This window comes from Xyrauchen texanus, chromosome 7 (assembly GCF_025860055.1).
Source record: "Xyrauchen texanus isolate HMW12.3.18 chromosome 7, RBS_HiC_50CHRs, whole genome shotgun sequence".
Lineage (NCBI taxonomy): Eukaryota > Metazoa > Chordata > Actinopteri > Cypriniformes > Catostomidae > Xyrauchen > Xyrauchen texanus.
The window spans coordinates 26,114,781-26,645,806 of record NC_068282.1 but is presented as its reverse complement, the minus strand read 5'-3'; the positions used below and the strand labels follow the sequence as shown (position 1 = coordinate 26,645,806).

At 39.5% G+C, this 531,026-nt stretch overlaps 3 protein-coding genes and 1 long non-coding RNA gene across 8 annotated transcripts; 3 read left to right on the top strand and 1 right to left on the bottom strand.

Moving 5' to 3' along the window:
• Window positions 1-16,619: 16,619 nt before the first annotated feature.
• On the bottom strand, window positions 16,620-26,905 carry LOC127646753 (B-cell lymphoma 6 protein homolog). Of its 3 annotated transcripts, none has more exons than XM_052130617.1 (9): window positions 26,739-26,905; window positions 20,495-20,666; window positions 20,161-20,382; window positions 19,074-20,042; window positions 18,551-18,732; window positions 18,298-18,465; window positions 18,082-18,212; window positions 17,859-17,996; window positions 16,620-17,766 (listed from the first exon to the last, which is right to left on the bottom strand). In XM_052130617.1, the coding sequence occupies exons 1-9, from the start codon at window positions 26,881-26,883 to the stop codon at window positions 17,623-17,625; spliced, it is 2,271 nt and encodes a 756-aa protein (XP_051986577.1). In that variant the 5' UTR covers window positions 26,884-26,905; the 3' UTR covers window positions 16,620-17,622. The 3 variants fall into 3 exon arrangements, with proteins under 3 accessions (XP_051986577.1, XP_051986575.1, XP_051986576.1); XM_052130615.1 differs by lacking the exon at window positions 26,739-26,905 and adding an exon at window positions 23,405-23,509 and having other exon boundaries at window positions 18,551-18,735; XM_052130616.1 differs by lacking the exon at window positions 26,739-26,905 and adding an exon at window positions 23,405-23,509.
• On the top strand, window positions 23,827-35,177 carry LOC127646755 (uncharacterized). Its single transcript, XR_007970952.1, has 3 exons — window positions 23,827-24,214; window positions 30,505-30,611; window positions 35,117-35,177. It is a non-coding gene; the product is annotated as an uncharacterized LOC127646755 (long non-coding RNA).
• A 32,119-nt stretch (window positions 35,178-67,296) lies between these two features.
• Window positions 67,297-375,579, top strand: LOC127646513 (lipoma-preferred partner homolog). 2 transcript variants are annotated; one of them, XM_052130234.1, is made up of 11 exons: window positions 67,297-67,415; window positions 115,335-115,388; window positions 171,277-171,485; window positions 217,968-218,074; window positions 230,037-230,159; window positions 267,698-268,270; window positions 318,029-318,110; window positions 341,952-342,121; window positions 368,892-369,070; window positions 370,332-370,452; window positions 371,980-375,579. In XM_052130234.1, the coding sequence occupies exons 3-11, from the start codon at window positions 171,293-171,295 to the stop codon at window positions 372,106-372,108; spliced, it is 1,677 nt and encodes a 558-aa protein (XP_051986194.1). In that variant the 5' UTR covers window positions 67,297-67,415; window positions 115,335-115,388; window positions 171,277-171,292; the 3' UTR covers window positions 372,109-375,579. The 2 variants fall into 2 exon arrangements, with proteins under 2 accessions (XP_051986194.1, XP_051986195.1); XM_052130235.1 differs by lacking the exon at window positions 67,297-67,415 and adding an exon at window positions 79,223-79,271.
• A 106,186-nt stretch (window positions 375,580-481,765) lies between these two features.
• On the top strand, window positions 481,766-530,789 carry LOC127646281 (tumor protein p63-regulated gene 1-like protein). Of its 2 annotated transcripts, none has more exons than XM_052129799.1 (6): window positions 481,766-481,902; window positions 483,638-483,883; window positions 484,462-484,553; window positions 491,970-492,146; window positions 525,572-525,725; window positions 529,853-530,789. In XM_052129799.1, the coding sequence occupies exons 2-6, from the start codon at window positions 483,644-483,646 to the stop codon at window positions 530,045-530,047; spliced, it is 858 nt and encodes a 285-aa protein (XP_051985759.1). In that variant the 5' UTR covers window positions 481,766-481,902; window positions 483,638-483,643; the 3' UTR covers window positions 530,048-530,789. The 2 variants fall into 2 exon arrangements, with proteins under 2 accessions (XP_051985759.1, XP_051985758.1); XM_052129798.1 differs by lacking the exon at window positions 481,766-481,902 and adding an exon at window positions 482,684-483,273 and having other exon boundaries at window positions 529,853-530,786.
• Window positions 530,790-531,026: the final 237 nt, after the last annotated feature.

Genomic DNA, 531,026 nt, shown 5'->3' with positions numbered 1-531,026 from the left:
CAGAAACACAGAAGGACGTGGCATGAGGACGAAAAGCTAGGAAAGGTGAAGACAGTGAAAGATTTAAGTGAGGGGGAGAAGAGAAGGAAATGAGCATATTGGAGAAAAGCCCAACACCAGTCCAGAGAGAGAAAGCAAGTGATAGATAACCAGGTTACTCCGAGTCCTGAAGTTGATCCACAGCCTCAGATGTCAAGGTAGAGATTTTGTGAACAACATTCAGAAAATAGTTTTAACAATAGATTTGATTATGAAATTATGGTGAAAAGACTAGAGTAATTGCTGGTCATCCTAATTCTGTCCAGTGAGCGTAAATGAAAACACATGATCAATGAAGTAATGCTTTGTGTATCATATCAGACAGAGAATTGCTGGAAGGAAGAAAGTCCAGAGAAGGGAGTCAAAATTGTACAGGGAGATTCAGGCTTTGAAGGAATCACTCAAACAACAGAAAAGACAAACAGACAAATACAGAAAAAGATATGCAAGACTACAGAAAGATTCAGACTCACACAGAACAAAAACCAAGTGCCTTTTAGGAAGGTTTCCTGTGCCTCGAGAAGTGCACAGAACGTTAGTTTTCCACCATGCCCTAGTGGACAACATCCACAAAAAGTACGCCTCTACCAAACACAAGAAATCTAGACAGGTAATTGCAGCTGTAGTGTCAGGAAGCATATAAGTTAAAAAAAAGATTTCAGGAGACTCTAGCAATTTCGAGAAAACAGCAGAACCAAGATGATATATCCATAATCTCCAACAAGATGAAGTACAGATCCCTATGTTTTAAACAGCATGACAAACTTATGTCCTTCTGGACAAGGGATGACAACGGTCGCCTAACAGCTGGAAAATTGCAAACAATTACAAGAGGAAAGATAAAGAAACAGAAAAGGTTCCTAAATGACACTATGAAAAACCTGCATAGGAAATTCCTCCTTGAGAGCCCCAACAACAGCATTTGCTACACTTTGTTCTGCCGTATGCGGCCCTTCTGGGTGGTCCAGCCATCCATTGCAGACAGAGAGACCTGCCTCTGCAAGGTACATGAGAATCTCTGTTTTCTTGTAGAAAGCTACATTCTCTCCGACTCATTGGAAGCACTGACTTGGAGAAAATGGCAGAGTCAATATGCTGTGACTCAAACTTGAAGGACTGCATGTACAATGAATGTCCCAACTGCAAAGTTAGAGACTTTCCAGCTGCAACTGAGGGGGATTTGCAAGCAACTGTTTTTTTTTTCACACAGTGGACAATAGAGAATGTTCTCAGAGAGAAAAAGAACAAGGAAGGTGAAAAGGAGAAAGTGTCTGTCAAAACAACAGTGAAAAAGACGAAGGAGAGGACTTTGGAGAACCTGCTAGAGCTCTTCCAGTGCCAACTTAAAAACTTCAGAAGACACCTATTTAACATAAAACGGCAATTCACATACCACCAGGAACTAAGGAGAAGTATGAAAGATCATGAATGCTTAATTCATGTAGATTTATCCGAAAACTATGCTTGTAAGTACTCCTCTGAAATACAAGCTGTACACTTCGCTTCGAACCAGCAGCAGGCAACACTTCACACTGGAGTTCTACATGTTGGTGGAGTGGAAGAACATGTGTGCTTTGGCTCAATCAGCTCATCAAAAGAGAAAGGCCATATGGACCCATCTTTCCCCAATCCTCGAACTGGTCAAGTCTTCCTATCCCAATGTGACTGTGGTGCATTTCTTCAGCGATGGGCCATGCACACAATACAGGCAAAAAGGCAATTTTTATCTGTATTGCACTAAGCTGCAGCAATATGGGTTCCAAGCAGGCACCTGGAACTTTTTTGAGGCGAGCCATGGCAAGGGTGCTCCGGATGGAGTCGGAGGCCTCCTCAAAAGGACTGCTGACTGACTTGTCAGCCATGGGAAAGACATCCCAAATGCTGAGCTCTTCTTCAATGCACTGGTGGATGCACAGACCTCAGTAAAACTGTTCTACATAAATAATGTAGATGAAGCCACAAAGAATATACCACATAGTCATCCGGTGGTACCATCAACCATGCGCATTCACCAAGTGGTAACAGTTACCCCAAGAAAAATCAGTTACCGAGATCTGAGCTGCCTTTGCTCAACAAGACAGACCATGGAGTGTCAATGTGATGGCACAAAAACGTTTACCTTTGAGGTTCAGGCAACAGCACCCACACAGAAGAATAACAGTGAAGACCTGCCTGAAATTTCTTGGCAAAACCCAGACATCATTGGCCAGTGGTGTTCTCTCAAATATGATGATGATATTTATCCTGGCATTATTCAAGAGGTGACTGAAACGCATGTCAAAGTCAAATGTATGCACCGGATTGGAGTCAACCGCTTTTTCTGGCCAACACGGGATGATGTCCTATGGTATTTGCATGATGACATCATCAAGATGATTCCTCCTCCAACTTTTGTGACCTCACGTCGAGATCATGTGGAGATCGACAGAGACATATGGTCCAAGATCTCAGAAATGTGAACATTCGGAAATCAAAATAAACAAGAAAGGACAAAAGAAACTGGAAGATGAAATAGTCCTTTCCAACTCATCCTACTTATAGTCTGTTTTGTGACTGAGTGTAACCCGGGAACACACACACACAAGATGAGACAGTCACAATGTCGGTGAAAACTGCTTTTAATGATTATTAAAAGCAGTGCAGGCAAAAGCACACCACAGGGCAAATACAGAGAGAGTAGTCGAGGGAAGCGTTGGGTCAGAAGCCGGGGAATCAAAGATATAACAAGGGGTCGAAGACGGGAAAACAGTTAACAAGTAGGGCTGACGAACAAAAGCGAGACGAAGGGAACAATGACGGGAACGAGAAGAATAGGGAGTTGGCAAGCTAAGAGGTAACGAGAACTGAAACTAGATGAGACTAGCGGGGCAGAACTAGACGGGACTAGCGGGGCAAAGCACGGAAACTAAACACACAATAACCAACACCCGTGAAACGGAAGTGCTGGGTATTTATAGGGAAGGTGCAGGTGTAGACAATAACAGGGATTGGGACTGTGGCAGGTGTAACTAATGTGTGGGAGTGCAGAAGATTGGAGGCGCGTGTGTGAAAGTGGTCATAATGTTCTGGCGTGAAGCGGGCATGTGAGTCAGAGGAGGGAGATAGCCCACGAGCGAGAGCTCGCGAACAGCACCAAGAGCGTGAGTGCTCGTGGGAGGAAAAAGAGCGCACGAGCCCAGGGGCGGAGCGAGGGAGCGGGACGCGAGCACGCCAGCCGAGTGCAAGCGTCGGCGCGCCGAGGAAGCGGAGGAGCTGGGTTCGTGACAGTACTCCCCCTCTGAATAGGAGCTGGCTCCTGAGCAGCCACGCTGCGGCCGCGCAGGAGCGCTGAGGGGACAGAAACGAGCGTGTGAGCTCGCGGGGAACAGAACGAGCGGCGTGTGAGCTCGCTGGGGGCAGAAGGCACAAAGGGAATGAAACAGTCCATCGGGGTCAATGGGCAGTATAAGGCAAGGTCAGGGGAACATAGTGGACAGGCGGGTGGTCGGGAGGTCTAGGGGGCAGCCATAGGGCAGAGACTAGGTCAGGGGCCTGGAAGGCGACTGGAGGACAGGGACTGGGTCCGGGGGTCTGGAAGGTGACCACCGGACAGGAATAGGGTCCGGAGGCCAGGGAAGAGGCCACAGGACAGGTAGAGGTCAGGAGGCCACCGGACAAGGTCAGGAGGCCAGGAAGAGGCCAGGGGCAGGGAGAGGAACGGTCACAAGAGGAGCAGGCAAGACCCAGTGAGGAAAGGTTTCAGGGGGCGGAGCCGTGAAAGGCGGAGTCGTGGAGGACTCCAGGGGCGAGGCCCTGGTGGGCTCTGGAGGTGGAGCCGAAGGAGGCTTTAGGGGCGAAGGCCTGGACGGCTCTGGAGGTGGAGCCAAGGGGGGCTTTAGGGGTGAAGGCCTGGAAGGCTCTGGAAGTGGAGCCCATGGAGGTGGCGCCGTGGGAGGCTCCAGAGGTGAAGCCCTGGAAGGCTCTGGAGGCAGAGCCGAGGGAGGTGACGCCGTGGGAGGTGGCGCCGTAGAAGGCTCCAGGAGTGAAGCCCTGGTAGGCTCTGGAGACAGAGCCGAGGGAGGTGACGCCGTGGGAGGTGGCACCGTAGAAGGCTCCAGGAGTGAAGCCCTGGTAGGGTCTGGAGGCAGAGCCGAGGGAGGTGACGCCGTGGGAGGTGGCACCGTGAGAAGGCTCCAGGAGTGAAGCCCTGGTAGGTTCTGGAGGCAGAGTCGAGGGAGGTGACGCCATGGGAGGTGGCGCCGTGAGAAGGCTCCAGGAGTGAAGCCCTGGTAGGCTCTGGAGGCAGAGCCGGGGAGGTGACGCCGTGGGAGGTGGCGCCGTAGGAGGCTTCGGGAGGCCGAATCTCTAGAAGGCTCTGGAGTCTTTGGGAGCAGAGCCATGAGAGGCTCGGGAGGTGGAGCCGTAGGGAGGCTCTGGAGGGGAGCCGTAGGAGGCTCGGGAGGCGGAGCCGGGAGGCTCGAGGCAGGAGGCTCGGGAGGAGCCGAGAGCCTAGTGGCGAGCCCTGGGAGGCTCGGGAGGTGGAGCCGTAGGAGGCTCTGGAGGGGAGCCGTAGGAGGCTCGGGTGGCGGAGCCGTGGAAGGCTCGAGAGGCGGAGCCCTAGGAAGCTCTGGAATCTTTGGGAGCAGAGCCATGAGAGGCTCGGGAGGTGGAGCCGTAGGAGGCTCTGGAGGGGGAGCCGTAGGAGGCTCGGGAGGCGGAGCCGTAGGAGCCTCTAGTGGCCGAGCCCTGGGAGGCTCGGGAGGTGGAGCCGTAGGAGGCTCTGGAGGGGGAGCCGTAGGAGGCTCGGGAGGCAGAGCCATAGGAGGCTCGGGAGGCAGAGCCCTGGGAGGCTCGAGAGGCTTGAGGGGGGGAGCCTTGAAAGACTCGAGAGACGAAGCCGTGAGAGGCTTGAGGAGAGGAGCCATGAAAGACTCGAGGGGCGGAGCCCTGAGAGGCGGAGGAGCCCTGAGAGACTCGAGAGGCGAAGCCGTGAGAGGCTTGAGGGGTGGAGCCATGAAAGACTCGAGGGGTGGAGCCCTGAAAGACTCGAGAGGCGAAGCCGTGAGAGGCTTGAGGGGTGGAGCCATGAAAGACTCGAGAGGCGAAGCCGTGAGAGGCTTGAGGGGTGGAGCCATGAAAGACTCGAGAGGGGACGCCCTGAGAGGCGGAGGAGCCCTGAGAGACTCGAGAGGCGAAGCCGTGAGAGGCTTGAGGGGTGGAGCCATGAAAGACTCGAGGGATGGAGCCCTGAGAGACTTGAGGGGTAGAGCTCTGGGAGGCTCGTGAGGGGCCCTTGGAGACTCGTGAGGCGGAGCCCGGGAGGGCTCAGAGGGGCGAGCAGAACCCGACAGAGCCGTGGGAGACTCTGGGGGCGGAGCAGAGCCCGGCAGAGCCGTGGGAGACTCTGGGGGCGGAGCAGAGCCCGGCAGAGCCGTGGGAGACTCTGGGGGCGGAGCAGAGCCCGGCAGAGCCGTGGGAGACTCTGGGGGACCCTCTGCGGTCTTGAACACAAGACGAGACTGGGGAGAAGGGGCCCTCTTCCTTCTCTTACGTCTTCGGCCAACAGGGGACGTGGCCATGGGGACGGTCGAGGCTACAGGCCCTGGCTCGCTGACCGTGGCAGACATGTGCGCTGGCACACCGGCCGTGGCAGACAGGGGCGCTGGCTCGTTGGCCGAGGCGGGCATGGGCGCTGGCTCATTGGCCGTGGGCGCTGGCTCGTTGGCCGTGGGCGCTGGCTCGTTGGCCGTGGCAGGCATGGGCGTTGACTCGCTGGCCGTGCCAGGCTCGAGGCTGTGGCCGTGACAGGCCCCGGAACTGGGGCCGTGTCAGGCATAGGGACTGGGACCGTGACAGGCTTCAAGACGGGGCGTGTAAGGCTTCAAGACGGGGGCGTGTCAGGCTTCAAGACGGGGGCGTGTCAGGCTTCAAGACGGGGGCGTGTAAGGCTTCAAGACGGGGGCGTAGTAGGCTTCAAGACGGGGGCGTAGTAGGCTTCAAGACGGGGGCGTGTAAGGCTTGGGGGCCGTGTAAGCGCTGGTTCAGTATCTGCCTCCCCACAGTAAACGAGGAACCAACGCACAGCAGGGCGAGGTCAATAAACTGAACCAGGTTGAGAGAGCAGCGACCACCAGGCATGTATGATGAGGCTGGCTCATTCAGTCCATCTTGAAAAATGTCCTTCAGAACCACCTCATCAAAATTCACCTGGCTGGCCAGGGCACAAAAATCAGAGACATAAGCCTCCAAGGTTTGGCTCCCTGACGCTAAAACCATGAGTTGGGCCGCTGGGTCCATGATGTCGAGGGCGGGGCTAAGAGCCACACAACCGCTACCTCGCATAAATAACCCTAGGTTAGCGCCCGAAGAGTGCACGGCGCTCAGAAATGCACTAGATGCATAAACGGGCTCGGGGCAGACACAGGTAAAACAGGGTGACATAAATCAGACATTATGCCTACCTGCTGCCCCGGGCCGAGACGCGTGGTCCTCTCTCCACACAGTAGCTCCGCGCCCGAATGTGACGTGTTTCTCCGCTCGAGTGAGCTGCGCGAATCCTGATCATGGGGCATTGTGACTGTCAATGGTGAGGTTGGTTATTCTGTAACCGGGAACACACACACACAAGATGAGACAGTCACAATGTCGGTGAAAACTGCTTTTAATGATTATTAAAAGCAGTGCAGGCAAAAGTACACCACAGGGCAAATACAGAGAGAGTAGTCGAGGGAAGCGTTGGGTCAGAAGCCGGGAATCAAAGATATAACAAGGGGTCGAAGACGGGAAAACAGTTAACAAGTAGGGCGACGAACAAAACGAGACGAGCGGGAACAATGACGGGAACGAGAAGAATAGGGAGTTGGCAAGCTAAGAGGTAACGAGAACGAAACTAGATGAGACTAGCGGGGGCAGAACTAGACGGGACTAGCGGGGCAAAGCACGGGAAACTAAACACACAATAACCAACACCCGTGAAACGGAAGTGCTGGGTATTTATAGGGAAGGTGCAGGTGTAGACAATAACAGGGGATTGGGACTGTGGCAGGTGTAACTAATGTGTGGGAGTGCAGAAGATTGGAGGCGCGTGTGTGAAAGTGGTCATAATGTTCTGGCGTGAAGCGGGCATGTGAGTCAGAGGAGGGAGATAGCCCACGAGCGAGAGCTCGCAACAGCACCAAGAGCGTGAGTGCTCGTGGGAGGAAAAAGAGCGTACGAGCCCAGGGGGGCGGAGCGAGGGAGCGGGACGCGAGCACGCCAGCGGAGTGCAAGCGTGCGCGCCCGAGGAAGCGGAGGAGCTGGGTTCGTGACACTGAGACTAATTTAGTTTTAACAGCATTTTTTAAAGTTGATGTTTGTTTTCTCCATTGTTTCAAGAGAATTAATTAATTACTTGTTGCTGACACTTGTCAAAATAAAAAGGTTTTATTTTAAAGAAAGGTTTCTCTTTTTCTCCTAATGCATCCTGTCAACCGTGTTACATGTGTTACTTTATCTGTCTGTGATTTTTGTGTCATAGATCTTTAAATGTAGGCTAAAATGTAATAAAAATGATAAAAAGGACATCTCTAGAGTGAACAGTATTACATAAAGATGTTTAATAACTCTAAATTCAGTGTAATGGAGAATTATGTTGAAAAAATATCCATCCTTGATGATAGTATACTAAAGAATATCCATTATTCAGTTTAAAATTCTTATTTTTTAAATCAGTTAGACAGACAACCTCAAAACCCCTGGTGAATCAAGAACTTTCAAACAAATGTTTTATCATATGTGTAGTACTTCATTTATGTCTTCTATGACATCACTTTTGTCTGTAACACAGTTGACAAAACAATGAATCAAATATTATTTTCATTTAAATATTTAAAAAGTAATTCGAGCTTAAGCTTGCCAACTAATGAATTTAGAACAATATGGGGGTATATTATGGAAACAACTAGTTTATTTTGCAGAAAATCACAATGATTTTTTCACTTTTTTGTTGATCTGAAATGTACCCCTAATTATATAATCACTCTGCAATGGAAGTGCATGGGGCCAATTTTTGTTGAGTTTAAACAGAAATCTGAAGTTTATAATTTATATAAGCACTTGCATTAATTTTTCTGTTGACTCGTGTATTATTAGAGTTATAAAGCTGTTTAAATAGTCATTTTCACAGTTGCTTTAGGGTTCGTTGACACATCGTCATGGCCCTGAAGTTGTAAAATTAGATATAAATTCTGTGGCAGTACTTTTGAAAGTATTTTAACCTTTATCGATTAGCCCCATTCACTTCCATTGGCAGACATCCCAAGTCTCCCGGAAGTTCCGGGAGTCTCCCGCGTATTGATAGCGGCTCCCTGATGCCCGCAAATTAGTTAAAATCTCCCGGAATCAAGAGCGAGCGAGCAAGAGCGGTTAGACTGTGCTCCAAACCGTGTAGCGCGCACGGCAGAGAAGGAGAGAGTGAGTGAGAGACCTTGCGTGTGTGTGTGTGCGTGTGTGCATCAAGATGTGCATGTAAGACAGAGAGCATCCTGATTGGCCTGTTTCGGTAAGTCAACCAATCAATTGTCAGTGTGGGCGGGCTATTATCTGTTCTCCCGAACCTAATTAATCAGTTCAGTGTATCTAGACACAGGAGCGCCATGGCAGAGGGAGAGTGCCCCAAAAATCGAAAATATAAGACACATTTTACGCCAGACTACACGAAAGTGTACCCCTGTCTAATAAGAGTGAAACATAATGACAGTCTTGCACGCTGTACAGTTTGTAACAGTGACTTCAGCATTGCCCATGGCGGGTTAAATGATTGTAAAAGATATGTTGAGGTGAGTTAAACAAGTTTCATTTCATGTGCATATTATTCAGGCCGGCTAGTTACCTAGGCTACATGAAAACAATAAACTCCTTAGACCTGTTTAAAGTTGCAATGGAATATACATAAAAGCAGTTTACATAAATAGTATAAGCAGTTTATATTAAAAGTAATCGACATAATTAACAAATAATTGCATAGGCCTATAGCCTAAAGAAATTATATATTATGCTTTTATATCTTTTGGGGGGTCCGGGATACCTCCCTGAAATGACTTTTTGCAGGTTGGGATGCCTGCATTGGTAGTGCCTCACTGTAACCCAAATGAGGAATGAGGCGAAAAACATAATCAACATTATGCCACAAATGCTGTTGATTGAGTCTGAATTTTGTTTACTTTTGTTTCCATTCACCCATCATTATCACTGCCTAGCTTGTACACAATATCAGTAGGCCTAAGAAGTGTTCTATCTAAAAACAGGACAAGAAAAAAAACAAAACATTTTTTAATAAATGACAAAAATACATGAAAAACACTACTGCTGTTACGTGCACTCTTTTACAGAGTGACCATCCAATATCCAATTAGCCCACCAATTAACTAGTCAATTTGTGTTGATTTGGCATCGACCAGAAAAATCAATTTGCAATCAGTGTTTGGTTTGTCTAACGCTGTCCGTTCCTTGATCTACTTAAAGACTCACGAGTTATTTTAAATGTATCAGTTGAACTGAATTGAGTTTTACAAGAATGGTAATTCTGAGTTTTGTATTTTGATTCTATTGGTGTGTTTCAAAACCTAGTGTGCTGGCTAGGCCTACCTAGACCGCATTTGCGCATCGTTAGCTCGCTCTGAGATGACTGAACACGTCTTTGATGCCTTCAAAAGCTATCTAGGTAGGCAGTTCATTAGGTTGATACGCAATCTAAATTAATGGGGTAAGGCAGAGCTGATCTTAACTACTCACGTTTTATTATTTTAGTTGCCATTAAAACTATTACTTTTTGTTACCGTTTATTTTTTATTTTGGCTACTGAAACCTTGAGGTCATGTATGCAAGCACCAATTGTCATTTTATTGAACTCCCAAATTGTGGACCGTTGATTTCTCACATACTTGGAAAGAATAACACGTTTAAATGGTGTTTGTGTATTAGGAGCAATATTTGAACGAATGTTTCGACCAAGACGAGTGTTCTGACCTGCAGAAGAGCAAAGTGAGTTTATCAAAGGATTTGATGTTTTCTACTAGGCCTACAGGCTGCCAATTGCTTTTAAAATACAGTTTAGCTGTACTCGATATTTATATTCACAATATGCTAGTTTAAACAAATAATTTAACCGTTTGCAAAGTGTAAGAGCTTTTTAACTATTAACTTCGATATTGTCTATTTAGGTGGAACAATGTCGTACTGCTGTAAACTCCGTACTCAATGAGTTATTTGAAGAAAAGGTAGGATTAATACCTTTTTTTTTTTCCTGTGTGTGAGAGAGAAATTTCTTTTTTTATTTATTTGTTTTTTAGATTTCAACTCAGCAGGCGCATCACTGGATACTTGGCCCAGAGGACCTTGAAGAAACTCTTGTTTACGTTTTTGATGCAGAAGCAGAATGAGCTGTGCTTCAGAATGCCTGCAAATTATGTGTCCTGCTGCAGTTGAACTTGCAGTTGTTTTATTTAATTGGTTTACGTTGTAATTAAACTTTATATTAACTCCGATCTTTGCGTTCTGTGCGTTAACATGCAAACTTTGCATAGGCCATGTTGACTGATCTTCCTACTGCGTGTGAGACCAGACTAGACTAGAGGGGTGTGGAGTTGTTGGGATGAACCCCTGGACCTGTTTCGGGTGCATGCAATGTGAAAGTAGTTGCCCTCTTTTTATTTTTTTTTTTTTTTTGTATTCATCAGTAGTGTGTGCATGGTTATTAGGCAAGTTGGTATTCTTATCATATTATTTCCAGGCATATTTTTCCAATTCCATACATATATCAATCTGAATAGTTATAAAGCAGAATTACTTTAATGCTATTTAATTCTCATTGAGGGATGGTGTTGCTTAAAGCAGCTAACATCGTGTTTTCAGATATGCATAATTATTAGGCAGCTTACTACAGGTAAAATGGGCCAAAACAAAAGATCTAACTGGCACAAAGTCTAGAATAATGGGGAGCCTATCAGAAGGATACCACATTCTTGAAATTTCCATGCTATCGAGGTGTGACCACAAGACAATAAAAGACTTGTAAAAAGCTGTAAAAATGTGGTGAGAAGAATAAGCGCAAATTAATTATATACATTTGAAACCACCAGACCCCCTTTAGCTTCTAGGGCCACCTATTTCCAGAGCTGTAACATATTTAGTCTCCAAGTACAAGGTACCTGGTTGTCAGAGTCTTTGCTAAGGGGAGGAAGGCTGAAATACACGCTTGACTTTGCGAATAAAAGCTGAATCATCAAGATTGGGCCAGGAAATACCATGAGACTGATTTAAGTTGATTTATTTTATGGATAGATGTGATGGCTCTTGATGGACCAGACGGGTGGAAACATAGATGGATCACTAATGCACACATTGAATGTGTTCGGGTCAGGTGCCAGCAGGGTAGGGAAGAGGTAAAGATGTGGCTTTCTACCATTAATGATGAGCTTGTTGGAACTTTAGCTGGACAGAATCAACTCTTAAAAAGCTACTGCCAGTTTCTGGAAGACACTTTCTTCGAAAATTGGTTCATGAAGAATTCAACAGTATTCAAGATGACCATGATCTTATATGAAGATTGGGCTCCTTTACATTCTCATCCAAGTACTCCAATGATTGGCTAGCCATAAAAGGCTTCAAAGGTGACTGAATAATGACTGGCCCCATTCCTCACTTCAACTTAACCCAACTGAGAACTTGTGGGCCCTTTTAAAATTTTAGATTTACCATAAGGGAAAACAATGCACATCTTTGAATGACATCTGGGAGGCTGTGGTGGCTGCTTGATCTGAAAATGTCTGAGAAACATCACAAAACTGACTAAATTAATGTATGAGTTAAGGTTTTAGGAATCACTGACCGTATTTGTTTAACAATAAAATGAATAATTACTAGCCGCCTAATAATTCTGCATGCAATGTAAACTTCTATTAAAGAAGTTTTAAAGAAATGTTGCCCATATGTGAAAATTCCCTTATTTACTCTTCCTCATACCATTTCAGATGTGTATGACTTTCTTCTGCTGAACACAAAGATTTTTAGAAGAATGTCTCAGCTCTGTAGGTCCATATAATGCAAGTGAATGATTACCAGGCCTTTGAAGCTCCAAAAAAGAGAGAAAGTAATCATAAAAGTAATCTGACTCCTGTGGTTTAATCAATGTCTTCTGAAGTGATCCAGTTGGTTTTGGGTTAGAACATACCAAAATGTAACTCCTTTTTCACTGTACAATTTGTCAGCAGTCTCCTTGGTGATCATGATTTCAAGCTTTATTACACTTCCTATAGCGCTTTGCACATGCTTAGAGCATACCTGCAAACGCTCCAGATTGTACCAGGTTTCTCCCTTTTTTCCACCCCACCCCCTCCCTTTGTACTTCCGATTTATAATTTCTTCTGATAAACTTTTACGCATCTTCCACACTTTGTTCAACTCAGTACCGGACGTGATTCGTCCCGTAAGCCAATACGTCAATCTCGATCTACCAGTCGATCACAAAGGCAATGCTGGTAGATCGCACAAAATTTAAATGTGCTTTCGTTAAATTTTAATTATATAATGTCTTTCCTCCTTTTAGTTTCTGTCTGACTTGCACTTGACGAGTACATTTTGACCGGGCGAGATTTTTTTTATTTAGTTGCCATGACAGCTAGGTTCAGGCCTTCCAAGGGCTTCTGAGAACAGAGCGCGAAATTGCGAAGCTAGCAGTGTTTGAGACTAGCTACCAGCAGCTACTGCCCGGATTATGCAAAACTGTCTGATTCCATTCAGTGCAAATCATCAGAATAAGGTAAATGCCCTGGCTATTGTAATCTATTGTGCTGTAGGTGTTTTGGGATTAGTGTTAAAACTGAATGATATCAACGTCGAACATTATTACATATATTTTTTTTTTATTAATTACAAGATTAATTCCATGTAGAGATACATGCAGTAGTCCCAACAAGCATTTAAAAAAAATGAAACTGATTTTTTTTTGTTGGTAGATCTTATTGAGTTTATTAATAGAGTATTTGTTTAAAAGTAGATCATCATGCAAAAAAGTGTGGGTACCCCTGCTTTGGACGGTGTGGCAAGGGACAATCTGAAAAGTTCACCCAATGTGATTGAAAAAGAGAGTTTTCCATATTAATGTTAAACAAGATGTAAAAAATTACACAGATCCAGCAGTGTATGAATACAATCACTGAGACATAAAGAAAAGAAGTACTGGAGAAGGAAAAAAAATACAATTTAAGTAAATAACAAAAATAAAACATAAAAATACATATAAGTCAACACGGATGTATACATAAATAGGACAAAGAAGAAAATTGCATACAGAAAAATAATATTTTTTGAATATCATAGGTCAGGAAAGTTCTCTGCATATAAGGAAGGTTTTACACTTTATTATTAACTCAAGCATTTATTGCTAAAACTGTGAGGGATGAGTTAAGAGACCATCTGAATACATGGTCAATTTCTAGGTATTGTTCATTTTCAATGTAGTACTACTGACTGGTGCTGCTGCTCCCTATATGCATATTACACAGTCTACGTATTGCAGCTACACGCTAAGGAGGCACCATTAGAAACTACACTGTTTGCCTTTCCTCACACCTGCGACCCATGTAAATACAATTATTAAAATACATTTTAACCCTATTATTCACAATCCAATGTTGGCAGGTATAGCCTAGAGATTGCAATGACAAGATGTACAGTAAAATGAAAAAAAATATGTATATTTTGGTCTGTTCTCACCATAAATCAACTGGATCGCTTCAGAAGACATTGATTAAACCACTGGAGTCGTATGGGTTACTTTTATGCTGACTTTATCTCCTTTTTGGAGCTTCAAAGGCCTGATCACCATTGACTTGAGTTGTATGGACCTACAGAGCTGAGATATTCTTCTAAACATCTTCATTTGTGTTCAGCGGAAGAATAAATGACACATCTTAAATGGCATGAGCGTGAGTAAATGATAATATAATTGTAATTTTTGGGTGAAGTACTCATTAAATAAAACAAGAGAATACAGCATCTTTTGAACTCTTTACAGTTATGCAATCTAGCCTGGCAGGATTAATAAACTGTGCATGTTGCATTATATAGGCAGGGCTATATTGTTGCATTTTACCTTGAATTGGTTTTGCTAGAGGAAGCAAAATAATCTTGCACCACATGCATTCCAGAGTAATTTAATGCAGTAGGATCGGATACCTTTGTGGCTTGTGATACACAGTACTCTGACAGTTCTTCAGAAAGTCTATCAAATGTCAGAAACTTGCATTAAATAGTTTACTGTTAAACTGATTGATCTAAAACACTGTTAAATAGATGGCACTTCTCCACTGTCCTCTAGTTACAGAACAAATTGTGTTCTCCAAGCATTAGTTGGGAAGGCTTTGATCATTTTAGCTATATATTTTTAATATATCCAAAGTACTGAAACTTATACTATTTGCAGACGACACGAATATATTCTACAGTAGTGATGATTATAATGAGCTCGTAAATATGGTAAACAGGGAACTAAATATAATAAAAAAGTGGATTGATACAAATAAATTATCGTTGAATATAATTAAAACTAAGATAATGATGTTCGGTAATCGCAACAAAATGTCTAAAGAGAGAATAAGTATTGATGGTACCCTAATTGAAATTGTGAGTGAGAATATATTTTTGGGAGTAAAAATTGACAGTAAATTGTCATGGAAACCCCATGTCAGATACATAAAATCAAAAATCTCCAAAAGCCTCTCAATTATAAATAAAGCAAAACTATACCTTGATGAGAATGCACTCCGTACTTTATACTGCACCCTGGTACTACCATACCTTATGTTTTGTGTTGAAGTGTGGGGAAATAATTACCAGAACACAATAAATCCTCTGATTATATTACAGAAAAGAGCTGTGAGGATCATTCATAAGGTTGGTTTTCTAGAACATACTCATCATCTGTTTACGCAGTCAAAGTTGTTAAAATTTGATGATCTTGTAAAATACAATACATCAATAGTCCTATATAAAGCATTTAACAACTTATTACCGCCTAACTTACAATGTTTTTTTCAAATTCCAGTGCGAGCTCATAACTTGAGAGGTTTTGGATATTTTTCATTACAAAGAGCCCAAACCACTCATAAACATTATTGTGTGTCTGTATGCGGAGTGAAATTCTGGAACAAACTGGACTTGCAACAAAAGTAATGTAAAACTATTTATCAATTTAAACTGTTATATAAACATCGGGTCTGGTTAAAATACAGAGATGAGGATCTTTAATTTACATTGCTGTTGTACTCTGTCTTATAGTGTTAACATGTGCTCAATGTTTCCTAACCATCGTTGGTATTGTCCATTAACATCGTCGGTATATTGTCCATTACCATTGTTGGCATTGTTTATTCTTCTTAAAATTGTTGGTACTGTTGTTATAATAACTACTTGTTACTTGTGGTAACGCCACCATTATACAACATTTGTAAACAATCCGCGAGCAAAGTAACAATGAAGCTCAATGTATTAATTACTAAATGGGGAACTGGGGTGGGATTAAATAAGTTGTCTTCTTCCCACTCCCTTTCAGGCAGATTTTGATCGTCATAGTTTACTACTGTATGTTTGTTTTACACTGTATGACTTAACAATATTTGTTTGCCTTGTACTTCTGTGCCATTGCCTGAAATAAATGAATAAATGAAATGAATGAATATTCCATTAATCAGCATGTTGAAATGGTGTCATCCTGGTTCTTATTTTACAGATGCACTACTGACCATGTGGATCAAAACCTGGGTAACCAGTTTAGCTGTGCTCAGTAGACACTTTTCTAATGTTGAACCCTTAGTTTGATTGGAAAGAGGTCAGGAGCTTCCAGTTTTGCTTTTCTCTACCCCAAGCTTGTGGTGATTTGGTTCCCTGGTTTTTACTTGACTCTCAAACAATTCTTCTCTTGTTGTAGCAATCAAGCCTTCCCAAAATGCTCTGCTTTACTGGCTCTTTATACATGCACCGCCTTTACCTTTACTACTGAGATTACTGTATACATTTGCAGCAGTTAGTTGACCGGCATCTCCACAGCATTAATTTTTTCAAATCCAGGAAACATGGCTCATGAACTGATTGTTCCTGGTCTGACTAAACAATGGAATAAATTATTGTGCAAGAAATGTTAATTGCTTGAAATATGTAAAAAGACTTCCTAATGCATTTGAAACAGTAACTTTAACTGTTTTCCCAAAGTATGCATGACAAAGATCTTCATTGTTCATAAGGCTTTCAGTCATGTTGGATGCATATCTCTAAATATACAATGAGGCTGACCACAAGGCTTAGACATAGACATCCAATACTTTTATTTGACATTCATACATCTATATTTTACAATAAGCTTAATGCATTTATAAAAAAAAAAAAAAAACAATCCCAAAACAAGTGCTGAAGATGTATAGATCACTCAATAATGAGTTGTTTTTTTTAGTGTGTGAAAAGCCTTTTATAAAGCACACATGCACACACACACTCAGTCACACTGTCATTTTCTGTCATACAAACACATTCTCACATGTCTACATGCTAAAAGTGTGTGGTGTGGGGGGTGGGGTGGGGGTGGGGGGTAGGGGTGGACAAGTGTTGCCCTTTAGTTGTACCTTAATAGAGCGGGGCTGAATGTAAAGAAATTCAGACACCATTGAAAAAGGCACCTTGAGTACACTGTATACACAGACAAAAAGAAAATAAATGACAATAGTATAACCTTTTACTGTAGCTTCTAGAACAACGATAAAACTGTAAACCTTCACTTGCCAAAACAAATAAAATGTCACGTTTCTATACAAATACATCTGAAGCAAAATATCTTCTTGGTCATAGCAGTACCTTTTATTTTGTATTATTATTTCTTTGAATGCATATGTTAACATGTTATTCCAGATTGGCTCTGCCAGCAGAGAGCAATCTTGATGTAAAGTTATTACACTTTATGTCACAAAATATATGCTGCTGCCCACTTAATGAAGCATTATCTGTTGCAACCTACCCCATGCATGTTTTCCATTTGAGTGAGCAGCCATCATTCTCAAAATTACACAACAAAAACCAAGAAAGATATTCAATGCTATAGTCACAGTTAGTTCCTCTTACAAGGCCGAGGCTATTCCAACATAGTGTAACCTGTACATTAATTTATAAAAATCTATAGACACAATTCTTTGCTTTGCGAGAAATGCGCTTGACTCAAAATATTCCAATCTCCAATCAAAATTACCCAAATAACTTCAGAAAAGTATGTTTTTTGTTATAAAATACTGTATTCTCAAAAAACTGATTTAAATGTTTTACATTCCATCCTTCCAACAAAATAAAGCTTTTTATAACTCAAAATGTAAAAACACTCTCAACAATAATATATATTCATATGTAAATATAAACAATAATGTGACAAGAGACCATAATGTGGTTGTATGGTCAAATGTAGAGGAAACCATTTAGATGGGCTTTTCCTGCCAAGTTCTTTTTTTTTTTCCTTGTCCGATTGACACAGTGTGGCACTAAAATTTTGAATGATTGTACAAGTCAGGGTCATATAATGCCAGTGCTTGCTCAGCATGCCTTTGTCAAGTCCGTCAGTAAGTCTGTTGAAGACGTGCGATATTGGATCTTGGTGTTGGTGATTGCTCCATGCTTCTGACGGAGGTGTAACCGAAGCTGACTCTTATGGCGAAAATGCAAATTGCATTTTTCACACTGAAATCAAATGAACAAAACAGTCTTTAGGGATGAAAATATATATTTTTGGTCATATTCCTGAAAAACAAAATCACTTTATTCATGCTTACATGATAGGGCTTTTCTCCTGTGTGTATTCGCAGGTGACTCTTAAGTGTCTGCAAATGGCGAAAACGGGTGCCACAGATTTCACATGGGTATGGCTTCTCTCCGGTATGAATCAGAACATGAGCACGAAGGTGAGCAACCTTGTTGAAAGAGGTCACACAGTTTTTGCAATGTTTTTTCTGTCTGTATATTTGTCTGCAACTCAGTGTAGTAAAAAGCACTTACCTGCACAAATCTAGATCCACATGTCTCACACTTGTATGGCTTTTCTCCTGAGTGAATTCGTGTGTGGGTTTTGAGGTTAGCTGGTCTGTTGAACTGAGCCCCACAGATATTGCATCTATACGGTTTCTCTCCTGCCATGCAAATGTAACGAAGTTTAGAAATGTATCTATGCAAGTTGCAGCCAAAATTACATTAAAAACAGCAGCTTATTCTTACCGGTGTGAACTGTTTTGTGACTGGCAAGGTTTCCCTTGTAGCGGAATGCTGCTTGGCAACGATCACATTTGTATGGCTTGTCACTGTGGACCTGAAGCGTGTGGCATTTCAAGGCTTCCTCCTCTGCAAACTTTGAGTCGCATTCATTACAGAAGTATGTTCCGTTTTCTGTGAGGAAAGAGAAAAACGGTTTTAGATTGGATTTGGAAGATGCAAATAGTTTCTTAGGAATCTATTTAGAAAAGTATCTCACCACAACTGGAATCGGAGTACTCCGAGTGCATCTCAGACATCTCCTCAGCCAACCGCGAGCCAGACGTGCTTGGACACACGTCGGAGTGCTGTGGAGACTGGGAGCCACAGGACGAACATTTTAAGTGGCCCCTATACAGAGAAGAGCGGCTGACTTCATTCCTCTGTGATCCCTCCAGAGTTCTGCTAAGTAAAATGTCAAATTTGAATTCTTTCTGCCGAGCAATGACTGCCACCACAAGGGTTCACTCTCATTTTGTATAGGACATTTTAATACATTTCACAAATTCCTCCCAAGAAGTAAATACTCAGTGTGCTTTAAGAGGATTGGAATGGATGAAGAGAATTTCAGTCTGGCTTTGTAGAGGTGATGGGAGGAGAACTGTTCCACAAAATACTCATAAGCCTGTAGTTCTAAAGTTTATTGCACTAAGAAACAATATATCATAATCTGTTTTTTAACACATATCATAGGTACGACACCTTTTTTCTGTACCACATTTAAAGATGATTAAAACTCTCACCTGTTGATTATGTTATTGAGACGACTGGCCTGAGGCACAGTAAAGTCCTCGCCTGGTTCACTAATTTTTGTTGTTGCCTTTGAGTCTGGATGTTCAGAGTCAGTATGGTGAAGGAAAGCAGACAAGCCTGGCCTTTGAGGGGAGTGCATTCCAGGATCACGAGGATTGGTTTCCTCTTCCTTAGAACTCTGATTGAGCACAATGAACTTGTATTTCTTCCAGTTGCGAGCTTTAGGGTCTTGTGTACCTTGAGAGGTCAGAGGTTGCGAGGCCTGTGTGAGGGCAGCGTTTTTGCTGCTGCTGGACTCTGTTGGAGAATTTGGCTGACAGTCTGATTTGAGCGGACTCTGGGGGCTGCTCATCAAGCCTTTGCGCCCATTGGAGGACATGCCCATAGAGTAGTGTTGGTGGCTCAAATGTTCCTCAGCTGGGGAACTCTGCTCTTTTCCATTCTCCCTTTGCTGCTCCTGTGCCAGGCTGCTAAAGCCGTGCTTTCTGGAACTCATGCCGATTGATTGGACAACTCCCTCCAATGTCTCCCGCTTCATATCTTCATCTCTTCCAAGCTCTCTTGAGGAGTACGAGCCAGTGTGGAAAGCATTTGCGCTTCCACTGATGGTGTTGTGGGTGAAGTCAGACAGCACAGTGTTGTTTCCATCAGCTGGTGAGCAGTGTTTGTGATGGATGATGCCCCCTTTTGAAAAGTCTGAGAATGAGTTTTTGGTGTCTGTCAGCTTGCAAAGAGGAAAGGGGAAACCTTGCATGGGAAACTGGCTATAAAGGTATGAGCTGTTAGGAGCATTGACCCCATTAAACATACAGACACCATAGGGTCTCCCATCTCTGAAAGTTGCTGCCCGTCCAGATATGTTATCCACCACCTCATGGGGTCTGTAACTGTGAACATCTTGAGGTAAAAGCAGAGGGCTAACCAAAAAATCCTCTCTGGGCAGTTTGATGGAGGAGTCACTGCATGAAAATATAGAGCAAATTAAGCAAACTGATACCTCTGTTTTCTCTCAGATTCAAGCACAACACACTGTTTCACATTCAGCATGGTGCCCTTCTTAAAGAAAGCAAAATATACCTGGACTTAATGAATCTGTGGCAGGTGTCAACAACGTGGTCCATCTGTAAGTAGATGGCGGTGTTCATGATGGCCATGATGAGGCTCTCCTTCAGTGTGAGACGTGAAGTGTACATAAACTCCAGAAGTATTGCGAAACCCTCTGGGTCAACCTTCGTGTCCAGACTTATGGCATTCAGGTTACATTTGTGGGAGTCTGTGAAAATTGAGTAGAAGAGCCCACTGTGGAGAAATTAAGATTAAGTTAACTCATTGGGTCACACTTTGGTAGGTTTTCACCACATTTTATAGGTTGCCAACATGGAAAAGGACATCATTAAAAATACAAATGCACCTGCATGCCATAAGGACAGTTTTGTGTGCTCGAAACTGTTGTCTGTTGACCAGAATCGTGACATCTGTGATGATATCTCTGCAGCGCAGTCGGTTCAGGTTGAGCAGAACATCACTTGCATGACGCGTGAATTGGATGCAGCTGTCGGCTGCACAAGCCATTTTTTCGAGATCTGTTTGGAAACAAATTGAACCATGGGTTCCAGTGCTCACTGAACAACATGCATTACAATCAGAAAAGTAGTGTATTATTCCAACATCACAAGAATATTTACAGCTCATATTAAGTGTGGGGAAAAAACTTCACATACAAAGGCAATGCTGTTTTTTGTTTAGCTTTTTAGGCAGGTAGGCCTATGTCAAACATCTATTAAGATTTTTGCTCTGTTCTTTACCAAAAATTACGTGCTGTGTATTATTATGCAAATATAATCAAATAAGACTGATTAACAGGAATAAAGACTGTTCAAGAAACCAACATTAACCTGAAAATCAATTGTAAGTGTAGTTCTCAAAGATACGGCCATATTTCTCTCTCCATTAGGTGGCGGCAAACGATAAAATGACTTGTTAGAAAACTGACTTCCACGTGACGTAGTTTTGTCGGGTCTTAAAATAATTTTTCCGTTTATCTAAATTAAATTATCTTTTCTCAGACAGCAATTGGAATCCAGAACTTGGAACAGAATTGGAACTTTATTTAAATTCACAGTTAAAAGTAACCTTTATGTCATTAAGAGTACAAATGCATTTTTAATCAAATATGTTCACAGAAATGTGCTATTTACGTATGATTTTAGCCTTCTGGGGAAAATTGCTTCTTTTGCTTTGATTTTAACGTGTGGCGAATAGATTCAAATGAGTCAACATGGCGTTAAAGCTGTTTATCGTAGTACTGTGCACCGACACGCTCCACCATTGAGGAATTAGTTGAAGAACAGACTGGAATGGTCAATTAACTCAATTCAAGAATAATGTTACAGTTGAAGCGTATTTCTTTATTAAATAACTTTTATGAATTTGGTTGCTCTTCTACAGTTGCTGTTCAGTCACATCAAGCGCCTTGACACAAATAATAGTTTAAGTGTGGGCGCCTGTAAATAGTAAGGAGAACATTTCTTACATGTTGAACATTCAGTATATGAGATTCTGTTTTCATTCGATCCTACATGTTCACAAATATACCCGCGCTATATGTGGCCAAAAAAGCTTAATCAGCCCACAACTCTAGTAATGCTCTTTGCAGGGGTAAACACCCAGATGACAGGGATGCTCTGGTCAAACAAATATACTGAAGACAGTTTCCATCATACCAGCAACCACCATAGTATACAGCAGTGCAGTACAGCACACATGTAACGGTTTGAAAAATTATGATACTTTCCTGACGAACATCTGTAGCACTAAACTGATTATACGTTATGAACAACTAGTTTTATGTCGGCAATTTTTATCAAAACCATCTTAAGTTTAGCGTCCACGAGATGTCACTCGGCACTTAACGACAACGACAGCACCTGAAACTCACACGTATCAAGTCGTATAGTCGTATTGACAGTTTCACCAGTCTTTAAAGGACATGTAAACAGAACATAAACTTCTGACGAACGCAAAAAAGTGTCAATGGCAAAGCGCACTCGCTATTGAGCTGTTATAGCATATTGCATGGTTACTCTCATTTGCCATCTTCTCATTTAACTCTTCTTAAGTGTTAAATCGTAATTAACACTTTTAGCCTATGAAACTGAACGCATATAAATGTGCTGACTACAGGAATAGAGCCCGATCCATACACGCAAACAGCGGACTGAGATTTATGAGCCACTCAATGCCAAACACCACTTTAAAGAGCTTACTTATTTTCAAATATATGTGTGCCCATCTTTCCGTTATACGTGACTATTTCCCCCCCTGAGAATTCTAGCATACAAACAAAATGGTAGATAATTTGTGAAAAAAATAAAAATACTCAAGATACATTTTCTGTTTATGACTACAAGGAAACATGTTTGCAGGTCTCTTACGCTCCAAATGTTTCAAAGTGACAACAACTACAGAACGCTGCAAACTTTTCTGACAACACATAGGCGTTAAATTATGACCGAAACTGATGCAAGAGTATAAATATTACCAATCAGTGCTAACCGCAACTTTTTATACAACGATCTCCTCGATGCACTTTGCCAAAGCAACATTAGGCTACTACTTGTAATTTTAATGAGCATTTAAAAAATAATTAGCCTCATCAATACATTAAAACTACTAATGACCAATGGAAAACAGATGCTCAAATCAGAAACCATCTCTAAGCTTAGGATGTGACTTAAATCAACACACACACACACACACACACACTTTGTAAACACAATGTACACGGGTTTTGGCACAGAACAAGACCAAAGCGAGAGTGCAGACTCCAGTTTCTGAGCTTGCTATAAAGCATGCTGAGAAAAAATGGAGTGAAATCAAACATGATTTTAGACACATTACACGCACTGCAAACCCAAGTTTATAAACGTATCTCCCTATGCGCTATTTAGTCAGCTTTGTAAACTGTCTTGTCGCTTTGGCCACAAAAAAAAAAAAAAAAACGCGCAACGTGTACTGTATAGCAAGTCTACATTTTCACTCTCCGCAGCATGTACTATTTACGATCCCACAGTGAACGAACTGACAGAGATGTGGTTCATGCAGGACGACCTGAACTGTCAAAAGTGTTTTCCCCAGGCAAAGCAAAGCTTCTCTACGTAAACTCTCCGCTCTAAAACTGTCCATAAAACCTAAAATTGTCCATAAAACACCTTAAAGATCGGTTGAGATCAACAGTAATAATTCAATAAAATAGGCAAATGAACATATGTGTGGGTAAGAGCAACAACGAGCCAGAGGAAAAGAATGTAAAAAAAATCACCTGGTAGTGCTTTCCTAGAAACTTCTTGCATCACCACTTCTAAGAACCCCAGTTCTAAGAATCAGAAGAGCTCAATTCTCGGAATTTGAGCTGACGACCATACCATTTTTAGAGGGCAGGGGAATGTCATATTTTGTTGTAAGTTGTCATTTCCCAAGTTATCTTCAATATTTTCATTTTACACGACTAAACTTCAGTAATAAACCACAATATTTCTATATTCGACGATTAGCACGAAGACGTAAACTTCGTGTTCGCGTTTTGGTCGAGAAAAATAGGTGCATCAAATGTTTAATTCCTCCTTTCATATGGACTCTTCCATAACGAGACGGTCACGTGGACAGAGAAAGTGGCTTACGTTCGTTTTCTCTTTAGCCCAGCCTCAAAATACTCAGAACTAATTTGCTATTCCATGACATAAGCAAAGTGTCCATTCATTGCCTTTCCGTTTTAAACCCACGGCCATAACCTAGTCTATACAAAACATATCTGGAGCGCTTATTCACTCGGACATTCTTTTTACTGACACCTTTTTTTAATTTTAAATGAAATCTCTTCAATGCTGTGGATCTGCTTGCCAATGCGCTAAAGGGTTTGTTTGGACGGGATTATGTATGTACGTAAATATAGGAACATAGAGCCATTGTGCTTGAAAACTGGCTTTATTCCACCTCTGGAATGTCGTTAATCTGTTTGGGAACTTTAATATTGATTACGACTGCTTTGCTCTCGTCTGTCAAATGTATTATCAGTAGAGGTGGTGAACTGCGCTTAGCAATGGGTATTTGATGAATGTGCTTAGACCGAAAGGTAGGCTAATTATACTTTGTAGAAATACTAATAGTTCTTGTTAAAGCGCTTTTTAAAAACCGTTACTTCGTCTCTAAATTGTGTTATATTTTAATTGTCGAAATTAAGCTGGCAGATGAGGTACTGCACTGGTGTGCGAGCGCGTGACCAGTGACAAGCAAAAACTGATAAACGAATTAATCTCATTCTTACGTACGACTGCGTGTATTACTAAAGCATTTGCGGAGCCTCAAGTTCCGTACATACTAGATGCCACACTCATCAAGTGTTGGGTTTTTTGTTAAGCAGTAGCCTTACCCTTCACGCTGAAACTCAGGAAAAACTTTCACAGACAAAAAATGCCGTTCGTTCACGCCCGATGTCGCCTTATGCATTTAATAAGCTGTTTTATTTACGTTGTGCTTAATTATGTCTTGAACAAAAGTTGAGTGTACAATTTGGCTATTTTCTTGTCTTTTTTTTTAAAACCCCCCACAACACTAAACTTCTATTAACGGGTCACTTTAACGCGTCCGTTGAAATTAAGCATCAAATGTCACCTAGTGTTGACTGTCCTCCGTTTATTACACATGTACACATAGTATATTTAAAGGCAATTTTATGTTTTTTTTTTTTTTAAACTGTTTCCTACAGAATATTAGATATGTAAAACTGGTCAAGAAGTAAGATTCAAATATTTAAAATTCACACAAGTACACTTTTAAGAAGAGCTGCATATTCTGACATTCCCGTGCCTTGTTACTCAGAGAGCATCTCACTCTCATTACTTTAAGATGATAAGATCGTTTTTATATCTTCATTACACTATTATTATATCTGAGACATCTGCTGACTTTATGCAGGTTTATTGATATTGATATTATGTTTTGATATGTTAATTCGAAGAAGTTTAGATCATATAGTCTTTGTGATTTTGAGTGTTTTGAGAAACAGTAGAAGAGACGGCATGTCTGGTTGGTTCTTTTCTTTAGGCTATTATCTTCTTTTGAAACCACTGATGCTTATGTGTTTTTTGTATCTACAGCATACTAAATGTGTACAGTCAGTGCTTGTCTAAATTCTGTCATTTGTCATGTTTGTTATCCAACTGCAGTAAATAGCAATTCTATGTAGGTTTCTGTTTAACCTCATTAAAAGTGTTATAGGCCAGAAGTCTAAGTTGTCACATTCAGAGACAGCAGTAGTCTCTGCAGTATCCCTCGAGACACCATCTTATCTCATTAGAGTCGCTGATAGAAAAATTAGTTTAATTGTTCCATTGGATATATTGGATAAGCAGCGGCCAACATGAAGAATCTAATTTACTTAAGTTATTCAAACTTGAAGTTCAGCTAAAACATGGCTTAGCGAGTACAGTTTCTGAGAGAGATAAAAATGACTTTTATATTGTCTTTTGGCATATAAATATATATGTATTTCTGTCTCTAATGATTTATGAAACATTCAGTAACCTATATGGTGTTCAGGTGATTTATTATTAAAAGTTAGTGTTAAGTAATAATATATGTGTACTTAATGTACGTGTGGACATATAGTTTGAAATGTGTTTTCCTCTTGACATTTTTACATTTCGAGTCTATTTGCTGAACATTGCTGAGAGTAGATTTTGAGAATGTAGTTTCATGTCGGTTGTCAGTATGAGGTTATATTAGAGTTATGATAATAATTGCTTGTAAAATCCTTACTTTGGAAAAAATATACAAATTTGCTGTCTGGGTATAACTTTTTAAGATTTTTTTTCCTGTACCAAGTTGATTTTTATAATGACCATATGGAATAGTTTGCCATGCCCTAATTATGCCCTATGACATATGTACAAGACAAGATTTGTTAATTGCTTAAGTGTATTGTAAAATCATATTTCTTTTAAAATTCCTGTAGATCCATAATGTCATACAGATAAATTAAATAAACTTTTCTTTTTGTTTTGAACATTGATTGCAAGTCTTTCATTTGCTCTGAGACCAAGAGCGTCAGTGCTTACTCGATATGGTGTACATACACTCAGACATCTATATGCTGTATACATTATCAAAAAAAGTAAATGGTGATAGTAGAGAGAATGAGATAAAAACTCATCTTTAAGTGTGTCATACTCACAGTTTGTCTTACACTTTTGCTCTATTAGGCTAACAGTAAATGGACAGCTCTGACCTTATACTACTTTTTACATAACTATAATCTTTAGTTTTTAATTTGATCTAACCCACTCTGTAATCACAAAGAAATTTCATCAGGAACTTTTGTGTTTGTTTTTTATTACCTTATAGTAATTTTTATTTTTTTTTAGCAGAATTTAAGGGGGAAATGCATCTGCAAGTGCATCCATAATTTCAAGTGGTAGTTCTGTATGAAACGCACACTTAATACTGTTGTTAAAATAATGAACTGAAGCGCAAAACTGGCTTCACATGAAGGAATCACAATCTGGATCACTTACCTGTTGATTACTTTTATTTACATACGTAGTCAGGTGTGAAACAAATGTTTGCAGGCTAAGTGAATCATATTCTGACATGCTCACCTGGGTAACTTCGTTTGTGGCTCCAGGTGGGGGGAGGTGGTCTGTCCTCCCTTGAGCCGTTCATACCCTGACACAGGAGGAGCATCTGTTGGGCTGTGGTGGAAAGGATAAGAATTTCAGTACAAATGTGACAGAAGACCTTCATGTTTAAAACTTATTTGCATTTCCCCCCCAAACAGATCCAATGCTTTTCTCTAGATTTGGTGTTGTTGTTGTTTGTGCTGCCTTAATATGTTGCAAGAATAATTGACTGATTTAGGGATAAAGATTCAGATATCAACACCAACACACACACACATACACACACACACACCGAACCTGACAATGACTTAATCGCACACTTTATCATATGACATAATTGATTTAGTCTGTCTATTTAGACTATGATTACATTTTTTGATTGGTGTTTGTAGTTATTATACCCAAATCCATGTATGACATTTATCTTTCAAAAAAATAGGGCTCTACTTAAAACCGCACAGGCCATGAGTACATTTAAGGCTATGTAGCAAAATTCTTCCTCACTCACCTGGTCTTTGGCTTTGACTTGGCAGTCACATAACCCAATAAAAGGGATTTATTTTTCCTGTTTTTTAAGAAAAGGTAAGCTCTTATATATATATATATATATATATATATATATATATATATATATATATATATATATATATATATATATATATATATACACCCATGTCACTTGCATAAGCAAATGAGTCTATGGTCTTAACCAGTGTGGAAGAACAGATTTGTATATTACTTATTTTTCTTCCTGCTGTTTATCTCTGTCTAAGTCTTTTTGTGTTGTAATAGTATCTTGTCAAGTGATTTGCATTATTTTCACAGACATTTTTTTATCAGATATTGTATAGTTTGCGACTGAATAGTTTTTTTTGTTGTTGTTGTTGTTGAGTTCTGTGTGGATGGCAACAGTGTCAGTTTTTCAGTGTTGTTTTGGGGAAGTGAAATGATGGAACATCACCAGCAAATAAATTACATACAATGTCAACCTCATGTGACCCCATAGCATGACTCAAAGGATAAAGATCAGTGAGATCAAGATAAAATCAAGAAAGTGAAAAAGTGACAGAACCTGACACGGTTTTCCTTTTCTGAATCTTTGAATTATGTTTCAAAACATGACTGTTAAAAACTCTTGACTTCATTATATCATGATATTTTCGATATAATAATAACCCAAATAAAATAATTTAATAAAATATATATACATATTTATTCCCAGTTTCTGTTCGGGGCACCATGCTCTCAATAATTTTTCTTACGTGAAATAGTCTCCTTTCTTCTACTTTTTCTTTTTATGCCTGTTTCTGTCTAAACCACTTCAATCTGAAACACTCTTTTGTGGTCTGATCAAATAGTTTGATAATGTACTAAAGTTGCGGTTTTTTATCACCATAAAGCTTTCTCATAATTGTGCCCCCCGTTGTAAAAGACTTCTCAAATAAAAGCAACCTGGAGATTTATGCAAATAATAATGCTCAGTTTATATCTTTACAGTGCTTTTACTCTAGCAATAATTAACATATTTAGTCGCTGATATACTGTAGACAAAAGTACTCGAGGCATCTCTTAACATGTTATTACTGATATGAAATGTTTGCCTTATAATTACCCTCAAAGAAATATGTCACTATTGTTGAAGTGTACAAGACAGGAAGACATGCTCCAAAAATAGTTTGCCTCTGTGCTACCTTGGCTAGTTGCACCCCGGATTGTGTGGGCTGATTTTTGAAGAACAGAGGTGGAACAGACATATGTGATGGAACACCTCTTTACTTTCTTGTGATAATCTTGCTTCTGCAGTTATGATAGAAGTGACAGCTTGAATATTTTTGACCTTCTGATGACAGCCCACAATTTAAAATAACATTTTAACAACAACCCATATAAAATGCATTTAATGTTGTAAAGAGTTAGAAGTAATTTACTTTCCTCACTTTAACACTCACTGATTGACCTACTTTGTTTTTTGGCCTGCGGAGAAAATTGAATCAACTTTATCAGTAGATAAATTTACTTTTCTGACCCACTAATATATTTTTCCAGCTTTAATTCAAGTTTATTAGTTTATAGAACATCTAATTGTTGTAGATGGGACAGTGAGACAATCTGGCAGATTTGTTTCTGAATTCTCACAGCATCAAATGAAGTATTTATTAGATATACACACATTAAGCACTTTATTATGGACACCTGTACACCTACTTATCCATGCAATTATCTAATCAGCCAATCATGTAGCAGCAGTGTAATGCATACAACCATGAAGATACAGGTCAGGAGTTTCAGTTAATGTTCGCATCAACTATCAGAATGGGGGAAAAAATGTGATCTCAGTTATTTTGACTGTGGCATGATTGTTGGTGCCAGACATGCTGGTTTGAATATTTCTGAAACCGCTGATCTCCTGGGATTTTCACGCATAACAGTCTCTACAGTTTACTCAGAATGATTCCAAAAACAAAAAACATCCAGTGAGTGGCAGTTCTGTGGACAGAAACTGGTTCGAGCTGACAGAAAGGCTGTGGTAACTCCAATAACCACTCTGTACAATTGTAGTGAGCAGAATAGCATCTCAGAAGACACAACACGTTGAACCTTTAAGCAGATGGACCATAATGTCCCTAATAAAGTGCTCAGTAAGTGTAACTTACAATTGTCAAGCCCTTATGAGTTTCTGAAGATGATACAATTTGCCTTATCTTAACGTATAGTCATGGAAAAAGAAAGTAATTAGATGATTCACCCTGAATCAAGGAAGGTGAATTGATGTTCTCTACCAAATGATTTTGGTGATTATTTACAACATCCCTTGGATAAACATACTTTTTCCCTAACATTCACATAACTGCTTTCTTGATTAAAAAACTCATTTTTCTCAATGGAATCACACAGACATCCACCCATCTGGGTCAGGCACCCCACTAAAAACACCTCAGGTGTTTGGTAACCAACAGGGAAAAGTGTCTGAAGTAGTTAAGGCCCTCCATCACAACAACCACCGATTCAGCACAGCCAAACAAAGAGCATGTTGAGCTTCAAAACAAAGAGCAGCGTCAACTTTATTTAATCCACTGGAGGGTTGTTTAAGGTGCTCCAATGTGGTTTTGCATAATACACGGCCATAAAAGCCTCCAGAATTTTGGAGAGAAATGTGTAATTTACCATGGCCCCCTGCAGTGCCCAGCCACATGTGCGTGAGATAATTACTGCAAAACCTTGGCAAACTTTTAGCCAACAAATTCAACACAAAAATAAATGACCCACTTAGAAAAGCTGGGTAGGGTGAGGAGATAATGGAGCCTTGATCAATACTGCATGTGTTACATGAACAGTTCATATCTACTGAGCATCATGTATGGTTGACACATGATTATGGTGACATCATTGGGTTGTTCCCTGGCCACTCTGTGAGTGATTCTGCTTCTGTTTGAAAGGGAAGCAGGCTAGTGATGATAGAGGATCATTATTATTCAATCTTATACTTTATTGTTTCATGAAACATTTGGACAATAATCAGCTGTTTGTTATATTGGCAGTGATCTGCTCTGCTTCACAATTTCCTTAACTTTTTACTTTCAACTTGTAAAACAACTGTCTGATGATGCTGAATTGGCACAGTGCACTGCCCATTTACATTTGCCTGAGCACTGGAAGCTGCCCCACAGTCTTTTTTTACATGAACGGCAAATTTATAACCCCATCTGAGAGCAACTTTTTTGTGTTTTTTAATTTCTTTTGCCAGCTTCAGCCTTCATTGTCAGCGAAGTCTTGAGCCAACTGTGTTCATCAGAGGAATGATGCAACGGAGCTGTAACAAGGAGCGGATCCGCTGTTAGCAAGAGCACAGAGGTCCTTTAAGTTCTTTAAGATAAAAAAAAAAAAACTGCTTCTTGATTGTGAATAAAAATTCAGAAGATGGCCTTTTCTTTTCAAAATTTCCATAGAGAATATAAATCTGTATTATGGATAAACACTTTTTCATATCAGTTTTATGCAAAGTTTACACATCACACTTTTTATAGGTATATACACCGTCTCATGTGTCTTTCTTTAGGAAATTATGAATCTAGCACAGCTATAAAATATCTAGCTCTAAAAGATACATATTTCCCCCAACGTACTACATCAAAATTGTGCCCTTTTTATTATCATTTTTACTTGTTTTTACAAACAAGTGCATGACCTCATAATGCCAGAGAAACATTTAAAGCACTGTTGCATCTTGAAGCAAGTGTACAAAAGTTACTCTAAATTATGAGTACAATTGTGAGTTTAAAGTCTGTATTGGCATTGATGCAAAGTGTAATTAGAATACTGTATCACTGTCTATGATGTGCTGCTACACAGTCATTGAATGTTCTCTCGGCAAGTCTTTTTTTATTAATCTATTTACCGCTATTAGAGTTATGTAACAAATACACCAGTACTTTACTTTGGGTTTAATAGTGATAATATTATCCACCTTTTTAGAAAACACAGACGGTTGATAACAGCTGTTTCAGTGTTCAATGTAATCTGTTAAGCCAACTCTTAAAGTCTGAAAGAAGATTGGATTCCTGTCTGTGATGAGAAACCCTGAAGTGTCAGTTTTGTTATCACTCAGTCTTGTATCTGTTTTTCTCACGCTGGCTGACCTCATGATTGGCTTACTAAGCAACAGGCCTCCATGAGTTGTAAATATGAACTATTTACAGAAACAGATTCTACAACATATTATTTCCAGATAATTCTATCTCCCAATTAGAAGTATCACTAACCACTATCACAACACACATTTCCTAAAAGCTTAGGTGAACTTATACTGATTTACTGATCAGTTCCATTTATATCTCCAGTGAAGCCATAAGGTACGAGAGGCCATGCTATATTGTCAATATAGTCACAGTTTAAGGTTGATGTTAGCAGACTGATACACTGTGAATTCGGCGACAGTAGGTCGATTATTCTACTGCTAAAATCAGTCTGTGTTTAGCTAAATTCAAACTATTGTCCTTAGTGGCTGAAGCTGGAAGTGTTGATAAATGTATTAGCACATGTGAACTCCAGTTTCTGGGTGAAATTTCCATAGATTGGCACCAAAAGCAAGTTGTATTTTTAGTTGTAAATGATTCAATACAGTCGACGGGAATGCATATTTTATTTACCTTATGCCCTAATACAAAAACCCAAACCCCTAAGCCTAACAGTCTCTTTAGTAAAAATTTCATTTGAGAGCAAAAACGCAACCTCTGAATCACTCTCACAGTTGTTTATGTGAACGCAATTACTTCCTGGTTCCCAAGGGACCAGAACACTCATCTCGAAGGTTGCTATCAGAAGCGCCAGAGGGAAAGGTGATCATAACCGAATTGATGCAAAAATGACTGACGGGGGATGCTGCTTAACAGTAAATTGGCAGAATAGGGTCGATCTTAGGGTACATAAATATTTGGAAGCAATCAATTTCCTAAGATCATGTTGTTGTTTTGCACCAGGGGTGCCCGCATGATTCTGATCAATGGTATGCTGAAGACAATAAACAAATAAAAAATCATTATTCGTATATGAATTATTGGTTTACATTATGCTTTCTTAATTCAAACATTTTAATTTAACTTTAATTTAAATATTCTAATTTAATCTTAAATAATTTTTATGATAAACTCAAACCTCTTAAATTGAGTTCAATTTCACAATAATTTGTATGCGCTAGATCTGTCAATTGTCCTGTTATCACAATAGACATTACTAACAAAGCAATAGTCTTACATTTTTTCTCCCCTTTTCTCCCAAATTTGGAATGCCCAATTCATAATGTGCTCTAAGTCCTCATGGTGGCTTAGTGATCGCCTCAATCCAGGTGGCGGAGGATGAATCTCAGTTGCTTACGCATCTGAGACCGTCAATCCGTGCATCTTATCACCTGGCTTGTTGAGCATGTTACCGTGGAAACAGTGCATGTGGAGGCTTCACGCTATTCCCCGCGGCATCCACGCGCATCTCACCACGTGCCCCACCGAAAGCGAGAACAACATTATAGCGACCACAAGGAGGTTACCCCATGTGACTCTACCCTCCCTAGCAACCAGGCCAATTTGGTTGCTTAGGAGACCTGGCTGGAGTCAATCAGCACGCCCTGGATTCGAACTCGCGACTCCAAGGGTGGTAGTCAGCATTTTACTCGCTGAGCTACCCAGGCACCAATAGGCTCTACATTTCTGATTAAAGTCAGAAACCAATGCCTACCTTACAACTAAAAATACTCCTTGTCCCTGACGTGTCAAATTCATTCATTCTTTGTGAATGTTCATTAGTGCCAAGCCTGTGAGGCGCATCTCAGTTCAGAAATTGAGTTCAGAAACTGTACTCTGCATGCTTTTATTATGTTTTTTAAAACTAGTTGGGTTTCCATCCAACAATTTTTTTATTAGAATTCTGAAATTGTGCATAAGAAATCCTGAATGGAAAATGTTGATGTGCGAATAAACTCTCAAATTCGCTTTAAATTTAATGTGCTAGGCAGATGCGAATTTTCTAGAGTTTCCCATTAGTTAAAATGCGCATTAAGGTGATGGAAAGAGTTTATTTGCAAATCAATGACATGTTTTGATGTGACTGGCCCAATGACAGGTCCAACCTTGGCACTCAATTCTTTGAACATAGCCCTTGACATTCGGAAATCTTTAACTCAAGTGGGTCCTCACAATCTGCCAGAACAGTTTTGAGCACGGGGGCTCTCAGGTATGCGCAGGCTGGTGGCATGTAGGCATCGCAGCCCATTTCAACCCTCATTAAATAAGATATTACACGCATTCTACGGCATCTCTTAGCAGAATTTAATAAAACAAAGCACAATTGCTCCAATCCTGTAAATAAAACTTTCCCTGAAGGAAGTCATTCAGCTGCTCCATCATGACAAGGAGGGCAGTGGCGGAGCTAGGGGCCTGGACACCCCATTGGCCACCCCACTTCCAGTTGCTGTTTTAGTAATTTTGTTGGTCATTTTTTTGGCACAAATTTGTTCTTTAGAGGTGAAATCATCTTTGCACCAATGTACAAACTTAACATATGCGCACACCAAGTTTGCCAAACCTCTCCATTCCGGGTGTCAGATAATGCGATGGATAGATCAAGATATTAGATAGAAACTCATAAGGATTCATATTTTCTTTGTCACGTTTTTAGAAACATGATTAAAAATGCAAAACGTTTAGATGGAATCCCAGCTATTGTTATATGATAGGCTATCATGAAAAGTTATTACAATTACATTTTCCTTGTCAGCTCCAGATTAACAATCAAATATGTTGAGCGTCCCGCCAATCACATTCTTTCAAAAAATTATTCGAGTTTTGCTCTTGTTTGAAACATCTGACCGCCTTTAATTCAGTTTGTGTTTTTTTAAATGTATTTTATTTAGTATGTAATATAATTTTATTATTTTAGTGTGTGGTTATTTTTCCCAATGTATTTTTACATAAAAATACACACGTCACCTTTAATTTAGAAATGAAGTAACAGAGAATTATTATTGAAATGCTGGTAATTTTAGGGTACGCAGTGTGCCCACTGTTTAGCACGAGTGCCTTCAACCCCTTCAGTTGTGACTTTATTCACAATATAGCATGGCCAAGAGTACCTTATTGCTTTTATAAAACTGTTAATAAATGATAATAATATATTGGACACAATTTTTCATTAAAACATTTATTTAATAAGCAAATGAATAAAGTGATAGGTTTTTAGATTATAAGATATAGACCTTATTCACGCTAGTGCTATCATTGATTTTTGAGGGGAATAAAAACTAGCCTGGAAGGGATAGACTTACTGTCTCATTTCAATTTTCACATCACTTGAAGTTTTTTGTTTACTGAAATGTCTTGGAAAGATATGTTTTTAATGTTTCATCAGCAGAAAAATAAAAAAATACTTTAAACAACTTAACAACCCATTGAAGAGAATGGAGGTGTATACGTTACAGCCTTGATTTCTTTCCCATCAAAAATCATAGAAGGTGCTGCTGTGAATAATGTCTATAACAGCAACATTATTATATAGGTGCTGTGCAATAATATACACAGAAGCTAGGTGAACAGGTGTTTGGAATCAGAGCTTTAACTATAGCATATGTTTTAGCATGGCTGGAATGCTTTATTGATCAATCAGCATCTAGGATCAGGATCTTTTTAACTTGAATTATGTTTAGAAACAAAATACAAAAAAAAAAACAGTCCCAGCATTTAATTAGTGTACACATTTTGGGGGCAAAGCACAGTGTTTATAGGCTATTTCTCATAGAGTTGCCCTTGAAAGTCAGTTATTATAGGGAGCTTGTGAAACATTCTCACATGATGGACATCTTGATTTTGCAGGCTGAAGATAATTGGTCTTTTGCTGCTGTAACATTTTAGCAAGACACAACCAGAAAATAAAGCTGGTATGTATTTAACACCTACAGTATTTTGTTCTCTTAACTCCTCAGCTGCGGTGAGAAAACCAACCTGATTGTGGTCAGATCTGATGTTTCATATTTTCTTACATCCTACATTAAATTTACCATGCACACTCAGTTTATGAGAAGCTTCAATGAGGATTTTGTTGTAATGGAAGGCATTTTATTATTAGGAAGTATTCAGGAAGTAACAGGAAGTTGGAACCAGACACTTCAGGCTGACATATATGTAGCAGATTCGATTTAGACTGAGACGTGGGCCTCACCATCTCAAGGTTTTGCATGTGAACTGATCAGCACAGGATGCCACAGCCTAAACACCAGTAGGAGGGCTGGGGGTTGCAGAGTGATGGAGGTACTGCCTCTTTGCCTACATCGAAGCAGTAACATTACAGATGTGGGTATGCACTCTGCAAGCAGGGCCTGGCATGGAGGTGGTGGGGGGATGGGTGAAGGCACATGGCTGTCACACTGACGCATAAGCGCCACTCTATTCCATACAATTAAAGTAAATGAAAGTGAAAGGTTAGCATTCTGTGTTCCAATCCACGAAAGTGGAAAAAGTTGAAAGTGTTTGGAACTACTTTTTTTTAGTTTTGGTTGAACTATTTATTTTATTAAAGTGGCCACTTTGAAGAAATGAAGAAATTATCAAAATAACTTTTATATGAACATGATTTTCATTGGTTCTCTTCTAGTTGCTCCTTTTCTTTTTTAGATGTGTACATACAGTATCTATAGGGTATATTTGGGATGCGCCGATGTATTGGACAATTATTCACCACATTAAAACATTAGGAATAATGGTAATAAGCATGAAAACACCGATATGAAAAACTGATGGTTTATTTATAATTCATTTGTGACACACTTTTTAAAAACTCTGTGAATTCAAATAAAAAGCCACAATATGTAGAAGGGTTGGCTCTCCTAAGAACATGTAATATTACATTTGTATTCTTTCTCGTTCTCATATTAATGCAGATAAAACACCAAAACGGACAGTTGTGAAAGTGGCACTTAACTATAGGCTACATGATGAGGGAAAGCATCCAAAACACTTTGAAACAAGCAGACTTTGACTTCTGAGCTATAAGAAATTGCAAATTATATTTTGGAAATAAGAAAATATATATAGCTCGGTGGCACTGTCGCCTCACAGCAAGAAGGTCCTAGGTTTGAGTCCCGGCTAAACTAGGGCCTTTCTGTGTGGAGTTTGCATGTTCTCCCCGTGTTTGTGTGCGTTTCCTCCGGGTGCCTTGTTTTCCCCCACAAGTCCAAAAATAACATGCAGGTTAAGTGAATTGGAGACTCTAAATTGCCCTTATGTGTGTGAGTGAGAGTCCACCAGTCACTGGGGGTTGCGTCAGGAAGGGCATCCGGCATAAATCTTGTGCCAAATCAAATATAATATCGGACTATCACGAAGCGGACCCTACACCTATGTGGGACAAACGCTAGGAAAGAGAGAGATAGATATATATACTAAAATAAATTGCTTCCACTTAACAATTTGTCTAAAACGTTTAATTCGTTTGCATTTTGGCAGCTACAAAATCCATGTGGTTAAAAAGAGAGTAAGTAGTGTAACAATAACACTAACACCTACAACACCTGCTTATAAAAACATTCATGTAAGTGTAAACAAAAAGTTTTTTGAAAGTGTTAAACAAATGTATCTCTTTCTGTAAGGAACTGGTCTCTAGTGTTACACTGACTGTAGCATTTGCTTATGTGAATCGTATGAATTATATAGCACCTGTTTGGCGGTATCTCTGCAGATTTGATAATTGCCTTTTTAAAGGACCAAATGCATCCATAAGTGCAGCTGCTCTACCACACCCAGCAGCAGTCCTCATGGAGATCAGCACATTCACTTTTGGAAAAATCTTTAGTGACTCAGAGACAGTGGTAGGAAACACATTGCATCACACATTGGAAGCGTAATACAGTTTGAGTTTTAGTTTATGAGGCAAGCCTGCCAAAACTCGTGGAAATGTTTTCCCATAGTGTGCTGGCAAGAGTAGTTTTTGCGTGTGATGAATATAATGTGTTAAAGCACAGGATGTTTGTGCGTTTCTGAAAGTGCAAATATTGTGCCTTCAACCAATCTAAACATATTCTTATTCTGAAAAGGGGTTTAGTCACCTGCTTCACCTATACACTCCAAAATATTGTTTTTGCCATGGAAGTTTTGTCTAAAACATTTTGTTGGATCCTTCAAAAATGTTTGATAGTTCTCATTGTAAGTTCTTTCTTCTAACAAAATTTTGGTTAGACACACAATAGTCAACATTCTGACCTTGCCTTTTACTGGCTCTGTATTAGTTTATTTTGGAAAAACACTGGTACAAACAAGTGTTTAAATAGGGCCAGGGTGCATCTAGTTTTGGGCAAATGAAAGTCTATGGCAGCCTAAAAGCAAAATAGATACCAAAACGTGATGAGTGGCCAAAATGAAAAAGGAGAGCACAAGAACTAGAGTGGAAGAATTCAGTGTTGTGGAATTTTTCTGTTTTCCCTGGAGATGAGGTTGTTTTCTGAGCCCTGCGCCACCTGGTGGATTGTATAAAGGAGAAAGTGTAGAACAGATCTCGGTTTTCTTTTCAGATTAACAGTTTTTATTGATTCATACAATTGACAAAGAAAAGCAAAACATATATTCACAGAATCAACAATTAACCCCATTATTTCCTTTCCCCCCTCCTAATACCCAACCCCACCCTAACCCTCAAAAATATCCCTGTGGTCACACTTGAATATACACACACACACAAAACACGCGCATGCACGCACACAAACACACACACAAAAGAAAGAAAAAACAATTAAAACATAAATAAATAAATAAAAATAATCAAACACATTTAAAACTACACTTCTCTGTCCACTGCCCCTCGCCGAGAGCACTCCAAGAAGGCCAAGTAGCTGGCCCATTTTTTATTAAATGAATCTAACTTGCCTAGACTTCTACATGACATTTCCTCGAATGCCGCCACCCTCCCCATCTCTGTGCACCACTCTTGAAATGTCGGAACACCAGCTGAATTCCATCCCCTTAGAACAACCTGTCTGCCAGTCATAACACTGGCTAGGACCCAATTTCTTTTAGATATTTATCCCCTATATTAATGACTGCACCATCGTCTAAAATACAGAGTCTGGGGCAAAATGCTATTTGAGTGCCCAACATAAAACTCTGAACATCATCCAAAATTCTTGGATCATAACACACCACCAAAAACATGGGTTGTGTCTCCATCTTCTGATTGGCATCACCAGCAGGTGGGTGTGTCTTTCAGACTAAGCCTATACAATCTCGAAGGGATCCAATAGAATCAATGTAAAATCTTAAATTGCACAAGTTGCACCCTTGCATATCTAGATGTAGACTTGATGTTTTTGTTTTTTTTATCCTAGCCCACACTCCCTCCTTCAGTACCAAGTTTAGATCTTCCTCCCGCAATCTCTTGAGAAAAGCAGAAGCTCCATCCCCCAGACTCTGAATTAGCAGGGAGTAATACACCAATGCCTCATGACCTTTTCCAAAAGCAGTAATCACCACTCCCAGTGTATCTTCCGCTTTTGGGGGGTGCTACTCCCAAAAATAGTACAGAGCAGGTGGTGCAGCTGTAAATACCTAAAGAACTGAGACCTGGGAATCCCAAAATGTTGAACAATATTTTCAAAAGATCTCAACACTCCACTCACATATAGGACACCAGCATATTAACCTCCCTCTCAATCCACTCTGTCCAGCAGAAAGGAGACTAATTAATACATTATTTTGGGTTCAGCCATATGTTCGAGGCTACATTTAAATAAATGTCTGAATTAAACACTATGGACACTTTTGTACATTCTGAGTGCAAATGTGAGATAATGGGATGTAACTTAACTTCTTTGGATAGTTTGATAGAAAGGCTTTGCAATGACCAAATGGAGGCAAGAACTTCCTGTTCAATACAAAACCAGGGAGGGGATCTCTCAGGTGGAAGTGACCAATGAGCCAAATGTCCGAATGCATAATAATAAAATAAAATCTTGGGTAGGCCTAGCCCACCTTTGTCAATCGGCCTATGCAACTTACTGAAATGTAATCTGGGACGTTTACCATTCCAAATGAAGGACTTTGCTATGCTATCAAATTGCTTGAAATAAGAAAGGGGAACATCTATGGGGAGAGATTGTAGCAGGTATTTAAATTTTGGAATACAATTCACTTTAAAAACATTCACCTTCCCAATCATAGATAAATGTAATGAAGCCCACCTGCCCACATCACTCGAAAACATTTTTATTAAAGGGTCAAAATTAACTAACTAAATCACATAAATTTGCTGGGAATAGAATACCCAAATAATTAATGCCCTATTTGGGCCACTGGAAGGTGCCTGGCTGAAAAGCTGTTACCGGGCAGTATGCTGTCAGTGACAAAGCTTCGGATTTAGACCAATTAACTCTGTATCTTGAGAACTTAGAAAAGGAATTAATAATTCTCTGCAGGCAAGGCATAGATCTAGTGGGTTTGGAGGCAAATAATAAAATATGATCTGCATAAAGCAAAAGCTTATGCGCCATACCTCCCGCCATCACCCCTGGAAAATCATCCACCTTTCTTATCATGGCTGCTAATGGTTCCAGAGCAAGACAGAACAATAATGGGAATATCCAGAGTAAAATTATTTGAAATTAATCAATTTGTTTGTACCACCACTACCGGGTGTCTATAAAGTAACTTAATCTATCCAATGAAAGTATTCCCATATATTTCCAAAATCTTAAAAAGATAATCCCATTCTACCATATCAAACGCCTTTTCGGCATCAAGTGAGATGGCAGCAACCGGAGACTGATCATTCACCACTGACCACATGATACCTATGAAATGCCTAATGTTATCAGAAGAGCTACGACCCCGAATAAGATCTCTTGTTTTTAACTGGACTTTTCAGATTGTGAAAATTTACACACCCAGGTTGTATTTGTACAGTGTGTACACTATGTAAATTCAAAGCCCTCAAATTACAAAGATGACATTTATCACTTGTAAACCATTCAGGCCTCCCTTTGAAACAATACTAGTGAGCCACTCTCTTCTCAAATCTCATCATATTTCAGAGAATTCAGAGAGCTTTGGAAGGCAGGACATCAAAAATTTGAAAATATGACTCTCTTTTTCATAATCCTACCCCATAACGCTCTTAACCTATCATGAACCAGTTTGCCAAAGAGCCTGTTTATTTGTTGTCATTGTTTTTAAGTGTCAAGGGAACTCTCTTTGATCATTATCAGAGAAATGCAGCTTTTCATGTGCTCTGCTTTTAGTGTAGGCTAAAACTGCTATTTGAATGCAACAAATGCACATTTAAGACATGCAAAAGTATAGAATAAATTTTTTGAGTGGCTTACATGATGAGTGGTATTAAGTTTATGTACTCACTCCTCAAGATTTATTAACCTTAATCTTCAGGCGATTATTAAACCCATTCATTATAATGTGCACTATCATCTACACCTTGCCTTACATTGTGGTGCAAGACTAATTTCTCAAACAACCTAATCCCTTTAAGAATCAAGCATTCAATCTCATGCTCTTGTGTGGAATTGGGATTTGTAGAAATGTGTTGGACTAAATTTTTATGCCAATGAGTTCGCTTTTATCATTTAATGTAAATAAAAACCACTGCCACTGGGAATGAAAATGCTACATGGATTTTGAGCTCAGCCTTTCTGAAGGTATTGTCTAAATTAGAGACAAAAATAAAGATAGTAATTCACCATAGAAATAGATTTAACCTTTCATATGATCATGATAATCCCATTGAATTTCCTACTTTAATCCTTTTCAACCTGCAGTTGCTTTCAGGACAATCTACTGTTTGTCTCACCTTTTTGGCTTCCTTTTGCAAACCCTGTATTTATGTGCATAATAAAGGGATCGTTCACCCGAAAATTATAAATCTCTTATGATTTACTCACCTTCATCTTACTTCAAACATGTATGACTTACTTTTTTCCATGGAATACAAAAGATGATATTAGGCAGAATGTCAGCCTTAGTCACAAGTTACTAACATTGAAGAGTAAATAGTAACAAAAGCATCTTCTTTGCACTTTGCAGTGGCAGATACTATTTGCACCCCTAATTAAAAACTAACTATAACTCCATAATGTGCATTGTGTTTATTTAGAACCCCAGAGACCTACACCAACCCCTACCTCTTAACCTAGCCCTAACCTTCCCTTACAAAAATTAGATTAACATGGTTACTATATTAAATACTATATTATATGCTATATACCATATACTATAACACCATATTACTGTAGTTACACCATTATTAATTGCAATAAAACTGTGTCTTCTGCCAAAAAGACATTGTAACTACAGTATTACTATAGTAAAACCATGGTTACCCGGATCAAACCTTTCTCTCAACTCTCTTCATCATGACCAAGTCACTGTGAGGAAATCAACCTTTATATACATTTTTATTTATCATTATAAATAAGTAGTTGTGACTAGGAAGAGGGCGGGACTACGGAACTACGCATACCCGGCCCCAATCGGGCTAATCAGCCGAGGAGAGGGATAAGTGCAACGAGATGCGGCAGTTCGGGAGAGAGAGAGAGAGCTACATGCAGCTGCCCTATATGTGTTTATGTTTGTTAAAACATTACTTTGATGCTTCGTCCGGTTCCCGCCTCCTCCTTTCCATTGAACCCTGTTACAGTAGTATTAATGGAAATTTATGTAAAACTACAATTAAAACTCCACTACATTTGGAGACAGGAAACAGGATTAGAAAAGTCGGAATCGAACCTGGGTCGTCTGCATGAAAAAAGCACATTTAAATCATCTTTACACACTAAGCTATTGCAGCAACACTTAATGGTGCAATATGTAAAAATGTTCATGTAATATTCGCCTTTTTATTTGCCAATGTGTGAACAGCTAGTAACGCAACTTAAAAAATGAGCCCTTCCCGGATTTCCTAGGTTGCCTATTATAGCCTGTAGACTGATTTTCATGCAAAGGGAGCAGGTAACTTTTGCGGGGAAAATCCAAAGGATGTGCCATTTATGCGTACACCGAGAGCCTCGCCTCAGACAGTAATAGCTTCTCTTCCGCTAATCAACAGTGACAACAAACTGCAACACTAGGTAATGTTATCTTAGAGATGGAATCCAGCAAACGTCTGGCTCCCAGCACAACACCGACTGCTACACAAACTCTGAGTAAGCCAAAAAAAAAAAAACATTTATCTATGTAATCCTGTGTGGCTAAGTGGGAACGTGATCATGGTCGAGCAAACATCAGCACAGTGAACATCGGCAGGACATTTGATTCCTGGAAGGACCTTTATTCGGTTTTGGGTATCAAAACAGACCCTGAATTGATGTTATTCTTATTGGACAGGTAAACTTACATAATTGCAAAGCATGTGAAATATAGTGCCATAAGGATTGATCTGTGTCATTTTAGCCCTACTTGATCTTGCCTGCTAATGCTGACGAATTGCAAGCTACCTTGCTTCATAACATTCAAATAATTTCAACAATCTACTCTTTATACTAAAAGTCAGGTATACAGGATAAAATTAAGCAAATACGCTGGTTTCTTGATCGTAGTATAACCTATGACATACAAAACATACAATAGTGCAACATAACAGTGCAAATTAAACTGTCTCGTATAGTTCGGTAGTATGTAGCTGTATGCATGTAACAGTATGCTGTGTTAGCTGATAAGTAGGTTTAGTTTAGTCTCAAAGTTTGTAGTAAAACAATCATAACTGTGTAATTTTAATTATGCTTCCTCATCTGTCTATATGATGTCGGTGAATCACGTTGTCTCTTTATACGTTACGTCATTGTTTTGGATGCTCGCTCGCTTGCGTCCCTATGGAGTGTGTGCATGAGCGCGAGCACGAGCAACAGGTAGCTGGCTGCATTTCACCTAACTGCCACAGGTATCATTAATAACAAGGGTTTCTGAATATTACTTTTTGTTTAAGTTCTGTGTTTCCACCAGACTATTTGAGAACAAATAACCATGCTGTGTGGCTGGTGCTATTTACACCTATCGCAAATAGTCACTTTGATATAAAAATAAAAAAAAACATCATACCAACATAAATATGAACATCATATAGAAAAAGATGCAATGAAAGTGACCTGTGTCTCACTGTAAATATGTTATTTATGTGTCCCGTTATTGAGCAAAATAAATTAACAATGTTATTGTGTATACAGGCTTAGAAAGGAACTTAAATCCCTTTTGTCTGCATTGCTTTCTCAATTAGAGTGGCACTCCTAAATGCAGTGTTCGTTTTATGCAAGGTGAGACAAATTAATTTTGAAACAGGTTAGATGCTTGTTTTTACTGTATATGCAATTTATCTTAAGCTTAAACAAAAGTGTATCTGTATCATAGAAAAATAGCACACTAGATCCACACAGATGCGCTAGTTCTTTTTAGTCTTCTGGCATCACCTGACTTTAAAGAGATAGCTCACCCAAAATGAAATTTCTCTCATCATTTACTCACCCTCATTCCATCCAAGATGTGAATTACTTTATTTCTTCTGCAGAACACAAACGGAGACCTCTAGAAGAATATCTCAGCTCTGTAGGTCCATACAATGCAAGTAAATTTGACCAGACCTTTCAAGCTACAAAAAAATCACAGAACGACAGCAAAAAAGTAATTCATATGATAGTGGTTAAATCCATGTATTCAGAAGTGATATGATATGTGTTGGTGAGAAACGTATCAATATTTAAGTCCTTTTCACTATAAATCTCCACATTCACATTCTGAAAGTGAAATTCAAAGTGGAGATGCAAAAAAGATTGAAATATTGATCTATTTCTCACCTAAAGTGATGGCATCACCTCAGAAGACATATATTAAACCACTGAGTCATATGGATTACTTGTATGCTGCCTTTACGAGATTTTTGGAGCTTGAAAGTTCTGGTCACCATCCAGTTGTATTGTATGGACCTACAGAGCCGAGATATTCTATTCTATTTATTTTTTTTGTGTTCAGCAGTAGAAAGAAAGTCGCACACATCTGGGATGGCATCAAAGTGAGTAAATGGTGAGAGAATATTTTAATTTTTGTGTGAACTATCCCTTTAAATGTGCCAAATCTATTCATTTTGTATCAGTGTTTAAGGCAGCTTTTTAAGGCCTGATTGCTGGTTAATGTGTATTCAGTATGGTTTGGTTTGCCCAAACACTTCTTATATCAGAAAAGTCAGGATATCAAGAAATCAAATCCAGCAGAAATGCCTCAGTGGAATATCCATTAGGCCTGTGGAGGGGTGTGGTTCTGTGCTGCCTATTTTTGGCCCTCTCCCTCTATCCATCAGAGAGAGCAAATGGAGTGTAATCCATGATAACATGGATGCAGGGGCTTTTGGCCCAGATGAAAGCAATTCCACCAAGTCCCAGAAATCGCCTCCTCTTAAACCTGATTTTATTTGGATGATCTCCAATTCTAAAAACCCAAGAGGTAGATAAACATGTATTTCCAGAATTTTAATAACATATTAATTTACATGGGATTTTGGGATAGGATTTGCAGCAGTATATGTTGTTGAGTGGGTTTCAAAAATATTTTTTTAATCTATTCAATTTGTGTGCTCAATCAGCAAATCTATGGATGCATTTTCTTGCATCATTGCGTCATTTAAATTTGTGTCTGATTCTGGAAGGTAAAGATGAATTGGGAAGGATCTAAGGGAGCAGTAATAAGAAAATGTAATGTATTCTCCATTACACTTATGAAATAAATTTTTGAATGGCTCCTTTTCTGTAAATAACAATATATAATACGATTTAGGTGTACAGGTTTGGGTATAAAGTAACTAGTTACTTTAATCTAATTAATTTTTTAATCAAAAGTAGTGTAACATATTACATTTTAAATTCTTGTAATCAGATTACAGTTACTGACTTTCAATGAATTTAATTACTTTTAAGTACATTATAGGGTTATGCTTATTTGTAATATATTATTAATGTAGAATACATGAATTTTGGCCATAACAAGTCATTGTAAAGGAGAAATTGAGGCGCTGAGTGTATGATTTGTGAAAGAAATAGACATTATTTAGAATTTTTTGAGTGGAAAAGTGTTTTAGAAAGTAACTTAAAGTAATTAGTAATGTGATTACTTTTTCAATGAAACTGAAAAATGAGGTGTGCACCTGAGGCAGGTGAAAATGCAGGTGCCAGAACACACTATCAGTTACCGTCCAATGCACAGCATTGCAGTGTTTTTGCCTAACTAAGCCCCTAAACTTTAAAGAATGAAAGATTCTTTTTCATTTTTTCATTTTCTGTTTATTTCATATAAATGTACATCCATTTTATTCACATCAGTGTTGGACCTGTTTTAGTGGAAGCAAGAGTCAGTTTGATCTAAGCACTCGTGTTTCTCAAGTGGTGAAACAAAAAAGGAAATGGGAACCAAGGTTATTGGAAAAACCAAACATTGTTTTAGGGTATAAAACTACTTGAACTATTAAAATAATTTGCCCAGTGATGATTTGCTGGTTATTATTATTTTAGCAGTGGTATAACTTTCCTAAGACTACATGCTCAGAGTTTTAAATATGGAACAGAGTGCAGGTATTGTCAGATGCCAGGTAACTCTCATGTCCGTTAGAACAATTTGAAATACCAGTTTTCTGTAAATATATTTTCCATCCTTATTAAGAACTTTGATTTTTGACATGTTGATGGAGAAGCTTGTATGTTTTTAAAGTAGTACTGTTTTTCTATGCTATTTACAGACGGTGCAGAAGGTCAGAGGATTTGTTTGTTCTGTTCAGTCATTTAGTTATCCATACTCTCTGCATTAAAAATTAGTGCACTGCCCTCATTTCATTTTAATAAATGTTATCTACATATATGAAGAAGATTTTATGAAAATCTACTCTGGTTAGTGAGCTGGACAGAGTTAAGTAAGGGTGAAAAGATTAATTAACCCTCTAGTCTTCTTCTTCCACTTTAGTGCAGCTACTGGAGGTCCAGATGGCATCGGCATATGTATTTTGCTCTGCCAGCTTTAAGATTGCGTATGGAAACAGCTACCCATCAACACTTACTTGCGCTGGCTCTGACTTCAACTCCGCTAAACTAGGCCCTGCTAATGTTTACAGCAAACAGATCAGCTTAAGTCAGCATCACTTCAGTGGCGCTGTGCTCTTTTGGCATGCTTGTTGCTATGGCGAGAGCCCATGGTCATTACTGGAATAGTGGTGTTGGTAGCTGTGGCATGTTGAGTTGGTCATGAACTATTAGGGTATCAATGCAAATCAATCAAATTAGCCAGGAATGTGCTACTCCTTGAGTTTTCCTGTAGTTGAACTAGATCATTGCAATGTACGGTTCATAAAAGCTTTTCACACTACACTGAACCCTGTTTTAACATTTTCAGCTGAGAGAGGCTTTATATCATTTATCTGATCATTATAATGCATTCTGGCTTTAAATCCCATACACTGTGATCTTTAATTCTACAGTTAATGAAATGCTATACTGGACTAATGTCAGCTGTTGGCTGTCAAAACCTTTGAGTTTATGAAATGCACTCAATGAACACTTTATTAGGAACACCTGAACTTACTCTTACTCTACACCTACTTATTCATGTGATTTTCTACTCAGCCAATCTTGTGGCAGCAGTGCAATGCATAAAATCATAAAGTCAGGAGCTTCGGTTGAGGTTTACATCAACTTATCAGAATGTGGAAAAAATCTCAGTGATTATAACCGAGGAGTTCTGCGGATGGAAACGTCTTGTTAATGAGAGAATGGCCAGACTGTTTCAAGCTGACTGAAAGGCTACGGTAACTCAGATAACCACTCTGTACAATTGTATTGAGCTGAATAGCACCTCAGAATGCACAACACATCGAACCTTGAGGCAGACAGCAGAAGACCACGTCGGGCACTTATTAGAACCATAGTGTTCCTAGTAGAGTGCTCAGTGAATGCATTATGAAAACTATTTAAATGATGATGAAAAATAATGAAATATTAAAGCTTAACATAACAATTAGCTCGAATTTTGTCCATTCTTATTAGTTTGTTACACAAAAACCTCCATGGAACGATCTGAGAACGTTATCATATAAAAACTAAAACCTAAACAAAACTTTCCTAGAACATAACGAATTGGTTCCCCCAAAAAAACAATGAAATGGGAACCATAAATTAACGTTAAGGAAACATTCTGCGTTCGCTGGGCAACAATTCCAAGGTTGTAGGTTTGATTCCGGGATATATAATATACACGGTAGAAAGTGGAAACTTGCACTTGTTACCATAAGCAGGGGCGCAGCTACCCATTTACGGGGGTCTATCAAAAACTGCTCTGCAACGTTTTTGAAAAATAATGAATAATAATGAAATGTTGACGAAAAAGATTTAATAAACTGGTAACACTTTACAATAAGGTTCCATTCATTAACATTAATTAATGCATTAAGCACCATGAACAAACAATAAACAATATATTGTTTACAGCATTTATTCATCTTTGTTAATGTTAGTTAATAAAAATACAATTGTTCATTGTTAATTCATAATACATTAATTAATGTTAACAAGCACAACTTTTTGAACAGTTTACTAGTATGTTGAAATTAACATTAAATACTGTGAAAGTATTGTTCATTGTTAGTTCATGTTATCTAATGTTGTTAACTAATGTTAACAAATGGAACCTTATTGTAAAGTGTTACCATGAAACCTAAATAAAGCTAATGTTCTGAATACGTTCTTATTAGGTTGTAGCACGAAAACCTCCATACAAATTCTTGGAACATTAGTTTATGGTTATAAAAAAATAAAACCTAAAAAGAATATCCTAGAACATTAGGAATTGATTTGAAAAAATAACCAATTGTGAGCCATAAACTAACATTAGGGGAACGTTCTCTGTTTGCTGGGTTCCAATTCTAAGGTCATAAGTTTGATTCCAGATATAACACATATACAATGTAATAAGTGTAACCTGCGATTCTTAACCCTTAAAATGATTTTTGTTGGTGTAACCGAATGCAGTCAGGTTGATTCAGTTTTATTAAATCATATTTCTGACATTAATTTTAGGTTAACTGCATAAACTTTTCTGTGTATGTCGCTTTGGATAAAAGTGTCTGCCAAATGAATAAATGTAAATCAATCTGCCCCTGACTTCAAGAGAGATGCAAAGAGCTTATCTGTACACAGAGACAGAAATAAAGACATGTATGTAGGCTTAACCAAGGCTGAAATGAGTCACTTGTGATTTGCCTGGTATTTTTTGAGGAACCTTGTCATGATATTACCATTAAAGCTTAGTCAAGCAAGCCATAGAGAGACAAAACAGTAATAACCAACACTGCAAACACAAATCAGTGATAAATGAGAGATGTTTTTCCCCCAAGGAGCTGCTTGTACATGCTTTGTTTTCTGCAGCTTATCACTCTGTCTGCTAAATAGTTGGAAATGAAAGAATTCAGATGGTTTAAACCCTACCATCTAAAGTAAGCAAACCAGAGTGCACTGAGGTCTTTATGAATGAGAGTGCAAGAGAGTGCAGTGTATGTTAGAACAGCTTTTCCTGATGTGAACACATGAGTGGAAAATGAGCTTTAACAAAGCTTGTAAACATGGACATCTCCTTCATGGCTCTTAATCAGCTTCGTGACTGCACCACTCTAAATAATTAGAAGAGATCTTTACAGCCTGCGACTGTGCTCACGTAAAGACTTACTGTATATCAGCAAGTGCATCTTTTGCATTGGTGTTCATTCATGTCTCTCCACAACACAAATAGTTTTTACGCTGCACCAGAGAGCAAGACCTGTAGCTTCATGGCTCTTTTTATCTTTATGTGCATTCAAATTGATAAATAAATGGGAAAAATTACATGCTTGTTTTTTATGTATGCATGAATACACTGACCCAACTATGTTTAAATGTAAAACAGTTTTAGCCTTATACTGTATTTATGATGCAAAGCACTTGCATAATAATTAATTATGCAACACATTCTATAAATTAGTATAAATTAGAGTTAAGGAACAATGTGATGATGTTGTAATGTGTGCACATGGTTATCTGGCTTTGGTTTATTTGATTACTGCTGCTAGAATAATCACCTTCAATGTCATTTGAAAATAAACAAAGCTTCTGCATACATCTTTGCATGTACATAAAATCTGTACTTCGGAGCTCAAATATTTGTTCAACAACTAGAATAGAATTTTTACCTCCTCCCACATTTACTTGTGTCTTCATTGTCATGTTGCTGGAACTTGAGACATTCCCAATCCTGTTCCATTAGCTTTTATTGTTACAATGGCAAATTGTGTTGTTTTCATTTCTCAAAAAGTTATTAAATTAGCTCTCAATGTGAGTTCATAGACACCCAGTTAAATACATTTAAAATACATACATTTTGATTTGTTAGTTTATCCCAGTAAGCATCATTTCCAGATTTGCGTAAACCAACTTGTAATGGAGCACAATTGGCGGAAGATGTGTATGCGAAGGGAGCCCCTTTTTAAAATGATGTCAAATACTTTTTTACTACATCAGCATGAATAAATAAGTGCCTATGAGTTTGATGACTGAGAGCATTTACTTTAGACTGCACGAGCATATGCCAAGAAAAATACACTCAATCTGAAATTTGAAGAGAATGCTAAGCCTAAACAGCTTCAGGCACTTTCTTCAGTTCTCTACTTCTCTCTCCTTTCTGGTGCCATTTGCGCTCATTTTTGCTCACACGCTTAACATTCTTATTAAATTAAAAATTTATTTTATCTTGAGCAATGGGGCAAACTACACGTAGCTCTAGCATTTCTGTGAATTCACCAAAGTGTTTATACATTTCAGGTAGTTTTTCTGTTTGAGTGATTGAAGTTAACCTAGCAGTTGGGACATTTGAGGGAGCAGGTGGTTGTAGATGATATTTACTAATTTGTGACCAGGCCTCTGGCAATACCATCACTTACTATACAGTGGTTTAGATTGACTACAGTCAGACTGATAAATAGAAGTGTATTAAAATCCAGAAAAAAGTGCAACCTGCAATTGTTACCTCAAAGATGTATTTCTACTTGATCTAATCATCAAAAATGACTTTCGTTAATGTAATATAATTTGCCAGGGTTTTTTTTTAGCCATTTTTGTACTTGAATAAAAACAGTTAATTTAGTTGTTACCACATAAAGTCCTAGGTTACCTGCCAAAACATGTTTACAGTATAAGGGTTGAAAGTGTTGTTTCATTATTTCTCTTGACAGATTTTTGTTTAATTTCTGTTTGATATCACTTGTGTCAAATGAGGAAATTGCTTTCTTGTGATCACTTTTGCTCTTTTGTGTATTTCCCAATTAATGCGTTTACTATTTATTAATTTCCTTTAGACTGCTTAGCTGCAACCACAGCAGAAAATGAAAAGCAACACTGTTGGGGCTGTGAGGTCACAGAAAAGGGGAAAGACAGAAAGTAAAAAAAGAGAGAAAATTCTCACCGTGTTTCTGCTGCATGGTGTGAGGTATGCTGGAAGATCAGGTGTAACTCAGTGACAAAGGAACCCCAGCTTCACCACGTCTCAAACTCTGGGGCAGGTGCCTCTGGTCAGTGTCCAATAGTTGCCAATGAGAGGCAGAAGTCTCTTTCTTTTTGTTTTTTTAACAGTCACAGAACTCAAATATCGTTGATGCCTGAGGGGAAGAGGAGGACATCTAGAGTTCAATGAGAAAGTAGAAAGCAGAGCTGATTGTGACAGCTCTTCAGTGGAAAGCAAGGATCGGCAGCAGCGGAGCTCAGATTGGCAGGAAAGCTAGCACACGACAGAGGTGCTCAGAGCTGAGTGTGCAACCGTGGCAGATGTTGAAGATGCCTGGCTGGATGCTTGGGGAAGACTAAGTAGGCGCTGATTCTTTCTGTCTCTTCTTCTGTCTTACAGGCAATCGGCTGCCCCTAAAATATCCAGACGAGCAGGATCAGTCCCTGGTTGGATGTGGTTACAAGAGAATGTGTGGAGGAGGAACGGCGTTGCAGAGATCTGAAGCGAGTCGAGTCGACTGAGCGTGCTCAGCATTGCAGAAGAGGTCCACAGGGCATCTGTGGCACTCTAAGCTGATAGGCCAGCTCTGATCTAGCGTATATTGTTTGCCATGTGCTTACTTGGTCCACTTTCCTTGAATGCTTCAATTGTGGGGCGTGCCCCTTTTTTTGGTTAGGGCAGGGGGGGGGTTGAGACCCTACAGATTAAGCTATCCTTGCCTGTAATCCCAGTACTCCTTTGAACTCCTTTCTTTCTCTGTCTCTCTCTCTCTCTCTCTCTCTCTCTCTCTCTCTCTCTCTCTCTGTGTTTATAATACACCCGAATAAGGTGCACGCTGAAATCTCATTGAATCACATGAACTCTAAACCTTGTGATATTCCCATTAATATGGAACAGCACTTGGACTACGGGCCATCTGCCAGATTGCAATCTTTCATATACTGCTGTGACACATTGTTTTATAAACAGTTTTTTATACAACAAACATTTCAGTGTCCTCGAGCATTAATCTACCTAAGATCATCTCAATCCAGAGAGCTGGATATTGCTCTTTATAGCTTGACTAGCAATGGAAGCTGATATTACATCACTCCTAATGTCAATGTGGTTCACCCCTGGTATTCGGGACAAGACAGCATCATTAGTGCTTGGGGCAGAACATTGTAAAATAATTGTAAAATGCATTAATGTCACCTTTCCACCTACTTCATATTTACAGAGATTTAAGTGTGACCCATAACGTATTAATCCAAAATGTATAATCAAAGATTGTGTATGCTCTGTCTATATCATTACGCTTCTCACACACCTGCTGTCATTGTTTTTGAAATCATATATGGTAATATGCTATAAGAGCATTTCTCCATAACCTTTTAATCCTTCCTTCTTTATTTTACAGACATTTTAGAGTGTTGGACCCATATGTCTGATTGAAGAATGGATATTAGGGAAGTGGATAAGTCGGATGGTGGTTGCATGTGACGTCACACATTTACATTATGAGCTTACCAAAATGACAATCCATATTGTCTCAGGCTTTGTGCCCAAACACTGTAAGTGCCTTACATTAAGCACTGTACAAATGTCATTGAGATATTCTCTATAGCTCACACTCATTTTTCATTTGAAGTTCAAAATTAAATCTTGATATGAGAAATCTCCAGATGTGCTTACGGAATCAGAAAGCATGGCTTATGTCAAAATGTGTTCTGACAGCTGCCTTAATGTGTTGTCACCTGATGTTTTTGATATGACACATTAGTGAATTCTGATTGATGTGTTGTATAGCACTTTAAACATGTTTTTTTTTTGTTGAGAAGCATGAAATATGCATATCATATATGCTAAATGCATTTTCTTTAGACATCACATTTAAGTTGAATCAGTTGTATATTGAATGGATTATTTTTTGAATTCATGCATTGTATTAATAATTCTGGAGCATTTGGCCTAAATTTTTAAATTTACTCTCTGACTGAACAAGTCTTTGAAGTCAGTGGCATGAGCATTTTTCCCCTATTTTTTCCCATATTGCCGCCGAGGATGTAGTGTGTAGCTGTTAGAGTCCTTAGCTACTCTTAATGACTCTATAAGGTTTATAATGTTTTTAGTGATAACATATAAACCTTTTAAGACAGACCTATTCCATGAGGTTGTTCTGGGTGAGAAACGGATCAATATTTAAGTTCTGTGTACTATAATTCTCCTTCCTGCCCAGTAGGTAGCGATATGCATGAAGAAATTAATCGCCAAAAACAAAAGAAGAAAAATGTGAAAGTGAAATTGGAGATTTATAGTAAAAAATGACTTAAATACCAATCTGTTAATCACCCACACTTATCATATCACTTCTAAAGATGTGGATTTAACCACTGGAGTCATATGGATTACTTTTATGCTGCTTTTATGTGCTTTTTGAGCTTCTGGGATGGCATGAGGGTGAGTAAATTATTAGAGAATTTTCATTTTTAGGTGAATTATTACTTTAAGCGATGTAATGCTCCTGCAGAAGCCATATATCAGTATCATTGAAACTTCATTGTGTTTAATTTTGGAATTCCCACTGAAATACTACATTACCCATAATCCTGAAGCAAAATCCACCAATCAGCGATGTTGCTGTCAACATGGAAACCGTGAATCACAGCAAACTGACTAGTTTTATATTGTACCAGCATTTCTGATAACTTAATTTGCAGTGTTTCATGGTATGAGTAGTTGATTGCCTCATAAAAGATGTTACACAATCTTGTATTTTTGTTTTAGCAGATTTTCTAACACTTAGAAACACTTAAAATTCTCTGGTCTGATGATACAAAAATGTAACTCTTTGGCCTGAATGGCAAGGAGGAAACCAGACACTGCTTATCACCTGGCCAATACATCCCTACAGTGAAGTATTGTGGTGGCCTCATCATGCTGTGGGGATGTTTTTCAGTGGCAAGAACTGGGAGACTAGTCACGATCGAGGGAAAGATGAATGCAGCAATGTACAGAGTCATCCTTGATGAAAACCTGTCCAGAGCGCTCTGGACCTCAGACTGGGGTGAAGGTTCATCTTCCAACAGGACAACGACCCTAAGCACTCTGCCAAGATAACAAAGGAGTGGCTATGGGACAACTCTGTGAATGTCCTTGAGTGGCCCAGCCAGAGCCCAGACTTGAACATCTCTGGAGAGATCTGAAAATGGCTGTACACTGACGCTCCCCATCCAACCTGATGGAGCTTGAGAGGTCCTGCAAAGAAGAATGGGAGAAACTGCCCTAAAATAGGTGTGCCAAGCTTGTAGCATCATACACAAAAATACTTGAGGCTGTAATTGGTGCCAAAGGTGCTTCAACAAAGTATTGAGCAAAGGCTGTGAATACTTATGTACATGTGATTTTTTTATTTTTTTATAAATTTGCAAAGATTTCAAACAAACTTATTTCATGTTGTCATTTATAGGGTATTTTTGTAGAATTATGAGGAAAATAATGAATGTAATCAATTTTGGAATAAGGCTGTAACATAACAAAATGTGGAAAAATTTAAACGCTATGAATACTTTCCGGATGCACTGTACTTGGGTTGGTTTGGTTCATTGCTTAGAACTCTTTATTGAAGAATTATCTAAATTTCCAAGTAAAAAAAATGTATGGGAAAAATACTTCCAGAACCAGTGCCATTGAAAAAGTGGGTGGCTATCGTTGCGCTATAGTAGGGTTAAAAATCATTTGCAATTTGTGCTGGATCATGTAGTTGGCAATTGTGCATGTGTGCAGAAAATTATTTTCTTTAGCACAGCTGCTGTGAGCGGGATAGTGAACAAAGCAGCAGCCAATTTGATCAGCTCCTGATGAAGTTGTTTGCTTTTGTCTATTCCTATTTCTAAGTTATGGTTGAGTGACTTGTGTGGTTCTCTCTGTTCCAAGGCATATCATTATAAACATCATCTTTCAAAATTTGTATCTCTTTTTGGAGATATTGTGTGTGCATGTTGCAGTTCCAGAGACACAAATTAGTGCTGTCATAAACACTCCCACATGCCTGGGTGTTCACATCACACAGGGAGACTTGGTTGAGCTCCTCCCTCTTGTCTTGTGTGTAAATACAGGTCTCAGACATATGGTTTGTCAGCCTTTATTCTGTTAACAGTGACCTTTATCAAGTCATTCAGTAATCATTTTATCAGCTTACGGTAATGGTATTTAGCATCGACAATATAGCCTTGGTGAAATGCTATTGTGACTACTATTGTAATTTAGTTTGTACTTGGATTTTTGGTGTCTGCAAAACCCTTTCTGAGATCTGTGTTTGGCTTCTATCACCAGGTTAAGTGTTTATACAAAATAGATAAAGCAGAAGCTGTCATGCATTTTCCCCACTTTAGGAAATAATGACTCATGACTGTCTGTGAGTAGGGCATTTGTACAATAGCATCTATGACAGAAAATGTTTGGTCCATGTCAATATGTGTCACTATAAAGACCACTGTCATATTGGCCAGCGCAACATAAATAAAAAACATTGAGGTCACCTATAATCACCCACAGAACTGAATGAAACAATTAAAATGTCATATTATGATGGCATTTAACTAATGTCATTGATAATATATTAAATGTAATTAACTGATTAATTCTATAAATTATTCAAAATGAGTCAATTCAAACAGTAAACGTAAACATTTGTATGTTTCTATAGATGTTAATACAAAAATGATGACGTTTGGATGCTGTCAGCACTCAGCAGCTTTATTTGCGTGTTAACAAGATTTAAGCGTGATAAAATGAGTTGCTAAAATTTTCAGTGTACAGTTATAGCCAATTTTACAACTTCATTGCCAGCAAAATGTCAACAAAACCTTAAAATAACTGTAAAATTACAATTTAAACAACTTTACAGTTCAAACAATAAAAAGTGTTAACAGAAGAATTAATATTTGATATGTAAATATTTCTGCCTATAAACCCACCAAAAACTGGCCCCATTCACTTCCATTGTACGTGCCTCACTGCTTGTTTTTATATTTTACAGAAAAGGAGGGATGGAACAAAATAATTTTTTGTGGTAATCAACATTATGCCACAAATGCTGTCGATTGAGCTTTGTAACAAGGCAGACGAGGAGTGGGATCTAAACGCAATTTTAATGGGAAAACAAAAGATGAACAGGGTAACTCGGTGAAACAAACACAGGGAACAAATAAAACATCCATGATGGGAAACCAAAATATAAACAAGAGAAAACATCCACGAAGGGCACAGGCAGGAACACATTCAAGGACATACATTACATATAACAACAAATGATAAAACAATTGGGTTTAAATACACAAAGGATAATGATTAAATGACACACAAGTGAGAACGATGAAGTACTGCTGGCAGTGATGAGGGCAGGGAATTATGGGAAGTGTAGTCCGGGACAGATGACAAGGGAGAAACACAGGGCAGACAACAGTGAATCGTGACAAGCTTAACCTGTATGGAACCGGGAATATTCCTTTAACTGTAACGCAGGACTTCCTTTCCTACTGCCGTCATATTCTGTGTTAAGATTTCTACCATGTATATGTGTATGAGTGCGCCAATGAGTCCAATAACTCAATAATTTTGTGTTCAGCTTCACCACACTATAAAAGACTTCTGCTACAGTCCACTATCATTTACCTTTCTAGTCAAATCCAACATTCAAATACAGTCTGGCAAGAATACATCTATTTCCTCAAGTGGTTTAGATGGCTTTGCCTGAACAAATGCAAAGACTATCTCATCATTTTTATTGGTCTCACGGATTTGTGCAAGAAGGGCAGATGTCGACTAAGAGATTTCCAGTACAAAAGATGCGCCAGCCTCACTTCCTGTCACAATCTTGTAGACTGTCTGATGAACTCCATGATTTTGGACTAGCTCTTGATTTTCAGAAACTTTCAAACAGCACAACTGTAACTCGTAGAATACAGAAATGACATGTTGCTGTCAATAAAATTAAATCAAGCAGTGAAACAAATGGCCTTATCTCATCACCAGAAGGCCATTTGCTATGACCATAGACATATCCTACAAAATGTAATGGCTTCACTCAGTTTACGTGCAGTGTGCCATCCCTTACATGTTTTCCTTGCAGTATCCAGGACAAACTCTTTTCAGAATTGTGTGGTAAATTCACTCCGGTGAGAAAGATATGGAGGGAGTAATGTTCTGAAAGAAGGTACAGAGAGACAAACGGCTAGACATACGTCTCATCAGCTCAGTGTCTTACTCTACCTGTTGTCTCTCTTTCAGGCAGAGAAACCACATTTAGCATTTCATTTCTACAGCATGTCAAATGCAGCAATTCTTTTTTTTTCTTTCCCTCAGACATTTTTTCTCCTTTTTTAGGCCACACTAACAGAACCAAACTTCCAGTTGTTCTTGTTTTATGGGTAAGCTTCACACATAGCAGAATGTGCTACTTGTTTAAAAAAAATAAAATGTTATGTGATTTTAAAGCTGATGTGTGTAATTTGATCAGAGAGGCACAAGTAAAATAATATATATATTGCGCCGTCTGCCGGCAGGTCATCCCCATCTACCTGGACGAGGGAGGGGACAAGGGGAGGGAAACAGAAATAATTAAAATGGAGGGTACTTCCTGTAACAGTGTAGTACCCCCCAAAAAACTGTAAAATTTTAAAGAGGGAAAAGGCCAACGCAGAGCGACAGTGAGAGAGAGAGAGGAGAGAGAGTTGAAAAAAAAAAAAACTCTTACTCGCCAGTTCTCCGATATGCCGTAGCTTGTTCCTCGGCCACTCCTCCACCCTCCATCGGACGACAGCCGCGCCTCTCCGGGCGGATCCGAGGCAGTCCTCCAGCCCCTGGCGGACGGAACACCCCGCCGCGTTCTCGGGGAACAGAATGGGTCTCCCCCGCCCCTGGCAGCGGTTCTCTCACTCCAGGCGGTCACCAGTGAGCCCCTCCCCGCTCGTGGTCGGTGGTCTTAAACCCCGCCGTGTTTCGTAGGCGACTCTTGCGCCCCTGACAGTGGCCCTGACCGCTCCAGGCTGTCGGCTAGGAGCCCCTTCTCCCCTCGCGGTCGGCTCAGCTGGGGTGGACGGTAGTGGCGAGTACTCTACTACGGCGTATCCCTCCTCCTTCCCAGGCTTCGGCACCAGTGTAAAGGGATCAATGGCCACGTTCTACAGTAGATTAATTGCAGAGGTTTTACATTAGTTTACATTATTACATTAGTCCAGTCTAGATATAACAAGAGCCTGGACAAGGAGTTGTGTAGCATGCTCAAATAGGAAGGGTCTGATCTTCTTAATGTTATACAGAGCAAATCTGCATGATCGGGCTGTTCTTGTGATGTGGTCCGTGAAGTTTAACTGACTGTCAAACCAAACCCCCAAATTTCTGACTGTTCTAGATGGTGTAATTGTTGACAAGTCTAGTTGAATGGAAACGTTATGATGAACTGCTGGGATCGCTGGAATAATGAGAATCTCTGTCTTTGCTAGGCTCAGTTGGAGGTAGTGTTCTTTTATCCAACATGAAATGTCTGCCAGGCAGGCTGAGATCTGTGCAGCTCTGATTATCATTAGTTAAAAGGAACACATTTCTGGAATGATGTTAAAAAAGGGGTTATTGAGTCTTACTAATCAGGCTGTGGGTGTATAGAAAAAAAATTAGGAAGCACTGTTCTATAATACTGTCCTCCAAACGCAAAACATAGTAACTGCATTTAAACTACAAAAAGTCATGAGTGAAATCGGACCTCTTAGGTGTGCGTGTCAACATTTTACGTATTACACCTATAGAAACATACAAATGTTTATGTGTGCTATTTGAATTGATTCATTTTGAATAATTTATAGAATTAATCAGTTAATTACCTTTAATTTATTATCAATGACATTAGTTAAATTAGCATAATATGACATTTTAATGGTTTCATTCAGTTCTGTGGGATTTCTTCTGTCCTATACAACTTTTTAAATGAGTATATCACTTTAACCAACACTAAACTTTAAAATGTTAAAAGAATAAAAACTCTGTAATCATTTAATAATTTATTCAGCATTTATTTTTATTTGTATTTGCCATGGGACACAAAAGGAATTTTCAGAATATGCCAAAAAACAAAATAATCAACAAAAACCATGATAAAACAATAATAAAATGAATCCATACATTTGTTAGCTATAATCCAAATCTTCAGACTGCTTTCTGAAAAGAAAAGACCCAAATTCAAGCCTTTTATTCAACGATCTCCATCTCCATCCACCACAGTGGCGTCACGCCCTTGGTAACCGTCAACCTGCGTTGGTTTCGTTTGAAAAATTCTAAAATTGCCGCCTCAAGCATTATGACCAGTGGTGGCAGTGATGTCGACTGCTCATTGGCTCTCAAGTGTCTCCTGCCGTTTGCAACATGCCGTATTCTGCGAGGTATATGTTTGAATAAGATATGACAGTGGCTTTATGGAGTGCATCAGGAGAAGATTTATATCAATTAATCATTTACATTTTACCCTCCACCTCAGACATTTCTATTGTATGCCATCAGGGAGCATATCGGATGCAGCGCATCACCCATTGGACTACTTTTGTACTGAATTTTGTGATTAAATGTATCTGACTGTTAAGTGTTTTATAAACTTAATAAATGTTTAGGTTTACGAGTTGCTGGAGTAGTGGCTGAAATATATGTATAAATGTATATTGTAACAAAAATGATTGCTACTGTACTGTACATTCATCTACTTGTTACATGCTTTTATATTGTTGAAATGTGGATATGTTTGAGGTTGGGGTAGGGTTAAGGGATCTAAAATGTCTACAAAACAGTAAAAATGTAAGAAAAAAAGTTATAGTTGTTAGTTGTATTGGATTTGTGAATATTTTACATTTCTACAGCTGTAAATATGTAAAAAATTGTAAGTTTTATATGCTTTCAAATGTCCATATTGTACGTTTTAGTGTCTATCCAAGTGTATGTTTAAATGTTACAAATATTAACGTAAAAAAAGCTACATATATTAATGAGATCAGGCTGCAGTTTCATTAAATTAGCCCAAAAGGCTAATCTGATGTGAGGTTTACGGCTCTCGAATCATCCTGAAGGGGTTTATTTTGCGATAAAGACCGGCTGACTGTACATTACCCCACTTATTACATAACTCCTTAACAAATAAGTAAAGTTTTGTAGTAATTATATAAACATTTGGATTTTCTTATATTATGAAAGATTTAACTTGCATAACATACAGTACATAACAAGTTTTACAAAAGTTTAACATTGAAAAACTACCAGAATAAATTAAATTGTGCCTGAGACACAAAAGTCATATTAAGACAAATTATTAAACATTTTTATTACAAAAGAACTGTGGTGTATGCCATTTATCTGTTACATATAATAGCATTCTGAAAATGTCATACCCCAAAATGAATTTCACAAAGACCTTGACATCACTTTGTAAATGTAACATTTCCCAATAATAATTCTGTAACTCTCTCCAAAGCATGTTAAATACTCATTCCTTCTGTTCTGTGCTTAGAATCAAAAGCCACGGCCGCAGGCTTGGATGTGTTTCTGCTATCCTGATGAATATTTACATGCTTAAACACTCGAATTATAATTCATTATCATGTGCAATCTTGGGTTTAAATCTACATGTAGAGTTGTTTGATTAGGTGCTTGAGGATATGGGTTTTGTGCTTGGTTTGTCGGCCTTCTACCTTTTCTCAAACTTTGCTTTTGATGCTTGTATTAGCATCTTCAGTGATATTGAAAGACTGTTATTGGAATTGTAGTTGTGTTGCATCTTTGTCCACAATAAACTATCCAAACCTCTCCTACCTTCATCCTATTTAGCCCTTTGTTGATGGTATGCTTTTATACTAGCTATATTACAATGAATAATTTAAGAACAGTACTTAATTTAGTTGAATGAACACCTGCACATTAACCGGTTTAATGCAGAAGCATTGAAGTAGCTGTGGAATCTTTACATTATTAAAGAGAAAATGCATCATGGTCGCCTTTGTCATTCTTGACATTTCCTGAAACCATCTTTGCTATTTGACTAAATTAAATTTGCATGAGATGACCACGAAATAATTGTCTTGTTCCTCGAGGACTGAAATCTTGTGTGGGCTCTAGTTTGTGAGCCTGAAAAGGTAAAGTAGCATTATTCTGTTTCTGTCCCAGTCAGCCCTGCTGTTAAGCAGGTCATTGTCACGTTGACATTCTAAAACATCTTAAACATGTTCTCTCTTTCCTCTACTGCTGCTTGAGGTTTATCTCGTGCAACAGAGGAAATGATGCGGGAACAAGAATGCGTCGACCCCAACGTTTCGTGTGTACAACAGGATATCCGATGCTGGGAGCGTTAGCCTCGTGTCGAGAGGTGTTATAAAACAAAGATTGTCACCAGGATCCTTAAGGTGCACCCAAACACTTTTTGTTTTGTGTTTGTTTTCTCTTGCCTTGTTTGTCTCTGTGCACATCTGCGCTCTCGCTATTTTGCAGTGGCCCACGCACTGAAGCGCAAACGTCTCTATTCAGCTCATCAAAAGTACTAATATGACTCACAAAAGTTAAACACATTGCATATGGACAACATACATTATATGACACTTTCCCTCTATCATCCTTATACAGAAGACATGCTACTGTATGTACTTGAAATGTTAACAAAATAGTTTACCCAAAAATATAAGTTTTGTCATCTTTTACTCACACACATTTTGTTCCAAACATGTGGGACTTTCTTTCTTGCATGGTGCACTAAAGCAGATGTTAGGCGAATGTTCGAGACTATTGACTGAACTATCCCTTTAAATTGACTCATAGATAAACACATTTATTGGCTATTGATTGACAGCAGGAAACCCATGGATTTGATGCTGGGTAAAGGGTGATTGTTTTTTTTTAGGGTTTTTTAAGAGAGAGAGAGAGAAGAAGAAGAAGAAGAAGAAGAAGAAAAGGAGAGCAAACCAAACTCTACTCAAGGGGCCTATTAGAAAATTGCCAGCAAGCAAAGTTGCAAATAAGCTGTCACACAGTACAAATGAGATTACCTTTCCAATGTGCCCTGGAACCTGCACACCAGAGGATACAGAACCAGTCACAGCAAAACAAGGCACAATCATCTGATTTATCTGTGCTTGATCTTCTGGTGGTGTTTTCTCTGCCTCTGTTTTTCATGCGAGGTGTGCAAAGCAGTTTACAAAGTGCTTGCAGCACAAGTTAATCAGTTGTAGACAACCTCTGAAGTGAGATGACATAGTGTTTCAAGTCAGAGCAGCATCTTATTAGACTTCACTTATAGTCATCATCACTAAATTCATAGACCACACCAAACAAATGTCTACTAACCTAAATCTAAATGGGGACATTCTATTTAAAGAGGATTCTATTGTTTTTATATAACGCTAATTATAATTACTATGGATTAAGCCTAACCCACACCCTGACCCTACCCCTAAAAGAAAACTTTTTGCATTTTTGTTTCATTTATGATTAGTTTTTTTTTTTTTTTAAATAAAGATGTGCCCAAATAGTTTTTATCTGAGTGACAAATTCATCCCCAAATAAGTATGTACTCACTGTAAATTTACAGTACTTTTTTCTCATCTTGATCAGTTTACGTTTATGTTAATTATTATTGATCATACTATTAAGACCCCCATCTCATACTCCCATATAATAAGAAAAATATGTATATATATATATATATATATATATATATATATATATATATATATATATATATATATATATATATATATATACATATATATATACATATTTTTTATTTATTATATATATATATATATATATATATATATATATATATATATATATATATATATATATAGTGTATTGCCATTTTGTGGATTTTTTAACATTTGCTGTTACATTTGAGCTCAATACGCCTTGATTGTTTTTACACTGTTAATTGCATCACAACATTAATTTGACATTTATTTTTCCTCACATTCTACCTCATCATTAAAACTATCAATCCTGCCTTTTTGTAAATGTTTTACTACTTGTGAACATGATATATACACAAGTGTCATTTGCACTGCCTACTGCCATTTATACCTCATTACCACTGTACACTACACCCTCCTGAGACCCGAGTGACACTGCTGTGTGCATTTTCCATTTCCCTTTTTTATTTGTAACTAGTAGCATCTAATAAATATGCAAATAATAATAATAATAATAATAATAATTATTATTATTATTATTATAATCTCCTAAACATCGATGGCATCAGTATGTGGACAATGGGGCTAAGTTATGACATTTTAAATAATACCAAGCTAAGAAAGATTATTTATCAAGTTGTTTATCATGTTTCCAGGAGTGTTAGTCATTCATTATTTTGAGATGTTACAGACATTACATCAGAAATTAGCATAATTAATTCTGATTCAAAGTAATGTCCATCATCATCCAATCACTGCCAACCATGTTAAAATAAAATGATACATTCTAAATTCTAAATACTGATTACTATTGTCCCATGTCTGCAAAACATGCTGAGTGGTCCAAATATCATCTGCATCCTGAAACTGAACTTTTGGTGGGAAGTTTGGATTGAATGCACTTAGAGAGCTGCATAGAGAGATATAGGATGCTCCCTTGCTCCCTATTTAGTGAATGATCTAACTTCCAGAGTGCTGTCTGTCTGCAGTGGTCTCAGAACAGTTTGAAATGCAACTTATTTTCATTCTATCTCCTTATAAAGCCTCTGAAAGCAAAAAATGTCAGCATTTGGACCATTGAGTCTCAAAGTGATAATACAGTAAATCTAGGATTTTTTAAGGAAAAAATATACTAAAGTACACATTAGTGTACATTGTGTTTAGCACCGTGGCAAAAAAATAAATAAAAAATGGCATATTGTTTGAAACTAGAGACTCTTTTTTTTTAGAGAATCTTTTGTCTCAAACAACTTTATTTCATTTTTCCCAAAGAAAAACTCTGCTGTGGTCTGCGCCATGTTGTTTTTTCACATGACTCATGCAGCTAAAGTTTAACCCTTTACTGACAGCAGAGAGTCTCCTGAACAGTCGGTTTAAAAGAATTTAAATTACACATTGCATATAGCAAATCCAGAATGCAATGTCCACGCATATGTTTTCAGGGTCGTACGAGGTTATTGTCTGTATTTAAATTCCTTGCCATTTGCACTGAACTGTCTCTAACCATCTATACATCATAACATCTGCACTTGTGCCCTAATATTTAAAAAATAATACATTACCATTTGCACTTCTGATTAGATACTGATTAAATGTATTTCATTGGCTCTATACTTTTACCCTGCACAATGACAATACAAATAAATCGAATTAATTATTTGTTTTCATTGTTGAAAATGTACAGAATGGGTCAATAACTGCAGTATGAAATTGTGGGAGGCTTTTAGTAATTCAATTAAATACACATAAATGCCACAATCCTTACTATTATGAGAAATTGATTACAATACGTTTGCCAAATGATCCAATGCATTTATTGCTGTATCTACTACAAAATTTCCTCAACATACAAAATATTGTGCACTCTGTATGTGAAGATCATGAGGTCAAGTGTGTCACTATGATGAAGAGACAGATAAGAACCCCTAGTGGCTGCACTTCCACTTTCTTCATGTAAGAAATATCAGACTATCAGTGTCCATGCCTAGCAATATTTCTCTTGCCAAAACGAAAAGCTTTAAAACAGTTATGATAACTTTGGATGTGCTTACTGGTGAAGAGGGGAGAGTGTCCTTGTTGCCAAAATTATTAAAAAAGAAACAATGTTTATTTTAATAATAAAAATCATGTTTATCTAAACCACTGACCTTGTAACTTTCCTTCTTCTGTGAAAACACAAAAGGAGCTATTTTAAAGCATGCCACGATCACTGACTTCCATACGAAAGCAGTTGATAGTGACTCATTTTAAAGTGTAAAAAGCACCCAAAAGTGCCATTAAGTGGTCTATGTGAATTTTGCATCATATTCCAAGTCTTCTGAATACATTCAATCACTATGTACATTCTGAAGTTCGAGTCATTATTCACTCTCAAATCAAATCAGATCATTGATCAACTCATGTATACAGAGCCCAAATCAAATATAACATTAAATCAAACTTCATGGACTACTTTTATGACACTATTGGGGGATTTTTTTAAGCTTTAAAGTGAGTCACTATAAACTGCAATTTTATTGAAATTAGCAATAGCAAACATTCTTTGAAATATATCATTTTGTGTTCCGCAGAACAAAAAAAGTTGGATGGATTTGGTATGATATGCGTGGTGAGTAAATTACATAATTTTCATTTTTTAGTGAACTATTACTTTAACTAAATTCCCTGAATTTAAAGTATGCGAATTTGGAGACTCTTTGCTTCAATCCTCTCCATCCTTATCTCAAAGTTTGCATTGTGGTGTAACACAAGTTTATTTTCATTCTACCAAAAAGACATTTCTATAGACAACCAGGAGACCCTCATAAAAATCAAACCAAATTTTGATTTGGGACCAAAGTCCCATTCTATGGCCCGGCCTTGTTTGTCTTTTGTAGGACCCAAAATTACTACATTTGAAACTATTCTGGCAAAAGTTCGAATGAACCATGCTATTCAGATGAGGATGAGGTTTATCTCAAACTGTTACCTTTAGCGAGCGCAGACACCACTGTCATCATCATTCAAAGCTATAGTGGTACATTCCCTGGCACATACAAATCAAAATGTAGAACTGGAGCTCTGCTATGATCTTTGCATCGACAGCTGAACATGCAAACTTTCTCATTTGAATACAAACAGCAGTATGTGGTTGAGTGTTGGCGGGTGTTGAAGGGCAGGCCGCGTCTGAGAGAGAGTCAAGTGCCCTAGTGAAAGAGGTGTGAAAGCATAAGTCTACAAAAGATCAGTAGATTATCAGTGAGGTATATTATTGAATTGCTATTATGCACAAATGTCCGGATTACTATTATTTTGAAATGATCTTACATTGTACTTGAAAAAAAATATGTTTGTCTACATTATCATAATAATAATTCTGAAATGAAAGGAATGTTTACCCAAAACTGACAATTCATCATTTACTTACCCTCATGTATCATAGAAGGAGAAAGAATGCAGAATGTACTGGTCGCTTTCCCATGTATTTTAATGAATGGGGAGGTTTTAAACTTCATAAAGAACCCAAAAGTAGTATTCTATATGTAGTTTCTACTATACTTGTGAGCTAAATTCCAATTCTCCTGGTCATTATTTACTTATATGGACCACTTTGATAAAACTTTTATGGGGTTTTTTTGTGTCCTTTTTTGAAGCTTAAATCATCCAGTCTACATTCATTGTAATTGCATGGTAAATAGCAGCCAGTAAATTCCTCAACATTTCTCCTTATGTGTTCCACAACAGAAAGTAATTCAGGTTTGGAATGAGACCTTGGGGTGCTTTATTAGGAATTCCTGTACACCTACTGATTGTATGTATTCGATTATCTTACCAGTCAATCTTGTAGCAGCAGTGTAATATATAAAATCATGCAGATACAGGTCAGGAGCTTCAGTTAATTTTCACATCAACCATCAGAACGGGGGAAAACAATTTGATCTCAGTGATTTCGACTGTGGTATGATTGTTGGTGCCAGACGAGCTGGTTTGAGTATTTCTGTAACTGCTGATCTCCTGGGATTTTCACACACGACCGTCTCTAGAGTTTACTCAGAATGGTGGGAAAAACAAAAAACATCCAGTGAGCAGCAGTTCTGCGGATGTAAACCCTGTGTTATTGAGAGAGGTCAACGGAGAATGGCCAGACTGGTTTGAGATGACAGAAAGGCTACAGTAACTTGAATAACCACTCTGTACAATTGTAGTGAGCAGAATAGCATCTCACAATGCAAAAAGGGCACTTTATTGCAATGCAATAACCATATAGGCTATCTATTAAAATGTTATATTTATAAATATATATTTCCAGTCAAACCCATTTACAGTTCCTCAGACCCAGGCCCACCCACGAATTACATGAGTCTCAGCTTGTGTGTGTATATATATATATATATATATATATATATATATATATATATATATACATACTTTGCGGGACATCAAACGGCCAGTTACACCACTTCTAGCTAGAAACGGACCTGGTCAAACCCATTTACAGTTTCTCCATTGGCCAGCCAAAATCAGATTACAGAATGTCCTTCAAACAACAGTTGACACAATTACAAATTAATCATAATAAGCATTTATTTTTATTTTATTGCAACAATTTTGTAACATTACTCCCATAAATTGAAATAATGCAGCACTTTTACACAAAGAACACTTTGTCCAGGCCTTCAAATGGTTTCACCTCTTCCACACAACATATGAGAAATAATCCCATTTATTACACTGTTTGCACAATAATATAAATGCACCCGTTCTGAGGAAGAGATATTGCATGAGTGCTGGCCGAGACTGCCATACATGGGCAATTTTCTGAACAGTCGTTTGTGTGTGTGTCTGTGCTGCCGGCTGGAATTTCGCCCTCTGACGTCACTGCCTGTTACTCTCCCAGATTTGGGAAAAAGAAGTTTCACTTTAAGTGGAGATTTGAAACTCAGTGATTCTTAGAAAGCAAGGTAAGAGAACTATTAAAGCTTTCGAGGGCGGCTCCCCGCACTGAAATCGACGCGGGTTTTATCGCAGGCCCGCGATAATGCAGTGTTGTTTCTGCGCTCGATGTGAACAGCTGAACTGTTTTTGACAACTATATGTTCTTCTGCAGTAAGAGAATCGAGCTGTACCATTGAAATGGAGGGCGTGGGATTGCACTAGAAAGGAGGGGGGCGAACTTTTTTTTTTCATTTACCCTGCTGCTGAAACATTTAAACTAACACATAGAAGGTGTCGGCATCGTTTGTATAGCATTTGTAGAGACTCGCTACATATGAAGTTCGGAAAGTAATCGTGTTCTAATTCCGAAACATTCTTGCAAGAGAGTGTTTCTCGCAAAGAATGCGGAAGTAAATAGACTTGAGGGTCCTTGTGCTCAGAGGATTGTTAGTGCTCAGAGACGTGGCTATTGCTTACAAGAGCAACCGATACGAGGTTATTTGTGTTGGCCTTGTGCTTTGTAAGATTGCTGTAACTGTACATTATATTTGAACTGAGTAGGTCATTATGCATACGTGTTTACTGGCTAGAGAGTATTCATAAACTGATGAGACCGAGGCTAGTAGTCACACATGGAAGTTGTCATAAGGGTTTGAGCCAAAAGTTTTTTGTGTGTGAATACTATTATTCAAACAAAATTGCAATATCATAACATTTATTTTACACTGCGTGCCCAATTATGGGGCAAATTTTATTCCTCAGGATTAATTTTATTGTTGAACAAACACAATGCTCTCAATCAATCCAAAATGTTATTGAACCTCAAACCTGAATGTTTAACAAAGAAAAAGTGAGTTTTGTCTATCTCAGGGGAATATATAAGTGGTACAATTATTAGGCAACTAAATTCCAAAAATAATTTCTCCCAACTCAATTGTTTATTCAAAATTTTTAGAGTATGAGCAACAAATACGTAACACAAAATGACAATTAAATAAAATTAAAAAAAAGTATTCAGTGACCAATATAGCCAAACTTCTTTTCAATAACTGCCATGAGCCTTCCATCCATTGAGTCTGTCAGTTTCTTGATCTGTTCACGATCAACTTTTGCAGATGCAGCAACCACAGCCATCCAAATGCTGTTCAAAGAGGCGTATTGTCTTATCTCACTGTAAATCTCATGTTTGAGAAGGGCCCACAAGTTCTCAGTAGGATTTCAGTCAGGTGAGGAAGAGGGCCAAGCCATTATTTGGGCATCTCTGAGGCCCTTGCTGGCTTGCCTAGCAGTGGAGTACTTGGATGCATGTGATGGAGCATTTTCCTGCTTAAAGATCATGACCTTCTTGAATGCTGAAGGACTTCTTCCTGTATCACCACTTGAAGAAAGTACTTTCCAGAAACTGGAAGTAGGTTTGAGAGTTGAGTTTGAGTCCATCTTCAACTTGAAAAGGTCCAACTACCTCATCCTTAATGATAAGCAGCCCATACCAGTACCCCTCCTCCACCTTGCTGGCACCTGACTCGAAGTGGTTCCCTGTGTCCATTAGTGATTCAGCCATGGGCCCATCCATCTGGTCCATCAAGAGACACTCTCATTTCATCGGTCCATAAAACCTTTGAAAAATACGTCTTCATGTGTTTCTTTGCCCAATCTTGATGCTTCAACTTGTGAATATATTCAGTGGTGGTCGTGTTTCAGCCTGAAGTACTTCTGGACACTCCAGATAGGTTGTAGTTCTGGAATATGGTAGCATTGGAGGATAATGGGTTCCTGGTAGCTTCAGGTTTAATTCTTCTATTTCACGTTTTGTAAGTCTTTTGCAGTTAATTTGCGCCTTTTCTGCTCCATGCGGTTTTTTTGTGCCCCAGTTGACTATTCGCAACAAAATGATTGATTTTCTGGTGGTCATATATATATATATATATATTTTTTTTTTTCTCTCTTTCTTTTTCTCCCAATTTGGAATGCCCAATTCCCAATGTGCTCTAATTTATTTCTAAAAAAAAAAGAAATAAAAATCTATGTTTCTCATTTTGCTATTTCATATTTCTTTCTCTCTATATATATATATATATATATATATATATATATATATATAAGTCTGTTGTCAGGAAAAGGGTAGGTTAAAGTCAGTTTGGGGCAGGTTGTTACATGTTTAAATATCATAAATGTGATGTATCATAATAACAATATTTGTTGGCCAAAACAATTATTCAATATCTATGTGTATTACAATCGTATTGACAAAATAGCTTTCTCACTAAAAGTTTAATTTGTGTGAGAGAGGTCTGGGCAGCTTAAAGGACTGTCACTTGCCCACACGGGTCAGTGCTGCAATGTTACACTTCCTACATTTGTTGTTTTTTTTGTACATGCTTTATTAGGCCTTGAAAACGTAATAACGTATAACGTGCGAGTAAGGGCAGCTGGTGGAGTTTCTGGTGCCCTCCTAGGGTAAGATGGTGCTCCCCTAGGGAGTTGGTGCCTTATGCAGACTGCGTAGTATGCGTGTAGGGAGCGGTTGTTCTGACTGTTATTCATGGGTTTGGATGGTTAAGTGCTTCAAGTGCTAAAAACAACTTTTGATGTAATGCGTTTATTTAAGTAAATTGCATTTAAATGGTTAGCAATGATTCATCTTTCAGTAAGGCGTGAATCCAATGATATAATAAAAGTACAAACACAATTCAAATTTCCTGAAAGACAATCTTCTTGTCAGAAAAAAGAAAATCTCTTTTAATGTCAATCAAAATGTCTTGACTATAGAGATTGTTCATTTTGAAAGCTAAGTGCTAAAATATGTATTTGCTTCCATACAAAGTTCTACTTTGATATGAATCTCTAATCAATAGCATCAAGGCCTCCCAGCCATCAAACTGAATCTTTAGCATCTCGGCCATCTCCCTCCCAACCTCCCAAGAAAGTTTGAACTCAAACTACATTGAACACAACAACAGGAATTAAAAAAGGAGACATGTTTGACATGCTAGTGATGCTCAAAGTTAAAAGATGAGGACTGCCTTTGAGCCTAGTCCTCAATGCTCACTCCTTTGAGATTAATTTAGCTATTAATGCAGGCTTTCTATGAATATTGACAATTTTCCATATTTCTGTAGGATACTGTAGGATCAGAAAACTTTGCACATGTTGCAATGGGGACTCCGTGCATTTATCCCTGCGCAATTATCTGATGTGTCTAGGGCTGTCTAAAGCAATGTGACAAGCAAAAGATCTAAATACAAAAAGAAACATGACATTTCATGTAATCCACACATCTAAATCTAAAGCAGTGGTTGTCAGCAGGCTCTGCTTCAGGATATAGGTTTTACATTTACAAATGACCAGACAGGAGTGGCGAGGCGTGGCTCAAATCGCTCCCATTATAAATGGCCATTTTGCGCTGCACGCGCTGGCGCTACTCCTGCCAACAAGACAAATAAAAGGCTTAAAATGTTTGATTTGGCGTGTCCAGTGTAGACCGCCTCAAGCTGTTGCTTCGCGTGAACTGTGATCAAACCTTCTCACTGATGAACTGACGGAAACAAAAGCAAGCAAGCAAGCAAGCGAATAATATGTATTTTATTTGTGTAATTTAGAAATGTGTGCAAATCTAACTCATGCAGTAATCATTCATCATAGTCACTCAGCACAGGCCTGTTATATTCAATGGTGTGCTGAATGGGAAGCCAAAACATTGACGCATCATGACACACTTTGCGTGTAAATGGTTTATGTTTTGAAAAAATAATAAATGGCTCCACTGGACGTCAAACATTAAATGAAGCTTTCAGGATCTTTCTTTCATTTTCTATCATTATTTAATTTTCTAAAAGAATGAGTCATCCAAAATGTATATTCTCTCATCATTTACTCACCCTCATACCACCCCTGATGTGTATGATTTGTTTTGAAAATTATCTGAATGGTGAGAAAGTGAACGATGAGAAAAACTTAGAAGCTCCAAAAAACACAAAGGCAGCATAAAAGTAATCCATAAGACTCCAGTGGTTTTATCTATGTCTTAAGCGATCTAATTGATTTTGGGTGAGAACAGCCCAAAATATAACCTTTTTCACTGTACATCTTGTATATTGCATTCTATAGGCACGATCATGATTTCAAGCTAGATTACACTTATTGGTGGTTGACGCATACGCAGAGCGCTAAATGGCACTAGGAAATGTAATCGAGCTTTCGCCAAGGTGACTACTGATGTGGTTTGTGGATTTTGCCGATACGGATATCTAAGGCAATGGAAAACGCAGATAACCGATTAATCGGACAATAGTTTTTAAAATCGATATATAGAATGTTACAAAATTTTCTTATTCTTTCCTTACTATGACAGGCACAGACACTGAGGCTACAAGAGTCCAAGATGAATAAAATCCCATATGCAGTTTATTGTTCACCCAAAATCCTAATTAAAGCAACAAGAAAAAAAATCAGATTTGGTGCATAACATGGAACTTTTAAATGAGCCCAAAACACACTAGGAACACTTATTTTGGAAACGGTTTGAAAAAAGTTTTGTTACAACATGTTTCGGACCTGAACAACAAGTTTAACAGTCTGATATATAGTAGTTGCATCTCCATTGTTCTGTCACTCTATTCCAACTTCCAAGAGCTAGTAAATATGGATCTATGTAGTTTAAGCACACAGGAAACAGGCAAGCAGGTTAAGAGGTGGATAAATGAGTGCACAGTGACAGTCTTTTATCATGTGGTGTGAAACAGTCTGGCCCAAGGCCGCAAGACGGATGATGCAGCAGCCATACTCGCAGTTTTGATTTACAGTGAACTATATAGCTTGTTTCTCACTGCATTCATTGACACAGCATTATATGGAACATGGATTGTCTTAAAGTTCAGCTGCACTATGACTTTGATCTTTGATCTTTCTATGAACACTGGGTAATCAACACTTTTATGAACACTGGGTAATCAAGCCTCCTTATATCCCCTTCAAGTGCTCACACAGAGAAAGACAGATTGCCATATTAGCATACAATGCTAAGAAGACACCCGCAGTCGTTAAAAGGACACGCAATGTTTTAACCTGTGATAGAAATAAGAAATAGAGGAAGGAGTGAGCAGATAAGAGGACGGGCAGCTGAGAAGTGTTCACACACATTTAGAAACATGTACATTGTATGCTTATTACCACGGCTGGATAAGTCTTCTCGATTTATGTGAATTAACTGCAGTTCCTCTTGTCATGTTTGTGACTGATGAAGAGTTTCACAGAAACGCCTATGTTACAGTTGTAACCTCCATTTCCTGATGGAGGGAACGAGACGTTGTGTTGAAGAAGCGACACTAGGGGTGAGAGCCCTAGTGTCGCTCGTGAATGACAGACGGGGAACTTAAATTTTTCTTTGATCCACTGTCTGTTGACCCTCCTGTAATCTTTCTTTGTCAAAAGTCAGGAAGATTTTTCCTGCTCTCCTTTAAAGCTGAAACGTGTAATTTCTGCACCACTAACGTCACCAAATCGAATTAAAAAAATAATAGCTGTTTTCTAAAAGGTTCCCAAAAGCTCACTTCTCTTCTGTTCTGTTGGCCGAATAGATTCTCCCACCCCAAACTCACAACATTGTTTGAGTAACTGTAGCTGTGTTGGGCTTGACGGTCCACTCAAACAATTTAAGGAATGTTTTAATAATGCTACAGGGCCACAGTGTTACACTTTTATGTCAAATCAACCTACAAATGAAACAAGAAAGAATTAAAAAAAAACATTTAATCAGTTTTATGGTGCATTCAAGTAATTTCTGAATTATAGTATTTACGTGTTTATGTCACTACAAAATTGTAATTACTATTGGGATTTTCTTTGAGCCCCAACATTTTTGCCTGTTCATTTTACTTTGAATGCATTTGCTCTCTAATTTTAATAAACAAAAAAAGATTTTACTTTGGAAATTACTTTAGCTGGTTTATGAAGCGAAAGGCACATGCAATAAAACAACATTTCCATCATGTGGCATCACGAGAATGATGAAAGAGATAGATAATGTATTGATCACACACCTAGTCAGTGTTGTGTAAGTTACAATTTTTTATTAATCCACTACAAATTGCTAATTATTTCTCTTAAAATGTAATGCTACTTTCTTTTTTTTTTTTTTTAATAAAACTTAATTAATTACAGTAAATAATTACTTTGTATTTGGATTACACCCAAAACTGCACTTAATGTTTGCCTTCGCTCTTAATTTTTTTGCATTGGTGCTAAAAAAGCTATTTTGTAAAATACCTTGTCTTTGTCAGTAATTGAACAAGAGAGAAAGAAATATGAAATAGCAAAATGGGTACATTCAGACTAAAATCTCTTATCAGTTTTCAACCTCGTTAATCCAAACTTTACATTAGAACTTGAATGCCCCATACACCGATGGAGTGCTGGAATTTCTGGGGGTCTAGCATAGGGTAGAATTATTTTTTTATAATTTCATGAAAAATATTTTGTGGCAGTTTAAATTTTGAAAGGGGTCTCCAGAAGAATGCGTTTAAGTTAGAAGAGTGTTTAAGTTATATTTAGTGACTGATTGATAATTGCTGATATTCCTCGAAGTTTAAAAATTAAATGACGTACTTCTGTTTGGACACATCCCAGCTAAAATGATGGGGGATCATGATACTGTAATTTGGATTCTTAGTTTGTGGAATACATATACTTGTTGATTTGACTGCAGTCATTATCAGTTAGTGCTTTTACGATCTTAAACCAATTATGCTTAATCATGCTGTCATGTCTAATAAACTGCACTTGGGTTCTTCACTCCTTCGTCATCGTCTTCCTCATGGTCAGCACCAGTGCTTTCTTACAGAATACTTGACCACAAAACATGAACCATAACACATGCTTAATAATGTGTAAGGTCATGTGATGTTGTGACACATATATATATATATATATATATATATATATACACACACACACCTTTACTGGCGTTCTTACTAGCTAATCCGATCTGCACAAATGTTGCGTGCATGGCATTTTGACGTGCAAAGCAGAGAATATTTAGTGAGAATAGTTGTTGATTTTCTCGAATAAGCTGATTTTTAATCGTTATCAGTGTATCGCTGTGCATGTAAATGCGCTTAATAATATAATATACCAAATGAGTGTATTTCTACTGTAGTATCTGGCTGTTGTGATTCATCCACCAAGACGGTAATGCTTTCTTGAAAAGGCAGTGACTTTGCCAAAAAAAAAAAGAGATATTGTATTAGTTTTTCAGCCAAAAAAATTAAAAATGCTGAAGGCCTGGGTAGCTCAGCAAGTATTGATGCTGACTACTATCCCTGGAGTCGCAAGTTCGAATCCAGGGTGTGCTGAGTGACTCCAGCAAGGTCTCCAAGGAGGGTAGAGTCACATGGGGTAACCCCCTCTTGATCACTATTAGTGGTTCTCGCTCTCAATGCCGCACATGCGGGTCTCCGCTCTGTCATGCACAGGGAGCCACATGATAAGATGCGTGGAATGACTGTCTCAGAAGCGGAGGCAACTGAGACTTGTCCTCCAACACCCAGATTGAGGTGAGGAACCGCGCTACTATGAGGACCTCTAAATAGTGGGAATTGGGCATTCCAAATTAGGAGAAAGAGAGTATAAATAAGGGCTTATGCTTCTCTAGAGAGCAATATAATCAATGTAATGATAACATATGAGAGAACATAAAATTGCTAAATTTTTTGTACACCATATTTAGGCTACTTATTTTTACATACTCAAAAAATATTTGGAAAAACGAAACCAGCACTTCGCAGTTCGGACATCTAGAAGTATGATCCTAATCCCACTTTTTTCTGCTGCTGAGAGATAGAGAGGGAGAGAGAGGGAGAGATGTTATGTTCACAGTTGTGGGTTGGGCTTACTTTCTTCCCTGGCCAGCACTCCTCTGAGGGAGTGCAGGGCCAGAGTTAATTATGCATCTTTAATCACCTGTAGTCTCTCTCTTTGACACTGTTTAACCCCCTGTAAATGGGTTATTATTACTTCTAAAATCCCCTCTGTGGTTTCAGACATGACAGACTATTTTAGATCTGCATTAAAGTGAAACCCCATCGAAACACACAATTATGCTTTACCCCTCGTAATAACTGAGAACAATATCAACCTTTCCTGTGCTGATCATAATTAGCTTTGTGTTGACTGTGTATAGAATTATGTTTTGTATAAATAATGCTGTTGATGAAGGAAAAATCTAAAGATTAGACATTTAAGGCATGAACTGTGATCTTTATGCAGTGTAAAAAGTGAGATTTCATGAGTTGAGGTATACATGTTGTTTTTATTCATCTATAAATGTAACTTTTTTTTAAATTAGTATGCAAAATAATGTGTTGCCTGTTTGTCTAGGGTCAACTCTGGACTTGTCTTGCTGTGCCTTAACACAGCTTCTTATTGAGCCATTTGAAATGAATTCTCAGAAGAAGAAAAAACAGTCAGATGGGCACAAACCAGATGAATTTTCCCGACCAAATAACTGATAATGATAATAATCATCATGCCATTGAGAACACAGTTTTGCTCAGTTATAATAATTATCCTTGTCAGAAAATAAAGGCCAGATAAATACAAGAAAATGGTCTTTTAACATGGAATAGATACACAGTCCTCAGGCTTTTAAGCATAGCAATACTCCTCAGCCTATCTTAGAGGAGCACGGAAGTCGGAATGTTGCTTTTGAATGTTCCAGTACCCTGACATTGGCCCCAGTATGCCGAGGTACTGATAACACTGTGTCCTAACCAGATGCCACAACATGTGATAAAAGACATCTTTTCCATATTAATCGCAACACACGATGAGTGACTGGGCTTTTTATGTTTGAAATGGTTTCTGTTTCTGTGATGTCACGCTGGCAAGCGCAGTCACCAAATGGGACTAAAATTATACTTATAGCAGTATATTAAAGCCGGCATCTCACTAGCCTGTTTACAACAACTTGATATTGGCCTGGGGTGTCACACATCTACCAAATGTGGTGCTTGATGTTTCACTCTCTTCAGCCATATCTCTGTTACACACACATACACACTGATTCAGAATGGCAGAGGGGAGACATACTGGCTCATTCTAACTTTCTCTCCACCTCCCTTTTACGTGGAGATCGGCGAAATAACAACAGATAAAACGTTTATCTGTCAGCATCCCACAAAACTACAAGGAACGCTGCCCACTACATGTAACACCCCCCTTGGATCATCAAGCTATTGTATTGGGTAAAACAACTTTTAAAATCCTATGCATTTACTCATTAAATATGACAAACAATAACTTTTAAATTATATGTCACATATTATATTATTAAAAGGAAGATGTAAAATGGTAAACTGAACTTGTTTAATTTGAAATTTTGTGGAAGCACTCTTTATTCCTGAAGGTGTTTGTACAATTTCTGGTTCTTCAATAATAATAAAGATATAAATGGTAAGATAAACATTTATCTGTTCTGTTTTCTCTAGTAAGCTTACAAGCTATTCATTAGCCTATTAGCTTAGCATACCGTTGGTTCTTCTCCTCTCCACTTTAATTGAATTTCTCCTCACTGTCGTCATCTAGTGATATGGTGGTATGATTAAATTCAAAATATCTTTTAATTTGCGAAACATTTAATTATTTTACAAACTTTTCATTTTTTAAATCTTTGTGATTATGGTTAGCTTTAGAGTTATGGATAGGTATAGGTGTATGGTTGCTGCGGGACTCCAAATAAACACAACAAACAGTGTATGAATGTGGCCAATCAAACTGTTCCAAGACTTCAGGATTTCGCTGGTTATTTGGAGGGGATGTAATGTGTAGTTGGTGTGCCTTGTATTGCTGTGTCTTATAGTAGTCTTGCAGGACGCAGACAGAACCTCTCTCTAGAAAGAGGAGCTGACATATGCTCTCACGTTCTAAATCACTTCCTGCTTAGGCCACTGGGGCAGTGCTTTGAATTTCGGTAAGCACAGACCGAGTTTGGCTCAAGAAAAGTCAACCAAGTTTCCAAATTCACTATGTGAAATCAGTCTGTTTGGACAATAGTTGCAATCTGTTCTGTACAAGTAGTAAAGGAAAACAATTCCTGCTCAGTGTGCAAACAATACAAGAGTGCTTTCTTGTTTAAATTTGAAGTTAATCTTAAAGGAATAGTTTATGATAGTATGTTTGTTTTTCTTCCACAGAGCATAAATGGAGATATTTGGGTAAATCTCTTGATTAAATGTCTGGGTCATAATTCACATCAAGGTAAAGGGGAAAACCAAGAAATTCTGTTTTGTATAAATATATTCGTTTTTGCCTATTTTCAGCATCATTAAAATTTGTAATTTTCCATTGTGATGTTATTTTTTACAATTAAGCGCATTTTCCTCCTAAATTCTCATTACTGTTATGCAAAAAATATATAATTCTCATTAATGTAAAAAAAAAACAACTTCAATAAAATTATGAAAATCATCCTGTTTATACACAATTAAATTCAAATTTGCATGAATCTAAATCAGTACAATGAATACTACCATGATACAGTACATGCTTACAATGAACTTTACAATGTACTTTATTATTATTATTTTACATTACAGCAATAAGAATGTGATTTTTTGGTGTTACAGTACACAACTGTGTTGTTATGAAAATAATTTCACTATGGAAAAAATATACTATGTAGAGACTGTTTTTTTTTTTTTACTATCTTGAAAAAAGGTTAATTTTCTTTATGCAAAATATGTTTATTTAGTTTTTCCTTTTCATTTTGGGGTAAAACATGACCCGGACATTTTTTGATAGTTTTCATAAGGCATACTTAGTCAAATGTCCAGGCTGCTCCTCTCTATACAAAGAAAGTAGACGTTGATACTGTCAAGCACCAGAAACACACACAATCACACACATGTTGGTGTGGCTATCCTTATGAGTACTCTCCATAGACATAGTGATTTTTATACTGTACAAACTAATAACTAAAGATTCTATCCCATAACCCTACCCCTAATCCTCACAAAAAACGTTCTGCATTTTTTAATTTTCCAGAAATATCGTTTAGTAATTTTTTAAGTGATTTGAATTATGGGGACACTAGAAATGTCCTCAAAAACCACATTTATAGCATAATACCCTTGAAATTACCAGTTTGTAACCTAAAAATAAATTCCTCGGTAAACACACACACAAACCATAAATGTAATCCAGACTTGTGTGCAAAGTATTCTGAGACTTTGTGTGAGGATCTTACAGAAATTTCATTGAAAGTCTTGCACTAAAACAGTTGATATCATTCACTGAGTATTCATGTTTTCATATACATTGAACTTTACATTTTTATATAATATTTTATATTATAATTTATTTTGAACTCTTTGCCAGAATTGTCTTTAATATGGTCTGTTGTGGCATGCATTGTTTTATCAGTATTAGAGAAAACTTAATGTCTCTCTCATATTAATACAGTATAGGTCAGCTCTCTCAGGGTCTAGTGGTTTAATTGTGTTGTCTTCTCACAGGCGTAGGCAAAGCATTCTAGAGTACTTTTAGATACTGTGGTTTGTCTTGTTCTTGTAGGCCATTGTAAGGTTGCTAGCGCCCCTTTCTTTAAGAACTCTTAGCAATTATCATTGTTATTCTGCAAATGGTATGAACCACAAACTTGGCTTAAATGTTACTCTGGCCAGCTGAAAAAGAGGCATTCCAGACCAAAAAAGCAAGTCGAATCAAATTTTGCCCCAAATCTTTTGCCTATTTATATTTCCATATTTGGAAATGTTTACCTCCTCATGACTGCACAGTGCAGCAGGAAGAAGGGCAATGAGCCATTTTAACAGCATAAGGGCCTGGCTAAGGGCTTGTCTTTACTCCATACTGTAGACACATGGGATGCTGTAAGTATCTTCTCTTGTCTTGTCTTCTCTTCTCTTTTTGGATATGTATAGATGTTAACTTTGGTGCATACATGTGGCACATTTCTCTACCCTTGTTTATAATTGCTGTTCCACACTTCATGTCACAAAACAAGAGCTGTTTGTGGCCTTGGTGTTCAAGATCAGTAGAATCCATCTGATATGTTCTTGGAGGATTTTTATAATAATGTTTTATTTCAGTATAGAATTGCCTTTTTATTTGTTCAGTCATGCTATTGTTCATATTATCTTACTCGCATGGTTGTGAGGTGAAGGTGACTTTGTGCTCTGACATGTGTGCAATTATTTTCAGTTGTCTGTGCTCTATATTGTTTTGTGTATTTAAAGAACAGTTCTTCCTTCGCTGTTTACCAAGGCTGGATTCATATATATACACATATATATACACATAACATTTGATTCTAATTTGTGCTGGGTTTTCATATTTTGATAATATTTGCAGAAGGAATCGATTCGGAATAGTGTGGAATTGTGGAGTGTCTCTCTACGTTTTCTGTCAGATATATTAGAAAGTAGAGACCGTAGAGTTATTTCTGAAGTATGGGCTATTACTCATGGCCTGAAGAAAAACTACCAAATATGTTGAGCTATACTACCTTTAAAGGGAAAGACCTCACATACATGGTTGCAACACAGTTTATTTACATTTAAAAGGAATGGTTTGTTCAGGCAGGGCTGTGTATTTCTCTAACCACATTCTAAAGGCAGTTTAAAAATGAGCTATACTGCTTTCACACAGTATTGTTGGTAATGCCAGTCAAGCCAATTAATAATCAATGTGCATTGTTTTGTCTCAGGATTTATTTTGTATATTTGGCAAACGGATGACCAAAACCATGTAATGATTTTATTTGAGTTATTGATGCTTTTACTTCACTTTAACAGATGTGTTTCATCTTGCTTGTATAATGCTGTTTAACAGGACTAACATGATGCTTGGTGTAGCAGTCAGTAAGATATCATAAGGAGCTTTCTGATGCTTTTTACCTTTTTGTTTCTCTTGGCTGTCAAGACGCATTGAATGTTTCATGGGTTTGGATTCATAACTTTTTCCATTAATGGAGGAGAAAGTCTTGCGCCCTCTAAAATGTTAAATTGTCAAAAGCATGGTTTACAGTCACCACATCTAGAATAGTATATTTGCAAACATATGGTGCTTGAGCTTTTCTTACTACTATTTGTTTTTACTTTTATAAGCCAACTATGGACAAGTCGCATTACGTTTTGAACTCAACATGTATTATTTATAATGGCTAAATTTATATATAGCTAAAATATTTCTTGAAAAATGTATCATGCTATATTTCTTAAAAATAATGCCTTTTTTATATTTTGTTATATAATGCATATACACTCACTGATCACTTTATTAGGACACTATGGTCCTAATAATGTGCCCAATGTGGTCTTCTGCTGTTATAGCTCATCCACCTTAAGGTTTGACGTGTTGTGTTCTGAGATGCTATTCTGCTCACTACAATTGTACAGAGTGGTTATCTGAGTTACCGTATTCTTTCTGTCATCTCGAACCAGTCTGGCCATTCTCCGTTGACCTCTCTCACCATCAGATTTCTGTCCGCTGAATTGCAGCAGAATGTGTTTGCTTTTGGCAACATTCTGAGTAAACTCTGGAGACTGTTTTGCATGAAAATCCCAGGAGATCAGCAGTTACAGAAATTCTGAAACCAGCCCGTCTGGCCCCAACAATCATACCACGGTCGAAATCACTGAGATCAAATTTTTTCACGTTCTGATGGTTGATGTGAACATTAACTCAAGCTCCTGACCTGTATCTGCGTGATTTTATGCATTGCACACCACACGATTGGCTGCCACACGATTGTCTGATTAGATAATGACTTGAATAAGTAGGTGTATGAAATGTATGAATGTACACTCACTAAGCACTATATTAAGTACAAAGTGCTTTGTTAGTGAACATTTATGCATTTAGTTAAGCCTTAACCCTCTGTCCTTGGAATCTCAATTACTTTCATTTATTTGGTAAATCTAATTCTACTTTGTTGTAAAGGAATGTTGAACTAAGCATGCTGTTACCCACCTATTTTGTTCTTGACTTTTAGTACACTAACAGTTTTTAAACTCCCTAGCTGTTTACACCTTCACATTTATCTAGTAACATGGCATAGCTGTGGCAAGGAAAGGTAGACCTTAATGGGATTTTGCATAGCTGTAAGGAGTGATATAACCGACTTTAATGATAGAACAGTGTGATAATCTCATTACTCTGCACTCAACAGTACTGAAAGCCTTCATATGCAACCCTGGTTGTCTCCAGGCAAAGTTTACTGCAAGCTCCTCAACACTTGTCTTAATTTAGTTTGGAGGCAGTGCAAACAGCAGCCGGAGTCATGAATCATTGGCCTGTTTTATCTTAACTAACAAAGTCTTTCTTGACTTCTGTTTTATTTATTCATGACCCCAATTGTGTGATGAATCATGCTGTTTCTGTAGGTGATGGTTAGCCCTTGATTTTTGTTTTCAATTAGTCAGAGGGCAGTCACAAGTGCTTAAATTAAACGGCACATTGCAGTGATAGCTTTTTTATTTCTAAGCCCTTGAGACTTGGAAAAAAAAAACAAGTAATGTATAAGGGTGGGAATCAGCAGGGACCTTTTTGAAAAAAAATTTAGCGATAAATGGGACACAATATGGTACTCTTTTGATTTAAAACTGTGATATATTGTGATCTTTTACTAATTTGTTTCTCATTCATCTTCATTAAATTTGGGTGCTTTAGTTCGTTGTAGAGCCCTAACATAGAGCATGTCAGTGTCACAAGAAATAATGATGCAAGTGATTGTTTCTTGTTTCGAGCATGTTTTTAGCATGAAATTGTCGCAGTTTATCATGTTGTATGGGCAAAGATTCTTATAAATGAGTCTATTTTTGCATTTACATTTTGGTTGAATAGAAATAATCAAGAATTTGTTGATTTATTTAAAATTTTCACACCTTTTCTATTGGTGGTAATTCTGTTTTTACTTTTTAATTTTGTATTTTTGCCAAAGATATTAATGTGAAAAATTTAACTAAAAATATACTTTAATACATTATATTGTATTATGTTATATTGCTTTAGTATTGTGTAGGGATGTGCCAGGGTGGTCGACTAATCAACTAGTCATTCATTTGTGAGGTCGACTACTAATTCAGAGATGATACTGAAGCTTGCTGTGCTTAACAGTGAATAACCTCTGCAAGAAGTTTAATCTTTTTAATGCTTTAGGTTTAGTCTTCTAAGCGCTGTTATTACAGCAAAGTGCTGCATCAACAATACATTTCAAGACAATCGCTGACAGACATGAAATCCTCTGCTGTGAGTAATATTCCTGTATTTGTGAGGTACGTTGGAGAGAATACATTCTTTGACAGATTTTGCTTTAATAAATTGTTGCAGTAAAAGGTTTTTTAAACTGCTTGATGCCTTGTACTATATGTGTATCCACAATATTATCATGCAGATCTGCACTTTTAAATGTGCAGCGAGGAACGCCCTGAAGTGCTTCGGTTACATTGAATTGCATTATTCTGCATTTAGGATGCACATAAATGGTTTTGTGCCACTCTGTATCGGAGCCTTTCTTATTTCTTACTTTTGATCGTTTTTTTTCAATAAGATGTTATATATATTGTTAAATATATGGCCATGTTGAAGTGCTGCACGTAGCATCCGTTTATCCCTGTGAAAGGCGTTTGTTTGGGGTCACGTGAACATAACGGAGCCTAATTATACATTATTATCCTAGTCGACTAGTTGACTAGTCGTTCAAACAACGACGAGTAGTCGATTATGAAATTTGGTTGTATTGCACATCCTCGGTATTGTGAGGTAAAAATATCACAATAATTTTTATTTTTTTTATTTCCCCCACCTCTACTAATTTATTGCCTTGTTTTTTGATTCTTAGAAATATTACATAATTTGTCATATTTTTTTTATGGCACACTGAGACATGGTTACACAATCTTTGCTAGCACTGCCTTGAGAATACTCCACCAAATATCTGAAGAAACTGGATTAAGATTTTAATCTACTCTAACTCACTTCCCACTGCTGTCCTTCATTTTTCAAGATATTTGCGTCTCCAGATTGGGAGCGATCTGGTGTTTGTTTTTGTGAAGTGTTGTCAATCCGAGAGAATCTCCTGACAACAAATACACTTTCAATATTGATTAACGAGAGCAATAGAAGGTGAAACCGATTGCAGGAAAGTTAAGTTAAATAAGTGGATTATTATCTGCTGCTTATAAAATGATTCACACTAAGGGTCTGATTGCTTTCTATTTGTATGCGTAATTCCTTTATTTACAAGTTCTAAGCAATTAAGCAAGGTCTGAGCATTAGTTTTTACTTAGTGAATGTTGAGATTGAAAGTCAGGACGACATGATCCTAAAAAAAATCAATCAAAAAATTTTACAATAGTTTTTTATAAAATCTGTTTAACTACATTTTTAAAATAAAATAAAAAAAAAACTGAATCCCAGTTTCCCATCTTACTTGTACTACACTTTTTTTGCACATACTCTGTACTAATGGGACTAGACCAGTGAAAAAATGTCTGTTCATTACAACTGAACATGTTTGACAGCCTTGCAAAGCCCACTTCAAGAAATGTGCACTGTTACAATTTCAGGAAGAGCATCCATGTCTGTGGAATGTTACAGGCACATCAGAATTGATTCATTTTAAGCACAGATTACTGTTGAGCTCTTAAGATCTACTTACTGTATGTGTTCAAGGACCAGCTATTTATTGTTATAAAATGGATTGTTCTGAATTTAAATACTGATTGGATTGTGTTTGAAGCCATTGTAAAATAGCCGATTCACACATCTATTATCACACATCAGTCGCATTACAAGTTGCTTAGCAAACCGTAAACTGCCTCAAGTTAAGGTAATAAACTATATTATTGTCAAGACTAATTATTTATTATTAATAATATTAATGATCAGTATAAATCGAACTATTTATTAAACAGTGGTTTCTTTTATCATATTGCCATTGTCACCATTTTACAAAATCTCCCTTTTACCAAAGAACTTTGCGTTGTGCCTTTAACACCTCTTACCCATGGCAAAGTCACGTTAATATGTGGCTTCTTGTATCTTATTACTTTAATTTATCAAAGCAGTTCTTTTAATTTATTTGTGCTTTTGACATTAAATATGTAATGCACAAAATGTATGTGACTCTGCGGAAAGCAAAGCTATGTAATCACTGATTTAATGTATTGAAAGCCCATGAGCCCATTAGCCCATATTCACACAGTATTAAAGTTAGATTAAACTTGCCAAGATATAACAGTCGTGTTATTATTAGTCCCTTGTTGCAGAGATGCAGATTTGTGATCTGCCAAAAAAAAGGCATTATACCCCACACACACACACACAGGGGCTACAGCCCTGGGCTCTTGGTATTAGAGGTCATTGGCAGATTAATTTCTTCTGACGCACGGGCTGTATGTAAATGGAGCCCAGCTCAAAATGTTGCATGTGCCAGACTAACAGATGCCATTTTACTAGTCCTGTTATTTTGTTGAGGCTTGTTGGCTTAATGACAGAGAGAAAAAAAGCTACCAAAAACCCTACATCACAGCCCCAATGGAGAGGTTGATGCTGGCCTGTTAAATGTAGCTGTGATATTTGTTTCTGCTACAGCATTGTGCCAGTTATTCTTGTGCCTCATTTAATTTAGGATGGATCAGTGGAGATGGGCCCATTTTTGGAAAACATTCTAAGGCTTATATCATGAATATGGAGCTTTTTATATCTAAACAAAGTGGCAAAATCTGTGCTTTGGATGTAGTTATGGACAAATTGTGAACCAACCATGTATATGTGTGTGTGTGTGCATCTCTTATGGCTTTTCAATTGTTTAAACTTATGACAGCAGGCTTAAACAGCCAAATCCAGCCAAAAATAAGATATTAGCCTCACTGGATTAATGTGTGAAAGATCCTGGACAGATAACTTTGTGTTAAACCTTGTACCAAATGCTACCTTGTCTCAGTGAAACATGTTGCACATTATGTGGCTCGTAGCAGTACATATCCAACTACATTTACAAGCTTGTTTAAGAATAATCAAAAACTGATAGTGTGTTGCAAAGAACCAGGGTGCGAGTTCTGAAGAGCCTGCAAGTCAGCAAGTGTGCTGAAATTGTTATGGAAGCACCACAAAATTAAGTGGTTGATTCAGCATTTGCAGTTTTCTTGTCACGTTTAGGTTTATGATTTAGGGGTAGGGAGGTAGGTTTTGTTGTTTTAAAACTCTACATTACATGAAGCTATTTGGAAAGTTTTGCATCTGGACTGTGAGCTGTTTTCTTCCTCTCCTCAGTCATACGCAATCTAAAGTGCTGCTCTCGTGCGCATCATCATTAGAATTTAATGTGATCTCATGTTACGTTAAATTACATCAAACAACTATTAGACAATGAAAATGTTGTCGCCACTTTGTTATTGACGATGTTGTTAACGCTGACTAATCGAGGTAGGTTTTGTTGTTTTAAAACTCAATAGAGCATTAACCTTAAAAACCTCATCTGTTTGGTGGAAAATTTAACTTGTCCACATGAATGTTTTCATTTGAAAAACACATCTATTTCTCTCTGTTTTGGCCTTCGTTTTGGACCAAACTGAGACAACATTTTTGTCCAGCAAAAAATGAGCTTTTAGAAAATGCTCTCCCAAGTGGATACATTTGAAAACAGCATCTTCACATTCTAGTATGGACAGGGAAAACTTAGATATATGAAAACGATGATGTATTTGTATCCTCATGCGATCCATTCAACCCAAAACAATCAAGATGTCTACCCATGTTGTAGCGGTGTCGTTGTGCCTGCTACCCACTTTGTTAGCATTGTTAAAGAAAATTTTACTTTGTTCAACCTTCACATTGCATTCCTTCAAAGGCGGCGGGAAGTTTACTCGGAATTGCTGTCCGGCGATAGATAATGAGTACATTTGGGTTTTAGACCATAAATGGAACAGGGATGTTTCACATGCGCAGTAAGGGGATTTAAGCTTTCCGTATGTTACGGTGTGGACGAGAATCTTTTGGAAAAAACTTGAAAGTGGCAGTGTGGAAGGAGAGCATTTCGAAAATGAATACGCCATTTTAGCAAAAAGTCACTACAGTCAAGTTTTTTTTATGCTCCTTAAATGCCACACCCAGCCCTTGTGCTCCTCCTCTAAGTCCGCACCAGTGTGGATGCGGCAGATGGGCGCATTGAGGGTGCATAGTGGGTTCATAATAATTAAACAAGGTGTATTCAACTCTGGTTCTTCAGGGCCACTGTCCTGCTGAGTTTAACTCCAACTTGTGGTTAAGCGATATGGGTTTTTCATTGGTTGATATCGATATCTAGAGAGCAGGATTGCCTGTGTCTGATATAAATTAATTAAAAAATTATACAGTTTAACAGCAAATCAGATGTACACAAAATGTCTAAAGTTAAACAAATGCAATACATTTTGCATAAACTTGAAAACAAAGTGTTGACAATCCATTGTCAAATCCATTGGTAGATTTTGGAACTGTCACAAGGGGAATGTTAACACTTCTGTTAATCTGCCAAGCGAACACGGTTATCTGGCAATAATTTGAAAATTATCAAATATCAGCATGGCCTATATATTGGCCTATTACTAGCTCCAACCCTAATCACCTGAACAAGCTAATATCATGTGCACCATTTGGGCAAATATATATATATATATATATATATATATGTGTGTGTGTATGTATATGTTTAAGGAAAATGCAATATAGAATAAAATAGAAAGATTTTCAGAATAAGTTATGTTTGCTGTCACTCAAATTTCAAATTTTAAGTTAGATTTAGGTTCTCAAAAGACTCTTAATGTGCAATGCTAATTGTTATTATTACAATGGACAAAAGAGTGGAGCCAGAGAGAAATTGGAAAGAGGTAAAATTAGTGATAAAATAGATGAGCAAAGTGTTCTGAGGTCTATAGAGAATAAAAATGACCCTTTTGAGTTGACATTGCTGGCATTTTAAACTAATTCTCTGTCCATTATTGGCTTGCCATTGAACTTGTAAGGGGTCTGTCTCAAACTTAGTGAAAAGGATGAAGTGGAAAAATATGTATTTTCTTGTAAAATTGTAAAAATAAATATATTTGGTGGAGTCTGGCTAAGTGAAAATTATTTTCATTGAAGAGCAATGCTGTACATTGAAATCTGTTCACAAATCAGTTCTCAAATGGATAGGCATAATCAATGTTCTGTTAAAGGCAGTCCTTTTAAACCTCTAGAAAAAAAAAAAATCACTGGGATACTAGAACTACGTGTGCTTTGCTCTAACTTAATATGTCTCCTCTCCTAATTGTGCTACAATACACAGAAATTTAATTGCATCTTGCCTCTCTAAGAAGTTCTAATACAATGTTTTCTTCCTGGTTTTGTTCGCTTCCCAAATTTCATTTAGAGAAACGGGCAGTATTCCTGGCAGTAGTTAGAGTTTTATGCACCTACTCTGCACTCCTACCACATTCCCTGCATGCTGTTGTGTTTGTGGCACAGGCTATTATGAGGACAAGTGTGCCGCTCAGCTTCCTGGCTGGAACAGGCAGGCCCTCTCTCTGGCCACAGTTGCCACTGCACAGTGAACATGTTCCCCTGCTCACATGCCTCTCGGCCGGGATTAATTGCCACCAAGCCCTCTGTGATCCAGGAATGCAATTATCTACTGACCCAAATCATCTACTTGGCAGGAAGTCCTTATTCCTTACACCATGCTGCCAGCACCTACCAATAGACACTTCTCTTTTCTCACTCTCTCTTTGTATTTTTTCTCACTCTCTCTTTCTATCCATCGCACAGATCTAGAGAGTGGGGCTGGTCTCATCAAAAGCAGCTGTTTTTAGGGTGCTGATAGCTCAACAAGTAAAGATGCTGACTACTACTCCTGGAGTTGTGAGTTTGAATCCAGGGCATGTTGAGTGACTCCAGCCAGGTCTCCTAAGCAACCAAATTGGCCTGGTTGCTATGGAGGGTAGAGTCACATTGGGTAACCTCCTCGTGGTTGCTATAAAGTGGTTCTCGCTCTCGGTGGGGTACGTGGTGAGTTGTTCGTGAATGGCGCGGAGAATAGCGTGAAGCCTCCACACGTGCTATGTCTTCACGATAATGTGCTCAACAAGCCACGTGATAAGATGCGCGGATTGACGGTCTCAGACGCGGAGGCAACTGGGATTCGTCCTCCGCCACTCAGATTGAGGCGAGTCACTATGCCACCACGAGGACTTAAAGCACATTGGGAATTGGGCATTCCAAATTCGGGAGAAAAGGGGAGGAAAATATATATTATTAATAAATAACAAACATTTTCAAGCAAATTTAGTGTTCTTGTGTGTTGCAGCTACATTCCAGTGATTTTCTTACACAGACATGAAATTCTCAGAAAATAGAACAACTTTAATAAATATTGGCAAGTCATTAGTTATTCAATATTATAAAAAGGATAGTTCTGACCATGAATTCTAAAATAGAATGAGCCGAGTCCTTTTTGACATGTTGAGAAATGCACAGCTGTGTTCATACATTCTGTATTAATGCACCAGCCTACAGTTAGGGGGTGTTCACAGTGAATCCGCTTTTGCATCTGTCTGTGCTATTTTTCAATGCAGCATTTTTTATGCTGTGTCGAGTTACAAAGAACTTCAACTTTTAAAAATGCATCTCGAGACACCTGCATTTTGTTCAGTTTGTTGCACTGCATCTTTATTTTTTTTACAAGATCGTGGTTGGTTTAAACACTTACTAATGTGCTATATTATTTGGCAGAAGAATTGTTTTTCCTGATTATTATTTATAATTAGAGGTGTCAAGGTTAGCGCATGCCATTAATTAAAGTTAACATGCAAATTTTTCATAATCTCAGTTTATGCATTTAACATTAACAAAGCATAAACCAGTGTATACACTGGTCGGAAAAGTGCGGAACCTTTGTGATGTCTCCCACCCAGAGTCATTACACTGCACACACTAAAAAACACACAAAACAGACATGTTAGTGATTAAATTATGGGGAAAGGACCTCTTAATACTATTTATTGTAGAAAACAAGCCCTGATGGGACTTGTGAAAGAAATCAAGGACTTTCCTGGCTGTTTAATTACCACAGAAGCACATCAAGTCTTAACTACCACTAAAATGCAGAATGAGATATTGTTTGCCATTGCTTTTCATGTGGAGTTCAATGCGGCACTTGATGCTGGCATTGACGCCCTGATGTGATTTGTGAATACAGCTTCACAATGGCTGTAGCAAAGTGGATTTCCACAGTCTGTGGAGGATGAGAGGTAAAGAGATTTAATGTGCATTGCAATAAATATGCTGCTTATGGTTTCATAGTTCTTTCAATTAGTCAACCTCCCACTTAGACTTTGCGAAACGTTTAATTTTACTTGAATTGGTGCTATTTTAATGCATTTCTATCTATATACTGTGGAAGGCTTTGTTTGGAAAATGTTAATAAAGCATTATTGTTACATATTGTTTTGTGTTCTTTCCTAAGAAGGAAATAAGTGCATTTGACAGGAAAATAGGTATATACTGTATATACATTGAGTCAAATTTTAGCACATTCAAAATCTGCGAAAGGATTAGTTCACCCAAAAATTTAAATCCTCTAATGATTTATTTAATCACTAAGCCATCCCAGATGTGTATGAACTTCCTTCTTCAGCACACCTGAAGTGAAGGTCTTTATAAGCTTATTTCAGCTCTGTTTATTCATACAATGCAATTGAATGGGTGCCATCAGGCTGCTGGCTGTTTGATGGTCCAAAAGGCATATTTAGGCAGCATAAAATTAATCCACACGAATCCAGTCAATCAATTAATGTCTTTGATAGGTTTGTGTAAAAAAAAAATAGATAATTAAAACTTAATTAACTTTAAAAAATCGCTTCCTGCCAGCAGTCGACGATACATCACGTGACCTAAGCAATAAGCCATGAGAGATCTTGAGTAACACACACATTTGTGTGGTTTCTTAAGTAAACATTCAGAATATTTGGGCTGGATTGACCTTTGTGAGGATTGCCGTATGATGCTGGGTTTCCCCCACCATCTCAGTGAGTGTGAGGTTTGTTTCATAATTTGATTTGGTGTTCTGTCTCATAGCTTCTGATCCTCAGTTACACGCTTCATAACATATGGTCTTGAAACCGTTATTGCTTAGTTTTGAATGTGCAGCAGGGTCAAATGCAAGCTCAGTCTGTCTGGGAGTTAGAGAGAAATGGCAGTCACTTTTTTCAGTTCAAATGGATTCTGAATGTTTATGTGTTGCAATCACAACATTTTTGTTATGTCAGAGGCTCTCATTTATAACCTTCGTAATGGTTTCATATGGGAGAGTGAGGGTATGAGTCCATTGAGTGGATGTGTTTTCTAGCCGTTTCTTATGTGCTGTTGAAAGACAGTGCATTTGGCTTGAATCCTAGTTGTTTAATCAGCGAAGACAAACAAGTACTTCTTTAGTTCCTTTAATGGTAATGAATGAAACAAAACAAGAAATGTCAATAGATCCACACTCTCAACTTAAAGCGATCAAAAATGACCACAAAACAAATGAACAGCAGCCATTCACTGATGTTCTTTCATTGTTATTATTTTGTAATCCTTATTTTACTGCATTAAAAACATACAATTTATTAGAGCCTATATAGCCAAATGGAGATGAAACGCCTTAATCTATCTATCGATCTGTCAATCTGTCAATCTATCAGTCTATCTGGCTATTGGTCTGTCTGTCACTTAATTTACCATTATGCTGAAGGTATATAATCTTTACTCAAACACTTCATGATCTCTACAGTCAGAGGTGTGTTTGCATGTTTACATAATGTGTTTCTAGAGTAATTTCTGTACTTGGTAAGTCATACTGTGGCAAATGAGTCAGTAATGTGGCACCCCAGTGAAGTGTGGTAAAAGTAAGTCAAAAATTCAGAGCGAAGCCTCACTCAGACGTGGGCAGAAATAGAAGACTGAATTACCAGCTATATTTGGGGCCATGGGTTTTTTGTGCCATTCCAAGCTAAACCCTGACAAACAGGATTAAGCTCACCAAAAATACATATTGTCATGGATAGAGTTTTTATATTTTCAAAGAACTCCAAACCGACGCATCATTGGATAGATTGGGATGATCCAAGGTATTCCAGTGAGAGCTAAGAAGGATCATACTGAATCCAAAGAGCTCAGCTCTAAAAGCCTTTTTCCTGAGGTGCGTGCCTGCTCTGCTCCAAATATTTTGGCTAGAAAAAGATGCAGAGGACGAGATTACAGCTGTCCTGCAGCTCAGCAAGGGTGCTGTTTGGGGCCAGTGCTTCCTAGATCATTGCACTCAACTCCCTACGTAGAAGTATCCAGCCAGGGCCTTTAAGTCCAAGTCCAATTGCTCATTAAGGCTTAAGTTATATCATCTTGCTATTGAGGTGAATAAAAAAAAAAAGAAAGAAGGAAGGAAAATAAACAAAAACAAAAGGTCAAACAAAGGCTTTAATGCTTTGTCCTGGGGCATTAGTGCAGTAAGGGCTTAATAAAGGGCTGAAAGCACAGAAATGCCATTTAAAAGGAGAATTTTGTCAGGAGCGTTAGAGTGAAATTTATTTCCACCTATTTGTTGGCTAGATCAGCTAAAAGGATAAAAGCCCAGTTTATCCTCCACACATGTGCATTTATTTTCCCTGTTTCAGCAGCATTGATGACTCAGGCTGGAGTTCATTTTTGGGCTGAGATGTTTCAGTACTCGATCGTTCGGTTTAAGGGTAGAAGTAAAGCGTCAAATATCCCATATATCAAAACGGTAGCAGCCTTTGCTCACAGCCGCCCAGATCTGAGACACAGGCATGTTAAATATCCTCTCAAAGGATGTTGCTGGACATCACTTTGGGTCTTTTAGGGCTACATGGCCAAGCTGGAATGCATAGGATATGATACACCCAAATTAAAGTTCTTGAGCAAAAAAGACAATTCTGGACACATTACTCAGTCAATTTTAAAAAAGTTTGTAAATGTAATAATAAGAAATTATGAAATGCTTCTTCAATGTCATATCGGAGCTTGACAGTAACGGCAATGACACATATTAACACACATTATCGGAGCACTGGAAACCACTCTTGATAAAACCATGAGAGTGACTACTTCACTTCTGGGGATGTGGTCTTTAAACAATGCTTTTTCTCCATGTGAGAGTTTCTGTTACCAGATTTTATAGTAACAGATTCTGTTTTTTCTTTTTTTTCCCTTTCAGCCGAAAACCGAAAATAGCAATTTATGGCATTTTCGGATGACAATTTTCTGCGGCCGAGATGTTGGTACATTTTTGTTTAGGGTCAAAAGATGTCAACATAAGACAGCTTTAAATATGACGGGGTGATATTGCTGAATACTATAATCATCTAAATCCTCCTCATTAGTGCAAGTGCAACTTTTATTTGTTCTTAAATTGGAGAGAGAAAACAAACAGAGGACCTGTCACTTGCCCAATCTTATGTGACATCTTAAATGGACAGTTCACCCAAAAATGAAAATGATCTCATCAATTCAGCTCCATTGGTCCACACAAAAGTGAATGTGACCATAACTTTGATCCTGCCTTTATGTGATTTTTGGAGCTTCAAAGTAATCCATATGACTCTGAAGCAATTATATTGAGAAACAGATCAATATATAAATAATTATTACTATAAATCTCCTTTCACTTTCAGATGAGAAAGTAAATCTAAATAGGTGCTACTTGTGACTTTCAGATGTGCTTTTTTAAATGTGTGCATGAATTTATAGCTTTTATTATTTCATTTACACTGTAGTTGTATAATTTCCAGCTATTATTGGAAATTAAGCCTAATAAATTAGTTTAGTATTTATATTAGTACTTATATTAGTAAATGAAGAATATTATGTTTTGTTTTAAGCATAAAAATTATATAGCTGAAATGTCTCTTTTTTTTAGGTATCAGGGCAAGTAAGAATGAAAACTACTGACCTGACCAGGATGGCAGAAAACAATACTCATATTTGAGCCCTGTACATTACATTATTTGTACACTACATTATTTTTGGCTTTTTCACTGCTTTATTTATAGAGAATTTATTGCTTTATTTAATTCCCTTACACTGGTCCTTGCATGATAAATGCTACTCATCTGACCGAATCTGTGGTGACTCAGAAAGAGGGGATATGCTGTATCTTGGATTGTTCCAAGATGGCGGCGCAGTAGCACGCAGCGGCCACTCCGGATCCACAATGGTGCTATTTTTGTTAAAAAAGCCCGACTTTTGCAACACATGGACATCGGAGCAACCGGTGTTCGTGTCTACCATCGCCAGACACTACTGAAATATAAGACTCATGCAAAAACCAAGCTGCATGATGACCTGCAGGAGGCGCTACGCGTACTCGGCTTGCTGCGGAGACCAGGCCGCCAGCCCTCGGCGTCGCCTGATGCCGGTGGCCGGGGAGAGGAAGTCGTAAGCAGTGTGCGAAAGCGGAAGCGCAGAAAGAGGGCGGGGTCCATGCTAGGCTAAAACAAACCCTAGCCGGCCGGCTCTCCGTCTATCCTGCTCTCAAATGTTTGCTCCCTGGACAATAAACTGGACTATATCCGACTCCAGCAGGCTACGCAGCGTGAGTTTAGAGACTGCTGCGTCTTTGTTTTCACGGAGACGTGGCTCAGCGACAGAGTTCCGGATGCCTCGTTTCGTGCCGACAGAAATACAGCTCTCTGCGGTAAGACTCGCGGTGGTGGCTTGTGTGTTTACATCAACACGGAATGGTGCAAGAACTCTATGCTAGTCTCTAGTTACTGTTCATCGCTGTTGGAGCTTGTGACTGTTAGATGCAGACCTTTTTATCTACCACGGAATTCACCACTGTTTGCATAACCGAGTTTACATTCCCCAGCGCTAACGCTAAGGAAGCTCTGTGAACTGTATGGGGCTATGAGCTGAACTGCAGAACGCTCACCCCGACGGACTGTTTATTGTCGCCGGAGATTTCAACCATGCAAATCTCAAGACAGTGCTCCCTAAATTCCATCAGTATGTGGACTTTGCAACGAGAGGGGCTAACGCTTGATCTTGTTTACACAAACATCCCAGGCGCTGACGGGCGGAGCCCCGCCCCCACCTCGGCTACTCAGACCACATCTCTGTTATGTTAATTCCAGCATACAGACCGCTCGTCAGACGCACAAAACCGCTTCAGAAGCAGGTGAAAACCTGGCCAGCAGGAGCCATCTCTGCTCTTCAGGACTGTTTTGAGTGTACTGGCTGGCACATGTTCAGGAGGCTGCAACATATGGCGATTCTACCAACTTGGAGGAATACACAGCATCAGTGACCAGCTACATCAGCAAGTGCATTGATGATGTCACTTTCTCCAAGACCATCACCACACGCTCCAACCAGAAGCCGTGGATGACTGCGGAGGTGCGCGCGCTGCTGAGGTCCCGAGACTCCGCCTTCAGAGCAGGCGATAAGGCAGCCCTAAGAACAGCTAGAGCCAAACTGTCACGGGCAATCAGAGAGGCAAAGCGCGCTACGCCCAGAGAATCCACAGTCACTTCCAGGACAGCGGTGACACGCGGCGCATGTGGCAGGGCATCCAGGCCATCACCAATTACAGGACAACATCAGTTGCCTGTGACAAAGATGCCTCCCTTCCAGATGCGCTGAACGACTTCTACGCTCGGTTTGAAGTGCAGAACGACGTGATGGCGAGGAAGTCCACCCCTCCTCCAAACGACCAGGTGCTCTGTCTTACCACGGCAGATGTGAGGAAAACTCTACGTAGAGTCAACCCACGGAAGGCTGCTGGACCAGACAACATTCCTGGCAGAGTGCTCAGAGGATGTGCAGACCAGCTGGCAGATGTTCTTACCGACATCTTCAACATCTCTCTGAGCAGCGCCGTTGTTCCAACGTGCTTCAAGGCCACCACCATCATCCCCATGCCAAAGAAGTCTTCAGTGTCCTGCCTCAACGACTACCGTCCCGTCACACTTACACCCATCATCATGAAGTGCATCGAGAGGCTCGTCATGAGGCAGATTAAGACCCAGCTGCCCCCTCACTAGACCCACTGCAGTTTGCGTGATCGTTCAAACCGCTCAACGGACGATGCCATCACCACAACCCTCCATCTGGCCCTCACCCACCTAGACAATAAGGACTCATACGTTCGAATGCTGTTCATAGATTTCAGCTCAGCATTCAACACAATCATTCCCCAGCACCTGATTGGAAAGCTGAACCTGCTGGGCCTGGACACCTCCCTCTGCAACTGGATCCTGGACTTCCTGACTGGGAGACCTCAGTCAGTCCGGATCGGGAACAGCATCTCCACCACCACCACACTGAGCACTGGGGCCCCCAGGGCTGTGTGCTCAGTCCACTGCTGTTCACTCTGCTGACTCACGACTGTGCAGCAATGCACAGCTCGAATCACATCATCAAGTTCGCCGATGACACGACCGTGGTGGGTCTCATCAGCAAGAACAACGAGTCAGCATACAGAGAGGAGGTGCAGCTGCTGACGGAACTGGTGTAGAGCCAACAACCTGTCCCTGAATGTCGACAAAACAAAAGAGATGGTTGTTGACTTTAGGAGAGCACAAGGTGAACACACTCCGCTGAACATCGACGGCTCCTCTGTGGAGATCGTCAAGAGCACCAAATTCCTTGGTGTTCACCTGGCGGAGAACCTCACCTGGTCCCTCAACACCAGCTCTATCACCAAGAAAGCCCAGCAGCGTCTCTACTTTCTTCGAAGGCTGAGGAAAGCACATCTCCCAACCCCCATCCTCACTACATTCTATAGAGGGACTATTGAGAGCATCCTGAGCAGCTGCATCACTGCCTGGTTTGGGACTTGCACCGTTTGGACCGCAAAGCCCTGCAGAGGATAGTGAGGACAGCTGAGAAGATCATTGGGGTCTCTCTTCCCTCCATCAAAGACATTTACAAAAAACACTGTATCCATAAAGCAACCAGCATTGTGGACGACCCCACACACCCCTCACACAAACTCTTTACCCTCCTCCCGTCTGGCAAGAGGTACCGAAGCATTCGGGCCCTCACGGCCAGACTGTGTAACAGCTTCTTCCCCAAGCCATCAGACTCCTCAATACTCAGAGACTGGTTTGACACACACGTGTCCTGAGTTGCACTTTAATTACTGTCACTTTATAACTGTCTGCTACCTCAATAACTGCTATGTGCATAGAACATTATCTCATAGTATGTTATGTTTACATTTTTAGAAACTGTCATCTTTTTGCACTACTGAGTACTGGTCGGCGCTGCACTGTCTATTGTCCTGTTCATTGTCAGTAATTCGTTGTACTGTCCTGTACTTTTTGCACATGTTTGCACGTGCACTTTATATAGGTATATATAGGTAGTTTATATAGGTATTTTATTTCGCTGTGTAGTCTCATGTGGTCCTATGTTGGTCCTTTGTTGTTTTTATGTAGCACCATGGTCCTGGAGGAACGTTGTCTCGTTTTGCTGTGTACTGTACTAACTGTATATGGTTGAAACGACAATAAAAACCACTTGACTTGACTTGACTTGACTTGCCAAATCAGCTGATTTAGTTTGGGGTGCATTTCCATTGAGCCATTACAATGAGTTGAAATGGTATACAGATAAAGTGTGTCTCTGAGCTGTAATGCATTACCTTCCAGTTTGAGCTTTTTAGGGAGCTTTTTAGGTGGCTTGTTTGTCAAACAGCTTATCTGCAGGCACATCTCAACAAGTCCAACTGAAACTGTGTGAGTGCTCTGTGATTGTGTCTGATTATTAATTATGTTATATATGAGTCTTTAAGTATCAAATAAAAATGTCATTATGGAAATACAGCAGATAAAAATATATACAATTAGATTAAATACTAAAGCCAGCTTACATCTCCAAAACCAGCCATTTGTGTCTCTTACTGACTTTTATTTTTTGTAACATTGAGAGTTTATTATGTAATTTCTTATTTTATTCTAGTAGTTTTTGTTACATGCTATTCTAATTCTGTGTAAGATGTCGTTTTTTTGTGTCTTTTTTTGTCAAATGTTTGGAGTGAAAAGAGAGAAAATAAGCACAAGTAAAGGGGTGGGTTTTCAAACCCTCATGCTATGGCTTGAGTCCATATATGGAAGGATGGGCCCTCATAGCCCAAAACTTTGCTAAAATTCCTCACATTGTGGCCATTCCTGCATGCTCTTAACCTAGGACTGGATGGGTTGGGTCTCACTGCGCATCCCGGCCAATGGAATAACCTCAAATATGAGAGCTATGAGTTTGTCCAGCTGTTGTAGTGCTGTATAAAAGTCCTTCTTGTGGTCCACAATCCTGCCTACCAGAAGGCATTCCATCATTTTAATGGCTCATGCTGATAGGATGTTTTATTGGATGGTGTGATGTGAATTTGCATTGTGTCAGAGTGTTCCGAGAGGATGACAGATGCTGATTTGATAAATTGGATTATAAACACCAGTCACTCTCTGAGATCAATGGGGAACAAGCCTCATGGTGTAACCCTGTTGTGTACTTTACTTCCAATCACTGCAAAACACAACAGACATGCTTAAACACCCTCTAGAACATATTCTGGAAAAGGTAAATTCTCTGGGGGTGTAAACATCTGTGTGATTATGTGTGAAATGGCCAGAAGTGAAAGAGAAAATAAAATACTAACAAAATTATAGGAATGCGAATGAGAAGTAGAGAGGGGATAATGAGTGAAAAAAAGTAGAATCAAAATTCCGAGTAGGGGAAGAGTAATGGCAAGTTTAAGAATAAAATAGTCAGTTTTTTACAACCTTGTCTAATAGAAACGCATTACTATACCTACATCTTTGCAAAAGGATTTTTGCCTGGCTCGTTGTACTAAAAGTTTACAGCAGTTTCCTTGTGAAATTAATGCTAGTGGTGCTAAAACAACTATGAATTTTATTCCCTTTCACGGAAATCATGAGTAAAAGGACAGATTATTAGTTCGTAAACACTTTCTTTCCATTCTGTTTCTCAAAATGCTGTTTTAGCAAAACACTTTTCCTACATTGCATGACTTGTAAGGCAATACATTTTAACGTTTGCATCACACAAACAACTACATTTATTAGCTTGTTCAGGTGCGATCAAATTGCGCAGTAGCTCAACTGAAAGAACATTACACTTGCGATGTAATGTATCGGGGTACGAGTCCTGAACAGCACGCTTGTCAACTTGTGAGATGAAGGTGTAATTTAAACACCACAAAATGACACCGTTGCTTTAGAAATTGTGTTTTTAATGTCACACTTACTTTTTATGACACTATTGGTTAGGTTTAGGTTTAAGGTTTAGGGTATGGATGTAGGTTTTGTTGATTTAAAATCTCATCAGTTTAGGAGAAAATGTTACTCACTTTTAGACCCACTTAGTGGACATTTCACTTCAGAACTGCCGTGATAAGTGTAAGGAACCACATAATATGATTTAGCAAATATTTGGACACAATTTTCATTAGATTAGGATAATTTATTTTGTGAGTTTTCTATTCTTATTTTGGCCACATCCACACTAGTTAGTTTTTGGTTGAAAACTCTGTTTCCGTTTCCTAATTTGCAATCCATTTTGTGGCTGTTTCGGATGTTGGTGGAAGGAAACGCTGTTCCAGTGTGGATGAGGGGCTTAAGCGCAGCACAATAAATGTGCTTTCAACTAAAATGGTATTAGCATCACAAATGTGGCTGCTCTTTTTCCTCATGTCGAGGTTGTTCTCATTTCCATCTTCCACTTATCAAACGCCATTAAAGCCAGCTTTAGATACATAGCGTGCACATTTCCTTTACCTGTGACACTGGATTTACTCTGCTCTTATGGTTAAAAAAAGAGCAAGTTAGGGTTATTTCCGTTCTGCAAAAACACAGAGAGTAAAAGGCGAAGGTGATTTCACCTCTATGTATTTTTTATTGGATATCGGGAGAGTTACCTTTCTAGTTCCTCTATAAACACTCAGCATGCATCAACCTGGCCCCTGTCAAAGCACTTAAGACCCTTTGAGGGTCTACATGGTAAATGGACCCTTTAATCCTCAACTGTGGTGTTGTGGCATTAGGGCAGTACAATAGTATCGGTATTGAAGGCCTTGAGCTGAGCATGCTAAATTAAATTGTATGCGTGTACACCTTGTCCAGAGATTATACAGAAGACACAGCTTTTCACACTAAACTAATGGAGGTGAACAGCTAACAATAGGGAGAAGATGGGGATTGAGAAATGACTTAAGCCAGACTCTATCTTACATCACTCGCATGAGCGCCACCACAACAGTTTCTTTTTATCAGACATTTAAACCTTATACAAATTTGAATTAAAATCAAATAGTATCACTACCACTGCCACAAAAATGGTTCTAAATTTTACACTAATACCACACCATATGGTAATTTTACTGTTAACATTACACACACACACACATACAGTATATATTGTATTTAAGGGTTGTTAATCGATTTAAAACTTTATTAAAGTTAATTACATGATATGCAGATAAATTAATTGCAATTAAACGCATACATCAATGATTGCTGCAAAAGGCCTCCAAGTAAAATTTATTAAATATGTAATGATTATATATATATATATATATATATATATATATATATATATATATAGATAGATAGATAGATAGATAGATAGATAGATAGATAGATATACATACACACTGTCGTACAAAAATTTGGAATTATGTACAGATTGCACAGTTTCGTAAGGAAATTGGTACTTTAATTCACCGAAGTGAATTTTAAGAATGCCACTTTGGTGAATAAAAGTACCAATTTCTTTCCATAAGAGCAACATTACATTATTACAGTACATTATTCCAAACTCTAGGCCATTATTCTTATAATTAAAATACATTCAATTATCGTGGCAAATGAGTAAAACATTGATAAGGCAATAAATAAAGTGGCTTTAGAAGGCTATATGTTGTTTATTTCCATATCATTAAACATAAGCCTATCATTGGGTTACAGTCCACAGCAATCCATTTTGAAAATTAATTCTTCAATCTGTTCCGAGGTAGAATAGGGGCTTTTAAGGACATGTCTATGTACACATCTGTCAGATGGATGGTTTTGGAGCTTCTCACTTTGGTTGTGTCGCATCATAAACAGTGATTTTAGGATGCTATTTGAAGTTAAACTTAGTTTGAATCCGTTATTTACTTAACCAATCATGTTTTGAATGAATGTACCTCTTAACGAAACTTGTCTCAGAACAGTTTGAAAGGCACCTTATTTTCATCTTACTTCCGTATACCGTACATCCTCTGAAGGCAGCAGCTTTACAGCTTTCGGGCACAGCCAGTATGGTTTGTTGACTGATCAGCTGCCTATATACTGTATACAGTATATATATATATATATATATACACACCGATCAGCCACAACATTAATATTGTGTAGGTCCCCCTCGAGCCACCAAAACAGTGCCAACCCGAATCTCAGAATAGCATTCTGAGATGCTATTCTTCTCACCACAGTTGAACAGAGCGGTTCTCTGAGTTACCGTAGATTTTGTCAGTTTGAACCAATCTGGCTATTTTCTGTTGCCCTCTCTCATCAACAAGGCATTTCCATCCACAGAACTGCTGCTCCATTTTTGGCACCATTCTGAGTAAATTCTAGAGACTGCTGTGTGTGAAAATCCCAGGAGATCAGCAGTTACAGAAATACTCCACAGAATGCTATTTTTCACAAAATAGATGGCATCATGAGGAAGGAAAATAATGTGGATATATTGAAGCAATATCTCAAGACATCAGCTAGGAAGTTAAAGCTCTGTCGCAAGTGGGTCTTCCAAATGGACAATGACCCCAAGTGTACTTCTAAAGTTGTGGCAATATGGCTTAAGTTAATAGTTTATTTTCATATGTACAAGAAAGTGTTACACAATAAAATGAAATTTGTGCACTGTGAATCCTCCCGGCAAACACAGACATACTTTAAACAGGATATAAGGAGGAGAGAGGAAAAAAAATCCATCACAAAATCAACAATCATTTAAAAAACATAAGTTACAAATAGTGCAGTAAAGGTATACACACATACATATAAGTATCAACATTTGAAACTAGGGCTGAAACGATTAATTAACCTTATCGACGATAAAAAATTGTCAACAAAAGTTTAGTTGTCGAATAGTCGTTTGATCTAATTTAATGTAACATGAGATAACTTTAAACTCTAATGATGAGAGCAGCACTGCAGCTCGCACCTGACTTAGTAGAGGAAGAATTACACAGCTCACAGACCAGATGCACTCTAAACTTTCCAAAGAGCTTCAGGTGAGGTAGATCGCAAAGGAAATTATAATGCAAAAATACAAAGTAAGTAAATACAGAAGCACTCTCATTGTGGAATAAGTGGAGCTGGAGCTGCCACTCCACTGAAGCAAACCTTGTGTGTCGAGCTTCTTTAAAGGAAACACCCTGGCGTTTTATCTTAAATGCAGTTATATTTAATGCGTTTTAGCTTTATTAAAGCTCAAATAATACAGAAGAAGATCATGTAAATAACTACATACTCCGAAATTTTTCTTTGTGGTCAGCACCTCTTCTTTGATTTGCGTGAATGTCCTGATTTAAGGGGGAGAGATTGAAACTGCATCTGGCTGATGCACACTCTGGCGCGGGGACGCTCGTCCCTCGAGCGCGTGCGCTTGCTGCAGCTAGATTATAATGTGTAGGCCTGTGACTTATTGAATCATAATATACAGTAAGTCACTGTCCTTTTCTTATCGTGATGAAAATTTACAATACGCAGCTTTTTTTCTGTCGCTCTCTTCGACGTTGTGTCGAATGAAGCAACACTAGGGGACTTCTTTGAAGGCCTCTGTTACCTCTGAACTTGAGAAAAGGCCAATGAGAAATTGGCAGACAGAATTTGCATGTCCCTCCTCCGGACATACGTATATAAAAGGAGGTAATCATGCACCTGTCCATTCAGATTTCTTTTTCGGAGCCAAGCGGTTGTGTGTTCAGCTAGCTGAAGTCACTTACTGTTCCACTCACCTCTGTAGAGCATATGCTGTTGGATCTATGGCGCATATCAGTGGCTTTCTTTTTCTCTGCACAGCAGTGCAACTTTGCCCCTGGGCGTTTCATGCCCGGGCCGCCGTCAGCGTGGGGCTGGACTGGAACCCACTGGTTCCTCGGGTCAGGGCCCCCCCCCCCATACAGCTTGGGACTTCACGGGACTTCCTCCTCAGTCACTAACCCGTCCCCTGCTGTGTGTGTGGAGCAAGGTAAGTGCTTCGAGTCTTCTCTCAGCACCAAAGCCTCAGGATGTGCTTTGCCTCCCGACGCCACACTACCTGCTTCGCTCCGCTTTGAAGCCCCACCAGGTATGTCAAAAACAATCCCCTTAGCGACTCTGGGGTTGATTCATATGAGACCACTTCAGCACTGGCTCCAGACTCGAGTCCCGAGATGGGCATGGCACCTCACCCCCGCCTGCCGCCAGATTTTTAACCCCTGGACAGACCTCTGTATTCTGTGGACAGGATTCCCCATACAGCAGGTGTCCCGATGCGTTGTGGTCACCACAGACGCCTCCAAACAGGGTCCAACAGGCACGCAGTCGCTGGCTCCTGGGCGGGTCCCCGGGGTTGGCAGATCAACTGCCTCGAGTTCCTTGCTGTAATACTTGCCCTGCGGAGGTTTCTTCCAATAATACAGGGCAAGCACGTCTTGATTCGATCAGACAGCACTGCTACGATAGCGTACATAAATTGCCATGGCTGCATGTGCTCTCATCATATGTCACAACTCGCCTGCTGTAGCAACAATGACTCAAGTCGCTGCGCTCCACTCACATCCCCAGCAACCTCAACACAGCAGCGGATGTGCTGTCATGTTAAGGTATGCTCAGCGGAGAGTGTAGGCTCCACCCCCAGGTGGTCAAGCTGATTTGGGAGCAGTTCAGCAACACACAGATAGACCTGTTCGCTTCCCAAGAGACCTCCCATTGCCCGCTCGTGTACTCCCTTGTGGAGGCTCCTATCGGCACAGATGTGCTGGTACACAGCTGGCCCCAGGGGCTGCGCAAGTACGCATTTCCCCCAGTGAGCCTACTTGCACGGGTGCTGTGCAAAGTCAGGGAGGACGAGAAACAAGTCACTCTGGTGGCCCCCTACTGGCCCACAAGGACTTAGTTCTCGGATCTCACACTCCTCGCAACAGCCCCTCCCTGGCGAATTCCCCTGAGGATGAACCTTCTTTCTCTGGGACGGGGCACCCTCTGGCTTCCTCTGGAACCTCCATGTCTGGCCCCATGGACGGGATGCGGAAGATCTAAGTGACCTACCACCCTAGACACGATCAACCAAGTCAGAGCTCTCTCTATCAGGCAACTTTATTCCCTAAAGTGGTGCTTGTTTGTGAATTGGTGTTCTTCCTGATCTGAAGACCCGCAGAGATGTGCGGTCGGGTCAGTGCTCTCATTTCTGCAAGAGAGGCTGGAGGGGAGGCTGTCCCCCTCCACCTTGGTTTATGTAGCCGCCATATCGGCTCTCCACGACGCAGTGGACGGTAAGTCACTGGGGAAGCACGATCTGATTATCAGGTTCCTTAGAGGTGCCTGGAGGTTGAACCCTCCCCGGCCATGCCTGTTCCCCGCATGGGATCTCTCTGTGGTCCTTTCAGGCCTTTAGAGACCCCCCATCGGGTTGCCAGAATCAGTTGAGCTCAGAGCCCTCTCCTTGAAGACGGCCCTCCTGATCGTGCTCGCTTCCATCAAGAGGGTTGGGGACTTGCAAGCGTTCTCTGTCAGCGACACCTGCCTGCAGTTCAGTCCAGCAGACACCCATGTCGTCCTAAGACCATGACCGGGCTACGTGCCCAAGGTTCCTACGACCCCCTTCATGGACCAAGTAGTGAACATGCAAGTGCTTCCCCGGGAGGAGGCAGACGCAGCCTTTTTGTTGCTGTGTCCGGTACGTGCTTTGCGTACCTATGTGGACCGCACGCAGAGCTTTAGATGTTCTGAGCAGCTCTTTGTCTGCTTTGGTGGACAATAGAAAGGGAACGCTGTCTCAAAATGGAGGCTTTCCCACTGGGTCGGTGATGCTATAGTATTGGCCTATCACTCCCAGGCCGTGCCTGCCCCCTTGCGGTTTTGAGCACACTCGACAAGAAGTTTTGCATCCTCGTGGGCACTGGCCAACGGCACCTCCCTAGCAGACATGTGCAGAGCAGCGGGCTGGGCAACACCCAATACTTTTACGAGATATTACAATCTCAGGGTTGAGTCGGTCTCGTCCCGTGTTCTCTCAGGTCCGAGCCTGTAGAACTCGGTAATGCGGAACGTCTGACTGGGTGTTCCGCTTCTACCTAGCACCTTTTACCTCCACTGAGGTGATCATGTGTGCTCTTTCCCCCAGGAGAGTCCACTAGATTCGTGCTCCCTGGATGTTCTTCATCCCTAGCCCTCTGGTCCGCGAATTCAGTGGAGGAATTCTCCGACCAGACCCACTACAGGTACTAAAGTTACTCTGTAAGGAATAGGTCCCCTGAAAGAATTGGAGTCGGAAAAGAACGCCTTCCACGATGCGTGTGATAGCATTAAGATGGCCTCAGCCGCTTTAACTCTATGCGAGAAACATAGAGAGAGAAAAGATGTGGCCTGATCCCATGCTTGGCACGTCACTTTGTTCCCCCCTTTGGCGTTACGAGAACCTAAAATGTTTAGGATGATTTTATGGGGCGTTGGGGAAGGATACATGCAGTCTGATGCAGCCTGACTCTTTGGCACGCAACTGCCATCCTGCACCTGCATCAGCAGCGCACGCACACGGTTCAGTGCATGACGTGATTGAATAGGGACCCCTAGTGTCGCTTCATTCGACACAACGTCGAAGTGAGCGACAGACGGGGAATGCTGAACCGAGCCACTGCTCTGGCCGGATCTTACTCTTGGCTTCTCAGTGCAAAACCTGAATGGACAGACACAAGATTCCCTCCTTTTATACCCATATGTCCTTGGGAAGGACATGCAAATTATATTTTCCAATTTCTCATTGGCCTTTTCTCAATTTCAGAGGTAACCGAGGCCTTCAAAGAAGTCTCCTAGTGTTGATTCATTCGACACAACGTCTCATTCCCTCCATCAGGGAACAGAGGTTACAAAAGTAACCTAGACTTTTTTTGTGAGATAAAGATGGATTGAAGTGAATGGATTGAAGTGAACAGAAAGTGAGAGAGGGTAGTCTTCACCCCATTATAGACTGCTTCAAAATTCATTTTTTATTTGTTTTTGTTTTGGCTTGTTTTCCAATATAAATAACTAAAACTTTTAAAACAACGTACATTTGAAGAAAAAGAAATTATCTGAGAATGTTAAATAATATTAAACATACAAATATTTAAAAGTATTCTTTAAAAAAGATGCATTTCCCTGAGAAGCATATAAGATATTTAGCTTTTAGAGAATAGATCTTGAATATAAGTATTGTTATTACTTCACTCACAGAAGTGTAAAAGTAAAAAATACACGTATATACAAAATACACTTACTGTATATTTAAGATACATTCTCTTTAAGCAAGTCTAAATAGCTTACATTTAATTGAGAAGCAACATATAGCTTGTTTTAAGGATTTGTAGACATTTTTAAATGGAAAACAAGACAAAAACACTTGATAACAATAGTATTTTCTTTTTTGCAGTGAATGTCTTTACTGAATTAAACAATAAAAATAATCCCCCCCCCCCCCCCCTTTAATTCAGTGAATGCCATTTAGCTGTATTTTTAAAAGAAGTTTTTTTTTTTATACAACATTTTAAGTCTGGACACAAGCAGAAAAATCGGATAAGAGCTAATAATTAATCAAAGCAATAATCGACGAATAATCGAATACCATTCTAATAATCGTTAGATTAATCGATTTATCAAAATAATCCTTATTTGCAGCCCTATTTGAAACATAAATTAAGAATAGTGTACAAGAGAAAGTATTTAAGCATTGTAAACATGGAGATGGCAAATGCCTGCAGAGGTAGTCTCAGTAGTGGTCCATAATGTTGTTACATTCATAAATATATGTGTGTAGGCAGGGTGGGGTAAAGCTTGACACCTCTAATGAACAGAGAGAAAACTGTGTCTGCAGTGCTGAGGGGAGGGACTGTGGATGAGATTCATTCACAAGCCTGATGACCTGTAGGTAGAGACTCATAGAAATTGCCCTTTCACCTCCGTGGATCAACAATCATCTCATTTGTTTTCTTAACATTTAGGGAGTGATTGTTGTCCTGACACCACTTCACTAGGTCAACCACTTCCCTCCTGTATGCTGACTCATCACCCCCAGTTATCAGTTCATTGGCTCTCATGTCATCAGTGAATTTGATGAAGCTGGTGTTCATAGGTGAAGAGCGTGTTGATCATGGGGCTCAGCACGCAGCCTTGAGGAGATCCTGTGTTTATGGTAATTGTTCCGGATGTGTGGTTCCTTATTCTAACAGACTGGGGTTTGCCCATTAGAAAATTTAGAACCCAGTTGCAGAGGGTGGATGTAAACCAAGGGTGGAAAGCTTGTTGATGAGCTTAGATGGTATCACCATTTTGAATGCTGAGCTATAGTCAATAAACAGCAATCGAACGTGGCTATCCTTGCTTTAGAAGTGTGTGAGGGCAGTGTGTATTGTCGTGCTGACGGCATCTTCTGTGGACCTGTTTGGTCTGTTAATAACTGGAGATGGTCCAGAGTGTCCGGTGTGATGGTCTGCAAGTGACTCATGATGATTCTCTCGAAGCACTACATCACTATTGAGACAGATTGCTTTATTATTTTTTGGTAGTGGTACGATGGTGGTCCTCTCAAAGCAGCTGAGAATTGAGGCTTGTGCGAGAGACAACAATTTATCTGTGAAGACATCAGCTAGCATCGACTAGCAAGTTCTGAGTGCTCATCCAGGAATATTGTAAGGACAACAAAGTCAAGGTATTGGAGTGGCCATCACGAAGCCCTGACCTCAGTCTGACAGAAAATTTGTGGGCAGAACTGAAAAAGCATATGTGAGCAAGGAGGCCTACAAACTTGACTCTGTTACACCAGTACTGTCTGGAGAAATGAATCAAAATTCCAGCAAGTTATTGTGAGAAGCTTGTGGAAGGTTACCCAGAAAGGTTGACCAAAGTTAAACAATTTAAAGGCAATATTACCAAATACTAACAAAGTGAATATAAACTTCTGACACACTGGGAATGTGATGAAAGAAATAAAAGCTTAAATAAATTATTCTCTATTATTCTGACATTTCACATTCTTCATTGTATGCTACTCACAAAAATAGTACAGAGCTGGTGGTGCAGCTGTAAGTACCTGAAGAACTGAGATCTAGGAATCCTGAAATGTTGGACCAAATTTTTAAACGATCTCAACCCACCACTCTCATATAGGTCACCGAGCATATTAACACCCCTCACAATCCACTCCGACCAGAAGAAAGGGGACGCCAAACAATAATGGTAAAATAATCTGAAATGAATCAATTTGTTTGTGCTGCTGCTATAGAGTGTCTGTAAAGTAACTTAATGCATCCAATAAAAGTATTTCCAAGCCCATATATTTCCAAAATCTTAAAAAGATTATCCCATTCTACCATATCAAATGCATTTTCGGCATCAAGTGATATGGCTGCGACCGGAGTTTGATCATTCGCCACTGACCGCCTAATATTGATGAGACGCCTAATGTTGTCAGAAGAGCTGTGGCCCCGAATAAACCCCACCTGATCTATATGTATAAGAGATATAAATGATAAATTTACTTAATCGGTTAGCCTGAATTTTGACAAAATTTGACATCTAACTGGATCAGGGAAATTGGACGGTAACTTCTACACTCGCTAGGATCTTTGTCCTTTTTAAGAATCCAACTGATCCGGGCTTGTGTCGTGGTTGGAGGAAGCTTTCCATTCTTTAATGATTCTGTATAAACTTTTAACAAAAGTAGAGCCAGTTCTGTTGAATAAGATCTAAACAATTCAGAGGCAAAGCCATCTGGCCCCAGAGCCTTGCTAGTAGGCAGGGCCTTAATTATCTCATCAAGCTCCTACAAGGTTATCAATTCTATGAACCGCCTTAAGTGCCTTCCGAGCCACGGTCACAGAAGATACTGAGGACCAGTTGGCCGCCATATAAACATTGATTTCAGTCTTTAACATTTGTTGGAAATCAGGATTTTGCAAAAAGGATACATGCACCAACAGGCGCCAGCTATATGATTTATTTTTCTCTGAATGTGGAAGCATCTCTAAACTCACCAGGGTGTGATCTGAGATTAAGATGTTTCCAATTGAGCAATCCACAACAGATGAAATGAGGGACTTATATACGTATATTTATATATAAAAAAATCTATTCTAGAATACATTTTATGGACTGATGAAAAAAATGCATATACCCTATCAGATGGGTTCAAAAGTCTCCAAATATCTGCAAGTCCAAGGTTTTTTACACATCCTGTGGAGTGTCAATGTTGCTCTAGGGGTCTTACACACTTTTGTGATGAGACCATCAATAGATTAAAGTCTCCTCCAAATATTATATCATGAGGGGTGCCAGCGGCTTGCAACAAGATCTGCAAGATCTATAAAAAAGCCCTGTTCATCAGCATTAGGTGTGTAAATGTTAGCCAAAATCAACCTTTGCCCCTGAATTTCCACTAAAACAATAATGACTCTTCCTAATTTATCATTAATCTGTTTGAGAAATTTGAATTGTAGATGTTCATTTATCAATATAATGACTCTCCTGCTCTTACTTGAGTCAGCACAAAAGAAATATGTCCATCCAATATCTTCCCAAATTTTTCAGCTTCCTGTGGGGAAAGATGCATTTCTTGAAGAAACACTATATAATATTTCTTACGTTTAAGAAAATAAATTACCTTCCTTCTTTTTATGGAGTGCCCCAACAATTCACATTCCATGTGGAGAGAGATAATCAACTCATTTTAACATTTGGCATTTTTACATAATAGATAAAATGAATTTTGTGTCAAAAACAAAATTACAAGGACCACATTTCAACATTAGCGCAACAGTAAAACCCTGAACTTCCCCCCGAACAAAACAAACAGAAAAACAGCGCCAACATGCGTCAATCCCTCTAAACCATACACGCCGACGATAGTCCATACACGCCGACGAGAACCCCCGCAACATCTTTGCCATCAGATTGGTCAAGCCTGGTGCTTTTGTAAAAATTTTGTGAGGCATAATTGCATAACAGAAAATACTTTGTAAAACAAACTTCAGTAGAAGGCATAAGCACAAAGAACATGCAGAGTAATCCACAGCTGTCCCGAAGGTATGTTCCTCCACAAAACAAACTCCAGCTGCCATGCGGAGCCAGCACAAAAATAAACAAAACTGGCTACCGGGTTCCTCGGACAGTCCAGTGTACATTTAACAAGTCAAGTTTACTCAGAGGCCACATAAGAAACACACCATGATTTGCTCAGTTCATCAACTCTATAAAAGACATTGCTTGTTGTAGGCATGTAGATATTATGTAGTCATCCATATCACTAGCTGGAAAAAGTTTCTTGAAGGAGTGTCAATCCACAAAACAAATTCCAGCCGCTAGGCGGAACCAGCACAAAAAGAAACAAAAATGGCACCCAGCTTCCTCAGAGAGCCAGAGTAAGTAGAGTGAGTCAATTCACTCAAATGAGAAACACCAAATGGCCTACTCCAATGTTTTGAAGGACAATGCTTGCTTGGGACATACAAATACTTAACGGCCATCCTTCGTATTTATACTCAGTTTGACCGGGAACATCAGTGCAAAAGCGATCTTCTGTTGATGTAAATGTTTTTTGCATTTCTTAAATCGATCACGTTTCTCTTGTCGAATTTGCAAAGTCTGGGAACAAGAACATTTTATGATTCTTCCAAGAAAGCTTTCCTTTGCTCCTAGCCTTGCGTAAGATCTTTATTGATAGATCTCAGAAATTTGTCCAGGATTGAGGTCTGTCACCCTCAGCCGATCTATGAGTCGGAACCCCATGAGCTTGCTCGATTTCCAGCTTTTGGCCTGTTATGTCGAGCAGACTCGGGAATAGCTCATCTAGGAATTTCACAATATCTCTGCCTTCCTCATGCTCAGGAATTCCAACAATTCAGATGTTATTCCTGAGGCTCCTATTCTCAAGATCTTCAAGTTTTTCAAGAACCTGTTCCAAATTAACTTTGGTCGCCAGCAAATTACCAGATAATTCCCTCTCCGATGTCTCAAGATAATCGATCCGCTTCACAACATCTGACACTCTTGGAACCAACTCAGATCATTTTGTTTCCATCGCCGTAATCGATCGATGTATTACAGCGAGATCTTCTAAGTCAGCAACAACTTTCATCAGCATCACGAACATGTTGGACAGTTGATGCTGGATTTTGAATTCTTTTACATATTGACTTCAAAAGAAAATATGTAGCCGGGTATATCAAATCTCACCGTATTATAAAGCAAAAATAACTAAAAACTAGCAAAGTGCACAGAGCTCGGTTTTTCATTCCTGCTTTCAAAACAACGTTTCAAATATTCAAACTACGTTTAATGTGTAACAGCGTCCAACACAGCACTAATGACTAGAGTAGATGAAAATGCAACAATAGTGAGAAGCTCCAAAAGTCTCCATGTGACGTATGAATTTGTTGGTTGAAAGTTCAAAGTAGCACACACTGAATTAGGCCAGTAGGGTTATGTTCAATGATGGGGAAATAAAACGATATTTTAAGCCTCTTTTCATGTTGTCTAAATGCTTGTCTGCTGGCACGTTTCTCACCAAATTACAATGATGCAATGAATTTGAATTATCTGAATTATAATAACTTTTATACATTTATATTATAATTATTCAAATTATTTAATATAAAATGATCTTTATTGTGGGGTATTATCTTTACCTTTCACAGTAAATATTGATATACAGTGGATATAAAAAGTATACACACCCCTGTTAAAATGCCAGGTTTTTGTGATGTAAAAGAATGAGACAAAGATAAATCATGTCAGAAATGTTTCCACTTTTAAATTGACCTATAATGTGTACAATTCAATTGAAAAACAAACTGAAATCTTCATGGGGGAACAATTTAAAACCTTTAAATAACCTGGCTGCATAAGTGTGCACACCCTCTTATAACTGGGGATGTGGCTGTGTTCAGAATTAACCAATCATGTTCAAACTTATGTTAAATAGAAGTCATTACACATCTGCCATCTTTAAAGTGACTCTGATTAATCACAAATAAAGTTCAGCTGTTCTAGTAGGATTTTCTTGACATTTTCTTAGTTGCATCTTAGAGCAAAAGCCATGGTCTGCAGAGAGCTTCCAAATCATCAGAGGGATCTCATTGTTGAAAGATTTCAGTCAGGAGAAGGGTACAAAATTATTTCCAAAGCATTAGATATACCATGGAACACAGTGAAGACATCAAGTGGAGAAAATATGGCACAACAGAGACATTACCAAGAACTGGACGTCCCTCCAAAATTGATGAAAAGACTAGAAGAAAACTGGTCAGGGAGGCTTTCAAGAGGCCTAGAGCAACATTAAAGGAACTGCAGGAATATGTGGCAAGTACTGGCTGTGTGCTACATGTGACAATAATCTCCCGTATTCTTCATATGAATAGGCTATGGTGTAGGGTGGCAAGACGGAAGGCTTTTCTTACAAAGAAAAACATTCAAGCCCAGCTGAAGTTTGCAAAAACAAACATCAAGTCTCCCAAAAGCATGTGGGAATATGTGTTATGGTCTGATGAAACCAAGGTTGAACTTTTTGGCCATAATTCCAAAAGGTATGTTTGGCACAAAAACAACACTGCACATCACCCAAAGAACACCATACCCACAGTGAAGCATGGTGGTGGTCATGCTTTGGGGCTGTTTTTCTTCAGCTGGAACCGGAGCCTTAGTCAGGGTGGAGGGAATTATGAACGGTTCCAAATACCAGGCAATTTTGGCACAAAACCTTCAGGCATCCGTTAGAAAGATGAAGAGGAAGTCCACCTTTCAGCACGATAACGACCCAAAGCACACATCCAAATCCACAAAAGCATGGCTTCACCAGAAGAAGATTAACGTTTTGGAATGGCCCAGCCAGAGCCCAGACCTGAATCCAATTGAAAATCTGTGGGGTGATCTGAAGAGGGCTGTGCACATGAGATGTCCTCACAATCTGATAGATTTGGAGCGCTTTTGCAAAGAAGAGTGGGCAAATATTCATCATTTACCTTTAGACATTTTAACAGGGGTGTGTAGACTTTTTATATCCACTGTATGCGTTTAATTGTGATTAATTTAATTAATTAATCAGCATAATCATATAAAATTATGAAAATTGATTGACAGCCCAAGAAAAAAAACAAACAAACACAAAAATGTATATATAGACAGATAGGTAGATAGATAGATAAATGGTTAAATCATGTAAAGTGGGACAATTTCTGATAAGTTGTCATTGCCATTGTTTTTAAAATAAGAAAGTAATGCTTTATTCAGATACATTATATTAACTGTTCCCCCCCAGTACATAGTCAAAACATTTTTTTAAATGCTGTCAGAAAGTCATAAGAAGAAGAAGAATTATTGTACAGATTACATAAGACATTGTCCTCACATAGATGTGGATGTAACAGATCCATCCTCATTTATGGCCACTGGCCATGTAGAATTTATGAGTCTATTTCATTTATTAGTGTTGTCCTTCCAATGGCACAGAAACTTAGCCAGCTCTCGATTAGATTTCTCTGAGCCGTATTTCTCTGCTTGTTGACCAAATATTTGGAAAAAACACATGATGTTCTTCTGCGCTGCTTGAAAAATGTGGTTTTGAGGGTAAAGTGTCACGGTCTGATTTTTCCTCGGTTTAATTGCGAAATATGTTGCGGTAGCCAAGAAAATGTTTTGTTAAATTTTTAGTTAGCTGTTTAACAAGGAATCATTTATTAAAGACACTGACATTTTAGAAAGGAGTTTAATTGATTCCCTTCCAGAGATCCCATTTTAAAATTTAAATATTCTGTCACTGTACAACAAATTCTTTCAGAAACTAATTTCTTTGCTTTGTTTTGATTTGTTGATCAGTGTGTCTCAGATATGTTTGTCCCATCAGTTCCTGGATGGATTTTGTTGTATCTTTATATGTAAATAATCAAATTAAGCATTGTATGCCTAGTGAAACTACTGCTGATGAGTGTTTAGGCTGATGGCATATCTGGCATGATACAGCTTATTCAATAATATGGATGGCTGACTGAACACATTTAAATTTTTTTGTCATGGTGTCCTCAATCAGAGCTTTGAAATGAATGCCTGTGGAGACAATGCAAATAAAAACACGAAAGTGGGGTTATAAAGTAACAGTAACAGTCAGTTGGAGTGATACCAATCACATAGCAGTGTTGCTCCTACTTCTTTTTCCCTGTGGTCTTCCTCATGCTTTGGCAACGTGGGGAACTGGCAGTGTCAATTTATCAGAGAACAAAAGAGACTATGTGGGTAGGGAGTGCATCTGTAGGCCCTTGGAGAGGAAACAGACCCCCCACCTCCTACCTGTGCATTCAAACAGGATGCCGCATACATCACGTTCCTCAAATACACAAGTGGAACATCATAATTAGCATTTTGGAAAATTGTCTTTATTTTTCTTTCCTCATCTTCCTCGTTCTTTTTAGGCATTGTTGTCATTGTTGTTTATATGCAATTATACTTAAAGCTCAAAAAGTTATTGGAAAGTCCTCATGTTTAAAATACAATCAGGAAGTTGAAAAAAAAAAAACGTAATTTTATTTGGTAATGCTTTACAATAAGGTTATATTCATTAACGTAATTGGTTAACATGAACTAACAATGAACAATACTTTTATCACACTTATTAATGTTATCAGCACTTATTGACATTAAATACTCTTAACAATTCATCTTTGAATTCTTTATGAAATTAACATTAACCAGGCTTTATTTAGAAATGCTGTAAAATATATTGTTCATTGTTGGTTCATGATATTAAATGCATTTACTAATTTTAAACAAATACAAACTTATTGTAAAGTATTACTTTTTTTGTCAAGATTTTAGGTTAAAATTTATATGACTATGAAAGAAAGGGAAAGCATGCACCGTATGTTAGGTCCTGCAACTGGTCACAAGTTCATTTAAATAGTCCTGTGGTTTGACAGATTTATAAATGTATTATTAACTAATTAATTAAGGTAAACATATACATATTCCATGTTGTCTCTTAATATATGGAAATAAAAGCATCATAATTAAGAAAATTAAATGTAGCTGGTTTGTGTTATTAAAGGAATATTCTGGGTTTAATAAACGTTAAGAAGATTTGACAGTATTTTTGGCATAATGTTGATCAACACAAAATATGAGACTTTTAAACTCATCACTCCTTTTCTATGAAGTGAATGGGGCCAAATTTTAGACGGCTTAAAGACAAAAAGGTTATAATTATATTAAAGCTTTTACACTACTACTTATTTATTATTTAAGTTGTTTAAATCTTAATTTTTACAGTCATTTTTGGGTTTGTTGACCTTACACAAAAAAGGTTAGTAAGAGATTTTATCACACAAAAACAAGTTAACATGCATTTTGTTTACCTCTTATGGCTATAGTTTTGAATTATTCATATTTAATGTTTATGGATTTGTCCCCATTCACTTCCATTGTAAGTGCTTCATTGTAAACCAGATTTTTGCTTTATTTTAAAGAAAAGGATAGGCAAATCACAATTAACTTTTATGGTAATCAATATTATGCCACAAATGCTGTCGATTGATCTTAGCTTGTATTGAACCCAGAATATTTCTTTAATGTGAACACAATTACCTATTTACAGTGTTAAGAATTTTTCAGACATCTCTTTCTCCGTTTCACTTTCAGGTTTGTGATTATCGGGTGATTTGTTTTTGCTCCTGTCTGTTGGAAAAGAATCTGGTAAGTTTTAAAAAGTATCTTTTTCCTTTTCCTTTCCTCCTCTTTCAAATTTAAACGCCACCAGTGCACTTTTCCTCATTCACTCTCTTTCTCCATGAAAAAGAGGGAGTTATGTTATTGGTCTGTTCTTTCATACACTTGAAACCTTTCCTATTGTTTTGTTCCTGTAGCTTAACTGGTAAAGTATGGTGTTAACAAGGCCAAGGTCATAGGGTTTGATTCCACAGGAATGCATTGACTGGTGAAATGTATACCTACTATGAGTCGCTTTAGCATCTGCCAAATGCATGAAAGTAAAATGTAAATGTCTCTATCCTTCTCTAGTTTATTTTTTTCTCTCTACATCTGAGGCTTTAAAGGGTAATGAGCTAGGTTTACCTGTTTTGTTGTATTCTTATACGTAACATTGGCTGCTTTACATTCCGCACCCTTACAGAGCTGCCTGAGTGCACTCCTGATGTAGAGAGAGATCGAGAGAGAGAGAGAAAGGGGTAACTTACGTAAGCTCACCTGAGTGTCAGAGAGGACAGGGGCAGGACACAGTGTCAGTTCTATGACAAGGTCGATTCCCATTTAACTGCTTTGGCCTTTATGATCAATTAGCTCAGTATATCAAAACAGCAGAACATGATGTGTTCTATTACACAACAATCAAAACTTGCTGATGCCCATCCGAACACCCCTTTCACTCAAAGAAAGCGTTATCTAGTTGGTCAAGACAAAGAAGGTTCCCAGGTACACTTCATCTGACATTATGTCCATATGGAGTGGTGGTGGCGTAGTGGCTAAAGCACAGGGCTGTTACTCAGAAAGTCACTGGTTCGAACCCCATGGCCACCACCATTGTGCCCTTGAGCAAGGCACTTAACTCCAGGTTGTTCCGGGGGATTGTCCCTGTAATAATTGCACTGTAAGTCGCTTTGGATAAAAGCGTCTGCCAAATGCATAAATGTAATGTCCAACCTCTCATGAAGTTCCAGATCCTGAGAGGGAGACATGAATGGAATGCAGGAACTTATCAGGACTTAAATATGAAGTTTATAATTTCTGCGCATTTTGTGTCACCAAACAGAATTGTGAAAATATTTCCCGATTTTATAATCAGCCAATTGTGTGGAAGCATTGCAATTAATAAAATTACACAGATAAAGGTCAGGAGCTTTCAGTTAATTTTCAGATCAACCATCAGAATGTGGAAGATGTGATCTCAGAGATTTCAAGGATGGCATGATTTCTAGTTCCAGACAGGCTGGTTTGAGTATTTCTGTAACTGCTGATCTCTTGGTATTTTCACGCACAACAGTCTCTATAGTTTACTCATAATGGTGCCCAAAAAAAAACATCCATTGAGTGGCAGTTCTTTGGACAGAAACTGGTTTGAGCTGACAAAAAGTCTGCAGTAACTCAGATAACCACTCTGTTCAATTGTAGTGAGCAGAGTGCACAACACGTCGAACCAGGAGGCGGATGGGCTACAACCGCAGAGGACCACGTTGGGCATCATAGTGTTTTTAACAAAGTGCTCAGTGACTATTTTTTTTACCAAAATAAGGCGAAGCTCTTTTCATCTTTATAGAGGAATGAGAAGCATTGTAGAAAATAGAACTAGAAGTTTTCCATAAACACTCATGTCATGTCAGATGTGTATTGTGATTTTTTTCTCAATATAGGGGACATTTTGACCCCCATTTGAAATATATGCAAGTAACTTTGGAAATAATTACAGTTGGAGTAAGATCTCAGAGGGCAGGCGCCTCCATTACACTAAATGAATTTGTTTTTGCATGTACTGATAGCACTATATGCTTCTCACCTCATAATTGATTTTCTCATTCATCTCCGGGGCAATGTTTTTCACAGTCATGGATGCTTCTGAAGGAGCTGCGTTTCAAACACGCAGCAGTACGGACAATCCACCCCTCCCGTTCCCCCCCAAACTAAGACTTTGCCCTCAGAACTAATAATGGGTTTTAGCGCATGCTTCTGCAATTGATCTGTTAAAACTATAAGTGCAAGCAGAACAAATCCCTGTAATGACTGCCTCGGGAGGGCAGCCAGCATCGCGCTTCGAGTGTGTTAGCGTGTGTGTGTCTGCTTGTAGCACTACTCGCACAAATGATCTCCCCACTTTACATCTCCCCACAAAGCTCTTCTCCAAATCATTTCATTAGTCTACTTTCCTCTCCTGTGTCCTGTGTTATTGATAGACATCTTGAAATGGGAGATTAGGTTTTTCCTTTTTTTCAGCCACATAATGTTAAACACACACTCGCATATAGATTTTATATACACAAATCCACAACAGAACTAGAGAGACAGATGGTTAAAGGCCCATGTGAGACTGTAATCTTTTATTTGCTGATGATACAGCAGTGTTAAGCAGGTGACCCGAGGACATCTCTGTCCCTACTGTGATTCCTTTGTTGTAATTCATTTGATAAAACTGAATTACAGTTCAGCCACAAATAAAAATGATGTCATCATTTACTCACACATGTTGTTCCAAACCCATGTGACTTTGTTTCATGGAACACAAAATAAATATTCAAAGAATATTTCCATACAATGGTAGTTCATATTTACCACATCTGTCAGGCTTAAAAAAACAAAAAAACACCATAAAAGTGTAATATAAGTACAGGAAGCTTAAATTAAGTTGTTATTCACTGATAATGTTTCCATCCACTAAAGCACACATAAATTAATCTTTGAATCCAGAATTAAAAAAATGACGTGACACGTTTGGTTGCTGCAAACATAACCAATAACGTTTTGAAGTCAATGATCGTTGATGTGCCATTTTTGAATCTGGAAGCGAATGTGGCCTAGAAGCAAGCTTTTTGCTGTGAGCTAGACATCTGGAGACATATCATCTACTTTTAAAATCCATAGGATACTAGGTGTTTTTGTCCTTTTTGGAGATTGGCAGGCATGGTCATTATGATCTGTTCTTGAATGGACATGTTGGAGCTAGGCCACTTTCCGACATTAATATTTTTTTCAATAACACTTGATCAATGTAATGATCAAATTAAGAAGAAGAGGGCTATAACCTGGCATTTATCTAAAATGTATTCTCTGTAAATTACCTTTTCAGAAAATCTGTTTTAAGTGGCGTGCACAGAAGGGGGGCAGCAGGGGTGCAAGATGAGAGGTTGAGAAGAGATGAGATAAGAACAAGATCACTGTAAAATCCAATTTGTTGATATTTCAAGGCAATCGGTTTGCATGCTTTTTCTAAGTAAACATGCTTATTTGGCTCAAGTGATCTTAAAAAAGTGAAAATGACAGTAAGTAGAGTTGACTTGTTATGAGTAAACAACTCATCTGTGATTTAAAGGGCCGTTGTTTTTATTTAATTATTTAAATTGAGTTATGGCATGTCTTACACGCTCAAAGAGCACTTGACTAGGAACACAATGGTCCTAATAATGTGCTTGACGTGGTCTTCTGCTGTTGTAGCTTTTCTGTCAGCTGATCAACCAGTCTGGCCATTCTCCGTTGACCTTTCATCAACAAGGCTTTCCGTTCTGCTGCTCACTTGATGCATTTTGTTTTTGGCATCATTCTGACTAAGCTCTATTGACTGTTGTGCGTGAAAATCCCAGGAGATCAGCAGTTACAGAAATACTCAAACCAGCCTGTCTGGCACCAACAATCATGCCATGGTTGAAATCACTGAGATCACATTTCTTCCCCATTCCAATGGTTGATACGAATATCAATTGAAGCCCCTGACCCGTATCTGAATGATTTTATGCATTCCACTGCTGCCACACGATTGGCTGATTAGATAATCGCATGAATAAGTAGGTGTGTAGGTGTACATAATAAAGTTCTCAGTGATTGTACAGTATTAGGGAAATAGGTTAGCCATATGGCACATTCAATTCTCCACAGTACTTCTAGGTGCACATAAATCTGCACTTTTGTCAAGTAATTGATTAGAGAAGAATTACTTAAATTTAACAGGCTCAAAGTTTACCAGAGGTAACACTAATCACTGTTGATTTTACACAAATCACAACTAGCATCAACCAGCTACAAAAAAACAACAAAAATAGTTATAAGAATTAAAACAATAAATTGTTTTATAACAGTTATCATATTTCTCCACGAGTTCTCTTTTCTTGACCAAACATACATAATTTATTCAAGCGCAAGGGCTTATGGGTATCCACACAGCTGCAATTTTTTACTTGATAGTTTTGAGTTAGTTGTAGTCAAAGCCAAAGTTTAAATAATTAATAATTTATTAGTAACACTTGATTATTTTTTATTAATGACAACTTAAGGGTTTGGAGAGTAATTGTAACTTAATTAAAACTAGATAGAATAGTAAAAAATTTAATAAAGCTTTTTTTTTTTACATTTTATATAACTATTAGTATTTACAGTGTTATAATGATAATACCATAGTACTGAATACTATATTGTTCATATTTCATTATATTTTCTTGGTACTCCAAGGTTCTTCAAAAAGTTCCATGATTATACTATAATACATGTCAAAACATGGCATTTCCACTGACCATGGTTAAAAACATTGTAATATTGCAATGCTTTTTGTGAGAAATATGCTGATACAGAACAGAATATGCTATTACGGTATTTGTGATAAAGGAAATAATGGAAAAATAAGGATATGCATATAATAATAATAATAATAATAAAAATGATGAAATACTGTAAAAGCAAATTAATTAGTTAAGTATATATAAGTACTACACATAAAAATATCAGTGTCCTTTTTTTATCGTTCTGTCTCTGTCCCTGCTGAGGTCTATGCATGCCACTGGTTTTAAATAAAATATAGTTTACTGCCTGGTTTCCTCTGGCATTATTAGCACATTGTTAATTATGCAGGGCAAATAGCACAGAGTTTGGTGAATAAAGCACAATCTATAATGAGCCTAATTTATAATGAACTGTTTAGTGAATTTGCTCCTTTGTGTCATTTTGTTCAGTTTTGAAAATTTCTATATAGCCATTTTATACATGCATTTATATCTGTTTGACTTTTCAACAAGACATTACTGTAAGTTAAGTGATATAGCAGTTCCCCATCCCCAGCCTGTCGGAATCATGCTCTACTCAAACAGATCTGAAGCATCAGTTGTACGTGTTCATGTGTGCATGTGTTTAAGAGCCGACACAAAGTGGTGTTTGAGTTTCAGGGCATGACTTGACCGCTGCTCAGAATTACATCTCACTGGCCTTCCGAAAAATGTGCTTCAGGGTCCTCTGTCACGATGCGCCTGTGCCACAGCTCTGCGCTCGCAGCCATGTATTTTTTGTTTATGAATTTCTTTGGAGCTGCATGTTTTCATATACTGTATATGGCCACACGTTCTGATGGTGTTTGCACACTGACAGTTGGGGCTGTGCTGTATGTTTGCAGTTGAGGTCATAGTGTCTCGTTTATTCCTTAGTTGATTGTGTTTCCCTAACAAAAACGTTCTGTGGCGGTTCCATAATACTAGCCTGTATCTTCTGCTGTAGTTTTGACTTATTGAAAACTATTATTTATTTATTTTTAAATAAATAGCATTACAAGAGTTAGGCTATGATGACATAAGATATAACGATACTAGTCATATCAGATCAAATCAAATGGTGTAAACTATTATAACTTAGCTAGCATGCAAATAGACCAAGGTAGTAACCGGTTTAAAGATTGGCATTTTTACCAGAATAAAAGTTAAAAAAAATTCCTTTCTCAAAAATGAAGTTGAAAGCACTGCATTACCACAATCCATAATAAAATGCCCCATTAGAGTGGCTAACATTATCTAATGAACTACCGCACTAAGAGAGATACCTGGCTCATTCCGTACCTTGGCTATTGGTCCAGAAAAATATTTAACCTGTCCAACAAGAAAAACTCTTGTAAATCGGTGATTTATTACGGGCTCTGTCGATTTCCCTTTTGACTTGCTGTCTCTTCTCTGTTCTCGGTTTCATTATTTTGAAAATGGGTGATTCCCCAGAGGGTTTGCTTTTTGAATGATCCATGGTCATTGTCACTTATTTGTTGTGGCTACAATGTTTCAACTTCAAACTACTACCACACCTATTACCGCATAAACAGTACATGCGCTGTAGTAACTGGGTATTATTTTTCTTTTATCTACGGACATGACGTAAACACGCACGGACGAATGACGGAAGTATGCAATTTCCGGCCAAATATGTCATGATAGCTTTAAAATATAAATAATTATTACAGGCTTAACATAGTGAATCAGAGTATGGCAAAAACATGGTTTGGAAGACAGATTGTTGGTGTACTTTTATTAATTTCTAACAAAAAAGTCTTAGTGTAGCTTTATATACTGTGTGCCTGAAGAGATTTTTTTTTTTATGTTCAAACCTGCTGTTTCAGTGAAATTCTGAGCGGTCATTGGCATGGGAACCCATCAGGTAGATTTCCTGGTGGTCTGTGATGAGGAGAGGGCAGGGATGGGCTCTGAGGACACACAAAACACTCAATTGGGCTAATCAGCCTGGAGGGGGATAAAGACAAGCCGGAGGCACCGGTTCGAGAGAGAGTTCGCGAACGCGCTGTGTGTGTTTGTTTGTTTTATGTTGTTTTAAGTTCAGTTACATCATTAAAGTTATGTTGACTGTTCTGCCGGTTCCCGCCGCCTCCTTGCCCATCATGAACCCGTTACAGGGTAATTTAGATTAACTTGTGGCATTGACACAATAGTAACCATAGCAACATAATAATATTCTATACTGTACAGAACACTAAAAATCATATATTACATGAAGGTAAAAGAAATGTATAGATAAAAATGCTAAATTTCTTTTACCTTCATGTAATATCAGATTTGTAGTGTTCTGTACAGTAAGGGCTGCCATTTTGTTTAATTGGTGCATGCAACTGAAAAGTTTTCCATGTGTTGTGATTGTAAAGAAATAGTTTATTCTCCAAGAAACATTAATTTTAAGAATAATTTTTTTTTATAAAAGCAATTGCGAAGTGGTGGCAAGGCTTTAGTCTATGGTCACCCCCTAGCTCCGCCCCTGCTTGTACCCTACTTGCCAAGTTAAGTCATGCATATCCTGAATATATTGCATGCAAACTCTGTTCCACATTTGCTTATATACTCTTCTTTGGTAATTTGCAGGCAAGTAAATATTTGTGAAAATCAGAAAGTCTCCAACCTTTCATTTGAGCTATTTAGATTAATATGATGGCAGGCGAGTGAGCAGCTGTGGAATGTAGTTGTGTGAGGCAGAGGCAGGAAGAAGGGACTTATAGCAAGTGTACGCCTGGGGCTAGTGAGTCTGACAGGGTCTGTGTGGGGGGCTCTGTTCAGGGTTCCTTGTTTTGCTCCTAGTCTATTTGCTGCTTCTTTAGATTCCTGGCTCTAACTTGTTGGTTCTCTGGCCAAATTCTCATCGTGCACACAGAGTGAGTCAAAGAATGAGCACCAAGTCCTGCTGCCAGCTGACTGGCTCCCTGAGAGAGGGATTCTCCATAAAATGGTAATGTTAGATACTTCACTGTGCTGGAGATTCCAGTGCTGTCCATTAATCCATCACCCTTTTCCTTAATTTTACCAAAAAGTTGTTTGTCTCTTTACTCTTTAAGAACATTCTCTAAAACTTCTAAAAGTGTCTCTTCTTCAATGTCTTTGAAGAATAGCACCCAACATTGGCATTGTGATTTTAACTGGAAAAAAACAGCTTTTAGAGTAATTTACTTAACATGAGTTTGTGAAATGACTTCACTTTTCAATTAACAACCATTCAATCTAAAGTGAGAAATGCAAAGCATTTTAAGCTTAAAAGTTAGATAGCCCAAAAAAAAAGACTGAAATAATTTTGCAACCATGTAGAATGTGAAGCAACATGGCATAATAATAATATTTTTTATTATTATTAATAATTATGTTTTTATTGTTGTAGTCTAATACTTTAGTTATTGTGTCAAAACAAAGAAAAAAAGTTGTTCTGCATATCATTTATCAAAAGAAAATAAATTGAAAAACAATAAAGTAGTATCAGCTGCCGATTTTTATAAACCAATTATTGACTACATTAAACCCATCTGCATATCGGTAATAACTTATGCTAAGTTATCAATCATTTTCATCAAATGCATTTAGAGCAGGTTTATGGGTCTTAGGCTTTCTGCTACCAATGTTGTCTTTTCCTTATAACCCTCATCTGCATCAATATCAAATTAAAATTAAATATTTAATTTCAATAGACCATTCAGTTGTTGTAGTTCATGGTAGGCAATCACGTGTTTCACAGCGTGAAGGCCGTGCCATGCGGGTAACTTAGTTTAAGGTTCACAATTCCGATTCATTCACTGAGTTTCATGCCAGAGTGTATTGCTATCGGGGAATCAAGATCTATTATTCTTGCATGTTATGATGCATTAATACTTATCTTACGGGTCTTATTACTCCATTTAGTTAAGATAATGCTTTGTTTTGTTGGTCGCTCCTATCGCACGTTAAATGACAAATGTTTCTTCATACTTCCACGTTCTCCAAATAAGGAAGCAACACTTGTTGTTGCGTGCCTCACCAAAGCAGACATCAAGACTCTTCCAAATGTCATGCGTATTTCGGCATCATATGGAAAATTCTACTTCACTGTCCAGCTCACAATTGAGTATAGATGTAGTCTGCACATTTAATTCTCTGCTGGAAGGCTTATGCTGTATCCTTCCAATATTTTAAGCTCCTGTCCATATGCACCCACTCCAATTCTCTGCGCCTCTATTCCCATGCCACTCATAGCTCCACTCTGGATGTTTAAACATGTTTTCTCACAAGCTGGGCATTCCCTCTCCAATGTATGACAAATAAAGCCCCTCTACGTCTCTCATATTTTCCGGCATCACACTCGATTCCCCCAAGATGCAAGTTTCCCCGCTTCTCTATAAATTAGACCGATCATTAGTTTGCACTTCCTTCCCTCCCACCTGTTTCAGTTTCCATATGTGATTTCTTGTCCCATTGGGTCACCTTATTTTGCCATGCGCATCATTCATCAAGGCTGCTCCATCTCTCGCCTCCTCACGCTAGCCCTTTCCGTAGATAACTCTGAAAATATATCTATTTACGATGGCTGCCGATCGGATCTCCAATTTTGGTCCCTGTTACTAAATCACTGGAACAAAATGTCCCTTTTCCATAGCGGAAACATCAGATGACATGTCCTTTTTCACAGACGCATGCACTCTGTTTGTCTTGGAGGCTATTATTATAGTAACATGTTTTGCAGGGATATGGCCAGACACATTTCATACTATTGCTCTCAGCTCCACTTCATCCACATCTTCAAAATTTTTCCCATCCTCGTCGTTTTTGCGACAGCACCGCTGCCTTCCCGATAATTTATAAGGCTGGTGCTCCTCCAGGCTCATTATTAACCTAGTGAGACATTTGACATGGCAGACTCATCAAGGACTATCAGAATCAACATTTAAGATGCTTGGTCGCTGGCCTTCCTCATCATGCCAGAAATATATTCGACCCAACCCTCAAATCATCACACATGCTCAACTTTCCATCAGCTGTACGTTTATGCATATCTGGTGGCGGTCTGTGGCCACTCACTATTACATCCACACATTCAATATCACACAATTTTTCGGTCCGGCAGATGGGGCTTATGCCAAAAAATTTAATATATTCTGGTTCAATATTATTTGATCAAATAAATTTCACGTAAACTTTACCAAGTCTGCAAGTCTTTTTGATAGAATTAAAATGTATATACTTTTTTAGCTTTTTATCTTGGATGTGTTTTTCACTGTGACTATTTATTGTCAGAAGAGTGAATAGCTTTTGCACCTCTTTTTAAATTCTTTAAGCATTCCTAAGGAAAACAGCAATTTGATGACAATTTTGGTATTGGTATAGATATTGGCATATAGTTTTTGTTAAAATCAGTATCGGTCAAAAATATTCATATCGGTGCAGCCCTAGTTTAATGTGCAACTTTTTAAATGTTAGTGTCAATACAATGAAATTAGTGGTACGACAACACAACCATCTGCAATCGGTAATCAGTAATAATACTCTAATAAATCTATCAAGAGGACTGGCCAAAGAAAGCTAGAGCTCAAGACAAAACTAGAGCTAAAGAAAAATAAATAAATAAAGTGAATTAAATAAATACATTGAAATAAATAGAGATACAGAGCTTGACTTTACACAGTTCCTGCCCTGTGTTACATGGAGAAACACTGTCTCAACAAGAAAAAATTATGAATTTATCATGGCATCTATTACAAAGGGCTGCACATCATTAACATCAAAGCTGAGTTTACTGGAGGAATGAGACAGACAATTCATTCTATTGCTCCTTTCTTTAAGTTTCCCTTCACATATAGCTCCAGTGATGTGTTCTCATTGAGCCTGATTATGAAGTTTAAAAGCAAATTCACTCCTTTCCTCTTCAAACCTGCCCTCTCAGATGAAGAATTCCGTTAGAGGAGGGCAGATAAAACGTGTGAGTTAAGAGTCTGATATGCTCAAACGGTCCACATCCTCTCCCATTTGCATGTGATCTATCTTTCAGAGACTATTAAAATCAGATAAATCGTTCTTTGACTGATAAAAACAGTGGATGCACAACGTCAAAGCAGTGAGATGATTATCACAATCTGATATTGACACCTCATTACGTTCACACTCCTGAACAGAGGATGCAAAAAGCACTCTATGCGTCAGAGTTTGGTGTGGTATCTTTTGCTTCTCTTATCATAACACAGTTCTTCTTGAGGCGAGCTAATTTCTCTCCATCTATGTTTTGACAAACTCTTTCTGAGACTGAGGATTTTAAGAGTTTTGGTGTAACTGATGGCAGTTTCACTGTACTTCAAAAAGTAATAATTTTTTCTAATACTTTTAACTATGTTCACTAGTTCAGTCATGTTGATATTAAAGAATATTTTCACAATAGAGTGATCGAGAAAGTCAAAATTCCATCAAAGTTGACTGTGTGGCTAAGCTGGTTTGGTATGCTATCAAGGGAACTCTGCTTCACCTCTTACCTGTGGTAAAATGACTGCAACACAGAGAGTCAATTGGCTTGTTGATTTAATAATACAACATCAACAGCTATATTCATTTTAATTGGAATAAACAATTTTCCATCACGTAATAAAGTTAATTGTCGTAACTGTAGAAGTTTGCAATTGCCAAGCAAAATAGCGACTTGATGCATCAATACAGAATGTAGAGTCACAGTTGTATATTTATATTCATTTTACAATCACTTTAAATGGATCTCATCCAGCCAGAATTTAATGTCGACAACCAAACCAAACCAAAACCCAAAACAAAACAACTTTCAGTTCACAAATGTTCACATTTAAGGCATCTGTGTATAATCTTAAAACCAATCAGACAGTTGAGTTTCTGGTCCATGGATTCCATCATTTTGTCATCTGGTAATTCCGTTTATGTGTAATAGAAATTACACTTGCAAGGATAAGGACACTGCTCAGACACAAATGTGATGACATTTCAAGGTAAATCCCTCACTGAATGGTGCCATTCACTGAGTAGCATCATTAGTAGTGGCATTCTTTTGTTAATGACTTGATCCATGATCTCTACACAGCAGTGGCACCTGCAGCTGTACGGCCGTACGCGCTATGTGTACCATGAGCACTCCGTCTGAACTGATAAATATTTACTCATGAACCGGCTTTTCAATATAAATAATAGTTTAATGATAAACTTAAAGGAAGACACAAAGGCACACATGACGGACATGTCCGTAAACGATCTCTCTCTCCCGCACGATCCTCTGCAGTCAGCCTTTATCCCTCACGGAGGCATAATTAGCCTAATACAGGACCGGGTGTGTAGGATCACGACCCGGCCCCGCCCTCCTCCCTGCCACAGTGTCCCGGATATCTGTTGGCTGTTTAAAATAATTTGAGAATTAATAATACTTTTGAGTCTGTTCTTTTCAGTGAATTGGCCAAACGGTCTAGCAAAACGGTCTGAATCAATTCATGATTCAGTACAATTAGTTCAAGCAGCTCTTTCACTGAATCATTTGACAGCCCTTTCGGGGCCCGTGAGCTGGATGAGTCTTTGATTACTACATCGGAAAGGGTGCTGGCGATGTCAAATGCTGAGGACTCTAGGTCTGCCCGCCTAGTCTGAGGCCGATGTAGAATCCTCCCAGGCCATGCCTCTTCCCCTCATGGGATCTCTCCATGGTCCTCCTGGGCCTTTGGAGAGCCCCATTTGAGCCACTAGAGTCAGTCAATCTGAAACTCCTCTACTTAAAGACGGCCCTCCTGATTGGGCTCAACTCCATCAAAAGGGTGGTGGACCTGCAAGCATTTTCTCTCACTGACACTTTTCTGGAGTTCGGACCGGCAGATTCTCACATGATTCTGAGACCCCGACCGGCCTTCAGGGATCAGGTGGTGAACCTGCAAGCACTGCCCAGGGAGGAGGCAGACCCAGCCCTGTCGTTGCTTTGTCCGGTGCATGCTTTGCATACCTACTTGGGTCACACACAGAGCTTTAGATGCTCATAGCAGCTCTTTGTCTGCTTTGGTGGACAGCGGAACGGGAACACCATCTCCAAACAAAGGCTTGCCCACTGGATCGTGAACGCTATTGCATTGGCTTACCTGACTCAGGCCGTGCCCGCCCCCTTGCGGGTTCGAGCACACTCTACAAGGAGTGTGGCGTCCTCGTCGGCACTGGCCAATGGCATCTCTCTAGCAGACATCTGCAGCGCAGCGGGTTGGGCAACACCCAATACCTTTGCAAGATTTTACAATCTCTGGGTTGAGCCGGTTTCGTCTCGTGTTCGGTAATAGGGAACAGCTGGCCGGGTGTATCGCTTGCGTATAGTGTTTTTCCCCTCCCCTGAGCTGAAAATGTGCGCTTTGCGCTAAGCACAAAACCTCCCTTTTATATTAATGGGCCTTCTCTCAAAGATCCGAGATGATTGGGGCTCTCAAGATCGACCTCTGTTGTCAATACATCAGCCCAACGTCTCTTTCCCTCCATCAGGGAATGGAGGTAACGTCAGTAACTGAGACGCTAGTGCTGTGTCATATGAACAATGGGGTGTTCAAACTTAATGTGTTTTTTTCGTCCGCTCGCGCGGTTTTTCAATAGTTTTTCATGTAAACATTAGCTAGATGTCTTTTTACAACTGCATCACGTTTCACAGTGTTTTTACATCTCTCACGGGAGCGCTGCATTTTTATACGCGGTGTCAAGATAAAAATAACTTCTTCAACAACACATCTCGAGACACTTGCGTTGTGCTCTATTCGTTGTGGTGCCTTATGCTTTTTTTAGGATGAAAGCACATCTGTTGGATCGGTTACTGGAAGATATGCTTTAGCCAATAGTTACATAAATGCTACTCATATTCAAGAGAATAAAACAAATGCTTATCTCAAAGTCATCAGAACTGAATGCTTTGGTGTTGTTTTTTGCCAAAAAATAACAAATTCTCCTGGGGGAGCATGCCTCCCGACTCCTCTACATATAAGGTTTATTAGGCAGATTTCTGTGTGTACCCTCAGATTAAATCCTGCAGGCACCCATGGTACAAAGGACAGATGCTGCTTAAGGGGTCAAATAAGTGTTAGAATCTCATTATAATCAAATACATGTCTGGCTCACTCTGTATAATGAGCATAGATGTGAACATTGCATCAAATTAAAAAAAAAAAAAAAAAACAATAAACGACCAGCATATAGAGTTTAGAAGATTAGATTACTGACACAAGCCTAAGAATGTTTTCAGGATGTTGACTCTGAGCAGATTTAGAGTTGCGTGGATTACACATCCACGAGTGGGTTGGAGTCCGTTATAGGCCAACAGTTAAGCGCCGACAGCCATCAGTCAATTAAGAATTACAGGCCAGAAAAGCAACCAAGGTTTTGAAATTCCTCAATAATCCTCTTTTGGGTGTGACAGGGGTCAGAGTACTGCGGAGTGAGCAGTGATGGGGTGAAGGATTAAATACGGTCTCTCTTCCCGTGAAATGTGTCTGCGAGCACCCATGTTTTTAACCTGACATTACAGACGGCTGTCGTCAGGCAGGCTTCAGGCAGCTTTTATTCTTATCTGCTGGTCTGAAACTTGAAGATGTAGGCAGATGAATCATTGATGCCCAAATGTGTCTAATTTTCTGACTTACATGATCACGCGCATTCATCTCATGATGACGGGCTCTTTCAGAAGCATTGTAACATTTTATAAAATTGGCTCAAGTGTACAAATGGCAGTGTGTTTATATAAACAAACTGTAAGAAATCCTTTCAACTATTTCAATACGGCAAAGACAAATGTGAGTGAAGCCTGTGCAGGTAAACATTGAGCAAACTTCTTTGCTGTTTCAGTTCTAACATGTTTTGTTTATCTATCGTCAAAAACCTCTAGCCATTTCAAGCTGAAGTGTGTAATTTCTATGGCACTAGCTTTGCCAAACTGCAAAACAGCTTCTCTGAATACTCTCACCATCTGCCAATTGTTGGACAAACATATAGTCTAGCCCCAAACCCTTGCTATTTTTGAGTCAATGTTGATATGTTGGGCTGGTAGGGATGTTTAATTAAAAAGATAAATGATATTGCCAAAGTGTTTACACTTTTTGGGGAAGTCCACATACACACACTGAATGCTTTATTAGGAACACATGCGATTATCAAGTCAGACAATCATGTGGCAGCAATGCAATGCATAAAATCATGCAGATAAAGGTGAAGAGCTTCAGTTAATGTTCACCTCAACCATCAGAATGGGGAAAACATGTGATCTCAATGATTTTGACTGTGACATGATTGTTGGTCAACAGAGAATGACCAGACTTATACAAACTTACAGAAAGCCTACAGTAACTCAGATAAACCCTCTGTATAATTGTATTGAGCAGAATAGCATCTCAGAATGCACAAGACATCGAACCTTGAGGTGAATAGTCCACAACAACAGAAGACCACATCGGTCACTTTATTAGGACCATAGTGTGGCTTAATTGTAATTTTCCCAACATATTAAGGATGGAACAATTTTGACAGAAACAAATTGCACTCATCCTCTTTAAGTTAAAGGTGTTGAAGAAATCCTCTTCATAATTGATCAAAATCTCATATTTACAGTAAATATTGGATATCATATTCATCAGTAAATATGTGTCTTAACTGGGTTTCTTCAGTCTGGGGTAAATTTGCTCTGCCTTTTTGTAGAATGTGTCTCACCCTCCCAAACTAGGTGCCGTAATAAAGAGACATAGTTTCTTAGTTATGTATCTGAGGCCTTGCAGAACAGACCCTGAGGAATGCACTTGAGCTCTTCACTTTTTCTTGGCTGGCAGTACCATACCAATGTGCCAGGCAAGCCAGCAAAAAGCTTCCCGTAAATAATTGTGCTCCTTAAACTAAAGCACGCTGCACTCAGGTAGCCTGGCTCAGAGTCAGTTCTCTCTTTTTATACACTCTGATTGCTGTAAATGTAGATGTTTCAAACATCTTCCCATTTCTAATATGAGTAAAATGCAACTCAAGCTTTTAAAGAGCCCAGACGAATCTGCCATAAACCGGGTACCCTCAAGAACTTATTGATTCCAACATATTAAGGATTTCATGGTGATGCCCCATTTAATCAGTAGAGACGGTGTAATTAAAGGCATTTCTATTTGGCTGTGCCAGTGAGGGGGTATGGATTACATACTAGAGCCAGCAGTCTTCAGCAAGAGTCTAAAAGAGATGGGCTGGATTTTCTCTCCATTGAAGAAGCCCAAAAAAAAAAAAGAAAGAAAAGAACTTAGTGCATCAATATCTGCAGATGAAAACAACTTCAACTTTCAATCATCATGTGCTTTTTTTTTTTTTATTCTTGCTTTTCCTTAAAACTACCAATGTGATTTCAGATACTTTTACATATCCCAGAAAGTGCATTTGTTGGGGTGTTTGGGATTAATAAAATGCCTCTCTTATAGATTTAAAGATGTTACAGAATACTAAACAATTCTCATTTTCTTGGTGTACATTAAGTACGAAGCTTGGCTAGATATGTTTGGAAGTTGGGGGTTCATTTGTTGTGAAGCTCTGCTTCACATAATATCATCATCCCTGCTCAGAGTCTTCTCATTGTTTAAATGGATGTTCCAGCCTGGTTTAAAGTGGTGTATAAAAGGGTGATTTATAAGGTGGATTAATGAGGTTTGACTGAAAGAATGAGGAACTCTGGAAGCTCTCCGAACTGGGTGATTCTCACGTAACCTGTCATGAAAATGTTCTGGTCATATTTAACCTCACATCAATAAAAAATACATGAAATATTTTTTTGAATAAAAAAGTGAAGCCTACAAGACGAGAGGATTTTTTCCCACCGTGTCATAATTTTCAGTACATTTTATCCCCTCAATTCTCAATACTTTTGCTATTCCCATTGATTTCAATTATGTTTCTCATTACTGTAACGCATTCCTATTTTTAATTTTTTTTTTATACTTACTTACATAGGGTTGGGTGATATAACCAAAATCGTATATCACAATATGAGTAATTTTATATCATGATAATGGTATATACGTATCACAATATAGTAAATTTTTCGGGAAAATCCAGTCCGTGAATACTTCTAAATACTTAATCTTATATACATTTCTCTTAATTTGGAACTTGAAAATAGTAAAAAAAAAAAAAAAAAAGGTAAAAATCAAACATAAAAAAAAACCACTCAACATGGTTTGAAATCATATTGTGTTGACCAATATTATTATTATTATAAACTCTAGATCTTCTTAAAGCAGTGCAACAAACAAAACAATGCATAAGTAAAAATATAACATATAATAAACGCATCCAAATATCCAAAATTATGTAAACACTTGTCACACCTGCACTGTAAAAAAAATACAATTTTATCATTTGTAATTTTCTGGCAGCATGGGTGCCGGAAAAAGTGTCTAATTAAACACATATATAAACTGTAAAACAGTAATTCGTTTTACCATAATTAACGTCTATTACTGTAATTCTACAAGAAATCTCCCTATAATTCCATGAAATATTTTACTTTTAACATATATTAATTGTTAGAATGAAGTCATACACCTCTAAAACACAGAACAATGATCTTTAAAAGAATGATAAAGAAAAGTTTAAGTACATGTAATTTCTATTGTTATTACTAAAAATACTGTAAATTTAAGACTATTTATATAAAAAAAACCACACACACACAAAAAACAAAAATAAATAAATGTTACTTTGCAAAAGCCCAGAATTAAATTAACTTTCAGAAGTGTTGCAAAAACAAATCTGTCAATTTTTAATTATGTATAAATAACGTATACATTAGCTGATCAACTTACAGTGTAAGGCTTGTCACTTGCCATTGTCATTTTGCTCATTCCTGTTGCGTGTCCTCAACCTGGAAACCCGTGTGAGCTTCGAGTCTGGGGAGGAGGGGGCGAGGGAGACATCTCTCTCCAACATTTTGAATTTGGACTGCAGTACCCATTTTAAATTCTAGATGTCAATGTTACTTATTGCTCCTTTAAGCATATTTTTCACACTTAAATATTTTGTTGCTTTTTTCACTGGTTCATAATTTTTTAATGCTGACAAACCAATCCTAAAATGTTTTTGCTGTCGGAACAACCAAAAAAAAAAATACTATGGCCTTTTTGCCTTAACACACTATATATAAAAAAATTATATCAAACAAACGCATGTACGCAGTGGTTCCATGAGATTGAAACAAGTTCTCTTAACAAAACGAAATCAATTTAAACCCAATAAAATAGATCATGTAAAACTTCATGGTTAAATGGTGTTCGTTTAACATGAATGAATGGTGTTCGTTTAACTTTAATGAATGGTGTTCGTTTAACTTGAATGATTGGCGTTCATTTTACTTTAATGCATGGTGTTAGTTTAACATGAATGAATATTGTTCGGTTAACTTGAATGAATTATGCTATTTTAACTTGAATGAATGTTGTTAATTTAATTTGAATGAATGGTGCTTGTTTAACATGAATGAATGGTTTTCATTTAACTTGAATCAGTTATGTTCTACATTTAAGCCTTCTTGTCTTGTTTAGCCTACATGTTTATATTATGTTAGAGAAAGTCGATTAGGTCAAGTTATTAGAACTAGGTTTAATGCCAGTTATAAATGTCAATTCTATTTTCTCATTCTTCAGTGACTTTCAAACGAGACTACAGAGGCAGCACACGGTATGAAACTAATTCATTTATTAGAAAAAAGTTCTGAAGTCTGTTGTACATACCACGTTCAAAGCTTAAGGAATACAGGTTCCCAAAACAAGTTAAGCTCAATCAAAAGCATTTGTGTCAGTGTTGATAACCACAAAACTATTTTGACTCATCCTTCCTTATCTTTATGTGAGGCACTTACAATGTAAGTAAATGTGGCCAATTTTTGGAGGGTTTAAAAACACTGTAAACCCGTATAAGTTCTATTAACTTAAAAAATTTGAGGCAACTGATTGCCTTTACTTTTACAAGTATCAAAACTTAAGTCTCAAGTATGGATAACTTGTTTTTCTCAGAAACTATCAATTAAAATACATTATTTTGGTCCAATTACTAAAATTTATTTTAATTAACCACTTTGCAACTGCCTTTTTAAATTTATTTATTTTAAGTTTCCTTACCTTAAATGTGAAAATTTTGGAACTTAAGCATAATAAATATATTTAATATAAAAATACAAGGTACAATTATTGACAAAACATGAGGCACAACACTAAAAATCAAAACACATTTTGACAGTGACAAGATAAATTGTCTACAGCTACATTAGTGTTAGTGCACATCCTTCAACGTTAAAACCTTATAAAGCCACATGTCTTTAAAACTCGTTTGGGTAACTCTGGTCCAATGCATAAATCAATCCAAATGTAAAAAGAAATCAGAAAAGCCTGGCCTGGTGAGTGATGGCTTCACTTTCAAGAACAATTACATTTCTGACGAGATTGTAGTGTATTGCAGCATCTGTGAGTTATCTGACCACTGTTAACAGCGCAACTGGTGAATATCCAACATTTGGCTCTTCTGAATCTTCAGCCCTGAAATGCAGAAATAGAAAAAAAGTGGCAAAATTAAAATCTATTTGAAAATACACACCTACATAAAATAATAGTTCACACAAAAAATGTAATTATTTACTCACTTGTTCCAGACATGTATGACTTTATTTTTTTCATGGAAGACAAGACCATAGCTTTTTTTTTTTTATTAATCATCTTTAAAAGGATAGTTCCCCCCACAAATAAAAATTCTCTCATGATTTACTTATCCTCATGCCATCCCATATTTTATGATTTCCTTTTTCCTTCTGCAGAACACAAATTAAGATTTTAGAAGAATATTTCAGCTTACCATGCAAGTAAATGGTTACCAGAACTTTGAAGCTCAAAATAGCACAAAAAGGCAGAGTTAAAGTAATCCATAAGACTGTAGAGGTTGAATCCATATATTTAGATACAATAAACTGATCAACAGATTGATATTTAAGTCCTTTTTATTACAAATCTCCACTTTCAGATGTGAAGGGGAAACTAAACAGGCTTTTAGATGTAAACGCGAAAGTGGAGATTTATAGTATATATAAATCTATAGAGTTTATACTTAAATACTGATCGGTTTCTCATCCACACTAATTATATCACTTCAGAAGACATGGATTTAACAACTGGATTAGTATGGATTACCTTTATGCTGTTTTTAACTGCTTTTTGGAGCTTCAAATTTCTGAAACTTGCATTGTATGGCCTTACAGAGCTGAAATACTCTAATACTAAAATACAAAAAAAAAAATATTTGTTTGTGATCTGCAGATGAAAGTCATACACATCTCGATGGTAAATAATGAAATAATTTTTATTTTTGGGTGAGGTATTCCTTTTAAGTTTCAAAAATAGTTAAATGATTTTCAAATGTGTGAATAAAGTAATTTACACTGCATGTTTTAAAGAATCTTGAGGCGTCTTCTCTCAGCAGCACAGAAAGAGCACAAAGCACAGTGGTTTGACTAATGTGGACACTATGTTGATCTTGAAAGTACAATTTTAATCTAGTGTTAAATGTTGAACATGTTGAATGTGTTATTCAGCCTAAACATTGTGAATGATCTAAAACCCTTCAGTTCCCAACCCAAAGAACAGGAAAGCTTAGGCCCAGATGGAATCTGTAGACATTTTCGGCACAATTTTGTTGGAGGGATTTAAATATGGTAAAATGTGTTAAATGTGCCTGAGAGTACTGTATTCTTAATGATTGCTAAAAGCATCACGCAATTAGCCAATCTATGCAAGTGATGGGGAATTTGTAGAACATTTAAGAAACGAGAAATGTTTTCTGAGTGCACAGATTTTTTTCTGGGCTTATAAAAGCATATTCTAACATAACATGTGAATACAACTTTTCAGTATACTCACCATTAAAGGGATAGTTCACCCAAAAATGAAAATTCTCTCATCATTTACTCACTTTCATGTCATCCCAGATGTGTATGACTTTCTTCTGCTGAACACAAACAAAGATTTTTAAGTTAGATTAAAATATTTTTCTGTAGGTTAATTTAATGCAAGTGAATAGGGACCAAAGACTAAGCTCCAAAAAGCACATAAAAGCAACATAAAATTATAATCTATACAACTCCAGTAGTTAAATTTATGTCTTTTAAAGTGATCCATTTGGTTTTATTGTATGTTAGAATAGACCCAAATATAATACATTTTTCAATATTAATCTCCTTGGTGATCATGATTTCAAGCTCGATTACACTTCCTAAAGTGGCGTGGGGGCGTGGTCGTGTGTCGGTCTGCGGGAGAGAGAGAGCGGTAGGGCTTGTCACCTGGTTTATAATCAACAATAACACCTGTGTCTTGTTATAGTGATGCGGAGAGAGACATAAAAGGAACGCAGAGTGAGAGAACACAAACACAACACTTGCTGAGTTAGGATTGGACTCGGTGTGTAAACCATTTATTTTGTTATGTAATCAAATCTACGTGAGCAGACTGCAGTAAGAAACGTGAGAAATAAAAAGTCTTGCCTACACTGCTTCGTTTTCTCCTGACTCCTCCGTTCAGACCCAAGAGTGTTACAGTGGTGCCGAAACCCGGGAGATAATTTTGAAGAGTGCCTCCGCAACACTGCGTGCTGAGATGTTGCGTAGAGGCACCGCTTCCGGATATCGCGTTGCATAGTCCACCAGAACTAACGCAAAGCGATGCTCACGTGCAGTCTTCTCTAATGGCCCGACCAGATCCATTCCAATTCTGTCGAAGGGGATCTTGATCAACGGTAGCGGGCGCAATGACGCTTTTGGGGTGGCCGGTGGGTTCACCAACTGACATTCCCGGCACGCCGCACACCACTTGCGAACGTCCCCGTGAATGCCCGGCCAAAAGAAACAGGCCATTATACGGTTCAAAGACTTTTCGTGACCTAAGTGGCCGGCCATTGGATTATAGTGAGCCGCCTGGAAGAGTGTTTCCCGACGGCTCTTCGGTACTAACAGCTACTGTAACACGCTTGGGTCTGAACGGAGGAGTCAGGAGACAACGAAGCAGTGTAGGCAAGACTTTTTATTCCTCATGTTTCTTACTACAGTCTGCTCACGTAGATTTGATTACATAACAAAATAAATGGTTTACACACCGAGTCCGATCCTAACTCAGCAAGTGTTGTGTTTGTGTTCTCTCACTCTGCGTTCCTTTTATGTCTCTCTCCGCATCACTATAACAAGACACAGGTGTTATTGTTGATTATAAACCAGGTGACAAGCCCTACCGCTCGCTCTCCCGCAGACCGACACACGACCACGCCCCCACGCCACAGCCATCTAGCGCTGTACAAATGCATTAAGCAATAGGAAGTATCCTTTAAAATTTTAGTATCCTTTTATTTGCATTGTATGGACAGACAGAGCTGAAATATTCTTCTAAAAATCTTGTGTACAGGAGAAAAAAGTCACACATCTGGGATGACATGAGGGTCAGTAAATGAGAGAGGTTTTATTTTTGAGTGAACTATCCCCTTAAGTTTGGGACAGGCTCCATTTATTCTGTGTAAAATCAAGGTCTGTTAAACCACAGAACAATATAAAACAACTAAGACCATAATAATACCTTTAAGTAACGAATCAAGAGAATCTCACCAAGTTCACCAGAAGTCTATTCTGACTCCTATGCCTTCTGATGAGATATAAAGTCATCAGCAAAGACCATGCCGATCAAGTTCTACATACTTGTGTTTGGTACATTCTGGTTTGTAAAGCAAACACATGAAACTGCGAGATAAGAAAGGCTAGTTACATTCACAATGGATTGAAAGGCATCCCTACAAATGATCAAACTTTTTCAAGTTCACAACAGTTTATGTTGCCCATTTAAACCAAATAAAGAAACATGGCTATTTTACAGTAAACACACACTTGTTACTTACCTTGGAAACTTGTACCATGCAAACAACAAAATACATCCACCTTGTTCAAACTAGGGCAGGAAACTAGTCCAAACAAGTCCTTTTATGCTCTCAATATTCTTTAGAATGGGGAGAAAAATGAATAGCATATACGTCTATCAGTTAAATTACACAACAGTAACCATAAACAAACTTTATTTAATCTAAAGAATCACAGGCTAACTCCACTAACCAAAAATTGCTCAATGTTAAAATGCTTGTAAAATGAAGAAATTATATCTCTGACAATACACAGATGAGCTGCTTATGTTAAGCACACGCTGCATCATTTAAAATTATATCCCGTAGATGGACAAATCAAATGCTCTTTAGATAACTGTTGCTGTTCATTTTGTATTCTACATATCATAAAATATCATCATTAAAATGAAGTTAAACTAAGAGGTTACTTCAGTTACCTAAACCAACAACTTGCTGTATGTCGCCTTCCAACATTAAGTACTGTTAGGGATATTTATGTAAATACATTTCTGTTTCAAAGGTTCAGGTTGGGCAGATAAAGGAAGAATCGGGAACCGGTTTCCATGGTTCACCTGAGTCTGTTTTATTCACAAATAACCAGCAATCGCTGTACATCTTCACTCAAAACACTTTTCAGCGTCACTCAAATAATCAGTCTGCTTTTCAGCTTCACTCAACACTAGGCTCTCTCTCTCTCTCTCTCTCTCTCTCTCTCAGGGGACAGACATGAAGACTCTGGTCTGTCTGTCTGTCTCTCTCCTCTCTCTGTGAACTGGTCTTCTTTTTATCTCCCCCTACTCTCACTGTGAACATAGAGATGGTAATTAGTCACAATTCATCTCAGGTGGATGTCCTTACCGCTTTCTCTCTCCCTAGAGGGGCACTCAATCACACCCTCACCTCCACATACCCCCACTGCCCGACTCAGACCGGGGGAACCATCCGGACTGCCCACTCCCCCCCCATTCTGGAGAGGAATTCCGCTACAGCCATCTGTGCCCCTGGACTATGGACCACCTCAAACTTAAATGGCTGGAGTGCCAGATACCAATGGGTGATCCGGGCATTGGCATCCTTCATGTGGTGGAGCTATTGGAGCTGGGCATGGTCTGAACAGAGGGTGAATGCTCATCCCAACGCCCACTTGATTGCCAAACACTCCTTCTCTATGGTGCTGTACTTCGTCTCTCTTATAGAGAGCTTTCAACTAATGTACAGCACTGATCGGTCCTCCCCCTCCACCTCTTGGTACAGAACAGCACCCAGCCCCCTGTCTGTCAAATAATAGGGAGAGAGAAATCTGGGGAATGCATAAGCGGCCCGCCACAAAGTGCAGCTTTTACCTGCGTGAAAGCTTGTTGGCATGATTCTGTCCATTGGACCGGGTCTGGGGCTCCTTTTTTAGTGAGATCAGTTCTTCACAAACCTTCGATAGTAGCCGGCCAGCCCCAGAAGTCTCACCTCCTTTTTGGTCTTGGTACTCGGGCAGGTCGTCATCGCTGCGGTTTTATCAATTTGAGGTCGCACCTGCTTGTGAACCCAAGTGGAACCCCAGATACCTCCATCCATCCAATTGCACACTTCTTCGGGTTTGCTGTGAGCCAGACCTCAGAACCGCCCTCAGATGCTGCATATGCCGTTGCCAATCATTACTGTCAATAATGATATCAACCAAGTAAGCAGTGGCATATTCAGTGTGCGGTCTGAGGACTCGGTCCGTAAGACGCTGGAACGTAGCCAGGGCCCCAAACAAACCAAATGGAATGGTCACAAATTGGTGTAATCCAAACAGTGTGGAGAAGGTCGTTTTCTCATGGGACATCAGCATTAAGGGGATCTGCCAAAATCCCTTTGTCAAATCCAGCATTGAATAAAAGCGAGCCGAGCCCAACCGATCGAGCAGATATTCAATACGAGGCATTGTTAAGCATAAAATTTAGACACCGCATTGACCTTTCTATAATCCACACATAACCAGACAGAGCCATCGCTCTTAGGAACCAGAACCAACGGGCTTGCCCAATCACTGTGGGATTCTTCTATTATGACCATATCGAGCATGGCCTTTAATTCTTCTCGTACTACTTGTTTCTTGTGTTCGGGTAAGCAGTAGGGACAACTGCGTAAAATGTGTGATACATTTAGAAAACAATCTTACAATGTTCAAAATCTTAATGACCATAATAATAAGCTTTATTTTCTATATGCAAATATATATTTTAAAATTTTTAATGTGGGGTAAAATAGGACCATGACATTTTCTTGACTAATGGGTTGTTGACTAGATGGCCCTATTCTTTTTTTTGAGGGGCCAGGTTTAGGATCCGGTTTAAAAGACATTTTATAAAGAGAAGATGTGTAGAGGCAAATTCATACATTAAATCTATCTGCACTAATGTATCATTAGCATTTTGAAAACCTTCTGGTCTTCTGAGTCCTTTGGCCTTTCTCCAAATATATTTTATTTGAGTATATGAATGCTGTTGGTTTCCAGGTCATAAAAACAATTACCGAATGGATTTATGGCATGACAGACTTTTAAAATAAATGTTTATTTTTAATTGCAGGTTTTTAAAACCATGTTATAAATCAAGTTAGTGGTGACAACAGTAAAATGAATTTACTGTCATGGCATTATGACTTCTTGTTTGTGCATTCAGGGTCACAGTGTAATTTTACTTCATAATATAGACTGCATGTTTGTAGTTCTTGTAGTGACAGTTTTTTGCTTAAACTACAGTTATTGCAAAGTTTATCAACTTTATTCACTTTGAATGATCCAAACCAGGTGGCATCTGCAAACAAATAATGCTAGACCTTTTCCCTGAACAAACTTTTCTTTCGGAGATATTTTTGCAATTACTTTGCAACTGGCACCATTATTAGTGGATGCATGAAGTCAGTTCCCCTCAATTTCACAAAGGGTATCCAATAGAGTAACTACAGGACACATTCCACACAACATTTGACAGCCAGAAAGTCTCAAAATTAATAGTTTTGAACAGCAAATAAATAAATTGTATTTTTTTTTTTTTGTTGATTTTTCTATTTATTGTAATGGCATTCATGTATTTTTAAGTGTGCCTTGTATGCATCCACTGTATATACAGTATCTCATTCCTACACACATCAACAGGTATGATTGTAGATAAATTTAAGTATCCTTTCCTTTCACAACTGTTTAAAAAATTGCATGCCGGAAGCCATGCTCCTTAGCTGAAGCAGTGCATGAGTCTGAACTCCACCCCGTCAGAATTTCCACAGAATCCCTCAACACTGCAGTCAGATTCATCAGCCAATCAGATTGATTTATTTGTTCTTGTGGGTGTGGTCTTTAGAATATGGCCTTGAGTGACGCAATCACGCTTAAAGTGATGTACGTAATTTCAAAGCGAAGAGCACGAGATCTTGCTGACAAGTCGGCTGTCATCACTGCAGTTGTTGCCGTTGAGAAAGAGATCCTTTTGGATTTAAAAACCTAAGATGTTCTGCATGATCGTGGGAATGATTAATTAAACTGTTTTTTAAAGTGCTTTTTGCATTGTTAAAGCAACATCAGGAGTTTTCTGTGTGTAAATTATGCTTCTTGAGCATTCAGTGTCAGATCACGTTTTGAAAAGTATACGTGTACCCAGACGAAACAAAATTTATTGCAAGCAAAATATAAATCACAAATATTATTAGTGCGCTTTTTCTTGGTATTAGACCTCCTTTGTTCTGGCTTTCATGCATGGATGTGTTTTTATATTGTCAGTTGGTATTATTAGTTGACTGCCATGTAAGGTATGATGGGCATACAGTGTCTTATTCATTGTGAAACTGTGTTTTCTTAATGGCATGAATCTCACTGAAGGCCTAGACTTAAAATGCACAGGCCGAGGCAGAATTACTCAATCTTATAGATGTCATCCCACTCACACACATACAGTCTCTCATTACATCTCAGTGTGGAGAAGGATTGTTCAGAGTCAAACTGAAAACACACAAAACTTTAAAGAGAGAAGAACTCTCTCAGTATTAATAGCGGACTCCTGCTGTGATCCTGCAGTGTGAAGAAACACGCAAATGATGTTCCCCAGCCTGGGCTTTAACCTTTAATGTTTTAATCATTCCAGAAATGAGTGCAGTTGATTTAAAGATCAAGGCTGGAGTTAGCTCTGTACTTCCTTTAGTCAGAACAGGTTGCTATCTAAATCATCTTCCTTAAAGATAAGAGTGTCAGTCACTTAGAACGTCTTAACTAAACAAGCCATTGAAGGCTGACTTGTGTTGAAGGCTCTATATGTGGGTATATAAATTGGAAATCTTATAATAACTATTATCTTTGAAATGTCTAATGTTATTTTTTAATCTCACCAAAGTTTTGAGAATGTAATTTTACATGTTTTTTTTTTTCTGTGTGGGAGTTTAATGAGTTTGTTTATAACTCTTTCTTTATGGGATTTTTTGGGTTTATTCATCAACTCCAAGTTAATGAAGGCATTGTGAATTAACAGATATATTTAGTACCTTTTCTTACACGCTTCCTGTCTTGTTTTCTGCATTATTTTGTTCAGTAAGGAGATTTTTGACCAGATACTCAATAAGTTAGGAAGATCACCGCTATCTGTTAAGTTAACCGGTGGGATTCACAATCAAGACGTAAACATAAAATTATATGCTATGGCAAATATCCAAACACAACCATCTGCTACACCAATGTTAAAAACGATTCCGCTGTTACAATTTATAGAAATTAGCCAGTTAAGCCACATTAAAAAGTTCATACAAAATAATGTCATTACCTGTCGTCTTGAGCATTGATGTTGTCTCTGGCAATCTTGTTGAGCAATGCTAATGTAATAACATTGAATTGCATTTAATATGTATGTTTAAATATGTCCTCAAAAACAGGAGTAAATGCTGTACACAAATACTGTGGAGCGCTATGTTTGTTTGTGGGCAGTTGAGATACTCATGTAAAACCAGGGGGGGCTGGCCTGGGCTTTAAGGTTGTGTGAAATTAATAGTTAAACAAATAGACGTTAGGCTCCAGATTGGTCCAGACGAGCACAGGCTTGGCATGAGAACATCAAAATTATGATGGAAAATCACTGCTTTCGAAGAAGAACTAGTGATTAGATTTGCAACAGTTCGTGAAGTTCATGGCATTGAATCTGAATTACACTGCCGATCAAATGTTTGGGGTCACTTGACTAAAATGTTTCTCATGATTTGAAAAACCTTTTGATCTGAAGGCATATGCTTAAATGTTTGAAATTAGTTTTGTAGACAAAAATATAATATATTGTTGTGCCAACAAATTATTTTATTTCATTACAAAACAAAAATGTTATTAAAAAGTTTTTGAATTGGTTGACTTGGACCGAATAATAAAGAAAAGCAGCCAATAAGTGCCCAACATAGATGGGAACTTCTTCAATACCGTTTAAAAAACATCCCAGGGTGATACCTCAAGAAGTTGGTTGAGAAAAATGTCAAGAGTACTTGTCTGCAAATTCTAGGCAAAGGGTGGATACTCTGAAGATGCTAAAATATGTTTTGATTTATTTAGTTTTTTTTGTTAGCCACAACATAATTTCCTGTTCCATTTCTGTTATTCCTTAGATTTGATGACTTTACTATTATTCTAAAATGAGAAAACAAAATAGAATAAAGAATGAATAAATTACCTCAAACTTTTGAATGGTAGTGTAATGAATTGTCTCTTGTTTAAGACAATTAGCAGGCTATCAAGTAGATAATATATCCTTGAACATGCCTTTTGTTCAGTGTACAGTGAGGCACTTAAAATGGAAGTGAATGGGGCCAATCAATAAACATTAAACTACTCACTGTTTCAAAACTATAGCCACAAGATGTGAATAATATGCATGGTAACATGATTTTATTGTTATAAAATCGCTTACTAACCTTTTGCAATTTCTTTGTCATGACGATGTAATGTCAACAATGTTTTAGCAGAAGAATTAATTTAAGTAGTTTTATAAGATTATCAGTTTTACATTTCTGCCTTTTAAACCCTCCAATAATTCCATTCAGTTCCATTGTAAGTGCTTCACTGTAACCTTGATTTTTGCTTCTTTTTTTAAAGAAAAAGGGACGAGTTGAAATTATTAAGGTAATGAAAATTATGCCACAAATGCTGTTAACAGGGTTTGGAGGGTTACTTTTGAAATGTATTCCACTACAGATTATAGAATACATGCTGTAAAATGTAATTTGTAACATATTCCATTAAATTACTCAAGGTCAGTAACGTAATACTTTGGATTACTTTTTCATCACTGGTAGATTTTTTAACTTATTTTGACTATACAAACTCTGCCACTACAGTAAGACAAAATACACATGTTAAAAATACATTCTCTGAAAATCCTGAATATCTTATTCAGTGTTGTTTCTAAAACAAGATAAATAAAATGTATCTTGTTTTAAGGATTTTTAGATATTTTTACAGGAAACAAACAATACAAAAATGATTGTCAAGAATATGATTTTTGCATGTAAAATTGCTAGAAATAGCATTTTAGTTTAGCTTAAAGCTGACAATTTACACAAGGTTTGTTTCTATTTCTTCTGCTCCAAACTTACTTTAAACTTACTTCTCTGTCTGCTTGTATGAATGTAACACATCATAAGAAAGTGTTTCACTGCTGTTCGAATGCACTTTGGATCACATCATTTATATGTATAAATGTTTTCCATTTGAAAGGACTAAATATTAAATGAAACAAATGACAATAAAATGCAAAGTAATCTCTCCAGTAATCAAAATACTTTTTGAATGTAACTGTATTCTAATTTCCAATTATTTAAATTGTAACTAGTGGAATACAGTTACTAATATTTTGTGTTACAAGTAGTTCGATACTCCCCAACCCTGGTTGTTGATAGAGCTGAATTTCTATTTAACGTGGAATATTCCTTTATACATAAACATTCACTTATTACACACCAGACTGGATTTGATCTCGGAGTGATCTGAAATATAAATAACACAGGAAAAACACTACAGAGTATCTACTATTTAGTTGGGTGTGTGTATTTCTGTACTTGTGTGTGTTTTGTTGTCTTTGGAAATATTGTAATCTCTGCCGTTAGTGTATTTATTTTTTGCCTGCTATAGTGTAAGTGCAGGATTTTCTTTGCATGCGTATATATGCTGAACATTTCTAAGCAAGCAAACACAGCTCAGAGCTCGACTGAGGCTAATGCTGCTTTTATTGGTCCATAAAGCATGTATTTTCTTACAACTTTGCTATCCAACTAGATATTTTAATGACTTTCAAGCTTATATTCACAATAAAAGTACATGATTCCTGGAAAGACACTAAGTTCATTTTATTCTTTTCTTTTTTTCTTTTTGGCCTTCACAGGTTGAAACTGTCAGTTGAATTTCAATATTCAAGTAGTCCGTTTTTGCAAAGACTTTGTCTAATATTTTATCTTGATTTGATTTTTAACACTTTGCGATTTCTTTGTAAATCAATACAGTATGCTCTGCAGTTTAGAATATTTCTTAAAGGAAAAGTTCACCCAAAAATACAAATTATGTCATTATTTACTCACCCTCTTATTGTTTTAAACCTGTATGACTTTTTTCTTTCTTTCTGTTGAACAGCAAAGGAGATATTAGGCAGAATATTAGCCTCAGTCCCAATTCAGGTAAATTAATTTTTTTCAAACAATGAAAGTGAATAGTAACTGAGGCTGAGGACTGAGGTCTCCTTTGGTGTTCTACAGAAAGAACAAAATTAACACAGAACTATCGAACTATCTCTTTAATGCAGCCACAATATTGTAATTTTTCTACATATCCTCCAATGACTTGTGTGTTTACAGTCCTCAAATGATCGTTCACTCATTTGTTTGTTTATGGGTCGAAGCTCACCGTAAGGTCCATTGAGGTGAATGGCACTGACATGTGTCAATCTTTAACATTCACTTTAGAGGTTGTAGACAAGCATCCCTTAGATGTTCTATTACACCACTGGCTTTTTCAAAAATCAAAAGCCTCTCATTATGCAAGCTGTCCAATTCCATTTGATTCTTGCCTTTTTGCCAATATGGAACTGTCACTCTCTATCAAACACTGATATTTTTATTTACCGTTCACACTGTGAAACTCTGGAACTCTGTCACAGGGGAGCTGAACTGGAGAGTCCCAAAAAACCATAAAAGCACTTGAGAAATGTTCTGACAAGCTGTGAAGACTTGAATTTTTATGGTTTTGAAAAACATTTTTTATTAACAGGGGAATCTAATGCATATTTTTTAGGCAGACATGGAAGAGAGTTGATCATTTAGGCCTGTTTGGAGGTCTCAACCTTTAAAAATCAACATGGGGTAACGTATCTCTTGATGTCCTCACATGAAACGATCAAATGCCAACATGGCTTAAAAGTGCTCAGCAGGCAGTATGCTAAACACTGTGAGGGTCTGCCTTTATCTTGATTTGCCTGGTGAACAAACACATTTCCATGTCTGCTGCAAATGGAGGGGATTGAGATCCCCTCCATATTAGTGATGAATTGTTTTAATCCCATTTGTAATGCCTATCAAACGGCATGAGCCTTCTCAAACACACTGCTAATTTGGAAAACAAATCAGTGGTGGCCTTGTCATTTGATCAGTGCTGCTTTTGTTTGTCTTCCTTATTAGCTTAATTAGCTCTTTGTGAGTGTGAGATATCTGCCAGGGGGATGTGGCCAGTAAAAAGACTGACCTCCAACACAACTGACCCTGTGCTAGCTAAATGATCGTCATCCGTTTGTTGACAAACAGATAGTCCCACCCCAAACTCACACCACTGGTTAAGCAATGCTGCTTTGTCTGAAATGTATTGAAATCACCACACTGGGAAAATACATCTACAAATGGTTTGCTTATACATAGGTGTCTTTGCATATTAATCTGTGATAGGAGAAAGTATTTTAACATAAAAAAATTACACGCATCAGCTTTAACAAGCAAGCAGCCATTTTTAGCTAAATAACCGTATCATCATTCTGATGAATGTGACCACTTCTCTAAATGTAGATGGCCATACAGAGTTACTTCCTGTGTCAGATAATGTAGAGAGACAGTTTGAGATTGCTATCTGCAATCAAACAATGTATTGCCGGATGAGCAGATTTAATAGGCAAATGCACAGAAGTCTGAGGTTTCCAGTAGATGAAAAACAGTGGGGGATAACAATGGCTACAACCGTTTGTTTTTCATTAATAGCAAAAGCCTGCCGAACTGGTCCGGTCCCACTGTTTCATCTTGTCCTAAACTGTTTCTGGTCACAGTTGCTTTAATGAGATTAGGGATTAGAGGACCAGACAGTAATGCTTTTGGATATCATTTATGAGCATAAACAAAGTTTTATGTGTTCAGGTTATGGTAGTACTAGCGGTATCAACAATGGCAAAACTATGGTGATGACATGAACAGTCCCAGTTCTTTTGAGTTCTAGTGAGCTAGTTCTTATGTGTCATTATTCAGATGTGTTTTCTCTCACTTTTGTCTCTGTTGGATTAACTGGATGGATAAAGGTCAGTTAAACTTGATCAAATATGAATAACTCTCTTTGCTCCCAGTGTTCTGCCAATACATATGAAAATCACCACAATACCTAGTTCGTGAAATGCTGCAAAACATAATTTTGTGGGAGTGGTGTTGCGTAGTTGACTAAAGCACATAACTGGTAATCAGAAGGTCACTGGTTCGAGCGCCACAGCCACCACCATTGTGTCCTTGAGCAAGACACTTAACTCTAGGTTGCTCCGGGGGGATTGTACCTGTAATAAGTGCACTGTGAGTCGCTTTGGATAAAAGCATCTGCCAAATGCATAAATGTAAATATAATTAAAGGAATAGTTCACCCAAAAATTATAATTATTTCATCATTTACTCACCCTTATGTCATCTCAAACTCATATGATTTTCTATCTTCCATGGAACACAAACAAAGATTTTTTGATGAAGATACAAAATGTTTTTGTCCATACATTGAAAGTGAATTGGAACCTAATTTTCAAGTTCCAAAAAGGACATAAAGGGAACCATAAGACTCCAGTGGTTTAATCAATGTCTTCTGAAGCAATCCAATCTATTTTGAGTGAGAAAAGACCAAAAAATAACTCCTTTTTTTTACTCTAAATCTTGACATCGGCAGTCTCCTTGGCAGTCATGATTTTATACTTACTAGCGTCATCTAGCACAATTGTAACCGAACTTGAAATCGTTCCTAAAGACTGCAATGGCAAGATGTACAGTGAAAAATGAGTTCTCACCCAAATTCTGTTCTCACCCAAAACTGATTGGATCACTTCAGAAGACATTGATTAACCACTTGAATATTATCTTTATGTTGCCTTTATGCCCTTTTTGGAGCTGAAAAATGTTGAGTTATTACTAGATAATTTAAACCTTGACTGAGCTCTGACTGAGATTATACTTGTGTTTAGTGCTGTGAATTGACAGAAAGCTGTACTTTCACTTGTGCACTGATAGTGAAAACTGGTTTAAACTGTGCCTTGCACTTCAAATATTAAACTTTTAGCACTTGGAAGCACTCCAAAGCGGTCATTTGCTATTATTAATATGTCAACATGTGGTATGGTGTCAGTCTAGTGGTACACTCAAATATTTACCTCACATGGTCACGAAGCATTTGCAGATCCATAATGCCCACTTGAACTCTTAACAAGGCCATGTTTCCAAACAGAGCAGTGTATGGATGAGGTGATCCCTCGTCTGTGTAATGTCGCATTAGCCTGCTCAGCCGTATAGCCAGCTGTGGAAAGCAGAGAGCTGCTGGGGCTAAGTGGACGTGGCCGTGGTCCTGAGCACAGATGGAGACCTTTAATTTTTAAAGCTCTTTTATTCGTGTTGCTGAGCTCTCTGTGTATTGTGACAGGGCGCATATGGATGCTAATTCAGTCCCACATCTCGCATCTTCCTTGTCCATTCCAGCTCTAACACTCAATCCTGATGAGAAGAAACATATGCAGCCCTTCTCTACCATTAAATGGATTCTGGTGTGAACATTTTTGGTTTGAGATGGATGATTTTGTTACACAATCTTGAAAAATACCTTCCAAGAATGCATTATTAGTGTTACTTACAAAGGCAAATAACTAATACTTTTGCTCACACTTAGGGTTATTGTTATTTTAACAAACTCATCCTGCACTATTTGTGCCCCAGAAATGAACGATACCTCAAATCGTGCGGTTTGTCAAAGAAAGGTGTGTTATTAATTTAGTAATTGATCAGTAAGCCTTACAATAAGATAAAATGAATAATTTCATAGCCTTGGACCCGAGCCATATCGAGGGACCAGAATATCATGGAGATTGGGGGGTGGGCTTATTGGACTTGGGCTAGTAACTACAGTAACCACCCAGCAGCCACTGACCCAAGATCTCTAGCAACCTCATATCAAAGCACAAATCTTTTTTTTAATTTTTTTTTTTTAATTTAGCAAACATCAGGCTATAAGCTTGAAAACACCTGTTCAATGCTAATTAATATACTGGATTTAACATTGTTGATTCAACTACACAGATCAAATGTAAAACACATCTCGTTCCCTCCATCAGGGAATGGAGTTTACGGAAGTACCCAAGATGTTCACTATCTGTCGCTCACTCGATGTTGTGTCGATGTAGTGACACTAGGGGTCCCCTACAAAAACGGCACAACTATGTTACGTGGATCGGCGGTGCGAGACGGGCAGACTACTGTGTGTCACATAGCCAGCACGTCAGGTGGGTGTGAGGAGGGAGGGTTGGTGGGGGTTGGGTTAGTGTCACTCCCAAGGGCAAGACACCGCAGAGTGCACGCCTTGCAGAAATGGGGGTGGGGGGTATTTCAAGTGGAGATAAATCACATGGTCTTGCCTAGTCTAGTCGGAAGTATAGGTCCTACCCAATGGTGGTTGAGGCTCTACGAGCATGGTGACTGGGGCAGAGGGGTCTCTGCCCAAGGAAGACGCAGTTTGCCAACAGGGAAACGTTCTCCGCGGAATATACGTCACAAGGGGTTACCTACAGGGAACCAGCGCATGCGGAGCACCTGTCCCAGTACCGTGCTTATTTAGCAAAAGTACTGTGCTGCCACAGGGCTAGGAGGAAGTCAACCAGGTAACACATTTGTGAACGCTACTGGGAATTAAGAACACACATCTTCAGCTCAAGGGAGATGAAAGGTGCTATGCGCAAGCAATATACCCGGCTGGATGACCCGGACTTACCTGTTCATTCCTGCTAAGACACAGGACGAGACTGGCTTGACCCGGAGATTGTAGAATCTTGCAAAGGTGTTGGGTGTAGCCCAGCCCGCTGCTCTGCAAATATCTGTTAGAGAGGCGCCTGGTGGAATGGGCTCGTAGCCCTGCATGAGGCGGCACATGCTGAGCTTGATAAGCAATTGGTATGGTGTCAATGATCCAGTGGGTGATCCTCTGTTTGGATATAGTGCTTCCATTCCGCTGTCTGCAAAGCAGAATAAGAGCTGCTCAGGGACCCTAAAGCTCTGCGTGTGATCCAAATAGATGTGTATAGCCCACTCCAGACACAGAAATGCTAAGGCTGGGTCTGCCTCCTCCTGGGACAGCGCTTGCAGATTCACCACCTGATCACTAAATGGGGTTGTGGGAACTTTGGGCACAGAGCCCGGTCGGGGTCTCAGGATCACGTGAGAGAGGGCGGACCGAACTCCAGGCATGATTCGCTGATAGAGAGCACTTGAAGGTCCCCTACCCTCTTGATGGAGGTGACCGCTGTAAGGAGGTCAGTCTTCAAGGAGAGTGCATTAAACTCTGCTGACTCTTAAGGGCTCGAAGGGAGTCCATCGTAGGCCTTGCAGGACTTTAGAGAGGTCCCACTAGGGAACGAGGCGCAGTCTGGAGGGATTCAACCTCCTGGCACCTCTCAGGAACCTGATGATCAGTTCATGCTTCCGTAAGGACTTACCGTCCACTGTGTCATGGTGTGCTGCTATGGAAGCTACGTACACCTTCAAGGTGGAGGGGGATCATCCCTCGAACCTCTCATGCAGAAAGGAAAGCACTGAGCCAAATCTATATCGCTGGGATTCTTCGTGTGGGGAAGAACACCACTTAGCGAACAGATGCTACTTCAAGGCATACTGGCCTGAGTGATGGTGTCTACCACAGCATGTGGTAGGCCACTGAGGTCTTCCACATCCCATCCAGGGGCCAGACATGGAGGTTCCAGAGGCCTGAGAAAGATCCTTCCTCAGGGGAATTCACCGGGGGGCATGAGGAGCAAGGACGCGAGAGCTTGGTCATGTCGTCGCAATAAGACAGAGATCGTGGCCGTCTGTAGGCGAGAGATTTCGACCACATCCAGGAATAGCACACAATCGGAAGGGCATATTTTAAAAGACGCATCTTTAAAAAGACGTTCCAATGTGTGCCGCTCTTTTAGAATATACTCTTTTAAAAGGAAAAATACTCTTTTAGAATACAGTACACTCTAAACGATCTGCTGAAGTGCCCAGGGGCGATCTCTGCTGTGCACCGTGCAGAGAGGGGAGAAAGCCGTTGAAATGTGCTGTAAGAATCCGTCAGAGGTGAGAATGGAAGCCATGGGATATTCAGCTTGCTGAACCATCGACCACTCAGCTCCGAAGTGAAAAGTTGAATGAGTGGTATGCACGTCCCCTCCTTTATACCTGTATGTCCGGGGGATTGGCATGCAAATACCACTTGCCAATACCCATTGGCCTTTTACCAAAGATAAGAGGTGTCTCAGGCTCTCGAGGTACATCGACACAATGTCGAGTGAGTGACAGATAGGGAATTATAAATATTTTACATTTTAAATAAAAGGTTTTTAATATTTAGTTTTTATGTATTTATTTAGTTAAAGATTACTCAATAAAATTATATGGAATTTATGACATTGCAATTTGTAAATCTTTTAATCTTTTATTACATATATATATATATATATATATATATATATATATACATGTAGAGTATATGCAGGAAAGTATTCAGACCCCTTAAATTTTTCACTCTTTGTTATATTGCAGCCATTTGCTAAAATAATTTAAGTTCATTTTTTTCCTCATTATTGTACACACAGCACCCCATATTGACAGAAAAACACAGAATTGTTGACATTTTTGCACATTTATTAAAAAGAAAAACTGAAATATCACATGGTCCTAAGTATTCAGACCCTTTGTTCAGTATTTAGTAGAAGCACCCTTTTGATCTAATACAGCCATGAGTCTTTTTGGGAAAGATGCAACAAGTTTTTCACATCTGGATTTGGGTATCCTCTGCCATTCCTCCTTGCAGATCCTCTCCAGTTCTGTCAGGTTGGATGGTAAACGTTGGTGGACAGCCATTTTCAGGTCTCTCCAGAGATGCTCAATTGGGTTTAAATCAGGGCTCTGGCTGGGCCATTCAAGAACAGTCACGGAGTTGTTGTGAAGCCACTCCTTCATTGTTTTAGCGGTGTGCTTAGGGTCATTGTCTTGTTGGAAGGTGAACCTTCGGCCCAGTCTGAGGTCCAGAGCACTCTGGAGAAGGTTTTCGTCCAGGATATACCTGTACTTGGCCGCATTCATCTTTCCCTTGATTGCAACCAGTCGTCCTGTCCCTGCAGCTGAAAAACACCCCCACAGCATGATGCTGCCACCACCATGCTTCACTGTTGAGACTGTCTTGGACAGGTGATGAGCAGTGCCTGGTTTTCTCCACACATACCGCTTAGAATTAAGGCCAAAAAGTTCTATCTTGGTCTCATCAGACCAGAGAATCTTATTTATCACCATCTTGGAGTCCGTCAGGTGTTTTTTAGCAAATTCCATGCAGGCTTTCATGTGTCTTGCACTGAGGAGAGGCTTCCGTCGGGCCACTCTGCCATAAAGCCCCGACTGGTGGATGGCTGCAGTGATGGTTGACTTACTACAACTTTCTCCCATCTCCCGACTGCATCTCTGGAGCTCAGCCACAGTGATCTTTGGGTTCTTCTTTACCTCTCTCACCAAGGCTCTTCTCCCCCGATAGCTCAGTTTGGCCGGACGGCCAGCTCTAGGAAGGGTTCTGGTCATCCCAAACGTCTTCCATTTAAGGATTATGGAGGCCACTGTGCTCTTATGAACCTTAAGGGCAGCAGAAATTTTTTGTAACCTTGGCCAGATCTGTGCCTTGCCACAATTCTGTCTCTGAGCTCTTCAGGCAGTTCCTTTGACCTCATGATTCTCATTTGCTCTGACATGCACTGTGAGCTGTAAGGTCTTATATAGACAGGTGTGTGGCTTTCCTAATCAAGTCCAATCAGTATAATCAAACACAGCTGGACTCAATTGAAGGTGTAGAACCATCTCAAGGATGATCAGAAGAAATGGACAGCACCTGAGTTAAATATATGAGTGTCACAGCAAAGGGTCTGAATACTTAGGACCATGTGTTATTTCAGTTTTTCTTTTTTAATAAATGTGTAAAAATGTCAACAATTCTGTGTTTTTCTGTTAATATGGGGTGCTGTGTGTACAATAATGAGGAAAAAAATGAACTTAAATGATTTTAGCAAATGGCTGCAATATAACAAAGAGTGAAAAATTTAAGGGGGTCTGAATACTTTCCACTGTATATATACATATACATACATATGTATATATATATATATATATATATATATATATATAGATTAATTTGTTTGTGTAGAGTATAACAGTTCAAACAATTGGATACACTTGACTTTCTCATGATATTCAAAATGTCTTAATGTAAAGGCTCATGCTTAAATGCTTAGAATTAGTTTTATAGACATATCAAATAAAATATAAATTCTGCCTATGTCTGTAATTTTTTTTTTTTATTAAATACATATTTTTAAATAATTTTTGTAATTATTAATATAGATTTTAGTTGGACATGATAGAGAGAGAAAAGCAGCCAGTAAAGGCAAAAATAAAATGTGGATGGAAAATTTGTTTTAGCAATGTAATTTTGTAGCTCTGTTGCCAGAGTATTTTGTTTGTCCTTACTTGAAGTTGATCACCTGTGAATCATGTAATCTATCATATAATTTAAATGGGACTTTGATGAAAAAATGTATCTTAATCCACCACAGAAACATCACCTGAATGGAGCATTTATCCAAGTGTCTATGTCAGAGTCCTCATTCCATCATCTGTCCTCTTGAGGAACTGTGTGTTTGCGACTTCTTGTCAGAGTGCAGTGTAACCCAGGTGTTTTCTGCCCTTGTTCACTTCTCGCGGCTCCGCACTGTGTTCGCGTTGTCGCGAGACTCTGTGACAGTATCGCGAGACTTGACACACAGTTGCGTCATTTTCCTTTAAATATGGCCGCACGCTGTTGTTTGGTGTGTGTGTGTGTGTGTGGGAGCCGGTGTGTTGAGCTGCTGCAGATGCCTCTACCATTCCATTGACTGCTGTTTGAGTGACTTAATGATACGGGAACTGGTTCTGTATATGAATGGCGAGCCACTAGGCCCAAAACTGATGCTTTGGAGTGCATGCATCTGCCGGTGTGGTAGGAGGTGCACACATCTTCAGACATATTCACACCTGCACACATTCATGTTTATTTCATGGACTATTCCATCAGGGACTCATTGGACTTTGCCTGTTAAGAGTTGTGTGTCGTGAACTGCTGCGGCTTCAAGCACTGATTATCGAATGAATTCTGAAATTGTTGTATGTTCATCAATAACTTTGAACTGAATATTATCTATGTGCACGTGTAAATATTGTAAATGTTTGTTGTCTTATCTGTCTAATACAATTCACAATTGCACTGCAGCCTTGAGTCTGTGTTCACTGAACTTCACATTTTCCTCCTTGAGCTGAACTAAGATCTTCTGATACTGGTCCATTATTTTTACATACAATTGCAGCAATTATATATGCTACATGACTGTGGCAAGCCAGCCAGGAGGAATTGGTGAGTTTAATGTACATTTGAGGTATTGACTTGGTTTTATTGCAGTTCAGTAACAATAATGGATGTGTTTTTGAAACGTGGTATCAAATTAGCAAATGCTGTGCTGTTGGAGGGCATAACAGAACCAGAAAGTGATGAAGTCATTGAGTTTCTAAGCCAATATGGTTCAGTCAATGAGATTGAGAAAATTTCTGAGACTGAATCTGAGTATGATGGTGTGCTTGTTGTTGAATTTACTAGTGGTGCAGCTTTGGAAGCGCTACGTCCCATTTTGCCGTACACATGGGTCTCGGCTAAAAAGACACATAGATGTTGCATTTTGGAGCTATCTTCTGTTTGTACAGATCACTTTGCTAAGGCTAAAACTATGTTGTATTTGTGTGATTTACAGAATTTAGCCAAATTAACTGGGGTGGATTACACTGAAGTGCTTAAAACAATGATGTCTCAGATTGGACTTTCGGTCTCCGAGCTCCGCTCTGAGCCTCATGTGGAAGATCCACCAAGTACTGAGTTGCCCACGCTGCCAAAGCCATCAGTGAAGCCATTAACTCGGTTTCCACCAGTCATTCCTGTTTCCCTTGTGGACACTGCTGCTTTCAGGTCAGTCGCTGAGCCCCGCATTGATCCTTCTGATCCTATGCAGCCGGGGATGAGACATTTAACTGCCAGCATTGACGTCCATCCACCTGAGGTCCAGCGCTACGTAGTAGAGCACATTGTAAAAAATGAGGAGAGTGCAGTACATCACCAGAGGATCAGGGTTTTCTCAGGTCGACTTCCCAGACCTACTCATGAGTCTGACTACGACACCTGGCGGTCAGGAGTAGAACTGCTGTTGAAGGATCCATCTGTATCCGACCTCCATCGCTCCAGGAGGATAGTGGAGAGCCTCCTTCCTCCAGCAGCAGATATGGTCAAGCAATTGAGTTCCAGCACACTGCCTATAGTGTATCTAGACACTCTTGACTCTGCATATGCTACTGTGCAAGATGGGGATGAACTGTTTGCTAGATTCATGGACACATTTCAGGATGCCGGTGAGAAACCATCTGCCTACCTCCAATGGCTCCAGGTTGCCCTGAATTCTGCCATGAAAAGGGGAGGAGTCATAGAGTCTGAAGTAGATCAGCATTTGTTGAACCAGTTCTGTCATGGATGCTGGGACAATTCTTTGATTGCTGAGCTCCAGCTAAAACAAAAGAAGACTTGTCCACCTACTTTTGCTGAGCTGTTGCTCCTCTTGCGCACTGAAGAGGACCGAGAGGCAGCAAAAGCACATCGAATGAAGCAATATCTGGGTTCTACACGGCAGAAAGTTACATCTCATGCCCAGTTTGCACGTGTTAATCCTGAAGATGGGGCCACCGTTACCGCTTTGGTTAACATCACCCAGCAACTGACTCAACAACTAGCTGACGTCCAGCGACAGTTAGCTATGCTAACGACCAGCCAGTCAAAGACCAGTGCTATCCCCAAGACTTCCACCTACAGTAAGCCACATGCCAGGGCCACCAATCAGCAGCTTTGTCGATCCACACCTACTCAGGCCAAACCTGGTTATTGTTTTCGGTGTGGTGAGCATGGCCACATCCGTCCTCAGTGTGAGAATGAACCCAATTCTTCCCTGGTTGCTCGTAAAAGGAAACAGTTCACTAGCAACCAACAAAACCCTTCCAACTCCGTCCATTTAAACTGAGTCTGGTTCCTGTTGTGGGACAGACAGGGGCCAGAAGGGATCAAATCCGTCCCAGGGAAAGAAAGAAGACTGTCAAGTGTGCAGAAGTGTCACAGCCCGAGATAAATGAATGCAAACATACAGATTCCAAAGGGCCTGGTGGGCTCAAAATGTTCTGCAGTCGTCCAGATTGCTGGACAGGACTATCATTGCCTTTTGGATACTGGCTCGCAGGTCACCATGATTCCAGTCTCTTTTTACAACCAGAGTCTTAGCAATCACCCTGTGAAGTCACTTTACAACTTACTCCAAGTAGAGGGTGCTGCTGGTCAATCAGTGCCATACCTGGGGTATGTAGAGATGACAATAGGCTTTCACAAAGAGTTCTTGGGAGAAGAATTTGATGTACCGACTCTTGCCTTGGTTGTACCTGATGGCCATCCTGAGGGTTCTTCATTTGTGCTTGTCAGCATGAATACTCTGGAGCCTTTATATGAGCGATACACTAGCAGTGACATCTCTAATTTTCAACCTACGGCCCAAGGGTACTGTGCAGTCCTAAAGCTCCTACAACTGAAGCACCAACAAAGCCAGGTGGGTCGAGCAGGCACCGTGAATTTGTTGAGTGAGATACCAGTCATGATTCCTTCTGGTCAGACCATTGTTCTAGAAGGCTCATTGTTCTAGAAGGCCAGAGTAGACAGTCCAACTACAGTTCAATGGGCTGTGATTGAACACCCCATATCACCTCTTCCAGGTGGGCTATGCGTCCAGAGATGTCTCATCACACTTCCAATTCATGCTCCCTATAAGGTTCCTGTTCTCAGTATGACCGAGTCTGAACAAGATGTTCTCATTCCACCAATGACAGTAATTGCTGATATTGGCACATCACCTACCATCCTGGCCCAGCACACCGTAAATGCTTCTCCATTCCAAGGAGGTTCCCACAGAAGTACTTTGGAGTTAAATTTTGGAGAATCACCTATCCCATCTGAATGGAAGGAGCGAGTAACATCCAAGCTCAACCAAATGCCTGAAGTGTTTTCTTACCACGACCTTGATTTTGGCTGTACGAACCAAGTAAAACACCATATCAAGCTCCACGATGAAACCTCTTTCAAGCTTCGAGCTAGGCCTATCCATCCCCGCGATATTGAAGCTGTTCGAAGCCATTTGCGGGATCTGCTTGAAGCTGACATCATCCGGAGTCAGAGTCACCATTTGCTTCTCCAATTGTGGTGGTTCGAAGCGGAATGGCGATGTTAGGTTGTGCATTGATTATCGTAAATTAAATTTACAAACAGTGAAAGACGCCTATGCCCTGCCGAACCTTGAAGAGTCGTTTTCAGCATTAACGGGTTCCAGATGGTTCACGGTTCTGGATCTAAAGTCTGGATATTATCAGATTCAAATGAGTGAAGCCGATAAGGCTAAAACCACATTTGTCACACCGCTGGGTTTCTGGGAATGGAATCGGATGCCGCAAGGCGTTACGAATGCTCCAAGTACATTCCAGAGACTTATGGAGAAGTGTATGGGGGATTTAAATCTCAAGGAAGCTCTTGTATTCTTAGATGACATCATTATCTTCTCTGACACATTAGAGGAACATGAGAAGCGTTTACTCAAAGTACTTACCCGTCTGAAGGAATTCGGCTTAAAGCTGTCCCCTGAAAAATGCAAATTTTTCCAGTCCAGTGTACGTTACCTTGGGCATGTCGTGGTCCGAGAAGGGCGTTGAAACGGATCCTGAAAAAATATCCGCCCTCAAATCCTGGCCAGTCCCCGAAATCTTAAAGAGCTACGGTCCTTCTTAGGGTTTGCAGGATACTATCGGAGGTTCATCAAGGATTATGCCACCATAGTAAAACCTCTCAATGGCCTTACTAGAGGCTATGCACCCATCTGTCGGTCTATCAAAGATAAAAGTCCTGCTGGAAAGTTCCTGGACCCGAAGCAGTTCTTTGGGGAGAGATGGACGTCTGACTGTCAAGCTGCTTTTGACACAGTAATTTCTAAGCTAACCTCTGCTCCTGTTCTTGGGTTCGCCAATCTGAAGTTGCCCTACATCCTTCACACAGATGCCAGCATAATCGGATTGGGAGCCGTTCTATACCAAGAACAGGATGATCAACTCCGGGTTATCGCCTATGCCAGCTGAGGCTTATCGCAGAGTGAATCTCGATATCCGGCACACAAACTTGAGTTTCTGGCCTTAAAATGGAGTGTCACAGAGAAATTCCATGATTATCTCTATGGTGCTGACTTCATGGTTATTACGGACAACAATCCTCTTACATACGTGTTGACCTCAGCAAAATTGGATGCCACAAGCCACCGGTGGCTAGCTGCGTTGTCAACGTATTCTTTTAAGATGCAGTACCGCGCTGGAAAACACAACTTTGATGCCGATGCTCTGTCCAGACGTTACCATGGAGAAGTGCCAAATAAGGCTACAAGCTGTGAAGAATGGGAACTTGTGAATCGCCTAGCGGGGCAACTGTGTGACCCCGGTGAAGCTGCAGAAATCTCCCCGACATTGTGGTTGCTATTTGTCAGAGCAGTCTTGTCAGATCATGCTGTCCTGCTGACTACACTCAGCTTGATGTGACCTTAGTGGAGTCTCTTTCTGTCCATACTAATATTATTCCTGACTGTTTTGTCGAGGAAGAGTCGCATGGCCTTCCTGTTATTTCTCCTCTGACACACGCTGACCTGAAAGAGGAGCAGCGTGCCGACCCAGCAATTCGAGAAATCATCTACCAGCTTGAGACAGGAGAAAAGGTTTCTTCCACTGTGCGAGAGGAACTTCCTGAGCTCCCATTGTTGTTACGGGAGTGGAATCGGTTGGAGCTGGAAGATGGAGTTTTATACCGGAGAAGACAGGACGAAGATAAACTTGTCCTTCAGCTTGTTCTGCCCCCAGTGTTGCGTTCTACTGTCCTGAAGAGTCTCCATAGTGATATGGGGCACATGGGCATAGAGCGAACCCTAGACTTGGTGCGGCAGCAGTTCTTCTGGCCAAAAATGGCCGCTAATGTTGAGAACTTCATCAAAACTTGTGGTCGGTGTATAAGACGTAAGGCTCTTCCCGAAAGGGCAGCTCCTTTAGTAAATATTCAAACCAGTCGTCCTTTGGAACTAGTATGTATGGATTTTCTAACTCTTGAGCCAGACAGCAGCAACACCAAGAACATCTTGGTACTTACTGATCACTTCACCAAATTTGCAGTCGCTATTCCAACTGCGAACCAGAAGGCCAAAACTGTGGCAAAGTGTCTGTGGAACGACTTCATGGTTTGCTATGGCATTCCAGAACGCCTACATTCTGACCAAGGGCCAGACTTTGAGTCTAAGCTGATTAAAGAGCTCTGCGATGTAGCCGGCATCAAGAAAACTCGGACCACGCCATACCATCCCAGGGGCAACCCTGTCGAGCGCTTTAAACGGACGCTGTTAAACATGCTGGGAACTCTCGAGAGTAAGCAGAAAGCTAAGTGGAGGGAATACATTAAACCTCTTGTTCATGCGTATAATTGCACACGGAATGAAGTAACGGGGTTCACACCTTATGAACTCCTGTTTGGTCGATCGCCACGGCTCCCGGTTGACTTAGCTTTCGGGTTGCCAGTCCGTGACTCTCCATCTCCCTCGCACTCCCAGTATGTGAGGGATTTGAGATCACGTCTCGAGTAGAGCTACAAGCTTACATGTCAGAATGCTCAGAAGTCAGCTAAGAGGAACAAAAGTCGGTTCGATCAACGTGTAAAACCTGCAAGCTTGGATGTTGGTGACCGAGTACTGGTTCGGAATGTCAGAATCCGAGGGAAACACAAGCTCGAAGACAAGTGGGAACAAGAGGTGTATGTGGTTGTGAAACGTGCCGGGGATCTTCCAGTTTACATTGTGAGACCAGAGACCAGGTGGGGACCTAATCGCACACTCCATCGTGATCTGCTCTTACCCTGTGGTTTCCTATCGGTTTCTGCTACGGAGGATTTTCCAGAAGATTTTCCTGTTCAAAAACTCCATACTCGCAGCCAGAGTCGCAACTGCACTGACCAGGTTGATATTTTTGAGGATGAGGATACAGAGGATGCTGAACTTACCATCCTTGGGAGTTTTCCTCAGTTCCCAATGATGTTCAGTGTGGAAAGAGTGAATGGATGTGAACATGAACCAACGACCGGTGACATTGTGGGGTTGACATTGCCAACAGCCCCAAGTGACGCTGATTCTGTTCCATCTTTTCCACAAAGCCCTGCATTAAGACCTTCAATTGCAACCTCATTTGAAGACCACTTACCTGAAGTTGAAGAGTCCTGGCCAATCACTGGTGAAGATTCATCCATGTCCAGATGCGAGGTAGAAACTCCTGTGGAAGAGACTGAAGTGGAAGAACCTGGAAATCCTCTACTTGAACCGATAACCGAACATGTTACAGGAGAGCTGGAGCTACCTGTGGGAGGAGAATTGGAATTTCCTGTGGAAGAAATAACTATCACTGTGCCTGAAGCTGAAGTGCTTCTGGAGCCTGAGGTTGAAGCTCGTGAGCCGGTCCAATCTGAGTCATCTGTGGGTCCTATTGTTCATAGTTCTGTTACTGCCCCCAGTGATATATTGGGATCTGATGTAGTACCCAGACGTTCAGGGCGGCAGCGTCAAACCCTTCAACGCCTTCAATATGCAGTATTGGGCAACCCATTCATTTCAGTCGTTCAAACTCTTTTTCATAGCTTGTCTAATGTTTATACAGAGGCCCTTAGTTAAACCGTTGCAGCAGACTCTGTTCCTAAATTGTAATACTTCTGCAGTTCCTATGCAACGGAGACATGCATGATTTGAGGGGAGGGTGTAACCCAGGTGTTTTCTGCCCTTGTTCACTTCTCGCGGCTCCGCACTGTGTTCGCGTTGTCGCGAGACTCTGTGACAGTATCGCGAGACTTGACACACAGTTGCATCATTTTCCTTTAAATATGGCCGCGCGCTGTTGTTTGGTGTGTGTGTGTGTGTGTGTGTGTGTGGGAGCCGGTGTGTTGAGCTGCTGCAGATGCCTCTACCATTCCATTGACTGCTGTTTGAGTGACTTAATGATACGGGAACTGGTTCTGTATATGGATGGCGAGCCACTAGGCCCAAAACTGATGCTTTGGAGTGCATGCATCTGCCGGTGTGGTAGGAGGTGCACACATCTTCAGACATATTCACACCTGCACACATTCATGTTTATTTCATGGACTATTCCATCAGGGACTCATTGGACTTTGCCTGTTAAGAGTTGTGTGTCGTGAACTGCTGTGGCTTCAAGCACTGATTATCGAATGAATTCTGAAATTATTGTATGTTCATCAATAACTTTGAACTGAATATTATTTATGTGCATGTGTAAATATTGTAAATGTTTGTTGTCTTATCTGTCTAATACAATTCACAATTGCACTGCAGCCTTGAGTCTGTGTTCACTGAACTTCACCTTTTCCTCCTTGAGCTGAACTAAGATCTTCTGATACTGGTCCATTATTTTTACATACAATTGCAGCAAATATATATGCTACAGCAGCATGCTATCTTGTTTATTCTCAAGTGTCTGGGGCGTTGTTTATGTGTCACTTCAACCTTCAGATCAGGCCCAGCACTCAGTGTCTGCTGCAACACATGACCTGCCATGTCATGGGTGTTTGCAGAGAAAGAGCTGACAAATTGTCACAGGCCATTAAGATTCCTTCCATGGCAATAAACAGCATCAGGAGATGAAGATAATAGGACTAGATAAATAGAGCTCTACCTGAAATGCCTGATCTCCCTTTATTCTTGCAGTAAGAAAACCCTTGCATACCATGTTGTTTTTAGTTCATATTGCATGCATAGACTGTATTCATGTAACGTAAATGTTGTCAAATAAATCAACTCTGAATATTGTGATAATTTGATGAAGTTTCAAAAAAACTGTGTCATTGGACTAGTTTTGCAATCCTTCCTTGTCTCTTGATTCATAAATATTCAACAGTAAAGAAATGAGAGATATTTTAACAGCGACTAAATTATCGGTTCATTATCAGTTCTTACCAAAAAAAAAAGACTAGTATCTCACAAAATGCATTAGATTGAGCTTCTCTTACATTTGCAGAACTCACTGGAAAAGGAAAATTCCATTGCACCAGTCTCTATTGACATCCTACGTCTCCATTAGGCTATAGTCTCTCTGATCCTTGTTGATCCCCTCTGCTCACTCTTGTCAAGTCAAGTGGTTAGTACAGTACACAGTGAAACAAGACAACGTTCCTCCAGGACCATGGTGCTACATAAAACAACATAGGAAAAACACAGAACCACATGAGACTACACAAACTAAATAACATATATAAAGTGCACGTGCAAACATGTGCAAAAAGTACGGGACAGAACAATAAATTTATACAAATTAAAAGGACAATAGGCACAGTGAGAGAGACAATGTAGCGCAGACCAGTACACAGTAGTGCAAAAAGTTGACAGTTTCTAAAAATGCCAAATGTAAACATAACATACTATGAGATGAGTGTTCTATGCACATAGCAGTTATTGAGGTAGCAGCCAGGTATAAAGTGACAATAATGTGCAACTCAGGACACGTGTGTGTGTGTGTGTGTGTGTGTGTGTGTGTGTGTGTGTGTCAGTCCAGTCTCTGAGTATTGAGGAGTCTGATGGCTTGGGGGAAGATGCTGTTACACAGTCTTGCCAGACCGCAGGAGGGTGAAGAGTTTGTGTGAGGGGTGTGTGGGGTCATGCACGCTGCTGGGCTTTCTTGGTAATAGAGCTGGTGTTGAGAAACCAGGTGAGGTTCTCCGCCAGGTGCAGGTGAACACCAAGTAATTTGGTGCTCTTGACGATCTCCACAGAGGAGCCGTCGATTTTCAGCGGAGAGTGGTCACTCTGTGCTCTCCTAAAGTCAACAACCATCTCTTTTGTTTTGTCGACATTCGGAGACAGGTTGTTGGCTCTACACCAGTCCATTAGCCGCTGCACCTCCTCTTTGTATGCTGACTCATCGTTTTTGCAGATGAGACCCACAACGGTCGTGTCATCGGCGAACTTAATGATGTGGTTCGAGCTGTGCATTGCTGCACAGTCATGAGTCATGAACAGCAGTGGACTGAGCACACAGCCCTGGGGGCCCCCAGTGCTCAGTGTGGTGGTGGTGGAGATGCTGTTCCCGATCCGGACTGACTGAGGTCTCCCAGTTAGGAAGTCCAGGATCCAGTTGCAGAGGGATGTGTCCAGGCCCAGCAGGTTACATTTTCCAATCAGGTGTTGAGGAATTATTGTGTTGAATGCTGAGCTGAAGCCTATGAATAGCATTCGAATGTATGAGATCTTTTTATCTAAGTGGGTGAGGGCCAGATGGAGGGTGGTGGCATTGTCTGTTGAACGGTTTGGACGATACGTGAACTGCAGTGGGTCTAGTGAGGGTCAGCTGGGTTTTAATGTGCCTCATGATGAGCCTCTCGAAGCACTTCATGATGATGGGTGTGAGTGCGACAGGACGGTAGTCATTGAGGCAGGACACTGAAGACTTCTTTGGCATGGGGATGATGGTGGTGGACTTGAAGCACGTTGGAACGACGGCGCTGCTCAGAGAGATGTTGAAGATGTTGGTAAGAACATCTGCCAGCTGGTCTGCACATCCTCTGAGCACTCTGCCAGGAATGTTGTTTGGTCCAGCAGCCTTCCATGGGTTGACTCTACGTAGAGTTTTCCTCACATCAGCCATGGTAAGACAGAGCACCTGGTCGTTGGGTGGAGGGGTGGTCTTCCTCACCACCATGTCGTTCTGTGCTTCAAACCTAGTGTAGAAGTTGTTTAGCGCATCTGGATGGGAGGCATCTTTGTCACAGGCAACTGATGTTGTCCTGTAGTTGGTGATGGCCTGGATACCCTGCCACATTCGCCGTGTCACCGCTGTCCTGCAAGTGGCCCTCGCTGTTCTTAGGGCAGCCTTGTCACCTGCTCTGAAGGCGGAGTCTCGGGTCCTCAGCAGCGCATGCACCTCCGCAGTCATCCATGGCTTCTGGTTGGAGCGTGTGGTGATGGTCTTGGAGAACGCGACATCATCAATGCACTTGCTGATGTAGCTGGTCACTGATGCTGTGTATTCCTCCAAGTTGGTAGAGTCACCATATGTTGCAGCCTCCCTGAACATGTGCCAGTCAGTACACTCAAAACAGTCCTGAAGAACAGAGATGGCAGTTTTCACCTGCTTCTGGAGTGGTTTTGTGTGTCTGACGAGCGGTCTGTATGCGGGAATTAGCATAACAGAGATGTGATCTGATCAGCCGAGGTAGGGGTGGGGCTCCACCCGGTACGTGCCTGCGATGTTTCTGTAAACAAAATCAAGCGTGTTCGCCCCTCTCTTTGCAAAGTACACATGTTGAAGGAATTTAGGGAGCACTGTTTTGGGATTTGCATGGTTGAAATCTCCGGCGACAATAAACAGTCCGTCAGAGTGAGCGTTCTGCAGTTCACTCATAGCCCTATACAGTTCACAGAGCACTTCCTTAGCGTTAGCGCTTGGGGGAATGTAAACTCCGGTTATAATTACAGTGGTGATATCCTGTGGTAAATAAATAGGTCTGCATCTAACAGTCACAAGCTCCACCAGCGATGAGCAGTAACTAGAGACTAGCATAGAGTTATTGTGTGTTGATGTAAACACACAAGCCACCACCACAAGTCTTACCGCACAGAGCTGCATTTCTGTCGGCACAAAACAATGCGAGCCCATCTAGCTGAATGGCGGCCTCCGGAACTCTGTCACTGAGCTACTTCTCCATGAAAACAAAGACACAGCAGTCTCTAAGCTCATGCTGCATAGTCTGCTGGAGTCAGATGTAGTCCAGTTTATTGTCAAGGGAGCAAACATTTCAGAGCAGGATAGACGGGAGAGCCGGCCGGCTAGGGTTTGTTTTTAGCCTAGCATGGAGCCCCACCCTCTTGCCGCACTTTCTCTTCCTTGCACACCGCTTACGACGTCGCCTCATCCGGGAACCGGCATCAGGCGACGCTGAGGACTGGAGGCCTGGTCTCCGCAGCAAGCTGCGTTCGCGTAGCAACTCCTGCAGATCATCATGCAGCTTGGTTGTTGCATGAATCTTATATTTTAACAGTGTTTGGCGATGGTAGACATGAACACCGGTTGCTCCGATGTCCATGTGCCGTAAAAGTTGGGCTAAGTGACAAAAATAGCACCATTTTGGATCCGGAGTGGCTGCTGCATGCTACCGCGCTGCCATCTTCAAATAAAATGTTTTTTTATTTCCATCTTCATCTCACAGAAAAGGATGGAGCTGAGATTAAGCTGTGCTTTATTCTTTTAACACATAGTCTCCAGGCATTACAATAGATTCTGCTGCACAGGACAGGAAATTTGACAGACCACTATTGTTTGTGAAGAAATGTGGAATATACTGTATGTTCCTCATTCTTTTTCAACATTTACCAGAGAGTCCAGGTGTGTTAGGACCACTACTCTGCTAATGTCTCTGGTTTCCTTTTGTGGAGAGCTCTGTTGCAGGAGAATAAATAGGGAAGCTGGGTAAAAAAGTGTGGTGCGGGTAGACTATATCAGAACATAATTGTGCGTGGGCTCTTTTGGCTCGTCTCTTGAGGAAAGACGTATCAGTCAGAAGCAGCCAAACAGCGTACATGACAACAAATACAAAAAGCAACAATGGCACCCACAATAAGACCAAAAGCCTAAAAAAAAAACTAAAAAAAACAACCCTGTGTTGAAACAATTTTATTTCTGTTCTGTTTTATTTCAGAAGTGTTGCAATGGTAAGACAGCAGCTATTAGTGAGTCTTTCTTTCTTTCTTTCTTTCTTTCTTTCTTTCTTTCTTTCTTTCTTTCTTTCTTTCGTTCTTTCTTTCTCAGCTAATTTCTGTGACTTATATCTACTCTGTTATTCCATGTCAAATTTAATTTTGTTTAAACTTTTTTTCTCATCATAAATGAGGATGAATGCCAAACTATTAAATGGCATGGATTAAATGGGTCAAAATGACTTCACCTATATGATTTTTAGCAAAATCATTACAAATACAGTAGGGGTGAAGATGAATATTTCTGAAATCCCAAAACTTGATATACATATTACACTGAGGAGCCACATGTGTCACTTATTGTGACAGCGATTTGGCAGAGGCAGGACCCAAACACAGAGTGAAAAAGTCAAATGTATTGATGTAATCCAAAAATCAAACATAAACAACCCCATAGGAGAAAAATTCCATCCAGCACAGGCAATCCCTTGAAGCTGGACTGGGATAGACAAACAGACAACCAGGACTGATCAGAACCGACAGAAGGAGTCACAAAGGACCGACATGAAACAAGATGAACTGGCCTGGACAGCACACATGAGGAGACTAAAATAGGCAGAGAAATCAAACAGGTTAACAGACAGGGCAGGTGTGACTAATGAACTAATAATAGGCAAACAAGGATACGGCTATGATGCAAGACCGAGAGACGTGACGATACAGAAATAAAACTAAGCCACGTGCTGTCACAAGACAACCGGATGGCATGAGCAAACAACGCCAAGACAATAAGGCAATATACGCTCATGCCAACCGACTGACAAGACCAGAGAATGCATAGCAATGCCAAACAAAGTGATGCCATGCTTTCTCACACTAAACAAATCCTGAGCATACTTTGCAAGGCAAATGCCAAACATATGCATGCAACAGGTGACAAAAAAAAAAGGACACCTTTGCAAGAGTTCGGCCACACACAAACCTGACACCTCAGACCAAAGTGACTGAACCCCAGCTCAACGCGAAGACAGCTCGCAACTTGGGCGTACAGCCCAACGTGAGGCGCACCCGTGCCCGCAAGAGACCGATATAAAATATAGACGCGAAGTGCACGCTGCCAAGATGACATGAGCGCAGTGCACTTACATTAATAAAAGACAGAAACATGGAGCATGAGTGTCTGGATCCGGACACCGACCGATACCAAACCAGACAGGGAAGTCAGGCATGGTCTAGACACCATGCTCCGACCACGTGTCATGAGACCAACAGAGGAGTCCACGGCAGGGATAAAACAACCAAAACCGTGCACTTGAAAATGGGTAAAATGTATCAATTTACGCATGGCCACACCGAGAGCCTTATGTTTAACCATATAGAACCTTAAAGTGATAGTTCACCCAAAAATGAAAGTTCTCTCAGTATTTACTCATCCTCATGCCATCCCAGGTGTGTATGACTTTCTTTCGTTTCCAATATTTAAGTATATTTATTAATTCTCCTCCCTGCCCAGTAGGTGACAATATACCCAAAACATTTGAATCACAAAAATGTGAATGTGAAAGTGAAAGTGGAGATTAATAGTGAAACAGGACTTAAATATTTATCGGTTTCTCACCCATCACCATCATATCACTTGAATATATAGATTTAATTTCTGTAGTCTTATGGATTACTTTTATGCTGCCTTTATATGCTTTTTGGACCTTCAAAGTCCTGGCCACCACTAACTTGCATTGTATGGACCTACAGATCTGAGATATTTTTCCAGACATCTTCGTTTGTGTTCTGCAAAAGAAAGAAAGTCATACACATCTGGTATGGCATGAGGGTACTAAATGATGAGATAATTTAAATTTTTGGGTGAACCATTCCTTTAAATATGACGATTCCTAAAGGAAAGTTTGTTCTAAACCAGTTATAGTTATAGGCACCCCAACAACACACATTTTTTTTTCTTCTTCATTTTTTGGACTCACACCATTAGCATACATAAATGTGTGCTGAAGTCAACTGCTTTTAGTAATATACCTAATTAGTATCTCTGTGTAACAATAAAGTAATGATGCTGCTACATTTCTAAGGTTATTTATATTGACTTGTAGTTTTGCTTCAAATCGTAGGCGAACAATATCAAAAACATTTTGAGCCAGGTATCTCTGGTTGAGTTGACACGGCATGACATTACTACTTAAATATTTCTGTAAGATACTTCAAATAACACCATGGCATTTCCATGATTTTCTGAAAAAAGTAATTTGTTGGCTCAGCAACGAATGTAAGAAAATAAAAAGCTTCTAAAAATAAAGTTTTTAGCTTTACTAAATTTGTATTAATGTGTACTACACAAAATATTAATTATACAAAGTAATACAGTATATGAACTTAGAGTGAAAGTAAAAGTAAAAGAATAATTGTGAGTTCCTTGGCTAACTTCTTTGGCTTAAAAATCCATAAAATTTAGATTTTAAGTACTACTAACTCAAACAATCAAGTTCAGAACCGAGGATGTGGGGAAGCCCATAAGCCCATGCATTTGAATAATTTAAGCACATTTTTTTGGTCAAAAGGAACTTATTGGGGCATTTAATTAGTTGTTATTAATAATTCATAGAGATTTAACTCTTTAGTGTTATTGACATTGTTTAACTGTAATTAGTTGTTTTGTGTAGTCACCATTGGGTGATTAGTGTTCCCTTTGGTGAAGGTGAATCTGTTCAATCCATGTACATTTTGCCTTGCACATGTGAATGTGCGTAGCTGAAGTGCAGATTATTCACCTTTAGGGAATTCATTAATTTCACCCAATTCAATTTAGAAAAAACAATAATATTAAAGATAATTTGAAACCCTGTTCTATTAGTTGTTAACTTTTATTCGTGTGACATACTTTTCCAAGTAAATAACGTTGAATGAACTGATACGTTTGTGTATATTGTTTCTAGCAAATGTTTTCTAGTTATGCTGACAAAAAAGCGTGATGCAAAAATGTTACATATATATTTTAAGTAAATCCAACACATAATTATTTCAGAAGTGTCCAATAAACCGTAGTGTTTCCATGGTTTTGCATAGTATATTTTTATGTTACCTAAGGGTCTCTGTACCTACTGTATAGGTGTGTGTGTATGCACTAAACTCAGTATACATCTATAAGAGTTTGATAGAATATAAAAAAATATTTTCCTTATCACCACTGGCAACTGCTCTTCTTTTGAAGTGTACAAGAAAGAAAACACTCTGAGGATCCTCTTGTCTGTAATATATGACTTGACTGATTGTGTTTTTACAGCACTCTCACTCATTTCATTTTGTCTTAACAGAATCTTTTTTTAGCCTCTAATTGATGGCTGTAACCTTGCAATTAAGAAGATATTTTTTTCTTCTTAAAAATATATTTTAAGATATTTTCATTTTATTTGATTTATTGCATACTTGGAGTTGTTTCAAGGAAATCCAGCTTGGGGCTCATGAGGATTTTTTTAAGGCACTACAGGTCAGCAAGTCACTGACTCTATGTTCTTGCACTGTGTTCATAACAACCACCCCAATTAACCTCAGCTTGCATGTGGTGCTACAGTAGTTTTCTTATTACACTTTACTCTGCAGATAGTACGCATTACACACTAACCTCAAACTACGTAACCACCAGAGCTATTTTATCCCTTTGGCACAGGTTCAGTCACTTTTGATGCTTCACACCAGTGTCAAATGCTGCTTCATATTCAACAGATATAGCAAATTATGCCATATTTTTACAATTTATTATCATCACTGATATACGATATGTAAAAGGGCATGTCTTACCTATAAAGTCCAAACCCTTTTGCTTTGAATAATTCTTTGAATAAGTCTGCTTTATAATGTATTCCCACATTTTTAAACGGGGCGTCTGATCAGCAATGAATAAATAATAACCACGCAGGAAAGCAAGGTAAATTGGAATCCTCCTAAACATTTCTCGTCTTTTCTGCTATAATTTATTTTACCATTTCTACTGCCTCTGTCCTAAAATAAAAAATAAAAAATGGGCAAATGCCCAACATAAGTGAAAAGAAGTCATAGTATTGATTCACTTTGATTGATCCAAGTTCTTATTGGGCTTGCCTATAATTGAGTTGTCAATAACGTCAAGTTCTCAACTGTTGCTATTATGCAAGCTATCAGCACCTTAGTGAAAGCTGAACTGCTGTCATGTTCTCTGTTCACTGGCAAGTTTCCTAGCTCAAATAATTCTAGTGCATTCCCAACTCTTCATTATATTAAGCTCAGTTTGTGTAAGATGTTTTTATTTTAATTGAGATGGGTGAAGCAACTGGTGGTTAGTTATTTCTCACTATCGAAAGGAGACTTCCATATGTGAAGTAAGGGATTTTACAGTATCAGATAACAGGTTCTAAAACAGCCTCTTATCTGACACCTTGGCACTTCCCAAAGGACTCAAGGAATGAGTAGCACCATCTTTAGTTTTGGAATCTATCCAGTCCCGAAACTTTATATCTGAAAATATTCACTCTGGCTGTTTTCACACTTGATCGAACCCACATTGGTTCCTTTGGCCCCTCTGGTCTCTTTTCACATTGTACTTTTTGGTCAATACCACTGTGAGTACACTTAAAGTTTGGCCCACAGTTTTTCAAACTGTTTGAGCCCATTTTCTGATTTGATTCAGATTTTTCCATGCCTGGTGTTTTAAAATGTTTTCTTTGCTAAGTTCACTGATTGGAACAAAGATATAATAGGGCGAAGCTGCCACTGCTATGAGTGAATGTTTACCAGAATTCTAGGGATGGGGATTTGGTCCCTAATGAAATGAACTAAATGGCTCATCCACCCATGTCTATATTATTCACAAGAACGACTATTTTAAGTATGTGATGCTGACATTCAAACACCAATATAATTGTTGACAATGTGGTGTTGCAGTGTGGTGAGAAATGAGTGCTATGGGACCAGTACAACTCAATGCAAAATAATAATACAGTCTATTTGTTTTGTTGTTTTTTTTAGATATTTTTACAGAACCATGTGGGGTGGCCAGAATGATGGTGACCATCAAGGTCATGTGACTGCACGGATGGAGACCTGCTTACCTATGGGTACCACCAGCATTTCTGTATCCCAGCAACAGTCTCCTAAGAAGTTTGCTCCTGTTGTGGCTCCCAAGCCCAAGTTCAACCCTTATAAACAACTGGGGGAGGCAGCACATGAGGGAGCTGGTAAGATTTATAACCTTGACTAATAGCATTTTAATTATTACCTTTTGAACAGATTTGCATATGGCCATGGTCTGAATACAGGTTTGTTTTTACTTAGTGTGTTTTTTCCACTGGATTATCAGAAATGCTATACTGTTATTGCTTGACTTGAATTGTCTCGAGTCAGAGAACAGACAGGGGAAACGGTGCAACAGTTTGAATGACAAGCTGGCTAAAATTTGTCATTTACATGAAAACTCAAGCTGTAAATGGAAAACTTGCTTGAAGTATCCAAGGATGTTGCTGTACCACGATTGCAGGACTTGAGCTCTTGACCTATCTTGCATCATACCAAAAAGTTTTGTCTGGCTCTTTGAAGCCTTGGCACCTTCTCAGTCTTCCTTCCTATGAGAATATCAGACCATAAAAGTCATCCATTGGTGGTCATGTGTATGCCAAATCTCTCTTGGCACTGTAATAAAAATTAAAATAAAAAAAGTCCCTCAACTTAATTGAGACATGTTTACAAACCACTCAATAAATAGACTAATTGTTATACAAATAGATTTGAACAGCCTTCTGTTTGCATAGTTCTTTCTCAACTGCCTAATTTCGATCATTTTGATTAGTGCTTCATCAGTCAGTCTGATGTTTGCGAATGTATGTGCGTTGTTCACATGCACTGGTGGCCAAAAGTTTGGAATAATGTACAGATTTTGCTCTTATGGAAAGAAATTGGTACTTTTATTCACCAAGTGGCATTCATCTGATCAAAATGTATTGTCAGGACATTAATAACATGAAAAATTACTTTTACAATTTAAATAAAAATTTCAGAACTACTTCAAAGAGTTCTCTTCAAAAAATCTTCCATGTACAGCAATGACAGCTTTGCAGATCCTTGGCATTCTAGCTGTCAGTTTGTCCAGATAGTCAGGTAACATTTCACCCCATGCTTCCAGTAGCACTTGCCATAGATGTGGCAATGTCTTATCGGGTACTTTTCAGGCACCTTACAGTTTAGCTGATCCCACAAAAGCTCAAAGGGGTTAAGATCCATAACACTCTTTTCCAATTATCTGTTGACCAGTGTCTGTGTTTCTTTGCCCACCTTTTCTTTTTGTTTTTCTGTTTCAAAAGTGGATTTTTTTCTTTGAATTTATTCCCATAAGGCCTGCACCCCTGAGTCTTCTCTTTACTGTTGTACATGAAACTGGTGTTGAGTGGGTAGAATTCAATGAAGCTGTCATCTGAGGACATGTGAGGCATCTATTTCTCAAACTAGAGACTCTGATGTACTTATCCTCTTGTTTAGTTGTATATCTGGCCTTCCACATCACTTTTTGTCCTTGTAGAGCCAGTTGGCCTTTGTCTTTGAAGACTGTAGTGTACACCTTTGTATGAATTCTTCCATTTTTTGGCAATTTCAAGCATTGTATAGCCTTCATTCCTCAAAACAATGATTGACTGACACATTTCTAGAGAAAGATTCTTTTTTGGCATTTTTTACTTGTGTATTGCATACGGTGGCAACTGAAAAACAATCTCAAAGACAATGAAAGCTTCATTTAATTAACCAAATAGCTTTCAACTGTGTTTAATAATGACAAGTGATTTTCTAGTACCAAAGTAGCAATTTAGCATGATTACTCAAGGATAAGGTGTGGGAGTGATGGCTGCTAGAAATGGTGCCTGTCTAGATTTTATTAAAAATTACTTTTTTCAAATAGTGATGGTGCTGTTTTATTTCTTTTTTTTACATCAGTAATGTCCTGACTATACTTTGTGATCAGTTAAATGCCACTTTGGTGAATTCAAGTACCAATTTCCTTCCAAACTTTTGGCTGCCAGTGTAGAAAAGGACCCGACTTTGTGTAATCAGGGATCAATGCTTTACATGAAAGCATGCATGTATGAGGCCACAGGGATGCTGTGTATAGGGGCTCATTGTTGGCTTCTGTCCAACTGTTCAGGAACATGTGATGTCCACATTCACTAGAGGTCTTGGGTGGCACATTCCAATAGAGCAACATGGCCCCAGTTTTACTGTTCAGTGAGGTGGCAGGTGCCAAGATTGTGTCCATCTGCTGTGCCAGCTCCATCTCCCTATCATCTTCTCACTTGCCTCACTGCTCAGGCTTGAAATGTTCCTCTCATTGTTTCGGTCTCTGATGATATTTGTTGGACAAAGGGATGGTGATTAGGATGTACTGTATGAGAGTGTGTGAATATGTGCCCATGCCAGTTAAATACCCTTACAATCAAATTAAATTGACCACAGTACCATAGAACTGATGTGGTGTTGGTACCGGTGATGGTACCAAATGGTACGCTTCCATGGTACTTTGATCTATATCATGTTACTGAATTATGGCTATATTCATATACCATGGTACATACTTTGTACTGTAACATGGTTCTCCAAGATAATTCAAAGAATACAATGGTATAATCTTGAGGGCCCGGCAATGTGACAGTATAATAGGTTTGCCTAATTGATCAAATAAATAATCAAGATTGCAATTGCAGCTGGCACAAATAAGTAATCTCGAAAAATGTTGATTGAAGCAGTATGTAGGTCTACTTGTGGCGTCAAAGTTGTCTATTTAATTTTCTATGTAATGTGTGTTTTTGTGGCAGTCAAACATTGCTACTAGTCACAGACAAGTCTGTTGCTCAGTTCTTTGAATAACAGCTTCATTATTTGTGCTTCTAAGAGGGCCAATATGAAGTTGTCTGTTAGAAATGGTGTCCAATCAGAATGTTTAGGCTTATTTTGGAAATGTAGCCTGCATAAATATATGGCATGCTGTTGGTCCACCCAAAATAAGTATTTTAATGTAAACTAAATTAATCACAAGTAAAATATGCAGAAAAATAATCGACAATTAATAATTTTGTCATAATTGAGCAGCCCTGGTATACACTGTGGCAATGTCTTGCTGCAGTTTTTGGTATTGTTTGTATTGTTGTACACTGGAAGCTCCTGTCACCAAGACAAATTCCTTGTATGTGTAAGCATACTTGGCAATAAAGCTGATTCTGATTCTGATTAGAATTGTTTTGAACAAATAGAGATTTTGCTGCACTCTTTATGTATTGTAAATGTATGTTTTAAGTAGATGTATTTGCTTGGCTATACTGTAAGAGGGCAGGACTGCTTTACGTTATTTACATGAGAGTGACAAAGTATGGAGAAATGCAAAAATACAGAATGGTACGTGTCCCAAACGAGTCCAGACAAGGAAATATTTGTTATTAAAGAAGTAGTTCACCCAAAAATAAAAAATCTCTCAACATTTACTCACCCTCATACCATTCCAGATGTGAATGACTTTATTTCTTCTGCAGAAAATAAACAAAGATTTTAGGAGTATATCTCAGCTCTGTAGGTCCATATAGTGCAAGTGAATGGTGACCAGACCATTCAAGCTCTGACAATCACATAAAAATGGCATAAATGTAATCCATATGACTGCAGTGTTAAATGTACTGTATATCTTCAGAAGCGATATGATAGGTGTGAGTGAGAATCAGATTCATATTTAAGTCCCTTTTTATAATAAATCTCCACTTTCACATTCTGAAAGTTAAAGTGGAGAATTATAGTAAAAAAAGGATTGAAGTATTGATCTGTTTCTCACCCAAAGTGATTGCATCGCTCCAACGACATATCAAACTACTGGAGTCGTATGGATTACTTTAATTTGGCCTTTATGTTATTTTCTAAGCTTGAAGTGTCTGATCACCATCCACTTGCATTATAAGGACCTATAGAGCTGAGATATTCTTAAGTCATACGCATCTGGGATGGCATGAGGTGAAGTAAATGATGAGAGGATTGTCATATTTAGGTGAACTATCCCTTTAAGGGACTGTTGTTAGGCACAACATAAAGCATTTTTACGGTTGCTGAGGAACTTGCAACTTGCTGCATTAATATAGAATTTGACTGATTTATGGTCACATTTGGGTATATCAGCAATTTTAGAATGGCTTCAAACAGGGGTTATCTAATCAGAATTTTAAGTTGGAACTATCCGTTTAATAATACCAAAAAGTTTACTTGTTTATTTATATATTTTTTTTATTAAATATTCAGGCCAAATGGAGCACAACAAAGCAAACAAAAGTTGAAATCATGATGGACATAAGCCACAACACAATGAAAATAAGCCACAGCAATACTTTTGTTATGCTGTGGCTTTTCCATTTTGTTGTGACTTTCTGTTGTGTTTTTGTTATGAACAATTAACGAGGCAGACGAGGAGATGCGGATCCAAACGCAGTTTGAGTTTATTTGACCAGAAAACACAAAATGAACAAATGAACAACCCACGATGGGGAAAAGAAACATAAACTAAGTAAGCTGACCAGGGTAGACACGAACAGGGCACTAGGAAGAGAAGCACACACCAGGACAACATCGAACAACGATCAACGAAGACTGAACAAAGACACGGGGTATAAATACACAAACATGGGAAAAGGGGCCAATGAAAGAACAGAACTCAAACAAGATAACAAGGTGATTAACAGAAACCAAAGGCAAATTAACAAGGGCAGGTGCAAACAATGAACAGTGAACACAAGACTATGGAGGTACAATCGTGACAAAAGTGAAAACTAAGGAAGACCAAAAGTGACAAAATCACAAACAAAGGGCAACAGTGAGACAAGACAGGGTAACCGTTACATAGCCCCCCCCTCAAGGATCGGATACCAGACGATCCTTGACAACAAACAACAAAAGACAAAAGACAAAAATCCACAAGAACAACATGAGGGCACCAGGGGCAAACAGACAGTACAAGTGGGCACATGGGCTGACAGGCAGACCAGGGGGGCACACTGGGCAGGCAGGAAGTCCGGGGGGCACAGAGGGCAAGACAGGCAGGTCCGGGAGGTGCCAGGGGCAGATAGGAAGTCCGGGGGGGGAAATGAGACAGTCCACGAGGGCACAAGTGGAGATGAGGGTTAGGGGCCCAGGGAGGTATCGACCGGGCAGGGACAGGTTTTGATGGTCTGGGAGCTGGCCACCGGGCAAGGACAGGTTTGGGGAACCTGGGAGGAGGCCACTGGACGGGGACTGGGTCAGGAGGCCAGGAGGGAGGACTCAGGACGGGAACAGGGTCAGGAGGCCTGGGTGGAGGCCACAGGACAGGGACTGGATCAGGGGGCCTGGGAAGAGGCCACGGGACTGGGGCTGGGTCAGGTGGTCTGGGGAGAAGCCACAGGACAGGGACTGGGTCAGGGGGCCTGGGAAGAGGCCACAGGACGGGAACAGGGTCAGAAGCCCTGGGAGGAGGCCACAAGACAGGGACCGGGTCAGGAGGCCTGGGAGGAGGCCACAGGATAGAGGCCGGCTTTGGTGGCCTAGGAAGTGGTCGTGGGCCAAGGGCCGGTTCAGGGGACCTGGGAGATGACCACAGGACAGAGGCCGGTTTTGGTGGCCTAGGAGATGGAGTGGCCACAGGGGAGGCCGGCGGAGCCGCGTGAGGTGGAGCCAAGGAGGACCTCTGAAGCGGAGCCGAGGGAGGTGATGGCTCAGAAGGCCCAGAAGGCGGAGCTGAGGGGGGCTCAGGAGGTGGAACCGAAGGAGGCTCAGGAGGCGGAGCCGGGGTAGGTGGCGCCGTGGGAGGCTCTAGGAGCGGAGACCAGGAAGACTCTGGAGTCTCTGGGGGCAGAGACGTAGGAGGCTCTGAGGGTGGAGCCGTCGAAGGCTTGAGTGACTTGAGAGGCGGTGCCGGAGGAGGCTCGGGAGGCGGAGCCATAGGAGGCTCGGGGGGCTCTGAGGGCGGAGCCGTCGAAGGCTTGAGTGGCTCGAGCGGCGGAGCCGTAGGAGGCTCGGGAGGCTCGGAGGGCAGTGCCGTCGAAGGCTTGAGTGGCTCGAGAGGCGGAGCTGTGGGAGGCTCGGGAGGCTCTGAGGGCGGTGCCGTCGAAGGCTTGAGTGGATCGAGAGGCGGAGCCGGAGGAGTCTCGGGAGGCGGAGTCATAGGAGGCTCGGGAGGCTCTGAGGGCGGAGCCGTAGGAGGCTTGAGTGGCTCGAGAGGCGGAGCCGTAGGAGGCTCAAGAGGCTCTGGGGGCGGAGCCGTCAAAGGCTTGAGTGGATCGAGAGGCGGAGCAATAGGAGGCTCTGGAGACGGAGCCGTAGGAGGCTCTGGGGGCGGAGCCGTAGGAGGCTCAAGAGGCTCTGGGGCGGAGCCGTAGGAGACTCGGGGGGCGGAGTCCTGGAAGGCTCGAGAGGCGGAGCCCTGGAAGGCTCGAGAGGTTTGAGGGGCGGAGCCCTGGGAGGCTTGAGGGGCGGAGCCCTGGCAGGCTCGAGAGGCTTGAGGGGCGGAGCCCTGGCAGGCTCGAGAGGCTTGAGGGGAGAAGCCCTGGAAGGCTTGAGAGGCGGAGCTCTGGAAAGCTTGGGAGGCTTGAGAGACGGAGCCCTGGAAGACTCGAGAGACTTGAGGGGCGGAGCCCTGGAAGACTCGAGAGACTTGAGGGGCGGAGCCCTGGAAGGCTCGAGGGGCTTGAGGGGTGGAGCCCTGGTAGGCTCGAGAGGGTTGAGAGGCAGAGCCCTGGAAGGCTCGAGAGGCTTGAGAGGCGGAGCTCTGGGAAGCTCGGAGGGCGGAGCTCTGGAAAGCTTGGGAGGCTTGAGAGGCGGAGCCCTGGAAGGCTCGAGGGGCTTGAGGGGCGGAGCCCTGGTAGGCTCGAGGGGCTTGAGGGCGGAGCCCTAGAAGGCCCGAGAGGCTTGAGAGGCGGAGCTCTGGGAAGCTCGGAGGGCGGAGCTCTGGAAAGCTCGGGAAACTCGGATGGCGGAGCTCTGGAAAGCTCGGGAAACTCGGAGGGTGGAGCTCTGGAAAGCTCGGGAAACTCGGAAGGCGGAGCTCTGGAAATCTCGGGAGGTGCTGGCTCTTGGACGATCGAGGCTTCTGGTGCTGGCTCTTGGACGGTCATGGCTATTGGCACTGGCTCTTGGACGGTCTTGGCTACTGGCTCTGGCTCTTGGACGGTCATGGCTACTGGCACTGGCTCGTGGACGGTCACGGCTACTGGCACTGGCTCTTGGACGGTCACGGCTACTGGCGCTGGCTCTGGGACGGTGGAGGCTACAGGCGCTGGCTCTGGGACGGTCGAGGCTACAGGCGCTGGCTCTGGGACGGTCGAGGCTACAGGCGCTGGCTCTGGGACGGTCGAGGCTACAGGCACTGGCTCACTGACCTCCGAGGCTACAGGCTCCGGCTGGGTCACCGTGGCATGCGCCGGCCTGGGCTCGCTGGGCGCTGAGGGCGGCGCCAAGGGGGGTTTAGGGCACGGGGCGGAGGCTGGCGGAGGCTGGAGAGCAGAGACCTTTCCCCTTCTCCTCTTCCTCCGGGCTGATGCGACTGGGGAGGCTGGGATGCTGTTCCTGGTCAGTGTGGGTTCAGGCTCGCTGGCCGTGGTTGACGAGGGCTCAGGCTTGCTGATGGTAGAGGCCGTAGGCGCTGGTTCGCTCACTGTGACATACGTGGCCGCTGGCTCGCTCACTGTGACGTGTGGCCGCTGGCTCGCTCACTGTGACATGCGTGGCTGCTGGCTCGCTCACTGTGACATGCGTGCGCTGGCTCGCGTGGCTGCTGGCTCGCCACTGTGACATCGCGTGGCTGCTGGCTCGCTCACTGTGACATGCGTGGGCCCTGGCTTGCAGACCGGGCAGGCGTGGGTTCTGGCTCGCAGACCGGGGCAGGCGTGGGCTCTGGTTTGCAGACCGGGCAGGCGTGGGCTCTGGCTCGCAGACCGGGGCAGGCGTGGGCTCTGGCTTGCAGACCGGGGCAGGCGTGACAGGAAGAGCCCCGGACAGCTGAAGGGTCTCCACAGTGGGTGGAGGGGTAGGGTCCTCCTCCTCCTCTACGACGCCCACGGTGAGCTGTGAGCCGCAAACTAGTAGGGTCGCCTCCAGGAAGTCGCAGAGCGTCCAGCCGTGCGTTGCCTGTGGCAACCGCTCCCTCAGCGCCGCGTTCAAATTGCCCCTAAAGAAGGCCACCAAGGTTGAGTCCGGGAAGTCTGAGACACTCGCCAGGTTCAGGAAGTCGTGGATGTGGTCTTCAATAGGGCGGTCCTCTTGTTTTAAGCAGAGTAGATGGTAGTTGGCGCGTTGAACTGCTGGATCCATGGGTGGTCGATCGTTCTGTTATGAACAATTAACGAGGCAGATGAGGAGATGCGGATCCAAACGCAGTTTGAGTTTATTTGACCAGAAAACACAAAATGAACAAATGAACAACCCACGATGGGGAAAAGAAACATAAACTAAGTAAGCTGACCAGGGTAGACACGAACAGGGCACTAGGAAGAGAAGCACACGCCAGGACAACATCGAACAACGATCGACGAAGACTGAACAAAGACACGGGGTATAAATACACAAACATGGGAAAAGGGGCCAATGAAAGAACAGAACTCAAACAAGATAACAAGGTGATTAACAGAAACCAAAGGCAAATTAACAAGGGCAGGTGCAAACAATGAACAGTGAACACAAGACTATGGAGGTACAATCGTGACAAAAGTGAAAACTAAGGAAGACCAAAAGTGACAAAATCACAAACAAAGGGCAACATTGAGACAAGACAGGGTAACCGTTACAGTTTTCAGCTTTTGTTTTCTTTCCTAGTTTTGCTGTGTTGTGCACTCCTGGGCTACCGTAGGTACTACATGGTTACATTAATAATAATAATAATTTTTTAATTGAATTTCTAGATAAATAATAACTTAATTAGTGTGTTAAATGCAGTATACCGTCACTGTGATATAAATTACTAGAACTTTTGATTTGACATCCTAGTTAATTCCGTGTGATTAATTGTCTAAACAACCCTCCCCCTCCCCCTCCCACAATTAATTATGCCCCTGGACTGTAGTAAGGATATTCATTATTTATTTCAAATTCGAGCTTGATGTACCATCTACTTATGCTCAAACAGCTAGATGGATTGCAAATCCGATCGCAGGGGTCTTGAGACGTGTTTTTCTATTTTTTTTTTAATTGAGAAAACGTCCTAAAAACACCATGTTTATGTTGTGATGCAACCAAAGTGAAGGCCATAGTATACTAGATTTCTGCAGTCAGATTTGTCTCGCACACAGTATGCATGACACAAATTTCATCGTCAGCACAGTCCTGTCTGTTTCCATGAAGGGCCTTTCCACAAGTCTGTTAGCGAAGAGCTTATTCATGCAGTAATGCCATGCTCCCTTCAGCATGCCCACACAGTAGGGCATAGGAATGATCACTTTCTATTGGAATTTGCCCCCAGATATCTCGATAAGCGAACAGTCCTCGTCTGTGTGCATCGTCTGCGCATGTGCCTGCCATTGCCTGTAATAAAGAGTATTACAAAGCTGTCATATTGTGCAGGCATTGAACATGTTGTATGCTCTTCAAGTCAAAAAGTATAGTCTGAAATACTCAGTGCTTGACTTTACAATGCTAACCCATATACACTCACCTAAAGGATTATTAGGAACACCTGTTCAATTTCTCATTAATGCAATTATCTAATCAACCAATCACATGGCAGTTGCTTCAATGCATTTAGGGGTGTGGTCCTGGTCAAGACAATCTCCTGAACTCCAAACTGAATGTCAGAATGGGAAAGAAAGGTGATTTAAGCAATTTTGAGCGTGGCATGGTTGTTGGTGCCAGACGGGCCGGTCTGAGTATTTCACAATCTGCTCAGTTACTGGGATTTTCACGCACAACCATTTCTAGGGTTTACAAAGAATGGTGTGAAAAGGAAAAACATCCAGTATGCTGCAGTCCTGTGGGCTGAAAATGCCTTGTTGATGCTAGAGGTCAGAGGCAAATGGGCCGACTGATTCAAGCTGATAGAAGAGCAACTTTGCCTGAAATAACCACTCGTTACAACCGAGGTATGCAGCAAAGCATTTGTGAAGCCACAACACGCACAACCTTGAGGCAGATGGGCTACAACAGCAGAAGACCCCACCGGGTACCACTCATCTCCACTACAAATAGGAAAAAGAGGCTACAATTTGCAAGAGCTCACCAAAATTGGACAGTTGAAGACTGGAAAAATGTTGCCTGGTCTGATGAGTCTTGATTTCTGTTGAGACATTCAGATGGTCGAGTCAGAATTTGGCGTAAACAGAATGAGAACATGGATCCATCATGCCTTGTTACCACTGTGCAGGCTGGTGGTGGTGGTGTAATGGTGTGGGGGATGTTTTCTTGGCACACTTTATGCCCCTTAGTGCCAATTGGGCATCGTTTAAATGCCACGGCCTACCTGAGCATTGTTTCTGACCATGTCCATCCCTTTATGGCCACCATGTACCCATCCTCTGATGGCTACTTCCAGCAGGATAATGCACCATGTCACAAAACTTGAATCATTTCAAATTGGTTTCTTGAACATGACAATGAGTTCACTGTACTAAAATGGCCCCCACAGTCACCAGATCTCAAACCAATAGAGCATCTTTGGGATGTGGTGGAACGGAGCTTCGTGCCCTGGATGTGCATCCCACAAATCTCCATCAACTGCAAGATGCTATCCTATCAATATGGGCCAACATTTCTAAAGAATGCTTTCAGCACCTTGTTGAATCAATGCCACGTAGAATTAAGGCAGTTCTGAAGGCGAAAGGGGGTCAAACACAGTATTAGTATGGTGTTCCTAATAATCCTTTAGGTGAGTGTATACTGTACCATGATACATCTACAAAATCCATGGTAAATGGGTACTTCTTTGTTAGGGGTTGTTGCAGGGACATTTAGGAGCTGATTTGCATATGTGAAAATGCATTAAAACAGATACAGCATGAGAATGTTTGATATATCATATCCTAAATGTAGAGATCCCTTGTAGAGCATTGATGTTTATATCTTTAGTTTGTTATATAATGTTTAGAAAGTTTCCAGCAGCATTGAAGCCAGACAAACAAACCCAACAAGCCATGAATCACACATTTACAAGCATACGTACATAGTTGTGTTTGTTATTGAATACTGATCTCTGAAGCATAGCATTTGTGTATTACATAAAAGTGGGTGAAAACACAATAAGGCTTTTTTTCATGATTTCTTTACAGTGTCTACACAGACAGGCATTTTTATGTTCTGTGGACATCAACCAAGTCTAATCTAACAGCATACCCTTTGGCAATTTGTTAATTTTCTTTTTAAAGTTTATTATTGAGAATGTGTTTCTGCAATAAAAGTATTTTCTTGGCTTTTATTGGCTGATAGCTGTTCTGTCAAATAGCAGTTCCTATGGTTACAGCGTGGGCTTTCTGGACCCTAAAAAGCTTTCTGATTACAAATGTGACTTAAACTTAATCTCTATGTTGAAAATGTTATCAATTAAGTCATTTTATTTTTATACAATTCACAGGAAATTAAGAAAGATAGAGGACCTTGAGGCCTATTTATGCTGTAGCCCTGCTGCTCATTGATGGTGTAAGAGCGACAGAGACCTGCCTTTGTTTCAGATGGAAAGTGATGATGAGATTATTGTTCTCACACTTCTGTCCCAGTCAAAGAGGCAGCCATTAGCAAGAGAGACTGAGAGTTTTCTGAGCTTACTGCATCCCATTTCAGAGTGAACAAAGACAAACATGCTCCACACATTTACTACCAATTTGCCAAATATGTATATATATATCGTGTTTGCACGTATGCATCCTGTTTTCATATATTTGACCATATTTTCTCAGTATAAAGATAGAATAGATCATTGACATTGCAAACATGTACACTGCTGCTGTGCCATAGCTCTGACATATAAAACCACTAAGTCTAAGTTATGTAACTGAATTTATCACTAGGAGGATGTTTTGTTCTTTGCAGTCAGGGCAGAGTGTACTAATCAGAAAGCTAAATGTCTCTCTTTTTTTTACCAGTTAGAACACTGTTTGATTCACAGGGAACAAGGATCTGCTGCAGTAGCCTACATAGTATATCTGATTTCCTCTTATATATATATATATATATATATATATATATATATATATATATATATATATATATATATATATATATAGTATTATATACACAATACTGTTACAAACATTGTCTTAAGATGGTTGTTTATATCTTCAGCTTTAGTGTGTCAATTGGAAAAATTAAATTTTAGACTCCCAAACATTATTTTGCAAATTGAAAAGATTAGAATAGAAGAACAGGGCACATTGCAAGAGATGGCATTGCCCCCACAGAGCCCATACTGAATGTCGAGTCAGCCTGGGATTATGTGAGGAGACAGAAGCAATTGAGACAGCCTAAATAGATAGAAGAACTGTCATGAATTCTCTAAGAAACTTGGTATATCCTATCTGCAAACAACCAAGAAAAACTGTGTCCATGTGTACCTAGGAAAATTGGGCTGTTTTAAAGAGAAAGGTGGCCACACCAAATATTGATTTAGCTTTTTATGTTTACTGGAATTTGTATGATGTTAATTGATAAATGAAAACCATTTATGGCATTATTTTTGAAGACATCACCATGCAAAATTTTTCACAATTATCTAAAACTTTTGAACAGTATTGTGTATATGTACAGTATATATATATATATATATATATATATATATATATATATATATATATATATATATATATATATATATATATATATAAATATAACATTAACTTTGTGACATCAGATGATGTTAGTATTTGTTCATAGGAAACAATAGTAATTGAGATATGTTTTGTTGAACTGCGAAGCACCTCACTGATCTCGGCCTACATCACCTTGATCTAATTATGGACTACAGTCTTAAAATTGAATACATAGCCTATCAATAAATTGCCAACAGAAGCCTTCATCAGCCAACTAACGAAGGACAATGCATCTATGTAAACTTTGGCAGTTAATTCAGGATGAACTTCAAAGGGATTAGAAATGACAGTTTATACAATATCTTTGTTTATACACTGACCCTTAACACTTGCTTAATTTACAAATTTTAAACCATGACTTGTACTGCACATAAATAACTAATATTGGCATTATATTCATGTTGTTTAGCCAGAGTGGAACTGGCCCCCACAGTGAGCCTGGTTTCTCCCGAGGTTATTTTTCTCCATTAACCAACATCTTATGGAGTTTTGTGTTCCTTGCCACAGTTGCCTTCGGCTATCTCAATGGGGTTCTAAATACAATTATTATTGAATTATTTATTTTTATACTCAATTTACAGTCATGCTTAATCAAACTACACAATGATGACTCTAAGACTTTGTATACAGTATATTATACTTCATTTTCTGTTAATGCATGATTTTTTGTAAAGCTGCTTTAAATGATGTGTGTTTTGACTTATTCCATATTTCATTCCATTTAACCACATTTTAGCCCAATTGTTTTTTCTAATGTCCTGGTTCTTCAATGGTTTATTGAGACAATAGTTTTTTGTTTTTATTTATTTATTTTTTCTTCTTTCAGAGTGAAGATAAGTGTTCCAGGAAGAGTATGTTTACAGGACTTGACATGCTTGTTGGGTCCCATGAGCATTGTGGTTCACACTTCTGCAATTTTTAGGGTGTCTTTATATAAACACTGCTTAATTGAAAACCAGTATCAGACATATTATCCAATGTTTGCCTCAGGAAGTTCATGCATTGCATAATACTGTATCTCCTGTATGCTTCTCTATATTACCGTCAGCTTGCAGCTGCTTACTGTAATAGAAAGTCGAGGCTTAGCAACATATTCAGATGTTTTATTTTTCTGATATCCTAACAAATAACTGCCAAAGCATATGAAGACTGACAAAAATAATATTTTTTTTTTTTATGGATTGGCATAACATATTGTCTTGCATTTTAGATAGTTTGGATATTTCCCTCAATTGATATCAGCCAGTGAATAACTTGGAGTATCCAACATTTTTAAATATGTTAAAGGGATAGTGTGCTAGGGCGGAAGGTGGGGCCACAGATAGTTCACCCAAAAATGAAAAATTCATCTAACATTTCCTTGTCCTCATGTTGTTCCAAACCCATGTGACTATTTTTCCTCCATGGAACACATAAAGTAGTGTTAGGCAGAATGTTAGTCTCAGTCGCCATTCACTTTCATTGCTTCTTTTTTTTCTCCATACAAAGGAAGTGAATTGTGACTGAGGCTGTAATGCTGTCTAACATCTTTTGTGGTCCATGGAGGAAAGTCATACAGGTTTGGATCAATACGAGGATTTAAGTCATGTAAATGATGACAGAATTTTCATTTTTGGGTGAAACATCCCTTAAAGTGTGAATTGTCATTTTATACTACATCCTGTTCAAGGACCTGTTCAATCTCAAATGCTGGTTGAATTGTTCATTCAAAGTCAGAAAAAAAGACAAAGGAAAAGATCCAGTCACTATTGGCAATAAAGAAGTAATTTCACTATCAAAATGATATGCTTTCAGTTTCATCATTTGAACATTGACTATATGTCCAGTTGCTCTTGGACAGCGTGTAGTGGTCAGATAACATATTTGAAGTTGTCCTGTTATCGCTGTTCACTGCCATTCAACCATCTGTTAAATTCATTGCCATGACCTCATGTCTGACTAACCTCTTGACTTATTCTGAGCTCCTGTCTGGAACATTTCTAATTGAAGGTTGAAAGGCAGATACAGAACATAAAAGCTGTTTTCCAGTATCTGGTCCTGTATCTGCCCATGTGCAATTGTGTGAGAAAATGTGCAGGAAGATAGGGAGAGTTGAGGGCTTGAATTGAGGGCAGTTCATTAGGCCTCTATTACAGCGGATAAGCCCAATTCCTTGGCAAGCTAATTGACTTTTTATTAATGGAGATAAGTGAACGTGTCAATTATCTGAGCAAGGGTTCTTTATATTAAGTAGAGAACATCAAAAGAGATGAAGCAAACAGTAATAGGGAATCATTGTAAAGGTGTCTCATCAATGTAAGGGTTTGTACAGGGCTAATTAAGTTTTTTAAAAATAAATAAATATACATATATATATATATATATATATATATATATATATATATATATATATATATATATATTAGGGCTGCAGCTGCTTTAACGCGTTAATTCAACAAAAAATAATTCAAAATTAACGCAATTAATCGCACCATATTAAGAAAAATTCCTGAGAAATGCAAGCATGTAGTACCACCTGTTTACTCCAGAGGGCAGTAAGTTAAATTTCAACTCTATGAGCAACGCACAGTTTATACAGTGAAGAAAACACTTCAGTAGGCAGAACAACGCAAACATGCGTTACATTCTTGCGTTCAAAACACTTGGAGCGCAAATGCGAACTAAGGGATCTCAAGATGTGTTTATAGATTGAGGATTAAACTATATTTAACTTGAAACAGTGAACTAAACATTTTATGTTTATGACACAATGCAGAATGCACCCGAGACACTACACGAGCGTGTCTGACGCAGGTGTAGATTGACGGGCTCTTAAACAAGCCCTCATAATAAAACTCCAACTGATTGACAAATTCACTTGTGAAATGGATTGCTGTGAACTGTGTGCCAATGATTGGTTTATGAACAATAATATGGTAGTAAACAATACATTGTATTCTAAAGCCACTTTTTGTATGGTCTTATCAATTATTAACTCTTCTGCTACAAGAATGTAATGCATTTTAATTATCTGAATATTTTTTATTTTATATATATATATATATATTGTAAATATTTAAAGATAACTATGTATAATTATATATTGATAAATTTTTTTATAATCTTTATATATTTAATTATTGTTATATGAGGGGCTTTCTCAGCAAATCTTTGTATTAATTAACGGGACACCATGTAATTAATTCGATTAAAAATTTTAATCGATTGACAGTCCTAATATATATATTTATGCAATATCACATGAGCAAGAGTGCAATATAGCCCTACATTAGTACTGCTGTGAATCAGCTGCAGGCTGAGTGCCATAGTCCCATATAGCATGATTATGAGTGTGATATTGCTTATATACAACAGTTCAATGAACATGTAAATTAAAAAGAATTAGCATAAACTACGGTCATAAAAACACATTTATGCATGGAACTACTTTCATACGCATGGATCAGAATCTGCCGTTGCTGGTTCAAACCAAATGATGCGTCCAAGCCTCTCAAAAACGTCACTTCAGAACTCCTAGTATCATAGCTTGGGCTGTTTCTAACATGTTATTGGAGAAACAAGGATGTGTGTGTGTGTTTGTGAGAGAGAGAGAGAGAGAGAGAGAGAGAGAGAGAGAGAGAGAGAGATGGAGCATGTGCTGTTGTTGATGATGTTGTAGTCTGTTTGTCAGCTTTCTAAAGATAATGTCATTTTGGTGAAATGCATCCTATTTTGTCAGTGGAAAAATAGTCATCCAAGTGGGGGTATGGTCTGCACACTTACACTTTAGCTTAGAATGGAACGAACATAAACAGAGTGATACAAACAGTGATCGCCACTCTTCTAATGATGGGAGTGATAGAGCCCGTCCCCTTAGCCGAGACGCACAAGGGCTTTTACAGCCCTTTTTTTATCATGCCAAAGAGAGGGCGTGGTCTGCGCCCAATTCTGGATCAGCATGCCTTGAACAAAGCCTTTCACAGGCTTCTGTACAAGATGTTGACGAAGATGTGCATACTGCTGTCAGTACAACATCAGGTTTGGTTCGCGTCCATCGACCTGAAGGACGTGTACATTCACATATCAATCCTTCCTCAACACAGACCCTTTCTTTGTTTTCCTTCAAGGGATGAGCATACCAGTACAAGGTCCTCCCTTTCGGTCTGTCCCTGTCTCCTCGCATCTTTACCGCTAAGGGAGAAGGGCACTCGCATCCTCAATTTTCTCATCGACTGGCTGATCCTAGCTCCCTCGAGAGTTCTATTGTGTGCGCACAGGAACCTCATGCTTCAGCACCTCGACCAACTGGGGCTTCAGGTCAACTGGGAAAAGAGCAAGCTCTCCCCAGCGTAAATCACCATGATGGCACGCCTTATGAGCAAGCGTGCACAGTCGGTGCTGGCCTGTCTGAGAACCTTCAGGCGGAAGGTAGCAGTGCCACTGAAACAATTTCAGAGGCTACTGGGGCATATTGCATCCTTGCCGGTGGTACATCACCTCAGGTTGATGCATATGAGACCGCTCCAGCACTGGCTACAGACTCGAGTCCTGAGGTGGGCATGGCGCCACGGCATCCAGCGCATAACTATCACTCCACAGTGCCGCCATACTTTCAGCCATTGGTCAGATCTGGCATTTCTATGGGCAGGGGTTCTTTTAGAGCAGGTCTTGAGGCGCGTCAAGGTCATGACTGATGCCTCGAATTCTGGCTGGTATGCCATGTGCTATGGGCAGGCAATATCGGGCCTCTGAACAGGGCCCCACCTGCAATGGCACATCAACTGCCTGGATTTGCTGGCAGTATCGCTGGCTCTGTGGAGGCTTTGGCCATTAATTCAGGGCAAGCATGTGTTGGTCCGGATGGAAAACACAGCGTACATGAACCGCCAGGGTGGCATATGCTCACATCACACATAGCAACTCGCCCGCCGCCTCCTTGTTTGGAGTCAGCAGATGTTGATTAAACAAAAATATTTGTCTTAAGATGGTTATTTATATCTTCAGCTTTAGTGTGTCAATAGGAAATATACATTTTAGACTTCCAAACATTGTTTCTGCAAATATAATAGAATAGAATAAAAGAACATGTAGCACTGCAAAAGATGGCATGAATCAGTCTGGGATTACATGAAGCAATTGAGACTAAAATAGATAGAAGAACTGTGGCGAATTCACCAAGAAGCTTGGTACATCCTATCTGCAAACAACCAAGAAAATCTGTGTCCAGGTGTCCTTAGGAGAATTGGTGCTGTTTTGAAGGCAAAGTTGGTCACCAAATATTAATGTAGTTTTTTTTTATTTTTATTTATTTATTTATTTTTTATACTGGAATTTAGATGATGTTAATTGAAAATTTAAAAAAAAATTCACTATTTTTTAAGAAATCCTCACTATGCAATAATACAAAAAAGTGCCTAAAACTTTTGCACAGGCGTACGGTGTCTTATTCATTGTGAAACTTTTGAGTTTTCTTAATGGCATAAATTGCAGCTGAAGGCCCAGACTTAAAATGTTTGGTCCACGGTGTGTTATTGCTCTATTGTTTGTGCACTGGAAGCTTCTGTCACTTAGACAAATTCCTTGTATGTGTAAGCATACTTGGCAATAAAGCTCATTCTGATGATATATACAGGTGAAACTCTAAAAATTAGAATATCGTGCAAAAGTTCATTAATTTCAGTAATTCAACTTAAAAGGTGAAACTAATATATTATATAGACTCATTACAAGCAAAGTAAGATATTTCAAGCCTTTATTTGATATAATTTTGATGATTATGGCTTACAGCTTATGAAAACCCCAAATTCAGAATCTCAGAAAATTAGAATATTGTGAAAAGGTTCAGTATTGTAGGCTCAAAGTGTCACACTCTAATCAGCTAAACACCTGCAAAGGGTTCCTGAGCCTTTAAATGGTCTCTCAGTCTGGTTCAGTTGAATTCACAATCATGGGGAAGACTGCTGACCTGACAGTTGTGCAGAAAACCATCACTGACACCCTCCACAAGGAGGGAAAGCCTCAAAAGGTAATTGCAAAAGAAGTTGGATGTTCTCAAAGTGCTGTATCAAAGCACATTAATAGAAAGTTAAGTGGAAGGGAAAAGTGTGGAAGAAAAAGGTGCACAAGCAGCAGGGATGACCGTAGCCTGGAGAGGAAAAGGCCATTCAAATGTGTGGGGGAGCTTCACAAGGAGTGGACTGAGGCTGGAGTTACTGCATCAAGAGCCACCACACACAGACGGGTCCTGGACATGGGCTTCAAATGTCAAACGTCTTACCTGGGCTAAAGAAAAAAAGAACTGGTCTGTTGCTCAGTGGTCCAAAGTCCTCTTTTCTGATGAGAGCAAATTTTGCATCTCATTTGGAAACCAAGGTCCCAGAGTCTGGAGGAAGAATGGAGAGGCACACAATCCAAGATGCTTGAAGTCCAGTGTGAAGTTTCCACAGTCTGTGTTGGTTTGGGGAGCCATGTCATCGGCTGGTGTTGGTCCACTGTGCTTTATTAAGTCCAGAGTCAACGCAGCCATCTACCGGGACATTTTAGAGCACTTCAGCTTCCTTCAGCAGACAAGCTTTATGGAGATGCTGACTTCTTTTTCCAGCAGGACTTGGCACCTGCCCACACTGCCAAAATACCAAAACCTGGTTCAATGACCATGGTATTACTGTGCTTGATTGGCCAGCAAACTCGCCTGACCTGAACCCCATAGAGAATCTATGGGGCATTGCCAAGAGAAAGATGAGAGACATGAGACCAAACAATGCAGAAGAGCTGAAGGCCGCTATTGAAGCATCTTGGTCTTCCATAACACCTCAGCAGTGCCACAGGCTGATAGCATCCATGCCACACCGCATTGAGGCAGTAATTAATGCAAAAGGGGCCCAAACCAAGTACTGAGTACATATGCATGATTATACTTTTCAGAGGGCCGACATTTCTGTATTTAAAATCCTTTTTTTTATTGATTTCCTGTAATATTCTAATTTTCTGAGATTCTGAATTTGGGGTTTTCATAAGCTGTAAGCCATAATCATCAAAATTATATCAAATAAAGACTCATTACTTTGCTTGTAATGAATCTATATAATATATTAGTTTCACCTTTTAAGTTGAATTACTGAAATTAATGAACTTTTGCACGATATTCTAATTTTTCGAGTTTCACCTGTGTATGACCCAGACACTTTGAGCTGTGGTGCTCATGATGAAGACACAGGTTTGAATCTGGTCCACATCATGTCTTGGTCCCACTGCAGTAATTTCATGCTCTTTCTCTATTGTTTCTAACAAAGGTGGCAAAAACCAAAGGGAACCAAAATTGACTGTTATGAAAATAATGCTTTGAAGTTATGTACTGTACCGCCTGAATTGAAGAACAGTGAAACACCTGCATGTCTACACATCAGATAGTCAGTAAAAACAGGAACTTGTTCACTCAGTTGATCAAGAAAGCAAAACCGAGCAAAAGAATGAAGAGCATGAAAACACCTGCTTTACATAGTTTCCAGACCTTATTGCTTTTTAGTGACATGAGTATTTTTTCTGTAATGACACAGAGAGAAAAAAGTTACTTGATTGTAGTTTTATTTCACTGAGATTGCTTATATTAGAAACCAGTGGCTCAAGGTCTTTATTTTTTCAGTTTGCCAGAAACGAAATAAGATGATGATGACATGATGCACCAACAAATTGTTTCTCTATTTGAGAAGTCTTCGGTTTTTAAATGTATGAAATCATTTTATTATTCATTTAGAGTATTTATTATTCATTTTAAATTTGCAGTTTTATGGAAGATTACACTAGCACAAATTTGCATTTTGCATTGCAATTCTATTTTCACTCTCAGACACAAATGTATTTAATTAATTTGTTTGTGTGTGTGTGTGTGTGAGAGAGAGAGAGAGAGAGAGAGAGAGAGAGAGAGAAAGAAAGAGAAAGAGAGAGAGAGAGAAAGACAGATGTTCTTCAAGAAAAATAGCATCTGTGTGATGCCTCTGCACAGAGAAAACGACTCTCAGCTATCTTTTTTTTTTTAATTCTGTTTTTAGTAACACTTGGGACCACGTGACAGTGTGAATGTCTTTGGCATGGGACCACCAGATAGGGTACTGGAATGGTTGAACAGCCACGAAAATGGTTATGACATTTTGCACTGAGGTCTGTTTTTAGTTAGAAATGGCAAGACTTCAAATGGAAATCTCACAAGACTTGTCGTGGACATCAGCCTCTTCTCCCATTTTACCTGGCACATTTATACATTCTTGTTTTTCCATTCGGGTAAACTGATCTATAACTTTTGCGTAACCAACACACAGGTCCTCCTCAGGTTTTTGGCACTGAACAAGGTGTTGTTCAACAGAATCTATCAAATAACTATTAAAGATAACACTATCAAAGTGCTAGATGCCCATGATGTAGAATCTTACAGTATGCACAGAGTTCAAATCAGCACATATCTCAGAGTCTGACATTTACCATGACCTGCTGTGTCTGCTGTTCTTTATACGATTGCATTGCACCACATGTGGCTGTCCAAGTGTACATGGCACGTTTTGCTTTGGGGGCACATTGTAGATGGACAGTTTTAGATTTATAACTATTGTAAGAGTTCCATTCATTTAATAATAATTAAAAAAAAAAAGTAAATTTGGGGAGGGACTAAAATAAGGGCCTCCATTTTTAAGTGTCATGCTTTTTTTATTAAAAAAAACACTTGGTTTGATTTAGGAATAGTCTATTCTTTGGACAATCCATTACTCTTTAACTTCCTGAGACCCAAGCATTTTCAATGTATCTTTTTGATTTGTAACTAATAGAACCTAATAAACATGCAAAAAAAGAAAAATAACAGTTTTCGTAAAAATTGACATCCACATACATACTGTATGTTGACAGCAAGACTAAGTAGTTTTTAATAATACCAAACTATAGAAGTCATTTTATTATTATTATTATTATTATTATGAAATTGTTTATTATGTTTCCAGCAGTGTTGGATATTCATGTTTTTGAGATGTTACAGACATCAACGGCTGATTTTCTGTAAAGCTGCTTTGGAACAAAGTGTATTGGGAAAAGCACAAATGAAAAACTGTACCAATAAAAATTATTTGACTTGATTTGTTTTTTATTTTAGAATATTTTTTCTACTTTGCAACACATCTCAACGTCCTCTCTTTTGCACTGTCAAAAAAACAAGTGATAGCCTGTGCTGAAGCATTTTACCAATCAAGAAATTAGTAATTATTATACAAGTAATGGCCAGCATCATCTAATCACTTTCAAATATGTTAAAATAAAATTATACATTATCAATTCTGAATCTAAGTACTGATCACCATTGTCCCATATCTGCCAACCAGGTTGAGTGGTTCATCATCTGCAGCCTGAAACTGAACTTTTGATAGGAAGTTTGGATTGAATGCACTTGGCTTTATAGGAAAGCTATAGGATGGTCCCTTGCTCCCTATTTAGTGAGTGACTTAACATCCAGTGTGCTGTCTGTCTGCACTGGTCTCAGAACAGTTTGAAATGCAGCATATAGTCATCCTAACTGCATGTAAAGTCTCTTAAATATGTTTTTCTTCTCAATGTGAAAATGCACAGTTAATATAGGATTTCGAATTAGGCTATTGTACACATACTGTACATTGTATTTAGCAGCGTGGCATTTCGCAAAAAATCCCTCAAATGTAAAAAATAGCATATCAAATTAAACTAGAGACTCTAGTCTTTTGACTGAAACAAGTCTCAATGTAAAAACTTAATTAGGTTTCTTACCAGATGCTATTTTTTAATTTCTCCCAAAGTAAAACTCCGCTGTGATCTGCACCATGTTGTTTTGTCACATGACTCCGTGTGTCGAAGGTTTGATGTCAGTAGGTTTGAATTGAATGAAATTATGCGTTGCATGTAAATAAGCCAAAATACAACGTCCACACATGAGGTTAAAGGAATAGTTCAATCAAAATGGAAAATCTGTCATCAATTACTCACCCTCATGTTGTTCCAACCCTGTATGACTTCCTCTCTTCTGTGGAACACAAAGGGAGATGTTATGCAGAATCACAGCCTTTCATTTTCTTTGTATGGAAAAAAGATGCAATAACATTGAATGGTGACTGAGGCTGTCAGTCCCTAACATGTCCTTTTATGTTCCATGAAAGTCCTGTGGAACAACATGACAGTGAGTAAATGATGACACAATTTTCACTTTGGGTGAACTCTCTCTTAAACAACCTTCAAACGAATTTCTTTGCTTAAAAATCAGTCCCCCCCCCCCATGTTTTTTTTTAAACACGTTTATTACAAATGAATAACATTGTTTAGTACAGTAGGCACTTGTGGATAAGCAGATAAGATGATTATTGAATTTTGGTAATGCTCTCTGATCGCTGTGTTCTGAGAATTCTCACCAGTTGGAGAGGAAGTGTTATCAGTGTTTAATGTACACTATTAGATAGTCCAACAAATAACCTCCAGGTTAAAACAGTATCTTCCCATAAAATCTGGAGGAACTTTTGTGTGACTGGGTCTGTGTTTACTTCTGTCTTTCTCTCAGTATTAATGTACAATGTTTTGAATGTTTTCTCTAAAGTTAATTGTGAGTACTCCATATGTCATGAAATGGGGTGTTTTAAGGAAGAACCCAACCGCAGATGGCATCAATGAGCTTTTATTTAAAATAGAAAACAAACATAACACAAACTCTCTGGAGGGAGAAAAGAACACAAACAAAACCAACTGAAATAAATATGCGAAGAACTGAACCGACAGGGAAGGAAACCAACCAACAAATGAAACAATCCAGCACAGGACAGAAAACGAGGAGCTAATAATGGGATAGAAATCAAACAGGTTAATGAGGGACAGGTGAAACCAATAAACTAATAATGAGCAGACGAGGAGGCAGTGTGTGATGCAATACTGAGAGACACTTGGCAGTACAGAAACTAAACAAAGCCATGTGCTCTCACAGACATTACACCTGAATGACACGAGCGAATATCGCCAGAGACAAACATACGCTCATGCCAAACGACAGACAAGACTGGACATTTGTGCGAGGGTTCGGCCACAAATAAACAGGCATCAAGACCGAAGGTGCCGAACCGGCACAACATGACAGCAGATCGTGACCCGGACGCGCAGCACAAAGCGAGCACAACGAGGTCGCTAGAGACAAACACAAAACAATTGACATGAGTGCATTCTGCAAGGATGACATAAGAGCAATGCACATGTGCCAATAACCAACAAGACAAGAGAATGCATGACAGTGCCAAAAGGACAAGCCATGCACTCTCACATAGACCAGACAAGACACTAACAAGAGTGTCAGAGCTTAGCCATAAGAACAACAAAACAAAATCAACATAAGTGTCTGAACTCTGACACCATATAAAAATCACATAGGGTTTTTGTTTAGACTGCAGTAGACCTGTAATCCAAAAATTCATTTTGACAAATTTAATCCAGACGCATCACCATTCTTTTATCTCCTGTAACTTAGTTGTCTCATTGGATTTAAGAGGATTAAATGACAAAATATTTGGGTGGCCACTTGGAAACTTTAAAGATGGGTACATTGCTTTTGTATGATAAACAATTTGGAATGAGAACAATGAAAATGACTTAAGGTATTATGAGACTGTTTTGAATTGGTGCATCTCAGCCCAGTGACATGGTCCCAAATGTCTGATCCACAATAACCTTGAATGAAATTTCATCTCTAGGTCTTTTTATTCACTTGAAGGTACATGCTATCATACCATTTTTAATTTTCATCGATTTAGACTTTAATATCTATAGAAAAACAAAATAACATGTCATGTAGTTGTTTATCACTACTTTTGTGTGGATATTATTTATGCAAATGTCTGATTGTGATCGTATTTTGATCTCAGAACTGTATTTAGTGAGGCACCGCATTGAGAGTTAGCTTGAAGGTGAGCATGTGTATTCATGATTTATATTTTTAATGAAGATACCGTGTTTCCAGGTCTCAAATAAATGTTGTAAAATGTGTTTATCAGACAGCACATTTTATCCTGGAGAAATTGTGTATTATTTTGAACCATGAGCCAGTCCTAAAACATTATTGATGAAACCTTTACATTATGAGGAGAGAATCAATAATTGATAATACAGCACATATACTGGCACATAATACTAATGTGTTGTTGAGGTAGTGTGTTAACGATTATGATTTCCTTGTAAAGAAAATGTGTTATCAGTGAACAGAATGGTTAAATTTTATTATTATATCAATTCAAATATATGGTTATCACAAATACACTCTCAGTCTTATTCTTATTTAATAAGGTCAGACAATATACCTGACTTTTGAAAGGTGAGTAAACATACAAAAACAAAGCTGTTTCCAGACATCTATGCTTTTTATCAGAGGATAAAGAGGAGATTATTGCTGTTTACATTCATACTTATTTTATATCAAACTCAGTGTGGATCTCATATAAAATTACGGATTAGTATAAATGCAAATTAGGGAATGCACTTACTGGTAGATAACTCCTAAGGCTCCCTTGTCTTGTATGGAGACCTTAACATGCTGATTGGTTGTTGGTTAGTTGTCTTGAGGTTGCGAGAGTCAGATTTAGGCCACAAGAAGCTTTGCATAGAAAAGTTGTTTAGTTTTGTTGCTTTTTCAAACATGATTTGATCAGAAAAAGCCATAAAAAGGCACTGCATACACTACAGATTAAAATAAAAACATCTGAATATGCAGTGCTAGCAGAAAGATTTGTCCCTGTAAAGCAATGTTCTCCCTAAAGGAATAGTTTAACCGAAAATGAAAATTATGTCATTATTTACTCACCCTCATGTCATTCTAAACCTGTACATACTGTAGTTATTTATTTAGTTTTTTTTTTCCAGTGGAACTCAAAAGTGTACATTTTTAAGAATCTTTACATCACTCTTAACATACAACAACAAGTTCCTAGTGATCAGTGGTTGTCAAGCACCATCAAAATAGTCCATACAACTTTTACACCATATTCCATGTATTTTGCATTCCATTCTTAAGCCATATGCTATCTTTGTGTTAGGAACATAGCACAATTCAGTCGTTATTCACTGAAAAGTTTATTCAAAATGACGTATCAGTGTCTTTGATGGCAAAATAGCATTGGTTCTTGTGTGTAGTATCCTAAAGTACTGTGTTGGCTAGTCTCGAGCTTCAGTGGAGGGAAAGCTAATCAGTGAATAATGGCAATGAATCTTCTTCTTTTGTCACTATCAAATAATTTTGTATTATCTGTGCCTAGATTTAAAAAAAAAAAAAAAATCTCCTTTTGTGTTCCACAAAAAATGCAAATAAAAACACCATACAGGTTTGGAATAACCTGGGTTATAGTAATATCTGGAGTAAATGATGTCAGATATTCATTTTGGGTGAACTATCCCTTTAAGGACCATCATGTGTTGAATACAACCTAGTCTCAAAGAATGAACGTAACTATAACGACATTTTTTCAAACTGACTTTTACATGCTGTGTTCCATGTTTAGCCGCAGTTTCCTTTTGAATTGAACACTAGAGGTGCTCAACAATGTTGCGTTTTATTCACTTTCACACAAATCACGACTTGAACAGCTGATTATTACCTTATATACACTTATTTTTTTCACTCTTACTCACACACTACTACTGTATGTTATGATATCGAAACACTTTTCATGAAAACATTTTTACAATTTAACAGCTGCATTACATACCCACCTACATTTTCACACTTAATCCAATGTGACTAACTTGTGCATTAGCTCACCTAATATAGTGTTGGACATTGGACTTTGCAAAAATGTTGCCACGGTCTCGTAATTTTCATGAGACTAAGCTGGTAAAATAATATAGACACGGGAGGACAGAAAGCCTTAGCCCATTTGTCTCGCTTTCTTTCGCTGTCACTGTAACTTTCTTGGAAGGTTTTTACTTGAGCATTCTCCAAGAATTCTAATGCGAGTGTGTTGATCTTTGCTGTTTCATGCAGCTGCCTCCATCAATCATTTTGCATCCATTTACACCCTTCTCTCATCTCTCCGTTGAGTGTGGAGAGATCTGAACACCGGTCAAAGTTTGTTCTTCTCATCTGGGCCATAGGGAGAAAGATTTGCAGTTCAACTTATTATAGCTCAAAAAATGATGTGAGTTCTGTCAACACATGGCTGGCAGCCATCACTTGTATAGTGACCACAGGGTTGAAATCTGCTAAGTTTGGCAGACAGTGGAAAGTGGCAGCCGTAAATGTCTTTCCTCTATTATGCCACATGTGATTAGTACAGTAAATTCTGAATGATGTTTTCAGGCCTTTTATGTGTGCAAGATTCTATGTATTGTCTGTCTGGATATTTGACACTTGAGGATTGTGTAAGTGTAATGCAGTATGTCTTTACTAATGTAGGCTGTGTCGTCTTGATCAGTGGCTCTAAACTGGTGGATTGCAGGTCTGTTTTTAAAAGGTTTGCAGACAGCAGGGAAAAAATAATGATAAATTCAAATAATATAATACAACTATAATCTAATAATTAGGGCTGTCGATTTAACACGTTAATTCAGTGCGATTAATTTTACAAAAAATAACGTGTTAAAAACATTAACACAATTAATCACAATGCCCCGGACCGTAATATAAGGAAGATTCCTGAGAAATGCAAGCTTGTAGTACCACTTGTTTACTCCAGAGGGCAGTAAACAAAATTTTAGCTGTATGAGCAACGCACAGTTTATACAGTGAAGAAAACACTTCAGTAGGCAAAACAACAAACATGCGTTACGTTATTGCGTTCAAACACTCGAAGGAGCGCAAATGCGATTTAAGGGATCTCAAGATGTGTTTAAAGATTGAGTATTAAACTATATTTAACCCGACACAGTGACCTAAGCATTTTATGTTTATGACACGATGCAGAATGCACCCGAGACACTACACGAGCGTGTCTGACGCAGGTGTAGATTGACGGGCTCTTAAACAAGCCCTCATAATAAAACGCCAACTGATTGACAAATTCACTTGTGAAATGTATTGCTGTGTACTGTATGCCAATGATTGGTTTATGATCAATAATATGGTTGTAAACAATACATTGTATTCTAAAGCCGATTGTTGTATTGTCTTATCAATGATTAACTCTTCTGCTACAAGAATGTAATGCATTTTAATTATCTGAATATATATATATATATATATATATATATATATACTTTTTAAATATTTAAAGATAATTATATATTGATATAAATATGTATAATCATTATATATTGAGTTATTGTTATTTGAGGGGCTTTCTCAGCAAATATTTGTATATGCGATTAATCACGATTAACTAATCGGGACACCATGTAATTAATGTAATAAAAAATGTTAATCGATTGACAGCCCTAATAATAATATAAAATGTATATTTTTGATAGCAAAATAAATAGGCTTATCAGCATTTTAAAGGGAAGTAAATCAGTCTTCTGCTGTTGTTGTTTATTCAGCCTATGCCAAGGGTCTTCAGCCATTTTCAGGCCTAGTACTAGGCTAAATAAATTAATTTACATTGTTATAGTGTACTGTATTTGATATGATGATTACATTGCATAAAATAATTGATTTTTAAATTAATTAAAATATTTGATGATAATTGTTATTCATGTGCTGTCATGTGTTTATACATTACATTTTAATTTTAATCAATACATTATAATATGGGAGGTACAATGGAATATTTAGCTTCTTAAATTTAGCTTTAGTTGAAGTTAACTTAATATTGCATTTCTGATATTTTTTCGTCTTCACTAATGTTTGTTTGAGCCCTTAGGGGTCTCAGACCCCTTGCTGAAGACCCCTGGCATGCTATGATTTTGCATATTGTTGAGCCTATACAGATTCATTTTGGTTCTATTTTGGGTCACCACTTGATGTCCAATATAAAATCTGGTTCCTTAAGGAAAACTGGTTGAGATCTAGTTGAGATGGTCTAGATAATTTAGTAGACACTCAAACACTGATGATGTCATTAGATTGGATCATTTTTGAGATGTTAATGAGTATCTTAATTTGCAGCCTTCATTAAAAGCGTAGTGATTGCACTTGCTACTTGTAAGCATGTAAACATCCAAATTAATAAAATGAAAGTAATCCCTGTGATTTCCCTCAACATTATTAAGGTCTGGGCCCTGCGATAATTGGTTGTTTATCTTGTGTAACTTGCATCAGGATTCCTTAGCCTTTCTGATTGAAAGTTATTGAACCTAAACAGATGTCCACCCGGTCTGCTTGAGAGAGATCTGAATCCTGTCCTGATTATACTGGCACTGGTTTAGAGAGGTTTGTGGTTAGGCAGGAATGACCTTCTCCTTGCCTGTGTTAGATTCTAATTTAGTATTATGTGGTAATACAGAATGCCTATGTGCATGTATGCTGTGTATCCTAATGATCATTTCTGTGAAACACACAATAATCAAGTCATTATCTAATGGGATGCAAGTGTTATGTTGGAGCTGGCAGTGAGGACTGCCATCATATAATGAGGGCTGAAATGGCTGCAATGCCCATATATGCCTCTGTATACCTGGGATTGCCCACGCTTAAAACTGATCTCGGGGATTATGAGGACTCATTTTAATGACCAGCTGTGATTTAAACACTTACGAAAATCAAGGGCTATGTTAGAAGAATTGTGTGCCAATATGTAGCCTTTCATTGGGACAGTCACAACAAGCCATCATGCACCCATACCAATCAACGAACGCATTCCCATCGCGCTGAACAAACTTTGTTTTGAGGAGCAGAAACACATGCACAATTGGTCAAAACACATCATTGCGTTTCCATCACCTTAATGCACATTTTGACTTATGCGAAACTCTAGAAAATCCTCCTCTGCCTAGCGAAATAAACTTTTAAAGTCCTGTGAAGTGTTGACGAGTGCAGATATGTTTGGTGTTTTGATGCATTTCCTACTGATACAAGAAGTGAGGGGGGATGTGTCAAATGAAATAGCCAACAGGCATTAGTTTACACACATACACACACACACACACACACACACACACACACACACAGACATACCCCTTTTCCGCCATGCTGTTCATGCCAGAGCCACTTACCAGGGAAACTTGAGAAGTTATCTCAGTACCGGACAGATTTTCTAAAGACTTGAGAACCGAACAATGATCTAACTGACAACATCCAAAACCAGCCCACAAATGCAAACAGCATATCACAGTCTTTGCTTAAGACGTGGCTGGAGCTATTGTGCAAGTCCAGTGCAGATGAATGAAAAGACAAGCAAGTAAAAGATAATGTATACATATTTTGAATCACAATACATAAGCATAAAGAATAAAGAACACTTACTCAAGCTGTACATCCCTAGAATCCTTCAGCTGCATGAAAAATATAAATAAACTTCAGCAAATTTCCTTGCATCCAGCTCCCATGTTGATACATCCCATTAAGAAGTGATCATCCCTATTGCCTATTCTCTTCGAAGACAATTACCCTCCACTGTGAGAGCTTCAGATGGCTGAAAGGTGATAACGGTCAGTCAGAACTAACTTTTTAAATCATTCTTGTTGGCAATTTTGTTTGGGATGACCCTACAGCATGTATTGTTCTCCCTTTACATACCCTGCGAAGGCATGGTCAGCGCCTGTTAGAACACAGCCAGACACGTTGAACAGGTGTAGGGGGAGGGTTTGTTCTCGTTCTAGAAAGCATTTGATCGGACAAGGTTTCTCAACCTCTATAAAACTTCATGGATGTTCCTAAATTCTTTTTAGCCAGAAGACATAGAGTGCAGATTTGAGATGCTTGTATCCTTTGAAAACTGTTTTGTAAACTTTTAGAAGTGCAATAGCATTTACATGACTTTAAAGCTAATAGATATGGACTACTTGGATGGAAACTCAGCTATTGGTTCTCATCGCATCTCCAAACATGTCCAAACATCATGACATTTTGCTGCAAGAACCATTGAGGTATGATGTCACTGATGCAACCACCATATTTTTTTTTCTTTTCAGAGTTTATTAATGATATGATTTGAGAGTGAAAAATGTCTTAAATGTGAAATACTGAAGCAAATATGGCTTCATATGACTTTAAATAAAGGGCATGAGTCGTATTGATTGCATTTACTGTGGTTTTATGGTCGTTTTTTGTTTTTCTTCAAGCTTGGCAACCAGGAGTTTTTATTCACTTTCATTGTATGGCAAATAATCCTTTTGAAAAATGTGCCTTTTGTGTTCCACAGAAGAAAAAAAGTCATACCTGTTTGGAGCGACATACATAATGATCAAATTTTGATTTTTCATTGAACTATTCCATTAAAGTAGTCTTGGTAAAGTGACTCATGTTATTGCTCGGAAAAGTACAGTTATTAAGCCTGATTTTAGCTAAAGATGCAACATTTATGAGACCATTTTCTTCAGATTTTCTTGGTGATTTAAAATACAGTATTGAAATGCAAGCAGTTTTGGAGATTTCGGTCTTTCCATGTTCAAGTAGATGAAGAGTAAACCTATGCTTGCATGTCTAATGCCCAGATTGAAAATAGCCAAAAATTGCCAGCAAGTGGTATGACTTAACTTAAAAAGGACATTGTTTCACATGATGGAGACTCAGAATCACCAGTGTCTTTGCCCATTTAGATGCAATTTTTTTAAATGTGAAGTTTATTTGGCATTTATTGTTGCCAAATTTGGCATAAATGATTTATTACTGCAAAATAAGAGTACGTTATTTTTGCTTGCCAAAATTTACATTGTCTTCTACTTGTTTAATGCAAACTTACACATATTTTAAACATCTTAATTTCCTTTAGCTAACATGTACAGTACTTTCATTTTTCAGAATTGATTTCTGTTATGACGATAAGCCTCCAAAAGATAGCAGAATTTCCCATTTGCTTCTGCATGTAAGTTGGTGGTTTAAGAAAAATTAGGCCAAATCAAACAGCTTCAGAGCTTCAGTTGTGATGATCTCATTCAGCTTCATATCTCTTTGCCCGGCTCGAGTGAGACACAAACTCCACGTAGTGGTCTGAATTAAGCGAACTAAAAACTGTCATATCTTTAAGATGTATGTCATACATTCATTTCCATCTCTGAAACCGGGTCAGTCCTCAGCCTGTCACTGGAGATGATATATCATATTATTGAGTTCAGTTCCCACTGGCATCAGACCAGAGATTACAGTATTAAGGCATCTGTAAGTTAGTGACATGTCCTTTAAGTATGGCTAAGAGGATGTGCCTCTAATTCTTGTACAAAATTCAACTTATGTTGAGTTAGACACATTTACACAGTTTTTAGGTGGTAAGTGGCTTAAAGTTGTGTTTTTACATTGTCTACTATGCTGTCTAGCCACTGATTATCATAAGGCAGGATTATCTGTCGGTGACAAAATGAATAGAGACACTGAAAGTGAGGCATGTCTTTCTTGCTAAATCAGAAGAGGACTTTGAGGAGCCGCTGACACACAGCTTGCAGATGTCTCGCTGTATCATCTTGTGGTTATTCATTTGTTATTCTTGTAAATGTTTTCTTTTTTGTTGTTCTGCTTTTCTTGCTTCCTGTGAGATATTTTCTTTCTTTTTGTATTTTTATGTCTCTCTCTCATCTCACTCTCTCTCCACACTTGGCTGGTCGACAGCTAACTGACTACCGGTTGTTATGTCAGACACTCCACATAAGTCTCTCTGTGGAAACCTGACAGGAAACCCACAAATGAAAATCTTAACGTTCCCGTGGAAACCACAGGCATATGCTGCTTACTTGGACAAAAGGCTGTGCAGACAGCTCACATACTTAACAATTTTATTGTTGCTCTTATCCATTTCACCCATGAAACGTTTTCAAATGAATTGTCTACTGTTTCCAGCAATGTGGTCACTCTTTTTAAAAGAAATCTTCAAATAACCTTCTTGCGAATGGCTGCTTATTGACAAAACAGCATGGAGTTTTGTAGTGATGTTTTTATTCAGATAAATACCTATACTTCAATATTCAATGTCCCACATAAACTGTGGCTTCAAAAAGTATTTGGACACTTAGGGCACACTTAAAAATGTATGAATGTCTTTATATAACAAATATCAAATACGTGGCATTTATTTGAAAGAAGTATAGTGCACACTTTTTAGAAACACACTTCAAAAAATTCAAGAAAAACTTTAACATGATGCAGAAGATTTTTCAATTGTCGCAAGACTGTCTTAATAAATGTCCTCAGTAACATTGCTTTGTTTAGTCAATGTGAATTTGTTTGTTCACTAATTGCTAAAATTCTAGTTGAGAGAACAACACATTTCTTGTTCAGCCAACTATCAATTCACAAATCGAGAACTTTCATTCCCCATCTGTCGCTCACTTCGACTGTTGTGTCGAGTGAAGTGACGCTAGGGGACTTTCTTGAAGGCCTCGGTTACCTCTGAACTTGAGAAAAGGCCAATGAGAATTTGGCAGACAGAATTTGCATGTCCCTCCCCCAGACATACAGGTATAAAGGGAGGGAATCATGCATCTGTTCATTCAGATTTCTCAATTCAGAGACCAGCGGTTGTGCGATCAGCGAGCTGAGATCACCACTGTTCCACTCATCTCTGTAGAGCATCTGCTGTTGGATCTACGGCGCATATCAGCGGCTTTCTCCTTCTCTGCATGGCAGTGCAGCTTTGCCCCTGGGCGCTTTGACAGCGCATTTAAAAGATAATATTTTCTTAAAAGAGTTTACTTTCTCTAAAAGAGCAATACACAGCTGCTGTTGAACGTCCTTTTCAGGACACGTTTTTGTAAAGATGCCCTTTCAACCCTGTGTAGTTCCTGGATGCAGTCGATTTCTTTCCGCTCCTGACAGTCACAGACGCTGCCTCTTGTATCTGTAAAATTGTTTGACACTGACACACAATGGACATGCCTTCATGCCTTGACACAAAAAACTCAATAACGGTGGCGATCAACAAAACTCATTCATTTAAAAGATGAGTTCTTAACATCACTACACAACGTTGACTAACAGTGACATCAAACAACAACAATAACAGCAAAAAATAAGCCTATGACACCGCTTAATTTATTTATGTTGCAGTGCATGCTGGGAACAGCAACATTGTTTAATATGAAAGAAATTGTTTGTTCAGACAACTCTGTTAGGCTAGTTGGGATAACATATGAGGGTAATATTGTTGGACTAACATGTTTTTATTTTATTTTATGTAGATACAAATAATTTACAAAAAATGTACTTTTATGTTTTATAGTGAGGTATATTGTTCAACATTATTATTGATGTGATGAACTACACCTGTTGTTACTCTGTTAGTCTTGAGGGGAACTGACTTCATTCATCCATCCACAAAAAACGATCTTGAGACCAGAAAAATGTCATAGAAAGAAATAGACAAAAAAAATGCTAGCATGATTTGTTGGCAGATGCCACTTGATTTGATATTTTGTATGTAATGAAATAACATTCGAAATGTTTTAAACATTACTAAAGTGTCCAATACCTATTGAGGCAACTATATCTTAAAACTAAGAACATATAGTATAGTAAAGCTAGCATTTGTGCCTTATCAGAATCAGAATCAGAATCAGAATCAGCTTTATTGCCAAGTATGCTTACACATACAAGGAATTTGTCTAGGTGACAGGAGCTTCCAGTCAACAACAATACAAACAATACCAAAAAAAAAAAAAAAAAAAAAACAGCAGCAAGGCATAGGTAATTAAAAACAAAAAAGAACACAAAATAAATAATTATACATATACGTACATAAACTCACCTTCATACATACCCACATACACACACGTAGTGCAAATCTAATACAATCTGTATATAAAGAACAAAAAACAGTATATTATGTACAGAGCAATGTAAGTAATGGCAGAAGTGGATAAGTTGGATAATATAATTTAAATTAAAATTAAACTGTGTATTGCACATAATTATTGCTCAATGGGGGTAATTTAACTGTTCATTAGATGGATGGCCTGAGGGAAAAAACTGTTCCTGTGTCTGACGGTTCTGGTGTTCAGAGCTCTGAAGCGCCGGCCAGAAGGCAACAGTTCAAAAAGGTAGTGGGCAGGGTGAGTGGGGTCCAGAGTGATTTTACCAGCCTTTTTCCTCACTCTGGAAGTGTATAGTTCTTGAAGGGAGGGCAGGGGGCAACCAATAATCCTCTCAGCAGACCGAACTGTCCTTTGTAGTCTTCTGATGTCTAATTTCGTGGCTGCACCAAACCAGACAGTTATTGAAGTGCAGAGGACAGACTCAATGACCGCTGAGTAGAACTGTTTCAGCAGCACTGGTGGCAGGTTGAATTTCCTCAGTTGGCGAAGGAAGTACAACCTCTGCTGGGCCTTTTTCACAATGGAGTCGATGTGTATCTCCCACTTCAGGTCCTGTGAGATGGTAGTGCCCAGGAACCTGAATGACTCCACTGCTGACACAGTGCTGTTTAGAATGGTGAGGGGGGACAATGTTGGGGTGTTCCTCCTAAAGTCCACAATCATCTCCACTGTTTTGAGCGTGTTCAGCTCCAGGTTGTTTTGACTGCACCAGACAGCCAGCCGTTCAACCTCCTTTCTATACGCAGACTCATCATCATCTCGGATGAGGCCGATGACAGTGGTGTCGTCTGCAAACTTCAGGAGCTTGACAGAGTGGTCCTTGGTGGTGCAGTCATTGGTGTACAGGGAGAAGAGTAGTGGGGAGAGCACACATCCCTGGGGGGCACCAGTGCTGATGGTACAGGTGGTGGAAGTGAATTTTCCCTGCCTCACAAGCTGCTGCCTGTCCGTCAGAAAGCTGGTAATCCACTGACAGGTAGAGGTGGGAACAGGGAGTTGGTTTAACTTAGTCCGGAGTATATCTGGTATGATTGTGTTGTTGTTATACAACATGGCGCCGCAGATGGCCGCCTCGGTGTGGAGCTCTTCAATTCTTTTGTTGTTTTTGTTAGTTTGTCCTGTGTTTAGCAATCTTTTACCAATCAGTTTTACCAGGGACGAACTGCTGAACATTCAGCAGCACATACCAGATAATCTTTTCCCGGTTTTTCAATATTCGGACGTTTTGCTGGACATTTTAGTTGGAGGCGCTGCTGTGTTGTTTAGATGCGCTACGAGACGCAGGCGAGGGAGACGAGCTGGCGCGCTGGTTAAACTCCGTCAGCGCGGCGTTCGAACAGCACTGCCGAGCATTCATCTCGCGAATCTCCGCTCTCTTCCCAACAAAACGGACGAACTACATCTCCTCACACATACTAATAAGGACTTTTCAAACTCTGCTGCACTGTGCTTCACTGAAACCTGGTTGAGTGAAGCCATTCCGGACAGCGCATTACATCTGCCGGGCTTCCAGCTGTTCAGAGCGGATCGCATCGCGGAGTTAACGGGGAAAACGAGAGGTGGTGGAACATGCTTTTACATCAACGAAAGTTGGTGTACAGATGTAACAACACTAAAGAGGATGTGCTGTCCTAATCTGGAAGCGCTCTTTATTAACTGTAAGCCGTTCTACTCGCCGCGGGAGTTTTCTTCGTTTATTCTGGTGAGTGTTTACATTCCTCCAAACGCGTCTGGGAACTTAGCGCTGCAACAGCTGGCTGATCAAATCTCAGACACAGAACAACAATACCCGGACTCAGTCATTATTATTCTTGGGGACTTTAACAAAACAAACCTCACACGCGAACTGCCCAAATACAGACAGCACATTACATGCCCCACCAGAGACAGGAATATACTGGACCACTGCTATACTACATTAAAGGATGCATATCGCTCTGTCCCACGTGCAGCTTTGGGTCTCTCTGATCACTGTCTGGTTCATCTTCTCCCGACCTACAGGCAGAAATTAAAATCAACCAAGCCAGTTGTAAGGACTATAAGGAGATGGACTATTGAAGCAGAGCTGGAACTACAAGCCTGCTTTGACTGCACTGATTGGAGTGTTTTTGAAGCTGCAGCTACAGACCTGGACGAGCTCACAGATACTGTTACATCATACATCAGTTTCTGTGAGGATATGTGCATCCCTACTAGGACATCCCCTACTTATCCGCAGTGTTTCACAACTGCACAAACATATAAGGCCCAATTCAAGTTAAGAGCAAACCAGATGCCATGTTTCCTGTAGAATTTGGTACCTAGGTAGGACATGTGTCCTTGCAGGTCTTCACATGAACCTGAGGCCTCACTTCACCTGCCATGTGAATTGCCTGCTTTAAATGACATAGCGAATTCCCCTCTGTCTGATACATGGCCCTCACTCTCATCCAGCATACATTCCTTTGTTTTATTTTCAACTAGTGGACTGTACTCTACTGATCCCTGTGGCATGTGTGGAAGGAACTTTCACTTTTCATCTCTGTCTCTCCATTTTCAATGAAAACTTTTTGGAACGGGTCCTCCTTGGGCCGCTACAGATTTAAAAGGCCCTTGCCTGCATGTGAATTAAATATACCCGGCTACTCATATGCTTTTCCATTTGCCTTTGTGTAGCAGTCTCTACATCTAAACTGTCCTCATTTGCAGGCTCCTGAGTTTTTACCCCCTGCTAGTTTTCATTTAAGATTCAAGTAGTTTTTTTCCAGGGCAATTACTTTTCACTGGTAGTGCAAAAATTTATGCTAAGGTCCTTTTATTAAAGATCTCACTGCTGGGATTGTGGATTTGAGGGCATCACCTCTCGGTTGTATTTGTTCCATTTTGCTCTGACACAATATTTTAATCCCTCTTTTATGCCTCTAAAATGTAAAACTTTATTTTCTGTTCCCCTCGAATTCCACTCAGATCCCTACACTGTATGGTGTACAAATTTATGTACAAAATAAAATAATAATAATAAACTGGTTGAAGACGTGGTTATCATTAATTAACTGTAAAAACAAACAAACATGGATACTATGTGTATGACTGTTATGTATACCCTGTCTTGTTTCACTGTTGCCCTATTCGTTTGCCATTTTTGTCACTTTTGCATTTCTTAGTTTTCACTTTAGTCCCTTATGTAACTCCATAGTCTCTTTGTTAGCGTTCGTGTTTTCTGTCATTGTTTTCACCTGTCCTCATTAGTTTGCCTTTTGCTTCTGTTAATCACCTTGTTATCTTGTTTGAGTTCTGTTCGTTCATTGGCCCCTTTTTCCCATGTTTATGTATTTATACCCTGTTTCTTTGTTCAGTCCTTGTCTATCGTTGTTTGATGTCAGCCTGGTGTGTGTTTCCTTCCCGAGTCCTCTGTTTGTTTACATCGTGTTTAGTTAGCAGTTTTTTATGTTTGATTTCCCCATTGTGGGTTGTTCCTTTGTGTTTACCTGTTTTGTTAATTAAATAAAGTTTAAACTGCGTTTGGATCCGCATCTCCTCGTCTGCCTCGTTGCTCAAGCGTTACAGAACGATAGACCACACATGGATCCAGCAGCTATACGGGCCAAATGCCGGCTGCTCAACTTGCGGCAAGAAGACCAGCCTTTGGTAGACCACGCTCTCTACTTTCTCCTCCTGGCGACCTTTACGGACTTCCTGGACTCCGCATTGGTGGTTTTTTTTAAGGACAGCTTAAATCCCTCGCTGAGGGAGCGGGTGCCACAGGCAACGCCCGGCTGCACTCTCCGCGACTACCTGGAGACGACCCTACTAGCGTGCAGCTCACCGCTCCCTGTCACACCAGCCTCACCTGTCAGCGAGCAACCCCCCACGCCAGTGGCTTCTCTTGAACCTGCACAGTCCACTTCGTCCGCCCTGAGTAGGAGGAAAAGCCCACGCCTGCCCCGGTCTGCGAGCCAGAGCCCACGCCTGCCCCGGTCTGCGAGCCAGAGCCCACGCCTGTCACAGTGAGCGAGCCAGCAGCCACGCATGTCACAGTGAGCGAGCCAGCAGCCACGCTTGTCACAGTGAGCGAGCCAGCGGCCACGCTTGTCACAGTGAGCAAGCCAGCGGCCACGCATGTCGCAGTGAGCGAGCCAGCGGCCACGCATGTCACAGTGAGCGAACCAGCGCCTACGGCCTCTACCGTCAGCGAGCCTGAGCCCTCGTCAACCACGGCCAGCGACCCTGAAGCCACGCTGACCAGGAACAGCATCCCTGCTTCGCCAGTCGCATCAGCCCGGAGGAAGAGGAGAATGGGAGTGGTCTCTGCACTCCAGCCTCCGCCTGCCGCAGCCCCATGCCCTAAACCCCCCTTGGCTCTGCCCTCAGCGCCCGGCGAACCCAAGCCGGCACATACCACGGTAACCCAGCCAGAGCCTGTAGCCTCAGACGTCAGTGAGCCAGTGCCGATAGCCTCAAACGTCAGTGTGCCAGTGCCTGTAGCCTCAGATGTCCCTGAGCCAGCGCCTGTAGCCTCGACCGTCCCTGAGCCAGCGCCTGTAGCCCCGACCGTCCCTGAGCCAGCGCCTGTAGCCTCGACCGTCCCTGAGCCAGCGCCTGTAGCCAGGACCGTCCAAGAGCCAGCGCCAGTGGTCATGCCCGTCCTAGAGCCAGCGCCTCCCGAGCCTTCCAGGGCTCCGCCTCCCGAGCCTTCCAGGGCTCCGCCTCTCGAGCCTACCAGGGCTCCGCCTTTCAAGTCTCTCGAGTCTTCCAGGGCTCCTCCTCCCGAGCTTTCCAGAGCTCCGCCTTCCGAGTTTCCCGAGCTTTCCAGAGCTCCGCCTTCCGAGTTTCCCGAGCTTTCCAGAGCTCCGCCTTCCGAGTTTCCCGAGCTTTCCAGAGCTCCGCCTTCTGAACTTTCCAGAGCTCCGCCTTCTGAGCTTTCCAGAGCTCCACCTTCTGAGCTTTCCAGAGCTCCGCCTCCTGGGCTTTCCAGAGCCCCGCCTTCCGAGCTTCCTGAGCTTTCCAGAGCTCCGCCTCTCGAGCCTTCCAGGGCTCCGCCCCCCAAGTCTCCTACGGCTCCGCCCCAGAGCCTCTTGAGCCTCCTACGGCTCCGCCCCCAGAGCCTCTCGAGCCTCCTGCGGCTCCGCCTCCGGGGCCTCCTGCGGCTCCGCCTCTCGAGCCCCCTGCGGCTCCGCCTCCGGGGCCTCCAGCGGCTCCGCCCCAGAGCCTCCTACGGCTCCGCTTCCAGAGCCTCCTATGGCTCCGCCTCTCGAGCCACTCAAGCTCGACGGCTCCGCCCTCAGAGCCTCCCGAGCCTCCTACGGCTCTGCCTCTCGAGCCACTCAAGCCTTCGACGGCACCGCCCTCAGAGCCTCCCGAGCCTCCTACGGCTCCGCCTCTCGAGCCACTCAAGCCTTCGACGGCTCCGCCCTCAGAGCCTCCCGAGCCTCCTATGGCTCCGCTTCCCGAGCCTCCTACGGCTCCGCCTCTCGAGCCACTCAAGCCTTTGACGGCTCCACCCTCAGAGCCTCCTACGTCTCTGCCCCCAGAGACTCCAGAGCCTTCCTGGTCTCCGTTCCTAAAGCCTCCCACGGCGCCGCCTACCTCGGCTCCGCCTCCTGAGCCTCCTTCAGCTCCACCTCCTGAGCCCCCCTCAGCTCTGCCTTCTGGGCCTTCTGAGCCATCACCTCCCTCGGCTCCGCCTCAGAGGTCCTCCTTGGCTCCGCCTCACGCGGCTCCGCCGGCCTCCCCTGTGGCCACTCCATCTCCTAGGCCACCAAAACCGGCCTCTGTCCTGTGGTCACCTCCCAGGTCCCCTGAACCGGCCCTTGGCCCACGACCACCTCCCAGGCCACCAAAGCCGGCCTCTATCCTGTGGCCTCCTCCCAGGCCTCCTGACCCGGTCCCTGTCCTGTGGCCTCCTCCCAGGGCTTCTGACCCTGTTCCCGTCCTGTGGCCTCTTCCCAGGCCCCCTGACCCAGTCCCTGTCCTGTGGCCTCTTCCCAGACCTCCTGACCCAGTCCCAGTCCCGTGGCCTCTTCCCAGGCCCCCTGAACCAGTCCCTGTCCTGTGGCCTCCACCCAGGCCTCCTGACCCTGTTCCCTTCCTGAGGCCTCCCCCCTGGCCTCCTGACCCAGTCCCTGTCCAGTGGCCTCCTCCCAGGTCCCCCAAACCTGTCCTTGCCCTGTGGCCAGCTCCCAGGCCTCCTGCACCTACCCTTGCCCGGTGGCCAGCTCCCAGACCATCGAAACCTGTCCCTGCCCGGTCGATACCTCCCTGGCCCCCTAACCCTGTCCCTTTGTGCCCCCAGGGACTGCCTAATGGGCCCCGTGGACTGTCTCATCTCCATTTGTGCCCTCGTGGACTGTCTCATTTCCCCCCTGGACTTCCTGTCTGCCCCTTGCACCTCCATGACCTGCCTGTCTTGCCCTCTGTGCCCCCCGGACTTCCTGCCTGCCCATTGTGCCCCCTGGTCTGTCTGTCTGCCCATGTGCCCACTTGGACTGTCTGTTTGCCCCTGATGCCCTCATGTTGTTTTTGTGGGTTTTTGTCTTTTGTTTTTTGTCTTCTAGGATTGTCTGGAAGCCGATCCTTTGAGGGGGGGCTCTGTTATGTATACCCTGTCTTGTTTCACTGTTGCCCTTTTGTTTGCCATTTTTGTCACTTTTGCATTTCTTAGTTTTCACTTTAGTCCCTTATGTAACTCCATAGTCTCTTTGTTAGCGTTCGTGTTTTCTGTCATTGTTTTCACCTGTCCTCATTAGTTTGCCTTTTGCTTCTGTTAATCACCTTGTTATCTTGTTTGAGTTCTGTTCGTTCATTGGCCCCTTTTTCCCATGTTTATGTATTTATACCCTGTTTCTTTGTTCAGTCCTTGTCTATCGTTGTTTGATGTCAGCCTGGTGTGTGTTTCCTTCCCGAGTCCTCTGTTTGTTTACATCGTGTTTAGTTAGCAGTTTTTTATGTTTGATTTCCCCATTGTGGGTTGTTCCTTTGTGTTTACCTGTTTTGTTAATTAAATAAAGTTTAAACTGCGTTTGGATCCGCATCTCCTCGTCTGCCTCGTTGCTCAAGCGATACAATGACATTGAGATATGGCATTTTGGTGCCAGTGTATTTTACAGTTCATAACTGTATATATTAGGGATGCACCGATGTATCGGCTGGCGATATTTATCGGGAAATTATTGACGAAATTAAAATGGTGATCTGAAAAGCAGATTTATTTATAATTAATTTGTAACACACTTTGTAAAAATTTTGTGAATTAAAATGCACAATCCAGAAATAATAATAGCCACAATATGTAGAAGGGTTGGCACTCCTATGAACATATAAAATCTACATTCTTTCTCGTTCTCACATTAATGCGGATAAAACGCCATAAACGGACGTGACAGTTGTGAAAGCGTCACTTACTTATAGGCTACATTATGAGGGAAACCATCCAAAACACTTTGAAACCAGCAGACTTTGACTTCTGAGATTTCAGATATTGCAAATTATATATATTGGAAATTATTTATTGTTAGAACAGTAAAAAAGCACTTTATACATATTTTAAGCATTCCTAAGTGAAACAGTAATCTGATGACAAAATCTGCTAAATGGCAAAATATCTGTATCGCTATCGGCCTATAGTTTTATGTTAAAATCAGTATCAGTATTGGCCAAACATGTTTCTGTTAGTGCATGCCTAATATATATCATTAATTGAACAACCTTTAACATACCAACCAATTGAAATACTTAATTCTGCCTTGTCTGCCTTGCCTGATAAGCACCATAATAATAACAGTGGTAAATAGAAGGCCACATCAGGTTAATACAATTCCATGATTTATTTCTAAACATGTATAGACAGTGAACAGTGTTACACACAGATAAATAAAAAAACACACACACACAACTTCAGAGTAACAAACAACACTTAAATAATGCCCTAAGCAAGGCAAAATGTAACATTAAATACCCAAATGTACATAACTGACAACAGATATAAGAAGTAACTAAAAATAACTTTTTAAATGCAATATAATCAAATGTGATGGATAACGCAGGGACTTTTGACAAAGTGACTTTTTTTTTTTTTTTTTAAGTATGACTACAAATTTTGCATTTTTACAGTGCACAAACAAATATTGACAACTTCTCTGTGCTTTTAGTAGGACATCTCCAAAAACCCCAAACCAGAATGGTGTTTCCAGCCAAATGAAGCCATAAATCAGTTAGTTGTATATCATAGCTAATTAAGAGCAAGACTGAACCAGGAAGGTAGACAGAGTCCGCATGGATAATTACAGATGAAATTATGTGTTTAGGTCTCCATGCCACAGCACATTTTGAGGGTGACTCCGCAAAGCTAAAATATTGGAAATGTCACACTGGTCATTATAACACTTTATCCTTCTCTTCCTGTGAAGGACTATAGGTTTATGCAGCTGACAGAATTTTTCAAATTTTAGGTTCTGTCAAATACTATCTTATTCCGCTTTGAGGGATCATGAAATAAGAAAGAATAAAATGTTGTCAACAAAAAAGAAAAAAAAAAAAAGGCTGACACTGTTTTTATTTGCAGTTTACTCTCAAAATCTGTGGATCAGCAATGAGCACATTTTCTGTTCAGATTTCATCTGTGGTTTGATGATGATGATGTTTGTGTGTTTTAGGGTGTGATAGAATATTAAAATAGTGGATGCAATAGCTCTGTGTGCCCCAAGACTCTACTGATGAGTTTCATGTGATACAACTAAACTGGAGCCCCTCACTGCCAAATGCACCCAGCAGTTAATTTTGTTTACTGTGGTGAGATTAAATGCTGATGCAGAGAGGCTTCTGCTTCAACTTCTGCAGTAAATCAAATTCATATGGGAATTCGGATAGTAGACAAACATGTCAATGCATCAAAATATGTACCAAATAAACATGCAACAGCTACACGGATTACAAAAGTGACATTCTACGAAAAGCATTTCGAGTGCATGACTGAATCTGTCAGTGCAGAAATTGTCATCTCATAAATAGGATGAGAATAAATGCACCTTTGAAATAATATATTTGTCAACTACTGTCCCAGTATCAGTGCCATATGGACAGAGGTTGCACAAAGTTAATAAAGATATTTTTATGCAGTGCAAAGCTCTTAAGGAATACTGGAAAACAAATGCTGACTTGTTGAGTATGCTCAGTGAAAAGTCCAGATTACATAGATTATATAATTCTATTATAGTGTTATGTTTCAAACTGTCCTAAAATTCTAACACATAAACTATCTGATGAAGTGAGCATTTACTGTGTATGCAAACAGATAGCACATCTGCATAAGCACTTTGATTGGATTGGAATAAAACTATTTTATAACAGGTCACATCTCAGAAATTCACACATAATCGTCCCGTTCCAGCAGGAAGTGGGTTTCATCTGCGCTCTTATGCTCTACTGATTTTCATCTAGCCTGTTTTTCTTTAACTTTTTTACTCAACCCTTAACAACATTCATGTTCCTGATTACCAATTATACCTCTCATGGTCCTCTCAAATAACTTTAATTACTGATTAGAATTCAGCTCTCACAAAGCCGGTACTTGAGTGTAATTGCTCAATAAAGAGCGAGTGGAAATGTGTGGAAATAAGTAAGTGTTCCTGCTGGTTGTCTCATTAGTGAGTGAGCACTGCCTTCACTTCCCTGTCTGCATAAATGGAGCCTCTCTCATTCATGGCACAGAAGCCCCCTGGTCTCTCCATAGCCCATCCAGAAACCAGATAACATGCCCCAAACTCAATGACCTCACACCACAGAACACATATATGTCATTGGTACATGTTTTGTAACAGTGTGGCATGAGGCGGTGCACTCTCGAGGCCTCTTTAGAATTTGCTTGCTTGCTTGCTGAGAAGATGAAAGTTGCACATTGTGAGATGTTTCATGATTTGAACATAAAGTTGACCTGATGATTCCTGAGCTCATAGGAAGCCCTGCAACTTTTACGGTAAAGACCGCTGTTTGGTTCTCATGTGAACAAAGCCATTTGAGAGAAAAAGAGAACAAGAAAAAAGTAGAGAAAATGGATGGGATAGACATTTTCCCCTTTTTTATTACTAAATGCTTGAGATACCATAGCTGCAAGATGTTTCACAGAGGTCATGAGATTCTTACATAAACAGTTTACATAAAAAGCTCCTGTGCCATTGCGAAATATCTGATGCATTGATCATAGTAACATTATACTGTTCAAAGAAAATGGCAATGTGACATTTTCTGGATTCCTTTCATTATTTTCAAGACCACAGTTAATTAATTTATCCAGTAGACTTGGAAAAACAACCATTTTAAATATCATTCAGACCCTAAGGATAAATCTACGGTCTAGATTAAAAACTCCAAAAGTCTCTTCAAAGACTTGTAGTGCATGACTGTGAGTTTCTATGGTGTCCTCTAAAAAGGCTTTAATTTGAAAAGCTCTTGTCTGGTTTGGTACTTAGATGGTCAAATGATTCAGTCCTAAATTGGACGCAGAGTGCAGCCAAATCGGAATATAATTTGGCGAGCAGATCCTGATCCTGCCTGAAACATGCAGTGGAACCCAATCCCTGGATTAGCTGTGGCCTTAACAACTCTGCATTTGGCTTGTTGCCGTGCTCTTTGCTGGAGAAATATCCCATCTCACTTGTTTTGAGCACAGTACTTAGATTTTCAATCTCTACAAACACCTGCTTACTACAGATTAGACTGCCTTAGTTAACCAAATTGTTGTCATGATATGCGTTAATCTGTCAGGCACAGTATGTTTAGTATGTTTAAACCCCACTGCCTTTCACCCTTGACACACACACACACACACACACACACACACACACACACACACACACACACACTCTCAAACCTGTTTATAGCGTTGTGGGGACTCTCCATAGACTACCATGCATTTTATGGATTTTATACAGATCTAACTATATTTTCTATCCCTTAAACCTAATCCTCACAGAAACCATTTTGCATTTTTAGATTTAAAAAAAAAAAGAAAAAAAAAAGTTTAATGTTTAATAAGCCATTTCCGTCGTGGGGACCACTGGCTGGGCCCCACAAGGTGGGTGATCTCATGTTTTACTATCCTTGTGGGGATATTTGGTTCCCAATGTAGTATAAACATGTACACACACACACACAATCACACACATGTTTGTGCGGCAATCCTTATGACGACTCTCCATAGACATATTGATTTTTATACTGGCCGAACTATAGATTCTATCCCCTCACCCTAATCCTAACCCTACCCCTAAACCTATCCCTCACAAAACAACTTTATGCGTTTTTACATTTTCAAAAAAACATGGTTTAGTATGTTTTTCATGCGATTTGAATTATGGAAATGTCCTCATAAACGACATTTATAGCATAGTACCCTTGTAATTACTAGTTTGTAACCTAAAAATAAAATAAACCACAAAAATCAAAATCAATCTCGCTCTCTCTCTCTCTCTCTCTCTCTCTCTCTCTCTCTCTCACACACACACACACACACACACACACACACATTTCAAGCTGAAGTACATGTTTGTGCTCGAACATCACCAAATGCTAAAAACCAATTGCTAAAATAGTGATTGTTTTTAAACAGGTTTCCCAAACATTCCCCTCTCTTTCATTGGTCGACAAACAGATGACCACCTCAAACTCATTCCACTGGTTGTGCCAATGTTGCTATGTCAGGCTGACTGCGATGCTCAAACAAGTTTTGATGTGTTCATACTTTACAGAGAGAATTCTTTTTTTTTTTTACGTAGTTAATCATTGTTTATTTTGATATTATAAGTGGCACGCTATAGTATTATATTCTGTAAATCTTTCATCTAGATGCTTTCTAATATCTCCTTTTGACATCTAGGTGTGCAGTAGGTTTATGTCAGTTTGATCTATCAGATTTCTTTAAAGTTAGTCCGCCCACTCTGACCTGTGATGAACTGATTTATCCCAGAGTAAGACAGTTTATCATATTGGCTCATGGTATCACGGTGCATTTTTAATGTTTTAAGGGTATTTGATTGAACTCTTTTCTTGCTGTGTCTTGTGTATTTTTCACAGGGGACTATCCTCCACCTCCTCCACCTGCTGTTGACACCAGCGGGCTTCAGTGCCCCTCCACCTTCCCACCTCCTCCACCCATGGATGAGAGCTCCTTCAGCTTTCAGGTGAGCAATCTGTAATGCAAAGTCATCAATGTATTAAAAAAATTGCAGGTGATCTACAGTGGGGTCTCAAATTCTGATCCCAATTTAAAATCCTTTTATTTAGCTTTTTTTTTAATTTTTTTTATTCTGTAACATTATAATTTATTTTTTATTACAAATGACTTATCAAGAGGTTGAACGATATATCAGTTTTACAGAGTAATCGGTGTTGATAGTTTCTTTTTGGAACCATCGGTTATCATTATTTCTGTGATGAGGAGGAGGGCCGGGCCGGGCCGTGACTATGCATGCCCGTCCCCCAATTGGGCTAATCAGCCTGAGGAGAGGGATTCATTTGGCAGAATTCTGCAATTCGGGAGAGAGAGAGCCACATGCGGTTGCCATGTGTGTTTATGTTGTGTCTTTTTGTTTAATTAAAATATTACTAATTGACTGTTCAGCCGGTTCCCGCCTCCTCCTTTCCCATCCTTACCTTGTTACATTTTCTTTTTTGCTTATTTTTTTATTCCTCATCAATAAATCTCAGCTGGTAAAATATATACATAAAAACTCTTCTTCTGTTAAATTCTATAAAAAGCTTAATTTGGCAAATACTTAAATATATAGAGCATTTGTAATGTAGCAACAATTTATGTATTTCTGATGTGTTTAAAGTTGAAAGTCCCCCGTAATGCACCAAATCTTAATTTTACTAGTTATTATTGAGATTTTGGTTGCACAATAAACTGCTTTTGGGATTTTATTCATTTTGGACTATTGTAGTCTTAATGTCTGTGTTTATCATTATATAAATTGATTTTAAAAAACTATAGGCCGATTAATCTGTTATCTGCCTTTTCCACCACCTTAGTTATTAATATCTGCAAAATCAACTATCAGTCAACCCCATTATTTAAATAATTTGAGTGAAAAATTTCTAAGCATTTATTATGTATCCTTTTTTAAATTTAATTACACCTGCACTCAAGGTGACTCCACAAGTTGATCCATTATTCCAGCATGATTTGAGAATGTTTCAAAGAGTATCTTGTATGAAAGCAAGGAAAATATGTACAGTTAACATGGTCAATGTAACAAATTTACTTCTTAAATGTACACTAGAATTAGTGCAGAATCTTACTTCTTTCTTATTGTTGTTCCATTGTTTTAGATTTTTCAAAATCAAAAACTTTGTCTATTTTCTGTTTTAAATTAGATTTTGAATACGTTTGTATATTCAGGACACATGCCTACAATTCATATCCCTTTTCATGTGTGTCAATGACAAGCAGTCAAAAAAGGCTAACGGATGGCCAAGTATGTGTCTGTTTTGTGGCTGTTTTCCAGGCTTGCTCCCTAATTGTTTGTCACTCACTTCAGTGTTTTGGTATCCGTTTAGAAGCGAGTGAGGGCACCGGGAAGGCTGACACTTATTGGCTCACATCTGTCATTTTCCCCTCAGGGAATCAATCCTCCCTCAAAACCAAATACTAATGTCCATATTCGTCTACTGCTGCCTCAAAACTCTGAATAACATTAATTGGAGTCAAAAACCTCCTTAGTGTTCTTTTTGTGTTGTCCCCATAAATAATGTGTCATACGTTATAATAATTACAAATTATACACATACAAATTGACTGTGTTCCTGAAGTTAGAAACAACAAAGTCATGCTTTTGATTCCCAGGGAATGCATGTTGTGATACAATGCATATCCTGGATGCACTGTAAGTCACTTTTAAGAAAATTGTACATTTAAAACTGTCATCTTTTCACAGCTGTTTAGAGATAAACAATCATTTCACAGATTTGCTATAATACTCAAACACAGATGTGCTGCTAATTGGATGTGACTTAATTAGTGTTACTTGCAAAGACAAGCATCAACATTACTTTTGCTACTATTGCTAGACCTATTAAACTTCAGCATGTAACTTGTCTCACACCATTTGTGCTACAGACTATCTCAAAGCATGCTCTTTTTGTGCTACTGGTAAAAAATGTTAAGTGCTTGACTTTCACCTGGCAGACAATAATAAAAAATAAATTAACATGGGTGAAAAAAATAGACCTACAGTAGATTGAAGCAGGGACCCAAGCCATATCTAGAGGCTAAAATATCATTGGGGGTGGGCTCTTTTGACTTGGGCCAGTAACTAACCAACCAAAACATCCTTGCAACCACAGAACAACGCTGTGGCAACCTCCCACAAATCGTTTTGCACGAGCATGCACCAATTGCATTTTCATGTTAAAATCTGGTTCTTCTGCGTTTCAATAATATCTTAAAGCATTTGCCAATATAACTAAATAATTAGAATTGATTGTTTTATCGGTTATTTTATTATGTGTTCACGTAGTAGTTGCAATCTGACTAATTGTGCTGCAGGACAGGATCTAGTTACTGTTGGGCGATGATGAGACACCACTGTTTATATTTGTGAGACACTTGTATAGTTTTCATCAGTGGTTCAGCAGTATTTTAATACGGCCGCTTTATCTGCTGCTCAGAATATGACTAAAGGCATGTTTTCTGCTCTATTAAAACCCTTCATCAGATCCCGATAGATTTCCCACGAACGCTTCTCTGCATGGGAGGAAGTCTGTCCAGAGGGAATCAGCACACTTGTTTATCTAGCTCAATGGAGTCAGCGTATGTCAGACAGTGTGATCGTAGGATAATTAGGCCAGTATTGAAAATACATCAGACTGTAAGGATACAAGGATCTTGATTCCTTTGGAGAATTGAATGGCATCCTGAAGTCTACAGTTTAACCAGTTTTGCATCTCAGACTGTTAAGAGATCTGTAACCGCACAATGACAGGAGTAGACCGTTTGGATATAGAAAAGGAATCCATAGCATGTAGTGGAAAGCACTTTCGCTAGTATTCATGCCATTCCCCTAAAGAACTTAGTGATAGTTCACGAGAAAATAAAAAATTACTTCCTCATTTTTCTTGCCTTATGTTGTTCCAAACCCTTTGACTTTCTTCCGTGGAACAGAAAAATACTTTCTTTTTTCCCCCAAAAAATTTAAGTAAATCTTGACTGAGGCTTACATTCTGCCTAACATCAGTGTTCCACTGAAGAAAGTCATACTGATGACACTATCACTTTAAAGGAATAGTTCACCCAAAAATGTAAATTCTCTCATAATTTATTCACCCTCATGCCATCCCAGATGTGTATGATTTTCTTTCTTCTGCTGAACACAAAGGATTTTTTGAAATAATATTTCAGCTTAGTAAGTACTTGAAATGCAAGCGAATTGAAGAAATTGTGAACCTCTTAAAAGCACATAAAGGCAGCATAAAAGCTATCCATAATACTCCAGTGGGTAAATCCATGTCTTCTGAAAGAATATGATGTGTCGGTGAGAAATAGATAAAAATGTAAGTCCTTTTTTCCCTGCCCAGTAGGTGGTGACATGTCCATATCCAGCAATGAGGTCTGGACCTTGGTAAATTTTTCATATTCAAAAATACATTTTGAGGCTGTACAACTAAATAAAACAAATAAGTGGTTGGAAACTCCTTTGAGTGTCTGCATGCATGTATAATTTAGTCTATACTGTTGGCTTGATTCTTAAGTGTCCGTAAATACTACAAGAGTGTGACGAAATGGCGCTACCTGAAGCTGTGCAGTGCATTTGTCGAGCAGAGCAGAGTAAAAGCAGGACCGGTCTCACTAATCTGACAAACCTGCTCTGCACATGCGGCATGCTGTCCCGAGGTTAACACAGTTTGAGTCGTGTGCGACCCATTTGAATTTGACACAGAATTCTCTGTTATAAACCCATGTGATATGAGACAGTTCAAGGCTCTGTGCTGAAGCTAGTTGAAACAGCCCGTCATATTAAACTACAGTGACGAGGTAAACAGGAAGACATTGTTCCATTCACACTGGTAATTACAGGCTTTTCATTCCACAAATCAGCACCCTTATAGAAATATACTGGAGAGTTAATGTAGTAAGAACTTTAGTAGTAACTATGGTATATTGCCAGAAATAGTGGCTGTATTTATTGTATTGTATTTATGCATTTGAATATTATTAGCCTACCAAAATATTAAATATTGTATATTAGGGCAATAAAACTCACTTTTATGGAGGTTATTTTTATTATTTGTACATGTGTTTAAGATATTGTTTTTCATAACAAATTCCATAGATTATTTTATATATATATATATATATATATATATATATATATATATATATATATATATATATATATATATATATACACACACACAAATCTTATTTACATCTAACCATGATGATTTTTTATTTTTTTTTTATCTGTGAGTATCTTATTAATACCATAGTTGAACTCTGGATACTATGCACGAACAATGGTAAATTGTCATAAAGGCAACTTCAAAGCAGAATTTAACAAAAATAGCTTTAAAGCCTGGTGTAACGATGCTGGAAACAGGCAGACGAAGAGATAATGGTGTGAAGTGATGAACCTAAGTGCAGTTTATTTCCAAACGTGAACCCTGACTACAAACATGAACAAATCAGAACCATGAATGACTTGACTAGACTTGACTTGACATGACTTGACTGTAGACTAGACATAAACAAAACATGACTTGATTTAAGCTTGGCTTGGGTTGGATTGGATTGACTTCACTTGACTTGGCTTGACTTGGAACAAAACAACAAAGTTACATTCACAATACCTGACACAAAATATTAGGGCTTAAATACACACATGGGTAACAAGACAACCAATTAACAAACAGAACTAAAAACAAGATAACAAGACTAATAAACTAAAACTAATGATAAACTACTGTTGAACTGATAACAAAGTAATTAACCAATGAACCAATGAAAACAAGAACACATGAACAGGGGAAACACATGACGAGATCACTTGAGGGAACAGGAAATCACATGACAGGACACCACATGACCAGAACAGGAACTAAACTAGAAAATAAAAGACAAAAAACAAGAACAAAACACATAAACGTGACACCCAGACACTCATGAATTAGGATGAAGTTATGACTTTTTCCTCATTTGTTCAGTTCTAATGAACATTAATTGAAAATGGTGAATTAAAGGTGCACTCTTTGCTCTAAACTTTTGCTCATGTCATCTTGGACTTACAGTGACACCTAGTGGTGTGGAAGCAGCATCATTCAAAATCAATAGTTTTCAGTTACATATGCCATTGTAGAAATGTACTATTCACATTCAACCATTGATTAATTTAATCCAAGAGTGAAAGTGTCCTAGAAAAAGACGGCTACTGAGTTTAAATGAGTAGTTTTTAGCTGGTCATGTGATTCTAAAATGGCAGCCCCCATGAGGGCGCCCCTGCCCCATGTAGAATAAAACATATTTATAATGTCACTGATATGACTAGAGTCCTCATCTCATGTGAGTGCTCACAATTTTATACATATGTTTAAAAATTATAATTCTTTAGGAGTTAAACTTTTTAAAGGGTAAAAGTGCACCTTTAAATAATTAAGTGTCTGACAAAAGGTAAACAATGTATTATTTTGGATAATATTATTATGTAACAGAGTTAACATAGCCCTAGATAAATGAGTTGTTAATGAACTTTTGCTGATTTCTGAAGTTAATATGAGTACATTTTCTGCCTAACTCAAAATCAATGCTTTGTTGTCTAATTTGCATTTCTATGTGACATAAATTCAGTATTAATATTTTTAACAGCATTTGCGAATAAAAATAATTTCAGTATTATTATTGGTTTCTGCCCTTTAATTTTTCGATAAACATTTTATGTGTAGAATATGTTGCATTTGTAGGTGTAATTTTGGTAAAAGTCTTGCACCTCACCACAGACCTCACTAATTTTCAAACCCTGGTTACGTCCGTGGGTGGCAATATGCACGATGAATGCAAATCAGCAAAAACAAAAGAAGAAGAATGTGAAAGTAAAAGTGTAAGTGGAGATTGATAGTAAAAAAGGACTTAAATGTTGATCTGTTTCTCACCCACACTTATCATGTCACTTCTAAAGATGTGGATTTATCCACTTGAGTCTTATGAATAACTATCATGCTGCCTTTATGTGCGTTTGGAGCTTAAAAGTTTTGATACCCATTCACTTGTATTGTATGGACACACAGAGCTGAGAAATTCTTCTAAAAATCTTTGTTTGTGTTCAGCAGAAAAAATTTATTCATACACATCTGGAATGGTAAATTAAGACAGAATTTTCATTTTTGTGTGAGCTATCCCTTTTAGCTCCTGATTCTGATAACAACCAGTGTGTATGTTCATGTGTTTGTGGGTAATTACCTAAAATGAGTGATGATCCACATTTCATGAATGAAAAAGGGGATGTTCAATTATTTCTGCACCTAAACAGAACTAACAAGAGGAAGAGGCCGTAGTGCAGTGGTGAACATGAATAATCAAATGATACTTGGCCAAAATTATTTTGTTTCTCGTAATTGAACACATAGCAAGGCATGCAGTCTTTATTTAATTTCACTTATCTGTCTATGTGGTTTTTATTTAAACTCAGCACTTAAATCAGCTTCCTCTCTTCAAATGGTGCTTACCAGAATGTAAAAGGATGGCTTACATAACTGATGGAAGTGCTTTATTAGATTCCTATACCTTTTCTTTCTTAACACTCTATCCTGCAATTTAACTAAAGTCTCCAGTTCTCCTAATAGAATAATTACCCAGAAAATATCTCCAAAAATTACTGGAGCTAAAAGGAATATGCTTACTGTTCAATCTTGAGCAGTGCATTTTCAAGTAAAGGCTACACACAATTATTGGTGACTTTAATAAGAAATACTCAAGTAAAGTTTAATTAACAATACTCTATTTCAAGTTCATTTTACTCACTGTACATTACACTCAATGTAGCACTGAATTGCATTTGCAATGAAGCACTAGCATTTCAATTATTATTTAACACTGATACCTTCCCTAGGAATGCTTATTGCATATTATGAGTTTCAGACTCCACAAAACAAGAAATCATTGAAAAATATTTAGTAAATCAACTTGCTAACAAACCCATGCAAGCTCATTAAGTAGATTTTACTTATTTGATTTCCCTATGAAATATTCTCAAATTAGCTAATTAATATGACAATGGTTTCCACTTTGATGGAGCATTGTAAATATAAAAATCAATCATCAATAATATGTATAAGGTAAAACATTAATTGACTTAAGTACAATTGTAGAATTTACCTAATATTTTCAAGTTCACACTTAAACTGACATATTCAATGTGGAAAGTACTACATCTTTTCTGCTATATTGCATCACAAAATATTGTTTTCAGTGTATGTTTTTATTACAGTATTTATAATACTATATCATAATTTATATCTATAATAAAGTTATTGATATACTGTACTGTAAATTGTTCTGTTGATCTTTTTCTGGTGTATGCATGACACAATCTTGATTACAGGAACATGCTAAAAAAAGTCTTGATTCTTCTATGTTTTTTAAATTGCAGCACATAGTATAATGAATAAGTAATAATGAAATGATACAGATAATTGCACTGTGGAAATAAAAGTGGGTTTGGATCACATAATGTATCAGCTCACCATGCATTTATCATCCTTATTTACATAAGCTGTTCTAAGAAAGTTTGTGTGTTTGCTTTTAGTTCAAATTCAAGTTTATCTTAGTTCAGGGCCTTGGCATTAATGATGCCAATCTGTGTTTGACCTCTCCCCTGATTGCCTGGGAAGGTTTTCAGGGCCTGCTCTGATCCAAATATAGAGGCATGTAAAGGCTGTAATAGGTTGTGACAGGTAATCCAAACAGATAACATTAGAGCAAGAGTCAGTTACTGATCCTGGCCTGTGAGCTCAGTGGCCTCAGGCAATCGCAAGATCTGATCTGACCTCTCTTCTCTTCTCTTCTCTTCTCTTCTCTTCTCTTCTCTTCTCTTCTCTTCTCTTCTCTTCTCTTCTCTTCTCTTCTCTTCTATCCTATCACTGAATGATTTTATTTTATTTGGAATAATTATATTAGATTAGAATAATAATTTTGATTCTGTTTTAGTTTACAGTTTGTGTATATATGTATATATATATTTATTTATTTTTTTTTTACTTTATTTTAAAATACATTTAGTTGCTAGTTGCAGGAGCAAATGTAACTCGCAGTTTCCATCACAAGCAACCTAGTTGACACTTTCTCAGCACATGAGAAAAATAAGTGTGATTGTATTAATTTGGGAAAGATTTTGGATATCCAGGGTTTTGAAGAGTTGAAGAGTCTGAATTTTGAAGAGTTAGAATTTAAACGTATCTATTTTATCTCAAGATTGTTCATAAAAATAATAATAAAGGTCGGTGTCAATTACAGTATAACACTTTTTATGAAAAAGAAATTGTGGAATTAATTGAAATATCTTTAAAATGTGTAATGATCATTGTATCCATTACCAGTATCTAGCTGTTTTTGATGTATGAGTTAATGAGTTTTAAGTAAGTCTAACTACATTTTTATTATTATGTAATAAGGTAGTAAAAGAATTCAATCCATTGTTAACTCTGATTCTTTTTGTTCATCTGTAATTTATGTTCTATTTATTAATGCATCCAAAAGAAGCACATTGTGTTGTACATATTAACATCTTTTGTGGATATTCTGCTCAGCAAAATAAAAAGTTCTTGGGGTGTCCCCTTCATCATTCTACATACACAAAATATTTAGAAAAAAACCCTGACCTTCCCATTAAGGGATCTCAAAACCACAAATCTTACCACTCCCACCCTGTAGTTTCACTCACTCTCTCGCTTCACAGACACTACCAAACTTTGTCAAGCACTTATGCACAAGAAGGGCTTTTATTTATCTAGTGTTATGTAAAGATGAGGGAACAGAGAGAAGAGACCACAGAGGACAAGGAGCAATATCAGTGTCCTTCAACTGTGAGGGGAGAAGGTTGTTTTGCCTTCTTTGATGACGAGCGAGAATGCTGTCAAAATTTTACCCTCACACCTTTCTTGTCACATGGCTGCCGATCTTCAAATGCCTTTGATATATTTTTTTCTTTGCCCCCTTTCCAGACATAAAGGACAGAAGTCAGTGATTGCAGATGTATTGCTCATCCAACACTTAGACTTTTGAGTAAATTGTTATACAGTCTTTTCATGAGAACAGTTTGGAAGACTGGGTAGCCTTAGACAACATTACAGCACAAACCATCATCATCATTTTATTTTGGAATTTACTAACTTTACAGAGTCATTGAGAAACCCTTATTGCTCAACCACTGTTCAAAATAGTTTTAATACAATTAATTAGAGAATTTCAACAACATTTTTTAGATTATTGCATGAAAATCAATCAATTTCAAATCTTAATGGTTTAGTTCTACTGCATTAAATACAACATATATTTAATAAATAAATAATAATAATTAATCAATCTCAGTTGTTATTTGTTTATCAGCATTATCTGTATTGCTGCATGACTTCCTTCAATCATTATAAAGTACAAGATTAAAGGGATAGTTCATCCAAAAATTGTATTCTGTTATGCACCCTAATGTTGTTCCAAACCTTAGACAAAGAAAGTCGTATGAGTGGTCAATTGATCATTTTTATTTTTTGGTGAGCTGTTCATATAAAACCTAATTTATAATGACTGAGTTAAACTCTAATAAGTTTACAGGACTCAAAAAAGTCAAGGCAATCAGTTACACAATTTAGTTTTTAATTGAATAAACTCCCAAGTTTAAGTTAATAGAACTTTCAGATTTTGATTTTGTACTACACATCCATGTTAATTGCTCTTAACTTGAAATATTGAGTAAGCTAACTCATACATTTTGATGGTTTTAAATTTAACTCTTTGGCTGAACTTACATTTCAGAAGAGGGAACTAACAAGATCTAGCTAGAACAAAGCATGCTGGGAAAAAGACATCTCCTGCCCAGTTTCAGTTAAATTTAAGTTCCTATATATTTAATGAGGCAAGTGCATTAAACTAAAAATGATATAACAATACAGGTTGCTTGAAATGTGTCAGTTTCGTGAACTCAAAAGAATAGGAAAGTTCCAAATACTCATCAAGGCTAATTTATTTGAACTAATTTGTATGATTACATTTTTTTCCCCATTCAAACCAATTAATTGTTTTGAGCAGTAGGGTTTACAGTAAATGGCACTCAGTCCATTATGGTATGGCACAAAGCTTCTCTAATTGACTAATTCAACTAACTCAATTCAATTGTTAGGGCAAATTTTATTTCAGAACATGGAATACTTGTACATTCACCATATTGTTATGCATTATGTGTCATTTGTAATGTAATAATACATTAAAGGGTGCAATAAATGGTGCACCTCATCAGAGGTTCACCAGGGCACGTTAGGGAAAGCACATAGAATGATAATAATATCATGATGTCAAATAAACAGATAAATAAATAAAAATTAATAGCTTAATAAAGCATACTCCAGCTTTATAGACCTAAAGCTATGGCTTTATTATACTTTTAAATGTCGACAGCACAGGCATGTCAAGCCAGAGCACATCCATTTCCTTCACTTTCGCACAAACTGGATTCGCGGCCTCAAAAATACGCTGCTCTTTTATTAACTCTCCTTGCTCTCGCTCAGAGAGTGTGCGTGTGCTCTCAAAACATGTCCAGTGCAATTGTGAATATATTATAACACCATACAGCTCTTCCTCTGTTCCGTAGTATATCGAGGGAGAAACAATACCAGAGTATGAGGAATCAACTCGCCATTTTGCCAGTAACTTTTTTTTAACTGTTAGATAATACTAATGTAGGATATTTTTTTTTTTAGTATTGTAAGAATGATATCCGAATGCTCGCTGACAATGTAATAGACGTGAGTGAATCAAATGACATATAAATCGTCTATTAAGAACATCTGTAGCTACTCTTGTCTTCTTACAACTTTCACCTGTGTGGAAAACTTAGCTGCACAAGTATATCTCGTACGCATAAAGGATTTTCGCAGAACTCGAACATGTGGCGGCATGCATGTAGAAAATCTGAAAATATATGGAACAAAATCACAATGTGTCCATTATTACAAGTATAACATGATATCAGGTCGACATGTCTTAATGTTTTTGGGACCATTGCAGTTGTATTTAGAGACGCAGACTGGCTCATTTTATGCGTGTGAATCGCAAATATAGGCTAAAAACAGTCTTGTAAATTTTGTCAGGATTGAGCTTACTCTTTATGACTTTAAAAACCCCTGCAATAATACACTGTGTACTGCAACAAAAGATGTTGTGTATCTTACCTTGAGACTTAGTGAGTACTCTCTGAACGACACATGAATCAAGTGAGACCCAATATTTAGATTAAGTGAGTTGGGATATTTATTTATGGATGTGCGGTGCTACCTCTGTGTAAACATCTTGAAAAGAAACCTGCAATCGGAGTGTGAATAAAACTGAGAGAGTGAAGGCTTTGTTATCATTAGTTTGGGAGAAACTGGGTGAAACTTTCAAGAATAGTGAAAGCAGTGAGTAAGCGGACAGAGAGAGAGAGAGAGAGAGAGAGAGAGAGAGAGAGAGAGAGCGCGAGAGCTAAGGGGCGATTGAATTAATATGAGTTGAGCTCACAAACAAAGCATTATTTGTTGTTTTCTTTTTCTCTTTCACATCACAAAGAAACTTTTTTTTTCCCATCCAATTGCCTCTCATTATTACAGTAGTTCTCTCACAGTCAATTGTCTGAGGCAATGATTAATTTTAATGTACACTTGAACATGTACAGAAAAAACACAAAGAACAAAACTATCACCGCTTGCTCTGAAGGTATTGACTATTAGTAGCCAAGAGCAGAAAACATGCTGTATTGAACCTTTAAATTGCCTTTCATTGTTTGTAATATTTGGGTATTTTTCCTTCATTTTTGAATTTCAAGTGTGATTAAGTAGGTTAGCTGATTTAGAGCAACCCTCTTTCAAAAAGACCTAGTTTCATTACAGGCTATTGTGTCTGTGTTTTAGATAAAGGGACCAGAGAAAACTCTGGAAGAGCGACGTTCCAGTCTGGATGCTGAGATCGACTCCCTGACGAGCATCCTGGCCGACCTAGAGAGCAGCTCCCCATACAAACCGCGCACGCCACAGGTTCGATCATTACATCACACCTCCACACAACCACGAGCCATATTCATTAAACATACAGGGGCCCCAAAAAAGTATTTGGACACTTAAACCTCAATTAATATATATATATGTATATACTTGCATAGAATTATTTAAGAAAAAAATAAATATAATTTATTTGAAAGAAATATAGAATAAATACACTTTTAACGAATCATTTTACTAAAATATTTCTGTTTTATATATATATATTTATATATCGTTCAAAATGAAGACAAAAAGTAGTCCATAGTAAATGTGATGGACTACACTAGTGATTATTTTTGCTAAGTCACCTTAGCAACTTGAGGGAACTGATTTCATACATCCACTAAATAACTTTGACACCAGTTGCTTAAAAGTCTTATCTTAAGCATCATTTGTTTGCAGATAGCTCTTGTTTTTATATTTTGTCATCTAATGCAATTAAATGCATTTCAAGTGTGTCTTAAGTGCCAAAAATGTGTCAATACACTTTTTGGTGTCACTGTATATGCAGTGGAACCATATTGAAGATATTCTGAAGGGTTCTCAGTTTTAGAAATCCAGTGCAACATCAATCATTGGTCAAATGTTGCTTTCAATATAAAGAGTTAAGACAACTCATGGTAAGCATATTAATGTGGGTTTGGCATATTGATGGTATATTGGTCTTGGTGGACTAGATGTGCTATGCTTCTGCTGCAGAGCAAATACAGAAACTTGCTACTACTAGAACATACTTCGACATGCTGAGTTAAGCATGTCTACATGCTGCTGCTGCTGCTGCACAGTTAGACAAACACAATAAATAGTGCATCAAGCATGTATCAGATGCTGCTGCATAATTAGACATAAATACAATGCCCAACAAAGCAGGGAATCTGCACAAACGCATAACACAAAACACAACCCCCCAAACCAGCAGATCTACCACCAAGACAGCTCTGCTGCTACATTGAAAAGCCACGTGCACTGAGTGTATGCTAGCTAAGTGTGCCTGGGCCTGCTTGGCCGAATGGCTTAAATGGCTAGTGACCTGACTCATAATGTGTACCTGAACCAGGAAATCCCAGAGCTTATTTATCTTGTGAATTAGCCTAGTTATGTGTAGACTTATTTAAACTAATGGCCTACAATAGTGATGTGTGCCAGTGCCTTATTTGGCTACGGCTTACCTTCTTAAAGGCACACTTTTATGTTTTATGGCCAAAAGCAAACCTTACCGTGCAAGCTGTTAGAAGAAAAAGCCCTAGTAACCACAGGAGCAAATAGCATTTTTAGAGAAAAAACTCTCACAGGGCTCTGCAGTGAAACTGGCCTACTTGCAAACGGAGTAATTTGAAACGATAGAGAGAGTACATAAGTTGATTGGCTACCTGATTACATGCCAAAGGACATACAGTATAAGCCTACACCACGTAAGCCGATTTTCTTGACATATAATTAGCTGATTGGCTAACAGGTAAGTTAAAGGATCCTGTCAGCTTACGCCATGTGGAGATTCATGTTTGAACTTTGAATGTTTGAACTGATTTGTTAAATAACAAATCTTAAGATTCTCCTTAGAATGTAATGTGGTGCCCAGCAAATTACTTCACCATAATAATGCAGGACATATTACTCTTGGAAAGAAACAGAATGTGTCATCCATAATTCTGTTGAGGAATAGAAAATATCTTGGTTATTTTACTTCTGACTTATTCATTAATATTTGATTGCTACAAATGGAAACACACACACACACACACACACACACACACACACACACACACACACACACACACACACACACACACACACACACACACACACACACACACACACACACATTTAAAACCCAAATATCACCTATAAAGTCCAATTAGCCAACTTAGTCTGAATTAAAATACAGATAAAAAGCAAATCACAATGTGTAAGTGTACCAGTCATTTTTCATTTTTGGAAAGTGTTATGAGTCTAAAATTATTATGACCCATATCATTAATAGATATCAAATGAAGTTAAGAGCAGACACTCAAGTTGAGCCCTAGGGCACTTTACTAAATAGTTCAACATACAATGAATGTAGGCCAGTGCATTCTGACTCAATGCTGTTGCATTTGGGACAACCACAAGTCCCTTCTGTCGGCAAACAGCACGCCTTATTATATGGCCAAAACTTAATAATGGAGAGTTCTGGCTCTGAACTTAGAAACACCCTGTTTATTGGCAAGCAGACTCTATTCATTTCTCTTCTCTGGGGTAAGTCTCTTCCATTTGCTGATCTCTAGAGTACTCAAGCACTCTTCTGAAATTATCATTGAACATGAAGTCTGCACAAACACAGCCCGAAAAAACAACGAGAAAAATCTCCACCTTAAAACTACCCACTAACACATTGAGAGTTAGTGTCTAATTCCCTCCTTATTTTATTTTTTTACATATTTTGATGTGGAGAGGAATTAGCTATCCCTGCAGTTTCTTGTCCTGGTGTATATTCAGTGGTTGTGAATCTAAGACATAGTGCCATGTTTTCCTGACAATTTCTAGCCATCATTCAACGATGCTGCAGGCACTCTTGGGGGAATAAGAGTGGTGTGGGGTCAAGAGGTCAGATATCAGTGTCTGAGCCAAAAGCTCTGTTTTCATTCAGAGTAAAACATGGTATGACCTCAGTTCCTGCAAATGCAGAGGCAAGTGGTGCCATACTCAGAGAGAACATTATTGTTGCTCTCAGCGAAGTAAGTACTGTAAACACTCTCTCTCTCTCACACAAACACACATAGAGAAATATTCTCACACTCAGCAAAAGCACACAAACAAGTACACACTTACAGGCACACATTCTCAGAGGTCCTGCACCTGCTCACTTTTGAAGTGGCAGGTAAGTTTTTCCTAAATAAAATATAGTCTAAGTGCAGATCTTTGTAAAAATACCTTGTGAGAGCTACAAGTAACAGGAAGGATTCTGAAAGTTTTTGTCGGTAGGACTTGAAAAATGTATACACATTTGTATGGGCCAGGCAGGAAAAACACCATATTAGAGAGAAAACAGTCTGAGTAGTTTCTGTAATGGGGGTTAAAACTCAGGATCAACCTCAGTCTCTCTGATATCTGCCTGCTCATTTGGCTTGTTCTGACTGCATTTGTCGACCAGAGAACTGAATAAATCTGGAGATGGTTGTGTGATAGTACTAAAATCATCTAGAGTATGCAGCTATTATTTGAAGATTTGGATGTCAGAAAATGCCTCTTTCTTTTTTAAGTCTCCCCAAACCAAAACACTGTGTGATTTAAAGATCTGCAAACTATATGATAGTGTCTGGGACCTCTTCTATTCTATTTAAAAAAAGAAAATTGACAGTGTTTATGCACATCTGCTTGTGACCTCTTAAGATGTTCGAGGGGTGTTTAATCATTTGATTATATGGTAAAATGTCATAATAAAATGAAATATTTGATTTTTAATAAGATATTTTTTGTACTGAAAATTTCTCATTTAATTTTAGAGCTACCATGAAGATTTAATGGTCAGTTTTCAGCATTTTTTGTCTGAAATTTACTTGCCAGCACTTAAAACTATTTGTAAAGTGTCTTTATTCATTCTCATTATAAATAACAGGCAACTAAATTACAATATATATTTTTTATGATATTTTAAATAAAAAAATAATTTGACAGTTTTTTTAAATAATTTTTTTAATGGTTACCTGCACTTAAAATCACTTGCAAGAGTATTTAATACTTAAAATGTTATAGCAACTTTACATTTTTGGCGTTTTCTATTTAAAATGTTAATTTTAAAATGTTTTAACCTGTTAATGTTTTTCAGAGCGCCCACGCTCTGAAGCGTTCTGTGTTTACATTTGTTCAAAGTTACTCCAGAGTTTTAATATAAAGAACGTAATTAATCTTGACAAACTATATATCATTAAAAAGTTCTAAGCCTCAGACATCGATGTAAGACCAATGTTTTACAGTAGACATGTTACTGCCAGAGTAATTTCTTAATTTATTTAAAAATATCAAAGCGAGTGTTATGAAAATGAAACGGTTGTTATGAAACACATACCTATTGACCTGTTTCAGTGACATTACTTTCCCCCGCAGCCACCATATTTGTGACACTTGGCCACACCACTGCTGTGAACATCTCTCATTCAAATGTTACAAATGTTAGTGTTTTCTGCTCTAATTTGGTCAAAATATTACAAAACATCTGTGATGATCCCATCTGTATAAATGTAAGAGCTGCTTTTAACTCATGAAGAACACACAGTAAGCAATCGAGGCATATTAGTGAATATGGCATATATTGTGTTTACATTGCAGTCTGGCAGTGTGAATAAAGTCTGTGCTTCATGATCTTATGATGTATTGTTTTTGACTAACATTAGTATTAGTAAAGTATACACATTAAATATATACTATATATTCACATCATGATGTGCGTTTTCATTCATTATAACGTGTTACAATTATCACATGAATTTGTACATCTGGGTGTTATGAATAGCATCGTCCTATGCGCATGTCCAGTTTAATTGTATCCGAATCAATGATGGTATAAAAATAATTGACATCTAAATAAATGCTTAAAGCTTTTTCCCTGCTCTCCCCTATCATCGCTGCTTGACTTTGGTCAAATTAAGCCGTCACTTAAAAGATATCCAACTTTAGTGAAAGAAAAATTACATTTTGGCTCTGGTAATTAAACAGCAGTATCACCGTTTCAAGATTCATAAATAGAAACAAAAAAGACTTTTGCTGCATTCCACAGCATAGCACAATGAAGAAATATGGAATTTTGGTCACAAACATGGCAGCGGGATCATACAGTGACATGAAAGTCACATGAAAGAGGTCAGTAGAGCTGTTCAGACATGACGTTAATTTGTAGGCAAACCCGGAAGTCTAATTTGCCATAGGATCCCTTTGTATTTTCCTATGGGTTTTTATAATGGAGTTTTTGAACTTATGAGTAAAATAAGGTCTGTGGTAACAATTAATTGAAGAAACGGTGTCTCGGACCACCAACCTGGAGCTGCAGCTGCGATTTATGAGTTTTGATGTTGAAAAATGGGCTGAGGAGGGATGTTGAATCCCACAAGTTGTTTTGCTGAAAGGGTACAGCAATTGAATACAGGGTTATATCACTGATATTGAAGGTAAGGTTGTAGGCTACATCAAACATCAAACATGTATAGTCTGTGTGCCCACTAAATAGACAACATGCAGTTTGGAAAATATTGTTGGAATGTTCCATGACTTCCCACAACATGCTGGGCCTTTAGATTATCATAATTTCATAGAAATATCAACTGACTTATCTCATTTGTTTCTATAACTGTTTTTCCTGGTGGAATTTCCATCTGAAGATTCCTTTGACCTCGGTCAGTCTAATTGTAATTGCAAAGCTCGCCTGGGTCACTGCAATCATCAAATTGGGTTACTGTATACCCTGGCACATATATTATACTTGAATGCAAATCTGTCCCACCTATTGTTAGTAAAACAGTCCTGCCACAGACATGGCATATTCCATCACATACTTTGGGCCTAAACCTATAAATACTGTGAAAATTTCTAAATGAAAGCCTCGAGCAGCTCATCCCCCTCCAACGACCTATAAAAGATCCTGTCATGAAATCATACCCAACATCTATTGTCCTGTTCCAACCTCTCTACCAAGCGATCAGTTTGCTAATGATCTTCAAGACAGCCTTGCCAAAATCAGAAGCAACAGCCAAATGTACAAGTTGCTGGTAGCATCAAGCAAATACCCAGTGAACAAAGTTGAAAATGAATTTGGAGATCAATCTTGCCCTGTAGATCAATCTTAACGCTACCAAGACATTGGTACCTCTGACCACCACCCAACGTTTCCTTTCGGAAACTACACCACCGCAGGGTAAAGCTACTTCCGCTATGGCTTTGTGGCTATTAAATTAGTATACATTTGAATAACTCGAATAATGCTTCTTACCTCTTTGGTATGGTCTGTTTTCCAACGAGTGACAATTTAATGTACACAACTTATTTATCATCTTTTCCCAACTGATTCGGCTACTCAGGCTGTAGTCGCTTATAATATGCTTGAGTTTATATAATGTAAGAAATATGCACTAGATGATTTGTATTTTGTCCTGTTTACCATTCTGCGTTTAGGCACTAATGCTACATGCAGTCATAATCGCAAGGCATGGTCTTGGAAAGTGTTTCATATAAGTCAGCGTTTAAATAGAACATTATCAGACTTGTGGCTTTAGCTCCATTGTGTTTCTATGCCCAAAGAAGGTCAGTGGCATATATTATTTTATAAATATGTTATGGCAATAACTTTTTTTCCTCATGACTATTAATTCTGACTGTTGAACAACAAACTTGCATGTGTCTTCTTTCAAAAGAGACCACAATTATGTGTAATAACAAGGGAGTGATGAACTATAGCCCTTGATTTTTGAGTTGGAATTTTTGGCTTGTAGTCAAAACAAGGTGGCACAGGTTGAACATATTTGTAAATAATTTATAAATTTGTTATGATATATAATTAATTTAAAGTAGTCATGAAGATTACATTTTTAGTTTTCAATACTGTATAATATATATACAGTATATATTTAAAAATACATTTTAATAGTAACCAGCACTTGAAATGTGCCTCGCTATTTTTCTGTTTTACACACACTCACATACGCACACGCCCACTTACATACATTCCAGCTGATGCTGTTTCTGGCTGATTAACTTGAGTTAACCTTTTTTATCCACCCAGCTGATCTGCCAGGCCTTTATTTTCCCCTCTGTCTATCTTGTATGAATTATTTGTTAGATTGACGCAGGCCTTGTTTAATGTGCCAGGTTTTATAGCTAAGGACATTGGCACAGCTGCTCTGTCTTTATTCTGCCACTTGTGTAAGCAGATAGAAGCTGTGTCCTTAGTTTACAGTGCTCCCAAATCACAAAGCCTTTTCTAAAAAATCGATTGGAGCACTCTTCCCCTTGTTTCTGCTTTGAGCTTTAAGGAAAGGGACTTTATCCCTGTGTGCTTTGAGAATTGCTGTATGGACCTGCTTTGTGGTCTTTATCGACTCCTAAATGTGAAATAGCAACTGAATTTGTTTTGCTGCTTTGACTTAGCCTGTTGCTTTTCAACCTATCAAAGCAGTTTCCTTTGCTTTATTTGGTGCACGGTAGTGTAAAAGGAAGTAATGAAATGTGATCATTATATATACCCCATTTGCTTCCATCATATATCACCCCAGCCATAACCCTGGCCCTGCAACACACACACACACGCATTACTGTAGAATTCATCCAAGAGGCAATTCTGAGTTTGGCATAGATTAGCATAGACACTTTCCCCTTGCATTCACAATGTTGAATCAGAAGTACTTTACAGTATATGGGGGAAAAGTATGTAGGCAAAAAGTGTGTATTGTGATAACTTTTAGATTGAGCTACCAGCAGTAATGCTTCACTCAGCTCTGTTTCAGCTAATGAAGTGTTCAAGCAAATAATATCAGTTGACAAAGAGTGATCAATAAGCCAGATGAGTGTCAAAACAGAGCCTTCATCACAGCTTGAGTTACTACTTAAGTCGCAGAGGGACAGTCAATGAACATAATCTATCTTTATCCAATCATGTGACTCAGGGCCAGGGGCGTCGGACTGGGGGGGTAAAGGGTACCGAGTACCCAGGGCCCGAGGCAGGGGGGGCCCCTTAGAAGTCAGTTTTCTATACATACATATTTGGTACGGGGGCCCAGCAAGATGGTTTGTACCCAGGGCCCAAAATTTGGTGCTACGCCCCTGCTCAGGGCCATAATCACTGTATCACTGCACCCTCTTTTTTATGTTTCCATGCATGTGTGGACGTACTTTGCTATAGTTTGGGCACAAGTTATGCATATTCTGTATTAAGTTTGTCATTTTTGCTTCCGTTGCGAATATCAGTGTGATCATTTATCACTAGATTGACCTCTCAACAGTTGCTTGTGGACTACAACATAATAAGAGACTTTCTTTCCCAAACTTGGCCTTTGGCTGAGCACAAACACAGGCTTACCACAGCAGGATTTGTTAAAAAAAAAAAAAAAAAAAAGCATCTCTGTTGGATTCAAAGAGTGATGGCTGAGCTAATTAAAAAAGCATGCAAAACATAAAAGAATGTCTTAACCTCTCTCACAGGCTTGACCTTTTTATCTTTAAATACTGTAAGGCTGAAAATGTAGTGGCAACACTTGTCTATTTAATTAAGCACAAAAGCATAGAGTCACATTGAAGTATGGGATGATAAACTTTATCCGAGTGTCACATTTTAGAAAGTGTGACAGCTTTTGTTATTTGTGACATTAAAATATTTAACAATAACATAGGATAATACTACTGTTTGTCTTAAGATATTTTTTACTCTTCATAAATTTATTTTTGAGAAGACTTTTATGAAGTGCTTTTTGGCTTCCTCATTAAGGCATGTTGTTCTCTAGATTTTCCCCAAATCTAGCGCTCACATTTCCAAGGATATTTCCAGATTGTGACTAACAGAGGGATAACTCCAAAAAACGTTTTTTTTCTTTTGGAGCTTGAGAGACCAGAGTTCTTATTCACTTTCATTATATGGCAAGTAAATCCTTTAATGTATGTCTAATATTAATATTATATACTAATATTAGTATATAATTAGTGACTTTTTTGGCATAACTATTCCTTTAAATGTGATATTTTATACAATATATTATAGTTTTAATCTGGACTGGCTTTCAATCTGGGAGTTTTGGCAGTTCTTTTTGACCTGTAAATAAGCTGTTTTTATTCATTGGTAATGTCAGGAATTCTGTCAATCCTCAACCCTGTCTCTCTCAATCATACACAAACACTTTCTTTTCCCTCAATCACTGTCATTTTCCCTAAGCCATGACCTCAATATTGTCCCTGACCTTTTAGCCATTTACAGTGTAATTTATCCCTGTTAACCCCCTCAAGAGGCTTTAAAAATTAACTGTTAATGTTGAGTTGAAAAGCTTTTATGGGCCAGTCTGTTTGATATGCACTTGGGGAGCAGCTAGGGTACTGTATTCACTATGAAATATTAACGCCTCTTCTCCCATAACCATCAAAATGTTCAGTGTTTTCCCAACACTTTCATCTTCCCTTACTCCTTGTTCAAAAGAGCAAGTGAGAGAAGGCAGTAGATTAAGTTAGAATATAGACTTGCTATTCTGCTGCTCTCCATGTAGGGTCAAAGATGACTTATGAAAGCAGGAATATATCCATTGAAGAACACTTATAAAGTTTTTACTGTTCATTCAGCACTGGCAGAGCAGTGCATTAGAGCCTACATGTGTTTGTGGTGATGTAAGGGATGAACTTTGCTTGTTAACGTAATGTAGATAACACTAGGCCAAAATCTCAGTGACCCAGAAAACAAGAGAGAGAGAGAGAGAGAGAGAGAGAGAGAGAGAGAGAGAGAGAGAGAGAGAGAGAGAGAGAGAGAGAGAGAGAGAGAGAGAGACTGTGTTTTTACACATAAAACACACCCAAAATGTGAAATCTGGTGGTATGTTGTTCTTTTGTACACACTTGAATCTGTCCCTTTAGATACATATCATGGTAGTTTAAAAAAAACAGGTTAGCACCAGAGAGAAAATACGGAGGAGACAGATTACTTGGGGAAAAAGAACATAAGAAAATGTAATGCTCAAAATGTCAGCTGTAGGTATGTTTGACAACTGTCCAAATAAAGATGTCCCATTCATTAATAACATTTTAAGTTGCAAAATGCTCAAGCAACCCCTGTTCGCGTGACAAAAAGTTGTCAAGCCTAGTTGTAGGAAAGGAAGTCCTGCCTTTAAGTTAAAAGAGCCAATCGCCTTTTTGAGAGTTTGTTTATTCTGGAATATGTATGTACATTGACTGGACTAGCTTGAAAACTAATTTGTTCCCTTTTAATTATTAGCATGATTTAAGCTAAAGAACAAAAATGTATGATACCATTCTTGACTGAGTTTACTGCTGGTTTGAAATGTGTTACTGAAATCTAACCTTGACAAACAGTTTTGGAGATGTTGGTCTTTCATGTATGCCAATTACCAACACCGAAAACAGCTGCCTTATGGCGTTACCAAGATGGCTGCCAAGTGAATTGACTGCCTTATAGGGACTTAATGGATTTGAAGTGAAGAGTAGTCTCAGTCACTACTCTTCAGATTTTTGTCTGTTTCCATCTCCAACTCTTTGTGTGTTTACAAACTTTTGTCATAGAGGAAGACATTAGGCTTGAAGGAGCCATCTTAAGTCATGTAAGCACAATACCCTGCATGACTTGTGCATTATTGAAGACATCCAAACAGTTTAGCACAAGTTGAGTGCTTTCTCTGCTGCTCTTATGGATGTATCATTCCACACAGATGCTCTGAGTTCTGAATCTACACAAACACAACCGGAACGTGAGAGAGAAACACACCTGATTTTAAGAAGGAATGATGGACGGACGGATGTATGGATGTATGGATGTATGGATGGTGTGTTGGATGGATGGATGGATGGATGGATGGATGGATGAACAGATGGATTATGTTGGATTGATGGCTAAATGGATGGAATGATGATGTTGGCTGGATGCATGGATTGATGGACTGATGAGTAGATGGATGGATGGACAGATGGATGGATGAATGGATGGATGGATGAATAGACAGACAGTTGAATAGACGTTGGATGGATGAATGATTGGATGGATGAATGATTGGATGGATGGGTGGATGGATGGATGCATAGATGGATGCATAGATGGATTGACAGACAAATGGATGGATGGATGATGAATGGACAGATTAATTGATGGATGGACGGATGATGTTGGTTGGATTGACAGAAAAAAGGATGGATGGATAGATGGATAGATGGATGAATGGACAGACAGTTGTATGGATGGATAGATGAATGGACACGTGGATAGGTAGACAGTTGCATGGATGTTTAGATAACAATAGACCAATGGATGATATTGGACATATGGATGGATGGATGGATAGACAGATGGTTCGATGTATCTATGGATGGATGGATGGATGGATGGATAGATAGACAGATGAATTGTTTGGTTGACAGACATATGATGTTTGATATACAGTATAGATTAATGGATGGACGGACAAATGGATGGATGGATGGATGATGTTGAACAGATGAATAAATTGGTGGGTGGACAGATGAACGGACTGATGGATGGATAAATAGATGAGTAGATGATAGATGGATGTATGGAAAGACAACAGATGGTTTTATGGATGGATGATATTGGATGGATGAATGGAAGAAAGAATGAACGGGTACACAGAAAGGCCAACAGACCAATGAATGGTTGGATGGATAGAAGGACAGATTATGTTGGATGGATGGCTGGATGGATGGACTGACAGAAAGATAAAGGATGGTTGGTTGGATGGATAATGTTGGACAGATGATTGATAGAATGTACTCATCTACATGTACTTATCCATGAAATGAAAGAGAGTCAACAGAGAGGAAATATCTTTATACATTAAGTTTCAGATCCTCTGTGTTTTTTTTGTCTGTGCAATGGAACTTCTCAAACATCTCAGCTTCTCTCAGTTTTTCCTCTTGTTTTAAATAAATCTGGTCTTTGAGGGATGAGCGAGTGACTGATGTGTTGAAATATGTGCTCTGTACCTGTGCATGTGTCCATCATATACTCTAGGTGATGTTGAATAGTGTGGACAAATGGTGAGAGGTTGCACATTTTAATACAAATCTGGGCTACTAATTAGGAATATGTACTGTATTTGTGGGTTCATGCATTATGTGCACCTGTCCCAGGTGACTTTCTGGTGAATACACATGTAAAGATTCCAAGTAAAGTTATTTGATGGAAATGCCATAAATCGCCTGTTCCATAAGCCCACACTCATAATGAACTTCTGTTTTCCAGCCTGCCTCACACAAACTGACAATCTCTCCCTCAATCTTCTTTCAACATCCCCAAGCCATATGTTGTTCCAAAGGTGCTGACCAATTAACTCAATTCATTTACTTGGCTACATATAAATGAAATCTGTTCAGAAATTAATGCAATTTCTTCTTTAAATTGAAGCACCAGGGAGAAGGTCCACACTTTTAGTTGTCCTTTTTAGTGGTCTCTTGTTCCTAATGGTGCTTTGTTTCTGAGTTGTGAATTTAGACTTGAAAAGGTTTGAAAATCTTCAAGTGACTTTTTGCTATGTGGTCATCTCTATCCTTCATCTAGTGCTCCCCTTCAAAGAGCTTTTTCTTTGTGGTCAGCACAGTCATTTGGGATATGATGTACAGTGTGAAGCTCATGGTATTGTGAATAATTACCTTACATCTATGGTTGATTGCATCAAGTGAGAAGAGAGCACTGGCTGAGCGTTATTCTTTTCAGCTGCATTAGTCTCTGGTGAGTGCCCACCCCATTCTAGAACCTTTAGTAGGTTTAGAGAATGAGTTACATCACTAGCACTCTGTAATAGCAATTAAAGTGCTGACAGTTCAGCCCACTCCAAGCTCTCTATTCAATTTAAACCCTTTTCCTTTGCTGTTTCCTCTCTGTCTCCTGTTCAGAAACCTCTGTCAAGACTGTACATGCTGCCCAGGCTGTGTGAGCTGACAGAGTTGACTGGAGCCTGTAAAAGCAGGACTTGTCATGTGTCACCTTTCTGTTCATTGCTTCATTCCTATGTCTCTATGGGCACATCAGCTCCCTTGTTCACTAGTCAGGGCACTGGCCAGGGAGTCAGCAATTTCTAGGGCTGTTCCATTCAAAATTGTTCCAGTACACAGAAACTGTTGGTCTCAAACAATTCCCTGAATGGACCATAAATACCAGTGAGCATTGCTGTTCATACGGTCTCTGCTGTCTTCATACGGTCTCTGCTTACAGCTGTGCGTAAGGTATCATGTAAGTTAGGACAGTAAAATTCACACTAAGGGCTAAGTAACTACTAGTTATTTTGTAACTAAATCAGTGCTTAACTTTGTTGCACCACCTGTTCTTAAGGCAAGACTTACCTAGTACTTCGCAAGCTTTCCGTAAAGTAAAGGTTAGTCGCATAATATGACGTTGACCTCTATTGATCCAATAAACAACCACAGAACTGTTAAAAAGCCTGTTGAATGCCAGAACTGTTGAGTTTTAATTTGATATTGTTGCGGTTGACCTTGTTATCTCACGCAACTGTCAGCTGTAATAAATTATATCCCCATTGAAATGCGATACATAAGAAAGGAAGATTTGATAAATAGCATATTTGCCCTGTGTAAAAAACAATATATTGGAACTGTATCTAATATAAATAAATGGTGATGAATAAATACTAATACAGCAGGCTGGAAAACAATTTTTTTATTCATTTTAATATCCTATATATATTTTGAATGTGTTGAAACATGACAACGGGCAACACACCCTGAAAACTGCACCGAAAGAACAGTTTCATGCTGAAGTAAGTTTTTTTTATCCTATGTCGAAAGTATTGAAGCCTGTCACACAAAACATGAGCTCATTGATGTCATAAAATATAAGTCTGCTTTTTTTATTCAAACCATTACTCCTGGTCGGAGGCTTCCATAAATATTTTCAAGAGACCTCATGTAAACATTGCATATGCACAAAATTTGCATTAAAATGGGCGTATGCAATTTGAAGTAACTGTTGTGCAGCTGATATTAGTTTATATTAATTTTACATAACTATTTATATAGGTATTTATATATAAGCTTTAAAAAGGAAAAATTGGTAATGGTTGCATTGCTTTTTGAAGACTTTCATGTTGGCATCATACAGAGAGAACATACTTTTAGTGACAGCAAGGATTTCCCATTTCCCACTTCCCACAACCCCATAAAACATTATGAAAAATACCTTACAAAACAAAAGATTAGCTTTTATTTGTTTATCTTTGTTTTGCTTCCAGAAAAAAATCTAACCTATAAGGGCCTATAAAAACATCCATATATATATATATATATAAAAATTATAATAATTACCCGAGATGCAAAATTGCATAAGTAAGGTAAGGTTTCTAATAAAAAATAATTTCCCAATGGTGTGAGAGTAAGGCATTTAAATAAAATTAGATATATTCTCTGTAAACAAGTCTTAATATATAATTATGCTTCTCGGGTAAATTTATCTTTTTTAATGGATGTTGAGATATTTCTACACTAAAACAAGATAAAGATTAAGAAATAATATTTTAATCAGCAGCGTCTAATATACACCATCCATTTATGTGTGACATGTACAGTAGTCTTCGGTGTGTATTATCTTCTATATTTTCTCATTCCGTTAACTCCTTTGTATCTTGTGTGGATGGCAATATGCATATAGTTATTATATGTACAGTCATTGTAAGCTTCATCTATGTATTCTTTTGTCCTCTAACTGGGATTTATAAAGGAAACTTCACGCAGGTTCTGGTGTATGTATGTATGTGTAAAGGGATTAATGGAAAGGAGGAGGTGAGAACCGGCTTGACAATATAAATAATATTTTAATGAAGAACTTAAACGAAAAGACAAACACACAGCTACCTGTAAATCTCTCTTTCTCTGTCCCACTGCAGTCTCCAGTCAGCCTTTATCCCTCTCTGAGGCTTGATTAGCCAGATTAGGGCTTGATTAGGATATCTGAAAACCTTTGTGTGTACGCAAAATCTAACTTTTGTGCGTACACACAATTTTATGATGAAATCTATATGGCAAGTTTTTCACAAGAGACCAAAGGTGTCCATGCGACTTGTGCATCATATTTTAAGTGTTCTGAAGCCCTACCACTCCTGGAGTTTGAGTTCGAATCCAGGGCATGCTGAGTGACTCCTGCCAGGTCTCCTAAGCAACCAAATTGGCCTGGTTGCTAGGGAGGGTAGAGTCACATGGGGTAACCTCCTAGTGGTTGCTATAATGTGTGGTTCTCGCTCTCGTTAGGGCGCATGGTGCGTTGTGCGTGGATGCCTCGGAGAACAGCGTGAAGCCTCCACACGCGCTACGTCTCCGCGGTAACGCGCTCAACAAGCCACGTGATAAGATGCGTGGATTGATGGTCTCAGACACGGAGGCAACTGAGATTCATCCTTTGTCACCTGGATTGAGGCGAGTCACTATGCCACCACAAGAACCTAGACGCATTGGGAATTGGGCATTTCAAATTAGGGAGAAAAGGGGTTAGAAAAAAAAGAAAAGAAAAAGAAGCCATATGATCCCTTTGTATGATAAACAGACCATAACTAAAGTCTTTATTCACTCTCAAATCAAATAATTGATTCATGTAGACTGGTGGCTAAACGTTTGGAATAATGTACAGATTTTGCTCTTATGAAAAGAAATTGGTACTTTTATTCACCAAAGTGGCATTCATCTGATCACAATGTAAAGTCAGGACATTAATAATGTGAAAAATTACTATTAAAATTTTTGCAGAACTTCTGAAACTACTTCAAAGAGTTATCATCAGAAAATCCTCTGCTTTACAGATACTCAGGTGACAACTCACTCCACACTTCCTGTAGCACTTGCCATAGATATGGCTGTCTTGTCGAGCACTTCTCACACACCTTACAGTCTAGCTGACTCTAAATATTTATTTTTGTTTTTCTGTTTGAAAAGTGGCTTTTTCTTTGCAATTCTTCCCATAAAGCCTGCACACCTGAGTCTTCTCTTTACTGTTGTACATGAAACTGAATTCTACCCGCTCAACTCCAATGAAGCTGTCAGCTGAAGACATGATGTGAGGCGTCTATTTCTCAAACTAGAGAATCTGATGTACTTATCCTCTTGTTTAGTTGTACATCTGGCCTTCCACATCTCTTTCTGTCCTTGTTAGAGCCAGTTGTCCTTTGTCTTTGAAGACTGTTGTGTACACCTGTATATGAAATCTTCAGTTTTTTTCGGCAATTTCAAGCATTGTATAACCTTCATTCCTCAAAACAATTATTGAGTGATGAGTTTCTAAAGCTGTTTCTTTTTTGCCATTTTTGACATAATATTGACCTTAAGACATGCCAGTCTGTTGCATACTGTGGCAACACAAAAACAAACACAAAGTTAGCCAAATAGCTTTCAGCTATGCTTGATATAGTGTCAAGTTATTTTCTAGTACCAAAGTAGCAATTTAGCATGATTACTCAAGGATACATTTTTGGAGTTATGGCTGCTAGAAATGGGCCTGTCTAGATTTGATCAAAAATAACTTTTTTCAAATAGTGATTGTGCTGTTTTTGTTACATCAGTAATGTCCTCACTATACTTTGAATGAATGAAAGTACCAATATCCTTCTGAAACAGCTAAATCTGTACATTATTCCAAACTTTTGGCAATCAATGTATATGGAGCCTAAATCAAATATGGTGACATGCCATTAACATAAAGCCTCATCAGTTCTTGCACGTCTCATGACTAAGCATTGTTGACATTATGAATGAGATTTTAGTTTGTTCATGTATATCATTTCTCTATCATAAAAGCACTCTGCATTTTAACAATTCAAATTCTTGATTGTGTCCTTAAAACGGCAATGTTGTTGATTAATACAAGAAGCGTTTTAATGTTTGACCTCTTGATTGTGTGGTGACTTAATTTGTTAACAGTGCCTCAGTGTTTAGAAAATCAGTGCCCTTACTAGTGCCTGAATACAACTTTGAGAGCAAGGGAGCCTATTTGAGAAGCCTCTCAGCTGACTTCACACCGCTCAAGCTACTCACAACCCTAGAAGTATGTTCACGGTCCAAATACATCTCTGCTAAATGCGTAAACACACTTTTTTCTTTTTACTGTAAACGTGTATGCGATTGGTGGGAGCCCTGTGGGGTTTTGAGTCTGAGGTCATGCAGTGGTCATGCTACCTGCCCAAGAGAGTGTGTTTGTGTCCTCTGAAACATTTAGTTTTACATGCAGGTCTTGTGGGCTTCAAATGTGATTTGCCGTTTTGGCAAGTGTTTGGCTAGATTACTAAGAAACAGCTTGCCGGTAAAACAATATTTGTGTAATCTATGTCACATGCTCTGCATAGATGCAACACTTCATTAAAATTCTATACAACTTAATGTTTAAGTGCATAATGTACCACTGCATATGGGCTCTGCTCCATAGATTGCATGCTCTTCTGAACATGTGCAGAAGGTCACAGAAAAATCATCTCTCTCCTGCCTTTTATCCTTTCGTTCCCCCTATTTCCTTTTATCTTTTTGTAAATAGAAAGGAGGGAGGTGTGCGGCTGTCGTAAGCTATTGTCAGCTTAGTTGCCACTCTGAGACATAATTCTGTTGTCCGTCCCCTGGTAAGGAGTGTGAGATCTAGGCCTATTTCACATTAACGCTCAGCTGCCAGGAGAAGCGGCACATTTTATGCCTTTTGTGTTTAATTAACACTGTTTCAATACATATCTCTTAAGACAGTTTGATTAACTTCAGTCTGTTGGCCACAGGCAGATAGAATGTTAGAAAGAGTAAATGTGATAGGTAATTCCTCTTTTTCGAAGAAAAATTGGGTGAGACGAATTTGCATTCTGTCCGCCATCAAGTTTCTGAACTTTACATTTTTCAAATTAAAAAAGCATTTTTTATGGACTCTATTTTCGCAGAGTTGCTATGCGCTACAATCGTGCACTACCACTTATCTAATTTATCCAAATTGAAAGAGTTACATCTTAGTCCAGTTTTAGTGCCTGGGCAATGCACAACTAACCGTGGGTGGGAGTGTTTTAACTATTTGAGGGAGTATTTTTACATACAGTGGGTGTATTCGTAAAAACATATGGGAGGTCCGTGTACTGTAAATGAAGTTGCGCAAGCTAAACCTAATTTGCTATTTTTGTGAGAAGTAAGACATTGTGCTTATGGCGTCTAAGAACCAGTATTGGGTAAATTACAAAAAAAAAACTGTAATTCATTACAAATGAATAATTTCTTCTGATTTGCTTAATGAAAAAATAATCACATTACAAATTACTTTGCTTTTAAGTTACTTTATAAATAAATGGAATAATTGACTTTTTTTCTGCTCAATGATTTCAAAATAATGTCTACATTTCCTCTGTTGTTGTCTCATTAAACTACATTTTGACTACAAAAGTAATTCAATTACAGTAATTGATTACTTTATAATCAGATTACACTCAACACTGCTGAGAACCACGTCTATTCTCTGTGCAAAGTCTAAACCAGCATTATGGTTGTGACATTTGCAGTGAAAATGTGAAATGTCACTTCATATATAAAGTACTGAATACCAGTATATCAAACAATATTTATGTATAATAATAGACCCCTGCAGATTGAGTCCATACATCAGAAATATTTTGGGAGAGTTTTTGGAGACCACCCACTTTGTAAAAACTCTGTGAATTGAAATGCACAATCAAAAATAATAATATCCTCAGAATGTAGAAGGGTTTGCACTCCTTAGAACATATAATATTTCTTTTTTATACATTTTCATTTTCACATAAATTAGGAAAAAATTTTCGATAAGGACGAGACATCTCTTCGTTACGTACATGACAGTAGTGAAAGTAGCACTTACATCATGAGGGGAAACCATCAAAAACGCTTTAAAGTCTGCAGACTTCGACCTCTAAAACATATTACGTTATAATACCCATTTTGGCTGCATGATAAATTGAAATTCTAATGGACTATTTTATTTCTCTTTTGAGCTGTACTGCTCACTGTTTATTCATTTTGTTTATTCATTTCAAATATCTCATTTTGTATTGCACAGAAGAAGAATGGTCAGAAATGAGCAACATTCATGTTTGATTACACTATGAAGAGACATTTGCCTGACACTTACATCCCTTCCTCATAAAACATGCCATAGACAGGGCAGACATAATCCATGCTAATCGATGTCTAACAGGTGATAAGAGCAGGAGGAATAATTTATAGCATTTTACTTCACACCTATTCAAGTGTGAAGTTGTGCGTGTTCAAGTCTCATTGACTGCTGAATAGAACTGGAATAGCAGCACCTGTGCATGTTGAACTTCCTCAACTGGCAAAGGAAGTACAACCTCTGCTGGGCCTTTTTCACAATGTAGTCAGTGTAGGTCTCCCACTTCAGGTCTTGTGAGATGGTAGTGCCAAGGAACCTGAATGACTGCACTGCTGCCACAGGGCTGTTTAGAATGGTGAGCAGGGTCAGTGTTGGGGTGCTCCTCCTGAAGTCCACAATCATCTCCACTGTTTTGATGGTGTTGAGCTCCAGGTTGTTATGACTTCATCAGTGAGCCAGCCGAGATTCAACCTCCCTTCTGTATGCAGACTCATCGTCATCTTGGATGAGGCAGATGACAATAGTGTCATCTGCAAATTTCTGGAGCTTAACAGATGGGTCCTTGGCGGTGCAGTCATTGGTATACAGGGAGAAGAGTAGTGGGGAGAGCACACATCCCTGTGGGCACCAGTGCTGATTGTGCATGCTCGAAGTGATTGTACATGCTCGAAGTGAATTTTCCCCAGTCTCACTAGCTGCTGCCTGTCCATCAGAAAGCTGGTGATCCACTGACAGATAGACATGGGAACAGAGAGCTGGTTTAATTTATTCCATAGGAGAGCTGGGATGATGTTGTTGAAAGCCGAAGATGATGTTCAATGATGATGATATGATGCAATCCCACTTAGATGCAATCCCACTTGCATCATCCACAGATCTGTTTGCCTTATAAGCAAAATGAAGAGGATCCGGATAGGGTCCAGTGATATCCTTCAGGTGGGCCAACACCAGTCTCTTAAATAACTTCATGACCATAGGTGTCAGAGCAATGGGTCTCTAGTCATTATGTCCTTTGATCCTGGGTTTCTTTGGGACAGGGATGATAGTGGAGCATTTGAAGCTGCAGGGAACTTCACACCGCTCCAGTGATCTGTTGAAGATCTGTGTTAAGATGGGGGCCAGCAGGTAATCTCAAGATTTTATCCACGTATCTGTAAGCATCCTCTTTGGCATGATGAAGCTGTCTGAGTTTTGCTGTAAACCATGGTTTGCCATTGTTGAAAGTTAAATAAGTCCTAGTTGGAGCCTTCATATGTGCCTACATATCATCACAGAAACTGATATATGATGTTACAGTATCTCTGAGCTCATCCAGATTGGTGTCTGCAGCTTCAAAAACACTCCAATCAGTGCAGTCAAAACAGGTTTGTAGGTACAGCTCTGCTTGATTGGTCCATCTTTCTACAGTCTTTACTACAGTGTAGAGTATTTAGGGGTTTCAAAGAAAGTTCGCTAACTGGTTAGTTTAGTGGTGCTGTGTCATGCTATTAGCTTAGCTGTACTGTGTTGAAAATATGGCACCGACAGGTTGCGCATGTGCGGTTAGTTGCCCTGGAAGAGTCTCTTTAGGACTTCCCATTAACTTTTGTTGGCATTGCAACCAACACCATTGATTTGTGATCTGGGTCAACACTAATGAAAACAGTTTCATTGATGCATATGAACGTCAGCGCGTTCCACAATGCCCAAATAAACAGTAATCAGTTAAAGTACCCAAATTCTCACACCAATATATGTAGCGAATTTGGTATGATAAATGTACACTGCACGAGTTAAAGTGTTGTGTACATTTCCATTATTTGTTAAGGAAACAGTATGTGTGAGCTAGGAATTAAATTAAACGGTCCTATTTCTACATTACTAAGTGAGGAAATGTATAATGGAATCAGTCGTGTTTGACCGCGTTTGATGATGTTATTTATCAAAATATACCAGTCAAAATATCCTTAAAAGGCAAACATGAATAATTAATCATAACTCGTTATAATTAATTATGGACATTTGGATTGGTTAATAGAATCAGCTTGATGTAGCTGAATTAATATTACAATCAATTTATCTGTTCGTCCAGCGAACACTCATTATTGATTGTCTATCAGTTCTCAGAAAGGATATTTTTCGTGGCCACACAAAAATAACTCTTTCTAAACCTGTAGCTGAGATCAAATCGTTACATTGACGTTGATTTACAAGCAGTCCAGAATCAACTCACAATAATCTACACAAAGGTTTATTTAACTAAAATATGAACACATAGCTAATTAAACAAAAACATACACACAAAAATCACTTATACATGGGAAAGGGGAAAGTGAAAATAAAATGAAACTGGAACAGAATAGGGGAAATGCAGTTATGGAAGAAGTCATTTTGACCATCTGAGAGGACCATCAAGTTCTTAATTAAAAAGCAAATTTTGTTACAAAGGGGTTTACCTCTTAAACTAAACATAGGTTCAGTTAGCTACTGGTACGATACTTGCAATTGCCTTGGCTGTTGAGAGAGCCTGGATGCAGTCGCAGGAGAACGTTTTGATGGTTCCTTGAGTCGATGGTGTTCAAGTTGCAATCAATTTCTTCTGTGTTGAATGAAGAAATTAGGATGAACTGTGGTGTTCATTGACTCTATGGTCGAGGTAGTTGCACATAGCTTGAGGTGTTGAGGCCTACCGGCCTGCAACCTCAGGGTCGGCACGACCAGCAGCAGTGGTTCAGGGGAAAGAGGGAGCGTAAGAGGCGGGACATGTCTTTTAACTTCTGCTGGAGGTCCCTCCTCTCGAGTCTGGTTTGACCAATGATAAAGGTGCAATTTCCAAGCTGGAAATGTTCCTTTGTTTGGAAGCTGACTCATTTGCATGATTGTGGATAGTTTATGCCCCTTTATGCTCTGATTAATATAGCAAGCATACAATGCATGCTGTCAGAATTATATATATATACCATTGTGCAGGATGTCACACAAAGATTCATTTGGTAGGAAACATGATACGAAATAATTTTACATTAGCTGGTAGTCCTGTCATAAGTCATGCATAAAACAGTATATAGTACAAAAACAAGACTTTACAAGACAGTAATGCTCCTATACACAATGTCCTGGGGATATACATGTGAATTTATAGACAGTTTGTCTATAATTTAGTGAAGAAAAGTTTGTTGTTCTGGGCTTTGTGTCGATTTCTTATTGGGGAAAGATTGCTCTGGCATGCAGCTAACCTCCCCCACTTCGAATGTCACTGATGTCAACTAGTTGCTGGACCTTATAAAGACAGTGTAAAGTCTTGATAATGATCAGTGGGGGAGCAGACAACAGAGTTGGCTTATTCATTAAATAATTAATAATTGTGTGTCTGATTGGTCCAGATGCTACAACAGGTTTAGCTGATTTTAGTTTCTGCATGTAGGTTGGAAGATGATGAACCAGACGGTGATCAGAGAGTCCCAAAGCTGTTCTAGGGACAGAGCAATATGCTTCCTTTAATGTTGTGTAGCAGTGTTCCAGTATATTTCTGTGCCTGGTGGGGCATGTAATGTGCTGTCTGTATTTTGGCAGTTCACGGGTAAGGTTGGCTTTGTTATAATTGCAGAGAATAATAATAAGTGAGTCTGTGATCTGATCATCGCTGCGTTCACGCATGCTTGTGGCGGGATGTGCACACTCACCAGAATAAATGAGGAAAACACCCATGGCAAGTTCCTAGTTCCAAACTAGGAAAGCACATCTTTAACGTTGTTACATCTGTACAACAGATGTAATTTATGTAAAAGCATGTTCCACCACCTCTCATTTTCCCGGTAACTCCGGCATGCGATAAGGCTGATGTAATGCGCTGGCAGCAGAGTTTGAAAAGTGCTTGTTTGTATGGGTAAGGAGATGTAGTTTGTCCGTTTTGTTAGAGAGAGAGAGCAGAGGTTCACTAGATGAATACTCGGCAGCGCTGTTCGAAAGCCACGCTGTCGTAGCTTGACCAGCGCGCCTCTGACTATCTTGATCAATAAATTTATGTGATTAATCATGATTGATCATGGTACATGGTACATTAAAACAAACATTAAAATCTAATAATTAATATTTGCTTAATATTGCTCATAAATAATGAATAAGCATGCACTGCTCCACACAATTTGTTGCCCTTTCATGCTAGGATGTTCAGTCTATTCAAGTGTGTACCTCCTGCAAATTTAAATATGGCAATTTTATCCACAGGCAGTGGTGAAAAACATTAATGAAGTTTCAGGAAAGGGGAAAATAACGATTACTGCACTAATTGCGTAACAGTCAACTATTAATCGCAGAAGTTAATGCTTTACATTTCCTTGCCCTTGTAATAACACACAGTATAGTGATTAAATATACTGTACTTTAAATGATGTACAATAAAAATATATATAATTATTACAGAAATACATAGTCATACTCTGTGAAAAGGGTCCATTGGTGTTCAATGCACAGTTCACTGATCTGACTGAGCAGGCATCAGCCAGCAAAACAAAATAGAGAAGGAGAGGAAGAGAAATACAGAAGGAGACTGTAGGAGGGGGCTAGTGGGAATGCAATGCCCAACTGCCTTTGACAGCCATTGACCTTAAGGTCAACAGTAGCAGGTTCAGAGTTTTGACAGGAGCAGCCATCTGTGGAAAAAGTAGCATGCCCACTGGCACTCCATATAGCCGTCACAGTTTGTTAGCCTAATAAACTGCATACTATCACCCTTGTGTCTATTTTACATACATCCGGCCAATCGTATAGCCCAATTGTGGCTGGAGATGCTGAGGCCGTCATCAGGACCTGCCTTTTTACATTACAATATTTGCCCTCTGAGCACTGCTAAACTGCTTGCCCCCAAAACCTTTGTCACCAGACATTAGCGAGAACTCCTCCTCCTCCCCTTACAGAGTGATGAGAGCACTGATTGGCCACTGCAGGGCCTGATGACATTGACATTAGTGAAAAACATGTTTGACCTGAACTTGACTTCTCAGGGCAGGGTGTCAGGAGTGTATACGCACACGACTGGACAGATTAGTTATAAGAGCATTTGAAATCCAAATGTTGATCACGGTGAAGTTTTGTGCTCTTTCTTGGATAAAATGGGCCATCTGTGTCTAGGTTGTAAGATGAGAAACATCTGGCAAACAGGTTCTAGCTGATATTTTCTCTGGCTGTTGAAAGGAGATGGGACTATTGCTGAGCAGTGTGCTGTTTATGTAATGGATGAATTAGTGCATAGGATGGACATGATGTTATATATATGGGCCCTGAAGGACTGTTTACAATGCATTGCATCAAGTACAGAGTTGAATCACATGATGATACTCATGGCTGTTGTCATCTCCACTGGAGAGTTCTTCACAGCGCTGCTCACTGAATATTACATTCTCAAACACGTGTTTGCTGATATAAAGCCATATATTAGGCAGCTTTTTTGACAGCTATATTATTGGTTATATTAAAGCTGAAGTGTGTAACTTTTTCAGTGTTAAAATATTTTCTCCTATACCAGTTTAATATGCTAATTCAGCTATAAGTAAGCCATTTGTGCATTGATTTCCCCTGAAAATTGTCAACACTGTGACTCTGTGGAGCTATCAAAACATTCCTCTTTGTGTTTGAGTGGCCTGGCTAGTCCGACACTGGCTCGACCAATGGTGTGAGTTTGAGGTGGGAGTCCTGGAACTAACTGATTGTGTAACCAATGGAAGGTAGGGGGAGTAGAGGAATCAGTTTGAAGTTGGCGGTTGGGTTAAGAATGGATAGTTTTTCAAATTATGTGGGTTTGGAACATGGAAGTAAAGTACAGTAGGCTAAACTTCAATAGCAGTGAATGGAAGAAAATTGCAAATATTATTTATTCATTCCCATTTGCTCCAACAACAAAAGAAACAAATCCACTATTGCATTTCCAAAACTTTTCAAAAGAGGAAAAATAGAGAGAAATGGATTATGGCACTCAGAAGAGAGAAAGAGAAAAAGATTGTCACCCTATTCAAAGATTGTCCCAAGATGGACCACATGTTTTAAAATGAATATGAGAAATTGTAATGCCCAATATTGCAGATGTAGAAAAGGAAGTACCGCCTTACAGGTAAAATAAACCAATCACTTTTTAGATACAGACATCACCTGTCAATCAACTCTGGAACGCACTTGCACATTAGCTAGACCAGCTGGGGAAATAGTGTTTTTTAGTGTGATCTGTTGTAAAGAAGCACAATGTACAGTATAATACCATTGTTGTCAGATTTTACTGCTGATTTGAAATATGTTCTTTGATCCTAGTCTAGACCAACCATTTTGGAGATTTCAGTCTTTCCCCATTCAAGTAGATAGAAGCTGTACTTTCATGCAGCTTCTTTACATAGAAAATTGCTGCCCGGGAGCATTCCAAAGATGGCCGCCGAGTGGACTGACTTGCCTTGAAATGGACTTTGCCCCATTGCAGCAGTATTGACTAACGCTAACATGAAGTAAAATGTTATAAAAGGAACACTAGATAACAATAAAAATGAATATATATATATATATATATATATATATATATATATATATATATATATATATATATATATACTGAACCCGAGTGGATGTTTGTTATTACACTTCTGTGGTAGTCATGGATTATCTATAACTAACACCATATTCAAACTTAAGGATGCTCATAAGTTTACGTGGTCCCAGAGCACCCTAGTCCGAAGGTCGATGATTGATTTTGTAATCGTGTCGTCGGATCTGAGGACATATGTTTTGGACACTCGGGTGAAGAGAGGGGCGGAGCTGTAAACAGATGGTGATCGGGTGGTGAGTTGGGTCAGGGGGTGGGGAAAGACACTGGACAGACCTGGGAAGCCCTGTAAGTGCCCCAGGAGAGACTGTGGGGGGTGCTGCGGAAGTACGGGTTGGGGGGTCCCTTCTTAGGGCGATCCAATCCCTGTACGTCCAAAGCCAGAGCTGTGTCCGGGTCCTCGGCACGAAGTCGTGTTCATTCCACGTGGGGGTTGGTCTCCAACATGTTTGTTGCCGTTTTTTGGGGCAGTGTGATTTAGCCTTTATTTGTGCTATTAGTTGCAGTATTAGAAATATTTCCCAGAACTCTGGCTTGGTGGCTAAGTGCTAACCATATTCAAATGCCATCCTCATCATTGCTGTTCTTTGACATCTTTTATGTCTTCATATCACGGTCACGCATAAATCCTCTGAAAAATTCATTTTTACTGTCTATAGTGTCTGTGAAACTATTGGAGAATATAGTTGTGTGAGGAATGAAAGCTCATAATGAAACAGAAGAGGAGAGATAAAAGCCCCTTTCAGGAGAATTAAAAACTCCCATTTGATTTTTAATTCATTATTCACAGAAAATCTTGAAATCTGCCCTAACTTCAATCCACATTTATTGTCATTACTTAGAAAAGAGCAGCCAGCACAATCTTCAGAATTTACACTTTCTTGTTCAACAGAAGAAAAATGTATTTATTTATTTATTTATTTATTGGTGAACTATCCCTTTAACTTTCAGTTGATTTTTCACATTTTCTACAGCAGGGTTACAGAGTTTTTTTGAATCAAGAACCCCTTTCATATCCAAGAATTCTTCACAGACCTATGCCATACCACTACCATTACAACAAATATGATATTATTTACTAAAGTATTAAAATAATTGTAATGAGTTACAATTAGTTTATAAATACATGCGACATGAAGCTTGCACTGGCGTCCTGATGTGTGAGACTTCTGTGTGCTAATTGTTTCAATTACATTTTAGGGTTGCACGGTTTTACTAGCGAAGTACCACGATACCAAAAAAAATGCTTATTTGGGTACCATATTACAGTATACTGTCATTAGCAAAATGATATGAGATGTGACAGTTTTGAGATTAAATTAATGACAGTTTGAAAATAAAATAAAAGACCTCTAGATTTGTCCACATGTGATCATTAAACTGCAGAAGGATGTAATTTAATTAAATAATATACAGTCACATGCGCTGCACGCTACAGAATGAACAAGAGGTAACGCTCTGCTCTGTTTTCAGCATCACCCGCAGGGTGAATAAACATCGGCAAGAACACAAAGCTCTAACAATATAGATTTATCATTAATTGTAATAGTTTCCCCCCTAGTCAAAGTATGCGCTTACACATGAGTAAGTGCCATATTATTTTGAAGAAAAATAAATAGTTGAGGATTAATTCATTCGGTTTTTTCTCCATATAAACTAATGTCACACCACAAGATTTATAATCAACAGTAATGATACAATAACACAATTTAATCATTATTTATTGTGTCAAATTATTTAATTTTTAACTATTACTATATAAAAAAGTTTGTTAAGTATTCCTATACATTATAAAGTCTCTTTCTCCATCCGGCAGCGAACAGGATGTAATTTATATTCAAATAAATAACAGTTGGAAATTGGGAAATTATACTGCATATATATACCATTAATAAATATTGGCCACTACACAAATTGTGTGGTTAAAGTAAGGGTCACTGTGTTTAGAAATATATGAACACATTTGACGTTAAGCTGGGGATCTTGCTAATCCAGTGCTATTCAGCTGTGGCTTGTGAATATTCACACTCATTGTGGTCAATATAACTTGAAATACATGTTGTTAAACCCCTTCTCTTTTTACTGGATGAAGCAACACTCCTTGTTTCAACATTTGATTGATTTTGTCCAATGTCATCCGCAGAAACTCCTGTAAATAACACGTTTAAAAGTAATATCCGAGTCATCTTGAAGGGAGATTAATTTACCAATCAGTGAAGTTGCTGTTACCATGTTGAAAAGTGGATTTCCCCACACTTTAATTTGTGGTCCAGAAACTTTTTTATTTAGGCTGTTTGAATATATTGTTCTAAACTTCTGTTATGTCATATTTTTATACTAGTCAATAGCTTTATATTGAGTTTTTATTATTATTATTGCTTATTTGATTATAACATTGCAACACAATGTTCACATTCCGGGAATTTCCACGGACCCCCTGGCTATTTTAAAAGGACCCCAATTTGAGAAATGCTGTTCTACAGCATTCAGTCAATTCAAGCATAAAGGTCAAACAGGCTCATGTCCCATGTATGGGAAAATGTGAAGAAATCTTGTAAATGATTACAAAAGTACTGGCAAGAATCAAAACACAGTGGTTATGAAACTGATTATGAAAAAAGCCCATTGAAAACATTTCCTCTCAGACTAAAGAATTCTAATAAAATCCTAATGGATTCATTTGTTTCAAGTTGTTTACAGAGATTGACATTTGATTATTGAAGGAATCTTACATGTTAAGGCTAAACTTACACAAGCCTTTCCACTTTTTATGTATTCTTTTATATTTAAATGTGGAAAAATTCAAAACAGCATGGGGTCCTTTGTCAGTGGAGCATCTAGAATCATATTTAATAACTTATCTCAACCTATTTTCTAAGACGGGAACCCATAACCGCTTGAGTGTGGAAAGAAGAGATTGTTTTTTAATGTGTGTGGAAGAAGATAGTCACATTACTCCATGACTGATTGCCTTTTATTGCGCAAGTGCATTAGCGATTCTAAAGAGATGACAATTACTACGTCTCACTGATTTTGACTGCAATATGGAAGAGCGAAACAGAACAAATGTACCAATAGATGACCGACAGACACTGTACCCATTGAGGTGTGGGTGGAAAAACAATATTTTAAAGTATTGGACACTTTTACTTTGCAGTACTTTATTGATATTCTCACAATAATACATTATTTTTGTTACGTATTTAACATTTCACTATATATTGCAGAAAGAAGAGATTGACCAACTGTCAAGTCTGTAAGAAGGCATAATGTGGCATTTGTCAACACTTTGTCAACAGTCATTCAGTACAAGCTTAGAATACAAGTATCTAACTAAAAAGAAAACAAAATCTCTAACTGATCCTTACTAATTAATTTGTAAGGATCTCTGCCCGTAAAGTGTGGTAGACTGCAAGGGTCATGATAAACACACTGGAGCCAAGGTACACTTGGTTTCCTCATGTCGTGTTTTTTGTTTTGGTGTTTTTGTGGACACCAACGTGCTCAAAGTTTGAAGTTCAACACTCATTGTGCAAAGACCTAAAGTCCAATGAAGATGATTGAGAAACAAGTGATTAAATGATTGCATGTATCACAGTTTAGTATCACAATATACTAAAAATAAAGAATCACAATATTATTGTATCATGATCCAGATATTGATATAATATCGTAGCGCAAGGTCTGGCTTAATTCCCCTTAAAATCCTTCCTTCAAACTCTGATCCTGCTTGACCTGCAGCCCAGGAGGCCTGAGGCAAACCTCCCTGCCGTTTGATTAAAACACAAAGCATACGTACTTTAGGTAGCAGAAATGATGTTGTGAGGAACTTCTCTCTTTGTAGTGGTGGAGATTTCTCTTTGTACTGTAGAATCACAAGTCCCCCCCATCACCCCTAGTGGTTTGAAATGCAAAGTTAACAGATTTACCCAGGCCCCGGGGCCCTACACGCTCTCTCCTAATCTATTCTAATGTTTCAAAAAGCCTTTCCTTGGAGTTTCAGAGAAATTTCACACTTGAGATGTTTGTAAAAGTCAATCTGAATCATGTGTTTAACAGGAAAAAGTTGTTTCTTTTAGAGATCAAAGTTGAGAGACTCTTGCTGGTTCACTTCACACACAACAACACATATGATTCACTGATTCTTTGACCTTTCCGCAGAGCTGGTGTGTGCATATGTACTTGCACGATATCCATATGGTTTCAAATGTTGGTTCACAGCAGTTGGTCATATGCACTGCTCTTGATGCTTGTAATAAACGTAATAAATGATGTGAAGAAATGTAACATGTGAAAGAGATAATCTTATATCAGATTTCCCTCTCAAATTTTCCATTTTATCTTCAAAGAATGGTCACAAAGACGCGTTTATAACATATTCACCATTTGACACATATAATCCTCCTATTTTACATGCTAGGACTCAACAATAAATTACCATAGCATTTCTGTGAGCTCGATCCAGTCTGGCCATTCTCCGTTGACCTCTCTCATCAACAAGGTGTTTGGATGTTTTTTTTAATTTATTATTATTTAGCACCATTCTGAGTAAACTCTAGAGAATGTTGTGCGTGAAAATCCCAGGAGATCAGCAGTTACAGAAAAACTCAAACCAGCCTGTCTGGCACCAGCACTCGTGTGACGGTCAAAATAAATAAAAAATTCCCCATTCTAATCGTTAATGTGAATATTAACTGGAGCTCCTGGCCCGTATCTGCACGATTTTATGCATTGCACTGCTGTCACATGATTGGCTGATTAGATAATCACATAATTATGTACTTGTACAGGTGTTCCTAATAAAGTGCTCAGTGGGTATATTTTTTGAGTCATGTTTCATTAAACATTGAGTTTTCATTTTTACTTATTCTATTATTTGTACAAGCATAAAAGTAAAAATTTTCCATTGTCCTTCCTTCCTAAAAAATTACATTAAAAGCACTGCAGTACCACAATGCACAATAAAATACCACATTAGAGTGACTCACAATTTAACAAACTACTGTGCTAAGAGAGCTACCTGACTTAACTATAAGTCTAATTAAATATCTTACCTGTCCAGCAAGAAAAACTTGGTTTTAAATCCATTAAGATTTCAGAGTTGTTGCCACCTATGAAACGTTTCATGTTTTATTACGGGCTATGTCGCTTTACCTTTTTGCTTGCAGACTCTTCTTGGTTCGAGGTTTCTTTATTTAAAAAAACAGGTGATTCCCCAGAGGGTTGCCTTTTTGAATGATCCATGGTAGGGTTGCACAGTATTCTGGTACTAACGACATATCGCAATACCTTAATATTTTTAAAGGAACAATATCATCTTGTTGTTAATTTCTCTACCATATTAAATTATGCTGCCATTAGCAAAATGTCATTTAATGTGAGTGTTTTGAGATTAAATCAAAGACCATTTAAAAATAATAATAAAAAAGCTTTTATATGACCAAGTGTGATCATTTAAACAACAGATGGATGTCATTTAATTAAATGTTACACATGCGCTGCACGCCACAGTATGAATAAGAGGTTCCTCTCTGCCCTGTCATCTCCTTCATACACACACACACACAGGCACGCACATGAACACATACACAAACACAACACACACTACCGATGCTTGATGTTCATGCAGTGTGTCCAATAGTGTCCATCTGCAGAGCCACAGATCAGTGTGTTGAGTGTATAAACATCTGTGAACTCTATAATTAACTCTTTCTCCATTGCAGCTCGGAGATTTCAGCTTGTGAGTCACGGGATGTTTGATATAACGAACGATTCACAAACAGGAAGAACTTCAAAGATCTTTCAAAATAAAAGTCCTGCTGAAATAAGAGCACTGTTCAACTGATTGCGTGAAACTGAAGACTTTATGAAAGAAAAATATGACTTCTGTATAAAAGTTTAATATTAAAAACAGTCACAATAATACTCATAATAACAATAATATAATATTAAATGGTTATATTATTAGTATTATAATCTGTAAGCAATATCACATAAGAAAGTGTACTGAATATCAGCATGTTGTGATTCAGTCATGGCAGCCTTTTGCCTGATTTAATCAGATTTATTTTAATTTAATATTTTCATTAATACTGTAAAGCTCTGTTGTGCATCTTTTTTGTTTTTACCAAAAATTATATATATATATATATATATATATATATATATATATATATATATATATATATATATATATATATTGTTTAAAGTATTATATTTTAATTTGATTAAATCTGTACAGTATCTGTTTGATTACAATACACAATTTGACACACAATTTGATCATAATATTTAATTAAAACCTTTAACATGGAATCCAGAACAATTAAAACAGAAGTGGAAATTTGGATCTATACGTAATTTTCTGTGTCATTTAAAAAAAAAATTTTTTACATTTGTTTAAAAAAAAAAAAGTATTGAGTTAGTATTGATATCAAGGTACCAGGGATGGTATTGTACCGAAGCCAAAATTTTAGTATCAGAGCAACCCTAATCCATGGTCAATGTCACAAATTTTTTGTGACTACAAGCTTTCACCTTCAAACTATTTCCACACATTGCACTGTGCATATACGCGTGCTGTAGTAGTTGGACTTTTATTTATGGATGTGACATAAACATATACATACCAATGAATGAGAAGTATCCAATATCCTGCCAAATCCATCCCGAAAGCTCTAACATATAAATCATTATTATAGACTTAACATAGTGAATCAGGGTAAGGCAAAAACATGGTTTGCAGACAGATTGTTTGGGTACTTGCCCAAAATTTTATTTTGTTCATTTCTAGCAAATCAATCTTTCATAGTGTAGCTATAAGTTTGCAAGGCATTAAAACATGTGTACCATACATGATCAACAAACAGACATAAGACATAGGGGCAACCACAAACCAATATGCTCCAGATGTTCCATGTTTGAAGGTGTTTAAGTTTTGGTAGAAAGCTTATCCATTGATTGTTCACAGTGCAAAAGATTTATCTAACTTGGTGACTTACATCCTTATCATCAGACCTCATCTGCAATATATTATAGAATATTTTAAAAACATGGTTTACACAAATTATGTAAAACATTTAGGAGAGTATGCATTAACCAAAGAACCCATTCATATATTTAATATTGTGATAATAACAAATACAGTTGCTGGCCACATCTTTTAGAAGTTCTATGCACTGCCAATATATAAAAGTGCCTTTTAAAACTAATTTGGGAAATTCTGATCACCCAGAAGTTGTGAACTGACGTGCATATTTCCTTGGTTCCTTGCTGGGTATGTTGACATAGTTTAAATACTTCATCTGTACAACAGAACTTTCTTAATTTTTTGTACAAGGAAATCTGTGATGTGCCATTTCATTCCAATCTTACCCCATGGTTTTACCCTCACATAAAGGAGCGATTTCTTCTCCTCTAATCTTATGGGTGTAAAATGTTCTGTTACAGTGTCTTTTTTTGTGTTTCCTATTTGCATTTCCAGCCCTCTGCAAAGTAAATGTTAGGTTTTAAGGTCTTTATAGATAAATTAATAATATCAAGTATTTAAAATAGCATGAAACATTTAAATTGAGTAATTTCACTTCCTGAAGGGCACGTTTAGGGTATTTTACATTTGCATGCAGACAGAAACATCAGCCCTAATCAGTGAGACGGAAATTGTAGTTAAGAGTGTGAAATTTTCATGGGGCCTTTTTTTAATCTATCTGACTTTTGTGTCATGAGGCTTAAGGTATTATTTTTAAGATAAAAACAAACTGAGACCGTCGTGTCATTAATCATTTTTCTCATTCTAATGGCCAACATGACAGGCCTCTCTCCAAGCAGCTCAGCACATTGAGATGAGAGAAGAATAAAGTTTGTCCTCCTTTAACGCCTGTCCTTTGTTTTTGCATGTGAAACCAAGGACAAGAACAGAACACTTTTGTATTTCCCTGCTGTTTATTATAAAGATGGAACGTGATGGGGAGCATGAGTCACTACTGCTCTCCATTTGCTTGGTTAGGTTTATAAACTGCTGTGATTGGTTACCTTGATTGTAATCACCCTCACTGTGTCACCAAAACCCCCTTTCTGACTTCGCAAGAGCACTGTGAACCCTTATAACAGGTCGCATTTGTGTCTGTAGAGAGCAAGCCAGTCCTTCAAGCATGTAGCTTCATCCCTCTCATCATGTGATTGAGACAGTAATTGATTTCTCATTCTCTGGCTTAAGGCAGTAACCTAAAAAGAAACGCATAGGTTAATGACAGCTAGTTTGTAGGTCATCAGAGAATTTAACACTAATGATCTATTTGATACAGACTTTGTTATTTGACTTTGATTTTCTAATATGAAATTGTTTCTGGCACAGTCACCTTGTTGGTGTAATTTACTTATGCCCTCTACTTTAGCAATATTTTCACGTTTGCACAGTATGTTATAATTTTATATTTATTTCTATTAATCTCCACTTTCACTTTCACATTCTTCTTCTTTAGTTTTTGGCAATTCGCAATCTCCTGCATATTGCCATCTACTGGCAGGGAGGAGAATTTATAATAAAAAGGACTTAAATATTGATGTTTCTTGCCCACACCTGTCATATCGTTTCTGAAGACATGGATTTACAACTGGAGTAATATGAATTACTTTATGCTGCCATTATGTGCTTTTTGGAGCTTAAAAATTGTGGTACCTATTCACTTGCATTGTAAGGACTTACAGAGCTGACATATTATTTAAAAAAGTCTTCAGTTGTGTTCAGCAGAAGAAGAAAAAGTTATACACATCTGGGATAGCATTAGGGTGAGTACATGATAAGATAATATTTCATTTTGGGTGAACTATCCCTTTAATGGAATTGTTTCATAGAATCTGAATCAGAATCTTTAATTAATATTTCATTTTGGGTGAACTATCCCTTTAATGGAATTGTTTCATAGAATCTGAATCAGAATCTTTAATTTCTTTACAATTCCCATTCTATTTACAATTATTAAACCTATGATCTTTGAAACTGACCGCATAAAACCATGTGTTGAAAAGCCATTTCATGAGCAATTTTAACCATACATTATAGGTTTGTAAAAAACATGTCTGACCCACTTAATTCAGCAAGCAGCCTTAACAATGAAACCCATATAAAGTGCATGATGCAACAGTGCCTTTCCTTGTTCAACCAAACACTTCCTGCCTGAATTTAAGGAGAGATGGGCGGGTAAAATGTTTTATAGGCACATTCCCTTCATAGACACATTCAGGCAATGGTGTGTTATCATGGAGCGTGTTACTGAATATTTCATCATGAAATTAGAGTCTCCAATTAGTTATGACAGAATCTTCTAAAGATGACTAAATTTTGCTAAATGTTATAGAATGGAAATATCTCTTAATGCAATCCTACAAAGCACCAAATGATCTCAAAAGATTGATACTGATCTTGGTTTTCACTTTATTAGTGCCCGTTTTTTTATATTTATCAACTTTTTACAACAAGCATGTCCTCAGGTTCTGTGAGACGGCCATTGTTGGACACTGAATAGACCTCTCTGTGATGAGCCTCTGAGCCAAGGCACAGAGGAATACTGCACAGGAAATCCAAAGACGCAAATCTTTCTGATTTAGCCTCCACAACATGCAGCCAGCTTACATCAGCACAATTGTCTCTGCCCTCGTCAAGCTGCCAATGACTTCTTTCTTGTCACCAAAACAATTTATACGATGCTCTTAGCTCTAAATCTCAAAGCTTTATTAGCTGTAGTTTATGGCTGTGGTCTGGTCATGGCCAAGTGATGGTTGTTGCATTTGTCCTGTGGATTGATCTGCTGTGGATGCTCTTGATAATTACTTGTACTGTGAGACTACACCCTATGTTGTTCCCTATGACCACCTCTCACTGTTACATGTTAACTACCATTGCATACTAGCCAATTACATACCAGAATGATCCTCTGCCTGCAAGCTTTTTAGTAATTTCTCACTGCAAAAAAAAAAATTCTTACTCAGTTTTAAAATATCTAAACATCCTTAAAGCACGACACATTTACTTGAGAAACAAAATTAGAAAAACTAAATTCAGAGAAATCTAAATACGTCTTTTGAGGTTAATACTTAAAACAACTATTTGCTAGTTGGGTAAGAAAAATATACTTGTTCTACCTTTGAATTAAGTTTATTTTTCTTATTTTTATTTGGTTTATGGTTTATATCTATATTAAAGCATAAACATAACATAATATTTAACATTTTCTTTTAATTTACTTGATAAGTCATTTTGGAGTAATAGCGGGTATTAAATTATAATAGCTTATTTACACGTACCCCGGAAAGCTGTTTAATGCACTAAAGCTGCTGAAGATACAAAAGCTGAATGCACTATGTAATGTGACAAATGATTGCATTGCAATAGTGAGGTTTCCCTTTACCTCAGACTTGTGCACTCTTCAAAACCAAATAAGAACTTCACTTATGCATTAACATGGACACATAAGTTGTGTTCTCAGACACAAGTTGTGTGTGTTAAAGCGCTTTCTCTTATCATGCATTCTAAAGTTTTCAGAATGCTGCTTTCTTCAAAATCCCAAAATAAGCAGTTTTCTTAAGTGCATGTAAATGGGGTAAAAATCTTGCCAAAATAAGAGATATACATTAAATAAAATATATAGAAGCCACAGCGAAATGCTACAGTGAAATGATGTCCACACAGCAAACTAACAAGCAACTATTCTTCTAACCACAGGTGGAGGGTGGTTTCTGGAACTGAACTTGATATGTGTTGGTAATGGTGGAACTTGTGACCATAGTTGGCTAATAATGCTTTTGGGAAACACACCCCAGACCATTACTATGTGGTGTCTTGTGTGTTCAAAATCAAATCAAATCACTTTATTGTCACAGTACTGTGCACACAAGTGCAACAGTAGGAGAAAGTCTTGTGTGCAGTTCCGAATAACATAGCAGTACCAATTACAATAAACAACATATTTACACAACACAGTTTACATAACAAATGTACACATACTTACACAACACAATATACAATGTACAGTAAACAATACAAACAATATAGAATACACATACAATAAAAATAAAAAATAAGGGTAAGGGTATATAAAATATAGTAGTTGAATTGGGGAGAATATATTTGACAGTCCAGAGTTCTCAGTGTTTTTAGCATATTACTCTTACTTGGTGTTGCAAAGGTGTTGCTATTACTTAGCCCAAGTAAAAAGAGCCCACCCCCAAGTCTATGTGATACTTAAGTCCCCCTTTTCAATGTAAAAAAACATTGTATTATTGAGCAAAAATTATAAGTGTGATTGCTTCTAAAAGTAATGGCACACCTCTCCTGAATAAGCATCAATTGGTATCATTCATGTCAGTTGCATATAGTGCCGAACAATTTAGGCATGGAAGTTTAAGACTTAAGGGGCTTCCACATTACTTATGCCGGGGCATCAACACAGTATTCAAAGGCAGTGTCAAGTGCCGCTTTTATCTACAGCATGACAAGTGTTGCAGATAGGGTGATGGTAGGGAGGTGTGCACAGTTAACTCTGTAAGCATGAATTTGTTGAGGTATTAATGAGACATTAATTGCAGGAAGTAATAAGGTGACTTGTTAACGTTAAGGTCTTTGGATGGGTTAGGGTTAGGTTGGTGAATTAAATTATTTAATTAAATTTTTTGAACGGCACGTTACATCACTTGACTGAAGCTGGGAACAACACTGATGCTTCACACCATGAAGTTCAATGCATTCGGCAAAACTAATTCGAGTTAGATGGAAGCCCCTTTAATGGTCTGTTAAAATCTGTAACACTAAGTATGAGCAACAGCAAAAGTAATAGTAATAGTGTCCCTAATAAATTATAATTCCTTACATTTATATAGCACTTTTCTGGATACATCCATTCAAAGCGCTTTACAGAGAGTTGGGGACTGCACTCCACCTCCCCCAGTGTGCAGCATTTACCAACCATAGTGCGCCAGAACGCACATCATGCACTTGACTATGAGTGGAGTGGAGACAGATGTATGAAATTGCCATCTCTGAGTGAAGCATGTTTGAATCTTATAATGCCAAAAGATATTCAGGAGCTTTCTGTGTTAGAGCATGGCACTAGATATATCAATTAACATTAATACCATGTGTGTCTAACATTATGTAAATGTTGTATTAAATGTAATGTTTATTTCTTACAGAATTCTGCCAACCCAGCTGTGTCAGGCTCCAATGCCCCTGTCACAGGCTACAGGCGCATGGTTATTCCAACCCAACCTCCTCTAACTGCTACCAAGAAATCCACCCCGAAACCTCAGGCCCCTCCAAATGTCTCTCCTGCGGCTTCCCCTGCTCCACGCCCTCAATATCAGCCCACTCCCCAACCTGTTCCAGCATCCTACACCACCGCCTCCACCCCGAGCCAACCCACCTTCAATGTTCAGGTCAGGGCGGCCCATTCTGGGCCCCAGCAGCAGCCGATTCGCACTCCAGCCCAAGTGCAGTACATGCCGGCTCAACCCAGAGCCCCTGACTTCGCGTATGGGCCTCCGCAGCCGGGATTCTGCCCAACTCCTTCAGGAGGCTACCAGGACCAGCACTATGGTGGAGCTCCTGGTTATGGAGGTCACAACACATGGAGAGCTGAGCCAAGTCACCACGCTCCTCCTCCTGCCAGCCAAGGTTACCAGCCCATCCCTCCAAAAAAGACCTACATCACTGACCCTCCAGCCAGCCTGGCACCCTTCGGTGGTGGGCCCTCTGTTCCTCATAAGGTAAGGATCCTCCTCTGCACTTGTGTTGCAAACAATAGCAGAATTAACCAAAAATCAGTTGTCCCATTTTATTGAATTTATGAAATCATGTTCCCACTGATACTTGAATTTCAAAGCACTGAAGCTCAAATTGAATTATATTTACATTGAGAGTTAAAATAGTTAGAAAGGTATATTTAACTGAAATAAGCTGCTTGCATATGCGTCTTTGTGTGTTGCAGAATATAAAAACAAAATCTCTTCAAAGGTCAAAATTATATCACTACCTGCTACCTGTAAATAGCTAAAATAGCTATCACATGTTCTAAATAGTAACACAAAATGACCATTATTCAGGTTTTGAATCTAAGGAGATGTATCAAACCACCAAAAAGACCACTTTTACTTGTACTTCTTAAAATGCTCTTTGGTCTGAATTCTTTTAAGGTGTAGTAGAAAAGTCATATTCAAATATTCAGATAATTTTCAAATTGTGTTTTCTTACTGTACCCCATAGTCAAATATTTGTTTAATAGTGTATTAAGCATATGCTTCTCTATATGTACTTTATTTATACATTTTTTGTAAATGTATGCTTAAAAAAAGCTATTTGCCAATAGGGCAAGAAAAGTAAATTTGATTCAAGATGTATTATCTGAAAACAAGTGTTAATATATTTTATCTTAAATTAAAAGTAGGACTGTGAATTGATGACAAATTGTAACTAATTAATTGCAGTTTTCTGTGATTAATCATGGTACATGGTACATAAAAACAAACATTACTTTGTATATTTACTTTGTCTCCAAAAACTTGGAAGAAATTTGTTAGTCGGTTAATTGGTTAATTATTTAAATATGGACATGTTGCAAAGTCAATAAAAAAAAAAAAGAAAAAAATTGTGCACAACACAGAGTGCAATAGCATAAAATATAAAATACGTAATAACATTCAGTGCATATTGGTTATGATACCGCGATGTATCATAACCAATAACAATCAATTAAATAGAAGATCTCTAGAAAACACCTATAAATACAGAAAAGAGAAACATGTACATCACATATATACACAAGCACATATACGTACATACAGTATAATACATAACAACTGGAAGATAACCCACAACATTATATACAGATCCTTTTTTCTATTTTCTTTATAGAAATGTGTATATATATATATATATATATATATATATATATATATACATATATATATATATATATATATATATATATATATATATATATATATATAAACTCAGCAAAAAAGTAACATCCTCTTACTTTCAACTGCTTTTATTTTCAGCAAATTTAACATGTGTAAATATTTGTATGAACATAAAAGCGGATTGGGTTGGGGTCAAAATCAAAAGTAACAGTCAGTATTTGGTGTGGCCTCCAGCTGCATTAAGTACTGCAGTGCATCTCCTCCTAATGGACAGCACCAGATTTGCCAGTTCTTGCTGTGAGATGTTACCCCACTCTTCCACCAAGGCACTTGCAAGTTCCCAGGTATTTCTTGGAGGAATGGCCGTAGCCCTCACCCTCCGATCCAACAGGTCCCAGACGAGATCCGGGCTCTTCACTGGCCATGGCAGAACACTGACATTCCTGTCTTACAGGAATATGCACAAAATGACCACTGGAGGGTCATGTCAGGATGAACCTGCAGGAAGGGTACCACATGAGGGAGGAGGATGTCTTCCCTGTAACGCACAGCATTGAGATTGCCTGCACTGACAACAAGCTCAGTTTCATGCTGTAAAACACTGCCCCTGACCATGACAGACTCTCCACCTCCAAATCGATCTCCAGACCACAGGCCTCGTTGTAACACTCATTCCTTTGAGTTTCCCTGGTGAGACAAAACCGTTACTCATAAGTGAAGAGCACTTTTTGCCAGTCTTGTCTGGGTTTGTGCCCATAGGTGACGTTGTTGCCGGTGATGTCTGGTAAGGACCTGCTTTTAAACAGGCCCTCAGTCCAGCCTCTCAGCCTATTGCGGACAGTCTGAGCACTGATGGAGGGATTGTGCATTCCTGATGTAACTCGGGCAGTTGTTGTTGCCATCCTGTACCTGTCCCGCAGGTGTGATATTCAGATAAACCTATCCTGTCCAGGTGTTGTTACACGTGGTCTGCCACTGCAAAGATAATCAGGTGTCCTTCCTGTCTCCCTGTAGTGCTGTTTTAGGCGTCTCACAGTACAGACATTGCAATTTATTACCCTGGCCACATCTGCAGTCCTCATGGCTAAGGCACGTTCACATAGATGAGCACGGACCCTGGGAATCTTTCTTTTGGTGTTTTTCCAGAGTCAGTAGAAAGGTCTCTTTAGTGTCCTACGTTTTTATAACTGTGATCTTAATTGCCTACCGTCTGTAAGCTGTTAGTGTCTTAACGACTGTTCCACAGGTGCATGTAAATTTTTTTTTTTATGGTTCATTGAACAAACAAGGAAAACATTGTTTAAACCCATTCTATAAAGATCTGTAAAGTTATTTGGATTTTTACAAAATTATCTTTAAAATACAGTCCTGAAAAAGGGATGTTTCTTTTTATGCTGAGTTTATATATATAATTCAGACCCCTGACCAATTCTCTCATAATACCGAACTACAAATGGTGCAATGCATTGGTTATGACGCATTTTAAATTTAGTGCTATTCTTTAGTGCACTCTGTGTCGTGTGGTGCAACTGAAACTTTTAAATACGTTTTGTAATACTCTTTGCAAGCTACGATAGTGTGCAGGATGTTTATTTATTATTGACTTTGCTACAGCTTGTTTCCTACACACCTATAAATTACTTTTTGATTAAATTACATTTTAAAATACTAGTAATCAGATTATAGTCACTTCTAATTCTAACTTCTAGTTTATTGACACCTCCACCCCCAATCCTTTTTTTAATCTTTTACATTTTTCTTTCTGAATCAGCCAACCGCAGATAAACCATAAGTTCAGCAAGTTTTCTAGTGTTTTCAGAAGATGTGTGGAGGGGATTGGGAGGGTTGTAGAATTGCACACACAGACCTGATACTAGCTACTAGTCAGGTGGCTATAATTACACTGAAGATAAAAAGGTCTTACTCAATGGTTTGACCACTATATTTGGATAAGTAATTTTACTTTTAAGGAGACACAATATATTACTATGCGATGTAAACTCTGCCTTCCAAAACTTAGTATAAATTGCTATTTAGTATTATATAGTATGCTTTCATGGTTCCTCATCTTCACATTGCATATCTAGCCAACTCCTGAGAAACACATTTTAATAATTATTTGAATTATCACTCTGTGTATCATATAACCATGTGCCGCTGTTTCTTTGTAAGGGCTTTGCCCATCAAATGCATCAAAATGCACAAATATACATCACTTCATTTTCGCAGTGTTTGTACACATACATTAAGTGCAGAACCAATTGCATTAGTACTTTAAAGTTAAAGCTATTTCAAAGATTGATTATGTACTCGGCTTCATAAATTTAAATGAGTGCACTTCTGTTTTTAACTTTTGATTTAGATTTTTTTTTTGCAAATATAACTGGTCTGATCTTTTAGCAAACATACCGTTGAGGATTTTATAAAGCCGAAATTGCCTGAGTAAGACCGTGTTTGTTAAACGGACCCTGGGTGTACCCGTCCATAATTCTAAAAATGCTCCCATAACAAAACCTTTTAAACTTTCTAGAGCTCTATCATCATGGGGGAATACATGGGGGAAAACTCTTTTGCACCATGTGAAATATATTTGTGATCCATGCTTCAAAATTTGTGAAAAAACATTTGTGCCGCTCAAAAGATTACACCATGTCTTCCCATGACGAATAACTATGCAAGTAACTATAATTACTGCTGATGTGTAGCTATGAAATACTATGTCTACATCATATCCGGTGACCTTCACTAATTATTAATTCTGGAAGCCTTTAGAAAAACATTACAAACCTAGAAGACAATAGTTCCTTTTCCTGTTCCTAATCCTCTTCTAAATAAGAATAATTCACATTATACTTTTTCTGCCGTCTTGACAAAAATACATATCAGTTCAAATGTTTTTCTGTGTTACATGGCCCTTTAGGTGCCTTTTTTCCACACAATAACAATTAAACAAATAAAGAGCAAAGCACAAAAACACAAAACAAAATAATATTAATTGTCATATTTTGTTCCATTTAGTAAGTTTTCTTAAAAGCATTGAAGCAACAATATGTCAAAATGGTTGCGATTATCCTGCTCAAATGCATGTGAAATAAAAAACAACAGTTAGATGTAATCCAAAAGTAATTCAATTAGATTACAAAAAATATATAATCCAGGAGATTATGTTACTGATTGTAATTTTAGTCATACAATTTGTAATCAGTACCAGATTACAATTCAGAAGTTATCTACCCGCACTAGATAAAGGTATATGTATACGTGCCATAAAATCAGTGAACATGCTTAAAGTTGGGAAAAATCTGCTGTTTTCCAGTGGATTTAAAAAAATTATTGGATCAAATGACCAGATTGAATTAATATCAAGCTTAATTGGCAAGATAAATTTAAGCCCACATTGCCAATTCAGTATTAGACATTATACAAACAGATATACAACAAATTGAATCCTGAAGTTTAATTTGCAAAATTTTAAAATCTCAAAACTATTATTTTCTCTGGCTACCATTCAGTCTCTTTCGTGCACACGCTGTCTCTCGTGTGCGATTTCGCTTTTGACACTGTGAGCAGTGTTGGGTAAATTACTCAATAAGTAATCAACTACAAATTAAAAGTTACTTCTCTACAAATGTAATCAAATTATTTGACTGTTTACTGAATCTAAAAAGTAATCACATTACTAATTATTTTACTTTTAAATTACTTTCTAAATCACATTTCCTAGAAACCTTTTTGTTTTTTTGCTCATTCAAAATGCCTATATTCCCTTATAGTTGCACACCCATGCAGCTGTCAAAGAAACACTTACAACATTCATATTTTAAATGTATTATACATATTATATCAGTGCAAGTAATGTACTTAAAAGTAAATACTTTCATTGAAAATCTGTAACTTTAATCTTATTACAAGAATTTAAAATGTAATGGGTTACAGTATGTTTTTTTATAAAATATAATTATGTTACAGTAACGAATTACTTTGTAATCGGAAATACCTAACACTGACAGTGAGTGAGTGTTTCGGGTGATGTGAAGAGATACTGCAGCTTGTCTCTATCTTTCCCACAACTGGCTCTCCACTTGCAGGAGAAGTCTTCATTCTCTATACAGATTATCCACTCTCATGTTTATTATGCCCAGGACATGCATCATGCAATAAATAAGCATGCACTGCTCCATATAATCAGTTTCTGGGATAGGATGTATATGTGTGTGTGTGTATATATATATATATATATATATATATATATATATATATATATATATACACACACACACACACACACATATATATTAGGGCTGTCAATCGATAAAAATTTCATGGTGTCCGATTAATAAATCGTGATTAATCGCATATACAAATATTTGCTAAGAAAGCCCCTCATATAACAATAATTCATTATATAAAGATTATACATATTTATATCAATATATAATTATACATAGTTATCTTTAAATTTTTAAAAATTATACATATATAGTGTATAGCAGAAGAGTTAATCATTGATAAGACAATACAAAAAGCAGCTTTAGAATACAATGTATTGTTTACTACCGTATTATTGTTCATAATCCGATCATTGGCATACAGTTCACAGCAATCATTTCACAAGTGAATTTATCAATCAGTTGGAGTTTTATTATAAGGGCTTGTTTAAGAGCCCGTCAATCTACACCTGCGTCAGACATGCTTTTGTAGTGTCTCGGGTGCGTTGCATCATAAAGATAAAATTTTAGTTCACTTTTTCAAGTTAAATATAGTTTTTTAAATATAATCTTGAGATCCCTTAGTTTGCATTTGCGCTCCTTCAAGTGTTTTAAACACAAGAATGTAACGCAAGTTTGCGTTGTTCTGCCTACTGAAGTGTTTTCTTCACTGTATAAACTGTGCGTTGCTCATACAGCTGAAATTTCATTTTCTGCCCTCTGGAGTAAACAGGTGGTACTACAAGCTTGCATTTCTCAGGAATCTTCCTTATTATGGTGCGATTAATTGCGTAAATTTTTTTATGCTTTATTTTTTGTCAAATTAATCGCACTAAATTAACGCGTTAAATCGACAGCCCTAATATATATATATATATATATATATATATATATATATATATATATATATATATATGGCAATTTCTGCCACAGGAAGTGGGTACAAATATTAGTGACATTTCATGAAGTGAGAAAAAATGAATACTGCATTAATTACATTTACTTTGTTTTTACACATTAAATGTCAACAATTAATTGCAGACATATACACATACAATTTTCCAGCCCTAATTAAAAGTAATTAGTAATGTGATTACTTGTCCAATAAAGTAATCAGTATAGTCAGAATTGTGATTCAAGTTTTAGAGTAGTTATTAGTAATTTGTTCTGAATTACTTTTTTAGACTAACTTAATGTATAAACAATACTGTTTATAGTTTAGTTAAATTAGAGAATTTGTTAGTAGTCTGAATACCTTTTTTAAGAGACTGTATTGAAAAACTTACATGTAACAAACTTATACAGCAAATCAGCAAGGCTCTTGAAATGTACTGCTCACTTCTATCAAACAGCAGGCCATTATGAAGGGAAGGTACACATGAGCACATACAGTAGCTGTCCTTATTCTATGCACCATGAAAAATTCATGAAAATACTTTGAAAGTTTGTGTCTATTTGTGTGTTGTTTGTGTGTGTTTTAATGAATAATACATTTGTGGTTATTAATTATCTGTGTTCGTGTCCCATGATTTTTTGTTTTTGCTTGTAGCTTGTGTGTTTTTATGATTTATTGATTGTGCATGAGAGAGGGAGAGCACTTTCAAAGGCTGGTTGCCACATAAAACATGCTCATATTTTAAATTAAACTGTGATTCATTACACAGTAATGACAACTAATTTAAAGAAACAGCTTGTTTAAAATTTGCAAACACCTACTAAGAAAATGAAACTTGACTGAGCAAAATGTAACATTTTCTAACATTGTATGTGCATGTATGTTTGTGTGAAAACATTTCAGTGGCTTATACTGTAAGTGCACAAGTGTGTGTTTACACTACTTTAGCTTGTGTTTGTGATTTAATTGCTTCAGATGGCAATACAACAGGGAGTTTCTTAGCATCCTTTGTTTAAATCTTCAGAATAAACAGTTATTTTAACCTTTATAAATTGTTAATGCTTCTTCTCTGTAGGGCTTTACACCATCTGACTCTATTTGTCTGAATAAAAACAGAATGTTTTCTCATCTTACCTCACACATTCACACACACACTCACTCTCGCCCTCGCTCTCTCTCTCTCTCTCTCTCTCTCTCTCTCTCTCTCTCTCTCTCTCTCTCTCTCGTTCTTTTTCTCACTTTTCTTTGTACCCTTATTCCTGTCCCTCCAATTTGACATCTACTTTAGTTCTAATAATTTTTTACTTAAAGAGGAATAGGAATACTTTGTCTGAAAACATTTATTTTATATTTGTATTCATTTTGTAGGTTCTCATAGCCTAAAAATATCTAATTGTTAAGGTCAACCCAGCATCTGAATATGTACTTCCCCGCAACATAGCATGCAATGAGCACTGAGCCAAATGAGTAGGATGTCTCTCTGAGATTCTGAAATGTGCAACCACTGAACATTTTGCTATATCAAAAGGCCACATGATCTGAGGAACAGTCTGATACAAAAGTTGAAAATAAAAGATGTTTTAGTAATTAGTCATCTCTTTTTAAGTGTAAGCTGTTCCTTTTAGATAAATTGCAATCTTAACAACCCTGAGAAAATTGTTGACTTCTTGATGTTGAAAAATCACACTTGTCAAGGGACAGAGTCAACATGGCAGATATAGTTTGTCTTTTAATTACAGTCACATATAACGGAAATAATATTATTACATGAATCCATTTAACCTGTTGATATGCATTCCACCCGCACGTGTTAGTGACATCACTCCGCTTACATTTAATATATAATTTACCATCTATAAATGTAATTAATTGTTAACAAATGATACATCTTTTCAAATGTCTAAATGTTCAACATTGATATCCGATCTCTGTTTCACGATTTACTTTTTGTCCATAAAAATTATAAATCTGAGAAATATGGATATTTTCTCCATTGTTTACATGAGATCTTGCCTGAAAGAATTACCATTCGTCATCGTTCTTCAACAAACTATGCAATCTGAGCAGCATTAAAGTTGTAAAACGTATCGGTTACCTAACGTAATCTTGGTTCTCTCTAGATGAGGGAACGAGTATTGCGTAAGCTAGCTTACGCTACGGGAAAGATTCATCTTTTCTGAGATATTGAAGCCAAAAAATTATCCTTCATTTTTGTATCCATTGTCAACGCAGTGCGGCAGCTGCAGACCTTGAGCGGGCTAGCTAGCGAGCTCATAGGTTGCTCTGCGGCAACTGCTGCAGCCTATAGACTCGCATCCAATGAGCGTCCGCGCGCTCACTGCATCAAAGCCCGCCAAAATGGGCGTGACTAGAGTGCATATAAGCGTAGTCCGTAGGCTGGAACCCTGGTTTTCATTGACTAAAGCGAAAAGTCGCTCGTGGCGCGAGCACGGCCGGCTACGCAATACTCGTTCCCTCATCTAGAGAGAACCGAGGTTACGTTAGGTAACCGATACGTTCTCTTACGAGAGGTTCTCTCGTATTGCGTAAGCTAGCTTACGCTACGGGAACCCATTGTCAACGCCGTGCGTGCCAAGCATCCACTGTATGAGCCCCAGGGAATTAAGGGGGACCGGGGAGCCCTTATGAGTGGGGAAATAATATTTGGCCGGCAAGAATGCGGGTCATTGATTGTGTAATACATAAGCACATAGTGGGAAGGGAACGACAGAGCGGCGGTGCCGGTCTGTGTGGAATGTGTCCCATCAGTGCAGCTCACCAGGGGAGCTGTAGCGTATTAAACCGCTAGTAGTTTTGCCTGCAGAGCGGGCACTTCCATGTTGTAAAATCTGACAAAGGTGGAGGGGGAAGTCCATCCCGCCGCCACACATATGTCGTGAATGGAAATCCCGCTGGACCATGCCCACGAGGATGCCATGCCTCTAGTGGAGTGAGCCCTAATGCCCTATGGGCATGGCAGGTCTTTTGACGCGTATGCAGCAGCAATAGCGTCCACTATCCATCTAGATAGTGTCTGTTTCGAGGCGGCGAGACCTTTGGTGCGCCCTCTGAACGAAACGAAAAGCTGCTCAGAGCGTCTGAAAGCGGCGGAGTGCGCAGTATACAATCTCAGTGCTCTGACCGGGCAAAGGAGATTGGCGTCGCGTTCGCTATCGGGTGCTGGCAGCGCCAATAGGGAAATGACCTGTGCTCTGAAAGGAGTACCGATCACCTTGGGAACATAGCCGTGTCTAGGCTTTAAAATGACCTTGGAGTCACTTGGTCCAAACTCAAGACACGCAGCGCTGACAGACAGCGCGTGAAGGTCTCCCACACGTTTGACTGATGACAGGGCAGTCAGAAAAACGGTTTTGAGTGAAAGGTATTTCAAATCCACGGATTGAAGTGGTTCGAAAGGGGGGGCTTTCATAGTTTCGAGAACTATAGAAAGATCCCAGATAGGAACCGATGGGGGTGCGGGGGGTTCATCCTTCTAGCTCCCCTGAGGAAGCGGATGACCAGCTCGTTTTTACCCCATGACTGGCCGTGCAGGGGTTCAGCGAACGCCGCAACGGCCGCCACATACACTTGAGCGTGGATGGGGATCTGCCCTTATCCAGCAGCTCTTGTAGAAATACTGAGCAGCGACGACACCCCACATGTCCGCGGGTCCAGGTCTCTGTCGGTGCACCATTTTGAGAACACAGACCATTTTGACGCATAGAGTCTTCTCGTGGAAGGGGCTCTAGCGTGTATGATGGTGTTTATTACTCCTTCTGGCAGAGCGACGGGTAGTCGTTGATCACCCACGCATGCAGCGCCCAGCGCTCTGGGTGGGAATGCCAGATTGTGCCGCGAGCTTGAGAGAGGAGATCTGCTCTCACTGGGATGGGCCACGGCGCTGTCAGTGACAGCTGCGTAAGCTCCGGGAACCATGTCTGATTCTCCCAACGCGGGGCTATGAGGAGCACCGAGTGACGCGTTTCCCTGATCCTCTGCATTACCTGTGGCAATAGCGAGACGGGAGGGAAGGCGTAAAGCGGGCGTCTGGGCCAGTCCTGGGCCAGCGGCGTCCTCGCTTTCGAGAAAAATATTGGGCAGTGAGAGTTCTCTTTGGACGCAAAGAGGTCTATCTCTGCTCTGCCGAATAGGTGCCATAACGTCTGGACTGTTTGAGCGTGCAGGGACCATTCCCCTGGGGGAATATTGTGTCTGGACAGTCTGTCCGGGCCGTCGTTCAGGTGGCCTGGCACGTGCGTCGCCCTCAGCGCGCGGCTGTGGCCTGGGACCAACTCAGTATGCGTTTCGTCAGATGGAAGAGGTTCCTGGATCTGACACCGCCCTGACGGTTTAGGTAGGATACCACAGATCTGTTGTCCGAACGGACCAGGACGTGGTGACCCTGAATGACCGGGAGAAAGCGCACGAGCGCGTACTCGACCGCTATCATTTACAGACAATTTATGTGAAGGAGCTTTTCCTGAACTGACCATAGGCCGAAAACCGGAGAGCCCTCGCAGACCGCGCCCCAACCCGTGTTGGACGCGTCTGTCGAGATGACTTTTCGGCGAGATACAGCTCCCATTGTCACTCCCCGCTGATACCATTCGGCCACTGTCCAGGGCTGCAGAGCTGAAATACAGGTCTGAGTCACCTTGATGGGCTGGCGGCCTGTGGCCCAAGCCAGGCGAGACGCGCGGGTTTTTAGTCAATGCTGAAGCGGGCGCATGTGAGTAAACCCAGCTGAAGTACTGCTGCGGCTGAGGCCATGTAGCCTAGCACTCTCTGAAATTTCTTCAGAGGTGTGAGGCTGTTCATCTGAAATGACGCGGCTAGTCGCTGCACACGGCGCGCGCGCTGTGTAAATAAGCGAGCCGTCATTGCCACGGGGTCTAGATGTATTCCAAGGAAGGAAATTGCCTGACTGGGCTGTAGTGAGCTCTTGGTCCAATTGACTGCAAGGCCCAAACTGTTCAGATGACTGAGGAGAACTGTCCTGTGAGACAGAAGCTCCGTATGTGATTGTGCCAAAATCAGCCAATCGTCCAAATAGTTCAGAATTCGCAAACCCTGACTCCGCAGGGGTGCGAGCGCCGCGTCCATGCACTTCGTGATAGTACGGGGTGCTAAGGACAGGCCGAACGGAAGGACGGTGTATTGATAAACCTGGCCGTCAAAGGCGAATCTCAAGAATGGCCTGTGACGGGGATTTATCTGAATCTGAAAGTATGCATTTTTCAGATCGAGAGAAATAAACCAGTCCCCCTGGTGCACATGCACGAGGAGTTTGCTGGTTGTAAGCATTTTGAACGGTCTTTTTGCAAGCGCTTTGTTCAAGACTCTGAGATCTAATATTGGTCTGAGGCCGCCGTCTTTCTTGGGGACAAGAAAATAACGGCTTTAAAACCCCGACTCGCTCAGGGGAGGCGGCACTCTCTCTATGGCCCTTTTGCACAGAAGGTTTGCTATTTCTGAACGAAGCATGCATGCTGCTTCCGTGTTCACAGTAGTTTCGAGCCGAGCTCTGAAGCAAGGAGGACGGCGATCGAACTGTAGCAAATAGCCCTGTTTTATTGTGCTTAACACCCATTCGGATATCCCTGGAATATCTTCCCACACTTTGAAGTGTAATGTTAGAGGGTGAATGGCCAAATCGCTCTGATTGCCGCACACAGCGCGCTGAACGGAATGTGTGAGCGCGCTTACTGTGCTTATGCTGGACTGCTCGCAGACAGCATGGACAGGCTGTTCTGTGAGTGACTTCCCGATTGAGGTGAATGGGGAAAGAGTCACGTCTGTTAAGTGATGCGCAAGCATAGCCACGGGCACGGGACTTACATACAGAGAAGTGTTTGCTGGCCGTGTGACAGAGCGGCCAGAGAATGGGCGCGCTTATTAACCCTAACACTCGAGCGGGTCGTAACCGCTTTATGTGAGTGTGCTCTGATAGGGACACGGGACGTGTAATGCTTGTGTGTAGGGGTGAACACTGGATTGTGGGCACATTTTCTACACATAAGGCTTTATTTTGGGTCACCGTGGAAACGGCGTTTGAGTGCAGGCAAGCGGGTAATATCACCGGCTTGTTGGCTGCTGAATCCACCACTGCAGTAGCCTGAGAGAAGGGGACTGACAGGGGGCGAAGCTTTGATGGTGGTCCGGCCGTGGCGGGACTGAGCCGTCGTTTTCTCAACAACGCTAGGAGGACTTCGGTTGCTCAGGTTTCAGTACAATCTTAGGCCGAGGCCCGCAGGGGGGCGGCGGTCTGTGGCGGCTGTCTGAGCGCGATCGAGGGCGGCCGCCCTGTCGACGCTGAGAAGTCTGGCTTGTTGAGCTGGGCGCTGTGAAGAGGCTCGTGCAGGAGGAGCTAGCGCGACGAGGCAGAAAGAGATTCATGGCTTGGGCTTCGAGAAACGGTCAACAATGCCACTCACCGCGGAACCGAAGAGACCGGACAGAGAGAGCGGCGTAGTGCGTTCAGCTTCTCCCATGTCGGCTAGTCAGATCTGAAACAGCCTCTGTCTGTAAGACGGCCATGGAATGCAGAGCTGATGCGGCTTGGCCGGCGTTGGTATAGGCGCGGCCAACACAGGCGGAAGTAGTTCTGCAGGCCTTAGACGGGAGCACCAGCTTAGACCGCCATCTCGCGGAGGGCGGGCAAAGGTGCGGCGTGGAGTCTGTTGGGAGCCTGCTCAGGGGCGGTGACCACTCGAGCCCGAGGCGGTCGGCGGCCTGTGTGAGGAGGCGTTAGTTCCCCTTTGACTCCGGCGCGGGTCCTGCTGGATTCCTGGGCCGAGGAGGAGGCGTGTGAGCCTGACCACTCCTCGCTGTCCGAAGCCATGATGGAACAGCCCTTATCCTCCGCTTCTTCGTCCGAGATGGCAGCAGAGCAGCCGCTCGGCGGCAACTGCGCGTCCCGGGTGGGCGGGGAGGGTGAAGGCGATGCTCGAGGGAGGGGCTCCGGCGAGGCAATCGCTTCTACCACTGGTTCCGGCAGCCTTTGAGAGCGGCGCTTTTTTCTGCGCGGCTGAATGGAAGGTGGCGCGGCGGCTTCGGTCCTGAGCGCTTCGAATCGAGCCCGCAGGGTCGACATCGGAAGCTCCTCACAGAGATCGCATCCGCCTTCAGCGAGGGCGAACTCAGCATGCCCCAGTCCCAGGCAGAGAGCGCAGATGACGTGGCGGTCTCCGGTGCTGAGAGGGGTGCGGCATGAGGCGCAAGTGGAGCGAGGCATCTTTAAAAAGACGCTCGTGCTCTTTTGTAAAGTTCATAAGAACTAGCTTGCTTTAAAAAGGATATGTCGCCGGATGGCGTAGCTCGCAGGACGGCTGAAGGTGGCGAAGACGGCCGGCTTCTTCGAGCGCTGTCCAAGCTTGCTTGATGCCCCTCGAACGGCGACGCGGCTTCCAGTTCAGAGATGCGAAGAGCTTCGCTGAAGAGATGAAAATCAGGGTTCCAGCCTATGAACTACGCTTATATGCACTCTAGTCACGCCCATTTTGGCGGGCTTTGATGCAGTGAGCGCTGGACGCCTCTCATTGGATGCGAGTTCAGCCCAAGCTCGTCTATAGGCTGCAGCAGTTGCCGCAGAGCAACCTATGAGCTCGCTAGCTAGCCCGCTCAAGGTCTGCAGCTGCCGCACTGCGTTGACAATGGATACAAAAATTAAGGATAATTTTTTGGCTTCAATATCTCAGAAAAGATGAATCTTTCCCGTAGCGTAAGCTAGCTTACGCAATACGAGAGAACCTCTCGTAAGAGAACTGTATATTACCTTATATATTAGAGTCTCATAAACAAAACGAGCCTGTCTCCATAGTCTATTTAAAAAAATGGAGCGTAGGTTTATTCATAATAGCCAAGCAGTGCAGTCAGATTTTGTGTCGTCTTGAAAGGCGGAGCTTTAATTTTACTCTGTACGCTTCCAGTGATTTTACAGACAAAAAAGCTTGCAGGAACCTAATTTTTTTGTTAGATCATCTTAAAATTTGAAAGTTCTTTAGACTTGTGGCTTTGAGAACATTGTATTTCTGGGTTGTCTTGTTATTTTTATTATTGTTTTTTAGATTATAAAAACAGATTTCCATTACAATAAACTTCAGCTTCTCTAACTTTAAAAAATAACAACATAAATTTATTCTGATAAAATGAAGCCCAAAGTGTCTTCTTTCAAATGATACTACAACTGTGTCCATACGCCAAAGAGTTTAGTAAATACAACCATTTAAGTTCAGGTATATCATTTTCATGGTTTTTGCTCAAAAAGGAGAGGCATATCAACAGGTTAAAACATGAATTACACTCATACATACAACTATTTGCATTTTGTGACAGTTGAATACTGTGCACACCATAACGAGTCATTTTAAGTGGAAAGTGTATGACTTGCGCATGTAAATGGACAAGGAAATAAAGACATTATTCTGAATGTGAAGTGTTAGTTTGGGTTTTAGAAACTTATAAGTAAAGTAATTAGTAATGTGATTACTTTTCCTATTAACCCCATTGAGCTTTTGTGGAATCAGCTAGACTGTAAGGTGCATGAGAAGTGCCCAACAAGACAGCTGCCTCTATGGCAAGTGCTACTGGAAGCATAGGGTGAAATGTTACCTGAGTATCTGGAATAAACTGACAGCTAGAATGCCAAGGATCTGCAAAGCTGTCATTGCTGCACGTGGAGGATGTTTTGATGAGAGCTCTTTGATGTAGTTTAATTTAATTTTATTTTTTTTTAATTTATTTTTTAATAGTAGTTTTTCGTGTTATTAGTGTCCTGACTATACATATTAATCAGTTGAATGTCACTTGGTGAATAAAAGTACAGTTGAAGTCAGAAATGTACATACTCCTTAGCCAAATATAATTTTCACAATTCCTGATTTTAATTGTAGAAAACATTCCCTGTCTTAGGTCAGTTAGGATTGGTTAAGTTGGGTCAAACATTTTGTGTAGCCTTCTGCAAGCTTCTCACAAAAAGTTGTTTTTCCAGACAGAACTGGTGTAACTGAGTCAGGTTTGTAGGCCTCCTTGCTCACACAGTTCTGCCCACATATTTTCTATCGGATTGAGGTCAGGGCTTTGTCATGGCCATTCCAATACCTTGACTTTGTTGTACATTTTTGCTACAACTTTGGAGGTATGTTTGGAGTCATTGTCCATGTGGAAGACCCATTTGCGACCAAGCTTTAACTTCTGATGTCTTGCGATATTGCTTCAATATATCCACATAATTTCCCTTCCTCATGATGACATCTATTTTGTGAATTTAACCAGTCCCTCCTGCAGCAAAGCACCCCCACAACATGATGCTGCCACCCAATGCTTCACAGTTGGGATGGTGTTCTTTGTATTGCAAGCCTCACCCTTTTTCCTCCTAATTTTCTGTCATTATGGCCAAACAGTTAATTTTTGTTTCATCAGACCAGAGGACATTTCTCCAAAAAGTAAGATCTTTGTCCCCATGTGCACTTGCAAACTGCAGTCTGTCTTCTTATGGCAGTTTTGAAGCAGTGGCTTCTTCCTTGCTGAGCAGGCTTTCAGGTTATGTTGATATAGGACCCGTTTTACTGTAAATATAGATGTGAATCAACCTGTTTCCTCCAGCATTTTCACAAGGTAATTTGCTGTTGTTCTGGTATTGATATGCACTTTTCACACCATACCACATTCATCTCAAGACAAGTGAAGTCAACCTTTATTTATAGAGCACATATAAAAACAACAGAAGTTGGCCTAAAGTGCTTTACAGATCAAACAAACAAAATGACAGAGTTATAGGAAAGCAGATTGATTTAAAGTTAAATATAAAACATTGTAAAATAAATAAAAAAAACATTTAAATACAACATCATGTATTTATCCATTTCAAACTATTCAATGATCGATCCAAAAGCTACAGAATAAAAATATGTTTTTAAAGAAGGTTTAAAAATGGCTGATGATGAAGCTGACCTCACAAGGAAAGGGAGACTATTCCATAGATTAGGACCTATCACATTATCACCAATGAGGAACCCTCAATAGAAGTTGATCAGAAGATGTGAGCGCTCTGATGTGGGAGTAAGGATGTAGAATGTAACTGATATATTGGGGCGCGAGACCAGATAGTGCCTTGAAGAAAAAAAATACGATTTTTAAAATCAACCCTGAATTTCACAGGAAGCCAGTGTAGAGATGCTAAAACCCTCTTTCTTGACCCTGTTAAAAGCCTAGCTGCCGCGTTTTGAAGGCGGTTTGGGACAGATCAATGTACAATGAGTTACAATAGTCTAACCTTGATGTAATAAATGAGTGGATCACAATTTCCAAGTCTTTATGGGAAATAATTATTTTTATTTTAGCGATAGATCTCAGGTGGAAAAAGTTACCATTGACAACAGCACTGATCTGCTTATTGAAATGTAACGAGGAGTCTAAAATCATTCCAAGACTCCTCACATGATCTTGTACATTCAACGACAGAGGCCATGTAAGGAGGACAATTTCTAGAAAACAGAATGCGTCTCCTTTCTGAGCAGTATGATGGGTGCGTGGTGCCATGGTGTTTATACTTGCGTACTATTGTTTGTACAGATTAACATGGTACCTTCATGCATTTGGAAATTGCTCCCAAGGATGAACCAGACTTGTGGAGGTCCACAATTTTTTTCTTAGGTCTTGGCTGATTTCTTTTCATTTCCCCATGATGTCAAGCAAAGCAGCACTGAGTTTGAAGGTTGGCTTTAAAATACATCCACAGGTACACACCTCCAATTTACTCCAATTAGCCAATCAGAAGCAAATTGGCTAATTGCCTAAAGGCTTAACATTACTTTTAGGAATTTTCCAAGCTGCTTAAAGGCACAGTTAACTTAGTGTTTGCAAACTTCTGATTCTTCTAATGTCATGCAGATGACTTGCCAAACTATAGTGTGCTAATATTAAATCTGTGAAGTGGTTAAAAGAAAATTGTTTTAATGACTTGTATGTAAACTTCTGACTTCAACTGTTCCAATTTCTTTCCATAAGAGCAAAATCTGTACATTATTCCAAACTTTTGGCTGCCAGTGTAAGTATTCCGAAGTAGGGAATTTGGATGCAGCATCTTTGTTGTCATTTAACATATTTTCAATCACTTCTAAACAGTGATGTTTTCTTGTTTTGTGTCCTTCGGTTTAAAATTAACATCCACACTTTTAAAGCTGTGGTGATTATATTTTTCACTGATACAAAAGTGATTCAGCCAGGCAAGAGAGCGTCAAAAGAAGAGAATAAACAAGGGGTTGACATTGAATGAACATTGAATGCCAAATGGCAGTTTCCTGTCTCATCATTGGTCTTACCCCTCGGCAGAACTTCTAGGTCACTACCTTTGATGCTAAATCTTTTGCCGAGAGTCTGCTTGAGGCATCTGAGAATCAGTTGCTCTTTTTAATATTTCCAAGAATATCTGGAAATGTCTTTCACACTTAGCCCAAGGATATAAGCATTCCAATATGATTAAAGTAATGCACTACCCTGTTATTAATATACACTGATCAGCCACAACATTAAAACCATCAGAATGGGGAAAAAAATTGATCTCAGTGATTTGGACCATGGCATGATTGTTGGTGCAGGTTTCAGTATTTTTGTAACAGCTGATCTCCTGGGATTTTCACACACAGCAATCACTAGAATTTACTCAGAATGGTGCCAAAAACAAAAAAACATCCAATGAACATAGTTCTGTGGATGGAAATGCCTTGTTGATGAGAGAGGTCAACAGAGAATGCCAGATTGGTTCGAACTTACAAAGTCTATAGTAACTCAGATAAATGCTGTGTGCAATTGTGGTGAGAAGAATAGCATCTCAGAATGCTATTCTGAGATGCAGGTTGGCGCTGTTTTGGCAGCACGATGTGGACCTACACAATATAAGGCAGGTGGTTTTAATGTTGTGGCTGATCGGTGTATATGTTTGATGGAATGAAAAGACAGGCATTTAGGATGTGTCTTTTTAACTTTTGTCACTGCTGGTCACACCTATTCCCCACATATTTTAATGTCCTTTTAAAGTGTAGTAATTTTTATTTCACTGATTCATTTATTGTAAAACACAAATATGAGGAGATTTGCAAATACACTATGATCAATATTTAAGTGCCATTGAAAGATTTTAAAGAATGAAATGGCAAATATTATTAGGGGAACAGGTTTTAAGACCATTCAAATTATATTTTTTTTCCACTGGCAGTGACTATTGCGTTCTCCATGTACTCTCCATAGCCACAAACTGGGGAACAGAAAAGACCCTTGAGTCCACGCTAATTCAAGGATTTTATGCACTAGTACAAACAACTGCGGCCCCAGCCTCTGGGAATAGCTCATCAAGGACTGTTTAACTAAACACAAAATAAATACCACATTGTGGGAATCAGCCTCATTTATTATGAAAACAAATTAACATTATTCGAAACACAAGTACATTAGGCTGTGAGATGGCAGCTTTTGGCCCAAATAGTGCATCAGAACAACAAGGCTGTTTTATGGGTCTTTAGATTTCTCTTTGATTTGATAATATTCTAATTGCATATTTATTTTGGTATTTTCTGAATATGAATACTATACAGATTTGTCATGTCAGTATTGTAGTCATAAAAATTGTTTGTTTTTGAACATTCAGATAAAGAGGAGTATGTCATTAAATGCCAATAAGTATATTCACGCTACAGCGCCAGAGCGTTCTATGTGTGGTACTGTTATAACCAGTATTTTAGAGCTCCTTGATCATAACAGCTGATTCCTTAGTCCTAATGAGGAGCTTTTCCTGCCCTTTTAGCTGTAATCTGTTTATTTTTCTTTCCGTCTGTATCACCACATTTTGAACCTAAATCTCTAAACAGAGCAGCGTCACAATATAAAAGCCAGATTAGAGTAAAACCCAAAGCTGTCAACTTTGTCTTTACTGTTGTCAATCTGTCCAGATGTCATGTTGGGACATTTACCATAACACTCCTCACAATGCAAAATCGATTTATTAAACATAGGCTTCTCTGCTACTAATCTGATGTATAAATAATCTGAAATATTAAGAAAATAATAGATAGCTTAAGAGCGACATGGGATGCCCATTTCCTTGCTGTGGTTCATCGAGAGGTCTGTAGTTATGTATTCGTATCCATTCATGCTGTAGGGGATCTGCACTTTTGCGTTGTATCCCTTGTCGCAGTGATCATTGTATGTAATTGAGAGCTGTCATGGAAGGTCAGTGTCATTACGGGTCTATAATCACTTCCCATCTAGTTCTCCGTGTTGATGCATGCTGGTTGGCTGACCCCCTCAGGATCTCATTTCTGATTGGATTGGGTCTTTGATATTAGAAGTAAGGTGTAAAAGGGAGGACTTTTCACATCAACACAGCTCAAGGACACATAATTAAGCAAATCTGCAAGCAGACGTTTGATCTGCTTTTTAGAATCAAGGGGGAATTTCATGGCTGCTGCTTCATTTAGCAATTTCTTCAACTCTCTCCATCTTTCCTGATCTTTCTTTCTTTCTCTCTGACTGTCGCTCTCTGTGAATTGGGGAAAGGCTAAGCTGCATGATAGCTTGTGCAATTGCTGAGCTTGACTGACAATTGACAGGGGGAGGATTATTTTGAACTGCTAATGCCCCCTAGAAGGTCAATGATGGTTTCAGCTGTCAAATATTCAGCTTTCGTATGTTTGAAGTTGCTTTCCCTTACCAGTCTTGCTCTCTCTCTCTCTCTCTCTCTCTCTCTCTCTCTCTCTCTCTCTCTCTCTCACTCTCTCTCTCTCTCTCTCTCTCTCTCTCTCTCTCTCTCTCTCCTTCTGGAGGAGTTTTTTTGCCTCCCTGACTCACATATCAACATTTGCATGGGACCCCATCAACACCTGCTTAAAATAACCTCTTGTAGAACATCATTGAGAGGCTTGCTGACCACATACACTCTTTATAAAGTTCTGGATCCCAGGCCTTATTCCATTATTCCTGTTTTTTTGTGGTTGTTTTTTCATGGGACTAAACTACAGCTAACAATTTTAGGTCATTTTAGGTATTAATTGGCTTTCTTGAGAGTTTTATATTTAACTAACTTTAGAGGGATAGATTTCCACCCAAAGATGGAAATTCTGTCATCATTAACAACATTTCATTTTGGGGTAAACCTTTCCCTTAAATGCACAATTAATACTCAAAATAAATACTAAATGAGTGTATCTTCACTGCTGGGTCCATACAGTTGAAGAGTTCTCATACGAGAAAACCTGGGTTAAGGATATTTGGTACTGAATTGGTTAGATACAAACATATGGCTCACGCCTTCTAAAAAACTCTAGTGGGCTCCATGGACTTCTGGCCACAATTTCTTTGTCTGAAGACTCTGATATACTGCATACAAATTCAAAGAACAAACTGGTGTGACATCATTTAGAACAAAATCGTACCAAAAAGAAATTGTTTTTGAGTTTGTTTTGGTGGTTTGTAACAGCTCGTGTGGGTGAACCTTTAGGGTGCTTTCACACTTGGTTCAGTTGCTTGGATCAAACCCGAGTTGGATTCGTCCACCCTCACCCTGCCCCAGCTGGTCTCTGTTCACATCATATTTTCTTGGTTTAAACCGCTGTCCGATTAAGTCATCAATATGAATACAAGCAGCAGCTGTTTACCACAGTATCTAGATAACAACTCAAGAAGACGTCACTGTGTTAAGTGAAGTATTAAAGTTTGTCTCTTTGGATTTACCAAAAAAATTTGCCGTGCAAAGAACAACACTTGTGTCTCCCTCAGATGCATTGAATGTGCAATGATATAAATAATGTTAGCATTTGTCTGCTGCAAGCCTGCAGATGTGTTGCAAGAGATGTGAAGAATATGAGCTGCTCTCTGAAGGCGGTGTATTTGGACACAAGCAGGTAGGAGAAATGCAGTATATCATAATAATTGTGATAGGAAGGCGCAAATTATGTCTTCACAAGCAGTTCACTTTTGCAATTTGGTACGATTGTGTACATATCAGTAACGAACCGTACCAGAACTCAAATTAACCATACTCCAGACCACCTTTTTAAATGGACCCGGGTGCTGTTCATGGGTGCACACCTGAGTTCGGAAAACAGCGGTCACATTATACAAATGAGCCGAACTTTGATGTTATTTGACCCGGGTGCACACCAAAAGTGCTGGTGTGAAAGCACCCTTTGAAAAACTTCTCACCGGCTGCTAAACACCTTACTGCCATTGGTCCACATCATCAATAGGTGTGACCTGGAGCTCCCCCTACTTTGAGGTCAGCAGCTAATTCCTGTTCCCGCTGTTCAGTCAGTTAAAATCAGTCAACATGAACACACCGGCGTGTAGTTGTTAGTAAGCTGTTGCAAATTTACCTACATCTGTACGATCGTTCGCATAAAGACATTTTCCAAGAACATGACAAGGATTTTTTTTTTTTTGCTTTGTTAGTATACAAAAGGAATTGAACCTACTCAAGTACTATTAAGTGCCCAGGCTCTCTTTTGTTTTATATGCTGCTTCATATGCATTAAAAGCCATTTAAACATCTGTCCATAGTAAGATATGCATATCTTATAATCATTATTTAGTCTCTTTTAGACACCAATCTTTGCAGTTGCAGTGTTATCAAAAATTACAATAACAGAGTGTTAACGGTACATATTAATGCCATTTATAGCGTGTTAGCAAATTAGAATTATGAATTCAGAATGCAAACCAGACAAATTGCTCATATTTCATACATATTGCTATCCATATTTTACTGATCTGTGAATTCTACTCATAGAGTGAGGCATAAAGTCAATGATTAGACATATATTAATGTCACATTAGTTGAGGTTTTACTGAGCATCTTAATATTTAAATGTACTTCTAAACACCTCCAACAGTGGTGTGGTGGGTGTCTGAATGTTCACAAACAGTATACCATTGCTTGGCTGTTTTGAACTTCTTTTTACACCAAGAATGAAGAACGAAAAATAACTTGTCCGATTCGGGCCTTGACCTCACAGTGTCTGCTGAGTTCTTCGGACTTGAAGGATTACTACAGCACATAGTTAACCTCTATGGATGTTGATAGATGAGTTTCTAGGTGTCCATTACAGTGGCTGTTGGTTAACGGCAGTGCTGCATATGTGGACATAGACTCACTTGAATACACAATTGCACAACCTTTCACAAAAAATCATGTGCATGCACTCTCATACAAGTGTTGAGAAAACATGCATATATAAGATTGTGCCACGCACAAGTGATCAACCTACCATGTATTACTTATATTGGGCTTTTACAGTCCCTTTTTTAAACTCAGTGGTTGTTGTTGTTATTATGTTCTCATTGCACTTTATTTATGGAAGATACATGTTGGATTTGTTTTTCTCCCCAATTTGGAATGCCCAATTCCCAATGCACTATAGGTCCTCGTTGAGGAGTGGTGACTCAATCCAGGTGGCGGAGGACGAATCTCAGTTGCCTCCACATCTGAGACTGATATCTGAGACTTGTTTAGTGTGTTACCATGGAGGCTTCATGCTATTCCCCACGGCATCCACGTGCAACTCGCCACGTGCCCCACCGAGAGCGAGAACCACATTATATGGACCATGATGAGGTTACCCCATGTCACTCTACCTTCCCTTGCAACTGGGCTAATTTGGTTGCTTTGTAGACCTGGCTGGAGTCACTCAGCACGCCCTGGATTCAAACTCATGACTCCAGGGGTGGTAGTCAGCGTCTTTACTCACTGAGCAACCCAGGCCCCCATACACATTGATTTTTAAAGAGGTATCAATATATCGAAATAACTTTTGTCCTCAATCTGCCCCTTTTCACTGTGCATGTTCAGTTTTGTTTGTTTATAAGCACTCATAAAATCAATAAGTGTGGAAAATGCCTGGTCTAATGACATTCTAAGAATCATAAACAGAGCAGCCAGAGTTTTATTTGTTTTTCACAAGTCGATTCCCACTGCCCTGCACACACACATTACACACTCAGCTTAATCTGTTCCTGGAGAGTAACTTCTCTTGCGTGTCAGTGTTTGCTGCCAGCAAACAGCCGAATCAGCTCTCAGTTTTCCAATTACTGCTGAACTCTTTCTCATAGCTATGTTGCTGAGATTTTGTACAAATACAAGAAACAGAAGCAGAGAAAGTGAAGCTAATGCTATGCAGGCCCATTTGCCTCTCAATTATATGACTTGTCACCTTCTATAAACACAGGTGTTCTTGGTCTTGCCATGGAATTCCCTAGAATTCGTGAAAATGGCATCCCAGGCTTGTAACCTTGTGCTTTATTTGCTTGTGAATTAAAATAGTTAACCCATTAAATTGATTGATAGCAGGGCCAGTGTAATTTAAGAGGTTCTGGCAACAGGACAAGCCTCCCTTCTAACATTCAAGTACAGTATTAACAGAAAAGAAGAAAACATTTGCGTATAGCATAACCTGTAGTGATGCTCTGAAATTAAAATTCCTTGGCATTTCTGACAATTCTGAAAGCTGAAAAACAAAAATGCTCATTCCATATTAGAAATATTTTATAATAACTATCAGTTTTATTAATGCTATAATATGGTTTAAAATTATTTAATTCCTTTAGTTTGTTTCACTTTACAATAACATCTAGGCTCCAAAATGCTTTATTTATGTCAAGTATTTTAATTTCATCAACTATAAACAAGAGCTCATTTGCATTAATATATCATCCATAAATTGCCGGTGTTTACAATGATATAATTAAACCTGGATCATCTCATGCATACTGCTTTTTCTCCTTGTCATAGTTGCTGTTAACAGTGAACTGATGTTAATAAATAAATGTTAAAGTAACATTTCTTATACAGTATTGAGCTTATTTATTTTTTTCCTTTTTGCCGAAACCCAAAAAATAGCACTTTATGGCATTTTCAGCTGAAAAATTGTCGATAACCTGTTCATTTTAAAAGCAAATAAGGTCTTTATAAACTGTATTTCTTACATTGGACATACTTTGTCGTTCCCTCTCTTTTATTTCGTTTTGGAGGTCTTTACAGAAGCATTGAACAATCATAAACTGTACAGCAAACATGAGCTCACTGAGAATGTGTGTAAACTGACTAAGATTGCGTGACTATGCATTAGATTCTGAATAAAAGTGTTGTATTTTTAAAGAAAGACTAAGAACTGAAGCCAAATTATGACATTGTCATGTTGACTTGATCAAATTGAATAAAGTAGTTCATTAGGTTGGTGATTGGTCACTTTTGTGTGGATAATCAGCTTTCACTGTAAATTAAACTTTAGCTGCCCATATATTTTGCATATCATGGTACATATACAGCTCTGTTCTAAATTAAAGTAATGTAACCTGTAATTTAATTACATGTATTGCATTATGAAACTGTAATATATGCTGACTTGTGTCTTTTGTAGGCTCATCACTATAAATAATTGCATATGTAGTATTATGTTTGATTCCTAACCAATCACATGATGACTATACAGTGCATCCGTAAAGTATTCACAGCGCTTCACTTTTTCCCCATTTTGTTATGTTACAGCCTTATTCCAAAATGTATTAAATTAATGATTTTCCTCAAAATTCTACAAACAATTCCCCATAATGACAACGTGAAAGAAGTTTGTTTGAAATCTTTGCAAATTTATTAAAAATAAAAAAAATCACATGTACATAAGTATTCACAGCCTTTGCTCAATACTTTGTTGAAGCACTTTTGGCACCAATTACAGACACAGGTCTTTTTGTGTATGATGCTACAAGCTTGGCACACCTATTTTTGGGCTGTTTCTCCCATTCTTCTTTGCAGGACCACTGGGAATCTTCGGTGTACAGCCATTTTCAGTTCTCTCCAGAGATGTTCAATCGGTTCAAGTCTGGGCTCTGGCTGGGCCACTCAATGACATACACAGAGTTGTTGTGTATCCACTCCTTTGTTATCTTGGCTGTGTGCTTGGAGCCGTTGTCTTGTTGGAAAATGAACCTTCGCCCCAGTCAGAGTTCCAGAGTGCTCTGAAGTAGGTTTTCATCAAGGATGTCTCTGTACATTGCTGCATTCATCTTTCCCTCGATCCTCACTAGTCTCCCAGTTCCTGCCGCTGAAAAACATCCCCACAGCATGATGCTGCCACCACCATGCTTCACTGTAGGGATGGTATTGGCCAGGTGATGAGGTTTCCTCCAGACATGACGCAGGCCAATGAGATCAATATTTGTTTCATCAGACCAGAGAATTTTGTTTCTCATGGTCTGAGAGTCCTTCAGGTGCCTTTTGGCAAACACCAGGCGGGCTGTCATCTGCCGCTTCCGTCTGGCCACTCTTCCATACAGGCCTGATTGGTGGAGTGCTGCAAAGATGGTTGCTTGTTCTGGAAGGTTCTCCTCTCTCCACAGAGACATGCTGGAGCTCTGTCAGAGTGACCATCGGTTCTTGGTCACCTCCCTGACTAAGGCCCTTCTCCCCCGATCGCTCAGTTTGGCCGGGCGGCCAGCTCTAGGAAGAGTCCTGGTGGTTCCACTGTGCTCATTGGGACCTTCAATGCTACAAACATTTTTCTGTACCCTTCCCCACATCTGTGCCTCGATACAATCCTGTCTCTGAGTTCTACAAACAATTCTTTGGACTTCGTGGCTCGGTTTGTGCTCTGACATGAACTGTTAACTGTGGGACCTTATATAGACAGGTGTGTGTGCCTTTCCAAATCATGTCCAATCAACTGAATTTACCACAGTTGGTCTCCAATCAAGTTGTAGAAACATCTCAAGGATGATCAGTGGAAACAGGATGCACCCTGAGCTCAATTTTGAGTGTCATGGCAAAGGCTGTGAATGTACATGTGATTTTTATTTTTTTTTATTTTTAATAAATTTGCAAAGATTTCAAACAAACTTCTTTCACGTTGTCATTATGGTTTATTGTTTGTAGAATTTTGTGGAAAATAATGAATATAATCCATTTTGGAATAAGGCTGTAACATAACAAAATGTGGAAAAAGTGAAGCACTGTGAATACTTTCCGGATGCACTGTACATTGCTAACAGTGCATCCTGTTTTGTCTTTGTAAGCTTTGAATCATGAATCAGGATTTTTATGATGGTGGTTATATATATATACTTTTACAACTATTCCAAAGAAAGAACTTGTTGGCCTTGTCATCTTAAGCTCTCTGGTGAGAGATATATTGGATGGTTGAAATGATGGATAGATTGAACAGTATTAGACATACACAAGAATACTGGTAACACACCAGCAGGGAACTAGAGACATGTTGTGAAACACTTGGGACATTTTAGGAACTCCTTGTCTGTTAAGAAACATGATAAAGGATCCCACTGGGATAGAGAAGAGTGTAGGGGTTGAGTTTAAATGTACTGTAACACCAGAATCAAAATACACTCACTGAGCACTTTATTAGTAACACCTGTACAAATACTTATTCATGCAATCATCTAATAAGCCAATTGTGTGGTGGCAGTGCAATGCATAAAATCATGTAGATAAGGGTCAGGAGCATCAGTTAATTTTCATATCAACCATCAGAATGGGGAAAAACTGTGATCTCAGTGATTTAGACTGTGGCATGATTGTTGGTGAAAGATGGGCTGGTTTGAGTATTTCTGTACTGCTGATCTCCAGGGATTTTCACACACAGCAGTCTCTAGAGTTTACTCAGAATGCTGCCAAAAACAAAAAACTCCCAGTGAGATTTTTAGAAGAATACCTCTGATGGTCCTCACAAAGCAATTGTATGGTGACTCCAATGGTTGAATCCATATCAACAGATCAATATTTAAACCATGTTTTACTATAAATCTCTACCTTTGACCAATACAAACCAGTATGTGCCTGAACATGAAAGTAACTTCCACACCAGAATGTAAAAATGAAAGTGTAGATTTACTGTAAAAATGGACTTAAAGTTTCTCACTCACACTTGTCATATCACTTCTGAAGACGTGGATTCAACAATTGGAGATTACTTTTATGCTGACTTCATGTCCTTTTTGGACCTTCTGAATTCTGGTCACATTCACTTGCATTATATGGATCTACAGAGCTGAAATATTTTTTAAAAATCTTAATTTGTCCTCAGCAGAATAAAGAAAGTCATACACATCTGTGATGTTACAAGGGTGTGTAAATGATAAGAGAAATTTCATTTTTAAGTAAACTATCCCTTTAATTTATTTCAGCTTTTATCATTGGATATTTTGCCTATTTTGTGGCAAAACTGTTTTGAGTGTAGATAATTATTTTCACTGTTTGAGTAGTAGTTTGAACAACTTTTTGAGCAACATGGCAGACACCAAATACATTAGTCTGTGCTCCCCCACTTTTGAAAAGCACCAGTCGTCACTGTTTTCATTGAACCAGAACTTAAATTCTATTTGTTGACTCTGTGCTGATACATTTTCACCTTGTCTCATCAGTGTTGAGACAGAATACCAGCTCTCTCTAAATTAGCTGATCTCTCCTGTTAATGATACTCATACCTTGTGACAAGTCATCAATTGCATATTTTGGCACTACATATGTGACATGCTAAAATTGGTTGGTTATTGAGGTAGCTGCGGTTGAAGAGGAGGTCTCTGGTTGCTAAATTTTTGAAAGTGAAAAGGTTATATGGCCAGATTGACAGGGTGCTGGATGGATGTCTTTGAATCAGGTTTCACCTCTACCATCACTTTCTCTCCTCTCTCTGCAGGGTGCCACCAATAGGGCCACCCAAACTTCTCAACCCACCCAAGGCTTGTATTATATACTATCACCTTTTCTAGGAACACTAAACCATTTAGCTTGTAAAAAGTTGCATCTCATGTCCTGATACATTTTTTCAGTTATATTTTCACCAAAACGCTTCATAATTTGATCGCCCAAGCATGGGATCATCATTAAAACCTGTTTCAGGTTCCTTATCAACAATGTTATGCGTTTTGTGTGCTGTTATGCAGGGGTGTCACATACATATTTTTTAAGGGGCTCACTTGATGTCCAAGGTAAAATTGGCCTGACCAAATTTACACATGTAAATGGGTTACATCGTTTTACACACTTTTTTACAAGTTAAAGGTATAATTCATCCAAAAATAAAAATCATGTCATCATTTATTGATCATACAGGTTTTATCAAACCTATATGTCTTTCTTTCTTCTATGGGACACAAAAGGAGATGTACCATTCACTTTTATTCAATGAAAAAAATAGATGCAATCAACAGGTACTAACATTCCACCTAACAACTCTTTTTTTTTTTTTTTTTGTTTCATGGATGAAAGTACGAAATCATAGATCATTGGAGCAACATAATGGTTAGTAAATGATGACAGATATTTTTGGTGAATTATCCCTGAAGTTCATCAGAGGGAAATTGAGGTCAAGCTCAGCACTGGCAAAAGCATGGATGCTTTTTGTAGAGGACCCAAACTGCTGACAGCAGTGCTGCTGGTTCATTTGTCAGAAAGGGTTCTCTGTATGTCAGGCGGGATGAGCCTTGTGTCGGCAGTTAATAATAAAGCCCTGACACCCTTCTTCTCCATGGTCCTAGAGCAAGCATTGCCAGGACAGTAAATTACTGGTCAGATCAATACTTCTCCTCTCCTGCTCTCTTTGAGAGAGAAATTTGCTTTGCCAATCAATCTGCATCTATATAGTGTGTTTTGTTAGTCAGCAATTTCAGACTGGAACGCACTGATACTTGTTCAGTGATCAGTGACACTCTGATAAGTTACATTATTACGTACAGTTTGTTGTAGCCAAAGAAGCCCTTCTTAATGGTAAGGTAATCACAATTGTTAAATTAAGTTTTAAACTAAACTTTAGGTGGAACTTGTTCTTCTAGACCGGTCAATCACAACACAAATATATATATAAGTGGCTACTTAACTCACAGTTCTTCCCTCCATTACAGATAGAAAGAACTAGTAAAATCATGAAACCATGTATATAACAATCATATGTTAACAGGACACCCACATTGACAGATTCATAGTTCTCCCACTGTCTTCTATAACTGTCCAACTTCTTATAGCTGTGGGCTCAGGCCTTTGTACCTCTGGTCTGCTTTGCAATATCAAGCAATAGCTTTTATAACAAGATTTAGTGTTTGTCTAATAGTTTTCAGAATTTATACACTTTATTCAAGAGTTAGTTCCAGTCCTCTAAATTGATTGACAAGCAGCTTTCCAAGAGTGCTGATATTTAGTGTAACAGCACTGAGACTCTTCATTGTGTGTAGCACTCTTTGTGTGCTTGTCCGTGTTTGCTAGCAGAACAAAAATAACTGGCCAAATTGTGTCTAAAATATAAGTTACTATATAATATACAACAGTTAGTTCAGGTCCTCAAATCTAATTGGACGAGAGACATTCCATGAGCACTGATGGTCTGACACCATCAGCACTATGACGCTTCATTGTGTGTGTATCACTCCACTTGTGTTCGTGCCGTTCTAAACTAACGTGTAAGAGCAGTGCATATGTGTTAAGAGCTACTGTTTGTCTTTTTTTTTTACATTACATGTGTTAGCCAGCAGGTGGTGGCAAAAGATAATTTTTATGTGTAATATGAGCCAGTTAGGTGACGAGAAGTGAATCCGCGTCAGTATGTGTACATGTAACAGCTCTTCATGATCACTTGTATTACTACTACACTACTAAAGCTAGGAAATAGCTTTAAACGGCTTTAAACTAACAACTTCAGCATTACGGCTCATCACAGATGAGAAACACAACAGACTGATTAATTACACAATGGGTGCTGTTTAAAATGACGGTGGACATTGCGGTTCCTATAGTGATCACTCTTGCGCACAGGCGAAATAGGGAGAAATACCCCCGCTTGGATGCTATTTTTCCACTGAGAAAGCTGATCTTCAGAAAGGTGACAGCATCTCTGCTTGGGAGTGGCAACAGGTGATTGCACACTCACCATCTCTCTCTCTCTCTCTCTCTCTCTCTCTCTCTCTCTCTCTCTCTCTCTCTCTCACACTCACTCGCTCTCTATCACTCTCTCTCTCACACACCCACACACACACATCCATCCTTGTTTATCCAATAACTTTTTCGAAACAGCACAAGCCGTGATACTATTTCTGAAGTTACATTTTTGAATTACTAACAGAGGCTTGGACGCATCGTATGTTTTGAACCAGCAACGGCAGATTCTGATCCACCACGTAATAAAGTAGTTCCATACACAAATGCATTTTTTATGAATGTACAACATTTTTCCTAATTTTTTTAAATTTACTTGTTAATTGAACTGATAAGCAATATCACACTCACAATCGTGCTATATGGCCTTAATCAGCACTGCTGTGGTTACCTATGGCTCTCAGCCTGTGGCCGAATCACAGCAGTGCTGATGTAGGGCCATATTGCACTCTTGCTTGTGTGATATTTCTTAATTGACTCCTTGTTTATGTTGATCAATGTTTGAATATATTAGGCTTTTTGTATTAGGCTTTAATTCAGTGCAATTAATTGGGAAAAAAATAACACATTAAAAAATGAATGCAATTAATCATGTCCCAGACAGTAATAAGAAATATTCCTACCATTGGAGCAATTCAAGCTTGAAGTACTACTTGTTTTCTCCAGGGGGCAGTAAGCGAAACTCCAGCTGTAAGCAACTCACAGCTTATACAGAGAACAAACAACACTGGGGTTGTTTGATTCCCAAATTATGGGAATCGACTCAGATTCCGATTCTTGATTTTGGAATAGATGGATTCCAGGTACATTTTTTAGATTCTGAAAAAAACAAGAGGTTAATTTAAATCTCATAAAAAAATAGCTTATTACAAAGTGTACTTTGCACTATTTATAATAGCATAAACAACATTTACTATTAAAGGTCCATTCCAAAATTAAACCAGGTCTTGTTTACGCATACCAAAGCATGATGCTTCAATCCCATGAGATACATTTGAGGGAAGTTTGAGTAGGTGCGGCTGCATTACAAAGAACTACCGCAAATAATCTTAAAATCACCATTTTACCTACATTTAAATTGTCTGTTACCATTCATGAGTTCTTGTTTAGAAAGAGGTTTAAATGATAATGTACAATAATTGCCCACTACCTTTTGTATACTGAATAAAATGTCCAAAAAATATACTTCAGTTTTATTTAAAAATCCAGGTTGTTGTACTGGTATATATATATATACAGTGCATCTGGAAAGTATTCACAGCGCTTCACTTTTTCCACATTTTGTTATGTTACAGCCTTATTCAAAAATGGATTAATTATTTTCTTCAAAATTCTACAAACAGTACCCCATAATGACAATGTCAAAAGTCTGTTTGAAATCTTTGCAAATTTATTAAAAATAAAAAATGAAAAAAATCACATGTACATAAATATTCACAGCCTTTGCCATGACTCTCAAAATTTAGATCAGGTGCATCCGGTTTCCACTGATCATCCTTGAGATGTTTCTACAACTTGATTGGAGTCCACCTGTTGTAAATTCAGTTGACTGGACATGATTTGGAAAGGAACACACCTGTCTATATAAGGTCCCACAGTTAACAGTGCATGTCAGATCACAAACCAAGCCATGAAGTCCAAGGAATTGTCTGTAGACCTCAGAGACAGGATTGCATCGAGGCACAGATCTGGGGAAAAATTTCTGCAGCATTGAAGGTCCCAATGAGCACAGTGGCCTCCATCATCCATAAATGGAAGAAGTTTGGCACCACCGGTACTCTTCCTAGAGCTGGGCCAAACTGAGCGATCGGGGGAGAAGGGCCTTAGTCAGGGAGGTGACCAAGAACCCGATGGTCACTCTGACAGAGCTCCAGTGTTTCTCTGTGGAGAGAGGAGACCTTCCAGAAGAACAACCATCTCTGCAGCACTCCACCAATCAGGTCTGTATGGTAGAGTTGCCAGACGGAAGCCACTCCTCAGTAAAAGGCACAAACATTTGTTTGCCAAAAGGCACCTGAAGGACTCTCAGACCATGAGAAACAAAATTCTCTGGTCTGATGAAACACAGATTGAACTCTTTGGCCTGAGCGTAATGCGTCAAGCGTCATATCTGGAGGAAACAAGGCACTGCTCATCACCTGGCCAATACCATCCATACAGTGAAGCATGGTGGTGGCAGCATCATGCTGTGGGGATGTTTTGGGAATGGGAGAAACTGGCCAAAAATAGGTGTGCCAAGGTTGTAGCATCATACAAAAAAAGACTTGAGCCTGTAATTGGTGCCAAAGGTGCTTCAACAAAGTATTGAGCAAAGGCTGTGAATACTTATGTACATGTGATTTTTGTTTTGTTTTTTATTTTCAATAAATTTGCAAAGATTTCAAGCAAACTTCTTTCACATTGTCATTATGGGGTATTGTTTGTAGAATTTTTAGGAAAATAATGAATTTAATCAATTTTGAATTAAGGCTGTAACATCACAAAATGGGGGGAAAGTGAAGCGCTGTTAATAATTTCCGGATGTACTTTATGTATGTATATATATATATATATATATATATATATATATATATATATATATATATATATATATACACTCACCTAAAGGATTATTAGGAACACCATACTAATACTGTGTTTGACCCCTTTCGCCTTCAGAACTGCCTTAATTCTACGTGGCATTGATTCAACAAGGTGCTGAAAGCATTCTTTAGAAATGTTGGCCCATATTGATAGGATAGCATCTTGCAGTTGATGGAGATTTGTGGGATGCACATCCAGGGCACGAAGCTCCCGTTCCACCACATCCCAAAGATGCTCTATTGGGTTGAGATCTGGTGACTGTGGGGGCCATTTTAGTACAGTGAACTCATTGTCATGTTCAAGAAACCAATTTGAAATGATTCGAGCTTTGTGACATGGTGCATTATCCTGCTAGAAGTAGCCATCAGAGGATGGGTACATGGTGGCCATAAAGGGATGGACATGGTCAGAAACAATGCTCAGGTAGGCGTGGCAGTTAAACGATGCCCAATTGGCACTAAGGGGCCTAAAGTGTGCCAAGAAAACATCCCCCACACCATTAAACCACCACCACCAGCCTGCACATTGGTAACAAGGCATGATGGATCCATGTTCTTATTCTGTTTACGCCAAATTCTGACTGTACCATCTGAATGTCTCAACAGAAATCGAGACTCATCAGACCAGGCAACATTTTTCCAGTCTTCAACTGTCCAATTTTGGTGAGCTCTTGCAAATTGTAGCCTCTTTTTCCTATTTGTAGTGGAGATGAGTGGTACCCGGTGGGGTCTTCTGCTGTTGTAGCCCATCCGCCTCAAGGTTGTGCGTGTTGTGGCTTCACAAATGCTTTGCTGCATACCTCGGTTGTAACGAGTGGTTATTTCAGGCAAAGTTGCTCTTCTATCAGCTTGAATCAGTCGGCCCATTCTCCTCTGACCTCTAGCATCAACAAGGCATTTTCGCCCACAGGACTGCCGCATACTGGATGTTTTTCCCTTTTCACACCATTCTTTGTAAACCCTAGAAATGGTTGTGCGTGAAAATCCCAGTAACTGAGCAGATTGTGAAATAGTCAGACCGGCCCGTCTGGCACCAACAACCACGCCATGCTCAAAATTGCTTAAATCACCTTTCTTTCCCATTCTGACATTCAATTTGGAGTTCAGGAGATTGTCTTGACCAGGACCACACCCCTAAATGCATTGAAGCAACTGCCATGTGATTGGTTGATTAGATAATTGCATTAATGAGAAATTGAACAGGTGTTCCTAATAATCCTTTAGGTGAGTGTGTATATATATATATATATATATATATATATATATATATATATTTGTATATCAATCGATTAAAAATTGTAATCGAATTAATTACATGGTGTCCCGATTAATTAATCGCGATTAATCGCATATACAAATATTTGCTGAGAAAGCCCCTTATATAACAATTATTCAATATAATGATGAAATAATTATACATAGTTATCTTTATATATTAAAAAATATATATATATATATATATATATATATATATATATATATATATAAAATAAACAAATATTCAGATAAATAAAATGCATTACATTCTTGTGGCAGAAGAGTTCATCATTGATAAGACAATATAAAAAGCGGCTTTAGAATACAATGTATTGTTTACTACCATATTATTGATCATAAGTCAATCATTGTCAACAGTTCACAGCAATCCATTTCACAAGTGAATTTGTCAATCAGTTGGAGATTAATTAAGAGGGTTTGTTTAAGAGCCTGTCAATTTACACCTGTGTCAGATATTTCTTTTTTTAGAAACAAGCCAGGGGTACACATAGTACACAATACTACATATATATTTAACAATAATGCCAAGACATTATATTCATTACATAGTGTAATGGTTTTCAATGCTTTGGAGTTGTTGGAGGTACAAATAGTATTTAAATAATATTTCAATTCTTTACAAAAAAGTGCAAATAGGGGCTTTATAGACATACATTTACACTTATGTACAATAAACATATCAATCAGAAAATATTAACTTAAGTTATCAAATCTGTGAATACCAAATAAAACTATAGAGGTACAAACAAACAAACTTTTCATCTACAGCATTACAGAAGGAGCAAAGTGGATCAATTTCAGGGAGCATGTTTCTTAAATAAAGATTGACTGGGTAAAAACGGCGTAACATTTTAAAGAACACCTCCTTAACCTCGTTTTGTAATTAAATATGTATGAGTTAAAGAACGTACGACCTGCGTCAGACATGCTTGTGTCGCGTCTCTGGTGTGTTGCGTCATAAAAATAAAATGTGTAGGTCACTGTGTCAAGTTAAATATAGTTTAATACTCAATCTTTAAACACATCTTAAGATCCCTTAAAGATCGCATTTGCACTCCAAGTGTTTTGAACGCAAGAAATTGTTTTCTTCACTGTTGCTCACACGGCTGAAATTTCAATTACTGCCCTCTGGAGTAAACAGGTGGTACTACAAGCTTGAATTTCTCAGTTAAGCATTGCGATTAAAGTGCGTTAAATTTTTTAACGCGTTAATAACGTGCGATTAATTTGACACAAATTTATGCGTTTAAAAATTTAACGCACTTTAATCGCAATGCTTAACTGAGAAATTCAAGCTTTAAACGCGTTAATTTTTGTCAAATTAATCGCACGTTATTAACGTGTTAAATCGACAGCCCTAATATATATATATATGTATATATATACTGTACAGTTGAAGTCAGAAGTTTACATACACCTTAGCCAAATACATTTAAACTCAGTTCCTCATCAACAATGTTATGAGTTTTGTGAAGATTTATTCCTTGTCTTAGGTCAGTTAGGATCAGTACTTTGTTTTAAGAAGGTGAAATGTCATAATAATAGTAGAGAGGATTATTTATTTCAGCTTTTATTTCTTTCATCAGATTCCCAGTGGGTCAGAAGTTTACACACTTTTTTTTTTAGTGTTTGGTAGCATTGCCTTTAAATTGTTTAACTTGGGTCAAATGTTTTGGGTAGCCTTCCAAAAGCTTCTCACAATAAATTGCTGGAATTTTGGCCCATTCCTCCTGACAAAACTGGTGTAACTGTGTCAGGTTTGTAGGCCTCCTTGCTCACACACACTTTTTTCAGTTCTGCCCACAAATGTTCTATTGGATTGATGTCAATGGCTTTGTGATGGCCACTCAAATACATTGACTTTGCTGTCCTTAAGCCATTTTGCCACAACTTTGAAGGTGTGCTTGGGGTCGTTGTCCATTTCGAAGACCCATTTGGGACCAAGCTTTAACTTCCTGGCTGATGTATTGAGATGTTGCTTCAATATATCTACATTATATTCCTTCCTCAAGATGCCATTGATTTTGTGAAGTGAACCAGTTCTTCCTGCAGCAATCTACCCCAACAATATGATGCTGCTAGCCCCATGCTTCATGTTGGGATGGCTTGCAAACCTCACCATTTTTCATCCAAACATAACGATGGTCACTAGAGGACATTTCTCCAAAAAGTAAGATCTTTGTCCCCATGTGCACTTGCAAACTGTAGTCTGGTTTTTTATGGCAGTGGTTTCTTACTCTCTGAGCAGCCTTTAACGTTATGTCGATATAGGACTCATTTTACTGTGGTTATAGATACTTGGTTACCTGTTTCCTTCATCATCTTCACAAGGTACTTTGCTGTTTTCTGGGATTTATTTGCACTTTTTGCACCAAACTACGTTCATCTCTCGGAGACAGAATGCGTCTCCTTCCTGAGCGTTATGATGTTGTATGTAAACTTCTGACCCACTGGAATTGTGATATAGTCAATTAAAATTGAAACAATCTGTGTGTAAACAATTGTTGGAAAATTTACTCATGTCATGCACAAAATAGATGTCCTAAATGTCTTGCCAAACCTATAGTTTGCTAATATAAAATCTGTGGAGTGGTTAAAAAAAATTGTTTTAATGACAGTAAAAATGGTGAGAAAGAGTAGAGAATCATTAAATTCTCGCTTTTATAAGTTCAGCATATTGATCATTTAAACTTTAACATACTGATTTATTGATGAGAACTAGGACGCTAACTGAACCCTGCCATCCCTTTATTGCAGACTTGTTTTGTAACATCAGGGAAGTTGTTATTGTATGACAATTTACTGTCACAAATTTGGCATTTTAATTGATTATAAGTTTAATCCAAAGTAAAATACCGGCAGACTAGACTGGGAAGTAGATGTGTTGAAGAGCTATTAAGATTGCTTCAAACAGATGAACAAACAGAGCTTATTTGCAGATGCTGATTGACTACAAAATACACAAGAAGCAGCCATTTTATAAGACTTTTGTCAGTTGTGTTAGTGCTGTTAGGCTTCTGAAATGCATAGTAGTTCAGTGGTCAAGGAAATAAATACAATCTGAAAAATATCAACCAGTTTCCCCAAAAGTATTCGACCCCAGCTTTGGAGTCGATTCCCGATTCCCAACGCCTCTGAATCGATGAGTCGATTCTTATATATATGATGAATTCATGATTAAGTGCTCATGGAAAAGACAGAGATTGAGTCAGGAGCCTGGGTAGCTCAGCGAGTAAAGATGCTGACTACTACTCCTGGAGTCACGAGTTCAAATCCAGGGCATGAGTGACTCCAGCCAGGTCTCCTAATCAACCAAATTGGCCTGGTTGCTAGGGAGGGTAGAGTCACATTGGGTAACCTCCTCATGGTCGCTATAATGTGGTTCTCGCTCTCGGTGGGGCTTATGGTGAGTTGCGCGTGGATGCCGTGGAGAATAGCGTGAAGCCTCCACATGCATTATGTCTCCGTGGTAATATGCTCAACAAGCCACGCGATAAGATGTGCGGATTGACTGTCTCAGAAGCGGAGGCAACTGAGATTCATCCTCCGCCACTCGGATTGAGGCGAGTCACTACGCCACCAAGAGGACCTAGAGCGCATTGGGAATTGGGCATTCCAAATTTGGGAGAAAAGGGGAGAAAATAAAAAATAAAAAAGCCATAGTGAGTCAGCTTCACAGATGGTGTTGGGAAGGTCATTCCACCAACGAGGTCCTGTTAAGTGTTTTGGTGCCTCTTTGTGTTGGTACAAAAAGGCTTAGCTCATTAGCCAACCGCAGGCTTCTGGCGGGAGTGTAGCTCTGCATTATTGATTTAACGTAGCTGAAGCAGATCCAGTGACTGTTTTGTATAATGGCATCAGAGCCTTGAATTTGATACGTGCATTACCGGCAGCCGATGAAGATTTCAAATGCATTCAAACACAGCTTTTATTAGAACGTAAATCGCAAGTATCTCAAGACGTGTTTTTCTAAGTTTCAAATGGTGTTTTATATGACACAGCGACTCTAAAAACTATTTGTTTATGACGCAATGCAACCAAAGTGAGACAATCCAAAAGTGTTTGTCCGGAGCAGGTGTACATGTATGCAGACAGATTTAAGAATTCAATTGCAAAATGGATAGCTGTGAACCTTAGGCCAGTGATTGGCTTTTGTTCAATAATATGGAAATAAACAATATATTGGATTCCAAAAAAAATTTTTGGATCGTCTTATCAATGATTTAATCATCTGCCACAATAATGTTATGCATTATAATTATCTGAACTAAAATGTTAAAATGTTATTTATATATCTATATATATATATATATATATATATATATATATATATATATATATATATATATATATATATATATATATAGATAGATAGATATATATATATATAGATAGATAGATATACACTGGCAGCCAAAAGTTTGGAATAATATACAGATGTTGCTCTAATGGAAATAAATTGGTACTTTTATTCACCAAAGTGGCATTAATAACATGCAAAATTACAATATGAAAAGAAAATTCAGAACTTCAGAGTACTCATTAAAAAATCTTCCATGGGCAGCAATGACAGCTTTGCAGATCCTTGGCATTCTATCTGTCAGTTTATTCCAGATACTCAGGTAACATTTCACTCCATGCTTCCTGTAGCACTTGCAATAGATGTGGCTGTCTTGTCGGGCACTTCTCATGCACCTTAAAGTCTAGCTGATCCCACAAAAGCTCAATGGGGTTAATTTTCCAATTATCTGTTGTCCAATGTCTGTGTTTATTTGCCCACTCTAACAATATCTTTTTTTTTTCTGTTTTAAAAGTGTCTTTTTCTTTGCAATTCTTCCCATAAGGTCTGCTCCCCTGAATCTTCTCTTTACTGTTGTACATGAAACTGGTGTTGAGCAGGTAGAATTCAATGAAGCTGTCAGCTGAGGACATGTGAGGCGTCTATTTCTCAAACTAGAGACTTGTTTAGTTGTACTTCTGGCCTTCCACATCTCTTTCTGTCCTTGTTAGAGCCAGTTGTCCTTTGTCTTTGAAGACTGTTGTGTACACCTGTGTATGGAATCTTCAGTTTTTTGGGCAATTTCAAGCATTGTATAGCCTTCATTCCTCAAAACAATTATTGACTGACGAGTTTCTAGAGAAATCTGTTTCTTTTTTTTTGCCATTTTTGACCTAATATAACCTTAAGACATTCCAGTCTATTGCATACTGTGGCAAATCAAAAACAAACACAAAGACAATGTTAAGCTTCATTTAACGAACCAAATAGCTTTCAGCAGTGTTTGATATAATGGCAAGTGATTTTCTAGAACCAAAGTAGCAATTTAGCGTGATTACTCAAGGATAAGGTGTTGGAGTGATGGCTGCTGGAAATGGGGCCTGTCTAGATTTTATCAAAAATTACTTTTTTCAAATAGTGATGGTGCTGCTTTTTATATCAGTAATATCCTGACTATACTTTGTGATCAGTTGAATGCCACTTTTAAAGTTAAAGTACTAATTTCCTTACGAAACCGCAAAATTGGTAAATTATTCCAAACTTTTGGCTACCAGTATATAAAAATATATATAATTATTTAAATAAAACTACTTAGAATTATTCAATAATTAAATATAGAATTATTGTTATTTTAGGGATTTTCTCAATAAATATTTATAATTTATATGTGATTAATTGCGATTATTTAGATTAATTAATCAACACATCATGTAATTAATTTGATTAAACTTTTTCATCAATTTACAGCCCTAGAATTTATTATCACAGTCATTCTGATATTCACTACAAAAGGACTTTTGCTTGTGTGATATTGCTTAATTAAACACCCAACATACAGTTGCTGTCAAGTCTGTGCTGACAGGTAAAACTATTTGAATAGTTCAGTATTCTTTTGATATCAGTACAGTACAATCCAAATTTAAACAAGATGCTCTGTTTTGAGATTTCATCCATAGTTATGGTATGACCCATATTTACTTTCATTGTTTGTTTATATTTTTGCATCTGGCCTCTTGTCAATGTTGTCAAGATTATTATGTTTGGGTGTCTGGGTTTACTGTATCCTACTGTACTGTCCTCCTTGCATAACAGTGACCCCTGCTGAGCATAATCTCTTATAGCAGACTGTCACTTTTCAGCCCTCATCATGCTCTAATTCCCCTCTGTGCTGGACCACACTGTTTTAACCCTCGACTTCTCAGAATCATACCTCTCACAACACATACTGTAACGTGCACGATTGAGTGTACAGGTTTTGGTATACTTGTGAGGGCCAAATTATCCTCAAAATAGAGTGAAACATGTTAAAAACTGACTTGTAAGGACATTTGAAGTGTCCCCCCTCTATTTTAAATATACATAAATTGGCATTTTTCCAATTAATCTAATTATTATTGTGTCTTCAAAAGCTCTTGACTAATTTAAGTTAAATTAAATACTCCACATAATGCTTAATTCATAATATGTTAATTTTGTTAAAGATTACTCAATTCAGGTTGATAGAAATTTTTCACCAAATTAAAATAAATCTTAAAAATAGACTGAATTACTGGATTTTTCGAGTGTAGCTTTTAAGGTGTTATTTGTGTGTGCATTATACTGTAATTGTGTGTGTAGTTGCGCACAGTCAGGATGCTTTTTTTTTTTTATGTGGAACATATAATTCTGCATGCTGGTGTTTGGACAGGAGATAACCTTCAGACCCTCATTCAAATCATCTGTCATTTGCCTAGGGTTTGTTGTCAGTGGATAGGAAGTATTCACTCTCGTCATGCAGAGCAAATTATAGGGAAGCCAGACCAGAGGAAGTATACAAGAGTGCCAGAGCTTTGATTCTTAGGTGCAAGCCTGTGAACCTGTGTAGATGTTCATTACGCTCCCCGCCGGTGTTTAAATATAAATAAATCACACCTCTAGTAAAGGCAAAAAAAGCATAACAACTGACTTTAATAGTCATGTTGGAAGAACTCAAGAGGATGTGCTCAAAGACAATGTTTAATATTTTTTGAGTAATTATAGTTAAAAAAGAACAGCTAACTCTCACTTATGCCCTTGTAACCCATATGCTACCTCTCCCTCATCCTTGCTTGCGTTCTTCTTCTAGGGCCGCTCTCAGCACTTCAGAATTTACTCTTATCTGTCAGAAGGGAGATGTGTCAGTTCCCAAAACCTGACCTACTTTTTATAAACACACATGCATACACGCTCGCCGCCTCAATGCAGAAAGAAGCATTATACAGTACATTACAGACAACATACATCAAGCCGAAATATGACTTTCTCTGAGCTGTGCAATTTTATCTGCTCTGTGTGTCAGTGCAAACTTCCAATAGTGGAAGTTCCTTGATCTTTCTTTTTAATTATTATCAATGCCATCTTTTCTGTGAAAAGATGGCATCTTTTCCATCTTTTCTCTCTCTCCATCATCACATTTTCTTTCTTCAGACTTGACTGTTGTGTTTTTCCCTCTTGCTATTTTAATTAGAGCTGAAAACAACATGACCCATTTTATGGAGAGGGAAATGTATATTTTGTGTGTGTGTGTGTGTGTGTGTGTGTGTGTGTGTGTGTGTGTGTGTGTGTGTGTGTGTGTGTGTGTGTGTGTGTGTGTTTGCACGTGCATTTGTATTTGTTTGTTTGCTAGCTCCTCTCTAGGTGGCCTTGAGCTTGATTTACCAGTGCTGACTTACTTTCTACCATTCTGCAGTAGCCAAATGTCCTTTACAGGTTTAATTAATGTATTTATTTATTTGGAAATTGCACATATACCCTTAATACTTCATACTATAGAAAGTGTGCAATACTACAGTACTGTATGGCTCCAAACATTACAGCTCTTTGTAAACAGGATGAAAATGTTTGAGATGCCAAAATAATGCCAGAATAGTATCAAATTAACAAAACCTTGCTGTTTGTTAACTTTTCGATGTTAAAATACTTTCTTCTATACCAGTTTAATGAGCAGACAACTATACTTAAGACATCTGAAGGCTGCCTGCCTTGAAAAGTGTGTAAACACTGTGGATCTGTGGTGCGTTCAACATTGCAATGTTTGATTGAGGATCATAAGCAGGCCGAAATTTTGACCTCTGTCTCAACCAGTCAATGGCTTGATTTTGAGGCAGAAATATCTGTTTGGGATATCATAATCTTTTTAAATAATGTTTGGATATACAGTGGTACAGAAATTATACACTTCACCTTTAAGTTTCTACGTTACGTTCATCGTATTGCAGGTAAGTCTTTGAAGAGATGTCAGGAGTAATAACATACTCCTCACATGAGACTTTTAAGGAGAAGACATTTTGTTGGGAAATGTTAGAAGTTACTATATTTAACTAGATAACTGTATGATTTACTATGTTAAACCTTTACAATTGCAGTTCCATCTCCTCTCAACCTCTAATAAAGGGTTTAGCTAGACATGAAGGCATTGTTCTGCCCTCAGAAATCATGCCTGAGGGAGGACGTTTTGCATTCAATTGATGCAATTGTTGATAAGATACAATGTATTCTGTTGCTCATAGTAATGCACAGACTGAGATTCTTTAAATGTAATAACTTAAAGGCAAGATATTTCATTTTAGGAGTGTAAGGCATAAAATGTTGCATTGCTCATTGTTTTGACAGAAGAATCTTTTTTCCAGTTTCTCTGAACAGTAATTTTTCACTTAGTGCTTGCACACCAAAGTACTTAAAAATGGAACTTTAATTATTACCTTGGCCCCAAATAGCATGGTATTACTATTGTACTTTCTACCATGGTCATGGCAAAAAGGGAATGTGAGGTGGGAGGAAAAAGGGAAAGCAGAGACTTAGTTTAGTAGTAGTGGTGGTGGGGGGGGTCTGTTTTGGGTCTGTTTTGTACATTGCCCCAGGTGAACGCACACCACCAATGTGCTGTCTAATGGTCCCTGACAGAATGCCGATAACCCAGCGTGAGAGTAGAGGTTTAAAGACTTGACTGAGTCTGCTCCTCACTCATACCTCCTTTCCTCCACCTGTGCCCCCCTCTGGCACACCAGTCATTATACATTACCCTTCTTGTTCTGCTGATTACACAATCAAACCACCATTATTCTATCAGAGTCAATCATATTCTGATGGATTTACAGTGCTGAAAAGTAACATAATAGCTGATTACATACAAATAATAATAATAATAATTGAGCTATTGTCACACATTATACATTTTTTTCACATATCCCAACTAAGCTGGGGTCAGAGTGCAGGGTCAGCCATGATACGGCACCTCTGGAGCAGATAGGGTCAAGGGCCTTGCTCAAGGGCCCAACAGTGGTGTCTTGGCGGTGTTGGGGCTTGAAACCCCAACCTTCTGTTCAGTAACCCAAAGCTTTAACTGCTGAGCCACCAAACTTCTGTCATAATTTACACACGATTTGTTCCAAACCCATTTGACTATATGGAACACAAAAGGTGATGTTAGGCAGAATGACAGCCTCAGTCTCCATTCACTTTCATTGCATAATTTTTCCATACAATGAAAGTGAATGGTGACTAAGGTTGTCATTCTGCCTAACATATCCTTTTGTGTTCCACGAAAGAAAGAAAGTGATTTACAGGTGAGAAAATTATGAAATATTTTTCATTTTTCTACTCTATTGTCTGAGTTTACAGTATGTGTTCTTTCTTCTCCATGGGTTGCCACTTTGCCATGGTGGAGAAGAATGTGTGTTCTAATGATACCATACTATGCCATCCGGAGGATTGCTCTTGGTAGGAACACCTTATAGGTGAAAATCTGCCTCAGGGAGTCAAAATCATATACAGAACAGATGAAAATCTTCTACATTTACATTTATGCATTGCTAAATTGCTTTTATCCAAAGCAATTTACAGTGCACTTATTACAGGGACAATCCCCCCAGAGCAACATGCCTTACTCAAGGACACAATGGTGGTGGCCATGGGGATCGAACCAGCGACCTTCTAATTAACAGTTATGTGCTTTAGTACACTACACCACCGCACCACACCACCACCACTGCAAATCTTGTGAACATAAATAGATTCAGGGTCAAAGGCAAAACTATCTGCATTTGGCTGACGCTTTGGATAAAAGCGTCTGCCAAATGCATAAATGTATCACCACATCCATTGTAGATCTGCAGTATGCTAAAAACGCCCTAGTGTCCCTCTCTGAGGTGGACCGGCAATTCTGAATGCTTTGCAAAGGCATACAACAAGCTTGGTTTGGCCCTTAACATCAAAAAGACCAGCGACCGGACAATTTAAACACTTCTTCTTTGTATCCAGCCATCTATGTTGATGAAAAGAGACTTGCAAATGTTGATCAGTTCCCTTACCTCGGAAGCCATCTCTCGTCCAAAGCCAACATTGATGGTATGCCATTGCCTCAGCTGTGCTAGTGCTGCTTTCTGGCTGGGTCTTTTCAAATTGTGATCTCCCAGTGGTAGGAATGCAGATCGATTTTGGTCTCACGGCTCGAGGTCTGAGGCAATCGGTTACGGCTGACCAGCCGTAACCGATTGCCCTGGCTCACTCTGGCCCAAAGATGGAAAAGCAGCTATTGGCCTAAATACCTAGGATCACACAGCAACCAATAGGGAAGCCTGGAGTACGTTTGTGCAAACAGGTGTTACACACTTCAATAAAAACCTACTGCGTACTGTTGAAAACAAGCACAGACTCAGAAATAAGAGAACTACCAAAAAGGCTCAAACTGGAGTGCAAACCACTACATCTTACACCTGCCCTCACTGCCCCAGAATGTGTGCTTTCCAGGATTGGCCTCTTTGCTTACCTCTAATACCATTATGACCCAGTTGGAGGACAGTCGATCTTGAGAGACCACCGATGATGATGATATGTTCTTACCACTTAATTAAAAATTATTTGTAGTCTTCTCTTATTAATGGAGGGATTAACAGGTTGCCAAAGGAAACATTCATTGACTAACTCCCTTATGTAATAGATAACATTATTGGAGGGAAAATTGACCTCATGTACACAGGAATGCAATCCTTAACCATTTTCTTGAAAGTCGATTTGAGTGTGTGTGTGTGTGTGTGTGTGAGAGAGAGAGAGAGAGAGAGAGAGAGAGAAAGAGAGATGTGCTTTTTATTCATTGCCATTTGTCTGCATTATTTCATCCCAGAGTCATGGTAGTGCAGGGCTTTGTTTAGCAGAATTTTGTTTAGAAGTAGTCTATTCACCCCATTCTACCACTTATCACTCTCAATCTGTCCCTCCATCTCGCTTTGATTTTGAAAAATTCATGAAGCTCTTTTGAAAGAAAAAGCTGTTAAAATGAAGATTAATCTATTTGCTTTTTCATTTTCTTACCAAGATGCTCTCAAAACATGTCATCTTTTTTAATAGGCAAAATATGGTTCTTCAGTTGATTACACAAATTTCTTTAGTCACACTTAAAAAGGTCACAAAATAGCTGACAGCGTCTCCTGTGGGTTACAACTGTATGCAAACAGAAAACATATTTATATCTTTGTCAAAAATGTACTTTTCATGCAATATTTGACCACTGGACATTCTTTTTTAAAAGCAGTTCTTTTGTCTTGATAAGGATATTTTTTTCTAACCATTTATAACCAAAAATAAATTCTATTTACTGTATAGATGTATTTTCCATTCACTGTATAGATGTCACATAGGCCTACTTCAGTTAAATAAATGCATTGAAATAAATCAATATGAATTTAATTATATTCTATTAATTAATTATAAAATAAACATAAAACACAAAAGTAGCTGTAAAAAGGCACAAGATATCACAAGACAATAAATGCACTAGAAAACATTTTAAATACCACCATGGTACACTTTAATGTAATTACTTTTTATTTTTGTGTTGAGTTGTTGGGACTGTTTTCTTAGTGTTAAGTGTTTTCAGAGCTGACTTAATCGTATTTTTATTTTTGTTTTTCATCAAATAACACATTTTAGATACATATTCAATAACAATCACCTCTTAGACAGCTGAATACAGATATTTGACATCTACAGTTTAATACGATACTAAACCCATAAGTGGATAGGCCTGGAATAGAATATAATATAATTATCAAATACACAGAGGCATTCACTAAGAGGGTAGTTTTGTCATTACCCAGTGACATTTTTTGTTACTTTCTTTTATTACTTTTTCCATAAGCCCTCATTAATTTATTATTTTATAAACATTATTATTAAGAAATATTCTTGCTTCCTAAAAAAATATTTTCCTTCCTTTATTCTTAAATACATTTTATTATCAATGTCCTGTTTGCTAACATGTATGAAGAAGAGTTTATTATTGAAGTCGTACATAAGTAGAAATAATTACATACAGCTTTTTTTAATTAGTTGTTTTTCTCAATTCACTCTGCCCACACAGACTGTCAAATTACATGTCAAATTTTCACATGTACCACACAGAGCTACTGAGGGAATCACAATATATCAGAATCCACACGCAAAACAGTTCTCAATTACAATTCTGTGAAGGGATCCAGGCCCACCTGTGTGTGCATACTATACAAAGCCATAGGTTAACAGAAAGATCTGCAAAAAGTTCACTGAGCAGTCCAGGATTATTTGAATTCATCCAATATATTACTGTGCACATATAGGAGTAATTAACCCCCACCATAATAATTAGTTGTATTAAGTTTTTGTGTGGGCTTTCATCACTTGAAGTTTGTATCCCACTCTCTGTGTAAGATGCTGTCACCAGCTTTGTATGATACTGACATAATGTGTCTCACAGACCTGACAGTACGCAGATACATGCAAAAGTTTGTGAGAACCAACTCAGCATAGAGGAAATGAGTTAACAACTTAAGTGTTGATAAAAACTGGTAGTAAACTGAAGTACAAGTTTGTTTGTTTTTTTGGTCTGTTGGTCAGAAGAAAAGGAAACCTAGGATTATGATTTGTTTTTGTAAATGGTGTTTTAATCTAAGCACTACTCGTATTGTGAGATCTTGTACTACCACCAACACCAGAAGCATCTTGACCTCTGGCTCCATAATTGACCCATTCCCTTACCACCAGTGCCTGAGTGTGCATTGCTTTATTTAATTGAACAGTTTTGTAGATGTGTTTGTTGGTGTGGTTTCCTATTTAACCAAATTTGCAGAGGTAAATGGTCATTGTATGATCTTTACTGGTTTTGGACTGATCAAACCTGCCATTTGGTTAAGACTCTTGCTGTTTTCATATCACTCACTCATAAATCAAATCAATAATAATTGTGAACTATATTCATGAATGGTATGATAATAGGGTACAATGGGGCTAAAGGCCCCCTGGGTTAAAAGGCACTTTTTAATAGATTTTCTCCCAAACCACTAAACCGCAACAAAAACTACAACAGCACTTTCCTTAACACCTGTAGGTCACTATACACTGTTAAATATTCCTGATCCACGAGGTCGTTTTGTGTAATGTCTAATGTTTGATTTTAAAGTAATTTGATGTAATATGTAATAATTTTTAAAACATTGCAAATATATGTAGCTTAAGACAATCCCTGACACTATCACATTTATTTTGTGACAAAATACTTATTTGTCATTTTCAGTTTTATTCAAGGTGATTAAATCGAAAGTTTTTAAATAAATGTCCATTAAGTGAAAGGATAGTTTTTGGGGTAAAGGCACACATAAAACACATTGTTTTTCTTAAGTGGGGCGAATAGATTTTTTGTGAAACATTTTCAGAGTTGGCTGACATTGACTGATCCAATCACAATGGAGATTCATTTGTTTATAGAATACTTGAGATGTTATGAAATGCCAAATGTGACTGAATTGAACAGAAAATGGTTAACCCTTTTCAAAAGTGGGGATTTTAAATTAGCATTATCTTAATTTGTTTCTCAAAAAAGCATCTTGCTATCTCAAAATTATTTGCCTAAGTTGACAAATTCTTTTGTCCCTAAATTGACACAATATCACTATACCTTTTACCCCAAACATTTTTTCTACCTTTTCTTTTTCTTTTTTTTAAAAGGACTTTTAATCAAAACAACCGTTCTTTATTATTATTATAATTTTTTCTCACACTAAATGTTTTTTCTTCAATATTCAGTTAAAGGAAATGCATTTGTTTTTTTTTTTTGTAATCTTTATACAAAAAAGCAATTTTTTCTTAAGGTGTGCCTTTAGCCGCATTTTACATTACAATAGGTTTTTGTTCTGTTTGTTGGCCATATTTAAAAATATTTGTTTAAAAAGAAGACAAGAGAATGGAAGAAGGAAAAAATAAACAATGACAACAAGAATCAACACAAGTGTACATAATGATATTGCTATTGTTATTTTTTATTTTTTTTATTTATTCATTTATTTGCAGATTATTTATCTAGAAACTCTCCTATTAAAGCTCTCATAGAAGAGGCAAAACAAGTCATTTGTACTCATTACAAATTTGTATAATTTAGTTTCAAATCCGATTGCATTATGGGTATAATAGAGTGAAGTCTGTTGGGAATTAAATTTTCAGACAACACTACAAAAAACCTTTTTATTTTCTTTATTTTACAAAAGCACAAGGTTTTGTTGTTATTGTGAGAGGGTTAAATGGACAGTTTACCCAAAACAGAAAATGTTCTCATCATTTACTTACCCTCATGCCATCCCAGATGTGTATACCTTTCTTCTGCTTTTTCTCAAATACAAATTATAGACAAATATCTAGAAGTCCATACAATGCAAGTGAATGGTGACCAGAACTCCAAAAGCTCCAAAAAGCAAATAAAGTCAGCATAAGTAATCCATATTACACCAACTAGACTCTAGTGGTGTAATCGATGTTTTCGGTTTGACCCAGTTGGTTTTGGGTGAGGAAAGACCAAAATACAACTCCTTTTTCACTGTACCTCTTGACAGCAGTCTCCTTGGCGATCATGATTTCAAGCTCGATTACACTTCCTATAGCACCATCTAGTGCTCTTCGCATGTGTCAAGCTTTAGTAGTGTAATCAAGCTTGAAATCATAATGGTGCTTAGAGACTGCAGTCGTAACATGTACGGTGAAAAATTTGATATATTTTGGTCTGCTCTCACCCAAAACCAACTGGATCGCTTCAGAAGACATTGATTAAACCAGGGTTTCTTAACCCTTTTAGAACCAAGGACCCCTTTCATGATGCCAATTACTTCGCGGAATATCAAATGCAAGCATTTATTCAGTCAAACTCAGGGGATGTTCTCAACTATATTGCAGCCCACCACATTGCAAGACCTACAAACACAACACTCAACACCTCAGCTCAGAAACGTTTGCCTATTATCGTACAGGAACAATCTTTGAAATTATTTTAATTAAAAATGAGCTGTGAAATTGTATGTTAATACAGCTGATTACGTTCATACAGATTGTCTGCTCTGCTTGTGACTGCCTTGAGAGAGTACACAGTTGTCACAGATGTCAATTTGACTTCTGAAACCTCAGCAACAGTCTGAGTTATTTGTTACACCGATAATCTTGTTAGGCTGACGATCCTTCTAATTAAGAGATGCTTGAGCACTTCCATAGAAATCTGTTGCATCATGTCATACATTTAATTAGCCTCTCGTTATCATTATCTTGTTTTCATAAACATCAACGTGATTGTTTTTGTATGATGTTTGTGATATTTGTACTCTTTGTAAAAATGTGCTTGCAAGCTAATTAGTGGGTCATTGAGATAGTGTACAGTATGTGTAACTGTGTTGGGTATCTTTGATGTGTTTTAGGGCCGTCCTGAGGAGGAGCTGGACCGCCTGACTAAGAAGATGTTGTATGACATGGACAACCCCCCCTCTCAGGAGTATTTTGGTATGTGACTAGTACACATCACATAGAGCTTGCATGAGTTTGAGGTTATATAGTTTAACCATGAGGTTAAATAATGCATCTTTACACTGAAAAGATGGCACAGAAGCTGCATCTGAAGTGGTATTTAGACTGTTTAATGCGATGAGATTAATGTTTAAAATATAAAAGGATGACTTTAGAAATATGAAGTAAATGAAAATAGGAAATTATACTTTTAAATACAACTAAATCTAATTTAAATGTAAACTAAATCATGAAATATATGCTCTATCATGACAGCAACTAAGTGTAAGTTTTTTTAATGCTGCATTTCTTTTAAACAGAAGTACCGTTGCGTCTTTACTCAGAAGTTTGAGCAGGTATCGAGCAGCTTTAAAGGAACTGTTCACCCAAAAATGACACATTTACTAACCCTCATGACATCCGAGATGTGTATGACTTTCCTCTGCTGATCACAAACAAAGATTGTTAGAAGAATATCTCAGCTCTGTATATCCTCATAGTGCAAGTGAATAGGTACCAACATTTTGAAGCTCCAAAAAGCACATAATGGTGTTTTAAAAGTAATCCATACAACTCCAGTGGGTAAATCTATATCTTTATAAGCGATATGCTAGGTGTGTGTGTGAGAAACAGATTGGGCTGCTAGCATCACCGTGACAACTGCCCAGAGTGCCACCGGCAGTTGTGCATGTGACGAAAATATATAAACTTACATAAAAGACCTTGCGAAAACTTGAAATAAAGTCCTGTGGATTCTTCATTCTAGGGACATATTGTTTTTTTTTAGAGACTTCTTGATTTTCCAATACATAGCGCAATATTGCAACAGCATATTCACAGTGCGAGAAGAAGAATTTGAAAGAAAGTTTATGCAATCTTATCTGAAAGTCAAGCTCCATTGTGCATTCGCTTCATTGAATCATCGCAGACCTAGGTTTTAATATTATATTTATGCAGTTGATAGCAGATTAATCTCTTATTCACTCACCAGCCACTTTATTAGGAACGCCTGCACATCTACTTATTCATGCGATTAAATAATCAGCCAATCCTGTGGTAGCAGTATAGTGTATAAAAACATTCAGATATGGGTCTGGAGCTTCAGCTAATGTTCACATCAACCATCGGAATGGGAAAAAAAATGTGATCTCAGTGATTTAGACTGTGGCATGATAGTTGATGCCAGACGGGCTAGTTTGAGTATTTCTGTAACTGCTGATCTCCTGGGATTTTCATGCACTACAGTCTCTAGATAAAAATAAGTAGATGTACAGGTGTACCTAATAAAGTGGCCAGTGAGTGTATATGTATGATGCGTTTGAAAATAAGTAAAAAAAAGCAAATTTTTTTCACTTTCTTAATCAATGCTTTCATCTCCCAACACGCTGCATAGATGAGAAAAATCCTCACAATTCAATGACTGGATGATTTGAATAAACAAGGTTTTGTACAATAAGGTTTTCCTTCTTAAACATTGTCAGTACATTGGTAATATCTTGCAGTGTTTATTTCTCATCATATTTTGTCAACAATGTTTGAATTGAAATTGTTTCATTATCCTGAATGATCCTGTCTTTGCTCAAACATTTTTGTCCGAAATTTCGTTGGCAAGTTTTACACCGCGTTCTGGACGTGTATTCAGTGCTGCTGAAAACATCATATCTCAAGTGAGATCCTCTCAAAAAGCAATATTAACAGAATCTGACAGTTTGGAATATTTTTGCCATTGATGTGTTCATGTCACTGACATATAAGATAGGCTGTATGGTGCAATAACAGACAGAAATGTTTAACCTATGCAAAAAAAAATATTTTTATGTCATTATGAGTATTTTTGTGATATTTTACAAAGGGTTTAATTTTTATTTTATGTTTAGTGACACACTTTTTAAAGTTTGATCCACACTAAACGTAATTTGTGCACCTCTCCTGCCCTCCAACCATAGTGCATCACCGTTCACCGGTGGTGATTGGTCCTTTACCACCGCGAAGGTAATAAATTGCCACTGCAACAGCCCTAGAAGCCCTTTTCTCCTGCCTGCCCAGTAGGTGGCGATATGCACGAAGATGTGAATAGACAAAAACAAAAGAAGGAAGTGAAAGTTAAAGTGGAGATTGATAGTAAAATAGGACTTAAATATTGATCTGTTTCTCACCTGGAGAATTATTGATTACATTTATTCTGCCTTTATGTGCTTTTGGAACTTCAAAATGTTGGTACCTATTCACTTCCATTGTGTGGACCAACAGAGCTGAAACGTTCTTCAAAAAATATTTGTTTGTGTGCAGCAGAAGAAAGACACATCTGGGATGGCATGAGGGTGAGTAAATGATGAGAGAATTTTCATTTTAAGGTGATCTTTTCCTGTAACTCAACAGCGTAAAGACGCTTTATTAGTGTGTCTGTATAGTATATGATATTTTCATGCTCTCTTGTGGATGAGCACAATCATGCATACGTTATAAAATATTTACATGGAAAATGCTTGTTTTACAGCATTTCAAAAGTCCACATTGAAATTGTAAAGATACATAAATTGAATAAGAAATGTTTCAGATTCTGCATCTGAAGGTCAATATTCAATTTTAACATTCAAATTCATGACATTGATGACCATGTAAACTTTTTAGCAAAAGATCAGTTTCCTTTTTTTGTTTCTCAATTAAATTTGGGATATCATGGATCATCAGGTTTAGAAAGACAAATATGCATTAAATTTGAAAAATGCAAAACCCCTTGAACTTTGTATGCTTTTGTGTTGCATGCACAACATTGCAGTGACATCATGTTTAAAAAGGGATGTGGTCATGCTGTCTTTTGCCTACATTAGCCTTTGCTCTGTGTCATTTACATGAGAACATGGGCAGACCTTTCTTTTTGAGAAGCAGGTGTAGGTTATTTGTTGCTTTGCAGAAGTGAGATTAACCCCTAAAAATGTGATGGGGTCTGTATTTTGCTATATTCACCCCCAGCAGTCTGACCTTCCCTTTTTTACCGTAAGTGACAGAAGACATTCCCTGAGCTTCTTACCATCAGCTCTTACTGTCAGCTTCTATTTTCACTCAGTAGTGGGGAAACTGAGCTCTGGTCTCCATATCTTCACTACTTCCTCTACTGTCTAAAGCGACAAATTTAGACCTGAAGACTTTTCTATTTTGTGTCTGATTCTCTTGTCCAGTTGCAACTCTTTAATTCTGACTCTTGCTGACTGTCCCTGTTTCAGAATACTTTATTTTAAATGCTGTTTTGCTAAAGCATGAATACTAATATCAAAAAGCAATGACAGAAAAAGCTTGTTAGGTAATAAAAAATATATATATATATATATATATATATATATATATATATATATATATATATATATATATATATATATATATATATTAATTAATTATTATTTATATTTAAAAAAATTAAATAATAATTAGTTGTTCTTGCTCTCTATGGGCACGTGGCAAGTTGTGTTTGGATCGCGGAGAGTAGCATAAGCCTCTCGTGCTGGGAGTCTCTGTGGTGTCATGCACAATGAGCCATGTGATAAGATGCACAGATTGACGGTCTCAGAAGTAACCGCGACACCACGAGGACTTACTATTTAGTGGGAATTGGGCATTCCAAATTGGAGAGATTAAACTAAATCTGGTTTACAGTCAGGCACTTACAATGGAAGTGAACGGGGACAAACAGTAAATGTTAAAATATTATTTTTTTTCAAAAGTAAAGCAACAAAACATAAACAAAATTTATGTTAACATGATTTTAGTGTGGAAAAAGCACTTACTAACCTTTTCTGAGTAAAGTTATAGCCAATTCTACAACGTCATTGCCATGAGAACGTTACAGCTCAAATAATACATGAGTTTTAAAGGAATAATTAATGTAAGTGCTCTTATAATATTATTAACTTAACATCGCTGCCTTTAAACCCTCCAAAAATTGTCCTCATTCACTTCCATTGTTAATGCCTCACTGTAACCCAAAGCTTTTTGTATTTTTTTTTTAAAGAAAAGTAAATATTTTGTTGTTGTTGTGGTAATCAACATTATGCCACAAATACTGTCGATTGAGCTTAAATTGTATTTAAATATTTCTTTAATTAACACTTTAATGACATAAACTAATGATGTTTACCCAGTACCTGTAGAAATGTAAATATACGTAGAGTAAAATGAACACTGTAAAACAAAGTGTGATCAAAGAACCATTCTCTTTCTCTCCCACCTTTTTAAGTGTTTTTTTTTTTTTTTTGCACCATCAGCTGATATTCCCTCATTCAAACACTATACATGTGAAAGCTTAATCTCACGACCCTCACCATAACAAAATACCTTTTAACAGTCTCCTTGAAGCCAGAAGCATTTCTTATGCATGAAAATAAAAGCATATATAGCTGTCACATTGTGCGGTCACTGGCACATACATATATGCACAGTGTTTGCAAACTGTATTAATGGTTGAGGGAGGTTGAATGCAGGCTAGTCAGCCTGTAAATGGGTCTGCTGTCAGCCAGGCATGCCCAGTCACTGAGAATGTCACACACAGCTACGGCATCTGACCAAGAGCACTGAACTCCTGTTATTAAAGAGAGGGACTAAAAGGGAAATGAAGTTGAATGGTGTGATGAGGTTAAAGAAAGTAAAAGAGAGAGAGAGAGAGAGAGACCGCATTGTATCTGAAGATTAAATACATGGTTTTTTGCTTACGTCTGTTAGCTTTGAGACCATCTACAGTATATGCTAGTGTACTCCAAACAGTTGACAAAACAAACTTTTATTAGATCATATGAATTTAAAATTAACTGTCTTTCTCCTCTTGCTAAATGGACCAATGCTATTGATTATTTAAATATCTTTTCAGGGGCATATAAAATTTTTGTCCAATAAAACGCTCTCTAGAATGAAAATGCCTCTAATACCACCTGCCACCAAATAGCAATAGCAAGTAACTAATATTAAAATATTTGGGCTATTTACAAAGGCACAAAATATTAGATAGCCTACAGTATATCCTACCCCAACCTACATTATTAGTAAATACATCAGTAAAGAAAAGAAAATTGTGTTCGTCAAGTCATTTCATGAGAGCTTTAAAGCAAAAACAAAAACTTATCACACATGCAATGTTACTGTGGACAGGCACAAATCTGTAACTACACATTTAGTAAAAATTTAATTAAAGGGATAGTTCACCTAAAAATAAAAATGATCTCATCATTTAATTACCCTCATGCCATCCCAGATGTGTATGACTTTCTTCTGCTTAACACAAATGAAGATTTTAGGAAGTGAAAGTTGAGATTTATAGTCACAAATTTACTTAAATATTGATCTGTTTCTTACCCACGCCTATTATATCACTTTTAAAAATATGTATTTAACCACTGGAGTCTTATGAATTATACCTTTATGATGCTTTTAGGACCTTCAGATTTCTGGCCACCATTCACTTTGCATTGAAAGGACCAACAGAGCTGAGATATTCTTCTAAAAATCTTTGTTTGTGTTCTGCATAAGAAAGAAAGTCATTCACATCTGGAATGAGAGAATTAAATTTTTTTGGTAAACTCACCCTTTAATTATGACCCAAAATGGTTCATTTTGACAATGATCTGTCTAGTGAAAGACTGGTTTGATTCAGCTACAGTATGCATAGATAAAGAGAACAGAGAGGATGAAAGTAACTACAGATTCCACCCTAAAACCAACTAACTAATTTTGAAGCCATTTTTCCCAGGTTCACTGTTGGTGTAGTTGCTGCGTTTTACCTTTGTAGGGCAGAATGTATTAGCCCACATATAAGAATGAGATCATGAGTCCATATCGCTTGATGTATCTTTTTATTTCTTACCTCTTCCTTTGCTTCCTTTTTTTCCTCATGTGTCTCCCTCCTGTAAGATTACGCTTATGATCCTGCAGGATGTCATCCAGAACTCCTCTGAAGATCAGGGCTGAAAGATGAGAAACTCTTTGAGTATTAGAAACTCTGTACTATTACTATCCATCGGATTGCTTGTTTAAGGCCTCCTTCCCTTTAAAAAGGCCAGGATAGGGGAATGGGGGTAGAAAGGGAGCTTTGAGTGACTGCCGAAGTGGAACCCCAAAGCTAATAATTAACTAAATTAAGCAGAGTCAAAGCCATGATCTTTCCTGTCTGGACACTTAGTACTACTACAATTGGGAATATTATAGTTTGAACTGCTAGAACAGAGGACTTGGGTTCTCCAGAGACAGGCACGATTCAGTTTTCTTTGTCTCTTATCCTGTTCTCTGAGAGTGAATACAACAGCCCTTAAGTGTGAGATAAAATGAGACAAGATGCATTAGTGCAATTATTAGCAAAGATTGGATACATGGTAATGTAGTGGTACACTATGCTAGAACATAAGTCTTCATAAAGACAAGGCATAATAGTTTTTACAGTTGGCTGGATTCATCACAGTTCATGCCAGCACACACATTACTTCCTCCCTTTTTTACATGGTATTTTCATTTCTAAAGAGCACAAGCGGGACGCAGATCTGAATAATGCAGACTTTGAGGCACACTTTATGTTCCTTTTAAGTATAATTCCACCAAAAACCCTCAAAAATGTATTGATTAATTAATATTTTTAGCTCACTTTACTATGCAAGAGATCCTGTTCTTTTTTGTGCTTGAGAGACTGAATTTGAGTAACTTATTAGGGAACTCACAAAAGAGTTTAGATGAGGAGAAATTCCTTAGTTCCAAAGTTTGTCTCTCCAAAAAACGTCTTTCTCTCCAAAAAACGTCTGTGGTGCATAAATTTGTCAGATCAATCTTCAAACATTTTTCAAAAATCAGTTGAAAGATTTTGAAGGTCCATGACTAACGGTGAACCAAAACGTTTCTCTTTTTGTGCTATGATATGAAGTTGAGTATTGATGCATTTTCTCGGAGAAAAGTCAGCTGGAGAGGCACACATAATGTATAATACATCTTGCAATAAAAACTTAATGAAGAATCTTGGAAGAGTTTGGGATTTTTTGAACCGATATTGTACAGGGCCGAGACCCCAGACATTGGACTGTTGTAAATGGATCAAGTCAAGTGTGTTCAAACACAGATATAAACACTTCTGATAAAGGCTATACAGAGGCTCATAGTGCATTAATGGAACTTTCTATCAGAGAGTGTTGTTCATTGTCCTAGATACTCTGGTTTAGCATTTGCATATTACTCACTTGCCCTTAGCGAAGTCTCTGCAGAGTGAGAAAACGTGGGAATTGTGGGATGTTAAAGTGCTGTAACCCTAAAACAGGTCATGAACTGCATTGGCTCTCTTCTGCCTCATGATGTTTTAATGTGCATGCCAACATGACAGCTTCTGCAGAACACTTCTCGCAAACCCATTAAAGTCGTAACTACAAGAAAGCACAGTTGCTCTATGCTGTTGGCTTCAGATTTCTCTTGTTTTAGGTCAAGTTATCCACTGTTCTTTAAGGGACTTTTACAATTGCACTTACAATTTGTAACAAAGATAAAGATTTCTAAGGATGAAAGTCTGATAAAAGTCCTATATGTAGCCAAAACATCTTGTTTTTAACAAGTTGAAATTCTTTTGAGGCTGTTGCACATCATCACTGACCTCCAAAGCCTACAGCGCTGCCAGGCAGGCCGCTTCCGCCCTGCATGCCATGGCTCTCCTGCAGGTCCATCAAGCCAAGGCACTTACAGATCTGCACCTGGGTAGTCCCGATCCCGATGTGCTGCAGGAACTGCGCTCTGCCACCGACCTTGCTCTCAGAGCCATGAAGGTCACAGCTCAGGCACTCAGGTGGGCGATGGCCACCCTCGTGGTCCAGGAGCACCACCTTTGGCTGAACATGGTCGAGATGCACGTTGACAAGGCTAAATTTCCTCTTCGGCAACACCGTCGACGACTTCACCCAGCATTTCTCGCCAGTGAAGAAGCGTCGAGCACCTCGAGGCGGCGTACGCCCCCCGTCTCCAGGACCCATTCCCGGACCAGGAAAGCTCTGATGCGCTCCTGAGACGGCCAACCCAGGCAGTCGGATATTCGCTCTGGAGATGATACCAAGACCACTCCATCCCCCCTGTTTCGACAGTCACGTAACACGTTCAGTGCATGGCGCTTTTTTATGGACCACAACGTCGAGTGAGTGACAGAAGGGGAATGTCATGGTTACTGTCGTAACCTCCATTCCCCTGACTGTGGGTGGTCTGTGGCCGTGCCGTCTAAGGCTGAGACTAGTCTATCCCTGCCCACCAGTGGGTCAGGAATTGGATGGTAATCATGACCTTATTAGCACCTGCTGGCAGATACCGGAACTACACCTTTTGCTGCCGAAAAGCATATTCCCCTCTGACAGCCATTTAAATTAGTGATATGCCATGGTGGTTGACTAATCAAATAGTTGTCCAACAACTGACTAGTCGATTACTGGGGTCAAGTACTAACATAATTTTTTGTGGTGGTGGTTTTAATGTTTGACGCAATTCTAATATTAATTGAGAGACACAACGTCTTGGAGAGAGTTTTTGTGCGATTCTAGCTTGATGTTTTAATAGTCAGCACATAAAAAACCTCTGCAAGAACTTTAGTCTCTTTAATGCTTTAAGTTTTGTTAATTTGTGCACCACTGCTGTTACAACCATCAAAGCCCTGCATTAATGATCTATTAAAAGACGATCGCTGTCAGAGTTTAAATCCACTGCTGTGAGACATGTTCCCGTATTTCAGGTGGAGAGTTAAAATTATTTTGCTGAAAAGTTTAAATTGCTTGGTGTAGTGAACTAGATGTATACCCATATTATCATGCAGAGGATTACCTTGAGACTCCCAAGCTCTCTGTTTACTTTGAAGCATGTCATTCTGTGTTTAGGATGTTCATGAGAGGTTTTGTGCTGCTCTGCATTGAAGCCTTTCTTATTTTTACCTTTTTTACTAATCGTGCAGTATGATGTAATTGTTATGTAGCCTATTTATTTATTGCATAACCATTAGTTCACATATTGAAATGCTGTGCTTTATCCCACATATCCTTCTGAAACACATCTGGTCGGGGTCATGTGTTCATAACGGAGCCTTTATTGTACATTATTATTGTTAACTTATTATTGTGTGACTGACTAGCCAATTATGAAAATTGGTAGTTTTGGACAACACTAATTTAAATGTAAACGTTAAATTTTTTCATGCAACATGTAAAACTGGAATTTGTTTATATTATAGCTTTATATAGATGTTTTACCAGTAACAAAAATGTTTTAGAGGGTTCTTAAAAGCATGAAATGGACATATATTTCCCTATCTGTTGCTATTGATGCCTGTGAGTTGCCATAAGCAAAGATGATAGCCTTCAGATCAAGCACTTTTGGGGCATCTGGCACCAGCCAAGCAAATGCCATAGAGATGTATGGGGATGTTAATGGATAGCTATCTCCAGGTATATTGCAACTGCTGATGGTACTTGAATATTATAGGGATCTTTGAGAGGCTGATGCAGAACTGGATTCATCTCACCTGGATCTACATCAATTTGCAAATTTACCAGACACACATAAGTATTGGTTGGGTGTATTGGTTTCTTTCTTGCCTTTTATTCTGGTATGCACTGCTGATGTTTCAGCTCTCCACCAAGGCACACTGCTTTCTAGTCTAAGAGCAAAGTGTGGCATGCCAGTTAAATCTGTCTGTTTTCTCTCACTCTGTCTCTTTGTCTTTGTCTAGCACTCTTTCTCCTGTTCGTACCTCAAATGGTCTTTGAGGGCCTGTTTTGTGCAGTAGTTTGTGTGAGGTGAGATCATGTCACATAAACCTTCACTGTTGGAGAGCACGGTTCGGCAATTGTACCTTGTTGCGACAGCTCCATTGAGGCTTGCAAGATTGGGTGAATTGCAGGCTGGGTTCAAGAAGCTTGAGGGCTTACAGTGAATCATGTTGCTAGATTTCATTCTTGGGTGAGTGTTTGACCCCAAGAAAGAATGGTTTGTGCCAAACAAACACCGAAGTCTGGGCCTTAGATGGCTGCTTCGGTGTGGAGCTCTCTTGCATTTTTGTTATTTTTGTTTGTTTGTCATGTTTTTTTGTCACTCTTTCCCAATCATGTTTACTTACCAAGCAAACAGGTCTGTGGATGATTCTGTCAACATGGGACTTTATTATATCCTGCAACACTTCGACAGACCTGGGAATTATGCAAGGATCCTATTTGTGGACTTCAGTTTAGCCTTCAAGACCAACCAAACTGACCCAGCTCTCCATCCCCACCCCAATCTGTCGATGGATCACCAGCGTTTTGACAGATAGGCAGCAGCTAGTGAGACTGGGGATACTCACATGCATGACCCTCACTATTAGCACTGGTGCTCTTTAGGGATGCATTCTCTCTCCACTGCTCTTATCCCTGTACAACGAATGACTGCACTGCAAAGGACCCCACTGTCAAGCTCCTTAAGTTTGCAGACAACACCACTGTCATCAGCCTTATCTGTGATGCTGACAAGTCTGCATACAGATGGGAGGTTGATCAGCTGGCTGTCTGGTGCGGTCACAACCTTGAGTTGAATACGCTCAAAACAATGGTTATGATAGTGGAATTCAGGAGACTGTTGAGAGGATTCTTGGTGCCCCCTGCCCACCCTTCAAAACCTGTACATCTCCAGAGTGAGGAAATGTGCAGGTAGAATCACTCTGGACCTGCCCACTCCCTCTTTGAACTGTTGCCCTCTAGCCAGCGCTACAGAGCACTGAGTGCCAGGACATCCAGGCACAAGAACAGTTTCTACACTAAGGCCATTTTCCACATGTAAATTTAAACTGCCTCAGGACTTCACCATAGTGCAATAATGTAAATAAATATCATATAGCATATGTAAATTCACTCTGATTTAATTCAATAACTGTACATACCCCTACCTTGCACATTCATTACCACTTGCATGTACATTCTGTTATATGTCCTATTATTTGTGTCTATTTATACTCTTACCTTGTTTTATATTCTGTGTCTCACTGTAATGTTCTGTGTGCACTTGTTTCTCCTATCACCACAAAAAATTCCTTGTGTACGTGAGAACACTTGGCAATAAAGCTCATTCTGATTCTGATTCTGACATTCTCACACCTCCCCCCTCCAACCCTTTTTCCTCCCTATTAGTCTCTTTCACTCTCTCCCCTTTTCTATTCACTCACCCTATTTACACCCTGGCACCCATCCATGTCACTGCTTCCAAAGTATTTCGATAACATGTAACCCATACCACCCATCCCCCCAACTCCTTACCCTCTTTCTTATCTGCACGCTGCCCTGCAGGCCTGACACACTGAGAGGTAATGCTTTGTGGCACCCCCCGGCCCCCATTTTACATGACATGGGAATGAGATTACAGGGGGTTATGGGTAGGGGGCATTGAGAGATTGAAGCACATTGATGACACCCATTCCTTTTGTCATCTCAAGGCAAACCAAAGCTGTACAGATGAATGGAATGCCTTTTGAATGAATACATACAGACAACTGAGAGCAATGAGAGAAAGCACAGTAAGAGTGGGGAAAAAAGGCCAGGAATTTCAAATTGTGAAATAAAAAGGAACAGAGTCTAATTTGGGGCTTTTAACGCAGCAGTAGCTGGCAGTCATATTCTTAATGTGTTGTGACTATATATGCCGTTAAACACTCAGTGACCTATAATGTTTGTTTGTGGCCATAATAAAGTATAAACATTTAGCATGACTTTGTACCTTTTTTTTTGGTCTCTGCGTGGAGCCTGTCACAACAAATTTATTTTTCCCTCAAGCTTTTGTGTGGGGGAGTCTGTGTTTGGTAACATTGCTCTGTAATACATTTGTGAATTAGAGCAGCATAATTTCTTGGAGCAGAATTTGCTGTTGAAACAGATGTTTTTTAAATCATCTAATTTTTTTACTCCAGCTTGCAGGAATTGTGTTGTTTGCCATTGTTCCTAAAAAAACAAGACGAATTCCATCTGTGGGAATCCATTGCACTGTGTTGCATTACTGCTACTATTTCCGGCTAATAAATACTCAGTTTTTTATACCACAAAATATTCTTTCTGAAGAAACAAAGTTCTCGCAACCCCAGAATATGTGTTGTGGATCTGTACTGTTTATTTGTTTACATGCATGTTGTCGTGATACGCTTTGTCTTCCAGTACTGAGAAGGCTGCTTTTTTTCCTCTCCTTAAAGAATCACACCTTCTTTTCTCTCACCAAGTGAGAAAAGTTTGTCCTTCCACAAAAAAGTTATTTGCATTCCCTCTTTACACACACGATCTTTGATTTCCGGCAATGTAAGATCAAAATTGCTGCTCACGCTCGCGCCGCCTTTTATTCGCCCCTCTGTATCGCAGCGTGAAAAAACAAAGAATGGCGAGATGGAGATGTGCAGGAAATCTTAGCAGGCCTGCCACTCAAATCATCCACCATCGCCAAACAACGGCATCTGCCTGCCACCACAAATACATTAGAAATCAATTATTTATGGAGGGCAGTCAAGAACTCTTTAATCTTCTCCTTTTATCCAATTAAAATGCCTAACAACTTGAGTGTGTTGTGAGCAACACACTCAATCTCTTTCTTCTTCCCTCATTCCTCCATTATTATTTGAAAGAATGGAGGCTTCAGAGGGACGGTGGAGACATTTCTCAAGAAGAGAAAGTGTATAAAGTGTAAATGAACTCTTCCACTCCTACCCCTTCTTGTTACAAAGGAACAATTTGAAGTTTTAATATGAAGACTTGCCTTCCATTCCCAGAGCAGGGGACACAAGGGATAGCGAGGTCTCTTTCATGAGCTCTCTCTGCCCAGTGTTTAGGAGGAGGATTCAAAATCAGTTGAACTGGATAGAGATGTATATATTCCCCTTTTATTATTCTGGAATATGGTTGCAGCCTTTTATCGCAAATATGTTAATGATGTGAACCAGAATTAATAATGTTAGACAGATTTGACATTGTTGCTTTTTTCTTTTCTTTTTTTAATCACAAAATGCAAAATAGATTACTCTGGAGCATTATAAATATCAATGTCGTCAGACTTCATGTAAGGTAATGTATCTGCTATTTTATGTGATAAAAGGGATAGTTCACCCAAAAATGTTAATGATCTCATCATTTATTCACCTTCATGCCATCCCAGATGTGAGACTTTCTTTCTTTTGCTGAACACAAACTTAAGATTTTTAGAAATATTTTTCAGCTCTGTAGGTCCATACAATGCAATAGTGACCTGAATTTTGAAGGTCCAAAAAGCATATAAAGGCAGCATAAAAGTAGTCCATAAGACTCCAGTGATTAAATCCAAATCTTCAGAAGCGATATGATAGGTTTGGGTGAGAAACAGATCAAAACGTTATTCTTTTTTTTATCATAAATCTCCACTTTTAATTTCACTTTCACATTCTTCTTCTTTTGTTTTTGGTGATTCCCATTCTTTGTGCATATCGCCACCTACTGGGCAGGGAGGAGAATTTAAATAAAAAAGGGACTTGTATATTGATTGGTTTCTGACTCACATCTATCATATCGCTTGTGAAGACATGGATTTAACCACTGGAGTCTTCGGGATTACTTTTATGCTGTCTTTATATGTTTTTTGAACCTTCAAAGTTCTGTTCACCTTTCACTTGCATTGTATGGACCTACAGAGCTGAGATATTCTTTTGAAAATCTTCACGTGTGTACAGCAGAGGAAACGTCATACACATCTGAAATAGCATAAGGATGAGTAAATTTCTGTTTGAATGAGCATCCTGACCAGCCGACACAGCAACATTGGCTCAAACAGGGGTATGAGTTTGGGGTGGGACTCTATGTTGTTCTGATTAATAGAAATGGGGGAAGTGTTTGTAAAACCTGTTTGAAAAACAGTAATTATTTTTGCAGCACTGTTTGATGACGTTAGTGGCGCTGAAATTAACCCTTTTCACATGTGCACATTTGCGAAGCGGATGTTGTCATAGTTGGATAAACTTGAATGGTGGTGAATGGGGACAACAGCAAATTTTATATTTATATTAACAGCAAAAGAAAAAACAACTGTTATGCTTTCCCAGCTTTGCAAAAGAATCTAAAAATAGAGGGTGCAGTATAACAGCAGTAAGAAGAGAGAAACAGGACAAATTTTCTGTCACTCCCTCAGCAGGTGTGTAGGAAAACTCATCGAAGTTGTGTTAACTTATTATTTCCAGAGTAATGTAATACAAATTAAAATTTTATAAATGTACATTAAATATTTTTAAAACCGGAAATGTTTGCTACTTTTACATTGTTAAAGAAGGCGGAAAGGCGTCATAAAAGGTCTGTGAAAAGGGTCCATGACACATTTTACCACTCAAGTAGGTGTTACAAGATTATTGCATTTGTGAGGCAAATAGTGACCTGCACTTGTGCAGCTACAGAGTGCCTGATGATAAAAATGTGTTGATATTTTTAAACTTAATATTTTTTTACTTATTTAAGTATTTTTCTATGCTCTCCAGCCAGATAGAGATAGTGAGTCACCAGTGATTTTGTAGCTACAAATGAGTAATTTATCAAAGAATAATTAGGGCCCACAATTACAGAGACAGTTATGAACATGTGAATTGCTGATCTGCTGCCTGCACTCATTAGGTTTTACATAAGAGCATATTTGGATGTGACTTTGTTTGACTGTGTGTGGGTCTCTGGAGGAATTTTTGTTGCTGCTTATATAATTTATGTAGGGTGCGTCCTAGTCTAGTATTCCCTACTGACTCCAACTTTGAGAGAAATATCACACAACTAGGGATGGGAATTGTAAGAATAATATATATATATATATATACAGACACACACACACACACACACACAGTTGCAATAAAAATTATCCAAACCCCTGACCAGCTATACGTTCTGGTGATTGGAATTAAAACACATCAACTAAACCTCAATAAACAAAGCAAGTTTTTAATACACATTTGAGTGATTCTGAGAACAAAGAGTTCAGTTTACCCACATTTTTAAATACAAAATAACAAATTCTCTCCACAAATGTCATATCAAAAATATTCAACCCCCAAAGTCAATCATTTGTGGAGCATCCTTTACCCTCAATAACATCAAATAAATGTTCCAGTTGTGTTCTCAGGCTTCGGACACCTCTCTAATCAAATCTTTACACATTTATCATGAGCAAAAGCTTCCAGCTCATTGACATTCTTTGGTTTCTGTGCTTCCTTGAAATCCCAACAAAAATTTTCAATGGGATTTTAATGATGAACTGAAAGGGCCATTCAAGGACATTCCACGACACAAATTTACACACTGAAGGCATCACATTTTTGCCAAAACGTCTGTTTCATTCAGGATTTTTCTGAGGAGCCGGAAATGGTCCGGTCACAACAATGGCTCGGCTCAGCGACGTGGCCGGGAGGACACAACGTCTCATTCCCTCCATCAGGGAACGGAGGTTACATCCGTAACCTAGACGTCCCGTCTGTCGCTCACTTCCCCAATGCCCCATAGGAAACCCTTATAGTTACCCTAGACAGGGGAACAAGGCGACGCTTGCCAACATGGGAATGGGCCAAGCCTAGCCGGGCTCTTTTCTCTCTATGTTTCTCGCTTAGAGCAAAACGGCTGAGGCCCTTACACGCATCGTGGGAAGGGGGTCTTACCCAGTTTCCTATTCTTTCAGGGGGCAGATACCCTGCATAGACCACACCTGCCCAGAGAGGGGGAGCTAAAAGTGGCGAAATACACCACATGGGCTTTTAAGGTCACATGTGGGAAGTGGCGCGGTGGTAGATCCCGCCTCTTCGGAGGGAGGAGTTGCTACAGATATGGCGACCGGGGGGCAACGGGAACTGCACAAAGGAGACGCGGGTCCACTTGTAAGGAGACCGTACTGCGGAAAATACACACAGGCGGAACATCCATGTAGGAGCCTTAATCTACACGGTAGATTTGAGTACCCGCAGTGGATTGGGTCAGCGAATTCCTCCGCCGAATTGCGGACCCACAGGGCTAGGGAGGAGTCATCCAGGGAGCCGAGTGAGCGGGCTCTCCTTGGAGAAAAAGTGCACAGTATTACCTCAGCCGAGGGAAAAGACGCTAGGTGCAAGTGATTCAACCAGTCAATCCGTCAGCATGTTACCGAGTTCTACCGGCTCGGACCTGAGAAAACACTGGACGAGACTGACTCTACCCTGAGATTGTAGAATCTCGCAAAGGTATTAGGTGTTGTCCAACACGCTGCTCTGCGTATGTCTGCCAGGGAGATGCCTCTGGCCAGTGCCCATGAGGACGCAACACTCCTTGTTGAGTGTGCTCGGACCCGCAAGGGGGGTACACGGCCTGGGTGCGATAGGCCATTGAAATGGCGTCCACCACCCAATGGGAGAGCCTCTGTTTGGAGACAGCATTCTTTTTCCGCTGTCCATCGAAGCAGACAAAGAGCTGCTCAGAGCGTCTAAACTCTGCATCTAAACTTGCTGTCTACTGCGTCGTGGTGGGCTGCGATAACAGCTACATACACCTTCAAGGTGGACGGGGACAGCCTCCCCTCCAATCTCTCCTGCATAAATGAGAGCACTGACCTGACTGCGCAACTTTGTGGGTCTTCGCCCCGAGAAGAACACCAATTTGTGAACAAGCACCACCTTAGGGCGTAAAGTTGCCTGGTGGAAGGGGCTCTCGCTTGGTTGATCGTGTCTACGACTGTAGGTGGTTGATCAGCTAGCTCTTCCACATCCCATCAAGGGGCCAGACGTGGAGGTTCCAGAGGTCTGGGTGTGGATGCCAGAGCGTGCCCCGTCCCTGAGAAAGAAGGTGTTTCCTCAGGGGAGTTTGCCAGGTAGGGGCTGTCGCGAGGAGTATGAGGTCCGAGAACCAAGCCTGGGTGGGCCAATAGGGAGCCACCAGAGTGACTTTTCGTCCTCCTTGACCTTGCATAGCACATGTGCAAGAAGGCTCACTGGGGGAAATGCGTACTTGGGCAGCCCCATGGGCCAGCTGTGTGCCAGTGCATCTTCTCCAAAGGGAGGCTCATTTCGGGCATACCAGAGCGGGCAGTGGGAGGTCTCTCGGGAGGCGAACAGTTCCCAAATCAGCTGGAATGACTGGGGGTGAAGCCTCCACTGTCCGCTGGGCAAGCGTTGTCATGACAGCACGTCCGCTACCACATTGAGGTTGCTGGGGATGTGAGTGGCACACAGCGACTTAAGTCGCTCCAAAGGAGGAGACTACCGGCAAGTTGTGACATTTGGCGGGAGCGTACGCCGTCTTGGCGATTTATGTACGCTACCGCGGTGGTGCTGTCTGATTTGATCAAGATGTGTTTTTTCCCTGAACTAGCGGCAGAAACTTCCGCAGGGCAAAGAAAACAGTCAGCAACTCCAGACAGTTGATGTGCCAGCGCAGGGGGGCCCCTTTCCAACGGCCCGCAGCTGCGTGCCCGTTGCACACGGTGCGTGTCACGGCGCCATGCTCGTCTCAGGACTCGAGTCTGTAGCCAGTGCTGAAGCTGTCTCATATTCATCAACCCCAGCAGCGTGACTGCCGCAGAGGATGCCATATGCCCCAGGAACTTCTGGAAAAGTTTGAAAGGGACCGTTGTGCCTGGCCTGAAGGTGACGAGGCATTTCAGCACCGACTGCCCGCGAGATAATCAAGTCGTGTTTTCACACCAAAACCTAATGTATGCCTCCGTAAGGCTTGGAATAGGGCAGTAAGTCACATAGGCTACTTTTATGATACTTTTGCATCCTTTTTTAAGCTTGAAAGTGAATCCCTATCCACTGCCATTGTATAAAAAAAAACTGACCAAGATAATTAATACAAAATTTCTCCTACTATGTTACGCAGAAGAAAGAAAGTCATACGGGTTTGTAACAAAATAAGAGTGAGTAAATTATGACAGAATTTTTCATTCTTATTCCATTTTTCCACTTCCAGTTCCTTAACCATTCTAAAATATTATTTTAGTACTTTTGAGGGAGCTGATTTGTAACTTACTGATTTTTGAGTCTTTTTGATGGATTAATTAAAAAGAACCAGCTCATAGGAGTCATTTGTTTGTGAGTTGTTCTATACTGGTCGTGCTTTGTATGCTTTTTGTTGCATGCAATCAGCAAGGACAATCCAGTTGAAAAATGCATTGTCTATTTAGTGTCTTTGTATTATTTTGCGGCACCCACTCAAGTATTTCTGTCTCATCTCATTCAAATCATTTAACAATTACTTTAAAGGTGCTCTGAGTAAATTGTTGCTCATTAAAAAATGTTTTACCCCTATATAAATAAATGGTACTTTTGACAAAGATGTTTATCCTTGTGGCATGGGGGCATGGTCATGTGTCTGTCTTCGGGAGAGGGGTAAGGTTCGTCACCTGGGTTATGATTATTCTAACACCTGTCTCTCCTTAGTGATGGTGGAGGGACACCTGAGTGTCTGAGTGTGAGAGAGAGTGCAACACGAGTGGTGTGCAGCGAGACTGAAAATTTGACAGTGCTGAATAATCTAAAGAGTGTAAACTGAGGAAAAAATAAACACTGACCTAGAATCTGTTTTGGCCACTGTGATAGTTCTGAGATTGTGGGCAATGGAGGAGTCAGGAGGCAGCGAAACAGATTCAAGGTCAGTGTTTATTTTTTCCTCGTGTTTATTTATTTCCTCTTCTTCCACATTTGCAGTAACTTAAAAATCACTCTATGACAATGGGAGGAAAAATACCATTATAAATTAGATCATAAATACAATTGTAAATATAAACATAATGATAATAATTGAAAAATAAGCCATGACCTTTAGATAGTTAAACTCAATCTCATAATGATTTTTTAGTTTTTCTTAAAATAGTTACAATAGTGATTGTCAGGGACTTAATTTAATGTTTCACTATATTTTAAGAGTTTGGACATAAATTTTATAACTACCTGCTTGTGGAATCTCCAAACTACAAATGCAGGAACTGAGATAAGATTTGGTATTTAAACATATTAGCGGAATTAACAATTTCTCCGGAAAATAGCAAATTGCTCTTTGCACATTTCGGTTAAATACAATACACGCACAGGTTGCACACCTACACCCATAGCAGCGTAAACACTCACATCCACGCCCACTTGCACTTTGTGCTGGCATGAAAATTGCACTTAGAATTAGCGCTGTCATTGGATAAGACGTTGCACATGGTCATAGCGCGTAGCGCTGCGCTTTGCACACATGAAAATAGAGCCCTATTACACTAAAATCATGTTAACACACATATTGTTTGTTTTGTGGCAATACTATTTTACAATTTATAAGTATTTTAACGTTTACAAGTGCCTCACTGGAACCCAGATTTGTGCATTTTTTAAAGAAAAGGTGGGGAAAGTCAAAATACATTGTGGTAATGCTTTCGATTGAGCTTAACTTGTATTGAACCCAGAATATTCCTTCAATCTTGGTAAAACACCTATTATCGGACACTTTTACTCACAGAATAAATGAGTCATGGCTGACTGCACATTTCGATGGTCAACCCGGTCTCATGACAAGTTGTTACATTAGTACTAGATGAAAAAATCTAAAACATTGTGTAGTCCTCTCATACAAAACACAAACAGCTTCACTCGCATAGAGAAAAATAAACAAACCAATGAACACTGTTATGATTTTTTCTCAAGTTTACCCAAGCCTAACCATAAAGTCCAAACCCTTACCCAAACCCTAAACCTAACCGATTTTAATAGAACAAAACTTTTACCCCAGAAGAAAGAAAACATTGAGGTTTGAAATGAGATGAGGGAAGCATATTACTGGTTATTGACCTACATTTTTCATTTACATTGCATAAATAAATATAGAATGAGTAAAAACATTTGATGCCTGCATTGCATCGATTTAAACTCTGTTGGTTAATTGCTTGTTCTCTATGGGAATAGGTTGTACCTTTTCATACAAGCCAAGTTGTTCGATATCTTGCAATTTTGCACTCTCTGACCAACTATTATGAGTTATCATGAGACTATGTTGTAATGACTGTCTGCGATTGATGCTGCATCCAGGCTGCTAGTTGTCCATATAATTCGAAGTCAACTGCTATATTGGTCAGATAAACATAAACAAAAAGTTACTGAATGCACCTTTAATTCAACTAATGGGCTACTCAGATGTTGCTCTGCTGCCTACAGTATCAATCATAATGCTTTCTTGTTTTCTACCCATTCATCGACTTCAAGTGAATGGGTATCTCAGTGTGTTAATCTGCAAACATGAGGAGAATTATCTTTAAAACTGTTGAGAAGAGGTGCTCATATTCAGCTCAACTTTGATATCTAATCTGAAGGGCGGAAAAGTTCAGTCTGGTTTGTTGACAGCTTCAGCATTGAAAATGGGAGCGTCTGATATTCCGCCTGCAAACTGCCTCGCCTTTTGTCTGTGACAAGCTTGAACTCCAGCTCTCATTGCAGACAGAGAGTCTATCATTTTTAAAAACAGGCTTAAATGAAGCACAAAAGAAGAGACAAGAACAAAAAAAATCAGGAACTACAGAACTAAAGTTAAGTAAATTAATTCACAATATCTCACATTCTCTCTTTTTTTAAGATTGTATCTGTTCTCAGATGTGTAAAAGGAAAACACCACAAGATATGGCTCTTAAGCGCATTATTTCCTGATACTGCTAATTAAACTGCTAGCATCATTAATTGGTTTGAAGATATCTTTGCATTGAGTTGGAGACATCTTAAGCCCAATTAAAGATAGCTCCAACTCAATTACAGATATCCAAATGCCGTGGCCCACAATATGCAATCAGGATCTTTTTTTGGTCCAATAGTAGATGCCCTATAACACAAAGATTGCGCTCTTTCCACTTCCAAAGTTTCCTTTTATCATGAAAAGATTGTATGCGTGTCAGTGTGCCAATGTGTTGTTTAATCCTATTCTTATCCCATTGGAGATATTATATGGAGCTGTTAGTGGAAGGGTGGGCTGAACAGAGCAGAGAGGTATGCTGGATTTTATTAGTGATTCATTTGAATGCATATGGTATTAGATCTGCTCTTTACTTTGAGTGATATATGTAAGTGTTTATCCTAGATTGTGTTCACATATATTTTAACATAGTCAGGAGGAGTGTATTGGGCTAGTTGACAGATGGTGGATGGTATTTGCGCCAACGGAGATGCATTGATTCATTCTCTTCACAAAGGGAAAAATCAGCTCACCAGAGTCTCTGTAAAGTGACTGCCCTTATTATGTGCCTTACATTTTTACAATTGTAGGGCAACCGATCACTTTGCCCTTTTTAAAAAGGGGGAAAAAATCCAAACACTTTAAAGGGGTGAATTCCCTGGAGATTGCATCAACCTAAGTTTAGAAGTGTTCCTCATATTCAATTTCTTTTGACATTGATTCGAAATTCTTTCATCCACCAGACTTGCAATTGGAGATCAGCTCTCAGTAGAGTAGATTAGTTTATCACTGGTTGTTCCACAAAGAAGGAGTTGGCTTAAAAGGGCCACGGGCACACTGTTTTTTTTTTTAAGATTATCTCTGATCCCGAGTGCTGTGTGTGTTAGTATGTTTTGTAGCTATAGCGTTTGTTCTGATCTTTGTTGGAAAATAGACACAGAAACCTTATGGTCAAGGTTTGGAGGAGGGCAAAGGGCAGATAACCCATATAACAACTAAGTCAAAAACCTTGCTTGAATAGCCATTCTTAATGAGAGTGGCTTTTATAATGCTTTGTATGAAAGTGACAGTGCTGTTTACATAATATGAATGATTTGATTAACTTTCACCTCTACAGTCTTTTTTCTATCTTGCTTATCACAAAGTGTTTATGTTGAAGTGTTTGTTATAAGTGAAACTTTATTTATATAGCACCTTGGAAAATAGTGTGACAACTGGAACACTGGAATTCTCTGCATTCATGTATACATTTTTCATCTGTATACACCTGGTTTGATCTTTAAGTTATAATAATGAACAAACACAATGTATTTGAACTAATAACTAACAAATTATTGTATTGTTCTTGAACCTATTGATTAAATCATTCAAACATTTACAGTGTAGGCTGGAAAAATTATGTGAACCCCTAGGCTGATGATTTGTAAAGCTTGTTGGAGCAATTGGAGTCGGGAGTTGGCAAAACTGGTATCCAATTTATGAGATTGGAGGTGTGGGTTAGATGTACTTTGACTTACAAAAACCACTAAAACATTTTGAGTTTGCTATTCACAAGAAGCATCTGCTGATGTGGACCATGCAAACAAAGAGATCTCAGAAGACCTACGATCAAGAATTGTTGCTTTGCATAAAGCTGGAAACAGTTACAAACTTATCTCAAAGAGCTTAGACATTTATCTGTCCACAGTTTAAAAAAAAATGTCTATAAATGGAGATGATTTGTACTGTGGCTACTCTCCCTAGAAGTGGTGGTTCAGCCAAGATGACTCAAACAGCACACAGCAGAATGCTCAATAAGGTATAAAAGAACCCTAGAATGACAGCTAAAGACTCGAATCATTGGAACAATTAACAATTCCGTTCATGAGTCTACTATTCGGAAAACATTAAACAGGCATGGTATCCATGGCAGGATACCACAAAGGAATCTGCTGCTTTCCAAAAAAAAACCATTGCTGCATGCCTGAAGTTTGACAAAGGCCACCTTGACATTCCACAACACTACTGGGAAAATGTTTTGTGGACTGATGAATCTAAGGTTGAATTGTTTGGGAACAACATGCAGAACTATGTATGGCATAAAAAGGGCACCACATATAGACATGAAAACATCATCCCAACGTTGAAGTACGGTGAAGAGAGCATCATGATTTGGGGCTGCTTCGTGCCTGGACTGCTTGCCATCATCGAGGGGAAACTTAATTGAAAAATTAAAGAAAAAAGATATGCTACAGCAGTGGTTCTCAAACCTGTCCTGGAGGCCCCTCAACACTACACATTTTGGATGTCTCCTCAATCAAACACACCTGATTCATCTCATCAGCGTATTAGTACAGACTCCAAGACTTAAATCAGGTGTGTCAGAAAAGGGTGACATGCAAAATGTACAGTGCTGTGGGGCCTCCAGGACCGGTTTGAGAACCACTGCCCTAAAGGATAATATCAGGGTGGCTGTGCGCCAGCTGAAGCTCAGTAGAAGTTGGGTGATGCAGCATGAAGATTACTCTAAGTAAACATTTAAGTAAATCAACTACAGAATGGTTTCAAGAAAAGAACTCCACCTTGTGGAGTGGCCCAGTCAGAGCCCAGACCTTAACCCAATAGAGATGCTGTGGAATGACCTCAAGAGAGCCATTCACTTCAAACATCCTAAGAATATGGCTGAGCTGAAGCAGTTCTTTAAGCAAGAATGGTCCAAAATTCCTTCTGAACACTGTGCAGGTCTAATTTGCAGCTACCGGAAATGCTTGGTTTGAGTTATTGCTGCCAAAGAAGGATGGACCAGTTATTAAACCCGAGGGTTCACTTACTTTTTACACAGCATTGCGAATGTTTATTGGTATGTGTTCATTAAATACATTAAATAGTTGAATTGTTTGTACTGTGTGTTGTTAGCTTATTGTGTTTGTCTATAATTGGGACTTTTGATGAAGATGAGATAACATTTTATGACCAGTTAATGCAGAAAACCAGCTAATTTCAAAGGGTTCACATATTTTTTCTTTCCACTGTATGAAGAATAAGAAAATTCTAAAATAAGAGAGTAAAATAAATAAACAGAATAAAATACAAAACAAAAAGAGATTTTAAAAAAAGTATAATTAAAATATATAATGATAAAACAAGTTTAGATTATGTAATTTGCAGTCAGCATCTGCATAATAATTCCAAATGCTGTATTTTTCCCCCACAGGTCGGTGTGCAAGCTGTGGAGAGAATGTGGTGGGTGAGGGGACAGGTTGTACTGCCATGGACCAGGTCTTTCATGTTGGCTGCTTCATCTGCATGACCTGTGGCTCCAAGCTCAGAGGGAAGCCTTTTTATGCTGTTGAAAAGAAAGCTTACTGTGAGCCCTGCTATATTGTGAGTGTAATCTACAATGCACACACTATAGCCTATGCATAGACTGTCACATTTATAAGGCCATCTGTCCATTCATCACCATCTGAGTGGTATTGAACTGAATGCAAACCTGTACACACCACCCCACACATCACACTACTACCCCTTTTCCACCCTCAAGGTGCCTGAGCCATTCCGTACATTTCCTTTTTAGAAAATAAATAATTTCCTTTTTTTCCAGGTGAATTCGCTCTACACCAGCTTCTTAAAAGTTGCTGGTGAAGAACCATGAACCACTAACGTCACATGCCAGGGGGCGGGATAATTTCCGCACCAAGTTAAAAAAACAAAAAACAATAACAAATTAGTTTTGGCATGATTGGCACAAAACATGTCCATTATAATCAATAAAGCGTTCACTATAAACGCCCAGATGCAGCGATGCGATGCACACTCAGTAGACTGTCATTCCGTTGTTATATTAGTATATACAATGTTAATCTTTTCAACTAAATTAATGACGAAAAGGTTTTATTGCCTAAGGCTTTTTTTTCTTTTTTTTAGAAATACTGTTGATGCAAATTTGACAAGAAAATATATATACTGCAAGATAATAACAATTCACTAACAATTAATTTTTTTATTAAAATCTAGAAATAATAATTTTTCAATGAATGTACATTTATTTTTGGTAATTTGCACATTATCATCAAATAAACTTTTTTATATTTTTGTCAGATGGAAAATGATATGCTATTTCAGTCATAGAATATTGTGTGTTAATTTAAAGTACATTTCAGTCAAAAGACAAAAATGATGACTAAAATAATAAAACTGCAAAATAACTATATCATATGTGAAATGATATCTATAGGTTGTAACCTCATCTGTTCTCGTCTACATACGATCATACTGTTAGTTTACTTGCCACTCTGGACATTTCTACACGCATATGGAAGAGGAAATACTTTTACGGCACTGGTTTGCATGCTTTTGAAGCTCTGGTTTCCTTGTCTTCATATGAAGCTTGTTTCACCTCTTATTAGCTCCATGTTCTGAAGACTTGTCTAAGATCTGCTTGGAGCATCTGGCTCTGAGTCTATGTAAAACCTGGATTTACTGTTACCAAAACTGTTCCTCTTTTCATAATCGTTCACCTATTCCTGTCTTTCTTCCCTGATGAGCTGCTTCACACTAGTTACCTCCGTAGTCAAATCCATAAGAGGCATACAAATTTGACAAACAGTGGCCTCGCATGCAACGGACTGAACATCACGTTCAACTCCCAACTTATTCATCTGATAAGCATTCACACGCGCAAATCACACTTGAAATGTTACACATGTATTAAAATCACATTCGAATGCCAGATTACTTTCCTTTGTAGATTGGAAACCAAATCAGGGCCTCCTTTCTCACCCACAATGCCCACCTTCTTTTTTTTGGGTGCTGTCGAAAACTTCCTCAGGCAAATGGTAAGAGAAAGGGAAATTATTGACAGTTTCAGTAAGACATGAAAATGTACATTTCTCTGTGGCGTAGAGGTTAGGATTTTCTTATAAAAAACATACAAACTTTTTCTGGCATGATTTCCCGCATCTGAGAGTTGTGCAACAGCTATATGTGCTGGTGTTGTCATTAGTACATTTGTATAATTTTTTTATTCTTGCTTTGCAAAGCAAAAATGGATACAGTGTATTAAAGCAATTTATTGGCATCCATGTCCTCATTAATCCCATTTTATGGGTTAGAGAAAGCTCCACAAACATATATTTAAGAAATACCAGCCACAAAGTGCTAAAGGCGTTGATGTCTCACATATGATGTCACAATTCTTTCCTCGCCTATACTACAACCACATATTTGGAAGGTCCGTCAATCAAATTAGTTCACACTCTGCTGCTAACGGCCAGACCTGACCTTCTCAGCCATGAAACTTAATAGAGAGCAAGATGAATGAAAGTGTCATTTATATAGCGCTTTTCTGAAACAACACTCAAAGCGCTTTGCATAGTTAACAGAGGACTCTCCTCAACCTCCACCAGTGTGCAGCATCCACCTGGATGATACGACAGCAGACATTGGTGGAGAGGAGAGGTTAGTGTGATAGAGCCAATTCAATAATGGGGATTATTAGGTGGCCATGATTGATAAGGGCCTATGGGACTAATTTGGCCAGGACACTGGGGTTACACCCCTACTCCTTTTTTGAGAAAAGAGTCCTGGGATTTTTAATGACCACAGAGAGACAGGACCTCTGTTTAATGTCTCATCCAAAGGATTGTGCCATTTTACAGTACAGTGTCCCCGTCACTACGTATACTGGGGCATTATGGCCCACACAGACTGCAGGGTGAGCACCCCCTGCTGGCCTCCCTTATACCTCTTCCAGCAGCAAACTTAGTTTTCCACAGGAGGTCTCCAATCCAAGTACTAACCAGGCTCAGCCCTGTTTACCTTCAGTGGGTAACTGGTCTTAAGGCAACAGGGTGATATGGCTGCTAACATCTGTTGGATATCCAGATATTGTACAAATATAACCAACTGATTCTATTAGAATCTGATTAATCTATCTATCTGATAAGAATCCACTATTGGATCACCTTTGAATTTCATGATATTTTATTTGATGTAGGTACCTTTCCTGAGCTGAAACAAGCACAACTGAAGAAAAGTCAATTTCTGTTTGACCAGCTGCTGTAGGAACAATCTTTACTATTATTCCAGGAAACATACTGAAACCTGGAGAATCTGTCAGGACCAAAATAAGCATTAGCACATCTTTCAAAGAAACCAGGCTGTTCCTCAAACTGCCTGTTATTTCATCATTGTTTCCCAATAAATTTGTGTTATTTCCATTTCCTCTGGTACATGTAGCCTAGTTCCATTTCTGTTGTGGTCACAGTGATTCCTTATTTCCCTTATAAGAAACCACTGTAATATTGAGCCAGCAGTTTGTTGAGTTATCTTCCCTTTTATGGAGACAATGCAAATTTCAAAGAAGCCAGAATATTGTTGATATTTCTGTAGGTTGGTTTTGCTTAACAAGTGGCCTAAACTATAATGCTAGCCAATTTTTCTGATGACGCTATTTTACAACTAACAAATGCACCTAAATGCACTAATTGCAATTAAAAAATTAAAGTGCAGCTGTCCCTTTATTATACTTATAATGTGGTATAAATATAATAATAAATATGTAGGTTCACTTTATCCTGTCTTTGATCACTTTTGAAGTGCTGATTTTTATTATTTTTTGTATTGAAAATGGTTTATTTTAGATATTTTGCAGCTCCTACTTAAAACTAGAGACGTATTGAATCTGTTGGCACAGAATTCCACAGAAAACTCCCATCATTTAAACACATCCGCAGCACCTTTGCATGTTTTTTAAGAAATAGTTATGTTTTCAGCAGCCATTAAGACTATAGTACTCTCAACTCTGACCACGTACATATTATATTGTTTTCTATTTCTGCATACTTTGGAAAACAATGACGTTTGGAAACTGAAAACGATTAGTGTGAACTTGGCCTGAGTTGAGAGTAATATAGTCTTAATGGCTGCTGAAAACATAAATATTTCTTAAAAAACTTGTTACTGTAGATCTATTTCGTAGAATTCAGCAGATTTTCCAGTGTAATCAGCACAGATTTCCATATGGGCCGTTTCATTTCCGTATGTAATGCTTAATTCATTATATACACTTTGGGCAATGATGATCTGTTTGCCTACATGACAGCCTCTGTTGTTTAATGGGTAGTTGATGGAAAATGCCAAGTTTTCCTCATTCTAACCTCTAGAGTGAACACTGAGATTTCACTGACTTTCTTGGTTGCCCACTGCTCAAGACAGGTTGGGCAAAAAAATCCTGGCATTTCCAGAAGCGTCACTGTAACAGTTTGTGGAAAGGAGAAAGCTGGGGCCAGCTTGACAAAACACGTAGACTCTTATTGTTGCATTTTCCGTCAAACACAATAACACATTGCTTCACACTACGTTATACTTTTTAGCTTCACCACACATAAACTCTGTTGTCTTTTCAGCTAAACACTACACACAGTCAGCTTTGTGCGTCTCTCTCTCCAGTCTGCCGCTGACTCCTCTCCTTAAATACTCTGCCACTGGAACGCAAGACCAGTGTGTCACACAGATGGACCTCATTAATCACTTGTCTTCCCGGCCTCGCTCTGCACAGACGCAGCTCTGCCCTGCCCTGTTCACCACAGTCACCAACCGCAAACCACCTTACTAACTCTTATAGCCTTTCAGCAAGCTATCATGTAAACTAGACAATTGTGCCTGGGGCACAGTGCCAGCATGGCGTCATTACAGAGCGCAGATTGAGACAGCCTCATCATTGAATATTCAAGGGAACAGAGGCAAATTGGAAAAAATACATCTTGCGATACATCTCTTTGTTGCTTATTTAAACACCATTGCGGTATAGAAGATTGGTTTTCTGACTGCTGCTGTTTTTTTGGATATTAAGGTCACTTGATGAGTGATCTTCTAACTATGTGCTGTCCTTGTGCACAATACACAATATACTGTGAGAGACACGGTTCTGTTGGGCTTTAAAGGAATAGTTCACCCAAAAATGAAAAATTCCTCATACCATTCCAAATCACATTCTGTCAGAATTTACTCAACCTCATGTCATTCCAAACCAGTATGACTTTCTTTCTTGTGCAGAACACAAAAGGAAAAATATTAATGAATATCCTGATTTGTCTATTCAAAAGAGATTGACTTTAAAGCTTAAAAGTACCCAAAAGCATCATAAAAGTAGTCCATGAGATCCGTGCATCATATTCCAGGTTTTCTGAAGATATACTATTTTAGTGAGGAAAAACTCTAAAATCCTAAAAGTCACTATCAACTGTATTTTGTATTGAAAAGATGGACAGGGATATTCATTAATAATTTTCTTTTTGTGTTCTGCATAAGAATGAAAATTGTACAGGTCTGGAACAACATAATGGGTGAGTAAATTAAAACAAAGGTTTCATTTTTGGGTGAACTATTCCTTTAAAAATATTAGAAATGGGCTACAAGTAACAGAACTTCAAAGCAGTGGATAAACTTTGTTCCAAGGAACAGTGTCAGACAATTATGTCTGTGTACTCTTTTAACAATTGCATCACTTGAACACTGTAGTATAAGTGACTGTAGCATAAGTGACTCCATCTCTTGAATCAGCCCCACTGATCAGCTCTCAGAATGATTGTGCTTCTGGAAGTTTTCCAACTTGGATCCATGTGCTAAAGAGGATAATTTAAGAACTTATTTATGCATTTCATCAGCATAAATGTTCTTCTGGAGCAAGATCAAAAGGATGGAAAAAATCTGAATTTCTTAATGAAAGTAATTTTTTTCTTTTCTCCTCATCCTCAGGGTCATACGCCTCTGTGCGATTAGAGAATGAACATGAGACTTTGGTCTCTATAGAGACATGGCAGTCCCCCAGTGAGCTAAGGGAAAACTTCTAATGAGGCCAGAAAGTCCATCTAGGAATCTTATAAGAACAGAGAATGCATGTTGTACATTATTTAGCAGTTTACTGTATTTATCTGCCTGTTCCTATTTTTTAAACCCAACTATGTGTACAAAAGCAGACCTCACAGATCATAACATTCATATTTTCATTGCCCTTATGTAAACATCTCATTTACGGCTCTGTGTGCCACAAGAGACATAAAATGAGAGAAAACCCAACATGTATCTAACGTCATTTATTTTCTAACAAGAGAAAGAAGCCATTCTCCTAAATTTTCTTTTCAAAGTCTCATTTTCTGGTCATCCCTTATTGAACTTCTGCATCTTAAATGGAGTCTAAATTCATAGTTTCTACTTATTAATATCTTAGGTTCATGACGGACAGTGTGTTATTCAGAGTGCTTATTGAATACATATGGATACAGTGGGAGAAACAAACTAAACAAAAATAAATAGTGTTTCTCTTTGTTTAGTAAAAGAAAAACTATATCAACCCTTCAAGACTCTTAAACTCTTATTATAATGTTTCATAATGCTGAACATTGTTTTTTTGTTTTTTTTGGAGTTCACCTACTCATTGTAGGATTAAAAATGTTGATTCATTTTTATTTAAAAAGTCATCTCTACTGTCTTCTCTCCTTACAGTATTTTAAGAGGAACAAATTTCATCTCTTATTCTGTGAAGAATCTATTACATTTCATTCAAATTTATTATGTACATATTTTATCTTTTTGTCTGATTTGTCTAATGTCAAGTCACTCTTTTGGTTGACTTATTGTTTCTTTCCTTGTGCAAAAATAACCAGTCCTTAGACATGCAGTCACATCACAGATGTTTTTGAGGCTGTATATGGTCTATTACTCTAGTTTGTTGATTTATTAATTAATTTATTGCTTTTTTTTGAAAGATGAATGAGGTGAAGTACTTTTCCATTTTCCTGGAACATAAGTTAAATGTCTAAGTTTAAGTGAGACAACAATAACTATAGCATGAATCAGTTTTAAAACCATAAAGATACTTTGCAATGGCTTTTTTATATGTATCACTTGACTCACATTTAATGTTTTCCCATCTTATACACACACATAAGCTTTAAGAAAAAAATTGTATATTATTTGCAAACCTACTATACAGAAAATGATGTTTAATATGACTTACTGTGGGGAATAAAGCCTATCCCACAGTGACATCCAGTAATGTTTCCTTAAGATATCATACAGGAAATATGAGACAATGCATTAAAATCTATTATTTTGCATATTCTTTGGAACAGCATTGATAGTATTAACATGTTTCCTCCTCTTACTGAGTTCTTACACAGAACTTTTGAACAGTGCAACTAAATATCATTCATTACTTTCAGTAACAGACAGGAAGGATTCTCTGTGATCTCACATCTGCTTTCTGCTTTCCCATCTTCGTATCACTCTTCTTATGTACTCTTACATCAGCAATGCATCTAACCCACAAAACACCATGGAAATAATCAGCCTATGTGAGCTGCAATTCCCTGGCTCCACCCATTACTGATTTATCATTACTTGTTTGAATGTGGTGCAATACAGATAAACATCACATCTCAAGTTCCTGCTCCCACATCTCTGCTGTTAATGTCCCTTTTTGCATGAAGTGGTCTCTAATCCTGTTAATGTTGAATCAGTGTTGGGACACTGTTGTTTTAGCTTCTTATGAAAATTGGTAAAGCAGCAGCTGTGGCGTACCTCTGGTACCTGTCCTCGGATCGTTTCCATTTTCAAATACCTAGTGTAATCCAAGCTTTATGTTGGTAATTGACATAAAATACTTTTGGTAAGTTGACATTCTGCAGTGTGGCATGTTGTACTTCACCAAAAACAAATTTTCGTTAAAGGACTGGGAATTCTGCCCAGGATTTCTGCTAATCCTGTTGGCAAATATTTTAAGTCAATTCATGTGCAAAAATTTCCAAGTTAAAAGTTTACCCACAGTTGAACACAGTCTCATTCTGCAATAACATTTCCAGAGCCACCAAATAATCATCCTGCCTCTTTAATCCCTTACTAATTCAGTCTGTGGGATGGCGATTTTGAACGTACAGTACAAACAGGGGTTTTGAGGCAAAGTTAATTGCCTCAGGTTTCTCTCTGGAGCAGTGTGATTAGTAGTATTACTTAAAGACAGAAGTTCCTGTAAATTGCAATGCCTTAAAACACTGTTAGGAAAGGGGCACTACTTTGGAGAGAACAGAAGTGTTACACCAGCGAATGGAAAAGTTGGTTGCTTGCCGTGGGCTGAGTTTTGTGTTTGTATGCAAATTAACAAATAAGGCCTCTCTCAGTGTAAAGCTTGTCAACTTCTGCAGTACATTTTTTAAACCTTAACCTATTCAGAGGTAGAGCTTGGGCTTTACTTCACTTGCTGTTGAGAATGACTTCACTCTTTGGGGTTCCAGAGGCCCCAATAATGTGCATCTAAAAATAATAATAATTTCAATAATAGTAATAGTAATTATCAGGCACGTAAAAAGTACTCAGAAATTATACTTAAGTAAAAGTTTGTACACAGAGGGAAAATTCAGTCCAGTTCAAAAGTCCAGGTATCTATCCAAGATTCTTTTAATAAGATCATCTGATCTAATCAAAACCCTGTTGACATATATTATTGAATATATCCCTCTGTTTTACAAAAACATATGCACACACTTTTCAGAAATGTAGCCGTTATCCATTAGTAATGTTATTTCTGTTTGGGTTCAATTTGACCCTATAAAAACTCATAGTAGAAAAATTTAATAAAAAAATCGAATTAATCAACTGGCAGGAGTGTATCTCTACAGTATTCAACGCCATCAGATAATCTTATGTTTTGAATATTATCTATTAAATACAATTTAATCAAGTTGTTTATAATCAGTTTTCATAAGAATAGGAAAAGTCATCAATTATCAATATTGTCTGATTCAACTCAATATTAAAGGACTAGTTCGCCCAAAAATGGGTTCATTATTCACTTACCCTGATGCTATCCCAGATGTTTATGACTGTCTTTCTTTAGCAGAACACCAATGAAGATTTTAAGAAGATAGAGCTCTGTCAGGTCCTTATAATAAAAGAACACGGGTGCCAGCATTTTGATGGTCCAAAAGTCACATTTAGACCACAATAAAGTAATCCACATGACTCCAGTCAATCAATGAATGTCTTCTGAAGTAAATTGACATGTTTATATAAAAAATTAATTGGTAATTAAAACGTTATTAACATTTAAAAAGTGATTCCTCCCAGCAGCTGACACGAACTGACACGTTGGTGAGTTCAAGCGAGAAATCGGAAGTGCTGCTTGGTTACAACAGATGAACGAATGTCACGCAAGAGTTTGGCCATTTGAAACATTTTAAACTGCACCAGAGCCCTGGATGGAAACACCGATTTAAAGTTAAAAACTTTTGAATTATTGACTTGTTTCTTACATATTGCTTCAGAAGACATTCTTTGATCAACTGGAATCGTTATGTATGGATAACTTTATTGCTGCCTAAATGTGACTTTTGGGCAGTCAAAGTGCTGGAACCCGTCTACTTCTATTATAAGGACCTGACAGAGCTCTATCTTCTAAAAATCTTAATTTGTGTTCTGCTAAAATAGACAGTCAAACACATCTGGGATGGCATCACGGTTAGTGAGTAATGAGAGAATTTTCATTTTTGGTGAACAATTCCTTTAAGGGTAACACTCCACGTGGTACATTTACTAGTCAGGTGAAACAATGAATATACTAATGCTACATTAATAATAATATAAATCGTTAGTAGAACAATCAACAGATCAAGACTAGGAAATTGTTTAATAGTCACACAGGTCAAATCTCTCCATAGGCTATGGACACACAGTGCAGTAGAATGCACAGCTAAATGTATGTGTCCTCTCTGAGTGAGTTTGTAGGATGAAGCACATTATCATAAATTATGAGCTTTGTAGAGAGCGCTAGTGGGGGGATTGCTGCAGCAGAGGCTGCTGCTGTGCTTGTGGATCTATCCCCAAGCGCAAGATCAGCTTTGACATGTGTTTACTCCTCTACATAAATATTTAGGAACACAAAAATTCTCTCTGGCTTAACTCTTTTGCTCAACTCTTTGGTCAAGTCCCCTGTGGGCCAGTGTATATGTCACAAACTGTTATACATATTTCTCAACTCAACAACCAGATTCCTTCTCTGGGCCTTCCTGCCTCTAATTTGAGCTCATCTAATGTTTCATGCTTTAATGCTGTTAACTGTATAGCTACAACTGAACTTATGGAGATGTGATGCAGAGTTGCAATGTGATACAGCAAATCAAATCTACAAATAAAAACGAACAGCTATAAAAATACAATGTGAAAATTGTGAATAAGTGCAAAAGTCTTAGTTTATGCATACAGCTTAAAAGATATTCATTTTCACCCAAATATAAAAATTCTGTCATAATTTACTTACCCTCATCTTGTTCCAAAACAGTATGACTTCTTTCTTTAAAGATTCTTTAAAGGTCCTAATGACGATTAAAAAAAAAAATTTCAGCATCACGTCACAAAGAAGTTTAGTTAAAATATACATTTTGAAAACCGAATGCATTCTTTTTTCCTTTCTTTTTCCTGAATAATACACCATTAAAATAAATCCGAATTTTGTTTTAAGAATCTAAATATAATGTTGTCATAATCTTAATATAAACTTTTTTTACTAGGCCTGTACGTTCTGTGTTACATACATAATAAAACATTTAAACTAAGATTATATACCTATGGAACATCCAAAACTAGAATAAATACATAAGTGAAAGTGCCTGCAGGAGCAATATTAATATATCTGTGACATTATGACGGGTCATCCCTCCTTCTTCCTGGGCTTCGGCACCAATGTATCAGGGTTCAATGGAAAGGAGGTGGCAGGTACTAGACGAAGCATCAAAGTAATGTTTTTAATAAACTTAATCACAAAGACACACAAACATAAACGCATACTGGGCAGCTGCCTGTAGCTCTCTCACTCCCAAACTGCTGCATCTCATTGCACTTATCCCTTTCCTCAGCTGATAGCCTTCCTCCTTAAAAAATAAAATTTGCATCATTAACTAACCCTCCTTGATCTAAATTAGTGTGTCTTTTTTCATCCATGTAACACAAGATTGAGGGATGAGAGGATTGTAAAAGCACATAAAAGCCCCATACATGTTGTCCATATCAATTGTGCGCCACAGTTCAAGTCTCCTGAAGCCATTTGATATTGTTGTGTGAAGAATAGACCAAAATGTAAGCGTTATTCACCTCTTCATTCATTCAAATCTGGCATTCGCATGAGAACATCAAATTCGATGTTAGAACGTCAACGAGATTTGAGAAGAGGGTGGTCTTCCGCACCCCCTTACAATGCGGGGCGCACCCCACACTTTGAGAACCACTAGGATAGTACCTCATTTTAAAAGATAGTTAATACGACTTGGGCATAATCTTCCCAATATTCCAATATATCCTTCTGAAGGTATATGATCTTTTGGTGTTTTGGTGAGAAACAACTTAAAATTGTATACATTTTATAGTGAAAAGTGCACGTTCATGAGCGCTATGAGAGAAATGCGTTATTTTTGTTTCTAACTTTTTGTTCTGTCAGAATTTTTGGGTGAACTTTAAAGGAATAGTCCTCCCAAAAATTTTAATTCTGTCATAATTTACTCACCCTCATGTTCAAGTCAAGTCAAGTGGTTTTTATTGTCGTTTCAACCATATACAGTTAGTACAGTACACAGCAAAACGAGACAACGTTCCTCCAGGACCATGGTGCTACATAAAAACAACAAAGGACCAACACAGGACCACATGAGACAACACAACGAAATAAAATACCTATATAAAAAAAAAACCTACATATACCTATATAAAGTGCACGTGCAAACATGTGCAAAAAGTACAGGACAGTACAACAAATTACTGACAATGAACAGGACAATAGACAGTGCAGCACCGACCAGTACTCAGTAGTGCAAAAAGATGACAGTTTCTAAAAATGTAAACATAACATACTATGAGATAATGTTCTATGCACATAGCAGTTATTGAGGTAGCAGACAGTTATAAAGTGACAGTAATTAAAGTGCAACTCAGGACACGTGTGTGTCAAACCAGTCTCTGAGTATTGAGGAGTCTGATGGCTTGGGGAAGAAGCTGTTACACAGTCTGGCCGTGAGGGCCCGAATGCTTCGGTACCTCTTGCCAGGCGGGAGGAGGGTAAAGAGTTTGTGTGAGGCGTGTGTGGGGTCAGTCCACAATGCTGGTTGCTTTGTGGATACAGTGTTTTTTGTAAATGTCTTTGATGGAGGGAAGAGAGACCCCAATGATCTTCTCAGCTGTCCTCACTATCCTCTGCAGGGCTTTGTGGTCCGAAACGGTGCAAGTCCCAAACCAGGCAGTGATGCAGCTGCTCAGGATGCTCTCAATAGTCCCTCTATAGAATGTAGTGAGGATGGGGGTTGGGAGATGTGCTTTCCTCAGCCTTCGAAGAAAGTAGAGACGCTGCTGGGCTTTCTTGGTGATAGAGCTGGTGTTGAGGGACCAGGTGAGGTTCTCCGCCAAGTGAACACCAAGGAATTTGGTGCTTTTGACGATCTCCACAGAGCAGCCGTCGATGTTCAGCGGAGTGTGTTCACCTTGTGCTCTCCTAAAGTCAACAACCATCTCTTTTGTTTTGTCGACATTCAGGGACAGGTTGTTGGCTCTACACCAGTTCGTCAGCCGCTGCACCTCCTCTCTGTATGCTGACTCGTTGTTCTTGCTGATGAGACCCACCACGGTCGTGTCATCGGCGAACTTGATGATGTGATTCGAGCTGTGCATTGCTGCACAGTCGTGAGTCAGCAGAGTGAACAGCAGTGGACTGAGCACACAGCCCTAGGGGGCCCCAGTGCTCAGTGTGGTGGTGGTGGAGATGCTGTTCCCGATCCGGACTGACTGAGGTCTCCCAGTCAGGAAGTCCAGGATCCAGTTGCAGAGGGAGGTGTCCAGGCCCAGCAGGTTCAGCTTTCCAATCAGGTGCTGGGGAATGATTGTGTTGAATGCTGAGCTGAAATCTATGAACAGCATTCGAACATATGAGTCCTTATTGTCTAGGTGGGTGAGGGCCAGATGGAGGGTTGTGGTGATGGCATCGTCCGTTGAACGGTTTGAACGATACGCAAACTGCAGTGGGTCTAGTGAGGGGGGCAGCTGGGTCTTAATCTGCCTCATGACGAGCCTCTCGAAGCACGTTATTTCAAAAGGAGATGTTAGGCAGAATATCACCCTCAGTCTAGAGGTCAACCGATTGTAGGTTTTGCCAACACCGATAACAAAGGTGGGAAAACAGGCCTATAGCCGTTTAATCGGGCGATAGTGTTTAAAATGTATACTATGAATGAAAACGTTTCACTCAATGTAAAATAGTGCTGAGCTTTAATAAGTATCACTTTCAATTCTGATACTTTATTAAATGTAAAGTTAGTTTTAAAGTTAAACTTTTTTACTATTGGCCCGATTAATTGGTAAATCTGATATATCGGACGACCTCTACCTTAGTCATCTTTCACTTTTGTTGTGTGGGAAAAACATGTAATGAAAGTGATTGGTGACTGAGGCTTAAATTTAGCTTAACATCTCCTTTTGTATTCCATAGAAGATAGAAAATGGTTTGGTCAAGTAAATGACAACATTTTGAGGTTAACTTTTCCTTTAATATGAGAAATATGAGATCTCATAAAATTTACCAATTTGTAGGTTAAGCAGATCACTTTTAAACCTTATATACTGGAGCTTATCTGTACTTGTTAAATAAACAATAAAAATGTTACAGCTCTAATACATTAGTTCCTAATCCTAATTCATCAAGAGAGGGAATGGCCACCCTGCTGTTCTGCTACAAGTGGCACATGCCATTTTGTTTCTTGTAACTTGCCCACTGCTGATCAGCTCAACAAGGCTAATGGTTAAGACAGCTTTCATTTGTGAGATAGCCCTGTTCTTTTGATGCAGGCGAACTGCAGGGCTGAATGGCATTAAGGTTAATAATTTGAGTAAGGTGCTATGTTTGTGGCACCCTGCAGATCTCTTCTCTGTCTAAACTGCTCTCTTCCTGCCAGGCAGTTTGCATTACTGCTGTCAGAACACTTAATTGCCTGGAGCACTTAATTAATTGGAGATCATCATTTCTGGTAATCGTGCATGTTTAACGTGGTTCCCCTTCCCAGTCTTTTCTCCTGGACTTTTACTGCATGATTATTCAGATCCAGACATTTTGCTGCATGGAGGCTGGTTTAAATTAATGGCCAGGTCCCTATGGCCTGCTTCATTACTGCCTGATTTACTGCACACTCATTGAAAATACTGGAAGAAATGACATCACCATTATGAGACTGCAAATTCTAGAGAATAATGATTTTTTTTCATTATTTACAAACAAATTTGATAAGATACATCTTTTGCTCAGATCTTTGAGAAAAGGTCAATGAAAATCGGTGTGTGGAATTTGAATGCCAAGTTGCCGCACATGGAAGAGGCGCAGTGGTAGGTCCCACAACAAAAGGTAGGCCAATGCAATACATTTTTTCAATAAGAGCTCAAAGCACTTACCTTGCTCTGCGAAACCAGCATAGGGCAGGTTATCAACTGAGGAGGAGGGGCCTTCCTTGAGACTTGTCACATCCGGCTGGTCGTTGGTGTGGCGTCGCCGGGCACACAAAGGCGGGGAAGACATATTCACTGGGCAATGGCTGCGGGTGCTCGGTGTCCAGCGGCCATGACAACGGCGGCTGTGGACACCGATTATTTGACACAAGGAGTGAGGAAGATCTCTTTGTCTTAGGCGCTTAGGAGCCTTCTGGGTCCTCGTGCCGGCCTGGGAGATGGGGGGCTTCAGCTTCCTGCGGGGGGCTCTACACCGAGGCCGAGAACTGGGCTTGGCTGGAGTGGAACCGCCTGGGCTTTCGCAGCAGGGGGACGACCTCGGTACGCAGAAGGGATGCGGGACCTTGAGCCACGCTGGGGCAAGATTTGCTGGATGGTCTCCATCTGCTATTTCACTGCCGGGAACTGCTGGGCGAAGTCCTCAATGGTGTTGCCGAAACGTCCAATCAGTGTCTTGTTGGCGTCCCTCATCTCGACAAGATTCAGCCACAGGTGCTGCTCCTTGACCACTAAGGTGGACATCGCCTGTTTGAGTGCACGCGCCGTGAGCTTCGTCACCCGGAAAGGGGAGGTCAGTTACCGAGATCAGCTCCTGCAGCACATCGGGATCAGGACTTCCCATGTGCAGTTCTTTTAGTGCCTTGGCCTGGTGTACCTGCAAGAGGGCCATGGCATGCAGGGCGTAGGTGGCCTATCCAGCAGCACTGTAGGCTTTGTTCGGGAGGGATGATGCCCTGGAGGGGAGCACCGAATGATCCCACCAGGTGGCACCGTTCTGCGGGCACAGGTGCATCACAACTGCCTTATCCACCTGAGGTACCTCCGTGTATCCATGGGCCGCTCCGCGTTGAGGGTAGTGAGAGCAGACCAATCCGAGAGCGGCATGCAAATTCCAGTCATCTTTTCTCAAAGATCAGGGCTGTCAAGATCAACCCCTAGTGACACAACGTTGAGTGAATGACAGAAGGGGAACATCTGTTACAGTGAACTACTTACAATGGAAGTGAAATTGGGCCAATTTTTGGAAGCTTATAGTTTAATAAAAGCACTTACATGAATTATTTTGTTAAAACTCGTATATTATTTGATCTAGTTGTTTAAATCGTTGCTTTTAGCGGACTGCTAAATAACCAGGATTACGGAGTTTAGTCTACGCCATCACATTGTCATGGCAATGGGTTGTAAAATTGGCTTTAACTTACACAAAAGGTTAGTAAGCAATTTTATTACACTAAACATCATGTTTACATGCTTATTGTTTATATCTTGTTACTATACTTTTAAAATAGTGAGTATTTTAAGGATTATGGATTGGCCCCATTCACTTCCATTGTAAATGCCTCATTGATTTTAGCTTCTTTAAAAGAAAAGAAGGGACGAGTAATCAACATTATGTCACAAATGCTGTAGATTGAGCTTAACTTGTATTGAACCCGAAATATTATTTTAAGATTTCAAGGCTTTTTTTTTTGCGATACTTAATCATTTGTGGACCTGCGTGCTGATGGTTATGAGGTGTTTGCTTGAGTAAATCTGTTTGTTTAGATTGTTAACCACATTAGCCATGTTCCAGGCTGTGCTGAGATATTTTCCGGGGGTGACCCAGTGAGGGGGCATTTTGCCTTGTGCAGCCAAGTCTTCTGGTAATGGACATCCTCTGATGCCCTCACCCCACCAGGCAGACACAGTGCCATCCAGCTGGGCCAACAACCATGTCCTTCAATGTTCTGGAGGAAAGTGATGTCACACCAGGGTGTAGGAAATGTTCACCCTTTCAAAAACAAAGCTCCTCACTAACAATTACATACACACAATAAAGTTCAAGAATGGTTTATTGACTAAAGCTAAAAAACTGTTTTACTTATACAAGACTTTACTGTGGCTTTAATCATCAGTGGGGTAATTCTTTACAAGAATTACATGTGCACTAATGTTCATAAAGTTAGTCGACACATAATATGCCCATGAGCTTTATTTTCTTCTTTTTTGCTTTATTTTTACATTTTTAACCTGTTGAAAAGGTACTGTACTGATACATTTTGTCCCCAGATGAACACAACATATAAATGTATCTTTAAAGGTACACAACAGTTTTTAGAAGTAAAACAATGTAGTCTCTCAATTAATATTAGGTCCACAAATAAATTCATACTAATTATAAATGGTTTAGGAACATTCTGTTTAAAAAAGTTTTAGATGGAGTAAAACATGTTACACTGCAGGTCTTTGAACTTTCTTGTATATTCTGTCTGCCCATATGATTTCAAGTGAAATTGCATCCCACCTTGCCTTCATCCCAAACTGATAGATGAAAATGAGAAGGAAACAGGCAGAAACTTGTTCACACTAGCACCTTTCTGGAGCTGCACCTCTGTATAGCCCTTGCACTGGTGTGGCTTGCATGCGTCTTAAAAGCATTAGTGCTGCCCACGCTTTGCTCCTCACTGAAGTACACAGGGCGATGAAGGCATTCCTCAAAAGAGAGACCCAATTAGATAGCACTTGGATGAGTCGCCTTGCAACATACTTCCTTAGACTGTTGTCATTGTGTGGGTGGGTGTGTGTGTACCTACCCTGTTGAAATGACCAGCATTACTGGTCACAAGCATATGTTGGGTTGGGATGCTGGTATGTCCCTACAGTACCTGTCTCCTTAACCAGCAAGCCTCTCATGGACATCTGCTTGAGCAGAAAAACCTTACTGGTTGACCAGCATTGTTTGGCACAGCAAACCAGTACCAAACCCGCTTGAAATTCTTGCAGGTCTTTCCAGCAGGATATGTTGTGCATGCATATATGAAGCTGGTTTCAGCACTACAGGCATAACAAGGCAGAACACATTAGCGTATGAAGCCTGATTTCGTAGCTTGCCTCTTTCAGTCAAGCTTGCATCGCTTCCTTCCAGAAAATAATCTGACCCCAAGCTGACCTGACAGAGTGTTTGCTCTGTTATATTATGGGTCTTGAGCCATATTATAACATAGTGGCTATGTTCTGTTGCTGAGCTGAGTTTAAAGGGGCAGTCTCACTAAACTTTGAGCATGCTAAATTATTTCTGATACCACCGTGGCTAGGATATGATGTCAAGCATGAGGGCTTATGGTTTTAATTAATAATAAATCAAATAATATAGCAAATAATATTATATTCAAAATAATGTATCCAGAGTCAATAACACTAACGTACACAACACAAACACACACAACAATAATCAAATAATGAGGAAAGGCCTCTTACAAAACCCAGATGGGACTTGTGACCAAAATAAAGTACTTTACGTCCTTTGGAAGGCCAAATTTAATTAGCACAGAAGCACTATCACCTAAAAGCCAACCACGTGATACATGGCACTGATGAGGGACCACTGCAGCTTGCTAGCATGTTGGAGGTCTCCCATAGAATACCTGTCGACGTGTCGATCGATGTTTTCGCCAGCACTGGGGCTCAAGCATGGGTCACTAGTGTGCAAGAGTTGCAGTGTTATCCTTTGAGCTACTGGAGGCACTTTGGTTCTTGGACCCAAATGCAGACACAAGGCTGGATTCACAAATCAGTCTTGGAAATTCCAACACTTCAACAAGTAATAATCTACATGGAGAGGCACAAAAAATAAGGGAGAAATTCCAAAGTTCCTGAAGTCAAAAAATCTAAAAAGTATAAGAACATAGAGGCATATAGCACAGGGAAAAAACTGAGGCTGGCTTACTTCAAGAGAAGACTGAGCAAATAACAACTGAAAAGACTGGGTTTAAATACAGATGACAAAACTAGGCATAGGTGAACTAGGTCAGTAATCAAACAGAGGGAAGAGAGTTCAAAAGGTTCATTGCTCCAGGTAGTGGCCAACCGGAGAATTGTCAGGAGTCTCACAGGACCCCCCTCTTCTACGAACGTCTCTTGACGTTCCTCTTGGGACGGTCAGGGTGGCGATGGTGAAACTCCTGGACTAGTTCAGGGTCCAGTATGTCCCGAGCTGGAACCTAGGACCATTCCTCTGGTCCATATCCCTCCCAATCCACGAGGTATTGGAGCCCTCCACGAACCTGGCGAGAGTCTAACAGAAGATGGACCATAAACACAGGTTGGTCCCCAACAATACGGGGAGCAGGGGGGGTTTGGGTGCTGGCAGCAGGGGGCTGGTGACAACCCTCTTGAGTTGTGACACATGGAAGGTTGGGTGGACCCTCATGGTTGGAGGAAGTTGTAGCCTGTATGCCACTGGATTAACTCTCCGCAGGACCTTGAAAGGTCCAATGTAGCGAGGGGCCAGCTTGTTGGATTCCACCTGCAATGGAAGATCTCGTGTGGATAGCCAAACCCTCTGTCCCGGGTGAAACAGTGGAGCTCGTCTGCATCGTTTGTTGGCCTGATGTTGTTGACAACATGAGGCAGGTCTAACTTGGTGAAAATTGTCGCTTCCTGAAGCACTCAAAAGCAGAAGTCATTAGGGGAAGTGGGTATCGGTTCCTAACAGTAACCTTATTCAGTCCACGGTAGTCTATGCAAGGACGGGGCCCACCATCCTTCTTCTCGACAAAAAAAGAAGCCTGCTCCAGCAGGTGAGGAGGAAGGGCGTATGAACCCCAGAGTGGACGTCCATCAAGAGCAGTGACATTCACAGGAGGGTCAATGGTGGCCAAAGGGATCTTGAGTCGAGAGGCTAGGTTAGCATCCAAGAAGTTTCCAGTGGCCCCGGAGTCCACGAAGGCCTTCAAAAATTGTTTACCCCATCCCCAAGAAAGTGATATGTTGAAGAGGACTCCAGTTGCCCCAGACTCAGGAGTAGTTGCTTGACCCGTCACAGTCCTCCCTTCCCTGGACGGGCCTTGTCCTTTCCCATCAGTGCTGGGCAGGAAGATCTGAAGTGTCCAGGTTCCCCACAATAGAGACAGCACCTCTCCTTAATTCCTTGGTCACATTCTGACTGAGAGAGATGGGTACGCCCCATCTGCATGGGCTCCTCCAGAGCAGAAGTTAAACTTGAGGAAAGGTCAGTGGATGCTGAACTCAGTGGAACCCGAACTTCAAATGGTGGGTAAGGGGTGGAGTGACGTTCCCTCCTTCTCTCCCTAAGTCGGTTATCTATCCATATAGACAAATCAATCAGTGTCTCCAGATCTGCCACAGCCTCTCTGGAGACTAGCTCATCCTTGATCGTGCCTGAGAGACCATGCTGAAAGGCTGCTATTAGGGCTTCCATATTCCACTTGCTCTCTGCAGCTGAAGTATGGAAAGTTATGGCATACTCAGAGACACTTGGTGGAGTTGTAAGAGTTGCTTAGCCGCTTCATCTCCACAGATTGGGTGATCGAACACCTTTTGCATTTCCTCAATGAAAATCTGGTAGCTAGAACATGGGGATGTTTGCTGCTGCCAGATTGCTGTGGCCCAAGATAAGGCCTTCCCAGTCAGCAGGGTGATGAGGTAAGCAATCTTAGATCTGTCTGAGGGGAAGGTGACTGGCTGCAGCTCAAAGGTCAAGGAGCACTGAGTACGAAATCCCTGGCACTCTCCAGCCTTGCCATCATAGCGTTGAGGACCTGGAAGACGAGGCTCAGGACCAGCAGAGGGTGGAGGTGAGGCAGGAGTGGTCAGTGGCGTTTGAGACAGCACCAGAGAACCCGGGTTGAAAGATTGGCTGGTAAGACTCAATGTGCGAAGAATTTGGACAAGCAGTTGCTCATGTCTCCCAACCGCAGCTTCTTGTCTAGTCAGGACATGTCCGTGCCTTTCCATGGTGGATTGTTGACTGGTCACAGCTGCCATGAGGTGTTGAAATTCAGATGGGGGTGTCCTGTGGTGGCTGTTGCAAGCATATCCGGGTCTGCTGGGTCCATGCTTTGGCTCAGTCTTGCTGTTATTGAGGTGCCCGAGTCGAGGCTCGAGCCTGGGTCATTAGCGTGCAAGGGTTGCAGTCTTATCCCCTGATACAGGTCTTCTACTGTTGTAGCCCATCCACCATAAGTTTCGACGTGTTCCTTTTCTGCTCACTACAATTGTACGGATTGGTTAATTGTACCTTAGCCTTTCTGTCAGTTCTAACCAGTTTTGCCATTATCCTTTGACCTCTCTCATTAAGAAGGCATTTCCATCTGCAGAACTGCCACTCACTGGATGTTTTTTGTTGGGTTTTAATTTGGCACCATTCTGATTAAACATTCTGTTGTGTGTGTGAAAATCCCAGGAGATCAACAGTTACAGAAATACGCAAACCAGCCCATCTGGCACCAACAATCATACCACACTCAAAATCATTGAGATCACATTTTTTTCAGATTCTGTTAGTTGATGTGAACATTAACTGAAGCTCCTGACCCATATCTGCAAGATTTTATGCATTGAACAGCTGCCAAACGTTTGGCTGATTAGATAATCGGTTGAATCAGTAACTTTGTGTGTATGTGTATATATATATATATATATATATATATATATATATATATATATATATATATATACACACTCACCTAAAGGATTATTAGGAACACCATACTAATACTGTGTTTGACCCCTTTCAGCCTTCAGAACTGCCTTAATTCTACGTGGCATTGATTCAACAAGGTGCTGAAAGCATTCTTTAGAAATGTTGGCCCATATTGATAGGATAGCGTCTTGCAGTTGATGGAGATTTGTGGGATGCACATCCAGGGCACGAGCTCCTGTTCCACCACATCCCAAAGATGCTCTATTGGGTTGAGATCTGGTGACTGTGGGGGCCATTTTAGTACAGTGAACTCATTGTCATGTTCAAGAAACCAATTTGAAATGATTCGAGCTTTGTAACATGGTGCATTTTCCTGCTGGAAGTAGCCATCAGAGGATGGGTACATGGTGGCCATAAAGGGATGGACATGGTCAGAAACAATGCTCAGGTAGGCCGTGGCATTTATGCCCAATTGGCACTAAGGGGCCTAAAGTGTGCCAAGAAAACATCCCCCACACCATTACACCACCACCACCAGCCTGCACAGTGGTAACAAGGCATGATGGATCCATGTTCTCATTCTGTTATGCCAAATTCTGACTGTACCATCTGAATGTCTCAACAGAAATTGAGACTCATCAGACTAGGCAACATTTTTCCAGTCTTCAACGGTCCAATTTTGGTGAGCTCTTGCAAATTGTAGCCTCTTTTTCCTATTTGTAGTGGAGATGAGTGGTACCCGGTGGGGACTTCTGCTGTTGTAGCCCATCCGCCTCAAGGTTGTGCGTGCTGTGGCTTCACAAATGCTTTGCTGCATACCTCGGTTGTAACGAGTGGTTATTTCAGGCAAAGTTGCTCTTCTATCAGCTTGAATCAGTCGGCCCATTCTCCTCTGACCTCTAGCATCAACAAGGCATTTTCGCCCACAGGACTGCCGCATACTGGATGTTTTTCCCTTTTCACACCATTCTTTGTAAACCCTAGAAATGGTTGTGCGTGAAAATCCCAGTAACTGAGCAGATTGTGAAATAGTCAGACCGGCCCGTCTGGCACCAACAACCATGCCACGCTCAAAATTGCTTAAATCACCTTTCTTTCCCATTCTGACATTCAGTTTGGAGTTCAGGAGATTGTCTTGACCAGGACCACACCCCTAAATGTATTGAAGCAACTGCCATGTGATTGGTTGATTAGATAATTGCATTAATGAGAAATTGAACAGGTGTTCCTAATAATCCTTTAGGTGAGTGTGTATATATATATATATATATATATATATATATATATATATATATATATATATATATATATATATACATTATCTCACAAAAGTGTCATTTCTTCAGTGTTGTCACATGAAAAGATATAATCAAAAATTTACAAAAATTTGAGCGGTGTATTCACTTTTGTGAGATACTGTGTATATATATATATATATATATATATATATAGCCACAACATTAAAACCACTTGCCTAATATTTTGTAGGTCCAACTCATGCGGCCAAAAGAGCGCCAACCCGCATCTCAGAATAGCATTCTTTGTCTGTTCGAACCATTCTGTAATCAAAGCCTTTTTGGATTTACAAATATTTACAGTAGATATGAGAAGGATTCTTTTGGCTTTAAAGGTAAAATATGTTGACAGACTGACATTGAAGGGTATACTGATGTTTAATATTCTGTGCAAAAATAATCCATGCCACCAAGTTGAGAATCATGCAAAATTGATACAGCCTCCTATCAAAGAAGTCATTCAGTAACTTTAAAGTGTTTTGCTTAAATACACATTGCACATTGTGAATTGGCAGTTGATGGTTACAGTTTACTGAGAGCGGAAATTTGATTTCAGTCTAATCTTATTTCCTCACTTGTCTCTTTCCCTTTCGCATATTCACATTTCCTTACTTTCACCCTCTGTCTTCTGTCTTTCTTTCCATCCTATCTCATACAGTCTAGTTTTAGTGGTTTACTTTTACTGTATATTTATTCATTTAGAAGATGTTTTTAATCTAAGCAATTTACAAATGAGTAAAAAACAAAAACAGGCGATTCTTCATAAAGGAGATTTTAACAAGTATTAGCAGTAGTGCAATACAGAATATCGAAAGTAAACAAGAATAGTACAAACAGAACTGTAGATAAAAGTTGCTAATGCTAATATAAAGTGTCTTTAAGAAAGTGCCTTTATTTATGGTTATGAATTAGTTAAGTGTTTTCGGAAGAGGAGTATCTTCAGCTGTTTTTTGAAAGTTATACCTTTAAGAGAGTGCTGATCTAGAGGCGGCTCTGAACACAAGCAACAGAGCCTTGAATTTGATAGAGGCAGCTACAGGTAGACAGTGGGGTGACATGAAGAGGACTGTGTCATGGTCCCTAATTGGATGGGGAAAGAACAGACACATGTTCTTGATACATTTTTGTGCCACTAGTATCACCAAACAGAATTTCAAATGTTATGACCAACATAAACAAACAATGAACAGATTTTTGGTTTTTATAAATTTACATCAACCAAGATTAATAAATGCTGTTGAAAATATTATTCATTGTTTGTTCATGATACCTAATGCATTTCCTAAATAACAAATAAAACCTTATTGTAAAGTTGCTATTCATTCAACTTATCATTCATCTGACTATTTAGGCATTTAGTGATATGAAATTAAATGCTGATTTTGTAACATTTTTAGAAATGCAACTTTTATGGATGCCTTTATCTATACAGTTACTATTAACTCTTCTTTGTACACTATTGGGCCAGCACTTTTAGAAGTTGTCTTGCAAAGGCAATGTGCGTTCTGTTTAGAGTTTAGCAACACCAGGCCCACAAGCAGAAGAGTGCCTGGAAGAGCGAAAGAGAGAGTGTCAGTGTCAGGAAATTAAAAAAGCAACTAGGGAGTGAAGAGGCTACAATTGAATTAAATGCACTTCACTCACCCCTTCATTCAGAAAGACGCTGTCTGACCTAAATTCATTTTACCTCATCTGCCTAGACGTTTGTTTAGCCTTTCGGGCAAACACTTAGAGAAATGTATGAAGCAAAAAAAGAAGCAGAAGAATTTGTGAATATATCACATTCTGAAAGTGTTAACTGAGGGCATGAGTAGACGTCTAGTGCCCTCTAGTGGATCTCTCAACCCTCTTTCTTCCAGCTGTGAAGCCATTACTGGAGCACAGATTTTCCTTAATCATCTTTGAAAGTTATAAATCCACTGTAAATTAAAACTGCTTTGACGTCAACATAAAAGCTGCAGCAAGAATCAGAAAAGCCAAGGTGGTGAAGAGAGGACTGACTGACCCAGACTGCACTGTCATACAGTTGACAGTTTTACGTAGCAGAAACAACACTCTGGTTCAAGTGTGAGGTATTCCTTCAGTAAAGCAACTCTGTTCTTGAAGGCTGTCCTGATGGCACCCTTGATTATACATACAGACTCACCCCCACCTTGCCTTAGAGTTATGAGACAAGCCCAGAGGGCACTCAGCAGCAAGCTTATTAAAGGCTTTATCCATTTCCAGGATATGCAGAGGATTGCGGAATGGACATTGTCTGTACACAAGTGTTTCTCTGGGAAATAAAGTTAATTTCTATTATACTCACTGAAGAAACAAGAGAAATTACAAACTTGTGTACCTACAGCCCTGTCTTTGATATAGATTTGTTTTCCACTTTTTCTTATCTGACACACATTTACGCAATCTAAAGCATAGTTGATCTAAGAATGATGAGTGGAGCGTAGGAGCTCAGGGCAGAGACCTTTGACATCTGTCTCAGCTTGCTGGTGAGCTGAGAGCATGGGAAATTATCCCAGCACACAGATAGAGCAAACAGGATTTGGCTGTTACAAATGGGACACTTTTGAGTAAATTCTGCCCTTGAAAATTCTATAGAATTTAACTGTCTTTATGCTAGTGGTATGGCTGTCATTCGATTCGAATTTGTAAATGTAATTAATTACATAAAAAAAATTATTAATTCATCAAATTAATCACATACATAAATGTAATTATAAATTGAATATACACTAATTTAGCACTTTATTAGGAAAACCTGTACACCTACATATTCATGCGATTTTCTAATAAGACAATCACGTGGCAGCAGCGCAGTACATAAAATCATGCAGATACGGGTCTGTAGCTTAAGTTAATGTTCAAATCAACCATCAGAAAGGTGGAAAAACCATGATCTCAGTTATTTCAACTGTGGCATGATAGTTTGTGATAGACGTGCTGGTTTGAGTATTTCTATAACTGCTGATCTTCTGGGATTTTCACACACAACAGTCTGTAGAATTTACTGAGAATGGTGCCACAAATAAAAAACGGCAGTTCTGCAGACGGAAACACCTTGTTGATAAGAGAGGTCAACGGAGAATGGCAAGACTGAGTCGAGCTGATAGAAAGGCTATAGTAACTTAGATAACCACTCTGTACAATTGTAGTGAGCAGAATAGCATCTCAGAATGCACAACACATCGAACCTTGAGGTCGCCCCTGTCGGGCACTTTATTGTGAGTGTATATAATATTGTGAGTGTATATAATAATTCAGATCATTCAGATGCATTACAATATTTTGGCAGATGAGACAATGAAATTGGCTTTAGAAGTCAATATATTTTTTTGCTTTATGGGCCCACGGTCCAATGATAATCATTTTTTAATTGTGTTTGTAAATCTGTCTGAGGGCTGCACCAACAGGACTTGTTCTTCAATATTTTGTGTGATACACACTGTTTTTAGGACACTGTGTCAATTTAAATGCAGTTTGACACTTTAAGTTGTGTTCCATCCAGCTATTTTTGAAAGCATGAACAGGTCCTGTGGTGTGAAGCTCCTTATGTGTTACCTGCATGCTATCTCTGTAAGTGCATTTTGTTTTCTGAAAAACTGGAGCTGCGCTGACTGCCCCGTGCAGTCTTGCAAAAATGCGAAGTTGTTACTTCATGCTTGAATTGCTGTGATGGTAGAAAAAACTTATTATGAAATTAATGTATGGTCAGGGGTCATGATTATTCACATAATTTTTATATAATTAATCACATTCAATTAACGCATTAAATTGACAGCCTTAGTCAGTGGATATTTATAGGGGTTATAACCGCAGGCCTGTGAGCCATGTCCACATCAGCAACACAGTACAAATCATCAGGGCCTTTTGGCGCATCAAACGGCATGGCTTACAATGTTGCCACACATGCATGGAACGCTGTGTTTAAAAACAGTGCAAAGTGGCTGTTCCCAAGAGACAGGCAGCCAAAGAGGACAGCTGTGGCCTGGAGTACTGACATGTGTACGCACCCTGTCATGCAAAGAACCTCTCTCTCGCTCTCTCTCTCTCTCTCTCTCTCTCTCTCTCTCTCTCTCTCTCTCTCTCTCTCTCTCTTTCTCTCTCTCTCAAACACACGCACATGCTTTCAAAGAGAAAGTCATCCTATAATTGATCACACACAGAGGATTTCACCATCCTTTGCCGTAATTTCTTGGCTGGAGAGAAGGGAGGGGGATAGAAGATTCTTTTATATGAAATATCGAAATAACAAATCCGGGGCTCGGGGTGAACATTAAGAAGAGGAATGCGAGCGAAAAGTCATCAGCTGGCCCGCGGCCCAGTATCCGTGGCTGAGGAAAAGCCTGCAGTCATCAAAATGTGGACGTATTTACTGCTGTGCCTCTCACAGAACGAAAGCGAGAGTGAAAAATGGCTTTGTTTGTGAACTAGAGAGTAGCTAATCAGATCGCCTCACTTTGTTCCATTGCTCAATGTATATACAGTTTACATGTATACTTTTTCCTCAGGCATTTGAGGACAAAGATACACTTGTGACACCCATTTTGATGGCCACATTATTGTACGGAGATCCATTAAATGCTGGTAGCTAATGCTGAATTAAGAGATGTTTGTGTTTCTGAAGTGGTTTGTCAATGAAAAAAGTTTGAAAATCCTTGGAAATTGACTTCATCCACTTTACTCAGTTTATTTTTGTCTGTCTCTGGCTTGCTGTGTCTAAATCAAGACAATGTTCTTTTTATTTAAGCTCGAAAGCTTTTATGACTGCCAACCTACATCACTCACTATCAGAGCTTGAATTATGCGCTGATATGAATCTATCACAGATGCCCTTTTTCACAGTTTGCCTAAGCTTAGCTTGTACGTTATGTAAGAGTTTTGTTTCTTTATGTGTTTTTAATTTTAGAACACCCTGGAGAGCTGCAACATATGCAGTAAGCCTATAATGGAGCGTATACTGCGGGCGACTGGGAAGGCCTATCATCCTCATTGCTTTACCTGTGTGGTGTGCCACCGAAGTCTGGACGGCATTCCCTTTACTGTGGACGCCTCCAACCACATCCACTGCATTGAAGACTTCCACAAGTATGACTGTGCACACAAACATGCTTGATACATACTGCCGTGCAAAACACATGAACACATTTTGATAACCAAAATTGAGTCTGTTAGACAATGATCTGTCCTGTGACAGACTTTGGCGCAAATATGTGTGACCAGTCCTGCTCAACCCACCGGCGTCAGCTGGTATGGGAGGCGGGCGTGCTAATGATGAGGCTAAAGGCTACAGCCTCTAGCGTCAGTCGCTAGTGCGCCACTTGAGGTGAGGGGAGTGAGGTTTACACACTGCACAGCTACCTACCAGCTGGCTACTGTTACATATGGTCAGATTCAAGGAAAACTGAGTGTGAAAATTACAGGAACTACAAAATCCTCACTAAAACCAAGTAACTTTTGAAGTCATTTTTTTCTCAGTTTCAGGGTTGCCATTGTTACTGCATTTTGGTTTTGTAAAGCAACCTACTTTAGCACACATACTGTATCCAAGACAAATTAAAGCTTTCAATAACTAAACCTTCCCATACATACTGTATATATCAACCCTTATTGATGCTTTTCATTATCTCTGTTACACAAAGATTTTGCGTTAAATCTTTAAAGTAGATGTCATGTTTTCCTTTCAATACCATTTGTTTTGTTTTTTATTTGAAGATGTGTCTTAGTACATGCAACTGTATCTATTAAATAGACTGTCTAGTGTTGTTATAATTATGGAAAGCACTTTTTTTATCTGTTAAGGAATTGAAAGGTTTCATATGGAATCTGTTGATTGTGAGAATGTACAGAAATGCCATTGTGTCGAGGAACAATTTGGTCAAACCTGGACTGTACTCATTGTTACTATTGTGGTTTATATTGGCCACCATCTTCAGAACTTCCTCCTTTATACCATGTGTTGGTACAACCCAATGAAGAAGTTCAGTCACCTGACTGAGTTTTGCTTTGTGTACACATCCTCACTGCCTCTGTATTTCGGTATCTCTGTTCTTGTCTTGTGTTCCCAAAATGCAGAACACACTAATGTATTCATTTTGGAGCTTTCGAAAACATTTGTCTTTGAAATAATATTCAACTGGGATCAACTGGAAACTTTCAAAAGCTGCCAAAGTAATTGTAGGTCATTTATTATTGATGGCCTTTCAATATAGATTAAAGCAAAGTAACATTTTATACATGGCCTTCAAATACTGAAACTTTTAGACTTAAGTACTTGGACACTTAATTCACAGTTATAAATGTATCAATTTAATTGTATTAGATACCAAAATGTGTTTCCTTTTCCCAGAAAATTTGCCCCACGTTGCAATGTGTGTAAAGAGCCCATAATGCCAGCTCCTGGCCAGGAGGAGACTGTGCGTATTGTTGCCTTGGACCGTGACTTCCATGTGCAGTGTTACCGCTGTGAGGTAAGTAAATGTACTTGGGTATGGTTACAAGTTTCTAAATGTCTGTGGAATTTAGCAATAGCACACAAGTATGAGTGCAAGAGACCAACAGCACGATTACATGTGTCATATTGCTTTTACCACCGTTTCAAGTTTCAATGATTTAATGACTCGCTCATAATAAAAAACACACTAATTTATCATCACATGCTGGTTGTAATTAAGTTGTAATCAGTAGAAATGGTCAGTAAATGTATATCTTTGGTGAATGGATTCCAACCTTGTCTCATAGAATCTTGTTAGTATCACTGGCGGCTGCAGGGGGGGCCCTGAACTCCCAGGATGGCGGACAAAGTTGTGGCCTCCACCACCGTATACTCCCCCGTTGATTTTCGCGTGTACATGAGAGCATGTATATTATCGCGTTTAGCGGGAGACACTGAAGTACACACAGAGACGCAATGGCTAAACCAGTCCATGTAGCGCATGGTCATAGGTTGACAATGTTCCCCCTGGTTACTATACCTATATATTTTACATAGCTTGTTGAACGTTTCATAACAGATTCCTGGTGAAATGTACACTAGAGGTAAAACGACAGCTTATTAGTTCTTATACCATGGGTCTTTTGAATGCTTCATTCTGATTAGTTGACAGATGTTCAAGGTGTGCAATTATTTTTCAGCAAGCGCATAACTATGAAGTAGTTCCAAGTCTTGACCGTATAATGGTTCCATATCACTTCGCCAAATTATTTCAGTTATTTCATAGAGCCGTACAGGCTACTGCAACAAAATAACCATATAAAACACATTGTTTCAAAGTGAATCTCTCTTAGGTTCTCTCTTTCTCTTGCTCATACAGACTGTACATTGTTGCTCAAGTAAGTGCTTGAAAGCAGCGCAAGCTTCAAATACTAGTTCTAAAATGACGCTAGGATGCATGGATGGCTTGGGCTGTATCAAAGCAAGACTCTGAATTCTTGGTGCAAGAAAGTAGTTCCACTCACAAGAGCATTTTAGGGATGAAAACCAAAAAATGTCTTGAGGTAAAACCCTGAATGATGTCTTAAGTTCCTGAAGAGCATGTATGTCAACACGTAAGCCGAAAGTTTCATAGAAGCACCACAAAATGAAGTGGTTCCTTTAGCAGTTGCTAAAGTACCAATTTGTTGATTTAAAACTCGATAGAGCATTTACCTTAAAAACCTCATCTTTTGGGAGAAAGTGTAACTTGCTTTAAGCAACTCCTGTGATATATGTAAGGAACTACATAATATAATTTTGCAGAAATGTCACCACAGTCACGCAATTTTCATGAGATCAGGCTGACAGATTTAAAAGATGAAATTCACTGCGATGAATCAAAAAAACAAGCAGACTGATACAAATTGTGAAGCGAACCAGTGCTATTATACTAAATATCAACACTCTTAATATACAGCTTGGCCAATCAAATTCGAGGAGGAGTACAAACTTTTGTGTAAATGTAATTTTGTACTGATTCTTCAAATACTGAATAATTTTCTATTTTGTGTGTACAATATAGGACTGTGGCTGTCTTCTCTCTGAGGGGGACAATCAGGGTTGCTACCCTCTGGATGGGCATGTTCTCTGCAAAAACTGCAACACCAGTCGCATCCAGACCCTCACTGCCAAGGCTACGACTGACCTCTGAGTCACAAACACACAGTATATACAGTACATGCACATCCCTGGTATCCCTGCAGATGCATTCATCAAATATTGAGAAACACCATATCCTGTCAAATCACTGCATGCAAATATTTATGCCCAGACATACTCAATGCACATGTACGCATAAAGCTGTCATTCCACTTAAGAAGCCACATCTTTTCTTGTTGCTCATGCGCCTCCACACACTGTATTAAAATTGCACTCATATATTCTGTCCAGGGAAAATTATTCCTTCTTATAAGCAGATATGTATTCCTCAAGGCTCACAACAGCTGCTTTTGAACACATAAATAATGTACAGGTAGACCTTATCAGAGATACTGTATATAGAGACAGATGGTGTTTTCAAAATGCTCCAGTCAGTTTTTAGCAATGTTTTTAAAGCAATAGTTTATCCAAAATTGAAAATTCTGTCATCATTTACTCACCCTTATGTCATTCCAAACCCATATGTTCAGAAGAATATTAGCATCAGTCACCATTCACTTTCATTTTCTGGGAAAAAAAATAGATGCAATGAAAGTGAATGGTGACTGAAGCTAACATTCTGCCTAACATGAGTGTGAGTAAATGATAACAGAATTTTTTGGGTGCACTATCCCATTAATAATAGTTGATAAAAACCCTCATAGAACATCACAAGACAGTACCTCTGAAAAGAGACAATGCTCTACAATCAATATAATTTTTGGTATGTATCTGACCTATGACTTTGATTTTAAAATGTATAACTCTGTTGAAACTGTATTTCACCATCAAACACAGAGCCAACATCTATGGAAATACATTTTCATGCAGTGCTACCAGTTATATAAACAAAGTCACACCAATGGACACAAGTATACAAACTCATACTCTCTGCAATGGCTTTTCATAGCTTTATCTCATAATGCAGATACAAACATGCTTGCCTGGAATTTTTTGCAATATATAATTCAAACACAGTTGAATGGCATATTAAATGCATATAACATTGAAACCTCCTGATATATTATGATGCCTCTGATAAATTCTGTTGGGAATCTTGAGGTTTCATTTTTGCAAAGGTACACAACATTTACAGGTATAGAAAGACCCTGACTCTGACCTTGATTCATGCATCAGACCTGCTTCATTATCAGCATGTTTTGATAACATACAGATGTAAACACTGTTTATAAACACACAGCCTTTTTATGCACACATTTCTGAATTCAGCCTTTGAGATAAAAGTCACCAAAGAGCTACATTTACTTTCTCTGGGAAAGTGTGTATGTATATTGTTGTATGCTTATGAAATCTGGGAAATCGGGAAGAGTATTTTATCACTTAAGGACTGTGAATAACCTTCAGTAGCTCATGTAAGACTCAAAGCCCAAATATGCTGTGGTTCATTTAGTGCGATCTCCTGGTTCGTCCTCAATGGAACACTTTAATTCAAGCTAATTTAATTAGAAATATCCTATGCTTATAGTTTTGTTTGGTTTGGTGTTTTTTCTTTTTTTTTTTTTTTCGCTCAGTTATTGCATTTATTTGTATATCATGAGTGAAAAATATTGAGGATGTATTGGGATAAAATGTATGCATTTTCAGATATGCACAGTGAATTGTGTAATACTTAACTATGTAATAGCAGAATGAGAATAATTTGGTATTAATGTAAAAGTCTCAGAGGAAACAACAAATGCTCTCAGATTAGGTTTAAAGTTTGACAATCAGGGCAGAAAGGATTTGGGAAAAACTTTGTTGTATTTTTTCTAATTTGATCTACAGTGAGGCTTAAAAGGCTGATGTGCTCTCTTACATAGCCCAGTGAACAATATTTTAACTATTCTCAAATTGTGAATTTATTGTAGTATTAGTTACTTATAAGATAGATATTAAACATAGGAAAATCATTTAAGGATAAGAATTCTACTTTCATAATTTTGTAAATGGATAATATCATTATGCAAATTTCTTCTATGTTGTTACATTGACACTTTACGTAAAGGGACAGTTCACCCAAAAATTACAATTCTCTCATCATTTATTCAGGACATAAATATTGATCCGTTTCTCACCCACATATTGTATTGCTTCTGAAGACATGAATTTAACCACTGGACCTACAGAGCTGAGATATCCTTCTAAAAATCTTTGTTTGTGTTCAGCGGAAGACAAAGTCATACACGTCTGGGATGGCATGAGTGTGAGTAAATAATGTGAGAATTTTCATTTTGGGGTGAACTATCCCTTTAAGAATGATATGCAGACATTTTTTTTTCAAGTGTTTGAGCTGTTCTTAAAACTACAGTGCACACAGTTTTGGAAAATCGGAAATTATGAATATATATCTACAGAGTGCCATCATAAATAAAAATTTTCAAGAGTTAACAACCCAGGAAAATTTCAGTCATATCGGTTTACAGCAGCGATGCCCCAGGGAGTTTCCCCTCTGGTTGCAAGGGTAAATTCATATGTGAAAAACAGTAAACAATTATAAACAATATATATGCATACTGGATATTTATATATATGTGGTCATAGACCCTTCTTGATTTATTATGGCAATTTGTTGATTATTCTGTATGTAAAACTAAATGCACTGTGGCTTTAAGCCATGAGAGCTACGTTTGTGCTTCAGTGCTTCAATCTATACCTCCTTTTCTTAGTACTTTTTCTAAATGTGCTGTGCCTTTTCCAGCCTGTGTGGAACTGGGGTGTTTTAACTTAATCGAGCACAGAAACCGCTGTTTGTGGCTGGTGCTGTGTGTAGTTTTTTGTAATTCACACTACCTAGAGGCAATGCATATTTGCTACTTGAACTGATATTTTTTTTTTTTTTTCATTTTTTAGATAGAAAGACCAAATATTTCAAGTCTTAATTAGACATTTGAGAGTGTTGAAATATTAAGTGTTATTGGAAAGATAATTATTTCAGAATTATTTGCCACAAATATGCTGTCCTTACTTTTCCTTGCTTTTTACTTCACAAAAGCGAGTTCTTTTTACACATATTGCTAATAGATTTATCTCAATTTGAATTTAATTAATTAATTCGTATCTATAAAGCATTCCTTTACCATGTAAGTTGTATTTGTAAGGGTTTTATTCTGTTTTTCTAGTATATGATCTGGTGCAATTGCGCACACACAGTACCTTGTTTCATGTTGTGCCAATTTGTGATCATTCAATAGCAATAACCTGCTGATTATATAAGACTGTTGTTACAACATATTCCAAATACCAGCATTTAAGTGCTGAAATACATAAGTAAAACCTATTGAAAACATATAGGACTGGTGGAAAGCTGTCATATACTTAATTGGGCACTTTTATTTTTATTTTTTTCCTTTCATCAAAAAAGGTAGTTTAAAGGAACCTAATCTGTGCCCTGGTGACATTCTGATTATGTACTTGGATTCTGTTCTTCCACTCTGATATTTTTATCATGTACAACTTGCTCTATAATTAATAAACCTTTTGAAAAACTCCATAGTGGTTATTTGATTATTTCTGTTTTCAGTTGTTTTTCCCCCAAAACCATTTAAAAAATTCCAGTTTTTATATGGTTTTGCATCGCCAGTCTCCAGACATTTTTCTTTGCCTTTCCTTACTTATGGTTCCAAATGCTGCTGTTATTCCTATTTCAGCTCTTTGCTTCGTTTGGCAGGTTTCCCAGGTAACAGAGACGGCCTACCATTGCACTCTTTGCACACCCTAAATGTGAGAATTGATTGCTGCAACCTAGTCTCATAGAATGAACGTTACTTAAACAACATTTTTGCATTCTGATGTTTACGTGCAGAATTCTGCATTTCGCTGCAGTTTCCTGGTGAAATCATCACTACAGGCACTACAACAACTTTCACACAAATCAAGACTACAATGACAGATTTTCTAAACACAATTTTTTTGCTCTATTACTCACTCATTGTCAGGATTAGGAGGTTATTTTTAAAATGTATTCCACTACAGATTGCATAACACATGCTGTGAAATTACATTTTTATGTAATCCTTTAGATTACTTGTCATCTGTAATGTTATCTAAATACTTTGGATTACTTCTTCAGCAATGGCAGATTCTTTCATTTGTTTTTGACTACAAAAAATCTGCCAGTACAGTAAAACAAAATACACTATAAAAAATACATGCTTTGAAAAAGCCTAAATATGTAATGCAGTGTAGACTATGGACTTGGAAGACTGCGGTTTGAGACCAGTACAGCATGCAAGCTGACACGTGAGATGAAGGTTTCATAGAAGCAACACTATTTTTTAATTTCATAGATTTCATTTTACAACACTATCGATTAGGTTTAGGTGCAGGGTTGGGGAGTAACAGAATACATGTAATAGGATTACGTATTTGTGATGAGGCGGAGGGTGGGGCCAGGCCATGTCTTCACACAACTGGCCCCCAATTGGGCTAATCAGCCGAAGAGAGGGATACAGCTGTATGCAGCAGTTCGAGAGAGAGAGAGAGAGAGAGAGCCACACGCAGCTGCCGTGTGTGCATTTGTGTTTGTGTCTTTTTGTTTAAATTAAATATTATTTTGACTATCTGGTTCCCGACTACTCCTTGCCCATTTGAACCATGTTACAGTATTTAAAATATTAGTAACTGTACTCCACTACAATGTTAATCATAATACAGTTACATTCCAAAAGTTTTTTGATTACTGAAGAGATTACTTTGCATATGTTTCATTTAATTTTTAGTCTGCTTAGTTGATAAACATCCAAATAAATGTTGCGATCAGAAGAGTGTTTGAACAGCCGAGAAAAACATTTTTATGATGTTTTAAATGGTAAATGGTCTGCACTTATATAGCGCTTTTTTTAACCTTAGAGGTTACCAAAGCGCTTTACACTGTTTCCCAATCACCCATTCACACACACACTCATACACCAATGGTGGCAGAGCCACCATAAATGTAAATGTAACTAACTGACAGCATTTTTCCTCTTTGCTGACTTAGGTATTTAGAGAAATAAAATGGGATTTATTGCTGGAATGAGGTTGATGGAGTTGTTAAAATAATTTCAGAGACTCAAAATAGGGCCTTTATCTCGGGCCCTCTGAGATGCTGCTTGATTTAATCCTTTTAATTTGTCATCCCCCTCTGTGTTCCAGGAACCAGCAATAAGCCACACACAATCTTTCATTCTTTCCAGTTCTGTAAATTGGAGCAGCAATCCAAAATATAAAGTTGAAAGTGAACCCAGAGAAATCCAGAGAAAATGTCACATTAACAATTGTTTGAAAGAGTACAAAACGGTGCAATATTCACATGTTTGTTTTGGTTTTATTTGAAGACTAAAATTGCAGCTAGATACTCTGCACTTTGGAGACCACACAATGCCATAATCTTACTCAAATAATATTATGGCATTATCTGTTTGGGATTGGGGCCACAGTGCAACATCATTTGACCTAATCTCTGTTCTGTATGCTCTTTCGAATTAGTATATCTCTGACCTCTCATTTTTCTGTTTTAGCATGTGATTTAGAATAGAAGATTGACTATATTTCCTTCGTAAAGGAATTTGATCCTAATTTTAATAATGAAATAAATGCTAAGACAGAGAAACAATGAAATGGAAATCTATAATTCTATATTTTGGTGCATCGCAGTGCTTTTTTGTGTTTGAGTGTGTGTTTAGTCTCTTTGTGTGTGTCCCCTTCAGGGAAACAATGTAGCACTTGGATTTACTGCATGCTAATCTGCTGTTTACACACAAATTGATTGTGTCCCTCTGGCTAACATTGTCTCTGTGTGTTTGTGTTTGTGTTTGTGTTTGTGTGTGTGTGTGTGTGTGTGTGTGTGTGTGTGCGTGCATGTTAATGTGGTTTACAAGGACAATATTTTAGGTTACAAACTGGTAATTACAAGGGTAATATGATATACATGTGGTTTATGAAGACATTTCTAGTATCCCCATAATTTAAATAGCTTAAAAACATATTTAACAATGTTTTATTGAAAATGTAAAAATGCAGAAAGTTTTCTGTGAGGGTTAGGTTTAGGGGTTGTGTTAGGTTTAGGGGATATAATCTATAGTTTGTACAGTATTTATGTCTATGGAAAGTCCTCATAATGATGGGTAGACCAACGTGTGTGTGTGTGTGTGTGTGTGTGTGTGTGTGTGTGTGTGTGTGTGTGTGTGTGTGTGTGGTGTGTGGTTGTATGAGTACATATAGGCAAGATGGCAAGCCAGGAGTGTCCCTCCAGGAGCCAGCTATGGCATTTCTGAATTTCATACTGGAATGAGCACGAAAGTGTGGTAACGATTCACGCTTATGTATGATCTTGCCTGCTAAGCTTCACTCCTTTAAAAAAACAGATGTTAGGTCAGATTTACATAACATTATAATGTAGGTCAGCATTGTTGTCTTTTAATGCGATTAAAATAAATGAAATTGCCCACAATAGTGTGCTTGCTTTACAGACTCGATTTTGTGGGTCCCTGGTTCCACCAAGATTTCCAAGATATATAGATAGATATAGATTGATATGGTTTTGTGAAATGTGTCACACAGCACTGTATATATATATATATATATATATATTATATATATATATATATATATATATATATATATATATATGTATTTTAATGTATGAGAGCCCTAGTTTAACAAAAAATGTTGTATCATTTTGTCATCATTCCATCTCAAGCACAGGAAAAATAGCATTGCCTGTTTGGAAGCCTTAGAATATTGTGCAATATGTGATTTTGGAGTTACAAAGGTAAATGAGAACCGCTGGTCTAAACTACTACTTTTGTCCAGACTCAGAGCTTATAGCCCTCCAGTCTATGCTGGATGAGAGCTGAGAGAAGTGCAGTCTGCAGGGTCTGGAAGGAAAACGAAGAGGGAAGTAAAGGGCACAAACTTTTTGCTGTGTAAATAACGTGCAAAGACATTCAGAGAACGTCAAAACACGGAGGCCAGTGTTGGAGAAGCCTGTCACCGCAGTTCACGATCACTTGTCGCCCAGGGGGGTTAGTCATGCAGCGATGCTGTGCTGTGTACAAATGAAGTATTTCTTTACACTTGGCAACATTACTAGTTGTGCTTAAATAGAAAGATCTGGCCGATGCAAAAGACTTCAAGCAATTGGGCTTCACATCGATTCTGATGCATTGCCAGAAAAAGGTTTGCATACTTCTTCAAGCTGGTTACAATCTGTAAAGCACTGATGAAGGAGATTAATATGTGGCAGCGGGGGCGTGGTCAAGCGCCCGTCCAGGAGAGAAAAGCGGTAAGGGCGCTCACACCTGAGCTAAATTATGTCTAACACCTGTCTCTAATTGCAGTAGCGTGAGAAGAGCGGATAAAAGCCAGCTGCCACAGAGCATCGAGAGGCTGACAACACGGCAGAGAATACGTGTGTGTGTGTGAAGAAAATTAAATTAATTGACAGAAAAATAAAGCTTACCCCTTAAGCTGACGTCTGTTTCCGTCCCTTCCTTGGTCCGCTTTACACTGGTGCTGAAACCCGGGAATAGAAGGAACACCTTTTTTTTTGTTCCAAGTTATGGAACAGAGTCGCCCCATAGAGTCCTCCCAGCTGGCGGAAGTCCTCCAGTCCCTCGCTACTCTCCATCAAGGCCACCAACAATCCCTGCTTGAGCTCCGGCAGGATCAAGATCGACGTTTTTTCGAGATCATGCGGGCTCAGGCAGAGGACCGACTCGCTATCCGGAGCCTCCTCAGCCAGGAGACTGCGTCGGCCCCAGCCGCGACCCCGGACACCCACGCTACACTACCCCCGCCCACGTTACAGAAGATGGGGGCAGCATATGATCCTGAAGCCTTCCTCGACTTGTTCGAGCGGACGGCAGAAATCTGGGGCTGGCCGCCCGAACAGTGGGCAGCCCGCCTAATCCCTCTCCTGTCCGGGGAAGCCCAACTCGCGGCACAACAACTGCCGGTGACAAACCTCCTGGCTTATGCTGACCTGAAGAGGGCCATACTGCAATGGGTCGGTCGGAGCCCGGAAGAGAATCGCCAACTCTTCGGGAGCATGAAGCTAGAGAAGTCCGATCGCCTGTTCGCGTTTGCTCAACGGCTCCGGGACGCCTGTTGGCGGTGGCTGCTTGCGGGGGACCGCAACGTCGAGGAAGTCATCGATCAGGTGGTGTTGGAGCAGTTCGCGCAACGGCTGCCCAGGAGAACGGCGGATTGGGTCCAGTGCCACCGCCCGGCGTCGTTGGAGGAATCCGTATGACTCGCGGAGGACCACATGGCGGCGATTCCAAGGGCGGATGAGCCCTCTCTCTTTCTCCCCTTCCCCTGTGTCTTCCCCTGTTTTCTTCCCCTCTCGCTCTGCTCTCTCCCCAGGGTCCGTGCCTGCCCCCCGCAGGCATGGAGGATTTGTGAGACCAACTTCCCGGCCGTGGGAGAAACCGCCTACCCCTTCCCCGTCCTTCAGCCGCTCTCCTCCTCAGGTGGGGGCGCCCGCCAGCACGGGTGCGGCCGTGGCGCCTGGGCCGGTCTGCTGGAGGTGCGGAGACCCGGACCACTTCCGGGATCAGTGTCCGCTGATGGAAATAGGGACGGTGGTGCGGGTCACCGACTTCCCGCAGGCTGCCCCCGATCGGGCTGGAGCGTACCGTATTCCGGTAAGGATCCAAGGGGGTACATACCAAGCATTGTTGGATACCGGCTGTAACCAGACCACCATCCACCAACGCTTGGTTCAACCCGGGGCTTTGGGTTTACCTAAACTGGTGAGGGTGAGGTGTGTGCATGGGGATGTTCACAAGTATCCCATGGTGACTTTGACGATTAAATTCAGGGGAAAAAACCATAGTGTGGAGGCAGCGGTTAGTTCCCGCCTCACCCATCCGCTAATCTTGGGTACTGATTGGCCGAATTTCAAAGATATTTTAGAGGGTATTTGTGCGGATGGGTCCTGCATAAAGAGGTGTGCGGAGTGTGATGCTTTGGCAGGGGAGGCGGAGCCGGGGCCGTCCTCGGCTGCTCGGAATGACGAGGGAAGGGGCGAGGTGGCCGCCCCTCCTCTCAGGGAATTCCCTGAGGGGGACTTCCCTCTAGAGCAGTCGCGGGACGAAACCCTTAAACATGCTCTTGACCAAGTGAAAGTAATTGATGGTCAACAGCTCCGGCCGGGCATCGCCATTGCATACCCATATTTTTCGCTTATTAAAGATCGGTTGTACAGAGTGACGCAGGACGCTCAAACAAAGGAAGAAGTGACACAATTGTTGATTCCACGAAGCCGCCGGGAAATGGTTTTACAGGCGGCTCACTATAATCCTATGGCCGGTCACCTAGGGGAAAGAAAGACACTTCTCCGTCTAATAGCCCATTTCTATTGGCCGGGCATTGGTGGCGACGTCCGCAGGTGGTGTGCGGCGTGCCGCGAATGTCAACTCGTAAACCCACCGGCCACCCCAAAAGCGCCATTGCGCCCCCTTCCATTGATCGAGGTTCCCTTCGAAAGAATTGGAATGGACCTCGTCGGGCCATTAGCACGGACGGCACGCGGACATCGCTTTGTGTTAGTCCTGATGGATTACGCAACGCGATATCCGGAAGCAGTACCTTTGAGCAACATCTCAGCACGTAGTGTTGCAGGGGCACTCTTCAAGATAATCTCCCGGGTGGGGGTTCCGAAAGAAATCCTCACCGACCAAGGCACTACTTTTATGTCACGAACACTTCACGAACTTTACAAACTTTTGGGCATTAAGTCGATTCGCACTAGTGTGTACCATTCTCAGACAGATGGACTGGTGGAACGATTTAATAAGACGCTCAAAAATATGATTCGTAAATTCGTGCACGAAGACGCTAGGAATTGGGATAAGTAGCTGGACCCTCTGTTATTCGCAGTACGAGAGGTCCCGCAAGCCTCCACGGGGTTCTCCCCATTTGAGCTGTTGTACGGGCGACGCCCACGCGGGGTCCTCGACATCATCCGCGAAGCTTGGGAGGAGGGACCTTCCAATAGTAAAAATGAAATTCAATACGTTCTTGATCTTAGAGCAAAACTCCACACACTGGGGAAATTAACAGGAGAATTTGCTCCAGGCTCAAGAACGCCAACGCCGGCTGTATGACAGGGGTGCTCAGCTACGGGAATTTGCACCGGGAGATAAAGTGCTTGTATTACTCCCAACATCGAGCTCTAAATTACTCGCCAAGTGGCAAGGACCCTTTGAGGTCACAAGACGAGTAGGGGATCTCGATTATGAGGTTAAACGTACCGATAGAGGGGGCGCGCGGCAAATATATCACCTCAACCTCCTGAAATTGTGGAGAGAAGAGGCGGCCTCTGTGACGTTGGCAACGGTAGTTCCGGAGAGGGCGGAACTCGGACCGGAGGTAAACAAAGCCCGCAATCTCAACATCCCGGTTCCTTGTGGAGACCACCTCTCACCGCGCCAACTCGCAGAGGTTTCCGAATTACAAGAGGGGTTTGCGGACGTGTTTTCTCCTCTACCGGGCCGCACAAACATCATACATCACCATATCGAGACCAAGCCGGGCATGGTGGTACGTTGCCACCCCTATCGCTTGCCCGGATATAAAAAGAAAGTAGTTCGAGAAGAATTGGACACGACGCTTGAGATGGGAGTAATAGAAGAATCCCACAGCGATTGGTCCAGCCCGGTCGTCCTTGTTCCCAAGAGCGACGGGTCTGTACGATTCTGTGTGGATTATAGAAAAGTCAACGCCGTGTCTAAATTTGACGCGTACCCAATGCCCCGTGTTGATGAACTGCTCGATCGGTTAGGTACGGCTCGATTTTACTCGACCTTGGATCTAACGAAGGGTTATTGGCAGATCCCCTTGACACCAATATCCCGTGAAAAAACGGCCTTCACCACGCCGTTCGGTTTACACCAATTCGTGACGCTTCCTTTCGGTTTGTTCGGGGCACCGGCCACGTTTCAGCGTCTCATGGATAGGATCCTCAGACCGCATACTGCTTACGCCGCTGCCTATGTAGACTACATCATCATTTATAGCAATAATTGGCAGCGGCACATGCAACATCTGAGGGCCGTCCTGAGATCGCTGCGGCGGGCGGGGCTCACGGCAAACCCGAAAAAGTGCTTGTGATTGGGCGTGTGGAGGTACGGTATCTGGGGTTCCACTTGGGTCATGGCCAGGTGCGTCCCCAAATTGACAAGACCGCGGCGATTGCGACTTGCCCTAGACCCAAAACAAAAAAGGGGGTGAGGCAGTTCCTGGGGCTGGCTGGCTATTACAGAAGATTTGTGCCTAACTATTTGGATATCACCAGCCAGCTGACTGACCTCACTAAAAAGGGGGCTCCAGATCCGGTCCAATGGTCAGAGCAGTGCCAACAGGCGTTTACACAGATTAAAGCTGCACTTTGTGGGGGGCCGCTTTTGCATGCACCTGACTTCTCTCTCCCTTTGTTTTGCAGATGGACGCTTCAGACAGAGGGCTTTGGGCCGTACTCTCGCAGGTGGTGGAGGGAGAGGAGCGCCCGGTGCTGTACATTAGCCAGAAGCTCTCCTTGAGGGAGACTAAGTACAGCACCGTAGAGAAGGAGTGTCTGGCCATCAAGTGGGCGGTCCTCACCCTCCGATACTACCTGCTGGGGCGGGCCTTCACCCTCTGCTCGGATCATGCCCCACTGCAGTGGCTCCACCGCATGAAAGATACTAACGCCCGGATCACCCGTTGGTATCTGGCCCTCCAGCCTTTTAAGTTCAAGGTGGTCCACAGACCGGGGTGCAGATGGCTGCCGCTGACTTCCTCTCCAGAAATGGGGGAGTGGTAGGCAGGCGGATGACGCCCGGCCTGAGTCGGGCGGTGGGGGTATGTGGCAGCGGGGCGTGGTCAAGCGCCCGTCCGGGAGAAAAGCGGTAAGGGCTCACACCTGAGCTAAATTATGTCTAACACCTGTCTCTAATTGCAGTAGCGTGAGGAGAGCGGATAAAAGCCAGCAGCCACAGAGCATCGAGAGGCTGACAACACGGCAGAGAATACGTGTGTGTGTGAAGAAAATTAAATTAATTGACAGAAAAATAAAGCTTACCCCTTAAGCTGACGTCTGTTTCCGTCCCTTCCTTGGTCCGCTTTACATAATATTACACTTGTCATTATACATGCATAAACACTTCCAATCTGGCCATTGCATAACATGTTTTGTTGTTCTTTACAGGCATACAGTGCTCTTTGACAGCAACATTTTTAATTAATTATTATTTTCTATATGGACTTGTTTTAGAGAATAGTCGCAGTGCATAAACAAATTTCCAGATAATTTTTAAAGTTGTTACTCTTCCATTCTCATTTTCATGTGAACTATTCCTTTAAGGTAGTTGCCTCTTTTTCAACTACCTCCTAGGTCTATTAACTCATATAGTGCATATGTGGTTTATGTCCCATTTTTAAATGACATGAACATGACTCTGTGCTATACTTCTCACAACAGTGGCATAGAGCATTTGTAGACTTTGTTGGTTCAAACCAGTCTGGCCATTCTCTGTGGACCTCTCTCATCAACAAGGCGTTTCTGTCCACAGAACTACCGCTCACTCTATGTTTTTTGTTTTTGGCACCTTTCGGAGTAAATTCTAGAGACTGTTGCTCGTGAAAATCCCAGGAGATCAGCAGTTACAGAAATACTCAAACCAGCCTATCTGGCAACAACAAACATGCCATGGTCCAAATCACTGAGATAAATTATTTTTCCCCATTCTGACAGTTGATGTGAACATTAACTGAAGCTAAAATCCAATATTGGCCAACACAGTTCTGACCGGAATCCAGTGTCAAATCTGTGGTTTAGGCTACTGTACATGAAAAGACTGATCTTTATTTATGGTAAAGAATTGTCAGGTGGTTAGTTCTTTTAATAAAGTTCTTTAATTATTTAATACTGACCATAATTTTTTTCACAGTAAATATAATTTAGTTTAAAAATTTAGAAAACTAAAAACTTTTACAATGTTGATGGGGATGAATACATACTGTATCAATATGTTTTTAAATCTCAAATATAGATTTTTTTTTTACTTTGTAGTGATATTCAATGTGCAGTATGAGAACAAGGTCAACGATGTAGCAAAAAATGCTGATTTGCGGCCTGGGGGTTGATATTTTAGTTCTGTTGTGGTCCTAATTTACCCTCTGCTGTTGGCTTTGATTTTCCTCTTAGTGACTCTGTCCTCGCGATATGGCAATTAGCTGTGCAGAGCTAGCAGGCTGTTCAGTAGTCTGTTTAGAAAATAAAATAATGAGATTACACAATGTAATTAAACCCCCAGTTGTGCTGTGCACTGTGCTTATCTTTAGCATAAGTGGACTGAGCTATTTGTTGGTAATGTGAGGTCATGTGGTTTGCATTTGTGTACATTACTGCACTGGCCCTGTGAGTTTAGAGAAAGGTCATCTCAAAGATGACAATCTGATGTTTGGCTTAAAAGATTGTAAAAAGGTGTAATGAAGTGAGAAAGCGGCAGATGGGAAGTGCGGATCCAAACGCAGTTCTTTTATTATTACACAAAAATAAACAAACTCAGGAACAAAGAAAAGATCCACAAGGGGAAAAGGAAACCAAAATACTGGATTGAACACAGATGGGGTGCAGGCATCGAACATCCACGGAGGACAGGATAAACCTGAAACGACAGACAGCAGGGAACATGGACAGCAGGGTAACCTCGGACGGATGAGCAACGAGAGCGGGGAACATCAACAAGGAACACACGAATGAACGAACATGAAGTGTCAGAAAGGGACATGAAACGCCAACGAACGACAAAGGGAAGGGGAAGCAGCGGGGTTTAAATAAAGAGACACAGTAATGACAAAACAACAGACAGGTGCAGACAATAATGCAGAGAAGGGCCGGGAAAGACGCGAAGTGTAGTTTACACAAGGACAGCGAGACTCGGGCGGACAACAGGGAAATTGTGACATGGAACGTGATCGGTGACGGGTGAAACGGAAAACCCGGGGCAGACAACAAGGGATCAAAACATGAAACACGGTGCAGACAACAAGGGATAGTAACACGAAACACGGGGCAGATGACAAGGGATCGTGACAAAAGGGTTCCCCTTCTGTCACTCACTTGAAGTTGTGTCGAATGTAGTGACACAAGGGGTCTTTCTTGAGAGCCTTGCATACCTCTGAACTTGAGAAAAGGCTAATGAGAAATTGCCAGACAGTATTTACATGCCCCGCCCCTGGACATACGGGTTAAAAGGGAAGCAGGTGTGCGTCTGTCAGTCAGAATTTTTTATTATTTTTTTCTGAGCGATTGTGCAGCAGCAAGCTGAGTCTCACTACTGTTCCACTCACCTCTATCAGAGCATTGCTGTTGGATCTACGGCGGGTTACCAGCGGCTTTCTCCCTCTAAATGTATCACTAAGAGAGGTATTTCCCCCTCTAAAAGAGAGTATTTTCATTCACAAAAGAGCAATACACAGCAGGCGTTGAACGTCCTTTTCAGGACCCGTCTTTTTAAAGATAACTTTCCGCCTCTGTGTAGTTCCTGGATGCGGCGGTTTTCTCTTCGCTACTGATGGTCATATGCGCTGCCTAGGGTGTCTGGGCTGCGATCACACGGAGGCAGCATTTATGAATGGTTTATGTTCTCATTGCGAGAACATAGCCATGGCAACGTTGCGATCACAGTTTTTTCCTTCCGAGGGAAAGCCACTTCACCCGTCCCTGTGCCCACCTTCTTCCTACGAGATTAAGGCCGGCGTGGCTGGCGATGAAGGCGATTTGGACAAGTTCTGAGGACGTCTTCACAGGACCTCCTCCTCAGTCTCTAACCTGCCCCCTGCCGGGTGCTTTGAGTCTTTTCTCAGCACCCAAGCCTCGGGACGCACTTTTGCCTCCCGACGCGTTATTACCTGCTCCCCCCCCCGCTGCGAAGCCCCACCCGGTACGTCAAAAATGATCTTCCCCTTAGTGCTCCTCTCACGGAACTTGGACTCGTGGCTTTCACTGTCCAACCTGCCATGCTGGTTGACCAGGACCATCTGACTCGGCTACACAATTCAATTCGTCAGGCTCCCACCTCATCTCAGCGGTAATCGCTCCATTTTGATGTGCAGCGAAAATGCCAGCACTTTACGTACAGAGATTACAACTCTGTACGTAGAGCCTGTCCCTCTAGCTGAGATAAAGAAGTGTTTTTACAAAAAACCGGTGGGTTGCGGCCAATCTTGGACTTGTGAGTTCTCAACCGGGCTTGACGCAAACTCCCATTCAAAATGCTCACACAGAAACAAATTCTAACCTGTGTTCGGCATCAGATTGGTTGGTAGACCTGAAGGACGCGTACTTCCATGTCTCCATTCTGTCTCGACATCGACCCTTCCTACGGTTTGCATTTGTTTCAGTACAAGGTCCTCCCCTTCGGCCTGTCCCTGTCCCCTCGTGTCTTCACGAAAGTCGCAGAGGCAGCCCTTGCCCCGGACGGAAAGTGGGCATCTGCATACTCAAGTACCTCGACGACTGGCTCATTCTAGCTCACTATCAAGAGTCACCGTGTGCCCACAGGGACAAGGTACTCAGGCACCTTAGCCATCTAGGGCTTCAGGTCAACTGGGAAAAGAGAAACCTTTCAACTGGATTGGGGCACCATGTGCAAAAGGCACGCAGCTGCTGGCTCCTAGACAGGGCCTGGCTGCGTTAGCACATCAACTGCCCAGAGTTGCTGGCTGTATTCCTTGCCCTGCGGAGGTTTCTCCCACTAATTCAGGGCAAGCACATCTTGATCCATTTAGACAGCCCAGCAATGGTTGCATACATAATTCACCAAGGCGGCGTGCTCTCTCTTCATGTCACAACTTGCCCGCCGACTCAGGTCGCTGCATGCCATTCATATACCGGGCAACCTCAACACGACAGTGGACACGCTGTCACGTTAGGTCTCACTCAGCGAAGAGTGGAGGCTCCACCCCCAGGTGGTCCAGCTGATTTGGGGCCGGTTCGCCATGGCACATGTGGATCTCTTTGCCTCCCAAGACAATTCCCACTGCCCGCTCTGGTTCTTCCTAACAGAGGCCCCTCTTCAGACAGACACGCTGGCACACAGCTGGCCCCGGTGGCTGCGCAAGTGCGCATTTCCCCCAGTGAGCCTTACTTCTTTACTGGCCCACTCAGACTTTGTTCTCAGATCTCACACTCCTTGCAACAGCACCTCCCTTGTAAATTCCCCTGAGGAAGGACCTTCTTTCCCAGGGATGGGGTACCCTCTGGCATCCACGCCCAGACCTCTGGAACCTCCACGTCTGGCACCTGGATGGGACGTGGAAGATCAGTGTGACCTACCACCTGCGGTCGTAGACACGATCAACCAAGCCAGAGCTCCCTCTACCACGCAGCTTTACGCCCTATAGTAGCGCTTATTTGCAAATTGGTGTTCATCCCGGTCTGAAGACCCGCAGAGATGCGCAGTTCGGTCAGTGCTTTCATTCCTGCAAGAGAGGTTGGAGGGGAGGCTGTCCACCTCCACCTTGAAGGTGTATGTAGCCGCTATCACGGCCCACCACGACACAGTGGATGGCAAGTCCTTAGGTAAGCATGACTTGATTATTAGGTTCCTAAGCGGCACTCAGAGGCTGAATCCTCCCCGGCCAAGCCTGTTCCCCTCCTGGGATCTCTCAGTGGTCCTCTCGGGCCTTCAGAGAACCCCCTTCGAGCCACTTGACTCAATTGAGCTCAAGGCCCTGTCCTTGAAGACGGCCCTCCTGATAGCGCTAGCTTCCATAAAGAGGGTTGGGGACCTGCAAGAGTTCTCGGTCAGCAACACTTGCCTGGAGTTCGGTCTGGCAGATACTCACGTCGTCCTAAGACCGCGACCGGGCTACACGCCCAAGGTTCCTATGACCCCCTTCAGTGACCAGGCCGTAAACCTGAAAGCGATGCCTCAGAATGAGGCAGACCCAGCCTATTTGTTGCTGTGTCCAGTATGTGCTTTGCGTATCTATTTGGACTGCACGTAGAGCTCTAGATCTAGGCTCTTGTCTGCTTTGGTGGACAGCATCTCCAAACTGAGGTTAGCTCACTGGGTCATCAACGCCATTTCCTTGGCCTTCCAGACCCATGCCATGCCCACCCCTTGCGGGTTCGAGCACACTCGACGAGAAGTGTGACATCCTAGTGGGCACTGGCCAACGGCACCTCCCTAGCAGGCATCTGCAGAGCAGCGGCCTGGGCAACACCCAATACCTTTGTGAGATTTTACAATCTCAAGGTTGAGTTGGCCTCGTCCCGTGTTTTGCCAGGTCTGAGGTGGTAAAACTCTGTAATATGGAACAGCTGACCGGGTGTTCCACTTGCACCTAGCGCCCTTCACCAAAGTTATCCAGTGCGCTCTCACTCCCAGGTTAGTCACTAAGCTCTCGCTTCCCAGATGTTCTTCCTCCCTACCCTTCTGGCCTGCGAATCCAGCATAGGAATTTGTGGCCAGACCCACTATGAGCCTTAAGTGCTCTTTACTGGGGTAGGGCTCCACAGGCCTAATTCCCTCTTCAGGCAACTCCCTGTTATGTGTTTTCCGCGGTACGGTCCTCCTGTCGGCGGACCTGCATCTCCCTTGTGCAGTCCCTCTGCCCCCAGTCACTGTGTTTGTAGAGTTCCTCCCTCACGAGGTAGGACCTACCACTGTGCCACTTCCACATAAGGCTTGACAACCCATGTGACAAATTGGTCACATGTTACCTCCCCCCAGTCTGGGCAGGATGTTGTCTCCGCATTGTTTTTTCCCTGAAAGAATAGGTATGGAAAAGATCGCCTTCCCCAACACATTTCAAAGCGTTAAGATAACCCCAGCCGCTTTATGCTCTATGATGAGAAAAATAGAGAGAGAAAAGGCCGCGGCTGGCCAGCTTGCTCCCATGATAGTCATGTCGCCTTTTGCCACCCTTAGGGGTCCTGGGAACCTAAGGTCTGTATATGACACCTTTTTCTAGGGGCGTTGGGGAGGGTTACGTGCGGCAGATACAGTTGCTTCTAGCACGCAATAGCTTGCTTGCACCTGTGTCAGCAGTTCCCGTAACGCGGTCTATTGCATGCCGTTTTTAAATGGGACCCCTTGTGTCTCTACATTCAACACAACGTTGAGTGAGTGACAGAAGGGGAACGTCATGGTTACTGTTGTAACCTCCATTCCCTGATGGAGGGAATGAGATGTTGTGTCCCCCTTGCCACGACACTAGACCTACCACTGTAAATGACCGCACCTTATTCTCGGCTCCTTAGTGCAAAAACCTGACTGACAGATGCACGCTGCTTCCCTTTATACCCATATGTCCAGTGGCGGGACATGCAAATTCTGTCTGCCAATTTCTCATTGGCCTTTTTCTCAACTTCAGAGGTACGCAAGGCTCTCAAGTGTCACTACATTCGGCACAACGTCTCATTCCCTCCATCAGGGAATGGATGTTACAACAGTAACCATTACTTTTTATACTGTTATATGTTTAGTCATGACAACTCTAGGAATAAATGTGAAGTGTTATAATTGATATGACATGTCTTGACTTTCGCTGTGCCAAACCATGACTTGGTCTTGGCGAACTAGATCTGCTTACACTGCTGTTGCCAGAACATACACTCATTTGCTGCTGCTGCACAATTAAACATAAATAAGACATGCTGCATCAATCATGTAGGACAGGGGTTCTCAACCTTTTGCAAGCTGGGCCCCCCCAAAGCTGGTTCATTGCAGTTGGGGCCCCCCGCCCCGCCCCATGCTTTATTGTTGTTATTATTATTATTATTATTATTATTATTATAATTGGCAGTAGCACCAGACTTCTAATGTGAGCTTGCAGGCATTATTATGATTATTATTATTATTATTATTATTATGAGTAGTAGTAGGCCTATCATCATTACTAGGCTATTGCTATATAATTATATGAGGTTACATGCTTTATTGTTGTTATTATTATTATTATTATTATTATTATTATTATTATTATTATTATTATTATCATCATCAGTAGGCCTATTATAATTACTAGGCTATTGCTATAATTGTGAATTGGCACCAGACCTCTGATATTAATTTATGCTTTATTATTGTTATTATTACTAGGCCTAATAGTAGGCATCATCTGCATTTTTTACAGTGGCTTGCTGGTAGGTGATGTTAATGTGAGACCTGAGCCTGCTTTGCCTTGCAAAGATCCTCAATTCTTGGTTCAATGTTTGATAAACATAGCCTCAAATCATCCTCGATTTGTGCACGATTGCGGTATTTCGTTTTGAGTGCAGTCATTTTTGAGAATCCTGCCTCACACAAATATGTCGACGCAAAAGGAAGGAGAATCTTCAAGGCGACATCACAGAGTTCAGGGTATTCCTGCATCAATGCTGCCCAGAATGACGAAAGAGGGCAGGAGCTAAAGAGTTCCTTCAGTCTACTGTCACTCTTCAGCTCAATAAGCTGTTCCTGCATATCAATTGATAGCTCGTTTGCTGTGCACACAAACGGATCTCGAACCCACGCAAAAGAGTGATAATCCTCTTTAAAGTACGTCGCAAATTGTTTTCTCATTGCTGACAGGTGCTCAGACGCTGATTGAAATAGGGAGGAGAAATCATGTGACGTGCCTGCATCAGTGATAATGTCTGCAAGGCTGGGGAACATGTCGCAGTTCCCTCGACCGATGCGGCCATGCCAGAGGTCTAGTTTTTGTGTGAAGGCGTGCACTTTGTCTGCAAGGAGCAAAATATGAGTTTCGTGGCCTTGCAAAGACAGGTTGAAATCAAACAAATGAGCGCCGTTTTCTAAAGTCTATGTGCAATTTACGATGGTAAATTAAGTGATGGTCAATTGTCAGCTCTCTTGGTCGTCAGGTCGTGTGATGTATGTTGCTGAACTGTATTCAAATGTTATAAATATAAAAACACCACATTTTGAAATTTAACTGCAGTATGTCAATTTAGTCTACCTCACGATTGAAAATGTGACACTGATTTCATATGACAGTTCAACAAACAAGTTAATAATATTAAGTCACTTACATTTTAGACGAAATAATGACTGTTTTGGTCTATTTTAGCAGCGAAAATAGAGCCGATGAATCCAAACAAAGATCACAGCATAGCCATAGCGCATCTCACAGCAATACTCAATCGTGTTTTGAATGATTCAGTGTTGTGAACGAATCGGTTGAGTCAAAGATTCAATGACCCATTCACAAACATCTGTCTCATTCTTGATGAATCGGCCGTTTGAACGAATCGTTTGAATGAACGACTCAATGACGCGTCCCACCGGTTGAGAACCACTGATGTAGGACATGCTGCTTCTGCTGTACAATTAGACATACATTCAAACCCCCTGAAGCAGATCTAGACAGATGGTGCTGGGGAGGGGCTTCACACTAGTAGATTCAAAACCACTTGTTTTGGCAGAAGGTGTCACACATGCAGACTACTTTGCTGAGTTCTTGCTCTATTCAGTTAGCGGTGTGAAACACTTGCCAATATAAAATGGTGGACACCACAACTGTCTCTGAATCCCTGTCACGTGGATCTCGCCGAAATAACATCAGTAGTACCGCGTGAGCATAAAACATTTTAAAAGAGTGATTTAGGAAGCAATTCATGGAGAAAGTTTACCTTATGAAAAAAACAATCTGAGCTAACATGCCCATTTCTTGTGGGATTATGTTGAACACATGACCTAAATGTTCTTAGCGCCATGCTCTACCAGTCGAACAACAGGAAATGTAAGCGCAGCTTAGTTCTAGTGGGAATACAAGCAGCTGTACATCATCGCACCATTAGCTAAGTATCTCCTAGATCATCACATGTAAGCCAATGCTTTATAATCTGCTCACAATTGCTGCTTCAGTGTGCTAACACGTGTGTGCAACCTCCACCACCCCACCACCACCACCAGTTGAGTCCCGTCCTGCACAGGGATAGGCTCCTGCCTTCTATCTCTGGCAGGATATGATGGTTCCTAGTACAACTTCTTCAGACCGCCAGACAAGAGACGTTACATTTCTGTTTTATTTTCATCAAATAAATGTTATTTTAAATTGAATTAAAGTCTGTGAGTATTACATTTACATTAATTCATTTGCCAGATGCTTTTATCCAAAGCGACTTACAAAAGAGGAAAACATAAGCGAATCATCTTAAGGAGACAGTGGTATAAACGTCCATATTACAAAGTTTCACTAGCATCAGAATAGTATTCAAAGCATATACAAGTGCAAAAAACTTTTTGTTAGTGACTAGTTAAGTGCTCTTGGAAAAGATGCATTTTAAGTAGTTTTTTGTCTGCTTCACGGATGAAGTTGGGGCGGTCATTCCACCAACGTGTTATGATGAAGCTGAAAGTCAGAGAAAGTGTTTTGGTGCCTCTGAGTTGGTACAACAAGGCAACGTTCCTCAGCCGAACGCAGGGTTCTAGTGGGTGTGTAGCTCTGCAGAAATTATTTTAGGTATGTTGGAGCAGACATAGTGACTGTTCTGTATGCCAGCATCAGAGCCTTGAATTTGATACATGCATCAACCGGTAGCCAGTGGAGAGAGACAAGAAGTGTTTTAACATGTGCCTTCTTTGGTTCATTAAAGACCAGACGTGCTGCTGCATTCTGGATCATTTGCATAGGTCTAATTGCTCATGCAGGGTGGCCTGCAATGAGAGTGTTACAGTAGTCCAGTCTAGTTATGACAAGTGACTGAACGAGTAGTTGTGTGGCATGTTCAGATAAGAAGGGTCTTATCTTCCTGATGTTGTAGAGTGTAAATCTACATGATCTTGCGGTCTTTGAGATGTGGTCCGTGAAATGTATTTTGATGTCAATGGTTACCCCTAGATTTCTGATCGATTTTGAAGGTGTTACCGTAGTCGAACCCAGCTGCACGGTGATGTTGTGTTCAACAGCATGGTTGGCTGGACAGACAACTTGTGTTCAGTTTTGGCTGGATTGAGTTGCAGGTGGTGTTGCTTCATCCAGGCTGAGATGTCTGACAGGCAGACAGAGATTCGAGCAGTCATGGTGGTGTCGTTGGGCTAGAAGTTGTTTGTCATCGGTATAACAGTGGTATGAGAAACCATGTGCCTGAATGATGGGTCCTAGAGATGTTGTGTATATAGAGAAGAGAAGTGGCCCAAGCACTGATCCCTGAGGTACCCCAGTAAGTAGTTGACGTGGCTTGGATACCTCACCTCTCCAGGCTACCTTGAAGGACCTACCTGAGAGATAGGAGTTAAACCAGTCAAGCACAGTTCCTGTAATGCCCAGCGAGGGTCGTTATCCTACACACCCGGTCCCGTATTAGGCTAATCAAGCCTCCGAGAGGGATAAAAGTCGACTGCAGAGGATCGTGCGGGAGAGAGCGATCGTTTACGGACATGTCCGTCATGTGTGTGTTTGTGTCTTTTAAGTTTGTCATTAAAATTACTATTTATATCGTCAAGCCGGTTCTCGCCTCCTCCTTTCCATTGATCCCTTTACAAACATTATTTGAAAAAGGTGCAAGCAGAGACTGATATTTACCTAGATCTGCTGGATCTCTAGATTTCCGCTATCTCCTCTCAGCTGCACTGAGATCAGTCCGATGTTCCTGAAGGACGTCAGACAGCCAAGGGCTGGGTGGTGTAGTACGTGCTGGCCTAGAGGAGAGAGGGCAGATGTTGTCTAGACAGGTTGTTAAAGTAGAGTTTAGTGTGTCTGTGGCAGTGTTTACATCAAGCATGGAAAATAAATTTTGTGTGGGAAGAGAGGTAGAGACAGCAGAGGAAAGATGAGAGGGTGAAAGAGAACAGAGGTTACGACGAAAGGAAACCAAAGGTGGAGTCTGTTTGAATGTAGATGGGAGAGTCATGTTGAATTGAACAAAGTAGTGATCAGAGACATGTAATGGAGTAACAAGAATATATGAGTTTATACAGTTACGTGTAAAAATGAGGTCCAGCTGGTTGCCCGATCAGTGAGTTGCTGCGGTGTGTAGTCTTTCCAAGTCAAATGAGGCCAGAAGAGTATTTAGTTCTGTGGCCTGGGGCTTGTCTTGATGTATGTTGAAATCACCAAGAACCTCAAGTGGCATACCATCCTCCGGTAAAGAGGATATTAGGACATCCAACTCAAGAAAGTTTGTCAGCTGACCTGGAGGGCGATAGCTTACAACAACATGTATTTTTGTGGGTTGTATTGTAGCGATAGCATGGAATTCAAAAGTAGTATTGTTACATAGAGATGAGTGTTGTGAAAAGGTCCAGTTGTTATGAATCAGCAAACCTGTTCCTCCACCCTTACCGGTGTGTCGATGGGTGTGAGAGAAGGAGAAGTTGTTGGATAGAGCAGCAGATTTTGCTGTATCCTCCTGACGTATCCATGTTTCCGTCAATGCTAGGATGCTAAGGATGGACTGTGTGGCAAAGGCTGGAATGAAGTCAGCTTTGTTCACAGCTGACTAGCAATTCCAGAATCCCACTGTAAATGAGAGCGGAGCAGCTGTTGAAGTGCAAAGTGGCTGTTGGTTGTGTGGGTTGTGTTTGCTCTTGCATCTATACTGTGTAAATTGTCTAGAACATATAACAGGGATGTGCTTGATGCCAAGTGTTAATTGTGAGGTAGACATGCGAGTAAGTAAAGAGGATCAAAAGATTCTTAAGTGCTAAGGTGAGTGGTGCCTTGTCCGTGTCCTTGCTCAGTGGACTCGCACAGGTAGACTCGCTGGTCTTTACACATGTAGGTCTTCCTGATAGAACTAAGCTAAATGTTTAACTGAATTTTTTTCTGTGCTATTTATGATGTCCCTTTACATTTAAATTAACAAAAATACATTTAATACACTTGACAAGGGGGGCCTGGGTAGCTCAGCAAGTAAAGACGCTGACTACCACACCAGGAGTTGCAAATTCGTTTCAGTCAGGCTTTCTAAGCAACCAATTGGCCCGGTTTCTAGGGTGGGAAGTGGGTAGAGTAATTTTGAGTTAACCTCCTCGTGGTCAATATAATGTGGTTCTCGCTCTCAGTGGAGCACGTGGAGAGTTGTTTGTGGATGTCACGGAGAATACCATGAGCTTCCACATGTGCTAGGTCCCTGCGGTAATACTCAACAAGCCACGTGATAAGATGCACAGATTGACTGTCTCAGACGCAGAGACAACTGAGATTCGTCCTCTGCGACCCAGATTGAGGCTTTCCAAATTGGGGAGAAAAGGGGAGAGAAAACATAAATAACAAATACACTTGACAAAATGAAAGTATAACCCATTCCTTTGTTTTGACAACAAGGCCAATTAAAAGTATAGTTCACCCAAAAATGAAAATTCTCTCATCATTTACTCTCATGCCATCCCAGATGTGTATGACGTTCTTTCTTCATACGTAGTTTACAACTGTAGGTCCTCACAATACAAATGAATGAGTAACACAATTTTGAGCTCCATAAAGAATGTAACATGTATCAATGTGACAGGGCGAAGGGCGGGACTGGGTCGTGATTGTACACACCCAGTCCCTAAAAAGGCACACAAACAAACACACACAGGGCAGCTGCCCTTAAACGCTCTCTCTCTCTCTCTCTCTCTCGAAGGCTTGATTAGCCTGATAAGGGACCGGGTGTGTAGAATCACGACCCGGCCCCACCCTCTGCCCTGTCATAATCTCTTTAATTTTTTAATTTCCTCATCAGCTCCCTCTTTTGGTGCTCATGAGCAGTAAGCAAATAACAGTGTTTGCTCTTGCTAGATATTTTCAAAGTTTAAGCTGTCTGCTCTGCATTGACAACCATTAATTAATTATGAGCCCTACTAGTGCCCCTCATAAAGATTTACAACCTCATGCTCCTTTAATTTGGTCTGGCTGCACATTCTAACTTCAGCATCCAATGAAAGCATAAACTCCTAGTTTTATGGCTTCTCCATGACTTTAAACTCCTTCCCCAAAACTCAAAACAAAGCAGCATAAAATTACCCACTGAGCCTGGGACAATTAGAGGCTGAGATATTATTGTTTTCCATGCTTTCATATAAAAATGTGTATGCTTCCCTGTGAGAACCTGTAAATTAACAGAACAAGGTCTTTCACTTTAATGACCTGTGTCCTGATTGGTATCTTGAAATCCTGAAGGCCTCATTTAGGTTTCCTTTGGTTGAACCTGAAGTCAAGGCTTAAGCACCACCTAATTTCTTCTAAATGTATTAATGTATGTTAATCTTCTCGAGGTAATTGAGTGCGGTCTTCCCTTCTAACACTTGTCAGCCCTTCGCTCTTACTGTGTCATGCCCTCTTGCACTGCCCCAGGTCAGCGGCTAAAACTCCTCAGCTAAGTCTTCACACTTCATTGTTGTTCGGGAGTTGCCTCTTCCATCTCTCCCATGACAATAAATGATGAGATGTCCCCCTTTTAGTCACGCATGCCCTGTCAACTTTTCTGTTTTCATTTTGACCAGTTTTCTATAGAACACCACACCCTGAACAACCAGGTCATGCCAGCTTAATGTGGTTAAATTGGTTTGTTGCTTGTCTACCATTTCTTACCAGCTTGGCCAAGATGGACTACCAGGTCTAAAACAGGTCTACCAGCTGGTAGTTCAACTCAACAACAATACAAATCAGCAACCATCTTGAAGGGATGGTTCCCCCAAAAATGTGTATTCTGTTATCGTTTACTCAGCCTCACGTTGTTCCAAACCTGCAATATATTTCTTCTTCCATTGAACACAGAAGTAGATGTTGGGCAGAATGTTAGCCTCAGTCACTATACACTTTCATGGTATGGAAAAAATTCTATAAAATTGAATAGAGACTTACATTCTCCCTAACATCTTTTGTGTTCCTCATAAGAAAGTCACAAGGATTTCGTACAACATGAGGGTGAATAATGACAACCATTTCATTTTTGGGTGAACGATACATTTAAACTGTTTAAAAGTCAATTTCTATGAAGACATTAATACTTAGTCAGTGCTTCTTATTTTGTTAAATGTTTTTGATAGATTTCTGTTCTGACCTGACCTCACACTCAGAGAGGAATGCCTCTGTCCTTCAAAGCAACTCAATGCACTTTCCTTTGTCACTTAGTTATGTCCTAATCTTTGATCCTTAATCACATCATCCAGTGTTAGCAGAAGTCTGTACTGCACTGTTAATATAAATTCTCACCCATTTACTTTATTTCATGTGATGAAATACAGTCAGAATAAAAATCCCAGTCTTCTCAATAGCAGGAGTTCGTGAGAGGTTCTTCGTTCTCTTCCTGGATCAACCTGGTCTTTGAGTAACCTTAACTGGTAAGCCAGTTGTGGATGATGCCTCTTTTATATGCACCTCATACCGCCCCTTCAGATCCTTGTAAATCCACTGACTTTACCCACCAAAGCCCCAGAGGCCTTTTGGTCCAACCCCATCTAAAGCTAATAGAGTCTTGATAAGTTTAAAGAGATCTTTCTTTCCCTTGACCTTATAACCTTTAAAGACATGCACGCAGTTCAATGTATTTAGTATTATATAGATTTCCCCCTCCTGAAAATCCACATTTATTAAGCATATGAATATTGAATCACCAGAGATAAATATGGTGAATAATTTAGCATAGCTGCATGGTGTGCACGCTTAAGTTAGATGAACTCACTGATGAAGTTCACAACGCCCATGTGAGTATGTTGGTAGCTCATTAACTCCAGTTTCTAGATACTGTTTATTCAATTATAAAACTTCTATAGCTCTGAGCAGATGGATTCGTTATTATTCACCAGTGTACATTTTCAAGTATTTTTTCTTGGTTAATTTAGTCTTTTAAAAATTATACTGTCTTTCAATATGTATGTAATTCCTGAACAAAAAGTGTGATTAAAATCTAGGTCTGGTTCCTGGAGACCCTTTATCTAATAACCTTAAAGAAATCACAGCGAGAAATTATTTTAGGACACATCACTGTAATATGATAGGATGCATGCATTTATTGTTGGGAGAATGTTAGCTTTAATAATGTGAAATTCCAACAAAATAAATGTTTAACGCTATTAATATTCTAGGCCTTTCTTATAAAGAGCTACGTTTTTAAACACCCAGGACACAGTTACATATTTGTAATTTTAAAATGAGGAAAGGATAAGGAGCTAAAAGATAGCATGCCCATGTGGCTTGTATAAGTTCTGACAGCTGAGAGTACTAAAAAAAGAAGCCTTCTTTGAAAATCCCTGGACTGAGAATTTTTTTGATCACACATAATAACTTCAGCCATAAATTGTAATAAAGCTTAAAATGCATATCCTTTGGATAGAGAACAAAGTGCGTTGAAACACAGGCATGATAAATTATTCAGATCAAACTTGTCGAACTTTTCTCCTACCCACTGTTTGAAAATGCTTGGAGATGCTTCAAACTCTTCATTCTCCTCCCTTGTATTTGTCTCTCTCTCTCGCTCTCTCTCTCTCTCTCATATACAGTACACACATGAACTGTCAACCCAATGTTGCATGTCATTTAAGTTAATGCACATTGTAATCACTATAGAGACTGTAGTGGTTTATAGCATGCATGTGCAGGGTGTTTTTGAGCACAACATACCGAGAATCAGGATTGATTTTTCTTAAGTAAAAGGGATTGTGGATTTGGTGGAATTGCTTTATTTTGTAACTTTCTCATACATGCTAATCTATCAGCATACTTTCTATGAATTCATGTTTAAGGAGTAACAATGTATCTGAGAAATAATTCCACTGTGCCAGTTAATTAACTTATGTAATGCATTCTCAGAATCTTTTAGTACAACTTTGATTTTGATATAACAACATTGTTGATATATAGGGGATACCCATGCTAGTTGTCACAATTTTTACTCCAGTGATTATTTCTGAGGGTTATTTATGAAAGTCCATTTCTAAATAGCTACAATTTCTGAAAAGTCTTGGCTACAAAAGTCAATTGAAATTTTATTACCAAAAACTAAAAAGATACAATTCATTAAACACACATTGACCTTTTGTGACATCTTGCCCCAATAGTGTCATCCTGTTGCAAACAAAGGTAGATGCTATTTACACCCCATTGCAAATAATGGCAGATATTATTTGCACCCCAAACCTGGTAAAAATAATGGTTGATGCTATTTTTACACTCCTAATTAAATACTAACAGTATAATGGCCTCACTGCTGTGTGTTTATTCTGTTTATTTAGAGTCCCTTAGACACAATACACCTACCCCTAAACCTAACTCTAACTTTCCTTTACAAAAATTATTTTGTAGTAAAATCACAGTAACCACAAAATTAAACATGCTTAATATATTAACACCATATTAGTGTAGTAACACTGGTTAATTGCATCAAATCTATGGTTTTCCATTAAAAAACATAGTTAATACACTATTACTATTGTAAAACTACCTTTATATTCATTTTTATGTATCAATATAAGTAGTGTAATATTAAAATATTAAGAGCAGAGGCAGGAAACATAATGGGAAAAATAGTCAAATGCATAATAGAACCCAGGTCAAAAAGGCATGTTCGACCTGGTGTTACCCCCCCCCCACTTCTGCAGCGACACTTAAAGTTTGTCGCAAATTTCTATGTTTCTAATAAACTATTGCTGTGGAAATAACAGCTCTGTGTGGCAGGTACTATTTACACCTTGTTCAAATAGTCAGTCCACTCTTTAAATGTATGCCTTCATTGAACAGCCAATTATTGCAAAATGTAAAACAATTCTGAGGCACAAAATAATGCATGAAGCAACAAAATCGAAAAGGGTAACATAAATAAAAATATAAATATTTTTTTGACCAACAAGTATTGTAATGAATAAGCAGGGTTGGGAGGGTTACTTTTGAAATGTATTCCACTATGTTCACTGAGCTGAATTCCCACGGCTTTCCATTCACCTCTGCTGGATCTGACGGAGCATTTCAGCGGCTTCTCCCCCTCTGCACTGGTGCACTGCAGAGATCGCCCCTGGACGCTTCGGCAGAACAACTGAAAGACTATATTCTAAAAGAGTATAATCCTGAAATAGTATATTCTAAAAGATACTTTTTTTTCTTCTGCTGAACACAAAGAAAGATTTGTAGAAGAATATTTCAGCTCTGTAGTTGCTCATAATGTAACTGAATGGGTACCAAAATGTTGAAGCTCCAAAAAGCACATAAACACAGCATAAAAGTAGCCCATAAGAGTTTTTCAATCTTTCCCTGAGTGTAAATATGCACACTATCCACCCTAAAAAGTATATGAGATAAGAATAAGTATGTCTTAAATGGTAGTATGTTTAGAAAAAGGGTCCCAAAGTAGCCCGTAAGGTCTATTATTTCCGGTAGATTTGCGTAGTGTATCCGTGCACGCTTTTTCGGCTAATATTGACCACAATCCCTATCTCAACGGAATAGAAGTTTGATTGTTTGCTTCAGAACTACAACTCTGAAACATGATCATAAGTTAACATTATTAACATTATATTCAAAAATATTTATTTCATGTTTTACTTATTAGATTTAATTTGCAGTGGAGATAATGATAGCAAAATAAATTATTTTGGCTTGCATTGGCTTGCATTAAAAACACATTACTACATGCATCATATGTTCTTTAAAACATCAGTGGATCTCCACACGAAACACCCGCCATCTTCAAAGCCACGCTGCATCTTTCCAATACAGTAGGAATCATTGTGGGGTAGTGTAAATTAAATGAAATAAATAAATTCAAATACAAATGAAATGAGGAAAGTGTATGTCATGACAACTGTAACAGGATGATTGACAGGTCGGTGTGATCGTAGGATATACGTGACTATGCGATCAATTGGTCTATCGTTTCAAGTCGCAATTTTGTGACGTAGTAGTTTGTCTAAATACTTGCACACTTTTTAGCTACACACTCAAAATTGTGCACTCTTTCATAACAAATAAAGTAGATACTTTTAAGGCTGTAGTATAAGTAGGCCAATCCAGACGCAGGGTTTTTCTTCAGAAGTGGTATAAATGTGGCTGAGAAACAGGTCAATGGCCCTAGCTGTTCCAATAGTCCAGATTTTGGACTTGCCTACATACCCACTTGTCTTACTTATTTCCAATGTTTGGCCACACAGTTTGCAAGTAGACGTGAAGACTGCAAGTGTGTGTATGACTTTTGATTGCACTTTGGGACATTCATAGACTTTTCATAGGTTTTAATAGTTGCACTCGGAAGAGTCTTAAAATAATAAATAAATATATAATAATAGTTTACCCATCTTTTCATTTATTATTACACTACTGATTGTTTGATGATTATTGTGTTGAAGAAATATTTAAATATTTTTTTTTATAAAGTTTTATTGTGTGAAATTAATTGTAAAAGTTAATTATTTTTACTCATGTTGATTTTTAATACATTGCACATTAAAATATTTTTAATGGTAAAATTGTGTCATCCATCCATAATGGCTGTAAAATATTACATTTCTTTGTTTCTCAATACAAAAAGTAAATTAAAAAATAAATACAGTAAAAACGTTATTCTATAAACCTGTGTGATCCATTAATAGCTATTAATACAAACCATTTAAATTATATGCATTGATTTGTCATTTATATAAGACAACAAAATACTACTTTGCACAACTTCAATATGTGGTTTCAGCCAACAAATTAAAAAAATTAAAACGTATAATTTAAATTCATAAATATGAAAAATAAACCTTGGTGGTGGTTAATAATTGTTTTATTTTAAACCAACATAAACCATATTTTGTATGCCACTGGCTGATAAATTACCAAAATCATTAGCATCATTAGGCAAGAACAAATAAAATAAGGTGATTATTAGGATACAAAGAGGTAAATAAAATACAAATAAACACATAGTAATTAGTGACAACTATTAATTATTGTATTGGTAATTATTTGTATTATTGCTAGTAATTATAGTAATTATGATGCTGTTATTAATTTATCCTTACCAGTTGTGAATGTTATATTGCACTTTATGATAAATATATTAATATATACAACAATAACATGTGCTTTTATAATGATAAATAACGTACATTGAAAAGCTCTCTTTGACATCGTCATGCGAAAATACGCCGATCACTCGGGTAGGTGGGGTGTGGTCTACTGAACGTGATGAACTCTGTGATACACTTAGTCTGAAAGACAGCTCCGAAGCGGTATTTGCATTAGTGTGGATTTAGCGTGGGTTAAGTGCACTGATCTTAGGCATGTTTCAGACACGGGACAGTCTTGCACACTTCCTGTCAAGTGCACATTCACTCAATTGGCCAAGATATTGGGACAGGGCTGTTTTTACCATAAATTTGCATCATTGAGGCAAATCTTCTTCTAAAAATCTTTCTTTGTGTTCAGCAGAAGTGTTACGATCCCTGGTTGTCTGCCCCGTGTTTTCCGTGTCACCGTCACCATGTTTCCCGGTCTTCAGCACTCTGTCATTGTTCACACCTGATTGTCGTTTGTGATCATCCTGTGTCTGTGTATTTAAACCCTGTTTGTTCCTCCATTCCCTTGTCGTTCGTTGTCTCAACTGTTGTGATGTCGCTGATGTTCCTATGTTAGCTCTCATGCCTGTCTTCCCGTGTTCATTCCAGCCATGTATTCCCAGTTCCGTGTTCCTCCAGTGTTTTCGTGTTTCAGTTTCGGTTTACCCATTGTGGTTATTTCCTTTGTTCCTGTCTGTTTATTCTCACCTTTGTCTAATAAAACCGCACATAGATCCAACCCCCTCGTCTGCATCTGCCTTCATCTACACTCATTACAGAACGAACGACCAATAATGGATCTAGCGGTTCTTAAAGCGAACTGTCAGCTGCTCAGCCTGATGCAGGGAAACCGTCTGGTTGAAGACCACATCCGCGATTTTCTCGCGATTGCGAGTGCCACGGACTTTCCGGACTCCTGCTTGGTGGGTTTCTTCCGGGCCAATCTGAACTGTACGCTCAAGGAGCGGTTGCCACCGGCGATGCGCGGCTAGACACTCCGCGAATTCGTGGAGGAGACTCTGCTGGCCTGCTGTTCGCCGTTCATGGTGGGCGTCGTCGAGGAGGACCCCGTCGCTCCTCCCACAGTGGTAGACCCCGAAGCCACCGCCATTTGCGCCATTTAGAATTTCAGCCGCCGCCAGCCAATAATTTCGTAAGCCAAATTGAGCCGCCATCTGATAAAGTTTGGCTGAGCCGGCTAGAATTATTTGCATCAAATAATAATTCTATCACATAGAGACATACACACACGAAATATTTAAACAATACACAAGATCTATTTTCCCACTGGATTCGTTGCTATGATACACAGACTCACAGTGAATTGACGACCAATTAAAATTGCTCGTTTTCCGTACAGAAGAAGCGATGCATGTTTTTCTCGCACTGAGGTGAAATGGCGGAAAGAAGCAAGCAAGGTAATTTTGATCTCACTTCTCACATACTTTCCTAATTCCTACTTACTTTTTTCTTAACTTAGGCCTACCCAGACTTTTGTTAAATCTTCAGGGCACGGTTGCACAAACACCTGAATCAAAGATTGATGTTATGAACCAAATATTCTGGAACGGAGAGATTTATAGCACTGAACGTGATATTACTGCAGTAACAAACCACCGTTTCCACATTGCTAATTCACGACGCATGCTTCAGTGAACATTGAAGTGAAATGTGCAAAACTTTGTCCAAAATAATAGGCTATTGATAACAGTGTGTGTTTATATTAAGGCGAGACACGGCAGGCAAAAACATAGTTTTTTTTTTTACTGGTCAATTTTGAGATTTTTGGATATTTGTCTTCAATAACATGTCTTCTTCAGACTTCTGGTGAAAAAAAGTCCAAAATACACATTTAGGTCTTTATTTTACTACACTTCGCCTGTTTGCGTCTGTAGATTTCTCATAAAATTCAACAAAAGTTTGCATTCTTAATCAAGGTGTAATATGATAAGCTTCATCCATGATAATGCCAAGTTATTGTATACAACTTAGCCTACATACATTTAGCCTAAACACAACACATTGTAGGCTATTTGAAAATGTTTAGTAGCATACAGACTGCAAAATAAATATGTACATACGTTGTGAAAGTAAAATCTGGTGTTTTCTTTATTACATTTATTGCATTTTGTAGAAATATAGTGTAAGCCATGCATTGCTTGGAAATATTGAGATCTAGTAAATCAGTATAACATACATAGACATCTGTAGACATGAAGTGGCAGCTTCAGCCATTTGCAGCTATGAAAAGTTTGGCAGCTGCAGCAGCCATTTAGGTTTTGGCTGAGCCAGCTAGCCAGCCAATAACTTCATCAGCCAGCCATTATTCTCAAAACAAATGGCATCGGGCTCTACACAGTGGTAACCCTCCATTCGTCCATGGCTCGTCCCTTCACGCCTGCCCCGCCAGTCAGCGAGCCTGAGCCCACGCCAGCCACGGTCAGCGAGCCTGAGCCCACGCCAGCCACGGTCAGCGATCCAGCATTGCCGGTCTCATCCGCCCGGAGGAGGAGGAGAAAAGGAAAGGCCTCTGCCCTCCAGCCTCTGCCTACCACGGCCAACCAGCCAGTGCCTATTGCCTCGAACGTCAGTGAGCCAGTGCCTGTAGCCTTGACCGTCCCAGAGCCAGAGCCAGCGCCAGTAGCCTCGACCGTCCCAGAGAAAGCATCAGTAGCCTCGACCGTCCCAGAGCCAGCGCCAGTAGACTCGACCGTCCCAGAGCCAGCGCCTGTAGCCTCGACCATCCCAGAGCCAGCGCCTGTAGCCATGACCGTCCAAGAGCCAGTGCATCCCGAGCCTCCTAGGGCTCCGCCTCTCGAGCCACCCAGGGCTCCGCCTCTCGAGCCTTCCAGGGCTCCGCCTCTCAAGCCACCAAGGGCTCCGCCTCTTGAGCCACCCAGGGCTCCGCCTCTCGAGCCTCCCAGGGCTCCGCCTCTCGAGCCTCCTACGGCTCCGCTTCCAGAGCCTCCCTCAGCTCCGCCTCTTGAGCCTCCCATGGCTGTCCTGTGGTCGCCTCCCAGGCCTCCTGAACCTGTCCCTGCCCCTTGGGCTGCCTTCTTGCCCTCTGTGCCCCCTTGGACTGTCTCTGTGCCCCCTTGGACTGCCCGTCTGCCCTCTATGCCCCCTTGGATTGTCTGGTTTCCCCGTGTGTTCTCCGTGGTCTGCCAGTCCCCCCCTCATTCCTTGGACGATTTTGGTTTTGCTTTTTTTTGTGTATGTTTTGTTTTGGTGAGGATCGTCTGGAATCCGATCCTTTGAGGGGGGGTTATGTTACGATCCCTGGTTGTCTGCCCCGTGTTTTCCGTGTCACCGTCACCATGTTTCCCGGTCTTCAAAACTCTGTCATTGTTCACACCTGATTGTCGTTTGTGATCATCCTGTGTCTTTGTATTTAAACCCTGTTTGTTCCTCCATTCCCTTGTCGTTCGTTGTCTCAACTGTTGTGATGTCGCTGATGTTCCTATGTTAGCTCTCATGCCTGTCTTCCTGTGTTCATTCCAGCCGTGTATTCCCAGTTCCGTGTTCCTCCAGTGTTTTCGTGTTTCAGTTTCGGTTTACCCATCGTGGTTATTTCCTTTGTTCCTGTCTGTTTATTCTCACCTTTGTCTAATAAAACCGCACGTAGATCCAACCCCCTCGTCTGCCTCTGCCTTCACCTACACTCATTACAAGAAGAAAGAAAGTCAAACATATCTGGGATGGCATTAGGGTGAGTAAATCATGAGATAATTTTCATTTTTGTGTGAACTATCCCTTTAAAGTATGTCAGTTTGGTTTGATCAGTTTGCTTTTTACCCAAGAGCTAAAACAAAAATATAAAGATAGTGAAAATTTACTTTGGAGAGTGGAATTCACAAAAATTATTATAATTTAAGAGGGTTTTGACGCTTAAATAATGTCTCCTTTGTGTCAGAACCCTCCAGCTCCCTCCTACACTGAACGGCACTGATCTTACTAACAATTTTGTCAAGGATTAAGTGATCCTGTTTAAGGGGATTGTGGGATTTTGCAGATTACAGCTCTGACATTTGTAAATAAACAGTGGAATTTTAGCTTGGCAGATCCTGACTTCTAATCGGTGGGATGGATTAACTGAGATGCACTAATTAATTAATGAATTAAAACATGCTGACTTGTACTTCCGTTTTCTTTCATTTTTTGACACCCATCTTTTTTTAAACCTTATGGAATAAAGACTGTGGGAAAAGTGCTGTGTACAGTATATTGCTTTATGTTGCATCATTGAGGCAGAAGGTACAGTCTGTATATGGGTGGTCGTCTCAGTTTTCAGAGTTTTAAGCAAAAGAAAACTATATATAACGCTAAACATAACGCTTGCCACTTGACACCATTTCAGCCAGTACTAGTACATTTATTCTTCCCTGCACCCAAATTTCTTATTGATCTGAGAGTAAAAGTGAAATTTGAATTAGTAAAACTTTTCAGATCACACAGAACTCACAATGGACTGCATTACATTTGGGGACAATCATTTGGGAAATTATGTTTTCTACTTTTCCTGGGCTAAGAGAGGTTATGACTTGTTTTTTTATATATTATTATTGACAAAGTGCACCTTTTGTGCAGCTGCTCTGTGTAAAAGCTCTTGCAGTGTTTATCTCTTGCTGTTTAAATTGTATTTGAAACACAATGTGTGTTCGTAAGATGAAAATCTGGTTATTCCAACCCATCAGGAGTTGTTCAAAGATATTTTTTACCTGGGATTTTCATCAAAATCTTCTGAACCATGCCATCTTCCAGCCTTTCATATAGAAGACATTTATATATGCAAGATAGTCTTGTAAGATTGCCTGTTTTGTGACCCTCTTCTGATTTTCTTCAGTTTGTGTGAGGGAGTTGCCTGTGGCTTTGTTACAAAGGAAGGAGGATATATAAATCAGCTGTGTTTTACAAAGGCTTCGCTCTTCAAAGTCTAGAGAGCTTTGGGTTGTTTTTTCCCTCATTTCCCTCCGCTTTTCTGTAAGATGCAACCTTTAGATGCATGCATCAAAGCCTGTCTGTTCCACTGTTAATTTGTTATTCAATCCACGGTAGTGCTTGCTAGGGTTAGCACCCCTGTATATACAGGTCACTAAATACAGAGCCTCAGAGGTGATGCTTTCAAAGCATTAAGCTTTTTATAGTATGGCATTAATAATGTTACACACTTCAATCTTATGAAAAGCTAGCTTGGCTCTGGTTCGCTTCTAGAAATCACTTCTGGGGTCTGGATTTGCGGATGATCTCATTTGCCTATTGATATTTCAGATTAATTAGTTTGATCTCATTTTTTCCTGAAATTTGTAAAAAAATAAATCATTTTAAGCACAGCCTCTTAACCTCCTTTCCTTGCAGGGCAGTCTCGTAAGGGAAATATCATTGTAGCAATTTTGATCCCACAGGATTCCTGCACAAGGATTTTGTATGAATGACGCAAAACGCTGCAGTGGTTTCAACCACAACATGTTTTATAATATTTATATTATGGGGTATAGGGCTGTCAATCAAACATTTTTTATAATCAAGTTAAAGACATTATATGTCGATTAATTGAAAGTGCTGTGAGTGATTTTCACCATTTTCTTCTTATTTGATAAGCAGATAAATGCAGTTGTTAAAGGGAGATTTTTTAATCTCAGGTCCATTACTAAATTTCTCTCACAGAAGGACTTGGAAATAGTGATTCGTGCTCTTATTACATCCTGGATGGATTACTGAAATGCCTCATATGTGGGTTTGTCCCTGTCTTCTTTGCACGTCTGCTAGACGTAGTCCAAAGTAGTCCAAAATGCAGCAGCTAGACTTCTAACGGGTACTAAGAAAAGAGAGCATATCACTCCGGTTCTTGCTTCCCTACACTGGTTACCAGTTTGTTATAGAGTTAAATTTAAGGTTCTGCTGTATGTTTATAAAGCCTTGCATGGTCTAGTCCCTCAGTACATTGCTGATCTACTTCAACCTCATTCCGCACCTAGGTTTGTAGTTGCGGCCCCCAGGTTGTGGAATGCACTTCCATTTGTTGTTTGATCTTCTTCCTCATTGGCCATATTTAAGTTTGAACACATATTTTTTCTCTATAGCATATGATGGTGTTTGAGAATTTTAGGGGTTTCAATTTATATGTTTTTACAAATTCTATTAAATCCTAGTATTAATGCTTATTGTACAGCACTTTTGCTACAACATTTGTTGTTTTTAAATTTGCTTTATAAATAAACTTGAACTTGAAATAATTATTCAGATAATTAAAATGCATTACATTTTTGTAGCAGATCAGTAAAGCATTGATGAAACAATGGCTTCTAAAGTGGCTTTAGAAGGCAGTATATTGTTTATTTCAATATTATTGAATATAAGCTATCATTGGCCTACAGTCCACAGCAATCTATTTTCCAATTAAATTTGTCAATCTGTCCGGAATAGATTTATGATAAGTGTACTGTTCTCTCTATGTTTTGCTGCCACAGCATTAATACAGATAAACAGCAAGTCAAACTCTATTCAAGAGCTAGGATAACAAGCCTTCTTGCTCCTTTAATGATTTCAAATAGATAAAATAGACAGGATGATATACCGTAAATAAAGTCCAAAAGGTGATACTTAAAATCTACAAATGAATCACATTTTGAATAAACAGGTTACTAATATTAGATTAGAGGAAATTCTGTTACAATGCGCCTTCTGTATGAGCCATAATCAATATAAACATTTGCACACAAATAAATGGTTTAGATAATAAATAAATGTAACAATCTGTGTTAAATAGATAAATAGCTCAATAACCATTGCTTTCTGAGGGGGGTTGATCAAAGGATTACCTTAGAATAAATTATAGATGTCTAGCATGTGCTTGAAGCATGATGAACGAGATGTTCCCTCCACATAGTCTAGGTTACATACGTAACCTAGACGTTCCCCTTCTGTCGCTCTCTCCACGTTGTGTCAGAGAAGCGACACTAGGGGTCCACTTATAAACGTGCCATGCGCTGAGCCGTGTACGTGAACTGCTGATACAGGAGCGAGCAGGTATTCTTACGTGCAAAGGCGACCAGCTGTATCAGACTGCACGTACCCTTTCCCAATGCCACATTAAAGCCAGCCTTACTGGGCCTCTTTTCTCTCTATGTTTCTCGCATAGAGCAACTACGGCCGGGGCCCTTACACGCATTGAGGGAAGGGGGTCTTAGCCCTTCTTTCAGGGGGAGAAGACCCTGTGGAGGCCACACCTACCCTGCAGGGGCGGCAAAGAGTGGCAAATACATCACATAGCCTGTTAGGACCTATGTGGAAAAGTTGGTGCGGTGGTAGATCCAGCCTCGTAGAGGGGGGAAGCGTACAGCACAGCGACCGAGGCAGCTGTAACTGCCTAATGGAGACACGGGGGTCCGCTCATGAGGGGATAGTACCGCGGAATTACACACAGGGGGAGTCCGAACAGGAGGCCTTACCTGTGGAGCACCTATTCCAGTGAAGGGTAGATTGGGTACCCGTAGTGGCTTGGGTCGGCGAGTTCCTCCACTGAACTGCGGACCCAAAAGGGCTAGGGAGGAGTCAACCAGCGACCCGAAGATAGGATCTCCTGGGAACGGAGGCGCACTATATTACCTCTGCTGAGGGAAAGGGCGCTAGGCGCAAGCGATTCACCCGGCCAGATCGTCAGCGTGTTACAGCATGTTAGTGGGCAAGCCTCTGTTTGGAGACAGCGTTCCCTTTCCACTGTCCCCCGAAGCAGACAAAGAGCTGCTCAGAGTGTCTAGTGCTCTGCGTGCGGTCCAGATAGACACGCAAAGCACGTACTGGACACAGCAACGAAAGGGCTGGGTCTGCCTCCTCCCGGGGCAGCGCTTGCAGGATCACTACCTGATCTCTGAAGGGTGTGGTAGGAACCTTGGGCACATAGCCCGGTCGCGGTCTTAGGATCACGTATGTGTCTGCCGGACCGAACTCCAGGCAAGTGTCGGTAACAGAGAACGCTTGCAGGTCCCGACCCTCTTGATGGAGGCGAGCGCGATCAGCAGGGCACTCTTGAGAGAGAGGGCCCTGAGTCCAGCTGAATCTAGCGGCTCGAAGGGGGGTCTCTGGAGGCCCGTGAGGACGATCGAGAGATCCCAGGAGGGGAATAGGTTAGGCCGGGAGGGAGTTAGCCTCCGGGCACCTTTTAGGAACCTGACAATTAAGTCGTGCTTACCGTCTATCGTGTCGTAAAAAAAAAGGTCCTTCCTCAGGGGAATTCGCCAGGGAGGGGCTGTTGCGAGGAGCGTGAGGTCCGAGAACCAAGTCCGGGTGGGCCAGTAGGGGGCCACCAGAATGACTTGCTCTTCGTCCTCCCTGACCTTGCATAGCACCTGTGCAAGAAGGCTTACTGGGGGAAATGCGTACTTGTGCAGCCCTGCGGGCCAGCTGTGTGCCAAAGCATCTGCCCCGAGGGGAGCCTCTGTCCGGGCATACCAGAGCGGGCAGTGGGAGGTTTCTTGGGAGGCAAACAGGACTACCTGGGCCTTGCCGAACCGGTCTCAGATCAGTTGGACTCGAGTCTGTGCATCGGCCTCAGGCCCGAAAGCGGCAGCCCAGGGGAGTCCTCAGCATCAGATACCGCGCCCTCCCATGCCGCGGCGAGCTCATCTGCTTCGGTGTCAGGAGGGTAGGCGGACTGGCTATAAGGCGAGTCGCTGTTGCCTCGAGCACGGGCGGGAGTCAACGAGCATGCCGGGGTGCGGGTGGTCCGAGGGGGCGTACCCAGCGGAGCTGCACCCGCTGCCATCCCCAAATCGCCTCCATCGCCAACTGCATCGTCCTCAATCCCGTGGGAAGAAGGAGCAACGCGGGGGGCGGCTGGAGTGGCTTGCTTACGGTTGTAAGCGAGCCGTGACCGCAACGTTGTCATGGTCATGTTCTCGTAGTGAGGATGTTCGCAGGAACATGAACCATCCACAAAAGCAGCCTCGGTGTGATCGCTACCCAGACACACGAGAAAACGCCTGTGGCCGTCTGAAGCGGAGAGCACTCTACCGCATTCAGGAACAACACAGGGGCGGAAAGGCATCTTTATAAAGGACGTTCAATGCCACTGTGTTTTGCTCTTTTAGGGAAAAACTCGTGAGAGTTTTTTAATCTGCACTGTCGAAGCGCCCAGGGGCAGGAATGCACAGCCGTGCAAACAAAAGCCGCTGTTGTGCGCCGTAAGATCCAACAGCATGCAGCAGAGGAATAGCAGGAACTGGTGTGTAACTCGCAGCAATTGCAGACACGACCATCGGCTCCGAATAAATTTTCTGAATGAACTCCCGTATTTGCGCCGCTTAAATACCCGTATGTCCGGGGGCGGGATATGCAAATACCGGATGCCAACTTCTCATTGGCCTTTTTTCATAGATCAGAGGTGTATATCGGCGCTCAAGAGAGACCCCTAGTGTCGCTTCTCTGACACAACGTGGAGAGAGTGACAGAAGGGGAACTGTCTACTTCCTATTAACCAGTATGCACAGGTATTTCCCATCTGACACACGTCAAAATAAGAGTACTTATGTGTACATACACACATAATAACTAGAAAGGAAGCTGACCATTTTCATAAATATTGAATAACTTCTGAAAAATTAATTTCTGTAGTATGAACAGAAATATATAATATTTAACAGAATAAATAAATTGGCCCAGTTTAAACTCAATGGACCGGCAGCGAGTGCAAATGGGGGCGCTATATCGTGAAAGAAATTTACATTTTAAATGTAAATATCTCTGAAAACATCAGGCATATGAGGTATAATTTGAAAGCTTAGAATCTGAACTTCTCATAAAATAAAATAAAATTTACATAAAATAACAAAATAAGGCCTAAAACCATTTGCATTGCAAATAGCGCTAAATGGACAAGTCATATATTGTCAGAAATGTCTGTACACTTAATTTTTTTGCCCTAATACCACAGTCCAAAATATTTAAAAAATAATCACAAAGTGAAAAATATTATTTCTGTAAGTCATCAAACACAAACGTCTTTTTTATGCTCCGTTAACTGCTACTGTAAGCCCAGAGTAGCCAAAAGCTTTACATCTGCTTTTGCCTTATGCAGGTTTCTAAAATATGAGCCATTTTTTTACTTGTTTGTGATCTTGTCTAATCTAATGTTATATCTTAGATGTCCAAAATGAAATGTCATCCAGCAGAAAAAGCATGCTAAACAAATAATGGGAAATATATGTTACTGATTATTGATGTTTTAAAATATACAATTATGTTTTATATCACCACAATGGGAAGGATCATAGCTTTCTAATGACACCTAGATTGAGCTTGTCACACTGCTAGCATAGACAACGATGAAGACTTTGACGATGGAGTGATGAACCCAAGTGCAGTTTATTAAACAAAACGTGAAATCCAAAAACCCTAACATTAAACGTGAACTAAATATAAACATGAACTTGACTTGCACTAAAACTGGACTAGACATAAACTTGACATAAAATAGACTTGACTTAGCATGGCATGGCATGAACAAATCAATAAAGTTTCATTCACATTCAATACTAGACAAAGGTCAATGGTAAACATGAGGGCTTAAATACATGACATGGGGGGAACATAAACCAATGACCAAACAGAACACTAAAAAAGATAATAAGACAATGACCATGAACCAATGACATAACAGAAATATAAACAAGATAGCAAGACAATGACCATGAAACAATGGGAACTAGACACAGGAACATGAGGGAACAGGCACTACTTTTCAAAATAATAAAATATTTATCCTTAGTAAACAACTTGTTAATCATACCTTACTGATGTATTTTAGTTGATGCAAACCAGTGGTAAAGAATTGTTTATGAGAACATTAAGAAAGCATACATTTATGGTTAATTAATATATCAAATATTTAATGAATTAGATACATATTTCTGCTTAATTAATGTGTTTATTTGTATTTTTATTCTCCCCAATTTAGAATGCCCAATTCCCACTACTTAGTAGGTCCTCATGGTGGCGTGGTTACTCACCTCAATCCGGGTGGCGGAGGACAAGCCTCAGTTGCCTCTGCTTCTGAGACAATCAGCATGTGGAGGCTCATGCTACTCTCTGCGATCCACGCACCCCACTGAGAGCGAGAACCACTAATCATGACCACAAGGAGGTTACCCCATGTGACTCTACCCTCCCTAGCAACCGGGCCAATTTGGTTGCTTAGGAGACCTGGCTGGAGCCACTCAGCTTAGCCTGGATTCGAACTTGTGACTCCAGGGGTTTTAGTCAGCCTCAATACTCGCTGAGCTATCCAGGCCCCAATTAATGTGTTTATTAATGTTTTAGGAACTCTTACTATTAAATCAATTAATGCTTAATAAAGGTTGTAAAAAAGCACTAACTAATATCTAAGCATTCTGCGTGACCTAATCTGAAGTGAGAGCTATATATGTCTAATTAAAAATGTATTAACATGGTTCAACAGAAAGTACGGCCAGCTGGCCCGGGGCCAGTGTGAGAGTTTCAACCATTCGAGCCATAACTACATTGTCCTCATGTCTTGTACAGGTGTCCAAGTGTGATTATTAAATTACAAAACCTGCGATTTCATTAAAGAAATATCAAGTTGTTCATTAAGGATAAAAAAAACATTATCAAACTTCCCATAAATTAACTTATTAAAAAATAATAAATAATTTGCTACAGTGAATATACTGCAAATGAATAAATGTAAATGAATATACTGTAAATGAAAATCTGTTCATAGCTTATTAATGTATTTATAATGTAGGAACATTAATTTATAAATTATCAATTGACTATTAGCTAATGCTTTACAAATACTTCATAAGCATGTACTTCTTACAAAGTGTTACCAAAAAGTGCTTTTTCTTGTGCTTGCTGCAATCGAGTGGAATGAAATTAGACTTTTCAAAGTGATGTAATGTGAACAGAACCAGAGGTTGTGAGCATACACACCTTCACAAGAAGAATTGCAAAGCATTTCTGAACTAACACGCCTATTTCCAGAGTAAAAATGTAGGGAAAAGAGCAGCTAGGACTATGTTTAGACTGCAGGCAAATCAGATTTTTTCTCAAATCAGATTTTTTCAGGCAGACTGTCCACACTATTAATTGCAAGTGATCATATCAGATTTGCACGTTCAGACATATCCAACCAATCTGCATGGGTTGCTTTGGTACGACGTAGGCGTACACACGTGACGATGCTTTCAAAACAGATGCAGGAAGATGAGGTGCATCATCTCGCTCTCCAAATAAGTGCCCTGTCCAGTCATGGTGCAGAACTCCTCCGTTAGACAAGAAAAACTCAGCGACGGAGGAGACTGGTAAATATTGTGATAAATATGTGCTGCAGTCACCGATTTTTCATGTCATTGTTGTGTGTTGTGTTAAGAGTGACGCAAAAGATCATTTGAAATCCGAATTGAGTAGCCAGAGCGTCCGGACTGAGACGCATCTGAAAGAAAAACTGATTTCAATTGCATTTGAAACCACCTCCCAATGTGGTTTGAATCAGATTCTGAAAAATCTGATTTCATTGTGTTTTTTTTTTTTGCTGTCAAGACTATCAAAAACTCATCTGGATACAATCTGGATATGCAAAAAAAATCAGATTTTTTTTTTGTGGCAGTCTGAACAAGGCCAAGGAGATTGAGAATAAAAAAATCAATTTCTGTTCCACTAAAGAAAATTATCCAGATTCCGAAATATATTTGTTACGACTCCTGGTTGTCTGCCCCGTGTTTCTCATGTCCCCTGTCTTGAACTACATTTCCCACAATTCCCGGCCCTCATCACTTTGTTATTGTTCTCACCTGCATGTCATTTTGTCGTTATTATGTCTGTGTATTTAAACCCTGCTGTTCCTCCATTCCTCTGTCGATCGTTGCTTGTTTGTAGATGCCTGGATGCGTATGTTTTACTCTGCTCACTCAGTTCATGTACCCTTTGTATGTTTTCGTGTTTTTGGTTTCAGTTTTCCCAGCATGGATGTTTCTTTTGTTCCTGTCTGTTTAGTTTTCACCTTGTTAAATAAAACCCGCGTTTAGATCCTCACTCCTCATCTGCCTCCTCCTACTACTAACGTGACGTTATATGAGGGTAAATAAATTATGACAGAATTTTTATTTTAACACTAAAACGTGTTGAATATGGCACCAGAGTGAAATTTTGTTTACACAGGATAAAAGTGTAGGTCCCTACAGAGATGTTTCCTAATGAGAGTGTGTTGTTCCTTGAGTTCCTGTGAGTGTGTGCTCGAATATGATAAATTCTGTCTGACTTATTCACAGTCCTAGTACAGAGGATCTGCCCTCTCTAAATCATGTGTACTTGCCCCTTCACATCTAGGTTCAAAAAAGAGCTGGTGGCCAAGAGAGCACTGCTAGCAGTATGTCATGAGAAGCTCCTGATGCTTATTGTGCTTTGTGACTGCTGCCTTGAATCCAACATTGTGTCTGTCCTATCCAGGTGATGTTGAGATCCACGAATAATATAAAAAGACAGCTGCAACAGTTAAAATATTCAAACATTGTTTATATGTTTGTTTAATTCACTTTTATGCCACAATGTCATCTACTGTATATAGTATAGAAAAGAATAAATTCATATGTAACAGAAGACAATTAAAAATGATCAACTTTACCTCTGTGTCAGAAATTCATTGAGACATATTCAACAGAGAATGATATACTATAGTTCATGACATTACTACATTCACCATGGACAAAATACATAACATCTGAATTGTCCCCATTTTTCTAATTAATATATATTTATATATATATGTAATGTGCCATTTCAATTACATATTTACTACTGAACTAGAAATAGACATAAAAGCATAAAAGCCATTTCGTGTTATCTAATCACATGTGGTCAACCCTAAATACAGGTCTAAACCGGGTCTAAAATGGTTTGTGATCAGATCAAGTGATTTTTTTTCCCCAGACCACTTGAGCGCAAGTCATGCCCTAAATGAAAACTACCAGCAGGCTTATTTTACCATTGGTTGGCATCGGATCCATTCACGATCTTTCTGGAATCTGAACTATACACAGTTGAAATCATGATTGGGATGACCAATTAAAACGTTCCTGAGTGATATGTTACGACTGGGGAGTGGTTTGGGGGAAAAAAATTACAGAAGATCACAGAAAGACATACGAATGTGGTCAAAACATGTGTCCACATTGCATTTAAGGTGTAAACGCTAATCCATCCTGTATGCATCCCGGCAAAAGTGAAGCACCACCCCTCACTTGTCAATCAGCGAAAACCAAGAGATTAAACTTTGCCATTTAGGAGCAGCTTTAAAAGGAAATAACCATCCGATCGGAAAATGTAAAAAAGCAGATTCATACACAATCCCAAGAGCTTCACGGATCTTGTTTAATGTGTCTGATACCACCACAGTAATCATCTAAAATAGGGCGTTTGTGCTTAGATTAAATTTCAACTGCATCTGGGAGAAATACAGCACCATTTTTATCTTGTTTTCTTTATCTTTTATGACTTTGCTGTACTTTAATATCCTGCAGTCACACACTGATGTATGCCGTCATGAAACAGAGACTATTCCCTCCAAATACGAACACAAGTGACACAAGAGACACATTTAAACGACCTGGTGTAAACAGCCATGTGTCTCACATGTGATCAGATCACCCGAAATGCTTCTTAATACCAGGTGGAAACGGGGCCAATATGTTGAATGCAGGGGAAATGGACAGGAGTAAAGTTTGACAAGGGCCAAATTGTTATGAACAGGGGTCAGAGCATCTCTAAAATGGCAAGGTTTGTGGGGTGCTCCCGGTCAGCATTGGTGAGTACCTACCGAAAGTGGTCCGAGGAGGGACAAACCACAAACTGGCGACAAAGAGTTGTGCTCCTAAGGCTCATTAATAATCAAGAGCAATGAAGGCTATCCCATCTGGTCCAAACTGTCAGAAGGTCTATTATTGCACAAGTCAAAGGAAACTTTATTGATGGTTACTGGAGGAATGTGTCACAACACCTGCTTCGTATGGCTGCATAGCCGCAGACCTGTCAGAGTGCCAATGATGACCCCTGTCCACCATCAGTATCGCCTACAATGGGCGCACAAGCATCAGAACTAGACATTGGAGCAGTGAGTCCCGTTTTCTTTCACATCACATGGACGGCCATATTCATGTGTGCCATTTACCTGGGGAAGAGATGGCACGAGGATGCACTGTGGGAAGACGACAAGCCGATGGAGGAAGTGTGATGCGTTGGGTAATGTTCTGCTAGAAAACTCTGAGTCTGGCCATTGCAGACCAGGTACACCCCTACATGGCAATGGTATTTCCTAATGGCAGTGGCCTCTATCAGTAGGATAATGCGCCCTCCCACACTGCACACATTGTTCGGGAATGGTTTGAGGAACATGACGACAAAGAGTTCAAGGTTTTAACTTGGCCTCGAAATTCACCAGATCACAATCCGATTGAGCATCTTTTGAATGTGCTTTACCAACATGTCCGATCCACTGCGGATCCACCTTGCAACTTACAGGACTTGAAGGATGTGTTGCTGTCTTGGAGCCAGATACCACAGAACAACTTCAGGGGTCTTGTAGAGTCCAAGCCTCGGCAGGTCTGTGGCACACAGAGGACCAACAACATATTAGGCATGTTTTGTTATGTTTTGGCTCATCAGTGTATAACTTATGATAATTTATAATTATTTAATTATTTTTAAGTATGTTTTGCAGGGCCGAGACAACTTTAAATTTTAGGCTATTCCATAGTGGACCTTAGTGGGCACCCGCCTATCATGGGGCATTCCAGTTGACAACGGCCCTGACATTTCGAATATATTTACAGTGCTCCTTTCCCAAATAAATCTATACACTCCATACCATTTCTAGCGCTGTTGTTTTTCCTTTTAAATATTTTACACCTGATAAAGTGATTAAACGTCATGGTTACTGTTGTAACCTCCGTTCCCTGATGGAGGGAACGAGACGTTGTGTCGATTGTAGTGACACAAGTGGTCTTTCTTGAGAGCCTCGTGTACCTCTGGATTTGAGAAAAGGCGAATGAGAAGTTGGCAGACAGAATTTCCATGTCCCGCCCAGGTATAAAGGGAAGCGGATGTGCGTCTGTCAGTCAGGTTTTTGCACTGAGGAGCCAAGAGTAAGGTTCGGACATTTACAGTGGTAGGTTTTGTGTCGTGGCAAGGGGGACACAATGTCTTGTTCCCTCCATCAGGGAACGGAGGTTACAACAGTAACCATGACATTTCCCTTCTGTCACTCACTCGACGTTGTGTAGATGGTAGTGACACAAGGGATCCCATTTAAAAATGCTATGCACTAGACCATGTTACATGAGCTGCTGACACAGGTGCAAGCAAGCTACTGTGTGCTAGAAGCAACTGTATCGGCCACATGTAACCCCCCAACACCCCAAAAAAGTGTCATATACAGTTCTTAAGTTCCCAGCACCCCTGAGGGGGGAACAAGCGACATGACTATCATGGGACTAGTAAGGGAGGAGCTCTACAAACACAGTGACCGGGGCAGAGAGACTGCCCAAGGGAGACACGGGTCCGCCAACAGGGGGACCGTACCGCGGAAAATTGCCTGAAAAGGGAATTAGGCCTGTGGAGCGCTACCCCAGTCCAGAGAACTTGAAGCTCATAGTGGGTCTGGTTGCAAATTCCTCCGCTGAAGCAGGCCAGAGGGCTAGGGAGGAGTCATACAGGGAGCCGAGTTAGTGGGATCTCCTGGGATAAGAACGCATGTGGGAAAGGCACTGAGTGCAAGCAGTACACCCAGTCAGTTGTTCCGCGTTGCCGAGTTCTACTGGCTCGGACCTGATAAAACACGGGACGAGACCGACTCAACCCTGAGATTATAGAATCTCACAAAAATATTGGGTGTTGCCCAGCCCGTTGCTCTGCCGATGTCTGCTAGGGAAGTGCCGTTGGCCAGTGTCCATGAGGATGCCACACTTCTTGTTGAGTGTGCTCAAACTCTGTGAAGGGGGCGGACACTTCCTGGGTCTGGTAGGGATTGCAGAGGTTTAGATGTTCTGAGCAGCTCTTTGTCTGATTTGGCAGATGGCAGAAAGGGAACGCTGTCTCCAAACAGAGGTTAGCCCACTGGGTCTGGTAGGTCTGGGTCTGGTCGACGACCCAGTGGGCTAACCTCTGTTTGGAGACAGCGTTCCCTTTCTGCCATCCGCCAAATCAGACAAAGAGCTGCTCAGAACATCTAAATCTCTGCATGCGTTCCAGATAGATACGCAAAGCAGGTACTGGACACAGCAATGAAAAGTCTGGGTCTGCTTCCTCCTGGGGCAGCGCTTGCAGGGTCACAACCTGGTCCCTTAAGGGGGTCGTAGGAACATTGGGCACGTAGCCAAGTTGCGGTCTTAAGATGACATGAGTTTCTGCCGGAGCGAAATCCAGGCAAGTGTCGCTGACAGAGAACGCTTGCAGGTCCCCAACCCTCTTGATGGAAGCTAGCGCTACCAGGAGGGCCGTCTTCAAGGAGAGGGCCTTGAGCTCAACGGGCTAGAAGGGGGGTCTCTGAAGGCACGAGAGGATCACTGAGAGATCCCAGGATGGGAACAGGCTTGGCCGGGGAGGATTCAGTCTCCGGGCGCCTCTAAGGAACCTGATAATCAGGTCATGCTTACCCAAGGATTTACCGTCCACTGCGTTGTGGTTGGCCGAAATAGCGGCTACAAACACCTTCAAGGTGGAGGGGGACAGCCTCCCCTCAAATCTCTCTTGCAGGGATGAAAGCACTGACCGAACTGCACATCTATGTGTGTCTTCATACTGGGAAGAAACAATTTGCAAACAAGTGCCACTTTATGGCATAAAGCTGTCTGGTAGAGGGAGCTCTGGCTTGGTTGATCGTGTCTACAACCGCTGGTGGTAGGTCACCCATATCTTTCACATCCCATCCAAGGGCCAGATGTGGAGGTTCCAGAGGTCTGGCTGCTGATGCCAGAAGGTACACTGTCCCTGGGAAAGAAGGTCACTCCTCAGGGGAATTCGCTAGGGAGGTGCTGTCGCGAGGAGCGTGAGATCCAAGAACCAAGTCCGTGTGGGCCAGTAAGGGGCCACAAAGGTGACTTGTTCCCCGTCCTCCATGCAAGAAGGCACGTGTCCGCTGCCGTGTTGAGGTTGCCCAGGATATGGGTGCCGTGCAGTGAGCCAACATCTCTAGGCCGTTGATGTGCCAACGCTGTGGGGTCCCTCTCCAGGAGCAAGCAGCTGCGTGCCCATTGCACACGGCACCCCAACCCAGTTGAGAGGCGTCTGTGTGACACCACGTCACACAGACGTGTCTGGACACCTGCTGTAGGGGGACTCCTGTCCGCAGAATACAGAGTTCTGTCCAAGGGTTGAAAGTCTGATGGCAGGAAGGGGTGATTAACACACGGTACGTGCCATGGCACCATGCCCATCTTGGGACTCGAGTCTGATGCCAGTGCTGAAGCGGTCTCATATTCATCAACCCGAGCCATGGCTGGGGATGCCATAGAGGAACCGCTGTGCCGGGCTCGAAGAGAGCGAGGCACTTTAACACCGACTGCACGTGCTCGTTCATGAGACGCGCTGTCATTGAGCCTGAGTCTAACTCCATGCCGAGAAAAGAGATGCTCTAAACCGGGGCGAGTTTGCTCTTTTCCCAGATGGCTGGTCCCTGTGACAGCATAGTAATAGGTAAATGTAGTGTGGTATACTAGTAATCATTATCATTAATTAAAATGTTCTAGTGATGTGGAGAGAGAGAGAGAGAGAGAAGCAAAAAATATGGTTAGAAACTCATTGAGTGAAATTAAGACAATTTGAAACAATCATAGTTATGTAGGGTTTCTTGGTTCAGGTTTGGGGAATGTACAATTAATATTAATGATTGTAATCAATGATTAATCATACAGTTTGAACTAGATAACAATACATTCTAAATTGCCCCAAAAACAGGGGTTATATAGCCCAAAAGTCTGCTTCAGATATATATAGATAATTAAACACAACGAATTATAATTAATTAGGAATATACAACATATGCAGACAGGCTGTATTCATTTTCAGAACACCTTAAGGGAATTAAACCGTAGGCCACCAGAACCAATCAGTTCGTCCACCGAACCACTTTGCTCGATACTCTTGATCAATTCTCCAGAAGGTTTATTCTTAGTATAAGCCTACTAATCAAAGCACGTTAACTTACTTTGATAATATCAGCTCGTAGCTTAAGATCGCACATTAAAGAGGCTTTGTTTTATGACCAACAAACACAGACAATCAAGCGTATAATTGGGTTTAATACAAGGAACTAGGATAAATCACTACACTTAACAAACATAGAACACATTTAACAACAAACATTTAACATATAACAAACAAAGTAAAACAGTAAGGAAAATAAAGAGATTACAGGGATAGCAAACTTGTTACAACAGTTAAACCTTAAGAGCCAGCAAGGGAATTACACACTATAACGCATTTGAATTTAGATGGAATAATACTTGCAAAATGGACCTTTGTGTCGCTGAACAAGACTGCGTGACTGCGTGAATGTCCTTGTTACGTCGGTGAGCTGGAGGATTTCTGTTGGTGCTTCCGGAGCATGGATCGCTCACGGGAAGTTCAAAGCATCTTAGGAGTAACGGTTGAATCTGAGAAAGAGTCCTTTCACCCGGAGGATATCGGACTGCTCCAAAAACGTAGAGTGTTGAGCTTTGTCCGAAGACAAGGAAAAGACTGAGATAAACGCCAAATAAAACAAAAGACATGTCTGACGAGAGTTTGAAGAGAAGTAGAAGAAAACTTGAAGAGGTTCAGAAGAGAAAGCAAGAGAGAATTGTAAGAGAGAGATGTAAGGATAAGAGGACAAGAGAGGACAAAAAGAGAGCGATTCAACACCAGATCCTGACTTTTAAGGTAGGGAGGTCACACCTCCTTTGGGAGGAATGACCCAATGAGGCACCTCAGTTTTGGCGCGAGATGGTTCCCTTTGTCTTGTCAAGACTCGTCATTTGCCTAATTTACAACAGGGTCCGGATGTGGTTTGAATCACTCAAAAGATGGTAAAACATAGCAGAATACATTTTAATGTAACCTTATATATATATTCAGCTAGGGCAAGTCGTAAGGTTTAATTTGATACCAAGAAACTTGTATTTGGTACACTTAAAAGTGAATATATACTCTTAGACTCTTTATATAAGCCCTCAGAGTTTAACTACACAACTAAACAATCTTAACTAGTTTGATATAACAGCAGAAATACTCAAGCATACGGGAATAAAACATATTTCCTTAAAAATAAGCCATTTCTGGGTTTTAAATGGTAGGAACGTGTGTGTGTATAGATTTTCAGTGTGTAGATGGCGATATCACAGCATTCTAGCATTCTAACTCCCAGACTCGCTGGCGCTAACTGGTGATTTAGTTGGGGAGTAACAGTGTGTGGGGGTTTTAGGACCCTTCGCAAATATGTGTGCATTGCATTCAGAATTAATGAGTTCATGATTTTCCGTTCATACTCTACAGTTATAATAATAATAATAGCTGTTGTAATCATAATAATAGTAACAATAATAATAATAATAACAATAATAGTAGTAGCTGCAGTAATAATAATAATAATAATAACAACAATAATAGTAGTAATAGTAGTAATAGCATTAATAATAATAATAATAATAACAATAGTAGTAGAAGTAGTAGCATTAGTAATAATAATAATAATTGTAGAAATAGTAGTAGTAATAATAATATCATCTCAGCTTTATTCAATTTTAGATCAGTCAATAAAGTGTTTGCCAATATACACAACTCTCTAGGTCTGGGAGCCGCTCCACTACAGCCGGCGAGTATAACCAACAGACCCCCCCGACACAGACAACAATCCCACCACTGACCCACCCGGCCCCCCCGCCCCGCCGCCGGCATGACCCAACCCCCTACCAGCATTTAAGCCACTGTGCTCCGCTGTGTCTTCCTCTACAGAGGATGCTGGGGCACCACGACTTGTCTGGTTGTAACCTGACTGATCATTGTTTGGTTGTCCTTTTTTGGACTGTAATCTGTGGCTGCAACTGTGGTGTGCACCAGTTAGCTCCCCAGCCAGAGACAACACATCCAACCAAAATAGCACTCCGAGACAGTCCTGTTAAATGAGAGAAGGGGCTGCCATCAGATGTGGGAAAGGGAGGGCCAGTCAAACCAAAAACTGAACCAGTTTTTTGATTACCGGTTCAGTTTTTTGATTGCCGAAAAGACGTGCCAATCACACCCACCAACTGCACTAGAACAGCCGCCAGACCCAGACAGCTAATAAAGTTAATTTATCATTGTGGCAGGGCGGAGGGCGGGGCCGGGTCGTGATCCTACACACCCGGTCCCGTATTAGGCTAATTATGCCTCCGGGATTAAGGTCGACTGCAGGGGATCGTGCGGGAGAGAGAGAGATCATTTACGGACATGTCCGTTGTGTGTGTTTGTGTCTTCTTTTAAGTTTATCATTAAACCATTATTTATATCATCAAGCCGGTTCTCGCCTCCTCCTTTCCATTGATCCCTTTACAATCATCTTTTTGGAATTCGAATTTATAAGGGAACGGAGAGGGAAGGAGGACAAATTTTTCTGTAATAATATAAATATCAATACACCACCACTACTACCACCACCACCAACAGTAACATTAATAGTAATAACAATTATATGCAAATTTTACATATAAAGAAAATAAATTACATAAAGTATAGCATATAGAACATTAAAATATATATAAATGACATCAATCTACAAATAAATGTAGAGCAGTATATTATATAATACTCAGGAATTATTTATCTATTATATAAATAGTTTGTATTTCTATACTTTAGAACTTAATTGAGGCATCAACTCACCAGCTAGTTTTAATCAATATGTAAGAGTGTAAGCAGTGGGTTGAAGATTGTATTACATTTGTATAATTGATTTTTAATTGCTGATGTATGTTTCTCTTTAATAACATGGCCCCTTAATAGCCATTGTGTAATTGATATTTGGTTTTTATTTTTCCAATTGAGTAATATTGTTTTCTTGGTGATAGCTAGAGATATGAGCAGAAGAGTTGAATGTTCAAGAGGGGGTTCATTTGAGATGTGTCACCTAAAAGGCATAGTGCATGGATTGTAATTTTCAAGAAATCTGATTATTATAGTTTATTAATGACATCTGTCCAGAACTGATGAACAGGTGGGCATAAGCAGAGTGCATGAAGGTAGTGCCTGGTGTGTTTAAATTTTAAAAATCTTGCGCTGTGTTATCAGGGGCGAAAAGTTCATCAAAATGTTGGGGGGGGGGGGACAATAAACATAACAATTCTCAAGAGCAATTTTTGAAGGGGACACCAATGTTTTTTTTGTTGTTGCCCCGTTTGCATTTGTATTATTTTATTTCTTAAACAATTATTTGAAGAATATATCATTATATTATTTACAATACACATATTTTAATGATATTTTAGGGAGGGACAACCCTCAGATTTCCGCCTATGTGTGTTATGTGTGTTCTGTATACAATTTTATACTGAATTAACTGGATATTTGTGTTTGTACTTAAGATAAATGTATTTCTGCAAACTGTTTTCCAGAATTCCTGATTATTATTATGAGCAACGCACAGTTTATACAGTGAAGAAAACACTTTAGTAGGCAGAACAACATGCGTTAAGTTCTTGTGTTCAAAACACTTGGAGCGCAAATGCAATCTAAGGGATCTCAAGATGTGTTTAAAGATTGAGTATTAAACTATATTGAACTTGACACAGTGACCTAAACATTTTATGTTTATGATGCAACACACCCGAGACATCTGATGTAGGTGTAAATTGACTCATAATAAATCTCGAACTGATTGACAAATTCACTTGTGTAATGGATTGATGAACTGTGTGCCAATGATTGACTTATGATCAATAATATGGTAGTAAACAATAAATTTTATTCTAAAGCCGCTTTTTGTATTGTCTTATCTATGATTAACTGTTCTGCTACAGGAATGTAATGCATTTTAATTATCTGAATATTTTTGTTTTATATATATATATATATATATATATATATATATATATATATATAATTTTTTATATTTAAAGATAACTATGTATCATTATTTCATCATTATATATTGAATTATTGTTATATGAGGGGCTTTCTCAGCTAATATTTGTAAATGCGATTAATTAATCGGGACACCATGTAATTAATTCGATTAAAAATTTTAATCAATTGACAGCCCTACTTTATTTACATCGTTACTGATTTGGAGTGCACACAAGTTAGTTTCGTTGTGTCTGTTATTTATATTTGTTTCAATTTGAGTTTAAGTTTACCGGTGATGAGTGGCGATGGTCTTCAGACAAGGATGGCAGAAGCAGCATATTGTGGTGACGAAAATTTTAGTCCGGGCAGGATGAGGAATTTAAGCATTATTGGTTCCATCCGCACATACCATTTCGCTCAGATTGCATGGGGGAGGAGGACAAACTGATATCTTTATTAATTGACTTCTTTAGTTCTATATTTATGGTATCTTTATAAAATTTGCTTTTCTTCAATTTTGATTTCATAAATGTATTTGTTGATTTGATCATGATTTAAGTAAAGTTAATTGTTAAATGTAAAGTTGCTTTGTTTTCCCTTCTTGTGATGTAATGTGCCCATCCTTTCCTTTATAAGCTGTTGCTTTGTTCATTACAGGGGACAGCTTTAGTTTGTTAGTTGTTTTCTATTGAATGTTGTGTTATCTTATTTTCATTTTTTTTGTGGATATTGTTATGTTGTAAGAAATGTATGAGTTTGTAAGTCCTTTTTTATTTGGGTTCAAATAAAGACCAATCTTTTCAGTTAAGAGCTTGTGTTCTTTGTTTCTGACCCTTTGTCCCTCACAGTAGGCAAGTTCACAGTAGTTTAATTTGCTTCTTATCATTCAAATTCTGTTAAAATTCACCTCTGGTGCCGTTCTAAATGCATGAATGTGAACCGAACTATTGAGCATCTACATCTGAGATGCTGTTCTTGAGTAGAGCCCAAATATTGCGCATCACTTTGAAGGCTAACTGACATTTTTGTAAAATGTTATCAAGGTTTTACATTTGCCTATAGTAAGACTATATAAGTGAATTTCCCCATTTCCAGCTTTTCCCCCCAAACAGTTAATGAGCAAATGGTGGCACAGAAGGTCTCAGGAGAACATTTGTTTAATTCTTGCTAATATTCCTCACTTAATGTTTTGACATTTTGGGCTTGACCCGTTTTTTTTTTTTGTGCTCAGGAGTGTACAGTGCCAGCCAGTACATTTAGTTGTAACTGCAAGATTGTAGTGAGAAAAGCAGTTTCATTGTTGCCCACAGCTGGCACAAATGAAAATCAAGTTTTTCTAGTCGAATATTTAAAGCTGAACGAGTACTCGATTAATCAATTACTTGTGCAACATGTTGTAATACTACCACCGTCAGTGCAAGAATTGATTTGGCGGCTTATATTTGAGTTTGGAGCTAAAATGTTAATTTCTAACAAAATACTTTTAAACTTTTATGAACATTATCTGTGTTAATCTGTATCTGTTTCACCGTTTCATGTTCCAGTGTCTCTATTGCTTCCTCAGGGACATTCCTCTGTCTCAAGAATCCCTTTAGATCTTCCATCCTGTAGACAAACATATGTCAGTTATGAAATTTAAGCCATCACCTAAATAACTAATTTAAAATCAAGTATTTTATTTAAATAACATCCAAAAGCACCCAGAGTAACTTTTTTTTTAAACATGTAATGTAAACCTAAGTTTGTGGATGGGCATCTTTTTAAAACAATGCAAGTATATAAATGTTAGGTTCATTTTTCCAAGATGTATTGCTTGTCACATTGTTTTATAATTTATTTACATATCACATTGTAACAGTATACGTAAAACTAACTTTACCACAGTGTGCAAGCGCACATCCACAGTTAAAACGATCCCCAGTTGATTCATAACAGCTCGAACCCACAGGTACACACGCTGGTCTGAACACTTTCTTTCCAGCGCTCATACGCACGCACACACACGTTACTCCAATAAACCTCCGTTAGTAGGTCTAAAGTGATGCTTTCGAATCCGTAACGGAGACTTTGTACGCAAGACCCTTGGTGAAGAACTAAAAACAGCGCACAATGAGGTTCACCCCCTGAATCCCTGGCGTAAGAACGTAGTTATACTCACAAGAGCGTTTTAGGAATTAAAACCTGAAAATGTCTTGAGGTGTAACAATATGGTATTATAAACTAGATTATTATATTTTAATAATGCACACCTCGCTTGCGGTGCGTCAGCTCTGCGTGGTTGAAACCGATTCGTGAGTCAACACACTTGCCCAGCACTTACATCGCGCTAAATTGTTGTTATTCGCAAACCTCTTGCTATAAAACTATACTTACTTTCAAAAGAGTTGTGCTGTTGTCATTTGTGTGATCCGTCTCAATCTGAAACGCACAATTCATCTGACTGAGCATATTGCGCATGCGCACAGTAAGTCATTATTATGAGAATGTTTCTCATTATTACGGGATACTAAGTCATTATTATGAGATACTAAGTCATTATTACGAGATACTAAGTGTCGTGTACATTACCATTATTTGTAAGGGAAACAGTATGTGTGAGCTTAGAAATTAAATTAAATGGCCCTATTTCTATATTACTATGTAAGAAAATTTATAATGGAATCAGTCACATTTGACAACCGTTATAATTTATATAAATGCCAAATAACTCGATCATTTGTCTGAATAAAATTCTCCGTTAAAATCGTAATACAACGTCTCGTTGTATAAGCTCACAATTTCTACTGTAGGGAATAACCTTTAATAAGAGGATTATGATTAATTCTCTTATTGGAGTAACATTATATAAATATATATAAATGGCATTTATATAAATTATAACGGTTGTCAAATATAAATATTCTAATGGCTTATTGACAATAATATTACACATATAGGTATAGCTTTGAAGCAAAATCGTTTAGAAACAGGGATGAGATTATTTATCAAAATATACCAGTCACAATATCTTTAAAAGGGAAATATTAATAATGAATCATATCTTGTTATAATTAATTATGAACATTTGGATCGGTTAATAGAATTAACTCTATGTAGCTGATTTAATATTACAATCAATTTATCTGTTCATCCAGAGAACACTCAGTATTGATTGTCTATCAGTTCTCAGAAAGGATATTTTTCGTGGCAAAAAAATAACTCTTTCTTAGCATGTAGCTGTAATTGAATCATTAAATTGACATTGATTTACAAGCAGACCAGAATCAACTCACAAGAATGTACACAAAAGTTTATTTAACTAAAATACCAACACATAACTAATTAAACAAAAACATACACACAAAATCACTCATACATGGGAAAGGGAAAAGTGAAAATAAAATGAAACCGGAACAGAATAGGGGAAATGCAGTTATGAAAGAATAATTTGACCATTTGAGAGGACCATCAAGTTCTTACTTAAAAAGCACCTTTTGTTACAAAGGGGTTTACCTCTTATACTAAACATAGGATTAGTTACTGGTATGATACTTGCAATTGCCTTGGCTGTTGAGAGAGATCCTGGATGCAGTCACAGGAGAACGGTTTGATGGTTCCTTGAGTCGATGGTGTTCCAGTTTCAATCAATTTCTTCCATGTTGAATGAAGAAATTATGATGAACTGTGGTGTTCATTGACTCTATGGTCGAGGTGGTTGCACATAGCTTGAGGTGTGGAGGCCTGCTGGCCTGCGACCTCGTGGTCAGCACGAACGGCAGCAGAGGGAAGAGAGTCAAGGGAAAGAGAGCGAGTAAGAGGCGGGACGTGTCTTTTAACTTCTGCTGGAGGTCCCTCCTCTCGAGTCTGGCTTGACCAATGAGAAAGGTGCAATTTCCAAGCGGGAAATGTTCCTTTGTTTGGAAGCTGACTCATTTGCATGATTGGGGTTAGTTTAAGCCCCTTTATGGTCTGATTAATATAGCAAGCATACAATGCATGCTGTCAGAATTATATACAGTATACAATTGTGCAGGATGTCACACAAGGATTCATTTGTTAGGAATCATGATACTACATAATTTTACATTAGCTGGTAGTCCTGTCATAAATCATGCATAAAACAGTATACAGCACAAAAACACTTTACAAGACAGTAATGATGCTATACACAATGTCCTGGGGATATACATGTGAATTTATTAGACAGTTTGTCTATAAATTAATGAAGAAAAAAAGTCTGTTGTTCTAGGCTTTGAGTCCATTTCTTATAGGGGAAAGATTGATCTGGCATGCAGCTAACCTCCCCCGCTTGGAATGTCACTGATGTCCACTAGTTGCTGGACCTTGTAAAGACAGTGTAAAGGCTTGATAATGATCAGTGGGGGAGCAGACATAATGGAGTCGGCTTGGGCCTACTTGGACCTTTGCTTGTTACAGTCTTGAGACATCTGTTGCTTATACATTAAATAATGAATAATTGTGGGTCTGATTGGTCCAGATGCTACATAATACTATAATTATTATTATGATTATTATTATTATTATTAAAACAGCAACAGTAAGCAATTTTAAATTATACACAAATATCAATATTTGAAAAAAAATATTACAAAAAGTATATTTATTTGAAACAACAAATTAATAGCAAAGAGATTCCTGTTGTTTGAACAGCTGTGCTGTGTCATCATGGTAACGTTCAGGCAAAGAAAAGTGAAAGTGACGTATGTCTTTCATTACTCCCTTCATCAAGGGTGTTCCAAACGGCCATACGTGAGACGCATAGTGCCCTGCTCCCTTCAGAATTCCCACTTCAACGGCTCAGCCATTGGATGCACACTTCCATTTGTAATTCGTCCATTATTCTAAGAGTCTTTGTTTGTGTTTAGCAGAAGAAAGAAAGTCATACACATCTGGGATGGCATGGATAAGTAAATGATGAAAGACTTTTCATTTTGGGGTGAATTATCCCTTTAAATGTATAATAAGATCACAGCAAGAAAAGTTACAGAGGTGCATTACATTTCTGGCTGTTTTTATATTTGTTACTAAAATCAGTCAATTAACACAGAGCATTGAGATCAGGTTAAGTTACTCATCATAATGGTCTTTTATCACATTTGTACATCAAAAAAATTAATAATATAAAACACGATTAACCAAATTTTTTATGTGGTATCAGTTAGTGAGCATAGACAGATGCAGATGCCACATTACAGTGTAATTGGTCTCAGTAGTTTTTTCCACAGATTAAGATTAAGTTTCATTATAGCACTTTTAATTTTATAAATCCTTATGTAGCTGCACATAATGCTCAGTAACCTCAAACCTCCTTCATGCTGAACAGCAGTTAGGTGTGCTGGTAGAATGTGAGTAAGAGCGAGAAAACATGTTCCTACAAGAAATCTCATCCGGACACAAATTGCCTTGAACTTTCAGTTGAAAGGGTGCACTGTTAATTCTAATATGTAGCTATGACAACCCCTGCCTCTACTAGCTGCTCTGACGCACTGGCCAAATCGATAGTGCGTTGTTTGTAAATGTGCCCTGGCTTAACCTCTGGGTTTGTCAATTTATTCTCAATCACACTGCTTTACACACACAGAGAGACAGGCAAGTAATCACTTTGCAGTAGTTTGCTTTTCTGCTCATCACAGACATTATCTCAGGGATGTTCACTGCAGCAATCAAATGCTCAACATGTGATTGGTTCAGTTGTTTTAACTTACCAACACAAGTGTATTACGTTTTGAAAAATGTTGGCAATCAATACTTTGAACAAGGGAAACCACTCTGGAGCAGAAACTTCAGTCACAAAATTAAATTTTGTTTCAAAAATTTTTCACACTTGTTTCAACTGCTTGATCCAACCCCAACCCCAAATTAACTGTCAACTGTAGAAAAAAATTTAGATTACTTAAAACAATCAATATTCAACTTTTATACCATTTAAGTCAGAGAAACATACATTTTTATACAGTGAGCAAATAAAATGTCAAGTTTGATGGTGAACGTAGAACTTATAGGATTTGAGCATGCACAATTTGATCACTGATGCTCAGTCCTAAAGAGGCCCAAGGAGGTCCTTTTGAAAAACTTACTACACACCAAACAAACTAACTTTGATGCCAAATGGAGTCGAGTTAACACCAAAAGCTCTTGTGTGAAAGCACCCTTAGTCTCATTTGACACTTTGAGACCTTTTTTCCTGAATCTGAATGCACACGAATGATAGTGAGTAACACTATAAAAGAATCAGAGTGTTTTATAGTGAAGTCTTGGCTGAGCCCCCTTCAGATCTTAAAAGATCCAAATCGCTTCATGCCTTAAGGGTCACGCTGTCAACATATCAGAAGAGACATGCTTAAATATTTGTGACACCTTTTATCTCCCAGACTAGAGTGCATCTCTATGTTCTCAAATGCTAGCTTCAGATACATTACATCAGCTTCATAAAAACACATCAGATCTTGTCAAGTCTTGTTAATTATTCAGTTGAGGAGTGAAATTACATCATCCTGGATCACATTTGGTCTTTATATCTTACCATCTTTTGCACTATTGAGCAAATGTGAGCAAAGATTTGTCACTTCTGTCATTTACAATCATGTATCAGTTGTATTTAGATTGCACATTAAGGTGTTTCTTAAGTGTAGACAGTTCATCTGATGGAGTTTTTTGGGTATCCACTGTTCAATGAACTTGTCAGCCATAAGCCCCCGAACCCTTCAAACTGTTCATGTTTAATGGTTCCTCTTGGGGTAATCCTGATTTCCGTGTTGTGCTGGTTACTCGTATACCATGCTGTCCAAGCATTTTTGGCATGCTTTTTGTCTTCAAGGTAAATCATTCAGAAGATACTTGATCAAAGACATATTAGATGAAAAGAGTGGTTACACCGTGAAAGTGGTTACACCTTGAAAGTATCTCTGTGAAAGTGTGTGGTAGTAGGGGCATGGTTTAGCACCTGTTTGAGAATGGAGATCAAGATCAGGAAATGAGAATGGCAAGGATTATCACCTGTCAATGATTGTAGCTAACATCTGTTTGTCATTGGAGTGAGAGTTGGAGACAGATTTAAAGGCAAGTCAGTCGCCAATGTGGGAGAGAGAGATTCACACACCCTGAGACAATGCTGTTTGAATGAACATTGTGTTTGAGTGTTTGCCGCTGAGAAGTGTGTTTGAGTGTTTACCACTGGAAAGCATCGTTTTGAGTTTTGTAAAATAAATAACACCTTTGAGTTGGATTCATCATCTCCCGCTTCCTCTTTCCAAGAGAGCTAAGAACATTTCACACTGGTGCCAAAACCCGGGAGCCAGAGGAAGATCGCTGCCATGGATGCCTCACCTCTTGAGGACGTATTCAAGACCCTCACCTGCATCCATCAGTCACAGCATCAGGCCCTCCTCGAGCTGCACACTTAACAGGAGCAGTGGTTCATTGCGCTGCTTCAGGCACAAGCAGAGGACCAGCAATTGCTCCAGAGCTTGCTGACCCCGGAGGGGCTTTAGCCGCAACCCGTGGACCCCACGACCACCCTGCCCCATGTTCCACTCATCAAGATGAGCCCCCAAGATGATCTTTGAGTAGACGACAGAGGCCTGTGGATGGCCGAGCACCCAGTGGGCTGTCCGCCTAAAACCACTGCTGTCCGGGGAAGCCCAACTCATGGCACAGAAGTTACCCACTGAGAACCTCCTGATTTACGCTGAGTTAAGAAGAGCCATCCTGCAGTGGGTCGGCCGGACCCCCGAGCTACAGCACCAATGCTTTCACTCACTGACCATTGGTGAGCACGACCGCCTGTTTGCCTTCGCCCAGCAGCTCTGGGACACCTGCCAGAGGTGGTTGCTGGCTGAGCAATACGAAGTCGTGACTGTGAAGGATGGCAGAGTAAATCCAGTGCCACCGCCCGCCATCGCTTCAAACGGCCATTCAGCTGGCAGAGGACCAAGTGGTGGCATAGTTGGGAGTCGGCAAGCCCTGAGACCCTTCTTTCTCACTCCTGTCTCCCCTCCTTCTCTTCCTGCCTCCTCCTCTTGTCCTGTTCCTCCTCCCTGGAACTGTGGATGTCCCCTTCCCAGACCGGCACCCCAGCTTCGGTGGCTGCACCATCCACCAGTTACCCCTGTCCCACTCTGCTCTCACTCCCAGGGTGGTGAATCCACTTCCACAGGTGTGGGCATGAAGACTGGGCCGGTGTAATGGAGCTGTGGGAAGCCCGCTCATTTCCAGGACCAATGCCCGGTGATGGAGGTACGGATATTGGTCCAGGTCCCCGAAAATCCATATGCCACCCCTACTGAGCAGGGATGAACCAAATACCTGTGAGTATTAAGGGGGCTACACAACAGGCCTTTGCTGGATTTGGGTTGCAACCAAACCTCCATCCATCAATGCCTGATACAAGACAAGGCTTTGGGTGCTAGTCATAGGGTGAAGGTGAGGTGTGTGCATAGGGATATCCACGGTTATCCGGCAGTGACGCTGACTATTCAATTCCGGGGACAGCTGTTTTACAGTCAGGCTTCTTAAGCAACCAATTGTGCACAGAGGCCACGGAGAATGGAACATGATCTTCCACAAGTGCTGTTTCTCCATTGTAACACGCTCAACAAGCCATGTGATAAGATGCACGGATTGGTGGTCTCAGACACAGATGCATCTGAGGTTTGTCCTCCACCACCCAGATTGAGGCGAGTCACAATGCTATCATGAGGACTTGGAGCGCATTGGGAATTGGGCATTCCAAATTGGGGAGAAAATAAAAAAATATTCCGGGGAAAAAAACATAGTGTCAAGGCGGCGGGTAGTCCCCACCTCACCCATCCACTAATTTTGGGTAAAAGCTTCCCCAGCCCTTAGAGGATTCTGTGCAGGGGATTTCTCTCTGGAGCAAATGTGAGATGAAACCCTTAGACACACCTTTAATCAAGTGAAAGTAATTGATGGTCAATATCTTCAGACATACATTGCACTTGCATATCCATACTTTTCTATTATAATTGATCGGTTGTATTGAGTGATGCAGGATGCTCAGACATATAAAAGGATACAACCAAGTTGTTGATACTGAAGAGCCATTGGGAAATGCTATTCCAGTTGGCTCTTCATAATCTGATGGCAGGTCACTTAGGGCTGGAAAAGACACTGAACCGCCTAATGGCCCAATTCTATTTCTAATCATTCACGGGGATGTTCGCAGATGATGTTCGCAGATGGTGTTCAGCATACCATGAATGTCAGCTGGTAAATCTGCCGGCAACCCCAAGAGCGCCTTTGTGCACACTTGCTTTGATGGAGGTCACCTTTGAAAGAATTGGTATGGACCTCGTCGGGCCATTAGAGCAGACATCACTTTGTGTTGGTTCTAGTGGACTTTGCAATGCGATATCTGGAAGCAGTGCCTCTACGCAACATTTCAGCACATAGTGTTGCGGAGGCACTTTTCAGAATCATCTTCTGAGTGGGGATTCCGAAAGAATTTCTCACTGATCAAGGCACTACTTTCATGTCATGTACACTATGCGACCTGTATGAATTATTAGATGTTTAATCGATTTGGACAAGTGTGTACCACATGCAAACAGACAGCTAGGTCAAACAGTTTAATTAAGCCCTGAAAAACATGATTCATAAGTTTGTGAGCAAAGAAGCTCAAAAATGGTATAAATGGCTTGCGCCCCTATTATTCACAGTTCGAGAGGTCCTGCAAGCTTCCAACTTGTTCTCCCCATTTGAATTACTGTATGGACTTAATACTGGCTGCGTCTTATACATTGTGACGGAAAATTGGGAGGAGGGACCTTCAAACAGTAAAAACGAAATTAAACACGTTATTGACCAAAACTCCACATATGTGCAAAACTCCACATATTGGGGCAGCTATCACAGGAGAATTTGCTACAGGCTCAAGAATGTCAGTCCCGGCTTTATGACAGGGGAGCTTTGCTATGGGAAGGTTTGCACAGGGAGATAAAGTCCTTGTTTTACTACCCACATCAAGCTCTAAATTACTTGCAAAGTGGCAAGGGCCCTTTGAGGTCACATGGTGAGTCTGGGATGCCGATTATGAGGTTAAACGATAGGATGGGGGCAGAGCACTGCAATTTACCACCTCAACCTCTTAAAACCATAGAGGGAGGCAGTCCCCAGGTCCTTGGTGACAATGGTTCCAGAGAGGGAGGAGCTCGGGCTGGAGGTGAACTTGTGAGCCAATCGAGGCACCTCGTCACTTGCAAAGGCCACCTCTCACTGTCGCAAGTCACAGATGTGGCCAGGTTGCAAAGAGAATTCTCCAATGTGTTGAACACCATATCAAAACAACCCCAGGGTTTGTGGTACACAGTCGTCCCTAACAGTGATCCGAGCAAAACAAAAAGTGGTTCTGGAAGAATTAAAGGCCATGTTTGATATGGGGGAAATAGAAGAATCCCACAGTGACCATTCCGTTTGGTTGGTATGGGGCCCAACAAACAAACATTTCAGTGCCTTATGGACCAAGTCCTCAGACCACACTCTGCATATGCCGCTGCCTATATGGATGACATTATTATACAGTCAGGTCCATAAATATTGGGACATCGACACAATTCTAATCTTTTTGGCTCTATACACCACCACAATGGATTTGAAATGAAACGAACAACATGTGCTTTAACTGCAGACGTTCAGCTTTAATTTGAGGGTATTTACATCCAAATCAGGTGAACGGTGTAGGAATTACAACAGTTTGTATATGTGCCTCCCACTTTTTTGTATAGAGTATAGAGTGTAAAGAGCCAAAAAGATTAGAATTGTGTCGATGTCCCAATATTTATGGACCTGACTGTATACAGTAATGATTGGTAGCAGCATATGCAGCATCTGAGGGCAGTTTTGAGGTCGCTGTGATGGGCGGGACTCACGTTAAACCCCAAGAAGTGTGCAATTGGACTGGTGGAGGTATGGTATCTGGGGTTCCACTTGGGTCATGGGCAGGTGCATCCTCAAATTAATAAGACAGCATCGATTGCGACCTGTCTGAGACCCAAGACCAAAAAGTAGGTGAGACAGTTCCTGGGGCTGGCTGGCTATTATAGAAGGTTTGTACCTAATAATTAGGTGTCTGTCAGACAAAGCGAGAGTGAGACAGAGACCCAAGAGCAGAGGAACAGTTCAAAGGATTTATTTACAGTAAATAATAAACTTCAGCAAAGTAATTGGGAACTCTCAGATGAGCGCTCCCTCGGGCGATCACACGTGGGGTGGAGCAACGAGGAAACCTCAGCTGAAGCGCAGCTGATGCGCTGCAAACTGGAAAGCAACCACACTCCTGACACGTGAGCATAGATGAGGATTACTCCTTTGAAGATTTTTGAGCTCAGAGAACATGCGCACAGCAAACTGGAAGGCAACCACACACCACCATGCGGGCAGAGACGGGCAACCAAACAGATACACGAGACAGGACCAACTAGGCAGAGAGAGTGAGGTAAGTTACTTCAAATCAAACACACTTTAACACTAAACACATGCACTAAACCACATTCAACAATCCAGCCATGAACATGACACACATGAGGTGATTAAAATAGGCAGGAACAGTCAAGGGACAGATGCTGCTCACCAGCGGAAAGTTGGCATGATCAGCGTTCCCATGGAAACAATCAAGGGAACACACGAGGGAGAAACGTGAACACGATTTGACCAAAATAAACAGAACATGGAGCATAAGTGTCCGGATCCTGATACAGATCAAAACCGAACCATACAGGAAGTCAGGATCCAGACACCATTCTCCGGACATGACACAAGACCAACCGAAGTGTGCACAGCGATAACTGGACCCGTGTACTCACACAAAGACCATACACACAAAAAGACATGGGTTGATGATGTCACGGTCCAGTCAGATAAAAACCCAGCCTGACAGAATGACAGGACAGCGACATCACTGAGCGGTAACTCACACCCAGACCTGAGCGCTCAACACAAAGACAGGACACGAAACACAAGACAGAACATGGGCCGACGATTTCACTGTCCCATCAGACAAAAACCCAACACCTGACACCTAATTATTCGGATGTCACCAGTCCTCTGACTGATGAAAGGGAGTCCCAGACCTAGTCCAGTTGTTGGAACTGTGCCAACAGGCTTTTCTGCAGTGCACTGTGTGCTTTGTAGTGGGCCGTTGTTTCATGCTCCAAATTTTGCTCTCTCTTTTGTTTTACAGACCGACACGTTGGACAGGGGGTTGGGAGATGTGTTGTCCCAGGTGGATCACCCGTTGATCTCTGGCTCTCCAGCTGTTGAAGATCGAGGTGGTCCATAGGCCGGGGGCACAGATGGCTGTTTCGGACTTCCTCTCAAGAAATGGGGGGGAGTAATGGGCAGGCTGGATGGCTCCCTGGCCTGAGTGGCCGGTGGATGTATGTGGTAGTGGGGGCATGGTTGAGCGACGGTGTGTGACTGGTGAGCAAGATCAGGAGATGAGAATGGTAAGGATCATCACCTGTCAATGTTTGTCTCTAACAGCTGTTTGTCATTGCAGTGAGAGTTGGAGATGGAATTAAGGGCAAGCCAGATGCCAGTGAAGGAGCTTCACATACCCTGAGACAGTGCTGTTTGAATTAACATTGTGTTTGAGTCTTTGCCGCTGAAAAGCATGTTTGAGTGTTTTGAGTTTTGTAAAATGAATAACACATTTGAGTTGGATTCTTCGTCTCCTGCTTCTTCCTTTCCAAAACCATTAAACCATTAAATCAAAGCAAACAGAGGGAAGGTCCAGAAATCATTAACAATTAAAGGAATATTTTACCGAAAAATGTAAACTCTGTCATAATTTATTCACCCTCATGACGTTCCAAACCTGTACTTTCTTGTGCTGAACATAAAAGGAGATGCTTTGAAAGGGTCATGAATAAAACATTTTTTAATAAATGTATTATCTTCCCTGAGGTTCACTGATAATGTAAGTAAAGTTTGTTTTCCCTAATTTTGTAATATATGATATCCACCCTGTCTCTGGCCCTCTGACTGAAATCCTCTGTTTTGACCTTATGCAATAATAAAATTCAAATACAGCCATATTTGAAACTCAATCAGAACGAACAAATCTCCACAACATTATAAAACAAAATTTCAGGGTTTACACAAAATGTACATTCAAAACAATGAATCCAAATATAATAAACTGTTTACTCAAGCACATCAGTGCCATTAACTATCAAACAGTCATGACATTTAAATTTTCATTAATTAAACTGTTTACTACCAGTTTTGCAATCGGGTCCAATAGTGTTTTTAACTTCCCCATCCTTCAATAACAGTTCCTTTGCAAAGCTTGACATAAACAATCCACACTGATATGATCTGAATTTGTCCATCTAATGCAAAAATTATTAAATGTTGTCCAGATGGGTACCCTTTTGTGATCAGGAATAGTTGGCCACACGAGGCCTGTCTGTCCTGCTCTCTCTCTCTGTCTCTCAAGTGCCAGAGGGTGGGGCCAAGAGTGTGATTGTGAATGTTGTGGGATATTTAAGTACAAATGAGCAAAGTTCTCGTGATGTCACGAAAACACAGATTTCAAAATGAATTGTTTCAGCAGTGCAGCAAGGTGAGGCGAATGGCTTGTTTGAAAGAGCACCCTTGGGCCAGGTGTGCTCTAAGGCTGTTTTTGAGGAACTGATATAAGCGTTCCACACCACCATTGGCCTGGGGGGTGACAAAGTGCTGTGCAGACGTGTTGGATACCCTTATTCTCCAGGTAAGTTGGCTGAAACTAACTGAGGGACATTGTCTGTTGTGATGGTTTATGGGAGGCCCCAATGAGAGAACAGCGAGTCCAAAAAGTCCACAATGATTTGGGCGGTGACAGAGGTAGTCAATTAGGGCCATTTGGAGTGCAAATCGTACGCTACCACCAGGTATCGATGTTTGTGGGGGACCCCGTGAATCTCTCCACAGATATCCAGCTGTAAATGCTGCAAGGGTAAAGACGGCCAGGTTAGGGGACCTTCGTGCGTGTGTGTTGGCAATGGCGCACCAGGGGCCCCATTTGCAATGCAGGTCTCATTCCAACAGGACAGCTCGTCTTTGACATGGGAGATCGCAGCTAGTTCTCCTGACACATTTGATTGCCAGCCTTCTTGGATGTAGGTACAGAGCTGTAAAGAGTAGGGTCCTGTTCCAAGGCTGTTTTGAGCTCCTGTAATGACACAATGCCCTGCAGAGGTGTGTGTAGCAGCTGGATGATGTCCGTTTCAGAGTGGCTAGTGTCCTCAGGTGTGTCCTGAGCTGGTACGGAGTGAGATAAGAGGTCAGCCACCACGTTGTAGCAGCCTGGAGTGAACTGTAGACTGTAGTTATACTGACGGAGGCGGTCTTACCAGCGATGCAGTCTCAAGCATTGTGGTTGAATGGTGGCGGGGTTGATGAGGGTGTAAGGTATGGCGGAGGATCAGTGGCCTTAACAGATTCACGAACAAACAAGAACTTACTGTTAAAAACTCCCCTAATTACTGAAATAGCGCCAACCAGTCTCCACAAGCACAATAAATGTATTGACAAAGAGACAATGAACTATTGACAGAGAACCGCATGTGACATCCGCATGCTCACCACGTGCTTATCGTGTGGACAGGAAGGGGGAAACTTTGAACGTAAAAATGTGTGTGTGTTTTTCAGTTAAACACAGAACTGCATATTGCTAATGAAATACGTGTAATCCCTGTATGTTGTGTATTTCTGAGGTATATCAAACTCGTTAGAACTGTTGCGTTGTGTGTTTTAAACTCTGAGGCCTCATATTTAATAGCCTCAGTGTATATTCCCTTTCTAAGTGTACTAAACACATGTTTCTTGGTATCAAATTAAACCTTACGATTTGTCCGAGCTGAATTCGAATATAAGATCTCTGTAGAATGATATTACGCGATGTTTTACTATCTTTTGAGTCATTCAGCCCAAAATCTCTTACTGTCATAAACATGCAAATGAGCTTTGACAAAGGAACTCTCTCATGCCCAGAGTAAGGGAGACTTTTACGACCTCCAAAGGAATGTTCAGAGAAGTGCTGACCCTCACTTCATTCTCTTACTGAGAAAGAGAAATGAACCCTGTTAATCCTATATATATATTTGTAGCGAATCAGCTCTATATTCTTCCACCATTAGGAAGCGAATCAGATCTATGAAATATTAATAATCAGTCATAACTTGTTATAATCAATTATGAATATTTGGATCAGTTAATCGGGTTAACTTGATGTAGCTACATTAACATTACAACCAAATACTCGGTTCATCCCGTGAACACTCAATTTTGGTTATTAATTAATTAATTAATTAATAGAAATGTACATTTCGGGGCAAGGGAAATGTCTTTCTTACTAAGTATTAAGAGCAAGTAGTCAAAATCTATGATTAGTGACTTTAGATATGAGCTTGAGACACAGACAACTTTACATGTGACATGAACAAGACTTTATTAACTAGACTAAACATTTAAACTACTCTAACATACATATACATACATTCATACAGTTTACCAAGGGAAAGAGGGCTGAAGCAGAATACAGGAAGGCAAGAAGTTATAGCATTGTTTGAAGTTCAGCAGATCAACAGCCTGAGCAAACCATCATATTAGTTCTGACAGCCCTTTTTAGAAAGGGGTTAAGGATACTTAATGTATCAAATAATGAGACTAAGTTTGATACTTGCATGTCCCATTTGAAATAAACTGTCCTGATGCAATTTGTTGAGGCTCCAGTTGATCTTTGATGTTGTCTTGATGAGAGAGAGAACCAGTGAGAGTCAGAGGATCTTGGTGAATGGGCAGTCAAGGCTGTAGGTAGCCTGGCACATGCTTGGGAGTCCTTGGGGCCTTCTAGTGTGGCATGATTCAGCGAGAGAGTGAGAGAGCACAAGGCTCAGAGAGCAAGAGAGCAAGAAGAGAGGATAAGAGCTGAGAGAGATAAGAGAGAGGATGAGAGGAAGTGGGCGCAGCAATTTTATACCCTCGGAAACAGGTCCCACCTCTCATTGGCTCGACCAATGAGAAGGGTTTGAGTTCTAGGTGGAATTTGGTTTATTGCTCTTTGTTGTAAAATTGCCCATTGCATGTGCAAGAAAGAAAATAGGAAATATACTTTTAATACTAATATGTTGTTGTTATCGACATATCATGTACACAGTCATTTCAATCTTCAAAATACCAAGTTATAGAGACCAAATATGCCACACATATGATTTTGGTTAACCATAGTATGCAAAGTCTGAAACATTAACCCATTAGTTTGCAAGAAAACATAGATCAAGCACATTTAAGGGAAAATGTGAGATGGCACATTAGATACATGTCAATATTTATCACATGGATATATAGAATATATATATAGGATTAACAGGGTTCATTTCTCTTTCTCAGTAAGAGAATGAAGGGAGGGTCAGCACTTCTCTGAACATTCCTTTGGAGGTCAGTAAAGGCCTCCATTACTCTGGGCATGAGAGAGTTCCTTTGTCAAAGCTCATTTGCATGTTTATGACAGTAAGAGATTTTGGGCTGAATGACTCAAAAGATAGTAAAACATCGCGTAATATCATTCTACAGAGATCTTATGTTCGAATTCAGCTCGGACAAATCGTAAGGTTTAATTTGATACCAAGAAAGGTATATTTAGTACACTTAATGAGGGAATATACACTGAGGCTATTAAATATGAGGCCTCAGAGTTTAAAACACACAACGAAACAGTTCTAATGAGTTTGATATACCTCAGAAATACACAACATACAGGGATTACACGTATTTCATTAGCAATATGCAGTTCTGTGTTTAACTGAAAACACACACACACACACACATTTTTACGTTCAAAGTTTCCCCTTCCTGTCCACCACGATAAGCACGTGGTGAGCATCGCGGATGTCACATGCGGTTCTCTGTCAATAGTTCATTGTCTCTTTGTCAATACATTTATTGTGCTTGTGGAGGCTGGTTGGCGCTATTTCAGTAATTAGGGGGGTTTTTAACAGTAAGTTCTTGTTTGTTCGGGAATCTGTTAAGGCACTGATCCTCCGCCATACCTTACATATTCTATATATCCATGTGATAAATATTGACATGTATCTAATGTGCCATCTCACATTTTCCCTTAAATGTGCTTGATCTATGTTTTCTTGCAAACTAATGGGTTAATGTTTCAGACTTTGCATACTATGATTAACCAAAATCATATGTGTGGCATATTTGGTCTCTATAACTTGGTATTTTGAAGATTGAAATGACTGTGTACATGATATGTCGATAACAACAACATATTAGTATTACAAGTATATTTCCTATTTTCTTTCTTGCACATGCAATGGGCAATTTTACAACAAAGAGCAATAAACCAAATTCCCGCCTAGAACTCAAACCCTTCTTATTGGTCGAGCCAATGAGAGGTGGGACCTGTTTCCTGAGGGTATAAAATTGCTGCGCCCACTTCCTCGCTCCCTCTTAGCCCTATCTCCTCTCTTATCTTCGCTCTCTCTTAGCCCCCTCTTAGCCTCTCTTGCTTCCTGCCTCTCTTGTTTTCTGGTCCTCTGAGCCTTGTGCTCTCTCACTCTCTCGCTGAATGATGCCAAACTAGAAGGCCCCAAGGACTCCCAAGCATGTGCCAGGCTACGGCCTTGTCTCTGACTCCCACTGGTTCTCTCTCTCATCAAGACAACATCAAAGATCAACTGGAGCCTCAACAAATTGCATCAGGACAGTTTAATTCAAATGGGACATGCAAGTATCAAACTTAGTCTCATTATTTGATACATTAAGTATCCTTAACCCCTTTCTAAAAAGGGCGTGTCAGAACTAATATGATGGTTTGCTCAGGCTGTTGATCTGCTGAACTTCAAACAATGCTATAACTTCTTGCCTTCCTGTATTCTGCTTCAGCCCTCTTTCCCTTGGTAAACTGTATGAATGTATGTATATGTATGTTAGAGTAGTTTAAATGTTTAGTCTAGTTAATAAAGTCTTGTTCATGTCACATGTAAAGTTGTCTGTGTCTCAAGCTCATATCTAAAGTCACTAATCATAGATTTTGACTACTTGCTCTTAATACTTAGTAAGAAAGACATTTCCCTTGCCCGGAAATGTACATTTCTATTAATTAATTAATTAATAACCAAAATTGAGTGTTCACGGGATGAACCGAGTATTTGGTTGTAATGTTAATGTAGCTACATCAAGTTAACCCGATTAACTGATCCAAATATTCATAATCGATTATAACAAGTTATGATTGATTATTAATATTTCATAGAGCTGATTCAGCTACCTAATGGTGGAAGAATATAGAGCTGATTCGCTACAAGGGGTTGGTGCTTAAATGTGGAGGGCAGCCCAGCCCTTCGAACAGTGTTGGCCACTGTTGTTGCCACATTGCAGTCACGATTACAACCTCCACTGTGCCCACTAGACGAACCCCAGCATGGTGAACAGGGCCAGCCCTATCAAATTTGGTCCCTTGTGGGCCACTTGGAATACAGTCAATGTAACTGATCTTAGTATTTAAATTTAGAACTTGTCATACCCACAAAGGGCCATGGAGGGCGTGGAAGTGTGCTAAAGAAATATCTGTAGGTGTCACAAAACGGCGCCACGAAATGCAGAAAAGGACAGTGAACAACCCCCCCCAACAAGTTCTTGGCCAGTTGCATGTGAAATCCCAAGCCGATTTCTCTTCCCAGTCCAGCCTTGGCTCTGGTGATATGGTAACGGGATCCACAATTAGCGCAGGACTGTTGTTGTCATAGCCGCATGCGTTGTTGCCGGGTGAAGGGCATCACAGAGTCAGGGACATCCGCAGCCACTTCCACGCCCCCGCTGGGTGACCGCTCTATGTATGGGGATGCATCCATGAGTGCCAATTAGCTGTGTGAGGGCTTAGTTTGGTTTGTCAGTGAGGCCACACATTCTGCTGCAATCACCACTTGGAATGCCATGGCTGTTGCCCTAGATAACGACAGATCATCAGGCTGTAACTGCAGGGTTTCCCGAATTTTGTTGTTATTATTGTGTTCAATCAAACATTTCGAATCATTTCATCATGCAGTGCTCTGAACAAGACACATGCATAACTGAGAAGTACATTAAAGGAATATTCCAGGTTCAATACAAGTTAAGCTCAATTGGCAGCAGTTGTGGCATAATGTTGATTACCACAAACATTTATTTAGGCTCATCCCTCTTTTCTAAAAAATAAGCAAAATTAGATTTTAAAGTGAGGCAATGGAAGTGAATGGGGTTTTAAAGTAAGAAATGTAAAGCTTTTCATTTAAGCACTTAAATGCTTTCTCTTTTTTTAAACTCCTGTTTTATTGAGCTGTGAAAAGTTCTAAATCTTCAGTAACACTTTATTTTGATGGTCCCAATTAGATATTTAACTGACTATACAGGCTACTGAAAGTCTACTGAATGTTTGTTCAAACACTGTTTACTAGCTATAGCAAGTCAGTCGATAAGCTGTTATTGTTCTGCTGTTATACAGGCTATTGATAGTCTACTGAATATTTGTTGAAACACTGTTTACTAGCTACAATATGCCAGTTGATAAGTCACTTATAGTCTGTTAAATAGTCACTTATAGTCAGTTAAATATCTACTTCAAAATAAAGTGTTACCAAATGGTCTTCTTTGCTTGATTACACAGTTTATGTCACGGTATTTAATCCTATGTCTCTTCCTTGTCTCGTGCCTTGTTCTTAGTGTGTGTTGTGTGGGTGCGTGAATGTGTGGGCGTGTTGTTTGTACCATGATTAGCGCTCTGCCGCAATCACTCCTCTCACCAGCTGTTTCTCATTCCCATTCCCTTTAAATTCTCACCACTCTCTCATCTCCTTGTCAGATCGTTGTTTGTGATGTCCGGTGTTGTTCGCTCTTCAGAGTTCCAGTCTAGTTCTCTCGTTGTCCCTGTTTCAGGTCCTGTTTGCTGTTACCCGGATTCGCCGTGTCTGTTCAACACTTCTCTTCACTCTTCTCACCACGCATCATCTGACCATTGGAGACTCTGCGCCACTAGACCATCACCCCGACTTTTCCCCTATCTTCTCAATTTGACTGTCAATAAACTAATTGTCAACTTGCAACTTGCTTCCTAGCTTCATTACGCCACAGAACGATCTGACCACAAGATGGAAGCAGCGAGTAACAATTCAGACAGCCTAGAAGAATTCGTGATGAACAGCAGACTTCGTGATGGAGAACCAGGAGAAGAATCTCAATGACACGGCTCAGGCTGTCCAGGCTCTAGTGGCGCAGGTGTCCGACTCACCCAGCAAATTCAACTTCTGCGAAGCTCCCACTGCGCCACCCAGCACCGCTGATTCCTCAACCACCACCAGCTCTCCCAGTCGGAGCCCCGCCTACCGGTTCCAGAGCTATATTCAGGTGAACCTAATTTTTGCCGAAGCTTTTCTAACACGATGCTCAATGCATTTTTCTTTACAACCCAGAACATTCTGTGATGAAAGAACCAAGGTCGCTTTTGTCCTGACGCTACTTTCTGGGAGAGCTGCCCTTTGGGGAACGGCGTGTGGGAGAATCAAGATGAATGCTGCACCTCTTTTCAAGCACTCTCCGCGGAGATGAAGCGAAGCTTTCGACCGCGCTGTCTCCGTAGAGAGGCAGCCAGAGTGCTGGTCGACTTAGCGCCAGGGGAGAGATCTGTATCAGACTTTTCTATCGAAGTTCGGACGCTTAGCGGCGGAGAGCCAATGGAACGAGGAGGCGAGTGGGACATGTTCCTGCATGGGCTGGCTGATCGCGGCCCAAAAGGAGATATACGCCATGGATCTCCCCACCAAGCTAAACGATTTGATCGCCTTGGCGCTTAGAGTGGACGCTAAGGTTATCCAGAATGGAACAGCGAGTACAAACCAACCGCCTCTTGAGAGGATTAGGCGGTCAATGTTCTGGAGGCGGGACGCTGCTCAGCCCCGCCTCGTGATCCCGAGCCCATGCAGGTGGGTCGAGCCCGCTTTCCGGGAGGAGAAGGAAAGGCGGAGATCCCAGGGACTGTGTTTGTACTGTGGTGGTGCTGGACATTTTGCCTACAACTGTCCTTTAAAAGGATCCGCCCGATAGCAAGTATGAGGCTACTATCGGGTGGGATCTCCACGAGAAGACCTCATCCACATCTACCCTCCTTCCGTAAGTCTTCAATGGTCTAATCACCGCCACGACTGTCGAAAGCACTTCTGGATTCTGGGGCCAAGGAAATTTCATGGACTACACTTTTGCACTCAACCACCAAGTCCCCTCAAGTCTCTCACTCACCGGATCGCTGTTCACGCTCTCAATGGCCAGAAACTTCCCACCATTTCCTAGCCACTGAAGACATCACTCGCCACGCCAGGCAATCACACCGAGACCATCTCCTTCTACATACTGGACACTCCTCTTGCCCCCATCGCCCTTGGTCATCCCTGGCTCACCCATCACAACCCTAAAGTGGACTGGCAGTCTAAGTCTGTGTCAGCGTGGAGCACTCAATGTCATAAGTCTTGTCTTGTTTCTGCCTGTTCGCCTGTTTTTGTCCCTGTTTTTCAGGAAGAGGCGGTGGATTTATCTAACGCGTCCGCGGAGTACCTGGACCTGAAGGAGGTGTTCAGTAAGTCTCGGGCGCTTCTCCCTCCACATCGCCCCTATGACTGTGCCATAGAGTTATTGCCAGGTACATCTCCTCCTAAGGGCAAGTTATATTCACTCGATTCCAGAGAGGGAGGCTATGGAGAAATATATTTCTGATTCTCTAGCTAATGGATTCATCCGCTCTTCCTCTTCAGCCGGGGCGGATTCTTTTTGTGGGGAAGAAGGATGGATCTCTGCTACCTTGCATTGATTATCGGGTTGAACAACATCACGGTAAAGAATACTTATCCTCTACCGCTGATGTCTTCAGCTTTTGAGAGGTTGCAGGGAGCATCCATCTTCACGTAAATTGGATTTACGTAATGCTTATCATTTGGTCCGCGATCAGGGAGGGGGATGAATGGAAAACCGCTTTAACACCCCCAGGGGCACTTTGAATACTTGGTCATGCCGCTCGGCTTGTCCAACTCCCCAGCTGTCTTCCAGGCACTCGCCAATGACGGCTAGCGAGACATGGTTGATCAGTTCATATATGTTTACCTGGATGACATATTGATTTTTTCTTCTTCTCCAGGAACATGTGCAGCACGTCCGCTAGTGCTTCAGAGATTGCTAGAGAATGGGCTTTTTGTCAAGGCGAGAAATGCGCTTTTCATGCACAGTCTGTTCCTTTCTTAGGGTACATCGTGGTCGGTTGAGGGAATGCGATGGATCCTGAGAAGATCAAGGCTGTGGTAGATTGGCCAAGTCCAGAGTCTCGTAAGGCCCTACTGAGATTCCTGGGGTTCGCCAATTTCTACCGGGCGCTTCATTCGCAATTTCAGTCAACTAGCCACACCTCTGACCGCCCTGACCTCCCCAGAACAACGCTCAGGTGGTCAGACGCAGCTGAGGCCGCGCTTGCCAAACTGAAAGGTTGCTTTGTTTCAGCCCCCATCCTGATAACCCCTGATCCATCACGCCAGTTCGTGGTGGAGGTCGATGCATCAGAGGTGGGGGTAGGCGTAGTGCTATCCCAGCGCTCTCCTTCAGACGACAAGATACACCCTTGCGCTGCTTTTTTCTCATCGCTTGTCCTCGGCCTAACGTAATTATGACATTGGTAACAGAGAGTTGTTGGCAGTCAAGTTAGCTTTGGAGGAATGGCGCCACTGGTTGGAGGGTTCGGGGTACCTTTTATCGCCTGGACCGATCACAAGAATTTGGAATATATTCGCACAGCTAAAAGATTAAACTCCAGGCAGGCTCGGTGGGCTCTTTTTTCGGGTCGCTTTGATTTTACTCTCGCATCGCCCGGTTCCAAGAACATCAAACCCGATTCTTTATCACGTATTTTTGATCACTCCAACGCTCGCCTACTCCTCGAAAGTGCATTTTACCAGAGACTCTATTCATCTCTACACTCACATGGGAGATCGAATCAAGGTCAAGACGGCCTTAGAAGGGTAACGCTCGCTCGGTGCCCACCGAACCGCTTGTTTGTGCCGGAGGGGTTACGGTCCAGCTGCTATTCAGTGGGGACATTGTTCTAATGTGGCTTGTCATCCAGGAGTTAATCGAACTAAGTTTTTAGTCAAGCAACGCATTCTGGTGGCCTTTGATGGTTCGTGACGCTCACAGTTTTGTTTTGGCTTGCTCAGTCTGCGCCACTGGTAAGAGTTCCAATCGACCCCCAGACGGGTTACTTCAACCGCTGCCGGTGCCATCGAGACCCTGGTCCCATATCGCTCTAGATTTTATCACCGCCTCCCACCCTCACAGGGACACACGGTAGTTTTAACCGTGGTGGACCGGTTCTCGGCTGCGCCCACTTCATTCCCTTGCCCAAATTACCCTCTGCCAAGGAGACAGCGGTGATTGTCATTGACCACGCCTTTCGCTACATGGCCTCCCGACAGATGTGGTCTCTGACAGAGGACCCCAATTTGTGTCCAAATTTTGGCGAGAATTTTGTAAATTACTGGGAGCTACTGTTAGTCTGTCCTCAGGGTTTCATCCCCAGAGCAATGGTCAATCTGAGCGAGCCAACCAGGATCTGGAGAGAACGCTACGATGTTTGGTATCCAAGAATCCTTCCTCATGGAGTCAGCAACTGTCTTTTGTTGAGTACGCCCACAACACGCTACCAGTATCATCCACGGGCCTATCTCCGCTTGAGTGTAGTGTAGGTTACCAGCCACCTATTTTTCCTAGTCTGGAATCCGAGTCGCGGTCCCTCCGGCCACGCTTCGGCCCAGAGGTGTCACCACGACTTGGACTAGGGCCCGGAGACTCTACTCCAAGTGGGGTCACGCACCAAGGCCAAAGCTGATCGCCACCGGTCTAGGCCTCCCGTGATACGCCGTTGGTCAAAAAGTGTGGCTTTCTACTAAGAACATTCCTCTACGCTCCGTGATCTAATAAACTTGCACCTAAATTTATTGGCCCGCTCGCTGTCACCAAGATCGTTAGTCCGTGGCAGTCCGCCTCAACCTTCCTCCAGCTGCACAGGAGAATTCACCCGTGATTTCATGTATCCAAAATAAAACCCGCCTTTTATTCCCCAAGATTAACTCGCCGGTTCCGTTCCCCCGCACTGTAGATCGGGAACCTACTTATTCGGGTCAACCGTGATTCTGGACTCAAGACGGAGGGGACGCTGATTTCAGTACCTGGTGGACTGGGAAGGTTACGGTCCGGAGGAGAGAGGTTGGGTACCGCCAGAGACATTCTGGATCACTCCCTTATCGATGACTACAATCGGCAGGTAGGAGCCTGGGAACGCCAGGAGGCGCTCCTAGGGGAGGGGTACTGTCACGGTATTTAATCCTATGTCTCTTCCTTGTCTCGTGCCTTGTTCTTAGTGTGTGTTGTGTGGGTGCGTGAATGTGTGGGCGTGTTGTTTGTACCATGATTAGCGCTCTGCCGCAATCACTCCTCTCACCAGCTGTTACTCATTCCCATTCCCTTTAAATTCTCACCACTCTCTCATCTCCTTGTCAGATCGTTGTTTGTGATGTCCGGTGTTGTTCGCTCTTCAGAGTTCCAGTCCAGTTCTCTCGTTGTCCCTGTTTCGGGTCCTGTTTGCTGTTACCCGGATTCGCCGTGTCTGTTCAACACTTCTCTTCACTCTTCTCACCACGCATCATCTGACCATTGGAGACTCTGCGCCACTAGACCATCACCCCGGACTTTTCCCCTATCTTCTCAATTTGACTGTCAATAAACTAATTGTCAACTTGCAACTTGCTTCCTAGCTTCATTACGTCACAGTTTATGGCATTATGTTACCCAGATTTGTGCTTTAAAATTTTATAATAAAAAAAAGCAGACAAATGAAAATACATTTGCGTAATCAATATTATGTCACAAATGTTGTAAATTGAGCTTAACTTGTGTGGAACCTTTAATAGTCATATGGTTGAAGTATATCGCAAGTAAATCGCAAGTACCATCACAATTCAATCTTAAGCTGGCTTTACATTCCCAGACTCAAAACAACTAGTTTTGGCCCTGGGTGTCACACATTCAGACTGTTTTGCTGAGATCTCGCTCTCTTCAGTCAGAGGTATGACACATTTGCTGATTAAAAATGGTGGAGGGGTGACACACATAACAACTGACTGCATCTCTCTCTGATCACTGTCACATGGAGCTCACCTAAATACATAAACATTTAGTCATTTAGCAGATGCTTTTATCCTAAGCGACTTACAAATGAGGACAGCATACTGGTTCTGTTGTCACTGTCAAAGACATTGTCGACTAATAAACACCATGAGTGTTCAACATCACTTACCTAAGATACATTATAAAACAACAGAGATATATCAAATTCTAGCTCCAAAACTGCTCCAGTCCTAAAGATTTGTTCTCTCTCTTTGGCGTCTGGCGGTGTGGTAACACAGATCACCAATATAATAACTATATTTTTCTTCCTCTTAGCCTGTTATCTTGACAAACATACTGCAAATCTCTGGAGAGCTATTCAAAAGGATTTGACTGATTTGCACTGAGTAAATTTGCAATTGCAATAGAGTGATTTGGGACACTTTCAGACCTGTAGCTTGCTTGATTGTTCCGAAACAGTGTCTAAAATAGTTACAGTGTTGCATTTTCTTCATGGTTTGGATGGCTTTCACAAGGTTATATTTTAAAATGCACCAAAACTGTAAAATGTCCATCAAGGTTATTTTTATTAATTAGTTGCTTTTGCTTTGTTTCTGCAGAATTAAAGAATCACTATGGATTTTAATCTGTGTTTGTGATATATGCAGCGTGTGACAAAAAAAAAGTTCAGATCAGCTTGTCGCCTTGTCAGATTTTCTCAGTGGCAGAATGATTTTTTCAAACAAAATATTTGTGTTTTTTCAGTGCTTGAAAAAATGGTCAAGGGATTTACACCCGAGATGTGCTAATGGGCACTCTTATTCCTCTGCTTGGCCGGTGATTATGCTAATGAAGCTAACACCTGAAAATCTTTGGAAAAATCAGCTAGGGTAGAGCCAGCTTTAGCCAGCAATCCGATGTCTGCCACGATTCTGATTTGATTCAGGGGTCTGTGGTCAATTTAACGACATTATGTGCCTATTTTATAAAATCAATTACATTTATTTTCTCACAAATGCAACCAAAATATAATTTTAATATTTTATTGAGCTTTCTGAAAAGTGCTAAACCAGTATTCACATTTGGACATCCACAACAAATTAAGGTACTATAGTTGTGGAAAGAAATAATATAGAAAAATAAACAAAAATATAGTCACATACATGTGATCATCAGTTATTTGATGACAGCTCATTGCCTTGTGGAATGAGGTAAACACTACAGTGACATTTTGTCATCTCTACAACAGTCAAGCAAGTCTTTCAATACAAAATACTTAAATACCCACAATTTATTTCCAACAGGAAATTATGTGCTATCTGTGTTTTTTCTTGGATGCAACTTCCAGTTTTATTGAAAAATTCTGTTAAAGTTTACTGTGAGAAATGTTCGTAAGGGTGTTGATGTGGAGTGAAAAGTTTTGTAACTGATGTTGGTGCAGGGCAAGTGTTTTCTCATATATATATTCATAAAATGCTTGCAAAGACCGATCTATATCTGCATTACAGGAAATTACTAACAATACACTGTTCCCTATCAAAAAGATACACATTGATACTGCGCTGATTTAGCGCTTTGGGAACGTCTTTAGGAGTGACCGGCTGTGAATATGTGTGCAACGCGTGAATGAAATTGACTAGAATTTATAGCCTCTATGGGTGACATCATTGGATGCACCTGTAGCAGGGCTATAAATAGATGTGCCACAGGTGCATCGGCAGATCTTTTGTCTTTAGATCATTCTGTGTGTGTTGTGTTCTTGACTGTCAGAACTTTCTACTTTCCTCTGTTAGGAGATTTGTTAGGCAGTGTGCAGAAACCTTTCTCTTTCTCTTTCTTTAAAAAAAAAGAAGAAAAAGAATGACTGATAAACAAAGCAAGTGGTGTGTGTTCCCATGTTTACGCTGTATGGCTGAAACGGACACACACCAGTTTTGTTTTGTGTGTTTTGGGGAAGAGCATGCTGCTCTTGCGTTGGGGCGTAGCGGGTGCAAGCATTGCGATCTGTTTACAGTCAAAATGCTTCTCGCTCGTCTCGCTTACTTCCAAGAGCCAGCGCCCACTCTTTCATCGTGAGGCTCTCGCATAGATCTGGCTGAGGAGCAAGAGACATGTCCATCCCTATCGCTCGCTGTCTCCCCAGATCCAGCTGATCCTTCTCGTAAGCCTGAAGCATGCTTCGGCGCCTCTTCAGTTCACAAGGTGGACGCTGAACCTCTGAACATTCCAAGCACAATAATAAAGCGGCTGATGAATTACTCGAGGTGGTTACGAACAAGAGAACCCCAAATGCTCCAAACTAGAAGACATATTTCTGTCTGGTGGCCAAAAAAAAAAAAAAAGGAACGCTATATCAGTCCCTTCCTTTCTTTGTTGACCTCCATGACGAGCTCTCTCTTTCATGGAGGAAACCGGACAAAAGACAAAAGACAAATACTTCCCGTGTCTTTGTGCCCTCGACGTCGACATATTCGACTATCGTAGGTGCCGAGGCATGGGGGTATTCAGTGATGCCGCCGGTAGAAGAGACACTTGCAGGTTATCTCTCGTCTGGCTTGGCATCATCACTAAAGAGACTCACTCTCCCCACAAAGCCGTGCAGGACCACCTCCACGCTTGTGGGGAAGTCTTATCAGGCAGCAGGTCAGGCTGGTGCTGCCCTGCACACTATGGCCGTGTTACAGGCGTACCAGGCTGATCTGTTGAAGGACCTGAGTGCGGGCACCACGGTCGACGAAGAGGCTTCCTCTGAGCTTTGTCGCGCCACGGATCTGTCTCTCCGCACGACCAAGCAGACGGCTCTCACCATTGGCCAGTCTTTGTCTGCTTTAGTCAGCACGGAGAGACACTTATGGCTCAACCTGTCAAGCATCAGAGATAAGGACAAAGTTTTCCATCTCGATTGCCCCAGTTTCGCCTTCTGGCTTATTTGGTGATGCTATGAATGTAGTTATCACAAGGTTCCAGGATGCAAAAAGCCCCGAGGAAGCCTTCAGGCAAATCATTCCTCGCCGCACTCATGGGGAGGGGCCATCGGCCACCCAGCCCTGCCCCGGTCCTTCTAGATGGGAGGCTCAAAAACAAAGTGTAGCGAATCGTTCTCCCCCTCGTAAAGACTGGGGGCCGGTTCGTCGCCCTCAGCAGCCCCCAAAGCAAGACCTCAGGGCAGTTATTTCTAAAAAGAAAAACCCTGATGGTTTTGCACCCAGCATTGTGGGGGTAGCCCCCCCTTGGGACGGGTCACGTGAAACATCCACCTGTACCTTCCCGATACCCCCACGAAACCGCACCATTCCCGCCACCTCTGGTATTTCGGGTGTTAGTGGTTTCCAGCTAAATGTTGGGTGTTCCGTTGCTTCCTGCCATAGTCCAGGACACGGGACACTCGACATCCCCTCAACAGGAAGTGTCAGAATCGATATCCATCTCAGTGAACCTGGCAGCATGGAAACTACTGCCAGGTGTTTCTATGTGGGTCCTAAGAACAGTAGAAAAAGGCTACAGAATTCAATTTGTTTGCCGTCCTCTACGTTTTAATGGCGTGGTTCCCACTACCTTGAAACCGGAACAAGCACCTCCCTGACGGGCTGGGTAATGGTCATAAGTGGTCGTCCAGCTCAAGGGGAAGGGGAGGGTCATCAGCTCGATTGTCACATTAGCTGTCTCGATTTGATGGCTGTATTTCTGGGCCTGAAATACTTCCTCCAGAAGCTGCCATGTCTTGGTGCGGGTGGACAACACAGCGGCAGTCTCTTACATAAACCATCAAGGAGGTCTACGTTCACGCCAACTGAACAGACTGGCACGGCAGATTCTCCTTTGGGCCCAGGGCAAGCTACTGTTAATCAGAGCGGCTTATATCTCTGGATTCCTGAATGGGAGCAGATTTACTGTCCAGACAGAAAATACAGACAGGGGAGTGGAAACTGGAACATCTGGTTGTGATTTTACAGAGCAGAAGTGAACCTCTTCGCCTCCAAACAGACAGCGCAATGTCCCCTCTCCTTCTCTCTGAGTCACCCAGTCCCCCTGGGTCTGGACACGATGGCACATACATGGCCCAGAATGCGCCTGTGTGTGTCTCCTCCAGTTTCTCTTCTGTCGGGAGTCCTGGCCAGAGTTCGCCAGCAAGGGTCCTGCTTCTTACTAATAGTTGGCCGAACAGATAATGTCTCTCCTCGACGGCTCGCCTCGGGCAATTCAGGACAGGAGGAACCTTCTGTCTCAGGCGAAGGGGACGATACCTTATCCCTGGCCCGAACTGTGGAACATTCATGTTTAGCCCCTGAAGGGTACCAACTGAGGGACACTGGGCTTTCACCTGAAGTCATCGAGACCATTCTGAGCACTAAGGCTCCCTCTACTAGAAGTTATGCCAATAAATGGGATGTCTTTGAAGGATGGTGCAGTGCACACAATGCAGATGCAGTTAACTGCCAGATTGCTTCAGTTCTGACTTTCTGCAGGAAAATTATCAGCAGGCACATGCCCTGCCACTCTCAGGGTTTACGTGGCCGCTCTATCGGCTTGCCACGCCTTGACTGATGGGATACCATTGGGGAGACATTCTCTGATTGCTCGCTTTGTCCATGGAGTCATGCGATTGAGACCTCCTTGTAGGACCAGGATACCAACTATCCATTTGCCATGGGGGCCGCAACATGGGGTGGCCGCCACCAAGCAGACATTGTCGCATTGGGTGAGGGATGCTATTGCCCTGACCTACGAGGCATGCGTCAGTAGGGATCAGGGCTCACTCTACCAGAGGGGTAGCCTCCTCTAAAGCCTTGGCTAGAGGTGTACCTCTGCAACATTTTTGTATTGCGGCGGGCTGGTCCTCTCTGCATAAATTCACAAGATTCTATATTTTTGATGTTCATGCCTCTCCAGGCTCTTATGTCCTTGAGTCAACATCACTAGCTCATGTCTGAGACCCCTCACGCTCTTGTGAGCACAACTACACAACTGTAAGGGGTCCGGACACCCACAGTGCGGCGGCGTTAGTATTCTAGTTCCTGGCATGGGTATTCTAGTTCCCAAACCGCTAAATCAGCGCAGCATCAACGTGTAGCTTTTTGATAGGGAACATCTCGGGTTACTTAAATGTAACCCCTGTTCCCTGATAAAAGCTGAACAAGATGCTGCACTTCATTGCCGCATAGAGGGAGCCCCAGGACTGCTCTTTCAGACAAAATACCTTACGATGCACCTGTGGCGCATCTATTTATAGCCCTGCTACAGGTGCATCCAATCATGTCACCAGCAGAGGCTATAAATTCTAGTCAATTTCATTGACGTGTTGCACACATATTCAAAGCCGGTCACTCCTAAAGACAGATGCTAGTCTTCCCTCTACAACTGCAATGCGCTTACATTTCCCCAGCGCTATTCTAGCATGTTCTCGGCGGGAAATTGCTTAATACAACAATCAACAAAAGGCCACTGCCTGTAACCTCCTCCGGTAAGTGCCTCTTCCTACCATTAATGGGATCAGGGAATGCCTTACCTAACACACTGGAAGGTCACAATGTGGTTGAGCGATCGCTGCGAGGCACGAAGCAGCTTGCCCGTGTCTGCTCCTCCATACTTCGTGACACGGTTTAGTGCCTTGCTGCTTTCGTAGATGAACCCCAAATGTCACTACATCTACACAACGTCGAGTGAGTGACAAACAGGGAGCGTCTTGGTTGCAGATGTAAACTCTGTTTCCTGATGGAGGGAATGAGACGATGTGTCACCCCTGCCACAGCACTGAACCAACCGCTGACATGTCCGGGACTCTCTCTCTCGGCTCCTCGGCACAAATTATAATGAGTGGTGCACACCATCTTCTTTTATACCCGTATGTCCGGTGAAGAGAGCGGCATGCAAATTCCACTCGCCAATTTTCATTGGCTTTTTCTGCAAGAGCAGCAATAAAGCAAAGGTGATTGGGGCTCTCAAGAGCGAACTCCTAGTGTCACTACATCGATACAATGTCTCGTTCCCTCCATCAGGGAACAGAGGTTACATCTGTAACCAATACGATTTCAACTAAAAATATTGCAAGTGTATTTGTCTCTTATGTAATAAGAGCTTCAGGGAAAGTCAATGGTTCTATTCACTTCATAAGTAAAATACACCACTACTAGAATACTTTGAGTAATCCAGAGCCAATACTCTGTTGTAGTCTTGAAGTGTTTTGGAGAAAATGAAGACCACAAGAAGACTTTGGTCAGACCATGACTCATTATGAGTTATGAGAGTTATAAAGACAAAGTATGCAAGAAGCAGCCAATAGGAGCTATCCAAGGTTAAAAGCAGGAATACAGAGAAGTGAAGCAATGGAATCTGGCATACCACATCTCTGTTATTTGTGAACTCTACACGCTCACAGACTGTTTATCCTGTGAATATGGAGAGGATCCAGATAGAGGAATGACAAACATTTATGACTAGTCCTGAGCAGAACTTTTCAGAGAGCATTTATAGACTAGTCTGTAATGCATTATAATTTACCTGCCAGGAAGTTACAGTGAATGTATTAAACTGCTGAAGAACTAATCACTTTTATAGTGTTGTGTACAACCATTGCAGAGACTATTATTCGGGTTTTCCCATGCTGGTCTATTATTGTAATTGTTAAAACAAAACAAACTGTGATTGGTTATTTACTTGTCAGTCAGATTAGTTTTCCCTGTCTAAATGTGTGGTTCATTGCCAGAAGCTGTAAACTGCACTTTAGTTAATGGCCTGGATTTGCAAGTGTACTGCAATAACTCTGATTTTAATACAAAGTGAGGTCAAGGAAACTTTTCAACTGTAAAACTGGACATACTTCCCATTTTCCCTCATTTATTTCTATCAATTGTATTGATTATTGATTTATTGATTTTCTGTTGTGGATTAATAACTCACAAAACCTCTGAAGAGCCACCTGTTCTGAGAGCATTTTTGATAATAACTGATTTAATGTTAAACAACCTTTGTTTTCTCCTTTCCCAACATTTCATGGAAGGGTGAACAGGCTAAGACAATAAAACCTAGAATTATATTTTCTAAATAAATCAAGTTCAGTCATAAAATTCTACATGGCGCAAGCTGATGGTCTTTTGACATGTTATATATTAAGCCAATACACTTACTTACTCTTTCTTTGTATAACATGTAAATTACCTAAGTAATTTGCAGTGTGCTGCACAAGTTTTCTCTCAAAAACCCTCCTCATCTTCAGCACATGTTTCTATGTTCTAGCAGCAGCAAGTCTTTGTACTTGCTCTGCAGCAGAGTAAGCTGATTTAGTCCACCAAGACCAAATCCACCAACTTGCCATTAAATTGTTACACCTTAAAGGGGTCATGTCATGAGGAATCAAATTGTCCTGATATTTTGACATATAAGAGGTCATTCTACAATAAAAACATACTCTAAATCAAAACTTAATCTCTAATGCAGAAGATTTTATTGAAAAAAGCTGCAAAAACACCTCATTCTCTACTTCCGTGACTTCCCAACGTCACTTGGGGGCCCATTAATTCATGACAGCCTCTACAGCAAAAACATCAACACTTTCTTTACATCATCACATCCTTGGCCCTGCCCACTGGGGCTCAGTTCATAAACAAAGAGAGAGCAGGACAGACAGGCCTGGCGTGGCCTACTAACTATTCCTGAACCCCATAGGGGACCCATCTTGACTATTTAAATTTTTTTTTTTGTTTTGTTTTTGTAAACATGCACTAAACAGACTTTTTGACTGTTGTCATTTATCTGGTACTGCTTTGAAAAGACACAGTGTCAAGTTACAACTCTCAAAAAGAGAGCCATTCGCTTTTATTCCACTGCTCGGTGTCTTGCTCTTTCATGCCAGTCTGTGAAACTTTTAATTATTGGCATATGTAAACAGGCCCTAGATGGATGTATTTGACCGTTTTCATGCGTTTCCAGCAATTTGCACCTCAGTGCACAATAAATACTATACAGTATGTGTGTGTGCTTCTTGTTCTTCTTGCTTTGGACCATGAATGGATTTTTTTACAGCAATTTGCACCTCAGTGCACAATAAATACTATTTTTTTACAGCTCATATCGGTGTGGATTGCTTGTCATAACACAATTCAAGCTTTGCAAAGGAACTGTTTGTAAAGGGATTAATGGAAAGGAGGAGGCAAGAACCGGCTTGACAATATAAATAATATTTAAATTATAAACTTAACCAAAAAGACAAACCCACACACAGGTGTAGGACAGCTGTCCGTAAATCTCTCTCTCTGTCTTTGGTTGGCCTTTATCCCTCTCGAGGGCTAATTAGCCTGATTAGTGGTTGGGTGTGCAGAATCATGACCCGCCGCGTTCTAGGGAAACAGAAGGGTTCTCCCCCACCCCTGGCAGTGGCTCTCCCACTCCAGGAGGTCGGCCGGAGCCCCTCCCCACTCGCAGTCGGTTGTCGGCACGACCCCGCAGTGTTTAGCAGCTGGTAGGCGTCTCCCCCGCCCCTTGCATTAGCCCTGAACACTCAGGCAGTCGGCTAGGAGCCCCTTCTCCCTTTGTGGTTGGCGGTCGGACTCCTCCGTCTCCCGGCAGATGGCCGCAGCTGCTCCGTTGCGAGGACTCTACTACGGAGCATCCCTCCTCCTTCCCGGGTTTTGGCACCAGTGTAAAAGGGTTAATGGAAAGGAGGAGGCGAGATCCTGCTTGAGAATATAAATAATATTTTAATAAGAAACATAAACAAAAGACAAAAACACACACACAGGTGTCTGACAGCTGTCCGTAAATCTCTCTCTCTGTCGCACTGCCGTCTTCGTCGGCCTTTATACCTCTCAAGGGCTATTTAGCCTGATTATGGGCCGGATGTGCGGAATCACGACCCGGCCCCGCCCTCCGCACTGCCACACTGTTGTTGAAGGATGGGGCAGTTAAAAGCATTATTGGACCCAGTCGCAAAACCGTGAGTTAAAAAAATTTCCTTCATGAATAAATCATATGTCATGACTGTTTGAAAGTTAATGGCTGGGCTGTGCTGTGCTTACAGTTAGTGAACAGTTTAATATATTTGGATGCAATATGTTGAATGTGCGTTATGTATAAACCCTGAAATTTTGTTTTATAATGTTGTGGAGCTGGTTCATTCTCTTCCGACTGAGTTTCTTGGATGTATTTGTGGGACTGCACAATGTTAGCCAATCATAGCAGTGGGCATTTACAAATCCAAGCGTTTCAGACACAGGACCTGAGACAGGGTGGAAAATTATCTGTTTTGGTGCGAAAAAAATCTTAAATTACATTATCAGTGGATCTCAGAGATTATTTCATAACCTCTTAAAATGTTTTCCAAGAGTTGACATGACTGAACAATGTACGAGCACATCAAAGTGTTCACAGGGATGTGAGGTAAGACTAGATTACTATGGCAATTAATTTGCCTGTTCCATTCATTCATTCATATAGACAGTGGCCCCTAAAAGTTTTTGGACACTTTAGCCACTTAAATGCATACATTTCTTTGCATTATACAACAGAATATAATGTATTTAAAGGAAATTAAGAACATTTCTAAGCTATTCAAGTTTTTCAAAAGAAGTTTAGAAGTCATTTTTAGGTAATGTTTTTTTTTTGCAAATGTGTGTAACACAACATAAAAAATTAGCCCTTCCCGGATATCCTAGGTTGCCTTTTAAAGCCTGTAGACTGATATTCATGTGAAGGTAGTGGGTCACTTTTGCCGGGAGCCTTGCCTCAGACAGTAATAGCTTCTCTTCCGCTATTCAACAGCGACAACAAATTGCAACAGTAGGTAACATTATCTTAGAGATGGAATCCAGCAAACGTCTGGCTCCCAGCACAACACCGACTCCTACACAAACTCTGAGTAAGCCAAAAAAACAAAAACATTTATCTACTGAATCCAGTCTGTCTAAGTGGGAATGTGATCGTGGTTGAGCGAAAACTACAGTGAACATCGGCAGAGCATTTATGAATACTAGACAAGATAATGTTCAAGATAATGTACAAAGACCCATTCATTAGTGTAACTTAAGTTGGTTATACAGAAAATATATCCATTCTATTATTATAAAACAACAGCGCATCGATATATTAAAATGACAGTTGTGATGGAAACACATCAATTCTGAATTGTGTCAATTTATTTATAATGTACAATCTATTTTATAAACAGCTACTGTCATCATCCACAAAATTTAGCTAACAGCTATTGATAAAATTGGCTAGCTAGCTAACACCGACAAAGGCTATCGTATAAATGCAGTCAATGTATCTTGCAAAGAAAAGTTGATTACTTCAACTACAGTCTTACATCCACCTATATCCACACTTTGTTTTAGCACTGTTCCAGCACTGGAGAGTCAAATATAATATACCGTCTCAAAGTTTGTAGTGAAACAATCCTAACTGTGTAATTTGAATGAACTATGTAACATCTGTCAGCATGATGTCGATGAATCACATTGTCTCGTTTGTACGTTACGTCATTGTTTTGTTCGATGTTCGCTTGCATCCCTATGGAGTGTGTGCGCAAGCAGATAGCTGGCTGCAGTTCAACTAACGGTCACAGGTGTCATTAATAACAAGGGTTTCGGAATCTTACATACTGCACCTTTAAGACAGATAGGACATATTTTGGAAGTCAAATTATGTCCATAGTTAATGTGTACAATTACACCTGTGTATACTCTGCTAGGGTACCTATGTGAACTTGAGTGGACTGGTCATGCAACCACAAAAAATGATCTTGAGACCAGTTAAAAGAAATTGCCTAAAGAAACGTTATTTCTTAGAAAAGCTTTAGCAAGATTTGTATGCAGATGCCAAAAATAGTTTGTATATAATGCAATTCAATTCATACAATTTATATACTATACTTTGCTATTGCCATGGTGCTCCTTGCTTGCAGTTGTCCCTGTTTATGTTCCTGTTCTGAGTTCTGGCCCTGCACCAGGGTACAACTTGTACTTGGCCTGAGATGATGGCCAAGCCATGACATCTATAAAACACTCACACCACCCAGCCAAAATAAGATGAGAACGGTAAGTTAATCCTCCCCCTCAACCCCTCAACCCCTCAATGCCCACTTTCCTGTCCATCTGTCTGTCTGTCACTCATATCTGTCTGCCTGTCACTCTCTCCTTCTCCTCATCGCTCTCACACATCTCTTTCTCTCTAGCTTCTTTGCATCTGGGTACTGCTTGAAGTTGGGGACATTTTTGTGAAAGTTAAACATCCCATGCTTTGCTGCTGGATGATTTTAATGGCTAAAACTTCTCCACTGGAATCAGATTTGCATGCAGGGCTGTGACAGACGCTGACTTAATGACAAATAAACATTTTAAATTGTTTACATAATGTTTTTATCTGCTTTTCTTAATACAGTAGCTTTTTAATAATTATACAATTGTTAGAATCTTTTTAAACAGCTTTATGAGGATTTTTTTATCAATGTGAAATACAGAAAGCCCGCTTTCCTGTTGAATTTATAGTCTATTTGCAGCACTTAATACAATTATCCCCCTGCCATGACCTATTTAAGCCAAGACTGCTGCCAGCCATTAGTGTTGTGAGAATTCACTGTGAGAATTCACTAAGTTGCCACGTTGATGGGTTCTGAGAGGTTGTATTTTTCAAGCACATGCGTAGGTGGAGGTTCAGAGACATACTGTTTGTCATCATTTAGACAGTATTTGTTTCTGTTGCTATGGTAACATGCTTCCTTTTTTTAACCTTTTATAAAATGGATTTTCTGCACCTAATGGCATCCTTGTTGCTGGATGTGAATACAGGCATGAATTAAGGTTTCAAACCAGTCTCATAGATATAATTAGCTTAAATTATTTGTTTTTATTGTCACTGTTGTAATTAAATGTAGAAAATAATTTTGAATCACATAGACTTTGAAACATGTCTTCTGTATTTGTGTTTGCAACCTGGTAATATTTCTGCTAATTTTACACGGACATCACTCCTGGAACTCTCTGAAATTTCCAGTCTCTTCCCAACGGGCAGAAACTGGTCAGCAGATGGCTTCAGATATGACAACATGAGGAGATTCTTGATGTATTCCTATAATACTTAAATTCAGAGCATGCTTTGATATCATATGGCTCATATCAACATAAAAGTAAAAATTCTGAATACAGATTGTGGATTGTGGGGACCTTCACTTATATAAAAAATCTAGCATGGATATATTCTGTATCAAAGCAGACTTGAATATCTTTGACTACAATACGATAAGATGAACCTAGTCTCATAGAATGAATGTTACTATAATTTCATTTTTGCTAATAGAGTTTTACGTGCTGCTTTATATGTTTTGTGGCAGTTTCCTGGTGAACACTAGAGGCGCAACAACAACTGTGCATTTTATTCACTTTCACACAAATCATGACTACCAGCTGATTATGACTTTATTAAACATAGCTCACACCTTGCTATGTCATAATACTGAAACACTTTTACTCTAACGCACCATTGATTGTATTATAGACCCACCTACATTTACACACTTATTCCAACATGATTAGCTTGCACGGTAGCTCACTTGATAGAGTGTTGAACTTTGCACTAGGAGACCGATCCTTGAGCCCACAGTGAAAGTGAAGCAAAAGTGCCAAAGGAGCAACACGAAATGATGTGGTTGCTTCAGTAAATGTCCTTTCATGTCGAATTTGTATTTAAAACACTATCGGTCAGGTTTAGGCATTGGTTAAGGGTAAGGATGTCAAAAAGGTTTCTCATTTGTTGTAAGAACAATATTGGTTAAAGTTTTAGGTTAGGGAAACACGTTTTTCAATGTAATATTCACCTTAAACCACTTCTAATTCCAACAACATTCGCTTTTGGTCCCCACTGCAGGACATTTACCTATGAAACTGCAGCAAAACGTGTATTGAGGCACATCATTTTGGTTTGCAAAACTGTTGCCATTGTCAGGTACATTTCAAGAGATCAGGATAAGATTAGAAAATACTCCACTCCACTTTGATTTCTGATGAGAGGTTTCATCTTGTCCTCTCAGACTAGCAGATATGAAACTTTCACAGTCGCCCTGCATATATAATTACTGTTGTGCTGTTGAATTGTTCCAAATCATCAACCGGCATGGGAATCTTTCTTTGTTCTATGCCTTGTCTTGTGAAAATGTATTGAAAAAAATGCTATATCAATGCACACCATTATCACAATGTACATATAGTATTTTACTGGATGTAAAAGCCTCCCAAAGGCAGTACCTGCAAGTCCCTACTACTGTTGTGTTACTAGAGAATCCCATTTCATTGGGGCTGTAGTATATACTCTGGGGGCTGTGTTAAAAACATGCATGTCAGAGAATTTAAGCTTGGAGAGGCAATGAGCCTCCCACTTTCCTGACCTGCCTGTTGAATTTATTCATTCCACTATCAAATCTCATGAGAGAGAGAGAGAGAGTGAGGCAAGGGAAACTACCACAGGAAACAGTCTATCTTTTTAGAGATTCATCAAATAAGAAGCTCATTTCATGCTCAAGTCATTTTAAATGCAGGGTTACATTGCATAAGCCTACAACTGATTGCTAATTTCTTGAGGTTCTTTTTCATCTTGAGCTCCTGGACATATCGGAGTCACTCAGGTTGACAGGTTGCATTTATTAACAACAGGACTAAGAAAGAGTGAGGGAGGAAGGTAGAGACCGCAGGAGGTGTCATTTTTCATCACCTGTGGTAACCTCATCGGTCAGAACAGAATCCGACGAGCATGTCAGAGCAATCTCCTCAGTGCCGATATCTCTGACTTCCTTTTTACGGCTGCCCTGCTCTGCATCTCTCCATGCATCTGGGCCCAGAGGGTTTTGTTACACCTGTCACAAAACCACTCTTCTTCCCATGATTCTTCATCAGGAGAGGAAAAAAACACAGTTTAGGCTCAAAATCTGATTTCCTAAATAAATGCTCTGAACAATTTTAAAGCTTTTTATAATTTTCTTTTCATTTCAAGCAAACAATACACACAAATCCTAAAGGGAAAAGTAGGTCATCGGAAGGTTATATTTAGAGCTTAACGCACACTATAATGGGCAACCGTAGATGCTGAGCTTCTGGATGAGACATCAGCTGAATGTATCAGGCAAACATACAGAGATTCAAGATTTTCAATTTGCCTTCTAGTCCCGTTAGCTATTAATCCGTTCTCAGACTTTAATGCCGCCATGTCAGAGCATAGCGTGCATGCAAGCGTGTGTAAGGGGAGAGCCGTGTGTGTTGTCTTTGATGATCGAGAGACGTGTAAGGATTTGTTAAACTCTCATTTTTAAGTGGACCCCTGTTTCATCAGCCTCTCAGCTCTTTTCTGTTGTACTCACTTTTTTACTTTGCAAAATGTTTGCGATCTCCAAGTTTTTAACTGACTAATTATTGAGCATGGCACAAACAAACCATTAATGGATAGTTTACCCAAAATTTTTAATTTTGTCAACATTTACTTCACTTCTGTAGAACACAAAAGGAGACAACCTGGTCTCATAGAATCACATTACAATACCTACATTTTATATTTACATTTATGCATTTGGCAGACGCTTTTATCCAAAGCGACTTACAGAGCCCTTCTTACAGGGACAATCCCTCCAGAGCAACCTGGAGTTAAGTGCCTTGCTCAAGGACACAATGGTGGTGGCTGTGGGGATCGAACCAGCGACCTTCTGATTATTTTACTTTACATTAGTTATACATACAACAATAATTACTTTCATTCACTTTCACACAAATCACAAGTAAAACAGTAGATTATAACTTAGCCTGTTCCTCACACAATGCTATCTTATTACATCTAAACACTTGTATAATAACAGTGCATGACTCTTAAAGCTGGCATCACACTAACCGACTATTTTTCCAGTGATTTTCAGGTGTGAGCTTTATTAACATAACAGCCAGCCAAGCAGAGGGAGGCGAAGCATGCACTAACGTCTGCCATTAGGAGGTTGTTAATAACTTGTCAGGACTGTCTGTTGAGTTAATGGTTCCAGCAACGGAAAAAAATTATCCAACATGACAGAAAAAAACGCTCTGTCACAGGGCCGGGCTCTTGTGTTCACCTCAAGTGACCAGTGAGCTTCTTCTTTTGAAAAAGTGACCAATGAGCTTTTTCTAAAATACTGACAAGTCTTCAAGCTGATCTGAACGTCTTCATCGCACTCAGATGCATACCATCACAAATGCTGATTGCAATCTATAGTGATTCTGTCACATGTTTTTTGTATTGGCATTTTGTATAAAATTTTCCTTGATATTTAGACATATAAGAGGTAACTGTAAACATACTGTAAATTTTAGATCTCAAAACTTCCTCCCCAGTCTTAAAAGAGCATTAATAATTGTCACCCTGCTGAAACATCTAATTTTGAAATCTGTCTCTTCGTGACATTACCAAACAGCTCATTTGTATTTACACATCACACAACATGCTCCCTTGCCCCGCCCACTGGCTCTCAGTTCAAGTCAAGAGAGCAGGTCTTGTGTGGATATCTATGGACTATTTTGGACTATTCATGGCAAATTCATCTACAACAAGTGGACTTACACAGGACACCTTCATGTGCCTATCTGGATTTAAATATTTTTCTACACTAGATGAATGGCTTTTACTGTTATCATGCATCTTGCACCGCTTTTAAAAGTCGCAATATCAAGTTCAATCTCTATATAGGAGACCTCCATTGTGTTTCATTCAGCTGCGCTGTTTCCTGTTGTTTTAAAGGTGTCCTGGACCGTTTTTGCACCCATCTGTGCTATTTCTAATTGTTGGTCTTTTGTAAACATGGACTAGATGGATGTCTTTAATCATTTCGATGCAATTCTGGCTATGTGCGCCATGTTTTAAGAACAGTTTTAGCACAACTTTTAAAAACGCATCTCACTCAGCTGCAGCCACTGACTGGGAGACACACATGCCATTCTGTGTGTAATCAACAAGCATGGAAGATGTGAGCTGTGGCACCAGTGAAGACCAGCATCTCTGCTTTGGCCTGTTTAAGCACACAAGATCACCATGGATTGTATTACGTTTGCATAGTTGTATTGCTTGAGGGAAAATGTTTACACATTCATGAAATGTGTTGGGTTGTGTTAACCCTGAAATGTAGTTTTATAAATTATAATGTAAAGTTTGTTCATTTTCTTTCGATTGAATTTCAAATATGGCTGTATTTGAGGGACTGCACAAAGTTAGCCAATCAGAACACTGGGTGTTTTCATTGTAGTCTTAAAGTGCCAAATAGTGTTAAACCAAGCTTTTAGACAGAGGGCTGGACAGGGTGGAAAATGATCAGATATTATTAAATTATGATGCAAAAAAGAAAAAACTTTACTAACATAAGTTGACCTCAGGGAAGATAATAAAATTAGCCTAATTTGAAACATTTGTTGAATTTCTTATGCCACCAGAGTAAATAATTTTTGTTGAGCATTCGCACATCTAATTCATTTTCAAGATAAGAGTTTTTCCAAACATAATATTTCTATAATATGACTTCCTCATGTTTTAGGGGAAATTCATATTTGACTAAAATCAACGAGAACATTGTTCTTTTCACTGTTGTGCCATTATTAACTGCACAGAATACACCTCAGCTCTTTAAACCTCAAATGATGTGAGAAACGTGGTTATTTGTATATTGTTCTCTCACTCTATAAAGAGCAGGTGCAGGTATGTTTGTAGTTTGCCACCACAGCCTAAAGCGTTGTGCACACACATTGAGTGAATTTACCAGCAAGACAGTGTAGAGGTGTGTGGTACCATCTGGAGAAAAAAGAGGGTCAGAACACTCAGATAACCTCAGGGTGAAAACACATCTCACAGCAGGTCAACCGTGAATAAGGAGAAGCTGTTGAAGAGAACCTTCTCCCTTTAAAAACATGGACTTTATCACTAATTACTCTGTGCCTCAATCTCACTGGTTTAAGTCACCTGATTACCAAGATGGATGTTTTGGTTTGTTTGTTTTCTTCAGTCAAAAAAAAAACAAATTAGTAGAAGGATCACACAAGGGTTAAAGGGATATTTCAGCCAAAAATTTAAATTCTTTCATCATTGATTCACCCTCATGCCATCCCAGATGTGTTTGGCTTTCTTTCTTCTGTTGAGCACAAACTGAGTTTTTTTAGAAGAATATCTCAGCTTTGTAGGTCCTCACTATGCAAGTGAATGGTACCAACATTTTGAAGTTCCTAAAAGCACATAAAGGCAGCATAAAAGTAATCCACACGTCTCTAGTGGTTAAATCCATGTCTTCAGAAGTGATATGATAGACGTGAGAAACATATACATTTAAAAAACAAAATATTCTCCTCCCTGCCAGTAGGTGGCGATATCCACAAAGAATGCAAATTGCCAAAAACAAAAGAAGAAGAATGGGAAAGTGAAAGTGGGGATTGGTTAAAAAGAAATTACTTAAATATTGATATTTTCCTCACCCACACTTATCATAACACTTTTGAAGATATGGATTTAACCACTGGATCCTTACTTTTGTACTGCCTATATTTGCTTTTTGGACCTTCAAAATTTTGGTACCCATTAATTTGCATTGTGAGGACCTACAGAGCTGAGACATTCTTCTAAAAATCTTTGTTTGTGTTCAGCAAAAGAAAGTCATACACATCTGGGATGGCATGAAGTTGGATAAATGTTGAGAGAATTAAAATTTTTGGATGAACTATCCCATTGAGTTTGTTTTTCTACCTTCTAAAATGAAGTTCATGGACAAACAAACTGTCCAATCCTTTTCTTCCTGCCCTCAGCTGAGAGATACAAAATGGGCCACTGCAATAAGGAGCCATCAGGAGTGAAATGAGGCAGAAATGCAAAACCTTAAGATGGATTAGAGCAGATTCAAATCAGAGTTTCTGGACTTCTTGAAATGGTAAAAAATATCAGTGCACGGCCCAGCACTGACCTGAATAGGGGCCAGATAGTCAGAGTGACAGCAATTTCATGGTTCAAACAATTCAGAAGCTTAATTTTATTGTTGTAGCAATTGACAAAAGCTGGCCAAAGAGAAGGCTGTTCAGCAAGGTACTTAAACCTGACCTTATATTGTATTATTTTTTTCATTAGTGACAGATGTGCCCCACAGGTCAAAATAGCATTGATTTCAAAGTTTAGCATTTTGTAGAATGGGATATACTGTACTTTGAAATTGTTCTGCCTCATCAGACATTATTGTCATCATCTGATATTTTGTAAGGGTAGGGATTAATAATTGTGGGGGATTTTCATTGGAAATGTAAAGGTATGTGCTTCATGGTTAGATTTGGTTGACCCATGTCCCCCACTGCCAGTCTATTACAAACTTGAGTAATCAGATCGGACCATCTCAGCAGTGGCCTGATCCATTCAAGTCAATAAGAGTCAACAACAGTATATTAGTAGCAGCAGCACTTTATGTCTCATAGAGGCAAAAGTACTCAAGCACTCTCTACTCATTGTATGTTGTGTATGAAACAAACATGTGAGCTGCCACTGCCACCCTGTGCCCAACGAAAGAACTTACTCAGATATTTTCCTCATTAATTCCACTAATGTGTGTCAGAATTAAGACCAGCTGCAGTCCTCTGACACTACTAGCTATGTTTTGTCATTAATGTTGAGCACTGGGTTTTGGGCAGACGTCTTTTTTGTAATGTCGGGATGTTATTCGCTGTTTATGTTTTCAGTATCTATCTATGGAAACACAGAGAGAGGGAAAGTATGTCAGGGTTTTCTATTCTTTTGTGGCATAAATAGTAACAGATGGTTCTTTTAATAAAGGCTGATGTCTTCACAAGAGGTTCAGTTCTGATGTGTAATACTGATATGAATTCATTTTTTTACTCTCTATCGTATTTCATTTAAGAAACCACAAAAACGTAATTTTATTTAAATGTTGTGCTTTCATATGTTGATTGGTTAACTCACCATTCACTTTCAAGGCAACTGTTTAACATATAATAAAAGTGAATGGTGACTGAGGCTGCCAGTTTCTAACATTCTGCTTAACATAATTTTTTGTGCTCCACAGAAGAAAAGAAAGTCTGGTTTGGAACAACATGAGGGTGAGTAAATTATGTCATTATTTACATGTTGGGTGAACTGTGCCTTGTTGAAGCTGTGGTTTGTTCACAATCATTTTTCACATTCTGTCTCAATGCCATAGTGATTTCACATAGGCTTGTGCAACATTGTTTATCTACCTGGACAGACTGGATGACTCGAGGTGTTGCTGTCTGGAGAGGTAGTTGTCATCTGTCATTTGGAAGAGGTCTTAATGGACTCAGAAAGAAATGGCACGGGTCAAATGTTCTGGCCCTCTGTATATGGGGATACTATACAGCCTTGCACAGTAGCTTGTCTGACCCTATCTTGTCTTCTGCTCTAGTGTTGACGTGACACAGTCAAGTGGAATATAGATGGATGAGTGTGAAACCAGCCCCTCCAGACAGGGCAGGGCAAGGCCAAGGTGCTAAAGAGTCTGGTAACTGCACGGTCACCACCCTGAGAGCAGCGGGGACATGGCTCAGAGTATTATATGCATGATTAAGCATGAAGTTAACCAGAATTTTTCAGAAATGTAATCCAGCTGTTCCCCTGCACTCAATTCCTTTGTGGGATAATCCACCCATAAATGAAAATTCTGTTATCATTTACTGACTTACATTTTGTTCCAAAACCATATCAGATGTTAAAAAGATGCAATGAAAGTGAATTGTGACTGAGGCTAACATTCTGCCCAACATTTCCTTTTGTGCTCCACTGATGAATTAAATCATGTGTTTGGAACAACATGAAGGGGACTTAATGATGACAGAATTTGTATTTTATTAAAAAGACAATTATATCTCCTTTCTCATCCTCATGCCATCTGCAGAACACAAACAAAGATTTTTAGAAGAGTATTCCTGCTCTGTAGCTCCATACAATACAGGAGAATGGTGAGCAGACCTTTCAAGCTCCAAATATCACATTAAGGCAACATAAAAGTGATCCACATGAATCCTGTGGCTTAATACATTAAATGTCTTCAGAAGCGATACGATAAGCTTGGGTAAGAAAAATATTTAAGTACTTTTTTTTACAATAAATCTCCACTCTCACTTTCACATTCTGAAAGTGAAAGAGAAAGTGGAGATTTATTGTAAAAAAAAAATGATTGAAATAGTGATCTGTTTCTCACCCAAAATGATTGAAACATAAATTAAACCACTGGAGTCATATGGATTACTTTTAAGCAGCCTTTATGTGATTTTTGGGGCTCGAAAGGTTGCCATTCACTTGTTTTGTATGGACCTACAGAGCTGATATATTCTTCTAAAAATCTTTGTTTTTGTTCAAGTCATACATCTGGGATGGCATGAAAGTGAGTAAATGATGAAAAAAATTTCATTGGGTGAACTATCCCTTTAATGTCTACCTGATGATGAAAGCACTTCCCTTTGCCAAAAGCCTACACAAACCAACCCTAAACAACCCTGTCTCTGTGGAGACAATGCTGAATCATGATCCAGCAATGCAGGGTGTACAGGTTGAGCTGCATCAGAGAATTTTGTTTTACAACATTTACTGTTAAATAGGGACTGATTACTGCATTGCATATGTTGTTATCGCTGCACGTTATCCAGTTGAGTGATCAACTGCAAAGTAAATGAGCCTTCATAATCATGTCATAACACCCCAGCAAAACATAACCATTTGCAAGGGTCACTCTGACTCAGCAACCCTGTGAACACTCATGCATGCTTATATCATCATTTCAAACATTAAATACAGTCGCACTTACACACCATGCACATTCTCACCACACTCATACGTGCCTGTGAATAAACAATGAGTTAAAATACAGCTCATACTTGCTCAGTAAACAGCTGTGGCCGCCCCAGGGCATTTAAGGTTGTGCAGCATCTGCTGATCAGGCACCCTGTCCTGAAGTTCAAGTAAGCTTCACTGGCATTTGAATTACCGTATAATTGAATTACACGGCTCCACCTGTACAGGGAAGGCAAAAGATCATCCTGAACTTACCCTGAGCAATGAGGTATTTGGGCAGCCAGTGAGCACATGGCTTTCACAGAGGTTTCATGATGCCAAAACACAATACCAAAGGGAATTCACATACAGTATACAGTAAGTGATTTTGCAGTGTCAAATTGCCAGGACAAGTATGTAAAACAGGGACATGTAATCATGTCATCGAGTCTTCGAGGACATAGAGGATGACAGGTAAAGAAGAATATGAGGAAGAGATTATTTATCACTGTAAAAATAATAAGATATTCCAGACAACTTTTGGGGTTCCTCGGATTGCCACGGTGATGGAACCCTCTCAAAAACCTCTAAATATCAAATATCCTATTGTTTACTTTTTATAATGTGGTTCCAGATACACATTTGTGTGTCTGTCTGCGCTCTATTTCCATTATTATCTATGTGCACATGCAATCGACTACTTTCACTATTGTGCAATGTCTCACTGTTTTTTCAGTTTTTGAGTTGATGTAAAAACATGTCTTGAGACACAACGCAGATTCATTCCAGGGCACTGAAACTTTTGCTCTATAAAAATTCCCATAATTCACCGTAAAAATCAGGGAGCATCGTTGCTCACTGTGTTCCCTTACTGGATTTGTCTTCTGAAGTCTCAAGTCGTTAGAAGATGAGGACAATTGTAAAACTATGAAGTCAAAGCCTTATTTCTCTTTGAAGAGATGGTTAGAAAAAAGTAAAAAATGCACAACATTTGTATTTCTTTATTTTATATATCTTTCAAAATAACACTGTACGTTTGAATATCTACAATGAAAATGCAGTGTCATTTATACAGCGATGTTGATCAGCTGGAGTTTGAGTCACGAGTTTCCCAATGTTCAGTGGATGAACACCATTGTCAGTGCCCGTATTCGTCTTCACGATATATTGATTCACAACTTAGGGAGCTGATTGAGATGCACCAAAGGGGCTAGGTAAATTGAGTGTAAAAGTGACTAATAACATTACTAAGACATCAGAACAAAGGACGGATTAAGAGAGGCCCATGCCTCCCATGCCCAATGATTATAATAATAATAATGCATGGCACTAGTTAAGTGAATACATTCACCTTTATACGCTCTACAAGATGCTTGGCAGATTTGGTTGGATTTTTACAGTAGAAAAGTTTTGAAATGAAAAGGAAGAATGGGTAGAAAATTATTTTTGTGATAATCAACATTATTATCATTTAATGCTAGAACATTCCTTTAAGCCTCAATTCGTAGCTTCTACAATGAGAATAAGCAAATTTATTGACAGCCAGAAAGCGTCAGAGACCATGGCCCACGGACACATTTCTAGAGTCTAGAGCTGTCACAGAGACAGGTGAGATATCTTGTGACACTTATTTCAGTAATATCTTTCAGGGAGTAGAAAAAATTTGTCATTCCTGTCCATGAAAAATGTCACTTACAGCAACTTTCAATGACATACAGTACAGAGAAACATAATCTGGAGTTAATTCACTCCTCTAAGTAATGACTAATCTAAATGTGACATTTATAGAAGTACCGGTAATAGGTTTTTGTGGTGTTTGATACAACCATAGAAGTGTAGAATAAAACAATTATTTTTTGAATGGCTCTTTGTTTTTTTATAACCTTATAAGTGTGTTTATTATAGAAAATTACAATACTCTAAATGAATATTAGCTGCCTATCTTGAATGATGTAAATACAGTTAAAAAAAAAAAAAAACACCAGTTGAATAATGTGGACATCATACAGTGTCATTGGGGGCTGAGCACCCCTAAGATTGAAATCCTAAAATCACCCTTGCCCATAGTCCTTAAAGTTCTTGCAGGAAAATATTGGTTCATTTTGTAAACTCCTTTGAAAACTACCCTTTTTGAAAGGGTTTCTATAAAATACTTCACACGTGTGGCAATCAAATAGTGCCTCAAGTTTCTTTTTCTTTATACAGTGTATATGCAAACAACTTAAATGCAACTAACGATGCTGTGATGGTGGTTATAGGAAAATTAACAACTGTGCTGAGCAGATGGTAACGTATGGTTCAGTGTTTTAGTTAGAGATTATCATTCAACTGTACTCTGCCTGTTCATTCCAATTGAGCTAAATTTACAAGGTTTGACAGTCCAGAATGAGATGTCACATTTTCTCAAGTTCCCTGTTATGTGCTGTTTATGCTGCTGTCCTTTATTTGATCAAATGAGTATAATTTCCAATGTTTGTCCGTGGCTAATTAATTTATTCTTTCATTGCTTTATGGGTCACCAAATTTGTTTAGTGTACATCGCACATATGGAGGATGCACATTGTGGATACAATGCAGAAGTCATAGGCTACATTTCCAAACATCAGGGTTTATATAACACAATATGACAATGCAACATGATCTCAGTCTACTGTATGTAATGTGAATATAGCCTTGTTCTCAGTGACCCATTAAATCTGCGTTATGGGAACACAGCAAAAACTGTACCAGATGCAGTTTGATCTTTGGACCAAACTTGTCAGAAGGAGAGGGGAAAATCACGTGTCATTCTTTTTCCTAGAAAGCCATCTACATCAGAGTCAGGGCCTATTATATCAGAGTTATAAGATAATTATTGACAAAATATTTAGTTTACAAACTAATAAGAGTTTGTTACAAAGCAATTTAGACTTGAGCTGAATGCAAAATAACAAATAAAACGCTTAGTTATGACTGCTGATTGTATTTATTTAGATGATGCATCTGAAAAAAGAATGTTATTGCGGAGGTGTGAAACAAAGGAACATTACAAAGTGTCTCTCTCAAACACACAGACAGTTATGATTTTGAGAGAGCAATTGTTGGTGTGCAGATTTTTTATTTAGATTTTTTTTATTATTATTTCCACCCAGCAGGTTGAATAGCTTTATCTAACAGGCCAGTAATAGAACGGTGTGTAGCCATGAAGCGTGTCACGTCAAAAGCGATGAGCAGGTATGGAAAATTACACCTTAAATGGTGAAGCCTTTTGATGCATTGTGGGAGGCCCTAATTCTCAAGAATCCCCTAACATCCCACTCAAATAATTGTTTGAGTGATTATTTGTGTTATGTATACCCTGTCTTGTTTTTTCGTTGCCTTTGTTTGTCATTTTTGTCACTTTTGTAGTTCCTTCGTTTTCACTTTTGGCACCCTTGTAACTCCATAGTCTTGTTTTCCCTCGTGTTCACTGTTCATTGTTTTCACCTGCCCTTGTTAATTTGTCATTTGCTTCTGTTAATCACCTTGTCATCTAGTTTGTGTTCTGGTTGTTCATTGGCCCCTTTGTCTCACATTCTTGTATTTAAACCCTGTCTGTTTGTTCAGTCTCTGTCAGTCGTTGTTTGGTATGGTTGTCATGTTGTCATGTTGTCATGTTGTCATGTTGTCATGTTGTCATGTTGTCATGTTGTCATGTTGTCATGTTGTCATGTTGTCATGTTGTCATGTTGTCAGCCTGGTATGTCTCCCCTGCCCGTGTTTTTCTAGTTTTGTGTTTGTTTCCCCATTAAGGGTTTTTCCTTTCTGTTGGTTTTTTTAAGTAAAGTTTAACTGCATTTGGATCCGCACCTCCTCGTCTGCCTGATTCATTACAGAACGACTGACCCACCATGGATCCAGCAGTACTACGCGCCAGATACCACCTGCTCTGCCTGAGGCAAGAGGACCGTCCTATTGAGGCCCACGTCCGCGACTTCCTTAAACTGGCGGCTGTTGCGGACTTCTCGGACACCTCCCTGGTTGTCTTCTTCAGGGAAAACCTGAGTGGCTGGCTGAAGGAGCGGCTGCCGCCAGCATCACGCGGCTGGACTCTCCGCGACTTCCTGGAGTTAACCTTGCTGTTGTGCGGCTCCCCGTTCACGCCTGCCCCGGTCTGCGAGCCAGAGCCCACGCCTGCCCCGGTCTGCGAGCCCGAGCCCTCGTCAGCCACAGCCTGCGAGCCTGAGGCCACGATGACCAGGAACAGCTTTCCAGCCTCGCCAGTCGCATCAGCCCGGAGGAAGAGGAGAAGGGGAAAAGTCTCTGCTCACCAGCCTCCGCCTGCCACAGCCCCGTGCCCTAAACTCCCCGTGGCTCTGCCTTCAGCGCCCAGCAAACCCAAGCCGGCACGTACCACGACCGTCCCCGAGCCAGCGCCTGTAGCCTCAGACGTCAGTGAGCCAGCGCCTGTAGCCTCAGATGTCCCTGAGCCAGCGCCTGTAGCCTCAGATGTCCCTGAGCCAGCGCCAGTAGCCACGACCGTCCAATAGCCAGCGCCAGTGGACTTGACCGTCCAATAGCCAGCGCCAGTAGCCAGGACCGTCCAAGAGCCAGCGCCAGTGGTCGTGCCCGTCCTAGAGCCAGCGCCTCTCGAGCCTTCCAGGGCTCCTCCTCCCGAGTCTTCTAGGGCTCCGCCTTCCGAGCTTTCCAGAGCTCCGCCTTCCGAGCTTTCCAGAGCTCCGCCTTCCGAGTTTCCCGAGCTTTCCAGAGCTCCGCCTTCCGAGCTCCGCCTCCCGAGCGTTCCAGAGCTCCGCCTCCCGAGCGTTCCAGAGCTCCGCCTCCCGAGCGTTCCAGAGCTCCGCCTCCCGAGCCTTCCAGGGCTCCGCCCCTCAAGCCTCTCGAGCCTTCCAGGGCTCCGCCCCTCAAGCCTCTCGAGCCTTCCAGGGCTCCGCCCCTCAAGCCTCTCGAGCCTGCCAGGGCTCCACCTCCCAGGCCTCTCGATCCACCCAGGGCTCTGCCTCTCGAGCCTTCCAGGGCTCTGCCCCTCAAGCCTCTCGAGCCTGCCAGGGCTCCACCTCCCAGGCCTCTCGAGCCACCCAGGGCTCCGCCTCTCGAGCCACCCAGGGCTCCACCTCTCGAGCCTTCCAGGGCTTTGCCTCTCGAGCTTTCCAGGCCTCCGCCCCTCAAGCCTCTTGAGCCACCCAGGGCTCCGCCTCTTGAGCCTTCCAGGGCTCCGTCCCTCAAGCCTCTTGAGCCTTCCAGGGCTCCGCCCCTCAAGCCTCTTGAGCCACCCAGGGCTCCGCCTCTCGAGCCTTCCAGGGCTCCGCTTCCCGAGCCTCCTTCAGCTCAGCCTCCTGCGGCTCTTCTCCTCGAGCCTCCCTCGGCTCTGCCTCCAGAGCCTCCGACGGCTCCACCTCCAGAGCCTCTTAAGCCTCCCACGGCTCCGCCTCCAGAACCTCCCACAGCTCTGCCTCCCGAGCCTTCTATGGCTCTGTCTCCCAAGCCTCCTACGGCTCCACCTCCAGAGCCCCCTACGGCTCTGCCCCCAGAGACTCCAGAGCCTTCCAGGTCCCCGCTCCTAAAGCCTCCCACGGCGGCGCCTCCCTCAGCTCCGCCTTCTGAGCCTTCCAAGCCATCACCCCCCTCGGCTTAGCCTCTCGAGCCTCCCTTGGCTCCGCCTCAGAAGTCCCCTTTGGCTCCACCCCTCACGGCTCCGCCAGCCTCCCCAGTGGCCACTCCTCCTCCCAGGCCCCCTGAACCGGTCCTTGCACCACGGCCATCTCCTAGGCCACCAAGACCGGCCTCTGTCCTGTGGCCACCTCCCAGGTTCCCCAAACCGGCCCTTGGCCCATGGCCTCCTCCCAGGCCCCCTGAACTGGCCCTTGCCTTATGGCCAGCCCCCGGGCCATCTAAACCTGTCCCTTTGTGCCCCGTGGACTGCCTAATTGCCCCTTGTGCCCCCATGGACTGTCTCATTTCCCCTCGTGGCCCCCCTTGGACTTCCTGCCCTTTGTGCCCCCTTGCACTTCCTGCCTGCCCTCTGTGCCCCTTGGACTGCCTCCTTGTTCTTGTGCCCCCCCCTGGTCTGCCTGTCTGCCCCCGGTGCCATCATTTTGTTCTCTGTGGGTTTTCTGTCTTTTGTCTTGGGTTTTTAGGATCGTCTGGAAGCCGATCCTTTGAGGGGGGCTCTTATGTATACCCTGTCTTGTTTTTTCGTTGCCCTTGTTTGTCCTTTGTCACTTTTGTAGTTCCTTAGTTTTCACTTTTGGCACCCTTGTAACTCCATAGTCTTGTTTTCCCTCGTGTTCACTGTTCATTGTTTTCACCTGCCCTTGTTAATTTGTCATTTGCTTCTGTTAATCACCTTGTCATCTAGTTTGTGTTCTGGTTGTTCATTGGCCCCTTTGTCTCACATTCTTGTATTTAAACCCTGTCTGTTTGTTCAGTCTCTGTCAGTCGTTGTTTGGTATGGTTGTATGTTGTCAGCCTGGTATGTCTCCCCTGCCCGTGTTTTTCTAGTTTTGTGTTTGTTTCCCCATTGAGGGTTTTTCCTTTCTGTTGGTTTTTTTAAATAAAGTTTAACTGCATTTGGATCCACACCTCCTCGTCTGCCTGATTCATTACAATTTGAGGGATTTTGCTGCATGAATTTAGTATTTTTTGGGAAGACACGGCTGAGGTGGAATATAGGTGTAAAACAGGAGTATCCTGCACAATGTATCCAATCTATGGCCAGTATGTTTCTGTGAAAAGCATGCAGGACAAATTGATCTCATCTTCCTCACTGCCAAAAGATTAAAGATAAGTGTTTAATCTTAAAATGCTGTCGAGAAAAATACAGTTGCCAGTTATGTCTCATTGTATAGCTGGATAAATGTGGGTGGCTAAGGCTAGTTGAATTATTGATGTAAAAAAATTATCATGTAAAAAAAGGCTAAATGCGTTCCATAAGCCTAATTGGTTATTCTCGGTGTCCAGAATTAGATATTGAGATGAAGAGATTAATGGAATAATTTGTTATAATTAAAATCCTGTTAAATCTAATTTGGGAGAAATAAATGCTCTTCACACGGCCTCTGGTGATGTAGTTGCAGTTACCTTATGAATTACCGGCTCGTCAACTTCTTGCATATGCGCAGTCTGTTATGTGCCGTGTATAATCTGTAGAATTGTGCACTGTAGAATGAATGGTATCAGTTGTGCAGGCTCTGATAAAACTAGTTTGATAACGTCCTAGAACCGATACCCTTGACAAAGAAACCTACCAGTGTGGGTGTCACATTCCCTGTTGTCTTTTGTTTTTGTGCTTTTATGTTGAAGTTCATGTTTAGTTCCTGTTTCCTTTTAGGTTTTTGTAGTTCTTTGTAGTTTAATTTTATGATTGGTTCCCCCTTTTTGTTTCTCATTCCCTGATTGTTTCGCCAGGTGTTGCCAGCCTCATCTGTCCCAGAGCCTGCGTTGCCAACTTCGACCATCTGGAGGAGGAGAAGAAGAAGAAAGCCTTCCACGGGTTTGATTGGTTTCCCCCTGATTGTTTCTTATGCCCTGATTGTTTCCCCAGGTGTTCCTTGTTTTCCCTTGTGTATTTAAGCCCTTGTTTCCCCCAGTTTATTTGTCACTTCTTGCATGTTTTGTTATGCTCTGTGTTAGGTTCCCTGTGTTTTTTTTTTTTTTTTTTTTTAAATAAAGCTGCACTTAGATCCTCATTCTTTGCCTGCCTCGTCACAGTGGGGAATCACACCAAACTTGTTTGGATTTGTTGCGTTATACCTCTAATATTACTCTCCATTACTACAAACATGAATGTGATGGCTAATACTAACCAAGCAGATTCTGGGCTAGCAGACCATGATTACAACATGATGGCTCTCAAGGAAGCATGTGATGAAGAAGCTATTGAAGCGATGACGGAAGAAACTGCTAAAGCACGATATGAGCGCACATCATTGCCCAGCCCCAACCCCCAAAAAGCAAAAACAATGTCGAAAGTCAAAAGTAAGCAGTCAGATGAAAGTATTAATGAAGTGATTTTTGATGCAATTCAAACCCGAATTAGAAGATTTGACGAGCAAGATCAATGACCGAACATTATAGAAAAACAGATAGAAGCTAATACATAAGCAATAAAAGAAAATAAAGAAGAATAAATTAGCAAAATGAAAGAGGAAATAGTGTGCCTGAGAAAGGAGAATGTCCCATTGAGGCAGTTGGGTTTGGAGCAAGCCAGATAAGAGAATTATGTAATCTCAGGTGATGAAATCTCAGGTTGTAAAATTTCAGCTTCTCCACTTACAGATCATTGTATGGTTAGTCTGTCCTTATCAATATCTAAATAACCTAAAATCTCTCCTAATATTTGGAAGTTCAACAATGACTTGTTACAGAATGTTAGATTTCTGTAACAGGCGATGACTCTCATTGAGGAGGTTGAAAAGCTAGATATGTATATGTGGTGATGGGGGTGTGGTCGTGTGTCTGTCTGTGGGAGAGAGAGAGCAGTAAGGCTTGTCGTCTGGGTTGTCATTACCTCTAACACCTGTTTCTTGTTGTAGTGATGGTGGAGGGAGAGCTCTTTTTGGTTATGTTTTTGAGTGATGCTGAAGAGAAATAAAATACTAATAAAATAAAATTGCTGGCTAAGGGAACCCGTGGCGGTGTTGTGATTGTCGACCTGGTTACACTGGATGTTGCCCTGGCCTGAATCGGGTGGTGGGGATAAACATGATACAGTCTAATATGAAAAAACGGCAATGGTTTAACCTTAAGGTTATTGACACAGGTATAAATCTCTGATTAGAAAACAAAAACAAATGGAACTGATTTGAAAAATTTATTCATTGGCAATTATCACCAGAGAACACAAAATTCCAATCCTTGCTGTCTAAATTAGATGAGATGTACATAGAAAAAGCAAATGGACCATGTATCTAGTCAAGAGCCAGGTGGATTGAAAAAGGTGAAGAAAATATTCTTGCAGCCTTGAAGAACAAAGACAGACAAAAAAAATAAGCTAAAGATTAATGATATTATAATAGAAGATCAGAAACTAGTTCAGGACGAAATTGTACTTTTTTGTCATAACCTTCATAAATCCAAATATGAAAAAGCAGATTGTATCTCTCTATTTGTAAACATCAAAGATAACATCCAAAAACTGAATGAGGAAGATAAAGACTTACTTGAGGAGGAATTAACTATAACGGAAATTGATGTGGCATTAAAACAAATTAAAATTGGCAAATCACCAGGAATTTTAATGGTGGAATTTTTTTTAGATTTTTGGAACGATATCAGAAAAACCATTATGTAATGCATTTTTGGAATGTATTCAGAAAGGGTGCTTATCCCCAACTATGAAAGCAGGTTTAATAGCCAATGTCCAATTTCATCAAAATTGTTTATATTATGCACTCAAATGCTAGCTTACTTAATTGAGAACCATCCTCAATTAAAAGGAATTACCATTTTTGATTATGAATACATCGTGATGGCGCCGCGGTTGGCCGCCTCAGTGTGGAGCTCTCCAATTCTTTTGTTGTTTTTGTTGGTTTGTCCTGTGTTTAGTAATCTTTTTCCAATCAGTTTTACCAGGGACTAACTGCTGAACATTCGGCAGCATATACCAGACAAACTTTTCCCGGTTTTTGAATATTCGGACGCTTTACCTGACATTTTAGTCAGAGGTGCAGCTTTGCTCTTCAAGAGACACAGACGAGGGAGACGAGCAGGTGCACTGGCCAAGCTCCTTTGGCATGGATTTTGAACAGCGCTGCTGAGCATTCATTTAGCGAATCTCCGCTCTCTCTTCCTAACAAAATGGACAAACCACATCTACTCATCCATACAAACAATGACTTTTCAACCTCTGCTGCCTTGTTCTTCACAGAAACCTGGTATGTATGTATGTATGTGTGTATATATATATATATATATATATATATATATATATATATATATATATATATATATATAATATTAGTATTATTTTGTATTCTATATATACTTTATTTTCTATAAAAGTTGTATTTTATTTTTTTATTCAATTTAATTATTATTATTAGTCTTGTTGATGTTTTTTATTGTTGTGCACTGGAAGCTCCTGTTACCAAGACAAATTCTTTGTATGTGTAAGCATAATTATCAGCATAGCTGAATATAGTTATCATTCTGAGAATTAGTAAATTTGCAGATGACACTATGCTTATGCTTACATAGGCAAACTGGCCTATGCTTAAATTTGAAAAACATTTCAATTGTTACCTCTTTACTCATGTAAGGAGACAATTGTAGAATCCATTCCTGTCAAAACTGATGTGAAATATCTAGGTTCCTAGGTATAATAATGTCTTTAGATATAAATACAAGAGAAAAAATAAACATAAAAGAGAAAATAGATAGTATTAACACATTTCTTAATCATTGGCTTATAAGAGATCTTTCTATTCTGGGCAGAATTATTTTGTCCAAAGCAGAAGTCTTCTGTTATGTTGACTGAGTTGAAGATTGGTGAAGTGTACACTGGTTGATGTCACAACAAAGTAGGCCTAATGGGAAATTTCTTAAATAAATAAAAAATATTCAAATATATCATAAAAGGTTAACATTTTTGATAATTTAATGATGTTAATAAATAATAAGTATAATAATAAGTCATTATCTTAAATGGTCAATTTCACCAAAATTGAAGGAAATACAGTTTAAAATCATGAACAATGTTTATTTAGTTCCTGAAATTTTACAGAAAATGCTCCACTTTGAAGTAGATCTTTGTGGATTCTGTTTGAAAGATCCTGAAATTATTGAACTTTTTTTTTTTTTTCTTGCTCTGTCTCATTGCCGTTCTGGCAGGATCTTTACAGCTGGTTAAACATTGGGACTGGCAATCCTTCATTTGATTTAGTCCTGGTTTTGATTTATATGGATGGTCTCTCAAGAAAGATGTCAAAGTTGGTAAACATAATCATTATAACCATAATTGAATGGGTAAATTCTTAATCTTAAATGTTTTCATATGAAAATGACTGTTCCCTGCTTGAGTTTCTAAATTGAAATTGTTCAAAACGTTTATGATAATAATAATAATAAGAATCTGTAGAATTGTAGAATCTCGCGAGATTGTCGAAAGAGGGATCCCTTCTAGGCGCGACCACAACGCCCATATCTGCTCGAGCATCGCGGAAGTAGGAAATAGTTTCTAATGCACCTGACGCGGAGTCAAGCAAACATACAACAGGTTGATTTAAACGTAATTGTTGCCACTATAGGTAAGCTACTATATTTTATTGTCCGTATTGTACAATAAAGTCACTATAGTAACCATTATTGTAGTGGAAACATAATTTTCTGAAATGCATGTTTTTCCTACGCAGAAGGTAATCAAATTTACATTAGTCATGCTTTGTTGTCATCGAGCGATGGTTTGAATAATTATTCATTAAACTAAACTACAATAATGGAGAGTTGTTTGTTTAGAACAGTTCATAACCTACATATTAATATTATTATTATTATTAAATAATATTTATTATTTGTTGTATTAGTAGCTTATTTATGATTACTTGTTTGTAATAGCTGTTTTAAATGACTGCCAAATCTCAATAATGGCTTCTAACAATCTAATTTTTGCAGAACACCATGTCAGAGGGAGATGAAGAGTCATTCAAGGCTGTAGACCTGGAGCAACGGGTTCAGAAGTCTCCCAAACCAGAATCAGACATTCAGCCTCAGCAATCTCCTAGTGAAACAGATAAACCCAGCACACCTTCTACAGAGGCTAGAGAGGAAACCATCTCCTCTACAAGTCATTCAGTGGCCAAAGCTAAATGGGTGTCAACAGTGGAACAGTTTAAAATGAAGAGATTTTTTGTCCTCAGGGTAATGTTCTTTTTGATGCCTAGTCCAAATTACAGTTTTCTCCATTGACCACGCATGGATGTTTCTATTGTTTAGTAATAGTCTTGACGCATAATCTACACTTCTTTTACATTTTAAGCACTTTGGTGCAAACAATCCATGGTTGCTCAGCAGTACAATTGAACGCTACCAACAACACCTTTTGTAAATATGAATTAGCTCTATCTGCCATTTAACAATCAATGGTAGTTATAATACTCTGCTTTATCAGTCCAGTGCTGCCCATTGACATGTGAGCCAGTATTCAGTCAAAAATATACTGTATTCTACACCTGCAGAGATCACTGATGGCTGTCTTCCTGTATTCAACTTAGTCTACCTGAGTCAATTTGATTTGCAAATTTGAATCTGCTGGCCAGCTCAGAGACAAAATTCTGTATTGTTAAGGTGAATGAGAGAGGGTTGGTAATCCCATTTTATCACAAAGTCAGTGTTGCCAATTTCTCTTAAGAACAATTTCATTTAGAGGACTGTATGCACTATATTGTATTTTTATATGAATTGATGAATATGAATTGTTGTGCTGTGCCAAATTTTAGCCTGGAACTTTGGACCAAGCCATTGAGGAACTTAAAGCACTGGCAGATCCCTCAGAAGATGGTGCTGTTCAGAGTGTTTGGCTCATGGCTGAGTAAGTTTGATTTATTATTAATATATATATCTATATCATGCTGGTCTAATAGAAAATATGATAGTTAAAGGGATAGTACAGCCAACAGTTCTGTCTTTATTTAATCACCCTCATGTTGTTCCAAACTCATATAGCCTTTCTTTTGTGGAACAAAAGAAAGTTCTGCTTAACATGTTTTGTGTTTCTCCAAAGAAAGAGGAAGAATGAGGGTGTGAATGATGGTAGAATTAACATTTTTGGTTGAACTGTCCCTTCAAGTGCACTTTTGAAGTAACCACACATAAACCAACAGTAAACAAATAACACAAATTAATCTATCAAGACATCCAAAGAATAAGTAGAACAACCCCATTAGCCCTGAGGAACATGGCAAACGCTACTTGTGCTTACGTAATCCTTAACCGAAATTGATATATGGAGTAATGCACCGTTTCCTGCAGCTACAGCTAAGACTAAAGCTTCAATTTTATTTTCATAGGATCTACTGCATTTGATAAAGAACTTACTGTCTTCTCAAATGTTAATAAAGTATGTTCTTTAGGTATGCATGCGAGTAGTATAAAAATATTCCTAGACATACTTTATCCATGAAAGTAGGCATTGTCCTGTGATCCGAATTTATGATGTTGTAACAACTTTGGAAATATTTTTTTGTGAGGTTGCTCATTGCTCAAAAAACTGTTCTGCAAATTTGCAACATTCACATGGAGAATTAATAAGAGCTTCTCACCCAGGTCTTTCGTCACATGGTGCTTAATGCATGCCATAATCCATTATACCACTCTGTGTTCTGTAAATATGTAAAATGTGCAGGAAATAATTAATGCGAAATAAACTGAGGAGAATCAGGCTGCTAGAAGAAATGCAGATGGCTGATGTCAACTATCTGTCTGGGAGCAGGTTTTTAGTAAACTATTCAAAGGCATTGCTATACTGTATGAAAATTAATAATATATTTCCCATGGTCCGGAACTCATACATAAAGGCTTATTTCCTTAAATGCATGTGCAACTCTGTAATTTGAGCTTTGACTTGAAAAAAAATATTAAATTCATGTGGTTCATGCTTTGACTGCTATAAATTTGTTATTGAAGACGTTGTTGGAAGTATCTTTAGCTGTACCTTTTATGTATATGCTGTCAAAACAAAGGCATAATATAAAGGTTATTTACATTATAGTGGCTTTAAATAATCTAGGTTCCCATGCATGCTGAAAAAAATAGGAAAACCTGGAATTTTGCAGTGCAATTTTCCAGTCACAGAAAAGTCATGGAAAATAAGAAAAATACCTAAATGTCCTAGAGAATATTTAGTATAATAAAACTAATTGTGTCGCTGACAAGGTTTTTGTTACATGTACCGATTAAATAGTTTAAGTATTGATATAGTGAAAAATATTTTTTCCATTTCAACATTGCTGTAGTTTTAAATACAGCATTTAAATTGTAAACTTTAGACGATGATGGTCAGACTGCAGATATTTTTATTAATTGGTTGTAGCGTAGTCTTTACACCTTGATGTAAATTCATAATTCAACAATCAGAGATCGCTTATATCTTGGTTACCACATGTAGGGACCTATGATATCCACAATGTGGAAAACAAAGACTAAATCACTAAATCCAGTCATAAAAATTGTATTCGCTGTAAAATGCGGAATGTCACATAATTTTACATATTTGGGATGAAAATGTATGTTTGGATGCGCACTGATTAAAATAAAATTTTGATATGTGCTAGTGTGATTATTAAAACCCAAAAGGCAGTGATTTAATTAAATAAATGTATAATCTGCATACTATAATACGCTTCAAAATGAATCATACATTGAAAACACACATCATGATTAGGGCTGCAATATAATGGTTAAAATGATAGTCACAATTATTCTGTCATTTGCGGGGGGCTTTTTTTGTATTGCAGAGCTGCAGCATTTGGACCAGAAAATCACTGTTCCAACTGCTTAGAAAAAAACCCCATTAAATTACATTTAAACAGCAGCTCTCATGTTGAACAAGATGTTAAAACTACCAACTAGTAAATTATTCCTTTTAACTAAAATTAAGTAATGTTTTGCCAAAGTTTTACTGCCAATAGAAAGAGTTACTCTTTAGGGTTTTCAACTTGAGTCTTTTAAATTATCTTTTTTCATTTTTTCTTTACATCATTATTAGTAGTAGTTAGTAGTATATATTTCTGGAATAAATTAGCACGCTGCACTGCTATACAGTCTCAAGCCTTTATTTTGGCAGAAAACTGAAAGCAGACTGTGTTGTTTCTGTGTGTAACTGAGTTGACAGCAGCTTTGTGCTCCTCCTAAACATGGTGAAATGCTCTCATCTCCTCCTCAGTCCTCAAAATATTTCTTTAGATTTTTTAAGACACTTGTAATGGCCAAACATATTTGGAATAGTGCATATGTGCAATGTAAGTAAATACGAAGTGCTTTAAATATAACATGATCAGTGCGTGTTTGCGAGCGTTAGGAACCATTTCTGCTTGCTTACTAATATTGCAGACCGTTATGCTTAAACACAAGCAGAAGAAAAAAGTTATCGCCATTAAAATACGATTAATTGTGCAGCTAATCATGATCATAATGTGTGCTCTGTGTGTTGTAGATGAGAGAGAGAGAAGAGCGAAGAGTGCTCTGAAGGGAACAACACATGCAGACTATATATACATTTTTTGAAATCACAGCTTTGGGGTTTAATAATTACACTGGGATGATGTTGAAAATGTATTGAATTAAAATAATTATATTTTCATTAGATTGACATTTTAATGAATTAATTTGTTTAGACACAATTTTGATTATGAAATTGAATTAAATGTTGAATACAGAATTCAGAAAAAATAACCATCCAAAAACTACAATATACACATCATGACCTCTCATATGTTTTTGCTTAAATATTCCACCAATGGGCCCATTTTAAATGGGATTAAAGAGCAGATATCCCTTTGATTGGTGAATGTCCCTAAAGCACAGCTTCCACGCATCTCTTTATTTTGTGCTGTGTGATAACACTGAACCTTGTTATATTCAATTAATGCTTGATGTCATTAGCAGGACGATACACAGGGTCTCCTCTGTCTTCACTGATCCTGGAAGCTTTAATCTCGACCCACAGAGCATATTTTAAAAAATAAATTTTCAAATGCACATCTGATGAACAAAGCTGTGATTGTGAAAAAAATATGTTCGTAAACTCGTAAAAATCGCTCCTAGAAAACGCTCTTAGCCACTAAGTGTAACGAAGGCTCAGGCAGGTTGAGATCCATAAGCAGTATTTAATAAAGAACTCAATAGTCATACAGGCAATGGTCAAGCATGGGCAAACAGATATATAGGAGGCAGGCAGAATCAGCGTGAGAGCAGGCAGAAGATCGGGGCAGGCAGCAAACAATCGATAAACTTATGACAGGCAGTAGTAATACAGGGCAGGCGGCAAACAAACAAGGTCACAGGAACAAAGCTGGGTCGGTACACAATAGACAGAGTAACAGACTGGGAAAACGCTTAGAAATGTAGCCGGAGCAAAACAAGACTTCGCAATGAGTGAGTGTTACAGAGTTCGTTATATAGCAAATGGGAAACAGGGAACAGCTGTGGTGCAATCAGACCTAGGTATGCGGGCTTATGGGAAATGTAGTCTATAGTCAATATTCCAGTGAATCTGATCTCCGACGGCTGGAGGGGGAGGCGCTCTCAATGTTCGTGACACTAAGATCAATCGTTATTGGGAAACGCAGCCTTGGAAATTTGTGCCATGAGAAGAGTAGGAACCCTGAATAGTGTTGTTTAACATGCTTTTATTGTCAAGGCATTAATATAACATTAAATGCATTGTCATGCCCCCATTGTGCACATAATTTAAAAGAAATGCTTTTTAAACATGCTCTTAGCCAAAACTACCACACAGAATTATTCAATACATTTCATGGTTCCATGCTTTTCTCAATACTGAGTACCCTTTTTGCAAACACTTTACAGAGATATCTTTTGTAACATGCAGCTTAGCACATCGGTTCATTTATCTTGCAAAATTAACTGACACCACCAAAACACTTCTTGCATCTCTCAGAATCAGCTCATTCTATCATAAAATAGCAAACATTTTCACCAAGCATTGTCAACAAGCACAGTTTGTCATTCATAACACAATGAGCTTAAAAAAACTAAATATTAGTTACATATGAAAAATAGCATTTAAAATTATTTATTTTTTTATCAAGAATCTCAGATTTTTATAAACATTTACAAACATGTACAGGATGTGCAGGATGCACTGCAGTGCAAGTTATATGAACAAAACATAAAAGTGATGCTTCAATATGGTTTTTCAGTACTTGGTCTTTTCTGAATAGAGTAGGCCAGTAATGTCAACACACACACACACAAAACTAAATACTCAATTCAAAAGTGTCATTACTGGTAGTGCAAGTCAATGCGGTCCTCTGCAAGTTCTAAGCTACATCACATTGAATGTGTTCTCTAATGATACACCTTGGGAAGACCTTTAACCTTGGGTCTTCCTCTCAATTGTCTTGCACCTCACATACATACTCCTTTTTCTCTTCCTGGTCCTACCAGTCTACCCACTCTGTAAGCCATTTTTGCACAACACAATCATTACAAAGTTGGCTCCTTTTACAGTACATTAGCTAATGAGAATTAAGCTAATGAGAAAACATCTGAATAGGTCATGAGCTACGTAAAAGAGAAATCTGAGTTTATCAGGTTTTACTGATTGTTTTACATTTTATTTTTATATCTTGTGTAGTCTTCCAAATGAAATTATGGGAGAAATAAAGCGTATTGCTGTCTGATTTATTTTATTGTTATGGACATAAATGTAACATTTTTGAAAATCGTATGTTAAAGTGTGCAGTTTGGCTGTAGATACACCAACATTTTCTAATGGTTCAGTTTGACTGAGATACGTTTTTATGTGGTCATTGAATACATTTTGTATCAAACCACTGACAAGATGATCCACAGATCAGACCACAGACACTGATGTTGTGTTCATATTATGAAGTTTTTAAAATGTGTACTAGGTATTGAAAAATGCCTGTAACCAATTTTAAAAAAAAATTACAAATTAAAAAACTGTTAAACACTTTTTATAAAAAACTCCTAATGAAGCAATCGAGTATGCAGTGCATTTCAAAAGATGCTAAATCAAGATCCTTTAAGGTTAGTCTCTACATAGTGAGATTGTATAGATGAGTTAACAAGTGATAGATGGTCTATTGATTGCAAGGGCTCTGCTTATTATAGCACGTCCAAAGGCCCTGGGGCACCGCTGAAAGCCACAGGGCGCGCGGCGTGTGTGTGCACAGGTTTGGGTGGTTTATGAGGAAACGTTTTTTGATTACAAACTGGTAATTACAAGGTATTATGCTATAATGTGTTTTAAACTGTGTGCCTGTGTGTGGTCTTTTACTCCTAAGTCCCCAGGCCCACATACCCAGTCATAGTGAAATCATTCCAGTTGCCTAGTCAGAAGTACCTAAACCTGGCACAGTCTCTTATTCTATAGTGCAAAGGTTGCTATGCAAATTGTCCTTTATAAGTCAATAGGAGCTCAAAGCCATTGTGTTTAACTAAGAGACTTCCTGCTCTGTTTCTGTCACTGCCAACCGGGTCAAAGTTGTAGCTGTGAGTAACACAAAATACATACACGTACACGTACACAGATCTGAATACTAGTCTTGTGTGTTTCCCCCTTGTCATCAGTGGGTACTGTAAGTCTCACAATTCCCTGCTGACAGTGGAATGAATTTTAAGACATGTACAGCATCTCTCTCTCTCTCTCTCTCTTTCACTTTCTCATGCCCTGGAGCTCTCCCTACTTGTTTTCTTTCTCTGCAAGAGTGGCCAATTGGGGATTTTGACATTTTGAATTGTATGTGTCTTAGGTTTTCATTTAAACAAAAAATTCATAAAATATAAATATAAAAGGTGGCTTATAGTAATGCATTTTCTGAATCCATTTCTTTTTTTTTTTTTAAATAACATTTGGCATATTTTAAGAAGCATGCCAAAGGCAATTGCTAAAATTCAGGAGCTGTTAGAATATCTAGGCCTAAATAATTGTTTTGTGAAGTCTCAAAATAAGTCAACACAGAATTCATGCCATTCTGCAAAAACATGCCCACAAGTCTGAATGAATCTGTATCTGTGTAAACTGATTTAAATGTATTTGAGACCTAAAATTCACAATACAATGAAAAAATGCCAAAACAAAGCTACTTACTGCAATAGCTTGAAATATATTTAGATATCTGAAAAAAATATTTATGATTTAATAATATGCTCTAAGCAGCTAACTTGTTTCACTTAACAATTTATAAAAATAATACTGTGACAATTTGTAGTCACCCACTCACTTTCATAACAATTTGAAACTCTAAATTCATGTCTGTTCCAAGAACTTTTTACAGAATCCTTTCCATGTTTATTGAAAGCTGTTGGAAGGATTGTGAGAGACAGATCTGTGGGAATGTAGGCCAGTGTTGTCAAACTTATGTACTTTATGCAACACAGCAGAGGTCTGCAGTCAGGCCCAGTAGGGGACATTTTTCCTAGAATTATATACTCTGATCAGAAGATTCATAAGTCTCCATGCTGCTTATTCAGCATATTAACTTTTTATCCTTCAGTTAAATATTTAAGAATTTTTGGTACTCCACAAAATAATGATTAAATAGCATTTGTAATTACTATAATACTCATTTAAATAATTGCAGGGATCAACATTAATCTGCTTGTCCAGGAAAATTACACATACACAAAATAAAATTGGACAACTGACAGTTTAAATTAGGTTTTCCAATCGGACGACTGAATCTGTCTTTTCATTGTAAATGCGGCACAGAAAAGGTGCATTGACACAGTTTTTTAAATTAGACACAGAGACAGCATTAATGGATTTAAACAGGAATCAGAACCGTGGGAATCATTTTGTATCGCACCCTCAAATGTTTAATCTTGTGCCATGAATCAACAGATGTGTTCTAATTGTTATGACATTTTTGGTGGTTTTTGAAAAAGCGAATATGCCTCTGATCCCATTTGCTTGTAGTCCATGGTCCAGTTTGATCATTATGATCTCTGTGCTCCATTTTCACGTATTTACATATTTGTCTAATGACAAGATGAGAACTGGGACAATGTGAATGCAAAGAGGTCTTATAAGGTCATGTAATGTAAATCGAGCATTAGTTTTGGATCACATTAGGTTGACTTTATATCGTCCCATTTTTCTAATATCAATTATTGTTAATTTTTTGCAAGAAAAATACTGAAGCTTTCAGGCAAGTACTGTAAATACTGTAGTTTTACTTCCAAAAGAGGCCTGTCAAAGCCTAACTATATTTGTTTATTCCCTCTTTTTCTTGTGCAGGATAGATCATTGGAACAACGAGAGAGAGCGTCTGGTTCTCATCACAGAGAATACCCTCCTTATCTGCAAGTATGACTTTGTCATGCTCATCTGTGAGCAGATACAGAGGATTCCACTCAACTTCATCGACCGCATCTGCCACGGCACCTTCTGCTTTCCACAACGCTCCCTCCTGATGTGAGTAAAACCCTCTTCAAATAAAAGTGAACAGTTCAAAATAGCTTTATTTGCCAGAAGTTCCTCATCACATGCACATCTGATTTTCATAGTTTCTGCTCAACCGTGAACTTCAAAAACAGAAAATACATGCACTTAAAAAAATATATATTTCACCACCTGTTGCCATGGGTATCACAGTCTTTAAAAATCAAGGTCTATTTCTGAGAAACAGTTTCACCACTGGCTTACCACCAAGTCTGCTCTTCAGTTGCAGAATCCTCTACACATTTTGCATGTCATACTAAATCTCCCGATATGCAGAAGTTCTGGTTAAATGTACAGTGTGTGGAGAGGTGTTCTACAGATGACAACCTAATGGGAAACGGGGCTTGTCGAGAGTGAGAGATGGGCTCATGTTCTGCTTCAGTAAGTGCATTGTGGTAGATGATTTCAGGATAATTGTGCTGACAGCCATAAGTAAACACAGGGAGAAGTCAGTGGTACCTTAAAGGGTTAGTTTATTAAAAAAAAAATAATTTACTCACCCTCATGCCGTCACAGATGTGTATGACTTTCATTCTTCTGCTGAACATAAACTTTTTAAAGATTTTTAGGTGAATATCGCAGCTCTGTAGGTCTATGCAATGCAATGAATGGTGTCTAGACCTTCCAAGCTCCAAAAAGGAGATAAAGTTAGCATAAAAGTAATCCATATGACTCTGAATTCAGAAGTATTCTGAAGCAATCCAGTTAGTTTTGGGTGAGAACAGATCAAAATATAACTCCTTTTTCATCTTATTGCAGTCTCTAGTAGGGGTGTAACGGTTTACTCATCTCACGATTCGGCTTTGTTCACAATTCGGAACTCATGGTTCGGTTTGTTTCACGATTCTTTAAATTAAGCCTGAATCAAGAAAAGTTAAGATTGAAAGTTTTTGTTTTATTATTATTACCATATTTTAAAGTCATATGCAAAACAGTTTGTTTCCTTAAAAATGTTGCTAAAAGTTCTGTTCTTAAAAGTGCTTAATGATCCATCACAGATGTACTGAGACTAAAACCGGGCAAGAACAGGGCAATGGTGACATCAAATGGAAATATTAGCTAATAATTATTTTTACTGAAAATAAGGAATTATGTTAGATACATTTAATATTTTAAATAAGAATTTTATTTTTCTAAAATATTCTATTTTAAATATTCTTTAAAAGAAATGCATAGGCTATTTAATTAAAGTGCATGCTTATCCAGTTAAATAATAATTTACTGATGAAATCAAATTAGACATATTTTCATGGGCAATGGAGGAGTCAGGAGGCAGCAAACTATCCACATGATTATTTTTATTTACTCCTCAGGGTCACACAAAACTTTAACATAAACTGGCTCTTACTAGCCAAAAATAAACACAGTCTTGGCCTTTCTCGCTACAATATGACATGCAGACAGCACTATCTACTGTCACTAACGCTATGATGCTCTGGCGAGCCTTATCAGGTCTCTCTCCGCCATCACTCTAATGAGAGACAGAGTAATTGCATCCCAGGTGACGAGCCTTACCACACTCCCTCTCCCGCAGACACACGCATGGCCACACACCCCCATGCTACAATGACATTTGACATTAAGATTATATTCCCCCATAGCATTATTATACATAATATTTAGATCTATATAAAGTAGATTTAATAGGGAACTCTCATTAAACCTCTGTAAACTTAAATTTTCTCTCACGCAGATAACTTTGAAGATGCGCTTCAAACAGACATTCCATCCCTCGCACTTAAAAGGCGCATCTAATTCCCGCTCCTGGTTTCGCTTTCAGCCGAACTCATGGTACAAGTACAACACCTGTGGCTGCAAGTTTGCAGTCGTGTTTTAGAGCTCCTTGTGTCTAATGAAGCAATTTCCATGTTTATGCCCATGCTACATAGGTGTAGGATGTTGCGCATATTGGAAAGAACAGACGCTAATATCATTTTCATTTTTTTAAACATTCCCATCTCCATGATGCACATAGTCACATTTTTTAACCTTGATGCATTGTGCCATGATAAACCATTACACCCCTAGTCTCTAGGCATGATCATGATTTCAAGCTCAACTTTCTAGCGCTTGACGCTTGCAAAGAGCGCTAAATGGCGCTTTAGGAAATATAATTGAGCTTGAAATCTGGATCACCAAGGAGACTGCTGTCAATCTGTACAGTGAAATAGTACTTATATTTTTGTTTTTATTTTTGAGTGAACTATCCGTTTAACTGCTTATGGCTCCTACACATTACACGACTTTCAAAGACGTCGGATTGTGGTACCATTCATATTACACAACTGTCTGTCTTGTCATTTAAATCATAGTGTTTTCAAATTGCAAGACAAATCGGCTACAGGGGTGAACACATTACAAGACATTTCACTATTGACAAATCCCCGACGACTCTGCTTGAACTCCAAATTACGTTTCACAACAGAGTACACACGAGGAGTGATAAGAGATACGAAAACAAATTTATGATCATACAGTATGTTATGCATTTCAGAATTTTATGTGTATGTTTTTAATCACCTTTACATAATGTGTAAAGGCATCATATATTTTATTGGTTAAACTATGAAAAATTACCTCCTCCTAAAAAAATCAACCTGTTTGCTTGCCTGACTGTCCAAGAGAATTTGCGATTTCTCTCCAACTCTTCTGTTTCTCCACCCGGTTGTGGTACAGTTCAGATGAAACATAAAATAGGCACTGGTGCTCCTGCCATTTATTTTTCCAATTTTTCCTTGTTCTGTCTTAAAACTCTACATGGTGCAAGCTGATAGGTCCTTTGACATGTATCTGTCAGCCAATCAACTTGCATACCCCCCCAGCCTAGTATTTAAATTGTTTTGCCTCAGTCATTTGCAGGTAAGCTTTTCTCACTGCAACGCACTGAGAGTTTTTGCACCGACTCACCTCCTCCCCAGCTCCACTGTCTAGATCTACTTCATTGGGATCATATTTATGTGTAAATGTGCAGCAGCATGTCTTACTCCCATTTCACACATACTCCGTTTGCAGTGCGTATGCGGTGCGTATTGTTTTCCATACCCATGTTAACAGATTAGAGCTTTTACACTGCACGCGGATGCAGTCCGTCGATCCGTTCCAGTTGCGGTGCGTACACAGCAGTGCAGCGATCGTTTAAGGACCGAGTCTATTTTTGCTGTGCTGCACCGCACTGAAATAAAGTGGCAGCGCATTGTTCACATTAAAATAGACATAGATTGTGAAGAAACTGTAATAATTTCATCATATATGCATAATTACAGTTAATATGTTCTACAGTTACTAAATTACAGGGTCAAGAAAAACAAAAATGTGTGATTATAGTCCCAAAAGTTGCAAAATGCCATCATATATGATTTTTTTTTACCCTAAAAAAAGACAGAGTGAACCCAAATACGTCTCATTCTTCTCCTTCTTAGCAACATATGTAGCGCGATAGCTTTTCTTCTGTCAACAACTCGAACTACATGTAAAACAAAGAATCACAATGATTAAAATTAATTTTCATACTGTTTCAATGCCTTAAACAATGGCACACAGAAACTGCGGATCAGTAGCGCACTGCAAACGCAGCATATGTCAAAGCACTATAGTGCGTGCTGCTCCTGTACCGCATACGTACCGCATACGCACTGTACACGGAGTATATGTGAAACGGGCGTTACAAGCTTGATGCAGCATGCTTGTAAGACATTAGCCAATCTAGTTTGCCAAGACCAATGCAAATAACTTTTCACTGTCATGATAATACTTTAAAATGTATTCTGAAAGTTGTCATCACTGAAAAATATATTTTTATCAGATCTATTGTACAGCACACTGTCCTAAATTACTTATTAGATTGATGTATTGGCTGAAGTGACCAAGTGTTCCAATTTGGATCCATAATCTTTAATATTCTCATTTTCCAACATTTTGAATCTTTGTGAATATTTTAGCCAATGGATTCTGGCTCCAATTCATTGCTATACCTTTTCTCCATCCTCAGAATGGGTCTTCAAGCCTTAAACGGACAAATAAGGAAAAGCAGAGACTATGAGTAATTTTTCTTAACCGTATTATAATGATAATGGTGATAATGCCCACAATGCAGCTCAGGATTTAACAAATGGCAGCAAAGGAGAAGGAGGCCAGAGCCTCTTTTCTTCTCTTAATTTTCATGTGGAAGGATTATGTGAATAGAAATGGGATGTAAGGAGGACTTTATAACACAGGGAGGGGAGAGCTGTCTGTGCAGCTCTTGTGTAACCGATTAGCAGTAGAAATTAATGTAGTCCGTTCATCCAAACCTTTTAAAGCTGGCTCAGGGTACACCAACCCAAGTAAAACTAATTTGATGAATAAAACGTAATGCGGCATGAAGTGCTTAAGAGAGTCAGGCCATTTTGGGCTGACTTTATCTCCCCACATTACATTCGATTATAAATAAAACGCCACTGAAAGCCACCCTAGAGTGCTGGATGAAAAAGGCAAGCTTTAAACCAAAGCCGCTCTTTCCTCCCTGTTTTCTCTTTTGCTTTATAATTTCTTTCTATCTCACTTTTCATCACGTTTATCACTCAAGCTGTCTGCATTTCTCTCTTTTAAGCAAATTTCCACACAGTTTCCTATTTAAATTCATTATCTCACAAATCACAAACTACTCTCTCAAGCTGTCATGTACAATCGATTCCTTTGTCCACACTCCAATTGAGGAGCCCTTCATTCTACTATGATCTTTTGTCACCTTAGTTGACTTTTGTTCCCTCTCTGTCATTGTGTTGATGTAGTGACACTAGGGGTCTCTCTTGAGAGCCTCGGTTGCCTCTGAACTTGAGAAAAGGCCAATGAAAAACCGAATTTGCATGTCACTCCCCCGGACATACAGGTACAAATGAGGGCGCAATATGGCAGTTCATTCAGATTTTTTTCTTCTGAGCAGAGTGGTTGTGTGTTCAGCAAGCTGACGTTTCCACTACTGTTCCACTCACTTCTGCAGAACTTTGCTGATGGATCTTACGGCTCATTACCAGTGGCTTTTCTCTTCTCTGCATGCCAGTGCAGTCTACGCCTCTAAAAGAGTATTTTCTCTAAAAGAGTACACATTGGCATTGAACGTCTTTTTAAAGATTTTTTTAAAGGGTGGCTGGCGATGAACGTGATCTGGGGAATACAGCGGCGTGGTTTCGCCAGGTAAATCCACACGAACCACCCACCGCCCAGCACGCTCATTTTCCCCCATCCGATGCGAGACCAGCTCGCTCCACAGCCAGTCTGATGTGTCCTTCGGACCCCCCGAACTGGATCAGAATATCACCTCTGCACCGGAGAGAGTTGCGGCGTCTGACGCTGAGGACTCGACTGGGCTGCCGCCTTCGGATCTGCTCACCCAGTCTGAGGCCGACGTGCAGGATCTACTTTTATTAGTGTACACTCACAATAACAACAAAACCTTGTGCTTTTGTAAAATAAAGAAAATAAAAAGGGTGAGCTTTCAGCAGTCTCGGTGTTCACGAGCATATATCTGAAACACGTCACAAAAATTAACTGAAACTCTGCGGATATTTATCACACAAACATGAAACATATGTCTAAAGAAAGCTTAAGATTTGTACTTTTAAATAAAACAATTCAAATTTAAAACAAATATTGTCCTGCAATATAATCTGTATGAAACAAAGCGCTGTACATTTTTTACAGGCTTAGCTCATTATAGGTAATGTGATCCCACCCACCAGCAGAGCGCGCCATTCATACGCTAATGTAATGAGACGATCAAGGGAAATGGTACACGCCCCCGACAGTGTTCAGAGGTTTGATGTAAACAATTCATTCATTTTACTGCGCGTTTGTAATGATACACATGCAATAGGAAGGATTTTCCTTAGAAGAGCGGGACTCCGATGAACATTTGTATTTTGAAGAGAGACTTGATCCAGCCGAGGATGCAATTTTGGACGAGTAAGTCACTTAGTTTTCATTAGTTGACATGCTATTTTATATAAACATGTACATATTTTACTAGTGGGACTGTTTCCAGACAGGATTCAGAGTATTGACATTTGAAATATGTCCTAATAAGCAAGTTTTAGTTACATTTAAATGCTGTTTCAGCTAAAGCAGGTATTTTAAATTGTATGGTGTTTGATATAAATATAATATATAATATGATATAAAATTATATGAATGTTTAAAATATATTTGATCTAGTGTTTATGCTTCCTCATTATCATCATCAATGCTTGTGCTTGCAAGTATGTGTTCAGGTTAAATGAGTAAAATGCACTTTAAATATGCCCATATTAGAACATCAGCATCTTATAATGATTTCTGAAGGATCATGTGACACTGAAGAATGCAGTTATGATGCAGAAAATTCAGCTTTGATCACAAATTGGATTTTACAATATATTGAAATAGAAAACTGTTCTTTTAAATTGTAAACAGGGTTTATTGCAAGGGGTGCGCAGCCACTGGCTCCTGGACAGGACTGCGGCTGGGCTGGCACATCTACTTCCTAGAGTTGCTGACTGCTCTTCTTGCCTTGTGGAGATTTCTCCCACCCTTTCAGGACAAGCACGTCTTGATCTGTTCAGACAACTCTGCGGCTGTAGCATATATAACTCGCTAAGGCGACTTTCACTCTCATCGCATGTTGCAACTTGCCCGCCATCTCCTCCTCTGGAGTCCGCATCGGCCGAGGTCGCTGACCGCTACTCACGACTGTGGACGCGCTGTCATGACAGGCCACGCTTAGTGGAGACTCCACTCCCAGACGGTCCAGCTGATTCAGAATCGATGGGGCGAAGCACAGATAGACCTGTCCGCCTCTAGGGAATCCTCCTTCTGCACGCTCTAATACTCCCTGATGGGAGTCCCCCTCGGGACAGACTCGCTGGCACACAGCTGACCCCGGATGCTGTGTGAGTACACTTTTTTTTTTTCCCAGTGAGCCTACTTGGCCAGGGAGGGCGAGGAATAAGTCACTCTTGTAGTCCTTTGTTGGCCCACTCAGACTTTGTGCTCGGATCTCACGCACCACATTGACGAATTCCCCTGAGGAAGGACCTTCATCCTCAGGGATTGGTAACCCTCTAGCATCTGCATCCAGATCTCTGGAACCTCCACCTCCTGGTCCCTGGATGGGACGTGGAAGATCTAGGTAGTCTACCACCAGCCGTTGTAGACATGATCACCCAAGCCAGAACTCCCTCTACCAGGCAGCTTTATGCCCTAAAGTGGCGTTTGTTCACAAATTGGTGTTCTTCCCGATCTGAAGACCCACAGAGGTTCGCAGTCCGGTCAGTGCTATCATTCCTACTGGAGGAGCGGCTGTCCCCCTCCACCTTGAAGGTTTATGTAGCCACTATATCAGCTCACCACGAAGCAATGGACGGTAAGTCCTTAGGGAAGCACGACCTGATCATCAGGTTCCTTAGAGATGCCTGGAGGTTGAATCCTCCTAGGCCATGCCTGTTCCCCTAATGGAATATCTCCGTGGTCCTTGTGGGCCGCAAGTTCGGGAATTCCCGACCAGACCCACTATGGGTACTAATTACTCTGTACTGGAATAGGTGTTCCACAGGTATCGGTTATAACGGTAACCCCCTGTGTCATATTTTCCACTTCCATGTGTGACTTGTAAGCCCATGTGACATATTTTCCACACGTTGACCTCCCCAGCCTGGGCAGGATGTTGTCTCCACGGGGTCTTTTCCCCCTGAAAGACTAGGATTGGAATATAACACCTTCCCCGATGCATGTGATGGCGTTTAGATGGCCCCAGCTGCATGGAGAGAAAACATAGAGAGAGAAAAGGCCGTGGCTGGCGTGGCCTGCTCCCATGCTTGTCATGCCGCTTGTTCCCCCCTCAGGGATGCTGGGAACCTAATATGTATATGACTTCTTTTGGGGCATTTGGAAAAGTTATGTGCAGCCTGATGCAGTCTGCTCCTTCGGCACGCAACCGCTCGCTTGCACCTGCATCAGCAGTTCACGTAACACGATACAGTGTCGTGGCATTATTGGATAGGGACCCCTAGTGTCACTACATCGACACAACGTCGAGTGAGTGACAGAAGGGGAACGTCTAGGTTAGTGTTGTAACCCCTGTTCCCTGATGGAGGGAACGAGATGTTGTGTCCCTTTTGCCACAACACTGTACCAACTGCTTTAATGGACAAACCTTATTCTCAGCTCCTCGGTGCAAAACCTGAATGAACAGCTGTATTGCTCCCTCCTTTGTACCCGTATGTCCGGGGGAGGGGCATGCAAATTCTGTTCACCAATTTTTAATTGGCCTTTTCTCAAGTTCAGAGGCAACCGAGGGTCTCGAGAGACCCTTAGTGTCACTACATTGACACAACGTCTCGTTCCCTCCATCAGGGAACTGGGGTTACAACAGTAACCTAGACGTTTTCCCATACTAAGTGACAGAGCTGAATATTTAAATTCTCACAAAGGCAAACCTGTAACCACAAAATTCCAGAGAGCTCGAGAGATTTCAGCAGAATTGGAACAGCTGTCAAGGTTCTGCTTATCACACACCCCTTGCATGTTTATAAAATACTTTGGATTTATAGGGATGTCCCAATACGAGACTGGGTCAGGTCCGATACCTTGCTCATTTACTCGTAAAAATGCTCCAATACCAAAACCGATACCATCTGACGTACATTCAGCGCACAAATTAAAATCACATTATATCCTAATGAGACTATTTTACAGCAAAAGCTGGATTTTAATTATATTTAATCTGCAAATGTGAACACTTGTGAATGTATGGAGACAGTGATGTGCCGACCTTTTAAAACTGTTCCTTGGCTCCTTGTCCCTTTTGTGTCCAGTTATTACTATTATAGCTAATTAGATTATGCTGTCAGCTATCAACAAGAGTGCAGTTTTCCTTGCTCTGTTTAACACATTTTACCATATTCACAGAATTCTGTAGATTTTGCTCTCGGCACAGAAAATCTGAAGATAAATGTTTACAATAGTGTATGCAGATTATATGTGGCTTTTGTCATCTGTCACCACAGTACATAGTGATGATACTGCATTGTGTGAATATATCACTAAGAACTAAAGCTGTCAAAATTAACACGTTAACACATGAATTATTAAAATGGTTTAATTCATTAATATTTCGATTAATGCATAATAAACAAGCATAAACACTGGTTGGAAGGGCAGAACCTTTGTTAATGTATCCACCCGGAGTCATTACACTGACGGACTCCCCACAAAAACACACAGCAGTGATTCATTGTCAGTGATAAAGTGAATGGGAAAAGAGCTCTTAATGCTATTTGATTTACAAAACATGCCTTTTATGGAACAGAAATCAAGAATTTTTCAGCCTAAGTAAGGCACATTTTAATTACCACAGAAGCATGCCAAGCCTTAACTATAACCAAAATGCAGAATTAAACATTCTGCAAGCGCTTTTCATGTGGAGTGGAAAGCAGTGCTTGATGCTGACACCCTGATGTGAACCATGAATGTGATTTCAAAATTGCTATAACAAAGCAGATAGCCACAGTCTGTCAGTCGATTAATATTGTGGAGGATGAGAGTTTAAGAGATGTAATGCCCATTGCAATGAATATGCAACCTATGTGGGGACTAGTTCTTTCAGTTAGTCAACTTCCACTTAGACTTTGTGAAATGTTTAATGTTACTTGAATTGGTGCTATTTTAGTGCATTTCTATCTTTATACTGTGGAAGGCCTTGTTTGGAAAATGTTAATAAAGCATTATATAAGGGCTGGGCGATATGGCCAAAAATATCATCACAAAATATTTTTTTTGTTCATTATCGATATTTATCACAATATACATTCACATTTGCAATTTTTTCAAATAAAAATTTGTAATTAGTAAAAATAGTCTATACAATACTGCAGTGGTGTCTGTGGGATCTTCTACCAAAATATAAAAATGTTTTATAAAGTTTATGAATCAAGTGCAGTTGGATATGAATGTTAATAGATCATCTGACCATTTTGACAGCAGTTAACTTTTTTATTTTAAAATTATTTTTATTTTTGTTGCATTCATTGTGACTTGAGGAATGATACAGTATGGGGGTTCAGGTTTATCCCTTGAGAGAAAATTTAGACGATGTTAAAGTTTGAATGGACATTTTTATATTTTCTTTAAAGTGAGACAGTAGTACAAATTAGTAATTTTATTGTCTTTCCTTGTCATGCCAGAGATGATGACATCTGATTGATTTCACAAAATTAGAACAGAAATCTATTTGTTTATTATTAAAGTCTCGTAACATGCTGATTAATAAAGCTAAATTTAGAAGGAAAAGCATTATGGTCTTCAGACACTCTGGAACCACATTAACTTATGCTGCGCCTCATGTCTACTCGCATGCGGAGTAAAGAGGCAACACATATAGAGTGGGACAGGGCATAAATGAAGCGTGTTCAGTGCTAGAGAAAAAATATAGAATATTATTTTTTTAATTTTTTTTTTATTTGTTATTATGTCTTGTTGCTGTTTTGTATTGTTGTGCACTGGAAGCTCCTGTCACCAGGACTAATTCCTTGTATGTGTAAGCATATCTGGCAGTAAAGCATATTCTGATTCTGAATACAGCACAGAAAGATCAGATCTGGTGTACACAGCACTGTTGTTTGTCACGCTGCTCACTAGAGACAATGAGAGGGTGCAACTGTCATTTTGATGTCTTGCGGTTTGGATTGAATCAATTCAGGGTACGAACCCGGACCGCAGTGACTAACATAGCCTAATTATTATCAAGGCATCTAACGTTTGCAACATCATACAGTCTGATAAAGCTGAACTGCTTGTGTTTTTTAGCGACACACACCTGATCATCTAAATGTAGAACACATGCGTTATATCGAAAACTACTCAAAAGCTTATTGTCGATATTGTGGATTTTAAATCTCGAGATCATTTTATCGCCCAGCCCTACATTTGTATTATTATTACATATTTTTGGGGTTTCTTTTCTAAGGAGGATATAAATGCATTTTGACTGAAAAATAAGTATATTTTGAGTCAAATGTTAGCGCTTTGAAAATCTGCAATTTAAATATGAAAAAATGTGAGATTAATCACAATAAATATTGACTGACAGTGCTGCTAAGAACAAGAGAGACAAATAAAGAGATTTTACCTTTTCTGTTTCTAATTTACAAGCTTGGGGAGTTTTCTAATTCTGAAAAAAGATGTGGCAATACTGCTTCTCTTCCTGGGGCATTGGATGGTTACTCATATTATTCAGGGAAACAAATAATTGTAATAATAATCAAAAGTATTTACAGCCATTCAATGCAATGGTTACACATGACCAAGCTATTTCATGGGTTATATTAATGGTACTTTAAAAATAAGTCCTAGACCTAGTGTGGTGCAAAAAGAGGTTGCTGTGGCTGTGTAAAGGAGTATGCAGAGTTTTTTAAAAGTACTTCTCTCCCAGACTGTCTAGACAAGGTAATTACCCATCTACCCTGCACATCACTTATGTGTACTCAGTAACTGGTGCTGATGAGCATTTTTTTACGGAATGTTTCTATAAAAATATATTCTGTAAATTGAGTGTAGAGTAGAATGTTTATGTAACATCAAAATGTGCCTGGCTCATAGGCAGTGTTTTCAGCATTTGCCAAATCAAAATACTGAGATTGAAATAAGCAATTTAGCAAGAACATTTTTAAAGAACATTAGATGAAAGGCAAAGTTATGACAACATATTTCCATAGAGACCTAGAAAAGATTATATCTTTACATTTTAAATATGTATATATAAAACTGATATAAATGTATAGATAAATTGTTACATTTTACTGCTTAGATTGTGGTTGTTAAATTGTTTATTTAAATTTGTCTATATTCCTGGTCTGTCTTTTTTTTATTATTATTATTTGGCATCCTTGTCACTGCCTGCTTTCTCAAAAACCAGCATTAATTATTGTGAAGTTGGTGAATTGTGGTGAATTACAATATCAAAAATTACATTAAATTAGAAAATTATACATACACTACAGAAGGTGTGAACATGCTGGCATATGAATTGTAATGTGTTTTTGTTCTATCTCTGAACTCATCCACCGCGTAACATAATTGAGTACTTGATTAGACAAGTGTGTTTTAACAAGGTTCAAATCATGCAAACCTGCATGCACATTTATTTCACTAAAATAATCTCCACATTTGGCCAACAGAGGGCGTAATTTCACACATTTACACCATCGATGCACAACATCCACCTACATGCCTACCTATAGCTGCACTGTAACCAAATAACGCCTTCCACACATTAGGCCAACCTGATTAAGAGCGACACTGTTGATAGTTCCTGAATTGCATTGAGCCTTTTTCAGATTCTTTAGACCATACAATCTATCTGTACTGTTTCTATCAAATGGAGTAGGTGGGGTAGAGAGTGCACAAAACCAACTACAGAACTGCTTTGCGGCAATCAGTGTGGTTGACTTCCTGGGAGGGATTAGCTAAAGTTTACAATGCGATTTGTTAACCATTTCTTAACTGTGTCAACATGCTTGTGCTTGTCAGGTCTTTCACTGTATTGACTGTGCCTACTGTGCTCATGTAGATTAATGTGTCAGCATTGTTTGGTCTTCAGAGATTACTTGCTTTTTTGTCATTGTCAAAAACGTTGCACTTTCAATCTCTAACTCTTGTGAGAGGTTTATATTGAGCGACCCATTTTATGCTGATTTGAAATAAATTTGATTTTTATTTTCTATTTTATTGCCTATATTGCACAGGAGCATGATGGCGTACGTATACATTCCGTGGTATTTACTGTATTTTGATTCATCTTTACCTCCTAAAGGGAATTAGTCACTGGAATAGGACCCCACCTTGAATTTCTTCCTCTCACTCTCCTCTCTCCCTCCCTCTCAATTTCTCTCTCACTTTTACTTTGGGCTGGGCAAAATAGATAATAAAAGTATATCTCAAGATTTTTCATTTAGTATAGATCAAAATATATTATTCTGTATATAGATCAATTCATTATTTGGTCTGAAAAGCATCTGCCAAATGCATAAATGTAAATGTAATGTTTTAAGTGTTTTTCACTAAAAGAGCACCAGGAAAAAATATATTTAAACATTTACAAGCACAACTATGTATAGTAATAAACAGCCATATTTACATATGTACAGTTTACTAAAACATTTTAATATATGATACACAGACCTCCATGAACATTTTTGAGTGAATGAATCATTGAATCAGAGTTTTGAATCGGTTCACCTAAATCTGTTTTGACTTTGAACTGATTCATTTGAAAGAATGTAACCTACCAACTTGCTGTTTTTCCACTGAGTCAATTAAAACAAATCAGTTAGGCCATAAAACATCTCTTTCTTGACGCTCTCGTACTCTCAAATCGCAAGATAAGGATCACAAAACAAGTTTAGGAAACTTACTTTGTCCAATTAAAAAGCACATTAAAATCATGATATTTACAATTTTATTTTTAATTCTATATTTTATTTATTTTTAAATAATAACTGATATATCATTATTCAATTTATTGGCCAGCCCTACTCTTACAGTGAATTTCTTTGAGTGAGTGAGGTTTCCTTAAAAAAAAAAAAAAGGAAATATTTTCCATGCAGACATTGCTAGTAAATTTAACACACCATATTTTCAAGTTAAGACTACACACATGCTTTAAAAAATGTACTAGCATTTCAATGTTTTTTTGTTAACGTACTTAATCATGTACCACATGACACATAGAAGCCTTCCACATGGAAGCTTAATGCATGATTTTTTTTGTCTATTAGACAACATCACCTTGCTATAATGTCATAAGAAACAAGATTCAGACCTGAACACTTGGTGCATAAAACATGAAGACGGTAACAATCAACTGATAATTTCTTTGATCATGAACAGGTAATTTTGTGTAGAACACAAACTTCATACATCACGAAATAAGTTACCAATCGTAACAACAAAATCAACAATGAAATTGGTGTAAATCAACTTGCAAACAGTGAAACTATGCAAGCTCATTAATAAATCAAGCCCAGTGTGTGCTATGAACACCAGCTTTGAAAAGTGAAGTAAAATGTACTTATTTTATTTACCTGTGAAGTTTACTCAAATTAGCAAATAAATATGACAAGGTTTTCTCTTTTAGGATTCATGCATATTTACGCATTGTAAAGATAAACAATCATAACTAATATTGAATTACAAGCTAGAGCATTAATTTTTATGTTTGAATTGTATAATTTACTTAATATTTTCAAGTTCACACTAAAACTAACTTATTCAATGCAGAAAGTACTTAATCTTTTCTTCTATATTTAATTCACCACAAAAGATTTTCAGTGTACTCTGAAAATTCAAATCAAATCAAATCAAATCACTTTATTGTCACACTACCATGTACACAAGTGCAACAGTAGGTGAAATTCTTGTGTGCAGTTCCGAGCAACATAGCAGTCATGACAGTGACGAGACATATACCAATTACAATAAACAACATACTTACACAAAACAATTTACATATCAAATGTACACATACTTACACAACACAATAATTATATACAATGCAGAATATAGAACAGAATATACAATACAATAAGTGGGAGTATATGAAATATATATGTGTGTATATATATATATATATATAGCAGTTGTATTGAGGAGAATATGTTGACAGTCCAGTGTGAGATTATAGCTGAATAAAGTGCAGTGCTAATTATTGATCCTGATAGATCAAGAGTTCAACAGTCTGATTGCTTGGGGGAAAAAGCTATCATGTAGTCGGCTATTTTGTGTATAACTTGGATGTATTTAATTTTCCCCATCCATCAGTTATTCAGTTCTGCTCGGTGAAAGACGTGGATGACCCGCCACAGAGAGTGGTGTAAATACTTGCAGAGCTGCTCAATCGTACAACCTAATGAGCAATCTGGGGATTCGTTTGTTAGCTCTGGCACTTTTCGAACCACTTGCCCTGTCAGCTGTAGCAGGCCTCTGATATCCATCTAGTGTGTTGACTTATCAGTCCTCAACCATACAAAGTGCAGCAGACCGCTACAGGAATTTCTAGACGCTGCACCAAAGCTTAGCTAAGAATACCCTACTGAAACAACCAGCATTGCTGGAGCATGGGATGTTAAGTTGAGCACAATTTACAGCATTTGGGGCATAATTTTGACTTCTTTGACCTCCCAAAAAACCTGTTACCACGATGTGTTCTACAAATCGTGGTAACAGAATAGAATCCATATGCACTTCCATTGGAAGTTCCCAATTTATAACCTGATTTAAGATTTAAAAAAAATAAACAATTTTTATTTAATTTTTTTAAGTTGTGGTAATCAACAGTATGCATTAAATGCTGTTGATTGAGCTGAACTTGTATTAAACCTGTAAAATTCCATTAATAAGGTAAACCAGCAAGTCTTCCTTTGGCAACCAGCATCACCAGAAAAATCGTACTGGGGTGCGTTTCCCTAAAGCATTGTTAGCCAGCCATGGTCGCAAGTTCCATAGTTACAACATAGTTAAACGATTTGGTGTTTCCTGAAACCGTAGTTCCAACGAACATTTGCAAACAGCATCGCAACTTTGTGTGGTTGGAAGCATGGTTCCTTGTCAGTTTGCTGTGTGGACATCATTTCACTTTCAGACTTCTTTTAAAGATTTTATACCATATAAATTTTTAAATCGGTCAACACTTTTACCATGTTTACATGTATTTAAGAAAATTGCATTTTGCAGAAAGCATTGTTCTTAAACGTCATGTAAACACGAATGCAGCAATTAAATGAATTAAAGGCTATTAAGAGAAAGCGCTTTAACACATACGGGCCGAAGAACACATATTTTATGCGTTTGTTAACGCATAAGTACTCTATATATATATATATATATATATATAATTTTTTTGAAGAGTGCGCATGTGCATATCTATTGCAGCGTATGTACCTACAAAGTACATGCAGCATTCCTGTCACATTAGCTTTCTCACATTAAACAGCTTTCTATTGTACGTGTTAACAAGCTTATATTATTTAATATTCGTGGAAGTTATTACTTCACCCCCTGCGTAATGTCATTAATGACTGCTCTGTTGTTGAACCAACGTGGTTTGAACGATGGATGTACGACATAGTTTCTATGGTTTTGGAGAAACGGTCATTGTAAGGCGGGTGCCAGTGAGTCTCTGCTACTCCTCGAGAAAACAAAAGGCTCTCATGAGAATTAACATCTGAACTCTCTCTTGCATATGTAACCGCAACATCCGAGATGCAACAAACTGTGCAGCTAACACCTCCCTTCTAAAATCTCTTCATCTCACTCCTCCTCCTCACTTAAAGCTCACTAAAAACCTATGCAATGTGAAGTGTGTACAAAAATGTTACTATAACATGTTTGGTATCATTTAAAGTGTCTCAGTGCGCCTGGTAAACTGGTCTCATCCTCCCAGCCATAATGAAAAGCAAAAAGTAGTAATAAAATATGAGAACTCTGGTGTGCCCCTTAAAGGTGTGCCCTCCCCCATACCTCCTGTATGTAACTCTACAGGAACCCCCTCAATAGGGGACCAAAATCTAATTATAATGACAGACACCACCATTTGGTAAGCATATTGAATTCTCTGGGTATTTAAGGAGATGTGACACATTGTTCATGGTTCTCTGTAGTCAGACGATCCAACACAGTTTACTGTGTGTAATTTATATCAGGTGATTGCAATTCTAATTTCTTTGGTTTTGATAAAATGTCTAAATTTGACTTATCACTGTCTAATTGGAATTGATGAATTGATTGTTACCTGGTCAATAAATTGTAAACATTTGATTTTATTCTGACTGACTCTGACATTGTGTTTCCCAAACAGATTAAATGATTCGTATGTTACCGCAAGTCTGCGTCAGATTAGTGACGACTAATATTTGGCATCAATTCAAGTGTACTTGGTTTGCAAAGGGAATATCCGTTTAGAACAGCAAATGCTGCTTGACCAATCTAAATTTGGGTGTGTCTTACCTCTGTTTTGATTTGATGTTTCTCCAGATAAGTGTACGTGGGAAACCATGCATGGCCAATCCAAAGCAAATACAAGAGAAGTTATGTTGGTCAACTTACATCTGTAATAGTGGCCGTGACCTCTACTGAAGAAAACGTTAAATTAAAGTGTATGCAATTCCATTTGGGCTATACTGAAGTATTTTTGATTGTGTGAGCGTGAATGTGACCGATCTCAGGTATATAGCAATTACCTCTGTTTGATGATCCAATACTTGCCGCTTGTGATCGTGAGACCCGCGGTGTAGAGAAAAACACGCAAGGACCTCAAAGCGACATAGTTTCTTAATCTAAATGGGTAAAATATAATTAAAGGAGTTAAAAGAATAATCAAACATTCGCTCACTTTTAATGATGCTCATATATCATTAAAAACCTTTTTCATTTATGGAGTCAGATGAAATGACCTGCTTCACCAGTTAAAAAGAACAGTTCAGCTACAATTAAAATTTCTGTCACCAATTTACTCACTCTTATGTTATTCCAAACTTGTATGACTTTCTTTGATCCGTGGAATACAAATGGTGATGTTAGGCAGAATGACAGCCTCAGTCACCATTCACTTTCATTATGTGAAAAAATTGTGAAATTAAAGTGAACGGTGACTCTCCTTTTGGAACAACATGTGGGTGAATCAGTGATGACTGAAGTTTCAGTTTTAAGTGAACTACTATTTGCTAGTCCACCTGCTTGAGCTGCACTAACCAACATAAACCATTATGAGCTAGCATGGAAATTCATGGTCATAGATTGTCTTTTCAGAAGGATACATTGGAGTGTGTATGTTCCTGTTTGTTCATTTGTGCGTCTTTGTGCTTGAGAAACTTTTTATATAAGTGTCATGCTAGTTATATGGCTAGCAGGAAAGTGACTGTATTTCTAGGAATGCACCCCTGTGTGTAACCTGTCACGATTCCCCATTGTCTGCTCAGTGTTTCACTTGTCAACTGTCTTAAAACTACAATTCCCATGATTCCCGGCCCTCATCACTCTGTCATTGTTCTCACCTGATTGTTGTTTTGTTATCATCATGTCTGTGTATTTAAACCCTGTTTGTTCCCCAGTCATTGTCGATCGTTGAATGTTATGGTGTCTTTGTTCCTGCCGTGCCCGCCGTGGTTGTTTCTAGTGATTACGTTTTTGTTATCCCCTCGTGGATGTTTTGTTTGTTCCCTGTGTTTTGTTTCATTCTGTGTTTTCTTGTTTATTTAATAAAAGAGCTGCATTTAGATCCTCACTCCCCGTCTGCCCTCGTCTGAATCCTAACATAACCAGTGCTGGGTGGATTACAGGTACTGATTACAAATTACCAGAGATGTATAGTAACAAAGTACAAATATTTTGTTACTGTACTTGAGTATAGTTTTTCAATATTTGTACTTAAGTAAAAGACCAAAGAAATATTTATACTCATCTACATTTTGATGAGAAAATTGATAATTTTACTCTGATAAATTTCTCCAGACCCATTCATTACTTTTGTGACATGGTAACACCAAAAAAAAACAAACAGCTGTAGTGCACAAATGAGTGCAGATCTGCGATTGTGATGTATGATTTGTTGAAAATAATTTTATTCGAATGTTTAAATTTGATTCTTTTGAACTGAACAAAAAAATACAAAAAGCAGTTTTAATGATTCGTTTTGCAAATCTTTAATCTGAATTAAAATCACAAGCAAGCAAGCGCCAGATAATGTTTTCGTCGTCTGTCTCTACTAGAGAAGAAAAGAAACTGCTCATGTAAGTTTAAAAAAAAAAAATTGACTAATTAATTTGATAATATTAGGCTTAAACATTATGAAAGCTGTGAAATAATGAAGTTATGTGCGATCAGTCTCCCGCCTTTCCAGGAGACCTGTTCGTATAAAAGTCAATCATGCGTTCACATTTTACCTTTTAACCAAGGTATAATGTATATGAATAATTACTCATGAAAATGTCAAACAATATTTCATGAAGATGGATGAATGGTTTTTGCCTAAGCAAAACTAGTTTTCTTGTGGTTGCTAAAGTGTTATATTTGCTTTGTAGCACATTTCTGCTACAGTATGGTAACTAGGGTTTTCTGGATGGTTGCTAGGGCATGCTATGCAGTTGTCAAGGTGATCTGCTGTGTTTTACCGCATTGCTACAGTATGTGGTTACAGGTTGTTACAATGCTGTTGCTAAGTTGTTTTCTGTGTTTTTTGCCCATTGCTCTGCAGTTGCCAGGGTGTTCTAGGTGGTTGTCAGGATGTTACTATGCTGTTGTTAAGTTGTTTTAACTGTTTTAGTACATTGCTATGCAGTTGCCAGAGTGTTCTTGGTGGTTGCTGGGTGGTTACTTATTTGCCCAAATGAAAAGAGCCCACCCCCACAAGTTTCTGTTCTGGTTACTAATATGACTCAACTCTCTCCTTTAGTGTTCCAATTTTTATAGACTCTGGTGCTCATTAATGCCTCCTAGACACTACACGACTTTCAAAGACGTCAGATCGTGGTACTGTTCATATTACATATCTGTCTGTCTTGTCATTGAAGTCATAGCATTTTCAAATTACACGAGGAATCGACGATAGGGGTGAACACATTATTGACGAATCTCTGTCGACTCAGCCTGGACTCCAAATTACATTTCACAACAGAGTACTTGCGGGACGTGATATGAGATGCATGAGAAAACAAATGCATGATCATCTGTTATGCATTTCAGAATAGGATGTGTATGTTTTTAATTGCCTTAAGGCATCATATATATTTTTTGGTTACAATATGAAAAAGTACCTCCTACAGAAAAGTCTACCTATTTGCTTGCCTGACTGTCCAAAAGAATTAGCAATTCCTGTCCAACTCTTCTCTTTCTCCACCCGGTTGTGGTACAGTTCAGATGAAACATAAAATAGGCACTGGTGCTCCTGCCAATGTTCCACTAATTATTCCTCCATTTCGGTGCAATGAGACTTTATTGATATTGCAGCCGTGCTAGTTGAGGTTCTGTTGCAGGTACATCAGGACTCCTCCCTCTGAAATTCCCATGCGCCGTTCTTGCTCTCTCATTGGCTGAAGGTCAACACTGCAGTTCTATTCTGTCAAAACACATTTCACATTGCGTGATTAGGAATCGCAGACAGATCCAGATATTTAACATTCAAAATATCTTGCTGACATCGGCGACACGTCGGTGCTTCTCTCTAATCGCGTCTTTGATAATTCATACATTGAGATCATTGTTCACGGGAGCGAGCTCCGATTTGCCTACGATTTCGGGCTTTTGTCGGCGATCTCCACAAAACTGTCGGCAAGCAAAAATCGGGCTTAAAACCGTGTACTGTAGTGTAAAAAAAGAAAGGATTTTAAGCTCGATTACACTTCTTATTGTGCCACCTAGGGCTCTGCGCATGCATCAAGCACTAGAAAGTGAAATTAAGCTTGAAATCATGATCGTGCCTAGAGATTGCATTGTCAAGATATACAGTGAAATTGAGTTACAATTTGGTTTGTTCTCACCCAAAACTAACTGAATCACTTCAGATGACATTGATTTAACCACTGTAGTATTATGGATGTCTTTATGCTCCCTTAATGTGCATTTTGTAGCTTGAAATATCTGGCCACCATTCACTTGCATTGAATTGACCTATAGAGCTGAAATATTCTTCTAAAATCTTTGGGTGTTCTGCAGATGAAAGAAAGGCATACACATCTGGGATGGCATGAGTAAATAATGAGCACCATCAATAGGGCTGCAACTAAGAATTATTTTGATAATCAATTAATCTAATGATCATTGGAAAGATTTTTCGACTGTTCTGCGATTGCAACAATTAATCATTAGCTCTTAACCGATTATTCAGCTTGTGCCCTGACATAAAAGGTTGTATTAAATGTGCTTACTAACAATAAAGAGGAAAATAATCTTCTTTTAAACATACTTCTAAATGACATTCACTGAATTAAAGGGGGAAAATACTTTTTATTAAGTTTAATTCAGTAAAGAAATTCACTGTAAAAAAAAAAAAAAAAAAAAAGATTTTCCATTTAAAATAGTCTAAAATCCTTAAAACATACATTTACTTATACATTTACTATAGAGAAGATATTTAGACTTTAAGAGAATGCATCTTAAATATACAGTAAGTGTTTTTGTATATACTTGTTTTTTTTCACTTGGTTATAAATCTGTTATAGTACAGTAAAGACAAAATATACTTGTATTCAAGATCTATTCTCTAAAACCAAGTCTAAATATCTTTTATGCTGCTTCTCATGTGAAATGCATCTTTTTTTAAAGGATTTTTAGATATTTTAAAATATTTCTATTTTTAATATTATCTTCAGTATTCTCAGATAACAAATGTTTCTTCTGCAGTATAGCTGCTAAAGGAAATGTACATTGTTTTAAATGAGTTTTAGATATTTTTATTGGAAAACAAGCCAAAACAAATCAAAAACATATATTGTTGCTGTGTATAATGGGGCAAAGACTACCCTCTCTCACCTTTCTGTTCACTTCAATCCATCCTTAATGCAGCAAAAAAAATAAAAGATAAAGCTGCGTATTGCCAATTTTCTTCATGATAAGAAATGCACAGTGACATATTTTATGATTCAATAAGTCACGAGCCATCGTGCCATAATCTAGATTTAGCAAGTGCGGGCACGAGGGACGAGCGTCACCTTGACAGAGTGTGTATCAGCCAGATGCAGTTTCAGTCTCTACCCCTAAGATCGGGACATTCGCGCAACTCATAGAAGAGGTGCTGACCACACAGAGAAATGCCAGAGTTGGAGTTTGTAGTTAATTACATGACCTGCTTATTATTTGAACTTTAATAAATCATTAAAACTGGATTTAAGATTTAACAACGGGATATTTCCTTTAAAGAGCTCCGACTCCAGTTATTCCACAACGAGAGTGCTTCTGTATTTACTTATTTGGTATTTTAATTCCCTTGTACTTGTGATGTACATAAGCTGAAACTGTTTGGAAAGTTTAGAGTTCATCTGGACTATGAGCTGTGTAATTCTTCCTCTCCTCAGTCAAGCATAAACTGCAGTGCTGCTCTCACGCATCATCATTGCACTTAATTAATGTGATCTCATGTTACGTTAAATTACATCAAACGACTATTCGGCATTGAAAATTTTTGTAGACATTTTGTTATTGTCAATGTTGTTGATAACGTCGACTAATTGTTTCAGCCCTAACCACTAATCAAATAAGTTGCCACGGGTTTAATGAACTGTTTCGTAATTTATGCAATTTAAATGTACTTTTGATACTTAAGTAAATTTAATATCAGTTACTTTAATACTTTTACTTAAGTCGTTTTCTCGTGAGCTACTTTAACTTTTACTTGAGTCAATTTCCATGAAGTTATCTTTACTTTTACTCAAGTATGATAAATGGATACTTTATACAACACTGCAGATTACATGACAAAAAATACAATCAGTAATGTAAGCTCATAGATTAAATTTTTGGGGTAATATAATCTTTTGATCACTTTCAATCTAATTCTATTTTATTTTATGGTATATGCATTTGGGTAGGATACTAATTTTAACAAAAATTTGCAAATAGGAAGAATATGTATTCCATTTGTATTACTAACAAAAGAGCTTCTTGTTACATTTTTAAAAAGTGCATTAAACATTACATGAATGGAATAAACTTGAAATCTAACAGTAATGACTGTGCATGTCCAAAGTTTAGAGTTCAAAACACTGAGACATCAGTTTTGTTTTAAATGCGTAAAACAATAGCAGCAATACAAACATTAATTACCATAATATCAACATAAAACTATCATAAAATTAACAGACAGGAATGACCAAAAAATCAACAGCAATGACATTGCCGAAGTCAAAGCGTTCATCTAAAATAAGTGAAACACTATTAACCCTTACTGCTTGCTGATAGTCCGTTGCCTATTCCAAAGCTGAGGTGCAATATATTATCATTTGAACAGCAAGAATATTCTAAAGAGCAGAATATTTTAAAACCGTAGAGTTTCACCAAGTCACACATGGAGCAATTGTGTCAAGTTTTATGTCCGCTGCATCAGCAGTAGAGTTATGTCTTTGTCCCATATTGCTGCACATTTTGCAGATGAACTTTTGTGTACCCTGCATGCAGGACCCTTAAAGATGGCATCCACTAGATCTTTTGAAGTTATTGAGTTCAATATGTGAGCTGCACACCACCGGTGAGGTTGTAACAAATAAAATAAAAATAATTAAACCATATCTAGTTCATTTTAGGTGCATAAAACAGTAAAATTATTACATGAACAAACAGAATGAACATGAAATCAACCGCAATAACATTGCTAGGTCAAAGCTAACAGCACTTACTTTTAACCATTACTACTTAGTTATAGTCCATCACCTATTCCTTAGCTGAGGTGCATATCTTACTGTTGTAATGTAAAAGGAGCACATTTTCAAAATGTACATCTGTGAGACTATTGCACTTCAGGGTTAAGAATATGATGATATTAATATGAAAATGATCAATTAATTATTAGCAATTTACTGCCGTTGCCTTGCTAATATGTAATCATGTTATCAATAAAAAAAAAATTGAGTCGAAAAGATTACGAGTATTTTAAAAATGTAATTGAATCCAATGACAAGTACTTGATTTTTGTAATCTGATTATGTAATCTGGATTACATATAATCTATTACTACCTTGCACTGTGTGTAACGTATCTCAGGAAAGCTTGTGCATCACGCATGATCGACCCTAACATCCATTTTTCGCTGTTTTCTCCTATCTTTCACCCCTTTTTTTCATCCCTCCCTCTCCTCTCAATCTTGTCGAGTGATGGAATGAAACCATGTGTGTGTGTATATGAGTGTGTGAGAGAGGGAGAGGGCGAGAGACTCGTGGCAGTGATCAGTGAAAGCTCAAGCCTGTACCATAAACAATAAATGTCTCAGCCCCGCTGGCTGCAGCAGCCCAGCCCTCTACCTGTCTCAACTGGCCCTCTGGTACTGATTGCTTACCTCTGGAATCACCTGGAGATCTGGAGTGAACTCACACACGCGCACACACTAAACTATACAATTGCTTTTACACTAACAATGTGGGCATGTGCACATGCTCATCTACACACAAAGAATATTGTACCCTTTTGACCATATATACACAAATACTATATACTCTACAAACAGTCAGGTTTTTGGCCCTTTCTCTGAGCCTGGCTTTGTGCCTCCCTATAATCACCTTTTCCCTCTTTTTCTCTCAACACAAGAGTTTATTCAGCAGGGTGTAGCCGCCAAGACCTCGGCAGCCATTGTCAAGGTCTGAGAGTGTTAGTGCAAACACAGGCAGCACCGGGTAAGCAGGAGACACAGCCTTGCCCTGTAGTTATGTTTTTTTTCTCTGTTTGAGTCCCGGTTTCTCTGTAGCCTCAAGGTATGTGTGTTTGGCATCCAATGATCCTGCTAAAGGTGTGTACAGAAGTCTGTTGATTTTGTCAAAGTACAACACACTTGGACATGCAACACGCACAATTTAAACAGTTTCTCTCTCAGTGTACACAGCATGGTCAAATCAAATGTGTTGAAGGTGGAAATCTGTCTCCATGTGTCTCCATTTATTAGTGTAATGATTCCAAGCACAGTCACCCTTGTATGCATTGAAAACAAAAGAGCTTACCTGCAGCATTCATTGAAATTTAAGTAGTTACAAATGAAACATCTTTAACATCCCAAACAATAAATTAAGTTAAAGATTAAAACATAAAAAATGCAAGAACATATGAGATATACAAGGCTTTCAGAATGTTTAATTTAGAATAGAACTTAAAGGGATAGTGTACCCTAAAATGAAAATGTTTTCATCATTTACACACCCTCACGCCATCCCAGATGTGTATGACTTTCTTTCTTCTGCAGAACACAAATTAGGATTTTTGAAAGAATATCTCAGCTCTGCACTGTAGGTCCATACTATGTAAGTGAATGGATGCCAACATTTTTTTGTTTTAAAAGCACATATAGCCATCATAAAAGTAATTCATGTATTGAAAAAGTTTTACATTTTTATCTATTTCTTACACACCTAGCATTTAGTTCAGAAGACATTAATTAATGGAGTCATATTGATTACTTAAATGTAGGGCTGGGTGATAACATTACCTGTATTTATCACGATAGAAAAACTATGATAAGCTTTTGAGGATTTTTCTATATTTAGGGCATGTCGCTAAAAACACAAGAAGTTCGGTCAAAGAACTTCTGACCGAAGTTCGGTCAAATGCGCTCAAAGACCCTATAGCGCTAGGAAAGTGCTTGCTCCACACTGTTGCCTATCCTATAATCCACCTTGCGAACGTGGCACTCATTTTCCATAGGAATTAATTGAAAACGCTCTCTCAGCTTTCTCACAATACGCCAGTGGAAACGTAGGGTCAGATTGGATGAACTTGATAATGTTAGCTGCCTTATTAATAATTAGGCTATGTCAGACACTGGATTGATTCCATCCGCACTGCAAGACTTCATGAATAGTCTTGAATATTTTTTGCCCTGTCCCACTCCACATGCGTTGCATGTGTGTAGACATGACACTCAGCATGGTTCCAAAATTAACGTGGTTCCAAAGCACCTTTTAGACCATAAAGTTTTTCACTTCTAAATTTAGCTTTATTAATCTGCGCATTATGAGCCTTTAATAATGAACAAATCGATTTCTGTTCTAATTTTGTTAAATTAATCAGATGTCATCATCTCTGGAATGGATGACAAGACAATAAAATGACTAGTTGGTAGTTGGTATTCTTTCTCACTTTAATGAAAATAAAAACAATTTTCCATTCAAACTTTTACGTTTTCTAAATTTTCTCTCAGCGGATACCCCTGAACCAACATACAGCATCATTCCTCAGTCACAAGGGCTTCTATGCCCCCATACTTGGTATGAATATAAAAAAAATATGAAAGTATGTAATTTTATTGTAAAAATATTCAAACAAATACTGGACAGTTGTCATTCTGCTTCAAGACGAACAGATGATCTTTTAACATTCACTCGATTGATAAACTATAAAATATTTTAATATTTTGGTATATTTCAAAACCTCTGCCTTTGCTGTCTGTGGACCCCCAGTGCAGTTTTGTAATGACAATTTTGACTGTTTAGAATTCATTTTTTATTTTTTTTCTTCTGCCAACTTTGAAATAAAAAGAGTGCAATGTGTAAATGTATATCGTGATAAATATCGATATCAAACAATATGAAAAAGAAAATCGTGATAACAATTTTGGCCATATCGCCCAGCCCTACTTAAATGATGGGTATACAGTATGTGCTTTTTGGAGCTTAAAAATCTTGGCACCCATTTTACCCATCTCTTGTATTTTATGGACCTACAGAGCTGAAATATTCTTTTAACTATTCCTTTACGGTAAAAGTAAAAAGAAATTGAGATATCAGCAAAAAAGACATTTCTTGTGTCCCCATAATTCAAAACGCTTAAACATACTAAACTATGTTTTTTAATTAATGTAAAAATGCAGAAAGTTTTTTGTGAGGGTTAGGTTTAGGGGTAGGATTAGGGGATCGAATCTATAGTTTGTACAGTAGAAAAATCATTATGTCTATGGAGAGTCCTCATAAGGATGTGTGTGTGTGTGTGTGTGTGTGTGTGTGTGTGTGTGTGTGTGTGTGTGTGTGTGTGTGTGTGTGTGTGTGTAATGTGTGTTTGTTAATATATTTATTTACAATTGATATTTGAGTGTAGCGTTAGCCCTAAACCTGGCGACCTGAGTTCGATTCCTGCTCATGGCCAACACCAGTGACTATTATCTGAACCGGTCCCGGGCCTCCCCTAGGTTGACTCAGCCTAAAATGAGTACCTAGTGTGGTGTGTAAACATCGGCACTGGGGAGACAAAGGCGGTCGGGTGTGGTGCTGGCCACCCACCCCCTCGTGTACCGTTCCGGCCTTCATAGGTGCTCGCTAACAGCACTTGCCCCTACAGTCTGTTAAGGCTAAATGGGGGATCTTTGTTTTTTGTGGTTATAATTTTTTTAATGTATTTTGGCTAATATATTTATTTACAAATTTGATAGTTGTCCATGGTCAACATAATCACACACAGGAAGTCGGCATGTTGTTTCCGAGACTTCCAGTACCCCACGATTGCCCCTTTATGCCGATTCACTGACAAGCGGCATCTCCCATCAGCCATTATTGCAGTGGCGTCAGCAGCGTGAGAGACCTGGGTTCGCATCCCACATTGAAACCAGGAAGTAATTTCGTTTGCATAATCGGTGACGAGCTTATTCGGAGGATGCATTTTTCCCCTCTAACATAAAATCTTTATTTATGATTATTAGGTTTGGGGTTTGAGTTGGAGGGTATATTTGATAAAATATATATTCCTCTTCACTGTATAACATCCTGTAGAGCTGAAAGAACTCACTTTGGCACCCCTTCTTGGACATTTCACCTAGAAAATTGAAAAAACTTGCCCATACGATCAACAGCACTTTCCTCTTTGGCCATTCGGGGCAGTGTTTTGAAGTTCGTTAAGCACAGAACAATGTTAGCTTTTTTCTTGTGGTTACTACTGCATTTCATTAAATACCACTATGGTGTTAAATAATGTTTACAACAAAATAACTATAGCAATTTTTCATAGGGCAGTATTTTTATTATTATTTAGAAGAACCTAGTGAGATCAAGTAGAAAAGCGAACAGGAACAGAGTTTTGGGGAAAACTGGGGATAGGGGAGAGTGAATGCGAGTGAAAAGGAATTTGATGTTTCAACCCTCAGGCTGAATGTATTCATCGATCAGATCAACTCAGAAAAACAAAAAAGCACTGTTGAGACCTCCTGTGGCTACACAGTGAATGCTTTGTAGTGACTACAGTACACACTTGAGTTATGGAGCCAAGACTGTCTGTACAAGAGTAAAGGAGGACCGATAGGTCACTGGCTACATATGCTTCGGTGCCAAGGCACATTAGTCTCAGCAAGACACAGGAGAAGTGTTTTTCATTCATCAAATGTCAGCAGTGAAGCGTAACTTCTTTCACTGGCATTTCAATTTAGAATCAAGTTCCTGAATTTTGAAATTAAGGAAATGGCTATTAAATTCCTCAAATTTATCAAATTTTCTGGTTATTAATAAAAGTAAAGTAAAAAAATAAAAGCATGTTTTCTAATTCTCCCTCATATCAGTATCCATGTAATTGAAAATACTAACAAATGCATTGGTATAAAAGGAAAGAGTTTATATTATTGTATTGTGTACTGTATGGACGGTTACAGGAATCACAACCTTTCATACCATAACTAATGAAGAAAGGGTATATAGTCTATTGTGAAAGATGCTTGTAAAATATGGAAGGGTGCCAGCACAATTTCAAAGCGTGAATGTTTGGAGGTTTAAAAGCCCTGTGTTTGCTGCCAGGCTCTCTCTTGTTTTCTGAGGTTTCATCAGCCAAGAAAATACTAAAGACATCCCCTCTAGGCTTTTCATTAAAATCTATTTACTTAAAATGGCAAAAGAGAAAGGCAGGGGAATGAAAGAAACTCTGATGAGCAGAGGGAATTGCCTCTAAGCTCAGCAAACATTACATTAGCTTGTGCATAAAGAAGAGAAATGGTGACAGTTTTGGCATGGAGAGAGCACTGGGAGAGGAAAGCTGGGGGGCCTAGGGTCAATCTGACCTAATTGCAAGCACAAGTGTGTGAATCACGGAGCACATAATGCAGTTCTTTTTAAGAGTTTGCAGATGTAGCAACAAAAGATGTGTGCCACCCGTTGCTATTTATGTACTGTACACTCAAATTATTTTTGTGAATGCTTCAGCAAACCCATGCAACAAGCACAGTAGTTTTATTTCACTGAGTTTGAATTGCATTCTATATACAATGCACAATATTTTTACTACATTTATTAATCTTGGTTAATGTTCATTTATGAAAATACTACTGTTTGTGGTTAGTTTGTTTTAGTTCATAATGCATTGACACATGTTAAAGGGATAGTTCAACCAAAAATAAAAATTCTCATCATTTACTCACCTTCATGAAATCCCAGATGTGTATGACTTTCTTCCTTCTGCTGAACATAAATATAGATTTTTAGAAAAATATTTCACTTCTGTAGGTTCTTACAATTCAAGTGAATGGTGGCCAGACCTTTAAAGCTCCAAAAATCACAAAGGAAACATAGAAGTAATCCATATGACTCCAGTAGTTAAAACCATGTCTTCACAAGCGATATATGACAGGTGTAGATGAGAAACAGAACCTTTTTTACTGTATTACTCTAAGAGTTTAGAGATAATCCAGGGTTTATTGATCTAAGTTTTATTTTAATTTGAGTTGTGTTGCACCACTTAATTTTATAAACGTTTTTACAAATTAGAGATTACATTTTTAACCTGTAATTAAAACCTTCACCTTTTTTTTTAATCAACCTCCATGACCGTGGTGGGGTGGGGAAATGGCCTCTGTGACCATGGACGCTGTCAGCGACTGAAGAGCTGGCTCCCTCCTCTGTCCCCCTCTGGGCATTGATAGATTCTTCCAACTGGACCATAGGAACTTGTCACTTGGAAGCCATGTCAATGTTCATTAAGTTCCGGCTCTGGAATCCACCAATGCGGGAATACCATGACTGGCTGATCCACACAGGGCCAGATCGACACTCAGCAGAGCTCCATGGCGAATGCTAGGAACAACATGCTGTAGGGAAGTCTGTTGTCCCAGATGGCGGAGAGAGATTGAAGTAAGTTGCTTCACATCAAACAGCGTTCTCTAATGATAACACCCAATACACTACAACAAACTACATTCAACAATCCAGCCACAAAGACACAACAAAGGCTTTAAATGGACAGGGAATCAGCGGGGAGACAGGTGCTGTTAGTACGTTAATTAGCGGTATGATCAGCGTTCCTATGGGAACAATGTGAGAGACATATGAGGTAGAGAAAGAACAAACAAACAGAACGTAGAGCATGAGTGTCCAGATCCCGACACAGACCGAAATCAAACCAGACAGGAAGTCAGGATCCAGACATCATGCTCCGAACATGAATGAGAACGACTGAAGAGCGCACAGCGGTAACTAATAACCAACCCGTGTACTCACACGAAGAACATACACGAAACACAGACAGACCGGGACCGATGATATCACGGTCTCGTCAGACAGAAACCCAACCTGACAGAGTGACAGGACCCATGACATTACCGGAGAGCACCTGGTGGTAACTCACACCAGGTTCCATCGCACAACTCAAAGACAGGACCTGAAACACAAGACAGAACATGGGGCGATGATGTCACGGTCCAACAACCTTGACAAGATCAACAACCTTCCCTCGTCAGTGCCACTATAGAGCACAACAGTGACTGCTCACGTTTTCTGCCGTCCGGGTTTCGGAAGTATTTTTCCCATTCATTTCTTCCATTTGACTTTTTATAAAATCCTTCATAAAAGAGTTGTAAGACATGAACCAAACCAGCTACTAGATGAATCACAACATCACAAACGTTTTTTTTTAGGAAAAAGTTTTTTGAAAATCAGACATAAGACAAGGCTACATGGCTGTGTACTTTAACGTCTTTAATGAGGGCACAAACTACAATCCCATGAAGCTTTGTAAATTATTTCTTTGAACAAAAAATTATGTGATTGATTTTAGGTTTAGAAGTATAGAAACAATATATTTTGTCTATTGCAAAATATTCAGATTTATATGTAGTTTAAGGGTGCAGGGAGATCAACTCGATTATGTCATTCACAGTGCATAATGGAAGCATGCATTCGCTCAGTCACGTTTCGCAGGTTTCTGCTTTACCATGGGTAATGTAGTTGTTTACCTTGTATTCCGCTATCACACAAGATTTTTAAACAATGTAGTACAGCTGGCTTCAACGAAAGTAAATGCCATCGGTGAGCAACCTCGTAGCTATCATTAAAAATCAATTCGTCTATGGGATAAATTAATGAATGGATTTTCAAACTGAAACAAGCACAAGAGGGGAGTGGAGCAATAACGATCACGTCACTTGTAAATGTTCTCGTTAAATGCCGAAATTACGCTCCACTCTCGCTTCTCCTCGAGAGACCCGTTTCTGTCCCGTGTCGCCGCATGTAAAGAATGGGGAAGCGTGTTATCGTGCCTCCACCGAGATGAGCCGCCATACTCCCACACCGGATTTGAAAGCACGCATCATGGCCAAAGGCCCAACATTTCGGACCATAATAAACATAAATATGATTAAATTCTCTCAGAAGGCTGATGGCACATACAATGTTCATTTACCTAGTCTCCATTTACACTTTCATTTTCCACATGTGACTTTCAGATGTAAAAGTGAAAGTAGTGATTTAGATATTCCCTATGTCATGAATCAGTATCAGTATATCATGAACACAAATTCGGGCACTGGCAAGGGTGTTCATCCACTTAACATTTGGGAAATCAATTGACTCAATTACCTGTGACACGATAACAAGCTCACGTACTAAAGCACAGCTGTTATTAATCAACACCATAGCTGCAAATTTATACTATTGTTCACTTTCTTGGAGTTATTCAAATAATTATTATGAAATATAAATGACATTTAAAAATACAAAGGAGTGTATTTTAAACCTACTTTTAAAAACTCCCTTTCATGGTAATTATGGATGAAAGATATTACAAACATCTCTTTTAATGAGAAAATAAGACCTTGACATCATATATTTACACGTTTGCTCATCTTCTAATGACTTCAAAGACGTTTCCTGTAAGGGAACATAGTGAGCAACGATACTCCCTGGTTTTTACGGTGCATTATGGGATTTTTTTTTTAGGTAGAGAACGTTTCAGTTCACTGGAACGATTTTGAGATTGAGACAGCCTTTAAAATGACCGACTCCCTGATCAGTGCCCTGACTACTGAACCAGGGAGCTGATTGAAACACACCCTTAGAGTAAAAAAGGACTTAAATTTGGATCTTTTTCTCACCCACACCTATCGTATCGCTTCTGGATGTCTTTATAAAGACATGGATTTAACTACTGGTGTCATATGGATTACTTTTATGCTATTTTTGTAGCTTCAAAGGTCTGGCCACCATTAACTTGCATTGTAAGGACCTACAGAGCTGAGATATGAGATACAAATCTTTGTTTGTGTTCAGCAGAAGAAGGAAAGTCATACACATCTGGGATGGCATGAGTAAATGATGACAGAATTTTCATTTTTGGGTGAACTATCCCTTTAAGATACACTCTTCCAGTCAGAAGTTTTGAAGCACTCATTCTTTATTATAATTTTTTTTCTTCACATTTTAGAATAATAGTAAAGTCATCAAAACTATGGAATAACATACAGTAAATGGAACTATGGGATTTATGTTGTGACTAAACAAAATCAAAACTGTGTTATATTTTAGCATTTTCAATGTATTCAGCCTTTGCCTAGAATTTGCAGACATGATTCCTCAACCAACTTCTTGAGGTATCACCCTGGGATGCTTTTTAAACGTTATTGAAGGTTATTGGCTGCTTTTCTTTATTATTTGGTCCAAGTCATCAATTTCAAAAACTTTTTTTTTTACTTTAATAAAAAGTATGTAATGAAATAAATTAATATGGTGGCACAATTATATTTTTGTCTACAAAACTAATTTTAAAGATTTAAGCATACGCCTTCAGATCAATAGATTTTTAAGACATGAGAAACATTTCAGTCAAGTGATTCAAAAGTTTTGACCAGTACAACTTTTTTTGTACAACTGTTTTATTTTAAAAATATCTTAGTATATGTTGAAATTAACACTAATAAAATATAATAAATGCTACTAAATTATTGTTCATTGTTAGTTCATGTTAACTATGATTGAAAATTTATGTTAATGAATACAACCTTATTATAGAGTGTTATACATTTTATATTTTCAGTCTAACAATTTCAGTGAAATCAATTTGAGAATTTATTTGCATTTGGTACATACCCCTTTTGCTTTATTTACACCATGCACTCAAGCTGACATGAACTGCATAGGTTTAAGGCCAAACCTGATGATCCGTTTTATCCAACGTGTATTAACAATGTTCCAAATAGCATCTAGCGAGTTTCAATGGAAGCAAGAAAATCTAATCTTTTGTACAAATGAGTTACTGTAGCATGGTCAATGTTGCAAATTTACTTAGTAACCTAGAAAAAGTGCAGAATCTTAAATATTTCTTATCCATTTTACTTTGTCACTAATGTTTCTTTGTTTTAATTTAAAGTCTTGTAACTTTTTGATTTTGAATCCCAGATTTTCAATGTGAACTCAGACTTTTGAATCTCACTTCTCTAACAGTGCTATTTTTGTGCGTTTCTTTTTCAGGAGAGAGGGCGAGGGGGTGCGGGTGTTTTGGGACAAGCTCAGGGAGCCATCTTTTACTTCCCGTTGGAATCCTTTTTCTGTTGACTATCCTTTCACCACGTTCGCCTATCACCCTGTCAAGAGTGCAAACGAGCAGCTGGGCCATCTGTGTGAGGTGAGAGTATTATAACCTGTAATGCATCACTCAAAACACATTTATCACTTCAGCTCTGATGCCTCAACTCTGGCATATTTCCTTTTTTAGTCAAACTATTAGACTTAACATCCCAACCATTATCTGTAGCTCACTTAACCAATTTCAAATGCCATTACTCACAAATATTACACAGACTGCCAGAGGACTTACAGTGGTGGTGTAAGAATCCACAATTTCTTGGAAGTCAGTTTTGGAACAAATGACGCATTCAGATAATATGCTAGGTGCAACATTCAAATTTCATGATAAAGAGTTCATAGGAAGAGCACTTGATGGGCCATAGGAAGAGCACTTGAAGGGCCAGAGTCAAGTAGTACAATTTGCTGTACAGTTCAGACAAAATAAATGAAGTCCAAGTAATAGTTTTGAGAATTTGTATGGACAGATCTCTTTCAAAAGACTGTACTTTAAAAAAAACATTTGGTAACTATAGTATAGCACAGGATAATCTACTCCAATTTAAGTATGTACAGTCTAAAAAAGTCACTTCAAGAGTCCATTTGTGAAAATGGTTTTATTTTAATTGTATTTATTTTTATAAAAAGTCTTTCTTTCATTACATATTATATTATCATCAACATAGGAGTGAAACATTTTGTTGTTGTTTCTTTTTTATTAAGCTGGCATGGACCCAACCAGTTTGTGCAAAACCTAATGATCCTTGTTATCCATGCATTCTTTCCGTAAGAGCATGATGTTCCAAAGGGCATCTTTGTTTACTTCAATATAAGAAAGGAAATCTGACCTTTTGTACAAAGTTAATGATGAGTGACCTAAATAAGTACCAAATCAAAAAACATTTCTTATTCATTTTACGTCAAAATGTTTCTTTGTTTGACAAAATCTTAAAATGTTCTGTTTATTTCCAGGTTTAAATTAGATTTTGAATCCCAAATGTTTATGTATTTTTAGGGAACTTGATGTAGTTCAAGGTGTGATTTAAAGGTCTTATACAGGTGACCTCACAGATCGTATAACCAATCATTTGTACTCTGGGGCGTCTAATTTCACAGCCACATTCCCATTCCTCACGTTCTACCCCGCCTGTTGAGGTGAACAGCAGGTTCAGCAAAGATGAAGAATGGTAGACAAAAAGAAAAAAACATAAACTTAAATGTTTTGACAGGAAGACACCACCGACTTGACAAATGGAGGTTGATCCAAAGAAGTATTTTTTTAAAGAAATGGTTCAACCAAAAATAAAAATTTGTACCAAACCAATATTACTTTCTTATGGTACACATAACAGAGATGTTTTACTAAAGATAGCCCTCTTTTCACTACATTGACAATGGATAGTGCCTCACATTAAATCTTAAAAAAGGACCCAAAAACATCATAAAAGTAGTCCATGCGTCTCGTGCATCATATTCCAAGCATTCTGAAGGCATACAATAGGTTTAGATGATGATAAACTTAAGTCATTTAGCTTGCATGTTAACGAGAGAACTTGTATTGTTTAGCGCTAGAAACAAGGAAAGTTCTCGACTGAACTAGGGCTCAAACTCAAGTTTGGTTCGCAGGTGCTGCATGAAAAAGTGGTCTGGGGTATACTTCTTGTGAACTCTGGCACAGTTTGCTGCTGAAATGAATGCAATCGTACCCAATCGCTGAAGTGAACCACTTGAAATGATGTATAATTCACGTCTTTGCATGCTTCTGATCCCAATTATTATGGTATATTGCATTTCTCGTATCTGTTTGTCTCCAAATAAATTAGTATCAGAGAGCAGCTCCTATTCTTAACATCTCTTGTAATGCATATGCAGGCTCACAGCACAGACGTTAACATTCATCACATCATTGCACATTTAATGCATTCGTGGCAGACAAACGCATGCGTCGTTCAGTGTATGTAAAGTTTTGGTGGTACATCCAAAGAGACTAATACTTTAATAACACACTGAAGCCGATGTCTTTGAGTCGCTACCTAGGTAAAGGGCTTGTGTAACCTAGTAAAAGTGGTTACAATTGTTCAGACTCAAATAATATGATAATAAATAATATGAATAGAGAGCAGAGGGGGGAAGGACAAACCTATGACAGAAGGTCTATTCACACAGAGTCTGTAAAAAAGAATCAATTAAAATAAATTTCACTCCTGTACAGTAGATGGCGGTGCTGTTGTTATTGCAGTCTCCAGTTTGCACAATTCAGCATTTATAGATTAATATAATAAATGCTGTTAAATCATTTATTTTCCTAATTTGGCAAAACTGTTTCATTAAATGTTTTTTCCATGATGTTGATGCTTTTGAGGAGTATATAATCTGTCTTTTTATGCGAGTGAGATGAGTAAAGAAAAGCGCTGTTTCATATTTATTTGCACATGTATTTTGCTACAAGTAGGTCTGTATTCCAGACTCCCAAACTCAACTTCTCTTTTTATAATGTCTAGATTAATGCCTGGATAATATAACACAAGATGCAGTGATATAAATACACATGGAATAATGTACATTGAGAAAATAATATAGTAAAAAATATGATGCATATATTAAAAATAATATAAATGAAAACCCTGCTCACAGTCATTTCTTTATATAAATTATTGCAATATTTGTTATATTGTCCTTGCAAGAAAAATAGCAGTGTAGTTCTGCAATTTGTTTATCTAAAACATTGCATGTAACACATTTTCATTGGATAGTTTACTACAAGTTGAGTGCAAATGAATTGCCGAACCTCTCTGATATGTTTAATGCCATGATAATATACAGGTACATTGATAATATCAATGTACCTGTATATTCTCATGGATATACAGTACATATTAAGTAATGTACATTTAAGACAAAAATACATAATCAAATGGTGTGTATCAGCTGCATGTCCTATGCTGGTGTTTCCAGTTGATTAGTGCCACCAACACGCTGGATAAAGGACCTGCTGTGACTCTGGAAAAATTACAAAAAGCTCTTTTCTCATTGGTTAGTCAGTTTTCATCTCAGCCGAAAAAAAAAAGAAAATCTAACCACTTTGAATTATCGACGGTTGATTTGTCGGACCCGCTGTGAATAGCACCATTAGAATCCATTGTTACCATTCAGGCCTTAACTCTACTACTTGTTGCTTTGTCTGGCACAGCCCTTTTAACAGGGTAACTAATGGATACTCAACAAATAAAAATGCTAAATAACTATAACCTCTTATCGCACAAAACTATAAAAGTAAAAAAAGTTAGAATCAAGAAAGGCTCCAACACAGAGTGGTGCAAAATAATATCCCAAAGTGCAGAATGACGTGCTTCAATTTAACCAGAGCGCTTGGAGTCGTAGGGCAATTCTCGCTCTCCTTTCAAAAGTGCAGAAATATTCAATACTGCAGGGAACATGCAGTTCATGGCATCCAACAATTTGATGACCCTTTTTAACGGCAACTATTTATTAAGGCAGTTACAGACAGAATCATCAGAATGACTCCTGAAAAATAGTCTCCACAACACCTCACAAATAAGTGACTGTCTTGAAATGTATTGAATGCATTGAGTTTGTACACAACAGCGGCACTTTGATAGCTTTAGCAGCAGTGCATTAAAGGACTAAACTTCAACAATTTGAGAGACAAAACTCCTTGGAGAGAAAATCTGTTTGTGTGGAATTTGGCACAGATATGGCTTCCTGTATAGCTATCTTTCATTGTATTAGCATATTGATCTGAATGTTTCTATTTTTCAGTTTCACTCATACTCTCATGAATTCACAACATCAAGATTTGTGCTGAAAAATGACTTAAATTCTGTGTTGTTTCTTACCAAAACATTTTTTAATATTTTCAGAAGATTTGAAATATGGCACACAAAGTCACATAAAAGTTTATGATACTTTTGGGTTCTTTTTTAGTTTTAAAGTGAGGTACTATTCACTGGCATTGTATTGAAAATTCAGAGGACTGTATTCATCTTTTTGTGTTCCACATAAGTGAGTAATCCATGCAGGTTTGGAACAACATGAGGGTGAGTAAATTATAATAGAATTTAGTTTTTTGGGTGAACTATTCCTTTAATAAATGGCTGTTTTTGTATAAATTTATATTATTGTATATTAAATCATTTAAATCTTTTCTATATTGCCTCTATTATTTAGATCAACAACTTCAGGGAGCAGCTGACTTTGGCAGCCCAGAAAGCCCACAGCAAGAAGCCTGTACCTGGGAAAGCTAATGGGGTTCTTGTGCTGAATCAACCGATCCTTATTGAGGCATATGTGGGACTAATGTCCGTCATAGGTAACCAAAATAAGCTGGGGTATTGCTTGGCACGAGGCAGTGTTGGTTTCTGAGGTTGCCAAGAGTCTTCTAATGAATGTTAAGTAATTCTCTTGGACCAGCTGAGCATGAATAGTTTATACTTATGTAAGATAACTTAAGATATTTTAAAACAAAAGCATTTAATCATTGCTGTTCTTACATTTGTTCTATAACTTCCAATGCCAACAAAACTTGCTGTTAAATCTTGTTACATTGCTCCTAAATTAATTATCGTTCTTCAGTGTATTTGTTTGCTTTTGTTTTAGCTGTATTTTAGGTAAGATTGTTCATTCATTTAATTTAATCATCATTTCACAATTTAACTTCAGATTTGCCACAAATCTTAATAGTATAAATGATTCATAATAAATCTGTAGATGGCTTCGTAATGTAAAAGTTAACTGTTACACAGTCATTTCCTTTGGGTGTGTCATAACATTAAAAATAATTTAGTCACTCCTCCTACGACTTCCTGAGAAGAATGTAATGTTTTTTAATGTTATTTCTTCTTACGCCCTTGCAGAATGTGCCTTTTATTGTTCTAACTAACTGTTGAAATTCAAGAATTACTGTAAAAACTCTCTGGTGATAATTTGTCATTCTGCCATTTCTTTATATCTGAGTGTCAAACAATTTGTAAAGCCTTTATATACAAAAATAATAATAATAAAGTGCCTTAATGGAAACTCGCTGTCAATAGCACTGATTGCGATATTTTCCACCACTGCAAGTGAGAAGAATTTGTTCTGGATGCTTTAGTGTGCACAAAAAGGTGCCATCTGTCCTTATACTGTAGCATATAGATTCTTAAAATTGATACTATAGCTTCTTAAATTTGTTTATCCATGTTAACACTGTAGAACCACATTATTATATTTTATTAAATGCAGTGAAGTAGTCTGTGATATCAGTAAATATATAAAAGTATTTTTGATGAGATGTATTAAAAAGTGGGACACTTTCTGATAAGTTGTCATCAACATTGTTTTATAATTATGATCCAAATGGCTA

Coding starts and splice junctions, on each gene's coding strand:
- LOC127646753 (XM_052130617.1), bottom strand. CDS start 26,883: ATGAAGGTCTTCTGTCACATTTGTACTGAAATTCTTATCCTTTCCACC. Junction 18,733..19,073: donor CTCAATAACATAATCAACAG/GTGAGAGTTTTA, acceptor TTTACTTAGCAG/AACTCTGGAGGGATCACAGA. Junction 17,997..18,081: donor GTGGATCTAGATTTGTGCAG/GTAAGTGCTTTT, acceptor TCTTTCAACAAG/GTTGCTCACCTTCGTGCTCA.
- LOC127646513 (XM_052130234.1), top strand. CDS start 171,293: ATGTGGGGTGGCCAGAATGATGGTGACCATCAAGGTCATGTGACTGCA. Junction 218,075..230,036: donor AGAGCTCCTTCAGCTTTCAG/GTGAGCAATCTG, acceptor TCTGTGTTTTAG/ATAAAGGGACCAGAGAAAAC. Junction 370,453..371,979: donor TGCAGTGTTACCGCTGTGAG/GTAAGTAAATGT, acceptor TGTACAATATAG/GACTGTGGCTGTCTTCTCTC.
- LOC127646281 (XM_052129799.1), top strand. CDS start 483,644: ATGTCAGAGGGAGATGAAGAGTCATTCAAGGCTGTAGACCTGGAGCAA. Junction 484,554..491,969: donor AGTGTTTGGCTCATGGCTGA/GTAAGTTTGATT, acceptor TTTCTTGTGCAG/GATAGATCATTGGAACAACG. Junction 492,147..525,571: donor CCACAACGCTCCCTCCTGAT/GTGAGTAAAACC, acceptor TTTCTTTTTCAG/GAGAGAGGGCGAGGGGGTGC.